Here is a 576,716-nt window from a genome sequence, read left to right on the forward strand (position 1 = left end):
ACAGACAGACAGACATTCACTCACTGACAGACACACACACTCACTAACTGTCAGACATACAGATAGGCAGACACTCACTGACATACATACACTCACTTTCTGACAGACACACACAGATAGACACTCACTGACATACATACACTTACTCTCTGACAGACACACACAAACAGACACTCACTGACATATATTCACTCACTCTCTGACAGGCACACACACACACACACACACACACACACACACAGAGATAGACACTCACTGACATACATACACTCACTTTCTGACAGACACACACAGATAGACACTCACTGACATACATACACTTACTCTCTGACAGACACACACAAACAGACACTCACTGACATACATTCACTCACTCTCTGACAGGCACACACACACACACACACACACACAGATAGACACTCACTCACTGACATACATACACTCACTGACAGACACACAGAGGCAGACACTCACTGACAGACACACACACACACACACACACTCACTGACAGTCAAACATGAACACACTCACTGACACACAGACTCACACAATTTTATTTTTTGAGGCCCATCCAGCCTGCCTACCTCCAGTGTGGGACAGCTCCTCACTCCTCCCACCCGCTGTTTAGTATGCCGGGGCCGGAATGACATCTTATTCCAGTTCCCATCATCACAGAGGGCGCGTGAGGGAGTAGTAAGAGGCTGCAATAAGAGTCTCCCTCGCCACCTTCCTTCTCCTTCCCCTCTCCTCCAGTCACCTGCATTTGTTGGCAGAGCAGGCACCTGCCATCAAGGTAAGCAGGTGCCTGCTCTGCCAAACCTAGTACAGCTTTGGGGGTGCCGTAAGGTGGCAAGATGGCCACCTCCTGGGCCCCCCAAAATTGGGTGCCCCCAGTTTCTAGCATCTGGAGGATCGGCACGGGGGGGAGGGACGGCTCAAGAGCCGCTTGACCAGTGCTGCGGCCCAAGACAGGGGAAGCCCACCAGGAATATATATTGAAAAGCTTATCAAATAATATTAAATTGAGGCCTACATTCTTAAAGATCAGATTATTATGATTACAAAGACCATCACTGATTTAAGAGGTTAATGTCGCTGACTTACAAGGTTACAAGGTTAAGTTCCTGAAAAAAAAGATCTATTTAATCTATTTTGAATAGGAATTTCTGCAAAGCTGCAAATTTCTATGAATATCAATTTTTACTTAATAAATGTTTCCAGGAAACTGTGCAATATTTTCCCTGAACAGATGTGCCATACACCTCGAAAGGCATTAGTATTTATTTTATTGTTTTATTTGTCAAGTTCTCCACAGTGACCTTAACTTTCATAAATGCTTCTAACACCAGTATGCAATTTGCCATTTTAAATATTTTATCTCTGATTTGTTACTGAAACAGTTTTCAATCAGTAGCGATTGCAATTAATAAAACATTTGAACAAAGGTCACTAAGATACATTCCATGCTTCTAATAAGAAGTGTTACAAACATTAAAGTCATGATAAAAGGGCAATGAGGGCAATTTATTTTCACATTTTTTTTGCGAAAAAGTAGTTCTAGCACCAGCAATGAACTGCATTATTAATGTACCATAATTAACAATAATGAGTTGAGTTGTAAAATAATAAAAGCTTTAGTGCTTACTGATTGGTAAAATATTGTGCCGTTAAAATATGCTATACAACTGCTGTTGTATCGTCATTTCATTATGGTTATAAACCAAAATACTATTAGAATATACATCAGTTGAAATAGTGAAATGTGGTGGTTTGGAGCAATATTTGCTAAAGTGGTAGACTGATGGTAGGTTAAAACTAACATAATAACCCTGGTCGGTAGTACAGCCTTTTCCTCTAGCTCTTCCATCATATATAGCGCCTCCGACCAGCACATCAATGTGATGGCATCATAGTCTTGCATTTCACATTTTGACTGGCTGGTGTTTCAAGTCAATATCATATAATATACAAAATATGGAGAGAACACTCAGTAGTACAAACATTAATAGTTAAGTCAAAAAAGAATGCTCACCAAAAAAAACTATAAGAAATCTCTATCTACATTTAGTGATGTACCGAACTGTCCGCCGGCGAACAGTTCCCGGCGAAATTAGCGTGTTCGCGTTCGCCGCGGCGGGCGGACACATGCGCAGTTCGATCCGCCCCCTATTCGTCATCATTGGGCAAACTTTGACCCTGTGCCTCTCGGTCAGCAGACACATTACAGCCAATCAGCAGCACTCCCTCCCTTCCACACCCTCCAACCTCCCTCCCAGCATCCATTTTCGATTCATTCGGAAGATGCATGCTTAGTGAGAGGAGGGAAAGTTTAGCTGCTGCTGATTACATAGGGAAATTGATAGCTAGGCTAGGGTATTCAGTGTCCACTACAATCCTGAAGGACTCATCTGATCTCTGCTGTAAGGACAGCACCCCAAAAAGCCCTTTTTAGGGCTAGAACATCAGGCTGCTTTTTTTTTTTTTTTTTCCTGTGTAATGTAATTGCAGGTGCCTGCCTGCCAGCTTCTGTGTGAGGTTCACATTGGATACTGTGCCTATTTGCCCAGTGCCACCACTCATATCTGTTTTAACAATAGGTTAAGCTTTACATTTAAAATAAATATTTTTTTTCACTGTAATAGAAGAGCAGTTGCCTGCCTGCCAGCTTCTGTGTGAGGTTCACATTGGATACTGTGCCTATTTGCCCAGTGCCACCACTCATATCTGTTTTAACAATAGGTTAAGCTTTACATTTAAAATAAATAATTTTATTTCACTGTAATAGAAGAGCAGTTGCCTGCCTGCCAGCTTCTGTGTGAGGTTCACATTGGATACTGTGCCTATTTGCCCAGTGCCACCACTCATATCTGTTTTAACAATAGGTTAAGCTTTACATTTAAAATAAATATTTTTTTTTCACTGTAATAGAAGAGCAGTTAGTTGTCTGCAAGCGTCTGTGTTTCAGGCCTACTTCAGCGTGTGCTCTGCAGACCTGTGCCAGCGTGCTTTGACAGTTGCCAATCATATCTGGTGTCTCTATAGCGTGCTTTTACAACCAAAATTTTGTTTCCACTGTAATAGAAGAGCAGTTGCCTGCCTGCCAGCTTCTGTGTGAGGTTCACATTGGATACTGTGCCTATTTGCCCAGTGCCACCACTCATATCTGTTTTAACAATAGGTTAAGCTTTACATTTAAAATAAATATTTTTTTTCACTGTAATAGAAGAGCAGTTGCCTGCCTGCCAGCTTCTGTGTGAGGTTCACATTGGATACTGTGCCTATTTGCCCAGTGCCACCACTCATATCTGTTTTAACAATAGGTTAAGCTTTACATTTAAAATAAATAATTTTATTTCACTGTAATAGAAGAGCAGTTGCCTGCCTGCCAGCTTCTGTGTGAGGTTCACATTGGATACTGTGCCTATTTGCCCAGTGCCACCACTCATATCTGTTTTAACAATAGGTTAAGCTTTACATTTAAAATAAATAATTTTATTTCACTGTAATAGAAGAGCAGTTGCCTGCCTGCCAGCTTCTGTGTGAGGTTCACATTGGATACTGTGCCTATTTGCCCAGTGCCACCACTCATATCTGTTTTAACAATAGGTTAAGCTTTACATTTAAAATAAATATTTTTTTTTCACTGTAATAGAAGAGCAGTTAGTTGTCTGCAAGCGTCTGTGTTTCAGGCCTACTTCAGCGTGTGCTCTGCAGACCTGTGCCAGCGTGCTTTGACAGTTGCCAATCATATCTGGTGTCTCTATAGCGTGCTTTTACAACCAAAATTTTGTTTCCACTGTAATAGAAGAGCAGTTGCCTGCCTGCCAGCTTCTGTGTGAGGTTCACATTGGATACTGTGCCTATTTGCCCAGTGCCACCACTCATATCTGTTTTAACAATTGGTTAAGCTTTCGATTTAAAAGAAATATTTTTTTTTTACTGTAATAGAAGAGCAGTTAGTTGTCTGCAAGCGTCTGTGTTTCAGGCCTACTTCAGCGTGTGCTCTGCAGACCTGTGCCAGCGTGCTTTGACAGTTGCCAATCATATCTGGTGTCTCTATAGCGTGCTTTTACAACCAAAATTTTGTTTCCACTGTAATAGAAGAGCAGTTGCCTGCCTGCCAGCTTCTGTGTGAGGTTCACATTGGATACTGTGCCTATTTGCCCAGTGCCACCACTCATATCTGTTTTAACAATTGGTTAAGCTTTAGATTTAAAAATAATAATTTTTTTTCACTGTAATAGAAGATCAGTTAGTTGTCTGCAAGCATCTTGGTGTCAGGCCTACTTCAGCGTGTGCTCTGCAGACCTGTGCCAGCGTGCTTTGACAGTTGGCACTCATATCTTGTGTCTCTATAGCGTGCTTTTACAACCAAAATTTGTTTTTCACTGTTATAGATTGAATAGCAGTTACTGTAGATGTGAATATCCATTTTGCCATCTATCCTAGCTGTTCATATAAGGGTTAATTTGAACCAAGATTAAGTTTGGCATTTTATCTCATATTCTCGGAAATAGGATTTATATAAAATCCTAGTTACGGGAAAAGTACTGATTTCGAAATGTTCTTGTTAGTTGTCCAATATATCGGTATTTGTAAATATCTGGATTTTAATCAAATATGTGATACGTTATATGACGAAAGTTTATAACTAGAAACAGCTGTTTATAACTTGTGAAAAACAAATGATGTCACTAATGCTCATGGCCCCCACCGACATGAGAATGGGGTATAAATGCATATGACTGTATAATAAAATTTGAATTGGTTATAGAACACATCTCTTGTCTTCTTGGCTGATTCCCGGGATCCTGTCTGTCTATCACAGAGGGTGTGGCTCTAGCAAAATATCCATCTAACTAAGAGAGTTTTGTATATAGCTGATTTAATTCCCAACAACTTGGTACCAGAAGTGGGGTCAATTAAAGGAGGAAATCAGATGGCCCTCACTCAGAGTTTCCCCAGATGTGCTTTTTTCCTCAAATATGAGTTTTTGCCACTGGGTTTTTTTTGACCTGGCCCCAGATCACCAGGTGGAATGGTAATCCAAGACCCTGGTCCAAAGAGGGGATGGATCTTATTCCCGTTTTGACTATATGAGCTTACATTTTGAATTATAATAATAATAATAATATTCCCGTTGTTGGGAATAACACTTTGCCTTCACAAATACGCTTTGCCTATATTGACCCACTTACAAGATGTGTTCAACAGATAATTGAAAAAGCTGAAATCAACAGCTCGAACTCCTCTTAAAGGGAAAACCTATGGCACAGAGCAAATGGGGGAAATCGAGGTGAAGAAATAATGAAAGTCCCGCAGACGTGATTAGCACGTCTGAATATACCTCCTCTTGTTTCTCTGCCGCAGGCCTCCCATGGATATTTACCGTAAGAAAGATCATGATATGATCTAAGAGGGGAATTGTAGATGCGAATATCCATTTTGCCATCTATCCTAGCTGTTCATATAAGGGTTAATTTGAACCAAGATTAAGTTTGGCATTTTATCTCATATTCTCGGAAATAGGATTTATATAAAATCCTAGTTACGAGAAAAGTACTGATTTAGAAATGTTCTTGTTAGTTGTCCAATATATCGGTATTTGTAAATATCTGGTTTTAATCAAATATGTGATACGTTATATGACGAAAGATTATAACTTGAAACAGCTGTTTATAACTTGTGAAAAACAAATGATGTCACTAATGCTCATGGCCCCCACCGACATGAGAATGGGGTATAAATGAATATGACTGTATAATAAAATTTGAATTGGTTATAGAACACATCTCTTGTCTTCTTGGCTGATTCCCGGGATCCTGCCTGTCTATCACAGAGGGTGTGGCTCTAGCAAAATATCCATCTAACTAAGAGAGTTTCGTATATAGCTGATTTTATCCCCTACAGTTACTTGTCTTCAAGCGGGTGTCTCAGGCCTACAGTGTGTGCTCTGCAGAACTGTTCCAGTGCACATTGCCAATCATATCTGGTCTCACAGTAGCTTGCACGCATAGTACCACAAATCCCCAAAAAAATGACAGGCAGAGGCAGGCCACCCCACAGGGGCCGTCGTGGTCGTGGTGCTGTGATTCCCTTTTGCCCTAGAATAATGCCCAGTTTTCAGAAGCCACGTACCCTGAACTTGAAAAGTTCTGAGGACTTAGTTGACTGGCTAACACAGGACACCCAATCTTGTACAGCCTCCGCTCGGAACCTTGACGCACCATCCTCCTCCAGCTTAGCTTCAGGCACCTCTCAAGATAGCACTCACCCGCCTGCCGCCACCACCAAAACTAGCACCACAGCCGCTTTACTTGGTATGTCAGAGGAGTTATTCACACACCCGTTTGAAGAAATGAGTGATGCGCAACCATTATTGCTAGAGGATGTAGATAACAGGGATATGTCTCAGGCAGGCAGCATTAAACACATGGAGGTACGGTGTGATGATGATGATGTTGTACCCGCTGCTGCTTCCTTTTCTGAGTTGTCAGATACAAGCGAAGCGGTTGATGATGACGATGCGTCCATGGATGTCACGTGGGTGCCCGCTAGAAGAGAAGAAGAACAGGGCGAAAGTTCAGATGGGGAGACAGAGAGGAGGAGGAGGAGACCAGTTGGAAGCAGGGGGGGTCGTCGCAAGGAGCTAGTGGCACAGTCAGACAGCATGCATCGGCACCCGGGGTCAGCCCGACAGCACGCCAATCAACGCATGCTGTGTCCACCACCAGAATGCCGTCATTGCAGAGCTCAGCAGTGTGGCATTTTTTTTGTGTGTCTGCCTCTGACAACAGCGATGCCATTTGCAACCTGTGCCAAAGGAAACTGAGTCGTGGGAGGTCCAACACCCACCTAGGTACAACTGCTTTGCGTAGGCACATGATCTCACATCACAAACACCTATGGGATCAACACATGAGTACAAGCAGCACGCCTACTCTAAGCCGCCATCCTCCTCCTGGTCCAGCATCTTCAGCCACGTCAACCACTGCTGTCCTTCTTGCCCCCTCTCAACCATCCGCCACTCCGTCTCCCGCCTTGAGCAGTTCCCGCTCATCTGCCCACAGTCATGTGTCTGTCAAGGACATGTTTGAGCGTAAGAAGCCAATGTCACCAAGTCACCCCCTTGCCCAGCGTCTGACAGCTGGCTTGTCCGAACTATTAGCCCGCCAGCTTTTACCATACAATCTGGTTGAGTCTGAGGCGTTCAAAAAATTTGTAGCTATTGGGACACTGCAGTGGAAGGTACCCGGCCGGAATTTCTTTTCACAAAAGGCAATCCCCAACTTGTACTCGATTGTGCAAAAGGAAGTCATGGCATGTCTGGCACACAGTGTTGGGGCAAGGGTCCATCTGACCACTGATACCTGGTCTGCAAAGCATGGTCAGGGCAGGTATATCACCTACACTGCGCATTGGGTAAACCTGCTGACGGCTGACAAGCAAGGAATGCGTGGCATTGCAGAGGAGTTGGTGACACCGCCACGAATTGCAGGCAGTCCTGCTGCCACCTCCTCTACTCCTCCTACTCCATCCTCTTCCATAACCTCCTCGGCTGAGTCCTCTTGTGCCGCTGCTTCTTGCTCCACATCAACGGCACCCCCCCAGCTCCCCAGGTACTATTCCACATCCCGGATATGGCAGTGTCACGCCGTCTTGGGTTTGACTTGCTTGAAAGCAGAGAGTCACACCGGACAAGCACTCCTGTCCGCCCTGAACGCACAGGTGGAAAAGTGGCTGACTCCGCAGCAACTGGATATCGGCAAAGTGGTGTGTGACAACGGAAAAAATTTGATAGCGGCATTGAAGTTGGGCAAGTTGACACATGTGCCGTGCATGGCACATGTGTGTAATCTGATCGTACAATGCCTTGTGCATAAGTACACAGGCTTACAGGACGTCCTGAAGCAGGCCAGGAAGGTGTGTGGCCATTTCAGGCATTCCTACACGGCCATGGCTCACTTTGCCAATATCCAGCGGCGAAACAACATGCCAGTGAGGCGCTTCATTTGCGACAGCCCTACACGTTGGAATTCAACACTCCTAATGTTCGACCGCCTGCTCCAACAAGAAAAAGCTGTTAATGAATATTTGTATGACCGGGGTGCTAGGACAGCCTCTGGGGAGCTTGGAATTTTTTTGCCACGTTACTGGACGCTCATGCGCAATGCCTGTAGCCTCATGCGTCCTTTTGAGGAGGTGACAAACCTAGTCAGTCGCAATGAAGGCACCATCAGTGACATCATACCATTTGTTTTCTTCATGGAGCGTGCCCTGCGAAGAGTGCTGGATCAGGCTGTAGATGAGCGTGAAGAGGAAGAGGAAGAGTTGTGGTCACCATCACCACCAGAAACAGCCTTATCAGCATCGCTTGCTGGACCTGCGGCAACGCTGGAAGAGGATTGTGAGGAAGAGGAGTCAGAGGAGGATTGTAGCTTTGAGGAGGAGGAGGAGGAGCAAGACCAAACACAACAGGCATCCCAGGGTGCTCGTTGTCACCTATCTGGTACCTGTGGTGTTGTACGTGGCTGGGGGGAAGAACATACCTTCAATGACATCAGGGAGGAGGAGGAACGGGAAATGAGTAGCTCGGCATCCAACCTTGTGCAAATGGGGTCTTTCATGCTGTCCTGCCTGTTGAGGGACCCTCGTATAAAAAGGCTGAAGGAGAACGACCTGTACTGGGTGTCCACGCTAATAGACCCCCGGTATAAGCAGAAAGTGGCGGAAATGTTACCGAATTACAACAAGTCGGAAAGGATGCAGCATTTGCAAAATAAATTAAAAAGTATGCTTTACACAGCGTATAAGGGTGATGTCACAGCACAACGGGAATCTAACAGGGGGAGAGGTGGAAGTCATCCTCCTCCTCCTCCTCCCACGACCACGCCGGCAAGGACAGGACGCTTTAAAGACGTGTTGTTGATGAAGGACATGCGGACCTTTTTAAGTCCTATGCATCGCCACAGCCCTTCGGGATCCACCCTCAGAGAGCGACTCGACCGACAGGTAGCAGACTACCTCGCCTTAACTGCAGATATCGACACTCTGAGGAGCGATGAACCCCTTGACTACTGGGTGTGCAGGCTTGACCTGTGGCCTGAGCTATCCCAATTTGCGATAGAACTTCTGGCCTGCCCCGCTTCAAGTGTCCTGTCAGAAAGGACCTTCAGTGCAGCAGGAAGTATTGTCACTGAGAAGAGAAGTCGCCTAGGTCAAAAAAGTCTAGATTACCTCACCTTTATTTAGATGAATGAGGGATGGATCCCGAAGGGACTGACACTGGGCGATACATTCGATTAAAAAAGGCCTGATGAGATGAGCTGCCTTGGGCTAAAAATGGTCCACTGCTGTATTTTAGCTCTGAATGACGTTTGACTTGCGTGACTTATCCGCCACCAACTAGGGTTCAAGCCGCCATGTTTTAGGGCACTTTCTGCCTGTGAAACAAACATCAATTTTTCTGGCCGCTGCTACAGCAGCGGCTGCAACAATACCAAATTTTTCAGGCATGTGTACATTCCTAATTTTTAGCCCCACTGGTGCAAGTGGACTGATTACAATTACAGGGCCTCTAAAGAGTCCTGTATTGTTATTTGTCGTCACTACCTTCCCGCGTCGGAAGATTTCTTGCACAGGGCACCCAAAGGCCTAAGGCTGGCCCTGCGCATGGGTAGGTGGCTCTGCACCAGACTTCCCTCCAATTGATCAAAGTTAAAGGATTTCAAGTGGACTGATTACAATTACAGGGCCTCTAAAGAGTCCTGTATTGTTATTTGTCGTCACTACCTTCCCGCGTCGGGAGTGGGTCATTTGCGCCCCTGCTGCCTTCCTTGCATGTGGTAGCTGTTTGTCAGGGATTTGTCAATCCATATCTGCCAAGTGACCCTATGTAGGGGGAACAGTCTCTATTCTGCTCTGTGTCAGTGTGTATCAAGGATCATTAGGATAGGTGTCAATCCATATCTGCCAAGTGACCCTATGTAGGGGGAACAGTCTCTATTCTGCTCTGTGTCAGTGTGTATCAGGGGTTTTGAGGACAGGTATCAATCCATATCTGCCAAGTGACCCTATGTAGGGGGAACAGTCTCTATTCTGCTCTGTGTCAGTGTGTATCAGGGATCATTAGGATAGGTGTCAATCCATATCTGCCAAGTGACCCTATGTAGGGGGAACAGTCTCTATTCTGCTCTGTGTCAGTGTGTATCAGGGATCATTAGGATAGGTGTCAATCCATATCTGCCAAGTGACCCTATGTAGGGGGAACAGTCCCTATTCTGCTCTGTGTCAGTGTGTATCAGGGGTTTTGAGGACAGGTGTCAATCCATATCTGCCAAGTGACCCTATGTAGGGGGAACAGTCTCTATTCTGCTCTGTGTCAGTGTGTATCAGGGATCATTAGGATAGGTGTCAATCCATATCTGCCAAGTGACCCTATGTAGGGGGAACAGTCTCTATTCTGCTCTGTGTCAGTGTGTATCATGGTCTCTGTGGACGGTGAACAGTCTCTATTCTGCTCTGTGTCAGTGTGTATCATGGTCTCTGTGGACAGGGAACAGTCTCTATTCTGCTCTGTGTCAGTGTGTATCAGGGGTTTTGAGGACAGGTGTCAATCCATATCTGCCAAGTGACCCTATGTAGGGGGAACAGTCTCTATTCTGCTCTGTGTCAGTGTGTATCAGGGATCATTAGGATAGGTGTCAATCCATATCTGCCAAGTGACCCTATGTAGGGGGAACAGTCCCTATTCTGCTCTGTGTCAGTGTGTATCAGGGGTTTTGAGGACAGGTGTCAATCCATATCTGCCAAGTGACCCTATGTAGGGGGAACAGTCTCGATTCTGCTCTGTGTCAGTGTGTATCAGGGGTTTTGAGGACAGGTGTCAATCCATATCTGCCAAGTGACCCTATGTAGGGGGAACAGTCCCTATTCTGCTCTGTGTCAGTGTGTATCAGGGGTTTTGAGGACAGGTGTCAATCCATATCTGCCAAGTGACCCTATGTAGGGGGAACAGTCCCTATTCTGCTCTGTGTCAGTGTGTATCAGGGGTTTTGAGGACAGGTGTCAATCCATATCTGCCAAGTGACCCTATGTAGGAGGAACAGTCCCTATTCTGCTCTGTGTCAGTGTGTATCAGGGGTTTTGATGACAGGTGTCAATCCATATCTGCCAAGTGACCCTATGTAGGGGGAACAGTCTCTATTCTGCTCTGTGTCAGTGTGTATCAGGGCTGGGCTTTGAGGACAGGTGTCAATGTTAGGTGATTTCTGCCCTTTATGGATTAAAAGCAGACTCTGCATCAACTGTGCAATTTTCCATGGGAGTTTTGCCATGGATCCCCCTCTGGCATGCCACAGTCCAGGTGTTAGTCCCCTTGAAACAACTTTTCCATCACTATTGTGGCCAGAAAGAGTCCCTGTTGTTTTTAAAATTTGCCTGCCCATTGAAGTCAATGGCGGTTCGCGCGGTTCGCCGGTTCGCGAACATTTGCGGAAGTTCGCGTTCGCCGTTCGAGAAACGAAAATTCCGGGTTCGCGACAACACTATCTACATTTATTAAATCACTATTAAGTATACAATACTAGTACAACAGTCAGTGGCACAACATAGGCTACAAATAATAAACAATAATAAATATTTATCGCAATTCACAAGCCTAATCGGGCAGAAACACGAATCAAATAAACAAAATCCCCGGGGTTCTGCCCGAGAAGGCTTGTGAATTGCAATAAATATTTATTATTGTTTCTTATTTGTAGCCTATATTGTGTCACTGACTGTTGTACTAGTATTGCATACTTATTAGTGATTTAACAAATATAGATAGAGATTTCTTATGGTTTTTTGGTTTGCATTCTTTTTTTACTCAAGTAAATATCATGCAACCTGGGAGCTATCATTCCTATCAAAGGCATTGAAGCCTTGTCAGTCATCCAATGAGACAGTTTAAGAATCTGAAAAGAAGTCTTATTAAGTGGCTGAGGAGACAATTCCTCCATCTATCGGAGGTACTCAGGAATATTTTTTGCACTCTAGTCAATACAAAATACCACCTATATTACATTTTTAAATCATTCTCAAAATGTTTTTTTGAGTCATATTTTGAAGAACGTTAATAATCTAATACCATTCCTATAAATCTAATTCCAATTGCAGTTACCTTTCCCAAGACAACATGAATTCTAATTGTTATTTTGTATTTATACTGTTGACAAAAAAAGTATAACAGAGGGATATGGCATGTTTGTAATTCTTAACATAATTAGTAAGCTCAAATAGATTATTATTGCATATATATTAATAGCAGAAATCTCTGTTCTTTTAAGATATTGGAAATATCTAACAATTTCCACTAAACATAAACTTATTTCCTCAGTCCTTAAAAGTAAGGGCATGAAATGGCCATCAGGCAACCATTTTCACTCAACATACAGTAAGGCATACAGTAAGGCATATTAGATAAACGTGGTCAATTTTTTTCTAATGTTTACTTCCGATATAAAGTCAATGTGTACTTGTTACAATGTAATTGGGATTACTATTTGTTATTTTAAAATATATGTATAGGTTAATGTAATTGAACATGTTAAAAATGTCTTCTATTGTACTGAATAACATATTGGTCATTGTGGCGAAAGTAACCTTGCCACTGGGTTTTGGAGAGGCCTGCTTGCCAGCCTCTTGCCCTGTGACTATGGCCCATTGGGTGTATTGCCTTTTAAAACACTATTTGTGCATATTGGGACTTAGCACAATGCCCCTTTCAAACATGTGGCAGTGGCCATCTTAAATTGTCCAGCAGTGTTTTGCCGTCGAGTGTATGGAACTATTTTGGGCATGGGACCATGTGCACGGTGAGGCAAAAATAAGACTTCCAGGAAATTCCTGAACCCCTGAACCGATCTGGGTGATTTTTGGATATGTTGTTCACCCAGATCGGGGCTATCAGGGGACGTGATTGTGGGGATATGTTGTATTTTGCGGTACTTTTTGGGGATTGTAAAAATTTATGTTTTTTCTGTTTAGAGTTAATTGAGTTAGTCCATTGTCTTTGTTAATTGTATCACAGGCATAGGGAAGGGTTTGTGTACATTATCTGGGAGTGTCTAACTGTACAATACTGTTCTGATTGGCTTTGTTACTTTGTGTCCTGTGCTTCACAAGGTCCACCTGGGTGGTAACCTTGTGGGGAAAACTGTATAAAAGACAATAAAGCCTCAGATCTGCTGAGTTCCTGTTTTACCCTCAACATAGAGCCTCATCTCATGCGTGGGGGAAAAGGCTGCATCTATACTGGGGGATTGCTATACTCTGTATACTCCCCTGGGCTATAATAATTAAGCTCTTTTAAGAGCTTGTTCTTGCTACTTTCTCTTGGAGGAGAGGTTCACCCACTGGAACCTGGAGCCTTGTCGTAGGTCCAGGGTGGGTAGCGGATGGCGAGTTCCCAGCCAAGCCGCGGCGGTTCGTGGGATATGCAGTGCTTATGATGTCTGGTGCGGTGCTGATGGTCCTTGGTAAGCACTAGGAGCATCGATTGACGGAGGGTCCATCAGTCATAATACTGTATTATTATTTGTCTTGTTTTCCTGTTTTCCCCTCTTTTTTGTGTTATCCACTGTTGCTTACAGTCTGAATCTTCACTTATTGAATATATTATGTTTATGTTTAAATTAGCAAACATTGAAATAAAATAATTTGAAAAGAATACCTACATAACACGTTTGGTCTACATCCTCTCTTACTTAAAATGATGTAGCACATAAGCACTGGTTCAATATTAAGATCTTTATTTTTCTTTGTTTAAAATTTTTGATATATGGACTTCCAAATCTGTATTAACTATTGTTGGCCTTAATTTATTTTTTGTAATACACTTTTCAAATAATGTAATGTTTTTTACTAATATTGTAATATTTTTAGATAAAAAACTTTTTAAATAAAACATACAAATCTTCTTATAATCATATTTATATATTGCCATCATATGTTTAGATTTACTAGGTAATTCTGAGTAATATTTGTCCGCTCTATACCTTTGTAAATTAAAAACCAATGTATATCTTGCCAACAGGCTTCTTTTTGTTTCCTTGTTGCACAATCACACATGAAGGAAACACATAGCCTCAATTTAATATTTTTGGATAAGATTTTCAAATAATTACAAACTGTTGCAAGAACTTTTCAAATGATTTATCTACATAATTGAATATTAAATGCTGTGGACAGTTTGTATATAAATCATTTGGAAAAAAAAAATGTAACAGATTGTGATTATTATCCAAAACAAAATTACATCAAGGCAATGGAATGAGTAAAGATTGATATCAATATTTAGGTATATATGGACATTTTTAGCAATGAGATTGTGATTTCTGAATTTAAAAAAAAAAAAAAATATTATTTTTCATTGCCCTTGCAAAAAATATACATCTACATGTCTTGAAAAATAAATGTGTTATAAAAATAATTCTTCTTGCTTTTGCTTTATTTTTTCTAAATGTGATTTCTTGTTGAACTAATTTGCATAAGCCCATCCACAATCCCTTGCAGTAGTAATATCACTGCAAATTTGAGATTTATGTGGGAAAAGCAAGTCTTATGGCTTGACTGGTGTGCAGATATGTGTCTAACAATGTATTGACTATCCACTGACTTTATTTGGAAGGGGTTTTCAATCACAATTTTCCCCACCATAACTTTCTTGGTTTCTGTTCCACAAGGAACGCCAAGCCTCAAAAGTAAGCCAGTAACCAACCTCATGCCGATGAGTTACATGAAACAGCTATCCATGAGTGGTTCACAGGCTTTGTATCTATATATACAATCATGGGCAAAAGAAAGTACACGCTCTTTGCAAACCTCAATGAACTGAAGCAACATTGTAATGAAGAGTAGGCCAAGATTTCTCCACAATGATGCGAGAGGCTGATAAAGTCACACAATAAACAATTATTTAAAATTATTGCTGCTAAAGGTGGTTCTACAAGCTATTGAATCATACATAAATCATGACACTGTGTAATATTTTATGTTGTGTTGTCCATTTGAGGTTATATCTAACTTTTTTTTTTTTTTTGTAATTCAAAGTTTATTTGTTTTTTTCCAAAATCAGGTAGAATTAACATTATGGAATTGGGGTACAGAAATAAGAAAAGGGGTGGGGTGGGAGGGGAAAGGACAAATTACAGGCGAACACAGTTGTACGTATGCTACAAGGTACTCTTTCCATTAGTTTACACGTTTTTCTGCTGACTCAAGGTCTACAACGTTCAGAACTCATAAGATTACAAATCTGTACAGATCAACACATAAGTCCCTTTTAACTGGCTGCGTTGGGTTTACATTTATGGCTATGTGGTTTTCATGGTTTCCCTTGCTTTTCTCTAGGGTTTTACACTTCTATTACCTCGTCTCTTTTCATTTTGTGTACCTTCCTAACTGGTGTATTTACCCTCACACCTGGGTGTTACTGTCGATACCACTCTCGGTATCCTTTTTCTGGTGGCGTATCCTCTATCTTACATTCCTCCTAGCGTCTTTTTGTTCCTAAACTCTGGGTTTGACACATGTAATCCACGTTTCATGTGCCTTGTGAATATGTGTGCGTACTCCGAATTGCTGCACTGCCATAAGTTCGTACTCCCAGTTTTGGTCTATCTGTTTAACTAAACCCTCCACCGAGGGAGGTGTTGTTTTTTTCCACATTCTAGATATCAATAAGTTTGCTGATACAATGGTGTGGTATATTATCGTTTTAATGTGTTTCGGTGCGCCACTCGGTATCATGAATAGAACACAAGTTTGTGGGTTGTCCAGTCTTGGTGTTGGTAAAACCTTACTTATTAGTTGGGCTACCCCCTTCCAGAATTTGTCAAGTATTGTGCACGACCACCACATGTGTAACATCGTTCCCACCGCACTCCCACATCTCCAACATTTGTTACTTGAGTTTGGCCATATGTTGTGGAGTTTATCTGGCACTAGGTACCAGCGGTACATTATTTTGCGTTGTAGCTCCAAGTGTGAGTTACATGCCGTCAGCCCCTTATGTGCGGTATATGCGGCCTCCCATGCTTCGTCCGGGATTATCACTCCCAACTCTAAGTGCCATGCTTTTTTTATCCTGTGTAATGAATGTGATTGTGCCCTGATTAGCTCCTGGTAGCCCCAGGATAGTGTTTTCTTGAGGTTTGTAGTGCCCACACAATGTTGCTCAAACTTAGTCATTGTCCCTGTGTCCTCTATATTTTTTCTTTCCCCCAATTTGTCTGCCACGTATGACTTTAGTTGTAGGTACGAGAACGTGGTATTGCTAGGTAATGTGTACTCCATCCGTATTTCCGGGAGTGTTTTCAAGCGCCCCCTATCTATAACCTGGTATAGATAGCGTATCCCCCCCCGTACCCACGTCTCCCATGGGAAGGTTGGTATTTCCAACCCTATTGTCTGTAATGGTGTGGCTAGGGGGAGTGATTGTCTTGACACCATCTCATTTCTCATTTTATTCCACACTTGTAGTAGGGTCTGAGTGCTAGGCAGTAGTTTGTCGTGTGTACGTCTAGGGCATTTCCCTTGCCATAGGACTGCTCTCAGGTCTGTTTTTGGGGCCCAATGAGATTCAATAGCTACCCACTGTGGTGCTGTCGTGTGGTGGTTTATTTGTGCTATATTGTGGAGATACGCTGCCCTGTAGTAGGCTGTCAGGTTCGGGAGGCCCAGCCCTCCCTTCTGTACTTTCTGTTGTAGGGTTCCCATTGCCACTCTAGCTTTTTTACCTTCCCATATGAAGGTGTTAATGGCATGTTGCATATTTTTAAGAAATTGTTTCGGGATGGGTATTTGTAGTGTACGGAAAAGGTATTGGATTTTGGGGATAAGAGACATTTTCAACGCTGCTATTCGGCCAGTCCACGACAGGAACTTCCCCTTCCATGCCTGCATGGAGTCCGTGAATTCCCTGTGTAGGCGTGCGTAATTATGGTGAAATAGTTGGGATTGTGTTTTTGTAAGTTTAAGGCCCAAGAATGTCAGGTAGTCGTGTCTCCAGTCCAGAGGGAACGCTGTGGTTAGTCTCGTCATCAAGTCTCCCGCAATGTGCATCCCCAACGCTTGCGTCTTAGTTACATTTAGCTTGTAGTAGGAGACCGCTCCATATGCGTGCACGTGCGCCATCAGGTTTGGTAGGGATATCATGGGTTGTGTTAATGTGATCAGAATGTCATCGGCGAAGAGGTTAAGCTTATACTCTCTACCGCCTATGGTGATGCCATGAATAGCTGGTTCTGCTCGGATGGATGCCGCCAGCGGCTCCAGTGCCAGAATATACAGTAGTGGGGATAAGGGGCATCCCTGCCTAGAACCGTTTGTTATCGTGATCTGTTCGGATACGAACCCCGCGTTAAGTACTTTCGCCGTTGGGCGGGAGTATAATGCTCTCACTGCATTTGTGAATTGCCAGGGGAATTTGTATTTCTGGAGTACTGTTTCTAGAAAAGGCCAGTTGAGGCGATCAAAGGCCTTTTCCGCGTCCAAAGACAGCAGGACCCCCTCTACCCGTCCCCTGCGTAGACTGTGCATGAGGTCTAACACCTTTCTTGTGTTGTCCGACCCCTGTCTACCTGTGGTGAAGCCCACCTGGTCATCATGTATCAATGTGGGAATGATATGTTTTAGCCTAGTCGCCTGAATCTTAGCATATAGTTTCGTGTCAGTGTTGAGCAGCGATATTGGCCTGAAATTTGGACTGCATGTGGGAGGTTTCCCTGGTTTGGGAAGCGTTATTATGTGGGCCCCCAGCATATCTGCCGGAGCTTCTGCTGTGTGGGTTATGGAGTTAAATAGATTTGCTAGGTGTGGTGCGAGTATAGCCGCAAATTGTTTGTAGTATATGTTGGTGAACCCGTCCGGTCCTGGCGCCTTCCCGTTCGGGAGGTGCGCAATGGCTTGTAGGACTTCTTCCTTCGTGATGGGGGCTTGTAGGCTCCCTATCTGCGTCTCGTCTAAGCAAGGCAAATTTACACCCTCTAGGTATTGTTCTATAGATAATCGTGACGGTTGGGGGGTGGCCGGGTCTTTACCTAAGTTATACAACGTCTCGTAGTACTCAGCGAAGACGTCGCTGATGTCCTTGGGCGTGACTTTTTTTTCTCCTTTTGAATTTATAATGAATGGGATTTTTGATTGTGCGTTCCTATGAGATAGTCTTCTTGCTAGTAATTTGCTTGCTCTATTCCCTTGGGCGTATTGCGTTGCGTTCAGCTTCCGCATAGCAAATCCCACCTTCACTAAGTCGTGCTTTTTAATTTCTTCCATTACTGCTCTAATTTGTTCTTTAAGTTGTGGGGTTGGTGTCAGTTGGTTCTGTCTGTTTAGATTGTACAGAGTTGTTAGGCAATCTTTCATCTTAGTTTGGGTTGCCCGTTTTTGAGCGCTGGCTTTCCCTATAATTATTCCCCTGATTACCGGCTTGTGGGCCTGCCATAGTGTTTCCGGAGAGATGTCAGGAGTTTGGTTAGCGGTGAAATAGTGGTTCATGTCATCTTTAAGTTTAGTATTAAATAGGGGATCTGAGAGCAGAGACTCGTTAAGTCTCCACGGGCTACGGTGTTTGTAGTCGTACGCATCCCGTAGTTCTAGTGTGGTCGGTGCGTGGTCCGACCACGTTATGTTACCGATGGTGCATGTTAGGAGTTGGTTTAGGGATGTCCCGTTTAAGTAGAACCCGTCTATCCGCGAGTATGAGTTGTGCACCTGAGAGAAGAAGGTATAATCCCTCTCTCCCGGGTGCAGCACTCTCCAAGCGTCGTAGAAGTTATATTCCCCCAGTAGTCGCGTCAGGGGTTTGCATTCCCTCTTTAGGGTAGCTGATCTGGGAGTGTTTGGTTGTACCGTAGTGTCCCACTGGGGGTCTAGTATGTGGTTTAGGTCCCCGCATATGAGTGTGACGCCCCTCTGGACTGGTTGAAGCAGTGTGATTATTTTGTGCAAGAAATTCCTCTGGTTTGTGTTTGGTGCGTAGATGTTGACTATCGTGTGTTCCACATTATTGATTTCGCATACTAATATTATATATCTTCCCTCTATGTCTACGGATTCGTATATCAGGTTGAAGGACACATCCTTGCTAATGAGAATAGAGACCCCTTTGGTTTTGGATGCCGAGGTGCTATGGAATTGCGTGGTGTATTGCGCCTGCGCTAAAGTAGTCACCTTTTTGAAGTGGGTTTCCTGCAGACACACTACATCAGGATGCTCCCTGCGCAAGTCTCTTGTGAGGCAATATCGCTTTACCGGGGTGTTTAGACCCTTTACATTATGACAATATATTTTCATACTTTATGGCATTATATTTGGGTTTTGCTTTTGGGGGGACGAACATGTCTACCTCACAATCTGTGAATCTCGATTTTCTGCTTGAGTGCCCTGTTTTTTTTCGACTCACGTCGCTTGGTTTCTCCTGGCGATGTGCCAGCCTGTCCTGATACTCAAATACCCCATCTATGAGGTTTCCCTCGCTAGACCGTACCTGCTTCGGGTGATAGGGTGGGGGAGGGGGGTGTAAGGGTAAACAAAAAACATTTGCGCCTTCAAGGTATATAACTTGAAGAGCCAACAACATAACAAATATGACAACTATGATATCAGCAATACAATTGAACATTCCCCACTGAAGGGTAAGGCACCTATTACTCGGTGCCAGTGGGTGCGTGGTAAACTCTGTTATTATGTATATCATAACTAAGTGAGCACGCTAAGCCCTTGTCTCGTTGTGGATGATTTTGTGTGCGTCTATATGCCGGAGTGTAACGGCTGTGGTGAATGATGATGCGAACCCGTGTGAAGTGAGCAGTTTATTGTGGTCGCCCCCTTTTTTTTTTTTTTTTTTTTATAAATATGTTAGTAGTTCCCTTATGGTGCGTTTGTCTCCCTGCATGTGGGTCTCGGATTGCAAGGCATGATCATATGCCATTTGTATAGTTAGTGTGCGTGTTTTTGTCTGCTTGTGTGTCTGCGTGCAGGTGCAGTGTATGTGTCTGGTATACTTGCAGCTCGAGCTCGCTCCACTCCGTTGGGGTCTCTGCCTTTCACAACTCAAACATTAAGTCCTCAGCACAGTTCATTTTTTGGTTCTTTTCCATTCCGGGGACAGTCTGTGTTGGGCCGTCGCCGTCTTTCCCTCCTGTGTATTTTGGATGCCCCAGTTGCGTAGCAGTTTGCGGCCTTCCTCTGGGGTGTTGACTACCGTGATCGTGCCATTCCTCCTGACCAGCAGACGTATTGGGTATCCCCAGCGGTACTGGATGCTGTTATTGCGCAGGGTTTCCGTGGTGTCTTTAAATTCTTTTCTTTTTTGTAGTGTGGCTGCCGACAGATCAGTGAAGATTTTTATTTGCCGGAATTTCTGAGGCAATTCTCTGCCCGCCCTTGTTGCCTGAAGGATCGCCTCCTTCACGTGAAAATAGTGTAGGTGGGTGAGTATGTCCCTAGGTGTGTCCTGTGGCAGGAACGATGGTTTTTGGACCCTGTGGTACCTGTCCAGGATCAGAACCTCCGCCGGGAGATCTGGGACCAGCGCCTGGAAATATTCAATTAGGAAGGCATGTATATCAGGTTGTTTCACCTCCTCCGGGATGCCCCGGAGTCTCAAGTTCTGTCTCCTTGAACGGTCTTCCAGATCCATGACTTTGCGTTGTGTTTGGTCCAGTTGTTGCTGCAGGTTTTGCATTTGATCCGCCATTTCGTTGTGAGCGGATGCTTGCTCCTCCACGCGCTGTTCCACTCGCGCGGTCCTGTCTCCCAGCTCCTGCATGTCCTTCTGGATCTCCCTCAGAGTGCCATGGATGGACGCCAGGATTTTGCTGGACATATCCTCCAGGCAGTTCTGAAGGAAGTCTTGTGTAACTGGCAGGTTATGTGAGCCAGGGGAGATCTGCAGCGGCAGTGTATCATTCCCGCCGTCGCCATCTTGGTCCTGGTCTGTCAGGCCTGCAGCTTTTGGCGTCGACGATCGGGTAGTAAAAAACTCCGATCTGTCGGGTTTGTCCGCCTGTTTCTTCTGCTTGGATTGAGACATGTTGTTGCTGGTCGTAGATACCGGTTTTGTCCTTTTAGATATGCTTTTTCGTAGCTTTCTGGGCTAGCGTTGAGCGGAGCTCAGAACAGTGCGACCATCCGCGTTGCTCGCTAAGCCACGCCCTCATATCTAACTTTTTTTTTAAGGAACAGATGCTTGATATTATGTCCTGATATGTAAAACCATAGAATTTAACCCCTTAAGGACCAAACTTCTGGAATAAAATGGAATCATGACATGTCACACATGTCATGTGTCCTTAAGGGGTTAAAGAGGGTGAACTCTATTTTTCCTGGGTGTCTGCATGTGTGTGTGTGTATCTATATATGTGTGTGTGTGTGTGTGTGTATATATATATATATATATATATATATATATATATATATATATATATAGTCTAGATTGGATTAGCACTATTAGTCCAGTAGACAAGATGCCAACTTAAACTAACTTATAACGCTTGTTTTAAGCCAAATTTTACACACAAGTTCCCTATACCATAAACATACTGCATGTATGCATTGTTTTGTATTTTGATTATGTATATTTTTATCTATGATGTAATTTGGGCGCCAAATCTGAAATTGTTTCTTTACCAGTCCCTTATATAAACTCTACCTTACCAAGCATGTCTTTTTACCTCCACTTGAGAAAACCTCTATAGGTGAAATGCGTTGTGGATATTGTAATATGTTTAATAAAGGTGCTTTGGCTACATTTAACTACACTGATTGTGCCATTTAACTTTTTTATCACAATTTCCTACTATTTTATTTTTTTACTGTCACTGCTTGGTATCCGGATTTTAATATTCCAGTAAAGTATTACTTCAAAGATATCCTAGGTGGGGATTATACCACTCATACCTGATTCATTGAGCAGTCTGTCTGCTCAATTAAATGTGAGTACACTTTGAATATTATACTCCTATTATATATTTTTATACAGTGAGCACTATTAGTTTTCCATTTATGGTCTACGAACTGCATATTTACATCTTATCACGTATCCTATAAGTGGGGATTGTACAGCGGTATGCCATTCATACTAGAGCTGGTTTATAGCTCTAGTAAATGTGAGTAGGACTACATTAGACCTTGTTGCCTTAAGATCACTTTTGAATTGTACTTATTGCACTATCACCTTTTCTCTACTTCCCCATACGGATCCCTCAATTTGTTTCCATCCGACTTCTACAGAGAACATTCTCCCCATAAGACTGTTGGCTATCCCCCTGGCAAGACTTGCTCTAGGACTCTTTTTGGTATTTTTTGTGTTTTGAATTTGACATCAATATTGGACTCTTTTTTTAGATATACTTTTTTTTTTTTTTAATTCTTTATTTTGGTTGTGCATAAGGAGAACAGTAAGCGCTGGTGCGCCACAATAGCGACATCAGAGTATAATTATAAACAATTGCTTTACAGAATGTGGTCATCAATAATCATGCACATTTTTAGTTAGAAGAAATAACATAAGATCCAACGCTGATTACGTAGGCAGGCTAGTGCTATAAATGCATAAAATTACATGCAGGCTGGGTCTCTTGCGATTACTTTAGAAAGTTTGGCGTTGTCAACGGTGAGGTAAGTTAACTAAAGCAAATGGTCATCAATAGTCTTGCACAGTTTTAGTTAGAAGAAATAACATAAGAAGATTTAACGCTAATTACTTAGGCAGGCTAGTGCTATTAATGCATAAAATGACATGCAGGCTCTTGCGATTACTTTAGAATGTTGGTGTTGTTAACAATAAGGTAATGTGACTAAAGCAAGTGGTCACTTTAAGCTACAAAAGAACAAGAGTACAAAAAAGCAAATTAACATTACTGTGGTTAAACCTCTGAGAGTCTAGTTTAGATGCACACTTTAGAGGGTCATTTAATGGTTGAGAAGGGGTGCTGGGGCAATTACTCTGTGCGGGCTAGGCCGCTAGGTGGTCTAATAAGAGTAAGGCCTACATGGAGGGGGGGTGATTACCCTATGCCTACTGGTCTGCGTAGCCTGTCCAGAGGTTTGACAAGGGACTGGGTCTCCTCAATGCAACCCCACCAGACCCAGTCTCCAGCATAGTCCCGTACTTTTGCCTCGCTGGTCAGTTTGCCTCCCAAAGTCTGTACGGAGTTCCGGTGCCCTGCTGTGTGTTGGTGGCGTCGTCGTTGTGAGGTGAGTATCGTGGGTTGCAGGCCGTGCCCAAGGATGCGTCTCCGTGTGTATAGAGATCCGGGAGGTTGCTGGCAGGTCTTTCCATGTAGCTCGCTTGGAATGGCTTGTGTGGGCCACGTGTGTGGGTAACCCGGTGGCCGGCGTGGTCGGTGCATGGACCGCGTTCTTCGCCGCTGTTGGACCCCAGGCGTCCGCAGAAGCCCCTTCCTTCTTCGTGGAGCCAGTCGGCCCGCAGGGTGTGGAGCCTTTGGGCGACCGTGTAGTTGCTGTTTCTGCCCTGGAGGGTTAGCTTTGTGTAGTGGGGCTTGTCGATGCAGCCTGCGTTCCAGCTCTCTCCAGAACCTTTCAAAGTGCTGGTTCAGCTTGGCTTGGAGGTCGTATGCAGCCTCAGTGGGGCGCTCTGCCTCCGCTGCGTCGGCCATCTTGGTTGAAGCTTTGCACTCCCGCTTTACCCCCGAGGCGGTCTGTAGTGCTTCATCCCTCCTGGGGTAGCCTCCGCTTGGTGGACCGGGATCTCCCCCACCGGTCCAAAGGGGGGGGTGACGGGGCTTGCTCGCTTTGTGTGTGTCAGAGTGCCTCCGGGTCGGGAGAGCGGCCGCCTCCCCCGCCCGTTGTGTGCTAGGCCGCACTGTCTGTCCCGGTGTCTGCGGGTTTCGAGCGGGTCTCACATCGTCCCACTGCATGCCCTCTGTTGTGAGGTGATATCGATTAAGCAGTACCTCTGTTAGTCTTTCTGCCTTATATTGCTTATTTTGTCTGATTTGAGCGGGAGCTCTTGGAATGCACGTCTGGTCGCCATGCTGGTTAGGCCCCGCCCCCCTAGATATACTTTTAATACCTACTTTTGTCTTTGGCGCAACCTTTCTCCTTTTTACCTTCTGTATTATTCCTACTAGTAGGGCTTAGAGGGAAACCTATCTGAGGTTTGCTGCCACTGTTTTAGTATTGGTTTCTCTAGCGCTGTTTCCTTTGTTTTGTATTTTTTTTTTAAATTCTTTATTTTGTTGTGCAGGTGAGTACAGGGTATCAACGGACGCCACAAAAGCATATTTCAAGATTCACAACAGTTTAACAGTGGCATGAGAATTTGCACAGTTTTATGTTTTTAAATACGCTTGACTAAATAGCTAAATCGATAAGGTAGGATTAACTAAAATACAGTGAAATTAAATAATGGTTACTCATCAATACTAGATATGATGGGACTTATTTAAACCAGGTAAATTGAACATAGCTTTACTGCGACTGCTTAGTATATAGCATTCATTTTCAAGAGTTTTATGGAAGTAATATCGGTAAAGGTATACATATGCAGTGGGCATAAGGTACGTTTTGTAACTTGCAGGGGGTTACCTATTGTCAGCAGGCACCACATTGGCGTAGTACAAGCTTCTCAGGCGGTAAACCTGATATTTTGCCCAGTTTTTATAGTTTTCTAAGTTTAAGGACGTGTGTCTTTGAGGTGAAGTTAAGTTACAATATAATAAAATGAGAGGTGCTTGGTGTGTAGTTTTGCTAGGTCTGCTATGCTAGTGTAAGCGCACTGAGTTGGCGTGTTTTGTAGCGTAGCTTTATCTAGTTGCGATGTGTTGCCCAGATACTCTGTGCCATGTGTGTTTAGCCTGGGAGGCCCCAACCTCAGTGACTTATTGGCTAGTGACTTATTGAGGGTACATAGGCTTTCTGGGTGTTATGCGTGACTGTTGAAAGGCAGTGTCAGCGTGGTTTAGAGTGTATATATAGCTACTGCGCTTTTTTGTTGGATATGTGCCAGGATATCTGGGATTTATCTAAGCTACTGCTGCCTTTTTATGCTTGTAAGCGAGGCAGGAGAGAGCAAGACAAAGCAAATGGTGATTGTGTGACTTAAAAGTATGAAAGGCTGAATGAGTAGATTATTTGATACTTAAACGAGCAATAACTATGTACTGTAGATGGACTATCTTAAGCATGATAATCGTAGCTACGGAGTCTCCCAGGGTTCCCCAGGCTTAGGTCTTGCTCCATGAGCTGGTCGTAAACAATGAGAGTTAGATAGAGCATGAGAGAAGGAAAGAGTTCTCTAGGTCTTGGGTGTTGGTCTCGTCAGCCGGTGTATTGCGAGGCATTCGAGGTGTTCCGGTGTGGTACTCTATTTCTTGGTAGGACGGTGTAGGCATGTTGTGGTGTTGCTGAGGTTGGGGGCTGTGCCCTTCGGGGGGGCTGTGCCCTTCATTTATGTGGTAACCGAGGCATAGTTGATCAGTGTGGTGCTCCGCGGTCTGAACGGGGCACTTCTTGCCGGGTCCCAGTTGTGGGTCGGGGTGGCATGGGCACAGGGTCCCTCCCGGGAGAGTGTGTCCTGTGACAGTACCAAGGTTTGTAGGAGAGCCGCTGCATCTTGTATGCTGTAGATTTGGTGTGTTGTTTCACCGTGTTGCTCTAGAAGCCTGTGTGTGGATTGCCAGCGATATGGTCTGTTATTGCGCTGGAGTGTGGAGGTGAGGGTCCGGAGTGACCTGCGCCATGCCAGGGTTCCGCTGGACAGGTTGGTGTATAAGATAAATTTTGCGTTTTTGAACTGTATGGGGGCTTTACCCCGGACCGCTGAGAGGACCTTTGATTTGTCTGACCCATTCCCAAGTGTGAGGATAGTGTCTTTTGTGGCCGTGTCTGGGGCCCCTGTGGATTTTGGGATTCGGAAGAGATTTGTAGGTATGATGGCATTGTCTTGGTCAAGAGGTAATATTGTGGATAGTATGCGCTTGATCATGCACGGTAAATCCTTCTCTTGTAACCCCTCTGGAATCCCCCTGACCTTTATGTTGAGTCTTCGTCTAGTGTCCTCCTGGGCTGCGAAACGCCGCTCATATAGCTCATTTTGGTTGCTCAGGTCCCGCTTGTCGTTCTGCAGGGAGGTTATTGTGCACTGCTGTTCTTGGGAGGATTTCTCTAGCGCTGTGATGCGGCCTGTCAGGCCCTGCATCTCTCCCCTTAGTGCTGTGACATCTGCTAGGATGTTTTTCTGTAGGTCTGCTAGCAGGGACTTCAGTACCCCGGTAGTCACCAGTTCGGCATCAGGGTCTTTCCTGGGTTTTCTGGATTTTGCCTTTGGCTTTGGGTCTGGGTTGAGGAGGTATTCATCTTCTTCTTCCCCTGAATAATCATCTGAGAAATCTGTGCAGCCTCCGTGGAAAGCCGCCATATTGGATCTGCTCGGACCGCATGCCTGCCGCCACATTTCCCCTATTGTGAGTCCTGGGGCTGGTTTATCTTGCGTTTGTTTCTTGTTTTTGCATCCCATTATGGCTTAGAGGGTTTCTGCCTGTGGTCAGAGGCTATTTGGGGTATTAATATTCGTTTTAGGGTATTTTCTCAGTTTTTGCTCGGAGCTCTTGAGTCTTGTGTCTGCTTGCCTCTGCAGTTAGGCTCCGCCTCCTTGTTTTGTATTTTACATCCACAATTTCAGCTTCCATTCCCATCATACCAAACAAGGTTTCATCTACAGTCAGGTTATCCGATTTAACCGCATTTACTCTGACACAAAAGACAGAGATCAGCATCTGAGTACACTATCAGAGTCATTTTCGGCAAAAAGGCTACAAGGAAAGGATAATATCTAAAAAAAAAAAATCTGCCCTAAAAACACCATGGGAAAGGCTCCTACAATACAAGCAAAAGGAAAACAAAACAAGAATCCCTCTAGTAGTTACATACAACCCAACTCTAGGAGTACATAAAATTATGAAATAGCTACAACCATTAATTTCAGAGGAAATAAATATTTTTTGAACCCCCCATACTAGAATTCAAACAACCGCCCAACCTGAGAGAGAGATTGACCACAGAACAGAAGCTCACACAGTATAGCACTGTACAATGCTACAAATCACTCTGCAAACTGTGCAAACTGTGTCAACATATTTGTGGCAATAACACAGCCAGACACAATAACAAATCATACAACATTAAGGGATCATATTTGTGCACATTTGCAAATGTGGTGTACATGAAACAGTGTATAGTGTGTGACAAAAGTTGCTACAATGGAGAAACTGGCCTTAAGCTGCATCTCAGAATGGACCTACACAGCCACTCAATCAAGAACCACAAGGAAAATGGATATTGTACCCCTGTTGGTCATCACTTCACCCAGACTGGTCACTCCATCCAAAACCTCAGGATTAAAGTTCTTAAAGGAATTTTCAAAGACTCTCATGAACAAAAGACATTTGAGATGGAAATGATCACACATTTTAACACCAGAAATAAAGGACCTAATGTAGATTCTGGCTTTCTCACATACTACCAAAACTTTATATAAACACACATCTTAATGTCTTATATAGTTATTTTTAAATGTTCTCACTTCACCTTTATTGGATCAATTTATATACATACATATATGCAGCTATTTACTTGCATGCCCTGCTCTGCTGTTTTCTTGTTTTGGTTTTTATTTTATTTTATTTTTTTCCAACTAGCTTATTGACTCTCCTCTGTTTAAATACATGCTATTTATGACAACTAGTGATGTACCGAACTGTCCGCCGGCGAACAGTTCCTGGCGAAATTAGCGTGTTCGCGTTCGCCACGGCGGGCGGACACATGCGCAGTTCGATCCGCCCCCTATTCGTCATCATTGGGCAAACTTTGACCCTGTGCCTGTCGGTCAGCAGACACATTCCAGCCAATAAGCAGCACTCCCTCCCTTCCACACCCTCCAACCTCCCTCCCAGCATCCATTTTCGATTCATTCTGAAGCTGCATGCTTAGTGAGAGGAGGGAAAGTTTAGCTGCTGCTGATTAGATAGGGAAATTGATAGCTAGGCTAGGGTATTCAGTGTCCACTACAATACTGAAGGACTAATCTCATCTCTGCTGTAAGGACAGCACCCCAAAAAGCCCTTTTTAGGGCTAGAACATCAGGCTGCTTTTTTTTTTTCCTGTGTAATGTAATTGCAGGTGCCTGCCTGCCAGCTTCTGTGTGAGGTTCACATTGGATACTGTGCCTACTTGCCCAGTGCCACCACTCATATCTGTTTTTTCAATAGGTTAAGCTTTACATTTAAAAGAAATAATTTTTTTTCACTGTAATAGAAGAGCAGTTGCCTGCCTGCCAGCTTCTGTGTCAGGTTGGATGCCTTGCCCATTTGCACAGTCAGTGCCACCACTCATATCTGTTTTAACAATAGGTTAAGCTTTACATTTAAAAGAAATAATTTTTTTTCACTGTAATAGAAGAGCAGTTGCCTGCCTGCCAGCTTCTGTGTCAGGTTGGATGCCTTGCCCATTTGCACAGTCAGTGCCACCACTCATATCTGTTTTAACAATAGGTTAAGCTTTACATTTAAAAGAAATATTTTTTTTCACTGTAATAGAAGAGCAGTTGCCTGCCTGCCAGCTTCTGTGTCAGGTTGGATGCCTTGCCCATTTGCACAGTCAGTGCCACCACTCATATCTGTTTTAACAATAGGTTAAGCATTACATTTAAAAGAAATAATTTTTTTTCACTGTAATAGAAGAGCAGTTGCCTGCCTGCCAGCTTCTGTGTCAGGTTGGATGCCTTGCCCATTTGCACAGTCAGTGCCACCACTCATATCTGTTTTAACAATAGGTTAAGCTTTACATTTAAAAGAAATAATTTTTTTTCACTGTAATAGAAGAGCAGTTGCCTGCCTGCCAGCTTCTGTGTCAGGTTGGATGCCTTGCCCATTTGCACAGTCAGTGCCACCACTCATATCTGTTTTAACAATAGGTTAAGCTTTACATTTAAAAGAAATAATTTTTTTTCACTGTAATAGAAGAGCAGTTGCCTGCCTGCCAGCTTCTGTGTCAGGTTGGATGCCTTGCCCATTTGCACAGTCAGTGCCACCACTCATATCTGTTTTAACAATAGGTTAAGCTTTACATTTAAAAGAAATATTTTTTTTCACTGTAATAGAAGAGCAGTTGCCTGCCTGCCAGCTTCTGTGTCAGGTTGGATGCCTTGCCCATTTGCACAGTCAGTGCCACCACTCATATCTGTTTTAACAATAGGTTAAGCTTTACATTTAAAAGAAATAATTTTTTTTTCACTGTAATAGAAGAGCAGTTGCCTGCCTGCCAGCTTCTGTGTCAGGTTGGATGCCTTGCCCATTTGCACAGTCAGTGCCACCACTCATATCTGTTTTAACAATAGGTTAAGCTTTACATTTAAAAGAAATATTTTTTTTTCACTGTAATAGAAGAGCAGTTGCCTGCCTGCCAGCTTCTGTGTCAGGTTGGATGCCTTGCCCATTTGCACAGTCAGTGCCACCACTCATATCTGTTTTAACAATAGGTTAAGCTTTACATTTAAAAGAAATATTTTTTTTTCACTGTAATAGAAGAGCAGTTGCCTGCCTGCCAGCTTCTGTGTCAGGTTGGATGCCTTGCCCATTTGCACAGTCAGTGCCACCACTCATATCTGTTTTAACAATAGGTTAAGCTTTACATTTAAAAGAAATATTTTTTTTTCACTGTAATAGAAGAGCAGTTGCCTGCCTGCCAGCTTCTGTGTCAGGTTGGATGCCTTGCCCATTTGCACAGTCAGTGCCACCACTCATATCTGTTTTAACAATAGGTTAAGCTTTACATTTAAAAGAAAAAATTTTTTTTCACTGTGATAGAAGAGCAGTTGCCTGCCTGCCAGCTTCTGTGTCAGGTTGGATGCCTTGCCCATTTGCACAGTCAGTGCCACCACTCATATCTGTTTTAACAATAGGTTAAGCTTTACATTTAAAAGAAATATTTTTTTTTCACTGTAATAGAAGAGCAGTTGCCTGCCTGCCAGCTTCTGTGTCAGGTTGGATGCCTTGCCCATTTGCACAGTCAGTGCCACCACTCATATCTGTTTTAACAATAGGTTAAGCTTTACATTTAAAAGAAATAATTTTTTTTCACTGTAATAGAAGAGCAGTTGCCTGCCTGCCAGCTTCTGTGTCAGGTTGGATGCCCTGCCCATTTGCACAGTCAGTGCCACCACTCATATCTATTTTTACAATAGGTTAAGCTTTAGATTTAAAAGAAATATTTTTTTTTCACTGTAATAGAAGAGCAGTTAGTTGTCTGCAAGCGTCTGGGTGTCAGGCCTACTTCAGCGTGTGCTCTGCAGACCTGTGCCAGCGTGCTTTTACAGTTGCCAATCATATCTGGTGTCTCTTTAGCGTGCTTTTACAAAGAAAAAAGGATTCTAGTGTAAGCTAATAGCAGCCAGTCAGTGTCCTTCAAGCGGCTCTGTCAGGCCTTCCTTCAGCGTGTGCCCTGCACAACCCTGCCAGCGTGCTTTGACAGTTGCCAATCATATCTGGTGTCTCTATAGCGTGCTTTTACAAAGAAAAAAGGTTTCTAGTGTAAGCTAATAGCAGCCAGTCAGTGTCCTTCAAGCGGCTCTGTCAGTCCTTCCTTCAGCGTGTGCTCTCCAGAACTGTTCCAGTGCACATTGCCAATCATATCTGGTGTCTCTATAGCGTGCTTTTAAAACCAAAATTTTTTTTTCACTGTTATAGATTGAATAGCAGTTACTTGTCTTCAAGCAGGTGTGTCAGGCCTACAGTGTGTGCTCTGCAGAACTGTTCAAGTGCACATTGCCAATCATATCTGGTGTCTCTATAGCGTGCTTTTACAAAGAAAAAAGGTTTCTAGTGTAAGCTAATAGCAGCCAGTCAGTGTCCTTCAAGCGGCTCTGTCAGTCCTTCCTTCAGCGTGTGCTCTCCAGAACTGTTCCAGTGCACATTGCCAATCATATCTGGTGTCTCTATAGCGTGCTTTTACAAAGAAAAAAGGTTTCTAGTGTAAGCTAATAGCAGCCAGTCAGTGTCCTTCAAGCGGCTCTGTCAGTCCTTCCTTCAGCGTGTGCTCTGCAGACCTGTGCCAGCGTACTTTGACAGTTGCCAATCATATCTGGTTTCTCTATAGCGTGCATTTACAAAGAAAAAAGGTTTCTAGTGTAAGCTAATAGCATCCAGTCAGTGTCCTTCAAGCGGCTCTGTCAGTCCTTCCTTCAGCGTGTGCTCTCCAGAACTGTTCCAGTGCACATTGCCAATCATATCTGGTGTCTCTATAGCGTGCTTTTAAAACCAAAATTTTTTTTTCACTGTTATAGATTGAATAGCAGTTACTTGTCTTCAAGCGGGTGTGTCAGGCCTACAGTGTGTGCTCTGCAGAACTGTTCAAGTGCACATTGCCAATCATATCTGGTGTCTCTATAGCGTGCTTTTACAAAGAAAAAAGGTTTCTAGTGTAAGCTAATAGCAGCCAGTCAGTGTCCTTCAAGCGGCTCTGTCAGTCCTTCCTTCAGCGTGTGCTCTCCAGAACTGTTCCAGTGCACATTGCCAATCATATCTGGTGTCTCTATAGCGTGCTTTTACAAGGAAAAAAGGTTTCTAGTGTAAGCTAATAGCAGCCAGTCAGTGTCCTTCAAGCGGCTCTGTCAGTCCTTCCTTCAGCGTGTGCTCTCCAGAACTGTTCCAGTGCACATTGCCAATCATATCTGGTGTCTCTATAGCGTGCTTTTAAAACCAAAATTTTTTTTTCACTGTTATAGATTGAATAGCAGTTACTTGTCTTCAAGCGGGTGTGTCAGGCCTACAGTGTGTGCTCTGCAGAACTGTTCAAGTGCACATTGCCAATCATATCTGGTGTCTCTATAGCGTGCTTTTACAAAGAAAAAAGGTTTCTAGTGTAAGCTAATAGCAGCCAGTCAGTGTCCTTCAAGCGGCTCTGTCAGTCCTTCCTTCAGCATGTGCTCTCCAGAACTGTTCCAGTGCACATTGCCAATCATATCTGGTGTCTCTATAGCGTGCTTTTACAAAGAAAAAAAGTTTCTAGTGTAAGCTAATAGCAGCCAGTCAGTGTCCTTCAAGCGGCTCTGTCAGGCCTTCCTTCAGCGTGTGCCCTGCACAACGCTGCCAGCGTACTTTGACAGTTGCCACTCATATCTGGTGTCTCTATAGCGTGCTTTTAAAACCAAAATTTTTTTTCACTGTTATAGATTGAATAGCAGTTACTTGTCTTCAAGCGGGTGTGTTAGGCCTACAGTGTGTGCTCTGCAGAACTGTTACAGTTCACATTGCCAATCATATCTGGTCTCACAGTAGCTTGCACGCATAGTACCACTAATCCCCCAAAAAATGACAGGCAGAGGCAGGCCACCCCGCAGGGGCCGTCGTGGTCGTGGTGCTGTGATTCCCTTTTGCCCTAGAATAATGCCCAGTTTTCAGAAGCCACGTACCCTGAACTTGAAAAGTTCTGAGGACATAGTTGACTGGCTAACACAGGACACCCAATCTTGTACAGCCTCCGCTCGGAACCTTGACGCACCATCCTCCTCCAGCTTAGCTTCAGGCACCTCTCAAGATACCACTCACCCGCCTGCTGCCACCACCAAAACTAGCACCACAGCCGCTTTACTTGGTATGTCAGAGGAGTTATTCACACACCCGTTTGAAGAAATGAGTGATGCGCAACCATTATTGCTAGAGGATGTAGATAACAGGGATATGTCTCAGGCAGGCAGCATTAAACACATGGAGGTACGGTGTGATGATGATGATGTTGTACCCGCTGCTGCTTCCTTTTCTGAGTTGTCAGATACAAGCGAAGCGGTTGATGATGACGATGCGTCCATGGATGTCACGTGGGTGCCCGCTCGGCAAGAAGAAGAACAGGGCGAAAGTTCAGATGGGGAGACAGAGAGGAGGAGGAGACGAGTTGGAAGCAGGGGGGGGTCGTCGCAAGGAGCTAGTGGCACAGTCAGACAGCATGCATTGGCACCCGGGGTCAGCCCGACAGCACGCCAATCAACGCATGCTGTGTCCACCACCAGAATGCCGTCATTGCAGAGCTCAGCAGTGTGGCATTTTTTTTGTGTGTCTGCCTCGGACAACAGCAATGCCATTTGCAACCTGTGCCAAAGGAAACTGAGTCGTGGGAGGTCCAACACCCACCTAGGTACAACTGCTTTGCGTAGGCACATGATCTCACATCACAAACGCCTATGGGATCAACACATGAGTACTAGCAGCACGCCTACTCTAAGTCGCCATCCTCCTACTGGTCCAGCATCTTCAGCCACGTCAACCATTGCTGTCCTCCTTGCCCCCTCTCAACCGTCTGCCACTCCGTCTCTAGCCTTGAGCAGTTCCTGCTCATCTGCCCACAGTCAGGTGTCTATCAAAGACATGTTTGAGCGTAAGAAGCCAATGTCACCAAGTCACCCCCTTGCCCAGCGTCTGACAGCTTTTACCATACAATCTGGTTGAGTCTGAGGCGTTCAAAAAATTTGTAGCTATTGGGACACCGCAGTGGAAGGTACCCAGCCGGAATTTCTTTTCACAAAAGGCAATCCCCAACTTGTACTCGATTGTGCAAAAGGAAGTCATGGCATGTCTGGCACACAGTGTTGGGGCAAGGGTCCATCTGACCACTGATACCTGGTCTGCAAAGCATGGTCAGGGCAGGTATATCACCTACACTGCGCATTGGGTAAACCTGCTGACGGCTGACAAGCAAGGAATGCGTGGCATTGCAGAGGAGTTGGTGACACCGCCACGAATTGCAGGCAGTCCTGCTGCCACCTCCTCTACTCCTCCTACTCCATCCTCTTCCATAACCTCCTCGGCTGAGTCCTCTTGTGCCGCTGCTTCTTGCTCCACATCAACGGCACCCCCCCAGCTCCCCAGGTACTATTCCACATCCCGGATATGGCAGTGTCACGCCGTCTTGGGTTTGACTTGCTTGAAAGCAGAGAGTCACACCGGACAAGCACTCCTGTCCGCCCTGAACGCACAGGTGGAAAAGTGGCTGACTCCGCAGCAACTGGATATCGGCAAAGTGGTGTGTGACAACGGAAAAAATTTGATAGCGGCATTGAAGTTGGGCAAGTTGACACATGTGCTGTGCATGGCACATGTGTCTAATCTGATCGTACAACGCTTTGTGCATAAGTACACAGGCTTACAGGACGTCCTGAAGCAGGCCAGGAAGGTGTGTGGCCATTTCAGGCGTTCCTACACGGCCATGGCTCACTTTGCCGATATCCAGCGGCGAAACAACATGCCAGTGAGGCGCTTGATTTGCGACAGCCCTACACATTGGAATTCAACACTCCTAATGTTCGACCACCTGCTCCAACAAGAAAAAGCTGTTAATGAATATTTGTATGACCGGGGTGCTAGGACAGCCTCTGGGGAGCTGGGAATTTTTTTGCCACGTTACTGGACGCTCATGCGCAATGCCTGTAGGCTCATGCGTCCTTTTGAGGAGGTGACAAACCTAGTCAGTCGCAACGAAGGCACCATCAGCGACATCATACCATTTGTTTTCTTCCTGGAGCGTGCCCTGCGAAGAGTGCTGGATCAGGCTGTAGATGAGCGTGAAGAGGAAGAGTTGTGGTCACCATCACCACCAGAAACAGCCTTATCAGCATCGCTTGCTGGACCTGCGGCAACGCTGGAAGAGGATTGTGAGGAAGAGGAGTCAGAGGAGGATTGTAGCTTTGAGGAGGAGGAGGAGGAGCAAGACCAAACACAACAGGCATCCCAGGGTGCTCGTTGTCACCTATCTGGTACCCGTGGTGTTGTACGTGGCTGGGGGGAAGAACATACCTTCAATGACATCAGTGAGGAGGAGGAATGGGAAATGAGTAGCTCGGCATCCAACCTTGTGCAAATGGGGTCTTTCATGCTGTCCTGCCTGTTGAGGGACCCTCGTATAAAAAGGCTGAAGGAGAACGACCTGTACTGGGTGTCCACGCTACTAGACCCCCGGTATAAGCAGAAAGTGGCGGAAATGTTACCAAATTACAACAAGTCGGAAAGGATGCAGCATTTGCAAAATAAATTAAAAAGTATGCTTTACACAGCGTATAAGGGTGATGTCACAGCACAACGGGAATCTAACAGGGGGAGAGGTGGAAGTCATCCTCCTCCTCCCACGACCACGCCGGCAAGGACAGGACGCTTTAAAGACATGTTGTTGATGGAGGACATGCGGACCTTTTTAAGTCCTACGCATCGCCACAGCCCTTCGGGATCCACCCTCTGAGAGCGACCCGACCGACAGGTAGCAGACTACCTCGCCTTAACTGCAGATATCGACACTCTGAGGAGCGATGAACCCCTTGACTACTGGGTGTGCAGGATTGACCTGTGGCCTGAGCTATCCCAATTTGAGATAGAACTTCTGGCCTGCCCCGCTTCAAGTGTCCTGTCAGAAAGGACCTTCAGTGCAGCAGGAGGTATTGTCACTGAGAAGAGAAGTCGCCTAGGTCAAAAAAGTCTAGATTACCTCACCTTTATTAAGATGAATGAGGGATGGATCCCGAAGGGACTGACACTGGGCGATACATTCGATTAAAAAAGGCCTGATGAGATGAGCTGCCTTGGGCTAAAAATGGTCCACACGCTGCTGTATTTTAGCTCTGAATGACGTTTGACTTGCGTGACTTATCCGCCACCAACTAGGGTTCAAGCCGCCATGTTTTAGGGCACTTTCTGCCTGTGAAACAAACATCAATTTTTCTGGCCGCTGCTACAGCAGCGGCTGCAACAATACCACATTTTTCAGGCATGTGTACATGCCTAATTTTTAGGCCCACTGGTGCAGCACTGTGGCTTCAAAAACCAAACCAAAAAAAAATCCTCCAAGATGGCACCAATATACCAGTGGTCTAAGCATCTTCCCACCTTGGCCTAAAAAGGGGAGGTGATTCAACAATTAAAAATCTCTGCCATTTACACGTCCACCGATAGGAGACGCGGAAGGTATTAAACTGATATGAACAATACTAAACTCACCACTCCTATCTGGTGGCACATTAGCTTGCCCGCGCAGTGCCCCAAATTTCAAGTAAGAGGACCGACCAAGCATCTTCTTCCATCTCCCTGTTACATAAATCAATGCCATATCAATAGAAATTGTAGAGAATATCCAGGATAGTTTTACAGGGCCAAATCATGTCGCCTGTTGAAAGAGGTGACCTTGCTCGGGTCCCAGGTGTGCGGTTCCTAAAATGGCTGCCATATACATGTCCTCTGATAGGAGACGCGGAAGGTATTAAACTGATATGAACAATACTAAACTCACCACTCCTATCTGGTGGCACATTAGCTTGCCCGCGCAGTGCCCCAAATTTCAAGTAAGAGGACCGACCAAGCATCTTCTTCCATCTCCCTGTTACATAAATCAATGCCATATCCATAGAAATTGTAGAGAATATCCAGGATAGTTTTACAGGGCCAAATCATGTCGCCTGTTGAAAGAGGTGACCTTGCTCGGGTCCCAGGTGTGCGGTTCCTAAAATGGCTGCCATATACACGTTCACTGATAGGAGACGCGGAAGGTATTAAACTGATATGAACATTTACTAAACTCACCACTCCGAGTGCTGTTATTTATTTAATTTTTTTGTGGTGAGGCTTTACAGGACAGAGTGCTTCTCCACGGGACATGTTAACTCACGGGCAGCTGGCTCATCAAGGAACCAGAGCAGCTTGAACGAAGTGACCTTGCTCGGGTCCCAGGTGTGCGGTTCCTAAAATGGCTGCCATATACACGTCCACTGATAGGAGACGCAGAAGGTATTAAACTGATATGAACAATACTCCACTCCTATCAGTAGGTCCGTCCCATTGTGATTTATGCCCCCCACCCACCGCGCAGGGATGGGGACTGGGGGGGAGGAAAGTAGGCCCCCCCATTGTGATTTATGGCCCCCTCCCACCGCGCAGGGGTGGGAGCCGAGGGGGGAGGACAGTAGGTCCCCCCCATTGTGATTTATGGCCCCCACCCACCGCGCAGGGGTTGGGGAGGACAGTAGCTCCCCCCAGTGTGTATCATGGGCTTTGAGGACAGGTGTCAATCCATACCTGCCAAGTGACCCTATGTAGGGGTAACAGTCCCTATTCTGCTCTGTGTCAGTGTGTATCATGGTCTCTGTGGATAGTGAGCAGTCTCTATTCTGCTCTGTGTCAGTGTGTATCAGGGGCTTTGAGGACAGGTGTCAATCCATACCTGCCAAGTGACCCTATGTAGGGGGGACAGTCTCTATTCTGCTCTGTGTCAGTGTGTATCATGGTCTCTGTGGACGGTGAACAGTCTCTATTCTGCTCTGTGTCAGTGTGTATCATGGTCTCTGTGGACAGGGAACAGTCTCTATTCTGCTCTGTGTCAGTGGGTATTAGGGGCTTTGAGGACAGGTGTCAATCCATACCTGCCAAGTGACCCTATGTAGGGGGGACAGTCTCTATTCTGCTCTGTGTCAGTGTGTATCATGGTCTCTGTGGACGGTGAACAGTCTCTATTCTGCTCTGTGTCAGTGTGTATCATGGTCTCTGTGGACAGGGAACAGTCTCTATTCTGCTCTGTGTCAGTGTGTATAAGGGGCTTTGAGGAAAGGTGTCAATCCATACCTGCCAAGTGACCCTATGTAGGGGGGACAGTCTCTATTCTGCTCTGTGTCAGTGTGTATCATGGTCTCTGTGGACAGGGAACAGTCTCTATTCTGCTCTGTGTCAGTGTGTATCAGGGGTTTTGAGGACAGGTGTCAATCCATATCTGCCAAGTGACCCTATGTAGGGGGAACAGTCCCTATTCTGCTCTGTGTCAGTGTGTATCAGGGATTTTGAGGACAGGTGTCAATCCATATCTGCCAAGTGACCCTATGTAGGAGGAACAGTCCCTATTCTGCTCTGTGTCAGTGTGTATCAGGGGTTTTGAGGACAGGTGTCAATCCATATCTGACAAGTGACCCTATGTAGGGGGAACAGTCCCTATTCTGCTCTATGTCAGTGTGTATCAGGGGTTTTGAGGACAGGTGTCAATCCATATCTGCCAAGTGACCCTATGTAGGGGGAACAGTCTCTATTCTGCTCTGTGTCAGTGTGTATCAGGGATCATTAGGATAGGTGTCAATCCATATCTGCCAAGTGACCCTATGTAGGGGGAACAGTCCCTATTCTGCTCTGTGTCAGTGTGTATCAGGGATTTGACTATCTTTATTCAGATTCAAAAATTACAATTCCAGGAAAAATGTAACAAACATTTACAAGAACATGTTATGCACATCATAGAAACAACGTAAACCTCTTTAAAGCCACAAACTTAAGACAAAAAATACGTACACACAATGTGTAAGGGTTTGAAAGAATATTCTGAATCCTTACATGTTTACTTTATCGTTTGTTTGATTTTTGTAAACCATATATAAACTACAAGCAACGTGAAAACTATAAAAACTCAAGTGGCCATGCTGATCAAATTAAATAGTATGCTTTACACAGCGTATAAGGGTGATGTCACAGCACAACGGGAATGTAACAGGGGAAGAGGTGAAATTCATCCTCCCACGACCCCGCCATATCTGCCAAGTGACCCTATGTAGGGGTATCAGTCTCTATTCTGCTCTGTGTGAGTGTGTATCATGGTCTCTGAGGACGGGGAACAGTCTCTATTCTGCTCTGTGTCAGTGTGTATCAGGGGCTTTGAGGACAGGTGTCAATGTTAGGTGATTTCTTCCCTTTATGGATTAAAAGCAGACTCTGCATCAACTGTGCAATTTTCCATGGGAGTTTTGCCATGGATCCCCCTCCGGCATGCCACAGTCCAGGTGTTAGTCCCCTTGGTTTTAAAATTCGCCTGCCCATTGAAGTCAATGGTGGTTCGCGCGGTTCGCCGGTTCGCGAACATTTGCGGAAGTTCGCGTTCGCCGTTCGCGAACTGAAAATTTCGGGTTCGTGACAACACTAATGACAACCCACTCACCCACCCCCCTCTTTCCCCTTCTCTAACATCAGTTGTTTTAAGTGTTAAACTCTACCAGATTTATCAGTATTGCTTCAGACCTGAAGAAGAGAGGAAAACTCTCCAAACCTTCTCTAACATCAGTTGTTTTAAGTATTAAACTCACCAGATTTATCAGTATTGCTTCAAACCTGAAGAAGAGAGGAAAACTCTCCAAAGCTTGTTTTTGAAATATTATGTTAGTATAATAAAAATGGTATCATTGCATACTGCAATACTCTGGTATTTTGGCATATATATATATTTTTAGATAAATGTTTATATCCAGAGTTAAAAATGTTAAAAAAGAATAAACTCCAGCCTGATATGTCACCTGATATACCTGATATATATATATATATATATATGCCTTTTTTATTGAACTAACATAATATTTCAAAGACAAGCTTTGGAGATATATATATGCCAAAATACCAGAGTATATATATATATATGTTAATAACTAAGTGTTAACTGAACTCTTTCTAATGAGGGCCTTTGATATTACTGCCTAAACAGAGCAATAGAGGTCATATTTGAATAAGGAATGATGGAATTAATCTATCTTTTATTTGCACTAGAATTTTAAAATGTAAGGCTCAGAATTACATTAATTAAATACACAGCGTAATATTGTAATAAAATCAGGGGATACATTAAAGGATATTTTATAATCAAAACTTAGAAATTATCATTTCCATCTGCATCTCCTTTGGGTATTCTATTTCTATAAACAATTATTTTTGAATATTCACCTGCTCTTCTGTATGTTTAGGAGAATTTGTGCCTCAGGATATCTCTAACCCACCTAGAAAGTTATTCCCACTTTCACCATTTGAAAGTTTCTATACAACACTGCAAGAATAAATCAAAGATATTAGAACATCTCAGGTATATTGAAGTCTCAACATCTGACGACTGGTGCATTTTGCTACACAGCAGAAGGCTGAGCAGAATAGCTTTACTGCAAATCAATGTAATGGCATGACTGTAAGGGCTGAAAGTTGATCTGTATTTCAGTCGTTCTACTTTTTTTTATGCCAGCTGCACAAAGGGGGATAATGTTAGCTAGAATAAAGAAAAATGACAAGAATGAGAAGTACTTTTGACACTTTTAAGTATTAAAACTTGTTTGTATGGTCAATCAAATTGTATTAAATAATGTCAGCAAAAGCCTAATGAATTAGCAGTACATGGTGAGCAGATAGCTTATTGTTCATCATAAAAAGGACCTGTTGTAAAGGAACACTATCTAGAAAAAAAATTAAACATCTGTTTAACTTTAAAGTGACATAACAGGCTGGAGTTTATTCTTTTTTAAAAAATATTAACTCTGGATATAAATATTTATCTAAAAAAAGGAGTGCAAAAAAATGTTCACTACAAACTTTTCCTCATTGAAGTAAAATATACAACTGACATCCTGGGTCATCCACTCTTCTCACTATGGTTTTGATTTAAATAATGTTTGCGATAGCTGCATTCATTATTATTATTATTATTATTATTAAGCGCCAACAAATTCCATATCGCTATACAAGAGGTGGACTACCTGACATGTAATTGTAACAAGATGAGCTGGACGCACAGTAATAGAGAGTATTGAGTTACATTCTAGAAGGAGTGGGCTAAAGTGACACAAGAGCTAAGGGAAGGGAGGGAAAGCTATTAACCATTTAATTGAAAAGCTTTCCTAAAGCAGAAACCACTGCTGGTGTAGTGGGAGCAAGTGAGCATAAAACAGAAGAGAGTGCGGGGTTGGAGGAAATATAGGCAGGGGTAGGACAGAGATTAGAGATCTCTTTCCTAGACATTTAAATCTTCTCAGTAAATTGTGTAGCGAAGTTAGTGGTGGTCAAGTTAGGAGGAGGAGCAGCTACAGAGCACAGAAAAGAGTTAACAGTGTAAAAGATACATTTGGGTTCTCAGGAGAGCGTGGTTATAAGGGGTTGTAGTTTTCTGTTTGCGGAGGAAAGAGCCAGACTATACACAATAATGATGGAGGAAGATGAAGACAGAAGGGTTTTATAGCTCAATACCACAGGCAAAGCAAAAAGCAGATCCCTGTGAGTAGCACATGACAAAATTTGTATAGGCTTTTCTAATAAAGAAAAAAATGTTTGCTCTTGAAAAAAATGTAACCCATCGGTTTAGATGCATCAGTGATGTGTTGGTATTGTGGTGTGGCATGTTGGAATCAGTTCATGAATTACATCAAGTTCTAATTGTTTGTCAAATAGTATTTTATACTCCGTGGCTTGTACTAAAATGATTAATCCCAATGTAGGGTTACATTTGTTTTTGTTTGGTAAGAAACTATACAACGGTAAAAATTTTGAAATATGACATCTAGATTGCTTTGAACAGTGTCCTATAATAATTTAAGCTGTCCTAAGGAAGATGATGTTAACTGGAAAACTAAGATAGCTACTTGTACCAGGAGCACACATATTCCAAACTCCTTTCTGGGGTTATCTCTAAAACAAGTCGTCGAGGAACTAACTCGTAACAAGGCCATACTAGATGTAGTGTTAACGAATGGCGATTTAGTATCAGATGTTACTGTAGGTGAAAGTTTAGGATCTAGTGATCCCCAGTCAGTGTGGTTAAATATAAGAAAAGTGACTGAGTAACACCACACAAAAACAAAAGGTTTAGATTTTAGAAAAACAGACTTTCTAAAATTATGATATAAGTAAAGGAGTCATTATCAAATTGGAGCAGTTTAAATGGAGTCCAGGAGAAAGGGGATTATTTAAAAGTTGAACAAAATATCACCTGAGATTCCTAGAGAGGGGGGATCTCAAGCCCCGGTAATTAGAAAGTGAACTACTTGGATGGAACTTGTATATTAAGTCCATTAGTGACAAGTTCAACTGGGTCAATAATATTCATTTGTTTGCACGCAGACTTACTCTACACAAAGTACATATTATGAGAGATGAAAAAAAGGCTAAAACTCTAAGTATGGAGCTGAAAGACTACTACTTAACACAGACCTTGGGCAAACTCTTAAATGAAAATTATGGGACAGATATAGAGAATGGTCCATTTATCGATCTAAAGAGGAAGAATGAATACTGTATACATATAATGGAGTTTAAAAATATTGAATCCTTTGTGGAGCTGGTGTGTAAAGAAACCGATGCAATACTGCTAAAATCAAAATCAAACATATCAACAAATGAAGCAAGAGTGCTCAAAGGATTAAAGCAAAGGGATGTAATCACTATCACGCCCTCTGATGAAGGGAGAAATATATTGAGATGACCAATAGGATTCTGATGGATACCGCTACATACAGAATTCTGGATAAATTGAAATCTATTTTACAAGCTGGTCTTGGAGACAGACTTTATGCTTATTAATCACGCACCTAGAGCCACCTTCCAAAATCTGCCGCAGATACATAAAAAGCAGAAGGTGCTGTCAGGTAGACCAATTGTCTTGGGAAATGGCAATTTGACCCAGAATAAAGGCATATATGTTGATCGCATTTTAAGAATGCTAGTGGTCAAGTTGTCATCACATTTAAGAGATACGAAACAGACACTCGCAGAACTTTCATCCAAAGAAATTACAACTGGCTCACTACTATGCAGCCTAGATGTAGAAGCTCTATACAGCTGTGTGTAAATCATGTTAAACACTTTCTCTCTACTCAAGATCAAATTTTATTTTCAGAAGTGTACAGTGACTTTGTGTGCCAGATTCATACATGGAAAAGGTATATTGACTATATCCTGATCATCTGTAAAGGCTCTAGTAGTGATTTTATCCTTGTTGTTAATTATTTGAATAACAATAATCTAAATTTAAATCTCATGGCTGAGTTAGGTAACCCCTCACTAAATTTCTTAGACCTTTTATTAATCCCAGAGAATAGAAGCTTGTTACGATTAGATCTTTACAGAAAAATCCCAGCGACAAACAGTTTATTAAACTGGATGAGTTATTGTCCTACCCAGTTAAAAAGAGGCATCCCTATTGAACAATACCTATGCCTCAGAAAGAACTGCTCGAACCTGGTAGATTTCAAATGAAGAGCTAATGAATTACGCTCAATGTTCAGATCAAAGGGGTACCATAATAAGTACCTTAAGAGAGCTTACCATAGGGCACTCCTAATGGAAATGGACAACCTACTGAGAGAAGATCCAAGCCCCTGCTCTGTAACTCAAAACCCTAAAGAAAATCAAACAAGATTTGTAGCTACATTTGATGCAGGGTGGGATTATGCAAAGGACATCATGAATAGGTACTTACATCAACTTTGAGAATAGTGATCATAAAGAAAACCTTTAGGCAAAATCTTTTTTTTCAACTGCTCAACTGCAATTCAAAAGGCCTGGTGTACCTGATAACGTGTCAATGAGATCTAATGTATGTAGGAAAGACCTTATGCCCCTTTAAGAGACAGATTTTGGAACACATTAACTCAGTGAAGATGACGAGAAATGTGGAGACTCCAGTCTCCAAACACGTTAAAGTGGCACACCATGGTGACCCAGGAAGTTTAGAATTCTATGGAAACGAACTGGTGACAACAAATCAAAGAAAGGGGAACTTTGATAAATACCTCAGAAGGAGAGAGTGCTGGTCCTTCTGGTCTAAATGAGGGGTTTACATACTTCCTATTCATAATTGACCTCTAATTGATTCATTTTTGAACTAAGGATGGGTTACTATTAAATTTTTCTTAGTTTGTCCGCCTAGCAGTGCCCTATTTGAATTTCCAAACTATACTTGCCAATGATGAGTCGAACTGCCCTCTATGACGTATGGTGGAGTTTATTTGAATTTTATCATAACTTAGTATCTACTGTACGTTTATATCAATATACAAATGTCATTATGGACTTTGCAATACCCATAAGATCGAATAACTAATCATAAAGGAGACTGTAGAGTTGCATGAAACAACTAATATGTATAGATCATCCAGGATTAGTAATCAATATATATATTCCTAGATTTAACATCTAATAGTATAAATATACCACACAAGAGAATATAAACCTTGAGGCAGATTGCCCCCTTTTTATTTGGTAGCAGATGGAGCCAAGATTCTAATTTCTAACTCGTGATAACTTGGTAAGACAGCTTCCATATGTCTTTATTAGAGGACTGCAATTTCCTGCTCATGATATAATCTGGTATATATAGATGGGTTATATATATATATATATATATATATATATATATATATGTGTGTATATATATATATATATATATATATATATATATATATATATATATATATATATATATATATATATATATAATGTTCTATCTACAAAATACATTGGAGATTTATGGACACATTTACAGTATTGAGCATCTATCTACAGATTAACCCTACAACTGAATATGTGTGACTCATAGCATCGGACAGCAAATCACACAGGAATTGTAAAATTGAAAATTGAAAATGCATTGCTCAATACATTTAGATTGCCTAGGATTATTACTTGATCATGGAATGCAGCATGGTCATTGTCTTTTGGAAAAGCAACCCAAGACTTTATAGTCCATTCCACTATCATAGAAACAATAAATGGACCCCATGATAGATTATAACTCTCTCTATGGATATATAGTCCACATTTTAACAGTATGGTAAATATTGATTTTATAAGATAATAGATACATTGGGGGTATATCCACTATTTGGTCAGTTGAATATTGGCCGATTCATAGGACTCCTCTTTTGATAGCTAATGGAATTTTAATTACATGATAGAAACTCTGGGGAATATCCACTAAATGGCTTGTTGAAGTTTGACTGACTTACAACTTCAATGATCTTCCATTTGGCAGTAAATGGAATTTTGATTAAATCCCCTTGTGTGCCTTTGCATGTAATCACTAGAGAGTGTGTTCAGAATCTGTAAGCATAGATGTCTCCCAATACCAATGATGTAATCAGAGGGCATAAAGTTGCACACCATTGACAGATGGATCATTGGGGTGAGTCCAGTTTCCATTTTTAAACCCAGGGAATTCATTTGGAAGATTTTGTCCCTGATGAAGGTGCTGCTTTAAGCACAGAATGCATGTCGGAATCCTTTTTACTTTATTTTTAAGCACTATGCACTGACTCATTTGTTTGTTCACATTCAGTTTGGGTTTGGTAATGGAAGGGTATTGAGGGATACTAATTGATTAAGTGCACTAAGCATAGTGATCGAGGCAGATTGAGGATAATAGGAGTGTAGGATTGCTATAATACACAGTGAACCTACATTTTAGGTGACTAGATTTTAGTATATTGATAGTGCATATAAGAATATTACTACTACAAGCTATTTTAAATCTAGCCTCCTCTTCACTATACTATCCTTTGTTCATACTCCTACTTTATTAGAATTGGACTAATTATCATGCTTTGGGCTCATACTTTCTTATATGTAGAATTAACCTCTAATTGAATATTTCTACATGTTTTCTAACAAGTTTTGAGCCATTGTGGGTATTACTTTTCCAAGTACTTTTTTCAAATCATTTGCTCTAAGCGTCCTAGCTAGTGATGTCGCGAACAAGAAATTTTCTGTTCGCGAATGACGAACGCGAACTTCCGCAAATGTTCGCGAACGGGCGAACCGGGCGAACCGCCATAGACTTCAATAGGCAGGCGAATTTTAAAACCCACAGGGACTCTTTCTGGCCACAATAGTGATGGAAAAGTTGTTTCAAGGGGACTAACACCTGGACTGTCGCATGCCGGAGGGGGATCCATGGCATAACTCCCATGGAAAATTACATAGTTGATGCAGAGTCTGGTTTTAATCCATAAAGGGCATAAATCACCTAACATTCCTAAATTGTTTGGAATAACGTGCTTTAAAACATCAGGTATGATGTTGTATCGATCAGGTAGTGTAAGGGTTACGCCCGCTTCACAGTGACAGACTAAACTCCCCGTTTAACGCACCACAAAAAAACGCAAACAGTCCATATGCACAACCGCAAACTCCCCATTTGCAAAAGGTTGGATACCAAGCTAGCCATGTCCCGTTCCTTGTCCTCACTGATGTCATTGAAGGTCTCTTCCTCCACCAAGCCACGTACAACACCAAGGGTCCCCGAAAGGTGACAACAAGCCCCCTGTATTTTTTTTTTTAAATGTACACTACTGTTACACCAGATACGAGTTGCACTGGTGTGACACTGTGCCCTGGCAGGCCCTGAAACGCACACGTATGAAGGAAACTGAATGCTATTATTTCACAGTCAAATTTCTAGTTTTTTTTTTAATGTACACTACTGTTACACCAGATATGAGTTGCACTGGTGTGACACTGTGCCCTGGCAGGCCCTGAAACGCACACGTGTGAAGGAAACTGACTGCTATTATATAACAGTCAAAAAAGTTTTCTTTTTTTTAAATGCAAGCTATTGTGACACCAGATATGAGTGGTGGCACTGGGACCACCTTAAAAATATTGGATATCGCTAAAAATCATGATCACTATATACTAGACATGTGCAATTCGTTTCGGTCCGAATTAAAATTCGGGTGAATTTCAGATAATTCGGACATTCGGATGCTTAGTTAAATTGCCGAAGTGCCGAATTGCTGAAGTCCCGAAGTGCCGAAATTACCGAATTTCCGAAGTGTAGTAGTGCCGAAGTGCCGAATTGCTGAAGTGCCGAATTGCTGAAGTGCCGAAGTTCCGAAGTTGCCGAAGTTCCGAGGTGTCAAAGTGCCGAAGTTCCAAACTTCCGAAGCACAGTATTGCCTAAGTACGAATATACTTACCCAGTGAAAGAAGAGGAATGTTACACTGTATACAATTTCAAAAAAAAGTATACAAACATAGACAGGATTCAGCTGTAAGCATTTGCAACATTTACAATAATCAAGTAACACACATTCATATAAAATGTAAGTTACTAAGCCAGTCAGTGAAATGACAGGAATTAATAAGTAAATAACTCCCTAATTCCCACGGTATTAGGGAGCTATCTACTAAAAGGCTGAAAGACCTAAATTGGTCTTTCAGCCAAATTTACTAATACTAAGTAAAAATTACTTAGTATTAGAAATTATGCCCCTACTCGCTAGACCACGAGTAGGGGCATGTCGATGAAACAGTGAGCAGTCTGTGGCTGCTCACTGTTAAAAAAAATAAATAAAAGGGTCCCCCCTCCCTGAGCGGGTGGGGGCCCTAAAGTAAAAAAAGGGGGGATGACCTATTGTCCTCCCCACCGGCCCCCACCCCCCAGCGGTGGATGGGGGCCCTAAAGTAAAAAAAGGGGGAGGACCTATTGTCCTCCCCACTGGCCCCAACCCCTGAGCTGTGTGTGGGGGCCCTAAACAAGAATAAGGGGGACCTAATGTCCTCTCCCCTGGCCCTCACCCCTGAGCGGTGGGTGGGGGCCCTAAACACAAGTTGGGGGGAACCAAATGTCCTCCCCCTGGCCCCCACCCCTGAGCGGTGGGTGGGGGCCCTAAACACAAATTTGGGGGACCTAATGTCCTCCCCCTGGCCCCCACCCCTGAGCGGTGGGTGGGGGCCCTAAACACAAATTGGGGGGGACCTAATGTCCTCCCCCCTAACCCCCACCCCTGTGCGGTGGGTGGGGGCCCTAAACAGAAGTAAGGGATCTAATGTCCTCCCCTCTGGCCCCCACCCCTGAGCGGTGGGTGGGGGCCCGAAACCCAAATTGGGAGGGACCTAATGTCCTCCCCCCTGGCGCCCACCCCTGAGCGGCGGGTGGGGGCCCTAAATACATATTTAACCCCCCTCCCCAGGTGACTAGGGGTCCCAAACTCCTACCTACCCCCCTCACCCTAAAAATAATGAGGGGGGACCATTTAACTAAGTACCTTTAAAAATAAAAATACACTAACCATTCAATGTTTTCTTTCTTCTAAAATCTTCTTTTTCAGCCCCAAAAAAGGCCAAATAAAAATCCATAATAACCGACCAATAAAAAAAAAAAAACGAGCGCAAAAAAATAATAATCCATCTTCACCCGGCTAGGGCTCCGCACAGACTTACCTGTCAGTCTCTTCATTTACCTGTCAGAGCATTCTGATTGGATGGCTTAAACCCACCAATCAGAGTGCTCTGAGCCTAATTGCAGGGCGGGGCAAGGCTTTATAAGCCTTGCCCCACACTGCAGAGCTCAGTCTGCGCTGAGGATGAAGATGGATTATTTATTTTTGCGCTCGTTTTTTTTTTTTTTTATTGCGTCGGTTATTATGGATTTTTATTTGGCCTTTTTTGGGGCTGAAAAAAAAAGATTTTGGAAGAAAGAAAACATCGAATGGTAAGTGTATTTTTATTTTTAAAGGTACTTAGTTAAATGGTTATTTTTTGGGGGGCGGAGGGGGTGACTAGGGGTTTGGGGACCCCTAGTCACCTGGGGGGGAGGTGGGTTAAATTTTCATTTAGTGCCCCCACCCACCGCTCAGGGGTGGGGGCCAGGGGGGAGGACATTAGGTACCCCCCTTATTCTTGTTTAGGGCCCCCACCCACCGCTCAGGGGTGGGGGCCAGGGGGGAGGACAATAGGTCCCCCCCATTTGTATTTAGGGCCCCCACCCGCCGCTCAAGGGTGGGGGCCAGGGGGGAGGACAATAGGTCACCCCTTATTCTTGTTTAGGGCCTCCACCCACCGCTCAGGGGTGGGGGCCGGTGGGGAGGACAATAGATTCTCCCCCCTTTTTATACTTTAGGGCCCCCACCCGCTCAGGGAGGGGGACCCTTTTTTTTAACAGTGAGGAGCCACAGGCTGCTCACTGTTTAATAGACATGCCCCTACTCGCGGTATTGCGAGTAGGGGCACAATTTACTAATACTAAGTAATTTTTACTTAGTATTAGTAAATTTGTCTGAAAGACAAATTTTGGTCTTTCAGCCTTTAGGTAGATAACACAATAATACCGTGGGAATTAGGGAGTTATCTACCAAGCGGCTGCAACAAAAGTCCCGGAAAGTCCGGAAATGCGGGAGGGATAATGTATAATAAACACAGGTTACTGGCTATGGGAGGATAATGTATAATAAACACAGGTTACTGGCTATGGGGAGGGATAATGTATAATAAACACAGGTTACTGGCTATGGGGGGATAATGTATAATAAACACAGGTTACTGGCTATGGGGAGGATAATGTATAATAAACACAGGTTACGGGTTGTGGGGGTGTAACGGACCGTTTCAGCAGACAAGGGGTTAAAATCGTTTAGGAGATAATCCCCTTTTCCAAACAGGCACAGCTACTGTGGAAACACCAAAACACACAAATTGGATATAAGTGAATGCACCAAACTCACGAACTGCATACAAGGGAATAAGGTAGCACTCCAAACTCCCGAACTGGAACCTCACGAATAGCTGCTAGCAGACGAACAGGAAAAGCTCCCAAGCGGCTTACACTCCTGGCAGTCAGTCCCTATCAGCATACAGTGAATCCCCCCAAGAACGAGACAATGCTCCGTGTTGAGGGTCAAGCAGTGGTCTGTTTATTGAAGGCTACCTGCCCCTGTATTTATGCAGGTCTCCCACCTGGTGGACACTCTCCTAGGGTCCAGATGGAAGACTGTAACAACGGACAGACAAGTACCAATTACAGACATACAGCAGTAAAACATCCCCACAATGCATCCTGGTTTCCTCCTCTCTGCCCTGGAGAAGTAATTCAATTATCTCCCAGGACAAAGGCAAAACTCCATTACACACGTGGGGACACAAAGACAGACTATCACTTTAAAATACATAAAGACACATTTTATACATAAAACACAGACATGTAACATATCCCCAGATAGCTCAGGTCTGACTGCACATTATTAGGTGAATGGCACTCAGACCACACGAATACAGTTTAATTGCCATGGAGCCAAAGTCTTTAATTACACTAATATGCTCCATGGCATGGCTATCTGGGTTAAAACATTCCTCCAACATAAAATACAGAATTTCCATGCATTCACCAAATCCATACGAATTAGAACCAGGGCTGGAGGTTCAGCGGTGCCTGCACGTAAAAGTGTCCGATTTTGGTGCATGAAAGCCGGGCAGAAAAGCGCTGGCTGCCCGGGGAGCTCCAGAACACTGCCACCTAGCGGCCGCTAAGTGTAACAGCAGCCACCCAGTAACAATCAATTAAGCTGCGGTTAACCGCAGCTTCAGGGAGGTAAATTGGCAGCACACTCCAGCTCCTGGGTGGCCAATTAATGGCGCCGGCCGGCTTCCTACGGTTCTGGGAAGGTTGCAAACAGGCTGTTTGTTCGGTAGATAGAATCTACCGAACGGCTGTGCAGAAAGGGAGAAATAAATCCTTCTGCACAGTAAAATTAACCCTTTAGCTGCCGGTCCATAATCCAAAGGCAGCAGGCGGGCGACCAGGCTCCTCCAATGCAATGTGGCGAGATTGGTCTCGTCACAGGGGGGATAATGTATAATAAACACAGGTTACTGGCTATGGGGGAGATAATGTATAATAAGCACAGGTTACTGGCTATGGGGGGGATAATGTATAATAAACACAGGTTACTGGCTATGGGAGGATAATGTATAATAAACACAGGCTACTGGCTATGGGGGGATAATGTATAATAAACACAGGTTACTGGCTATGGGGGATAATGTATAATAAACACAGGTTACTGGCTATGGGAGAATAATGTATAATAAGCAGAAAAAAAAATAAAAAAAAATGAATGCAGCTTCAGAATTAATAGAAATTGTATGCTGTCTAGGAGGTGGGAGGGTCTGGGAGGGAAGGTCTGCTGCTGATTGGCTGGAATGTGTCTGCTGACTGTGAGGTACAGGGTCAAAGTTTACTCAATGATGACGAATAGGGGCGGACCGAACATCGCATATGTTCGCCATATGGGCGAACGCGAACACGCTATGTTCGCCAGAAACTATTCGCCAGCGAACCGTTCGGGACATCACTAGTCCTATCATATAGACCTCATCTATTTACTAAACTTTTCTATGTATGCACTTCTAAGTCAAATTGATAGTTTAGTGGATATTCCTTTTTTCACTATCCATGAGTTGATACCATTTTAAGCACACCCAATTATAAGTTATATCTATGCCCTTTTTAGTATCACATTTTTAATTGTTAGATATCTATTTTATCTTTTGGTTACAATAATGGACAGGGAGGATGATAAATGTTTGATCTAAACATTATCCCTCAATTTAATTAGCAGTTAATGAATGTGTAACCTTATGGGTGTTCTCTTAGGCAATGCACAATAAAGTCTGGATGAGTCTCTCATAAATGGTTACTTTATACTGCTAATCTGTAACTGCCTTTCCCTACTAGATGTAATATATAAGTTCCATCCAAGTAGTTAACTTTCTAACTACCAGGACTTGAGTCCCCTCCATCCCCCATCTCTAGGGATCTCGGGTGATATTTTTTTTATATATATTATCAGAGTACAAGCCCAGGGTTGAATCGGTACACTATTGAGTTATTTGCCTCATTGAGGGGTTATTTTCTTATCAAAGTATATGTTTATTTAATAGTTGCACTACTTAAAGAACATAAATATGAAGAAACCACTATGGTACTCAGCAGAAATGGCCAAAATAGTAAAAAAACAAAGTTAGCATTTAGTAATTATAATAGGGAAAAAAAACAGAATGAGGAAGATAGACAGACAGATCTATAATATGAGGCAGAAAGAGGCAAAGCAAGTTATTAGAGCCTCCAAAACACACACAGAAGAGAGAATAGCAGTCAGTAAAAAAGGGAGTTTTTATATACATAAATGAGAAAAGGAAAGTAAAACAAGAATTAGTTAGATTAAAAACAAAAGAAAGAAGGTATGTAGAAGAGAATAAATGTTTAGCTGACTGTCTCAATGACTATATTTTTGTTAAAGTAAACGAAAAAGAATAAAGTGAAATGGTAGTTCCACTACAGATGGAAAAGTTGGACATCCATTCCACAGGATGATATCTCTAAAGAGTAAAAATAATTGTAGGGTATAACCTTTATTGAGCCGCTTACGGACAAGACAAAAATAAAGTGTAATAAAGGTGAAACACTCGTGAAAATATAAGTGAATTAAAAACTGGGTAGATGCAATATGGATATTCTACACAAATGATGGGGATGACATCTGTATCCGAGATAAGGTTTAAGGTAAAGAGTACATTATATAGTATAGTCTGTATTAAATCGGATATCTCACAACCCCTATTTCTTAAGAGGGGGGTCCCCACAGTGTGCAAGACTTAGTAGAAATCCCGGCTATAAACGTGAGTCCACAGCTCTTTCTCACAGACTCTAGTAAAATTGTAGTAGGGCTAAGCAATTTGGAATAAATACATATTATCCATGTGTAGTCATGTATTATCTATCCAAATTGTTACAAGGAGTAGAGAGTCTAGAGTGAGCTGAAGGAGAGTATGTAACTATTGTATTATACCACTATGCGTTTTGGTAGAGTGTTGATACATAAGAAGTTGTTTAGTCAAAACAAAAACAACGTAGTCTCAGCACCCATATGTCTATATACAACACAGTAAATAGTGAATACGATACATTCCAGTTACCCAAATGTCTCCTTACATAGTTAAAGTGCCTTAGGAATAGACTTTACACTTAATGTCTATAGTCAGTGCTTAGAGACAGCCGAGCAGCAAGTGTCTCAATAGATTGCAGATTTATAGATGTATCTAGGAGACTGGTTTCACAGGGTACACCTGAGGGTCAGTCCATAGATGTCCCAAAACACATGGGTAAGGACATGGACCCCATATGAACGTAAATACCCGCCAAAAGACCAGATTCCTCCCAAAGATAGAGGCCACCAAGGCAAATATACACAAATGAAGTGATAGGCTTTCACCGGGTTTCTATATACAATTCATTCCACTGTTGCTTCAAGGCAGCCAAGCGCTATATATTATAGACAGACTGTCTAGCTGACTAGGAGAACTGTACAGCCGCTACCAAGCAGCCTCTCTCTAATGTATGATAAATAGACTGTAGAGCTGGCTAGAGGAGTAACTAACTATATATATCCCCTATTATTGCCAACAATTCTGCTGCTACTTCTGTTGAGGAGACAGTTACAAAATCAAATGAGAGGCTTTCACCAGGTCTAGCTCCTATATATAGTTCAATTGCACTGCTGCTTCAAGGCAGCCTAACAGAGGTTGAGGTGGACTCCTTAGGTACTGAGTCCCTATTACCCTATTTCCTAATAATGCCAGAGGAAACTAATGTTGCTACTGCTCAAAAGACAGTCAAATAGTCTCATATTACATAGACTGACCACAAGGTACTAGTTCCCACGTTATTAAAGATTAGCCGTCTGCATCCCCCAGTAGTAAAAGCAAAGTTCGGCAAACGCTCGACGCGCGTTTCGGCGTGATCACACGCCTTTGTCAAGAGCTCCTGGCACAGCTGAGAGGAGCTAAGTTTATACCGGGGAGAGTATAATTGAACTATATATGGGAGCTAGACCTGGTGAAAGCCTCTCATTTGATTTTGTAACTGTCTCCTCAACAGAAGTAGCAGCAGAATTGTTGGCAATAATAGGGGATATATATAGTTAGTTACTCCTCTAGCCAGCTCTACAGTCTATTTATCACATTTATGTAATTGATACGCTTTAATGAAGAAGTGAGTATTCAGAGATTTTTTGAAGGAGTGGAGGCTGGGTAAAAGTCTGATTGAGGAGGGAAGAAGGGAGTACCACAGAAGAGGTGCAGCCCTGGAGAAGTCTTGAAGGCGAGCATCAGAGGTGGGGATCCGGGCAGAGGATAGGCGTAGGTCTTGGGCTGAGCGCAGGGGTCTCGACGGGACATACTTGTGTATGAGGGAGGATAGGTATGTTGGAGCAGCGCGTTTCGGCGTGATCACACGCCTTTGTCAAGAGCTCCTGGCACAGCTGAGAGGAGCTAAGTTTATACCGGGGAGAGTATAATTGAACTATATATGGGAGCTAGTCAGAATTTTGCCAGAATATATGGCAAGCGCCAGAATTTTGAATTGGGCCCTATATCTAACTGGAAGCCAATGCAGGGACTGACAGAGCGTGGAGGCGTGGGAGGTGCGACCGGACAGGAAAATAAGCCTCGCAGCCGCATTCATTATAGATTGCAGTGGTGCAAGCTGGGAACATGTAAGACCGGTGAGAAGGGGATTGCAATAGTCAAGGCGAGAGAGAACAACAGCATGAACCAGTACCTTCGCTGCGTCCGGCGTTAGATATGGGCGGATGCGCGCTATGTTCTTGAGTTGGAAGCGACAGGATTTGGCTATCTATTGGACATGTGGAGTAAAAGAGAGGTCATAATCAAGAAGAACCCCTAGGCAGCAAGCTTGCAAGGTAGAAGTTATAGTAGCACCGTTGACTTGGATGGAGACAGACACAGGAGTAGCAGCACTTGAGGGAGGAAAAACTAGAAGTTCTGTTTTGGACAGGTTGAGTTTAAGGAAGTGAGCAGCCATCCAGTTGGAAATAGCAGAGAGGCAGTCAGAAACGCTAGTCAAGGTGGGTGGAGAGAGATCAGGGGAGGACAGCTGGATTTGTGTGTCATCTGCATATAAATGATATTGGAAGCCAAAGGAGCTGATGAGTTTACCAAGGGAGGCAGTATTGATAGAGAACAGTAGGGGGCCGAGGACAGAACCTTGGGGGACGCCAACAGAGAGGGGTTGGGGAGAAGAGGCAGTGTCAGAGAAAGAAACACTGAAAGAGCGCTGGGAGAGGTAGGAGGAGCACCAAGATAAAGCAGTATCCCGTAGACCAAAGTTATGGAGAATGTGAAGAAGCTGTTGATGATCAACAGTGTCAAAGGCGGCAGAAAGATCAAGGAGGATTAGGATAGAGTAATGGCCGCGAGATTTAGCAGCAATTAAGTCGTTGGATACTTTGGTTAAAGCAGTTTCGACAGAGTGACCAGCGCGGAATCCAGACTGAAGGGGTTCAAGCAGAGAGTTGGATTCGAGAAAGTCTGTCAATCTGGCGTACACAACTCTCTCTCTCGAGGATCTTGGAGGCATATGGCAGTAGCGAGATAGGGCGGTAGTTGGATGGGGAGTTGGGATCAAGGTTGGGCTTTTTCAGAATCGGGGTTACAGTTGCATGTTTGAAGGGTGAGGGAAATGTGCCAGAGGAAAGGGAGAGATTGAAGATGTTAGCGAGAGGTAGAGCAAGAGAGGGAGACAAATTGCAGATGAGATGCGAGGGAATAGGATCGAGGGAGCAGGTGGTGGGGCGGGAGGACAGGAGCAGAGCAGAAACCTCTTGTGCTGTAGCAGGTGCAAATGAGCATAGTATGGCAGGGGGAGTGAGGTTGGGTGTTGTATTGATAGGGGTAGGAGAGAGATTAGAGATCTCGTTCCTGATTGTAGAGATCTTCTCAGTGAAATGAGATGCAAAGTTTGTGGCGGACAAGGTGGTGGAAGGAGGGGGAGTCACAGGGCGAAGAAGGGCATCAAAAGTGTGAAACAGGTGTTTGGATTGATGGGACAGTGTGCTTATGAGGGTGTTGAAGTAGTTTACTTTTGCAGAGGAAAGAGCCATGCTGTAGGAGTGCAGCACAGATTTATAGTGGACAAAGTCAGATGCAAAGTGAGACTTTCTCCAGCAGCGTTCAGCAGTTCTGGAATTGGGGGCGCTTGCTGCGTTTAACTGTAGGTGGTGCCATGATGTCAAGTTGATGTCAAGTTGAGAGGAGAGAGTGGAGTTGTAGAGTGTGGTTGCAGAGTTAGGGCAGTTGAGATTTGAGATGGGTAAAAGGAGTGTTTGGAGTTTGGTGGAGAAGTGCTGGAGATCGAGGGACTTGAGGTTTCTGCGAGGTTGGAGAGTTGATGGTGGTGAAATTTTGGTATGGTATGCAGATGTTAAATGTTAGCAGATGGTGGTCAGACAAAGGAAATGGAACAGTGGAGAGATCAGAGGTGGTACAGAGATTGGTGAAGATGAGGTCAAGAGTGTTTCCTGCGGTGTGAGTTGCTGAGGTAGAAATCTGTGTGAGTCCAAAGGAGGAGGTTACAGAGAGCAGATGGGAGGCATCAGGGCAGTTGAGCTTGTTGATAGGGATATTGAAGTCCCCAAGTATGAGGGAGGGAGTGCTAGAGGAAAGAAAGTGGGGTAACCAGGAGGAAAGGTGTTCAATAAATAGTTTAGGGTGACCGGGGGGGGGGGGGGGGGGGGGCGATAGATGATGGCAATTCTTAAAGGAGTGGTCTTAAAAAGGCGTACAGTGTGAACTTCAAAGGAATTAAAGGATAGGGCAGGGGCAGGGAGGATAGGTTGAAAGGTACAGTGAAGGGACAGAAGGATGCCTACACCACCTCCTTTACAGTCGAGTCTGGGAGTATGGGAGAACTGTAGGCCCCCGAAACATAAAGAAGCAGGAGTAGCAGTATCGGATGGGGACAGCCAGGTTTCAGTGAGTGCCAGTATTGTGAGTGAGTTAGAGATGATGAGGTCATGTATAGCTGTAGATTTGATATTACTACAAATAGAGCGAGCGTTCCAGAGTGCACACTGAATTTTGGTGGAGGAGGATAAACTGCAGGGTATTTGGAGGAGGTTTGCATGGTTTCTGGTTATTTTAGTGTGAGCAGATGAGATGAGGGGCCCTGGGTTGGGAGAGACATCCCCAGCTGCCAGAAGTAGTAGGAGAGATAGTGACAGGAGGTGTGAATGGGTTTTATATGGGCGGCGACTAGGGTGAGATTGGGTTAGAGCAGGAGAGAGAGAATAGAGAAATGAGTACAGGGCTTGAGATGAGAGAAGAGGGGAGTGTAGCAAAGAGGGATTCATGTAAATGTGAGTGTGTTGTTGAGGGAAGTGGGTGGAACAACATCTGAGGAAAGGGATTTAGGAGTAATTATTTCAGATTACTTAAAGGTAGGCAGACAATTTAATAGAGCAGCAGGAAATGCTAGTAGAATGGTTGGTTGTTTAGGGAGAGGTATTAGCTGTAGAAAGAGGGAAATTCTCATGCCCTTGAGACCTCACTTGGAGTATTGTACACAGTACTGGAGACCGTATCTACAGAAGGATATTGAAAGGGTTAGAGAGAGTTCAGAGAAGGGCTACAAAATTGGTTCATGGATTGCAGGGTAAAACTTACCAGTAAAGGTTAAAGGATCTTAACATGTATAGCTTGAAGGAAAGACGAGACAGGGGAGGATATGATTGAAACATTTAACTACATAAAGAGAAGCAACACAGTAAAGGAGGAGACTATATTTAAAAGAAGAGAGACTATCACAACAAGAGAACATAGTCTTAAATTAGAGGGGCAAATGTTTAAAAATAATATCTTGAAGTATTACTTTACTGAGAGGGTAGTGGATGCATGGGATAGCCCTCCAGCTGAAGTGGTAAAGGTTAACACAGTGAGGGAGTTTAAGCATGTGTGCGATACGCATAAGGCTATCCTAACTATAAGATAAGGCCAGGGACTAATATTTATTTACTTGGGCAGACTAGATGGGCCAAAAGGTTCTTTTCTGCCGTCACATTCCATGTTTCTGTATATTGGCATATACTCCATGATGCACATCTTGAAATTGCTCAATCTTGTTCCTTACCCATATTTGTTTTTAGCAAGTGAAGGTCAGACAGAGATCCTATACCTTTATTACCTTTAGGTTAATGAAACCAAAAGATTCATGTCTTGGATATGGAATGTGTAACTCCATGATTAGCGTGAAAACCTTTTGTCATCCTTGCTCTGGTAAGACATGACTGATTAACATTCATTTTGCTTGTAATTCTGAATTTGATTTGGGGTCTACATTTTCAAATGTAAATACAGCTTAGAATACGTAGATGAGACCACACACAGATTTAAAGATCAAGTAAGCAAAACAATCTCTCAGCTATCAGGGCTAGAAAAAATGAGTACTTTGTTCTAAAACATTTTCACAACTCTTTTTTGTGAAAACAGGTAATTAAATTTGCCACCTATGTGTAGCGGTTATTGAAAAAATACCAAGATCAAGAAAGGGTCATGAAAAATAGAATCTTTTCAAGAAAAGTGTCATTTTAGATACATGAGATGAACACACTTTACCCCAAGGTGTGTGTGAAGAAACCACACACTTTATTCGTTTTTTTTTCTCATTCGGTAGATAAAACTACCGAACACAGACCACCTCCCTAACTCGTTATCTAGAAAGAAAACCGCAAATTAAGTGCTCACCCTGTGTGGCCACCGTTCGTATGGTCAAATGCCACATGTTGGAGAAAATGTCAGCCATCTTGTTTGTAACGAAGAGAGGCAGCGGGACTTGGCCATCGAGTGTCTGGAACTAAAATCGGACAACGAACGGGTATCTTAAATATCAGCGTTCGTTACAGTGTGGTTATGAATTAGAAATTACTGGTTATTCATAGGGATTCTTTATAAAGCTTAATTTTATTCCACTGATTCAAAAATATTTATGTCCTGAAGAGGTGTAACGTATAATATTTATCGATCAATCTTATTAGATGTAAACGTTTTTTTACTTAAGATTAGTGATGTCCCGAACGGTTCGCTGGCGAATAATTCCTGGCGAACATAGCGTGTTCGCGTTCGCCACGGACGGCGAACATACGCGATGTTCGGTCCACCCCCTATTCGTCATCATTGAGTAAACTTTGACCCTGTACCTCACAATCAGCAGACACATTCCAGCCAATCAGCAGAAGACCCTCCCTCCCACCTCCTAGACAGCATACAATTTAGATTAATTCTGAAGCTGCATTTTTTTTTTATTCTTTTTTTTGTGTGTTTATTATACATTATCCTCCATATCCAGTAACCTGTGTTTATTATACATTATCCCCCACAGCCAGTAACCTGTGTTTATTATACATTATCTCCCCATAGCCAGTAACCTGTGTTTATTATACATTATCCTCCCATATCCAGTAACCTGTGTTTATTATACATTATCTTCCCCATAGCCAGTAACCTGTGTTTATTATACATTATCTCCCCATAGCCAGTAACCTGTGTTTATTATACATTATCCTCCCATATCCAGTAACCTGTGTTTATTATACATTATCTCCCCATAGCCAGTAACCTGTGTTTATTATACATTATCCTCCCATATCCAGTAACCTGTGTTTATTATACATTATCTCCCCCATAGCCAGTAACCTGTGTTTATTATACATTATCCCCCCACAACCAGTAACCTGTGTTTATTATACATTATCCCCCCACAACCAGTAACCTGTGTTTATTATACATTATCCCCCCACAACCAGTAACCTGTGTTTATTATACATTATCCCCCCCATAGCCAGTAACCTGTGTTTATTATACATTATCCCCATAGTCATTTATCGTTTGACCTAGGCAGCATGATGTCTTAAGCCGGCCCAGAAAGTGAGTGAGTGAGTGAATAATATAATATATATGTTCAGAAACATATAAGTAATATATGTAAATCGGGTTCATGCAAAGAGGGTGAAAAGGTATTAAAGAAAAACACACTTATTGCATAAAATTTACAAAGCCAAACTTTTAAAAGCTTTCCTCATTTCTTTTTCGGGATGAGGAATATATCGGTTGTAGACTGAGGATTTCCATCTGCCCAATCTTTTAATAATATGCACTAGAGTGTCAGTGTTGAAGGAGACCGAAGCTGCCCCTAATCTAAATGAAAGACCCGAGACATGGATACAACCCAATCTTAGGAGTAGTGTTCTGATGTAGAAGATGAATTTAGCCATAGTCAGAGGGATTCAGTGAGAGTAGTGGTGAAATGTGTGTGGAATGACTGAGTGTGGGTAAGTAAGAGTCAAGTATTTTAACTGGGCACTAGTTCTAGGTGGAATAAACTAGTATAGCGGATGGATGAGTAGTTTGGTTCGTTTTAGAGGTTTGTAGAGAAAGTATATAGTGATCATAATTTTTAGCGATATCCAATATTTTTAAGGTGGTCCCAGTGCCACCACTCATATCTGGTGTCACAATAGCTTGCATTTAAAAAAAAAAAAATCTTTTTTGACTGTAATATAAACGCAGTCAGTTTCCTTCACACGTGTGCATTTAAAAAAAATACAGGGGGCTTGTTGTCACCTTTCGGGGACCCTTGGTGCTGTACGTGGCTGGGTGGAGGAAGAGACCTTCAATGACATCAGTGAGGACAAGGAACGGGACATGGCTAGCTTGGTATCCAACCTTGTGCAAATGGGGAGTTTGCAGTTGTGCAAATGGACAGTTTGCGGTTGTTTGCGGTGCGTTAAACGGGGAGTTTGGTCTGTCACTGTGAAGCGGGCGTAACCCTTACACTACCTGATCGATACAACATCATACCTGATGTTTTAAAGCACGTTATTCCAAACAATTTAGGAATGTTAGGTGATTTATGCCCTTTATGGATTAAAACCAGACTCTGCATCAACTATGTAATTTTCCATGGGAGTTTTGCCATGGATCCCCCTCCGGCATGCCACAGTCCTGGTGTTAATTCCCTTGAAACAACTTTTCCATTACTATTGTGGCCAGAAAGAGTCCCTGTGGGTTTTTAAAATTTGCCTGCCTATTGAAGTCTATTGCGGTTCGGCGGGTTCGCCTGTTCGCGAACATTTGCGGAAGTTCGCGTTCGCCATTAGCGAACGGAAAATGTCATGTTCGCGACATCACTACTTAAGATGCTTGGATATTTTATAGTACACTTTTTTAGATAATTGTATGTACACTGTTTATGATCGCTATATATGTGTGTTTACTAGAGCACAAAATGTATATTAATCCATGACTGAGGAAGCCTTGCTGGGAGAAACACACAAAGTGTGACCTTAGAGAAGTTATTTATATCAATATATTTTATTCTTGTATTTTATTTACTTGTAATATTACTTTTAACAATATATATATATATATATATTCACATATACAAATTAATTGTCTACAATATCATATCCAATTTGTTGTTTTGCTGCTGAACAACTATCCTTGTTCCTGCACATCCTCGGGTGTGGATTATACCACCATCCTGCACATCCTCGAGCGGTGATTATACCACTAGAGAAAGTTTATTGATCTCCAAAGTGTAAGTAGGATACTTTGCTTTTATGCATCTTATATATTTTAACATGTTGCACTAGTAGACCTTCTCTCCTTTATTTTATATGATGCAGTCGTACTGGACACATAAAATTGTGGATCTACATATATCCCAAGACGGGGATTGTACCGTCAATGCGCTTAACAGCAGAGCTCTCAGTAGCTCCTAAAAGTGTGAGTGACACACCTATTTACTTAACTGTGTGTAAAACCATTGAGACATATAACACTATTTTTTGTTGTATTACTGTTTTATTTTGAGGTTTTCCTGGTACCGAAATACAAAATCACTTTACTCTAAAGAGAGTACGTATATACATAATTTATTACATATTATTGGGTTATTGTTAAGATTGAGGATACCCGTGTGATTCTTTCAGTTCTGTTTGGCGCAGTTTATCACCTGTTGTTTTGTCATATTAATTCATGTTAATTTTATACATATCTCTCTTTAATGCTGTTTTTCATGTAATTTGACACCTGCTAGATATCACACATATTATATATCTAATGTTTGTTCCTGACTAAAGACTTGGCAAACCCTTTTCTAGGTGAAATCTTTCCCAGGTTAACCCCTTCAGGACCGCTGACGGTTCAGGACCGTCAGCGGCAAAACGTGCGTTTGGACCGCTGACGGTCCTGAACCGTCATAACGGTTTTGGGCTACTTACCTGATCGCCGTCGGTCCCACGGCGGCGATCAGCTCTCCTCCCGGTCCAGGGGGACTGCCTGTCTGCCCGGGCAGTCCCCCCTCGGCAGATCTGGACCCCACGGCCATGTGATCACTCGATCACATGACCGCAATAGGGGTCTTTGTATCTGCCTGCAGGGGGACTGTCTGTGCTGACAGGCAGTCTCCCTGCAAGTGTAAAATAAAAAAATAAAGTGAAAAAAAAAGAAATCAGTGAAAAAAAAAAATAATATGTGTATATATATATGATATATATACATGTATTATATCTATATATATAATATATGTATATGTATCATATATATAATGTCACACTAAGTGTATTTTTATATTTATATATACGTATATTAATATAAAAATACACTTATATTTAAATTACACACGAATATATACAATATATATAATAACTATATATATGGTATATATATATTATTATAAAATACAAATAATATGTTAATAAAAATAAATAACAAAAAATAAAAATAATTTTAATAATTAAAAAAAAATTATATATATATATTCAATTTTATTCTAACAGTATTTTGATATTGATATATATATATTTATATCAAAATACACTTAGAATGTAATGATATATATATCTATGTATAAATAAATAAATAAAAATAATACAAAATATACATATGTCCACATACAAAATTACATTAATAATTTCATAAATATACACGTAGACGTCAAATATATAAATATGTATATATATTAAAATTCTACGTGCATATTTATGTAATATTTTTACCTAATTAAGTAATTTTAATGATTGCAATTTGAGGGACCTGCCTGCCAACCCAGGCCAAAAGTCCAGATAATTTAATTTGCTAGCACTGTGCTTAACCCTGTAACTTTCTATGACACCCTAAATCCTGTACATGGGGGTACTGTTTTACTCGGGAGACTTCGCTGAACACAAATATTAGTGTTTCAAAACAGTAAAACATATCACAGCGATGATATTGTCAGTGAAAGTGAAGTTTTTTGCATTTTTCACACACAAACAGCTCTTTCACTGAGGATATTATTGCTGTGATATATTTTACTGTTCTGATACACTAATATTTGTGTTCAGCGAAGTCTCCTGAGTATAACAGTACCCCACATGTAGAGGTTTTATAGTGTTTGTGAAAGTTACAGGGTCAAATATAAGGCTTGATTTTACTTTTTTTTTTTTTATTGAAATTTGTCAGATTGGTTAGGTTGCCTTTGACAGCGTATGGTAGCCAAGGAATGAGAATTAGCCCCATGATGGCATACCATTTACAAAAGAAGACAACCCAAGGTATTGCAAATGGGGTATGTTCAGCCTTTTTTAGTAGCCACTTAGTCACAAACACCGGCCAAAGTTAGCGGTTTTTGCATTTTTAACACACAAACAAATATAAATGCTAACTTTGGCCAGTGTTTGTGACTAGGTGGCTACTAAAAAAGACTGGACATACCCCATTTTAAATACCCTGGGTTGTCTACTTTAAAAAATATGTACATGTTAGGTGTGTTTCGGGGATTTATGACAGATAACGGTGTAACAATGTCACTATTGATACATTTAAAATATATATATATTGAAACAGCAATTTCCTACTAGTATTTATAGGCCTATAACTTGCAAAAAAAAGCAATAAAGCATGTAAACACTGGGTGTTTTTAAACTCGGGACAAAATTTTGAATCTATTTAGCAGTTTTTTTCATTAGCTTTTGTAGATAAGTAAAAGATTTTTCAAGTAAAAGTCCAAAAACATGTTTTTTTTTTTATTTTTCACCATATTTCATTATTTTTTTTAAATACAATATATGACATAATATAAATACTGGTATGTAAAGAAAGCCCTTCTTGTCGTGAAAAAAACAATATATAACTTGTATGGGAACCGTAAATGAGAGAGCGGAAAATTACAGCTAAACACAAACACCACAAAAGTGTTAAAACTGCTCTGGTCCTTAACGTACAAACATCGCAAAAACAGGCCGGTCCTGAAGGGGTTAATCATAGCTGTGAATAAACATAACTTTGTCACTGAGACTAAACATCAGACTTGAAATGTTGTCAAATTGATTTGTAATTTACTATAAATACCCCTGATTTGTATTCTACTATATACTACCTATTTAAACCTAAATTAGGTTTCCAGGAAAGTACAGGTATGACTTCAACTTTGAAAAAGCAATTTGCAGATAATGTCTCTTTTGGAGTTCAAAAGCAGGCTCAAAACTCACTTGTCCTTCATCATTTACATATTCCACCATCTATTTCACATTGAGTATGTAGAGATCTTCAGAAACTAATTTACCAATATTAAAATTTCTTCCAACAAATAGGGGTACTTTTTTCACACTCACCTTGCATTTTAATTTCAATAAAACTGTCATACCAATGTATGCAACTCCCAAACTTTTATGTATCTAAATACCCCGACTACATCTACGTTCTATAAAAGTATACATATATGCTCTAATTATGACATACTTGCATCAAATTATCACTATTTGTGTAAGTCATTATGTTGCTAGGAGTGTCTTTCTATTTTGCAAAGCTTAGCAATAATTAATTCTACTTATAAAAACGTAAATGTCATGTTGGTTGGATTGCTTGTAAGAGTCTGCTATGCCAGTCTATAAGCTATGCAATTTTGTTTAATATTCTTTTAGACTTTGTTTATCTTACAAAAAAAGACTTTTAATAATGCAAACATTACACCTGCTTAATGTGGTATTTAGTCACCACATGGCCCATAAAATAATCATAAACAGCAAGATGGGAGTACAGATTCTTGCAGTATCACAACTGGCAAATATTATGAAACATTTGGGAAACTCCATAGAGACACCAAGTACTACTTCAAAATTAGCACACCAATAAAGATCAAACCATATTTATTAGAAGTAATATCACAGGGAAATCATTGTAATAAAGTGGTACAAATGTACAAAGAGGAATACTGGTCACTACAACAAAACCATGTTGCTCTCTTAATCTAGTTTGTGCTCACATGTTTCTCTTTAACTGTACACGATTTACAATATTCCTGAAAGCCATGGCACCATATATCCGGCTTTCAATTATATTATTTTGCAGAGCATATAGAACTATTCCTTTTGAAGTGTGAATCTTCTGATGCTTTTGTTAATTACATTGGTCTACTGGTGCACGAGATAAATATTCCAGACCAACTGGGTCTTTGTCTTCTTGGATGCACTGTGTTCCTGCAATAGATCAAGAAAATGTTACAGGACAGTGTTTAATGCTATCATTATAAGCAATACATTGCAGAAAATATTAATAAAATAACATTACACTTTCAAACTCATTACACCTATACATATTAGTGTAGTGCCCAAGTGTAGTGATACAACATATGATCAACCAAGACCTCAATTTAATATTTATAGATACGATCTTCAAATGATTTAATATTTTTATAAAGACTTTAAAAATATATATCATATATATGGAAACAAGTTGGAGGTGGAGCAAGGATGTCCCTGAGTTCAGTAGGCTGAGGAAAATTAAATTTGTATATAATATGAAAGAACTATCTGTTGATGAATTAGGCAATGTCAATTCCTATAAAAAAGATCTTGTCCCCATGGAGACAATACTTGTCTTTATTCAAACACACATTGTATTTTAATTAGATTAATACTGACATATTAAGGTAATGTAACCCGAAACTTTATTTATCTACATACCTCAACTACATCTATACATTCTACTACATTCTATTTTGACATACAAATTGTCACTGTTTATGTAACCATTCTGACCAGCATCAAACATTTATTGTAACTATTCTCAACTTTCTTTCTTACTCCAATTTGCCCCCCTCCCTAACTTGTAAGTAAATTCTGACATTAATGTTGCATAATTGTCTTTTCTGCATTAATTTCTGTATGCTTAATAGCTTTTACTATTTTTTTTTTTTTAATAACGTATTTATTATCTGGTACTCTCAACTTAAGCCTCCTAAAGAGCTTACAATGTTTGATTATTATTTTTATTTAATTTCTGCTTTACATTTATATATTTATTTTTGATATTTTTTTCTCTTAACCTTTTATATTTCGACCACACCAATGTTAGGGTGATGGAGCTTCAAATAAAAAATAAATAATAAAAAAAAGGTACAGCTTTGTTTTAGTTATGCACATCACAAAATAATTGGAGTTAATTGTATTTGTTCGAAAATATGTCATACTGGTTTTTGCTACTATTGCTATGCTTGTACTTACTATGATTGCCATGCTTTGCTCAACCTCCCTTTCCTAATAAAAACACATTAAAATGTAAATTTACACAAATATAAAAAAAATATTTAAATAATTTTAAAAGGTTATCTAAAAATACATAACAAAAAATATTAAAGCTTGTTCAACAATATTAAATGGAGGCCTAAATTAGACTTATGGTCAAATTATAGACATGTCATTTTTTTATTTTATTTTATTTTTATGAACTGTTTTACCAAGCCATGTTTCTTTTGTGGTGGCATGCTTGGTGTACAATATAAATTACTTCATAGCATAGCATTTACATATGGGTCTTATGAGTCTGTTCATGCGAATAGTTAATCACAGCTTCAAAACATTTGCCAAATTTTGTGGAAAATAAAATTAACATATTTTTCACGCATGCATTCATTTTTCATTTAGAATTTTATTAGAACACCACTTTATAAAAACTTTATGGCAATTAAGTTATGTTGCAAGGAAGTCCTGGATGCAGTCTTACCTTACCAAGTTAAAGTTACATAGGTTGAAAATACTTGCATCAAGTTCATCCTTTCTTACATCTGTTTTTGCTGTTGATCCAAAAGAAGGCAAAAAACCCAGTTTGAAATTCTTTCAATTTTTCAACAAACTAGGCAAAAAAATCCTTCTCAACCCCAGACTGGCAGTCAGATCTATCCTGTATCAAGCAACTGTTAACCCACACCTTAACTATTATATACCTGAACAGTATGCTTTTGCAAGAATTCATCCAGTCGCTGTTTTTATACTCTCTGATAAAACTTGCTCTTCAGGAGGACATCTTTATTATTTTTACTATGATGAACCCTGTCCTTTGCCTAAGGCCAAATATATAAATAATAATATTAAGTGAAAAATGGATGTATATTTTTTTACTCCCTTTTTTGAATGGGTAGCAAGTGCTAGACTGGGTGCCTATCAAAGGCAAAGGCCTTCCTAATTGATTCCATGGACAGTCAGAGAAGTGGGGAGGCAAAGTGGTGATGTCAGTGACATTGGAATCTCTATTTGTTCCTCACATTATTTTGATTGTAACTTTCTGATGCTAAAAAGGAGGCATAAACATTATATTTTATAACAATATACGGTTCAGGACTTTTATTATACTGGATTGTCAGGTATTTTGTTGACAGACATTCTGTGATTAGATTGGAATTCAAAATGTACACCGTGAAAGTCACTACTTTTGTAAGAAAATGCAAAAGAGAGGCATATTTTGTTTCTTTTTCGCTCTATTCAATGCATGACCAAACTGTGGAATGTGACTATCTAAACACTGACCAGAGATAAGGTATATTCTTACAAGAAACCTAAGTGTTTAGAACAAGGGTGGATATATTATATCTCATATAGATATATAGATATATTATATATATATATATATATCTCTATATGAGAGAGAGGGAGAATATATATCGCATCTAAAGGTTTTCCGACTTGAAGCTGCAAAGCTCGGTGTTGCATTCTGGGTTTAAAGGAAATATATATATATATATATATATATATATATATATATATATATATATATATATATATATATATATATATATAATATACACTAACTATAATTATGTTTAATCATAATAAATAGTACCTATGTTAATAATAATGAATATTCAAAGATGGAATCTTAATGAATACATTTCAATATTATCAAATATATTATATATATCATGTGTACAATAAGACCGTGTAACTGAGAAAACCAGACACTGGATTATCAGGAAGATATATTCCCTAAGTATTTAATTTTACTTTTTAAATTTAATGGGATTCCTACAAGAACCCATTGTAAGAGAATTGAACCAAAGTCCAAATGCGTCAAAAATATACTTTATGGCCCAAAAAGTAGACTGCGAGTCTAACAAAATTTGACAGTTAGCTTGATGGATGTGCCATAACGATAAGACATTTACTTCATGTGCATTATGAAATTTAGTTAACCCCATAAACAAAGTGGCAGTTGTAATTCGTAATGAGAAATTATTGTGATGCTATAATGCCATCTACTGATCAATGTCTGTAAGACAATCAGTAGAAGAAGGTACACCCACCTAATCCCATTGGTCACTTTAAATTATTAACGTAAAAAAAACTTAAGAAATTCTTTAAAAATTGGGGACAAAGGAGAAAGATGAGGGGATCCAGAGTAGGAGATCCAGGGTCAGATCGAGAGTGTTGAATGCAAGATATCAAATAAGACCAGACAAACACACCCTGAACACACTTAACACACTGTCTTTTCCAGCTGAATCCAAGGACTTTAAACTTCTTTCCAACTGAACTTCTGGTACTTAGTTAAATTATTTTCTAGTCAGAACTACCTCTATATTTCTATACTTCTCTATCCAAACACTGTCTACTTGCACACACCAATAAAGGGATATAGCTCCTAGTCTAAAGAAATTTCTACTAAGAAAGCTGGTAAATATGCTGCTTTAATTCAATTTTTACTAAAAGTAGAAATATACCTGGATAAGGCTGATCAGATTTTAAACTTTTGAAATCATATTTAGATAAGGGGTTTGTGTATCATTCAAGATTCAGTCTACAGGGGAATGAGAATTGTGCGTAAAATCGCTGGTAATTTGCCAAGTTTAGGATATTAAGTTATTATACATATATATTGACCTATCTGCATTTAGGGATAGTTAATATTTAATCAGGAACATTAATCATCTGCAGTATAAAACTTGATTACAATTTTTATTTTGGTTGCTGGATGGAAGAAATTAATAATTAAATTTACTATTTGCGTGAGAGACATTGTAATATTCAAGTGTTTAGCCTGTGAGAATTGTAGCCAGCCGTGAGTGAGCTAATTCTCTGAGTGATTCTAACAAGCTGTCAGCATCTAAAGGTTTTCTAAAAGATTCCTATAACATTGTTGAATAACTGTTAAATTCTAGAGGAATTATTTGTAACTTTACGTGTAACTCCTTTAGAAATTAATCAACTCCAGTTGCTGGATATGTTGATATTCAGTTATCTTTAATTATGGTTATTGTCACAACTGTTGACATATAATATTCTTATTGTTATACCTAAATAGTCACTAATTTTATAATTGGTTGTGATTAATGTGTGAAATACAGATCCTCTAATAAACGTATTCCAGGGTCTATAAGAGTAAAAATAGTGGGTATCTCTTCACTTTAAATCAATCAAGGGAAAACGGTGTCAAAATATCAATTTTTGATATTAATAAATGTTATTAAATTATTTTTTTATAAATTTTTAAAATATATATTTTAAACATGTATTACCCCATAAATATCCTCACAGGATGCTTTGCAGAGAAATAAGGGGTGCAGGAGACCGTTATATAATTTTACAGTAAAATTTAATGTGAAGTAACTGCCTTCTGCCTTTTTTGCAATTATTCAATGCTCTAAAGAATAAAATGTCAAAGCAATTTCTATTAACCAACTAACTGGCCAATAATGCCATAAGTTACTATAACCCTAATTGATCAGTAAACCAGAGAGAAACAAATGGTTATTCAAAAAAAAACTAGGTAATATAGATATTTTTCTTTAGACCTTTGTTAACAAATAGCGCCCCAACACATCTCTACCCCAAGTGTGCTGGCATGGAGTTTGATCAATAACTGGGTAGGGACCTGACATATAGCGATTAACCCTCAAACCAAAACCCAACCCCTTTCACATACTGGCTAATAAGTATTAAGGGATGGTCTACTCTTGTATTCAATTAAATTGGGCAAATGAAATTACAAAATAGAAACAGTGACATAAAAAATGATAATAGAAATACCGAAAATACCGAAAATACAAAAGTTATCTGGAAAAAAAATTCTGATCCTCTGGCCTAATGGTTTTAAAATGTAAAAATAAAACGCTTGCCAGTTGACAGCATTTGTGCCAGGTATCTTTTGCACTTTATTTCTGCAAGGTTTGCCCAGTGACGTCTCCAATGCTATCTAGGGGGTTGTTTAACCCCTTAAGGACCAAACTTCTGGAATAAAAGGGAATCTTGACATGTCACACATGTCATGTGTCCTTAAGGGGTTAAAGCTGCATTGTGTTAAGTTAGAAGTTTATTTTTTTTAATTGCATGTCAGAAACTTTTTACTTTTTTTTTTTTTCATTCAGTCCAAGCAACTAGATTTAATTTAGCTTGATATATGAATTACATTTTTCTTGCTATTTATTTTAGAAAATAATTTATTTCAATAACTTTTGCAGGGATGAAAACTATATAAAATATCAAATCAATTGTTTGGTTGTCATGCTGTACCAGTGTCTTGATAAAGAAGCAAAGCAAAATAAACGATATGGCAGGTATAATGATTCGTTGATATACATCTACAGACAGGTAGTAATATAAAGTATTTTTCATCAGTGTTTGTCTGTAAAGGAGTTTGCTAAATGGGTACAAATTGTATGAATGCAAAGTGTTATTCTTGATTTGAACCGCAGAACCTTTTCACCTTCAGTTGTTGAGCAGAGACCAACAAAGAGTATTACTTGTGCCACAATGTTTCATTTTGGCCTCTCTAGATAAGTAATGGTGTGATTTAAACTGACAGATTCTGGCAGCAACATTAACACTTCAATAAATGTGTGCAAGTGGTTGCCAACTTACAAGTCAAGATTATCTTCCTTTCAAGCTCTACCTGAAGAATTTTTAGCACACAAATCCCTTTTTTTTTATAAGTACATTATCAACTTTTTAAAGTAATACAAACAGGCATTCCTAATGCTATAGTATTTCTTTACTTACAGGTGACTGTACCCCATCCCTTTTGTGAGGATTTAAAATGAGAATTTACTTAACTGACATCCAGTGATGTGTCTCATTGACTGAAATCCTAGATGATCCCAGTCAATCCAATACTTTCACATAAGAAAACATTGGTATGCTAGTGCACATGTGTTGCAAAACGCCGTGCTGTGCCAAACACATGGTCTCTATGACACCATCTGAATGAAATAGCGGAGTTTTGTATTTGGCTATTTCAGCAGCAGCAGCTCTAGTGGCTGTTAATGTGACAGCAACTAGAGGTATTTTAGCCCTGCAATGTGAGCACTGCCACTTTTTACAGTTGCAGGAATAAAAAGGACATGGCATGCAGACCACTTCATTGAGATGAAGTAGTCAGGGTTCCTATAATGTCCATTTCAAATATTGATGAATCCAGCAGTTGACACGTTCTTAAAGGAATAATGCATTCCGGTTAGATAATCTTGAGATCCCTCTTTGTTTATTAAAGGGACACTGTAGTCACCAGAAAAACTACAGCTTATTGCAGTTGTTCTGGTGAGTATAATCATTCCCCTTATACTTTTTGTTGTAAACACTGTATTTTCAGAGAAAATGCAGTGTTTACATTACAGCCTAGTGATAACTCCACTGACCACTCTGGCTGCTAGAGGTGCTCCCTGGGGTAGTGATGCACAGTGAGCAGCACTGTCATTCAATGTCTCCACCTTCTGAATGCAGACACTGAACTTTCCTCATAGAGATGCATTGATTTAATTCATCTCTATGAGGAGATGCTGATTGGCCAGGGCTATGTTTGATTTGTTCTGTCTCTGCTCCTGAATAGCAGAAAGCATGCAGGTCAGAGGCAGAGGCAGCAGCTGCAGACTTGAAAACAAGAAAGATTTCACTATATTTAGGGATTCAAGAGGGGACCAGGGGAGCTAGATGGTGGTTTTAACACTCTAGGGTCAGGAATACATATTTGTGTTGCTGACCCTCTAGTGTTCCTTTAACTAATTATACGTTTTAAAACAAGCAGTGGTCCTCAGGACTAATGGTAGCTATCTTTCAACAAAAATCATGTGTATTAGGAGGGGCAACTGAGAACGTTGTCCTGCCCCATCATCTGATAATCATGGAAATTGGTCAAATTGTTCCACTTATTCCTTCACCCTATGTATGGCGTGGTATGATTTAATATTTAACAATTTCTAAAATAAAATACAGATATATTAAAATGGCAATTACATTATGTGATAATGATTAGGATTAGCATTGTGCACACATCTTTTTAACCTGTGATGACTAAATACAATTCCTGTTAATTGATACCTAAATTAATTGATCTGTTTGGGATTTAGATGACAAATCAATTTGTTCGGATGTCGATTTAATAGGAATTTTATTAGCTCATCACAGGTGAAAAGGATATGTGCACAACTCTATTATTATGTCTACTTTATCTTTAATTGTTTGAATAAGGTTAACAAAAAAGTTCTATTGCCAGATAGAACCATGAGTTCATTAATATCAAGAAAATAAATTGTGGTAAATGAAACCTAAATAGATTTTTTTATATCAGACAAAATATTCTAACATAAATGCAGAAAGTAGAACTAAAAATACTAAGGACACATGCAACGCTAGTCACTATTTATTGCTATATATCTGCAAAAACAATTTTAATATTTAGGCACATCGCTGGAAAGCAATAACTGAAATTTATAGGGTTACTTGCAGGTTTTCGTTGATTAATCACTTTGAAATATATCAAGCAGAACTAAGTCTGCTGGAATGTGAGCAATGTAGATGTAGATCTCTCTCATCCACTGCTGGATTGTCACACGTGTATATAAATAGTTTTTACTGGATGGAAAAATGACACCTATTTTATGCTTCAACAAGTCCTTATTGAAGCCAAGTCTTGGCCTGCATCCTTACTGATTTACGTTTATATAACAAATGCCAAGATACAACTTTGGACAATGCTTATCCAAGAAATATAATTTTAAAGGAACACGTCAGTGTTATAAATAAATACATTTATTTACAACACTGGATTGTTGGGAAGTCTTGGGCCCATATGGCCAAGAAAAGAGTTAACTTATCAATAATCAAGTGACGAGGCAATGCCTCACCACATTTTTGCTTTGTCTTCTAGGAGATAATCAATACTGGGGAAATCTCCTTACTGTGCCATCAATCCTTCTCATAGAGAAATACAGAATTCAAAGCTTCTCTATAAGAAGTTCATGTTCCCACTTTGTGATGGGGCACAAAGCAATCAGGAAGAACACCCTGCCGTGAGTCCGATTAACAACTGCAACCATGCAACCTTGTTTCTTTAGAAAATAACTGATTTCTTTTAAAATTTTACTTTTTTAAGTGATAATCAGGGGGCATTCTGTTAAACCTGGAGTGCTTTGGAGGTTTCTTTAATTTAGTTTTTTTAATTTCGCAATATATACATGTTTCTGTACAGGCCGACAAGTTGTAGGTAGGAAGTGTATTCATTAAGCAGTAACATGTGGTAAGTTGCCAAGTAGAATAATTGGGCTGTAGTTAGTTGTCAGTTATGTTTATTGATAAAATACCATATTCTTTAAGTTGAAGCTCCCAGCAACTTCAGTTATTTTTTTCAAATTCATTGTAAATATTTACATAGAAGTATACATGTCAAATATGCATAGTCTTTATGTGGAGTTTTATTCCAGACAATGGTCCCAATGGAAAACATATTCAGTTGAATCAAACTCATATAGGTTGACCTAATGATGGTAGTGAATGGGCAACTTAGTACAACTGTCTGCTATATAAACAGATCTTAGTTTAACTCCTTCAAGATTATTATAATAATTATCATCAGCATTTATATTGCACCAACTTATTCCACATCACTTTCCAAAATTTTAAAGGGGAAGATTTAACAATAAATAAGACAATTACAAATTGTTACAGAAAAAATAGGTTGATCACCGTCCAAACATTGCGTGCATCACCATTTTTAGATTAATAAAAAACCACAAGTGATTAAGACGTCCTTACACTAAATAAAACGTTTTGGAATGCGTTTGTTAATAACTTGCAATATTCTAACTATTTGCTATTTAAATAATAAATCCATAAAATTGTTGTTTTTATTTTGTAATTAAATACTAAACATAAAAATATATAACTAATAGTGCCCCAAATAACTCACTAGTAACACAAAAGTAATACAAACTCTAGGACAAAGAGTAATCATTGCAGTACTGTACTTCATGCTAGTGCTTTTTTCAAAAAGTTGACGTCAACAGTTACATAGATTTAGCTAGTTATCATTACCCACCATGGCTTAATAACATTCCCAAAGGACAATATATAAGAATGTTTAGAAACTGTAGTGACGTAGAACAATTTGATGTCAAAGCTAATGTTTTAACAATTTTTTTTTAAGGAAAAAAATGATAAGCTTGAAACTCCTTAAAAACATGTATCCCCATTGTTTTGTATTTTAATGGGGATTCCAAACATATTAAATATATTTTAATAAATATTGGCATATCCTAAAAACTGATAAAGAGTTAAAAGAAATTTTAGGAGATAGACCTAATATAGTTTTTAGAGGGGCCAAGAATATTAAGAATAAATTAGTAAAGTTTTTTTTATCAAAGATCCACCTTTTTATCCACATTTTTAATTTACCTAAAGGTTTTTACTCCTGTAAAATGTGCACAGCCTTGAAGAGAATCCGTTTTAACAAATCATGACAAATTTAAATCCAATATTTCTAAAAAGAAATATAAAATTCAGGATATTTTGACTTGTCATTTAACTAATGTAGTGTACCTCCTCTGTTGCCCCTGTGGTTTACAGTATGCGGGTATGACAACAAGGAACTTTAAAACATGCATACTGGGACACATGGGAAATATCCAGAGGTGGTACACCGAACATAGTGTATCAGCTCACTTTTCTAAAGTTCATAATAGTAATCCAACTTGTTGGAGTTTTATGGCTATTTAGAGGAAAAAGCACAATTGGAGAGGGGAGGAAAACTTTAAGGAACTCAGTAAGGTGGAAAGTAGATGGATATTTGAATTGGACACACTAAGCCCTAATGGCTTAAATCTAGATTTTGAGTTTTTCAATTTTCTGTAATATATAATTATAATTTTGATAATATACTTTTGTTCTATTTAGGCACATTGTTAGTTCCGTTCTTTTCACCTTGATGGGTTCTTATAATAAAAATATATTGTAATTTTTTTTGTGTGAAGCCAATGGTTAATTTTAGTAGTTTTAGGGACTTTTATATTGTACTTTTCATATCTGTATTTAATATGGCTGTAACCTTACAGAGCACATTACACATACAAGAATAATTTTTGGGCAAAATGGCCCATTTCCAAAATAGATGCTACAATAGTTCCGGGATATGTGGGACACGGACAATGCCAAACCAGATATGACATTATACGTGCACTGTAATGATGCACGAACGTGACCAGAAGAGAGTGCAGAAACACAAGCAACCAGGAAATGGACCGGCATGGCAACAGGTGAATAGAGTTCCGTTATTAAGGGAAATACCTACATATAGGAAAGAGGAACAAGTAGGGACCACTTCTGCACTGTGGAAAACTTTCAAGTCGAAACGCGTTTGCACTTTATCAAAGACTAATATCAAGTTGCGGTAGTGTATATATTTTTGCTGCTTTGCACACTGCTTTTATATTGTCCTGTTTTTAATTTAAAGTATAATTTATCAATAAAAGGTTTTTGAAGAATATCACAAGTCTGCCTGTAGATGAATTACTGTAGCCAGTATTTGCACCCTGAGGCTGTTTATATAGGGTCTGGCACGGCTCTACAATTGTGAGTGTAATTATACCATTGTCTGTTTTTACTGCTACTTTACAGATTACAGTATGTGGGGTTATATTTATTATTTGTTGATTCCCAAGTATTGTATTATCACCTACATGTGGATATCTACTGTGTTACATACTGTGAAGTATATTTTATCTTCCATTTTGACACTGGGTGTTGTGTATGATAGGTCGTGCTATAACTACAATTTTATTTATGTATCTAGAAAATAAATATAGAAGTCCGCAATACTGTATTTAGCTCTATCCTGGAACTGTGGCTCAGTCTTGAGTCCTGGTCAGTCATTGATTATAGATTCTGCCTTTTGCACCTGTCAGCCAAAACAGAGAGCCACCACTATAATCTCTCTCACATTACTTATACTTTAAAAGAGCATCATAATACATAAAAATATTTATTTAGAAAATTCAAGAAGTCATTTTCTCTGTTAGATTCAGGACCTCTCATTTGGATATATAAAACAATAATAAAACTTTCCTTTAATCCAGTGCCATTCCATTTGAATTATGGCCACCAATCCACCTGCTGGGACAGTATCATTAGTCAGAGCCAATGCTTCTTATAAATAAGCATTGGGGACCTATGGTGCAAGCAGTGCAATTGCTGCTCTGTGCCAATCTGACTATTCATATAGAGAAGAATCATCCAATACATCTCAAGATGAAGAATTATCCATGTTCAGTGTCATCATGTGGCTATCACTAGAGGTGTGATATAATGGTCTTGGTGCTTAGGCTTTAAGCCATAACTATGTTGCTATCAATATGTACCTAATTAAAACAAGACAGGCACATGATTTCATCATACTGATTTTAATAGCAACTTCATAATATTATATATACAGAAGGATATCAATAGTTGAATACATTTACATAACTATAAAGTACAATACTTAAAATACATAAACAAATAATAAGTACTTAGGTGTATACATTATGACTTTCAAAAGAGTTATCTCCAAACTTTTAAATGAAAGAGAAATTTGCCATGTTACAGAAAATGTTTGTTATTTTTCTTATAAAACTTGACATTTTTTTAAAATAACATCTGTAATACTAACAATTTTTTGTATCATAAAAGTAACAGTTAATTTTGCCATCATAAAGGCATTTTGATTCATGTGTAAAAATAATTGAACAAAACTATAAAAGCATTTCTGCAAATATTTTAGTTAAACTAAAATGTCAGTAAGTAAAATATTTAATAGGAGTGGTGTTAGGTTTGTCTGCATTACCATATATAACTGTGCCATAACTTGTGTCTCAATATTTAATTTAATCAAATAACATCATATTCCCAATGTATGGATAGGTAATAACAACTGTGGGGAATAATTTTATATAAATGCTTGTTTTTCCCACTGTATTGCTGTATTGGATGCAGATCTTAATGTTATTTAGAGCAACTCATGCCTTAGAAAGTTAGAAGTGAGTATGTTGATCCATATTAAAGTTACACTGTCACCCCCTTGCAAAATTAGTATTTCATAAACATACAGTCTTTGTGAAATACTCACAGTACCTGCAAATTCCCTCCAGTCCTCACTGGTGATGGCTGGGGGATTGACACTTCTAGACGAAAGAAGATTGAGGGGTCCACAAGGGACAGGTTCAGGTAAGTTCAACTCACCTTGCCTGTCCCCTGGTAAATAGAAACCCAGCGGCGAATCCCCATATGGTTACAGTGCCACTTTAACAAACATTCACACCTACCAGCTTATACTACATAGATGATGGCATGGTAAAATAACTAAGAAAATAAGATAAATTGGGAACACATACATTTTATAATAGCTGAAGTCAAGCAATTGAACACAAAAATATATATATTTAGATACGTTTAGTTAGAAAGATGACCTAGCATTCAATTTGTTAAGAAATTTACATATTTTACCATGTTTGTAAAAATATTTTGTATTTCTTTAATGCATTTTGATTAAAATGTTGAAAGCAAATTATAAATGCATGTATATTTTGCTTGCAGCATATATCAAGCATAAAAAAAACAATACAAATTTAATACACAGGTAAAATCTGATCAATGTATTAAATGCTTTTAATTCTTCTTCTATGATATAAAATATGTTCAAGAATCCTGATTCCATTCCTTGAGCCTATTTTGGATTTTATCTTTCAAAAATGTGACCTGCAACTGCATTAGTTTTCCTTGCTCTATAATAAACAATCTTTGTACGTTATTATTTAAAGTTTTATTATATTAGTGTTTTACTCTGGAAAAAAAATCTCAGAACATTGTACTGATAAAATTTTTAACTGTTAGACTTGTAAATAAATGTACTTAATCTGACCACACATTTCTGTTTTCAAGATCAGAATTGCAACTCGGTTGTTCAAATGTACTCTTGTTCAAACCTAAAAACATCACACAATTTCAGGAAAGCTTATCTCCATAGATGTACACAAAATATTTCAATTACCTATGCAGATAATACATATTAAAATATTTTTTTTAAATCTTGTAGCATTTTTAAGTAACAGCTTATGAGCTAGATCATAACTTATAAAAAGAGAGAAGTAACAGCGCTAATATATAATAACAATAAATAAAAATTTTTGAAAACCAATATATCGTAAGCTGCTATATCACCATAATCTTATTTTATAACATAAAAATTGAACCCGTGTGATAGTGAAGATCATAACTTGTTTAACAAATTTTTCTCCTACTCAAAATTGCTAGATTTATTTGTTTTGGTTTTTATTTAACTGAATAGATTAATGATACGTCAGTACGTCTTCAGTGGCCAACATCAGTCCTGAATTCCCTACTAAACATGATTGAATAGTCATGAAATGATGGGCAGTTGTTAGTTATTGAATAGCACTGAATTCCTGATCACCAACATAAACAATAGCTTATAGAATCTGAAATGGATTCTTTACCCTTCCATTTCAGATGGAACAGAATAAATATTGAATTTTAGTTTTTTCTTGTAGAATTCATATATTATTTTAATATGATAAAAAATGATACTTAAAAATGATCATTTAAAAAAATATATAATTTAAAAATAATAAAAATTATCCTTGAGTATATATTTTGGGTAATAAACATTAAACCACGTTTAACAGTTTACTTAATAATTTATCTATTTTATGGCAGATAAAAAAACAAACAAACATATAGTCATACATTCTATAAATTTCTGGTTAAATAAAAGTGATATAGCATATTTAATTTCATGTCTATTAGAAATAACTATAGCAGTTGTATGTAGAAGGTGGTGTTAATTCTTGACCAAGATGAGAGGGCACAACTTTTGTTTGAGGTTACTATGTCTTGCTCGCAAATTAACTAGAGCTTGAATAGTGACTGCTCTCATATGTTAATGTCTGTATTTCATGTATAAAGGTACAAGTCAACTAAGACTCAGTTGAGATATTCCTAAGTAGACAACCCTAAAGAAAACTTGAAAGCTCTCATTAAATCTTTGTGAATATATTTTACATTTTCTTATTTAAATAGATTTTTAATGATTACGTGCAAACACAAAGTGTGATCCACCATTCTAGCTTGTTTATTTATTAATAAACTGTTTTATCAATTATTATTATTATTATTATTATAATATTTAATGTGTGATCCAATATTTATTTGAATGAATATTAATTGATATGAAGAACCACACTAGAGAAAGAAAACTATTAGGTGGAGCTAGCCATAGTTTTAAAGACTGTGGTGGTCAATCCTAATCATATATTTAAGCTACATAATGCCATGCAGAATATGTTGATTCTCTTATGAATTAAATATTAATGAGAGAACATTCACATTACCTTACATAACTGATTAAATAACTTAAAACATTTTAGTTATTTGGCTTTTATGTTTTCCTAATGCAACTTGTCTAACTCTACTAGGGATACCAATAGCTATTATGAACCTTTGACCTATTGACTTGCAACACTGGCACAGCCAAAAAATCTTATACATAGACACATTTAAATGGGTAGGTGTCAAATGCACAAAATCAATGCTGACAATATCACTAATATATTTCCCATGTATATTCAGCAAGAAAAAATTCTGAAATGGTTTGCTGATATGGATGTTTCATTTGGCTTACAAGAGCTTTTTCTCCTATATATAATTTTGATAATGCTGGATCTATAATAGCACTCTTATTTGTTTTCCTTCCTTGCACTCACTCCTAGAAACATGGAATCGTCTACAATTCTTGCAAACCTTGATCTCATTTGCTTTTTAAAATAGTTTTTTTTTTCAGTTACATCACCAGTCATTGCATATAGTGCTAAACTATATAAATGTTAACAATATTTTTGAGATAACCTAGTAAGGTAAGAATAAGCATGCATATGCTTAGAATGTAAATGTTCATATGTATCCTCATAAAACAAAGTCTCATTACACTTACTTATTAAACACCCCATTGTAGTGATCTAAAAACAAATTGCAAAATGAAGGCAAAAATAGCTGATGTGGAAATAAAAAATCCCCACTTAACAATAATCACAAAATAGCTAGCTTAGCTAACATTGCTATATGGGTTTCATTTTACTACAATTCTTGTGTTTATTGAATTGACCCCTTCATCTATTTAGCATGATATAATACATTTGTAATTTGTACATTTGGTCTTAAAATAACCAGTCAATATAATGTCATAAAATCATGGGTAGAATAAAATTCAGAAGGGATTTGACAAGGTATTATTAATTCATATGATATGATTAACTTCATGTTTTAGTAGACTTTTTTGCATTTTATACATCAGTATCAGGAAGCAGCAGAATATCCAGACAAAAGTGAATACATTTTATTTAGTCACATGAAAAACCTATAAAATACTACTAAAAAGTACATATACCCAGGACAGGCTTGAAAACAAGCGAAATCTCAATGTATCTTTCCTGGTAAAATATTTTATAAATAAATATAGGGTTACAAGAGATCAAGGATACTGTGTAGTAGTTATCCCATTGACATGTGTGGCACAAATGCTATTCAATGACTGTAAAATATTGCTGGAATACATTTTAGAATTGTGCCTTTGCAACAGTTAATTTCATTAAACATGTTGAGTCAGATTTAATGTTTGTTAATGAATAATAGGGCCATTAAATACAATGTGAGTGACTGAGTGCAGGAAAAGTTCTAGACAATGATATACGATCCAATAGATCATTCAGCACATATTGTATCTATATATTCAGGCAGACCTAAGCTTATTTTTTAAAATATATAGAAGCAAATGTCAAGATAAATATGGCTTGAAATTTACACTACAAATGTATGCATTTTATAGATTAGAATAGGCTTGCATATTATAGAATAAAAAGTATCGGGGCAAGCAAATTAAATGTGTACTTGTAAAAGCCATTAGTTGGACTTCATCTCTAGAAAATATAGATGTTCTGTAAAGAGTTTAGTAAAACCTATATTATCCAATTGGAAAAAAGTGTTGAAAGAGAAAATTACATTAATAAAGGTAATGTATGAATTACATTATGAAGAGGGACAAGCCAAACTATATTTCTTTAATCTGGTTAAAGCTCACTTTCATCTTAAGCATAAAAATTAAATATTCATTAAGATACAGTGAAGTTTTAATGTTGAATTACTGATTGAAGTGGGTGATTCAAGAAGCTTAATTGAAATTGTGAAGAATTGTTTTGCCTTACACAGATTATTAGCTCTGGTCAGGCACTTCCATTCCAACCCTGTATACACATGATGAGCTCAATGGACAATTTTTAATAGTTTGTTATAACTTCACCAACAGTGCAATGATTTCATATACTAAATGAGTCTGTACCAATTTGAACAATATCGAGTTAGAAAAGTTATACCACTCATTTAAAAATTGTTTTACATGCTTTATACAAAAAATAAAATACATACTTGGAAAATGTCTTCAATATAATTATTTTTTTTTATTGTATCAAGGTATTAAAATCAATTAAAAGATAACAGAAAGTAAATGTACCTTATAAAACTTATTTTATTTATTTACTAAACAGCGAATTGTAGTGAAATGAAAACTGAATGATAAAAATCAGTCCAAAATAGCTGACTGTGAACCAAATCATTAATTTAGCAATAATCACAGCCTGGTTGATTAAGCTCAATGGTGTTTTAAATATTTTTATTACAAAAAAATAATTAAACATAATAGATAATTAATTGAGTACATGAGCCAACAATATGAAGCATGAGCCACAAACAACTAGGAATAAGTTTGTGTTAGTCTACTACAACATGTAATAATTGTGGACTTAGCTTACATTTTATAATCCAACTGAATAATATTTAGTGTGGATGAACCACACTAACTCTACCTTTATGGCATTCCATAAATGGATGACCCCCACCTCCTGATAGCGGAAGTAGAAAATGGACCATCTGCTTAGCACAAGATAAAAGAAAATTTGAGCAAGTGCTCGTTCCATAATGTAAATTCTTAATTTCCCATGTGAGTTAAAATCATCACACAAACATACAGTCTGATCTAGAAATGAACCAATTGTACTCAATGACCAATAGACAACTAATCTCAGATCTGATTGACAAGTGAGGGTAAAGGTCATACGTTTACATGGCTTTTTTAAAAATTGTACATATTTGTAAGCGGTGTAATGTATTGTGGCAAGTTAAGCCTGATTGTCACACTTGCAAATTTAAAATTTTTGTTGTGATTTAATGTTGTACAGAACTGGTAACTGTGATGTAATAAGCCTATGTCTAAGGTTTAACACAGAAAGTGTCTGTGTACAACACTCTTCTAGAGGTCCTACCCAAACAAGAATTACAAGCAGGATTATCAACATTAGTCAGAGAACATTTAGATGTGTTAAATTTATGGAGAAATCCTGATAATTCAACTTACAGCTTGTGTTTTATCTAACTCAAACCACTGGGCACAGAGACCTAGTATGTCTGTGTTCAAGTGTATCTATAATGGCACACACTACGTATAAAATGAGATATTTATATTGCACTAGAAAAATTGCTAGAAAATATAAAGATTGGGAGAGCAGCCTCTTTAAAAATAGGTGTTCAATACTTTGGTATAGACCTCTGCCTTGAAGAGCTAAGTAACAGGGAGAGAAGGAACAACCTCCCATGGGAGGTATTCCTGCTTGCCAAGCATAGTAACCCCAGCACATTAACTGTACTAGCATTTGCTACTCCCAAGCCGATGCTAACATGGACTGAATCTTTGTATTTTTGCTATTATGTAACATACTATCTATGAATACTGAAAAGAAAAAAGTTACACAATACTTTTAAGAAAAAAACAAAACAAATGGAGGCAATATTTTTTGTCAATTTGCTTGGTATTAAAGGGGTTCACATTAATTTTAGTTAAATTACTTTTGAAAAAAGCAGAGCAAATAACTTTCAGCAAATAACGCAGATTTAAAGAGAAAGGTATACAGAAATCTTAGAAGCTGTATTGCAATAGATTGTTGTTTTAGATATGAGCCAAATATATAAGAAAAATGTGCTTACCCATCATATTTAATTGCTGCTTTCCGTCAGTGCTAGAATTGCAATATTTTAAAATAATCTTAAGTCTTTAAATGTCTTGAGCTGTTTTCAAAACTTCAGTAATGCCATTGTGATCAGGTAGTCAAAAACTAAATACAAATTTGGCTTGGACATGATTTCATGATTTTCACATTTGTTCATTTGCTGAAATACAGACATTCTTCAGTATTTACCGACATAATTCTTACCCTTAATCAAACACATAAAATTATAATGGATGACATTTAGAATCATGGAGTTTGAAAAATGATGAAGTGTTTTATTTTGAGAATACAGCTGGCTCTCCTTATCCTAACAAGAAAAGAGATGGATAGATATATGTGCCAAATAATCTCTTGTGCTACTAGGTATAATTTAGTTTAGTTTAAATAAACTTAGAGATTAATTTAGATTGGTACTGCTGATCAGGATCATAAAATGGAACCAATTCACAAAGCAATTGAAATGAGCAAATACCGAGCATATCTATTTCAGTTTGTGATTCGGAATCTGGTCTGTGTCTACAAAAAGACAGAAAGGACAAATGATTGATGGAAAATAGATGAATGGTGGCTAAGGGACAGCCATCAAATGTTGACTTTGTTCAAAGACCAAGTGAGAAGTGACCAAATGAGGGGAAAACCAGAAGCAGTAAAAAAATAAATAAATATATATATATATATATATATTGCAGTATATCAATTAGCACATTTTCGCACCCTGTTCCAAACTGTTCTGGAATCAAAATTCAGCTGAAATCCAGGTGTCCCAAAAAGTATCTGTTTTTGGTAAAAGTGGTTCCACCAACCTTCATTGTCTATCAGTTTACAAGTCTAATTATCAATCATGGTATGCATTCCTGGTTTATAGGTAACCTACCCACAATAACCAGTAGCTGTAGTTTAGAATCTTGATATAAAACCCTGTCTCATAACTTATCACAAGTGGATATTACAAAACGTGCTGTTTATCTTTAGGATTTTACCAAATACAATATAGCATCTATAATGTGATATATCCCAAAGTCTTTATTTTGGCATTACAAATAATGGATTAAATTAATCACCAAGTCCTAATGCAATAGCTCAGCAAATTTTACCCATTACAATATGCCCATACATTTTATTACATCGGAGTAACAGTGTTAATGCTAACTGTTTGACTTAACATTATGTGGAAAATAGCTGTTCAAAAGACACAGTAACAGGAACTATGTTATAAATCCAAAGAAAAAGTGCGGTTGCACTCATATTTCAATAAAGTTTAAACCATTTTCAATGTTAATGCAACTGGAGGCGGCGATACCGCTTGTATTCAAATAGTGTTCCAATGAATCTGGGTACATAGCAACTGGTATAGTGCAAACCTTAATTGGATCATCAAGTTACGAAAATCTTTTGGCCTCTTAATGTGGCATTTGGCAAGTCATATCATACAAGTATACAGTGCTTTAGATATAATGAGACAATAACAAGGACACTTACAAGCCCTCCTGTCATGGAGAATAATGCAAACTGGAAAGAGACAGCGATGTCAGTCAATCAAGTTTATCCGAGCCCAATCATGTGAGCAAACACATATGTGACTGTGAGCTAATGACGTGTAATACAGATCTACAGGGTAATGCATTCAAAATATGTGTCCATGGCAATGGGAGCCATATTAGTGAATTATATACTCCTAAAAGAAATCAACACAGAGGACCATTCTACAATATCCATTGATCCATTGAAAAAGCCGCCGAAGCGGAGAAACGCGTCTGGAGAGGTCTGACTCCCATTGATATCAGCCAGCATCTGGATTATAAAGAGGACTGTTATTTGATATTTTTTTCAGCAGTATACATCTTTGCTAACTCGGGACGCCGAGCATTCAAATAAGGTCTGGACTTTATTATTATTTTTTATGTGGCTGTTTTTTAGCTATTTTTCATAGACATATTATCATATGCAAAAGTTATTGTTTCTTTTCTTTGATATATTTGTCTGCATTTTTATGAATAAATGTATTTTTACTCAATTTGAGTGTATAAATAAGGTCAGTTCCAAGACCTTTTAAGAGAGGGGTTTATTTTATTTTATTTCATGCATTCTACAATAAGCAAGTAAATCTGGACCAAGATTATACTAAAGAAACCTAAAATTACATTAATATAGACTTAGTATCAAATCGAACCAAACCTAATAAAAATGCTACATTACAAAACTTAAAGTTCAAAATAATTGAAGCCCTACTTATTTAGAACTTTATATTTCTCACTGCAGAATTTACAATTAGGTTGGGTTCTCTTAGCTACTAACTCTAACTTTGACTCATGTTTTCTGGCTTCAATTAATGTGATTGACTGATGCCTCTTCCTCTTTCCTGGATGTGGCCACAACAAAAGGTATCCTTGTTATTTTATCACTATATATACTGTATACCTGAATGACTTTTACAAAGGCCACATAGCATGGCTGTAACTTGGTGATCTGATTAACATTTGCACTATAACAGTTGGTGTGTGCCCGGACTCATTGTGAATGCTATCCGTAATAGGAACTGGCAAAATCTCTGACCGGAAATTAAAATTTCAAGAACACACACAATACGTGTATGCGTAAGCACATACATACACACATACTAACAATGAAAACTAGTAATATAAGATTATATAAATGTGTACCAAGAGAAATAAAGTCAACATTATGTATCTATATTTCATAAAACTCACACTGGATATAGCTGAAATACTTGTTATTAACGCATGAATAGCAGCAATAGTCATTTTCACCCATTATGAATTCTCCCACAACTTTTATATTTTTTGTTCTTCTATGGAATAGCTTTTCTTTCAACTCAACATTCATGAAATATATAGAAAGGTATGTGTATATCCATTATATTCTAAACAATATATGTATTTAATATATATGCACATAGCAGACTCCTACCACTGATATCTCAACAATCAGATGGAACTTGTAACAATGTGTGAAACTAAACAATGAATGATGTTTTCTATATAAAGAAGCACATGTATTATTGAAAATATCACTAAAGCTCATAATGGAGCATGTTCACAGGTGATTCGAAAGGAAATTAAATTTTCCATCTTTAGTAATGCAAAGTTATGTCTTAAATAACCTGTATCATAATAATGAAATAGGGATGAAAAATAATTATTCTAAGTATTCATTATTTTTTACATAGAGTAAATACTTTTATTTATTGGAATCACAGCAAATTTAAAATGTGGACTAATATTAATATATTGGTCCATATAAGACTTATAGCCAGTCTAATATTATTATAGATCAGTCAAATAAAAATTAATCAAAATACCTTTAACACCTTGGTCAGCACTGTTGAGTTGGTATAAATATTTCCTTTTTTTTTAAGTATTAAACCAATATATATGTTGCCTCCAATTCACATGACAAACTAAGAAAAAATATTTTGGAAATATTATCTTAATTTAAACAGAAATTCAGTTAATAATGTTATACATAATGCTAAATATTTTTCTTAGAGCAATGTCATAATATAATAAGGAATCTTACTGTTTACATTCACATTTTATTGAGAATGTGTATGTAGTAATTGATATTGAATGGGTATATCAATTTTATTTTTGTCATTTGCATACAAAATTAAATAAGCATATCACAATAAATTAAACAGACCTAAAAATCACACAATGAAATATAACCCAGGATAAAATAAAAAAATAAAAAGATTTTAAATGTAAATCAAGATGTATATGACTATTTGATTTATATATATATATATATATATATATATATATATATATATATATTTAATGTAAGCACCAACTACATTGTTTACATACTATTAAAGATACATTATAGTCACCCAGAACACTTTATCTCATTGAAGTGGTCTGGGTGCAATGTCCCTGTCCCATTTAGTCCTGCAATTTAAAACATTGCAATTTTGGAGAAACTGCAATAATTACATTGCAGGACTAAGGCTGACTCTATTGGTTGTCAATCAAACATCCACGAGAGGCACTTCCTGGTGGCTAACTGAATTTTGGTCGTCTAATGCTGGAAGTCCTCATGCTCTGCATGAGGACATCTTGCGTCAGTAAAATCCACATAGGAAAGCACGGTGCTTGCCGTGCATTTTGCCCTGTCAGATGACGTTAGAGGAGGCGAAGTGCCAATCCAGCGATGAGGGAGATCGTGCTGTGATCAGGGTAAGTGACTCAAGGGTTAGTAAATCGTTTATAAGCCTGCAGGTGTGGCGCAAAAGAGGGGGGACCAGAGGGCACCATAGGGTTAGGAATACAGATGTGTATTCCTAACACTTTAGAATCCATTTAATTGTATTATTATTTTATTATTTGTTGCAATTCAAAATGAGAATGTTAGAAAAATGTGAGCTGCCACAGAAGATACCTTAAAATTGCATAATTTTTGAAAATGTATTTTTATTTATTTAAATCCTTTTAATTAGCACATATTTTTATGCAAGTCAAAAGTAATTCCTGCTCCACAATCTATGTATAAATGATCTGCATTTCAGAAATTTGTGGGAATTTCCTTCTCTTTACCTTAACGTGTCTTGCTTTTAAGTGTTGCAGCACAGAACAATCTCATATTTTTTTACCATTTATTCCATTACAGTTGATACTATATCGAGGAAGGCTTGTATTTTTTTTTTCTTGAGTAGCCAATAAGATTTTCTATACAGAGTGAAATGTGAGTGATCTTTTATTACAAAGTCAATCAACAAGTATGTTTTGCTTACTTTAATATCAACACAAAAAATGTTTAAATTTTATTTTGACTAAAATGAATGGTTGGATAAGCATGCTAAACTAATGGCAAAATGTATAATTTTAATGTGTTTGAAAAAAAAACACACAATAACTTACACATGGAAACAATGCAACATGTGTTTAAAGAACATACACACAAAATAAAATAAACTGCACTACATATATCTTTGTCTGTTTAATGTCAATGAAAGAAAAGGACAGTTTTTTCAGCAAACTGAATTATGATGTTTGTCTGATATCATAAGTGTGCTTTATTACTGTCATTTAAAAGTACACATAATCATAGAATGAATACAAAGTTGTGTTTTTCATATTTCTAGTACTACAGTAAAAACTCACAGTATATGATGTCTAAAATCCCTAAATTTTGGGCATCCCTTTAGGTAATGTATGTCAGATTTGTGTCTGTCTTTTTGATTAGGTTAATGAGTTATCTTCAAGCAGTGCTATTACTTAATATGAATAATACATACAAGCTAGCTCCCCTTTAATTATTCAGTTACCATATCTTCCATTCCATTTCCTACATGGCTCCATGACTAGGGAACACTTGTCAAATATTTTAAAACAGTAATCATGTTTTGCTCAGTGACATTAATTTTATATGTCTAGTTTCCAGACTTGTAAAATGTGGTTTAATTGAATGGAAAAACTCAGGTAAACTCCTTAACATGTAGGTATCATTGCATATAATTTTGAAATATAACAGTATTCAAAGGCAAGCTAAACTTTCAGTTGAGATCATTAAATAATGGTCAAGTAAAAAGCCTCTTTTATGTATAAAAAGCTTCTTATATTACTTTTGAATGCCATCTGATTAAGTTCTTCTAAAGAAGCAATGATACATTTTTTTAAAAAAATCTAAAATGTTACACAAAATCCAGAGTGTAATAAAACAAAGTGAATTCAACAAAACATTAAAGTTGAAAAAAATAAAACATGGGGATAGTATTTATGGGTTGCTTAGTTGTCTTTTTACAATGTTTTATCTTCAAGAAAAAATTCACCAAATTCCATGAGTCTCATTATTCAAATAATAATTTGCTTATCTTCAGTTTTAAAGAAAATCTTCCACATCGATTCATGGCACATATTGGTATTATTGGCACAGGTTCAAAAATCACAGTCCAAATCCAAAAATTCATACAGTCAGTCCTTTGTTTAAGAATTTCTTCTTGGTCATTGAAATGTAATTTTCATTTGTCTTTTATCCCAAAAAAATCATATTATTTGAGGAAAAAAAATTACAGTGTCTGTAGATTTACTTTTATAAAAATATATTTGTCCAATAGAGTTCTGCTCTTTAAGTCCCAGTAGTAAACAAAAATAGTAGACGCCTGTTATTTTATTTTTACAGGTTTACTAATGGAATCCTGTTGAAGGAAAATAAAAATATATTGTTATAAGACCCCCAATACAAGCATAATACAATTACACATTTTTAATTATCCAGGTACACTGTTTCTAACCCATAAAATCAACATTGCATATCAGAGCTGTGTGCAAGTTAATTGGTTAATATAGTAAAACATACATCTGTTTGCATTCTAACCAAAATCAGTGACTTTGAAACCTTTATAATTTTGTTTCCACATTGAATGTGTTTATTACAAGGTTTGCAATTTAGAATTATTCCCTTACTCTGCCATGTCCTAGGTCCTCCATTATTACCTACCTTTTGCTCTGGATCAACACCTTGGTCCTTGGTGGCCTAGTGGCCACTTTAGGAAGTGTACATTTCTGAGTGCACACAATTCGATCACTAATCCATTGTTGTCCAAAGGACAGAAACCTGAATAATAATTGTCACATTGTATCCTTCAGACGTAATTTGGTCAAAACAGAAGCAAGGAATTCTAGTCATATTTTTGGCTCTTAGCACATGGGATAACTATGGGCACTGATTATGAACACTGATTAGGTCAGGTAGAGTATGTATTCACATGGCAATTAACTTTGGTGCTATACAACTGAGCATAGGACTCAGGTATAAGTCTAGCTATTTTTTATTGTTTTGAGAACTAGTGATAGCGCACCTATAATCTTTTTCTACTTAGCAACCCACAAACCATCCACATATTGTTTGAAAGAACATAAGACAGTCATGTGATATTTTCTGGTTAATAAATTGGTGTTGTGTCCCCATTCTCTTAAAGTCTCTAATTTCAACACTTATAAGAAGGTGGCAGGAGTGGAGGCAGTCATAATGAAAACCTGTTTGAAATATTCACATCTGACAATTATGGAGGATGGGGAAAAAAGGCTCAACAATACAAGGGTATGCTGGGTGGATAATTTGAGATTCTCACACTCACTCACTCATTCACTCACACACTCTCTCTCTGTTTTTTTTTTTCTGTCTGCACAGTACCAAGTCTGTCACCTAGTGTAGGAATGAGGATTCAATACTACATACAAGCTGTCATGTCTTATGATGATAAAGATGATTGTCCTGTCAGTCAGACAGCTGGCAGAATTTGCTGCCTTATTTATTTTAAAGTATAGTTCAAAATGGAAATTTGGTTCTGTGCTGATCTTGGTGCTTGCCATTAATACACCTTTCAACACATGGCTTATAGAGAAATATATGTCTGACTAGTGCATGTGCTTTGTCATCATGGCTTCTTAGTGAGAAGCCTCTGACTCAAAATTTCCACCATAGATAGAGTATTTGCTGGGCACACACACACACTCACACTTTCAGTTTTAGTTTGCACAATACAAAATCATTCATACCTAATTCATTGTAAACAGAACAAACCCACGATCATCAATGTTACATACTATTACCAAGATGAAATTGAAAGAGTATAAGGCTTCTGAAAGTTGGAACACCTCAGCAATGAGGACTGCTGGGACTTCCGGCACCTCTGCCACCATCACTACTGGTAATATTCGGCCTTAGAATGGTTTGAATAGTAACATGTCTGTTACGTCATTCAGCACCCAGGATGCAATTGCTTTTTCCCCATCCTTTTCATGCTGTAACAAATTGTGCTGCTGCTTCCATTGGCACTGCAGCTCTTTCTACCACAGCTAATTCAAGAATTATACTTTCTTTATGTCTTGTCAAGAAGCTACTAAGGGAGAGTGAAGTAGAGTCTATTCTGTTTGGGTCATTAAAGCCACTCTTAAGTGAAGACTTAGCGCAGAGTACTAAAGTAGCGTCCTCAATGTCTGGTGTTTGTGGTGGTGGCAATAATGAATTAATTGATGCAAATTCTGTTTCCTCCACCACTGCAGACAAAGCATTGGACTTACTCAACTATAAGAATGATGAGCAAGCGGAATTAGAAGAAAGGCATGTAGAAACAACAGTCTACAGCCCAGTATCTTTTTTTCTAGCAGCTAGTTTGCATGCGTTATTCTTCTCCATCATCAAAGTCCATATATATGATGGAGACAGTTGTGACATCTGCTGCACGTATTACCACTGGCACAAGTAGATCACTCATTGTCAATGTTAACATCACCAGCACACCACTACCAGGACCACCAACAACAATACCACCAACATTAACATCACCTGTACTGGCACCATCAACATTTCCATTAACATTAATCAACCAAGCAGAAATCTACAGGCTAATGTTGTGACCACTTCCAGTGATACTGATGCAAAGCTACTTACATCTTTATCAGCCACAAGACAAAGGGTTGGGGCTAATATATTGCATTATCAAAAAAAAAATTGGGATTGCTTTGAATCCCTCCATAAAAGGCAGATTTGCAAAGTGCAAATTGTGTGACATGAAAGTGAGTAGGAGGGATTTAGTGAAGGGTCACCTCACTAGAGCCAGTATAAAGCAACATCGGAAACAAGTCTGCAAGATACAAGTCTGCATTAAGGACAGACAGAACAAGAAGGTCCATTGGTGCTGTATCTGATGCAGTTGCTGGTCTAACACCAGACTAACTTCTCCACTACTTATGCAACCACTCTTATGTAGAGCAGGGGGATGATGAGGAAAGCACCAGTAGTTGACAGACCGGCAGGACAGGAACAGTCAGACTTGTCATTATCCGATGAATTAAAAAGAAAAAAAACAGAAAAAAAGGTTATTTTTGCCGAGCTGCTAGTGCCAGTGGACTAACACCCACTTTGATTCACTGATTTAGAAATGTTGAATTGTTTTATTTATTTGTGATTTCTTTTGTATCTCTAGTAAGAAAATGATTATTGGATATGCAGGGTACTTCTGTGCCACTGTTTGTGTTTTGAAAATTGCAAGCTTCCCTTAGTAATATAGACAGTGTATAGGGCAAGTTATTGAGGTTTCTCTGAGCTTTTGCCCATTCATAAAGTTCTCATATTCTCCATTTTTGCTGCAATCCATTTATTTAGGCTCTCCCTAAGTTAAAATAGTAAATTAGATGAGGACACCATGCTCATTGTCCTTAGAGGGGTCTCAACTTCACCTCACTGATCAGCCCAGAGAAGGCTGAAACAATCGTCAGTGGTTGCTGTATCTCTTCTGCAGAGGGAACTTATTAGCATTTTGGACCTCGACTGCCCTTGCGGGCAGAGTCAGTCTGATATGTAGATTGTAATGGCACAAGTGAGCAAAAACACCTGAGTGGGTACTAACCAAAGTATTGAGGTTTCCAGACAGAGACCCTATGCTCACTGTGTCTAGATAGGTATAAACTAAATCTCCATAACTGAATCGATCAACCAGGGTTGAAGTATCTCTTGCACAATAGGAAAACAAGTCTTTTTTTTAAATACTATATAGAAAAAAATATATTCTTATACTGCTGTTGCTGCTGGTGGTCATCCCCATTTTTACCCACCTCAACAACAAATAATTAAACTTGAATAACTCCTGTTGTTTCTCCCCCTGTTTTCAAATGTCTTTCATTCTAGTGTTTTTCTTTTTCTAACTGAGTCTCGGAGTGCCTTTGTAGACACATTTGGTATAAGCTAATAGGGCACAGTTTTTCCCCACTAAAGAATCGTCATTGACGCTACAGACTGGAGAGTCGATGGCCAACAGCTTACATACATTTTCCATCGATTTTAAGATAAATTCCCTTTTTCTACTCAAAATAACTCCTGTTCCCCATAATGTGATAAGAAAAAGAGAGAGATTACAATCCATCATTATTAAACTTCTATTAATAAAGTTATCTCTTCCTATTTTTTTATTTTATCCAGATATAAAATAATACAATTTTGGCAGTCAACACAATTTAGAGTGTAGTAATTGTGTTAGTTAAATCATGCAAACATATTAAAGTCTAAGATCCCACTGGTCATATATAGACGCCTGTGTACATAGATAAAAAAAAAGGTTTAAAAAAATTTGGGATTGTAGAAGCCAAATTTCAAGTGTCATATGTTTTAAAAACAGAGGAAATGGGTTTGTAATTGATTTCACTTTTCCTCTTTTTGTAGTATGTTACACAAAAATGCTAATTATAAAGTAACCTATTTATTTATTTATAAAAACATGAAAAAAATAAATTTCATGGCTGTTTCCATGCAGTTACTAATAGACAAGGAGATTAATTTCAGTGAGAACTGCAATTTGTCTGAATTTGTCCGATCAGTTAATTGATCAAAATCCTGAGGTCTGAACCAAAATGTACCTGAACTACAAACCTATAGAAACACGGAATGACTGAGCATGTATTTTTCAGTTTGTGATTCCGGATTATGCCCATAGCATCAAAAAAGGGTTGATTTATGGCTAGGAGACAGTCTCTAAATGTCTGTTTATTCATAGATCAAATGAGAAGTAAACAACAGATAGAACAAAGTGAAGCAGTGAAAAAAAATCCATAATTTTTATATGTATATATTTAACCCCAGGGTCCTCGCGATCTCATGGCCGGAATAGCCGGCTTATGCAGTGCCTGCAGGGGGACTGCCAGAGCTCTCCTGCTGTCCCACTAGAGCCTGCAAAAAAGTTTTAAAAAGTTGTAAAATAGTTTTTAAATTAAATAAAAAGTACTTAGAACATATAGATATATTGAAACATATATGAACTAAGTAATTTTATATACACATGCACAATCCATTATTCTAAATGTGTTTTAATATTAATATATAATATTAATATATGAGAATACTCAGTAACGATGTGACATTACCTCCAATATTTCAGATCCTCCCATGTTCTGCTACAAGAGGAATAAAAATCTGAGAGATCTGCTAGTCAATACCGATCCATCTCACTGTTACACAAAGGGAAGCACTCCACAGAATCTGGGATGCTATCGCTGTCTAGGATGTGTGACATGTGGACACATGATTCCTGGAAAGACGTTCACACATCCACATACAGGAACTAGTTTCCGCATCCAGCATCGATTAACGTGCACCAGTGATTTCGTGATATATAAGCTGACGTGCCCTTGTGGCTTAACGTACATTGGGAAAACGGATTTGCCACTGAGGGAACGTATCCGGAACCATAGGTCCAGCATCAGAACAGCATATAGGGACCATAAGTCGGAGTTACCGGTAGCAAAACACTTTCTTGAACTAGGCCATACTCTGCCATCTATGAAGCTAATGGCTATCGACCATGTCCCTGTGCCTAGGAGGGGTAGCGACCGCAAAAAGATGCTCCTACAACGAGAATTGTTCTGGATAAGGACACTACAAACAGTTCACCCTCATGGACTAAATGAAAAATATTCGTTATCTGTGTTCTTATGATTTAATATTGTATATAACCTGATGGACACTGGCATAGGAGATGTGGGCTCACCCTTGGGGTTAAGCTACCTCCCTGGTTGTTCAGTTTCGAGGATGGTTATTCTTTCCTTATTATTATTCTTTTTCCTTTTTGTTTTGGTGACTACCAGTTTAGACAGAACGATGGCATGGGTGCCCACTCTTTTGGTGGAGTCACCACATGTGTTCTTCACTGTTGTATCCATTATTGTCCCTAATATATTGGACTTGAACTGGTGATATATTAATCACACCTGAAGGCCGATGAGGAGGTATACTTTGGTGACCGAATGAAGTTGGGCTAATGTTGCCCACCCGGCGGGATAGGCACATTCCCTTGATACCTCATAGATGATGGTACAAAAGTCTAATTATCCTCGCTAGGTCTGTTATATTTTCTTTCCTAGTTGCTCACTCGGTTGTGCTGCCATGATTGGCTGTTGGGTTATTAGGGATATTATCAGTGGCTGTGTGTATATATGCCCTTACTTGTGCATTTCTTTCCCAAGAATATAGCTATATATCTTTCTACTTAATCTGCATCTAACATTAGACTCCCTCTATATTTTGGCACTTAGGTGTGCTGCCCCTCAAGAGGTTTATCCATTATAGCGTTCTTCTTAGTAATGCATCAATATTGTTCAAACTCCTAAAAATCCCTGTCATATAGGGATAGATGTTACATTGGAGTGTTTTCAATGTGTAATGTTATTGAATACTGTTCTCCTACTGCCTCTTCAGTCATTTTGTGTTGTTTTTAGTTGTTACCATGGTGCTTGTTTCCATGACAACCCTCCCCATGATGCTGTCGGACGGGTGGTCACGTGTTGTGGTGATGACGCCGGCGCTACGTAATGACGTCATTTTGACGCACGCACTGACGTCGGCGGAACCCGCGGGAGACCCGGTCTGAGCTGACAGGGAGAAGCAATTATCTCGGTGGTGGGTAAGTTGATTGCTAATATGTATGTTTGTATATATATGTGATTTTACAGTGTGTGCACCAGTCCTGATGAAAGTCTGTGGTTAACAGACTGAAACGTCGACCTTTTGCAAGCTAATTAAAAGTTAAGTTTTACTTTTTGATTTACAAGTCCTGGGAGTGCTATCTTACTTTCGTTTTTTATATATATACATATATATATATATATATATATATATATATATATAGGAAACATGGGGGGGTGGTTGCACTCACCTAAACATGCTTAAATGGGGTGCTGCTGGGGGCCATATTATACAATAAACAATACACAAGATCCAGCGCACTCTCCTATCTACTAAACAGCAACTTCAATGTTGACAGATTTTATTAGTTTATAAAATTTTTTTTTTTTTTTTTTTTTAAAACACCTAATCTAGGCAAAAAAATGGGGATTTAGTTACATTATATGATCATACATTGCATAAGCCTGCCACAACGTCAATGTACCCCATCTTTGGCAGGTCCTACTCTCACAGTCTAATGTCTGTGATTAACCACTTACTTGGGAAAAAATTCCATCTGAGGCTCTCTGCAGTACAAGGCTAAATAGGGACCTGAGATGAGGCACCTGTAACAGGGAGGGGTGCAAAACCAAGGAGTTGGCTAGACTCCCAAATATATATAGGAAACATGGGGGGGGGTTGCACTCACCTAAACATGCTTAAATGGGGTGCTGCTGGGGGCCATATATATATATACTTAGAATGATGTTAATTTTATATATATATATACACATATATGTGTGGGTGTATAAATATATATATATAAACTAAATTGAAAAAAAAATGTAAAAATAAAATAAAAACTAAAAATAAAATGAAATTTTAAAAAATTTAGTTTAAAATTTTCTAACTGTATTTTGATATTAATATATATATATATATATATAAATCAAAATACATTTAGAATGATGTTATAAATACATATATATGTATCTATAGCTATATATAAATAAAAATAATAATAAAACAAATTATATATATATATATATATATATATATATATATATATATACCTATTTATACATACATATTTAAACTCTACATATTTAAACTCTATATATTCATATAATATTTTTACATATTTAAGTCATTTTATTAATTACAATTTGAGGGAGCTGCCTGACAACCCAGGCAGAAAGTCCAGAGAATTTGGTTCGCAAGCCCTCTATTTAACCTTGTAACTTTCCAAGACATCATAAAACCTGTATATGGGGGTTCTGTTTTACTCAGGAGACTTTGCTGAACACAACTATTAGTGTTTCAAAACAGTAAAACATATCACAACAATGATATCGACAGTGAAAGTGCAGATTTTTGCATTTTTCATACACAAACGGCACTTTCATTGAAGATATAATTGTTGTGATACGTTTAACTGTTTTGAAGCATTAATATTTGTGTTTGACGGAGTCTCGCAAATAAAAAACTTACCCATGTACTTACTCATGTACAGTTTATAAAAGTTAGAGCCAAATATAAGGCTTGCATTTCCTTTTTTTTTTGGTTATGTTGCCTTTGAGACCGTATGGCAGTGCAGGAATGAGAATTATCCCTATGATGGCATACCATTTGCAAAAGTACGGTCCTTCCCCCTCGGCCCCCACCCCTAAAGCTGTGGGTTGGGAACCTAAAAATAAGAATTTAGGGGCAACCTAATATCCTCCCCCCAGCCCCCACCCCTGCACAGTGGGTGGGGGCCCTAAATAACAATAAGGGGGACCTAATGTCCTCCCCCCGGTCCCCACCCCTGCATAGTGGGTGGGGGCCCTAAATAACAATAAAGGGTGGGGACCTAATGTCCTCCCCCCGGCCCCCACCCCTGCATGGCGGATGGGGGCCCTAAATAACAATAAGGGGGAACCTAATGTTCCCCCCGGCCCCCAACCCTGAGCGGTGGGTGCCCTAAATAAAAATGTAACCCCGCCCAGGTGACTAGGGCTACCCAAACCCCTAGTCATCCCCTTCCCCCAAAAAAATTACCCCTACCTACCCCCCCTCAGTCTGCGCGGAGCCCTACATGGGTGAAAATTTATATATATATATTTTGTTTTTTAAAGTGCGTCGGTTATTATGGATTTTTATTTGGCCTTTGTATCAAGCTTTGTATCAAGCTGTTCACATAGGTGAACATCATCTATTAAAATAATCGTTGATACTTGAGAGCAATGGGTCCGCAACTGTTACTTTTAATATCTACAAAACGTTGAAAAATTACAACAAACATATATTTACAAAAAAACAAAACAAAAAAACAGTAGCATAGGGAGGTGCCCATCCCATAATTCTGTTCATTCACCTTGAGGACAAACTAGCCAATCATACTCAGATACTGAGAGAATATCTATTTATCTATTTATCCTAAAATACAGAGGAACAATGTATTCTTATTGAACACCTTCCTATTTAGAGGGTGAATAATCTGATTAGTCCACTGGTGTGGTTGACAGGAGCTTATGCCATCAGCATCAGCTGACTTGGAAGTAAATGATTACATTATATTACCTACACATTATTGCTTTACTTTTGTTCAATTTTCCTTTCTCATCTGGATAAACTTACTCTTCATTCTTGTACAGGTTTTTGATGCATTGTCAGAGGAGACTGGCTGCAGATCAGCAGCAGGAAGCAGCTGCTTGTTGCATGCACAATTATAGAGAATATTTTTAATTATGGCAATTATATTTGGACTATGAATTAATTCCCTTATGTAAAAGTTGCTATTGCAGTCCTTGAAACTTGACAACTTTGGTAGATTATGATTATAAGACTCCTGGGCAAAAGTAATATATGTATAGTAAAAAAACAAACAAACATATTTTCTTAAATACAAAGAAGAACAAAATATGTTAAATATTGAAAAATGCATGTAGGTAAACAAAAATACATACATATAATAAAATCTGATGGATAAAAAATAGGGATGTTCTTACATGTAATTCATCCTGGAAATGTATTTGATGTAATATCCTTACAGACTTCATTATGTTGGACAAACAATAAGAAAGTTAACTACAAGAATAGGAAACACTGTTATAATATAACAATTTGACAAGTCACAGTGCACTTGAGAACTTTACAACCAATCACAATAATCTAAAATAATTGAAATTTACCGACATAGTAAAGAAAATATATTGAAGAGTGGTTTCGCATATTAAAAAATGACAATTTAAGATGCAAATTTGAGTTGTGCTATTTTGTTTGCTAAATTATCGAAAAAAATTATATAAATATTTGTTTAAAACTATTTTGTATTTTAAGTGTTGTAATAATATTGACATTCATGTGTATAATAAAATATATATTGGCATGTCAATACTAGATACCTAATGTTCAGAAGTCTTCTCAATAAAATGGTATAATGACATAAAAGCAATATGCATGAAATCCAAAGAAGGTAACGCACACATTTTCTAAATGAAAAACAAACCAATATGCAACTAGGCAGGGGTGGTGTACACCCAAATTAATAATTCAATCGGAAAAATAACCATGCACACTAAGTTGTTCCAAGTGAGCCTTTTTCAAGCACAAAGATAGAAATGGTGTCACAAAAACAGTGCCTATCTTTCAGTGAGTAGAATACATTCTCGCTTGTGGTCTCAAATTTCCTGTTTTTCTTTTTTACCGTTACCACAGCAACGTATACCAAGATGCGAGTGACATCATTACACATGGCATCACTTCCGTTTCTGCACGAACTGAACTCAATTGAGCAGTGGGTTTGATCATTTATCTAATTTGTATGCACTATAAATATTCATGTGGCACTATCTCTTTATGCTTGAAAAAGGCTAATTTTTGAAGTTGAAACATCCCTCTTCCTGCAAATATATCTGCACACTTGGGATAATTTAGTGTGTGGGGGCATTTTTTCTGTTGAAATAAAAGCAATATGAATTGAGACAAGAATATTTCTAAAATAAGATATTCATGTACATCAAGTCTTAACATACACAACTTGACAATATGGAAACTTTGACATTTCATTTATCTCTGCTTGTTTTTCTCTGTCTATCTCTCGATTTCCACATATAACGTTTCCTCCTTAAAACTGCAAACTTAAGGTAAAACTGTATATTTAAGCAGTTCAACAGAGGTGTGATTTATCCCTACAGTAAAGTGCAGTTAGAGGGCTAACACTAGATCACCAAGTACTAATTATCCAACACTAAGCACTACACACTTTGAAAAAGCCCTGTTAGAGTTGAAACATGTTAGTAGGAAATGTAGAGTATCTTTAAGGCTTTATTTTTTTTTTTTGTAAAAAATTTTTTTTAACCCTATTGGACCATCTTTTGTCACTCAATGCCTTCTGAATGCTATTTCCTTGTTAGATGAAATACCAATCTAATCCTAAGGACTGAGCAAGCCAATATGCTCTGTATCCCATAAGTAATGTTCTCTTTATTAGCACTTGCTTATTCCACAGTGTGCATTATATGTTTTTTTAATTTTTTTTCTTTTATATCAACAGTGAGTACATCATTATCCATATATCCCGGAGTGGGAATTTTACCACTCCATGTTGACCATATGAGTCATTTAGAGGCTCAAAAATATGTGAGTGTATATCTATTTATGTATGATTTACTATTATATGTTCATCACTTGAAATATCCTGCTATATAGTTTAGTACATATTTAACAGAGCATCACTTTTGGTCCAAGATGTATACTTCCATCCACAAGCAGGGATTGTACTGCTTAAGTGTATACATTGGAGCTAGACTATAGCTCTTAAAAGTGTAAGCAAATCTCTTTATCCTTTTCACCCTGTTGATTTAAACATAGTACACTACTACTATCAGTTTTTGCTTTTGCCATAGCTGTGTCATTTCATACTACCAAATTTAAGAACTTTTAAGATGACACACCCACATTTTTACTCAATTTGGCCTGGGTCTCTCTTCTCTGGAGATTGATAATATGTTTGTTACTGCCTACCTCACGTCACCTATGTCGTGCTGGGGACCCTGAGATTACCATTGGATTCTCTTAGAGGAGCTCCAACCACGGAATCTCTACATCACTGGGATCCATCTTCAGTTACACCATTCATTCCAAGGGGTGCCAGTAATGACCCATATGTGGTCGCAATAATCTGAAGCTACTGTCAGGGTGGAAGCCTGAGGGCTTTGTAGCTTAATAAGACATTTTTGTTTTACTGTTTTATAGCTGAAGATTTTTTTTTTATTTCTTACTACATCTTACCACCACATGATAATAATCAATGTGCCCTCTTCATATCCCTACCTTTAGTTCTCAGTTCATACTTACTTAGTCAGGATTACTATGATTACATTCATAGTCTGTTATTTATCACTAGTCTCTGTTATAGCAATACTGTTTACATGCATAAGGGATATCAAGGCATTCTTTTGATTTTATCATTATTATATTACTTCTAGAAAAGCCACAGTGCACTTTCCATTATTCTCCCATGTACTAATATGCACCATTACTGCTATACTATTAGGCTGATGGTGCCTCTTTGTTATTTTGTTGCATACATGATGCTACGATACCTGTTTATGCATTGCACAAAAAATAAAGAAGTTAAAAAAAAAAGTGGCAGCTATAAATAGTTGATATTATTGTTCTGGGCAGCAACCAATAATCTAGAGAAAGCAGGACATGCTGCCCCAGTGCTGCCTTGATATTATGGTGGGCTGCACCTTACAGTCTCAGTCAGACAACATACGGCGCTGACTGTGTCAACCACCACGGAGTATGGGGTTTAAAAACATACCCGGACCATTAAAAAAGTGCAGGCCATTTAACTATGTAACTGTCAGGATCGGGACAGGGATCCAACACGCAGAGTACAAAGAGTGGAAAGGTACGTATACCGGGCCTTAGAATGGCCGGACTAACGTACCGAGAGTAAAGAATAGTCAGAGACAAGCCGAGGTCGAGGGAACGAGAAGACAGATAAGCGAGAGACAAGCCGGGTCAAGGGGTAACAGAGAAACAGGGTAGTACAACGAGCCGAGTCAAAACCAAAAGAGCAAACTAGAATACCAGAGCACTGAGTGACTAGACAAGCTAGAACCACGACAGGGCAATGAGCTGAAGTAAGGAGTAAGCTTAAATACCCTGGTTCTGGATGGAAATCACGCCTCTGAAAAGTACCGATTGGATATCGGACACTTGAGTGACAGATAGCTCGTGCTAGCGTCATGACGTCACGTATTGAGCGTCCTGCTAGAAAAGGACGTGGATTCCTCGCGGCCGGTGTTTAAGTGACTGGATGAACCGCGAGGAACGGAGAGGACAGCTCGCCTGGACGGATACACCACCAAGTCTCTACCTCCCTTAGAGGTAGAGGCCTCAGGTACCCTGACAGTACCCCCCCTCTCAGATACGCCCACCGGGCGGAATGAACCGGGGCGAGATGGGAAGCGAAGGTGAAATGCTCTGCGAAGGCGAGAAGCATGGACGTCCTCCTGAGGTACCCAACTCCTCTCCTCAGGACCATATCCCCTCCAGTTGACCAGATATTGCAATTTTCCCCTTGAAATTCTGGAGTCAATGATGGAGCTGACCTCGTACTCCTCCCGACCCTCCACCTGAACAGGACGAGGCGAGGAGACCTTAGAGGAGAATTTGTTGCAAATGAGGGGTTTCAACAAGGAGACATGAAAAGAGTTAGGAATGCGTAAGGCAGGTGGCAGAGCAAGGCGATACGCAACCGGATTGATACGAGTGAGAACCCTGTAAGGACCTATGTAACGAGGAGCAAATTTCATGGACGGAACTTTTAGGCGGATATTCTTAGTACTCAACCATACCCTATCCCCAGGAACAAAAACAGGAGCCGCTCTTCTATGTTTGTCCGCGTGTTTCTTGAACAGTGAGGAACTATGTAATAGAATTTGTCGAGTTTGATCCCATAATTTCTTCAGGTTGGCGACATGATCATCAACCGACGGTATCCCCTGAGAAGAGGAAACCGAAGGAAAAATCGAAGGATGAAAGCCATAGTTCATGAAGAAAGGGCTAGAGCGAGTTGAATCGCAAACAAGGTTATTGTGTGCGAACTCCGCCCAAGGAATCAGACCGACCCAATCGTCCTGGTGTTCGGAAACAAAGCAACGCAGATACTGTTCGATCTTTTGATTAGTACGTTCAGCAGCTCCGTTAGACTGAGGGTGATAGGCAGAGGAGAAGTTCAATTTGATGCCCATTTGAGAACAAAAGGATCTCCAGAAACGTGAGACAAATTGAGAACCTCTATCAGAAACAATCTCTGAAGGGATCCCATGTAGGCGAAAAACTTCTCTCGCAAAAATCTCCGCCAATTCAGGGGAAGTCGGAAGTTTAGGTAATGGCACGAAATGAGCCATCTTGGTAAATCTATCCACCACCGTGAGAATAACAGTCTGTCTTTTGGAAGCAGGCAAATCAACGATAAAGTCAATGGACAAACAGGACCAAGGTTTCTCAGGAATGTCCAAGGGGTGTAACAGGCCACATGGGGATGCATGAGATAGTTTAGTCTTGGCACAAGTCTCACAAGCTGCGACGAACTCCTCAATATCCTTACGAAGTGAAGGCCACCAGAAATCCTTGGATATCAGAGAGTACGTCTTGCGAATACCAGGATGACCAGCTATTTTACTTTCATGAAAACATTGTAAGAGCTCCAGTTGAAGTTCAGGAGGAACAAAGTTTCTTCCCTCAGGAGTGTTTCCGGGAGCTAGATGTTGTGACTTCAAGATCTGGTCAAGTAGTGGGGAATGAATTTTGAGACTGGTATTAGCAATAATATTGCATTTGGGTACAATGGAAGACAAAAGTGGTTCAACTGAAGCAGAGGGTTCATATTGGCGAGATAGCGCATCGGCTTTAGAATTCTTTGACCCAGGTCTGTAAGTCAGAACGTAATTGAAATGGGTAAGAAACAACGACCAACGAGCCTGCCTGGAGGACAGACGCTTGGCCTCTCCGATATAAGACAAGTTTTTGTGGTCTGTCAGGATGGTAACAGGATGTAATGTACCTTCCAATAAATGTCTCCATTCTTTCAAAGCCTTGATAACCGCTAGTAATTCTCTGTCACCAATGTCATACCTGCTTTCAGTACCGGTCAATTTTTTAGAGAAAAATCCACATGGATGTAATGGTTTATCAACACCCAACCTTTGGGATAGTACAGCACCTAAACCAGTCTCTGATGCGTCTACCTCGAGCAAAAATGGCAGAGAAGTGTCAGGGTGAACTAAAATTGGAGCGGAAGCGAAAAGCTCCTTGAGAGTCTTGAACGCAAGGAGAGCTTCAGTAGTCCAATTCTTAGTGTCAGCCCCCTGTTTGGTCATGTTAGTGATAGGTGCAATAATGGAAGAATAGCCCTTAATAAAGCGCCTATAATAATTGGAAAAACCAATAAATCTCTGTATGGCTTTAAGACCTGTGGGTAAAGGCCACTCTAGAATGGATTGGAGCTTATCCGGATCCATCTTAAATCCCTCCCCAGAGATCACATAGCCGAGAAAGGTTACCTGGGTTTGATCAAAGCTACATTTCTCCAACTTGCAGTACAAGCCATGCTGGAGAAGCTTGTGCAAAACCCTCCTGACCTGTTTGTGATGAATCTCAATGTCACTAGAATGAATGAGTATATCATCTAGGTATACAATGACGCACTCTTGCTGAAATTCCCTAAGAACCTCGTTAATCAGATCTTGGAATACTGCTGGTGCATTGCATAACCCAAAAGGCATGACGGTATATTCATAGTGGCCATATCGAGTATTGAATGCCGTCATCCACTCATGTCCCTGCTGGATTCTCACCAAGTTATATGCCCCTCTGAGGTCTAACTTGGTGAAAATTGTAGAGCCCTTCAAACGATCGAAGAGTTCGGTGATCAAGGGAATCGGGTAGGCATTTTTAATGGTTATCTTATTCAGGCCTCGATAATCAATACAAGGTCTCAAAGAACCATCTTTCTTTTTAACAAAAAAAAATCCAGCCCCGGCAGGGGAGGAGGACCTCCTGATGAATCCCTTGTCTAAATTCTCGTGAATATATTCCTCTAGGACTGAGTTCTCCTTTATAGATAATGGGTATACATGACCTCTGGGAGGCATGGTACCAGGGAGTAGGTTAATTTTGCAATCAAAGGACCTGTGTGGGGGTAAGGTATCGGCTTTCTTTTTGTCAAATACTGCCTTTAAATCTAGATACTGAGGCGGAATTTGTGTCTCTGTAGGATTGTCAGAGGTATTCGATGTATTAGTTAACCCAAGAGGTAAGACCTTCCGCAAGCATTTTTCTTGACAATTCTCTCCCCATGAAACTATCTCCCCTGATTCCCAATTAATAATAGGGTTGTGTCTCCTCAGCCAGGAGTACCCCAGAACTATGGGAATAGACGGAGAAGAAATGAGCATCAAGGATATATCCTCTTTATGCAGGATGCCAACAGTCAAGTTAATCGGTATGGTCTCATGAAAAATAACAGGCTCAAGTAACGGTCTACCATCGATGGCCTCAACAGCCAGAGGTGTCTCTTTTAACTGGGATGGAATAGCATGTTTGGCAGCAAAACCCTGATCTATAAAGCTCTCAGCAGCTCCAGAATCGATTAGTGCCATAGTCTTAACTACTCCCTTCTCCCACTTTAAAGAAACGGGTAACACAAGCCTGAGCTCCTTGTAGTTGTGAATAGAGGACAAAGTAGAAACACCCAAGGCCTGTCCTCTAGAGGAACTTAGGTGCGAGCGTTTCCCGAACGATTGGGACAATTTAGGCGTAAATGACCCCTGACTCCACAATACATACATAAACCCTCCCTTCTCCTGTACTGTCTCTCCCTTTCAGTGAGATGAGTACTGCCTATCTGCATAGGTTCAGGAATACGTAAGTCTTCGAACTCAGAGATTTGAAAGGTAGGCGCTAGTTTAAAGGAGGGTCTACGGGTCCTATCTCGAGTGTTCTGCCTCTCTCTTAAGCGTTCATCAATACGAGATATAAAAGAAATTAAATCCTCCAAATTTTCAGGGAGTTCTCTAGTAGCGACCTCGTCAAGAATTATATCTGATAACCCATTCAGAAACACATCTATATAAGCCTGTTCGTTCCACTTAACTTCTGCCGCCAAGGATCTGAACTCTAGTGCATAATCCACAAGTGTTCGATTGTCCTCTTTAAGGCGCAACATTAATCTAGCTGCATTGACCTTTCTGCCAGGAGGGTCAAAAGTTCTTCTAAACGCAGCTACAAAGGCATTATAATTATAGACGAGTGGATTATCATTCTCCCATAAAGGATTGGCCCATCTCAAAGCTTTTTCAATGAGCAGAGTAATAATAAATCCAACTTTTGCTCTATCTGTAGGATAAGAGCGGGGTTGTAGTTCGAAATGGATGCTAATCTGGTTTAGAAAGCCACGACACTTCTCCGGTGACCCGCCATAACGTACTGGTGGGGTAATACGGGAAGAAGCACCTATAGTGGCTACCTCTAGACCTGAGACTGCAGGAGAGATAGAAGGAGTACGTGTCTCCTCAGGTGGGTTACTAGCACGAGACAAAAGTGCCTGTAGTGCCAAAGCCATCTGATCCATCCTATGTTCCATGGCGTCAAACCTGGGATCCGAAGAACCAAGCTGACTGTTTGTACCTGCAGGATCCATTGGCCCTGTCGTAATGTCAGGATCGGGACAGGGATCCAACACGCAGAGTACAAAGAGTGGAAAGGTACGTATACCGGGCCTTAGAATGGCCGGACTAACGTACCGAGAGTAAAGAATAGTCAGAGACAAGCCGAGGTCGAGGGAACGAGAAGACAGATAAGCGAGAGACAAGCCGGGTCAAGGGGTAACAGAGAAACAGGGTAGTACAACGAGCCGAGTCAAAACCAAAAGAGCAAACTAGAATACCAGAGCACTGAGTGACTAGACAAGCTAGAACCACGACAGGGCAATGAGCTGAAGTAAGGAGTAAGCTTAAATACCCTGGTTCTGGATGGAAATCACGCCTCTGAAAAGTACCGATTGGATATCGGACACTTGAGTGACAGATAGCTCGTGCTAGCGTCATGACGTCACGTATTGAGCGTCCTGCTAGAAAAGGACGTGGATTCCTCGCGGCCGGTGTTTAAGTGACTGGATGAACCGCGAGGAACGGAGAGGACAGCTCGCCTGGACGGATACACCACCAAGTCTCTACCTCCCTTAGAGGTAGAGGCCTCAGGTACCCTGACAGTAACTATTTAACCATAGACTTGTGTATTCAATTGAAAATTAATTTAAATTTATTAGAATTGCCATATGGACCTGTCATGAAACAGACAGACAATGGACGAGCAGTTTAGTGTGTTTTGTGATTCATAATCAAATCTTTGGGTCCAAAAATGAGATGATTGATCAAATGATAAGTGACCAATAGGGGGAAAAACAGGAAGATCAGTAAATAATATCTAAAGTTATATATTTAACATTACACAATTATATAATACATATATTAATAAACACATAAATAAACATAGATTTTTTACTGCTGCTCATTTTTTACCTCTATTGGTTACTTCTTTTCACTTGGACTTTTATTTAATATTGTTGGATAAGCATTTCAAATTGTTTAAATTATTTAATATTTTTGGATAAAATTTAAAAATAATTTTTTGTCAAAATGGCAACATACCAAATAAGATATCATACATTAAAAATATATCAATATATCCTAAAATATAAAAAAAAAATTACAACATTAAAATATTTTTAGGGGGGGGCATGGCCTACAGAGCAAGCAAGCAGACGTGTCTCCCCTGAGCTACGTAAGGGCCTGGGAGAATAACCGACAAAAGAGCCGCGAACATAGCAAACCCGAAGCTAAAAACGATACCCCCCACACATAGTGACAATGGGGCGCAAACACAAGAGACCTCACCAACAAGAAGCTCCCCGGCAGCAAGATATTCGGCTTTCCTTCAAGAGGCCACCGGCACAGCGCCAGACCAAAATGGCGCCGGAGGTGCAGGGGACGCCGGAGCCTTCAGAGGCCTCCCAGGAGGAGGAAGACCCGACGAGCTCACCATGCTCCAGAGCGGAGTCTAGCCTATCTGAGGCCGAGGAAGATGAGACACCCTCCACAAAAGGAGAAATCAGGAGGCTACTGACCGACCTCAGGAAGGTCTGGAAAGAAGACCTACAGGCAGCCCAGGCTGAAATAGGGATGATCCGTCACAGGGTGCAGGAAATGGAGGACAGAGAGGCATCCAGAGCTCAACACATACAATCCACAGACAGCAGACTGGAAAGCCTCTCCTCCCAGGTACAACAATTGACCCAAGCAGTGACCACACTAGAAACACGCCACAGACGAAAAAATCTGCGTCTCAGAGGTGTCTCAGAACAGATACCTGATGGGATGATACTTACCTTTGTAAGAGACCTAACAAACACTATGGGCATCACAGAAACCCCTGCACAACATACCATAAGCTCAGCATTTAGAGTGAGAAAGTCTGCAGCGGCTCCAAGCAACGCGCCTAGAGATATCATAGCCGTAACCAGAGATATCTCAGTCAAAACAGAGATTATGAAGCGTTCCAGGGAAGGGGGACCAGTACAACACAAGGGCCAAGTGGTCTCAATATATGAGGACATACCGTTCTCTGCTCTAGCGGAAAGGAGGAAGCTGGCCTCAACCGCCAGGCAACTAAGAGAACACTCCATAAGGTATCACTGGGGGCAGGGGGGATCACTGGTAGTGACCAGTGGAGACGTAACTACAACACTGACGTCGGCAGAAGATCCTGAGCCCCTGCTGCAGAAACTTGGGCTCCCACTTCGTATACGAACACCCGCTGATGAGACACAAGCAGAGTCACCCAAAAAACATCGAGAGGCCACAACCAGCAGCACCCCTGAGTCTCTGCAAAGTTTGCTCACCCCGGGCCAAATTGACACAACCCGCAATACAGGGCAAGGATACCAGCTCAAGCAAACCGCGACATATAGACGGACAATGCAAAGTTCAGAGACTCACATACCAGAAACCCTGCGGGCTCAACACAAAGAGCTACTGAAGCCTGCTGAACCTTCCCAGGCGCCGGGGCTCATCTCACTCCGACTCAGCACGCTCAGAAATATAGACAGATGTATGCTCAGACACAGAACTATTACCACCAAATTTTCCTGTATTTAGGATATTTCCAGACTCCCATCACCCATTCAAATTGTTTTATTGTGCATGCCTATGCCCCACGTAATTTCACATTGTCTTGTAAAATTGTTCTTTATGATATATACAGTCAAATGTGCCATTTCATCTGTGTTCAATTACCTTACCCATAATATGGTAAAGATGTTTAATGCTAAAAATTTCAATAAAATTCAAATTGGAAAAAAAAATAGTTTTCAAAATGTTAAATCATTTGAGAAGCTTATCCAAAAATATTAAACCATGTCCTTGATCTGGGAATCAAGTGCGCCTATTAGTGTTCTGGAATATTTATATTATGTATATATTTTGCAATAAAATAGTTTTTCCCGAAATGATTGCACCATTGAAATTTGTCTGAACTGAAACTTAGCATGGAGGAAATTTGGTCCACCTGAACATTTTTTCCCCCAGACTAATTGATTCAGCTACAGCAAATAGTTTTGCTGTGCACAAGTCTAATATTTATTAATAGTGTATAGTTGGCTTTGTTATAAATATTCAAATAACTATTAGAATATTAAACAATAATACATTGTTGAATCAACAGTCAATTGATGTTATTGGCAAACCCAACCTGCCTTGGATTGGTCAAGTGCAGGGGTAAGCAATGGCACTCCAGACATTATAGACTATACTTCCCATAATGCTCATACAGATATAATCCTGGTAAAGCATCAGGGGAGGTGTAGTCCACCATAGATTTGGCATATTTGGCATGAAGATAATTCATTCTGAAGGAACGCCATAGAGCTAAATTTACAATGTGGCTTTTACTGGCCAAACACTATTTGCCTGACACTACTTGCCATACAGGGTGAAGTGAGCAAACTCAGGTGTGTGTTTCTACACTTTACCAGTAAGCCAATATTATGTGAGTGGTAGGTATCTGCATTGGCAGATTTGATTAGAACAAGCTATACAATGTATCAATAAAATTGCAAACCTGGTGGTAAATTGCAGCCAATTTTAGCCTCATCTGATGCCAACAGCAACAATTTATGGAAACTATATACCAACAATTTTGTAAACCAGCACATAGTGACCAAGAGCAGCTGCACATTCAGCCACACCACCAAATGCAATGGCAGCACCTCACAATGCATTTATTAGAAATTATGGTGTGTTGTTTACATCATCCTTAAGATTACATGCAGACTTTAGAAACTGTATGCATAGATTTCAGCTTCCTCGTTCACTAAAGAATGGAATATTTTATATGTTTTAATCTAAAGCGTTGATTACTATTTAATTAGCACTGTCTATAAATTAAATCTACATGTATCTGAACGTGGGCTTTATATACAAATAAATTGTGTATGACAAAATCACTTTAAAAATAACTTTTAAAAAATGACACTGTTTAAGACAAATCTTACATACATGGCCAAAGGCAAAGGACACATACAATTCATGACAGAATTGCACTTGTCTAATGTTTGGCATGACTTTTTTTATTACACAGAAATGAAATCATGTATATAAGCAATAAGGTATATAAGAATAGTGAAATAAAAATAAAAACTGCATTCTGTAGAAGTCAACTGAGGTTTACAGTCAAAACTAATATGTGCAAGAAGCCTTGATTTCAAAAGCAAAATATCATGACAGCAGTGAGTAACCCTGATGTTATTTAGAAAATGTTGAAGAACCAGCTCAAGTAGAAACTGGAAGAGGATCTTGACACTGGCAAAGGGCATTTGTGAGAATTAGGTACTAGCTTCGAGCAAAAATAAGAAAAAAGTGCATTTAATTGAAACTGAAAGTTTAACGAAACTGGTCCAGACTATTGGCTGACTATTGGGTGTATGACATTGCCTTGAGTGGTAGAATTTTATTTTGGCACAGAAGGTAATTTTGAAATTATACAACACTCAACTCTTGTGGCAACAAATGTGTATCTCTCACATCTACCAGCAAATAAGCCCCTTGATGTTTTTGCATAACTAGAACTTAAACCGCATCAATGTGTTACAAGCTATAAAGCTGAATTGTTATATTTTCTTTTCTGTACATCTGATCCAAAACACAAGTAGATGGATATAAGAAAGCACTTGCTCTATGCAAAAGAAAAACAAAAGGATACATTTCTGAATGTGTGTATTGAATGTTGTATGCATACTTAAAGGGACGTGGTCAAGGTAAAAACAATTTTACATCAATACTAGAGATGTCCCGAATAGTTCGCTGGCGAATAGTTCCTGGCGAACATAGCTTGTTCGCGTTCGCCACGGCGGGCGAACATATGCGATGTTTGGTCTGCCCCTATTCGTCATCATTGAGTAAACTTTGACCCTGTACCTCACAGTCAGCAGACACATTCCAGCCAATCAGAAGCAGACCCTCCCTCCCACACCCTCCCACCTCCTGGACAGCATCCATGTTAGATTCATTCAGAAGCTGCATTCTTAGTGAGAGGAGGGACAGTGTAGCTGCTGCTGATTTAATAGGGAAATCGATAGCTAGGCTAGTGTATTCAGTGTCCACTACAGTCCTGAAGGACTCATCTGATCTCTGATGTAAGGACAGCACCCCAAAAAGCCCTTTTTAGGGCTATAACATCAGTCTGCTTTTTTATTTTTTTTCTGTGTAATCTAATTGCAGTTGCCTGCCTGCCAGCGTGTGTGTCAGGCTCACAGCGTATACTGTGTCCACTTGTCCAGTGCCACCACTCATATCTGGTGTCACAATAGCTTGCATTTAAAAAAAAAAAAACTTTTTTGACTGTAATATAATAGCAGTCAGTTTCCTTCACACGTGTGCATTTCAGGGCCTGCAAGGGCACAGTGTCACATCAGTGCAACTCATATCTGGTGTAACAGTAGTGTACATAAAAAAAAAAATAGAAATTTGACTGTGAAATAATAGCAGTCCATTTCCTTCACACGTGTGCGTTTCAGGGCCTGCCAGGGCACAGTGTCACACCAGTGCAACTCATATCTGGTGTAACAGTAGTGTACATTAAAAAAACAATTAGAAATTTGACTGTGAAATAATAGCAGTCAGTTTCCTTCACGCGTGTGCATTTCAGGGCCTGCCAGGGCACAGTGTCACATCAGTGCAAATCATATCTGGTGTAACAGAAGTGTACATTTAAAAAAAATAAATAATTTTGACTGTAATAGATTGAATAGCAGTTAGTTGTCTGCAAGCGTGTGTGTCAGGCCTACAGCGTCTACTCTGCCAACTTCTGCCAGTGCACAGTGCCACTCATATCTGTTGTCACAGTAGCTTGCACGCATAGTACCAGTAATCGAAAAAAAAAATGACAGGCAGAGGCAGACCACCTCGCAGGGGCTGTTGTGGTCGTGGTGCTGTGATTCCCTTTGGCCCTAGAATAATGCCCAGTGTTCAGAGGCCACGTACCCTGAACTCGAAAAGTTCTGAGGACATAGTTGACTGGCTAACACAGGACACCCAATCTTCTACAGCTTCTGCTCAGAACCTTGACGCACCATCCTCCTCCAGCTTAGCTTCGGGCACCTCTCAAGTTACCACTCGCCCGCCTGCCGCCACCACCAACAATAGCACCACAGCCGCTTCACTTGATCTGTCAGAGGAGTTATTTACACATCAATTGGAAGAAATGAGTGATGCGCAACCATTATTGCCAGAGGATGTAGATAACAGGGATATGTCTCAGTCAGGCAGCATTACACACATGGACGTACGGTGTGATGATGATGATGTTGTACCCGCTGCTGCTTCCTTTGCTGAGTTGTCAGATACAAGTGAAGCAGTTGAAGATGACGATGCGTCCGTGGATGTCACGTGGGTGCCTGCTAGAAGAGAAGAAGAACAGGGGGAAAGTTCAGATGGTGAGACAGAGAGGAGGAGGAGGAGACGAGTTGGAAGCAGGGGGAGGTCATCGCAAGGAGATAGTAGCACAGTCAGACAGCATGCATCGGCACCCGTGGTCAGCCAGACAGCACACCAATCAACGCATGCTGTTGCCACCACCAGAATGCCGTTATTGCAGAGCTCAGCAGTGTGGCATTTTTTTTGTGTGTCTGCCTCTGACAACAGCGATGCCATTTGCAACCTGTGCCAAAAGAAACTGAGTCGTGGGAAGTCCAACACCCACCTAGGTACAACTGCTTTGCGAAGGCACATGATCGCACATCATGAACACCTATGGGATCAACACATGAGTACAAGCAGCACACAAACTCAAAGCCGCCATCCTCCTCCTGGTCCAGCATCTTCAGCCACGTCAACCACTGCTGTCCTCCTTGCACCCTCTCAACCATCCGCCACTCCGTCTCTCGCCTTGAGCAGTTCCTGCTCATCTGCTCACAGTCAGGTGTCTGTCAAGGACATGTTTGAGCGTAAGAAGCCAATGTCACAAAGTCACCCCCTTGCCTGGCATCTGACAACTGGCTTGTCTGAACTCTTAGCCCGCCAGCTTTTACCATACCAGCTGGTGGAGTCTGAGGCGTTCAAAAAATTTGTAGCTATTGGGACACCGCAGTGGAAGGTACCCGGCCGAAATTTCTTTGCACAAAAGGCAATCCCCAACCTGTACTCGATTTTGCAAAAGGAAGTAATGGCATGTCTGGCACACAGTGTTGGGGCAAGGGTCCATCTGACCACTGATACCTGGTCTGCAAAGCATGGTCAGGGCAGGTATATCACCTACACTGCGCATTTGGTAAACCTGCTGACGGCTGCCAAGCATGGAATGCGTGGCTCTGCAGAGGAGTTGGTGACACCGCCACGACTTGCAAGCAGGCCTGCTGCCACCTCCTCTACTCCTCCTACTCCATCCTCTTCCATAACCTCCTCGGCTGAGTCCTCTTCTGCTGCTGCGTCTTGCCCCACATCAACGGCACCCCCCCCAGCTCCCCAGGTACTATTCCACATCCTGGATACGGCAGTGTCACGCCGTCTTGGGGTTGACTTGCCTGAAAGCAGAGAGTCACACCGGACCAGCACTCCTGTCCACCCTGAACGCACAGGTGGATCAGTGGCTGACTCCGCACCAACTGGAGATCGGCAAAGTGGTTTGGGACAACGGAATAAATTTGTTGGCGGCATTGAATTTGGGCAAGTTGACACCTGTGCCGTGCATGGCACATGTGTGTAATCTGATTGTACAACGCTTTTCAGATATCCAGCGGCGAAACAACATGCCAGTGAGGCGCATGATTTGCGACAGCCCGACACGTTGGAATTCAACACTCCTAATGTTCGACCGCCTGCTCCAACAAGAAAAAGACGTTAACGACTATTTGTATGACTGGGGTGCTAGGACAGCCTCTGCGGAGTTGTTTTGCCACGTTACTGGACGCTCATGCACATTGCCTGTAGGCTCATGCGTCCTTTTGAGGAGGTGACAAACCTAGTCAGTCGCACCGAAGGCACCATCAGCAACATCATACCATTTGTTTTCTTCCTGGAGCGTGCCCTGCGAAGAGTGCTGGATCAAGACGTAGATAAGCGTGAAGAGGAAGAGGAAGAGTTGTGGTCACCATCACCACCAGAAACAGCCTTATCAGCATCACTTGCTGGACCTGCGGCAACGCTGGAAGAGGATTGTGAGGAAGAGGAGTCAGAGGAGGAATGTGGCTTTGAGGAGGAGGAGGAAGACCAACCACAACAGGCATCCCAGGGTGCTCGTTGTCACCTATCTGGTACCTGTGGTGTTGTACGTGGCTGGGGGGAAGAACATACCTTCAGTGAGATCACTGAGGACGAGGAACGGGACATGAGTAGCTCAGCATCCAACCTTGTGCAAATGGGGTCTTTCATGCTGTCGTGCCTGTTGAGGGACCCTCGTATAAAAAGGCTGAAAGAGAACGACCTGTACTCGGTGTCCACGCTACTAGACCCCCGGTATAAGCAGAAAGTGGCGGAAATGTTACCGAATTACAACAAGTCGGAAAGGATGCAGCATTTGCTAAATAAATTAAAAAGTATGCTTTACACAGCGTATAAGGGTGATGTCACAGCACAACGGGAATCTAACAGGGGAAGAGGTGAAAGTAATCCTCCTCCTCCCATGACCACGCCAGCAAGGACAGGACGCTTTACAGACGTGTTGTTGATGGAGGACATGCGGAGCTTTTTAAGTCCTACGCATCGCCACAGCCTTTCGGGGTCCACCCTCAGAGAACAACTCGACTGACAGGTAGCAGACTACCTCGCCTTAACTGCAGATATCGACACTCTGAGGAGCGATGAACCCCTTGACTACTGGGTGTGCAGGCTTGACCTGTGGCCTGAGCTATCCCAATTTGCGATAGAACTTCTGGCCTGCCCCGCTTCAAGTGTCCTGTCAGAAAGGACCTTCAGTGCAGCAGGAGGTATTGTCACTGAGAAGAGAAGTCGCCTAGGTCAAAAAAGGTCTAGATTACCTCACCTTTATTAAGATGAAAGAGGGATGGATCCTGAAGGGACTGACAGTGGGCGATACATTTGACTAAAAAAGGTCTGATGAGGGGGAGGTAACAGGGATTAAACTGATAAGAATAGTACTACTTAACACACCACTCCTATCTGGTGGCACATTAGATTGCACGCGCAGTGCCCCAAATTTCAAGTAGGAGGACTGACCAAGCATCTTTTTCCATCTCCCGCTTCCTAAAATTGATGCCTTATATACACGTCGCCTGATAGGGGACGTAACAGGGATTAAACTGATAAGAATAGTACTACTTAACACACCACTCCTATCTGGTGGCACATTAGATTGCACGCGCAGTGCCCCAAATTTCAAGTAGGAGGACCGACCAAGCATCTTTTTCCATCTCCCGGTTCTTAAAATCGATGCCATATACACGTCCCCTGATAGGGGACTTAACAGGGATTAAACTGATAGGAATAGTACTACTTAACACACCTTCTAATAACGCAGAGAGAGGCAATGCAGAGAGAGGAGTCTGAAGAAGAGCAGTCAGAGGAGGAAGGTGGCTTTGAGGAGGTGGAAGACCAAACAGAGCAGGCGTCCCAGGGGGCTTGTTGTCACCTTTTGGTGACCCTTGGTGTTGTACGTGGCTGGGTGGAGGAAGAGACCTTCAATGACATCAGTGAGGACAAGGAACAGGACATGGCTAGCTTGGTATCCAACCTTGTGCAAATGGGGAGTTTGTGGTTGTGCAAATGGACTGTTTGCGGTTGTTTGCGGTGTGTTAAACGGAGAGTTTGGTCTGTCACTGCGAAGCGGGCGTAACCCTTACACTACCTGATCGATACAACATCATACCTTATGTGTTAAAGCACGTTATTCCAAACAGTTTAGGAATGTTAGGTGATGTATGCCCTTTATGGATTAAAACCAGACTCTGCATCAACTATGTAATTTTCCATGGGAGTTTTGCCATGGATCCCCCTCCGGCATGCCGCAGTCCAGGTGTTAGTCCCATTGAGACAACTTTTTCCATCACTATTGTGGCCAGAAAGAGTCCCTGTGGGTTTTAAAATTCGCCTGCCTATTGAAGTCTATGGCGGTTCGCCCGGTTCGCCCGTTCGCGAACATTTGCGGAAATTCGCGTTCGCCGTTCGCTAATCAGATAACCAGCACAGACGTGCTGCAGCTCTCTTAGGGTACTTAAAATTAAAAGGAAAACCTTTCTGTTAGATAAACTGCTTACACACAAAATGGTAAGCCATTGGATTTAATATTAAGATTTTCAGTGTTATTAAAGTAACTGAAATAGGATAGTATGTCTCTTCTCAACATAACTTTTGGACACTGTATCATTTCAGTGTATTTTTGTCTGACCCTCTCTGACCCGCCACTGGAGATGCAAGCAATTAAATTCAAGTACTGAAACACTATAGCTTGTTGTTGTAGTTTTGGTGCAAAGAGTATTTGGGTGCCATCCACCATTTTGTTTTGTCAAACCAAAAATCAAACAAAGTCAGCATTCTCAGTCACCTACAGCATATCGCAGAAGTTTCACTTTTGACCTTGAAGATATTTCTACATTTTGTCTGCAGTATACTGAGCTATGGTTTTATTTAGACAATGGTTTAAGTGAAACTTTCATATTACCATGTTGGCAGCTAAAGAGTCAGACTTTGGAAGCTGTCAATAAGTATGTGTTTAGAGTGTCCATTTAAGTATACAGTTTTCTTTAAACTAGTGTTATGTGCAAATGAAAATATTATACGTTTTAGAATGAAATGTTGTATTTCTTAAACTGTGTACTTTGTCTATAAGAGATATTGCAAACTGACAAGGTGTTAGAAATGGAACATATTGTTTATCATACATGTTTCTTTAAGCAATAACTTCTTACCTACTTTCAGTGCATAATATGTTCACGCCAATTTGTCTTAGCTTAATACAAAACAAGTAATGCAATAACATCTTCAAGGCTATGCTACATCATCAGACTTTAGGAAGCCATCTTGTCCGAAGTCAGGGAATTTCCCATGACGTGTGCACCCTTACGTTTGAGTATAAACAATAAATAAGATGTCTAGGTCATGACAAATAAACAATAGATAAGATGTTCAGACTTTAAGACTAGAGTTGAATGAACCTGAACTGAAAAGTTCGGGTTCGTACCGAACATTACGTTTTTTGGACCCCGGACCTGAACACGGACATATCACTGTATGTTTGGGTTGGAGTTCGGTCTTCGTCGATTTAATGACGCGTTTTGAAAGGCTCTAGGGCATCCAATCAACAAGCGTTTAACACGTGTGCCCTTAGAAGGCCTCACAGCCATGTCTACTAATGGCACGGCTGTGATTGGCCAGTGCAGCATGTGACCCAGCTAGTATGGGCATGTCTATTAAACAGTGAGCAGCGACGCACGAGTGGGGGCTTTTAAACTGAAGGGGGGCCTATTGCCCCAACCCCAAACCCCAACCCCTGAGTGGTGGGTGGGGCCATAAATAAGAATTTGTGGGAGGACCTAATGTCCTCCCTCCCGGCCCCCACCCCTGCGCGGCGGGTGGGGCCCTAAATAACAATAAGGGGGGCCTACTGTCCTCCCCCCTGGCCCCAACCCCTGAGCAGTGGGTGGGGGGCCATAAATAAAATTGGGGGGACCTAATGTCCCCCACACAGCCCCCACCCCTGAGCGGTAAGTGGGGGCCCTAAATAAGAATTTGGGGGAACTACTGTCCTCCCCCCAATCCCCCACCTCTGCGCGACGGGTGGGGGTCCCCCCCTATTGTTATTTATTTACACAGCATTGGAAAATTCAAAAGAACTTTCCCACGCTGTGGAAAATAACTCAGAGCACTCTGATTGGTTAGCTTGAAATCCAGCTAATCAGAGTGTTCTGTGTCATTTTACACAGCATGGGAAAATTCCAAAGAACATTCCCACGCTGTGTAAAATGACACAGAGCACTCTGATGGGGGGATTTCAAGCCAACCAATCAGAGTGCTGTGACAGGTAAATGCAGAGACTTACCTGTCAGTCTCTTCATTTACCTGTCAGATTGGATGGCTTAAACCCACCAATCAGACTGCTCTGAACCTAATTGCAGGGCGGGGCAAGGCTTTATAAGCCTTGCCCCACCCTGCAGAGCTCAGTCTGCGCTTGGCCCTCCATGGGTGAAAATTGATTATTCTTTTTTTGCACTTTTTTTTTTTTTTAAGTGTGTCTGTTATTATGGATTTTTATTTGGCCTTTTTTGGGGCTGAAAAAATAAGATTTTAGAAGAAAGAAGACATCTAATAGTAAGTCTATTTTTTTTAAAAACTGGTATCTAGATAAGGGTCCCCCCTCATTATTTCTAGGATGAGGGGGGTAGGTAGGGGTAATTTTCTGGGGGGGAGGGGAGTGACTAGGGGTTTGGGGACCCCTAGTCACTTGTGGGGGGGTAATTTTTTATTTAGGGCTGGAGGAGGATATTAGGTCCCCCCTATTGTTATTTATGGCCCCCACCCGCCGCACAGGGTGGTGGCTGGGGGGAGGACAGTAGGTCGCCCCTCCACATTCTTATTTATGATTTATGGCCCCCACCCACCTCTCAGGGGTGGGGGCCAGGGGGGAGGACAGTAGGTTCCACCCCCCTTATCGTTATTTAGGGCCACCACCTGCCACTCAGGGGTGTGGGCCAGGGGGGAGGACAGTAGGTCCCCCCTCCACATTCTTATTTAGGGCCCCCACCCATCGAAGAGGGGTGGAGGCAATAGGTTTTTTGTTTTTTGTTTTTTACAGTGAGCAGCCACTGGATGCTCACTGTTTACTAAACACGCCCCTACTCGCGGTATAGCTAGTAGGGGCTGTATTTACTAATACTAAGTAATCTTTACTTAGCATTAGTGAATGTGGCTGAAAGACCAATTTAGGTCTTTCAGCCTTTTGGTAGATAACTCCCTAATTCACACGGTATTAGGGAGCTATCTACTAAGCGGCTGCTTATTTATGTTATTTTTAAGTGATTTCCTTATTCAAATTTGTTTGCAGGGCACTTGTCCTACTCTTACCCCCGATTTACTTCCTTTGGCAGCCCTCTAGCCCTTTCCAGGAGTTTTTTAGAGACATTTTTGTGCCCAAAAGTTCGGGTCTCCATTGACTTCAATGGGGTTCGGGGTCAAGATCGGGCACGAACCCGGACTTTTTTTAAAAGTTCGTCCGAACCTGCCGGACCTGAACATCCAGGTGTTCGCTCAACTCTATTCAAGACGCCATCTTGTCCTAAGTCAGGGAATTTCCCTTACGTTTTCATTATGGCCTTGTATCTTTGCCAAATTAAGGGAGGTCCTAAAATGAATAAAGTAAAAGTAGTTTGACTTTTTTTATATATGAACTACAGTAACCCTAAAATGAAAAAAAGGTATAAATATGTGTACCTTTTAAATGTTAACAAACAAAGGAGAGATTTGGAGACAGAGACACTGTCGCTCCATATTATAATGACTGAGAGATAGTGACATGTTCAAGAGGGTATGTTATTCTATTTTAATGATATTGCAAGCATATAGTTTAATCTTATAAACTCTGCTATAAATTATTGTAATGGATTTTATATGTCTATATTTATGTTTTTATGTAATAAATACCTAAAAAGACAAAACTGTGTTGCTTCCAAGACAATCCTTATTTTATATTGTATTCTCAATTATTTATATATTTTAAATAGAGGATCTCTTACTGACTATTTAAAATTATGGCTAAGATATCTGTATGGTTAGCCCTGCTATGTTCTATGCGTTATAGTGGTAAATAGGGGAACCAGCTGCGGTTACACTGGTTTATATGTGGGTAGCTAGTGGTAAATCAAAATAAAATAAAATTCTACAAATGATGTAGTATTGCATATTCCAGAAAATATCATCAATTTACTAGACACTCATATGTTACAAATTGACATTGTAGCAAAATTATGCCCCAAAAAAGTTTTTACTAACTGCTGCAACTTTTCTGCAAAGCCAAATAGTAAAGGTTTCTGAGATGAGGGAAATCTCTAAGTGAAAGCCATAAACACACACTGCTCTTATCTGTGAAACTGAAATTCAAACTAAATTGCCTAAAATAATACATGCTGGGTTCTGTCAGACCTCAGCATATAATTAGAGAGAGAGCATAAACTCCCTTATACTGAATTGACTGGCTGTTTCTAGTACCAATAAATAAGTGAGCTCCATTAGGCCTCAATATAACAAGGGTAGTCCAGGTATCTAGCCTCAGATTTTCCTCCACGTCTCGAGCACAGGTGCTGGAATGGAGACACATATCAGGTAGACAATTACTCACCCTCATCAAAAGATGATGTATTACGCCACATCACAATATTAATCACAGTTTGCACAGCAAATGGAGCGCTATCTTTCTCCATACCATGTGCCATGGTGAAGTGAAGCAATATACCAGATAGAGGCCAAGTGAATATTTCTAATCATTTCCTTCACTCTATGCACAATGGAGGATCCCGAGTAGTTGTTTAAGGATTGCATTCCACCATTCCTCTCCCACATGTGCAGTGGGGTATAAGAGTAATATCTTAAAGTGACCAATGATCTTGGTTAAAAGACAAAGGACTGCCCACTCCTCTGATCCAAATATATGTACATGATCAAATTGTGATCCATGTCTTTAAACCTAAAAAGCAATTAACACCCTCACTTAGACTGTATGTGATCTTTACATATCAGTCCTACAAAGTCTCCAAGCCAACAGATACAAACTCACTCAAACTCCATTCTCCCATAACTATAGACCCTACCTGCCACTTCTATTTAATAAGGGTCTTCTTTATTTTATTTTATTTTATTTTATTTATTTATTTGGTTTGTTTTTTGGATTGGCTTTTTTTGGAATTTGGCAGAATTTTGACTGCATAAAAATGTTTTCAAGATTAGTTTTCATTTTTTTTTTCATTTATATTGTGTTATATTATCTCCTCATTCATAATATTTATTACATGGAAAGACTAGGTTTGAAAGCTTTGGATGGCTAGTGGATTGAGTCTCTTATGGGATGTGAAGATGTTTATCTTTGTAAAACTAAAGGAATATACATCACTCTTTAGGCTAAGGGTCAGTGACATGTAGAGTGAATGGGCTTCATCTGGCCCTCTAGATATTAGGATCAGCTGACTGGACATTGTTGCTTTTAAAATTTAAAATATCTCTTGAGTACTAATAGGTAGATAGGCTCATAAAAGGTGAGTGCAACATATAGCACTTAATATATATAACACTAAAATTGAGGATCCAAATTTTAAAAGTAACAGTTGATGTCCAGTCAGCTGAAATTACTTTCCACTCCAACACCCAAGGAGGGTGAACTAATTTCTACTGGCAATTTCTCTAAGGGAGTCAATTTATTAGACACCTCTCACTACTGTTTAGGTCTAGAGACGCCATTTCTTTTACTTTCCTTCTTGCTGTGCCTGGGGTACAGGTTAAAGACCCATTTGGCACTCGTGTTGCTCTCAAATATAATTGTTAAGTGTTGCAGAAAATGCTATTGCTAAATAAATGCCAATACTAATAATAATACAAATGGATACATCAACTCCATGGTACAAAATAAGGATGCCGATCTCTTGTTTTATATGATGTCTCACAGATGAGAGATGAGTGTAGAAATGAGAGGGCCAATTTTAACAATTGCACACATTCCCAGTCAGAATACACTGTGGATTGAGTGATTAATTTTAACAGTTCTTATATAGTGCTCCTATCCAGAACGCTTTTGTTGTTGTATGCCTAGTGTGATTTATGCCTCATCCCATCATGTGTAGGATTTATGCCAAAAAGCAGGCCTTTTTATCCCCAGGAAATGTTAATGTCATGTAGTTAATAGTTGATTTCTATGTTTTCCTATAAAGGTGTTACTCTAGATTCAGAAGCCTTTTTTTTTCTGGCATAGCTCATGAATTTCACATTGGTGCACATTTGCTGCAATGCCAGCAAATGTATACTTTTGACTGTAGTAAATTAACCTGTTGATGTTTAGAGAATAAACTCCTTTAATATTGCACATAATATTTTTTAACTTTAAAGACTACTCATTTGACACTGCATAATATTTATAAGCATTGTTTAAATGGTGGATGATAGAGAATAAAAATGTTCGTAAAAAACCTAGTTAAGTGCATCTAAACAAAACTCAAAAATAATATTTTTACCTGCAAAACATGATTAATATTCCAAATCCAGCTTCAGCCGAGTATAAAATTGACAGTTTGGTTGTGATAAATAAAAGTCTGCATGTGCTAAGCATAGCTGAAATTTAGTACAGAGCTAAATGTCTTATCTTTTAAACCATTCAATTCTTTTAAAACAGGTTTCACAGTTAGGCTGCTTAAGCTCTGATATCCCTTAAAACTTAATTTGGACAGTTTATGGAGTTCTAATGCATAGTAATAACACCTTAACCAACTAAAAAAATGAATTCTGTCTGCTGCCAGGTATTCCTACATTTTCAAAGGCTAAACTTAAATAAACGTAATTTCAAATGATTCATTGATACTTTTATTTTACCTTCATATCAGTAATATATTTTTTTTCAATCAAGGTAAGAATACTGGACCATAATAACTATGACTAAATCACATGATTTGCTGAATAGCATTATTAGAGGGTGATTTCCAGAGGTTAATTGTTCCAAGAGCCATTTCCCTTGGCTGCTTTTCATCTATGATGACTTTCCAAATTCTTCAAAAGGTATAAACTAACACCTGGATCAAGACTGTCCAACTAGAGGCCCATGGACCATATGCTGTCTACTAGGCTCAGTCTGGTGGCTCACCGCCTCATTGCCCTAATTCATATTCAACTGAAATTAAAGTACGGTACTATGAGGGAATCAGGTTAATGGGGAAAAAGCACGGTGAAGTTGCGAGCCGTAATTGAGGAGCTGACAGAAAAAGTGAGTGGACTGAGAAATTTAAAATGGAAAATTTAAAAAGACTGAGAGATTGAATGTGAAATGCAAGTATGTATAAAGAGCAAATTGAATTAAAAGTGAGAAGGTGATTAAAATAGGAGAGTTAATGAAAATGAAAAATGGGTAAGGAATAAAAATAAATAAAAAGACACTGCAAAAAAATATGAAAGGTATAGTGGGTAATATGATGGAAAGAGAACAGTATTTAAAAGGAAGAAGATGAAATAAAATTTGCACAGAGAGGATAATCCATTTTTAATCCATTCTCTACTTTTAACCCTTAATTACCAAAGTTCTGTATACACAACTGTACTTTCGGTTATTCCATTTTTTTAAATCTTACTACTGCCTGTACCCATGTTTGTACAAAATGTGTTCTTTATGAGGTTTTACTTAATAAATATCACAATCTTCCAACCAGATATTAGAAATAGGTATTCAATATACAAGATCAGTATACAATTTCCTTTTAGTACTTTATCAATAAGTTGTATCCTATATAGAAACACCATTTCTACCAGAACAAAACAAAGACAAAAAGACAAAGCCTGCGCGACCAAGAATGGGTCCCTCCCCCAAATTAAAAAAAAATTCTTAAGCAGTACTAGAGTACAGATTTAAGCAATTACTCCTGTCTGGGTACGATCTGAGCCAAGGATCCCATATCTTTTTAAATGAGCCATATCTTTGAGACGCCAGAAAAATAACCTTTTTCCATCATACATTGGAAGTTAATTTGATTCAACACTGCTCTTGTTTTTCCTTCCACATTCTTGAGATGACTAATTTCATAGCCATAAATATCTGAATAATCAAGAATTTATCATTTTCAAAAATATTTTACAGATTTAGATGTAAAATGGCTTTTTCTGGAGATGCCTTAATTTTTAACTTTAAAATATCTGAAATTATTTGAAAGAGTTTAATAAGACCACCAAATATGGAGGAATATTCCTTCACTTATTCCACACCTCCAACATAAAGCAGAATGATTAGAATCAAATTTATGCATTCTAGTAGGGAAATAATGCCATCTATGCATTATTTTAAAATGTAATTCTTGCATATTTAGAAACTTAAATCCAGGTTTTCCCCATGTATTTATATCTATATCTATTCCTAGATCTTTAGACCAAGTGGTTTGCTATATTGCTTTCTTTTCTTTTTCCATGATTTAAAAAAAACATTGAGTTTTTTTTAGGATATTCTTATTGGCATTTGTAGCAAAAATATCCTTTAATATTTCCAAGACCTTTGGCTTTAGTGTAATTATAAAATGTTCTTTTATATTATTTTTAATATGGATCAAATTAAAATAATCCTGAGAGTATAGTATGTTCTATTATTAGTTGTTCGTAAGTTTTAAGATGTGAACCTTCTAAGAAATCTGCCAACCTTAAGTTTTTATTATTAATCCATTTCAGCTTAGTTATACCTGGAAGATCGTGTTCTATTTTTTTCTATAGGTACTTGTTTTATCTTGTTTTTTTATACCTATATTATTATTCAGTTTGGACCAAAAAGAACTAATATCGTTAATAACAAAAGTCCCTTTAGAATTATCCAAGACTTTATTTACTGTTAAATTATCCAACCATAGTATATTACTAAAATTCATCAAATTCCAGGCTCTTTTGCTCTATCATATACCACTCTTCTGATCTAGACAAATGAGAATGCATAGCATGCAAATGCATCCTTGCATAGGTTTGACTAAACACCCACATGCTGGAAAAACCCATTCCCCCGCTAGCTTTATTACCATAAAGAACCTTTTTTGAGATTCTCGGTTTCTCGTTTGACCAAATAAATTTTCCCATTGCCAGAAATTGTGTACAGTAGAAAGGAGGAAGTTGTAAAAGGATTAGTCTCAAATCGTAAAGCCATTTAGGAAGTATATAGGATTTAATGATATTAAGTTTGCCTATCTATGATATGGGCAATTTGTTCCATTCACCAAGTTTTAAAAAAAAAGGTAATTTAGTAGATCTTGATAATTCAATTCTATTAATTGTGAAGATTCGTTTGTGATTTTTATCCCCAAATAGTCAATGCTCTTATCTTTCCATATGAATGGAAATGTATCTCCAAGTGTCTTCATTCTATCTTCATTAATGCTTACTATCATGGAATGTGATTTATTGATGTTAAGTTTGTAATTAGAGTAATCCCCATATGATTTGATCTCTTTTAAGAGAACTTCTAGTGAGATTTCAAGTTGGGTTAATGTAAAAAAATATATCATCCGCATATAGACTTGCTTTGTTCATGGTGTCACCAATTAAAATGCCCTTGATTTCTTTGTTATTTCTGATTCTTGCTGCCAAAGGTTCTAGGGTCATAATGTAAAGAAGAGGGGCCAAGGGACAGCCCTGTCTGGTACCATTCCTAAGTTTAAACCATTGGGAGGAAAAGCCCTACCCCACTATTTTGACTGATGGTTCAGAATATAAGACCATAATAAATTTTATTATATTATCACCAAAATTAAAATTTCTAAGAATTAATTCCAAAAGACCCAGTCCACCCGATCAAATACCTTTTCCGCATCCAGAGAGAGAGTTACCATTATTATTGTTCTGAGCAAAATCTACAATATCTATGATTTTCCTTGTGTTTCCATATGGTTGGCATCCCCTAAAGAATCCAACTTGGTTTTTATGAATTATAAGTGATATTACTTTTTTAATTCTATTAGCTAGAATTGCAGAAAGATTTTAATATCACTATTAATTAAAGAAATAGGTCTGTAATTTTATACCTGTTTTGGATCTTTCCCTTGTTTGGGGATTGGAATTATGATCGCTTATAGTAATTCACTAGGAAATGGTTTATTTTCCAAAATTTAATCGACGGCTTTTATTAAATTTGGAGAAATAATATGAGACTGTTTTTATAAAAATATCTAGAAAAACCATCTGGACGCAGGGCTTTATTCCTTTTTAAGTTATTAATAGCATGGATAACGTCTTTCATTTCAACTGGATTATCCAGTGCTTCCCTGTGCTTTGTGTCTAATGACATTTCCTGTTTTTTTCAATGATTTTTTTAAATATTCCAGAATTTGCACTTCATTTTTTTTACCTATATTATATAGGGATAAATAATACTCTCTGAATGTGGATGCTATTTGATCGCGGGACCTACATATATTTTTACCAAGATAGAACCACTTCTGTTTCCATTTAAAGTTTTATTTGCTCTATCCATCATAAAGTCTCTAATTTTCCTCTTAGTTTGTTCTATCTCTTTAATAGTTCCTTGTTCCTTGGGGGAGATTTTCTCTAAGTTATCTAATTCCAAATAGACGTCTGCTAGGGATTGGGAATTTACTTTTTTATTATAAGACTGTATTTTAATTATACAGCCTCTAATTAAACATTTGCATGCGGCCCATATATTTCCAATTCTAACTTCTTCACTCATATTTTCCTTTTAAGTATAAATTAGAGTTCAACATTATTTCCTCTAGACTTTTCTTATCATTCAGTATAGAGTCTCTGAGTTTCCAGTTGCCCCTTTTAAGGGTGTAATCCATCGCAAGTTCCATTGATACTGGGTTATGATCTGATATAGTTATCTTCTTGATTTTTAAATTTTTTAACACTATCACCATATGACATAATATGTATTCTGGAGAAGGATTGATGTCTATGGGAGTAATGAGTAAATTCTTTCCCATCAGAATTTAATGTTCTCCAGATGTCATATAGTTTAAATTTCCCAATAGTTTCTTGCATAAATCTGGCTAAACCTCTTACTTTTGGATCTAATCTTTTATTGTTTAAATAAGTTTTATCCTTCTCTACATCAGCTACACAATTAAAATCCCCTAATAGTATAAACGTGCCGTTTATCCTGTCTATATTTCTGCTCAATATACTATTGAGAAAATGAACCTGTTTCTTATTAGGGGCGTATATATTGAGAAATGAAAATATTGTATAGTTCAACTTACATATCAGGAAGATTGCTTTTCCCTCAGGATCACAATGTTTATCTATTAATTCGTACTTAACGTTTTTAGAAATGATGATGGCTACACCACATTTTTTCTTATCTTTTAGAGATGCATGTATAACATTTGAATATTTTTTTTATGATGAATCTATTTGCATCAACTCCCTTACAGTGGGAAGTCTCCTGAATCCCACATACATCAATATTTTGTTTAAAAAGCCAATAATATATAGCTATTCTCTTTTGGGGAACATTCAGACCTTGGACATTAAATGTAGCAATCTTTATACTGGTTTTAATCAGGCTTACTTCTATGATGGTAGAAGGCCAAACTCTCGGTCTCACAGGCAAACAGATAACCATATCCTAGGGGAAAGGAAAAATTCTTAGGCAAACACTTCCCCATCCCCAAAACACAAAACAATACCCCAAGAAGAAGAGGAAAACCTGTTCTTCTTTACGAACACATGACCTCCAAACCTGATTAGTGTAACGTCCCAATAGCAATCCCAGGAATGGGATCATGAAGAGATATACCTTACCCCTTATCTCTTCCAAAGAAAAAAAAAGAAAGACTTGCCCATATGGATTTTAAGTTCATCCTTTATTTTTCTTAGCTGTATTTCCAGACTTTGCTTAATATAATCGTGCGATACATATTGAGAATCTGTTGATTTTGGGCTTATTAATTTTGAACTGTGAGCTTCAATTTCATTAGAATCGTTGACATCTGTGATATTAGAAGTATTATGTTCTGACATTTGTAGCCTAGGTTTAGTCTCTGTTTGTTAAGGAGAGGGAAAGAATGTAGAAAGTTTTCTTTCGTTTTTTTGAAGGATCCTCCTCTTTTTTTCTCTTTTTTTGAGGATGGTTTTATCTCTGTGTTTTTTTTATTCACCATTCTGTCCAAAAATAATCTTTCACCTTTGCTACCTGTGGCAAAAGCAGCCACTTTAAACTGTATTTTCTTAAATGTGTGTAAGAACCAAGTGTATGTATGTATAATGTATTTCATGCGAACAATAGCGTTCGTATGCTGGTGGCATGAAAGCCACCAGCATTCATACAATAGTTTCACGAACAGTGAATTTCAACACTGTTCATGAAACGAACAAACTACCGAAGGGAGACCACACACAGGAGGTCGTGTGGCTCCTATTAAGGATTGCAACATTGTTGCAATAGGTAATTAGAAGGATCCAGGTGGCCGCCGTTCGGCTACCGACCACGCGGTGGTCGGTCATTTTGGATCGTTTGTTAGCCCAGCGGTATTTGGTCGTCGAGCGCCTGGAACTAAAATCGGCTACTCGACAGCATGAATACTGCTGGACTAGGAAATGCGATTCCCTAAAGTCAATCGGTAGTTTGAAGGTAACTTAAACGTAATGTGTGTTTCGTGCGGCGTTCGGTTATTTATGCTGGAATCTGAGCGGTACTTTCACAATATGTGCGCTCAGACCCCAGCTATTTACCGAATGTCCATTCATTTAAATATAACGAATATTGTACAAGTTATGTGTTTTAATGTAAAATGTCAGTTCTGCTGCACGGAGGGATAATCCACTTAACTGTACATTCTAGTGGGAGTATCCCTCTCGTACAGCAGTGCATGATGGGAGAAATGTCCAGTTTGTTAAGTCCCCCATGTAGTCCCCTACTGTACAACCCCTGTAATGTCAGTAGGGAAACCCCTTGCATGGGGAATCCCATAAATACTGTGACCTGTGATTAAAAGCTCAGTTGACTCCCAGTCTATGTGTCGTGTAGTTCTTGGGAAGGAAGGATTCTTACAACGCTACCGGGATTATTGTAGGCTGTACTTATTTGCCTGGATTATTTTATGTTGTTCCTGTTACCCAGTGGAGATATTGTGGATTATACTACCTCTCCCCTACACTACCCGTTTGTCTAGGGAGGAATTCTTCAAAACAAACAGGAAATTTGCTTGTTCTTTTCTTTTAACTCTGGAGTGGTTTCTACTTGTTTTTAATTCCCTTTAATATTACTTTCCAAGGGGTATTTGAATATTTTCCAAACCAGGTTTACATTTATTTCATTTTTTTATATAGCCTAAAATTATGCCGCTTATAGAATAGCTTTTCCTCACTTTGAAAACTTTATAGAACAGCCCCTTATAAATTAGGAGTCTTAATTTGCATGCAGCTGAGCAAGATATATCAGGCTGTTGTACCTTATTTTCACATAGAACTAATCAGAATTAATCAAGCTAATTTTAAATGGTATGATTGTCCATAGATTTTCCATCATGATATATCAATTCCAATATTTATTTAGAGGCTCTGTATAAGACAACTTTTTATAGATTAAATTGTCTTATTTTACATATATGGCTGAACAAGATTGAACAGGCTGTTTGTTTTAAATAGTATAGTTATCTGTGGATTTCCCAGCAAAAACTGCTTCAATTCCAATGCTTATTTATGTGCACTATATAAGCCACGCCTTATAGATTTAGATGACTTGTTTCCACATAAAGCTGGGCAGGAATAAACAGACTGTTTTAAATAATATAATTTTCTATAAATCTCCTTCAAATTGCCTATTTTCCTATATTTATTTATAGGCAGTATATATATATATATATATATATATATAACTTCTTGTAGATTTGGTGTCATATTTCCACACGTAGCACATTTCCACATTAAATAAATTATCTGTAGGTTTTCCAGCACATTACTTTAGTTCCACACTTGTTTATGTGCACTATATACATGATGCTATATGGTATAATTGCTATGATATAATATAATTGCTTGTTTTACATAGCTGATGAGAATTAAAATCTTTTGTTTTAGATAAAGTGTTTAACTATGAGTTCAACTCTCAGTTATCTTCTACGTGTACTTATCTGTCCGGCTAGAGGCTCATGGCGCCGACCTTAGAATGTGCTCACTTCAATATATCCTCGGACAATCTCCTCATGAGTTGGATGCATTATGTCAGTCACTCTTTACTTTACTGAATTGCCGTGCACTGCTGAGACTCCCAGAGGATCTATTAATATGACCTTGTCTCGATGGAGTGAAAGAGGAGAAACAGACTCTCACCCTCGGGAAGCAAGCATTCCGGATGCTCCGCCCACTCAGTGTCCTACTTCATCACCGCGCTACACAACTGTACTTTCATTGCATTTCCAAGTAAGCAGTGTATGAAAACCTATTTGCTTTTCTATATACTCTAAACACTAAAATAATTTTCACAAATTCAAGTTTAATTTCTGATCTTTAGGACCTCTTGAAATTGTCTGGGAATTGTTCCTTCTACAAATTGCAGAAGGATATGTAAAGTATAGAGTAGTGGTGCCTAACCCACTCCTCAATATCCTCTACCAGTACAGAATTTTGAGATTTCCCATTTGTGTTTAAGGTGTTTTTAGAAAAAACTAAAACACTTTAGACATAACAGGGTAATCCCTAAATCCTGGACTGGTAGGGGGTACTTGAGGACTGGGTTGGAACCCCTGGTATAGAGGGATGACCCTGATGTCACTCAGAGCAATACAAAATATAATTGTAAGTTTCTATAATGATTTAGAAATTATTTTATTTTGTAAAGAGAAGACCTAACTGCCCTTATTGTGTGAGGGTATTATGCTGACAAAAAATATTTCCTATATTCTCCTAATAGACTATCAGGGTACTTACTAATACACACAACAACGTCATCTGTCCATTTTTATTTATCTATTTTTGTCACACCTGTATATAATAAAATGGAATAGCTAGACTAATATTTCAGAGAAGTCTGAAACATTTTATGATAAGTGATAACAAAATGCCTATAACTCTTTTCAATACTTTCCAAGGGATATATTTTTAAATATAGAATATTCTAAAAAGTATATGAATTATTTAACTGCTGTTTATTTAAAATTAATGTGGATGTGATACATGTCATGTGTAAACAAAAATGCTTGGTAGTAAAGGGGTTAATAAAGATACAAACATGTCTTTTCATGTGAATTGTTAATGACTTGTTCTATGCCCACAGAGTCTTTAATATTCATATAGGTCACATGTTCTATAAAAAATAAATTGTTCCTAATCACGCAAACACAAGAAAAAAAAATTGTACTATGGTTGCATATTCTGAAATGTAATTGGAGTGTAAATTATTCAAGTGGTTTTAAATTTAACATATTCTTCAATTCCCTCCTTCCTATTTGTCTAGATGATCTATTAATGTTCATTCTCTCAGTTTTACAGCAGCCACATGAACAATTTCAAGACAGCACTATTACTGTGCAGAGGTTTTTGGGGGGAGAACAAATAGCTGAATGGTTTCAAACTTTTATTTTACTCTAAACTTTGCAGTTTTTGTTAGCCTGTGATTCACAAAAGTGCTTGCACACGAGAGAGCTAGCATCAGAACTACATACCTTCTGAAATGCATGTTGCTAACTTTGGAAACAAAATAAGGAAAAGGATTGACTAAAAATATCAGTCAATTCCTGGTCTATACAAATTATATAAATCTGCTAACTGTGCAATGCTGCTTCCCATCCCATGTGTTCCCTATTAAGGGTTAATAAGCATGTAGGGATGTATATAAAAAATACCCCTTTCTGTCTCATTAGAGATATTTTTGCCAGAAGCTCAAGGAAGCAAGGCAAATGGTTAGAGTTAGGATCCACCTAAGAGGTCTGCCTTGATGTGGCAGGTGGGCTTACTCTCTCATGGCCAGTAATGGGAGTTGGAGCGCAGGACTAGTTTCTTTGTGTTTAGGGAAAACAGCCAAAAACAAAACCAACAGAAACATAAAGGAAGGGTTAAATCTGTTTCTATCTACAAATCTTTAGCTTATATTTTTATTTTATTTAAATAGATATTCTACGCACTATAACCACTACAAATGTATTGTAGTGATTATGGTGCTAGAGTTCCATGGTGCAAGCATTCTATAGGTGCCAGCCCTATGATCTTTGTGTGCCCATTTGTAGGGCACTTGGCTTAGAAAAAAATATATAATTCTCTCCACACTCAAAGCAAACACTCTATGCTGCCACTCTGCTAATGCTAAGCTATCACTAAGAAAATGCAAAAGCTATAGTGGTTTGATAGCTTTAATAAATTTGGATGTTTACTTTTTTATTATATTTTTTTAACATTAGCAAATTGTTTTTTGTGCTTGGGAAGTGTAACTCAAAATACGGTAATTCTTGGTGTGGAAGGGTTAATGCTTAAATTGTGGTAATGAACTTTATCTTTTACAGGCTAGTGTGATATTTCACATTATTAGGAATGTGAATCTTGACTGTAGCAACAGCATAAAATGCCCTTGTTTAAAGAAGATTTGGGTCACAGACGGTAGCTAGATTTCTCATATGAACGTTCAACTATCACTGAGCTAGAAGAGCTAAATTTAGTTTCTCTTTCAAGTGACACACTTATACTTGTACAGTCCCCAAAAAGGCTACTCAAGTTCTGTGAAGACTGCGGTAAAGCACTTCAAAGGTCATTTTTTTCTCATTCACTTTGCATTCTGCCAGTTAAGGTATAAATCAGCTATGACTAGTGCTAAAATTGAAGTGTCCTATATGACTCTTACAGAACAGTAGGCAAAAAAGGTGACATTTTATTTGAGGCAAATTTCAGACTAATATAACTAATAAAATGTTCTGCTCATCATCATTTTTTTTTTGCTGTGGCATAGAAAATGTGTATGGAAGTGTGACTTTCATTTACAGCAAGCTATTAAATTGCACTCTTCTTTCTGACAAGTATGGTCTAAGAGCAAGGTATATTTGCTTGTAGCATTTAGGCATAGTCTTAAAACAGATGTCATGTTTTTGTGTAATTAGCTATTTTTATTGCTTTAATATGCAAACTGTAGTTGCGCTCTCTGGGGTCGGGGCATTCTACTTTTGGCACAGGACTGATCTGCATTTAATTATTTCTCTGTACCTAGGGGACTTTTTTTTACTATACAAGGAGTTGTGGTGAGCCAATCAATCAGCTTTAAAAAATAGGCCAAAAATAAAATCCAACAAGCATAAACTGCAGAGGTATTTTTTCAGGTCTCCTGGCTTAAATTTTGCTAGTCATTTCTAAACTCATCATATCTCACCATATCAATCACGCATTTATATATTTATACAAATATTGCTATGTGTGTTTTTGTTGAGATAAAATAAATATATGTAAATGTATTTAAACAGGTGGTGGTTTTCTTTTTTTTTACTGCAGTTCTTTAAACCTGGATACATATAAGAGGATTTAAATCTTTTTAATTTTACTTGTTAAAGAAATATTAAATGATGGTTTACACAGTTAAAAGAATAATAAATGATAATTGTGATTTCATTAGAAAAAAAGATCATGGATGTCAAACCATTAGCTCTAAAAACATGGGGATATCCTCTGAATATAACCTTAGGGTTATCATCTGCAATAGAAATACGGCTGGATTCACTTAGCATTGTAAGGGTTTACATTTTGTATTGATTTGCAATTCCCCAATTGAGGTCTATAGGGAAAAATACTATTTAGTAAGCACAGTTAACTCTTATTCTACCAAGAGAATGCAGCCTATAGTTTTCACGTGTTTAAGAAAATAACACAAAGTGTAATAATAATAATAATAATAATTTTTAATAATAATATTTTTCAATTAGATTAGTAACAGAATATCGGTGTTAATACTGCTAGAATAAAATAGCATAACTTAAATGTAATAGCCCAAAATAAGTTAAGAAACTTTGAAGGGATTTTTTTTAAAGATCTGAAGGTCTCTGGCCTATTGTGTTATGGTCCTCTGCAGAAGGAAGCCTAATATTTTTTTATCAGCATTGTTTCTCACATGTAATATAAGGGCTTGCAGCCATATGTCATGGCTAGCACCCAATATTGTTTCCTTTCTACAGCCTGCAGGTTCTAAATTTGAAATACATAAGTTTAGAAATGCTCACCTGTAACTCCACCTTTTTCTATACATGGACAAATATAACACAACTTAGTTTGTGATCTTAAACATGGGGCAAAAGGTAGACTTTGCTTCAATATAATATGGAAAGAGGCATCTCTTTTCAATACAGGAACAATTCTTTCTACCAAACAATTGTCCCTCTGGGTGGGTAATTTAATAGCAAAAACACCCTGATGATTATCTCTATCCCACAATTCTACTTTTATAGATTCTCTACTAGTTTTGAATCAACAGAGGCCCAACTCAAGTAAATAACCCGTTTATCCACTGATGAATCTCCTTGAAACCAACAAATGAGTCTTAGATTGGCCCGACAGCAATCCATTTTGTTTTGTTAATCTTGAAATTGTTACTTGTAATTTTGTCTTAATATCTGCCTGATCCAGTTTGAATTTAGCATATAATATCAAATGTAAATCCAATATGTGATTAACGGGACCTCGCCTATAAGTCTGTATTAATGTTTTAAACTTTGCAATAAACAGTAAATTTAAGAAAAAAAAATATTTTTCCCCCTCCTTTTGAAGTGATTCATTTCCACATGTATCTGCTCCATCTTATTTAGCCATTCTGTGCACAGGTGGTCCAAGTCTTTCCAATGCTATGGGATTAATGCTTGTTTATAGTCTTAGTGTGAGCAAACTTTTGTAGAGAGACAGTAGGAATTTATCCTCTATAATTGTATTTCATTATTTTGGCTAGTATCACCAGGGTGCCCAGTACATGGTGCATTTTAATTGGGCATTGCATTTGACCTACTTTAATAAAATATATTGAAAAAATGATTTTAAATATGTTCAGGTATGGGACTTGTCTATTTATATATGTTAACTATTGTAAGAAGTATTTAGGTAATTAGAGCTGCAAAAAGAGATGGTTAAGAAAAACACAGAAAATTAAAGCATTTATCCCTAATCTTGTGTGGTCTAAATGTATCTAGACTTGATTTCCGTTCATGAATTTCTAATTTTGTTTTATATTAGTTGGAAAGGGTAAAATATGATGCTACAATCACCTGTGTGGATCACTCTATACACATAAATAAAATGCAAAATGTGACAATAAAAATGTGAGAGCACTCAGTAGATATTAAAAGTGACCACAAATGTAGGTGGATACAATCCTAAAACATAAATAAAAAGAGAGACCATAGGTTAATACTGTTACACATTACAGTAAAAACTCATATTATTGGTCCAACTCACATGCTGCTGAGCCACTCAGCTGGATCAGACTAGAGGCTTTAAACGGACGATAGAACAGGTACAGTGGATCCTTGTTGCACCCAGGATATCTCCAGGCTGAATTATCAGTGTTCCACCATAAAATTCCAGGATGCAGGATCAAGGTGGTGAAAGCACATTTTTTTGAATTATCATTAAAAACATAAAAACAAGGAAAGTCCACTGATCACTTGCCACTTGATGCGTTTCAGCGAGTAGCCTTTCTTGAAAATGGTTAGTCCTGTTCTCCTCCGTAGTTCTGTTTTTAAATGTAGTCCTTGCGCCTTTTCCTAATGGAAAGGACTACATTTAAAATGGAACTATGGAGGAGAACAGGACTATGCCAGGACAACATTTAAAAACAGAACTACAGGGGAGAACATGACTAACAACTTTCGAGAAAGGCTGTTTGCCGAAACGCATCAAGTGGCAAGTGATCAGTGGACTTTCCTTGTTTTTATGTTTTTTTATGAATGGCTCAGCAGCATGTGAGTTGGACCAGTAATATAAGTTTTTACTGTAATGTGTAACAGTATTACCCTATGATCTTTGTATTTATGTTTTAGGATTGTATCCCCATACATTTGTGGTAACTTTTAATATCTACTGAGTGCTCTCACTTTTTTACTGTCACAAAAATAAATATATACAGACACTCCTCACTTACCAACCGGGTTCTGTTCCTACAGCCCGGTTGTAGAAGGAATTGGTCAGTAAGTGTGTCTATGTTCGGGGAAACTTGCAAACCATCATAAAACAGGTAGATCGCTAAATGAGGACCACCTGTATATGTATATATGTTTATGTGTGTATACATATATATATATATATATATATATATATATATATATATAAATATAGAAAAAATCCCAAGCACTCACGCTTAATTGTTCCTCATATGCCGGGTGCCAGAGCCTGGACTCCAAAGATACAAAGAATGCCAAATAATAGCTGCTCACCGGTCTTGTTAAATTCAAAAGTTTTATTCAATCATGTTAAAATCTGTGACCAACGTTTCAGTCCCCGCTCGGGACTTTCCTCAGGGTCAGACAAAAATGATAGGACAACACATAGTACTTGCAATGTATGTCAATATTTAGCCATAACAATAATTAGGAGTGACTCACCCAGGTGCATGGTGTCCTCGGCGTTTCCGCCGTGTATACTTCTGGGTGTGCGCATTAGGTGTCCGCCCAGCTCCGCCCCTTTTCCTATACGTGTTAGGGTTGCTGCAAATCAATAGGGAGGGGGTGCGGCATATCAACCGCGCCTGTAGCGTCGGCTATGCTTCCGGGTGTGCGCGAGCACTCATCCCGAAGCTCCGCCCTCAGGGATGCACGTGACACGTGCCATCATGAATACCGGCTGATGGGGTGTTGCTAGGCAACGTAATGCGGACGATCCGCTTACTGTGTATTTAGGAAACTCCATGTGTTAGTTTATAAAGAATGTGTATGGATGAAAAAGAGGATAATATTAATATTAAATATAAAGTGACATAAAGTGAATGGAGAGCCTATAGAGGTTTATCCTGTAAGGACATATAATATAGTTTTATAGTGCCACTAGAAACACATGCAATTTATGTGACTTGTGTGTATATTAATAAAGTGCTGTGGAAGGTGCTACACAAGGTAGTATTTAAAGTGATAACGTGCCATATATTTATGTGCAATATCATGCAAAAAACTTTTGTGCAATACAAGTGTGAAAAAAATGTCACAACACTTAACGTCATAGCCATAAAAGTAGCATATCGATTATGCCCTTTAGAAGTGAATATATATCTATAAGCCCCTGTATAGGGTAATAGCCTATATGTCTAGAGTTAAAAAAATGGGAATAATAAAATCATACTGGTACTAGATAGGTACTATATATATATAAATAAATAATATTTTTTGTACTGTTATTCATCACCTGCATATCTCAATTTGGAATTTAAGAAGTCCTCCTTGGGTACAGAAACAAGGTAAATTATCCCATCTTGACATGCAAATGAACACAGACATCATGTTTCAGACTTCTTACTGCATTTCTGTGAGTACCCTTAGCAATGGACAATATTTTAAACACATTTAAATTTAACCAAAGAATTTGCTATGATCCAAAAGGACCTGAAACCAGCCATTGACTGTAGTTTCATGCTAGTGGGTCTCATCGATGACTGGTCTGGAAGTTGAAGGCTCTTCTTAGAGCATATAGCTATGTACCAAAAAGGTTGTGGGGAGACCAAATAGAATAAAACTCCCAACAATGCAATTAAAGAAATTACATGGATTTTATTATGTGGATTTGTATATATTTATCTAGATAAATATAGATATATAGTATTTTTATATATAGAGAGAAATTTCTCTTCTACACAAAGTGTGAATTTTACCTACTACATATTGTAAATTGGTCATCTATATCCCAAAACTGATTTTTTTTTTAATAAATAAACTAGAATGTTGAATGTAAAAAAGTGGCAGTGCAGGAACATACTGATGAATTCATCCAAAAAACTGTGCAATGAAAATAATGAAAGCAGAGTATTGGGTCTTTAATAAATATAATACATTTAATACATATTGCACTAGAAAATATGCTTGTGTTTAAAATGCAAAAAAAACAACTTAGAAAGATTGGTTAAAAATAGAAGTTATTTATTCACATTTAAAAATAAGAAATTGACCTATGCTAAAATAGATATATTTTTTCATTTTTCCCAACTATTATTAGTTTAATATGTTAATCATCAGATTATCTATTCACACCTCTGATTATAGTTTTAACTAAAACTACACATACACACCTACGTAAACACCTACATGAATGTAAAGAGCAACAGAAATTGAGACATATCCACATAATCTAACAGTAACATAAGCACATACACACAGTTTGTAAACATGCAACCACTCATTCCATATATATTAATATATATTAATTATTAAGCACGTAAAAAGTATTGGTACTATATAAAATCTCAATAACAATATAATAAATGTTCTCTTTATCTGCAGGACAAGGCCATGGAAAGAATACCTACCCTATCATTTCTTTGCCTAGGAAGTTATTTAAAAGGGTGACCTCTAGTTCAAAGTGCAGTGCTAATTTTGGAGATGACATGGGATAGTTATAGCAAAGGAAAAATTATGATCATATTAGTTAACTAGAGTTTGAATAACTCGTGTTAACTTATATGGTAACTTAGTGGTAGTTTCTATGTGTGCAAACATAAATGTAACCAACAATAGACATTCCTGCTACTCAATCTGTGCAAACATAAAGACTATCAAATGGAATGGAAAAAATAAGCTAATTTACTTTTTACCAGCTACTTTTATTCCATACAACTCTTATGCGCTATCACTAACAAATTGTAACTGTTCATGGCCAACAGCCAACAGTGTTTAGCATAATATAATTCACCTATCTAACCATAATAGTGTATACTTTTGAATAACTCCACTCACTTAGCTGTTATAAGATTCTCCTCTGCAGAAGGATTGGACCTTTGTTTATCAGAATGAGCTTTATTTTACTTTGTGGACTTTTTTTTCAAAGCGTCTCACCAGGTAAACTTTGCCTTGTGCTTTCTAAAAATCCAGTGTTAAGGTGTCTCACCTGGATGTACCCCATTTAGTGAAAAATGTAGGGTGAACCATTTTCTACTTTAACAATGATAACTCATCATCTTATTTTAATCCTGAGTATCTAACAACATATTTGACCATACCATAAGGATATCACAATTTCTCTGTTTTTAATTTGGCATTCCTACTGGTTCCCTCCCTAATCATTTGAAGCTGTGGTGCTACCTAATTGTATATTATGCAACATTGAGCCAGAAACAGGGAGTTCCCTCCCTTGTTTAAGATTTGATGTACATCTAAAAAAAAAACACAGAATGAGGGTCATATGATGAGAGAGAATTTTAATTTGGTTTAGTTTTCTAATATTCTATCTGCTGTTAATTGGTGGAGCTCCAAAGTTGTACATGTGGCCACAGATGTTTAATTGCCTAATCTATTTATATGTAAGAATTCATTTTAGAATCAGTCATATCTAACTATATCACCCCACTCCCTCTCATTGCTCACCTTAAAAGAAACTGCTACTGGTACAGAGGGACTTATAGGATATTATCCCGAAGTCTGAATATCCATTTCTTTTCCGATGACATGAAGATATGGTTACACATTACGTCTGCTCTGTCTCTTCTTGCTTCTCTAACTTTGCCTCCATGATGTCCTCAGGTTTTCTGCAATAAACCCACTTGCTCTTCTTCCCTGCCCCAATGTCATCAGAAATTGTTCTACCACCTATTATATCCTTCTCTCCTTATTTGTGTTACACAAACTACTTTTACTTTTGTCTCAGGTATTTTAATTTATTTGAAAATAACTAATAAAAAAAACTCTCATGAGGGTTGTTTTCTCAAAACTGATCTAAATGTTACATATAAATTAACAACTAACCACAAGTCAAGAACTAAGTTGTCTCAATTTAATATTTCCAGAAGAGTTTTTTTAAATATGTTTTAATTTATTTCTGCATAAACTTTTTCAAATTATATTTTCAAAATATTTAGATCCCAAAATATATATCATATATAAAAAAATACTATATATAAAACATTTGAACAATAAAATATTTCTCATAATATTAAATCATTTTAAAAGTTTATCCAATGATATTAAATAATGTGAAAAGCTTATACATAAATGTTCTGGTTTTAACATTGCTAGATACATTTTCCAAATGATTTAATATTTTTAGATTAGCTTTTAAAATGATTTAATATTTAGAATTGTTTAATATTTTGATTTTGTTTATTTTATATATATGGAGTATCTTTTCATACATTAATATGCTAAAAAAACAATTACAATGTATCCGAAAATATTGAATCATTTGGAATGCTTATCCAAAAAATATTAAATTGAGGCTTATGCATATTTCTAACATTTTGTGCTGCTTTGTTAATGAAATAAATGTATTTCCCTATTTGTTTTTACTGATGATTTTATAATTTCACAATTTGACATTTTCACATATAAGCATTACTTATATTTTAGTTATAGAGTTACAAATTAATGGACATATTTTGTTACTGAGTTTACTAAAATATCCCCGCCCCCTCCCCCCAGATAAATGGAATAAAATACTTAGCTATATTGAACTACATGAAATAGAGCTGATCATATGAAATGGTTAATGAGTCTTAATATTGTTTTCAAAATGTTATTTCATTGTATTAATGAACTCAAAGAATTCTAGTTCACAAAATCAATGTTCACAAACATTTCTGAAACCTTTTCCTGACAGTGTGTATAACATCTATAACCTCTCATTGTGCGTTGTGTTTATAAAGTATGTTATTTTAAATTCTCAATAATTGTCAATAATACTTCTATGTTACCAATATTTCTTATTATAAGTTAACGTGTAATTTTGGATTCACTTTATTTACTAAACCTGATTTGTTAGGGTAATTGATCTGGAAATTTCAAATGTTAGGCCAAAAATGCTAAGCTTACAAAATAATTGTGCTGGACTTTTTTTATTTTATTTTTTTTCATTTCCGATATATTGGCCCACAGTGTTCAATTCCTTTGTCAATCCCTCAAAGTTTTTTTTATTTTTGATCATGCAGGTGTACCACATACTATGAATTAATTTATATGTCAGTCATATGTTCACACTTTGTTATATAATACAATATAAACATTGGTAATGTAAGAATGTTATATCAAGGGAAATAGTTATCAGTTAAAAACTATAAACATGGTAATGTGAAATCACACAATGCTTTAAAAAGAATAAAATATTATTAGCAATCTGACCAAAAGAAGTAACAAAACATGCAATAGCCTTTATATATTATTGTATTCATTTTCTTAATTATATTGTTAATTATATAAGCTATTTTATATATTTATATTTATTTACTGGAACATTTATTAAAAACATGCTTTTTACAATCATTTAACACACATTTGGGATTACCTTCAAGTAAATATAAGCAATCTCAAATAAAACACATAGTGAATATTGGAAATGTGAGACATTTTATTTACCATTAAGCAATACATTTTCATTCCTTTCCTATATTCAGTCAAATCAAGTATTTAAAAAAATAAACAATAGGTAACCCATTAACTTAAACATCTCCTCAAAAAGACATTTGATGGTGCAATTATAAATTTAATTGATACAATATGTGGGGTAAACGGAATATTTATTTTTAAGAGTAGTACGTACCAGGAAATAGAAACATGGCGTCTGCCCTGCCCTCAGGAAGAAAAACAGACTTCAGCCAGTCAGCAGGAGATTTCAAACCATTTCTCAGACACAAAGGCCACAGGAATGAGATGTCGATCTGAAGAAGTGGGTCTGCAGTGAGCAGAAAAAAGGGCTTGCGCGTGCTTGTACTTAACAAACAAAAAGCAAGCCTGAAAAGGCCTGCTGCAAAAAAGTAGCATTTTAGAAAAAAAATCCCCTAAAATAATGCTTTAGTGGCAAGTTGGCCTCCCTTTCTCAGAAAACAAGAATAATGCATTTCCAGAAATAATAAACATCTGTAAATTATATTTTACAACTATTTGTAATAGTTATAGTTAAATATTTTTTTGCACCTAAAGTTTAACATATGTGATCATATAATTATTGTGAGATTTTATTTTTAAGCTTCACATTATTGTTAAATTATAATCTGCAACGTTGAAACTCACTTGATCTATATAAGTAGTTATTTTCAAATGAAAAAAAAAAAGTTAAGGGTCATTGAACATGACAATAATGTTAGATGTATCATATTTGCCCAAAGTTGGATAAAATAATTTTATCAATGCACTTCAAGCATAATTACATTATTAAATCCTCACTTTAATGTCTTAAAGTCCAAACAGCACCTTTAAATTAAAACTCATTAAAAATATATGTTTGTTATTATTTTGTAATTGAAATGATAAATATATATTTTGCAACAAGGCAAATATGAAACCGTTGAATTAAATGTTAATATGGAAAGAGAAACAAATCAGAGGATGATGAAGGAACAAGTAATGAATCTTGGATGTGCATGTTTGAATGAAATATACATTCATATACAAAATGAAATCTATATTTTTTTGATTGGACTACTATACACCACTCTTTTACCTCCTGTACCTCCATCAGGCCATCTACCTTCAATCATGCTTAACCCCTTAAGGACCAAACTTCTGGAATAAAAGGGAATCATGACATGTCACACATGTCATGTGTCCTTAAGGGGTTAAATAAAGAATTATATGTAAGTGACCACTCTCTCCTTCAAGTTATCAAGTGTTCAAAGATGTAAATAGATTTATAATAAACTGATCATTAACTAAACTATGAATTAAAGAAAAATGAGAAGGGAATTGCACATTTTAGGCAAAATGCAGTAAAGCCAGAAACTTAGCCCAGTTGAAGATATATTGCAGGTATACAATTTTAGCCTGCAAAGTGTAAACTAGCTTGTTATTTCCACAGTTTGCACTGAAGTGAATTAACATTTTATTACAAACCCTTTATAAGTGTTCTTCATTGCTTTTCTATCCCCCACATTTTATTATTTTGTTCATAATAGGAAACCTACTCAACTTGAAATTTGTGCGAAGGTAAGGGATTGCCAAGAGGTAGGCTCTACTTATGTATTCATGTAGAATATTTCAAAATTATTTTAAGTTGTGCATTACAGTAAACCTATTATTAATTCAATGTTAAGTTTGATCTCCAAGAATTTTTTTAATTTATTTTTTTGTGAATAACTAGGATTCCTTTTGTTCACAAGAAAACATGTTCTAAAAATACAAAGGAAAAATGCTGGACACAAATGCTGACAACAATTTGGTCATGCTGTACAGAAAAGGAGTTAAGTCTATCCCCCCAAAAAAGGGGTAACCCTAAATGGCAAAACCAAAACAAATATTTATACCCTAACCAGAGATGGAAAATGGCAAGGAATAGACTAAAAATAGACAATAATCGTGACACTTACAAATTAAAAAACACATCTGTGTATGAGTTGTATGTGTTTTTTTTTTTAAATATTTGTATGTGTCACATTTAATAAAGCCTTTATCATCTATTTTTAGTCTATTCATTGTCCTTACCATTTTACCATCCATGGTTATGGTAGACATTTGTTCTAAAATTTATACTATTTAAAAAAATAAAAAATAAAAGTCAAACAATTTCTAAGTACAAAAATGATATACTTCTTTAGGGAAATTAGTAACCATCTTATACAAACTAAGTGTATTTAATAGATGTGAGTTATTTAATATTGTTAAAGGAAATATGTTACACTTATTATTTTTAACATTGTGGTGCAACTAAGTTAAACATATTTTTTTTTTATCATAGTACAACTAGAAAATAAGTCAAATTGTTTAGATAAAATCTTTATACAAAATAATATATACAGTGGAACCTCGGAACTCAAACTTAATCCGTTCCAGAAGGCTGTTCGAGTTCCGATTTGTTCGAGAACCGAATCAACATTTCCCATAGGAATTAATGTCAATTTGATTAATCCGTTCCAGACCCCCAAAATTACATGGATGGGGATAGGTAACCATTCTTCTGACATTACATACAAAAGCATATAAAATGGCTGTATCAGGTTTAAAATATACAATACTCCCCTTTCCTCTGCTTGTATCCTTATGTCCATAGTCCCTCTTCTCTTACTCATGTCCCTTTGTCCTCTGGTATTCTTCTCCTCATATGTTCCTCTTTCTCCTTGCATAATAATTCTGTCCATATCCCTTTACCCTTTACTTGTGTCCCTCTGCCCTCTGGTTTACCTCTCCCTATATTCCTCTCTATCCCTTAACATAGTCCATCTGCCACATTTCCTCATCTCACACTTGTATCCCATGCTTCCCCACACTTGTGTCCCTCTGTGAATGGCGCGTGATATGTTCTGGTACCGAGGATCGTTCACGTACGAAGACATTTTTTTATGCTAAATTTTAGTTCGACTTCCAATCGTTCGGGAACGTTCGAATTCCGGAGTTCCATAATAAACAAAAGAGTTGTGGTGGGGAAAAAAGTGTGGATGAACAACACTTCCACCTGAAGTAAGTGGATAGTTTATTAACCCCTTTCACTTACTTCATGTGGAAGGGGTTTTTATCCACACTTTTTTCCCCACCACAACTCTTTTGGTATGTACTTCACAAGTAACACCAAGCCTCCATAGCAAGCCAGTAGCCAACCTAATGCTTACGAGTTGCATTAACAATTAAACAGCTGTCCTGAGGACTCCTGCTTTCTTTAAATATTTTACTACATTTAACAGTTGGCCTCCAACAACAGTTTGCTTTTTTTAACAACTTTTTCACATCAGGATGTCAGGTTCACCTGACCTAAAATAACTGACATATGGCATGAATAATAGTAAAAATAAATATAATAAAGAGCTGTTATATTTTTCAGACTCAATGTGTTTAATAGATTTTTGTCAAACTGAAAGTTCAAAATAAAAATAAAAATTGCATTGATTGTCATTTTTTCAAGAGTTGAGTAAAAAGTCTTGAATCTCTTTTTAATTATTTGCGATGGGCGAAGGCCATTGAGCTGGAATAACAAATAATAAAATAACAGTTAAATGTTTAAGCACCACTTCTGACAACGTCAACGATCACCAGCCCCTTCTTTTAAGTCTAGCGCCTCCCCTCCTGCTTTCCCTTTGGTCCAGGTGCGCGATATCCTCCCAGAGCATTCGTCTTGTCCCTCCTCTATGAGGAGTATTTAACTTGGCTAATGTCCGTCCTCTTTACTTACATAGGCACCAAAAAAAACTTCTAACAAACTACTAATGCATATTACACAAATGTGGGGTAAAGATAATCATATTCACTGAATCAAAACCTATGTGTAGACACTTATATACAGATAAAGCAGTACCTAATTAGTCTAATACTTAAGTATATCTGGAGATCTATTATAACATAAAAAACTGAATCCAAAGTGAGGGTATTTGCATATATTTCCTAGAAAGGGACAGATTCAGTTTGAAGACCCACCTCATTTCTTGTTTGGCTAACTTATTATCCAAGTCTTCCCCCCTCCAATAGAATAGTTAATAGAAATTGGAGGGGGGAGACTTGGATAATAAATTAGCTAAACAAGAAATAAGGTGGGTCTGCACATTGAAGTCGCTATCCCCTAGGGGTTTAAATGGGGACTTCAAGATATATCACTTTCTATGAAATATATGCAAAATATTCTCACCTTGGATCCAGTTTTTTATGTCATATATTGCATTGTTTTATTATTTTAATATTATCTGTAACATATTTTTTTATTTTTCCCTAGATTGGTGTTGTATATAATTTTTATGATGTTTTTTTCCTTGCTATTTCCCTTAAAATTACTAAGAATCTCCATACCTAACGATATAGATATAGACACTTTATTGTACTTTTTACTGCGGTATAGCAGAATAGATCTCCAGATTTATATAAGTATTAAAACTAAACTAATTAAGTACTGCTGTATCTTTATATAAGAATGTCTATACATAGGTTTTGATTCAGTGAATATGATTATCTTTAACCCCCCCCCCCCTCCCTCCTTTTGACAAGCATTAGTAGTTTGTTAGAAATTTTTTTTTGGTGTCTATGTAAGTAAAGAGGACATACATTAGTCATGCTAAACACAACTCATAGAGGAGGAACAAGACAAACTCTCTGTGAGGAAACCATGCCCCAGACCAATGGGAAAGCATGGGGGGAGGAGCTAGAGACTTAAAAGAAGGGGCAGGTGATCAATGTTGCCATCAGAAGAAGCCTGAGAAGGTGGACAAAACGCGTCACAAAAGGCTTCACCAGAGAGGTGAAACCTGAGAGATCACGTGATCGGGACTGGCGAAACCTGGAAGTGACTGTGACTGAGTGGCGTGTGGCGTTTTTACTTTGTACACACATGCTTTTATGTGGGTAGTTTTGCTGGCATACCCACCAATCGCTAGAGTATGTTTTTGATCATTTTTTTACAATAAAAAGTTTACGATATTATTCAATTAGGGGTTTCTGCCTCTCTATCTGTCTTACATTACATAGAACTATTTATCGGATGGCATACCCTGCTGGAGACAAGCTATCCTGATCTTGTCAGCATATTGTGGGAAGCTTCCCTCTAAAGTGGGGCATTTCAAACCCAGAGCCAGGGGTAATAGGGCTCTTGTTCATGTGAGCTCTCTCCTACACCCCCCATTGTGTTTTATGTAACAATTCAGATAGTCAGTTTAAGTGCACTATATTTGGTAATATCAGATTAAAAACAGATTTATTTACAGCAACATCCTTAAACACCTACCAGTCAAAGAAAGGTTCAATATTGTTTTATGATAAGTTGTGGAGTCATGGTCAAGATATACTTTTGCCATGTGGAGTGTGCACTGCTCTTAACTAGATTCTGGAAAAGGTATTGTTCTCCAGTAGAAAAACAATGGGACAATTAAATCCAAACCTCCTTTCAGAAGGTTTGTTCATTGCATATTGGTCATTTTCTTCTGATTGTATTAGAAAATTGATTGTTTTTTTTCTTGCTCTATCTGCCTTTAGTTATGCTGGACTATGTAAGCTAAACATTTTTTTTTTATAAGTAGTGGGCTATGATATTTCCCCTAAGTTTCTTATTTTACCCAACAGCTATCAAGTTGTTTTGTTAAAGTCAGTGCAACTCAACCTTTGGTGAGTAAATTAATAGGATCCAGAGGAACAATTAGTAGCTGAAACTAGGCTGGAATTAGTAGCTGGATCAAGGCATCATCAAAATTAAATTTAAAAAAAGTATGGGTAGCTTCAGAAAATACCTTTACTATAAAATTTACTTTACTAGTTTATCAGTAAAAACCATGAGAACTATTACATTGGAAAAGGGTTGGAAAACATGCAATGCTAAAGCAATATAAATAATAAAGCTCGGAATGGAAATGAGCACACTAGATGGGTCACTTGAGTTTTATCTGACATTGACATGTATGTTTCACAATTATTTGGTAAAGAAACTCTTTTAAAAGGTGCAGTTACATGCAATCTTGCAACAAATGAATTGGATAATTAAGATAGAAATATGTAATAAAAGTGTTTGTTTTGAGATGAGATACTTGTAAACATGTGTTAAAGTATAGTGTGTCTCTAACAAGTACTGATCTTGACAAAGGGAAGCAGAATTATATCATATTGTGAGAGCTCAACTTGAATATAGTGACTTTGTAAATGGATAAGATAGAATGTTTGCTGGAGAAGGACAGATGAAAATATAAAACATGAGTAAAAAGGGAAAAAAGGAATGTTAATTCTACTATGTAATAGTAGAATATGGTATCATAGATATAAAAATGTTTTTAAAAAATGTAAAAAAAAAGAAATTAATAAAGTTGCAATATCTTATAGCATGTTTGTTCTTGGTTATTTTCTCAACAGTTTAAAATGTACCTATCAAAGTACATCCAACTGTTGTTTAAATTTAAGACTTCAAAATAATAATCTGTAGGTTTGCTCACAGGTGGGATGTAGCACTTGGATGACCCCAGGTAAGAAGTTAAACCATTCTAAAAGGTTTTGACTATTTACAATGGGGTACCAGAGCACTCCTGGCATAATAACATTCACTAGTGGTTATGGTGTTTGGAGTGTTCCTTCAATTAGATCTTCCAGGTTGAGAACCAAGTGACAGATTTAAACAAGAAATCCCACATATTGGCTGTCCTTCTGTATACTTTAGCAAAATCTAAAGTGCATGCACTCCTGTTGCTAGTCCTCTTCTAAGTTCATTTTTTGCCAAAACAATTTAGGAACAGAGGGACAGATCTCACTTCGTTCAGATGATGATGCACTGGTAATAAAGCCAACATATCAGCAACTTAAAGGAGGTGTTTTCTGCTTTGGGAAGTGTACCCAGACACAGCATCTATAATGTAATCTATAATGTAGTAGATGGTTAGGAGGTGAGTGTTATGTAAGTATCATGGCTGAGGCAAAATTGGACAAAATGAAAAAAATACCTTAGCAGCTCCTAAAGCAATCAAACATATCAGTTATATTAATGAAATATGATTTGTAATTGCCTTATATGTTGTTCTCCATTAAGGTAAGCCTGTCAGGAAATGTTCACTTTAAATATTAAACAGTGAAACATATGAAGCATTTGTAATGCCAGGAAACAAAGGCATTTGAAGGGTATTTCAATTCTGAAAGATTTTTTTTTCGGATAAAGCTTTGGGCAATCTAAATTGATATCATTGATGTTCCTGACATTCAATTGGAATCCAAACAGTCATTTTAGTCAGGTATAAAATTATATAAACTGAAATAACCTTTTTTTTTATTATTTTTACAAGTTTTTTCTACATCATTAATATAGTGTAGAAATAAGGTTTATTTAGGTTATGTTGTCAATGCCATTATGTTACATATCTGATTACACAATCTGCCTGTAAGATGTATATAGTTTCAAATGTACAGTACTCTATGCTCTTTTCTGCAATCTGTTCAAAGAAATCATGTTTCCCCAGTGAATGATAAAAAACAATATACTGTAATCCAAACAGCATATGTCAAACATATTCAAGATAATTATGAACATAAGATATAAGTGTTTCTACATTAAAAAAGAAAGCTACTGGAATTTGTTCTATATGCATGTGTGTCTACATGTGCTAACTAAATCTCTTACAATTTGCCATATTTCTGTCCTGTTTTAATAAGGATTTTAGGAAAACTCTTAGTCTTACAGTCCAAATCATATTAGCATATTGGCTGTACTTATTAATTGGCTCACTAGCTTAATATTTGTTTTAATTTGGAACATTAAATGTTCTTATCTATAGAAGATGTACATTGTATATTTAGACATTTTATTAAAATGTTAATTTTTGCTGCAAGCAAATTTGGAATTAAGATTTTTAAAAGAATATGTCATTGTTTCAAAAAGTAAACCTTAATTTTTTGGAAGGCCAATATACCGAACAAAGCATTACTTTAAGACAAAATAAAAAAGCAATGAACTAATTTCATCTAATGAAAATACTAACAGTGATACAAACATACAATGCCCAACATGATTCACACAAGAAACTTAATAAAACAAATATATATTTTTTAAAAAGCTTGTTTATCGTCACCCAATGTCAAATGGCTGGGACATGTTGATCTTAATACAGATACAGGTGAAATGGTTTGAAAATTCTTGCAAAATTTTAACTGCTAGTAGGCAGTTGTACAATGCCAACATTTTGCTTAAAGGCTCTATTCAACGGAAATTATTGGTGCTCCACTTAACCCCCACATAAAATATCTACTGACAAACTTCACTGTCTTTGCTACTTAAAATATAATAATCAGAACTGCACCCTGAATATATGATGCACCTAAAAAAAGGAAAAAAAGATTGAAAATAATGAGAACATTATTTTAAACATTTTTTTTAATAAACTTTTTGATGTATTTTAAATATAATTATTTGCTCAATCAAATTAACAGAACTGGCAAAAATACAAAACTAATGGCAACAATATTACATATCGCAGATTGTTAATACTTTAGCACTTATAAAATTGCTCTTAATAAGACATTGCTGAATTATCTAAATTTGATGTTCTTGTTGGAAAAAGCATTTGAATTCTTATAAAAGTACTACCTAATAAAACTAAAATGAACTTAAAAATGTAAAGATAAATACTGTTTTGTACAATACTAATATTTTACACAATAATAAAGGGAACATATTTATCAGCATTATGTACGTTTAGAATGTGCAATGTTTTGTTATTTGTCATAATGTGATGTTCGTTCAAAGCATACATGAAAAACAAGCTTTCAAACTGATAAATATTATCAGGGTTATTTACTAAAGTATTAATGGTCAGGAATACAAAATGAATTAGCCAAATTTGCTAAACTAAAACATAAAAACCCAGAGCATATACCCAATGTATTGACATAAATAATTATGCAGTGAAAATGCCTGCTACAATTAGGCATTAAACAACGAGGATCTGTCAATTGAGAGTTTTTTGCACAAGTGAATCATTAACTGAATGTTTGATATGTGTTGTGAATGTATTTCTTAAAAATCTTCCTTTTTTTGACACTTTACATGAATGCTTTGCAATCTGCCATAACATGTGTATAACCTGTGCAGTGTCATCCCACATCTCATATGACACTACTTAAAGGAATTGTATAGTGTTAGTAATACAAATCTATATTCCTAGCACTATAGTGCCCTCTGCCCCCCCCTTCCCCTCCTCATCATGGCCCCCTCCCTGGCACATAAAGAGTTACTTACCCAATTCCAGAGTTGATGTCCCTTGCACGCGAGCCAAGTGTGGCGAGCACATTATGCCCTTCCTATAGGAAACCATTGTGTCAATGCTTTCTTATGGGGGTTTCGTTGATGCTGGATGTCTCAGAGTCCCTTAGAATCCCGTGAGGCAACCTTAGTGCTGTTTTTCAAAAACTGCAATGTTTTACATTGCAGGACTAAGTGACTTTCATTCAAAAGCTATAAGATAGTTGCCTCACTCTGCAGGCTGAAAAAAGCATGTAAATATGATTTTTTTCACATTTACCTACTTCCTTTTTTCTGATGCATTCCACACCCACTTCAGTGGGAACACTGATTCAACCAATCAGTGCTCTATCCCTGGGAATGACAGATTTACACATGTGCAGTTGGAAGATCTCTTCACCTTACAACATCCTGACAGTGGGAGAAGAGAATAAATCGGATTAATGTGATTCATGCAGAACAGACACCAATGTTTGGATTCTCTCTCCTGCTGCTGCACAATGATGCCCTGTTTCTGTCATTAGTGGACTGTTCTAAATCTGAGATGGGTGGGTTAGAGGAAGGCTGAGTAAACTCTCCTAACTGATTGGCACATTCAACAATGTAATCTGGTCATGTTTATAGTAAGCTTATAAACATTTATTACATACTTTTTAAAAAATATCCTTGCTTTATTTTAGTTTGTACACTTGTTTAACCCCTTAAGGACATAAAAGGGAATCATGACGGAATATTTCCGTCATGTGTCCTTAAGGGGTTAAAAGTGTTTGCTGGCTTAAACAATTGTGAAGTGATGCATGTGCTTTTAACCCCTTATGGACACAACTTCTGGAATAAAAGGGAATCATGAAGGAATATATCCGTCATCTGTCCTTAAGGGGTTAAAGAACTCCAAATGATGCCTGTGTATGTCTAGTTTTTCTTTATAAGTGCTTGACAAAATTGGCTTTTCAACTTATCTTTACCACTGAGGACATGTGGACATTTAAACATCATTGGGAGGCAATTTTGTCTTAATTCAGAATGCTGGGAAAGCTAACACATATTAAGGATAAGGGGAAAATAAACCCATATAACCTTTAACTAACTAGCTTTTTTATTTACAAAAATTGCATTATTTTACTACAGTTTAAGCATACTTAAAGCAAAATGTAGATTTACACATTTCTTTATTAAAATTAACTTTTCTGTTAATTAATTATTTGCTGAAATATTGTAGGGATGCTATGTTTTAGAGAGTATATGATATATTTTACATTGCAATATTTTCAGATTCTGAAGCAACCTCTTTTGACATACAATCAATCTGACCAAAACACTCTGTGTGGATATTTGTTAAGAACCTGAGGATATTTCTGGGAATGTGCCTTTCCAGAATGCACCCAGTCATGTTTACCTACAAATGTAGCAGTAAAGCATGGGGGATACAGATTTGTATTCATAGCACTATAGTTCTCCATAATCCAATATCTATGGGCTATTTATTTAACACCATGTTGCTGGGAAATCGGGGGTGATCAATTTTTTATGGGACTGGTTATCATCTGAAGCTTTATTTAATGTACAATAATGGTGTAAATCTGTCTAGAAATTATACAGTCACAGAGGTAATGGTTGCATACATTTTAACATGGGATATGTTTGATTTAGTTAGGTTCCATTTTTACACATGAATTACAATTATTTTCATTTAAAACATAAAATAAGTGGAAACAGTGTAAGATTTTTGTATCAGTGATATTCAGAGTGTAACGGATCACCTGGCACCCCGACTTGGTACCTCCGTTAATGGATGCTCCTAGTGCTTCCTGAGGACTCCAAGCACTCTGGCAGACACCATAATCACCGAATCCAAGAAACCTTTAAATTCTCCCAAGCGTATGAATGCTGTAGACCATTGAATAGGAACCATACGAATAGGCTTGTACCCCTAGCAGTCAACTGGAACAGCATACAATAAATCCTTCCCCCAATAATGAGACGACACATCACTTTGAGGTTAAAACAGGAACTCAGGACTGGCTCATCCAGCCTGGCTTTTATTACACTAATCCACATACAGGCCACACCCAGGGGGAGGCATAAAATAACCAATCACATACATGGTTCAGCCCACACATCCCCTCCCCTCAGATAACATTAAACTCAATTATCCGGTACACTTTTTCAGCCAAGTTCTGGATGTACCCCAAAACCCGGGGGTACACCTTTAAATCCAGCATCGCTGGATAGCCCTTATTCAGGGGGACAACATATCCAAAATTCAAGTAATTCGGATGAATGGTTCGTGAGATATGGGGTTCCAAAGATTTGACCGACCGCATGGGTAAAGTATCCGAAAACAGTTCCATGCATTTTGGCCCTGCGGTCGGTCACAAACAAGGGAATGAAAACAGGCGAATTGCCTGTGTTATAGAGCCTGGAGAGGGTTTGAATGAATTCCCTTGTTTGTGGGGTTCTTTCTACCGAACGGCGGGTCATTCGGTAGTTTCCATACGAATTTCTGGAAGTATGGAGGTCTCAGCGGTGTTTGCCTAGTCGAGTGTCCGATTTCAGTTCCAGACACTCGACGGCAAAACACCGCTGTTCGGTAGTTTAAGATGGCCGCCGCCACGTGTTTGTTTCCCGAATGGCGGCCACCCAGAGGACAAAGAATACATTACACTGATTGCCAATTACCCGTTTGCAACATTGTTGCAAACTGTAATTGGAGGCACACTTATTCCTGGGTGGTCTGGTTGTTCGGTAGTTTCCCTCAATATAATAAATGGAGTGATTCTACCGAACAATCAGGTGAATGCTGCATACATATCCCAGGTTAAACTTAACACACAAATACACATATAATATTACAGGCAGTACACTAGAATATGTATCACAGTCTTAAAGGGACAGTAGTCCCAAAAGTCCCAATATGTCCATAGATGCTGTTAGAAGGGCCAGTAGCAGCAATATACAGTACAATATGCCCCAAATAACCTAGGGGCCATAGTCAGCAGGTAGGAGGCTAGCAAACAGGCTTCTCCAGGGCCCAGTGACGAGGTTGGTTTCGCCACATTTCTCCCCTTTTCCAAACAGACTAACAGGGTACCTGACCTCTTGCCGGTCAGTGCCCTTGTTAGTCCAGCAGCCCACCCACAAAACAGAAACAGCAGTACAGCCCACCCACAATAAATGGTTACTACACCTGAGTAAGAGAAAAACTTGTCCAGGTCCAGGTGCCTCACCATGGCTGTGTGGGGGACTGGTAGGCTGTTTTGGTGGGTTGCTGAGTGGGCAGAGCCCAGCGGTACTCTGCCCTGGTGCCAGCACTACCCCGGGAGTAGTCTGGTTGGAGCCTTGCTGGAGACCGACTGCCTCCCCTTTAGCTGCGCAGCTCTGCTGCTGGAGACCGACTGTCTCCCCTTGAGTTACACAGCTCTGCTGCTGGAGACCGACTGTCTCCCCTTTAGTTACACAGCTCTGCTGCTGGAGACAGACTGTCTCCCCTTTGGCTAAACAGCCCTGTTGTGGGGGGGCAGGACCGACCGTCCCTATCCCCTGTGCTGGAAGTGCAGAGACCACGGTCCCATCTGCACAGGTGTGGGGCTTACAGTCTCCCCCTGGTACATTAAGCTGTCGCTGGGGAGAGGTGGTAACCAGCTCCTCTCCCATTAGAACACTCTGCCCATCGATGATCCGTCGCTGGGGAGAGGTGGTAACAATCTCCTCTCCCATGCCTACTTTCAGTCTTTGTGGAGGGAGACCGACTGTCTCTCCTCCCAATTCAGTGTCCTGCTGCTGGGGAATAGAGACTGGGCTCTCTATTCCCAAACAATCATGCTGCTGCTGGGGAGTAGGACCAACTACCTCTGCCCCCTGTAACTCAGCCTTCCGCTGGGGAGGGAGGACGCTGCTCTCCTCTCCCTGCACTTCACACTGCCTTCCCGGCATAGCACTCTGCTGCTGGGGGGAAGGACCAACTACCTCTGCCCCCTGTAACTCAGCCTGCCGCTGGGGAATGGAGACTGGGCTCCCAATTCCCTGTGATTCACACTGCCGCTGGGGAATGGAGACTGGGCTCCCAATTCCCAACAAATCACACTGCCGCTGGGGAGGGAGGACGGCCCCTTCAGCTCCCTGTAACTTGGGCGCAGAGACCACGGTCCCATCTGCGCTGGTGAGGGGTTTTCTGTCTCCCCTTGGTGGGTTAGGTTGTCGGTGGGGAGAGGGGGTATCAGGCGCCTCTCCCTGCACTGTAGACTGCCGCTGGGGATCAGGGCTGACCCTCTGTACTCCCTGTAGGCAGGGCGCAGAGACCACAGTCCCATCTGCGCTGGTGAGGGGCTTACTGTCTCCCCTTGGTGAGCTGTGCTGCCGCTGGGGAGAGGTAATAACAGGCTCCTCTCCCTGAACCGTAGACTGCCGCTGGGGATCTGGGCCAACTGCCCAGCATCCCTGTAGGGCCGGTAGAGAGATCTCGGTCCCATCTTCACCTGCCATCTGTGGGTCTCTCCAGGACCAGTCTATGAGGTCCCCAACTTCTGCAGCTGGTAGTGAAGCAGGGGGTACCTCAGCCACCTTTTCCCAGCTGTAGGCTAGCAGGTCTGGGTCTGCCACCCAGTTTTCCCGGTCTGCGTCCCTGCTCTGCGGCTGGCAGGAATTTAATAGTTCTACATAGTCCATCTCCAGCTCTCGTTCCATGGCAGCGAAACGGCGGAGGTCTTGTCCCAGTCCAATAGATCTCGGGCCCTGTATCATCTCACCTCGGTAATGAAAGATAGCCCAGTACCGTGACTCTGCTGGACTGCCGAAGTCGACATCCTCCACTAAGGCTTTCCACAACAGGCCAGGGCTCGTGTAGTTCTCCCCCTCTGGCTGGATGCCCTCTGCCCTCCACGTCTCTGGCTGGACAGTGCACCACCACAGCGCCCGGTATGAGGTGTCCAAGCTCAGTTCCCTTTCCACGAGGTACTCGAGTTGTCTTACCCGCTGCCCTCCAGGTTGGTCTCCCAGAAGCGGCATCCGCCAGGCCATTTGTTCCTCCAACCGGTATGCGACACCAGGAAGGCGCTGCTGCCGTTGATACTGGACTTCCTCCAGGGCATCGTACCATAATTCTATCCGGGCATTATCTCTCCATTCTAATTCACTCTCTTCCTCAGGTGTGTGTGTTGCCCAGGGGTCTACGAACCCCATTTTCCCAAATCTTTATGTAAACAGGGACGCTGTATGCACACCAGCGTCGCCCTCAATTGTAAATCCAAACGCACTGTGTCTCCGAGCTGCTTTACCTCGCACTAGGACGCCATCCCACCGCTTGCCACCAATGTAACGGATCACCTGGCACCCCGACTTGGTACCTCCGTTAATGGATGCTCCTAGTGCTTCCTGAGGACTCCAAGCACTCTGGCAGACACCATAATCACCGAATCCAAGAAACCTTTAAATTCTCCCAAGCGTATGAATGCTGTAGACCATTGAATAGGAACCATACGAATAGGCTTGTACCCCTAGCAGTCAACTGGAACAGCATACAATAAATCCTTCCCCCAATAATGAGACGACACATCACTTTGAGGTTAAAACAGGAACTCAGGACTGGCTCATCCAGCCTGGCTTTTATTACACTAATCCACATACAGGCCACACCCAGGGGGAGGCATAAAATAACCAATCACATACATGGTTCAGCCCACACATCCCCTCCCCTCAGATAACATTAAACTCAATTATCCGGTACACTTTTTCAGCCAAGTTCTGGATGTACCCCAAAACCCGGGGGTACACCTTTAAATCCAGCATCGCTGGATAGCCCTTATTCAGGGGGACAACATATCCAAAATTCAAGTAATTCGGATGAATGGTTCGTGAGATATGGGGTTCCAAAGATTTGACCGACCGCATGGGTAAAGTATCCGAAAACAGTTCCATGCATTTTGGCCCTGCGGTCGGTCACAAACAAGGGAATGAAAACAGGCGAATTGCCTGTGTTATAGAGCCTGGAGAGGGTTTGAATGAATTCCCTTGTTTGTGGGGTTCTTTCTACCGAACGGCGGGTCATTCGGTAGTTTCCATACGAATTTCTGGAAGTATGGAGGTCTCAGCGGTGTTTGCCTAGTCGAGTGTCCGATTTCAGTTCCAGACACTCGACGGCAAAACACCGCTGTTCGGTAGTTTAAGATGGCCGCCGCCACGTGTTTGTTTCCCGAATGGCGGCCACCCAGAGGACAAAGAATACATTACACTGATTGCCAATTACCCGTTTGCAACATTGTTGCAAACTGTAATTGGAGGCACACTTATTCCTGGGTGGTCTGGTTGTTCGGTAGTTTCACTCAATATAATAAATGGAGTGATTCTACCGAACAATCAGGTGAATGCTGCATACATATCCCAGGTTAAACTTAACACACAAATACACATATAATATTACAGGCAGTACACTAGAATATGTATCACAGTCTTAAAGGGACAGTAGTCCCAAAAGTCCCAATATGTCCATAGATGCTGTTAAAAGGGCCAGTAGCAGCAATATACAGTACAATATGCCCCAAATAACCTAGGGGCCATAGTCAGCAGGTAGGAGGCTAGCAAACAGGCTTCTCCAGGGCCCAGTGACGAGGTTGGTTTCGCCACACAGAGTATCTGGTGTTGCATATTTTCGAGCTTAATGACATATATGACAATGCGAATATCCAATATCCCTTTCCCAAGAATCAAATAAATGTTTTTATATTTTCTATATTTTTGTGTTTTCTAGTACACATTTTATGGTAGAAATGTATAGATTTACAAATGGAAATTAACTGTTTATATTACTGTAAATACAATCTGTCAGGTTTTGTTTTTAAAATGATAGTTGGTTCAAACAATATATATATATATTTCATCCCATAGTTAATGTAGCAAAGTTAAAGTGACACTATAGTTACCCAGACCACTTAATCTTAATGAAATTGTCTGGGTGCAGTGTTCCTGTTTATTTAACTCTGCAATGTAAAACCTCGACATTTTTAATGCTAGTCCTCCTGACAGTTACAAGAACTGCTTCCTTCTCAAGACTGAGTAGATAACAGCCTTTGATTGGAGGAACGCTGCATTTTGCCCCACATACGCTATCCAATCAAAAATGGCATGTTGAGTGGCATCAGCATACTTGCTGACATCACTTGAGGTTTAGCAGTAGACTGCAGAGGAGCAGTGAGGTAAATAAGCTTTATTTTCCTTACTTTTTACAGGGCAAAAGGGATGGACAGAAGGGAATGTATAATTCTGAAATAATTGTTATTTGGGGGACTATAGGTTCCTCTTAAATCACTACTTTATAGTAGTTAATGAAGGTATTCTTTAGCTTTTAATTCTTGGAATAACTGATCTATAGCTAAACTATTTGTTTTCCTTTTTGTCACAACTCATTGTAGACTGAGGAAAATAAGTCTTACCAATTAGAAGTTTTAAAAAACACCTGATACACTTGCATAACAAAAACATTAAAACAGAAAACCATTTGATAATATAAATAAATAAATTCATATAATGTTGAATGATATGATTATGCTAAAAAGTATACCAGTAATTATGTAACTGTTATAATATGCTATTATTATAAGATAATCAAAATAGAAAAAGTATAGCACAGATGTCACAGTCCCAAAAACATACAGAGACCTGGATAGTGCATCTTGGAAAAAAAATCTGGATGAGATTATACCAAGATAAAATACAATGATTTCCTGCAATATTGATAGGTAATATAAAATACATGGAAATCTTTGTTTTCCAATGTGACACCAAAGGGATAAAGTTGATATAACAAGTAGAAGCATAAAGTGGTAAACCCAGCATTATCCACCTAAATATGATTGTGGAGCTTGGTTATGTGTAATATGTTTCTGGTGATTTTGTGTGCAGTTGTTAGAGTGTTTGTGTTTTTTTTTTAATGTGTTCTTACCACCCCTCCTGCTCATTTGTTTCTGCAGGTAGGGAGTATAATCCCTAGTGATCTAACAGAGGTGCTCTTGACTGCATCCCTAATGGTTCAGTAGGAGTATTATCCCTGCTGGCTGCATCCCTGGTGGTTCAGTGGGGGTGCATGTGGTCTGCAACTCTGGTGGGAGTTCTTATTCCTTCTCTAAACATGGAAATTATAAACAAATGTTGAATCATAGGAGTGTTTAAAGTGCTTCATGTAGGAATTTATTTAGTATATTGCCATAGCTTTGCAAGGGAAGGCCTGGCCCCTTTGCATGCTAAACACCATTGCACTGTTGCAAAATCAACCTTTTGACCCTGGTTTTCTGTTACTGACTCAGACATAGCACTGGCTTTGTTAAATATTTCGCATCCATTGTAAATCTTTACATTATTCTGTATTCTTGTTTTATTAAATACCAGTGTGCTTCATTTTCTTATGCTAGAACAAGTCGGACATGGCTAGTAGATGTGTTTTAGCTTGTCATGGATTTTAAGTTTGTATGTATTATATGCTAACTTTGCATTTGGAAAAGTTTGTTTTTTCTATGGTCATTTTTATTGACTTGGGATATAGTGTTGTAAAACAATATTGCTTTTTACAAGTGATTTCTTTCTAAGGCACAAAGAAGACAATAATGTATCTCCTATTAGTAAGACGATAGCAAAATAAGAACTAAATATTAAAAAAAAAACTATTGAGCTTTATTTGTCATTATCACATGCTTATCATTAAAAGAAGTGTAACATTTGTACAAGCTTTCAGTGCATCAAGGACTTTGCAATAGTTACCTTTCCATTTGTGTCAGTACATGCACCCGATGACATTAAAGAAGAAATATTAAAGGGACACTATAGTCACCTGAACAACTTTAGCTTAATGAAGCAGTTTTGGTGTATAGAACATGCCCCTGCAGCCTCACTGCTCAATCATCTGCCATTTAGGAGTTAAATCCCTTTGTTTATGAACCCTAGTCATACCTCCCTGCATGTGACTTGCACAGCCTTCCATAAACACTTCCTGTAAAGAGAGCCCTATTTAGGCTTTCTTTATTGCAAGTTCTGTTTAATTAAGATTTTCTTATCCCCTGCTATGTTAATAGCTTGCTAGACCCTGCAAGAGCCTCCTGTATGTGATTAAAGTTCAATTTAGAGATTGAGATACAATTATTTAAGGTAAATTACATCTGTTTGAAAGTGAACCCAGTTTTTTTTTTTTCATGCAGGCTCTGTCAATCATAGCCAGGGGAGGTGTGGCTAGGGTTGCATAAACAGAAACAAAGTGATTTAACTCATAATGACAGTGACTTGAGTAGTGAAATTGCAGGGGAATGATCTATATACTAAAACTGCTTTATTTAGCTAAAGTAATTTAGGTGACTATAGTGTTCCTTTAAGTACAAAATGGCAAGGCCATTAAGAGAATATCTCTAAAAGTACTGTTTTTAGGCAATGCATTGTCTATTATGCAGCAGCATGCAATATTGTTTACAATATTTTATCTTTTTTAGCTAGTTAAATATCAGTAGTGAAATTGGTTACATATAGCAATTTTCTAAATGTACAGCACCTCTATGTATGCAGATGAAAAATAAAAACTAATAGAAATGTGTGAATAAAAACAGTGAGACTAGTTTCAGGTGGTGCAGCAAACCAATAGTGATATAATAGTGGAATCATGGCTTTGACCATGCTATAGGTATATGGGCTACTTGGGTAATGGTAGTTTATTTTAAGTAATTGTTGCAGTGGTAAGTGCCTTGGAATATCATGTTCCTGCCAGAATGCAATCTTTACTAATGCATTTCTTGAAATAATTGCATTTGGACAAATGTTATATACAAGCTTGTGCATACACACATACCTTAAAATTTCATCCAGGAATTGCATGTACCTGGGACCATGAGATATTTCTGAACAAGTGGTTTTATTGCTTGCAGAGTTCTCCTTCAATTCAATATACTTATAGTTTGTTTATGGATAGAAACCTGAGAACCATGCATTTTGAAGCTAATTAACCACTGTTTGTGTATGTTCTTGAGAAATATGACCACAGCTACATCTAAAATACCTATTGCAATAATTATTGTACATAATTAAGCTATAAGCAAAACACATAAGTGTAGCTAGCAGGATTGTGGCTCTGGTTTTCAAGTTGCATAAAGTGACATATTTTTTGTATGGCTCGATATCGAGGTGGCATAGTTGCAAGGTTAAATGAGCAAGGCTTCAAAAGACTTTTTAATTTTAATGATGCTCTCTGGAAGACTTTTGTGATCAATAGATCAATACATCTAACTGTGTGTGTATAATATATATATATATATATATATATATATATATATATGTGTGTGTGTATAATACATTAGACTTATAGCACATAGGGGCATATTTATCAAAGATAAAAATGTTTCAGTAACTTAAGACTCACTAAAAGGAAACCTTTTTCCTATCCTAGTGATAGTACAATATTTCCCTTTCTTCTGATATCATTAGCCCCTCCCTATCTTATGAATAGATCACAAATATAAATGTAACCAATGATGTATATTCTAAATTCTTCTTCAGTATATTTGAATTATGGAATGAAATGTTGACTAATTTTATTGAAATGTAACTATGTTAATATACGAAGCAGGTCTTTTACATCTAAAGCAGTTGTAAGATATGCAGCCCACATATAGGAACAGAAGGTACAAATAAGCACACAGATCGTGCATATTCTTCAAACAATGAGAATAGAAAATGGTAAAGTTGAAGAAAGAATTACAGGTTATGTACCAGTTAATGATGAATATGAAATGTAAACTTAGTAATGCCGAGAGAGTAAATGTGATGGGATAAAAATAAATACTCATTCTTGATGCCAGTATTTAAAAATAAAATAAAGTCTATACCCATGAACTGAGTTTGTGCAATGTCAGTTGCTTCTAAAAGAAAAATAATGCGTCCATTGCATTCCTATGAGTAAAAATATTGTGTACTAATTTCAGTGGTGATATTGAGATTGATAGGGTTGAGATATTATTCTGCCATCATTTACACGCAGAAACGGATATACAGTCGGGCACATAGGAGAAAGTATTCATGCTTCAGGTAAATAATTACAAACTAGTGTCAAGAAGATTTCTGATTGGTTTAAGAAGTAACATGCTGCAGAATGCAAATGCAGGAAGCATGAGCTATATAACAGATTAGAGTTTCCAGTTTTTTATATATTCAGGCATGCTCTTCTACAGGTTTTCACATCAAACAGAAATAAAAAAACAAATGCAAATAAAGGGAAACTCTAGTTGCCTATGGCACTTCAGATTGCTAGTCTACTTTCAAGATTAACTAAAGTGCTTTAGGGGGTTAACAAAAAATAAATTGGAACTTTAATGAATCCTCTTAGTAACACTTTCTGGCTATCGATTAGTTGGGAAATGTGTGCTTCTTATAGAGAACCATTAGTTTCAATAGAGCTTTATGAGAAGCATTGTTGGATGATTGCAGTCATTGCAGTCACTATGTACATGTGTCACATGTCACAATGCTTTACTATTAAAAACATGAAAAACTTCAGGAGGAGGATAAAGATGAGTTCACTTGATGTTTAACCCGTTCAATGGCAATCTGAGGGCATGTAAACACAAATAGAAACTACCAAAAAAAAAAAAAAACAGCATGTGACTGCATTGTTACGAACAAAGCTTCCTATCTTAAACAGTGGAAGTGCCAACAAACCTGGCTGAAATGAAGATTTGGAATGGTAGACTAATTCAAAGAAATGTGTGTACTGGGCTGACTAAGTTAAGGAGGACATAAAAGAATAATTTAATTGTATAACGGTCTTACTACTTCTGAAAATGTTGTGAATGTATGATTGTGTATATAACCAAAATATCCAGAAGACACCAGCTCTCAGGCATACTTGGTGGACAAGGAAAAAAGCTGAAAATTGACCAATTGTAAACAAGAAGAAGTAATCTGAACTGTTAGCACACGGTTATCTTAGTACTTGCTGGTTCATGATGAGCAAGCAGACCACAGAGTTAATTCCAGTCATTGAAATCCCACTAAATAAGCAAGGAATAAAAAGTCATTTAGAAGCAGTTAGTGACTTTTCAGAGAAAAAAAATGGCATGGAAACACCACTGAAAGTGAATATCCATGTATTTTTCTTATTCAGAGTCATGCCAATTTGCCTGATAGAACACTGAAGTCCAAAATATCCAATGAACAGAAACATATATCTATTAAATCTATTGTGATGACTTTTTTTTTCTTATTTAAGTTTTTTATTTTTAGTTTTCAGTAAGTGTAACATAATCAAGTGTAACATTACACAATTACATAGTTTACATAGTTTCTCGTTTGTTAACATAACAGTTGTAAAAAAACAGAACAAAGTTTATCTGAAGTAGTAGTTTCAGTTATTATACCTATTGTATCAAGTGCTAATTAACATAGTGTTGACAATACAAAATGCGAATGAGTACAGTAATTAACATTGGCTTTGTGTGAAGTCTAGTTCAACAAGCATTACATTTCAAATTATATTTCAAATTGGCAGAGTCAATAGTACAAGTGGTTCTTGGTAGATTATACTTCTAACTAGTCTATTCATGGATAAGTGTGGCATGCTAATCTCCCTAAGTTGGGCCTTTCGTTATGTTTGATGTATCTAATTAGGTCTCATTGTGCAGGTCCACTGGCGTTTGGCTTCTGGGGGGGGGGGGGGGGCGCTGTGTACTTAAGGTGCGTTTGAGTGTATTGTACATTGAGGGGGGGGGGCAGAGGATGTACTAAAATTTTGTTTAGGCAATGGGTTTAGGTGCCAGGACGTTTATCCAGGGCTCCCAAATCTTAGAGAAGGTCTGGTAGTTCTTTGTTTTTGCGTACATCAGTTCTTCCATTTGCTTTATTTCGTCTACCCTTCCTATCCACTCTCTAATAGATGGGATCTGCGTTTGTTTCCAATACTTGGGTATGAGTTGTGCGACTGCCATGACTAAATGGCTGAAAAGGGTAGCTCTTTCTCTTCGTATACCTAGCTGAGTTATTGAAAATAAGTAGTGTTGTGGTGTAAATGGAATTTTACTGTTAATCAGCATTTGGGTCATGGCATGGATTCTCTTCCAATATGTTACTATTGTCGGGCATTGCCACCATATGTGGGCATGATGTGCTTTCTCGTGTTGGCATCTCCAGCAGTTCTGTGAGGCCAAGTTATGTATTTTTTGTATTTTAGCTGGAGTGTAGTGCCAGCGGGTGATGTGTTTATAGTTGCTTTCTTGAGCTACGATAGAGGTGGTTGATTTGTGTGCAGTCTGGAAGATAGTGCCCCATTCTTTCTGTGAGATGTCTATTTGGAGCTCCTCAGCCCATTTCCCAGTGCAGTTTGGTAAATCTGGGTCCCATGTTTCTCTTATTACTTTAAACATGGTGGACAGAATCTTTTTAGAGAGTGTGTGGTCAGAACAAAGTTGCTCAAAGTTGGTCAAGGTTCGTAATTCCTTTTGTAGGAGGTTATTACCTTTAATAAAAATTTTTATTGGTCGTAGTGTAGTTGTTGATTGCCTGTTGGAATTGTGTTGGGTATCAGTTGACGAAGGCTTTTTAATTTATTGTTCTCAACCATGTCTTTAAGTTGTAGAACTTTGCCAGCGTGGTAAAAAGTTTTCCCTGATTGTCCTCTTTGGAAATTTGGGTTATGTGTGAGAGGATAGAGAGGGGAAGGGTGGGGGGCAATATTCGATACTCTGATTAGTTTCTGCCATATTTGAAGTGTAGGCCTAATTGTTGGGTGGGTGTCTGAATGGAGTTGACGTTGGTTTTGTGTGGTAAGTAGCCATGGGCGTACTCTCAGGGGAATCGTGGAGTATTGTGATGACTTTTAAGGTTGCCATCTTTCCCATTTGGAAGCTGGATTGGCAGCACAAGTAATGGTTGACTAGAAGAATCTCTTAAAACCATAAGTAAAAAAAAACAAACAAGCTAAAATACCAAAACAATTGTGCTTTTTCTTTTGAAGAAGCCACTCATTTCAGCAAAATACATTACAGATCAAGTCACAAAGGGGTGGAGTTTGATTCACTTTCAGATTAAATATCTGAGTTTCAGCAAGAAGACACCAAAGAAGGATTCTCTCCTATTGCTAACAGGGAATGTGAGACTCTCCTACTACACATTCTTACTATTTTACCAAATTAACTTGTTCTTATGTAGAACAAACTGTCATGATAACTTCATACTATCAAATCCTTTGATTTTTCCATTTTTTTTCCTTTTTGGATGAATTTATGATCCTATTGATTAATGTGTTACTGCTCAGCTGTTGATCATTCTTGGATTTAACTTTTCAATTTCAAAATTTGGCATGTTCAGGCTTTGGTTAACTTAAGCTTAACCAATGTGGAGGGATAATATTTAGATAGTGAGCAGTGCATTGGCAAATAAGTGTGTAATGCAAAGATCCCCATCACATATATTAGGATTATAGCAAATTAATCCTGAAAAATGTATCCTGAAGTGCTACAAATAAAGAATATATTGGAGAATGATGACTGAGCCATGCCATGAAATGTGGCAATTTATGTCTACAAAGATAATAAAACTTGCAATTTATAGCTGTGTATCCTGGCAGTATACACTCCTGATCTATGCAATCCTTGTTGAATTACAATGAACTTTTTGTGCAACTTGCACAATTCCTCTAGAAATTGATATGCTTAATTTTCTGTTCATAGCTTTGAACCTGTTGCGAAGAAGAACAACCCAATATGTCTGATAAATCATTATTTATAATAATTGTATATTAGAACAGCCAGACTCCTCAAGGAGATATTATGGACAGGATCACATAAGGTGTGCCCTTAAAAAAATCAGTTCCTGATATTGCCTTATTTATATCAAAACACAAGAGAGGCACAAGGAAAATATACTTTGTGTCTAAAACAGATTTTGAAAATGGAAGCCTTGCAAAAATGCATGGATGGATGCTCTGAGAAACAAACAATACCTCTATTCATACAACAGCATAGTATCTTGTCATTAGTAATTTCATTTCTAATTTGCAATTAGAAAGCTACAACAATCATTAAGAAAAGCTAAACCACTGTACCCGGACACTGTATATATTTTAATTTTAATGCATTTATAAATATTTAAGCTGTGTACATTTACAACATAAATGTATGTATTTTGCCATGTTAGGCCTGCCAAACATATTTTAAATGGTAATTTAATATAAAAGGCAATAATAGCCTTTTTAAAGAGCCAATAAATAATTACTGATGTTAAGATACTTTGCGGTTTACTGTAAAACAGAAATACACAATTGCTCTAAATTTTTTACCAGTTTTACTAATACACATCACCATAATTGCTTCCATTTTCAGTGTCATTTCATTTATTCTATAAATCATAAGTTGCAATTGGTTTTTATGCTGCAAAAAAATCTATATTATTTAATTATGTGAAAATGAAAACCACAAATAAATCTGCAATAAAGTGTTTCTATATTTGTGGATATTTTCTGTTTGCATAAATGTACACATATAACAATACTATGTAATATTTGAATAATTGATTGTAGAATTTAAGCTTCAATGAATGAACCTTAGGGACCTTCATCTACTGATCCATAGTAAATCCGTTTGCAAGTTGTCCATCTGGTACTAAGTATACTCTTGGAAAAATTCATTTTTCACCCACCATATTGTTTGTGTCTCCCTGAAACTTACGGTGGCAGTTCCCCTATTTCTTTTTTTTTTGTTGCCATGTGAATTGGTATCACACTTAAATAAAAACCTTAACTGTTATTGTGAAACTTATATTTTCTTTATATCAGTTAGTGAATAGCTTGATTATTGTCCATGTTGAAACACTTATTGATAACTTGAACTAATTTAAACACAAATACGTTCAACTAAAACCATATTGACTAGGGAATTCTGATTTATTTGACACAGAACTGTACTTGGCACAGAAATGTGGAAATGTGGACAGTAATTCTATCTGCATAGCTACACCAAGAATGAATACGGCTTTAGTTTTCAAAGAGAGTTTGAGAAACTTCAGATAAGTCAACCTAAATTTTGCGATTGTCAGTGATCAATTCATCAGAACATTCATTATCTCTGTTTTATTTTTTTTAAATTATTTTAAAGTTGGGCTAATATTGTTTGCAGTATGCTAAATTGCTAAGATATAATTGTATTTATCTTTACATAAAATATACTCTATCTATCTAATTGGAATTTAAAGGCATTCTATTCTGAGATACGTTACACAAATCTACCCATCCTGATGAAGCACATAAATACCCTGCCATAAGCATTCTCTTTATGTGTGCTGGAGCAATTAGAGTTAGGAAACCAAGAAGCCTTGTATCCTGATCTTTCCCCCACCTCTAAACTGTGGTTTAAAGTTTAATACATTGTCTGATGCAATTTTATTTTAATAATGTATTTAGTGATATTAAGAAGGTAAGTGTACTTTTTCCGTTGAATAGATCCAGTACTTTTTGAAATGTTGTTTCTTTTAGTAATGATAATTTAAAAGCTTAATAGCTCAGGAAACGTATTACTCAATGCCAAATAACTAAGCAATGCAACATGTTGCTTAAGTCTTTGACAAATAAAGTGATAGGGATGATATAATAACAATATACATTTTAGTGACAACATGTTTGGGGACATCAGAAATACCAAGTGTTAGAATTTTTATATGAAATTATACATTTATTTCTTGACAAAAATTGTAGCAACAATTACATAAACAATGAACATAATTTTTCAATTCAACTTGATCAACAAATAGAAAAACCAACACCTATCCTGAGAAGCTTTGCCCTCTGCAAAACATTATTATATCATTAAATACCAACAACATTATTTCACTTTTATTACATGCTTTATTTTTATAACTTAAAAATTAAGCAATTCCGTTTTCCAAGTAAACCCATAATTTCTGTAAGTATGAACCTACAACCCTATTTAATACACACTATAAGATACCTGGCAAACCATATTTAATTTATATATCACCATCATTGGGATGTTTTATATTCCTTTGGACAACAAGAAAACTGTTTATTTAAGTAGCAGTCTTAGCACTATAACCACTACAACACAGTGTATTGGTTATTGTACCAGGAGTTACCTTGCACTATCCACTGCTCAAGCAATGCAAACGATAATGTAGTCCTTTATTCTCCAAAAGTACTAGGTTAAAAAAAAAAACATGCTACGATCTGTGGGAACTTTTAGCATTTTATAAAAGAAATGAGATTGAGGACTGATTAGGTCTCTCCATTATACAAAGAATCCATATGCAGCAGAATGAAACATAATTTAAAAGGGGCCTAGGAGAAACCAGTTTTCTTGGGTTTTATAAATAAATGATCACAATAAGAACCCAGAAGATGTCCTTTAAGTGTCACAAAAAGTTTGCTAGGACTCTGAACACCCAATCTTCCCACACATTATAACCAAATCTACCATACTCACATCAAATGTAAATAAAATATCTATAAAAATGATTTCATACTCAGCTATTGATTTCTTGATTGAAGATCTTATATTCTTTTTCAATCACAACGGCCTCCTTAGAAGGGGGCGGGGCCAGAGAGGGTGTGTTTTGTCATCACTATTGACAAGTACGCCGCCTCTCAACGTGAGCATGTTGGTTCAATGCACAGAGCCCTGCTGAAGAGCATAGAAAAAGGCCTTGTATTTGTTCTTCACAGTGCAAGCAAATTTAATAACATGCTTGCGCTGTGTGTGCTTTTAACTTATCTCTGGTGTCTTCATAAGTGGGATACAAAAGGGCCAGGAAAGCGTTTGGAGCCTGCTTGTTGGATTGCGTGTTTGTAGAGTGAGCTGATTGTGGTGTGGTATTGTGTAAATAGGTCAATTTAATTTGTGCTTGTGGTATAATATGTGTGGCTTGGGGCTGTAGAGAGTTTGTGTAAAGTGGGCATAGTGTTATAGGGGATGTAGCGAGTGTGTGCATATGGGCTGTAGTGTGTGTATATAGGTGGTGCATTGTGTGTAGAGGTTGTAGAGAGTGTGTGTTTAGATAATGTAGTATGTATTTGCTTACAAGGAATGTAGTGTGTGCATAGTGGATCTAGAGTTTGCATGTCAGGAAAGTAGTGTGTGTAGGTGGTGCAGTGTGTGTGTGTGTGTGTGTTGTGTGTGTGTAGATTAGATGATCCAGAGTTGGGTAAGGGATCTAGCGTGTAAAGGACCCAGAGTGTGAATAGGAGATTGTGTGTGTGTAGAGGATTCAGAGTGTATATAGGGATCTAGTGTGTATATGTCTGTGTGTGTTGTGTGTGTGTAGATTAGATGATCCAGAGTTGGGTAAGGGATCTAGCGTGTATCTGGAGCCTATTCTGCAACTGTCACTAGTCTAATACTATCCTTACCTGTTGTGTCATTTTACCCCACTCCCTCTAGCATGTAAGCTCATTGAGCAGGGCCCTCAACCCCTCTGTTCCTGTGTGTCCAACTTGTCTGTTACAACTACATGTCTGTTCGTCCACCCATTGTAAAGCGCTGCGGAATTTGACGCGCTCTATGAATAATATAATAATAATAATAATGATAATAATGTGTGTAGTGGTGCAGTGTGAGGGATGCTGTAGTGTATATATATATATGTATATATATATATATATACACTTATATATATGTTTGTAAGTGTTGTGTGTGTGAGGGGTGCAGTGTGTTGGGTGTGCTGTGTTTGTGTGTGAGGGATGCAGTGTGTGTGAGGGTGTTGTGTGTGAGTGTGCTGTGTGTATGTGTGAAGGCTGCAGCGTGTGTGTATGTGAGAGAGGTGCAGTGTGTGTGTAAGAGGGGTGCTGTTTGTTAGTGTGCAGTGTGTGTAATGGTGCTGTGTGTGTGCTGTGTGTGTATGAGGGTGCTGTGTGTGTGAGGGTGCTGTGTGTGTCTGAGGGTTCTGTGTGTGAGGGAGCTGTTAGTGTGAGTGTTCTGTGTGTGCTGTGTGTGTGTGAGGGTGCTGTTAGTGTGTGTGTGTGTTCTGTGTGTGTGGATGCTGGGTATGTGTGTGTGTGTGTGAATATGTTTGGAGGGATTCCGTGTGTGGGGGGGGGGACAGATTTAAATATATTAAATATGTATATATTTTTTCATTTAAAAAAAAAACGTTATATCCCCCTCCCTCTCCCTTCTTACCTTTTGACTGGGAGGGGGCTGTGCTGCTATCCCTGATAGTCCTAGTGGTGAGTGAACTGTAGCCTGTGGGGCTGGAGTTTACTCTTGCGAGATCTGAGCGTTGCCATGGAAACCACAGCAATGCTCCGACCTTGCGAGAGGAACCCGGCGGAGCTGCAGGTTAGAGCTCCCCGGGGTCCTCCTCTCTCTCCCCAGCTGGCAGCCCCATGTCTGTGTCTGTGGGCTGGTGAAGGAGATCTTAGATACCCACCGGCCCATGAAGGCACACAGCAGAGCCGGCGCTCGGATTGTGGTGGCTCTGCATTGGCCAACAAGGAAGATACCATGAACTCCCCTGCCGCCTTGACCCATGGCCGTCGCAGCCCACCGAGCATTTGCTCGGTATGCCTAATGGCCAGTCCTGGGCTGCTGGGAGGACACTATAGTGTTAGCAAGACGGATTTGTATTCCTAACACTATTGTGTTTCTTTAAATCAATGTCTTACTTTGTTTTATATAAAAATAGCAATAAAAAGTGATCAATTTTCTTATATTTGTTAATATCATTTATATACTCAACTATTCATATTTCATTATCAGATATTTATCTACCAAAGTAGGTATTTATTTTAGAGCCATTGCTGATTGTATTTATTTTTCTTCCAGTAGTACAATTGTTCACCTTGAATTATGTACTGGATGGATTTTAATATCTTTCATATTAGACATTGCATTAAAATGCAAAAATGAATTAATAATAGAATGCAATAATAAAAAGACAGGAAATTAATTTGATAAAAATCCTAATGATTTGCACTTCTTCATTGGACCCTGACTATGACAATGTTTTAGATATCCCATACAATCTTGGGCAGTATTGGTTAATGTGATTTATACTTTTTCTTAGCTTTTTCCTGAAAACTGTGCAATACTATAATTTAATAAGTAATATACTTTTGATATTATTGCTTGTTTTCAATGCCTGACATCGGGCCTGAAATTTCCTTTTAGTAGCCACATGTATGCCTGTGGTTTAGCAGAATTAGTGACCATCATGAACGCCTTAATAGCTAACTGACAGACATGAAGCTCAGAATCAGTTCAAGGTTAAATTAGTTAAGTTAGTAAATTCTCAGTAATTCTCAACTTGGCTTTTAGTGAACCATGTAAATAAGTTGAGTTCAAGTAGACATCTTGAAACCATCCTAAAATTATCTTTAAGCATATTCCTTGAAAAAATCTTACAGTTTTATCCACTTACATTCCAGAGCATGCTGGAGAAGAGGGGGTATTATTACTCAACTCACTGTTACTCCTAGTATGATGCTTAGCAAAATGAAATGTTAAGCCAACTCTACTGCAACTCTGAGAGCTAAACAGATACTAAAGACAGTGCCCTGTCTAACTAAGCTATTTCAAAAACTTGAATGGTAGTGTGTATAGTCCATTAATTAGACACTCCAAATAAATGAAATATTTATGCATGATATCCCGCTAAATTGCAGAGAATGATATAGTATAATAAAAATAATCCTTTTTATTGCTTGAATTATTTAACATACTTAAATTTTTAACATTTTGTACATATTTCATAAAATATCATACTTATTAATTACACCTTTTAAAAATGTTTTCTGCTTTAATAATATAGTTTTTGTTAAATACATTTAGTGCCCCATGGCAAATTTGATTGAATGACTAAGTAGAAACTTCAGTTGGTCAACATATGCTGTCCTCCAAATTTTAATAAATGTCACCCAGAATTTTAATCAAAAAAGTGTGTGTAGCTATTTACAGTAATAGCGATTTAAAGGACTTTACTAACATCATATTTGTTGATCAAGAAAAATAGAAAAATACACATGTGACAAATGCTTGATAGTCTTTCCACATACATTTCACAAAAAATAAATACTTCAAATATATACTTAGCATTGCAAAGAATAAAAAAATATTACTTAACATATTTTGCTTGCATTAGAATCAAACACTTCTGGCAATAAACATACAATACCAAATTCTTTTAACTAACTTTGCTATAAATATTTTATAAAATTTTGTAACATATTCTGTTAATTTACAGTAAAGTAAATCTAAAGTATTATATAATTTATATCTAGTTCCACATATAGAAAAATGTGTTATCTTCCTAATATGAATATTGTTTCTGTGCATTTATTCATCATGTTATGTCAATCACCCTCATATGTGAAAAGCTCAATACATTTTATTTCACAAAAATATATACTGTACGGTATATGATGCCATTACAAAACTATTAAAATTGCAAATTATCCAAAATTTTTAAAATTCTGTTTGAGGTGTGTTAACATAGAACCAAAAAGGTAAACAGGTAAACCAGGTGTGGAAAATAGTATATGAACTTCTTACTGTGTATGTGTGTGTATGTATATATATATATGTTCTTACAGCCATAATGCTGGCATCAGAAGAGCTATTTCAAAGACATCTGGAGTTCCAAAGGTTCCCTACGACTCCACTATAGGCATGTTAATTCTTTTGATTACTATAAATTATAACTGTAATACAATTAAATTCAAAAGGTTTCATTAAAAACACAATTTAAATACCACCCATCTCACCTATTGCCATTGAAAGTTGTCTTATATGCTCCAGTTTGGTGTAATGTCTCATCTGTATATACAGGTACAGGGGTCCGTACACACTCATGGGAACACTGCAGAGTTTCATTGTAGGCAGTAAAAATATCCATGCTACTGGGTACTCTAGCTGGAGTAAAGTCCGTCAAATTTTGACAGCTTTCTTCTTGCTGATTTATTTTTCTCTGGTGGCTGTTACGCCTAACATTTCCGCTTTGTGCACAGCTAAAAAAAAAAAAAGAAAATCATTATTTTCATCCAAAAACTTTAAAAGAAATGTATTGGCAAAAACTATAAATACTTCCCCTAAGCAAATATTTAACCATATCTCAGAAATATCTACTTGTGCATAACATTTTATAAGGTAATGTCATATTGCTAGAACTTGCAAGACAACTTGATAGGCATTTAACGTACCCTCAACTTTGTAGAGATTTATAAAATCTTCTGGCTTCAAAGTGTATCTTTATAACTGCCAGATTTTAAATGTCTCCTTTTTTGTTACCTACAATATGTTCAGTTTTGATAAACTGTAGTATAGAACGAGTTTATGTTAGTATTTGTGTGCAATAGAAAAATATGAAGGTAGAATGTATTTTTTTTTAGGAAATATACTTTAGGGAATTTATTTTCTACAGTGAAAATATGTAATATTCTTATCCTCGTGTTTTATCTCCGGAATTGGTAATGCTGAATATTATAGCAATTTTGCTGGAACTGTACACATATTTATTAAATAATTTAGAAATTTGCAGTAAAAAAGTTTTGATTACGGTTACATTTGTACTTTTTACCAAAACTGTAGGTGGTGCTGCTTAAATAACCACTATAAAGAAACCACAAAACAAAATGATGAAACAAAAGATATCAATTTTCCCTATAGGAAACTGGTACATGAACAAAAAAGGCCAAAGCAAAACTAAAAGTATCTAGGGTCTGACCTGAATTAAATATTCAATCTTAAAATAGAATGTATAAGATTTCTTAAAATAAAATATAATGAATTAATTTACTCAGTCATATAGACCAATAGATCCATGAGAGAAAAGAAAAAAAAAAGGTTAACGTGTGGTTAATTTGTGTAAAACTCAATTTTGTTCAGCAATATCATAAACCTAACCTCAACAGGATATTTGTATATATGCTAGTTTTAATTTTAGTTGTGATTGGTTGGTGGCTCTCTGGTATCTGGTAAGTGCTTATTAAACTGTCTCCATTGTGACCCTACCTATAGGTATATTACACATTTTTATTTTTTCTTGAATGTTTATTACTATTCTCACATAATAGTTTTCTTTGAATCTGAGTTACAGAACGTCAACTTTCACATACAAGCAAGTCAGTAGCTAAATGGTTCATATTTTGTATTCGTCTGAGAAAAAAAAAAAACAATGTAAAAGATTACATTGAGCACATAACTTTTATGTCAGTCTGTTTCTGTGTTTTTTCGTTTTTTTCTATTATCCTGTAGAGAAGGTGCCAAGTGTATTCATTTCTTACGAGGGGCTAAACACAGCCAATCTAATTTTTCCACATTCTATAGTAACTTTTGTATTTCAAACTGTATTCTGAATTTTAGCAGCAACTGGGAGAGGGGGTTGGTTCTAAGCATGCAATTCCTTGCATTGTGTATATGTTTAATGTCACTCTGCTCATCCCCTCTAAGCAGATATTTAACCTGTTATCTAATTGTGTCGCTCCTGTCTACTATATATCAAAAACTATGAGTTTACCCCTGCATTTCTTTAAAGAATTAATGCATAAATGAAAATTTAACATTTATGTAAATATGCATAAGTTTTATTTATTTTTGTTATCTATTCCTGAATAGAGTTGAGCGAACCTGAGCTGGAAAGTTCGGGTTCGTAGCGAACATTATGGTTTTTGGACCCTGGACCCGAACATGGACATTTCACTGTATGGTCGGGTTGGAGTTCGGTGTTCGGTGATTTAATGACACATTTTGAAAGTCTGCAGGGCAGCCAATCAACAAGCGTTTGACTCGTGTGCCCTTAGAAACCATCACAGCCATGCCTACTAACGGCATGGCTGTGATTGGCCAGTGCAGCATGTGAGCTATCTACCAAAAGGCGGAAAGACCTAAATTGGTCTTTCAGCCACATTTACTAATACTTAGTAAAGATTACTTAGTATTAATAAATTCATCCCCTACTCGCTGTACCGCGAGTAGGGGCATGTCTAATAAACAGTGAGCAGCCAGATCTGAAAAATAAAAGTACACATAGTGCAATACAGTGCACACTAAAATTGTGGAGTGAGAGATTGTAGAAAAACTCACAAGATAAAAAGTAATTCAGGCTTGTCTCCCTTCCACAAAGGGTAATGATATACCTGTGATCTGTCAAGTAGATCTTCTTTACCACTTATAAGGGTGAAGAAAACAAATAGATAATGCAGATGGTCCACATATGACATATTTATTAATACAATGTTGCACTTACGAGAAAAAAATATATAACAGCATGATGCTGTTACCGCTTTAATTGTTTTATCTATTCTTTTCTTTCAGGAAGTGTTCCGGAGGATTGGAGGAAGGATTGGAGGAAGGCAGATGTGGTTCCTATATTCAAAAAGGGTTCAAAATCCTTGCCTGGAAATTATAGACCTGTGAGCTTAACTTCTGTGGCTGGTAAAATATTTGAAAGGTTATTAAGGGATAATATTCAAGAATTCCTTGAGAAGAATATGGTTATCAGCAAAAATCAGCACGGTTTTATGAAGCACAGGTCATGTCAAACTAACTTGATTGCGTTCTACGAAGAAGTAAGTAGAAGTATAGATCAGGGTGTTGCAGTGGATGTGATCTATTTGGATTTTGCCAAGGCATTTGATACAGTTCCACACAAAAGATTAGTGTTCAAACTCAAGGAAATCGGTCTCGATGAAAATGCTTGTTCTTGGGTAGAACATTGGCTTAAAAACAGAATACAAAGAGTTGTCGTTAATGGTAAATTTTCAAGCTGGACAGAGGTGGCAAGTGGTGTCCCTCAGGGGTCTGTTCTGGGACCCCTTCTATTTAACATTTTTATAAATGATCTTGAAGACAGCATTGAAAGTCATGTTTCAGTGTTTGCAGATGACACAAAACTTTGTAAAATAATACAATGTGAGCAAGATATTACTTTGCTGCAGAAGGATTTAGATAGACTGGAGGACTGGGCACTCAAATGGCAGATGAAATTTAATGTTGAAAAATGCAAAGTTATGCACTTCGGCGTAAAGAATACACAAGCAATGTATACCCTTAATGGAAGCGAATTAGGGATAACAACACACGAAAAGGACTTGGGAATTGTTATAGACAACAAATTATGCAACAATGTGCAATGTCAATCAGCAGTGGCCAAGGCCAGTAAGGTATTGTCATGCATGAAAAAGGGCATTCATTCTCGGGACGAGAATATCATTTTGCCTCTCTATAAATCACTGGTAAGACCACATATTGAATATGCTGTGCAATTTTGGGCACCTGTTCTAAAGAAGGATATCATGGCACTAGAAAAAGTGCAGAGGCGGGCTACAAAATTAATAAAAGGAATGGAACAGATCAGCTATGAAGAAAGGTTAACAAATTTAAACCTATTTAGTTTAGAAAAACGTCGCCTGAGAGGGGATATGATAACATTATACAAATATATTCGGGGCCAATACAAACCATTGTGTGGAAATCTATTCACAAACCGGACTTTACATAGGACACGAGGCCATGCGTTTAGACTGGAAGAAAGAAGATTTCGTCTAAGGCAAAGGAAAGGTTTTTTTACTGTAAGAACAATCAGGATGTGGAATTCTCTGCCTGAAGAAGTGGTTTTATCAGAGTCCATACAGATGTTCAAACAGCTACTAGATGCATACTTGCAAAAACAGAATATTCAAGGATATAATCTTTCAATGTAGGGTAATAACTGCTTGATTCAAGGATAAATCTGACTGCCATTCTGGGGTCAATAAGGAATTTTTTGTCCTAGCTTGTTGCAAAATTGTGCTTCAAACTGGGGTTTTTTTTTTTTTTTTTTCTCTTTTGGATCAACAGCAAAAAACAGGTGTGAGGAAGGCTGAACTTGATGGACGCAAGTCTCTTTTCAGCTATCTAACTATTTAACTATGTAACTATGTAACTATATTGTGTATATATAGAGAGATTTAGGGCTGATATCTATACTAATCTGGTAGGTGTTTACTTAGATCCAGCATCTTTATTCCATACTAGTTATATAGCCTTTCAGGGTGTTGGTTTAATTTTTCATTTTCATTTTATTACCACAATGAGTCTGGACTTCATTACCCAGAGGATTCCCATGCAGGTAGCAGTCAGACGGCATATCAAAGGCATGTGACCTCCCCATGCCGGAAATGACATAACAGATGTGACATGCCGAGAGGATCCCATAAGGCCCAGCGCGTCCAAGGAATGCAGGCTCCCTGAAGAACCCCCACTGCACGAAACATGTAGGATACATATATTGGCTTTGATTTTTTGCATGCTTTATCTTTTTCACTTTGTGCACTTTTATTTTTCAGATATTAGTTCTATGTTCACTTAGTGAAAGTTATATCTAAGTTGTATTGATTTTTATATAGATTTCACTTTTTGGTGTCATTGTGCATATCCACCTTTTTCCTGTGTTCTTGATACTGTAGTTTTTAGTGTTTTGGAGCAAGCAGTTTGTACTAAGGTCATTGGTACGCTTCCTATCATAGCATATAGTAATATCATCACTTTGTTTTGAAGTAGAAGAACTACAGTGATAGAAAACAGTCTTTCCTTCCATCCTAGAGTGCTAGGCAAATGGAGGGTAACATTTCGGGAAATGTTAGGAAGACTTTGTAAGTCATGTGCAGGAAAGTGTGACTAAGACTGCATATACAAAGTGATCACAGCTATATCATTACCATATGTCAAAGGGAGACAGGCCTGAATTATTTTTTATCTTGTGAATTTTCTACCATTGCTACCATTTTATATTTAAAGACATTAAACGGGTAAAATGTCTTCCTGGAATATAATTTCATTCCACTAGGTAATTATTTCTATAGATTTCATTTTAAATAAGGAGCAGATCTATGAAGTTATAACAAGTGATATTCGTGATGCAATATGTTAAATGTTCAGAGACATTCTATTGGGTTTCATGGTGGCTGCATTTTATTTAGCACTTTTTCCATTAATAGCACATAGGTTTGGTTTGATTAACCTCTCCCTATGTTTCTGTAAAATAGTTTAACACATTCACGTGAAAAATAAAATGCATTAAAAAATAAAAAATGCTAAATCCTTTAAAGGTTGTGTTTTTACTGTGCTGCACCAAGCCGCTGTATCACTAAAAACAATACTTGACAGGAAAAAGACATAACAGATTTAGTAAAGGAGACAGTTAATTTTACTATTGGAAAAACTTGAGATGATATTTTAACCCACAATAAAGTCTTTATAAAAGAGAAACCATGGCTTCTCTAGAAATAAGACAACTTAATATAAGACATTGGAAGTCATCTAGAGCTTGTGTTAACCTTTTTATCTGTTTTTACATTTTCTTTGAAATCCATATTAAGGATTTAGCAACTAACATCACAATTCAGTTCACCCTGGCACAGCCATGGAACACATGGCTTTCGAGGAAGAGAAATAGAAATCTTGTTTGTTCTTGCTCTTCCACTCTTGTGGCCATTGATAATGTCTCTCTGAAAAATATTTGTTGTAAATTAAGGGGAGGTCTCTAAGCTGAGTGACAGGAAAAGGCTTTATCTTTTTAAAGAGAAACTGGGGATAGCTTTGATTGATTGCCAGAAGGCAAAGATAGAGACACACAGGTCCAGGACATTTGCAAATAAAGAGATGCTTTTTTTTCTACATTTATATTTATTTTCTCATATTTCTCAGCCTTCATGAATACATATTGGATATGAATAAACATAATATTAAAATCTTAGAAGTGAAAATGTACTTACGTGCTTGATACACTGCACAAAAACGAATGATAATAATGCATATGAGATTACAATATGGCAGGGAAACTGTTGCAGATATTTGACTACAATAAGGTAGAGAAATTCATGACAAAGGGTGGTTGGCTCCTATCTGGTGGAACTTGGATATTTTAGTATTAAATGTATAGGTGATGTAAAAAGTATTTAATCAAAGGCACCAAGCCATAAAATGAAATGTAAAGATTTATAGAAAAATCTGTGCAAAATGTTACAAAGATAAATAGAGAGAAATATGTATTTTTTACCATATGTAAAAATGGTAAATTGCCAATTACTACAAGTCGATATGTCAGCACAATGATGTACCTAGAAATGTAAAATATAACAAATACATGCATATGTTTGCTGAGAGATATATTAAATATTTAGCTAGAACCTGAATCCTTTTTTTTTTGCATTTGAGACCTCCATTACCAGCTCTAATTTAACCATTAAGCTTCTGAAACTAGGAGAAGAAAAACATGCTTTAGTGGCAAACACTGATAACAGGCACACATAACAAGTTAGGCTAAAAACATTGTTGAGGTCCAGAGGGTACCCAAACTGTGACAGTGATACAAATGGAAATGAATAAGCATCTCATGTGATGTACTAGCAAGCATGATAAATCTAGAGAAATTACCCTTCTCCAAAAATATTTGAATAGGAAAATTGAATGTTGCCATTAAATAATAGGGGAATAACCCTTTCACTTGCTTTAAATGTTTATGTGAATTAAGGGTAATCATTAATGGCTATAAAATCATACAAAAACATGCAAAAACTATACAATAAGAAGTGAATGCATGGTAACTGTTTTAACCATACATTTTTGCTCCCATCTGCCTCTATCCTTTAAGGAAGCAGAAGGGTTAAATGTCAGAATAAAAAGTAAACAAATGCTCTGTCACTCTGTATTAAACCTACATAAGGATAACCTGAAAGAAGATACATTTACTGTACATATTTTCATTTAGATTTTTCAAGTAAGTTTTACATTGTTGATCATGGTACTTTAGAGACAGCTGAAAACCACAGGCATTACTTGCTAGATTGGTTTCATCAAACTTATAACATGGCAGCTAATATATGTATTTTGTCATAAGTATTCCCACCCACTCAAATGTGCATGCTGTTTTCCCAAAGATTTGTTACTGGGACCCAAGTAATCACATATTAATAAATTGGCATTACCTCAACTGTGCACAGTAAGTAGATGATACTATAATGTATGCTAAGAAACAAAACATAACTTGAGGTTGTAAAGAAACAGGTTTTCTCGAAGATTTCAAAATATATCCATATGCAAATCTTTGTTAAATACTACAATAAAAACCTCAGTAATATTTAGAACAAAGTAGCATTACTTAATTTAAAGACACACTGCAAGCACCACAACCACTACAACCCACTGTTTTGGTTATGATGTCAGGAGTGACCAAAATAATAATATTAATAATAATAATTATTATTATTATTACATTAACATTTCTATATGAATTGTTAGAATATGTACACAATATAACAAATCAGTACTGCCCTAGGATATCTGATTTGCCCTTAGCTCATTTTTATTGAGCAAATATTAAAACTACTCCGGTAAAATGAATTGATTCATCTAAACTGGATTACAATTTGTCTGGGCTACCAGGAAATAATATTTACACATGTCTAGTGAACATTAGGTTTTTTTGTTAATGTATTTTAATCTCTAATTTGGCCAGGATAACCTATGATTCCTGGATTTCCCTAGTGGTAAGAAATTGTATATCAATATCAAATCTGCTAAGAGAAGGATTTGTATCATTAATTTGTGACTAGTGCAGTCGAAAAGCAATTCCTATTTCGCATAAATGCTTTCATTGGCCCTTCATTGGCATTATTTTTAATTTAGATTTTGAAAGTGTTGTCTAATAATCTAGAAAAGAATATGTCTAGATCAGCCAGGAAAACTGTGTATTGAGCCAGGAAGGGAACTAAGCTACACGTGCTTATGCTTACAGTATTATACCTGTAAATGAAGGAAACAACTTTAAATGGAATTACTGTGCAGTTTTATGACATACAAATATTTGAGAAGTACTGCAGAAATTTCATAATTTCCTCCTGCTTGATAAATTGTAATAAGCTAAAATGTAGAATGAATTGAAGTATTTATTAAATGATAAGTTTCAGCACAATGGCCACTACAAAATCCTATGTTTATGGTGCCTTTAGTGTCCCTCTAAATGTCTGTATGTGGGTAGCGTATCTACAAATTATGTTTGCAGGTGGGTCAAAATGTCTACCCACCTGCAAACATAATGTCTATAAATGTATACTGTAAGCATGGTTACATCAAGCAGATTTGCTACACATTGGTGGCTGCTATAGCATTCTTTAATGATTTCTGTAGCTGCTTGGTAATTGTTACAATAAAGTCATGATGTTTGACCAAGAGAGGCTGCCATAGAGACTGAATAAAACCCTTGGAGGATACAATGTTTCGAGGTCAAGCTAGTCTTTTCTCTAATGCCACAACTACTCCTTGTTTAAAAAATTAAATAAACAGGTAGCCTCTCTATCACATTATTATAGAACTGTAAAGGGGACCCAAGTCTGTCTATCACTCACAGTAATTATGAGTGAACGAGAAGCCTGGGGTATATATAGTCACTTTCCCAATTCCTTCATAATCCTCCAATCAACTTCCACGTTTAAAAAAAATAGCTTGATCTATTCTTACCTACAAAAACTCCCCTAATCTCACTAAAACAGCACACTATTTGGATATGGCTTTCTAATTTCCATAGATTTTCCTAAAAAATTTCAAAAGTAATCATAAATCAAAATGTTGAACAACTTTATCGACATAACTGCAGTTAAATAAATGAATTTATGAATTTCACAGCACATGTCTATGTTGAGTCTGTATAGCTGAAGCATATTATCCAAAATTTTAACAGAACCTAGATTTAAAAATCACTGTAGCTATCTAAAAAAAGATATACTTATTCTGAAAACGTAGTCTTAGTAATTGCTATTAAAGTTACACATCCAACATATCAAAATTTTAATCTGTTGGCTTTGAAAGAGGAATGCATTCTTTTTGGGATACAGTATGATCTGTAACTGTGAGAAATGTATGTGGTATTGCTAAAATCAAGAGAAATTTTGCACATACTTTCCAGCGCTAGTTGCTTACAAACTATAATTGACAATATTAATGTTTTGTTTTTAGATATATTTTTTCTATATTTTCCATGCTATGAAAAGTTGTAAATTTATACTATAGACAGGTATATATGTATGCATTATATAAAACACTCTCTAAGAATCCCTCTGTGAGATAAAAACTTCCAAAAACCAGTTTATATTATGCATGTGCACTAAATGAGTGAGAGGCAAATTATCACTGAACATAGAAATGACAAAAAAATAAAAAAAACAATGCTCAAGTCCTCAGTACAAAATGGTCCTTACATTAAAGGGATTAAGAAGTGTCTTTATAATAATAACTGTGGGTGCTAATTGTAAGATGAAACCTCAAGACAAATTTGTTAGTTTGTCCTATCCTCAGTGTCAACATTTTATTTGCAAACACGTAAAATTTGAATGTTCGCAGATGCCACAGACATCTAAAGGACACTTTTGTGTATAATTTTATAAATTGCAAAACATATTAAAATGGCTGCCTTTACACTACATGAGAACAGAGAAACTACATTCCTATAACTCAAAAACAGCATGAATTTTAAAGTTGTATTTCCTTCTTTTCTTTATAAACTCCCAAGTCGGACTGGATCAATTTCTATCACAGTGTTGATGTTTTTATAGAACTTTATTCTGTAGGCATTCTGGATATTACTAGCATACAGCGGCCTATAATTACTGTAGCATTATGATTATTCATGTTTGCAAGAATACTGCAATTTCCAATAAAAATCTCCACAGGTCGTCTTCGAGAACACTGTGGAGGAAAACGATAATTTATTTTTCCTACAGTACTTTTCAAAAATCAAAGTGTTTATTTAAAGATGTATAAAAAAAAGAAAAATAGAATGAAGGAAAACAAATCCCCTATGTGCTTAAATATACAAGTAGATATCTTCAATGGACCTATACAAAAAAAAAAATCTTTATTTTATTATCTTATATGCAACAATCTAACAAAATGTTTTTTATCACTATGCTGTAAAACTCAATATGGTTATGGTATGAAAACAAAAACCCAATTTGTAGCATGTATATTTATGATCTTACATTTGTAATTAAAGGAACACTAAGTGACTCTATTTTTAACACACCAGTGTAAATATTGCTGATCTTTATTGACAGTCATTAGAGATGCTTCCCCAGTAAAAAAAAAAAAAAAAGAGTCAGATTCCGTTCTCTGGCACAGCGCAGAAATTTGACACACATGAGCATTAACCTCCCAATGCTTCCCAATAGGAAAGCATTGTAATGGCTGAGATCATCGGTCTTGATGAGCTCAACTAGGAATAGTGTCCTTGACGAGATCAGCAAGGTGAGGGAGCAATGGTAAGTATTACCTTTTAAATCCTCACAGGGGGAGGGGTGGGCACTAAAATAACTAGAGCAAAACTTGTCAGACATAAATAGTGGGAGGTTCTTTAGCTTGCTAAATTGGGGAATTACAGTGCCAAAATATACATTTTTGATATTACCGTATATACTCGAGTATAAGCCGACCCGAATATAAGCCGAGGCCCCTAATTTTTCCCCAAAAAACTGGGAAAACTTATTGACTCGAGTATAAGACTAGGGTGGGAAATGCAGCAGCTACTGGTAAATTTCTAAATAAAATTAGATCCTAAAAAAAATATATTAATTGAATATTTATTTACAGTGTGTGTATAATGAATGCAGTGTGTGCGTATGAGTGCAGCGTGTGTGTGTATGAGTGCAGCGTGTGTGTATGAGTGCAGCGTGTGTGTATGAGTGCAGTGTCTGTATGAGTGCAGCGTGTGTGTATGAGTGCAGCGTGTGTATGAGTATGAATGCAGTGTGTGTGTGTATGAATGTGTGTGTGTGTGAGTGCAGTGTGTGTGTATGAGTGCAGTGTGTGTATGAATGCAGTGTATGAATGCAGTGTGTGCAGGGCCGGTGCAAGGATATTTGCCCCCCCCCATATGTCCTGACCTCCCCTCCTCCTCCCTCAGTGGTCCTTACCTCCCCACCCCCGTGTTCCTTCACCCCCCTCCCCCAGTGGTCCTGACTCACCCCTCCCCTAGTGGTCCTTACTTCCCCCTCCCCTCCCCTAGTGGTCCTTACTTCCCCCTCCCCTCCCCTAGTGGTCCTTATCCCCCCCTCCCTCCCCTAGTGGTCCTTATCCCCCCCTCCCTCCCATGTGGTCCTTATCCCCCTCCCTCCCATAGTGGTCCTTATCCCCCCCCTCCCTTCCTCCCATAGTGGTCCTTATCCCCCCCTCCCTCCCATAGTGTTCCTTTTCTCCCCCCTCCCTCCCATATTGGTCCTTATCCCACCCCCCTGCCTCCGATAGTGGTCCTTATCCCCCCTCCCTTCCATAGTGGTATAGTGGTCCTTATCCCCCCCCTCCCTCCCATAGTGGTCCTTATCCCCCCCCCCCTCCCTCCCATAGTGGTCCTTATCCCCCCCTTCCCTCCCATAGTGGTCCTTATCCCCCCCCTCCCTCCCATAGTGGTCCTTATCCCCCCCTCCCTCCCATAGTGGTCCTTATCCCCCCCTCCCTCCCATAGTGGTCCTTATCCCCCCCCTCCCTCCCATAGCGGTCCTTATCCCCCCTCCCTCCCATAGCGGTCCTTATACCCCCCTCCCTCCCATAGTGGTCCTTATCCCACCCCCTCCCTCCAATAGTGGTCCTTATCCCCCCCTCCCTCCCATAGCGGTCCTTATACCCCCCCTCCCTCCCATAGTGGTCCTTATCCCACCCCCTCCCTCCCATAGTGGTCCTTATACCCCCCCCCCCTCCCACAGTGGTCCTTATACCCCCTTTTTTATTATTTTTTTTATTATTATTATTTTTTTATTTTATTATTACTTCTTATTTTATTTTTTTTTCGTCCCCCCTCCCTGCTTGATATATGGCAGGGAGGGGGGCTCTCCTTCCCTGGTGGTCCAGTGGCAGTTCAGTGGGGGGGAGAGGGGGGCTGGCAGAGCTGTACTTACCTGTTCTGCAGCTCCTGTCAGCTCTCTCCTCCTCTGCGCCGTCCGTGCAGCTCCTTCTATCAGCTCACACTGTAAGTCTCGCGAGAGCCGCGGCTCTCGCGAGACTTACACTGGGAGCTGACCGAGGTGCTGAACGGACGGCGCGGAGGAGGAGAGAGCTGACAGGAGCTGCAGAACAGGTAAGTACAGCTCTGCCAGCCCCCCTCTCCCCCGGTCTGTATTATGGCAATGCAAATTGCCATAATACAGACTCTGACTCGAGTATAAGCCGAGTTGGGGTTTTTCAGCCCAAAAAATGGGCTGAAAAACTCGGCTTATACTCGAGTATATACGGTAATAAAATTATTAAAACCATTATTTTGATAATTTTTCTAAAATATTATTTTTAATAGTTTATTACCCCATACACATTCCTTCAAACTATAGCACTATTAATACATTTGTATTCCTACTGCTACTGTATATCTTTACTTCCTAAGTACCATTAACACCTAATATCCTGAATATGGACTATTTTAAACAGAATGATCTTATATATGTTTAAGAGTCTGAATTCATATACATAAGGTCCAAGGGAAGCTAAAAGTCCCTTTATTTTCAAATACGTATGCGATGAAGATAGAATATCACTTGACATCAACTTGACAGTCTAAAGTGCAGTCTTGATCTTCATTGCGTAGGAGACCTAGAAATGATTACTGACAAGGCATACTTTAACTACTTGTTTCAATATAACATATATTTGAAAGCCCTAGAAATACCTCCCCTAACTAAGACTCACACACATTTCCTGAAAAATAGATTTTTTTTAGCTTCCCTTATTGCACAGTGTGTTTAATTTAGAATTTATCATCTCTACTCTGTTAATAGCATGCTAGTGCCTGCGATAGCTTTGTGTGTTTTATTAAAGGGACACTGTTGGTTTGATTGACAGCTCTTTTTATATTATATAGAATGTATACACACATATATATTATGCATACATATTAAAGTGTGCACAGATATTTTTATTGATAAGCTGAACTTTTAAATCTGAGTACTGTTTATTCTGATGCCAGAATTAGAAAGAAGAACCTGTACATACACACTTAAAATAAAATAATTTTTACTACTTATTTTTTAAACCTAAAATGCAAAATGAGTAGAAATTATCCTTACCAATTTTTCAAGACGAGTGTTGTTATCAGTGCTGCAATGACCATGATTAGGGAAACAGTGATGGTAATAATCTGGTGTACCGCTAGACCTGTATGAAGAAGCAGAGACAGAAGCAAAGCAATGTGATAAATGAGCGAAAAACAAAACTACATCAGTAACTTTAAATATAATAGCAGGAAATGCAAATTAGATGTGACATGTTAGAAAAAGCACCATTATGATCTTGGAATGCATTTCACACTACCTATAAACCAAAGAGTTATTTCAATTATTTTTGTAAATAGGTTTACCCTTGGTACTACTGAAGAAATGTGCATTATTGCAATGGTATTCCAGGATGTTAATCAGTCAAAACTCTGTGGAAAAGCATTAGCATTAATCATATTTGAAAGTGAATTAAATAGGTATAATGCAAAGTAGTGCAGGAAGTTTAAAATAAAGGTCTAAAACTGATTGTGCTATGGGAAAGAAGGATACATTTTGTTTTCTGTCCTATGGTACATACTTACAGAACACAAACTGTTGTATACAAATTATTTATTTTCTATATCATACAGTATATATTACTTTTCAAAAAAGTAGTTGTGACTAGTCCAGAAGAATAATTCAGTGTTCAAATAATGAATATAATAAACATTTTATAAACTCTATTACCAGTGGTAAATGAGTAAACCACTGACATGTTTTTCATGGAGGAAAAGGTTGACTTGCAAATTTCCATTATAAGTATTAAACATGCAACATTAGTACTATAATTTTCATTCCCCTTCTTCCCCCCTTGGCTGAGTGTCCCACTGATAATGAAAGATGTTTTTTCTGTTTTGAAAGGCTGGGCATATGTAGAACTCAGGTCATTTGTGAAAAATGCCCAGTCTGCGTAACTCAGATATGTTCAGACTGCTTCTAGAAGTGCTTGTTAAGTGCCCCATTTAATCAACAGTAGAGTGTCTGAGCCTCAACATTGTATGTATAATAGTTCAAAAGCCTAACAATATTATAGTAAAGCACTACTTGAAAATAGCCTAGCGGTAGTGAATGTAAATGTAATGTAAATGTCTTGCTTTATGGCAGTTTTTGCTTCTAATTTCAATTCCTTATTTTTTTCGCAAGTATAATATAATTAGCAAACGTATAGTTCAATGTCAAATATGTATAATATCTTGATGTATGTTATGAATTCTCTTATTGAAACGTGGATAAACTACTTTAATTTAACTTACTGTGTCTGTGGGGTAAGCGTAAATGGGTTTACTTGTTTATGTATTGTTCTATGTAAACTAATATATTCACTGTACATAAAGTAATTGTGAACTTAGCTTCAATCCTAGCCTGTGAATCTGCAGAAAATAAATACCAAATATCACTGTTCTATGCCTGATGCAAATGTGTCTCTTAACAACAATACTGTGCATCTTCTGAAAACCTGTCTCCAGTACCAATAGTCTGTGTTTTCTAATAATGGGTCCCTCAATACCGGCACTGTGAATGACTGTAGAATAATTCTGCCAGACTCTTTCAGCTTTTCAGGTATAGTGCGCATACATTCATACAATAATTGTCTAGTCTTGTATTAAGAATTTTTTAGGAATGATATATATATATTTTTTTAAATAATTTCATATTTTAGCACAACAGGAATAATATAACTTATTAGACTAAGCAATTTCCTGCATACTGAGTGATACATAATTTGCATTATAATCTGAACGATTTCAGTACCACACATCAAGATGGGGTTTAAAAAGAGAGTACGCAGGAAGAGGGATGTAAGAGTCCTCAAATACAGATATATGCAATAATAAAAAGAGGAAAGAGTGTGGAGTATAGTGTAGTATATCTCTTTTTTGATGAGGAAAAAAAAGCAATGCACTTAGAGTGTTTGGAGCTAGTATTTAACTCCAAATTAGTACACCTGGGCTGTACAATGCCAGCCTATGGCATGTAGTCTGCATCTTGATCAAATGGAGGTTACTCCAGAAGTATTTAAGAGAAACTTTAGTATTGTATATAAAATAAGTATGTATATACTCACACTCACATATACGAGTTCCTTCTGATGGCTCCTAGGGAATAGCATAGAGTGGAATTATCCCCACTCCTGACTATATGGAATATCACCCACTTTTAAAATAATATGGTGCAATAAACACAAAATAAAATATAGAGCTCACTGTTTACTATTTAGAGTGATAAAATAATAAGATATGTACTCACAAGTACAGAACAAAAAGGTAGGCATTTATGGTATCTTCCCTACAAAGGAAAATTATGTCCAGATGATGTTTTGCTTCAAATTAAATTTTGTCCATGCAGCAGATTTTGAAAAGTAATTCACGGGAAGAAAATGCAAAAATGGCAACAACAAAAAACCTAGCCATATGTCTAGGCAATATAAGTCAGTTGGACAATGTCAACTGTTGTCAAAATTAGATTATTCTATCTGTATTAAAAAAGGTAAATAGGAGAGCTTTTGTTAATTAAAAAAGTGATCAGCAGGAGTCATTTTAAACTAAAACAGAGGATTTTTAAACACATGAAAGGAAAAAGTCAGTAGGCAATGGATGACCCACTCATCCCTACCACCCTGAGAAGAACAAAACTTTCTCACACATCCAGTCTAAAGTGTGTGACAATTCTTCAGTGTGGACAAAATACTGTGCCCTATCAACCTATATCAACTGTATCTGCAGAGGTAGCAGGTAGAACTACATCACAAGACTCCGCCAGGCAGAGTGAAACCACTTTTTTTTTTTACAGTGGAAAAAACTGTACCCTATCAACTTTCACTAACTACATCTGGGGAGCTGGTTGATGTATCCACACCATACAACTCAACCACCACAATGAAAGGCATTTTAAAAAGAGGGAGCTATATCAGCCCCTTATGAACTCTGAATCATGAAACAAATGACATTTCTCATCAATTGCACATGTCATTTTTTACATGGTACATTATAAGGCGCTTCAAAGTTACGTATTTTTAACAACCCACCAATTAATTAAAATTTGGATGAATTGGATTTTGTTTAAAACCAAATGCACAAGTCTAATGTACAGCCATTAGAGAGAGGACCAAACTAATGTGGTACTAATCTGATAATCACACTATTGTTTATACAGTAATTAGTTACAAAATAATCCTTCATTTATAATTGTAGTTCAAAGTATATGATCAGCAGTGACATTTGGGCAGATGTCAAATTGTTGTGCAATTGATCCTGCTGTTATTCAGGCACTGCGATTTAATGTTTACATCTGTCTAGTTCTTTAGTTAGTCTTGGAGTTTCGGAGGTATTCCCCATCTGAGCATATAAATAAAATAGCTTTCATTAAAGGAATTCAGCACCTGTTCTGGCTTCTCCCTCAGTATTGCTTTAGTATTGGATATTATCATTATATGTCATTAAACATACAACATTTTTAATTTTATTGTTTGTAGTAAGTTTTATTAACCCATTAAAACCGGAGGGTGTACTATTAGGCCCTATTCTAGGCGGCTCTAAACGCGCAGGTTTACTTACCCGGTCGCCGGCGATCCCCGTGGCACATCCGACGTCCTGCAGCACCCCCCAGCCATGTGAGAGTGAGGTCCTTGCGAGGACCTCACAATCACATGGCCGGGTTAGCTGCCTGGTGCATTGCCAGCAGGGGGACTAACTGTAATGACAGTTAGTCCCCCTGCTGGCTGGAAATAAAATGAAATACATTCAATAAGTGTAAAAAAAAAAATATATATATATACTTAGATCATATATATATATGATCTAAGTATATATATATATATATATATATATATATATATATACACACATATACATACACACACACATACACTGTCTAGGTGTATTTTACTATTAATATATTTATATATATATATATATATATATATATATATATATATATTAATATAAATTACACGTAGACTGATACTGATTAAATATATATATATATATATATATATATATATATATAAGTATTGTTTTATATAATTTTATATATAATATAAAAAAATATGTAAATTTGTTAAAAAATAAAATTACAAAAATTATTAAATAAAAATAATTAAAAAATATAGATGTGTGTAATTTCATTCTAACTGTATTGTGATATTAATATATATATTTATATCAAAATACAGTAGAAAGAAAGAATATATATATCTATATACATAAATATATACGTATATATCACTATATATATATACCTATTTGTGTAAGGGGCAATAGCCGTATATGGAGTAAGGATCCAGCATAAGCGTAGGATAGTATAAAGTGAGCAAGTCGGTTGTGGTGTGCCGAGACCGACAATACGGTAGGCCTGTAAATAAAGAGGGCCCACCAAGGAGTAAGAAAGTAAAGTAAATGGAAAGAAAAGAGAAAGTGTTGAAATGAGGAGTGGGTGGGAGGGTCATTCTGATGCTGACCTCAAGCGATATGAGTCAGGTAAGGGGTGTCCCTTATATAGGGGAGTGAATTAATTTAAGCCCCTCCCACAAATACAGGCCAAACGGCCTTAATACTTGTGTAAGGGGCAATAGCCGTATATGGAGTAAGGATCCAGCATAAGCATAGGATAGTATAAAGGGAGCAAGTCGGTTGTGGTGTGCCAAGACCGACGATACGGTAGGCCTGTAAATAAAGAGGGCAAAAATGAATAATCAAAGATTTAATACAGTCAACAAATATATACAAATTAACCAGACATTTCCTTAAATGCATTACAGTATTTAATTCCTGGAAGAATTTTGAAGGTAGGAATCTAGGACCGAAAGTGAACACCATTTGTTGTGGGTAGGATAGTATGTTATCTCTACTGTTGGTCCGTGTTGACTCGTTTCGGAATGTGGTAGAGCCAATAGGTAATGAAATATGTGTTTACGTACGTGGGATCGTTGAAGACAATGATCTGTCTGAGTGGTGGTGATGGTAGTGAATTCTCTGGCCTGAGAAAGGCATAAAAGGCAATGTGCATGGCTGGTAATGGCCGACTTGGTAGTATAATTGAATGGTTGTAGATCTAATAGGTCCGATAAGGATGAACAGTTGGATGGCTATTGGTAATCTCTGAGAGGAACGTGGGAGAATGGATTCCTGAAAACCTCTGAGTATATTCTTGTCTGGTATGATAGCATGAAGTTATGGTAGTTTTGGCCATAGGTTATCCTGTGTTGTTGAATGCCTGTAAACTATATAATTAATGATGTGTGAGATAGTTTAAGTTTAAGGTGGCAAAAAGAAGCAAACCCTAGGAGAAATGTTATGACACAGGTTGAGCTATGTCGTGTTCCAATGAGATTCTTTAAGCCAGGTGAAAAGCTGTGTTATGTGTTCTACAAGTATGGGACGAAAGTGCTAGGTGGGATAGTGCATGCTATGCTGCATGAGTATGTCTAATCCATGATTTTGTCTCTGGAACGAAAGCGTGGCCGTGACTGTATGGGCGGCTGTAGGAAGCGTATGATGAACATGCCTGGAATATAAATGAGACAATTATCGGCAGGGATGTATACATATATATAGTGAGTTCCCCAAAAATATCATGACCTTATGGATGAGTAGTGGCGATTGTTGATGATATGACATGTGCCTAGTTGTCAGAGTAACAACGGATTGATGACCCTGACCATGATTTACCCTATGCCACAGCAGCTGCTACAATGGGGTAGATCTCCCAAAGGGGCTGAGGTGGTGGAAAAATGTCCAAACCTGGATGCCATGGCCAACAGCTCCAAAGCAATCGTTCCCGGTAGATCGCTGCCAAACCCGTGGTAGACGCCGCGTCTGACCATCTGGTTGGAGAAGTGTCAGACAATCCTGGAAGGAACATGCTTTTACCATGCCAAGTGGTTAAGAAATTCCCCCCCATGTGCAGGTCTGCTGTTGCTGAGGTGTCTAGGGACATCCTCTGATCATCATGTTGGAAGTGTGGAAAAAAGGGGAAAGTACTCTGGATGTGAAAGCATGGTCTTGTGGTATGATTGGCATGGCAAAATTAAGGAACCTGGTAGGGATTGTAGTTCCTTGCAGTTGTAAGTACTAAGCAGGAGGTAGTGATTGATGTAGATGAGAATGTTCCCTATTTGTCTTGTGGTAACTTGCGTGTATGGATGCCGACTAAAGTCATATGCCCAGTAATGTGATGATAGTGTCTGGGCCTTCTGTTTCTTATGGTGTACTGGGACGCCCAAGTGGTCAACCAGACTAAGCTTCCGTAAGGCTTCTAGTGAAAAATATGTTATCTTTGATCAACAAGAAGTCTTCTAGATAGTGTATGACTGTAAGACCTCTGGATATGTTATCATAACCAGCACAGAGTATCTGCGAATATCGATAGTAGGCTAATCTGTAGCTCGAAAGTTGAGCAGGGAAAGGATTGCCCAATTTATGCCATGTAAGTGCCAGTGTGTAGGGTAGATGGTAGCCGTTTACTGCGTTGATGATATTGGTCTTACTTAACCAAGCTTCAACCCATGCTTGAGTGATAGCTGTAAAGGTAGATCAATGGTGTTGTATAGTAAGAAAACTCCTCGGAGGGTATGAGGGAGTTGAGACTTGGGGTAGCGGAGGTTTGTGGTGCAAATAGGTCTATGGTTAGTCTTTGTTTAAGGGAAGATTCCTTGTGACAATACCAATGTGTTTGTGTTTGGTGCCCTGCTGTAAATGGTGGAGATTGGAAGACCCCTCTGCAAATCTTGGCTATGAGTGTGTTTACAGCCAATGGTTTTGTTGTGCTGACTGTAAGTGAGGGCATGCTATATTCCTTGAAGGTGTGTTTATGATACCTGTATGGGAGCCCTTTGAAGCTCCAGAGCTTTAGTAAATCTACTACAAGTCTGGAAGGGTGATGAGTCAGTAGTGTTGAAAATGCATTGGTGTGTACAGATGGTGAGTACGTTATTTGTAAGTTGTATTGGGACACATGGTTTGTCATGTGCCCTGAACCATTTGAACATATATGCAACAGTCTATATGCAATGCAACTACTCATATCAATGGTCTCTGGTAGTTCAGAGGTGCTGGTACCTGGAGCCTGAGAGCGTTCGTCCATTTGTTTGGGACAAAATCCCTTCTGTATGGGTACCTGCAAAAAAAAACATCTCTACATATTCCAATTGCCAACCCAACCAAGGGATGGTCAGTTCCCGATTTACCTGGAATCCCTGGATCTGACCACCACAGAACCATCATACATATATATGCCTTGCTTCCCCAATGTGCTGACATCATACGTGCAGGGTTAACGTCTTGTGTGTCATAAGAATTGATTGTACCAGGTAACCGAGTTTTGGTTGGTGCTGGTTGTACAGTAGCGTGAGGCCCAGCCTTGTGAGGGCTGTGGTGACCAACTCGAGATTGCCAGTCTGTCATAAATTTTTTGGCTCATGAGTTTATGAGTGAGGCTAGTATAGCCTGGGTGTCACCTGAGTTGATGTAGCTGGGCCTTCCCCTGCCTCCGTGTTGTTCGTTGATGTATGGAGGAGTTTGAATAACTCTGCTTTCCTTGCTGTAGCAGGGTAGGGGATTTGTCACCTCCTTAGGTCGGTGGTAATGTGTGGGATCGTCCAGGATCTGATTGCTGCTGGACTAGCAACATCTCCTCTGCTTGAAGGTGTATCAATTCTAGCCGGGGTGCTAGGAAGAGGTGATTCTTCACCATCTTTGTGAGAAATACTTAAATAACAATAAAGACTGCAATTATTATTTGTACCCAAGGTTCTTGCACTGGTTTGCTAGCTAAGCCGTCAGGCGAAACGATTAGGCTTGGTGTTTTTTGGTGACTGGTGAGGCCCTGCTAGTTGCCAAGTGGCTTGAGAGGCTCTATCTATGCTTGGCGCGAGGGGATTTTGAGTGGCCACCGAACGTTGTGGCAGGATGTTGGCCTCTCGGTGACAGTAACCAGAAAATAGGAAGGGGAGTGACAGGTGAGGCCCTTTCTATGATACAATGCGAGGCGGCTAGCTCACGAGTGGCCCGAGGGGTGTATGCCTCTGAGTGTGAGGCGGGGTGTTGGCCTCGCGGGACCACTAACCGAAGCATAATGCAGAGAAAAAAGGGGGTAATACCTATTGGGCCCTAGAACCCTAATTGCCAGTATACTATTACTATTCCAGGGAAGGTAAGAGATGAATAACTACGTGAGCAGGTATATGTACTTGGTAGTATGGTATTGAACCTGACAATCCCTATAGGTTTTTTAGTAGTAACTGTAACCTGAATGGATAAAACTGTATGGCATAAGGAAATATGGCATAGACCAAGCTTATCTTAATACGTACAGTATATGTGAAAAGTAAAGTGCTGTGATGTGTAAATATTAAACATCGTAGCCATACTGGTTAAATATGTATCAATCTTAACCCATTAAGTGCCGTATGTACAAGTGAAAATGTGGTCTGTCTCCACCTTGTGTGTTGTATGTCCCCTTGCTAGGGGAAAGTCTGTTGCGTGAGCAGCGTGCTGTGAAAAATGTATGTGAACTATATTACCAGTTACGTATATACAGATGCGTCTGCTATTGTGTAATAATATATGTATTTATACCAGATGTTGATATAGTGCTTGCTATGTGAATTGTTGGATGTCTTATTGAATGGTAGGGGTCAGTGAACATGGTAATGCAAAATGCAAGTGCACTGGAGATCTGCCGAGTGCCCTATAGGTGGAAGTGTAGTTGGATACTGATTGGTATGTGAAATGTTGTTTGTCTGTTGACCTATAGGTGTCAGTGTTTTGGTGTTTGTAAAACCCCATGAAAATTGTCAATGTACTTGACAGACCTGTAGGTGGCAGTGTTGATAGAACCACTGTTGGTCTTGATGTGAAATGTAAATTATTGTGAATTAAACCTGAAGTTGAGCCCGTGCTGGAGTTTAATTTATGGTTTATGGTTATGTTTAAAACAATCTTATGTGTAATTTATATTGGCTGGTAAATTGTATATGACATGTGAAGACTGTTTTGCTGTTGACCAGTAGGGGTCAGAAATGCTGATTGTATGTTAAAATACCCTTTAACCCCTTAAGGACCAAACTTCTGGAATACAAGGGGATCATTACATGTCACACATATCATGTGTCCTTAAGGGGTTAATCCTACCATTTGACAGATAGGAGTCAGTATAAAAGCGAAAATGCTGTAGTTAGTTTGTTTGCTTATGAAGTGAAATAAAGTCTGAGAAGCCTATAGTATACCGATTGACCGGTAGGGGTCAGCATGTAGGCGAAAATGCTGTGGTTAGTTGGTTTGTACATTTAGTGCAATAATATCTGAGAAGCCTGTAGTACACTGAATGACCGGTAGGGGTCAGTGTGTAGGCGCAAATGCAGTGGTTCGTTGGTTTGTACATGAAATGCAATAATGTCTGAGAAGCCTGTAGTACACTGAATGACTGGTAGGGGTCAGTGTGTAGGTGAAAATGCAGTGGATTATTGTTTTGTACATGAAAAGCAAAAACATCTAAGAAGCCTGTAGTACACCGAATGACTGATAGGGGTCAGTGTGTAGGTGAAAATGCAGTGTTTTGTTGGTTTGTACATGAAATGCAATAATGTCTGAGAAGCCTGTAGTACACCAAAAGACCAGTAGGGGTCAGTGTGTAGGCGAAAAAAGAGTTTGTTGATTTGTACATGAAATGCGATAATATCTAAGAAGCCTGTAGTACACCAAAAACCGGTAGGGGTCAGTGTGTAGGTGAAAATGCAGTGGTTTATTGGTTTGTATATGAAAATGCAAAAAACGTCTAAGACGCCTGTAGTACATCGAATGACCGATAGGGGTCAGTGTGTAGGTGAAAAATGCGGTGGTTGGTTGGTTTTTACATGAAATGCAATAATGTCTGAGAAGCCTGTAGTACACTGAATGACCGGTAGGGGTAAGTGTGCAGACGAAAATGCAGTGGTTCGTTGGTTTGTACATGAAATGCGATAATGTCTAAGAAGCCTGTAGTACACTGAATGACCGATAGGGGGCAGTGTGTAGGTGAAAAATGCGGTGGTTGGTTGGTTTTTACATGAAATGCAATAATGTCTGAGAAGCCTGTAGTACACTGAATGACCGGTAGGGGTCAGTGTGCAGACGAAAATGCAGTGGTTTGATGGTTTGTACATGAAATGCAATAATGTCTGAGAAGCCTGTAGTACACCGAATGGCTGGTAGGGGTCAGTGTGTAGGCGAAAATGCAGTGGTTCGTTGGTTTGTACATGAAATGCGATAATGTCTAAGAAGCCTGTAGTACACCCAAAGACTGGTAGGGGGTTTAAACAAATGATATGCATGAACATGCAATAGTTTTAGAACAGACTTAGACAAAATTCAGCCGTAAAGTGAGGACCTGACCCGTGAATGGTGCCGTGGGACTGATGCCTGGCGTAACGGGTAGGTCGACTTACGGTTTGTGAGTCACTTGGGCACCATCCACGGCGATGGATTGAAGAAAGAAGGTGGTAGGCCGGAAAAGCCTGTGGCTGGATTCCTGACACAGCTCTGCTTAGAAAACCTCATGGAGTAATCAGGTAAAATGGCGTCTGGATGACCCGGAAGTGGAAAGCGATATGAGTCAGGTAAGGGGTGTCCCTTATATAGTGGAGTGAATTAATTTAAGCCCCTCCCACAAATACAGGCCAAACGGCCTTAATACATATACATATATATATACACATATGTATATATATATATACATATATTATTTCTACATATATATTTATGTTATATTTTTAATTCTTTATTTTTGCGTGCACAAGACTTATACATGGTGCAACATATGCATCGTTTGAGAGGGTAACAGGCTTTAACATTGGGTAAATAATGCATTTGATAAGTTTTAGCACAATTTTTTTTTTGTTTAGTATAACATGCGTAAGATCCTAGGTAGAGGTTGGGGTCGTATAGGGGTTTAGTCGTGCAATTCGTCTGCGGGTGCGGTACCTAGGTCATGGGTCAGTGTCGGAGGCGTGACCCTATAAGTGTTAGAAAGTAGTTGCGTGGAGGTGCGTAGTGGTGCTAGGGCCCGTGTGGGTGCACTGGGTGTCGTTTTGTCGGTCAGGTAGTCTGGTGAGTGGTACAGGTGCTCATTTCTATTTTCTGAAGTGGCCTGGTCGTCTAGTTCCACTGGAGACCACTCGTGAGAGGTGGTGGCCCTAACCTAGGGGCTGTCGGGGGGGGGGGGGGTAGGTTTTGGCTTAGGCTATGGCTTGTGGTCTGGTAATGAGGCATCGCGCCAGCGTCCTCACCGGCTATCTCCTCTAACTTGCGGTAAACGGGTAGTAACGTAAACTTCAGCATTGTATTGCGGGGAAGGTGGGGAGAATACAGGTTGTGTTAGGCAAGGCATATGGGTATTGCCGTTGAGCGGGCATGGGTAAGAGACCTCTCTCCCCCTGTCCGTCAGGTGGCTTGCGTGTCCATTCTCTGCCCTCTTGGCACAAACGTTTCCGAGACATCTGGATTCCAGACGTGGGGAGTGCCCGGGTTGGGCAAGTTTTGTAGGCCCAATTTGGCAAGCAGTGTAGGGGCCTCAGTCCCTGAGGTGAGTTTATGGGTGGTCCCCTGGTGGGTGATGAGCAAGGAGCGAGGGCTTCCCCATCTATATGGTATCCCCGCTGTGCGTAGGTGGCCGGTTAGTTCTGTCAGCGACTTTCTCCACTGGAGGGTGGCCTTGGATAAGTCCTGATAAAAAGTCAGTTGGGCTTCCTCGAAGTCAAGCGGGGTCTTACCCCTGATTGCGCTCATGATGTGCCCCTTGTCTTGGGGTAGGATGCAACAGACGATGACGTCTCCGGCTAGCGTTGCTGCGGCTCTGGGAGGCGTGGGTAGGCGGTAAATCCCTGCAAAGGCGAGTTTCTTTGTTACTGCAGTAGGGAGTAATGATTGTGTGAATCGCCTCACGTAATGCGGTAGATCCTCTTTGCTCACTGATGCCGGGATGCCTCTAATTTTGATGTGGTTGCGCCGGTTTTTATCCTCCTGCGCCGCCACTTGTATTGCTAAGTGTTGCAGGTCGTGTTGTAGTTGGTGGAGCGAGTCTTGTAGCGTAGAGATTTCTCCCTGTATTGTTTTGACTTGGTTTTCAGTGGTTGTCACTTTTTCTGTGATCTGTTGCATGCTAATTTTGAGCGCAGGTAGGTCTGCTGCCAGCAGGCGTTGTATATCCTGCAGCATAGTTTGCATCTGCTGCAGGTCCTGCTTGGTGGCTGGGTCTGCTGTTCCCTGTGGGGGTATGGGTTTAGTGGTTGTGATCTGTATGGGCTGTGGGGTTCTCTGAGTGTCCCCCTGAGTGGTTTGTGCAGGTGAGGTGTCTGCCTGTGGGGGGTCTGAGCCCTGGTCGGGCGCCATTTTGGCTGGGGTTTGTTTCTGTAGCAGTGCCCCTATATCAGGCTGTGCTGTGGCAGTACCTTGGTGTGGTCTTTGTGATCTGCGCCCCATCTCCTCATGGGATTGGTCGGGGTCCTGTGGATGATCGTAGCTTGGGTCTCTCAGGCTCTCTCCGCCCCACAAGTACTCCAGGCCGCGGTAGTTTGGCGTGTAGTAGGCCCGGATTTTCGTTTTGGGCTTTGCCTGCCTCGGATTGTACTTAAATGGCATCGGGCGATGCAGAATGATCTCCCCCGGGCAATGCAAGTATTTATTTGCGTGGATGGCATGTAGTTTCGGTGATGTTTGACGGATTCAGTTTGAGTCGCCCAGAGCTGCTAGAAATGGCGTCCGTCTCGCTCCGCCGGTAAGCCCCGCCCCCTTATGTTATATTTTTACATAATTAGGTATCTTAATTAATTACAAGTAGCGGGACCTGACTGACAACCCATGACGAAAGTATAGGGAATTTAATTTGCTAGCACTATATTTAACCCTATAACTTTCCAAGACACCATAAAACCTGTACATGGGGGGTACTGTTTTTCTTAGAGAAACTTCGCTGAACACAAATATTAGTGTTTCAAAACAGTAAAACCTATTACAACGATTATATCGCCAGTAAAAGTGATGTTTTTTGCATTTTTCAACAGCACTTACATGGACAATATTATTGCTGTGATACTTTTTACTGTTTTGAAACACAAATATTTGTGTTCAGCGAAGTCTCCCGAGTACAGCAGTATCCCTCATGTATAGGTTTTATGGTATTTCCAAAAGTTACAGCGTCAAATATAAGGCTTGTGTTTCATTTTTTTCACATTAAAATTCGCCAGATTGGTTACGTTGCCTTTGAGACCCTATGGTAGCCCAAGAACGAAAATTACCCCTGTGATGGCATACCATTTGCAATAGTAGACAACCCAAAGTATTGCAAATGGGGTATGTCCAGTCTTTTTTAGTAGCCACTTAGTCACAAACACTGGCCAAAATTGGTGTTTTTTGCATTTTTCACACACAAACAAATACAAACGCTAACTTTGGCCAGTGTTTGTGACCAAATGGCTACTAAAAAAGACTGGACATACCCCATTTGCAATACCTTGGGTTGTCTACTATTGCAAATGGTATGCCATTATGGGTGTCAATTTAATTCCTGGGCTACTATACAGTCTCAAAGGCAACGTAACCAATCTGGCGAATTTCAATTTCAAATGTAACACGCTATATTTGACCCTATAACTTCCCAAAACACCATAAAACCTGTACATAGGGGGTACTGTTTTACACGTGAGACTTTGCTGAATACAAATATGTGTATTTTATTGCAGTAAAAGCAAACAGTATTATGACATTGACAGTTAAAATGTCATGTAGAACTAAAAAAATAAAATTTCTTATTTTCTCCCATTTTTTTCATATTAAATTATGTTTCATAGCTAAATATTTGATATTAAATGAAAGCACTGTTTCCCCTGAATAAACATGATATATAATATGGGGGGAGGTGCATTTAATATGAAAGATGTGAATTACGGTTGGACAGACATGTAGCGCAAATGCCAGGTTTTGTTTACGTTTTGTTTTATTCACAACGTGTACATTTGGCTCAGTCCTTAAGGTGTTAAAGTTTATTTAATACATTTCATTGTAGCACTAGCATCTTGCAAGAAAGACATTTAATATTTTTGTGTTGATAAAATGGTTGTCAAACTATATATCAAACCTAATTAGTCAACCCAGTTAGCAAATCCTAGGGAGGAGTCGGGCAACTATAGGCCAGTAAGCCTTACTTCAGTAGTGGGGAAAGTGATGGAAACCATGTTAAAGGATAGGATTGTTGAACATCTAAAAACACATGGATTTCAAGACCAGAGACAACATGGGTTTACTTCAGGGAGATCATGCCAAACTAATCTTATTGATTTTTTTGATTGGGTAACTAAAATTATAGATCAGGGTGGTGCAGTAGACATTGCTTACCTAGATTTCAGTAAGGCTTTTGACACTGTTGCACATAGAAGGCTTATCAATAAACTACAATCTTTGAGTTTGGATTCCAATATTGTTGAATGGGTAAGGCAGTGGCTGAGTGACAGGCAACAGAGGGTTGTAGTCAATGGAGTATATTCGAAGCTTGGGCTTGTCACCAGTGGGGTACCTCAGGGATCTGTACTTGGACCCATTCTCTTTAATATTTTTATTAGTGATATTGCAGAAGGTCTTGATGGTAAGGTGTGTCTTTTTGCGGATGATACTAAGATATGTAACAGGGTTGATGTTCCAGGAGGGATAAGCCAAATGGAAAATGATTTAGGTAAACTAGAAAAATGGTCAGAGTTGTGGCAACTGACATTTAATGTGGATAAGTGCAAGATAATGCATCTTGGATGTAAAAACCCAAGGGTAGAGTACAAAATATTTGATATAGTCCTAACCTCAACATCTGAGGAAAGGGATTTAGGGGTGATTATTTCTGATGACTTAAAGGTAGGCAGACAATGTAATAGAGCAGCAGGAAATGCTAGCAGAATGCTTGGTTGTATAGGGAGAGGTATTAGCAGTAGAAAGAGGGAAGTGCTCATGCCATTGTACAGAACACTGGTGAGACCTCACTTGGAGTACTGTACACAGTACTGGAGACCCTATCTTCAGAAGGATATTGATACCTTAGAGAGAGTTCAAAGAAGGGCTACTAAACTGGTTCATGGATTGCAGGATAAAACTTACCAGGAAAGGTTAAAGGATCTTAACATGTATAGCTTGGAGGAAAGACGAGACAGGGGGGATATGATAGAAACATTTAAATACATAAAGGGAATCAACACAGTAAAGGAGGAGATTATATTTAAAAGAAGAAAAACTACCACAACAAGAGGACATAGTCTTAAATTAGAGGGACAAAGGTTTAAAAATAATATCAGGAAGTATTACTTTACTGAGAGGGTAGTGGATGCATGGAATAGCCTTCCAGCTGAAGTGGTAGAGGTTAACACAGTAAAGGAGTTTAAGCATGCGTGGGATAGGCATAAGGCTATCCTAACTATAAGATAAGGCCAGGGACTAATGAAAGTATTTAGAAAACTGGGCAGACTAGATGGGCCGAATGGTTCTTATCTGCCGTCACATTCTATTTTTCTATGTTTCTATGTTTCTATCCTATATATGCTGATTTGATAACAATGCTTAGGCACTTTTACCAATTTTATTAACTTAGTAGATTTAATATTAGTCACGTAGTAACCAATTAATCTCGGTGGAAAAAAACACTTAAGTCCATCAAGTTCAGCCATCTACACGTTTATTTCTGCGATTCATACAAAAGAAGGCAAAAAAAAAGATTGAATCCATTTCAACAACAAACCAGGAAAACATTCATTCTTGATATAAAAATGGGAAATTATATATTTTTATTTTTTTCCAGAAAAATCATGCAGGTCTTTCTAAATGGTTACTCATCGCACCTTTACCACTCCAGTGATTTGAAGTGGTAATGGTGCTTGAAGTCTGTATGCAGCATTTCAGTTTAAAACATTGCACACACAGAGTTAAAGTCCAGTGCTGCCAGATGAATGATGACTCCAACTCAAGTAGTGTCATTAGTCAGCCCAGAACAAGAAATGTGTGCTTATTTGGCATTTCTTGGCGGTTGACAATGGTGGCATCCCCCCCCCATCATGCTACCCAAGTCCTCCCCTCAGCCCATTCTGTTGGATGTCCCTCCCACTGCAAGAAGGATGGGGTCAGGTCAACAAAGGAGAAAAGAGCTACAGGAAAAAAAATACTAGGCACGTGTAATGTGTTAATTTTTCCTTTCTTTCTCTCTTTTTTGTGGTGTTTATTAAAAACTTTTTTGTTTTTTTGTTTTTTTGCTGGGATAATCCTTTAAAAATCTCTAGATAATCTGATAAAACAGCCTCTTTTGGCAGACAGTTTCACATCCTTATTGTTCTTACTGTGAAAAACCCTTTCCTCTGCAGTCCATCTCTTCAGTTGTAACAATGTAATGATGATTACAATAAAGCAATCATATTTTATAAAATAATAACCAACAACAAATTACTTTTATATCACATGTTCAGATTAAATGGAGAATTGTTCAGATATGTTGAAAAGATATAAAAAGAACTCTAGGACCTATTAAAAATAATATTAATGTGGTGAAAATATACGACAGAATGGTAAATTTAAATGCACCTGATAGCTACAGTTTCTAAAGCACCAAGGGTCTTGTTTACTATATTTGTAGGACACAATAAAATGTAGGACACAATAGCCAAATAAGAGTAAATCTCTACATTGGCTGACGTTAAAAATGTTTCCATATCAGCTAATTTGACCTAAAAGCTGCCATTACATGATAATTTAATATTGAACGCCCAACCCCAACCGGACTATTGAGTCTCTTCACTGATGTAACAAGCATAACCAAAAATAGACTTATTTTATTTATTGTATAATGGAAAAGAGAATCCAAAGTAATTTGTGGCTCAAATGATAACATCTATCTGAACAAACAAAATTCAGTGTATAATATCCCAAAAGAAATCAAAGGTTAAATCTTCATCACACTTCCAGTACTTTTGAACTAGTAACAATGGGTGAACAACAAACAAAACATATCTGTTCCTTTAGATATCTCAAGTGTTTGAATGATCATGTTTTATTTCTTTGACAGTTTAACAAGTGCATTTTTCTTCTTGCTTTTGACAAAAAGCTTTTAATTTTTTTAAGAACGTACATGAATCTATTCACATACATGCACTAAAACTACCTTTTGAATAAAATATTCGTATTAGGCTTTGCTGTCTAGATAATATTTCTTGTCTGCAAAGCATACCAAACCATTTTTCAAGCACTCCAACTTTTTAATGACTCAGTTTCTTGTCCTCGTAAGAAAACATAAAAATTTAAAAATGTCACTTTTTAGACTGCAGAAACAGCAACAAAATACCGTATATACTCGAGTATAAGCCGACCCGAATATAAGCCGAGGCCCTTAATTTTACCCCAAAAAACTGGGAAAACTTATTGACTCGAGTATAAGACTAGGGTGGGAAATGCAGCAGCTACTGGTAAATTTCTAAATAAAATTAGATCCTAAAAAAATTATATTAATTGAATATTTATTTGCAGTGTGTGAGTGCAGTGTGTGTGAGTGCAGTGTGTATGAGTGCAGTGTGTGTGTATGAGTGCAGTGTGTGTGTATGAGTGCAGTGTGTGTGAGTGCGTGCAGTGTGTGTGAGTGCGTGCAGTGTGTGTGTATGAGTGCAGTGTGTGTATGAGTGCAGTGTGTGTATGAGTGCAGTGTGTATGAGTGCAGTGTGTGTGTATGAGTGCAGTGTGTGTGTATGAGTGCAGTGTGTGTGAGTGTGTGCAGTGTGTGTGTGTATGAGTGCAGTGTGTGTGTATGAGTGCAGTGTGTGTATGAGTGCAGTGTGTGTATGAGTGCAGTGTGTGTATGAGTGCAGTGTGGGTATGAGTGCAGTGTGTGTATGAGTGCAGTGTGTGTGTATGAGTGCAGTGTGTGTGTATGAGTGCAGTGTGTGTGTATGAGTGCAGTGTGTGTGTGTGTAGTGTGTGTGTGTGTGTGTGAGTGCGTGCAGTGTGTGTGTGTGTGTGTGTGTGCAGTGTGTGTGTGTGTGTGTGTGTATGAATGCAGTGTGTGTGTATGAATGCAGTGTGTGTATGAATGCAGTGTGTGTGTATGAATGCAGTGTGTGTGTGTGTGAGTGCAGTGTGTGTGTATGAGTGCAGTGTGTGTGTATGAGTGCAGTGTTTATGAGTGCAGTGTGTGTATGAATGCAGTGTGTGTGTATGAGTGCAGTGTGTATGAGTGCAGTGTGTGTGAGTGCAATGTGTGCAGTGTGTGTGTGTGTGTGCAGTGTGTTGCAGAGCCTTTGTGGGGGGTGGGCATTTTTATTATTTTTTTTAATTATTATAATGGTAACATTTTTTTTGTTAGATAATTTTTTTATTATTTTTATTTATTTTATTATTATTTATTGTAATTTATTATTATTATTTTTAAAATATATTTAAAATATTCATTTTAAAATATAATTTTTTATTTTATTATTATTATATTTTTTTTTCGTCCCCCCTCCCTGCTTGATACATGGCAGGGAGGGGGGCTCTCCTTCCCTGGTGGTCCAGTGTCATTGGTAGTTCAGTGGGGGGGAGAGGGGGGCTGTCAGAGCTGTAACTTACCTTCACAGCAGCTCCTGTCAGCTCCCTTCTCCTCCGCGCCGTCCATTCAGCTCTTCTGTCAGCTCACAGTGTAAGTCTCGCGAGAGCCGCGGCTCTCGCGAGACTTACACTGGGAGCTGACCGAGGTGCTGAACGGACGGCGCGGAGGAGGAGAGAGCTGACAGGAGCTGCTGTGAAGGTAAGTTACAGCTCTGACAGCCCCCTTCTCCCCCCTGTCTGTATTATGGCAATTCAAATTGCCATAATACAGACTCTGACTCGAGTATAAGCCGAGTTGGGGTTTTTCAGCACAAAAAATGTGCTGAAAAACTCGGCTTATACTCGAGTATATACGGTAAGTGTAGATTAACACTCCACTAAAGCAGATGTGATATGTGACAAAAACTCTGAATTGATAAATAGAATGAGAACGATTTCTTGTTGTGTTGACATTTTTAAATACTTTGGTGGTTTAAAATAGTTTTTTTTACAGATTCATAACAAGCACCAAGCACTTTTTGTTTAAAAAAAAAAATATAAACATAATGTTTATTTGACATAGGTGAGTCATAGTTAGCAGTTAAATGTGGACTAAAGCAATAACATTGTGAAGGATTGGTGGAACATAAAAAATAAAATGTATAGAAATATATTTTCTATGCATACATTCATGCTTTAGATAAATATTAGGGAATAATTTGGTAACTGTGGAGTACATTTCTTGCAACATTCAGGGGTCTAAGAAATTTGTATACAAACAGATAAAAAAGCATTTTGTCATATACATTATGTGTGTTATAGACCCCTGTTGGTTGGCTAGAAGTGAATTGATTTTTATTATTTCAGAATGCAACTTAGTGAAGTTGCTAGTACAGCCAGATAAGCAGCTGTTTCTTTGCTTTTTCTACCCATTAGAAAGTTGTATTTGCATTAAAATAAAATATAAAATCTCGTGGGCTATTATGAAAGCTTATTCTTTAATACTAAATACATTTTACATATAAATGCTTTTAACAAAATATTTAAGGATAAGTTGCTAAAGGCTAATCCTTGTTAATTGATGAAGTCTTAGGTCTCAGTTATATGGAGGCTTTGTTATCCATATCTTGTGATCTATTAGTAATGCGATCTTCTGAGCCTCACGCACATTAGCAAAAGTGCAGTCCAGACTTGTCATGGCAAAGGGGACCAAAACTTCCTAAGTAGTAGGCACAGGGTTTTATACATGCCAGAAGGATGAAGGAGGTAGAGCTCTATAACTAACTAGAGGAAAGCAGAGACATTCTTTCTCTGAAGAAGGCATGGGCAAAAGAGGCAATGTCTGCCCACTGAGACCAGCTAAGCTACAGCAGATAAAGCCACTAACTTGACCATGGTGATAACTAGTGTGACAGATTCACACCTCCGGTGTTACATCCTCAGGATCAACCTACATAGGGCAAGATGTACCATCACAATCTTCTAAGTATATGAGAGGCTCTTGTTAGTTTTGGAGATTGCAGCTTAATAAAATGCAAATTAAATGGAAAAAAATGTGCTGTATGTACACAAATAGTTTCAAATAATATTTACACAACAAAAAAGATTTTAAGTTTTGGTAAATAATATAGAGATTTATTAGATGATATGACAAACATACTTAATTTTGTCTCTGTACCTTTCCACATATTTAATTAATTATTTTACCATTTCAACATTTTTAATTTAAAAACTAAATTAAATTAAAACCAAATGTTTTAATATATATTAACAAAACCTCAAAGTAAGTATGTATTTAATTATTAAAATCTATTTTGGTACTTAGTAGATAAATATTCAGTTTTGTTTACATTCAAAAACTACCTATAATTGTTATTTATCGACATTGAATACATTTAAATGTCGTTTTTGAGGGATTTTAGCATATACTATTTAATACATAGGTGATAAATATGTAAAATATATTAAAATGCCATGCACACATCATTTTATTTATTGACTTATGTAATGAGAATATGGACACTTGTTAAACAACATGTCACATAAGTTAGCAATACATTTAACCCCTTAAGGACTGCTGACGGTTCAGGACCGTCATCGGAAAAATCCCCTTGAGGACCGATGACGGTCCTGAACCGTCATAACGGTAATATTTACTTACCCGATCGCCACCGTTCCACTGCCAGTGATCGGCATTGCTCCTGGTCTGGGGGGACTGCCTGATAGCCCAGGCAGTCCCCCATTGGGGAATTATGCCCCCGCGGCCATGTGATCACTCTAACCACAATAAGCGTCCGTGAATCTGCCTGCAGGGGGATTGCCTTAACTAACAGGCAGTCTCCCTGCATTTGTAAAATAAAAAAAATAAAAATTGTTAATAAATAAAAAATATAATTATATATCTTAATTATAAGATGTATCTATATATCTTATATATATGTCAGACTAAGTGTATTTTAGTTAATATTAATATAAAAATACACTTATAATTAAATTACACATGTATATATAAAACATATATATTTATAATAACTATATATATTGTATATATATATATATATATAATAAATAATGAGTAAATTAAAATAATGAAAAAAGTTAAAATAATTTTAATTTTTTTTTTAAAATTATATATGTAATTTTATTCTAACTGTATTTTGATATTATATATTTATATCAAAATACACTTAGAATGAAATATATATATATATATATATATATATATATATATATATATATATAAAAATAAAAATAGTGCAAAATATATAGATATCCATATATAAAATAATAATTTCATAAATATACACGTATACATTGTATTTAACCCTGTAACTTTCTAAGACACCCTAAAACCTGTACAGGGGGGTACTGTTTCACTCTGGAGACTTCGCTGATCACAAATATTAGTGTTTCAAAACAGTAAAACATATCACAGCAATGATATTATCAGTGAGAGTGACTTTTTTTGCATTTTTCACACTCAAACGGCACTTTCACTGATGATATACTTGTTGTGATACGTTTTACTGTTTTGAAACACTAATATTTGTGTTCAGCTAAGTCTCCTGAGTATAAAAGTACCCCCCCATGTAAAGGTTTTAGAGTGTTTTTTGAAAGTTACAGGGTAAAATATAAGGGTCACATTTTTTTTACATAGAAAATTGCCAGGTTGATTATGTTGCATTTGAGAGCATATGTGTCAAGGTTAATAAGGAACGAGAGATAAGAATAGTCAAACACGTCAAGGTCAGGAATACAGAGATATGGGAAAGCGAATTGACAAAGCCAAGGTCAGGGAGCCAGAAATGAGAATAACCGATAAACAAGCCTAAGTCAGGAACCAAAGAAAAGACAACTATTCAGAACGCACTCTCGGGCTATAATAAACCACGACAGGGCAAGGAAGTGATGTCAGAAGGAGGTATATATAGGGTAAGGTGAATACTGATAGGCAGGGACAACATTGAGGGAGGTATAAAATAGGTAGCAGCAATTGGCTACTATCTCTTTAAGAGATCTTTAAATGCTACCCCTGCCGGTTACCTTGAGCGCGCGCGCATGTCCGCGCACGTTCTCCCAGACGCGCGTGCGCCCCTGGAGGTGTGCGCGCGCAACGCCCGCCAGAGATCCACACCGTCTGACAGGAGAGGATAGAAGGCGGGACCGGGACGGCGCGGGACACAAGGTATGACAGTATGGTTGCCTAGGAATGAGAATTACCCCCATGACGGCATACCATTTGCAAAAGAAGACAACCCAAGTATTGCAAATGGGGTATGTTCAGTCATTTTTAGTAGCCACTTAGTCACAAACACTTGCCAAATTTAACGTTCATAATTGTTTTTTGAATTTTAAAACACAAACAAATATAAATGCTAACTTTGGCCAGTGCTTGTGACTAAGTGGCTACTAAAAAGACTGGACATACTGCATATTGTATACCCTGGGTTTACTACTTTAAAAAAAAAATGTACATGTGAGGTGTGATTCAGAGATTTATGACCGATAACAGTGTAACAATGTCACTACTGATACATTTATTATTAGCCCTATAACTTGCAAATAAAAGCACATAAACACTGGGTGTTTTTGAACTCAGGACAAAATGTTGAATCTATTTAGCAGGTTTTTTTTATTAGCTTTGTAGATAAGCAAAAGATTTTTCAAGTAAAAGTAAAAAAAAAAATGTTAAAACAGCTCTAGTCCTTTACGTACAACATGGCCAAGACAGTCTGACCCGAAAGGGTTGAACAACTTGTGCCAAGATAATACATAATATTGACTCATTTCTTTTAGTGTTCTAATCTTTGTACATATTGGTTTAATATGTTAGCCTTTAGGAATAACTGTTGAAACATTTCCATAAGGAGAAATATGAACAGAATATCAGTACAGGATACATGTTTCCTGATATTTCTCTTTTATTGGGCTGTGCTACCTTACAGATCAAATAGTATTCCCTTTAAATGTATTGTAACCACGTTTATTAGAACAATTGAACCTTTCATTTTATAAAGCCATCAATGTTGTTAACATCTTCTGTCCACCTTCTTCTCCTACTCAGTTGCATGCTAACTTTGATCACTGGCATCCAAAGAAGGTATATATTAGTTCTTATTGACCCAAATTAAAATTATCTGGACCACAATGTAATAAACACATTTAAATAAAAATGTAATGTTTTGGATATTCAATTTGAAACAATGAAGAACCTGTCATACTCATACAAATCTGAAAACCTCTAACCATAACCTCTTGGATTAAATCATTTCACCTTGTCAAGTACAGTAACATCTAACTCAGCCAATCGGATGAATGAAATGTAAACTAAATCCAAAAAGACTTGAAAAAAATCTCATAGTGAGACAAAACTATGTTGTCACTATGGTCATCTGAATTGCATAAGAAAAGATAGAGAATATATACTGGCGCTGGATCTATAAAAGGTATTAATACAGTTACCGTATATACTCGAGTATAAGCCGAGTTTTTCAGCACATTTTTTGTGCTGAAAAACCCCAACTCGGCTTATACTCGAGTCAGTGTCTGTATTATGGCAATTTACATTGCCATAATACAGACTGGGGGCTGTGTGCGGTTACTTACCTCTCCTGTAGCTCCTGTCAGCTCTCTTCTCCTCCGCGGCGGTCCGTTCAGCACCTCGGTCAGCTCCCAGTGTAAGTCTCGCGAGAGCCGCGGGGTCATAACTTGACCGCCTCAGACTTTTCAGCTCACTTCACTGACAAGATATCTACAATCAGGGAAAAGATCTCTCATCTTTCTTCTTCCCCTTACAATACTTCCCCTAACCTCACTCCTTCTGCTGTTGTATGTTCATTCTCACCCGCTACAGCGGAAGAGGTTTCTGCTCTGCTCCAGTCCTCCTGCCTAATCATCTGCTCACTAGATCCAATTCCCTCGCATCTCATCCATATTTTGTCTTCTTATCTTTCTCTACCTCTCACTAAAATTCTCAGTCTCTCTCTCTCCTCTGGCATATTTCCATCACCCTTCAAACATGCAACTATAACCCCAATTCTAAAGAAGCCCAACCTTGACTCTAACTCCAATTCCAACTACCGTCCAATCTCACTACTGCCTTTTGCATCCAAGATCCTTGAAAGAGTTGTGTATGCAAGATTGACAGACCTCCTCGAGTCCAACTCTCTGCTAGACCCACTTCAGTCTGGTTTCCGCGCTAAGCACTCTGTGGAAACGGCACTGACCAAAGTATCCAATGATCCACTGCAAAATCTCATGGTCACTACTCTATGCAAATTTTCCTTGACCTTTCTGCAGCTTTTGAACTGTTGATCATCAACAGCTTCTTCTCATTCTCCTCAATATCCATCTACAAGATATTGCTCTCTCCTGGTGCTCCTCCTACCTCTCCCAGTGCTCTTTCAGTGTTTCTTTCTCTGGCTCTGCTTCTTCTTCACAACCCCTCTCTGTTGGTGTTCCCCAAGGTTCAATACTTGGTCCTCTATACTACCTCCCTTGGTAAACTCATTAGCTCCTTCGGCTTCCAATATAATTTCTATGCAGATGTCCTCTCCTGATCTCTCCCCATCCCTCTTAGATAGTGTCTCTGACTGCCTCTCTGCTATTTATAACTGGATAGCTGCCCACTTCCTTAAACTCTACTTGACCAAAATTGAAATTCTGGTCTTTCCTCCCTCAATTGTTGCTACTCCTGTGTCTGTCTGTCTCCAAGTCAACAGTGCTACCATCAGCTCCACCAAGCAGGTTTGCTGCCTCTGTGTTCTCTTTGACTCTGACCTCTCCTTCATGCCTCATGTTCAGTCTATCTCCAAATCCTGCCGCTTCCATCTCAAAAACATTGCATGCTTCAGACCCTACTTAACGCCCGATGCAACAAAGGTGCTGGTCCATTCCACTGTCCTTTCTCGCCTTGACTACTGTAATCTGCTTCTCAGTGGTCTTTTGTGCTCCCAACTTGCGCCATTACAGTTCATAATGAATGCGTCGGTGAGGCTCATCTTCCTGTCCGCCCAACCCTCCCATGCCTCACCATTCTGTCAGTCCCTACATTGGCTCCCTGTAAGATATAGGGCTCAATTTAAAATTCTGGTTCCTGCTAACATTTATATTTTTATATTTTACAGTACAGTGATTGGCCCATTTTAGCCCTTTTCTGGTTTGGCTGAATTGTTTTTTCAAATATTTTTGCATCAGTGATATTCAGATGTGCTAAACCACCACATAAATGTCTATCAGACATCCTGAAGAAAAAATTTGTTTCAGACAAAGTGATTTGACTGAACTCAATTTTTATTTTACTGTTGTCTTTATTCAAAATGTACCTTGGCAATATAAGGAGTTACAGTTTCATCCCTAAAGTTTTAGTTTGACTCTAATATGGGTCTCTGTTTTCTGGTTATTAATTATTCATATTCCTGGTGCAGTGTCAAAAACCATGCTGGTTCCAGATATAGCAAATCTTGAGAAACAATCCACATTCAATCCTGTAGAAGATCCCTAACCTTGATTCTTATCTATCACCAGCAGATAATAAGTGGACATTTTCATTGGCCAAATTGGGTGATATTGGTTTCTAAAATAGGTTGCCAAAAATGTCCTGGAATAGGGGATAAACCTATTTTTCAAATTATATATTGCAAGATTACTTTTAAATTTCATCCTGAATAGCCTTTAATTTCATAATTAAAATTAACATATATGCTAGTATTTTATTTGGTTTAATTTAAACTGCTGTCTTCTCAGTTTTAAACTTACAACATCAAATTTAAATCACAACACAATGCTATTCCAAGCAAGACACCAATTAATTTTCCATCAATGTTAATTGCATTGTAAGATATGCTTGCTGAAGCCCTATTTAAATTAAGTCATTTTTTTTTGAATTATCAATTAAAAATACGTTCATCAGGTACTTGTTTTAGAGCTTATTACAGTTGTATAAGGTATTCTTAACTTGGTCTTTTTATTCCATTGTGAATAGGAAAGAAGAGGAGGAACGAATGTGGGTGCATGCAATAAAATGACTTAATGACAGACATGGTTAGACAATGAGCAAAAAGGGAAGTTGGTGAAGGGTCTCTTGGTGCAGAGAACCCTTACTTTGAAATAATGTTTCCAGTATGGATACTAGGAGTAAAAAGGTAGTTTAACTTACAATTTCTCCCTTGCAGTGTTGGTGTCTGGCATGTAGCCCCACCTCTTTGGCTGATCTCAGCCAAACCAAGGATTTTCCATAGGAAAGCACTGGAAGGCTAGTGCCCATGCTCAGCAAAATGTTGCACTGCGCCAATCAGATGGTCTATGTGAGACATCCTGATAGAAATAGTGGATTTTGACTCCGCTATTCCATGGAAGCATCTCTAGAGGCTGTCAGAATGACAGCCACTAGAGGCAGGTTTACCCTGCAATGAAAACATTGCAGTTCCTGCAGAACCACAATGTTTTCAGCTGCAGATTTAACATGTGGGGCACATGGCACCCAGACCATTTAATTAAGATTGTGTTTTTTTCAATATGCACAGAATTGTAGCGTATTACAAAATGTAAGCAAACCTAGCTGATTTGGGAAAACTGTAAAAACTCATCTATAGTCACAAATTGGCTATTTTTAGTCTAACAGAGTTTATCACTAAACTAAGAATTCAACATAAATTCACAGCAAATTTCACATTTAAGTTCAAAATGGCCAGACTAGAGAAATTCTAAAAGCCAGCTATGCTTTCAGTTTGGCTACTCTGGACTTACATTTGAAATTTGTTTTGAATAATAACCCTGTCAATTTTGTAATTCTGTTTGCAATTCAATACAGTTAAGCATTTAGTGGATATACCTCTGTGACAATTGCTCTAATTTTCACATATATTCATTGGCATAGATATTATTACTCAGCTTAATGGTACTCCTTGAATCAACATCAGATGAATGCACATTTACCTTGACTCAGCTAATAATTGACCCAATAACGCTGAGATATGAGTAGGTTCTTCAGTTTGTGCATTGGAGTGAATAATATATTGTGGCTGCTGGCTATCCCAACACATAGGCATACTGAATTAATGACAAGAAAGTACATACATATCTTATACAGTTTTTGACAGGCCAATATACAAGCAGATCTTATCGGCATGCTGCTGGGCTAGCTAGTTTTGTAATGATATTAAGCCTTTCAAATCCTAGCGCTAAAGTGAGGGTTTCAAACGGATTAGGAAGCAAAAGTTAATTGAGCTATCTATAATACCCATAACCATCAATAGAAAATATTTAATTGTGTTATAAATCAGCATGTTCAGCCTTGGTGCCAGGACCCGTTAAAAAAATCGATGCCTTTCTCTTGTTAATATGCATTACTTGTGATGATATTTTATGGAACATATATATAATTCATGTTTAATTAGTTTTTACTGCCTTTAACATTTCATGAAATAACATTTCATAGACTACTCATGATTACTCATTAGCAAAAGAAAATAAAAAAAAAATTAAATCAGCCTAATAAAGATGCACTATTGTAACTCAAAATGAAGCATCATTAGTATAGCACTCCATGAATTATTCACAGCAGCAAACATACGGTAATTTTGCAATAATCATCAAGCAATATCATTAGACACTGATTACAAGAGTAACTTTTCTATGGATATGTTATAGCAGAATTGTAATAAGGATAGAAATAGACATTTAGACACGAAAAAGTTAAGAAATATTACTTGTTTACAGTATGTTTCTCATTCTATAAACAGTTGCGCCGTCCATAATAAATGCGGCGGCGAGGCTCATCTTCCTGTCCGCCCACACCTCCCATGCCTCAGCCTTCTATTAGTCTCTACATTGACTTCCTGTAAAATATAGGGCTCAATTTAAAATTCTAGTTCTTGCTTTCAAATCTCTACATAATTCTGCTCCCACCTATCTATCCTCCCTAATACACATGTCCCGTCTAGACCCTTATACTCTGCTGAAGACTTGCATCTATCTTCTGTCCGTACTCCCACCTCTGATGCTCACCTTCAAGACTTCTCGAGGGCTGCACCGTTCCTGTGGCACTCACTTCCCTCCTCCGTTAGATGCTCTCCCAGTCTCCACAAAAAATCATTAAAAACCCACCTCTTCATAAAAGCTTATCAATTAAACTGTTAATAGCTCCCGACTGATCCCTCTCTTGCAACTGTCATTAGTCTAATATTATCATTACCTTTTGTGTCACTTTACCCCACTCCCTCTAGTATGTAAGCTCATTGAGCAGGGCCCTCAACCCCTCTGTTCCTGTGTGTCCAACTTCTCTGGTTACAACTACATGTTTGTTTGTTCACCCATTGTAAACTGCAGCAGAATTTGTTGGTGCTATATAAATAATAACATAATATATATGTATATATATATATATATATATATGAAACATGGGAGGATGGTTGCACTCACCTAAACATGCTTAAATGGGGTGCTCCTGGGAGCCATATTATACAATATACAATACACAAGATCCAGCGCACTCTCCTATCTACTAAACAGCAACTTCAATGTTGACAGATTTTATTAGTTTGTAAAAGTTTTTTTTTAAAAAACACCTAATCTAGGCAAAAAAAATAATGGGGATGATTTAGTTACATTATATGATCATACATTGCATAAGCCTGCCACAAATGGATCCATATTGGCAACATTCTAAATACACTTATCTGATTTGGAAATCCACTGAGTGCCCTCATCTTTGTTACACTTCATATACATATAGTTTTTTATGTTCCTTATTTAAGGATTGAGTGCCAGACTTACTAATATATATATATATATATATATATATATATATATATATATATATATATATATATATATACACACACACATAACATTTATATTTTACAATACAGTGATTTTTGCACTTTTCTGGTTTTGCTGAATTGTTTTCTCAAATATTTTTGCATGAATTAAATTCAGATGTGCTAAACCACCACGTAAATGTCTATCAGACAACCTGAAGAAAAAATGTGTTTCATAAACTATACCCAAAGGGAAGTGTTGCTCACTTCCCTTTGGGTATAGATGTCCTATAGATTTAAGCACCTATGTACCGCCCTTCAGCTATCCCCACAGGAAGTAATCGGGAGTTGAAAGGTTGGGCAAATGTGGCAGAAAATTTAATCTGGGAATTTCTTGAAATTATCTGCTCACTGAACAGTTGCTTAAGGAGATCCATTGTGGCCCTGGATCTATGGGCAGTAGCCCCATCCTGTTGAAACCACATTTCAGTACGATTTCCCACTAGAGGATGTAAACATAATTCAATCATATACCTGCCATTTAGAAAATAAAATTCCACAATTTTTACTTGTCAAAAGTACCCATAATGAATTTCCCAAGACTCAGTTAAATTTGTACCTGCAAAAAAGAAATTGAACTATAATGTAGTCTGTATAAACTATATTTACTTCAGATATATTATATAGTAAACAATTAAGTCAAAATTGTAATGATTTAACCTTAACAGCCATTTCTTCAATAGTTTGTGCATTTTTTATTTTGATTAGTAAGGTAACAACTAAACAAATTGTTACCAAAATGAAAAATGTGAGCGACAGATGTCAGTTGTTTGGAAACTTTTGATTATAGATTCCGAATGTGACCAGGAATCTGGTCCTGATTATGTCCCCAGTATGTACCGAGGAAAGCTATATAAGTTCCACAAAGATAAACACTGCAAAATGAATGAGATAAAAAGCCTTACATATTTATACATTAAAGTACTTATATAAAAATATCAAATATTTTTACATGCTTTTATTTAAAGGTATGGGTGCATGCATGTCATTTTTCTAATCTCCTTTACCGATAAGATCCGGTACCAGCTGCACTGTGTTAAAGTACTTGCTGAGATAATGTCAATGTGTTTAAAAAGAGGTTGAAAGCAATTTAAGTTGCCCAGTGTGTCCCTGACACAGAATGGGAAGCGATGGGGTTCTGAGACACAAAGAATATGATCCATCAATGGGTGGTAAAAATGACTTTTCTCTCACTGAAAAAGAATGGACATAATTATAAAATATAACATACTAAGCTATAAAAAAGAATAGAAAGTTCTTTAATAAATTCATTTTTCCCAGTTTATAGTGTATGATATACTGGGTTATTGATGATTTCAAATCGATTTTATAAAAAAATGTCAAGGATGTAAAAGGCATTGCTGTATGAATCCATTTATATAGAAATCAAACTAAAAGCTTGAGTGCAATCATTATTATGCTACACCAGCTGCCACTCTGATAATTAATTGGCATGCAGATCTGTGGCTGGCACAAAGTCATGAAGATAGAACCAGACAGATTTTGATAAGTTTCAAACCTGAAGCATTCCACAGATTTGCTTTTTTGAAACCTTGTTTTTTAACCATGTTAAAGAGGCAGCTATCGAGTTTGCTCAAACAGAGATTTACTATAACAAAAACACAAAGATAATATATCAGAACTGCAGAGTAGCTTTTAAATACATATTTTGAGTTGATATGTACAGATTTAAATGGCATACATAAATACATATATCCAGTGCTCTAACAGAAGGTGTTCTGCCAGCAATTCATTGTCAGTAAAGAATCATAGCGATAGATAGATAGATAGATAGATAGATAGATAGATAGATAGACAGTATCAATTCAAATTGCATCAGGCAATATATTTAACTCTAAACCACATTTCAGGGTGTGAGGAAAGATCAGGATACATTGTTGAATATCTTGGTTACAACCAAGGACAGGATATTTTTCTGCTCCAGTAGGAAATATAGACTATTGTAAATTGTGACTTAGATCAGAGAATGCATCACATTTCATCACATTAGATAAATATATAGAGAGAGATAGGATCAATAAAATTTGGGTCAATTTCTAAATTCAGAACCAAACTGAATTTCAACTGAAAAATACTTGAATAATGAATCAACCGAATAGCATTATAGGCGCCCCATTTGTGTTAATTCGGAATTCAGACCATAAATTGCTAGTAGCCATTGCTACATAACAACTTAAAATCACTAATTTACAGTTTGAGAAGGGGGAGGTGTGTGTGTGTGTGTGTGTGTGTGTTTGTTTTAAAGGGACACTTATTTTCTTTGTTTTTGGCTTCCCATATAGAACAATATTTTTTTATTTTTTTTTGTCAGCAGAAATTATTTAGATCTTAAATTGTTTTCATTTTCAACCAAACCCAAATCTTTTACCGTACACAAGTTTAATACTAACCCCTCCAGTGGTCACAAGGAGAATAACCACAAGGAGAATATCCTTGGGAAGGGTATTTTTCTGTAATGTTGTTGTAACGGACCGTTTCGCTCACAAGAGGATAAAAACTGTTTAGGCGATAATCCCCTTCCAAATAGACCAGCAGCTACTGCAATCACCAACCTCCCGAACTCCAAACTGCACGTATTCACCAACTTCCGAACCAGAGACACATGAACCCTGGAAGCAGCCGAACAGGAAAAGCAATACGAACAGCTTACACTCCTGGCAATCGGCATACAGTCAAATTCCCCCCAAGAAAGAGACAACACTTCAGCTTCAGGGTTAAACAGCAACAACACTGATTTATTCACACAACAGGCTTATATGGGATTATCTCATGTAAGGGAGGGATTTACAGTAATTACACAATACACCAATCACACATGAGTTATCTCCCACAATGCCTCACAATTCCTCCTCTCTGCCCTGGAGATAAGTGGGGAAGGAATCTAATTATCTCCAAGGACAGAGGCAAAACTCCATTACCCACATGGCAGACAAAAGGACAGTAAAAGACATAAAATTACCTATTGATGCATTTAGTACACAAAACACATACATGCAATATATCCCCAGATAGCTTAGATCTGAGCGCACATTATTACCGAATGGCGCTCAGATCACATACATATAGTTCAATCGCCATGGAGCCAAAGTCTTTCACATAGTCTTTCGTTACACGAATAGGCTCCATGGCATGGCTATCTGGGGTGAGGCTGTTCATATGGTCAAACTACCGAATGAACAGCCAGTCGGTTCCACTACCGAATGCCGAGGTAAGGTGGCTGGTGGCTCAGCGGTGTTCGCGCAATAAAGTGTCCGTTTTCAGTTCCATAGTTTGAGCGCTGAACACCGCTGGCCATTCGGGAGTTAAAATGGCCACTTCCACGTGTTTCCATGGCCACCCAGCGTTCATCAAATAAGCTGCGGTTAACCGCAGCTTCTGGGCGGTCAATTGACGGCACACTCCAGCTCCCAGGTGGTCGCGCATTCGTCAGTTTGTTCGGTAGATAAAATCTACCGAACACCCCGGCATAAAAGGCACGAATAAGCCTATCTGCAGGGAAAATAAGCCTTTTAAAGTCTGGTCCATAGTCCAAAGGAAGCAGGCGAGCAACCAGGCTTCTCCAGTTCACAGTGGCGAGATTGGTTTTGCCACAGTTATTCCTGTTGTTCCTTATATTAAAAAAATGCATCACAAATCTGTTATAATGTTTATAGATTAGATATTATTGTCCAGAGAGCATAGAGAGTATTTTTTGTCGATCAATCATGGAATTTTGGCCAATTCAAACAGACGTGACTGATAGTCAAACCGAACACAATTTTTCTTTTGACCATATCAACGAAAAAAACAAAAATTTTGTCCATACATTTGTTTATTACTAATGTGTCTACTATATTCTTATATACACTTTTGTTTGTGCACACTTTCTATGGTTATGTATCACAAACCATTAAAATGAGTAACTAATGGTAAGTATAATATTTAGTTTTACAGGTATTTGTTTAATGCCCCCACACACACTATTATAAGAGTGAGGCAAGGAGCTGGTGGAAAGTAGATAGGGGCTTAGGGATCACTAGCCTCCCAGGGTTGTTTACTTACCCACTTATTAGGGAAATGGACATCGGGATGTCCACTCATATCATTATTTTTAGAGCCCCACCTGATGCCCATAGGTTGGGGTACACTAGGTCCACCTCATTAATATTTGAGTCCCAAACCACTGCTCACTGATGTAAACTGGGGTGGAGTGACCCCCCATCTATAATTATTAGTTTCCATCAACTGCCAATGGGTAGGGTCATGGGGACATTAGGATGCCTCTCATATTTTTAATAGGACCACCCATAGCCAAAGGGGCAGAGGGTAGAAAGATCATGGATCACCAATTATTTAATACATTTTAAAGCAGAAAATAAAGCCAGTTAGGCTAACAACAGTGAATGGTGGATATTGAATCAGCAAACTAAAGGCTTTGGATATTGGATATTGAATCAGCAAAATAAAAGCTGTAACTTGAGGTGTTTAGATATTTATGAACTAAACTGAGAGCGATAGCAGTTTGACACCTATTTAGCCGTTAATACAAAAATTGGAAGATATCTCCAACAGGTCTATTTTTTTTCAAACTCTACTGTTTTGGAGTTAATTTCACAGGTTCGATACCAGCTCACTATCAATTACATTAAACGGTGAATAAATCTTATTTTATTGACATTATATTACATAATGCATACATATCTTACATAAACAGAAAGTACACCTTGATAAAGATTTCAATTTATGACTTTAATAAAACATGTTGGCATCTCTGCACAATCATTTTTATTCCCTTTATCTCTCGGACTACAACCAACACCTTCCGCTTTTTTATGAGGTTCAGATATGCATTTTGTTCTCCTGTGTGACAGTGAGATTAATACATGGTGACTGACATCAAAAAAGAATATAAATCTAAGAAAATACAAATAGCAAATAAAGTTAATGGCATCTTGAAGCTTTTAGGTAAGAAATTAAGGAAAGCCAAGGAACTTGAAGTGCGATATTTTAATAAATCAAAATTCCAAAATTCTAAGGAAACCAAAACATGCTCATAGTAAAACTGTCATTTGGTATATGTATCAGCTCAAATATTTTATATTGATATATTTCTAGATAAATTGATAAAAACATACTTTTTGGAGAATATTTTAAACATTACTATTCATTTGGATAAATTGGGGTAAATTATAGGTATGTGCAGGAAGAACACTATTCAGTGCAATTTTTGTAAATTTATAGAGATGCACTTTTATTCATTTATTTATGAAATATTTTTATAAATTCAACTAGTTTATCCAATAAGCAAGAGTGTATTATGTTTTTCAGGATCAATTTGTGTGCCTGCTGGTAGATTTTAGTTTGCCAATTTCATATGCTACAAGGTTTGGTTTGCCCTCTTGATGTTTGTAATGAATTTTTATTTTTTTAATATTGACATAAACACCCAAATCCTTAACATTAAAAGAGAATTTGCTGACCAACTAATCATTTGCCCCATCATTCTACCAGGAAGTTTGTCACTATACCAGGCAATTGTTGAGCACAGCCACTCTTCTAAAAATAACTGTTTAATTACTGTACTTTCAATGAAGACAGGCAGGCTGCAACATGGATAGCTTGAAATAATGTGTAGAATGTGTAGTTCCTAAGACATCAAAGGCAGGCAGGCATATTACAAAGTTTTCAGTGTGGTGTATATATATTATTGCTTCATAAGGAGGCATTGTTTTGGTTGAGAGATGCATATGTAGCAAGGTGTTGCTTATCATTTTTTATCACAAAAGGATAGTAATTTTTAATTGACTTGAAGGGATGTTTTTGTACATAGAAATGTAGCAGAAGGTATAGATAAGTAACAAAAAAAAGAACATTCCATATGTCTATAATTTATTTTATTGTTGAGGACGTGGAGCTTGAGGGTGATTTTTTTTTTCTCTTAGCTAAAGCAATCACAAAGAAAATAGGACTGCCAACTAAATTGATGATTGCTTTTACACTCACTCTACACATGGGATATAGACTAAAAACCTGTTTGTTTTTTTGCAGTCACTTGGACAGAAAAATGTAGGACTTAAATAAAGAAACAAAACATATAAACAAAAACATTAAACTAATTTATGTAGTTTAATTGCAATGTTTTTAAAATAAAACAACATGGTTAAACTAGGCTAATACTTTTCCCATGAAGCAAACCAACTGCCTTGTGTACTATTTTGCCACCCCATAAAAAAAAAATTAAATGCAAAAATAGAAAAAATATATATAAATTGTAAATAAAAAATGTATATATGAGCTGGCAGGCAGCTTTAGTTTAGTACCCAAGATAGTTCGGTAGAAGATAATCAGCAGTTCTGCTCTTTAGTTTATAGTTGGGTAAAAGACAACATATAGTCCATAAAACAAACTCATAATAAATACAATACAACTGGTAAAACTTTGAAGTTTCCAATAGCAAATCAAAGATACAAATAGAATACCAAGAGAGTAGTACACAGCTCTCACATTCTGCAGGAGATTTTAAATCACTCTGGGGTAAAGAGCACCAGAGATGAAACTAATCTAATTCCAGTTCAGAAAGCACTAGCAGTAAAGAGCATTGTCTGGAAGAAAAGTAACTAGAGGACAAGTAGAACGTTGAGGCAAGATTCATAAAACACTCAGTTCTGGAAACAAAAAATCCAGAGATTGGTAGGTCAAATAGAGTAAACAAAGTCCAGTAAAACTGTTGAGGTTAAAACCGAGCGTAAAAAAACAAAAACTTAAGATGACTACCACCAAAATATCCCAACAATGGTAATTCAGAGTTTAAAAATACTTCAATGTTTATTGTTTGCGCCTGTGTTTGATCATGTGTCTTAATGTGCATTTGATAAAATATTAATCATGCTGTTTTACCAAATATACTTCATAAATTAGAAATGTTACTGGCTTCATCTCTTAACCCCTTAAGGACACATGACATGTGTGATATGTCATGATTCCCTTTTATTCCAGAAATTTGGTCCTTAAGGGGTTAAACCAGTTAGTGAAATAATGGTCTAAAGGAGGCCAACATATTTAACTGCTACATTTATAATATATTGGTAAAAAAAATTAAAACAAACCTTATCATAAACACTGTTGAAATAAAAGGTTTTTTTTAAAAGCATTAAATAATTTTAACTGCTTGTTGTTTCCATTATAAAAGTAATTATGTGCATCCATGGCTATGGAATTTAAGTATGCTGAATTTCTTAACAAGTAAATGCATAGTGTAACTTGGTTATTCCATTTAATAAAGTTTTTGAGCATTGCTGGAACTGGTGCCAAGACTAAGTGCCGAAGGGAACAAAACAGCTGTCAACTGCTTGATTTCATTCTACTTGCATCTCACCAGGGTGTCATGTTTTCTTTTCAGTATGATATTATCATCTCCATTTTGTTGGAACACATAAAATACAATATTTATATAAGCCCATAATGGAATATAATGCCATTTTAGAACTTAGGTGTTATTTTCTATTTATGGATAAGCTTTTCAAATGATTTAATATTTTTGGATCAACTTTTAAAATGTTTAGTTTCTTCTCAAAATGTTGAAATAAATAAAGAATATCAATATATCAAATACTAAAACATTTGACATAATATTATCCACCTAATTTAGCAACCATTATGCTACTGCAGCTATGATTAAGGCAATGATCACTGTCCACACAAGACATCCCTAATAGGTCCTACATGAGGCAGGTTAACATAGAGCATGTTCAGTTTTACATCTTTATAGTTTGGGCTTAGGGTCTCCAACCTGGGCCATGCAACTAAATCCTAGAGATGAGTGTGAAAGGGAACAGAAGTCTACCAGCCACTGTTATTTCCTGTGCAAACATTATTCTGTGAAACACTCTCAATGGTCATAAGTCAAAATAAGAACTTCTTCCTCACTTACCAGAGATCATCCATCACAATGTCTGTTATATATTTTTACATAGCACCCTAGCATAATCTATCCTCTTGTTATAAGCTAAATTGTATGACATTTTACTGTACTGTTAAATGTTTGACAAGATTTTTTTTTTTATGTGCATGATGTTCTTAGGTTTAGCAATACACAATTTCTAGTAAGATCTAGACAGACTAGATATATTTCATTTGTTTAACTAAAAACCTCCATTTGTTTAAAAATACATAGGGATGTGGAAAGAGTGCAGGTAACTTGTTTTCTTTGGTTTTTACTATATGTATTTTGGCTGATTAGTACTATGGTCGTTGCTGCCGCCCAGGAGTAATGGGAGTTTGAGCGCAGGACTTGTTTCTTTGTATTCACTTTTGTATCACACAGCTAGGTTGCAATGCTGCTGCCCATCCCATGTGTTCCCTATTGAGGGTTAATAAGCATGTAGGGATGTATATAAAAAATACCCCTTTCTGTCTCATTAGAGATATTTTTGCCAGAAGCTCAAGGAAGCAAGGTGAATGGTTAGAGTTAGGACCCACCTAAGAGGTCTGCCTTGACGTGGCAGGTGGGCATACCCTCTCATGGCCATTGGAGGTAACTAAAAACCTCCATTTGTTTATAAATACATAGGGATGTGGAAAAAGTGCAGGTAACTTTTTTTCTTTGTTTTTTACTAGATATATTTAATTTGTTTGTTCACTGAAACATAAATTGAGCAAACAGCAAGCTAAAATATGACACAAAAAAAGATTAAAACTGATGGCCCAAGACAGGGGTAAGCAACCTTTGACACTCCAGATGTTGTGGACTACATCTCTCATAATGCTCTTATAGCCATAATGGTGGCAAAGCATTAGGCGAGGATTTAGTCCACAACATCTGGAATGCAGACGATTGCCTATCCCCCCTATGATATCAAGCCATAATTTCTGCCATATTATGTATGCTCCTTTTCCTGTTTAAAAAGAATAAATGGAGTTTTAGCAATTTTTAATATTATAGCATGTGCAATATCACTTTCTAAAATTTAGCTCTGGGTTGAACTAAAATAATTTAAAAATTCTTCACAGTTTATTTTAAATTAATGTATAAGTTTAGTAAATGCACAAATGGAGAAAATTTCAAATGTGCATGTCCAGGTTAGATGTCCTAAAGGAGCAAGTGCACACCTCGTTCATTATAGGAGAGTGAATTGCTGCAGCACAGAAAAATATTTTTTTACTTACCTCCACTGTGCTATTCGCCCCAGTAGACACTGAAATAGTGTTTATTGGTATAAAGGTACAAGGAACTGTTACTCTGCAAGAGACCGTTCCACTTGAATTAATGTCTACTAAATCAGACAATTGTAAATGGTAAACTAAATACACTATAATTAAAACAAAAACTATAAAAAGATAAAAATAAAAAACAAACAATAAAAAAGTGTTTCCACGTGCCATGATATGGTCACACTTTATATATCTTCTAATCAATAATACTTGTTGTTTGGTGAAACACATTTTTCTTTGAAGAATAGAATGGTTTATTTTTTTTTATTTTTTAATAATCCAGTTTGGAAAAACAAAGTTGTAGTATACCCAATGCTTAAACTGTGAGAGATATTGTTACAAAGGAGCAACGGGAATAATTGCAATCTTTGTAACTACTGACATGAATTTGGCAGAGGGACCAAAGTACTATGGTATTAAACCCCTTAAGGACACATGACATGTGTGACATGTCATGATTCCCTTTTATTCCAGAAGTTTGGTCTTTAAGGGGTCAAGTAAGTGAGGCAAAGTTTTTTTTTATTTTTTTATTTCAGCACTATAGTGGTATTTAATTAAAAAGTTAGCAAAGTTGAAATAAGACATATAAATTCCTCAATGAAATTTTGTCTGTGCCTTGTTTATTCCTAAAATAAAGGAGAGGGATACATCAATTCATGAATACATCAGTCATCAATATTTTCTAAGTTTATTTAATTTCCACACTGGGGAACAAAATACTAGAACTGCTCCCTCTTCAAAGTAGGGAGCACCAAAATTGAAAGGGATTGCCTACAGATATGAACTTAAAATAATAATAAACTTTATTGGAAATAAACACAAAGTAAAAATGTGAAAAAAGTGCATTTTACAAAAAAACAGTGCATAAAAAAAGTGAGTTGGGCAAAACAAGCACTTTAAGTAACAGTCAAACTAATCCACAGTCTTATTAGTCAAGCGGTTAAGGACACATGAGATAATAGATAGCTAAAGTGCTAACTAACATTGTACTATACCCCTTTTATACCAAATTCCAAAAGTATACTGGACACTTTATTCCAAATATGTACTGGAGATCCAGATAGACATTCTTTCATATATACATAAGCAACCACCTACAATAGGATAAGATATGTACACCCAGCTAAAAAGTATAGTGAAGCAAATTAAGTCCACAAATAATTAAATGAAAGCGAGAAAAGTACCTCCAATCTACAAAATGGATGATCTATTAAATGTTAGAAAATTAAAAAAATTAAGCATTACAAAATAATCCAACTGCACTAAGGTATAATATATCCAACTATACAGTGTAGTGGAGCATTTTAAATCACTAGATAACTGGATGGAGATCATACATTTATCTCCAATCTACAGAATTGAGATGTACTAAATGTTGGAAAACAAAAATCCTACTAGATTTAAACAAGGAGGTGTGACTGTAGTAAAGGGCACATGTCTAATTACTGGACTAATATGTGCATATGTGAAGATGCAAGGTAACTCAGAAATAGCATATCAGCTTCTCAACAACTACCTGTCTAATTTGTATGGTAATCAGTAATACCTCTTGCTAAAAATGCCATTGCACACACACATTTATCCAGATTAAAAATAGCTAAGGCACTCATACAAAAGATTGCACACACATAACTAATACATATATATACCCTATTGATGCAAAGTGGGCCTTGTGCTATCTTCATCAAGGACCAACAAAGAGAGTAAACTTTATAATTTGTTAGATTTTTTTTAATAGTAGATTTAGTTTGTTGTTTGGTGTTTAAAACCAAAATAAAAAAGAGAAGTAAACAAACATACAATCCTTGAAAATCTGAACACCAGTTCATGTAACCATTGCAATATCATAAGCGAGGCAATACAGAAAAACATATCACTTTTTCATATGTAGAAAGTCATAATATTTGTTCGCAAATACCGAATCACATATATATAGGTTTATTAACAACTCTCCAAACACGCAAATTAGTTCAATATTTTAATAGTAAATAGTAAATGTGTCATTGATATTCCATTCTAGATTAAGTTGAATATAAGAAATTAAAATGTCAATAAAATGTAAAGACTGTAGTTATACGAAGTGCATTTATGGTATATTAGAAACATAAATACATGTTGGATAGTCATTAATTAGCAGAAGATCATCAGGAAAATATATTATAGGTTCCACAGAGAGCAATTAAAGTTACATTTCTAATCCTCAGAACATACCACACTAACAACCTTATTAGGTCTGTCATATAGAACCGAAAATCAACTTTTTTGTATCTGGCTGGTAAGACAGATATTGTCCTTGGCAATAAAAAATAAATAAAAAAATTCTTGGAGCGAACACAGCATTTCAAACCAATTAGTATCCAATAATGGCACTCTGAAGTTAATTAGTATACAACTGTAGCTACTGCAACATCTATGTTTTAACTTATGAACAATTGCAAAGTAATTATTTTACTCAACTTAACGATTGAAAAAAACTTACCTGGCTTCCAAATGAATTTGCTCATGTCAACAGTTTGCAGCATCATAATGGAACAACACACTTTCCTTGGGCTTTTTAAGCTACAAAGACTTCAACACTGACATACAAAATGCACCCTGCTAAATATAAATGTAAATGTAGGTATTTATTTTGCAGTTCACTGATAGGAGCATTTCCCCACATTTGGTTCATAGTTCAAGTGAGAAAAAGCAACCAATAGAAGTAAAAAAAAGAGAAGCAGTAATACATCTATATTTATATATATAATATATATTTATTAAGTATATAAAATATAAAAATATGTTTTGTTTCCTCTTTTGGTTACTTCTCACTTGATCAGTGAAAAAAAGCCAGAGAAAATGTTCTACTCAAGTGTTTATCAATGAGAAACATTTGATTAGACCTAGCAAGGGAAGCAGTAACATTGGAATGTGAAAATCAGCAAGAGGAATTCACCTGGCCCTGGATTCTAGGTAAGTTAAGGATTATTTAACCATGTTTCAACATTTATATATGGTCTACAACCTGATTACTAATGCCCAACAGAGAGATCTAACTCTAAAAAAAAAAAAAAAAAAAAAGGTTGAAGTGTCTGTTTAACATGTATATCTATGAACCTATTTTACTTTCATTTTCATAAGTGACCTGCATTTATACCAAGTGTACAACTTCCAATCCATAAAATAATATAGAGAACATGTTGATTTATTGCATGTAAATCTTTTCACAGATAATCGGGTTGCAATTTTTTTTATCTTAAGTCACATTGATGTAGAAAGTGGACTACAGTAAATATACCAGACAATGTTTTGTCTTTTCTCATGAGAATAAACACTGTAGCAGTATTAACAGAATAGGAAAACAGGTTATATTTCGTTTAGGTGCCATTTTATCGCACATCAAAATTGATTGGGACCTTATAATCAAATATCATTATGTTTACAAATATTAAGAGCAAAAGCTTAGTAGATTAAAACTATAGAGTGAACCCAATTTCATTTAGAAAAAAACAAACAGTAATTCAATAAGTGTCATTTAACCCCTTAACGCCGTTACGGCGTGCTATGCCGTCACGGGTTAAGTGGGCTTTAAAGCCGTTATGACGGCATAGCACGCCGTAACGGCTTGCAGCCCCAGGAGGTAAGTTATACTTACCTCCGCCGCGATCCGCTTCGGGAGGACTGCCTCACAGCCCAGGCAGCCCTCCCACGGCAAATGAGGCCCCCGGGGGCCATGTGATCGCTCTCAAAGAGCGATCACATGGCCCCCTATAGCTGGCTGTGGATCTGCCAGCAGGGGGACTGTTTGAAATATCAGACAGTCCCCCTGCTGGTGGGAAGTATAAAAAATAAATAAAAGACAAGTGTAAAAATGAATTAAATATATTTTTATATATATATAATATGTATATATATATTATATATATAATATATATACATATTATATATATGTAACGTCATACAAAGTGTATTTTAATATTAATATAAGTATATATATTAATATTAAAATACACTTAGAATGACGTTACATATATATAATATGTATATATATTATATATATAATAGATGTACATATATATATTATATATAAATACGTATAATTAAAATAATAAATAAATTAAATAATAAAATAAATAAATAAAATATTGAAACAAAATTTAATATAAATTATATATGCATATGTAATTTCATTCTAACTGTATTTTGTTATTAATATATATATATCGGTAACAAAATAAACTTAGAATGACATTCTATATATATCTATATATATATAAAATACAAATAACCGCAAATATATATATATAGATAAATACATATAATTACATAAAAGATTACATTAGTATACACGTAGAATTTAAATACCTATAAATGCATATATATTAAAATTCTACATGTATATTTAAATAATCTTTTAACGTAATTATGTGATTTGATTAATTAAAATTTGATTGACATGCATGACAACACAGGGAGAAAGTGCAGAGAATTTAATTCGCAAGCACTATATTTGACCCTGTAACTCTCCAAGACACCATAAAACCTGTACATAGGGGGTACTGTTTTACTCAGGAGACTTCGCTGAACTCAAATATTCGTGTTTCAAACTGGTAAATTGTATTACAACGATGATATTTTAAGTAAAAGTGACGTTTTTTGCATTTTTTACAAGCGAACTGCACTTTTATGGTCTATATTATTGTTGTAATATGTTTTACTGTTTTAAAACACTAATATTTGTGTTTAGTGAAGTCTCCCGAGAATAACAGTACCCCCCATGTACAGGTTTTATGGTGTTTTGGAACGTTAGAGAGTCACATATAAGGCTTGCATTTCATTTTTTTCACATTGAAATTTGCCAGATTGGTTATGTTGCCTTTGAGAGCGTATGGCAGCCCAGGAATGAGAATTACCCCCATGATGGAATACCATTTGCAAAAGTAGACAACCAGAGGTATTGCAAGTGGGGTATGTCCAGTCTTTCTTAGTAGCCACTTAGTCACAAACACTGGCCAAATATTCGTTTTTTGCTTTTTTCACACAAAAACAAATATGAACGCTAACTTTGGCCAGTGTTTGTGACTAAGTGGCTACTAAAAAAGACTAAACATACCCCACTTTCAATACCTTGGCTTGTCTACTTTTTCAAATGGTATGCCATTATGGGGGTAATTCTCATTCCTGGGCTACCACACCGTCTCAAAGGTAACATTACCAATCTGGCAAATTTCAATTTGAAAATGTAATGTTCTATATTTGACCCTGTAACTTTCCAAAACAACATAAAACCTGTTAATGGGGGGTACTGTTGTACTCGTGAGACATCGCTGATTACAAATATGTGCATTTGTTTTGCAGTCAAACCTAACAGTATTATGATATTCACAGTTAAAATGTCAGACGGAAATGCAAATTTAAAAAAAAAATCTTATTTTCTCACATTTTTTTTACTTTTATTCATAATAAATGATGTTACATATATGAATAGTTAATGATAGATTAAAGCCCTGTTTCTCCTGAACAAAATGATATATAATAAGTGTGGGTGCATATAATTTGAAAGAGGGGAACTACGAGTGAACAGACACATAGCGCAAATTCCAGTTTTTGTTTACGTTTTGTTTTGATCAGAACGTGCACTATTGACTCCGTCCTGAAGGGGTTAAGGATACTTTGTTTTCAGTATTTTGAATCAACTGTCTAGAAAAGGGCAGTTTCATTTGTATGGTCAAGTAAATGTTTAAAGACAGTGAAATAAGATAAATAGTTAATTAAGAACAGCATGACTTAAATATCCAAATCCATGAATATACACATAATTCACTGATTTGCCTCGTCATCTATTATTAAAATACTATTTTTATTAAGGAAAAATAGCAGGAGATCAAATTAAAAAGCATTAATAATGCACTGTATAGAACCAGGTGTTATCACACAGTTAATAAAAGTTATGATGGTTTTATGTACTTTCAAATGCATAAATATCTTTAGCATTTACATACATATATAATTTTGACCTACTTTTGATTAATTTATTGCAATATTTTTGCAGTTAACAATTTTCATTTTATGTGTTTAGCTTCTTATAGTCATGTGAATGCAAATAGGTTATCAATCCCACATTTGTGTTTATAAAATATATTTCAAAATGACTGAATAAAATCGTAATGTATTCATTTTCATTTATATTAGCTCAGCTAAGTGGTTATATACCAGTATTCTGGTACTTTCTCAAAATATTTGGAATCATTTGATTTATCAATGTCAATTTAGTCCAACATAGGAAACCGTGACTGACTGGGAGAACTGGACTAATCCAATCCCACTGCGGTAAGACTATAATTTATACCTAGATCAAACAAAATTGACACTGATAATGTGGAAGTATATATTCCACTTTATGAATGGGCCAAGGCCAATTTCTAGAAGCCAGATTCCCAAGCATTTTGACAAAGAACCAGAAAATGGCTTCCAGAGACTTTTGATAATCTGACCACCACCTGCTTTGTACCCGTTGGGTCCTCACAAACACCAGCATTTTTTATATGGCTTGCAATGTTAAACCTGCAAACAATATTACAGTTTGCAGCTACTAATTTATACTTTCACTTTATGTCATTCAAACGCTGCATAGTGCAATTAGGAATGAGCATCTTCTAAAAGGGTCAAATTGTCAAAATTCTCTTTTTTGGATGTTTATGCATAGCTTTGGCCATATAGGGTATATTTATTCTTTACTATTATTATTTAAAATGGCTTGAATATAGTCAGCACACCATTAGCTAATTTGCCATTGTGTGCCGGACCCTTTCTTTCTGTTTGACAGTTTATTTCATATAATGTTAAATAGGATTTGTTTTCAAATTATTGCTCAATCAAGAAATGGACTGCAGAGTTTTCATGTTTACTTCATAATTTCTATTATTGCATTTCACATTTCCATTACGTATCTTAAAATAATGCACAAAAGGCTTTTATGCACCATTGATTAATTTGAACCTCTATTATCTAATTTAATTTTAAAAAATGGTTGAGTATGAATCAAATATAGAAATGAGTACACATAGAAGCTCACTATTTAAGAGCTGATAAGAACCAATTGAAGAATTTAGTTTTCTCATTTCCTACATTAAAAGATCTTAATATTTTATTTTACCTCCTAATTGGAACAGTCTTATGCATAACCAAGGTGTTATTTAATTCCCTTACTGCATTAAATTTTAATGTTCATTTGCTATTCACAAAGCTGATTACTTATATGAATAGTAACATAGAATGGTTGGAAAAGTTAATGTTCCTTAGATTATTTCAATTTTAATTTTATGTTCACATTTTAAATGGTATAAGCTATATTTAATAGTAGGATAGAAGATATATTATAAAGCATATAAAGTGCTTTTAGCTGACACTAATGCATTTATTTTTTTTCCCAACACTTTATTAAGTAAATACTTATCACTTGCATTGTCACACACTGTGAAAGAACGGTGGAGATTTATCAAATTGTTCTATTCTAAAAGGTGTTTGAATTTTTTTAAAGTTTGGGCAATCACCATGGAAGCCATTAGAACCAGCCAGCACATTCCATTATCGACTCCTGCCTCCTGACATTTTTTAATCACTTTTTAGAACAAGTTCAAACCACTTCATTCTATCTTTGTCTGAAAGAGTGGAGATTTGCTATTTAAATGGACCATAATGTACCAGAAAAGTTAATTTGAATAGAAAGTCCCTGTGTTACAAGAAAAACTAGTAGAACATATCTTTCAGGAAAATATACATTAAGAAAATATCAGCTTCAAGTAGAAGCTGTTGAGTTGAAGTAAGTAAGTGTTAAGTACTACTCAAGAGACATGCCTGAAAGATTGGCAACTTAACTCCCTGGTGACATTTTGACCCTAGGAGGGTAATTGTCAAGACAAAGACCTTGCAAGGGTTGAAATGTTGTCAGGTCCCTATGGTGACTATATAAAACATCACAACATAATTATCCAGTGTAACATAGCTTTATTTTATGCCTTTCAGTGTTTCTTTGGGTGGAGAAACAGCACAGTACACTGGCCGTGTAACTGTCGGTCTACTTAATTAAAGTCAGCCATTAGAGGAACCTGTGTTTATGTATGCACATGATGTGCAATATTAAGTGAAGTGCGTACACATTTAGACTAAAATGATCTAAAATGTATTAATATATAATTAAAATAATAGAGAAGTCCAAAATGTGTAGTTAAAACATATAAACAATTTACAATTTAAAAAACAACAATTATATTAATGACATTCATTAGCAAACAAAAATTAAAAAATTACACTATGTATCTTGTGCACCATGCATGCAATGATCTCAGAGTTAAAGGAACATGTATTCCTGACCCTACAGTGTTAAAACCACTATCTAGCTCACCTGGCTCCCCTTTGCCCTCCCTAAATATAGTAAAATCCTATCTTTACTCCAGTCTGCTGCTGTTGGCTCTGCCCCTGATCTGTCTGCTTGGCTGACATAATCAGAAGTGATTCTCTCAGCCAATCTAAATGCTTTCACATAGGATTGACTGAGCTTGTAAAGGAGGTAGATCAGGGGAAGAGCCAACACAAGCCAAAAACAGCCCTGGCCAAGCAGCATCTGCTCATACAGATGCATTGAATCAGGAAAGTTCAGTGTCTCCATGCAGAGAATAGAAACACTGAATGGCAGTGCTCCACATTTCGCAGCACTGCCCCAGGAAGCTCCTCTAGTGGCCATATGAGGAGTGGCCAGTGGATGTATCCTTAGGCTGTATTGTAAACACTGCATTTTATCTGAAGGGAATGATTCTACTCACCAGAACTAATATATTAAACTGTAGTTGTTCTTGTGACTATAGTGTCCCTTTATCTAAAAAAAATGAAAAAAAAAATACAGAAAGAAGCAAAATGGCAACAGACAAACTTAGGTTCTCTGGGATACAGCAAGCATAAGTTTCAAGTTTCATTGTGCACACCAGGTTACTGTTTTATGTTGAATCACTAGTCAGCAATCACTGCATAAATATAATGAACACAAATACACAATTGAATTGTAAGCACTATTATACAGCTTAAACAAGTTGTAGAAAACTTATAAGCATTAATACATATATAAACCACCAAAAGTCTGTATGAAATCTTAAATGATAGAAAAATAAATCTTCAAATTATGCAGTAACAGTAATTTTCTAAAATCTACTAAAGGTGTATTCAGATAAAGGAATGGTGTTGCAATTAAATCCTTAACGGATTTGTGAAAAGTCTGCTGGAGTTAACACCTAGTAAAATCTATGTTCTATGACTTAGAATTTATTTGTGAACTTTTCATGTATGGGAAATCAGATAATCATCTCAAAGTGATACATCATTTTATTCAATCAAAGATATCACACTTTCCCACTGTGACTACATAGACTCCCTCTGAGAGCTATCTGCTCAGACATCTGCTGAGTCCTAGTACAACACTGCATACAACAAAAAAACACCCATTTTATTCTTGTAAATGAATTTTATCGAGACAAATTAGCTATTGTTTGCAACTCCAACAGGGAACACAATGTATATCCATACACACAGAGACCCCCTCATCCCTACTGTTTGTTTCTGAAGGAAGAATACCATAGTAACATTATTATTGTAGAATACCCTAAAGGTATAGATGAAGAAAAATATAAATAACCACTCAACAACAAAAAAATGTAGAATGAAAAACGAGATCAGCAAGGCCTAAACCACATAATTTCTATTACTCATCTAAATAGTTTGTCAAATGCTCGTACTACTTGACGTGTACTATAAGCTATCATCTCTATAAAAAAAATTGATTTACAATAAATAAATAAAATAAATAAATAAATGTTTAAAATAGAATTAAAAAAATATGTCAACCTTGAAAAATACAGTAACTCCAATATATGTTATTGTAAAAGGACTCCCCAGTTATAGTGAACAGATCAACATTACAAATATATATAAAAACATCAGTTTTGTTCTTGCAAATTAACTTTATAAAGACCAAATTAGCTATTGTGTGCAACTCCAACAGGGAACACCATTTATAGCCATACACACAGAAACTGATTCATCCCTATTGTTTGTTTTTTAAGGAAGCATGCTATAATAACATTATTGTAAAATACCCTAAAGATATAGCTGGAAAAATATAAATAGATATGCTCTCAACTGACAACATAAAAAATAAAAAAAAATAAAAATGAAAAACAAGATCTTTTCTTATACCAGTTAGGCCTATGTCAAATAATGTATATTAGTCATCTAAATAATTTGGCATATGCTGGTACGTCTTATCAAATACTATAAGCTATCATCACTATAAAAACTGATTAACAATAAATATATAAAAAATCAAAATCAAATGAAAACAGTATGTGGTTACCAACCTTGGAAAAACAGTAGTGTCGGTGTCTATTATAAAATGACTCCCCAGTTGTATATTGGACAGATGAATACTACAAATATACACATTTTTTTTCCATTAAAATAATTAATCAATCTACGGTAGACATATCAAGCATTTATATTTTATCATAGACGGGTCAAGATTTTGATGTTCTTCGCATTGCTTAGTTTTCCAGATTCAGACCTGCACTCTGATTGCTTTATGCAAAGTCAAAATTTTCAAAAATGTTACAATATCAGCTGCAATTAAATTTAGATCTGCCCCCTGATTCCCCCTGATTCCCCTCAACGGTTTTGACTTTACTCAGTATCCTCTAACACTTTTTTAGTTTTTACTGCATTCCTACTGTTAATTTAAGCATAGTCTGTAACTAATACTTTTATGTACGAATATACATTTATAATTATTAAGGAAATAATTAATATTTTTGACAAATTATTTAAGTATCACACCAAATGCTATAACCCTCATCTACCTCTCCTGCCTCATACCCTATCAAAAAAGCATGTATGTTGACTCTCAACTACTTTTGCAGTCCTTGCTTCTAGAGATCTAGACCTGTTTCCTGATTTTCCACAGCAAAACCAAACATCTCAAAAATGATGCTACCACTACTGTAGACTACAATAACATGTGACCAAATACACCACCGCAGCAGTATTACAAGTATATTTTTACCATTGGAATATAACATAAAGTCAGTTGCTTATTTTTCAGACAATTAACAGTGGGGTTGACAACATTTAAAGTTACCCTGTCTCTTCAGCTCAGCTTTCCTATGGGACATATGGATATTTTCCTCAATTTCCTTAAAACTAATTTGTTCAGAAATGAGTGGGCTTTATTAAATATAGCATTCTGATTACTGGGCAGCAGACTCCTTAACCACGCATCAAGTAAGAGGAGGTTCCAATGCTTTGATAGAATACTTATTACAGGGATAGGCAACCTTCAGTACTCCAGTTGTTGTGGACTACATTTCCCTTTATGCTTTGCCAGCATTATGACTGTAGGAGAATTATGGGAGATGTAGTCCAAAGGTTGCCTACCCCTGATTTATAATCTGCTCTTTTTTACAGTGTATTGTAAGGTACAGAAAACCAAGCAATTTACAAGATGAACTCCTATTAGAGTAAAGGAAAAAATATTTATACCATATATGATTGTGAAAGGCCCACTGACATTTTTAATTGAATAACAAAACAGTTTTTTCAGGTGATTTTTTTTGTTTTGTTTTTTTAATACTTTACCATGGTCAAATATTTTGTATAATTTCTATAACAAATGTTAGTTTCATAGGTATGGTTGTATTTCCCCATTTCTGTATTTCTCTATTAATTTAATTCAGGTAGCATAGCACTAAATCTAAATGCCTCTGAGGCTAACGATTAAGCTCCTACATATAATAGTGTCTAATACATATTATATATATACACACATGTGAATACTAATGTTACTTATTTAGTAGAGAAAGTGACCTGTTTCACTTCTGCATTAAGAATAATTTTTGATTCCTGTACAAAGTTTTATTTTGTGTTCAGTTACATCTGATGAGTAAAATGACACCCCCATTGTATGGCTTTGGCACTATTTCGTGAAGCTACAGTGCCATATAGGAGACCTGTCCTTTTCAGTATTCACAGTAGAATTTTGAGAGACGGATTTAATGAGCCTATGCTTCCATTTGGGGTATTACAACAGTTTGACTGTTCAAAAAAAATCCTACAAAGGCCTACCATTTGTAAAAGTAGACACTCCAGGGTATCCCATAAGGTGCATATTGTGCCTTAGCATGCTCCCATTTTTTCACCAATATATGCCAAAGTATGTGGTAAAAAATAATTTGGAGCATTTTTTACATACGGATTGCATTTTTGCTGGGCATTTTGTATATTTCATATGTGTCACGAAGTTCAAAAACCCCCAAATTATGCAAAGCTAAGTCTTCTGAGTAAAAAGACACCCCCAATGAATGTCTTTGGCACTATTTTGTGAAGCTACATATAGGAGACCAAGCCATATCAGTTTTTACCGAACTTTGAATTTTGACGCTGGGCCTATGTGCAATTTCCAAGCATCTTCGCAGGTTTTAAATTCAAACTACCCCACAAAGGCCTACCATTTCTTAAAGTAGACACCCCAGGGTATTTCAAAAGGTATATTTTGAACCTTAGCGTGGGATCATTTTTCCGCTAGTTTGTACCAGGTGTAGTGGTAATAAGCGTTTTTTCTGCCTTTTTGACACACAACGTGAGTTTGCACAGTATATTTTGCAAACCTTATGTGTGCTACGACTGTATAATACTTCATATGTTGCTCAGCTATGTGGTCTAAGTACAGCAATACCCCCGTATGTACCTTTGCCAGGTATATGTGGATGTTGAAGGGGCACATTTGAGACGCAGCCATTCAGTTTGTTTCTAACTTTGAAGTTTTACGTTGTGTCCATGTTCCAATTTGGAGTAGTTTAGATGGTTGGTTATTGAAACTTCCCCACAATCACATACTATTTATTAAAGAATAGACCCTGGGGTAATTCAAAAGGCATATTTTGTACCTTAGCGTGGGATCCTTTTTTTTCTAGTTTGTTCCAGGAGTAGTGGTAATGAGCGTTTTCAAATGTATTTTTTTACTTTTTTAAACTTTTTTACTTTTTAAAACTAGTTTTTAAACTTTTGTTTTGCTTATTAATTTTTTTAAACTTTCCTAAACTTTCTTAAAACTTTTTTTTACAGATTTAACATTTTTCTAAGCTTTTTTTTTACCGCTCACTAGCAGTAAGCAGCACTAACAGTAAATTCCCCATTTTCCCATAACTCCCACCCATCCCAGCTAGCAAAATATATAATTATAAAATATTTAAATTAGTTAATTAAATAAATTGAACCCCTGAGGGTTAAAAAATAAATAAACGTTAATCGTCAGGGGTTAAAAAAAATTAGATCACAGTATAATACTGTGATCTGTATTTTGATCACTGTAGGCATTTTTTTATTTGGACTGAGTAAAGGGGGGTGTTTTTTATTTTTTACTTAAATGTTATTAAAACTTTTTTTAACTTAATTTTTAACTTTTTAAAGCTTATTTTAAAACTTCTTTTAACGTTAACCGCTAGTTAGCCTAACACCAAATCCCCCAATTCCCCACTAACTTCCACCGACCCCAGCTAGCTAAATCTATAATTTTAAAATACTTAAATTAATTAATAAAATAAATTTAACCCCTGAGGATTAAAAAAAAAATTAACCCTCAGGGGTTAAAAAAAATAAGATCATAGTAAAATGTAATCCCTGCCAATTGATCACTGTAGTCAGTGATCAATTGGCAGGGAAGGGGTTATTTTTTTAATTCAAATGGTTAAAGGGGGGTGGGATTTTATTCTAACTTTATTTTTTTTACACGGGGGGCAGGATCAGCACTGATCCTTCTCCCTGCACTTCACACAGAACCCGGAAGTGCAGAGAGACGGAAGGTGAGTATACTGAGCACATGTGCTCGCTCTGACAACCTGTCAGAGCGAGCACCGGTGCTGGGGCAGCCTGATCGGGTGCTCCCAGTCTGCCTCTAATACAGAGGCAGACCGGAGCACCATTTAATTTTACAGCTTGACGGACGAGGTCCGTCACTCATCGTTAAGGGTCTCCCCTCTGTGACGGACCTCGTCAGTCACTCGTCATTAAGTGTTTAAAACTGCTCTAACCACATACACAAATACATTCCTAAAATAGAATATTTCAAATATATGGTATCTCAAGGTAACAGTCTATTTCATGGATGACTAACTGTTGACACGTCAGTTGTTGTGGACTATAAGTCCCATGGTTCCAGCAGATGATTAAGCTTCATGAATAGGGTTACTATATCCACCATATCACATATCCATATTGATGGGCAGCACATGAAAAGGGTTTCCTTGTAGCTTGTCGAATTCAGAAAAAGTTGTATAAGATTAAGTAATTGGGCAATTAAGAATCCTGCAGAATATACATTATAAATACTGCAGAACTGCCCTTTTCATGTGTTTTCAAAAATATGACAAAATTATATGTGTCCCTGAAAACATGCTGGATATGGTAACATTATTTATGACAAGGCTTGATATTACACGGCAATGTTCAGTGAATTAATAAGACAAATCAATACAAAACCCTGCACTGAACGTGTAGTCAATATTTGAAGTGGCAGGATTTTCCAATCATTGGTCTTATTAATATTGGCGTTTTGCAGGCTGAGTGGTGTAGGATACTGGCATCCAATTAACTGCCTGGGAGCTCTCTGAGATGTCTAATAAGTAACTCACTAGAATTGTATTGCTTAATATGTTTTGATATAGTTCTTTAGACCTGCTCCTGCAATATCAGCTAGGAATATCTAGCATATGTAGCATATCTGGGGTTTTCTGCAGAGCCCCAAAGCTACTACTTTTAAGCAAAAAATGTTAAAGGAACATTAGATCACTAGGAATACAAAAGTGTATTCCTAACTCTATAGTGTCCCTCACCCATAAGGCTATAGTCTGCACCCACTTGGAGTGAAAGGGTTAAAAAAGCTTTTTATACTTGCCTCTTTCTAGAGATAAGATCCAGCCACCTTTGATGTCAGCATTGATGAGAAGCTAAGGCACATGCGTGGCGAGAACCATGTGTGCATTAGGCATTCCCTATAGGAAAGCACTGAATTAATGCTTTTCTTTGGGGATTTAGAAGACACTGGATGACCTCACGCAAAGTGTGAGGACGTTCAGTGCTGTTTCATGGAGTTAAACTCAGTGTAAATGCAGAAAGTGCCTGAGAGACAGCCACTAGAGGCAGTCTTAACCCTGAAATATAAACATTGCTGTTTCTCTGAATTGTTTTACATCGCAGGGCTAAGGGGACAGAGACACTGCACTCAGATCATTTCAATGAGATGCAGTGGTCTTGGTGTATATAGTTTCTCTTTAAAATGGGAATTATGGTTCTGTCTATGTTTAATTGTAAGTGTAAAAAAAAAAAAAACAGTCCACAAAGCATAATTTACTTTCCAGGAATTATTACCAGCTTGTAAAAGAAATATGTTCTCTGCCAAGAATCCATTCTACTCATTTAATATCTGTAAGTTGTATGACAATGACATCCACCCTTCCTTCCAAAAAGTAAAGGAAGCGTTGATGCTCATATCATTTCTACAGACAGGAGGCTCTTTAAATGCCTTTATTTTAAACACATTGAGTTAACTGTTCTTATTGTATGTGGTCACATGGCTCCATTATCATTATATTACTATTATTATCAGACATTATTATTTACATTCTGTTGCCATTTTAGTAAGCTGTACTACTTTAATTCTAACTAGTGTAATTCATATACCATCAAGCAGGGTATTTTACCATTTTTATTTATCTACTTTTTTTCCCCGCCTACTGTATGTAAGAATTTACATTTTTTTTCCCCAACAATTTAGCAGGTTACCACCAACAGAAAAAGGTTTTGGGATTACATATTTGAACAATTCATTTAATTTTTATACTAATACTGCACTGCAATATGAATTTAAAAAGGAGAAAATGTATATGATTTAAAATGTTTATGTAATAGTTCATTTATAACATTAATTACTAAATTCATGCATCATTGTTCTGCACATTAATATCACTTTTACGTTTTACTTTTTTTTTTTTACTTCTCACCAGTCTCTTTAGTTTCTTTATTTAAAGCCATATGCATCTAGCATTTATTCAATGTTAATAGTATAGTATAAAGCCAGCATGACACATTTATTAAATAAAATATGGTCTCTGAATTTGATAAACTAGAGTAATTATAATATATTTACATATTATATGCTACCTTGTAAAACAGTTGCTCATATTAGCTGAGATTTAGAGTATATACCTTGTTTCTCAGTATAGAAACCAATCATATAAATGAAATAGATGCATTCTAACCTTCTCAATGTGATGTAATTGTACACTTGTAAAAAAGATAATATATATTACATAAAAGAAAAAAGAAATACTAAATACAGTAAAATTTTGCCAATGGTTCAGACAAATGGTGTGTCTGCAACCCTAAACGTGGGAAGAGATTTGCTGAATTAGTCATGCCTTAATATCACAGGAATTATATGGTGCAAGAAAGTAAGTACTATGAACTTCCAACTGTGCAAAGTGATTTCTTTTTTACATTGTGAGTTAGCAGAACAGTAATATTGCAGTAGACTCTAGTTGGCCTATGTTTAAGTAGACAAATGCGTATACAAATTTATATTGAATGCACTTGCTTACTAAAATAATGCATCTAACAATATTAACGATAAAATGTAACTTTAATATAAAGGTGCGCAATAGAAATGCAAAACCAACAGTGTGAGTGTAGATTAAAAGTCAATACGTATAAATTACCAAATGTTTCCAACTAAAAAGGAAACCATCTTGCTACCCATGAGTGTCACAAAACACACTGTTATATAATGAGTAGTATATAATACACATGCACAGAGATTATGATGATCTTAATGATCTAAAATACATAAAAACACTTGGAAGGCATCATTCAGAGCCAGAGATTATATACACCACAGTACTGAGAGCCTAACTTCCATGCTTTTTAATTTTTTATACATTTGGAATGAAGTATCGATTTATCAGCTGTTGTGAGTCCACATATTTCCATTATTTGGATCCAGCGCACACGAGATCTGATCACCCCTAGGCTCAATAGTTTGGAGTGGTACTTCAACCACTCCACATTTGTGAGTTTATTTTCAACAGGGTTTTATATATAATTTCTGTGTTTCGGTAGATTTGTTTCTGTTTTTATGTATTTTAGATCATTAATATCATCATATCAATCTCTGTGCAAGTACATTTTATAATTCTCACTATATAACAGTGTCTTTTGTGACACGCATGGGTAGCAAGATTTTTTCCTTTTTAGTTGGAAACATGTGGTCACTTATACATAATGACTTTTAATCTACACACACACTGTTGGGTTTAAATTTTGATTGTACACCTATATATTAGATTTACTTGTTGTTGGGGATTTTTATATCAGGTTTCAATATAGGTTGCTGCATGTATCTGTAAATTAACACTTTGTTTGGGTGTTGTTACTTGAACTTTATAAGTTATTAACTAAAATATCTTTATTTTTTTATTAATTAATTCACTTTCATTCATTCGTTTTTAGATTATTGTTTAACAATAAAATAATGATCCAAATTAAAACATTGTATTATATTTATATTGTGCATATGCAATACCATTTTAAGTGTAAATACATAGTATTTCAATAGTCTTAGCATATGCATGGTACCTTGATGTTAAAACTGATATCATATGTACTTTATGAAATTAGCTTCCATTTACGTGCAATATGTGTCTAAATAGTTGTTAAATAATCATAATAATCATTTGATTTTCATTATATAAGGACATTTAGATTATACACCAAGTGCTTTTAAAAATTAATTTGGATATTTCATGGAATTTTCCCCACTTAAAGATCTTCTACACAGTTGCTCAATATTTCCTTAAAGGACAACAAAAGGACAACTTTTATAGAAACTGGAATGTTTGAATTGCTTGGATAAATACATGTTTTGTGACTGTCTTCCAGGGAGCAACTAGAGGTGCTTCTGCATCAACAACTTAGTACAACTTGTCCATGTCATGGAATGCAGATCATAGGAAATCATTGAATTCATGGCTTTCCTATTAGAATCATTTGGATGCACACATAGTTCTGTGAGGAGCAATGGATTGGACCATAAGATTGAGAACAATGTAGCACAGAAAGAATCTCAGTGCTGGAAAAACATAAGTAAAATCTTTTTTTTAATTTTTATTGCAGTTGGTGGGGAGAGACATCAGAACTAACTACAGACTAGGGCATGATCAAATATGCTGTTAGAATCATCTTAAAATATCCACAATCTTTCTAGCTAGGGTACAAATATATTTTTTTTATTTAATTCCATATTAATTTGAAATAGTCTGTGCACATTTTTTTAAAATTTATGTTTTTAAAATCTCTATTCTTTTAACTATATTTTTTACTTCTAGCCTTTGGAGCTGAAGTGCTGATGTGTGTATTGACTTGACTGTACTGAAGAGGCTTATTTTCTCTTGGTAGTCTACTCTCTCTTTTTATAACAATCTAGTATATTTCTTCTGTAATATTAGTGCATGACACCCAGCAATATCTGTTTCAAAGAACTGCCCTACAGCAGGAAAGCACATACATACCTTTTGATGAAATTATTAAACGCTGTTAAAAGAAGGTCTAACGTGTAATACTGGATAGTTTATTTAGAAGTAGCCTTCGGGTATAAATACAGATATTACCCCATGCTGGCATTGTGTGAAAATAGCAAGCATTGCAGGCTCAAACAGAGTCTAAGGTTTAGTAGAAGCACAGTAAAAAAAAAAAAAAAAAAAATGACATTCCTTATGTATAGAAAGAAATCCATATAGGAGAAAATAAGAACATGCTATGTCACCTCGATGTTCTCAGAATTTAAAGAGCATTAACTAACAAAAAATCAATGGTATTTCAAGCAGAAGACATAGTCTTCTATACAATTGTGACTTAAAGTCTCATGTATCATTTAGGTCTATGGGATAGTTTTCTTTTTTTTTTTCAAAACAGTTTCCTGATTTAATTTGGCTTCAGTAGAACAAGGGTGAGCATTCTATCTTAAAATTAGAGAATCGTGTTTCAATTCTAATTATTGCCTGCACCGCCGCTTTTCAATGTTATTGTAGAAAACACATTTTTAAAATTTCTCTGTATTCTTTATCATAGTTTAACAATTACAAGTGATTATGACTACAGAAATCACTGCAATCTACAATTATTACAATTTGACTCAAAATAAAGTTAGGATCTTTCATTCAGTGAAATGTATAGAATTAAAAAAAAACATGAGCCAAGAAGAGGTCTATCTGTGGTTCCCTGAAGTTTTAAAGCTTCATGGTTACTCCTGGTATTATCTAGCCTTAATTTTTCATGTAACACAACACAATCCAAAATAAAATAAAATCCCTCATATATAAAAATGTTTAGACCTTGCATTGATGCCTCAGTCACATTTGGAAATTAAAGCATTCCATTTTGCCATTTCGTACAATGTCAATAAAAAAATATTAATTTTGTTGTAAGGTGAATGTAACAGAGAATTATAGAGTATACTTATTTTTCTTCTTCAATTAATGGTTCAAACTACTGGTGATACATGATACATTGCAGGAAAATATTTTGTATCTGTAAACATATACAAAAATAAATGAGGAAACATGCTAGTAATGCTGTAGGCTTGGCTTTATTTAAAAAAAAAATGCCAACTATACCATCAAATCTATTTTAAATAGATTTATATGGAGCCATAAAAGGCATGTGGCTTCCCCTGCCTTACAACTTTCCACTAAATTGTGTAGCATGGTATTCCATAATGTTGATAAATATCATAAGGTGGCCAACTGGCCATATTAACTCAGTCTATTCAAATGCACACTCAACCAGGTCTTTTAAAATAGGAGGATATTGAAAAGGCAATCTCAAGAGTTAATGAGGTCTCTGACTTCCTCTGTATCCCGTCGAAACGTAGGTAAAAATATCACCACCACCCCCCTTCCCCAAATACTTGCCATATCTACTATCCTTAAAGCCTGGGATAATCTGATGTACAAATTAAGCCTTACTACCCTTTATGCACTCTTGGTCCTACTTTAATCTTCTAAGTATGTTGCTCCTCACATCTCAAAATTCATCCACCACTTTTTACAAGATGGGAAAATTTTTCCACTTGAATTTCGGAAATCCAGGTACATTCTTCCTTCACATTTTACCTTTGCATAGTTACAGATACAAGGACGGCTCCAAAGGTATGTCCTTCCCCCAACTTTTTGTATTCCTCCAAGTTGATGCAAACTCTCTTCACTTTTTGTTGGCAAATGACAAACAAGCCCAAAGCACTTTCTTTACATTACGTCACTTAACTGCAATTATTGCTAGATGATAAACACCCATATTCTCTCAAATGGAAAAAAATAATTACAGCTCACACTGCCCCCACAAACAGTAGGCACAAAAGCGTTAACAAACGTAAAGGTGTGATATATTGCTATAATTATGTAGAAGTGCAAATTACTGAAAGCAAAGCTTCTGGTCTCCTCTATCTAACATTCTTGCGAGGATCGACCCTAATAAAAGATTTGAGAAATGGTCAGCGCTTTAACGGTCACATGTTAACAAATACGGTGGCATTTGGAGAGTTAGGATTTATATGCACAGTCTCTATGGCTTAATTAGGTAGGTTGGGTAAATTCATATCTAACCCCACTACCACTGATGCCTGGGTTGCCTTGTATGCCTCTTACCCTACACAATCTTTGGGAAAACTGATGCACAATGTACCGTAGGTATAATTAAATTTAAAATTTTTAATGTATTTTTGTATGGACATTCTATAAACATATATGTCTCCTTCTATTCCTTCTATTACTATTCACTAGCAAAGTGAATTGCCTTTTTGCCCTTACTTGAAAATATTTAATAAATTATAAATCTTACATAATACATGTTTTAGAAATCTGTATATATATATATATATATATATATATATATATATATATAGATATAGATATTTTGGATATTTTGATATCATCCAACAGTGAAATACTTTAATATTTATCACAATAAACCAAAGCATTGGTGAATGCATTGTTACTATGCTATGCTTACTGCTATGTGTTCATCTATCATGCTTGATATTCAGGTCAATCACTGAAACCAAATATAATATAAATGTTTTATTTTAAATATATGGTAATAATTTACATTTACTAGCTATTTCAATAGAACAAGATATAGGTAAATGTATCAGCAGATTGTAATAAATAAATGCAAAAATTGTCATTTCTGAGAACAAAGTGCATGCTTTTTTGAACAGAATGCTGATGTTGATATTAATATCTTGTTCAGTGTTTGATGTCTTGCTGAACATTATAACTGGCATTTGAAGGAAAGTTCATTGAAGAAATTCATTGTAGCTGAAATGCAAAAAGATCCGTGCACACACAGCTCACATATGTTCACAGAAGAGCTACACTTACCAAATTAAAACTACTTTCAAATAACAGGCTTTGATATATTTGGAGATGACAGTAAAAGCACTCCATGTAGATTGGCTATAAAAGTATGCTCCTTGTCAGTCAGGCAGCTACTATTGTAGCATGTGCAATCTCTTTCAAATCAAAGGCAAAAAACTTAGTGGAGAGCCCCATAAATTACCTAAAATCTGCTCTCCCTATACTTCTCTGTATTGTTTCATTTCTGCTTTGGGTCAATTCAATCACAGTGGTACACGTTTGTGGAGGAGTTTTCTCATTAAAAGTTATGAGAGAGCCAGCACTTAAGATTATATTTAAGGTTACCCAATATGGTAATATGGTGGAACTGAATCCCCATAGTTGTTTGCTGAGATAGCTGATTTTAAGTAGCCTTATGAAATTTAAAAATGTATTTATATGAGTGTGCTGTTCCTTAATATGTATTATGTATGAATTTTGGTCACTACGGCAGCACCGTTCCAGCGAAATGCATGTTCCGGGGTGTGCACCCAATTCCTTTTTGTTTTTACAATGTAAGTTTGTAATCCACACCAGATTCCCTTTTGGATTAAGCACCCTGCCTAACCCCCAAGCTTCAGAGGCCACTATGGAGGTATATATTTAAGGAGGTTTTGTATAGTAATGTCACTTTAAATATAATTTTCATAGAGCAGATATATGATTTATGCAGTGTGAGTATATATATCCAAGTACTATCACTTTAATTGTTTAGTTTTGACACTGATTTTTTTTTAATTACTCTTATCAGATTTATTTTGCATTATATATATTCACAATGTTCTTGCAACATACTATTATAATATATATTTGCTTATTTAGCACTAGCACAATTGAATTTGTCTCCCACATTTGAATTAGTGTAGGACCCAGTGATATTGGGGTACTGTGACGCAGTGATGGGTGTAACACAATATGGCCATATGGTGGAACAGAATCCCGATTTTTGTTTGCTGAGATAGGTGATTTTAATAGCTTTATAAAAGGTAAAAATGTATTTTTATGTGTGCGCTGTTCCTAATCTCTATTATATATTTAAGGTTATGATATCACAGAAAGCAATACCACCAAAAAAAAGTAAATACAAATGATACAAATTGAGAATGAGGGAGCTAGGGGAGAGGGTAGATGTAGCGGTACCAATTTATTACATTATGAAAAAAAATAAGTAACTTTGAAGAAAACAGGTAAAATTTTATACATAGAGCTATAAATTACATCCTTTTTTCTGTTCCTTTAAAAACACATGATTTTCAACTCACTATTTGGCCAGTTCTCTAGATGATGGCATTCCAGTTACCTTTTATGAACATTTTACCTGTATGTGATTTTATCAATAAAGGATTTTTTTTAACTAGATGTACAGTATCCCACAAAAGTGAGTACACCCCTCACATTTTTGTAAATATGTTATTATATCTTTTCATGTGGCAACACTGAAGAAATAACAATCTGTTACAATGTAAAGTAGTACGTGTACAGCCTGTATAACACTGTAAATTTGCTGTCCCCTCAAAATAAGTCAACACACAGCCATTAATGTCTAAACCATTGGCCACAAAAGTGAGTACACTACTAAATGGAAATGTCTGAATTGGGCCCAAAGTGTCAATATCTTGGGTGGCCACCATTACTTTCCAGCACTGACTTAACCCTCATGGGCATGGAGTTCACCAGAGCTTCACAGGTTGCCACTGGAGTCCTCTTTCACTCCTCCATGACGACATCACAGAGCTGGTGGATGTTAGAGACCTTGCGCTCCCCCACCTTCCATTTGAGGATGCCCCACAGATGCTAAATAGGGTTTAGGTCTGGAGACATGCTTGGCCAGTCCATCACCTTTACCTACAGCTTCTTTAGCAAGGCAGTGGTCATCTTGGAGGTATGTTTGGGGTCGTTATGTTGGAATACTGCCTTGCAACTCCGTCTCTGAAGGGAGGGGATGATGCTCTGCTTCAGTATGCCACGGTACATGTTGGCATTCATGGTTCCCTCAATGAACTGTAGCTTCCCAGTGCCAGCAGCACTCATGCTTGACTGTAGGCAAGACACACTTGTCTTTGTACTCCTCACCTGGTTGCCGCCACACGCTTGACATCATCTGAACCAAATACGTTTATTTTGGTCTCATCAGACCACAGGCCATGGTTCCAATATCCATAGACTGCTTGTATTTAGCAAACTGTCTGCAGGCTTTCTTGTGCATCATCTTTAGAAGATGCTTCCTTCTGGGACGACAGTCATGCAGACCACTTTGATGCAGTGTGTGGCGTATGGTCTGAGCACTGACAGACTGACCCCCCATCCATTCAACCTCTGCAGCAATACTGGCACCACATATTTCCCAAAGACAACCTCTGGATATGACTCTGAGCACGTGCACTCAACTACTTCAGTCGACCATGGCGAGGCCTGTTCTGAGTAAAACCTGTCCTGTGAAACCGCTGTATGGTCTTGCCCACCATGCTGCAGCTCAGTTTCAGGGTCTTGGCAATTTTCTTGTAGCCTATGCCATTTTTATGTAGAGCAACAATTATTTTTTTCAGATCCTTAAAAAGTTCTTTGCCATGAGGTGCCATGTTGAACTTCCAGTGACCAGTATGAGAAAGTGTGAGAGCGATAACACCAGATTTAATCCACCTGCTCCCCATTCACACCTGAGACCTTGTAACACTAATGAGTCACATGACACCGGGAGGGAAAATGGCTAATTGGGCCCAATTTGGACATTTCCACTTAGAGGTGTACTCCCTTTTGTTGCCAACGGTTTAGACATTAATGGCTGTGTGCTGTTATTTTGAGGGGACAGCAAATTTACACTGTTATACAGGCTGTACACTTACTACTTTACATTGTAGCAGAGTGTAATTTCTTCAGTGTTGTCACATGAAAAGATATAATAAAATATTTATAACAATGTGAGGGGTGTACTCATTTGTGTGAGATACTGTATGTAGTCCTGAGCAAATCTTTTTGCAATCTACACTGAGCTGTTTCTGTCTGTTAGGTGATATCACTGTTTTTATCTATGTGCCAATTGATGTCACAGCATTCACTGCACCTAGGTGACTGCCATTATACATATGTGTAGGACTGATTTACATGATACACTAACACACAGCTCTGCTCTTCATATTTTGCCTTTTATATACAGCTTATAATGAGTTTATAACAAAAATTATTCAAATATATATGTGAAATGAAATGCATCCTCAGTAGAGAGGGAAGATTACAGTAAACAGAACACTTAAAGTCTGTGCTACGCTACTAGCACTGGCCCAGGAAGAACCTCTAGTGGCCTTCTGAGTGAAGGCCACTAGAGGTGTCCATAAGCAGTAAAATAAACTGAATACTGATAACTCACATTGTGAAATAATACTTAATTTTACATGGCTACAGAATTTGTGTAGATTGAACAAAAGTGTATGCAAACCAAAAGTATATCATATCTATGGTGTGATCATCTAACACAGATACTTCTGTTTTGAGTGGTGCAGCCAAATCTTGAAAGATAAGCCACTAGATGCAAATGATGCTAGCAAGTTGACAATAACTAATGCAGACATCTAAGGCATAATGGACTTTTCAATAGGCAACATCCGTATATGTTAAGTGGTATCTATTGCCTGCTTTCTCAATGGACATCTTATGTTGGCTTTTTAATCTATGCTGAGTTAGTTTCTATTATTTGCTTTATGACTAGCTGACACATCCGAGTCTCTGTTCTCTACTTTGTTTTCTGGGTTACTGTTATGTGGCATAGGCTTCTTCTCTATGTCAATGCACAGCCGATTTCTCAAGCTAGGTAATTTCCATAGTGATGATATAGTGAGGTAGACAATGACATCTAATGCCACCACCGCAAGCCCTTTCTCAAATAAAAGCCAATAGCATATGACCCTCATAAAAAAAATACTATTGTTTCTCAATAATGTATGTATACTTCTGTATTTAGATTTAGCATGACATTACAAAATTGTTTTTCAATACGAAAAGTGCAAATCTTGAGTGTTTCATTAGGAGATTAGAGCTTGATGTTCTATTTTAATGGCCTCTGTGACAATGATTAAACACTCTAGTTTGAGCAACATTATATAGTAAAAGGATTACAATTTCCTAATCACAAGGCTGTTCATGAGCTATAACTTTGTTTAAACGGAATGCTCTCACAGCAATGCCCTCTTTTTTTCATATACATTTCATTGCCTCTCTGTTTGAAATTCTTCCAAATACTAATATTATATCATTTTGTAAATGATAAAGTTGAATTAATATGCCTTTTTGCATACAGACTTAATAATGCATTTTATATTGCTTATATGTGCATCTTTATATAACATTATGTTTTTATTACTGCCATGTTAATGGATTAAGTATCCACAGGGTGGTGTTTAATACTTGAGCTCCATTTCTTTCTTTAATAAACTGCTGTTCATCTTTAACACAGCATATACGGGTGCTATATAAGAAACATGAACATTAATCACTGAGCTTTAACGTTAATGTATTATATTTCTGTTAAAATAAACAAATGCAATACTTATATGGTGCTTTAAGATAAGACGTGAGAAAAAAATATTCTTTAGTAATGACATTAAATTAAACATGCATATGTGGGAATGTTTTAATGAAACTACAAGAAAAAAAGTAGATGTCTCCAGATACATTTTAATGCTTTCTCTATACTTATATTTTGTTCATACAGTAAATGCATTTTATTCCTAAAGTTGAGCAGATAAAATTGTGTGAAGATCAACACAGTATTAATCTCCATGTACTATTTATGCCATATAAACGTAGCTAATTCTGGTATTCTCATGGAAATCTATGCAGTTGCACGAATGAGCTATGAGTTGGGATAACGCCTGATTTGGTACTATCTTCTCAGACTTTGTGGTTTTTTTTTGTCAATTACCACACGGGCATTTTTGGAATATTTAAAATAATTTCTATTGCTATTAATTTAATTATACATAACTGTACATGCACAGTGCTCAAAATGAAAAGAAATATGATCAAATACCTGAGGTTTCATTGGGTATCCTCGGTGGTCTTGCAGCTTTCCCATTACCTGGGTAAGGTTCTGTTGTGCTAATCCTCCCAGGGGGTTTCTTGGCCATATGAATTCCTGGGTTTTGTGATGTAATTCCTTTAGCCAGTGTTGTGGTGGAAGTTGTAGTGGCAGTAGTTGTTTCTAACAAAGTTGTTCTGGCTTGTGTAGTAGAGGTTTTTGTGGTCTCATATATGCCAGGGAATGTGCTAGACTCTACAAATTCATCATCCCCTGTTGGTCCCCATATAATGAATTCTGAAACGGTCGTTGGCTGACTTTCACTGTTCATGAAAGGTTGCAAGTTATTCCAGCTTCGTCTTTGGAGCTGCCTTTTACCCCTTTTCAACTGAGTAATTGTTAGTGTATTTTTTGGTCCTTGCATTGAAGGATTTGATTTTGATCTGTTGGAGTGTTTTACCTGCACATTTCTAGAAAAAATGCTTTCCACAAGGTCTTTGCGATGTACAGTTACATGCTGTGGTTCTTGTTTAAAAACATGATGTTGTCCATAATTTGTAAACAAATCCCAAAAATGTTTTGAACTTCTCAACTTCGGTCTCCCCCTAGAACTCAATAATGCAATATGATGTATCCTATGTTCTAGTGAAGGTTCTTGTAGATATTTATATGTCCTGCTTGGAGATATAGATTCACAATTAATGAAATCCATGGCTAGTTGAAACATGGCTATCAAAATCCAAGCATGGCTTCCTAAAGGATGGCCTGATCTGCAAAAATAGATTGGAAATATAATGAGAAACTGTTACACTGAAACCCCAAATACAAAGTAATAATATAGAAAATTTAAATGAAATTGATTCAATTCAGCATGCAGTTGTATATGTTATGCTAGATATGTTTATAATATGTAAAACAATCAATACAGGTGTATGGTCTTTTATGTATTAATAATTGGCAGATTATCACTGTACAGAAAAGCCCTTGAAATCCTGTGAAATGCATGTTGGGGTGAAAGTATTTTGTTCAGTGTGATTTAATCAATTAGAGATGTAGTTTCAAACAATTATGTTGTGATTTTCAGTGCAAAAAAAAGAAATAACTGCTGCAAACACCTGTGTACAATCCTCTTAATATACACCAAAATATTGTGTAAAACATTAACACAAAACTAAAAAATATATGACAAGACGATCAGTTGTTTTTAATTTTTGTCTCTCCCATCTGAGGTTATTTCATTAAGCAAGCAAATATTTAGAGGGTGTAGTGGAACCCTATAAGACACTATCAGCTTTACACTTCAGAGCTAGGTCTTTTTGGATCACCCTATGTTAGTTGGAAAGTGGCACACATATCAACATTTAGTTGATTATCCATGGAAATAACTGCTGCAAACACCTGTGTACAATCCTCTTAATATACACCAAAATATTGTGTAAAACATTAACACAAAACTAAAAAATATATGACAAGACAATCAGTTGTTTTTTATCTTTGTCTCTCCCATCTGAGGTTATTTCATTAAGCAAGCCAATATTTAGAGGGTGTAGTGGAACCCCATAAGACACTATCAGCTTTACACTTCAGAGCTAGGTCTTTTTGGATCACCCTATGTTAGTTGGAAAGTAGCACACATATCACCATTTAGTTGATTATCCATGGATTTTTCACAGTATGTTTTTTTTTTGTTTTGTTATGTACACTTGAAAATAACAATGAAACCATCTAAATCTAAAGGCAAATATACACTTATCAGTCACAACATTAAAACCACCTGTCTAATATTGTGTAGGTCCCTCTTGTGCTCCCAAATGAGCTTTGATAAGTTGAGGCATGTATTCTACAAGAACTCTGAGCATACCCTGTGGTATCTGGCACCAAAACATTAGTAGAAGATCCTTTAAGACCTGCATGTTGAGAGGTGGGATCTCCAGGGATCATATTTGTTGGTTAAGCATATCCCACAGATGCTTAACTGGTTTGAGATCTGGGGAATCTGGAGGCCAAGGCAATTCCTTAAACCCTTTGTCATGTTCCTCAAACCATTACTGAACATTTTTTGCAGTGGGGCAGGGTGATGCTTCATTAAGTCTTAGGCATCTTAGGAGTCTTTGGCGCCCTTGACACTGATGCCGGTTCTCCAGTTCTCCTTCCTTGCACTACTTTTGGTAGATACTAACCACTGCATACTGGAAACACCCCACACATTTTGCCATGTTATAGATGCTCTGACCCAGTCTTCTAGCTATCACTATATGGCCTTTGCCAACATAATTCAGATCTTTTCACTTGCCCATTTTTCCTGTTTATTTTACAACCGCTTCACCTTTTTCTTTAAGAGATGTCAATTTCACCATGTTTTCTCTAACTTGTTTTAGCACTTTATCTGTTTTTGATATCTCTCATCTTAGCAATTGTCAAATTTTCACTACAACCTTTTAAAATGGCTCTGATTAGTGTATTTTGGAACCATTTACTATAGATGCTGCACCTAAGTGTATTTTGCAATTTTATATAGCCAGGACATACTTGAAAACAAGAGAAATCTCATTGTATCCATCCTGGTAAAATATTTTAGATGTAAATAAATAAATATAGCACATTGTATGTTAGATATATTTTGGCTCCACCCTCAGTTTCCAGTTCAAAATTTAGGCTGTTACGCGTTACATAACTTTTTAGTGTCTAGATATAACTTACAGCTGATGAACAATATTGATATTATTTTAGTATCACCTATTGTATTTAGAGTGATTTTCTGGGTACATTATTTTGTTTTGCACTATTTATAGTTATTTGATTTTTCGATTTACTCCAGACCTGTTTTTTGTGCACTTTAATTTTTCCATTTTTAGGTTAACCCCTTCTTTCTCTCGTGATAGAGCTATCATATTTTTCAGGTATATCTTCTCTCAGCTTCATTTATTTAGAGAATTACCCCAGAATACAATCTGTTTTTGCCATGATCTCACCTTTTATTACAAATTGTAAACAAATAGGTGCAATTCAAAAGCAAGAGATTTCTGTTATTTTCTTTATTTTTAAAAATCGTAAGAGCTGAACACAATTATTGATAATATATAATGTATTATTTCAGCAATAGACATAATAAAGATAGCTAATTTACTTTATATCCTCGATACTCCTAACTCAAATGCAAAATATATTATACATATATAATTGTTAACATTAATCCTAATTTTTCCTTTGTCCACAATGTACCATTTATTTATTATATTTAATGTCTTTTTTTCAAATTGACAATTATCTTGTACACTGTAATCTTATATGACTGCTTATTTTTAGTAAAGAATTTAAGAAAGCTAAAATATTTTGGATTTTCAGCTTTTCAAACAGAATCTATCTAATATCATTTTTTTACAATCAAATTATTTATATATTTGTTATTTTGTTAATTATATTTCTATGTACTATATTGTTCATTGTTTATGCCTGTGTTGTGCATATTTATGGAATATTTGAAAGCCTCATACATAATAAATAATAAAACATTTACAGTAGTTGAGCTGTGTTTATAGAAAAAAAAGTACATTAAATACAAAAATAATGGACTCAGCCAGCTAATTAGCATTACAACTTAAGTATTTCATTTATTAACCTACTTGAAGAAGATTAAACAGTAGTAGCCAAATTACATTATTACAAGTAATGATCTGTATCTAAATTATAACGACAAGAAAAAAGAACATGTTAGACAAAGGAGAGCATTTAATTATTTGATCTGAATTGTCATGTAATCTTGTTTTGCTCAAAGCTTTCTATCTTTCAACTTTCTTTGATCTACTAACCGTGTTGAGGCATGCATTTTCTTTATATTTCCATGAGCAAAACTAATTTATTGTGTCAGTGTTTTTCTTTTGTTATTATTATCTCCATGATATAAAATTGTTATAAAAAAATAAAATTTCACCCTTTCATGACTCATGATTTTTTTTTTCTGCAGCACTTTTGGCATTTTTAGTATGTATTTGTTCCACAGTAATTTAATGCTTCTTTTTAAGTGCACCCACATACATCATATATTATATTTAAAGTGGTACCCTCACCGTCTGGGAACTTTGCATAATTTGCAAAAAGGCCCCCAATAGTGACATTGCCGCTGTGAGTGGCTCCGTTGGTAAACAATAGTCAGTTTAACTTACTTGAGGCCACCATCTTCTTTCAGCTGGTCCTTTTCTGCTCCTGGTGCTTCAGTGCAAGGAGCTAAAATCACTGCTGTACTCTCATGCATGAGTGAGAGTACATCATTCAGGTTTATAGAGTTGAGCAAGACTGTTGGATCCTCCATATACAGAGCCAATCCCCTGAAGCCATCATTGGTGATGGCTGGGGAATTGACACTTCTAGATGACTATAGCTCCGCCCAGTGTCAAAAAGTGTCAGGCATAGGTAAAATACTGTACAAAGCAATCCCTACTTTGCCTCAGTAGATCTAATAAAGATTTTTATTTATGAAATACTCATTTTGCAGAGAGTGGTGAGAATGCCGCTTTAAAGTAACACTATAGTTACTGAGACAACTTTAGCTTAATGACACAGTTTTGGTGTATGGATCATGCCCCTGTAGACTCACTGCTCAATTCACGGCCATTTAGGAGTTAAATCACTTTGTTTAGACATCCTTCTAAAACACTCCTGCATGTGACTTACACTATTTATAGTTATTTGATTTTATATAATTGATGTAATTGATATCTTGATATAATTGTATTAATTATTATTGTAGTTATAGTTTAAATATTACAAAAATGGAATTACCTTTGTCTTATATTATATATGAAATAAGACTATCTATGTCACTACCCTTACACTGCATCAAACTGTGATGCAATGTCAGTGGCATCATAGCACATGCAGAGAAAAAAATATCTACATCATAAAATACAAGAATTTAAAACACTATTTAGTTACAAAATCAAAATCTAATTGCAACCACAAATTATATTTTATTTCTAAATATAATCCTAATTCTAAACCTAACCCTAACTCTAATTCAAATTCTGTGAAAAGTAACGGTCACTTCCCAGGATTTAACTTATTATTACGTGCAGTTACCACTATATTTACCAAATATGTATTTGTGAGATCTGAAAAATTAAATGTAGAAATCTACTCAGCATCCTGCAACTATGCACCTCCATTTTAACCCCCTCTTAGTTATTGTTATAAGCTCTGTCTTTTGTGCCTGGCAGTCAGCATAGAAAAAGCATTCATAGAAGAGGAGGAATAAAAAATGTTTCTATCTTCGCTGCTCATTTGCAAGATTTTCTTGACGTTGCCTTGTCAGTCAGATTGAGTGGTCACTGTGAGTGCTGATATATTTACCAATATGGATACCACACTCTCCTGGATCCCACGGTGCAACCGGGTCTGAGGTTGGCCAATCCTTATAATGTGATTTGCAAAAAAAGTAATGATGGTCCAGGCACTCAAGTTTAATCCAGTGGGAAGATTTATTGGAGCAAAATCGAAACAACGTTTTGGCCCACAATAGGGCCTTTGTCAAGCTACAGCAACCTTTTGCATTAGTTTGTCTCAGAGGCCCTGAACTAGTCTCAATTAGGTTTTGCTCCTGTACTTTAAGAAGTGTTTAAGCTCCTAGACTTACGAGTTGTTCCCTTTTTAACTTTTTGCTGCCCTGAGATTTATTTGAATTGTTTTTTTTTAAATTTTTTGGGGGGATATTAGATCATGAAAATTCATTTTTATTAAGGATATTAGCTTTATTTACTCTGTGGTTTCACCTAAGCATTTTTTTCCGTGCATATATGGTTTCCTCAGATGAAGTCCTAAGCTTAAGGTGATTTGCCACAAGTCGTGGGGTTACTTAACATATGCATTCCTTGGATATTTATTTGCTTATTTTTGTAGCTGCTTAGAGTCTGGGACAAGTGAGCAATTATACCCTGGCCACTAATGGGAGAGGAGGGAGGGCTGGAAAAGGGGATGTGGGCTGAAGCCTCAAACTATTCTTCTGAAAGTCAAAATAGTGAAGATGCAGTGGAATATCTGTTGCAACAGTAGTGGAAGAGTGAAGCAGGAAGCAGGAGTTGTGTCTAGCTTTATGTAGCCCAGCACTCTATGGGGTTTTTCATGAGCTGGTGGCTTGTGTTTTACTTGCTTTCCACTGTGATAATTGAGATAGTTCCCTGTGGACTGTGGTATTTGGATTAACCAAGCTGCCTGTGACGAAAGTAACCACGACACAGTTTTTTGGAGGGGCCTGTTTGCCAGCCTCCTACCCTGTGATTATGGCCCTGTGATGAACTGAACCTTGTGACGGGTTCTTGGAAGGGCCTGCTGGCCTGCTCTTGCCTCAGGACTATGGGCCTTGCAATATACCTTTCCCAATGCACTTTAAAAGGCTCTGTTCATGTGAAGTATGGACTTTTGTACTCCAGACAGAGAGACCGACCGTTAGCCCTAAGTCTCTGGAACTGTTTTGGGCATGGGACCATGTGCACGGTGGGTCACAAATAAGACTTACAGGAACTGATCTGGGTGATTTTTGGATATGTTGGTCACCCAGATCAGGGCTATCAGGGGATGTAACATTTGTGTGTTTTTTTGTTGGGTTTTATGTATTTTTAGGGTACTTTTGGGGTGTTTTAAGAAAGTATGTTTTTTCTGTGCTTGGAGATAATTGGACTAGATTAATACAGTTCCTGATTCAATTATCTCCAAGGCAGAAGGGAGAGATTGTGTGTTTGTATATGGGAGTCTCATGCATTTAACCATTGTTGTTATTGGTCTGTGACTTGGTGCTGCAGTTCCCCACAAGGTCCAGGTGGGAGTGCCCCTTGCATGTGGACTTGCATATAAGGCCAGTGGTGGCTGCCATTAAACAGAATGCTTTACCCCTTCATGAAGTCCTGGCTCATGTTTGGGGGATTGGAGAACTACATACACTCTGGTGATTGCTATATCACAATACTCCCCTGAGTATAATCACTAACTCTTCTAAGAGCTGTCCCTGCTACGCTCTCTGGACTAGGAGAGGTCTACCCACTGGAAACTGGATCCTGGTCTTGGGTCCTGGGTGGGTGGAGGATGGCAAGACCCCAACCAAGCTGTGGTGGTTTGTGGGGTTTACGGTGGTTATGGTCTTCCAGTGCAGTACTTATGGTACTCACAAGTACTAGGAAGCAGCAATTGACTGAGGTCCAGGCGGTCTGTCACACTGCCACACTGCATTGGTTATCTAGAAGTGTTTGTAAGTGGCAAGAGGGAGAGATAATTCGGAGCTCATGAAATTCACAACACACTCCAGTTGTGATCGGTGACAGTGAAGTAAAAAAAAAAAAGTCTGCAACTCTTAACAATGCACACACCACTGTCTATGCTCCGTCATGCTGTACAGTTCATGCTAAAGGAGATTGCAGCAATATATTATATTCCAGTTCCCACCTCCAGCAGCCTCCATTTATAAAACCCACTTATCACATGTTTCATATTGTGAGTAGAGCCATCCAAACTGAGATATGTGTATTTTGTAAGGGAGAAAAAGCTATTTCATTTGTACTTACCCCCAGGCCCAGACATTGTAATTTGGAATACCTAGATTGATAATAGGTATCTGATAGCTATGTTAGGATGCCGTTTTTCTTCCACAGCTAGAATGCCAAATTCAGCATACCTAGGTACATGGGACATTATTAAGGCAGTTTGCAGGTCCTGGGACTGGGAAGTAATGGCTACTGAGATTTTTCCCTGGAATGCAATAGCAGATGAGTTGGGTTTGGAGATGTAGTGACTGAATGAGGATTTGGATGGTAACTAGTATGGGGCTAGGAGAGAAGTAGCTCTTGTGGGAAAGAGATGAGATCTGGAGTACTGGCTGCAATGGGAACAGAATGCAGTTATAATTTCAGTGATTTGTCTGCATAATGCAAGTGGTGTCCTACTTGCCCCTTACTTTGTGCATTCTAACAGGGGTACCTGGCTTGCCTCTAACTTTGTGACCCCTCAACAGTGACACACATACACACACACACACACACATACACACATTACAGACATCATTGACACATTACAAACAAAATGCACACAGTATTTGCATATCATTCATGCCTTAGAGGCAGAACACTTGCAACATTCCACTTTGAATTCCATGCACACTACCTTCACACATTGCACACATACAAGCAATGTCTTCACATATTGCACACAGTATGCATGTCATATTCACAACCTACACACTCAGAACATGATATCTTCACACATTACATACAGCATGCATGCCATCATTTTATATTAAACAACGCAAGCAGGCAGCCTAGACACTTTACACAGCATGCACAGCCTTTACAAATGGAACTGACACATTACACACTGTATACAACGTTATGTGATGATTTTATGCATTAGATGTACAAATATATTATCTTATGCAATTTTATAGTTTGCTTTTCATATACCAATCAAAGCCTAAACCTAATCAAATATTGGATATAGGATTTAATGGGAAGATAAAACGTTTGTTGTCTCCCTTTCCTCTTTTGTGTGCGGAAAATTAAAAGGTTGTGGGAGGAAGAAACATATCAGAAAGATTAGAAAGATACAGTAAGAGTAATAGTACTGCTGAACCCTAGTAAATTGATATTTGTTGAAAAGGAAAATCACCCTCCATATATGTGCTATGTGTACATGTGTAATTTGTAAAACTGTAAAAGTCAGCAAAGTAAGACACTCACTAATATTGGTTCTGAAACCGCAAGGAACAGAAATGGGGTATTAAATCATCACACAGAATAGAATCCCAGAGGATTATATTAAAAGTTAGCTTTTTTATTGCATAGTTAGAGAAAAAAAACACCAATGGCACTCACGATATTAGTCTAGACATCTTGTAAGTATGAAGAAAGTCTTTTTTTTTTTTAACTAAATGTTGTCTTCTATGGCCAGAAATGACTCTTTTCTGAGCTAATACATATTTCTATTCTATTCAAAGAATTAAGTACTGTAGATCTGTGACTTGCTCTGTGTGAAAATGTTTTAGTTGTTCATTTATTGTAGGCCTGCATTCATTAATATGTGGCTATAAAAGACTCAGACACTGGGTTTTTGGTTATTTCTGTGTGACATATGCTGTCTGGCTGTGATAAGGCCTCTGTGTTTTACTGTGATTGATGGTTTGTCTAGCAATAAATGGACATCTTTGTCTTCATTATCAGCTTATCTTTTGCACTTTGTGTAGTTATGAATGAATCTGTGTGGTATGACTTGCTTTTTAGACTTCTGTGTGCTAAACTGTGTGTCTGTGAGAAAATGTCTGTGTAATACTTGATAACAGTAGTGTGAGTGACCTGTATGATATATTGTGTTAATGTAGCCAGGGCCGTCTTTAATAATGGTTGGATCCTGGACAAACATTTGCTTGGGCCCCCTGAACCCTTCCCCCCCACTCCTTAACACAATGGCGGAACTGAAGTACAGAGGGCCCTGGTGCAAGACTTATTTTGGGCCCTGCCATTGCAAGGGTGGCCAAAAGGTAGATCCCCATTTGTCATGCAACTTCAACAATGCTTTGACAGCTGGGGCTCTACCATTTTCCCATGCTTGCAAGGTCGTATTTAGCACCGAGCAGTATTTGTATGTTTAAATGTAACCATGTTTTTGTTTGGAGTCTGTTTGTGTGAATGTAGGGGTGTGTTTGTATGTGGTGTTGGCGTTTAAATGCAAGTATACATTTATGTGTAGTGTTTGTTTTTGAATGTAGGGGTGTGTTTATATTTAATTTTGGTCTTAATCCTGTCCTAATGTGTTTTACACCCCACCTCCCATAGAATGTAAGCTCGATTGAGCAGGGTCCTCTTCAACCTATTGTTCCCGTTAGTTTTTTGTAATTGTCCTATTTATAGTTAAATCCTCCTCTCATAATATTGTAAAGTGCTACGGAATCTGTTGGCGCTATATAAATGGCAATAATAGTAATAATAATAATAATAATAATAATAATAATAATAAACACAGAGGTGTTTGTATGTAGTGTTAACATTTCAATGCAGGAGTGTGTTTGTATATAGTGTTGAAGTTTGAATGCAAGGGTGTATTTGTCAGGGGTGTATTTGTGTAGTGTTGGCGTTTGAATGCTGTGATGTATATGCATACACTGCCACACACACACACACACACTAACTATGTACAGAAACACATATATGCACAATGACAACATAGAGATACACACACTGACACACATACAGACAAACAGATACACAACCTGACACAAATGCAGATACACAGGTACAAACACTGACACACATATAGATACACAGACACACAGATACACACACTGACAACATACAGATATACAGACACATACTGACACATATTAACAGGCATGCTGACACAAAGACACATATATTGACACACACACAGACACATGCACTGACAGACACCCTCACAGACATACTGACACATATACTCAGACACACACATACACTGACAGAAATATTGACACACACAGACACGGACACAAACACTCAGACAGACACACATACTGACACACACTGACACACAAACACACTAACATACATACTGACAGATATACTGACACACACCGGCAGTCACAGACACATTCAGACACACATGCAAAATCTACACTTTGACCGCCACCTTCCATATTCTGACCTTTTGCTGGAGGGTGGCTTCCCTGGGATCCAGTGTGCTAGCTGAGGTGGCTTAGAGTTGGGGTCCGACTCTCCCAGCCTGGCCCCCTCCGCACAGCTTCTTCCGTGTTCTCACTCCTCCTCCCTCCTGCGCGACTCTGCATTAGCTGGGAGGAAGTGACGGTCACTCCCTCCCACATACAGCCGAAAAGCAAGGGCCCGATCGCGCTGTTAAAGGGCCACCTGGCCCCTACTGATAAATGCTCACCGGTTGGTCCTAACTGCATGGGCAACCTGATGGGCCCCCTTAGTGTGCGGACCCACTGCCCGCAACAATTTATTTTAGGATTGGGGATTCTAAAATAAATTGTTGCAGGAAGAGGGCAAATGGGGCAGCTGCATTGGGCCCCCCAGGAGTAACTATGCCTGGGGCAGTGCCCCGTTTGCCCCACATTAAAGACGGCCCTGAATGTAGCTATGACTGTTTGTTTTAATATGAGGTTATCAGTTGTTCTGTGCATTTTACTTTGGCCTGGAGGTGGTTTTTATTGTGTGGCTATAGATATGTCTGTGTCTTCTACTGGCTAGGTATACGTGATCCTCCATGTTTTAGCAAACTGGTTATTCGTGGTTCTGTGTGTTTTGCTCACTGACTTTGTATATGTTTATTAGTTCAGTCTATGTGTTTTAGTGATCCAATGTTAGAGGGTTTCCATTTTACTGTATGCCAGAGTAGTTTTGTATGTTTTACTGTGGGTGAGTTTGTATAGTTTACAGTTAAACCAAGCACCATATGTTCTGGACAGTGTAAACAAAACACAAAAAAAATTTCTATTGACATACTATGGTAAAATAAAATAAGCCGATGAACATTCAAAAGAAACAAATTAGATGTTAAATGCTTCCCGCAAAGAAAGCACCTAGCGCTCCAACACTGCGGCATGGCTAATGTGGCTTAACGATGATGGCCTAACATTTTACAAATCACTTGGCAAAACCCACTGCTTTTTATTTAGTGAACAAATGTCTCTCTCTGAAAAAGCTAATTTCAAAAGCAATGCAAAACATTTAAAGTTTGCAATCTCTTTCTTCTCAGTTGACTAATCCAAATGTCACCTTTGCATCACTTTTGTTATTTTCTTTTATAAATGTATTTTTTTTCTTTTATCGAGTGATCTCTTTCGAGAGTCACATTAAAACGTATGCAAATAAGCAATTACTAGCTCATTATACATTCAACTGGTATATAGAGAGCTCTGATCTGGTACGATAATAAACTCAAAGCTATCCTTTTTGTATAAGAGTTATCACCTGCTTGATGGTTGTAAAATGTGCTTGTTAGATTGCAGAAAACAGATCAGAGTTTTTTATGTCTAAATGTTAAATGCCTAAAATCACTTTTTTCTATTATTCTATACTAAAAGACATGATATAATTTTTCAAAGGGTGCTATATATTCTTCCATGAAAGTATGGTTTTTTCTCTGGGAGAATATAAATATATATATATATATATATATATATATATATATATATATATATATACACAAAAAGATAAGTCCTGTGCTCACTCCCATCACTCCTGGGCGGCAGCAATGACCACAGTACACATCAGCCCCAATATATAGTTAAAAAAAGTTACCTGTGCTCTCTCCTTAATCCCTATGTATATTTAGACAAATGGAGGTCATTTAGTTACTCCAATGGCCATTGGAGGGAATGCCCGTCTGCCAACATCAAGGCAGATCCCCCTAAGCGGGTCCTACATGTATATATACACACATATATATCCTCCAAGAAAAAAATATCCTAATTTCAAATTATATCAAATGTTCATACAATTAAAGGGACACCCCAAATCCCTAAAGCACTTTAGCTTGCTGAGAAGCTTTATGTATAAAGAGTTTGTCCTCTTTTTTTTTCATTTTGGAAATAGCTCACATATTTTAATAGAAATCAACACATTTATAAGATATACTGGTTACACCCCCGTCTTTTCAAGGTCCTGTTACTTCCTGGTTTGATAAGCTTATTTGCACTGAACTGAAGAGGCAGCAATTGCCCAGAAGACCTGCCTTGGAAAGACTTCTCATTGAGCTGCATTTGGAAATATGTTATTGGACAGGGGTTAGAAGAGAAGGGCTTGCAAAGGCAGCACAGAAGAGATCTGCAGTTTTTGCAACCTGTTTTTAAATATAACTGCAATGAGAAAGTGCATAATTAAATATATGCAAATTTTAATTTGCGGTATATTTAGTAAACAGTGATTTTGATTTATTTTGTATTGGGGTAATGAAGTGTCCCTTTACAAAGTGGAAGACTGATACCATCCATGCATCAACTTAATGCTGACATTGATGTACAGAAGAATTCTGAAACAAAAATCACATCCATATTTCCCTCCAATAAACTAACCAGGAAAATATGGAACATCTGGGACACATGGAGACTGAGTAACCCAAATCAATGGTAAACAATTGTGAAATGGCACAACCAAATGAAAGGAAGCAGTTGTTGCACTGTGACATGGTACAAAGTAGGCCGCCAAACAAGTTACCGCCGATCTCGACCAGATGAATAGATAGTCATTATTACTGTCTACAGAGGCGGCTCTAGACTTTATGAGCCCATAGGCGAAATTCAAGCATGAGGCCCCACTAACAATCAAAGTATAAAATAACAGGGTTGTATTTTGTGTGTGTGTAAGGAGCATTCGCTATATTGAAAGACAGGCTTGCAGCGCTGGATACAGAGTAAAAAAAAAAAGTAGAAAACTGTCGCCTTTTATGAGATGTTATTTACTAGACGTGTGCACAGTTAAACATTTTGGTTTGTCAATTATAAATAAAAGGTCAGAATTTTGTAGCGTTTTCCATGCAATCATTTTAAAAACATTTTGACAAATGAAAATGGCACAAAAATGCACCTATCAGTGTACTGCAGTAAAAAATAAAATATCAGCTTCTTCTCAATTTCCTAATCCTTTTTTTCTGGTGCAATGGAAGGAATTCTGAAGCTCCAAACAAACTAAATAGCTTGTCCATTGTCCGTTACGTGATTCTAGTTTGTGACAATTCGGATGGGCGAAATTCGTATGAATTGCTACTTGTCCAAAATTTGGAAGAATCTTGATTCTGTTGATACGGAATGCACAAGTCTAGTATTTACAATTTCTTTATCTGATTATATTCATTGTCTACAAAATATTTATTCTTGTAGTAAGCATTGTAATTTCAAAATATAAATTCTGAAATAGATGTTACCTAATTAACTAAGCAAACAGTGGCAATTTTGGGGTGCTCATTTTATTACCGAATTCAGAGAGACAAGTTTATGGTCTATGGTTTAAGTTCACTTTTTCTTCTTCCGCTCTCCAATTCCCCACAATCCACTTTACATGCTTACCTAGACATATCATATCTACCAAACTCTCCTCACCTATCGTATTTTATTCAAGATTGTAAACTAAACCTTAATGATCTTTACACCAACTGACACCTGAAAGTTTTGTAATTGAATCATAAACTTAATTAACTACCCATTGAAAGGTGGTTTGATTGAACCAAGGCAGGATACACTGATTAATGGTGTCTTATAAGTGATAATAATATCATATTTAATATTATAGTAATTTCATTTTTTAAATGTATTGTCTATTTGCTGCCTGTGCAGGCTCTCAGTTGATCCCATAGTTCAAGGCTAGTCAAATTGTTTTAGTAATATTGATTTCCAACTAATTCGTGAACTAGTTAGTGCCATTCATACATGATTCTTAGTTGATTCAGACACAAAAAACATTCACAGTCAAGACCAATCTAGATCAATTACACAGTGTGAAATATAGCAAGTCAGTAAAATGTCATAGCTCCAATTTATTTTAGCTAAAATTTTTCCCCATCATTTGTTAGGAGGTCGAAACACTACTTTAGAATACACTTTATCTGTTCAATTGACGAGGAGAATCAAATTAATTGTATATCTTAACTAGCATTCACCTCTTGTTGGGAGGCTGGGAAACATTAGTTTAGAATACTGTATATCTGTCAAATTAGTATTGGCAATCAGTTAATTGTTTGAAATGGCAGAACTCACCAAAACCACAGCAAAATGGGTTAAAGTTTCAGACCAATACAATTATTTAATAGCACTGGCAAAGTAAAAAAATTGAAAAAAATCAGTAATCACTCTTCCACAAGGTATTCAATCTCTTATCAGTGCCATCTCAAATGAATGTTGTGTCTCCAACTGAGCCTTTGCTAAATGGTGAATACCAGGATATGAGTAGTTAGTATGAGTATGTGCATATAGGGGGAGCATTGTTTCTCCAGTTATGTGATAAAATGCTAAGTGACAGTGTGTTGATCATAAATGTATTCATTCTAAAGATAAATTTAGTACCATCACATATATACATTCAGGAATTTTACTTTATAAAGTACTTGCCATAACATGATAATAAAAAGGTATACTATATCATAACATTATTATTTTAAATTATAGCATACTCTTTTTCTTTATTTACTAATACATTTATATTTGAATGTTGAATTTTTTTCTAGTTCGTTGCAACTTCCTTCTTTATAGAGGATAATCCAATCACTCTTAAAGGAACACTATATTCACCTAAATTACTTTAGCTAAATAAAGCAGTTTTAGTGTATAGATCATTCCCCTGCAATTTCACTGCTCAATTCACTGTCATTTAAGAGTTAAATCACTTTGTTTCCACTTTGTTTTGCAGCCCTAGCCACACCTCCCCTAGCTATGATTGACAGAGCCTGCATGAAAAAAAACTGGTTTCACTTTCAAACAGATGTAATTTACCTTAAATAATTGTATCTAAATTGAACTTTAAACACATACAGGAGGATCTTGCAGGGTCTAGCAAGCTATTAACATAGCAGGGGATAAGAAAATCTTAAACAGAACTTGCAATAAAGAAAGCCTAAATAGGGCTCTCTTTACAGGAAGTGTTTATGGAAGGCTGTGCAAGTCACATGCAGGGAGGTGTGACTAGGGTTCATAAACAAAAGGATTTAACTCCTAAATGGCAGAGGATTGAGCAGTGAGGCTGCAGGGGCATGTTCTATACACCAAAACTGCTTCATTAAGCTAAAGTTGTTCAGGTGACTATAGTGTCCCTTTAATCATTTTCACTAGGTATTTAAATATATGCCTTAGAATAATTATAGTGATGAAATGATTTTTTTATATTTAATTATTACTCTTATTTTGTAAATCTCCTACTTATTACCTTGTCACATGACTGAGCAAATAATGTTCCTTGCTACAACACGTCTTGACAAAGGCACAATAAGAGCTGAAATGTTGCTGCAAGAGATGAAACTAATGAAAGATTTCGGAATCCTTTGAGGTAGAGTGGTAGTCTATTTTTCATACTTTGCAAGCAAATGTAAAAGCTGAAAAGTGCACTTACCATGGTTTACTGTTTTTCATTTTGCTAAAGCTAAAACAGATAATTAGTCATAGCAAAGTGTATTAAAGACATTAAAAAAATCAGTAACACAGCAGTCAATGAGGAGAAATAACTGTAACAAGCTAAGCATGAGAAATATCTTCTGACATAAAGGAGAATGACCTTTAGAAAGTCAGCTTCATGCTAACAGCATGTTCTGCAAGTCAACTGCTAAAACATCTAAAGAATGTGATTCTTTTGGATTGTTTAAATGTCAAGATATATTCTTAATTTATCCATTTAGCTGCAATGTTTAAACAATGAGTGTTTATGAGATTATGTTATTTGAGATTCGAACCTGGCTAATAGCAAACTAGGTTCCTTAGGTTGTACCTCTATAATAAATACACTGCTGAATAGCATATGCATGATAGTCCTTTATGGAAATATATACACACAAGTGTTTTTGTGTATTTTTGCTTTGCATTTCCTATAAAATGTCCTCTAAAAATTGCTTAACATCTGCAACCAAACCCATTACCCATGTTTGCATTTGTCAACTAGATTCTAAGTAATATATACAATATTTTTTTGTTTAAAAAATACATGCTTTTTTGTATTCTGTCACATGATAAACTGGTTAGTCTCTCAGCCCCATGCAGGAAGACAGCATGTAATTTTATTTTATGCAGTATAGGACTTAAATGGTTCCTTACACAGAACCAGAGCTACAAATGGTGAAGGAGCACTCGTTGCAGAAGTAATTCAAGTGCAGAAATGATCCAGTAACAATAGAAATGCTGAGAAGATTACATATTTTTCTTTCTCTTTTGGCTTTTTTTATACTTGACATACCATATAATAGAATTTCTCCTATTGTCACACTTCAAGGAACACTATAGCATTGGGAATACAAACATAAATTCTTAATGCTATAGTTTTACCCTACCTAGTGAGGGATTAAAAAGTGAGTTTTGCGTACCTATACCTATATATAGATGTGTTGGTGTTTTAAGTTTCCTTTTTTCGTCTCTGGGATCGTTCTTGATGCCCTTAATTAAATGGTCTATCCTTAAATTCAATTTAATTTATGTACAGTACAACATCCACAGAACTCTTTTCTTTGGTGCGACTAGAGCCTATTAGGCTTAGCATCACCTTTCTGTTTTAGTACTTTTGTATGCATACAAGGGTTCCCTTACAACCCTTACTGAGTTCTGTGGTACACACTACATTTTTCCCATACGTTGGGAACTCTGTACTTTTTTGTACTTTTTTTTTACGTACCTATACTCCCTTGCTGCTTTGGTCTCAAGGCAGCTGCCCCTCCTCCCTGGCTGAGATTATCAGGATTGATGATCTCAGCCAATCCAATGCTTGTCCATAAGTAGGCATTGGGAAGATAGTGCGAATATAAGAATATAAGAATATAAGAACATTGAGATTATGTGGTCGGGTGCCTTTAGTAGTCCTTTAATGGAACACTCCAAACACATACTCTTTTTTTCATTTTACAAGAAGTGCAGATTTCAAAAGAAACAGTCACTTGTAAATTCATCTTCAAACACCAGCATGGGTGTCGATTAGAGAACCAGACCTGTTAATTATTGGTAGTTTAGCTCAGAGGGAGGGGCTAAACTGAAAAGATAGCCTTCTCAATGAGTTGCATTGGGATGTTTATAATTGGACAGCACCAGAAGGTCTTTGCTCAGGAAGAAGAGAAGGGATTAAAAAGGCTGCAGACAAGAGATCTGCAGCTTTTGCAAGTTGTTTTTAGATACGCTCAACATTTAAAACTGCATAATTAAATGCATTCATGTATCCTAGCATTCACTATATATGTATATACACTGATCAGCCACAACATTAAAACCACCAACAGGTGAAGTGAATAACATTGCTTATATTATTTCAAAGGCACCTATCAAGGAATGGAATATATAAGGCAGCAAGTGAACAATCAGTTCTTGAATTTCATGTGTTGGAAGCAGGAAAAATGGGCAAGCAAAAATTTGTGAGTGACGTTGACAAGGGTCAAATAATACAGGCTAGATGACTGGGTCATAGCATATCCGAAATTGCAAGTCTTGGCACCCAAGGCTCATTGATGCACGGGGGGAGCAAAAGCTCAAACTGCTGAAAAACTTAATTCTGGTCATGATAGAAAGGTGTCAGAACATACAATGCATCACAGTTTGCAGCGTATGGGGCTGCATAGTCGCATACTGACCAGAGTGCCCATGAAGACCCCTGTCCACTGCTGAAAGTGCTTTGAATGGGGATATGAGTAGTATTAGAACTGGACCATAGCACAGTAGAATAAGGTTTCCTGGTCTGAGGTATCATGTTTTCTTTTATATCAGGTAGATTGATGGGTGCTTTGTTTACCTGGGGAAGAGATGGCAGCAGGATGCACTCTGGGAAGAAGGCAGGCTGGCAAAGACAGTGTTATGTTCTGGGCAATGTTCTACTGGGAAATCTTGGAAACCATGTGGATGTTATTTTCACATGTACCACCTACAAAGAGGTAATTGCAGACCACATTCAACCCTTTACTGCAATGGTGTTCCCTGATCGCAGTGGCCTCTTTGAGCATGATAATGCACCCTGCCACACTGACAAAAGTTGTTCAGGAATGGTTTGAGGAACATGAAAAAGAGTTCAAAGCGATGCCTTGGCCTCCAAATTTCCCTCATCTCAATCCAATTGAGCACCTGTGGGATATGCTGGAACAACAAATCCGATCCGTGGAGGCTTTATTTGCAGGACTTAAAGTATCTGCTGCCAATGTCTTGGTGCTAGATACCATAGGACACATTCTGAGGTCTTATGGAATCCATGACTGGATGTATTTGAGCTGGTTTATGATATTAGTTAAGTGAAAGTTGTGGCTGATGTATTTGTATTTAGGTATTTTGACGTATCATGATGTATTTATATGGCTAATGTATTTGTATTTTGGTATTTTGATGTATCATGATGTATTTATATTTGGATAGTGGAGTGTACATTAATAACAAATAATCTAGCCTTCAATTCTACACACATTCTGCACTACTATTGTGAAAGGTATGCCACCACTATGATTCATGGTTAAATTGAAACTCCACTGCCTAAATAAAAAAATAAAATAAAAATCACGGTTTAGTAGATATATCACACAGAAAACATGCATGCATTAAAACAAAATTAAAATCACTGACACGTTATAAGATATCACCAGTAACTGTAAGCTCCTTTACCAAACTCTTTCTACTTTTTTCACAGCTCGCCAAAATAATGAAGAAAAAACAATAGCACTGAAACCAGGCACACAAAATTAAGCCAAACCAAGCACGGGTGCTAGTGTGAGCAGGAAAAGCCCAAATGACCTAGAGTCAAATGAAACAACAAAACTTCCCAAACAATAATGTGCCTAGAATACAACCTAAATTCAATTTAAGTCTCTACTATGAAAAACGGCAAACAAAAGTGGAAACAAAATTGAATTGTTCATAGCTAGTTTAGAAAAAAAGAGGAATGAAAAAAGTAGTCTGAAACATTTTAGAGAATAATATGTTAACCCATTAGACTAGAAATAAAGTAATTCTAAATTAATTCTAAGGAAACTAAACAAAACACCAGAAAGGCAAAAGCAGAGCTATTTAAGAAAATTAAAAATCAGAAACGGCAAAAGGCACAGCAGGGTTATTAAATTACATTTCTCTAAAATTAGACAAAAATGTTGTAATAATCAAAAAATAAAAAAATAAAAGAAACATGAATAATAAAATATGTGATTTTAACAATTTTACACAAGACTATTCAAAGAAGTCAGAAAGTCAGTAGTCAGAAAAAAGGAAATAAAGAGAAAATCACTGAAAAATAAATCTGTATGCAAAGTCATGTGGTACAATGTAATGGAAAATATAAGCTTAGTAAGACATTCAATATAGAAATATAAAACATTGGATGTATAGCTTAAAACCACTATATATTCCCCGCAAAACATGTTTGTCACCACAAGTGGATTCAATATATTGTATCTATTCAGTAAAATTGCTGGATAGTGACTATGCAAATAATCCTACTATTTTTTCACAGCTCTTCGTGAATGCTGTTAAATTTACCGAATCACTATTTGTGTCTGTATGACACAAATAGTAACAGAAAATACAGCTAAATAATTAATAGTATCACCTTTGAGAAAATTAAATGTTAACAGGTTAATAGTGACACCTCTCCGAGGAAAGAAAAGTAATCAAGAATAAGGCAGAATTAAGAAAAAAAAGTATTTTGATATTACTGTTTGCTAATATACTATGAAAAATTTATAAAGATTGATTTACAAAAAAAAAAAATATCATAACCGTTAAACAATAAAGGATAGAGACATAAAAGAAAAATGCTTTGACAGTCATCGGGAAAGTAAAATCAAGATCATTTTTTTTTAAATAATTCCAACTTAAAAGGGCACAATAAAAACATGACTTCCTTTCAAATATCACAGCTAAATAACCCTCACAAACAGTATATAAAGATAAAGATAAAAAAGCAATTATATAAATGGGTTCTTTTCAGAGATCTCTTATTCAGTTCAAATATTAAGCATCGATCAAACCTGATAAGATATTTTTTTTTGTGGGTGTGTTTTTCCTTTTTGAGGGTGACTTTTCTGTCGCTCCAATTTTACTCTACAATGAGTTTCTGATCTAAAAAGAGCAATTACAGATGATTTTACCTTTTAAATGAGATTTATTTCTAGGTCAGAATTGGAGTGAAAAAGTCTAAATAACCAAAAGTATTTTGAAAAATATTAAATCCACTTTTAGACTGCCTGCATAGCTTACTATGTGGAGATAACTTTTAAACAGCTTGAACACTGGCAGAAGAAACATCAAACATGAAAGAAGACACAGAATATAATCAAACATTACAGAAACCAGGATATGTAACTATTATGTAAACCAAGTATCTTTAAAAGATTATATTTCCACATAAATATTGCTATTACTGACAAGGCTAAATAGCAATATAAAAGGGAAAAGCCTTTTTCTCTAAGGCACTCAGCTATACATATTTAAATGTATATAATATACATTTTTGCAAGAAGGGTACAAGAAAAAGGGTACACTCCATCCTTACAAAATAGAGAGCATCCACCATCCAAAATTGTCAATTCCCCAGTGATGGCTGCAGGGAGTTAACTCTACACCGCAGGATCCTTTATAGACTTCAATGCTGTACTCTTGCACAGAGGATCAGCTAGAAGAAGCAGCCCCCTTGGCCACCAAACCCCCAGCGTTGATGTCACCATTGGGGGTCTTGGCAAATTATACAAAGTGCCCAGATGGTGACAGTGCCAATTTAAGCTTAAACAGAAATATATTTTTTTTTAAATTGACTGGCTTTGTTAGTGGTGATAATTATTAGAGCGCTTATTCCGCAACTAACTCATGTTCCAAAGGATGTCTTCTCATAGAATATTATGTAAAACTAGTATTTTTTATTTATTTGAGTCAACATTAGTCTTTTACTAGCCTTTTCTAAGTCATGATACTAAAGACGTATTAATAATTTGCCTTGTTTCTAACTCCTTCTTGACATGAGTTAGTGAATGATACTTTATAGTGTATCAGAGTGTTAAAATATACTTATTTAAGTAGGTATCTCTTGTAAAGCAAGTGCACCTTCTGTAATAAGCAACTGCTGATGACATCTTGATACACAATATGGCTGAACTATACATGATTTCCTCCTCTGCTATTCATTGAGTGAGGTCATACATTGCGATTAGAGATGTCGCAAACATAAAATTTTCCATTCGCGAACGGCGAACGCGAACTTCCGCAAATGTTCGCGAACGGGCGAACCGGGCGAACCACCATAGACTTCAATAGGCTGGCGAATTTTAAAACCCACAGGGACTCTTTCTGGCCAAAATAGTGATGGAAAAGTTGTTTCAAGGGGACTAACACTTGGACTGTGGCATGCCAGAGGGGGATCCATGGCAAAACTCCCATGGAAAATTACATAGTTGATGCAGAGTTTGGTTTTAATCCATAAAGGGCATAAATCACCTAACATTCCTAAATTGTTTGGAATAACGTGCTTTAAAACATCAGGTATGATGTTGTATCGATCAGGTAGTGTAAGGGTTACGCCCGCTTCACAGTGACAGACCAAACTCCCCGTTTAACGCACCGCAAACAACCGCAAACAGTCCATTTGCACAACCGCAAACTCCCCATTTGCACAAGGTTGGATACCAAGCTAGCCATGTCCCGTTCCTTGTCCTCACTGATGTCATTGAAGGTCTCTTCCTCCACCCAGCCATGTACAACACCAATGGTCCCCGAAAGGTGACAACAAGCCCCCTGTATTTTTTTTTTTAAATGTACACTACTGTTACACCAGATATGAGTTGCACTGGTGTGACACTGTGCCCTGGCCGGCCCTGAAACGCACACGTGTGAAGGAAACTGACTGCTATTATATTACAGTCAAAAAAGTTTTTTTTTTTTTTTAAATGCAAGCTATTGTAGCACCAGATATGAGTGGTGGCACTGGGCAAGTGGGCACAGTATACGCTGTGAGCCTGACACACACGCTGGCAGGCAGGCAACTGCAATTAGATTACACAGAAAAAAAAAAAGCAGACTAAAAAGGTCCTTTTGGGGTGCTGTCCTTACAGCAGAGATCAGATGAGTCCTTCAGGACTGTAGTGGACACTGAATACACTAGCCTAGCTATCCATTTCCCTACTAAATCAGCAGCAGCTACACTGTCTCTCCTCTCACTATGAATGCAGCTTCCGGGGGGCGGGGCCTAGCTGTCATGGAGGAAAGACGCACTTCGTGTGAGCTCCCTCAATATCTCACTTTAAGCAGCTATCAACAAGCGAGTTTCACCCCAGAAGGGGATGACCCAGCAATGTTGCTCCTACCTGACCGACCCGACATGCTTAATAGCGGTCAGCAAATCGACAGAGTCTTACTTACCTCCGCGTGGCAAGTGTGGCCTGGTGCTCACCGGGCGGGAGAGGCGGCCGATCTCCCAATCCTGGGATGCCCAGGAGCATCTACTTCCCGGCAGGAGCTCCGTTACCCCCCCCTCGGACCGGTGGGGGTTATCCCCAGTCTGGAGCTAATGGACGCACAGAGCACAGCCGCCCAGGCTGACATACTCATCTGCGACTCTCCTAATATGGCGGCAGCTGCGTGTCCTCCTGGTACCAGCAAAGCATGGCAGGATATTGAGTCTAAGCTGGACAGACTCTTTAATCAATTTTGAAAGCAAATAACAAGCAGGAAGCCCCAACAAGCTCCACCACAGCCACAACAAGCTCCACCAGAGCTAAGCAAAGCAGTCCCCATTAAAACCCAACAACGCAAAAGGCGTCGAAGACGGGACCGGAGGCACAAACAGAAATGCAGAGCCTGCCCCACGTCAAGCACTCGCCTCCACCTTAAGCCACCACAATCCCGCACCGGACGTGAAGCACCACCGGGACAGATCCGACAACCCGTCAAAACAAGCTTCTGCCACCTCAAGACGCGAACCCGGCACTCAGCCAGAGACTTGCCTTTGTTGTTCCAGGTATCAGGTACTCGCGCGGTCTGCACTTGGCGCCCAGAAGGGATCGGATGAGCACAAGCAGTAAACAGCAGCCTGCCAAGCATGTCCCACTATAGCCGATCCTCCACACCATGCCTTTGATCACATGAACTGCTCTCTGCACATTAACTAATCGTAAAGTAGCAAGCGTTTAAACATGCCATTATTTCACCTCCTAAAGAGTTTATTGTCGTAGTTCCTTACATGCCTTTACCTTAACCGTTCATGTATTATATTATTCACTAGTCTCATCTCATGGGGCGACTCCCACTTGATTTATAACTAGTGGTGGAGCTGATGATATAAATACACAGTTGAAAACGTGCAAGCTGCACCCTAAAGATGACAGCCATCTTTCACAACAATGTACTGCTATATACTCATACCCTCAGTGCAACTAGCCATGATATACGCACATTCAGCCTAGCATGCTCAAATATAACACTCTTCTGTCTAAAAAAAAAAAAAAAAAAAAAGAATGCAGCTTCAGAATTAATCTAAATTGTAAGCTGTCTAGGAGGTGGGAGGGTCTGGGAGGGAGGGTCTTCTGCTGATTGGCTGGAATGTGTCTGCTGACTGTGAGGTACAGGGTCAAAGTTTACTCAGTGATGATGAATAGGGGGCAGACCGAACATCGCATATGTTCGCTGTCCATGGCGAACGCGAACAAGCTATGTTCGCCAGGAACTATTCGCCAGCGAACTGTTCAGGACATCACTAATTGCAATATGTAGTGATTAATGAAAGTTGCTCATGTATGCTCAATATACAAGTACAAGTCAATATACAAATATAAGCAAATCTTATGTTTTCAAGCCTGCTTCTAATTCAATGCTGACCTTACAAATATGTAATCACTATTTAATAAATGACAAAATTATAGTGGTGCAAAGTAGATCTTGGCAAAGACCCTATCCTGGGTTGAAACTTAACAGTGTTCTACATGTTCAAATAAACATGTCTGAAGTTATTGGAGTGCCTGGACCTTCTCACTGTTACCAAAATTATAGTGATGTCAGACAATTTCGGTAAGTAGTAAATGTAAGAGAGGACAATTTATCCATATTTACTTGCATGAAAACAAACCTTGAGTACTTAATATTATTTATTATCTACATGTGGAATGTTTGTAAAAAAAAAAAAAAAAAGACATCTGTACATCTATGTATATTTAGTGTGGACTTTTAAACCACATTTACAATGATCACATGATGCTCAGATAAGTAACAAGATCTAAACTGCACATTGTGTTTTAAAACTGTACATAGTGCTGACGATACAAAGATATGTAACAGGGTTGATGTTCCAGGAGGGATAATCCAAATTGCAAATTATTTAGCTAAACTAGAAAAATGGTCAGAGCTGTGGCAAATTACATTTAATGTGGACAAGTACAAGGTAATGCATCTTGGACATAAAAACCCAAGGGCAGAGTATAGAATATTTGATACAGGCCTAACCTATGAGGAAAGGGATTTAGGGGTTTCAGATTTTCAGATTCAGATGATTTAAAGGTTGTCAGACAGTGTAATAGAGCAGCAGGAAATGCTAGCAGAATGCTTGGTTGTATAGGGAGAGGTATTAGCAGTAGAAAGAGGGAAGTGCTCATGCCATTGTACAAAACACTGGTGAGTCCTCACTTGGAGTATTGTACACAGTATCTCCAGAAGGATATTGATACTTTGGAGACAGTTCAGAGAATGGCTACTAAACTGGTTCATGGATTGCAGGATAAAACCAGGAAAGGTGAAAGGATCTTAACATGTATAGCTTGGTGGAAAGACGAGATGGGGGGATATGATAGAAACATTTAAATACATAAAGGGAATCAACACAGTAAAGGAGGAGACTATATTTAAAAGAAGAAAAACTACCACAATAAGAGGACATAGTCTTATATTAGAGGGGCAAATGTTTAAAAATAATATCAGGAAGCATTACTTTACTGAGAGGGTAGTGGATGCATGGAATAGCCTTCTAGCTGAAGTGGTAGAGTTAACACAGCAAAGGAGTTTAAGCATGTTTGTGATAGGCATAAGGCTATCCTAACTATAAGATAAGGCCAGGGACTGATGAAAGTATTTTTGGAAATTGGGCAGACTAGATATGCCGAATGGTTCTTATCTGCCGTCACATTCTATGTTTCTATGTTTACCAATTATATCTGTTAAATATATCTTTAAGTGAAACTGGCTTGAAGTTTGTGGTTTGGAATGCCTTCTGGGATTTAACAACATACATATTTCACAGGCTGATATAGCTGTATATTTTATAACTGCTATGCTGAAAGCTTAGCAGTATCAGTTCAAACCTTCAGTATGAAATAATACAAGATCTTTGCTAGCAGTTTGGACTGATCAACCTATGGGTGAAATTTATTCCCTATAAAGTGTCATCCTGTCATGTTTTTATAGTAGGTTAATGTAGAGAGTATAATATTTTTTTTTTTCCTTTTCAAAAGCTTGGAACCACGTGGAGATCTAAGAAATCATTTTCTTTTCTGTACACCAAGGTTTTCAGAAGCTTGTACGGCTGATTAAATAGATTCATAACCTTTTGTCTGCTATATGTCAAAAGAGAGTTGAGACTGTATTAGATGTAACAGGTCACAGCCTTATTACTTTACATGTGAAAAAGTACTGCAAGTCTTTTAACTCCATTTTCTTCCACATGTATAATAATAAAAATAATACAAAAGTGAAAGTATAGAAAAATTATATAAAATTATACATATTAAGAAAATCTCATGAAAATAAATGTTAATGGAAATATAGGTGGTTTTATAATTATAATTTAATATAATAATTTAATATATACATAAGTGACAATTCCATAATAATTGAGATTTGAGAAATGAAATTATTCAATATTTCCACATGCATGTAGTTGGGAGCATGGCTAGGGTGGACTGACAAATTGATGGAGCCTTGTGTGGGGTCCTGAAAAAACCTGGGCCTAATTTTGGACAATTTCACTGCTTTAATTGCATATTTTGTGACAGTGCCTCCTTTGTGCACCATATGTGAAGTAAATTACACGGCACACTGTATTATTGCTATAAGGGCAGAGTTTTAATGCAGTGGGTGCAGGGTTAGTTAAACAGCAAGTCACAATGTGATTTATTGAACATGGTAGGTTTAAAGTTGGACTTTAAGCATGGTGCAGGGCTGGTTTTAAAAGATGCTTCTGTTAATATATGTGGGAGGAACCATTTATCCTTGTGCTGAAGCCCCTGATAATTTTTACCACATTGGAACATCTCTGCATGTATGGGTGGAACTACCTTTGGCCATCTGGGTGGCCCTTACACATCTTGACATCTTGCAGGCCCCAAATTTAGTGCAAAATTTAGTGTAAAATTTAGTTTGGAATGGTTTGGAAAAATATTCAGCTCAGTTAAAGTCATGGCATAGCCTCTGAAGCTTCAACTCAGCAGTCAGGTTTTCAGCATCCCAGTGTGATGTTTCATTGATAAACCCAACAGTGGATACACCATCGGTGCAGCAAGATGGGGGGATTATCGAGTGGCATTCCCACTTGAGGCTGCAATGCTCAATAGGCCCCTGATAAGACGTGCTTTAAAACACCAAAACTGCATACAAAAACACACCTACACTGAAATGAAAATACCGCTAAACAAATATACAATATACAACTATTGTACAATAGTTGAGGAGCTACTGTTTGGCCACCCTTGCACTAGAGGGAGTCTTTGCACCAAAGCCCTGTTAGTTTTAGTTCTGCCACTGCCTAAGTTTATCAATTGTTTATTATTTTAAAAAGTATTTCTCTAACTCTATTGTGTTAAGAGGCAATGCATGTAACTATGGTATACATTTGTGACGGTGAAGTAGGATTATCCACTTAAATGGGAATTCAAACTAAATTTCCAAATTTAAGGTCAAAATAGCCAAACTAGAAAAACGTCTCTAAGTCAGCTATGATTTAACTTTGGCTATGCTGGCCTTAAATTTAAAATGCACTTTGAATTCTCAGTTTAGTAAATAACCATGCTAGTGAATCCACAGCCTAAGAAAACCTGATATTACTGTCATCCACTCAAGTCTCCTTTTTAATATTTATAATTGTTATTCATAATATAATGAATACAATTAATGACAATTATCTGGCCAGTTATTGCAAACTTAAAGGATTAACCTAGTTACATTTCACCCTAAATATTTAAATCCATTAAAGGACCACTATAGTGCCAGGAAAACATAGTTGTTTTCCTGGCATTATAGTGCCCTGAGGGTGCCCCCACCCTCAGGTACCCCCTCCCGCCGGGCTCTAGAGGGTGGAAGGAGTTAAATTTACCTCTTTCTCCAGCGCCGGGCGGGGAACTCTCCTCCTCCTCTCCTCCTCCTCGGCTGAATGCACATGCGTGGCACGAGCCGCGCGCGCATTCAGCCAGTCCATAGGAAAGCATTCACAATGCTTTCCTATGGATGCTGGCGTCTTCTCACTGTGAAAACCACAGTGAGAAGCGCGGAAGCACCTCTAGCGGCTGTCAATGAGACAGCCACTAGAGGCTGGATTAACTCTATTATAAACATAGCAGTTTCTCTGAAACTGCTATGTTTATAGAAAAAAGGGTAAACCTAGCTGGACCTGGCACCCAGACCACTTCATTAAGCTGAAGAGCTGCGCACGCATTCAGCCGGTCGCATAGGAAAGCATTTACAATGCTTTCCTATGGACGCTTGCGTGCTCTCACTGTGATTTTCACAGTGAGAAGCACGCAAGCGCCTCTAGCGGCTGTCAGTGAGACAGCCACTAGAGGCTTTGTGGGAAGGCTTAACCCATTTATAAACATAGCAGTTTCTCTGAAACTGCTATGTTTATAAAAAAATGGGTTAACCCTAGCTGGACCTGGCACCCAGACCACTTCATTAAGCTGAAGTGGTCTGGGTGCCTAGAGTGGTCCTTTAACAAGTTGACAGCAGCCATACATAGCAGAAGCTATCAGTTTATAAACAGCTTGGTTTTCAGTTGGAGTACTTTTAGAATGAGATGAAATAGGTTGTAAAAAGCACCAGATCTGCTGTGACTGCTTACTGGTGACGTGTAATAATACTTCCAGCACTAATATCATGAAATGATGTCATGTAGAATTAAACGCATTTTCAATCATTTTTATTTTTTTCAGTAATTGCTGGTTGGGTTTAGAAAATATTATAAATCATGAGAGATTACTTGTTAATAAGTATGCTATGCCTTATTGGGGCATTGTAAGTCATTTTAAATTAATAGAATAACAGGGACATTTTCTTAAAAACACACACAAACACGCACAGTAACTGCTATGAATGTGGAGACATTAAAAACAAAAGTGTGAATAAGAATGCAATGATGTAAAACATTCAAAGGAAACATAGTGGATGTTAGAGATTTATTCCAAATATCTTTGGAGCCTATTCACTAAACAGCAAGGCATGTTGAGTTCACAACAGCCTTTCAAAATGTAAGAGAACATAACTATTTTATAACCATTTTATAGTTTTGAAATATTTTTACAATTATATTTTACTGTTTAGAGAATATACCCCTAGGTTTAGAATAAAACATTTAAAACATGGTAATACTGACATTTTCTTCACAAAAAAAAAAAAATAGATGAAAGATGAAAAACACTTACAAAGAAATGCAGAACATTGTATGGTAGCATTGCTGTACTGGTAAGAAATAGTGCAGATTCATAGGATGCCCCTTGTCCTGTAGAGGGTAAAAACAAACTATGACAAGGAGTAATCAGTAAATAAATCAAATACAACATTTAGAATTTGTTTGTTGTGTGTCTGACTCTGTGTATATATATATATATATATATATATATATATATATCATTTATAAAATGTGAAAATTACAATAAGGTTTGCAACTCTGAGAAAATAATACTAAACATACATAATACCTTGCCAATATTAATGGGCTTTTCCAATTACCATAACCAATAGTGGTTATGATAGTAGGAGTACCCTGGCACTGTTCCTCAGTTATGAAGTAAGCCGATGTATGACGGTTTACCCTTGTACCTGGTCCTGCTGAGAACTGGGTCTCTATTGAAGCAGGATTTAGATCCTGTCACTCAGTCATTGCCTGGGAGCATCAGCTGACTGCTCCGTGCCAATGGTTTAGATTCAATGCATCAAAAGTTGCAGAGAATTGACATAAGCCAGTCTCAAATTAGCTAATGACCCCAATGACGCTGCCGGTGGTGGTTTTATAACTCTGGCAACAGAAGGGTTAAACTCCATTTGTGCATTTCAAAGTGAAACACTGAACATACAGACTCCAGGCACAATAACCACGTTAAATCATTGAAGTGGTTATATTGCCTGGAGTAACCCTTTACGGTTGGAAAAGTAACATGGACATTTTTGTTCTACTTCAACTGAGAGTCTATCTTTATGCTGGACTAATCTAGGATGTGGTCAAAAAAGTGAGTAGGAATGAGTAAAAGAAGTAAAGTTTAAAATGGATGTTACTAAACTATGAGAGAAAAGAGGATGATAAGAAACAAATACACCATACTTAGTTATCCTGATTTTTAAAAGGTTACATTATTTTTTAAAGGCCAATATGTTGTAGTTTGATTAAAAATATTAATGGGATGCAGGGTGGTTACATGCAAATAAGTATTTGGTTTGTTAAATTGATTACATCAAAATTTAATATTGATAAAAATTCACAAAAAGTACAAATGGCTCATGATAATATTAAATGTATGCTTACAAATGCAAGGAGCCTATAAAACAAAATGGGGGAACTAGAGGCAATAGCATACACTAAACAATACTATATAATAGGCATAACAGAAACATGGTGGGATGAGACACATGACTGGACAGTTAACTTAAATGGGTACACGTTATTTAAGAAGGATAGGAAAAACAAGAAGGGTGGTGGGGTATGTTTGTATGTCAACCATGAGTAAAAGTCAAATCTTAGGCATGTGAAGTCTGACAAGGAAAATGTGGAAGCTTTATGGGTAGATAAATGAAGGGTAATCAGTTATTGGTTGGGATATGTTATAAACCCCCTAATGTAGAAATTAATAAGGATGAAAAGCTGCTAGTGCAAATTGGGAAAGCTGCAAATCTGGGTAACACGTTAATTATTGGAGATTTTAATTACCCGGACATAAATTGGGATAGAGTGACTAGTACTTCCGCAAGGGGAATCAGGTTTTTGAATGTGTTAAATGACACCTTCATGTCACAACTGGTACATATATCAAGATATCTAGGTAGATATCTGACTTCCATTTGTAGTCAAGAAGACATTTTTTTCTTATTTTGTAAAAAAAATGGACATGCTTCAAACTAGGTTTTTTGCCTTCTTTTGGATCAACAGCAAAAACATAAGTGAGGAAGGCTGAACTTGATGGACGCAAGTCTCTTTTCAGCTATGTAACTAGTTGACAAAAATCAGGGGCTTACTACGGTGGGTACAAGGGGGATGAGGCGTTCTGCCTCAGGTTACAGCAGGGAAGGGGTGTGCACTCATACACCAGGGTATGTAGTATAGCCAATCAGTACTGTGTAGGGCAATTTCCATTTTCTTGGTTCTTTAATTGGAAATCAACATTAAAGCATTCAAATCCAACACTGTAAACAAAAAAGTCTAGCATGCAAACATCAGCACCACATATAAACCTTGCATTCATTTACTTACACTATAAAAACACACCCTGCATCAGCAGTGGGCAGCACTTTCCTGGGGTGCCAAAAATAAAAATGCCCAAAAACACCCCACCAGATGCCTTGTTAGCATTGTGTCCTGGGGGACCCAAGAGCTGGCTGGCCACCTTTGGACCCACCCTAGGGTGGGCAGCAGCTGGCATTGTGGTCGGGCTGCGATTGAGTGCTTAGTCTGAGCTCTTCCTGCTCTGCTAACTCGCGCGCTGCTTAGTGAAACCGGGAGCTGGCATATGATGTCACTCCGGCTCCCGGCATCACTAAGCGGTGAACGAGGGAGCTGAGCAGGAAGATCAGAGCTCCCTCGCCGCTTTCTGTGACCTTTCAACCCCTGCCTGCCTGCACACCTGCCCAGCCGCCCCACTGGACCCCAAGAAAGGAATCCACTCCAGCTCTCCCATGGAGGCTGGCTGGAGTTAAATTAAAATTAAAAAAATTAATAATAATTTGTGATTGTTGGGGAAAAGTGTATGAGTGTGTGTCTGTCAGTCATTGTGTGTGTGTGTGTGTCTGTGAGTGAATGTGTGTGTCTATGAGTGTGTGTGTGTCTGCCAGTCCATGTGTGTCTGTCAGTTAATGTGTCTATGTCTGTCAGTGTGTGTCTGTGAGTGAGTGTGTGTCTGTGAGTGTGTGTCTGTCAGTTAATGTGTGTGTATGTCTGTGTGTGTGTGTCTGATGTGTCTGTCAGTCAGTGTGCATCTGTCAGTCAGTGTGTGTGTCTCTCAGTTAGTGTATGTGTCTGTCAGTGAGTGTGTGTCTGTTAATGTGTGTCTGTCAATGAGTGTGTGACTGCCAGTTTGTGTCTGTCACTTAATGTGTGTGTATATGTCTGTAAGTGTGTGTCTGTTAGTTAATGTGCGTGTATGTCTGTGAGTGTCTGTGACTGTCAGTGAGTGTGTGTCTGCCAGAGTATGTCAAATCAGTGAGTGTGTGTGTGTATGTCATCTGTCAGTGAATGAGTGGGTGTCTGTCAGTGAATGAGTGGGTGTCTGCCAGAGTGTGTCAAATTAGTGAGTGTGTGTGTGTATGTCATATGTCAGTGTATGTGAGAGTGTGTGTGTGTCTGTCAGTGAAAGTGTGTGTTGGTTAAACAGTGTGTATGTCAGTGCATGCATTAGTGAGGGAGTGTCTGTCAGTCAAAGTGCGTGCAGCCTTGGCAGCAAGGGGTGGGGAAAATTTAAATTAGAGGGGTGTTCAAGTTTGTTCATGTCTAGGACAGTACAAATTCAAAATACACCACTGCCATATATATGCATGTCTGTGTTCGAACAGCTATATACACAAATACACAAACATTCATTGTGTATGTACAAAAACATGGCTACAATCACTCACAGGCACTGCATACACATACAACCAAGCAAGGATGGGGAAATGGAAGATCTGCCAAGCCATTGTCAGGGTTGTTGGTGTTTCCTTTATATTGTAAAATGTCAGGGGGGACGGGGTAACCAATGGACAAATCTTCCCTGAGAGCCACCTATTTTAAATAGTGCCACCTATTTTGAAAAATATATTTTAGTAATAATTTTTTAATATAAAATCAGTATCCAAAATAGTTTAGTCTATAAATGTAGAGAAGTACCGTATTTTTCGCTCCATAAGACGCACTTTTTTCCCCCTCAAAAGTGAGGGGAAATGTCTGTGCGTCTTATGGAGCGAATATGAAGCTTTACTTACCTGTCTTGTAGCGTTGGCCGGCAGCACAGGGCGCCCCGCGGTACTGGAACTTCAATTTCAGGTTCTGGTTTCCGGCGGGACTGAAAGGAAGAGCGCACTCAGCTCAGTGTGCATACTTCCTTTCAGTCCCGCCGGAAACCGGAACCTGAAATTGAAGTTCCAGTACCGCGGTGCGCCCTGTGCTGCCGGCCAACGCTAAAAGACAGGTAAGTAATTATGGGACAAGGGGAGGGGGGACAGTATGGGAGAGGAGAATATGGGAGAGAAGAGAAGACTATGGGGAGGGGGGGATGAAGTCTATGGGGAGCGAGGGGGATGAAGACTATGGGGATGGGGGGATGAAGACTATGGGGAGGGGGTGAAGACTATGGGGAGGGGGGGATGAAGACTATGGGGAGGGGGGGATGAAGACTTTGGGAGGGGGGATGAAGACTATGGGGATGGGGTGATGAAGACTATGGGGAGGGGGGGTGAAGACTATGGGGATGGGGGGGATGAAGACTATGGGGAGGGGGGATGAAGACTATGGGGAGGGGGGTGAAGACTATGGGGAGGGGGGTGAAGACTATGGGGAGGGGGGTGAAGACTCTGGGGAGGGGTGGATGAAGACTCTGGGGAGGGGTGGATGAAGACTCTGGGGAGGGGTGGATGAAGACTCTGGGGAGGGGGTGGATGACGACTCTGGGGAGGGGGTGGATGAAGACTCTGGGGAGGGGGTGGATGAAGACTCTGGGGAGGGGGTGGATGAAGACTCTGGGGAGGGGGTGGATGAAGACTCTGGGGAGGGGGTGGATGAAGACTATGGGAGAGAGGAGAAGACTATGGGGGGAGAAGACTATGGGAGGGGGGGACACTATGGGACAGGGGAGAAAAAAAACATTCTGAACAAACTGTCTCATAGTAAGAAACACTATGGGACAGTTTGTTCAGAATATTTTTTTTCTGGGTTTCTTCCTCTAAAAACTAGGTGCGTCTTATGGTGAGGTGCGTCTTATGGAGCGAAAAATACGGTATGTCTTTTAGCATCTCTTTATCTCATTCATATACCAAAATAATACTATTTGACTAAGTGTATAGAATACAATAACCTTGCAAATGCTAAAGGAAGAATATTGAATTGCACATTGCACAATCTTTGACCCTGTAAATATCAAACTACTTGTTGCATGCGTTTACAATTAGGTCTGTTAGATGTATTATTTGTTTCATGACATTTGATAAATGCACTTAAGATTAGAACAACATGGGTCATCTATTTAAAATCTTTTATTTATTTTTTTCATTGTTTTTAATGAGTTTTATTAGAAAGCAAAAGAAAACATGCTTCAGGATAGTGATATACTTCTGAATATGCAATTATAACCTGCCGTAAGGACAAAAAAAAACTAATTTGCTATCTACATATTGCTTTTAAGTGCAATATCATTTTCAATTATGTAGATGCCATTTACTAACAATTATGGTAATAAGAAAAAATGTATGCTAATTTCAAATGATTGTTTCAATTGTGTTGTATCATTGCCCCTACATTTGCATCAAGTTATATTGCACACAATGCTAAACGTGGTAATTAAAAAGAAATAGAATGCATTCTTTACACGAATACAGTGCCTATAGTTATATCCAAACACAATTATTATAGCATGTTCATGTGTAGGAAAATATATAGTGTTGTCGCGAACCCGAAATTTTCGGTTCGCGAACGGCGAACGCGAACTTCCTCAAATGTTCGCGAACCGGCGAACCGTGCGAACCGTGCGAACCGCCATTGACTTCAATGGGCAGGCGAATTTTAAAACCAACAGGGACTCTTTCTGGCCACAAAAGTGATGGAAAAGTTGTTTCAAGGGGACTAACACCTGGACTGTGGCATGCCGGAGGGGGATCCATGGCAAAACTCCCATGGAAAATTACACAGTTGATGCAGAGTCTGCTTTTAATCCATAAAGGGCAGAAATCACCTAACATTGACACCTGTCCTCAAAGCCCCTGATACACACTGAAACAGAGCAGAATAGAGACTGCTCTTCTATTACAGTGAAAAAAAATGATTTCTTTAAAATCTAAAGCTTAAGCTATTGTTAAAACAGATATGAGTGGTGGCACTGACTGTGCAAATGGGCAAGGCATCCAACCTGACACAGAAGCTGGCAGGCAGGCAACTGCTCTTCTATTACAGTGAAAACAAATTATTTATTTTAAATCTAAAGCTTAACCAATTGTTAAAACAGATATGAGTGGTGGCACTGGGCAAGTAGGCACAGTATCCAATGTGAACCTCACACAGAAGCTGGCAGGCAGGCACCTGCAATTACATTACACAGGAAAAAAAAAAGCAGCCTGATGTTCTAGCCCTAAAAAGGGCTTTTTGGGGTGCTGACCTTACAGCAGAGATCAGATGAGTCCTTCAGGATTGTAGTGGACACTGAATACCCTAGCCTAGCTATCAATTTCCCTATCTAATCAGCCGCAGCTAAACTTTCCCTCCTCTCACTAAGCATGCAGCTTCAGAATGAATCGAAAATGGATGCTGGGAGGGAGGTTGGAGGTTGTGGAAGGGAGGGAGTGCTGCTGATTGGCTGGAATGTGTCTGCTGACCGAGAGGCACAGGGTCAAAGTTTGCCCAATGATGACGAATAGGGGGCAGATCGAACCGCCCATGTGTTCGCCCGCGGCGGCGAACGCGAACACGCTAAGTTCGCCGGGAACTGTTCGCCGGCGGACAGTTCGGTACATCACTAAAACTATATATCAAGAAAAAAAAACATAAAATATACACTTTATTGTAATTTACAATATCACATACCATGGAAGTAGACGTGCTAAAGAATACATTTCCTGAATGATATATATATATATATATATATATATATGCACTGAACAAAATTATAAACACACCACTTTTTTTTTTGCCCCCATTTTTCATGAGCTGAACTCAAAGATCTAAGACACTTTTTCTATGCACACAAAAGGTCTATTTCTCTCAAATATTTCTCACAAATCCGTCTAAATCTGTGTTAGTGAGCACTTCTCCTTTGCCGAGATAATCCATCCACCTCACAGGTGTGGCATATCAAGATGCTGATTAGACAGCATGATTATTGCAAAGGTGTACCTTGGGCTGACAGCAATAAAAGGCAACTCTAAAATGTGCAGTTTTACTGTATTGGGAGGGTCTGGGGGGTCCGAAAAACCAGTCAGTATCTGGTGTGACCACCATTTGTCTCACACAGTGCACACATCTCCTGTATATATATATATGTATATGTAAAATGCCAAAATACCATTGTATTGCAGTATGCAATGATACCTTTTTTATTGGACTAACATAATATTTCAAAGACAAGTATTGGAGGGTTTTCCTCTCTTCTGCAGGTCGGAAGCAATACTGATACATCTGATAGAGTTTAACACTTAAAACAACTGATGTTAGAGAACTGGGAGGGGGAGGGGGTGGTGGTGGATTGGGGTGTCATAAATAGCAGAAGATGTTCCTGAAAGTGAAAAAGTGAAAGGTGCGTGTTGGCTGAGAATAACCAGAAAAAGTAAATAAACAGAGGAGAGTCAATATTATGTCTTTGATATATTATGTTAGTACAATAAAATAAGGTATCATATTATACTGCAATACTCTGGTATTTTGGCATTTTGTCTACTGTACTAATACGGCTAATCCAATCTACACTGTGTATATATATATATATATATATATATACTCATAAATGAAAATATATATATATACACACACACAATGTTTGGTATGTCTGGCACTCACCCTCTATGCTGAAAAAATATAGATCAATACCAAGTTGCAGTACAGCGTTGAAAATATATCCAATATGAAAAAATTAGCGCACTCACTGGATTCCAAAAAATCAAATTAGTGTATTAAATGATCACAAAGTAGATCAACATTTCGACCTTTTGGTCTTTATCAAGTCTTTATCAAGATTAGTTTTAGTTTAATTAAACTTTTAAATTAAAGTTTTAGTTTAATTCGTTTTTGGAATCCAGTGAGCGCGCTCATTTTTTCATATTGTGTATATATATATATATATATATATATATTTTTTTTTTATATGGTCTTGAAACAAACTCAGATTCAAGTCTGAAATGTTGACATGTATTTATGTAGATTAATAAAGAATTTGTGTTTGCATCTAAGAAGACAAGGATGTACATACTTACTTGATGGATATGGATATATATATATATATATATATATATATATATATATATAGTTGCATTGGAACTCATTACTGGGGAAGACATCCAATGCAGTGGAACGCATAATGAACCGCAGTGGAATGCACGTGACCAACCTCTTATACAGCTGATTAACGATCACGGACTTTCCAGCTGTCTGTGCAGCCGGCTGAGCACAGACAGCTTAACAGGAGTCCCTAGACTATTGGGAGAGAGACTTAATGCTCTAGACTATACTGCACCTATGTGAATGACTTTGACTTTATATTGAGAGTTGAAGTTTAACACAGAGAGCTCTTGTGTTTCTGTATTTTTATTTTAGAATGAATAAAGCGATTATGCTTTATATGAAGACACGATCCTGGTCCTGTTGATCCTTATATACCTGCATATTTATTTGTCTATTTATGTATTGTACCATACTATTATCTATGTGGATTCTAGTTTGTTACTAGAGCATTTAGCGCAATAGGCAATCACCATGGCTGTTTTCATAGCAAGGAATTTTATACTTAGCCTTTTTAAGAGCAAATATTCTATTCAGATTTGGACTATTGGAAAACACTACCATTGATTTGTATTACAATCTAATTTTAGGTTATACAGCTTAGTATATCCCTGGCTGTCTGCTAAATAGGGGTTATTGTGCCTAGCTTGTACACAGGTTGATACTTAGTAGACCTTTCAGATGAAGTGACTGATAACTTCATCAATTGTATCTACTTGGGCTGTTATGCAATTGTTACAGATGTACTTTATTTGAGATATTTCTCTTGAAGTACTTATTTTCTTCTATTCACTACTTAGTGGACTTACCCCGGTTCCCACTGTTTGGTCATATGTGTTTTATATATTTGTATATATGTACTAGTATTAGTGTCTACTCCTGGTAGAAGCATTTGACTTTTGTCCATTTGCAATTTTATCTCACATTGTATTACATTCAGCCTAGGGTGTAGGCTGTTTATACCAGTTGTTTAGTTGATACACACTTTTTTTTGAGCATTTATAGTTTTCCCTTCCCATTTCATATCTAAGAGAGTTTATTCCCTCTTAGCTTATTTTTGCTCTCCCCTTTTTTTTTGCACCGAGCTTGAGAAGACCACCAGAGGCGCTGCTTCCTCACACTACCTTCCATACCTACCGTATTGCCAGAAAAGAAGAGACTGATTTTTTTTTTTCTAGTAGCCAAAAATACAAGCACTGATATTTTCCACCCCCATTGTCCCCCATTATTTGTTGCCTAGGCAAGGTGTTTTAAATAAAACTATTATAATCTGTGAGATTCTAAATCATTGTTTAGTGAATAAGCGAGTACTTTGGATTGTGTATTTTGTATGTTGTATATATTGGCCCCAGCAGCACCCTATAATGTATGCATGTTCACGTGAGTGCAGCCCTCTTGGATATATATATATATATATATATATATATATATATATATATATATATTTCAAGCAGATCTAGGTTTTCACTTCAACCTAGGATATACAGCAAGGACTTTGGATAGCAACAAGGGAAGATGATCAGGAGAGAAGGAGTTCAAATATCAGAAGGGCAAATGGGAGATGTAGAGAAAAGCTACAAGTACCTGGGGTATCACAAACCATAAGGAAGAGGCAAGGAGGATAGCAACAGCCAAGTACCTCCAGAGAGTTAGACAGGTCCTGAAGTCCCAGCTAAATTGCAAGAACAAGATCCAAACCATAAACACATATGCTCTACCAGTCATCAAGTATCCAGCTGGAATACTAACCTGGTCAAGAGAAGAGCTGGTCAACATGGATGTCTACCCAGAAACTACTCAAAATCCCAGAAACCCAGAACCTACTCAAAACCATAGAGCACCTACAAGTACATTACAAAGATGGCTCCTAAAGAAGAAACTGCTAAGTGGAGGTTGAGAGGATGCAGAAAAGGAGTAGGTGCCATGGTAAGACAAACCTCTCCTTTGGGAGTACCACCTGCAGATAGTTGATGACAAAATCCTACAATGGTTGGAAAAAGCAGGAATGAAAGACAGCACTGAGGAATTAATCCTAGCAGAACAGGAACAGACACTCAGCACCAGATCAAGAGAAGCTGGTATCTGCCACACTACTCAAGACTCAAAGTGCAGAATGTGCAAAGAGGCCTCTGACATAATCCAGCACATGCTAGCCAGATGCACTATGTTAGAAGGACAGCATGTACTGAGAGACACAACCAAGTTTTTATTATTGTCCACTGAACCATCTGCTCAGAATATGGGCTGCACCTGCCTAAGTCCAGATGGGTAGATGAGAATGACAGAGCTTAGATCCTGTGCAACGTCCAAATCCAGACAGGCAAGCAAGTACTGGCCTACCAACCTGACATTGTTGTGGTAGACAAGAAACAGAAGACTGCAGTTATGGTGAATGTAGCAATGCCCAGTGACTATAACATCAGAAAGAAGGAACATGAAAAGATGGACAAATACCAAGGACTGAATGAAGAGCTAGAAAGGATGTGGAAAGTGAAGGCAGTAGTATTCACAGTTGTGATAGGAATACTCAGGGCTGTAACACCCAAGTTGGGGGAGTTGCTTCAACAGATTCTAGGAACAGCTAAGATGCTGTGCAGAACCCTCAGACTCCCAGGCTTCTGGTAGAGGACATAAGAATCAGGAAAAAATATATCACTTAGAAAGGGTGAGAAAATCATATATTTTTTTATATATCCATCAAGTAAAATTGCACTAGTTGGTCTTAGATTAAAATATTATATTATTTATATTATAGGATACTTTAACCTGAAAATTACTAATTTCAGTAACAGAACGAGCACAGATTCAGGAAATCATTGCTAGTCTGAATACTGTGTTATAACCTGACTACTCTTGTTGAATTTACAAATTATATTTTTAAGCAACTAACTGACAGGGAGGTTCTCTCTCTAAAATAAAAAAATGAAGTGCTTGAATAGTACAGGTCTACATAATATAAATCAAGAGAGAATGAAAGTCCTGAATTCACATCAGTAAGTTGGGTGCAGTCAGATTGAATGGACCAGTTATCTTTTATTTCATGCCAAAACTGTTTTGCACATTGTTATCTTTGGTCAGACTGTTTTGTGACTGAAGAGCCCATCTCCATTACTGCTGCCTATTAACAATATAGGTGATTCTGGGTCATTTTTGTAAAAAATACCTTATCCTCCCATGAACAGTTTGTTTATGCATGGTTTATAGAAAAATGTTTCAAGTGACAAAACAAATGCAGACACCACTCTAAAATGGAATGACAATTATCTATTGAGCTAATATTCTATGAACTTCAGGACTTCAATGGAGGTGCATCAGCTAAAGTAAACAATGAATCAGAATTACAATATGTAAGTGATCTTGAAAATAAAGTTATTCAACAATTAATCAGATGTGCGTCACTGTAAAAGGCTTCACTCCAGAAGTTCTTCTGTCTCTATAACAATGGCTGAAATTTCAAAGCAAAGCTGCATCCATTGTAACTATTTATACATGCTCAAGAGATATAAATTTAATAGAGGTTATCATATTACTGTATTAATAGGCTGCTTCAAAATGTCTAAATGAGCCACGTTGAGCAGAGTACATGCTTTCTACTTGATGTAATTGGCAATCTTCAAAAACATTTAAGAATAAGTTGACCTTTTTTGTTTCGTTGTCATAAAAACATAGGAGTCTATTCCCTGAACAGTGAGTGAAGGAAACTTCATAGACTTTGCAAGGTTTGAAGCAAGAAAACAGGGTTAGGGCAAGAATTCTAGATTAGTTCAGCTGGAGATGTTTTCAACTCACCTATTTGTCCTTATTCCTAAAGGTCATGTAAGAAGATAGAGATTACTTAATGCTGCATAGCTTAGAGTAATATTTCAGAATATTTTATTACTGTATTATTTAAGAACTGTAGGACATCAGTATTTCCATAATGAAAGACAGCTGGGAATGAAAATCAAAGTAATTTTCCACCTATGAAAATGACTGATCTTAACAAGGGGGTTAAAACAGTGAACCCACTGTATATTGAATGACACATGGGCAAACTGTAGCCTTGCTTATCAGGTCTCTTTCACAAACAGTTGTCTTTTATTTACTACATTAAAAAGATTCTGACTAGAAATAGAATTTGACATGTATTGTATAGAGGTGAGCGAACACTTGTTTGTATTATTTATTTAGCCACTTCACTGCATAAATCAAGTATCAGCATTTTTATGTTCATGTGTTTATTTTCATGTTTTATATTTCAGGTATGCAGAATGAAATCAAATCCATAAAGTTTCATTTACCCTCATTTATACATTAGTTTTTATTACCAGCCTGTATAGGAACACAGTTCTCTGCCAGCAGGAACCAGTCACTGGTATAAAACCTGCAAATGTGCTGAAAATGTAAGCTGCTTTTAAACAGTATAGGATGTCTCAATGGGTCATATCATTCTTACAACCATCATTTCATTGTCAGCAGTATGTTAGCATTCCAGAGATTGATAACGATTGGTATTCCAGAGATTGATAATGATTGCTATACCAGTTTTAAAAACATTTATTTTAAAAATATATGATTTACCTGCATTTACTCTATGAGGGCATAAAATGCATACATTCTTTTTACATTCTGCTTCCATTTTTAGTAAGCTGTACTGCTAGTAATGCCTTCATGGTCTTTACAAATAACTGTATTTAAGGTATTTGACTATTTTTTATCTATATTTGCATTTTTGCTTCTATACTAATATTTCATGCTCTATGGAGAATTTTGCAAGATAAAGGACACTGCGTATTGTCTACAATTTATAATTTCTCAAATAATTTTATAAAGGATGAACGAATAAGTGAAACATAAAAATGGTGTAAATTAGCATCATTTTATTTTTTATAATATTTTTTATAATATTTATGATGTTTACATACTAGCTGTGCATCCCTTGCTTCAAATACATGTCGTTCTTATTTTCCCTTTCATTAACATAAAATAAAGTAGTAAATTGGGCTGCTTTCCACTGCAGCACTGAAAACACTAATTGACATCCATGGGGGCCTGACATTAGCTTATTTAACCAGTGGCTATAGACCATTGGACTTTATACAAGATCCCATTATCTGAAGAATGTAAACAGATATAGTTTATTTTACTTGTGGAAAACCATAACATCATCTACTAAATGGGTTACTGGATGAAACTTTCTACGGAGTCAAATACTTTTTCTGGTGGCATTGCTAAATGCATTTTGGAATAAAAAAAGCAGCATCGCCTAAAATAATGCCAACTCACCTCTATGCGCTGGAGAGTTCAGATACCATTTTACAACTAATATATCTGGGATTCTTCTACCTCAGAATGCAAAAGGTAAATTTACACTTTAGTTACAATTCACTTGGGTTAAGTTTAGAAATCGCAGATATTCCAAAGAAAATATGTTTTCTGATATAACATAACTTCTAGTTAACATTTTACAATTTAACAATTGGAAGCTTATAACATATAATGATAACATATAATGATCTTCTAAATATTTTAGCAAGGGCAATGCCGACACGAAACTGAAAAGTAGGCCACAGTTTTATTTTCCCTCAAACTACAGGTTTTGCTCTGTTTACTGAAGCCTGCAGAAAAACACCTGTGAGACTTAATTCAGTCCATAAACGACATAAGGAACTAGTTCAGGAACAAAAAAAATCAAAAGTTTAAACATATGGACATTTTCAACATTTACAGCAGTAATTGACCTGCTCATTAGCTATACAAATGTATTATAGCATTGCAACCGCAATGTTCTCTAAAGTCTCATCACACTGCAGTTTTCTTTGAGCCTTATAGACATGCTTCACAGCCGATGTAAATTAAGTGTTGCGCAAGAATAACACTAACAATGCTTTACAATATATATATATATATGTGTCCCAGAAGCTGGGAAACAATTTTCATATTTTCTATCACCTTTTCTAACTGTTACCTATTTATTTGCTTCAGTGACCACAAATATATAACATGAAATGAACTATGGAAATAAAAGTGACAAGGGCAATGGTTATTTTTTGAATCAGTGGGACACACTGTGCATCATGACCACTATAGCTTGCTTCCATATAAATTAGGACTCCCAATGATATTAAACCAAGGGATGGTGCCATAAAAATCTATGGAACATAACCACAACAGCAAACTCTGGTGGTTATGTTGCTTAGTGTATCCTTTTAAAGCATTAATATTATGTTTTTATTTCATTATTTCTCTCCTTGTATCTGAATTATTATGCTCCTCTCATTGCCATTTGTCTTTTTTTATATATGTTATCTTTTCTCCAATGAACCAATTCTACGTACTAGGGCACCTCTATTTTGTTATTCTCTGTCCAAGATGTCTGAGGTTTGTCCCCTTTTGGGATTATTTTGACTTGTGGATTGTGGGTAAATTAGTTTAGCAACTGAAATGAAACTTTGCTTGAGCTCCTCCTGTTGTCAAAAATTGCCAAAGTAGGCTTGACTTTTTCTGATGGATAATTATAAAGTTAAGTTGGATTTCCAAAAAAAAAACTAAACAAAAAAAGGATTCATTTAAAAGCAAAACCTGCAAAATTGCCCTTTATATCTGATATTGCCATTAATGTGCTATATCTTTTGAAAAATATGGATGAAAAGGTCAAAGGTTAATGGATTTATATTAAATTAAACTATCACATTGAGTAAATAAATACATATTTAATGTAATTTAGTGTACCACGGTATTGAGCTTACTTTATGTGGTAAGTAAGAATGTTGCAGAATGTCTGTTTCTTTACAGTGAAAATAGATAGTTCGATAGCATAAGGTTTTGATTATCATACAACCAGGATTTTAATATAAATACTTTAACTAAATTAGATCTAACAGCTAAAATACTTGTTTCTTTGACTGTAATAGCAGCATTTAATTCCCACAGTATTTCTCAGTTTGGTAGTAAGAGATACAAATCACTTTCTAATAATTGCGCTGTGTCTGAAGCCGCCAAAAAAGCATTGCAGCTTTATTTTTGACTAATTAGTGCTTATCAAGTAGGCTTCTGTTGTGATGTAGGTAAGCATCATTCAATGCCAATATCACACTAAGGGACACGAAGCGTGGGTTAGCCTGGAGTTGAATTTCTGACAAAAAAAGAGAAACACATAAAAGCAGTTTTAAAGTTAAGCTGTGTTTTTTCCTCCCACGTAACTTTAACCATCCAAGCATGGAAATCTGTCAAATCAATTAATTAAGATCATGATCACACGACTGTTGAGACAATTGGTACATGCACCTTTTTAAGAGTTTTCACGCTTTTTATATAAATATAATTTTATTGATGTACAAAAAGATCTGCAATATTGCTAATGTGTATACAGATTATTGGTGACATTATCATGATTCTATATATGTCAAGAATCTCCATGAAAATGGTAACAAACTAAAACAAAGATGGTAAGATGTGATTCATTTTCAATTAACACTGAAGTGTTTTTTTCATAATGTATTCTTTAATACGGATCATATGATCATTTTTTTCTTTCCTTCTACATAAGAAAATTTCCAGTAAAGATAAAATAATATTACTAATATATGTTTTATATATAATTACACTTTATGTATGTGGCATTGCACCACATTCGCACATATTGTGTTCATAATTGCACTTATGTACACGGTCGATGTGATTGCATTTTGCACTGTTATGCGCACAATTATGTGCTCAAATTGCACTTGTGCACATAGTCAATGTGATTGTGTTTTGCACTTTTATGAACATGATTATGTGTTCACATTTTGGACTTACCATATGTGCTCTTTTTGAACTTTATGTATATGGTTTATATGCTTATACTTTGCACTTTACGCACGTGGTCTTTGGGCTCACATTAACATGATATACTGTTAATGATTGGGTGTTTATTTGCACTAGAGTATTATCTGTATGGTATTGCCACACTTATTACCCAGGTATAGTGGTCTTTTATGGGATAGCATTTTGTATTTAGATTGGGGTTATGGGTTGTACATTGAATTTGTATATGGTGGCACTATTGTATAATGCTTATGTATTTTTAGGCTTAAAATTGGTATCATTGAAGAAGGATTGTATTTTCTTAAGTACTTGGGAACTATTATGGTATTAGGTATAGATTGTAAAAGCAAACACTGGAAGTATATTTTTTTAAATAGAATGTATTTATTTTTTTACTAATTGCTGCTGCATTTCTGTTCAGAGGCCAACTGCATTTAATTGCCCTTCTATGTACATGGTACAGTAACAATAATATTGAATCTGGTTGGAAAACCCATAACTGATACATTTACTTCCTCAATCTACAGAAACTCCACATTTAAAGGATCACCAACATGTATTCCTGACCCTATAGTGTTAAAACCACCATCTAGCCCTGCCGAGCCCCTCATGCCTCCATAAATATAGCAAAATCTTACTGTATTCAAGCCAGAAGCTGCAGATCTGCATGCTGTTTGCCTAAGAAAAACAAGCAGTCTGCTGACATCATCAGAAGTGGTAGCCTGATCCAATCACAGTAATTGTTATTACTGTTACTGACCGAAATTAAGGTAAAAAAAATACACTGAAGTGATTTTCATTTTTACCTGAAAAGTAAAAAAGAAATTGCAAAAAAATAATGATTGTTATAGTTACATAAGTATAACTCTTGGCCATAAAAAGACTATATCTTGAACTACCAGAAGGTAATCTAAAGAAATACTGCTCCCAAAACAATCACTGTGTTATTCTCTAAATCAGGAATTGTTGGGAATTAACCAGAAATTGTACATTTGAGACCATATGTTTTATGAATAGCCCTGTCAACCTTAGGGCATTTACTTTAATATACGTAGCATATATATAAATTATAGTCATTGTTCAAAATATTGAAGCTGTTTAGATCACTTTTCATCCCTGACAGATTAAAAAGTGAACACTGACAAATCTATTACCCTCTCAATACATATTCCACAGGAAGATTGCAGACAATTGTCAGAAACTTTCATTCTCCAGTTTTTAGCTTCACCTCCTCCTCTATTCCTTAGATTTTTATGCCGCTAATTTTTCTCCAATTTACTCTGCCTTACAAAGATACATGGGAAATTGGAACAAGAACAAGACATCTCCTGGGTGGGCAGATTACAGATTGATAAGATGCATGTTATGGCACATTTACTTTTCCTATTTCAGACCCTTCCAATCTCAGTGGCTGGCTCTGGCCTGTTGTCCTTCCAGACTTCTATTGGGGACTTTATCTGGATGAACTGGATGTGACAGGTGGCCAGACGGTGCTTTACAGACCGAAATTGAAGGGAGCCTTGGGATTGCCTAGCCTGAGCTCTTAATACGCATCAGCACAACTGGCAAGGGTGCACTCTTAAGACTACTCTATAGAACACTGTAGATGGGTAGACATTGGGTCTGACCTTTTTACCCAGATCTATCCCAATATTTTATATGGCTCTCTAAAACCTCCCATCCTTTCTTGCACACACAATGCCCAACCATTCTTAACTCTTTGTGAATCTTGGACAAGTACTCAGTAAAATTTAAATTAACATCAGATATTTCCCAGAAGACTCCTTTAATGAATAGGGACATTCCACCTGGTCCCAAACTTATTTTGCCCAGTTGGAGAATGCATACCTACAAATAATTAAGGTTTTATTTGAGGAGGGTGTAGTGGGACGCCTCGATAACCTGACCGGTTACCCCCGCTACTTCCTTTCCTTTAGCCGATCAGGAACTCTTACATGGTTAGGGGACTTGGCTCTATGCACTCGCAGGAAGAGACGACACTCAGCCCTGGAAATACAAGAACTTTTCCCCGGTGCATCCCCTGCAAGCTGGAACAGCAGACACATAGGTTAAATCTTCCTTCCCTCCAATAACTGGATGATACACAGTTTTGGAGGTTAAAACACTGAAAGACACTTTATTGAAACAGGCTTCTTTTATGCACAGACCACCGCAGGGGGTCTTATTCAACACAATACACTTCCCTTAGTCCCAGGCAGGAGGGGGCTGGGTTATAGAGAGCCATCTCCCACCCTGTGTACCCAGTACACAGGGAAACACATGAAAACACATTACATTCAGGGGGGTACCCTTTGAGGCTTGGCACCCCGGGAAGGGAAGGGGTTACAGGGTTACATAGCCCCGGGTCCCATCTGGGATCCCTGCAAAAAGCAGGTTGATCGGATGCACAGAGCCCGAGATATCAGCATTGAAAATCTGGGTCTCAAGGCTCTTTACATCCCCGAAATTAGTTCTATAGCGTTGCTTGGTTTAGTCCGGCAAATTCAAACTTCGCGCCTAAACCAAGCAACAACCAACCAGCTGAAAGGGCACGAACCAAATCACGCCAATCTGCCTTCGGAGAAGGAAAGGAGTTTCGCCGGCCCAATCTGAAGAAAGGGCACGAAACTCGGTTGCGCCAATCACCGCTCAGAGAAAAGGGGGGTTTCACTGCCCAATCTGAAGAAAGTGTGCAAAACCCTGTTTGAATGGACGCTCCTTCTATGATTGGATGCTTGCGCCCCACAACTAGTGCCGACTAACTAGGAGAATGGAGCAAACCCAGTTTGAATGTGTGCACCTTCTCCCATTGGTAGGCACAGACTTCCTTATGGCCTGCGAGACTCTGAGGCCGTGAGACCGACTCACAGCTCTAGAGAGGCCCTGCTGGCGCGCGTTCCTCTCTCCGGTGGATATCCTCACGCAGGTATCCACCTCGTAGCTCCCAGGCAGGGGGGAGAAAGTGATTATAGCTCTGTTGAGAGCAGATAGAACGATACCCGACACTGGGATCTGAGACCGTGTGCACAAGCCAGTTCGGGATACAAATGCTGCCCCTGGGTGGCGTTCGGTGATACGAACCAGCGGCCACCCAGGGGAAGCACACAGCGCTTATTTCCCTTGCAGTTTGCAGTTTTCACACCTTGTTAGCGAGGTGTGAACGTTCTAAGTATACATTCTAAATGAGGTGTCAGGGTAGTCCCCGTTTGGGAACCTAACAGAACCCGTTCGTATGAGATCTCCCAAACGGGGAGCATGTAAAACACACAAATCCTTTACAATTACATAAAGATACATGGGGAACCACATTCAACAAGGGAAAATCATGAGAATACACATTGGGGACACAAAATACAAAACCAAAACATCTAAAGATCTGAATACTCAGTGGGCATGGTATTTAGTGGCGTTGTCCCGTCACATAGAGTTCAGTTGTACCATTTGACACTCTAAAAACTAGAACCCCTCTGACCTTTTTAGATGCATAAGGAGATACAAAGGGAGTTTTGTTCAGAAAGCCGAGATTCTCAGATCAGCCACCCTTTTATGACAAATTTTGAGCTCATATGCATGCATGAATCATATGTTAAAGGTCTATTTTCTAAGCTTCACTCCTCGCTAACATCAGTTGTAAACAGGAACAATCTGACATATTTACAAAAGAGGGAGGTAGACCTGGGGGGTGAAATCACAGGAGATGATTGGAATGATATGTGGGAATACAAAAGCATCTGTGTTACTTTACATGAACAGATCATTAAAACGATGCTAAGATGGTATGTTACCTCTGTTTTTGTCTACCACATGGGGCTTACACCCTTAGACCTTTGTTAGCATATGTGTGACTCTAGGAGTAAACACATACACATGTGGTGGACATGCCCACAACTTAACTGACTATGTGAGGTGATCCTTTCGCACTCATTTTGTTTTAGTGCCAAAGTATACAATAGTTCCAAACATCACCTTCATATCTATACTGCATCCCCTTGAGACTGCTTTGAATGGAATCAGGGCAATATATGGTTTACCATAAATACACTGCATATCACTAAGACTTTTAACCCCTTAAGGACGGAGGACGGTTCAGGACCGTCATCGGCATTTTTGTGTTGCCGACCGGTGACGGTCCTGAACCGTCCTAACCGTCCAATGTACTTACCCGATCGCCGTCGTTCCCCCGGCGGCGATCGGCGGTGCTCCCGGTGTGGGGAGACTGCCTGCAGCCCAGACAGTCTCCCCATGGCGGTTTAGGACCCCTGTGGCCATGTGATCGCCCAACAGGGCGACCACATGGTCACAATAGGTGTCCTAGTCTCTGCCTGCAGGGGGACTGCCTGTGCTGACAGGCAGTTTCCCTGCAACTGTAAAATTAGTGTAAAATCAAAAAAAAATTTAAAGTATAGTTAATAAAAAAAAATATTATTATATATGTGTATATATATGATATATAGCCATATATTATACCTATATAATATATGTCTATATATCATATATATAATGTCATGCTAAGTGTATTTTTATATTAATATGTCCATATATTAATATAAAAATACACTTATAATTAATTTACACACGTATATATATAATATATATAATAACTATATATATTGTATATATATATTATTATGAAATATGAATAATAAATAATTTAAATTAAATTTAAAAAATTAAAAATAATAATAAAAAAATATATATATATATATATCTATACGAAATTTTATTCTAACTGTATTCTAACTGTATTTTGATATTACCGTATATACTCGAGTATATATTTTTTGTGCTGAAAAACCCCAATTCGGCTTATACTCGAGTCAATAGTCTGTATTATGGCAATTTTCATTGCCATAATACAGACTGGGGGCTGCAGAGATGTTACTTACCTCTCCTGCAGCTCCTGTCAGCTCTCTCCTCCTCCGCGCCGTCCGTTCAGCACCTCGGTCAGCTCCCAGTGTAAATCTCGCGAGAGCCGCGGCTCTCGCGAGACTTACAGTGTGAGCTGACAGAGGGAGCTGACCGGACGGCGCGGAGGAGGAGAGAGCTGACAGGAGCTGCAGGAGAGGTAAGTAACATCTCTGCAGCCCCCACAGCCCCCCCCACTGAACTACCAACCCCACTGGACCACCAGGGAAGGAGCCCCCCTCCCTGGCCAGCTAGCAAGCAGGGAGGGGGGACGAAAAAAAAATAAATTAATAATAAAATAATAATTAAAAAAAAAAAATAACATTACAAATAATAAATAAATAATAAAAAAATATGAAAATAATAAAAAAATAATAAGTAAATAAAAAAAATAATGAAAAAAAATATTACAATTATGTAAAAAAATAAAATAAAATTGCCCACCCCCCCCTCCCCCAAGGCTCTGCAACACACACATACACACACACACACACTGCATTCATACACACTGCACTCATACACACACACTGCATTCATACACACACTGCACTCATACACACTGCATTCATACACACTGCACTCATACACACACACTGCATTCATACACACACTGCACTCATACACACACGCTGCACTCATACACACGCTGCACTCATACACACGCTGCACTCATACACACACGCTGCACTCATACACACACGCTGCACTCATACACACACGCTGCACTCATACACACACGCTGCACTCATATACACACACACTGCATTCATATACACACACGCTGCATTCATACACACACACTGCATTCATACACACACGCTGCATTCATTATTTACACACACTGGAAATAAATATTCAATTAATATAATTTTTTTAGGATCTAATTTTATTTAGAAATTTACCAGTAGCTGCTGCATTTCCCACCCTAGTCTTATACTCGAGTCAATAAGTTTTCCCAGTTTTTTGGGGTAAAATTAGGGGCCTCGGCTTATATTCGGGTCGGCTTATACTCGAGTATATACGGTAATATATATATATTTATATCAAAATACACTTAGAATGAAATTGTATATATATCTATGTATATATAAATAAATAAAATGAATGAAACTATTCATATGTCCATATACAAAATTACATAAATAATTATATAAATATACACGTAGACTTCAAATATATAAATATGCATATATATTTAAATTCTGCGTGCATATTTATGTAATATTTTTACATAATTAAGTTATTTTATTGATTGCAATTTAAGGGACCTGCCTGCCAACCCAGGCCGAAAGTACAGAGAATTTAATTTGCTATCACTGTATTTTACCCTGTAACGTTCTACTACACCCTAAAACCTGTACATGGGGGGTGCTGTTTTACTCGGGAGACTTCGCTGAACACAAATATTAGTGATTCAAAACCGTAAAACATATCACAGCGATGATATTGTCAGTGAAAGTGACTTTTTTTGCATTTTTCACACACAAACAGCACTTTTACTGATGATATAATTGTTGTGATACATTTTCCAGTTTTTAAACACTAATATTTGTGTTCAGCAAAGTCTCCTGAGTAGAACAGGACCCCCCATGTACAGGTTTTATAGCGTTTTTGAAAGTTACAGGGTCAAATATATGGGTCAAATATTTTTACATTGAAAATGGCCAGGTTGGTTACGTTGCCTTTGAGAGCGTATGGTAGCCCAGGAATGAGAATTACCCCCATGATGGCATACCATTTGCAAAAGAAGACAACCCAAGGTATTGCAAATGGGGTATGTCCAGTCTTTTTTAGTAACCACTTAGTCACAAACACTGGCCAAAATTAGCGTTCAATTTAGTTTTTTACTTTTTTCACACACAAACAAATATGAACGCTAACTTTGGCCAGTGTTTGCGACTAAGTGGCTACTAAAAAAGTCTGGACATACCCCATATTGAATACCCTGGGTTGTCTACTTTTAAAAAAATATGTACATGTGGGGTGTTATTTAGCAATTTATGACAGATAATAGTGTTACAATGTCACTATTGATACATTTTAAAAATGTATGTTTTGAAACCGCAATATCCTACTTGTACTTATAGCCCTATAACATGCAAAAAAATTGCAAAAGCATGTAAACACTGGGTATTTTTGAACTCAGGACAACATTTTGAATTTATTTAGCAGTTTTTTTCATTCGCTTTTGTAAATGAGTAAAAGATTTTTCACATAAAATTCAAAAAACGTGTATTTTTTCAATTTTTCATCATATTTTTTCATTTTTTTAAAATTAAATTACATGAGATTATATAAATAATGGTATGTAAAGAAAGCCCCTTTTGTCCTGAAAAAAACAATATATAATTTGTATGGGGACAGTAAATGAGAGAGCGGAAAATTACAGCTAAACACAAACACCACAAAAGTGTCAAAAAGATGCCTGGTCGCAAATGTACAACATCGCAAAAAAAGTCCGGTCCTTAAGGGGTTAAATCATATTTTTTTATTGTTGTGACAGACATCTAGACCTATCTACAGTACACATCTACAACTTTATATAAGAATTGTGACTTGTCATCACTCTATTTAGTTGCCATCTGTAGTAGATCTATAGATCTTTGTTAAGCTCTCTTGAAAAAAGTGTAAAATGACAGGTATTATTATCTAACCTAATTAACTCTGCTGGAATAAAAGAAGGAAGCAGAAGGATTTCATTAAATTTATAGTAACGCTCAATGCTCGTATTATGTGAGATGACCACTTAAGGATATCAAGGCTGATTGTGATGAATAATTATCTCATGATCTTAAAATGGAAATAAAACCAAAATAGTCTAGACTTAATTATCACTAAAATGCGTAATGTCACCTGCCAGCATGACTATGGCATGCACAAATTACATTAACCATACATTACTCTAGCACTTTCATGAAAGGAAATATATTAAAAATTAAAAAAATCACACTTTCATTGCAATCAACATTCAATTACCCCAAGTAAAAAAAAAAATCAACTTTTACATCATAAGGACTAATTTTTTTCTTAAAGTCTTAAAGCTCTTAAAACTACATGGGATTTCGTACATATTAAACAGCACTATACACGCAAACTACTGCAAAATTGCATACGCTTTTGCAATATGCCTTAATATGAACCCTGAAGCCAGTTCATAGGTATTGCTGGGGGGGAGAGGGGGAGTAGTTGTGGCTGAAGTGTCGGTTATTTGGCTCCTTAGGCCTAAATCTCTACAGTTTGTAAAGGAGGCAGGAGGATATTAGTGTCTTATTCTTAATTCTACTTTAGGCAGCTGCCTATTATAAAACAAATAAACAGTAGCATAGTTCTCCATCAGTCTACTTTATGGAAGGTGGTGGTGCCCCCAGTTGACTGTTGAAATTTGGAACTGGATAATAATACTTTGCTGTACACCCCCGCTACACCAGTCAGGCAGCATGGTGGGATTGCATTTGATACCTGGTTACGGTCTTAATCCCTAGTTATTTCTGGAACCTAGCAATACCCACGGTCATGATGGCATGATGACCACCATAGTTCCTTGAGGAGTGAAATGAACTGTAATCCAATTATCTTTTCTTGGACCGATGAAATAAAATATAAAGCCTAAAAATAAACTGTATTATTTTTGATTAGTTTTTTTTTGCACAATTCTTTTTAGAAATGTGTCACCCATGGTACGCATTAAAAACAAAAAAGACAATTCCTGACTGGAGTGTTCCACCATCTCTTATTACATGTATCACGCCTTTATATATTTTTTTTATTGTATTAACCTTTTTACTATCTGTCCTTTTCTAGTAGAGGACAGAATGGTATAAATTTATGTCTGCTCTTGAGTAGGGGCTTGATGGGCCTGGAGCTGAAGATAACCATGGCCCTAATTATGGAATTTGAATTTGGGATTCTGTTAGCTTAAATCATCATGGGCTTGACCTCCATCTGCAACTATACTTAGCAACCATATATCAAATATAAAATACCCATGGTAATTTATAATTGAACATTTCAAGGCTAAAAATACATATTTACATGCAAGTTGTGGCTCAGAGAAATCCCATGTTAGAACAACAACCAAAATACTTCACTGCCTTTGGGTTGTCAGATATGTGGGATCCATTCTTTTGGTTACGGTACACAGAGTGACTGTGTGTAAGGAGAAGAGAGCAGGAGCAGACTCTTCAGATTGTATATACAGTTCCAAAACTTATAGATAAGTGTATTTGTGCACTTTTTTTGTGCAAGAAAAAGACTGAAAAGTTAATAAAAAATTATGATATCTCAAGGTGAAAAATCTTAAAGAATCAACTTTTTGTCAGAACCTGCAGAAATCCTTGTAAACTTGTTATATGAAGAGATCTTTGATGTAACCCCAGTGAGCTAGTTTTGCGTTTACCAGTATACTGCAAGTGAGCCAAACAGCACACTCACTGCAATATTGCTAAGCATATTTTATAACCATACATATTGTAATGCTACAACAAAGTAGTAGCATCACATCTCTTCTATGATCAGAATGAGTAGCTACATTTGCATTTAGATAAGCAAATACTAAAATGTTGGATCATCTTTAAAGGTTATATCCTAGTGTACAGTCAGTACAGAAAATGTCATCTATACTCACTAAAGAGAATAAAAGTATTTTACCATTTGTAAAATAGGTTTGAAAAGCTCATAAAGTATAAAAAGGGCATAGAAAGATGTTATATATTGGGCTGCCATGTTAACCTCAGTTGACTACCATCAATGACGGGATCCATAACACTGTTAAATAAAGCAGAGTCAACTAATATCTATTTCTCATATTGGGCTTCAATCCCAATTCCTCAAGAGCTCACTCAAAGCATGACACTTAATTTGTGAATAATAGTGGGATCACTACTCCCACTCCTTTATACCTCTATGTAGGATGAAATTACAATGTATATAACAAAATATATTTGTTATCCATTGAATAGGTAATACTAAACTCTATTATCCTTACAGAACTCAAATGTTATATGTAGGCTTGGTAGAAAAAAAATAAATATGTATATAAAAAATGAGTCAAACCATAAACATTGTTTAATAACATGAGATTTTGAGGGTATTAAATCAGTGGAATAAAAAGTGGTTATTTACACTGTTAACCTTACAAAACTTAAATATGTCAGGTTGTCTAGGCAGCCAAATAGTCATTTGCACATTTCCAAGTGGCCTTTTATTGTGGCCAGCCTAAGGCACACCTGTGCAATATGCTGTCTAATCAGCATCTTGATATGTGAGGTGAGGTGAGGTGGATGGATTATCTTGGCAAAAGAGAAGTGCTCACTTACACAGATTTAGACAGATTTGTGAACAATATTTGAGAGAAATAGACATTTTGTGTACATAGAAAAAGTATTAGATCTTTGAGTTCAGCTCATGCTCAAAAGTGTTATAATTTTGTTCAGTGTATATGTATGTATATATATATATATATATATATATATATATATATATATAAATAAAACAATGTGAACTATGTGAAAACACACTAACATATATTGGAGCCTATTTTAGTTGGCTCTGTGTGGTGCGCAGATGTGCTCTCAGGGCCACACCTTTCTTCCGAGTGTAGCTCCCAAATCTCAAGTGAACACTGGACACAAAAAGAGACCAATAGCTATACTATACCAATATAGTAGTATATTATTTCTCAATATGGGTGAATAGTGATAAAATGCTCACCTACTATACAGCCAAAATAATAAATGGCTCGGAGGTGTAAGGATGCCGTGTCAAAGTTAAGGTTACACCTCCCATACATAAGATGCAGCCACCTAGAACCCGAGATAGATGTTACCAGACAAAACTACTCTATTAAAATATTTATTAAAAATAAAATATCATAAAACAAAAAATGCACTACAAAAAGTCTGATGTAGTCCTTTAGCCAAGCAGTGTTTCGCAAAAATGCTTCCTCTATAGTCCTTCTACGTCTCTGTATGGTAGATCTGAACAATATTTGTAATATTGTTAAGCGAGCAAAGCAGGAAGGGTAATTGGATGTACGTGTCCGTCTAGGGACAAATGACTTGGCTTGCAATGAGGATTCAGAGGTAAAGAACGTTTTTAGTGTTTTTGCCAATGATATACAGCAGGTTGTTTCCACACTGTCATTCTCTGAAGTTCTGACTGGGCATAACACCCGGACTGACAGGCAGATGCGTATTAGGGACTTTAACTTGTGGCTTGGTGAATGGTGTCAGGAGCAAGGATTTGGCTTTATTTCTCACGGTAGCTCTGTTTGGAATGGAAATAAACTATACAAAAAAGATGGTTTGCATCTTTCACAAAAGGGAACAAATGTTCTCAGTGAGCAGTTCAGATGATTTGCTTGAATGTATTTAAACTAGGAGGAGAGGGGGGCAAAAGGGTGATAAAACATCAATCCAATTGCCTCCCAAAACAAGGACAGACGGTGCCTTTAGCAAGTGTGTTTAAAAATGATAAGCTTAGAGTCATGTCTACAAATGCTCGCAGTTTAGGATATTAATACTTTAGAGAGCGTTCAGAGAAGGGCTACTAAACTGGTTCATGGATTGCAGGATAAAACTTACAAGGAAAGGTGAAAGGATCTTAACATGTATAGCTTGGAGGAAAGACGAGACAGGGGGGATATGATAGAAACATTTAAATAAATAAAGGGAATCAACACAGTAAAGGAGGAGACTATATTTAAAAGAAGAAAAACTACCACCACAAGAGGACATAGTCTTAAATTAGAGGGGCAAAGGTTTAAAAAATAATATCCGGAAGTATTACTTTACTGAGAGGGTAGTGGATGCATGGAATAGCCTTCCAGCTGAAGTGGTAGAGGTTAACACAATAAAGGAGTTTAAGCATGCGTGGGATATGCATAAGGCTAAACTAATTATAAAATAAGGCCAGGGACTAATGAAAGTATTTTAAAAATTGAGCAGACTAGATGGGCCGAATGGTTCTTATCTGCCGTCACATTCTATGAAGTTTGACAAACAAAAGTCCTACCAAGTATAAAAGGAAGAAGGATAGACTGCCATTTAGACTCCCAGTGTAGAGATGCAGTTGAAGAAAATCAATACTGAAGCAAAAGTAAAGGTAAGAGGGGCTTTATGAGCAGGAAAGAAGGGGTAGGTATGGATAGTCAAACATCTGCATTCTCTTGGGTTAATATAGTAGTAAATTAACATTTATGTTTTTTTTATGTTGTCTGAAAACGTACTTACAGACACAAATCTGTCATACAGAGGGATACTACATTGATTAGAATACTGAGCAAATTGTAAAAGTTATTTACACGAATAAAGAACCAATGCAACATAGCCAAATCACAAAGGGTGTTGTATTATGTTTACATATAAGTATATTTCCTTTAGTCACCATAGTGAGTCATATATTTTTATAGTCTAAGGAGTGAGCCAGTGATATACTTGTAGTCCCTTGCAGCTGTAAAAAAAGAAAATCTAAAATTTATTTTTTTATTTAACTTAGTTGCAAGGCAAATAGAAAATAAAACAAGAGTCTTAAAATATGCTTTCAAAAAAGAAATATTAAATATAAAATAACCATTGAAATGCCAAGGGAAATGACAACGCATTGTGTTGCACAAACTGTGCAAAGCCAAGAATTTAACACCTATCTTTTGTTTTCTTTCAAGTATTACCTTTAGACAACAATCATTTGAAGACTCTGTCTCTCCATTGTATCTTTAGCTTTCAACCGTTCAGCACTGAGGATGTAGAAAGAATGCATCTATCATTTAAATGTAGAAAAAAAATTGTTATGTTCCCCATGGGTACCTGATTATTTGAACAAGGCTAAACTAAGTAAATAAAAAAAATCCAAGTACAATTGAAGAGGTAAACAGTGAAAACAGTGATTCCCCATTGATTAATATAATCAAACCTCTTAATTGAATTCAGTGCATTGGCTCAGTGCACTTCACATCTCTTCTATGATCAGAATGAGTAGCTACATTTGCATTTAGATAAGCAAATACTAAAATGTTGGATCATCTTTAAAGGTTATATCCTAGTGTACAGTCGGTGCAGAAAATGTCATCTATACTCCCTAAAGAGAATAAAAGTATTTTACCATTTGTAAAGTTCAAGGTATATGGTAACTAATTACACTTACAGTTTCTACAGTGCCTCTGGAATTACTATTTGAAATTACTTTTATAAGTATGAATATTTGTAAAGAAAATATGATTGATTGTTTCATATCAAAGATGCCAATACGATTAGTTATATAACTTGGACATTAGTTTTTAGTAGGTCCTTAGTTTCCATCCCAACAAGCTTTGTATTCAGTATTCTGACTAACTCAGTTGCATTCTTTTATCCTCCACAATTCTCATTCAAGTTTGTCCATTTAGTGAAGTAAGCAGATAATTCTGCTTGGTATAACTTCATATTTTAGGCTTGACCCAAATGTGGGCTAGAAATCCTACTGTGGGATGTTATGGTATCTAAGCATGTAGTGAAATTACATATGTGTATAGTATCATAGGTTGAAAAAGGCTCAAGGCCATCAATTTCAATCTCTTGCATGTTGTTTCTGTGATTGACCCAAAAGAAGGAAAAAGCTATATGCATATAAAATATGCCAATATTAAAAAGCACATTTTAATCAGTTAGCAATGTAAGGAGCCCAAGAGCTGTACAAATCATATATGGTGCAGTTAAAATAGCAAGTATGCATCTCTCTTTCTGGCTATCTTACTAGTCTTCACAAGTGGAGAATAAGACAGGAGATGTAAATTATATTATACTGTCTTCTGCTAGAAAAAATATCCCATAGCATCCCTGTAGATCATTGCTGTCTGTTCCTCCATAACTGCTGTCATATGTTGTGGGAGTATGATCATGCTGTGGGGATACAATAATGCTATCATAAGGATTTTTCCAGGAGGTGGTACAATAAGGTCTAGAATGACCAGCTGTATGTAGGTTCTGGTAGATAAGTGGTAGGTAGGTGTGCCCTCAAAACTGTCCTACATTGGATTTCCTGTATTTACTTGCAATAACACTAAAAATATATTTATCCCTTGGAATGCTGTCACATTGTGTCATAATGTTGCTCTTTAATGTTTATAATGTGCTATGCTAAAATATATATGACATCGTTTTATTTTATGAATTCAGTATGGTGTGCGAATCATCATTGACGTGTACCTTAGCTCTTGACTTAAAATAGACTATGTCATGCAAAAGTAAGAAGCCCTTGAGATGGCTTTCATTATTTCATTCTATTAAAATTAATCTTGTAAGACTTCAGATCATTGAACACAGCACACTTTCTATAAAAGCCACGGGGATCTGGTAATATGACTGTACAAAGCTATTACTCAAATGGATGCTTAGATATAAATTCCATATTAAAACTAGAAAAAAATATAATAAATATGTTCACATAACATTGAAGGCAGGAGAAATAAATTAACTCTAGGTTTGTGTGTTTCTGTCTTCTGCATCCATCCCACCATCATGCATTTCTCTTTCTCTTATTCTAATAATTCTGTACTCGAGGACTAGTGCTATTGAGTGAGGACAGCCGGCTGGAGGGGCTTCAAGATCCCACACAATAGAAAAAGGATAGTGATCAATTATGACTCATTTATTCATTGTGCTTGTATTGGATGATGGGCAGTTTATTTAAAAAGTCCCTGGTTAACCCAGGTTTTCCTTATTTGAGGGGGTGGGGGGGGAGCCATTCTGTAGACCCTATCTGTTTTTGATGATCCTTGTTTTTTGATTACATTGGAACATATGCAGGTCCCTTGTTTTAGTTCAATGTTTCAACAGATTTTTATATTTAATCTATATGTTTAATTTTGGTGTTGCACCTGAGACCGTATCTTTGGCACACTCTTGCATATGAGGTAAATTGGTAACTGGGAATTAGAAGAGTTTTTGTTTAGATATGATGTATATATGCAGTATATGTAAGTCCATTATGCCGGAGACTAAGTATCTGGATGATGACTGTAATGTAGGTGCTCTAAGACTGAAGAATGAGGGATATATGTGATGATTGTTACTGTACCCTAACATCACTCCTAGTCATGCTGATGTTTGATTTTTCTTCTAATTATGACTCCTAATGTATTGGCCTTGGGTCTAAAACCAGACCAAATTTGCCTAGTCCTGCTTTTCGTTATGCTAGGTTCAGCATATCTGATCATTCTTCCTGTACTGAGTTTGAGTCTGGTGAGTGGCATTATTATGTGGCAAGTAGACATTTTTTCTTCGAGCAAAGTAAATGCTAATTTCAAAATGATGGAGAAAGAAAAAGAACTGAGTCTTCAGAGATTAAACATGGTATTGTAAGGCTGGGTATAAATGAATTAATTCTCGGTTGGATTATGTTAACTACTTATTTTTAAGTTTACATGTATCTGTTTAAATATGATGGCACATTAGGGCTGACTAAATAGTGTTTCCCAAATTACATCTTAGATTCAGACTATCCATGGGAAAGATACTTTTTAAAAACTTGCTTGGCAGCAGCAACTTCATTTATGTCAAATTAAAAAGAACCACTTGACAGTTAACCAATTCAACACTACAGAATATTTTCCACAAATATGTGTACTGAAATGTTAAATCATGGCCAGGATGATGAAATACAAATTTGTGAGGTAGAATATTTCCCACATTCATATTACTTGATGAAAATTATTCTTTCCAAAAAAAAGTATATATTTTTTTTCTTCAGCCTATATTTGGGATTGAAATTGAAAACTTTGCATATTTATTGCAAGAAAGAAAGGAAGGAAGAGAGAGAGAGAGAGAGAGAGAGAGAGAGAGAGAGAGAGAGAGAGAGAGAGAGAGAGAGAGAGAGAGAGAGAGAGAGAGAGAAATCACTACTGGCATTCTGCTAACACAATCTCAACACTATTACTCATAGTATGATAATTAATCATTCCACTTCCAATTAAGTTAATTGCCACTTTCAGTTGTGCTTAGAGTCACCATCTGTGATGCTGTATATATTAATACATGACATGACGTGCCACGTTTTTGAAATTATTAATGTGTCAGCTTTATTATTATCATTATTAGTTGTATTATTTTTATTTAATGTATTAAAGCTGCTACTTTACAGAGTGATATTTTCGAAATGACTTGATCATAGAAGATTACAGTTATCACATTTTGTTTAGTTAATATCTCACACACTTCCTAGCAGTCATTCTTTTTGCAGGACAATCATAATCTGGGACCCTTTTATGGCAGCCCTGCTGTTTTACGTGTTCTCCAGGACACAAGAAAATTAGACTTGAATGATTAACAAAAACGATGTGCATGTTCAGATTTTTAACCAGCAGATGGCAGTATTTGCATCTTCTTATTTGTACTATAGTGTCCCCAACTGGTATGGTCAAAAGAGAATCAGATTTCTTACTCCCCTTGCTTCTCAATGTATCGCAGGATTTATGATTTTCTTAAGAACTGTGATATTCATGTATCTGATTGTATATATACATTTTTAATCAATCATAATACATGTATTACATTTTAGTTAACAATAATTCATTAACAGAGGTATCGAATGCATTAGTAAAAAATAATAGAATGCTAGTGGCATTTTCCATATTATATTTTTTCTTTACAATTTTAACTTTTGTTCTTTGTAATTCATTTTACACTTTGCAGCCCTAACACACTGCACTTCTATACACAATACATCCCCGATAGACACTACATGCCTCATACTCACTGTGGATCCCCTACGCAAACACACTAGATCCCCCGTAGACACACACTAAAGCACCTACATACACACTACATTCCTGACACGCTACATCCCCTATAAACACTCTGGATTCCCTATGCCCACACTAGATGCCCTACACATTAACACATGCTACATTCCTTAAACAAACACTTTCTACAGCCCCTACACACACTACAACCTCTTTAAACACTATATCCTCTATACACACACTAGCTACACTACACTACAGCCTCTAGCCACACATATTACACCACAAACATAACAAGACTGAAACTAACCTATTTGCACAAAACAACACACCACAAACAGATCGCTCTACACACATGCAATACCCACAACAGCCAACAAACACATGCACACTGGGCGACTGTGATTAAAAAAATGCCCAGGTCAAATTTTCTTCCCAGTCCGGCCCTGACCACAGTTGTACTGAAAAAGAAACATTTGTCTTGTGCCTTAAAGGGACATTATATTCAACTGAACCACTACAGTTTAGTATGTAGTGGTTCTGGTGTCTGCAGCATGTACATGCAGGCTTTCAGAGAAAAGGCAGTGTTTGAATTGCTGCCTATCAACACCTCTAGGTGCAGTTATTCAAATGGCCACTAGTACTGCTTCCTAGTCCGTGTTCCACTGTGTGCAGCACTTGCATTCAGGGTCTCCACTCTCTGCATGGAAACGCTGAATGCTCCCCATAGGGGTGCATCGATTCCATGCATCTCCCTAAGGAGAAGCTGATTGGTGCAGCACAGCATTTTTCTGCACGTGCGCAATAGCGGTGAGGGAGAAAAGTTGACGTGATCTGAGGGGGACGGTCACCTAAACAGTTAGTTTAACACTATAGTTTTCAAAATACATTTGTTTTCCTGACACTATAATGTTCCTTTTATTCCACATGTATTTTTTTTAATTTTATTTCATTTTACCATTGGGAGCACTTCTAGAACTTTAATATTTGGCCACAGTCCAATCAAATGTTGTCAAACCTCAACAGACACCTTAGTGGCCATAAGTGTCACTCAACAATCCCCAGAAACCACGAAATGATGGAAAAATAAAGTTAAAAAAATGTGTGATTTTAATTCTGTTTTGTTTGCTCTTTTTAAAAATACAAACTGCTTGGCTTATATATCAAAATACTGGTACACATAATACAAACATAGTAATTTAATTAGTGATTAACTATAAAAAAAACCCTGAAAAATATATGTTTACATTTATTACAGTTTATATGCTATATATATATATAATAGTTACAGTATTAATTATGTTTGCTTGACATACTACTAGCGAATCTTCCCAATTGTAAAACTGGAATTTAACCATGGTAACATCTATTTTTCTGCACTTCTCCCTAAGGAGAAGCTGATTGGTGCAGCACAGCATTTTTCTGCACGTGCGCAATAGCGGTGAGGGAGAAAAGTTGACGTGATCTGAGGGGGACGGTCACCTAAACAGTTAGTTTAACACTATAGTTTTCAAAATACATTTGTTTTCCTGACACTATAATGTTCCTTTTATTCCACATGTATTTTTTTTAATTTTATTTCATTTTACCATTGGGAGCACTTCTAGAACTTTAATATTTGGCCACAGTCCAATCAAATGTTGTCAAACCTCAACAGACACCTTAGTGGCCATAAGTGTCACTCAACAATCCTCAGAAACCACGAAATGATGGAAAAATAAAGTTAAAAAAATGTGTGATTTTAATTCTGTTTTGTTTGCTCTTTTTAAAAATACAAACTGCTTGGCTTATATATCAAAATACTGGTACACATAATACAAACATAGTAATTTAATTAGTGATTAACTATAAAAAAAACCCTGAAAAATATATGTTTACATTTATTACAGTTTATATGCTATATATATATATATAATAGTTACAGTATTAATTATGTTTGCTTGACATACTACTAGCGAATCTTCCCAATTGTAAAACTGGAATTTAACCATGGTAACATCTATTTTTCTGCACTTTTACTTTTAAACAATGGGTAGCTTAAACTGCAATTGGTGTTCTCTTTTGCAAAGACTGCTCTGACACATTGCATGTTTTTAGTGGTTTTAAAACAAGGGTCTCAAAAAAGACATTTACAAACTACTCAATGCAGTTAGCATACAGCGGAACACTGGGACATTTCATCTAAAAGTCTTATTTTAAACACTGTACTGCTGTCTACTCCAGACAAAGCGTTTTCTGTGCCTGTTTGTCTATTTACACTAAGACCTGCACCTGTCTTTTTGACTTACTTTTCTTAAAATGCTAAATCAATAAATGCATACAAATAGACAGAAAAGATGCTGCGGTGGAAATTGGCAAAGGCTTTCCTTCATACATCAAGCCAAATGTCCAGAACAGAATTCCTAAGCGTATTGTTCAATAGAGATACTATATGTAAAGTGAGTGGCAGTATTTTCCTGCCAAGTGACGGGTAAGGAAGATTTACTGCTTATGTTACTGACATTAGGAAAATTGTTGCCTGTCATTTGAACCAAACAAATTAAGCAGGAATGATTTATACAGTATTTCTCATATACAATGACGTAATAACTTTTGAGAAAAGGTGTTTACAGAAAATAGTTCAGGATTTATGAATAATAAAAGTAATGATTTTCTTAATACACTATCTATCTATCCATCTCATCATTCCCATCCACCCATCTCATCATTATACTTGTGGACAAAATTCAAAGACTCAAATAATCCATAGATACTTAGACAATGATAATAATATATTTATGATATGATTTTGATTTGCATGTTGAAAGTAACTTTTTATTTCAAACATGTATTCACATTTTCTTTCAAACAAGTGTATTCATACTTAAATAATACCATTGAGGATTTATGAAGATATAAACCACATGAATACAAATGGTAATAGTAACTATATAAGAAAACATACTTGTCTTTGAAGTTCCTGCACTTTATGCATATCTCTAGGCTTTACAACATCAGCAGTTACCTTAGCAGAGCCCTGCAAGTTGTTTAGGTAATCAACATGTCACTGAGTATTTCTGAAGGAGGAGTTGGGAGTTGGGGATTGTATGTGTATGTTTAAATATTTCTACGAGAAATTTATAGCTCCGCCTGTGACCCTCTGAAGGGTTTAGCTTCTGAGATTTTTGCAAATAACTGCAAGCTCATCACTCTTGGTCAATGAGCACGGCCTTGAATGAACCACGATTATGTCTATAGCAGTGGTTCTCAAACCAGTCCTCATGGCCTACCAACAGCAAGCATACATTTATATGGTGCTTGACGTGTTCCCTTACAAGTGGAATTCTGAAACAAGGTTTCCCAACTATCCTGTATCCCCTGGATGCCTGTGGCCACACAACTTGCATGCGGATCCGGGTTAGCTGTACAAAGCTAAGCAGAGCCATGTGTGACCATGCTTCTTAGCTGATATTGCCACCTTATCACTCTTGGCCAATGAGTACGGTTTGAAACGGACCACGCTGTATTCTATAGCAGTGATTCCCAAAGCAGTCCTCATTGCTCTATAGAGTTATATGATTACTCCTGTCGTAGAAGACCAGATGAGAAATGGGCATCTGGGGGACCCAGGTAATTTAATAAACCATAGTAAAACAGTTTGGCTACTTACCATGCAGTGACACCAGGCCACTCCAGACACCAAAACAACTAAAGAGTGCAAAACTGCAACATATTCTCTGTTTCACTTTGGTGACTTCAGATTTTTCAAAAATCAGTTATGCAGGTTTTGCTCCATGCGCCACTGAATTCCGTCCTGCTTAGGTAAGCTAAAACATTCATAAACACTCAGAAGCAGTTGAAGTGCTTTAAGCACATGCAATGGACATGTTTAATATATTTAATGATGCAGACAGATGTGCACATAACAGGCTCACTTGAAGTTCAATCATGACTCAAACTACTTCATCAGAAAAATAAATAAATACAGTGTCCGTCAGAGATTTATATAAATAGCGCATACACCTGGGTCACAATGATCTGTCATATTTAATGCATACTAAGTAGAAAAGGGTGAACATAGAAACATTCAATAATACATCAACTGCTGTGATGCATGTTTCCATGATGGATATAACAAATGATATAAAATGTAGGATTTAAACAACTATTTATATTAATTTATTTTTAATTTAAAATATATAAAACAACCAAATCTTTATGATAAAGATCAATACCTACATTATTTCATGGTTTACATATTTTAAATAATTTAAGAAAATTTTATTAAGCATTATTTTGATGGTTCCAGACTGCTATTGTATGATATAAATGATACAGATCCCATATTTAAAACATTTATACAAAAAAGATTAAATAAATGGCACAATCGTAGAAGGCTGTTGGGCATATATATGTGTGTAAGGGAAAAATCCTGATGCAGCATAAAATCTTGGATCTTGGTTTTCAATATATATAACTCGCATAATCTCTAAAGAAGCAGACCATTCTTTATAGTTTTCCGCAGACAAGTAATTTATTTTAGCACTGAAAATGTTGGTAGGAGCCCAGTGGACAGCAGTATTTACAGAAAGTTATATGATCAATTCATGCAGAATTGTAGTGAATTGAAAACCAGATTTCAAAATTGTGTTTAAATTAATCATTGCGTGACTCTTAAATTAACCAATGTGTGACTGTGTTGGAGAATTTTTCCAATTTGTCACGTTTTGCCCAAATTTTGCAGCCTATTTTTTAATTCACTTTGCTAAGAGTTAAGGTCCATAAATCAGAAAGTGTGGGTAGGCAATGTGTACTGTCATTTTAACTAGCATTTGCATTGACAATTATTTTTTTGCTACAAATGAAAAAAAAGTGGCAGATCAATTTTAAGACAAAAAGACACAAAACATGCAGTTAGGATAGGAAACACAAAATAAATAAAATAACATGAGTACAAATATAGGTAAGTACATATGGCATCTGAGGAACACCCTGCAAGACAGCAGTGTATGAAAATCAGGCAAAAGACATCACAATCATTAAAGGAGAAATGTAATATCAGACAATATTTGAGCAAAACTGAGAAATACCAAACGTGTTAAGTCAAGAAGACAGGCCTCTCACTACAAAACTAATTTAGAGAGGGTCCTTGTGCAAGACATTTTAAGTGTGTGTGTGTAAATGTAGGTGTGTAGTGTTAGGGTTTGAATGCAGTTTGTGTTTGTGTGATGTTTTGCCATATGAATGATAGGTGTATTTTATTTATTTAGTGTGTGTTTGGTGTTGCTATTTGATTGCAGGGGTATCTTTGTTTGTAGTGTTAATGTTTATTGCTCACATGTATGTACATGTACACATACACTGCCACAAACACACAGAACACACACATACTGACACAGATGTACTGACGCACATACACTGCCACTCAAACACAGACACACACATACACAAACATATATACAGATACAAACAGATACACATGCACTCTGACACACACACATAGAAGTTATAATATCCCTATTTGAGCCACTTTTTCCATACAATTTGGATGCAGAATGGTCACTTAACTGTGGTACAGTAAGACTCCCCTCTCCTCTCAGTCTATCCCATGTGACTCTAACTTGTACTCACTATTGATCTGAGGTACAGTCAAGCTGTTAAAGGCCACAGCACCTAACTAGGCCCCTCACCAGATATCCCCATCAAGTGTGAGTGCCATCTAAACAGTCTCCTGCCGCTTGCAAGAAACGGTTCCCGTCGAAGGGAGAGCTGCAAGCACTACTCTCAACCTTCCACCCAAACAAATAATAAAGCCTCTCTCTGGATCTCCTTGAAACATGATCTAGGGACCAAGACTGGTGTGTGTATAAATATATACATATATTTATATATATATACACACTATCTAGTCAAAATAAAAGCTAGATTTTAGTCTTGTTGTAAGGTTCCCTGGAAGGTTTACACATTGAGTCTGCATGTCTCACTAAAATCCTGAGAAATGTAAACAATGTGAATGTGAAAATGTAGGGAATTGGACAGTAACCTGCTTGTCTTCTAGAATTTGTAACACAACAAATGTAATTAGAAGTAGGTTTTATCCAAATTAATCACATCCATCTTTTATTTCAATAATTTTTAAACCCTTCGCAAAATCTGTTGTGCGGTAGCTCTTGTTTACCCTTTGTGTCCTCACTGTTACAGACATTGTTCTCTCCAGTTCCAGTTTCAGCACATACTGTGATATTTGGGCAGTGTGTTGTCTTTTAAGGTAGGATGCTCTGCAAATAAAATCCTTCAGATTACAGGCTTATGCGCCACCCATACTGTGACTGAGGAGACATTGGCAGTACAGTTAATTGTGTAATCAGGTCTGTAAAAGATTTATCAGTTAACAATGCGTAATTTAATTTCTAGAAACCTTTTCCTTTATAACCATAGTGGTCATGAAGCTTAAAAAGTTCTGCAACATGGTCGGACCACACATTTTGTTTGTATAAAGCACTTGATCACCAGAATGAAGTCTCTCAGATGCATGCAAAATTCATCAATACAGATGTAAGAATTATGAAGTGGAGAATGAAAGCCAAAATCCTTTGAAAGATCCTCCATGTATCTGTAGGTTTTGTAAGTCTAGCAGAGTGTAATAAGGCTAAATGGGCTGAAGAGTCTAGGTATATCTAGACTCTTCAGCCATTTGTGACAAAATATAAATCCTTTAGAGCACCATACTACCTTGACGTGTTCTATCAGTTCTATCAATCTTGTTGCAGTATATCTAAAAAGGATTTGGAAAATAGGCTTTGACAACTGTACTCAAACTAGATTTACTTTTACAAACTAAAATTATGTATCACCCATAAGGGTCTAAAATGTTATGAATAAGTTGCATTTTTTTGTATATTAGAATCAAAATTCCTTTTTGAGTATGCTACTAAATAGAATTGTATAGCAACTGCCACAGGGGACTTGTGATGGGCATCTAAAGTGAATCTCTTACAAAAAACATCACATTCCCATGTTTTTAGATATGCAAGAATACATTTTTGCTTTTTGGGGGGTATTTAACCTCTTAGCATTATACGTGACAATTTTAATCAGGGAACCAAAAAAATACTGATTGGAACAGAAAAGTTGTTTTTAAAAGTAAACCAGTCATGGGGAGGCATATAGTGGGAGTCATGGCACAAGTTTGGATTATCCACCAATACATACAACAAAAAATTGGATCTTTTAGAAGAAAGAAATTACAAGACCGTGGTATTTCTGGGTACATTTACCAAAGCATGCGTCAAATGCTGTAAGTGATAAAAAAAAAAAAAAAAAAAAAAAAAAAAAATAAACAGCAACAAACAAAGGTGTTTAAAGAAGTAAGAGCCCAGTAAAAATCCCAATATGGCATGGATTCACAAAAAATAGGGCCAAGATGAACCAGCAGAGGCATGGCAATGGATTAGGCAAAATTAATTGTCTCCCATACCATCTATATGCAGGGCAGTATAGAAAAGCATGTAAACAATAATGCCTACAGGCTCTCACACTAGTGTAACTAAGTGTGACGTTTAGCAAATAATTTAATAACTGAAATAAAAAGGAAAATGTATAACAGCAAGAAACCTAAATTATATAATAATCATTTAGATCAGAAGACCAGGATTACTCTCGACACTGTTCAAACAGTGAGCCCCATTAGATTCAAAAAACTTTATTCCAATTTGTAGTCAGGCAATGGGTAGTACTCGGCTTTGCAGAGTTAGAAGTGGACACAACAATATCTCATGAGTTCAATGTCAAGATGTCCACATATTTGATTTGACTCCACTACCATGAATTAAAAACTTTGTAGGAACGTCCCAATGGTATTGGATATTATGATCCTGCAAGGCCATGGTGATTGCTGTAAGGCTGTTGGTGATAAGTCTGCATACATTTTCAAATCAGAGTATCCCTCAGTGGTTATAATAAGTTGACTAGCTTGGTGGATGTATTTTATTTAAATGAAAAAAAATGGAAATGTTAAAACATCACATGGTGCATTTTTAGGTAGGTGTTTATGTCACCTAATCTATGCACTGATGGCAGTAAAGTGGTCCAGCATGTAGGGTTTGAGTGATTTCTATTTAACTGACTCCAGAATCCCTCAGATTTGGAGATTGTTTCATTGTGAAAGGTCTCTCAAATCTGTAAGTTTCTCAAAACAAAGCTGGATATTTTGATCCATCTCTGTGTCCACATTCATGAAGCTGTTATGGGGCTCAACATACACCACCATTTTTGGTTCCATTTGGGATGTTCTGCACCTATCTATTTTTTTAAGATCTGCCATAATAAATTAGATTGCTGCACAGTCTGAAAATAATGGTTGTAACAGTTAGCACATTCCATCCTCAGTAATAGGCCACCAAAGGCATGTCTCCCTGCTGCTGTGGGATCTCCTCCATGTGCAAGTCTGAGTCATCTTGAGCTCATTTCGGCGAGCACCTAGATTTAGAATGGCTTTTGATCAGAAGAAACGTTGCTTAGTTTTGCACAAATGGACATAGATCTTGAGAAGCATAAAATGAAATAATAAAATATATCAAATGCTTCATGTTTGTGAGCCTCTTTTTAATGACTATATGTAAATTCCCCAGGCGGGGGCTCTGAACTATGCAGCCAACTGATCTTTGTTGATTCTAACCTAGATATTTACATAACAGAAAAATATGCACATTACAAATACTTTATACTATTGTCTTTAGTGTTTAACCTACTCCAGAACAAAGCTATAATTTTATTTGTGTCCGAGAACACTTGAAAGGGGCAGCTATCAGCTGAGGCACTTGTCCAAAGGAAAATATCTAAAATTTATGGGATAATACATTGAGCTGAATACTGTTTCAATCAAAATGGTTGCAATAAGAATTTAAGATGCTCTAATGTGTAATCTATGTAGTTATGATCACATACGGTTTATAGTAATAAATGAATATCTGAGTACAAAAGATTACATTGAAGTCTTGTGGAATAAGTCAGGATCTTCTTCATCTTTATTGTAGTCAGATCTCAATTCTTGAAATGGCATTAAATTAATATGAATACAAAGTGATAATGTTACATATATGATAATATATATTAGCCTTTTTGGTAATTCATACTTAGAAATCTATACACACAATATGCCCTTGGAATATTTTGTTCAATCAGTATCTTTTTTTGGGCACCAGTTGTTTAATTAATGAGTCTTTTTATGCTGCATAATGGGTCCACCCACACTTTGTCATTATGCACATAATGCATTTGCAAACTATGCACTCTCCCCTAAAACCAAACATAATTTTCTCATCTCAGAAATATATCCCTCCCACTGCACAGCAATGCAGAAACATTTCATACTGTTGTATTTTCATATTCACTATAAAATAAAAGAGCTGCATACTGTGTGTCTTTTTCTTTATCTAAATTGTAGAAGGTACATTTGCTGTTAATAGCACTTAAAAGCTTTACTGTACACAGAAAATGCCATGAAATTAAACTAATTTTACATACTTTCTATTCAAATTGCCTTCACCAATAAATAACAAACACAACTGATGCTATAAATTTACTGATCATTTTTAATGTTGCTCGATAAAATGAATTGACAAAAGTGTTATATTGGCAAATGAAGGAACATATTGCATTATGAATACATAGTAATTTGTATTACGAAGGCTATAGTGCCTTAGGCCATAGTTCAGTTAGTGCCTCGCACATGCCCATATTTGCACTAAAAAATATAGATTTAAAAAAAAAAGGTTTTTACACTGCTTATTTCAGCACAAAAACTTTGCGTGTGTCGCTCCTCCAACCGCAAAATCATCAAAGGGATGTTGCTCCCTCATCACAGGTCCAATCTGGTGCTGGGGACCACTGGGGACCACTGGGGACCTGATGCACATGCACAGCGAGCAGCTTGTGGAGCATTAGGGTACACACTTTGAGCTGTCATTGCATGGCCTGACCCAATTAGAGGGATCCTTAAATCTCCCTGGTTCTCCTCAGTCCAGGCCATCACAGTCCACGACAGCCCCCTTACCTTGTTTTTCTAATCTCTAGTCTTGGTCCACATGTCTATAAGATATAATTAGGGTGTCTAGGAGAAATTATAAATATATTTAAAAAAAAAAAAAAATTATTTGCTGTGATTATATAAATATCCAGATTTTTTTTGGAATATTAGAGGTATTAGTGTAATCTATTTAGTTATACATTCTTTATACAGTTAATGAAGAAGAACATAAAATGTTTTATCACAACACAAAGAATAAGGAAAATGCTTCATGAGAACTACATCAATTATATGGGTCTAACTGTAGATTACAGATCATTGTGTTAATGTTACATGGGTGGTAGAGAGAGATAAATTGTGCATCTTTTCAAACCACGAAGTAACATTTTCAATCTGACATCTAGAAAGACAACAAAATACTTTCAGTGAAGTGATTTTGCAACACCCACTTTTTCCTTTAGAACATCAGTCTCTTTGATCATCGTCTCTTTCTTACTGCACATTACATGTTCAGTGATTTTATTCATTTACGTATAATCTATTTTATCTCTCCGCAGAGTATTGTGGCTTTCTTTTTCTTTTTTCTTCAGAAAGAAGCAGGAAAAATAAGAGTTAGTTCATTCTAGCTTAATGGCCCTTCCAGAAGAAGTTATTGCTGCAAGGGCTAATTAGAAATCTGATCCCTAGCTATTTAGAAAAGTTTTCCAAATTCTAAGCATATTAAATCACGTTGCTTTCACTCACACTTGGTTTCACTGCGTGAAATGGTGTTTTGATTAATTATGTTATTGTATCACGTTTTAGCAAAAACACAGTACCAAGGTACTTCTACAGAGAATGCATATGATCTACACATTATGTATGTCAATAGCCATATCATGTTTTTTTATCCGTGTACTGCATTTCCCATAATATGGGGAACAATGAAAAGTTACCTCCTTGCTACTCAGGGGCTCAGTTATACTACTAAGTGTCTCTTCTATCAATTTTAACTTAACACACTTTCATGTTGATACTATTGCACTGCTCTTAACCTTTAATCTCTACACTAAGTTAAAATGTACAATAAGCTTAACATCTACACTAACTTGACACATTATCCCTAATCCTATACATAACATTAACCTTAATGTCAACTCTTTATCTCTCTCTATATCAATATAAGTAACAGGCAGAGCTGCCTGTTACTTAATTTGACACATCTGTTTCAAACCCAGTCAAGCATAGATGTTGATATTCTATGTGCAATTATTTCTTGTAATGAACAGGAAGTAATGTCATACCTCTTAACCCCTTAAGGACCAAACTTCTGGAATAAAAGGGAATCATGACATGTCACACATGTCATGTGTCCTTAAGGGGTTAAAGGAATATGGGATTTATACTCCTGAGCTGCAGCAGTTTAATGATGGGAGATAAAATGGCTGCCTTCCAGGATTTTAAAGGAACACTATTATGTCAGGAATTTAAACATGTATTCCTAACACCTTAGTGCCGGAATACATGTTTAGGTGACTGTCCCCCTTTCTATCGAGTTTGGCCTTTAAAAAGCCTTTTTTAAATGTCTGTGCCAGTTTCATGGTGGCTGACACCACCTCAATGGCTGAGATCACCAATCTTAAAGCATTGGGAGGCTAGTGCGCATGCTTGGCAAGACGCTGCGCCAATCAGCATCTCCTCATGGAGATGCACTGAACTAATCATCTATATGAGAAACTTTGCACACCAGGTACAATTGTAAACCCTTTGACTATTTACCTTAGGTGGTAGCAAAAGAAAGGAGGGATCCACACTCTCATTACCTGTAGACCTCGGTGCACTGTACCTAGGGCTGGAAAACCCCTACTCCATATAGTAACTGCAAAGTAGTCCAGGCACTCAAGATCTGCATACATCAGCAGATTTATTGGAAACACAAGACAGATACATCAACGTTTCGATCCCTTCAGGGATCTTTATCAGGCATTTTATGTAATACTTTTTCCATCACCTATAAGTTTAATACTAAAATATCCATGTTTCTTTCCATATTTACATTGGGCGGTCCCTAGAACACCCCTGGCACCATAACCACTACAACACGCTGTAGTTTGTATAGTGCTGGGATTGCCCCTTTAAAGGTGAGCTACATTGGTCTCTGTTCCAATATAACTATACAAAATTTCATACTTTTAAATTAGCACAGTTACAAATTGGGACCTGTACCCTCCAAGCCTTGATTTATTCTCCACTGCTTTGTTTTTCTTAGACAGATAGGAAAATTCCCAAAAAGCAGAGCGTGAGATCTAAAAATGCACATGTAGCAAGCTGGAAATGTGTATGTGAAATGTTTCTGCTTGCTGTCTGTTGCTTGACAGTTGTTGTTTATCTAAATTGCCTGTCAAAGAGCAATAATTAACAGCCAATCAGCATTAATTGGCTTTATAGGTTAATTCAAAATAATAATGGTAAAATCAAAGTATTTAACCAAGGAAAGAATATTTTGCTTTCCATTTTTTTTCGGACATCCAGATGGCTAAATGACTTTATCCTTTATTTCAAGTTGTGTCCATATTTGGTACATTGTAGATAGTGTAAACATGTTCCTGCACTCATATGAGCCACCATCATCTGACTTGTCAAAAAAAAAACAAAAAAAAAAAAAAAAAAAACTTTTTTTCAATTTAAAATCTTTTCAAAATATGGATATTAGTAGATAGTGTGTAAGGTACATAACCAATAAAATTGTGCTGTTTTTGTTTTTTTTCTCAAAAGTGGAAATATAAATGTTTTGCTTTTAATAGGCTACTTGGATACTTATTACTTGCACAGTAATCGAACTGTAGAGCTCTGTACGCATCAAACTACATCACAGATGTCTGTCAATATGAATCCAAATGTAGTTTACTGTGTAAATTCTCCAAGTTGAAACATACAACGAGGGTTTTAGCTGCAAATAATGTCTTGAGTTTTGCTAAAATAGCTCAGAAAAGAAATAAATCTCATAACAAGGGCTGTTTAAACCCACACAGCATCTATACTGACCAGTAAATTAAATCAGGTGTGACAATTTAATTATCTTTTCCAAATAAAGTGATTAAAATACTGCAGTAAAACAATACATGACAGTAAAATGTTACTTGCTCCAAACAATAAATGGGCATGAAAAAGCTTAAACCTAATGAAGTGGAAGTAAAAAAAAAAATAAAATGTAAAAAAGTATGATTTTTTTTTTTTGTAATGTTTGACATCTTCACCAGTGGATTTGTAGAGTGCATTTGGTTCTGAATCATTTGGGGAAAAAAAAATAGTTCATATTGCTACTCAGCTTTTGCTACTGAAAGAAATTTGTGAAGGCAATTTGGACAGCAGCAAAAATGGTACCTATTGCCTATAACTGTGCTGATATCCAAAAACGCCTACAGCAGTAGATGAAAAGAAAAAGAGAAAACAGTTACAAAAACAGATTATATATCTAGATTAAAATAAAACATAAAAAGTGAGAGGACCTGATAGATGGTAATCTTTTCTTTTTTTGTAATGTCAATCTCCTGAATTAAAATAAAAAAAAATGAGAAGTGAGAGCATTTGATTGATTATCTTTTTTGTAATTGTGATCCCCTATCAGCTTGTCCCAACTGTGGCACCACAAGAATCAACCAGGCAGAGCAAAACCACTACAATGAAAGGCATTTGAAAAAGTGGAAGCAGCAGCAGTAGTCCTGTACCTAATGGGCAAAAGCATTCAGCTGAAAACAGGGCCACTTGGACTGCAATATATGCACATCATTCCTGTAATTTATCAATGTTCAGATTTTGTAACCCAGGCCTTGAACAAGACTGAATTTGGTCCCTATTTTAACAGGGCCGAACAAAGCATCATGGCTACAATGCGAACTGAATGCTATATATCCTAAAGCTTCAAATTTATACCCAGATTTAAAAAAAAATAATTATTTGCCCACAGGCAGTTCCTGCAACCAGATGGCAAATACTTTAAAAAGAAACCACTCGGCAGTGCAAGAGTTCATTCTGTGGTGGCTGGCTAGCTGTTGTTAGACAGCCGCAACATTAAAAAAAGTAAAAATAAAATTAATTAAATAAGTAAATACATTTTTTTGGGGAGCTTTCAATGAGAATAATGTAAGGGAGGTTTTAAAGCTCCCTATGCCCACCTGCCATGTGGCAGTGTGACCCTGTACTAACTATACACACAAGTTTCACACTATGATAAATGAAACCAGGTTATCTCCACCATTCAAAGTCTGTGTGAGTACCAATATGGGAGTAGGTAGGCAAAAGGGGCATTTTCGTATTTATTTTTTTCTGAACACACTTCCCTAAAACATGATTTTCATTCTACAGAGTGCTTTAGGGCAGGGGTGGGGAACCTTCGGCTCTCCAGATGTTTTGGACTACACCTCCCATGATGCTTTGCCAGCATTATGTGTGTAAGAGCATTATGGGGGATGTAGTCCACAACATCTGGAGAGCGAAGGTTGCCTATCCCTGCTTTAGGGGCATTGAGTGTCTTTTTAAATTGGGCTGGTTACTAAATTGTACTTTTAGGTCAGCACAATAGAAACTTGGCATTTGTATCATTCTGGGTGAGTTCTAACAGACAGCTCCATCCATATGCCAATAAACCAACGTTCTACTATTCATTTGACTGTTCATTGTTTTAGCTTCTGCAAAATGATTCTGGAGTGCAAAGTTGGTTGACCAGCTAATAACTTTATAGCTGTGTTGCATGTATGACACATGGATGTTTTAGGCTTAAAATATAGACTTCATGTAAAAAGATGTGGAAACACAGAAAATTTCGAAAGATTTCAAAATTCTTTGCTATTGTATTTTCTTTTCTAAACTCTTGTACAGTTACATGAATATAACAGAGTTGTTGAACTGATGTGCTAATATATTTTACATTTTTCTGACTAGTATAGTATAGTATAGTAATATCTAATTTCCAGTTTGCCATATTGTACCACCTTGATATAGTACAAAAATAATTTGTCTTATATATTCTCATGATATCTACTTTTAATCCCATATACCATTTTATACCAACATATTCAATATAAATTCCCATATGAACTGTAGTTCAAGGTTTTAATACAATTATATATTTCTGTGTATGCAGGATCAGTTCTACCACAGGTTTTCTATGCTCATAGCCAGGTTAAGCAAATATTTGTCTAATATTCTGTACCCTAGTCCTTTCCCAAAATAAAATATCCTCCACATTTTCTACAAGATTCTCCACAGCCCATTTGCTCATGCCAAATCCACCTTATCAGCATCCACCTCTGTATGTACCTTTCCCCATGCCAAATATTGGACACGTTTACACCTTCCCTATGCCAAATGTTATCTACATTCCCTTTCCTAATTAAAATTATTCACATTTGAAGACCAAAGTGACACTAATAATTAACGATTGCATGTAAACCCGCTCTGTGTTGCTGATGTCATGTAAATGATTAAAACACCCCCAAATCTACAGAGGAACTCAATATGTCAACTGCTTTTTAATTCCTACATTCAGCCCTCCAAAGTGTTTAACCTCCCACTTGAGGAAGCCTGGGTTCTTGGAAGGAAATCTCCAGACCAAGAACAAGGTAAACTATATTATCATGTGACGTTATGCACAGCTCCTTTACTGCTTCCCTGAAATATGGTTCGAAAACAGTGAGAGAGTAGTATATACTTGGCAACAGTACACACCTCCTGTTCCTGATATTTTTGGCTCTAAAATGCTGAGGTCCATTCCACTCTAAAGCCAACTGTTAAATGTTGACCCTACTGCAATCTGGCTTTTGCTTTAACCACTGTGCTACAAGAAACTTTGTAAATGTTTTTAGCTATAATCAGTATCATTTAAAAAGATGAACTCTTCAACACTGCCGGTAATTCTCTGTTTAGTGAATAAGTCCCACATCAGACAAGGGTGATCATTTGCTAGAACTGGTTATGTTCTTACTTTCAAAGCATTCAAATAAGACCCAGAATGCACCTGTTGCCAGTAATGTGTCCAACTCTTGAAACAAACACAATGCTGTTTTTGCTCAAATAACAGAATTTCCACTTAAACATTCTGTTGAATGCTGTCACAATTGTTTCAAATGTTTAGAAAAAGCACAAACTAAAGTCTGGCATGCCCCTTTAAATTTAAGATATCATACATAAATTTCAAATCAATATGAAAATACTATATTGCCCCAGTCAACTCCTATAAATAATTCATGGGCAGACCATGTATGATTATACCATAATTTCCCATTTGGACATTATACAAATAAATATTCATGCAGACTTTTATTAGTATTTGCTATCTTTCTGTAGAGGACCAGGGATATACAAACACACACATTGAAGACATGACTGTTTGAAAGACAGACAGACAGGATAGATTAGATTAAATATATAGAAAGATAGATAGATAGATAGATAGATCTGTGCAATTCCTTTTTCTTATCACACCTAAACGTTACATTAACATAAGTGCAGAACAACCTTTGTAAAGCTGGTATCCTAAAGGGGAACTGTCTCTTCTCTGGAATTTACACCATTGAATGAAATACTGAAAATCATATATAACATGTTAACCTTTTTCACAAGTTGTTTTACTTGTTTTTTTTGAAGATTTAGAAAATGACGTGATAATCCATTACAGACAAGGCAACATCATGGCAAACACTGCAAATGAAGAGGGGAATTAAAGACATTGTTTAATTTCTCCTCTTCTCTGTATGCATTCTCTATGGTGACTACCAGGTGCAAAGGACAGAGTACGATAAATAAGAATTGGCAAGGAACTAAGATGGAGGTGCCCAGTTTCAAAATAAAGAGTTGATTTTCTATATTTTATTTTTGTTTTTCACACCTCACAAATACGCATTTGTTAAACATAATTACAAGTAAGCATAATATAAATAAACATGGGTAGGAGCAGTTCACCTTTAAGAATGATGACCTACAAAGTCCTAGAGTCATAATTGAACATTTAGCTTAAATTTGAAGAACTAGATATAGCAATAAACATTTTATTTCCATTTAATATTTTTACGCATTCATTTTATTTTGGATTTTCCCTTAGCATCTATATTAATTTGTCTATGATTTTTGACTGCTACTTAATTTCAGTTCACAAATACAATTACAAATCTAGTTTTCTGGAGGTTTCTATAAGAAATCTTATGCCATTGAACTTGATTCTTTTTTTCGAATGGTTCTTAGAAGCAAATCGTATACAAGAACAATATGTAACTGCCCAAGGTACCTATTTTCATTTTATCATCAAACAGTATACACTATACAGAGACAATAATATTTTATAACTTAGTACAGGTAAAAGAACAGCTTTTAAAATTGCCTGTTAGTCTGTGATTAATGGACTCACATTGTAGACAGCATTGTGAAATTAGTTAGGAATCCAAGCACATAAAAAAAAAATCATGCTTTTTATGTAGTTACAATACAATTTACATTTTAGGAGCATTACAAGTACCTGTGAAACATTATAAGATCGTTAAAGGCACCCAGACCACTTAAAAAAAAGTAAGTGATCTAGGTCAAGTCAACCTTCAGTTTTATCACTTTAATCTAAAACTTTGGAAAACCATCATGAAAGCGATGCTTCCAGGATGATGTAGCAGGAGTCGGAGTGGGCAGCAGTACCAACTGATTCTCAGTGCTGGAAAAAGGTAAATAAAACTATTTTCTCTATTATGTTACAGGTTAAGGGGGGAGTGGAGGAGCTGAATCTAAATTTTAAATATGGACTTGAACACTATAGTTTTATGAATACACTATAATTTGCCCAAACTTTATAAAAGTTTTGTTCTTCTATTTCTAACAGGAGACAGACAACATCGTCAGGTATTACCCATGTGTTTCAGGAGAGTATGCATTGGCTTCTGTTCAAGCATTCTCACTACTATTGTGAATGTACCTATGATTGCCATGGTAAAGCAATGAAATATCACAGGCGAGGTTGTGATGTCACAATTACAGCACAGGCTTGATGTTAAAGAGGTCATGTGAGCATTCAAGTGATATACCTTTTTTGCATGTTGTAGGTATAGGAGTAAAAATCGTGCCTACAAATTACATTATAAAGGTGGTGGGGGCCTCCTTTCCAGGCTAGCCTAGCCTCATAAGAGCAGCATTAATATTGTATTGTTTTTGTAGTTTTTAATACAGTAGGATACAATGTTTGGTTCAACTATATTTTTTAATACCAATGTTTTACAAAACCCATGTTTTGGGATTTAATAAACTATGAGTTGTGGTGTGTTGACAACCAAGTTTCAGGATTTATGACTAAACATTTCAATTTCCCAACTTGGCAATACTTGCAACTTGGCTATTTTAGACTAAATTCCCCAACTCAGTCTTAGATCATTTATGAATAACCCTCAAGGAAAAGGTGGGCTCATAACATATGTATACACATACACACGCATATAAAATGATATATAAGAGTTGAGCTTTAGACATCGTAGAAATATGGCTCTTGTTAAAAAGCATTCTCAAATGTTTTATGTTTTATTGTCTTTTTCCTTCAGCATAGCTAGCAAGGATTTTCAATAAATTCAACTTTAAAGAAAATGAGCACAGTTAATGCTGGAGGATATTTTGAAGCCTTGAAGCAGCTGAAATAATACTGTCAATAGTCACACTCGTTTAAAAAAAGAGAGGAAATTGATATAAAAATCTTTCAAAAATAAGTTATGTATTTTTAACAAAATTAGAATGTTAGATGTTTCTATGCTGCTTCTTGCTTATAGGCATTGAGCTGAGCTAGAAACTAACTAGTATATGCAAATCGTACCCTTCTATAGAAGATATTCTCAAAATTATTCTTTCAGGTTTTGCCATTTTTTCTTTGTTAGACATTTCACTTCTGCTTTTGTTTCAGTCTCCAAAGATTAAAATATCTTAGCAAAGCACAGAACCTTCCAATATGTGGCATTTCCCATTTTGAATAAAAAAACCTTAAAAAGTAAAAAAAAATACATAAAGAATATCATGCTCTAGAAATTTGTCATATTCTTGTCTTATATAGTACTTAATAAGATATAATGCTTGAACTATTAAAAATATGGTTACATAGAATTTGGAATACTTATTGGAAACATGAAAACTATTGCTGCCAAAAGTACAAGATTTATTGTCAACACTGGCATTTAGTCAATTAACTTTCTTGGCATTAAAATGTACAATTATTCATGAAGCTTTTGGGAGCTTGTAGAGAATGTTTAAGATGTCCCAAAGGGGCAATCAACTAACAGTTGAATTTATCTTTCAAAAATAGTAATAAAAAAAATCCAAATTTACCACCTGTTTGGTTTATCAAGGGAATCACGCTTAAAATGACTTATAGTAAAATTCAGAAAATTGTTCAAGTCACTGGAATTTTGTAATTTAAAGATGATGTTATATGGTATTCAAACATTTGTTATAGATAAATGAAACACAATATTTCAATGTTAAAGTTTTGCACCTGAATGGTTTTGTTTCTCCTTGGCCTACTGTGACCTTGAGCAGTATCTACATTATGATACAATATTAAAAAGTAATCTATCTGAATGGTTTTGTTTCTCCTTGGCCTAATGCGACCTTGAGCAGTATCTACATTATGATACAATATTAAAAAGTAATCTATTCTCCTTCTGCTTTGAACTCCAAGGTAGAACCTCCAAGGTAGAAACATGTCAAAGAGCAGCAATTAAAACTAGGCTAAAAATATTCTGCTACATGGTGAAAAGGGACAATAACCAGAACTTTCTACTTGCACAACTACTGCTCTCATGGTTTCTAGAAGAACATTTCTCTAGGACTTCCAATGTTGGCATACACATTATTTTGATAAGTAACCCACACAGAGAGAGTCTGAATTGCATCAGTAGTGGGAGATGGGTAGAGATGGATTGACTAGTTACATTTTGTGGCACAAATAGGAATAGAAAAACTTGGGAAATGATAAAATTCAAGTAGACAGCAATAGTCTGGGCAAAATCATACCTGCAACATTCTGTATACTAGATCTGTCCCTTAAAGGAACACACCAGGAACCATTTCCAAATGCCAATAGAATAGTTTGACTTCTTACCTTGGGTCTGCTGGGGGATGCGTCCCATCTGCACTACTTCTGCAAGAGAGCTTGAAGCTCCTAACGAGTAGCTTCAATTAGCTCTGCAGAGCAGGGCTAGCTGTATGGCTGAGGGTATCAATGGATAGCTTCTGGCTATCAATGGATAGCTTCTGTCTCTCTGTCTGAAGTCTGGTGGGGAGCAGTACTTGTAGGAGCCATGGTGCCTGGGGAGCTGTACTTGTAGGAGCCATGGTGCCTGGAACTCCTGGAATCCTAATACGCTGTATTGCTCATGGTGCTTGGTGTGATTCAAAGAGGGACAGAAATAGTACATTGACTGTTGCAGACTTTTGCTGTTTGCTTAACTGTAGTGATTGTGATACATTCAGTGTTCCTTTAATGCTCTGGAGCCCAGGTTATGTTGTTATTCTGGTCATTGCCTTCTAGGCATGTTCAGCAGCAGGACAGAATCCAGTTACACTTCACCTGGATCCAATCTCTTAATCATCTAGCTAGGCCCTAACTCAGACTCCAGACCTATTTCTTCTCACCTGAGTTGCTTCTAGTTCTGATTTGGATTTGTTGGTTATCAGAGTATTCCTATCTACTCCAATTATATTTTGTGTGTCAACCCAATATTTCTTTATAACCACTGATATAGTCTATATGAAATCGAGCACTTCTGGTGCTATTGACCTCCTGTCTACCCCTTTGATATATTCACCAAAGTGCATACATTTAACCAGTCCATTGCCCTCAGTATCATGTGCCCTGCTGTCCATTTTTTTCTTTCTAAGCTCTATTGGACTTTTTCTGCAACTTTACTTCCACACTCCCTATTTCTTGGCTGGTCTCTTTCAGTACTTTTAATCTAGTTCATAACAAAATCAGCATTAATTCTTGCAGTGTTGAGGTGCCGGCTGGCGTCAGTATTTACTGCAACAATTACACATACAAATAATTTCCCACATACATACACACCTAAACAAACACCAAAGAACTGAAAAGGAATCATATTTAAATGTTATTAAACAAACCTATGCATACTTATCACAAGGGAAGAGGGGACTATAACTTTTTCTGCTTCATTTAAATATTTGTATCTGCATTAAGTATTTTCCCCCTTTTTTTTTTTAGCAAAGAATACCAGATAGCCCATCAAATCATAAAGTGTTTTAATAGAAAAAAATATTAAAATAAAATTTCTCCCAAATTGGCAAAATGAATTAAATAAGAATACCACACATGCGGGCTCAAATACATGCAAACTCTTATAAACAAACACACATTCATACACACACACACACACACACACACACATATATACCTACACATTAATTTAAACAAACACCTATTCATATACACACATAATTTAAAAAAAAAGAAATATGATTGGTTCACAGTGAGGTCCACCCAGCCTGCTTTGTTTTACATTGAAAGAGAGAGCTGTAGTGGAAAGTCATTCCTAGTGTCCACGATAAGCAAGAATCTACACTTAAGTGGACTGCTCGGAACAAAAAAATGCCTCAATTCATAGGTAATGATAAATATTTTTTACTCCAAACTGAGCATACAGTTAGAACATTTTGGGGGGGGGGGGGGGGGAGGGAGTAAAAATCATTCACTCACGAAGTGCCGGTGAGGCACAAAATTCATCAGCTCACTCTCTCTCCTGTGTGTCCTAACTGTGGAGAAGATCTAGCAATCCACTCAAAGTGGTTCTGTCACCTCAAACCTACCTTTCTCCTATTGTTTTATCTCCTCTTGCTTTCTCAGAATCTGTTCTTCATTTTTGATCTGCATATCTTTAAAACATAAGACAGAGTAGAGGTAGTATGTCTTATGTATTTTTCCTGCGCTTGAAAATCTTGACAAAGGGTGGAGCTTAAGGCAAGTTCACTTCCTTTGTCAAGATTTATCAGGCTTCATGAAAAAAAAATAAGACAAAGTAGTCCCTACTTTGTTTTATGTTTTAAAAAGAAGTAGATCAGAAATGAAGAAAATAGACCAGATTTGGAGAGAAGAAGAAAAGAGGAAACAATAGGAGAAATGTCAGTTTGAGAGAGGCGATAGAACCATTTTAAGTCTAGTTTTTCTCTACAGTTGCATAACCTGCTGCCTCTCCTACAATTCAATCATTTTGCTTTGCTATAAATTTAAACATATAGGTCTGCTGATTTGAAGTGTAGTGGTGAGAGCTTAATTTCGTTAAAACTAATCCTGAAGAACGGCAGAAGTTATGGGAAGTTACGGGAGTTATTACGTTCAAGTTAATGCTGATCTTCGTCAAGAAGGACAAAGAAGGGGGCGGGGCCTGACAATCATGGCGACTGGTTGTGTTTCTTGTGAGCTCCCAGGAACACACTAAGCAAATCTGCTATTTTGGCTGAAATATCCAGAACCGGGCACCAAGCGACTTACCCCTAACTACATGTAACGAAGACTCGACCTGCAAATGTTTCCAACAGTCTTTTCAAGCACTCCAGACACCGAGCTCCACTGAGGCCTAGTGAGCGCTGAGGAGGGGAGAGGCGGCCGCTCTCCCAGACTGGCACGATCGAAGTGCTGAGCATGCACCTGGAGCCCTGCTTCCCCCCCCCCCCCTTTGGACCGGTGGGGGTTATCCCGGTCCCCACCCTGATGGCTCCCAAACCCTATCAGAGAGCCGCAGCAGAGCCGCAAACACCCGCGAGCACGGTGGAGCACCATCTAAGATGGCGGACGACACGCATCTCCAGACCCCTGGAGGGGAGATACCTGATACATACCGGCGCCTAGAGGCAATCTTCGACGCCTTTTGGAGCGAGCTGGAGAGCAGGCTGACACCCACTGAGACCACCGAGGCACCTCCTGAACCATCCCGCTACTCCCCGAAGCGCCCTACTGCACACACCACGAGCCAGACATACCAGAGACAGCGACGACGGCCTAAGCGGCATAAGGCAGTAAAATTAGCCGACCGGCAAACCCCAAAGCTTTTTAACCCCAGCACCATGCAGAAGGAAATGCACAGGGTCAGAGAGAGGAGTAGAATGCAACTGCTGTACAAAAATATGCAGGAGTCTCCCCTGGCTGACAGCCTGAGAAGCCAAACACTCTGGGACACTAAATTCCCTTTAAGGGGGATAGGATGACCAACAAGATAGGCCTCTGACCCCAGCGCATACCCAGTATGGGCTACCTGGGCTATATTGGACTTCTTGCTTGCCATACTTGAGTTCTTTACTAGCGTTGCACCTCACACTTTATTTACTTTGACAGGTCCAGAGGGTAATGCAATCTATTCTGCTGCCATTCCTATAGGGTGTTAGTCAGGGTGTTTGGGGTGGTATAGGGTGTTGGGGCTGTCTGGGGTGGTATACTCTACTGTATCCCCTACCTTACCATGACTATCAACACATAGTACCTATCTCTTATCAGTAAGGGGATATGTCATATGCCATGCTTGTTAATTATTCTACTTTTACTACTCTTATGTTTCACCAACGTTACTGCTACTATACACTATAAAATTGTGCATTGCCTAGCGATTACCCTACTTGTTACTTATGCTAAGCAGCTCGAGGATTGCCTTTGGGGTACCTCAAGCCAGTTTGTGTCCATTATATGCACTGCAAAAAAAAAAAAAAAAGGACAAAGAAAGAGGAAATTAGAGGATTGGTCAAGACACTTAATGTATATAAATGTATATGATTGGCTGCCCTGTTGTTAGTCAGATTACTTATGTTATTTCGTTTTATTCTCTTTTAAGTTACCGTATATACTCGAGTATAAGCCGACCCGAATATAAGCCGAGGCCCTCAATTTTTCCCCAAAAAACTGGGAAAACTTATTGACTCGAGTATAAGACTAGGGTGGGAAATGCAGCAGCTACTGGTAAATTTCTAAATAAAATTAGATCCTAAAAAAAATATATTAATTGAATATTTATTTACAGTGTGTGTATAATGAATGCAGTGTGTGCGTATGAGTGCAGCGTGTGTGTGTATGAGTGCAGCGTGTGTGTATGAGTGCAGTGTGTATATGAGTGCAGCGTGTGTGTGTATGAGTGCAGCGTGTGTATGAGTGCAGCGTGTGTATGAGTGCAGCGTGTGTATGAGTGCAGTGTGTGTGTGTATGAATGCAGTGTGTGTGAGTGCAGTGTGTGTGTATGAGTGCAGTGTGTGTGTGTATGAGTGCAGTGTGTGTATGAATGCAGTGTGTGTATGAATGCAGTGTATGAATGCAGTGTGTGCAGGGCCGGTGCAAGGATATTTGCCCCCCCCCATATGTCCTGACCTCCCCTCCTCCTCCCTCAGTGGCCCTTACCTCCCCACCCCCGTGTTCCTTCACCCCCCTCCCCCAGTGGTCCTTACCCTCCCCTCCCCTAGTGGTCCTTACTTCCCCCTCCCCTCCCCTAGTGGTCCTTACTTCCCCCTCCCCTCCCCTAGTGGTCCTTACTTCCCCCTCCCCTCCCCTAGTGGTCCTTATCCCCCCCTCCCTCCCATAGTGGTCTTTATCCCCCCCTCCCTCCCATAGTGGTCCTTATCCCCCTCCCTCCCATAGTGGTCCTTATCCCCCCCCTCCCTCCCTCCCATAGTGGTCCTTATCCCCCCCTCCCTCCCATAGTGTTCCTTTTCTCCCCCCCTCCCTCCCATAGTTGTCCTTATCCCACCCCCCTCCCTCCGATAGTGGTCCTTATCCCCCCTCCCTCCCATAGTGGTCCTTATCCCCCCCTCCCTCCCATAGTGGTCCTTATCCCCCCCTCCCTCCCATAGCGGTCCTTATACCCCCCCTCCCTTCCATAGTGGTCCTTATCCCACCCCCTCCCTCCCATAGTGGTCCTTATACCCCCCCCCCCCTCCCACAGTGGTCCTTATACCCCCCCTCCCACAGTGGTCCTTATACCCCCTTTTTTATTATTATTATTTTTATTATTATTATTATTATTTTTTATTATTATTTCTTATTTTATTTATATTTTTATTTATTTTTCGTCCCCCCTCCCTGCTTGATACATGGCAGGGAGGGGGGCTCTCCTTCCCTGGTGGTCCAGTGGCAGTTCAGTGGGGGGGGGGGAGAGGGGGGCTGGCAGAGCTGTAACTTACCTGTTCTGCAGCTCCTGTCAGCTCTCTCCTCCTCTGCGCCGTCCGTGCAGCTCCTTCTATCAGCTCACACTGTAAGTCTCGCGAGAGCCGCGGCTCTCGCGAGATTTACACTGGGAGCTGACCGAGGTGCTGAACGGACGGCGCAGAGGAGGAGAGAGCTGACAGGAGCTGCAGGACAGGTAAGTTACAGCTCTGCCAGCCCCAGTCTGTATTATGGCAATGTAAATTGCCATAATACAGACCTTGACTCGAGTATAAGCCGAGTTGGGGTTTTTCAGCCCAAAAAATGGGCTGAAAAACTCGGCTTATACTCGAGTATATACGGTAATACATTTTTTTGCTGCTGAGGAGAATAATAAAGAAAGAGAAAGCACAAAAAAAAACAAAAAAACATTTTTTTAAACATATAATTCCAATGCCTCCATCTCTATTTGAGCTATATATTTACTTAGCAGGTTAAGGGCTACTTACTGACTAACAATTCCTCTATTTAAGTCTATTGGAAAATCAATATTCAGAACACTTTTAATACATGAAGCTACCAATCAGCTTTAGTCAGTATGCATGAGTGGCCCAATTCTTGCTTGTGGATGTTAGAAGTGAGTTCCTAATGGTATGAATCCTCGAGATATGTAAAACACAATAGCAGAAAAAGTGCTTTAAGTAAGTATCCATTCAAGAATAACACAAATGAAGGTAAGTATATGCACAGACATGTTCATGAGCCAAATTGGTTCTTTTTTGTGGACATGGAATCTTCACTTTTGGATTCTTGACATTTGAAGTGTACTTAGCAGGAATATGTGAAAAGAAAATACATTACCATAGTGTACACCGCAATAATAAAAGCAAAAAATAAAAAATACTCTTACTTACTATTTGTTGAGCAATACGGAATTGCACAATAGATAGGGCATAGGTGGTCTAAATCCACACAGGAGTATCTACTCATCAGGAAATCATCCAAGATGAGTTAAAAGGCAGGTTTATTAAAATACAAAACAAGTAAAAACACCAATGCATTCTGCCCATGGCAGGTGTCTTTCCCAAAGTATTGCCAAGAAGAGAGACTCTTGGTTTTGATGACTGTTCTGCCCATTCCCAATTTTCTTAGGGTCTTTTTTTAGTGCTTTTCCATCTACTTTAGTTGACAATACAAAACTGGATGCATACCATTCCTCAATGAAAAGAAAGTCATGTGTTGCTAGAACGTGGACCTTGTATATTTTGTTTTAAAGACAGGATAGTTATTTACCAGTAATCCTTTCAATAGTTCTTTATGGATCCATTTACTTTTTGCTAGACATGTGCAATTAGTTTCGTTCCGAAAGTAAATTCGGCCAAATTTCTGCAATTCGGACATTCGGATACTTCTGAATATCTGAATTGCGAATTTCCAAAGTGCAGAAGTGCCGTATTTGGGAAGCGTCGTATTTGGGAAGTGCTGAACTGAATGGAATTGCTGAAGTGCCGAATTGTTGAATTGACGAAGTGCCAAATTTCGGAAGTGCCGAATTTCAGAAGTGCCGAAGTGCTTTGGATTTCTGAAAAGTGGCAAAACAAGAGAGGGAGGAAAATTACGTGAATGATGACAGGAAACCCTAACCCTACCCCTAACTCTACTCCTAACCATAGATGTGTAAGTGGTTGTGGTGGTTAGATTTAGGGGTTGAGGTAGGGTAAGTGCCGAATTGCCAAAGTACCGAATTTCGGAAGTGCCAAACCAAACCAATTTTTTTGCCCATGCAAATCCCTACTTTTTGCCTTAGTACATTCACACCAGACAGGATAGTTCCTTACCAGTAAGCTCTCTATTATTTCTGTTTGGACCCATTTACTTTTGTCCTGGAAAATTTTGTTCTGTCCCCATAGGGAAGGTTCTCAATACAAGGGGTCTTAAAGGTTCCTCGATATGTAATTTTAAAAGACATAACTTTGTAAGGAAAACAGACAAAATTGCTCTCTGTGCATACTTCCGTGGTGTATGTAGGTTTGTATAGAAACACTAGACATGAACAAGTAGTTGTAACTCCTATGCATATGCCTATTAACCTGCACCATCTTCACAAGAAAACATTATTTACACTTACTGCACACAGATCACTCCATCTCCCAATTTTCCACTCAATCATTATCACAGCAAACTTACTATTACATTAACTGCAAATGTGGTTGAGCAATAATATATTTGTATGAGGCATTACCACTCGACGAAGTACTACTGACGGATATGCCTAAGTTATACACATATAACATAATATTATAATGCTCTAATGTGTATAACCATATTAAATTCGAAAACAGAGATGAATAACAAGCCTGATTTCTTTTCTGTAAAATGTTTAAAAATATAAGGTCTGTATTGTATTTTACATGTACTTAAAAAAAGCATAATAAAAAAAATGACCTTCAAGGTTATTTGCTAAAGTGAGAATTGTCAGGAATTCAATAAGAATTCAAAGTGAGTTTCAAACTTTTGGGCAATAGCCCTTTATCAATGCTAATGTCCTTCACATTAGCATTGATAAAGGCCTATTGCCCGAAACGTTTGTTTAACTTTGTCCTTCTGAAATTAAAGGTGTAGCAACAGGGGGTGCACTACAAATTCAAGTTGCGCAATACTCCTATCTTTTTTCCTGTTTGGTCTAAAATGTTAAATTCTCTTTAAATTTTCATCAATTGTTACTCTAATAAATGACCTCTTGTTTGCAATACAAAAAACTGATATAATTTTTAAGGGTGTCATGGATAAATTTAGAAACTTTCTCATGAGCAGTTTTTCAGAAATAAGGCGTATTTTTTCAGTTTTGTGGCATGTATGAGCATATTTATATGATATAGGGGATATTTTATTTATATCAGAGTATTTGTGTAGATTCAAAGATGTATTGATATTTTATTGAGTGGAGTCTTGTGGTGACGGGGCATATCCTCTGTTTTATTATTTGGGGAGGTATTGGATTTTCAGGGTGAAGTGATGGATTTTTAACGTTGAAAGGTATTCAAAAGAATGAATGGCATGAACTCTCATGGTCTCAGGGTAACCATGCAAGTTCATAGGTGGAATGAGCAGGTTTTACTGGCCCCTCTTTTGAGGATGAATGGGTAGTTTATCAATGTCTCACATGGAATAGAAAATGTAATGCAATATACATGTCTAGCTTGTATTTGTGCAGTCCAGTGTAACGCACATATTACTTAAAAGAGTAGCTTATCTACAGGGACAAACCAGACAGTACATTTTCAAGCACAATCTGAGAAAGGGGCGAACAACAAACCATAGTTTGCTTAGGGCAGTGAGATCCCTTGAGCCGGCTGTGTTTATACTTTATCTTCACGTGCCAATCAAAAATGACCTTAGACTACTTTTCATTTTAAAACCAGTGACATGTTGAAACTTGATGACATATTGTCAGACCATGTGAAAATTGTGATTTTAATGCTTGAACTTGCTATTCCTCAGCTTACAATACAGTACGGCAAGAATCTATTTTAGAAATGTATGAAATATTGATAACTAACCTTTCTCAAACATGGATGGTGAAAAAAAAATATTGTAGTCTATTAAAAGATGTATTCATTAAATTTAAGGAAGGGGAAATTGTAATATTATAAACCACATGGAATAGGAAAAGAATAATCAGATTTAAAAAAAAAAAAAAAAAAAGTACAACAGAAATTTTCTGGAATTAACTGCCATGGCTATTTGAGTAAAGAAAGTAGCATTAATGAATCATCCAGAGTAAAATATAAAATATATTTCTTTAAACTAATTATAAAATATTACACAAGATATTATTGTAGTTTGATATATTCAGTCTTTTCCAATACAATTAGTATGCAGTATAACATTTCAGACTTGCTGTGCCTTATCTAGGTCCCACAGTATCTGTTATGAAATAATATTTAGTAATATTCGGAACATGGCATGGATTAAGATGAACACCTTGCCTCTCTGTTTGATAAAGATGACTCACAAACAAATATATAAGCAAAGATTCCGGTTTTAGCACATTTAAGGTTATTACTGTAATACGGACGATGATGAGGATTTTAAGGAAAGATTAAGAGAGGGCACATAAGGAATGCTAATTAAGATGTATAAGACCCCGTGAAATTAAACTAGTTCAGTAAAGAAAAAAAAAAAGCTGCGTCAAAGTTAAAATATTATTTAAGCACGTACCTGCTGATTTTGACATGCTATATGTAAACTTTAATAAAATACAGAATGACATATAAAATAAAAAAAATAGGGATTATTTACTAAGGCAGGGTGGCCGACAGTTTTCCAGCTGTTGCAGAATTACATCTCCCGTGGTGCTTTGTTAGCCAATGTCAGGCAAATCATTCTGAAAGATGTAGTTGCTCAACAATACAGAGCAACAGGAGCTGCTGGCCCCCTATGCAGTAAGGTATTTGTAGCTTACAATCACCTTAAAAATTTATTTTTTGCTCCATTGCTGCAGCAATACATTCCGTGTAATGATACTGAAGCAACTGTAGAAGTTGCCAGCATTTTTCTTTTTTGTTATCTCGGAAACCTGTAAATAGAGTCAAATAACTTACATATATTAAGATAAAAATAACCAAACTTAATGCACCAATATGAATGTAAAAATGTGATACTGGTGTTAACTAAATTGCATGTAATCTGAGGTTCTATTTTTAGAGACAGATTGTAATAAAAACATTTTTATAAAGTATTTTGTTAAATGATAATCCGTTCAACAGTATAAAAAGATACATTTTGCAAAAGTTTCAATTCACTGCATACACTATTAGGATTACCAAGTTAAAATGAACCAATGAGGGGGGCGGAGCCTAACTAGCGAGCAGACAGGACGTGCCCTGCATGAGCTCCTGCTACTTGGACTCAAAATACACTGCTTTCTCGGGCTGCAGAGCTACAATTCTCCCAAGACTAAGCTGACTGATCAGGGGAAGCCTGCACGAACCCAGCAATACCACACATGAAGCCTGGAATGACCGCAAACCGCAGCAGCGAGTTGAGGCCTAGTGCAGGAGGAGAAGGGGAAAGACGGCTGCTTTCCCACCCAACGCTGACAACCTCATGGGGGCACAAAACACCTCCCCTCCCCCCTTTGGACCGGTGGGGGATATCCCAGTCCCCGCCAGGTGAAGTTCTTCATGCCCCACACCTCACGACGGGTCCAGCGAATCTCACAAGAAACGTGGGCGCAGGAGCTTCCAAGATGGCGGATGCACTGGACCCTGCTCAAGGGGCCATGCAGCAGCAACAGCCCACCCTGTCAGGCACGAACAATGCCAACAAAGACAGCATTGGCGATATCTTTGACCGCTTCTGGACAAGGCTGCTAGAGCGCTTACAACCACCGACGACCACCTACGTGCCACCAGCACGGGACAAAGCCTGTGGCGAGAGGAGGCTGGAGAAATCTCTTCAGGGCACACTACTAACCTGATCTATGGATTCAAGCACTACTGGCCCTCCCGGGCAGGGAGCAACAGGGGGAGCACCCCACAGGTGCCGACCACACCGGCGGAGGGTGGTCAAACAAAAGCCACAATGACCCACGATTAAGGCCCGCCACACCATCCCAAGAGGGATGACCCTGGGCCACAAAGGAACCCGGGCTCATGGCAAAGGGGCATCAGCTCTCCTACAGCTCCAGGGCAGAAGAGTAAACCTGCATCCACGACACCACGAGGTCTCCCCAGAGAGCGCCAGAGCTCATGGCTCGCTGCAGCTACATAGCGAAAAACACGGGGGACGGAGGAGTCATTTGCCTCACTCACATAGCGCCAGGACAAGGCTGCTAGAGCGCTTACAACCAGCGACGACCACCTACGTGCCACCAGCACGGGACAAAGCCGTGGCGAGAGGAGGCTGGAGAAATCTCTTCAGGGCACACTACTAACCTGATCTATGGATTCAAGCACTACTGGCCCTCCCGGGCAGGGAGCAACAGGGGGAGCACCCCACAGGTGCCGACCACACCGGCGGAGGGTGGTCAAACAAAAGCCACAATGACCCACGATTAAGGCCCGCCACACCATCCCAAGAGGGATGACCCTGGGCCACAAAGGAACCCGGGCTCATGGCAAAGGGGCATCAGCTCTCCTACAGCTCCAGGGCAGAAGAGTAAACCTGCATCCACGACACCACGAGGTCTCCCCAGAGAGCGCCAGAGCTCATGGCTCGCTGCAGCTACATAGCGAAAAACACGGGGGACGGAGGAGTCATTTGCCTCACTCACATAGCGCAAGGAAGTGCAGCATGCTATATGCTGGCTCACTGAGCAGACCAACAACGGGTATCGGATAAAGCCCTGACTACTGGTAATCTGCCCATGCTGGACTGAAACCCTGTAACCAGAAGGGGCACCAACTTGAGACTCCATAAGCTGAATATGATGACCTGAGGTTTTCCTAGACTGTTTTATTTTTACCCTAGCTAAGCTACGCTATCTCCGAGCGGTGCCCAGCCAGGGCATTGGGTGAAGTACCCATGATAAGGGGACTGCCTAACACCGGGTGGCCAGCAGATGATCGAACCTTAACAGCGTAACATACCTACCATAGCATACTGAATGAGGTGAACCGCACCTGACTACTCATGAGACTTTACTTATGTTTCATATTAATACTTAAGCACTTGCTTTCCTTTTATTTTATTAAGCATGCCTTACTTAGCAAAATATGATCACCTATAGTTATACGATCCCAGGTTTTAGGTAACATGTATAGCCTGCCAGTTACTCTTATTTTGCCAGTCTTCTCATAGTATGTTTTGTTAGCATCATATGCCTCAACAGTTAACCTTGGTAATACCCAAACCACTTAAAAATGCACAGTTACAAATCTTAACAGGTCTCAGGGAACCACTGTTTGACAATCTTGATGCATAACTTTACCTAACTTTCTCTTGTTTCAAGCATTGAACACACATCTAAGCTACTTGTAATAGAGCTGACCTTTCATCATACTATAAAATTGTGCAAGTTTTACTATGTTCCCCAATGTTATAAATGTCATTGAAAAGCGTGTGGAATGCCGTCGGGGTACCACATACGCACTGTTATATCTTTATGCACTACAAAATAAAGAATAAAAAAAAAAAATGAACCAATGAAATCACTTTTTAAACTTATATATAAACTGGCAGTCAAAGTCAGACTCCCATAAGCTTTTCATGAACTAGACCCTCTACTTATTAGTACTAAAAAATAAATGGGTAAAATATAGAGGCATTATAATGCACATACATGATCATAATTTATTTGAAAACCTAAAAAAAATGCTATCTATAACTGTCAAAAAGATTGCTTGACTGTTTACTGCATATTACACATACTACACTGTTTTCTGCATAGTCCCTTGTTTGGGACTCTGTCTGGGACTAACTGAAGGGCAATGTATTAAGTTTTTGCCTCTTTTCAGTGCTGTTATATTATTTGTTTGTTTTTTCATATAATCATAGCAATGTTAAAGGAATTTTCCCAGGAAGGATACATTTAGATATTTATAACTTCAGGATTTGTCCTAAGCCCTAGGGTATTGATATTTAGTAACACAGCTTTAGTATTTGACTTAATGGTATGTGTTTTATCTACTTCAGGAGGATACTCAATTTAAACATGTTAATGGGTACCAGAGTTCAACAAATAATGTTACATTATCACTAACATGGAGCTTAAACAAGATCTAGATAATAACAGATGGATGTAAAGGTTGGGAATTTTACCCTACAAGTTACGGGGTGCGAATTACATTACAGTAAAATAAAGGAGGGAGAAATCAAGCATTTCAGATTGATGCTAGAGCAGTTAAATTAAAGTACATCTACCTAGACATAATATTGTCTAAGCTAAATAGCTAATTTAGGGCAGAAGAGATAAACTGTTCGTCAAAATAGTTCTAGTAGCAAGGAGATCCCTAGCACTGACATGAAAAAAAATGAAAGATTTTTTTTTTGTATAAAATACACCGAAAACCTAGAGTAATTTAAAAAGATGAAACACGTGTAAGAAATTCATATCTACATATACATATTGATATAATCTTAAAGAAACTGCAGCCAATGATGTACATAGAAGATGAAAATGATCAAGCTTTATTTTATTTTCTCCAAGTATCGAATCTTCTTTTTTTCTTTACCCTTTCTCCCTCCTACAAAAGATCATTGTCAATTTGCTTTCCAGAGTGTATAATTCCAAAAAGAAAAGGATGGAAACAGAAAATGAAAATATATAATAAATACAACCAGTAACCGTTAATATCTGTAAGCTGTAAAATTATGTTATGTTTGTGTTAATTATAGCATTATTGTAGTGTTCTAAAGTGTAACTTTATTAGTAAAATGTGAATAAGCTACTCATGTACATAAAGAGTAGATTATGTGCCCAACTGGTACAAGTGGTAGCAACAAAAGGATGGGTGAGAATCAGTGGCCTACTTGAATAAAACATAATTTCCTAAAGTAAAATATTATCTACTATCATTATTATTTTTTTAAAAGCACCAACAAATTCCACAGAGCTGTACAATGGATGGACTAACAGACATGTAAATTTTAGCCAGACGAGTTGAACACACAGGAACAGAGAGGTTAAGGCCCTGCTCAATGAGCTTACATGGCATCTATGGGGAAACTTTACTTTAAAAATGAAATAAAGGAACTGTTATAATCATGTTTTAATTATTATTATTTAATTTTTTTTAATTTTCATGATACATTCTCCTTATTAAACAATGCACTAATTGATACTCACCTAATACCTTCTGTAGAATAAGATTATTGTACAGTGCCATCTTGAGGATCATGAATTCAATATGAACCATTGTACGAGCAACACAATTGATCATGGTCAAGGAAACATGGGATTTAAATTTAATGCCTCAAATTCCTTCTTGAAAAAAAAAAAAAAATAATAAAAGTTGAAAAAAATATTTTTTGTAAAATAAAATCCAGCACAGCGGACAGCTAACTTTTGGTAATGAATACAACTATACCCTAATTAACGTGACAGTTCCTCTGAAATATAACTTTTGTTACTTGTTAATTATATTTCCGATAGCTGTAAGGGAGTTTTATTGAGTGTTCAAATGTACGTGGTTAGGCTGACAGCATGTTGAGAAAATAACCTGATCTCTGATCACAGCGTAGACATAACTACTCTCATTAGAACACTCAATAAAACTCCCTTGTGGCTGACAAGAGTATAATTACCAATTACCATAACTTTTAAACAGTTATAAATAAAGTAATATGAATACCGGTTATATGCATTTTTAAAGTTATATCATATTTTACCAACAGTCTTAGTGCAGCAGGTGAGATAACTTACTGTTCAGTATAATGTGGTCTAAATCAAAGCGCCACTAGAAATTCCCACAGTTTAGTCTTTATTGATTAAATCAATTATAAAAAAGTCTCTGCAATGTAACGACATACACAACATCCTCGCCTATCATCAGTCAAATCCACTGTTCTCGTGCGATCCTCGGTAACACTTTCCTCCATCATCTCTTCCAGCTACGTGCACTGAAGGATAATGTAATGTCCATAGATGTCCAAAAGCCAGAAGTATTGTGATTGAATCTTATTGACCCCCATAGAATTATATTGTTTTTATTTTTTTTGCTTTTCTTCTTTCTTGTAGCGACTGACTAACAAGTGCTGGCCAGCTGCCACATAATTAACCCTCACACTGCCGAGAGTTTTTTAACAGATTGCCTGCTTGCATCAGGCAATTTTTTTTTATTTTTCAAGGTCCAGAATTGAGACCTCCAGGCCCTGATTTAATTAATTCGGTCTAGATTTTAGCCTTCCAAATGTGTTTTTCCCGGCTGAAGTCTACACCAAATTCAGCCCTGTATGATTTACACAACCCAGACATTGTTGAATTCCATTACCAATGTCCAGATATTTTTGGTTTTGGTGCTACTTAACCATTTGGATTTTAGTGAATAATCTGTATTGAGTTTCTGGTTGTGCTTTGTTTTAGATCACATTCTTTTAAACTGTTATCAGGAATGTGAAGAACACTCTTCAGATGAGCTGCATAAAACTCTATTTTCTCTCTTAATTTTCCCACTCTTAAGAGGTGGAGTCTTAGAAAAGGTAGAGAACCAGGAGGTTATTTTAGGAGGGTTGAGAGGGAGTGCACTGAGGAGAGAGGTAGATGACATTGAAGTTTCCCCCTTGCTGGCATGCTATACTCTCAACACTGCCTGCAAGAAGAGAACCTGATAACATCTGTTGCCAGTACTCAGTGTGCACTGATAACAGACAATGTTTGCACAGAATTCAAAATTCGGCAGCCGGGAACTGAGTTCTGGACTGACTAAGGCATGCGTGACATGCGTGTATCTAGCCCGAGCACATCATTACATATTATTTTATTTGTGCAGCGTTTCAAGCTGAAATCCCTTCCACTATGAGCATTTAATTTATGAACTTTAGCAACGTTTACAAAGGTTTTAGCACAGTGGATGTAACCACAGTTGATATTAACAGTGTATATTTAGTGTGATATTTTCCTTTCTTTTTTAATTTACTGTCTCCCTTTTCAAAATGGCAACATGTCCCTGGGAATATTTACATATTTAATTACTTTTTATTGTCTTTATATTTTGGGTGGCTAACATGGTTTCCTTCCAAAGAATGATATAAGTTATAAACTAGACCAGGAACTTTTATCACAACTGTTAAATGGAATATTAACAGTTTTGGTAACTACAAAGAATCTGGCCTTTTGGCAATGGTGGAATACATTTTAATAACATCTTTCATAGTGAACACAAATGCCTTGTTTTATAAGCAGTACACAATTAGCACCTGCATGTGAGGTACGCTACGGAAAATCAACTTTAAAGGTTTATGGACTTGAGAATCAAATGAGCAATGATCCTTGAGACCTCTTAAAGTTGTAAATCACCATTAATCATACTGTACATAATGGGCTGTTTTGGTAATTACAGTTGCTGCATTTCACGTGTTCAACAATTCAGTTTTTATAGGAATATATTGCATGGATAAAAGAGTACACGTAAAATGTAAACGGTACATAATCTATGTTTTTAAACAAGGAGTCAAGTTTTAAATTAGGTTTTGATTTCCTGTTTCTAAGATAAAAAATACAAATCCATTTGTCTTTGCATTTCTGTGATCTTAAAACTCCAGCTTGTCATTCAGGCTTAAATGCTGTTTATGTAGAGGTGGTTCCAGTATCTTTCATTTTGAAGTGTCCTCAAGTTATTAATCTAGATGCACCACATATCTTCTAAGTGCTCAAATAAACCCTAATATTCTGACTAAGAGTATTCATTTGTCTAATCCATTACATAATGTGGTATTAGGATAGTATACACAATACAAGTGTTCAACTGGCAGTGCAACCAGCATTTTTATCAGGAATCCTAAACTTGTCTAATGCATTGTTTTATATAGCTGATTTAATATGGATTAGTTTGTATTCTGGTATTTTAGTATTATACAATACTCACTATTAAAATAATACAACACTCCTGTTAATGACCATTAAAAATAGGTATAGTGGGTAAAATGTGAGACAATATGAGTTGGGCATAAACACAACTTAGAGCACAAAGGATAAGCTTGTTTGCTTTAATTTGTGATTCTGAATTCCACCTGTAGAGTCACAAACTGAGATGATTGATGAGAAAACAGATGACTGATGGCTGATGACTCATATGACATTAACTAAATGCTGATTTTATTCACAGATCAAATAAGAAGTTATAAAATATATAAATACATATATTTTACTGTTACTTTTTTTCTTCTCTATTGGTAACCTTTGCTCACTTGATCTTTGAACCAAATCGCTGGAAAATGTGCCAATCAGCATATTGTAAAATATATTTTTTATTATGTATATATTTTGCAGTGCACTGATTGGCCCATATTCATATTCCAAATCTTTTTTGTTGAAAAAATTCGGCTGAACCGAACAGCCATATGGCCAGAATTCGGCCGTACTGATCCTTCCATCATTACCATTCTTGCACTTTGAAGCTCTTGTAATTAAATACAAGCTTGTGATTAGAAGCTTGCTTTTCTGTTGGCAAATGTAAGAATATACTAATTTTGTATATATCCTTTTGTTACATGTTCTAGTGTTTTTATTATTATTACTATTATTGGTATTTATATCGCACCAACTTATTCCCCGGTGCATTAGGTTTGCGAACCAAACCTGTATTTGAGTGTACTAAATGCTAAAAATTAGGAGTTCCTTTTTGATGAGTGCTAGGAGTGTTTATAATCACTATTTGTTAATATTAGACACTTTCATTTGCTGTTGTGAGACTTTTTAATTATCATAATTTATTTATAACATGCCAACAAATTCCATAGCTCTTTACCAATAGATACAAACATATGCCATAGATTTTTAGACATCATGCCTACACATTTAAATTCTAAAGGAGAATTGCAAATAAGAAACACAGTGTATAAAACAAATGTAAAAAAAATTAAGAAGTCATAAAAAGGATGTGTTTACTATATTTAAAATGTAGTAGTACTGTTTTTAAAATATTATGTAATTTAAATATTTATAAAAATGATAAGATTTGAATGAAGGTTGTAAATGATGTAGTGAAGTACAGAAATATGAATCAACTGGTAATTACCCTGAAACATGAGAGAGATAATTTGATGAGAAAGATTAAGAACCTTAGATTTTGAGAAGAACACTAAAGTGGAGTTTGGGCTATCTAGTATTGGTAAAGATGTATAATGGAACAGAACTTTAAGGGAAGCCATGAAATTCCCTTGCAGCAGAGGAACTTTAACAAACAGGCATTATTTTATGATAACAGAAAATGATACAAACTAGAATGCTAGGAAGCAAAGGAAGAAGGTTGTGTTAAAAGTGAGGAGGTGGCAAGGGGCAAACGATAGAGCGCAAATGAAATCTTGGATGAGTAATCAAGGTAATCAAGCAATACTTTTTTAGAAGGATATAGCAGGACGGGGTGAAGAATTAAGTATGAATAATTAATAAATTGGCATAATGATTGGTCTGTTGGTGATAGAGTAGAGTAACTTTATATATGATAAGCAAAATGTTGCCTAATGAAGATTTGACAGGAAGTGTTTTAGAACATAACTAGGAGTATCAACAATTGGCTTGTATTGGAAATAAAATAATGTCAATGTGGTTGCAACATATAGAAGGAGAAGACTGAAGGACCTTGAAAATATCCTTGTAGAAACCAGTAAACACCACAAAAGGAGAGAGAAAAAAGTGCTGAATAACTTTAGCATTAGCTAAACAAAACTTTATTGCGAATACACATTGATTATGTGTGGAAAGTATTCAGTAGTCTACATAGTTTATGGAAAATTAGTTGGTAATCCACAAATAGGAGCAGATAATGGGACAGAGGAAAAATGACTAAATAACCATGAAAAAAGAGAATTAAAAACTTTATCAAGAGTGAAATATTGAATTTGGATACAATAGTAGGAGGAGTAAGAGTAAGAGGAGCAACAATGTAAACTTCAAATCACTTTCTGGATCATCTGTGTTTTCATGAGACGGATTGAGGTTAAACTTTACAAATACCTGTAGGGATGGTTCCCTAGTTATTACACCAGTATAACCATGTATAGATGCCCTCAGGTCAGTTCAACCTAACATAAACGTACCCTCATACAAATTTAAATGGTAATGCTGACATTTTACATTAAAAAAGATAAAACATAAAACATGCATTAATTAATTTTTTTAGCATGATAGATGCATTACTATTGATTGTGTAAGTTAATTTAAAACCACAAAAAAACTTAAAGTAAATGAATTAAAATATAATTCTATGAAGAAGTGTATAACAATGCTATCACCATATTTACGTTTGCTTACTTAAAAATCTATGCCAATGTTTTAAGATTCATTTAGAGACAAAGCCGTTATTGTTGCACCAAGGGTTTTCTTTCATCTAACAAATGGAATGGCAAGCTATATAAATAACATCTTCTAGTATTCATGTCTGACCCTACAAGTTTACAATTTAAGTAGGAGATGGACACTATTCAAGGTTAATTTCCCACAAAAACGCTTTTAAATCAAATTCCCATGAACTACAGCAAACGTATCAATCAAACAATCAAGCAAGTAGGGATTAGAAAGAAGCAACCAAACATTGTTGCTAACAGCATACAGACTATACTTAAAGCATTAAACCACAGAAATAAATGATGAAATGAGCACTAGGCTTTCAGAACACACACAATTGCCCATTCCCCATTCCATTTCATCTTACTCCTAAGTGAATAATTTGTGAAATCGCTAACATTACTTTGGCCACAATCTGCTGCACTTGATAACTGAACACAACAGGATCTCTCTATATAACACACACTAGAGGTTAAAATGAAGTCTAGTTGTCTGCATGGTTCTATTCAGTGTTCAAATAATTTGCCATTTGCTAAGTTGCCAATGGTGTCATTGGAAATCCTACATAGCCATTAGATGAACAGTTTAACCTCCTTATTTGCTGAAATTTGTTTTTATATTACCTATTTATATGCCAATCCAAGATTACATTCAGATAAATCAACAACTCTCAAAGATACCTATACAATATCAACTTTGATTTTATTCAAATAAAACTATTAACCCTTTGACGTATACTTTTTTTTTTATAAAAAATGAATATTTCATCAAAGCTATTTACTTTGCAGTCAAGCTATTTTTCATAACATTTTTACAACCAAGAAGAAGAAAGTTATCTAGTGGTATATCACTGAACGGTGTGTTCTGGTTGCTTTCAGGACAGACTTTTACATTTTACAACGATATAGCTGTTGAAAATAATATCCACCCCTCCTAAACAGGATCTTTTTTTTCCTTTCTAGCTAATCCAGTAAAAGCATTGCACGATGGTTTCCAGATCATTAAAACTGACTGTTTAGTAAATAGTATTAATTATTTGATTTACATATGATCAAAAAATTTTGATCTTGAGAAATGCATCACAGGACATTCATTTGTAAATATTACAAAAGGTTCAGGAGAGATGGGCCAAATATTGACTGTTTTAATGTGACCAGATTGTAATATTTAATATTAGATATTTCTGTAAACTAAAATGTGAATGCACAAAATATATTTACCTTGTGCCCGGTTAAAAACATTGTAATAATGGACACTTGCTTAATGATTTTCTATTAAAAATGATTTATATATAAACTCAAATTTGGGAACCTTGTTACTATACATAGTCAACGACTTGTTAATCTTGAATTCTAGACTCAATGGTAGAATATCAATATGAATGTCATGTCATATACTATAGATTATATCAATGTGATATATTGCGTTGCTTTTGCAAGTAGAATAGAAAACATATTAAAGTATATAGTTACAGATATTAAAAAAATATTGGAAATAATATGAGTTTGGCACATTTCACACATATTCGAATCAATCTCTTATGTCATGGGTCTATACAGTTCCTTTATTTTAAGTATACCTGTGTGTAGAAAAGAGACCTTGTATGAAGTACATTCCAAATAGAAAGAGCAAAGCTCTGCCTCAATGAGGCAGCAACATATTAACCAATCGAAGAGAATGAATGTGCTTCTGTGGTCAAGAAAAGTGTTGGAAAAGAGATTACTTAAATGGCAAACTAGTAGATAGTAAATGTAGGCTTTCAGGACAAAACGTTTCCTCTTTGAGGTTCTATTTAACAAACATAGGCTATGTATACTCAGGATATGGTATAATCAGCAGGTATACAATTTTTGTGAATACATGAAATGCAAGATTTAGGTAAATAGCAAGGGAGACAAAGAGGTTTGCACAGAGGTGGTATGATCTAAGTCTAATTGTGGTAGATCAAGGTAACAAGAAAAAGTGTCCTACATATCACACAGTAGAGCACCCTGCAGATCTTTTGTCATATGACAAAGTCTAGGTACGTTGAACAAATGCAACTGAGACTGCATCACAGAAGTACATATACTCCCTGGAGTCTAAATTCTCAGGACACCTTGAAATCTCTCTAAGAATATAAATATATAAAATGTGAAATCGTTTACATTAAGAGTCTCTACTACTCTATTTCTAACAAAAGAAATCTTGTAAAAAAACTGCTCTGTTGTCTATTCACTAAAAAGTGAGAATTAGTGTATCGATGGCCATATTACAAATGAACTACAATTAAGTAAAGACAGAAAAGTAGGATATTTATATATATTTGCATGCAGTCATTTTGGCCTAAATTTTGCAAGTAAATTCACCACAAATCTCTGTTTAGACAATAAACCCCTCTATGCTAGTTTTAACAGTGAACAGTGATCAGATCATTTGATAACTCTAATACATCCAATGACACATTATTTGCAAGACAGGATATATTTACTGTTAGAGATTATGCAAAACATATTAGTAATCATTTTACATGCCTTGATACATTTATTTAACTGAACAAAAAAGTTAAACTTGAGGACTATAAAGTGAGATTGAAAAAGCTATTTTTTTTCCAATTCATAAATACGAGCCCCATTCCTTCAAGGTGTTGGTTAAATCGATTTATATCATGAATGTCCTGGCATGTTTTCCTTCATTAAGGGGTTACATTGCAATAACTGTGTCATTGAGTGCAATGGATAATGCATTCTAATGATGAATGTGGCTGTGTGAGTAAAATTATGTTTAATGTTTTTATACAGTTGTCTATAACCTTACTTTTAATTATTTGTTTAAATATATTGTCTGCCATTTTCCATTTTAACGGTCCCATTTTAATAAAGCCAGTTAAAAATGTGAAGGTCGTTTAGCAATTGTGCTGTTCTAAAACCATTTTGTTCTCTCATTCAGTGGCACACAAGAGAAATTGTTTCAAATTAACATACACTGAATCGAGAACACTGCTTTTCAAAAGAAATTTCTATGCAATGGTTATTACTGTAAAGCTGGAGTCTACTGCACCCTAGTGGCAAACACAATAATCATTTGTAAGGCATAACTTTTCAACAAGCTGAAAAATAAATAAAACAATAAATAAGTGCATACATTAGACATTATGTGTCAAATGTGAAAATCCCAATGGTTTTCATGTTTTCCTATATAAAAAGGCAAGTGTGAGAAAAAATGTTTTTTATGAAGCTACTGACTGCAACTGGCTTTGAAAGAAAAATGTGTAAATTAAGTATTACAGACTTGTTGGGTTCATAACAATTTTCAATAATAATCTTACAAAGTGAATGCATGCATGTACTTCTTACAAATATATGTTGCACTTATGATGTAGCACTGTACATGCAGTTACTTGTAACCACACGCATGCACATGCACACATACAGATACATTGGTATTACCCTTGTGTAGGCACATATGACTCTGAGTACTATTATACATTTTAAATGATTTTTTATAGCATGATGTAGGTACATGCTTACTTATGCTACAATAGTCCTTCATAGATGTGGATATGTGTAATATGTATATAATTATATTGATATTTATTTTATAATTAAATGTATACATATGTAAAAGAGACTATGATATGAAGATGCTTTATAGCAGTGTTTGATTATAAGATATAGACAGTATATACATTGCTTCCTATATTTTCCTCTGTGAACATTCTATTTACAAACATTGCACAACGTAACACATAACATTCAGAAACATTGCTATTCTATTCTAACAATGTTATGAACTTTCCCACAAACAAGAGGTCAGTGTACAAACTAGCTATGCCTGTTGTTATTTTGTATTTACAAAAGGAGCAACGTACTGCAATCCCTTGCCCTTAGTTGTATGATATCCCTTCTCTAGAAACTCCTAGCTACTAAAAGGTTAATCTCTCATTAAGGCTGCATTTTGAGCATAATAAATATGGTGTATATATGTAAAGAAGAAAATATATCTCTTATCTCTTATTGTGGGTACCACTGCTAGGCTGCTAGCCAATGCTACAATGTATGATTCGAAATTACATAATGTTTATTATTTTGCCAAAATTCTTACCTGATTCCCAAAAGCTGTTTTATCCACATGGTCACGTTTCAAATCAAATGGTCAGATTTTCATACACATATCCATTTGTGCAGCTCCAAGATCTTAGCTTGCAAAAGGATAAAGATGAGTAAGGATGCAATCACCACCAAAAAAAAAAAGAAAAAAAAAGATATACAAATAATAATAAAAAAAATTAATAAAAGATAAAAAAGCAAGATATTCCTTTAGATATGTTGTTGATGTTTTAGCTGTTTAGAAACAGGGAACTCACAGATGCTAGAAAAATATGAAGACATTCCAACACAGATGTTTAATCTTGCATTATAAAATCTTGCACGTCTGATCTGCAAAAGATGATTATCAGTTTGGAGATGGGGAGAAATAGGAGACAGGGGATTTGGAGCCTCATGAGATCTCCGATGAGTCCTGGTCCTCAGATGTTCTTAACCACATCTCTACTCTCTGAAAAGAGGAGACTGAATATCAGAAGAAAAAGCAGGGAGAAAAAAAAAAAACGCTTCCTTTAAGCAGCATTTAATCACTGAGAGAAGCCAGTAGCAGGATTTTTGTCACAGAAACAGGGAAGTTTAACAGCTTGGGTTTTGTGGCACAAAATCTCCCAGCCTGGTTCCTTCAGATCACTGGAGTCTCTTTTTAGGCTGCAAGAGAAAAGGAGAGAAAATGGGTGGAATGCATTGTACTGAGAGCAGAGACAGAAAGAGAGAGAGCAAGCAGGATTCATGATTTGCCAGTGGACGGCGCTGGTATTAGATGAAGGAAGGTAGGTGCAAAAAAAATAATAGAATGATAATAAAAATGCCTAAGTTTTACAGCCAATTCTAGTTCCCATCCACTGTAAATATGAGCTGTATATCATAACTCTGCAATGAGGATGCTAGATACTGCAAAACATGTTTAAATATTAAGCAACAGGAGCTAATTGTCCCAGTATTATTATTTCTTTCCTAAACTATTTTAAAATTCTGTGTTTGTAAGGTGGAGCTAATGAAATCCCAAATCATGCCAAATACATCTTTTATTTTAACCATTTGAGTGGCATGCAAGTCTTTTCTTCCACTCAAGGGATTAATATGCACCTTCATTATGTGTCTGTGTTTCTAACGTAGCTGTATTACAGGTTACATGTGGCATTCTGTACCTTAGATGTTCCCCAGTCTGAAGTAATGCAGATCTTGTTGTTCCATTATGATATTCAAAGGGAGGGGTGGTGACCTATCTCTTTTTTGTGTTCCTATTTACTCCTCTATATCACAGGGCATTCCCTATTTCCCTTGTACTTCCCCTTACCTGATCACACTGTCTTCACTGATAATGCTCCCTCCCTGACCTCTACCTTCTTCCTGACATCATGACATCAATGGCCAATCCACTACCTGTGTTTAATCTACTCTTTTAATGATGCCCCATTAAGCATACATCTCCCCCCCCCCCCCCCCCTAACCCATATATAAACTCACTGACACTTGCTTCTACCCCTATTTAATAAAGTATGCTCATTTATATAGATATATCCCACATCTACTACCCATAGCTGTTATGCAGAGACAAGCTTTCTAATGCAGTCTGGACTTTTATTTTACAACCCAAGTGATTTAGAGAAGATCGTTAGATACCAACTCCAATTGCATAGAAGGATAAAATATTTAATAGAATATGTTAGTTTTTTTTTTTTTTGCATTCATTTACAAGAATAAACCTAAACCATAGCATGGAAACTGTGTGACATGGTGGGTGTTTTATTTTGTCTCACAATGGTTAGTTTACAGTTACAGACTTTTTAATTGATGTTTCCACAACTTGGCAAAAATAAAGATATACATATTTAATTGTAATTTATTTTTTCTATACTCAGATTATTATTATGATTATTTTTTTATTGTGATATGCTTACATGTCTAAATAATAGAGCTATAGAGTGAAAGTAAGAGCCAGGCAATAAAGGGAGGAAAAAGAGACACATATAATTAGGAGAGAGACAGACACAGTTAGAAGCAAATGGGAATGACAGACAGAGAGAGATACACACAGACAGTAAAATAGGTGACTGGGGCTGGAGAAGAGAGAGTGTGAGAGAGAGAGAGAGAGAGAGAGAGAGAGAGAGAAATCGGGCAAAATAGAGAGGGAGAAAGAGGGAGTGGAGACAATAGACAATGGGAGACAGATTGGAAGGAAAGAGAAAGACACACACACACGTACAGCTAGAGACAGTGAGCAAAAGAGGCAGAGAGAGCGTAAAAGTGAGACAGAGAGAGAGAGAAAGGGAGAGAGAGAAAACCTTTGTTTTTCATAGGACAAGAAAACACTTTAATGGAATTGCTTCTCTTCCTCTAGGTTATTGTAGTGTTAATCAGATTTTTTTTTATTTTTTTTTTTGGGTGGGGTGGGAGGGGGGGGGGGGTTGGGGTATTTTCTATCTTTAATTTCTCAGTTTCTTAAATGAAGTTTATTTTTATTTTTTTAAGGGAGATAGGTAACACGGAATTCTAACTTGTTTTTCAACACAAAAATGTCCCCCTAAGTTTAATTATGTGTCTTTTATGTTTAGTTCAATATTGCAGTTAAACAAAGATGAATTGTTTTAATATCATAATGTGCGTATGTACATACATTTATATAGATAGATAGACCAATAATACATACATACATACATACTGTTAGACATGTTAGAGTTATAGTATGCAGCAAGGGATATGCTGTGTAGCTAAATATGACAAATTATTTTCACATATGATATGAAGTGGATAGGAAAAGCTATTTTTTTTACACTGAGAATTATTGAGTCAGTGTTCAAAACAGCCCAGTAATGTTCTTAAAGCCAAGCAAAATAAGTAGGGTGTGGGGGTAGGAGGTGGGGAGGGGAGTAGAACATAAAAAGCTACTGTCCGTATAAAAAAAAAAATACTGACAGACAGCAAATCAATAGGACATCCAAGATCACAAAAATTTACAACAAGAATGATGTATCCTATCCTTTATAAATGTGAGATGTATGCAAGTAGAGAAATATTGCATCTTGATTGATACAAACACACTTAGCATGTATACAGCATCCTCAGGCTCCTAATGTGTTAATCCAATAAAATTACGAGCATTTTAATAAGATGGTGATAGCATGGTATTCACTTTGGAAATGGTGTGGTATGTATATTTTAATCTACATTCATGTCAATGTAATACATGCATTGGTCAGTCAAACCAGTATCCGTCTCTTACATTTGCAGCAGAACACTTTCCTTTTCTCCCTGTCGCCATGTAACTTCCAAGAGATATATGGACCTGTTGTCAGGGGTAGTTAGATAATATTCTCCCATACAGTCTTCCCTGTTTCCAAGCCAATGTTTTTTGGGGAGAGTTTAAAGTATGAAGCTGTAAAGCAGAAACACTGGTAGCACACGCCACTGCCTCCATCACTACTGCTGTGCAATAGAGTTAGATTATGGGCATAAGGTTGCCCATTGGATATGCATCACTATTTATGTCATAGAGCTTGATATGTGCCAAACCTCTTTACCCTTAAAGCGGCACTGTTATGGCCGCATCCTGTTTTATTTTAACCCCCCTCCTGACTCCACTACATCTAATGTCCCCTTAGTTACCTCTAAATGCCCATAAGACCCCATATTACTTATTTTTTAATCTTTATTTTCTTCCCGGGTGATCCACGTCCATAGGAAAGCATTGAGAACTTCCCGTGCATGTGCATGCGACTCCTATGACGTCGGACGGGGTTGCTGACGTCAGAGAGGGAGGAGAGGTCACCAGTGCCGAGGGAGCCCGGCGCTGGAATAAGGTAAGCTCCCAGGGCACCATAGTGTCAGGAAAACAGCATTGTTTTCCTGACACTATAGTAATCCTTTAATTTTTTTGGGTGGGGGGGGAATAGGGGCTTGGCGTCCCCTAGTCACAATAGGTCCTTCACCATTTTCATTTTGGACCTCCACCCGCCGCTCATGGGTGGGGAGACAGGGGGGATGCTAGCAGGGCCGGCGCGTCCATAAGGCGGCACAGGCGGCCGCCTTAGGGCGCACCGGCTCCGGGGGCGCAAGATTTCAGTGACCGGCAGGAGGGAAGCTCTCCCTCCTGCCGGCCACCATCTCCGCCCCAGTGCGGCAGTGCTGCGATCAGGCGCTGCGAGGGAGCTCTAACCTCTCTGCTCTGCTCCCTCGCGCGCTGTCTAGTGATGCCGCGGGAGCCGGAATATGACGTCATATTCCGGCTCCCGCGGCATCAGCAGACAGCCCGCGAGGGAGCAGAGCAGAGAGGTTAGAGCTCCCTCGCAGCGCCTGATCGCAGCACTGCCGCACGCCGCCCAGCAGCCCCACTGGACCCCAGGGAATGATCCACACCAGCTCTCCAGGTAGGGAGGCTGGGTGGATATTATTTATTTATTAAAATAATTTGTGAATGTATGTGATGTGTCTGTGTGTGAGAGTGTCTGTGTTAGAGTGTGTGTGTGTGAGAGTGTCTGTGAGTGAGTGTGTGTGTGTCTGTGTCAGTGTCTGTGTGAGTGAGTGTCTGTGAGTGAGTATGTGTCTCTGTGTGAGTGCCTGTGAGTCTGTGAGTGTCTGTGTGTGAGTGAGTGTCTGTGTGTCTGTGAGTGTGTATGTGTCTCTGAGTGTGTGAGTGAGTGTCTGTGTGAGTGAGTGTGTATGTGTCTCTGTGTGAGTGTCTGTGAGTGTGTGTCTGTGTGTGAGTGTCAGTGTGTGTGAGTGAGTGTCTGTGAGTATGTGTCTCTGTGTGTGTGCGTGAGTGAGTGTATGTGTTACTGTGAGTGACTGTGTGTCTGTGAGTATGTGAGTGAGTGTATGTGTGTCTGTGAGTGTGTGCGTGAGTGAGTGTATGTGTGTGTGCGTGAGTGAGTGAGTGAGTGTATGTGTGTCTGTGAGTGTGTGCGTGAGTGTATGTGTGTCTGTGAGTGACTGAGTGTGTGCGTGAGTGAGTGTATGTGTGTCTGTGAGTGTGTGCGTGAGTGAGTGTATGTGTGTCTGTGAGTGACTGTGAGTGTGTGCGTGAGTGACTGAGTGTATGTGTGTCTGTGAGTGATTGTATGAGTGTTGCATATGAGTGTGTCAGTGTATGTTTGTGTCTGTCAGTGTGTGTTTGTGAGTGTCTGTCAAATCAGTGAGAGTATCTTCATTGAGTCTGTGTGTGACTATCAGTGTGTCTGTCAATGAGTGTCAATCAGTGTGTGTGTGTGTCAGATCAGTGAGTCTCTGTGTTTGTCATTGAGTGTGTGTGACTGTCAGAAGAACACTAAGGGACAGGGAAGGGAGGGGACCAATAATGGACGGGGAGAGGGGCTGGTTAAGAGGCACATAGGTGAAGATGTTATTTTTGAATGGGGGCGAGGGGGGGGGCGGAAAAATACATCTTCGCCTATGTACCCAAAAATCCTTGCACCGGCCCTGGATGCTAGGTACCCCCTTCAGTTTAATAGCTTGCACTCGCGCTGCTTTTTTAACAACAATGAGCAGCCACTGTTTAGTAGATGGCTAAAAGACCAATTTAGGTCTTTCAGCTTTTTGGTAGATAGCTCCCTAATACCATGGACATTAGGGCGTTATCTACTAAGTGGCTGCAAGATGCAGCTGTGGCACGAATTGGATTGGAATTTCATTCATTCGAATGAGATTCCGATCCAAACAATATCCCTAAATTGCATCACAACATGTATGCAGAAGCTGTTGGTATTCTGTTAGGACGGAATTCTGTAGTTTTGCATGGATTCTGTGACAGGACGTTCGGGAATACTAACAGGAAGCATTGCGAGATCACAGAGGAAAGTTAAGAATTGTGGGAAAATTTCTCTGACAACAGGAAATGGAGCACATTTTGCTCCTCCCCTGGTCAGAGATGGTCAGGCATACGAAACCTCCATAAGACAAAATAGTCCCTACTTTGTCTTATGTTTTAAAGGTACAAGTAATGGACAAGAGAAGGTCTCTCGTTCCTACTATTAAGTGAAGAAATATAGGGGGGGGGGGTGCTAGAGTTGTTTAAAACTTTATAGGTAAGGGTTGGTATTTTGAATTGACTTCTATAGAGTACAGAAAGTCAATGTAAGAATTTTACAGACTGGCAAGATGTGAGAAGAGTGATAGGAGAACAAAAAACTCAGCCTGGTAGCAGCATTCATTACACACTGTAGTGAGGAAGTATGGTTTCAGAAATAGAGAAAGAGAGAGGACATCCAAACAGAGATGGAAGAAAAATAATGTATATAAAAAATCCCAGTGTGGTCAAATTAGTGAGTGAGACACATACACCTGTATGGTATAACATATAACATATATTTTATTATAAAATAAAATATATGTACACTAGGTGGAGTTTCTCACATCAAATCTTATATACAATAGGTACATAAATATATACAATAGGTACATAGAGTATATGATCCTATAAGTGGGGACAAAAAGAAAGGCAAAATACTAGTGCAATATTGTCTGAAGTGAGTGTTGGATCTATTAATACATAAATGGTACACTCACAAAAGGGAGAGCCAGTAATTACTAAGCTGAATATGTGAGCTGGATAGGATTTATGGGGTTCTAGGTACCTGAAACTGCGTCCTTTGATTGTAGTTATAAATCCACCAGCATTCATTTGTAGTAAATCAGATGCTTTATTTTTCATAAAGTGCAATAAAGAAGTAAAAACAAAGTGGATATATAAAATAAAATAAAGAATCGTTACAGTCTTAAGCAAAGTCTCTCTGTAGCAAAACGTGTTTTGCCTCTCTTGGAGGCTTCCTCAGTTTCTGAAGTGTATAGTTTATTGTTCCTTTTAAATATTCTTTAATTGGCACCAACAGGAGTTTCTCTGTGTAGCCGGAAGTGGGGTATGTGTACTTGTGGCGTATTTCCGGCGCTGTGTGCTTGCGCTGGAACACAACATCGTGTCTCACCAAGGCCAACCCCTCTCTGCACATAATGTGTGGGGTCTGAAATTGGCGCTCCTCTTGGAACGTAACGCTGCGCTCCACTATTCAGGCGCACGTCTCCCTCTCTCACAGCCCTTTCCCACAGTCTTTCAGCACATAACCTTACTCATTTGAGCACTTCTCATCAATGTAACATGGAAACAAAAGAGAAAGAATAGGCATAATAAAGATAAGACTGATATGTAGTGTATGTTATAATATAAAATTCACAAAGAAGAAATATTCAATAAAATTTGGATAAAAATGTGAATAAAAGTAAAAGTTAAAATAAAACACCCCTTAACCTTGAAGACCTAATTTAAAATACATTTTCTATTGAATGTTTGCGTCGTTGCTAGTAGGTTATTGGAGTAGGGAGAACAGTTTGCTTTTTTATGTTTACTTACACTTATATAATCTGATATGTTGTTTTTTCAGACCTATTATACTTCCTTTTATAAAATCAATACCTAAAATTCTACTACAGAATTTTAAATTAAAGCATTCACTATGAATTCTCTCATTGTAGAGTATTGACCTAAGGCACTAAAATATTCAACCCTAATTTTTAAAGTAGACAGCAGCAACCAGCCCAGCTGGTTTATTATTATTATTATTATTATTGGCATTTATATAGTGCCAGCTTATTCCACAGCACTTTACAATAAGAGGGGAATTTACCAAATGAGACAATAACAAAAGGTAACAGGAACAATAGATAGTTGAGGACCCTGCTCAAACAAGCTTACAGTCTAGAGGAGGTGGGGTATAAAAACAAAATAGGAACGTCTTGAGTTACGCTCATAGTCCGCTTTAAACTACACTGCTATTACTCAATCAGTATGTATACACTATGCTTTTCTACCCTGGTTAACGCAGGTTCAACTTAAGCTTGTTTAATATAAAATCGTGTTATATTGTATGCTTAGCCCCTCATGTGACCAGCATTACCTCTCACTCAGCCATGTCTACTATAACTACTAAGATGGTCTACACCCTGTCTTAGATTGAGAAGCATTTACTTTCTTAACTATGTGGCATATCGGAAAGTTTAAGCCTGTTTATATTTTTTGAAATGCTAATGTGCACTGTTTTCATGCATATGCCTCATTAGAATGTCAGTATACACGCTGCTGACCTACACTTACTGTCAGCCCACATTATGATCTTCCTTACTCGATATAGAAGACCTGCTGACATACCTATCGTTTTACCTCTCGTTAATAGTGATGTACCGAACTGTTCATAGCATGTTCGCGTCCGCCACCGCGGGCGAACACATGCGGTGTTCGGTCCGCCCCCTATTCGTCATCATTGAGTAAACTTTGACCCTGTACCTCACAGTCAGCAGACACATTACAGCCAATCAGCAGCACACCCTCCCTAGCAGACCCTCCCACCTACTGGACAGCATCCATTTTAGATTAATTCGGAAGCTGCAACCATTTTTTATTTTTTTTTCAAGTTATTATTTTTTTTAGTGCATATAAATGTTACAAGTAGATACTACCCCCAGACACTCTGTGTTACTGCAGATACTCCCTCCAGGCACCCTGTGTTACTGCAGATACTCCCCCCAGACACTCTGTGTTACTGCAGATACTCCCTCCAGACACTGACACAGAGCAAAATAGGGACTGTTCCCCCTACATAGGGTCACTTGGCAGATATGGATTGACACCTATCCTAAGGATCCCTGATAAACACTGACACGGAGCCCTCCATGGGTGAAGATGGATTAATTTTTTTTGTGCTTGGGTTTTTTATTTTATTTTTAAGTTCGACGGGTATGATGGCTTTTTATTTGGCCTTTTTTGGGGCTAAAAAAATGAAGATTTTAGAAGAAGAAGACGTTGAATAGTAAGTTGAATTTTACTTTACAGGGTAGTAATTTTATTCCCCCTTCACTATTTTTTAGGGTGAGGGGGGTAGGTAGGGGCTTTTTTATTTGGTTGTGTGACTAGGGGCTTGGGGACACACACTGCATACACACTATACACACACTGCACACACTATACACACACTACACACAATATACACACACTATACACACAATATACACACACACTGTACACACTATACACACTGTACACACTATGCACACACACACTACACACACTGCATACACACACTACACACACTGCATACACACTGCACACACTATACACACTGCACACACTATACACACACTGCACACTCTATACACACACTATAATCACACTGCATACACTATACACACTCTACACACACTGCATACACACTGCACACACTGCATACACTATAAACACACTGCACTAACTATACACACACTGCACTAACTATACACACACTGCATACACTATACACACACTGCATACACACTATACACACACTGCATACACACTATACACACACTGCACACACTATACACACTATACACACACTACACACACTACACACACACACTGTACACACTATGCACACACTGCATACACTATGCACACACTATACACACACACTACATACACACTGCACACACTGCACACATTATACACACACTACACACACTATACACACAATATACACACACACTGTACACACTATGCACACACTGCACACACTGCATACACTATGCACACACTATACACACACACTACACACACTGCATACACACACTATACACACTCTATACACACACTGCACACACTGTACACACTATACACACTCACTATACACACAATATACACACACTTTACACACTATACACACACTGCATAAACATACATTTAAAAAAAAAATTGCAGCTGTTTTTTACATTTCAAAGTTGGGGAGGGGGTGCCAAATAAAGGATCCGCCCCGGGTGCCAAATGCTCCAGGTACGCCCCTGTATAGAGGGGAGCCATGTTACTCTGTATACAGAGGGGAGCCATGTTTACACGGTATATAGAGGGAAGCCATGTTATTCTGTATATAGAGGGAGCCATGTTTACACGGTATATAGAGGGAAGCCATGTTACTCTGTATATAGAGAGGAGCCATGTTTACACTGTATATAGAGGGAACCATGTTTACACTGTATATAGAGGGGAGCCATGTTACTCTGTATATAGAGGGGAGCCATGTTACACTGTATATAGAGGGAGCCATGTTACTCTGTATATAGAGGGAGCCATGTTTACACTGTATATAGAGGGGAGCCATGTTTACACAGTATACAGAGGGAGCCATGTTACTCTGTATATAGAGGGAGCCATATTTACTCTGTATATAGAGGACTGTTAAACAGGGAGTTTGGTCTGTCACTGTGAAGCGGGCGTAACCCTTACACTACCTGATCGATACAACATCATACCTGATGTTTTAAAGCACGTTATTCCAAACAATTTAGGAATGTTAGGTGATTTATGCCCTTTATGGATTAAAACCAGACTCTGCATCAACTATGTAATTTTCCATGGGAGTTTTGCCATGGATCCCCCTCCGGCATGCCACAGTCCAGGTGTTAGTCCCCTTGAAACCACTTTTCCATCACTATTTTGGCCAGAAAGAGTCCCTGTGTGTTTTAAAATTCGCCTGCCTATTGAAGTCTATGGCGGTTCGCACGGTTCGCCCGTTCGCGAACATTTGCGGAAGTTCGCCGTTCGCAAACCGAAAATTTCGGGTTCGCGACAACACTACTCATTAAACCTGAAAGTTTTCACTTAATTTTATGCATGTCTAGAATGTAACAAAACTTGCTGTTTCATGTAAGAAAAAATTACAGGACCACAGGCTGTCTAGTCCCTTGGTCTTTTAATGTCAAGAACCATGGCAAGAATCACCTGAGATGAATAATGTTAAATAATGTTAAAATTACAGGACCACAGGCTGTCTAGTCCCTTGGTCTTTTAATGTCAAGAACCATGGCAAGAATTACCTGAGATGAATAATGTTAAATCCCACTGTGACGGACTGCCTGGCACTCTGACCGAGTACCTCCGCCAATCGATGCTCCTAGTGGACTCCAAGCACTCCAACATGCACCATCAGAACTGCAGACTTATCCCATCCCCCAAGCATGAGCCAAGGCTTCAAGAAAGGGTTAAGAAGGTCTGTTTAATGAGCACACAAAAGCAACAGCACTCATGTAGCAAAACAACCCCTCCTCAGAGGAAAACAAAATGACAGTTAAGTTCAGTCAGTGTTTGAATATATGACAGTTAAAAGGTCAGTCAGTGTTTGAATATATGACAGTTATTGGAAGTTGCAGAACTGTGCCAGTAGTATTTAAAGGGCCAGAACAGTCTTTTAAAACACGAATAAGTCCAAATGTTGTTTCTAACTGGCAAAATCTCCCAGGGACCATAGTCATACGGCAAGAGGCTGGTAATTAGTCCTCTCCAGGCACAAGTGGCGAAGGGCACTTCATCACACACACCATATACATATTTGCTAAAGACCACCTTTACTTATTAAAAAATAAAATGAAAAAAATCCACTGTGTAGTTGTCAGTAATATAGATAGAGTTTTGGGTAATTTAGAGATGAACCTTCCATCTGATTGGTACCAGAACTGTAATACATCAATGTGTCAGAAGAGCATCATCATATACTTAAGGAAGTGCATCTCTTTTTTTTTCTTATCACACGCAGCATGTGTTGCAGTGCTATCTGATGTAATCCGTTTTTCATATTTTGCATTAGCTTTTCTCTTTACAAGGCCATTGCACTGTTATAATCACAAAATAATGTTTTTTTTGCGTGTTTTCTTTTAAAAGTACAAACAGTGTGGCCTTGTAAAAACTGATATATGTTTTTTACTCTTTTAAGTGAACTGTATTTGGCCATAGATTTAAAAGTTTGCTATAAATGGAGTCTTGAAATCCATGTGGACGTGGAGCGGACGCAGGACGTAGGCATGCGTCAAGAGGAGGGGATCGTGATGGCGGTCTGAGGGCTGTGAGACGCCGACATGCTGACACACCGATAGACCGATAAGCCGTCTGACGCCTCCCTGACTTACTAAATCTCTTCTAAGCCGAATCTTCTAAGTTGAATTATCAAATCTATTGAATCAACTAGCAGATCTGGGGTAAAACTGGTGCCTCTCCGGTCCGAGCGCCGGAACAGCTTGTAACATCGCTATCCTGAAAATAATACTCTGATGGTTCTGGTGTTCTATTCGTATCCCCTGAAAACAACACAGATATCCTTTGAAAATAATCCTCTGATGGTTCTGGTGTTCTATTCGTAAACCCAGTCCTCTGCAGCCGACAAGTCTACAAGTCAGCAACAGATTACCTGCTTATACAAGCCTTGGAATAGCTGATTGTTAGACGCATGCTGGAAACTACAACTCCCAACATTGAAGGCTGAAATTTCATCTAAAAGATAAGAAAGTTTTATTTTTTGTTCCCTTTCCTTTCTCATCCCTGTTATTATTTGACTTGACCAATTTTTGACCTATAGAACTTATAGAATTTACAGAACTGTAACACTATTATTTTATTACATCACACCTGCTAAAAAAAAAAAAGGAAAAAAATATATAAAAATCTAAATACAAAAAAAAGAGACAAAAAAAGGGAAAAGGGAAAGCGAGAGGAGAAAGAAGTGGAAAAAAAGGAAGGAAAAAAATAAAAAAATTAAAAAAGGGGAAGAAACAGAAGGAAAAGGACACTTGTAAATAATAATAAAAAGAAGAAAGCGAGTAAAGAGAAAGCAGAAGAGGCGTAATATAGAAGGAAGCTGATGGCTCCCAAAAATCCAGTCCAAGATCCCAAACCTGCATCTAATCGAGATAAAGGAGAAACACACCAAGAAAAAAACTTAGACATATTCTTTTCTCCCCAATCTAAAGATTCAAAAGGGATTAAACCTCGATTATCATTAACAAATCAAAAGTTATCTACTATGGATATAAATAAAGACAACAAAGAGAAGGAAGACATTACCACTAAAGTTTTGAATGAAAGTCTACAATCTATCTTAGATGAAATAAAGAAAGACATTTCAAAAAATTCCACAGAAATGCGATACGAAATAAAAAGTGAAATCTCTAAACTAACTGAAAAATTCCAAGTTATGGAAGACCGACTGAGGAATGCCGACTTTCAAATAGTATCATTGAATGAAGAAGTAATCACACTGACATCAAAGATTCATAACCTTGAAAACAAAATAGAAGATCTTGAAGATAGATCTCGTAGGAAAAATCTTAGGTTTCGTAATTTTAATGATTCTAATAAACAAGAAAATTTGCAACATATGCTACATGACTACTTTAAAGCTTTAGGTTTGGGGGGCGTGGCTAACTGCCGAGCTGAATGGTCGCTTGAAACTGAGCTCCGGCTACCAAGGCCTATAATCCGTTGCAATCTGCACACTTTGGACCTGCAAAAGCAGCAAAACATAAGATGGCACAGACTAAACAAAGAAAAGGATCAACTAAAGCTGACAAATTAAATTTCTTTGGCAGCAAACAGCCTGCAGACAGCCTGGAGCACCTCCGGCCTTCCCAAGATGGCGCTGGGAGCCCTGAACACCAACACTCCCAAGACCCACAACAGGACACAGTCCGCGTTATGGCGACTGATCAAATTACTAAAAGCTACTTACTTGAGGCACTGGATACGCTCTCCCAGAAGCTCATCATGTCCTGGCAGCACTCCATGGATTCCCTGAGGAGAGAGGTACAAGAACTCAGTAAAAGAACAACACATGTAGAATCCAAGATGGATGATTTCGCAACAGCACACAACGATCTCTCATCCCATGTGGAACAACTCGAACAGAAACTGCTTTCGACTGAATCTAAACTAGCAGATCTCGAAGATCGCTCTAGAAGGAATAACCTGCGGCTGCGAGGGATTCCTGAAACGATTCCGCAGGAGGAGCTGCAAAGGTATGTTAGAGGCCTGCTGAGGGCCTATGCGCCAGACATACCGGAAGAAATGCTACTCCTGGACCGAGTACACAGACTCCCAAAACCACGACATCTCTCAGGTGATATCCCACGAGATGTACTTACAAAAGTCCACTACTTTCACATAAAAGACTTGATCATACGCACGAGTAGAAACAAACCCACTCCTCACAAAGATTACCCGACTGTGAAAATATTTGCCGACTTGTCGGCATCCACATTGCGGAGAAGGAAGGACTTCGCCTCCATTGCGGACACACTGCGGGCACATAACCTAAGATTCTGCTGGGGATACCCCACCAAAATGCTCGTTACAAGAGAAGGAGCACTGCACGTGATATCATCCCCAGAAGACGGCATGAAAAAGCTCCAAACATGGGGCATTATGGAACGCTCGGCAGACACAGCACGGCTCCCGACCCGCAGAATGCAAGTAGACTGGAGTGCACCGCCAGCCCGACAAGAGGACTGTTAATTGCGTAAAGTGAACAACCCTGCTGCCTGCTCACAACTTACAAGAAAGCAGCCGAACTGCTTCCTATTTCTGGAGGCGTCTCCACGTCAGGGGCCCGGCATTACCTGATTCAACCCTTGGCCGACGGACCCACACAGCTCAAAAGGAGAAGATCCCGTAATGGTACCTACGCGCAAATACAGACTCCATTTTGGCGCTGAGAAGATCTGCCTAAGGTACAGCCACGTGAAGAACCCTGAGTGAAGACAAAGATGGGACTGACTGTGGAATTGAGACTTTCAAGCCATGACCTCTCAGACCCGAATGCGGTCAGACTTATGGCATGTATATAGCTATCCTCCGTTCCTCTTCTCCAGATCACACTATCGGTATGAGGCTCAGGTATGCGCCCGAAAGGGCAGATTACCACTAAGGTAGACATTCCCAGTTGATTAAATTGTTGTCCTTTCTTAAATACATAGATAAAAGGGAAAAAACAAACAAAAAAAAAAAACAATAGAATGTATAGATTATATGCTAAAGCAACCGGTAAAAACTTGATGTAAATAGGAATTTGAAACAGAACTGCTGAGCTAAATCTCTAGGTACCACTCTATTGTTTACTAAACCAAGCCAGGTTCTGAACAAAATGTTATGTCTTGATCCAAATGTTATATGTTTAATGGATGTTATTACATACTCATTAGACAGAGGTACAAAGGCATCTAGGGGCACCAACTGTAATTAAAAGCACGGGTGGCTGGTTAGTGGAGATACCTCCCGAATGTTAGTATAGCACATGCAGGTTGTTACACGCAAGAAACACTTTATAGGCAGGTCCAAACCCTCATGAATAACCCATAAGGCCGTTAGCCACTTGTAAAGATATTTTGTTATCTACCCCCCATGGCTCCACAGTCAGGCGCCATGACCCCGCTAGGGGCAATTTGTACATATCCCAGTTATACCTACCCCGGTTTCCCGTCAACCCTGTTCACTCCCAGAGTATACGACATGATTTCCAGGTCTCAACAGTGCACACGAACAGTAAAATTAAGGGTGTTTCGCAATACACGAAGACGATATAAACTAACAATATATGGTTACCAGCATTACTTCTTACCTATCAAATGAGCATAAAGATACAAACTCATAATGTGAGAGGACTTAATACCCCACACAAAAGGAGGGTGCTCCTGGAAAATATGAAAAAAGAACACGTAGATATAATGTGCCTACAGGAGACACATTTTAAACATAACAAAACCCCAACGTTTGGAACTAGGGACTACCCCATACAGTACCATGCGACCCACTCTTCTAAATCTAGGGGGGTAACGTTCCTCATCCATAAATCCCTCACCTTTGAACTAAAACAAATCCACAAAGACACGCAGGGAAGATACCTTGTACTCTATTGCAACATCAATATGGTAGATTATACATTAGTGGGGATATATGGGCCTAACACGAATCAAAGAACTTTTTTACTTAAGGTTCTAAATAAAATCCCACCTATGCAAAAAAAATCGATGATCCTCTGCGGTGATATCAATCATGTCATGCACGCAACAGCAGATACCTCCCTTAGTCCAGAGGCACCCAGAATCAAACAACTAACACAGCAATGCAAAACGTTAACCAAGCTTATGCAGGAACATAATCTATATGATGTATGGAGGGTACACCACCCAAACGAAAAGGGGTATACTTACTTCTCCCAAGTCCACAAATCATATTCCAGGATTGACATGATCCTGATCTCTAGAGACCTGTTACCAAAAGCTACCACTAGTGAAATCGGAGACATTTACTGGTCCAACCACGCTCCTGTAACAGCAATTTTACAGGCAAATTACGAACACAGGGGAAGAGCGACCTGGAGACTAAATGACACGTTACTTAATAATACGGAATTTTGCACGCAGATCACACAAGATATCACTGAATACTTTAAAATCAATACGCTCCCTGAACTGCAACCGACAACGACATAGCAGGCCCATAAGGCAGTAGTAAGGGGTCTTTTTATAAGTAGGGCATCTCACATAAAAAAGACAAGGGAAAGGAGATATCGCGATCTACTAATAACCTTGCGCGACTTGCAAAATACCCAGTACATAAACCCCACGTTAGAACAAGAAAAAGAAATAACACTGGTCACGGACCAAATAAACGAGCTGCTCTTGGATAACACGGCATATATACTCCAACAATTAAAAATGCGCAACTACACACAGGGCAATAGAGCTGGGAAAGCTCTAGCGTCCTTACTGAGACAGAAACTTGCTCAATCAAAAATCCCCTACCTGCACAACCAAGCGGGAGGGAAGACATACCATCCACAGGAAGTCCTCACAGAAATGGCCAACTTTTACACCACCTTATATAATCTACGAAATGACCCGAATTCCCATCAGCCAACCCCAACAGAAATACAACACTTCCTCTCCAAGGTAAAGCTACCTAACCTCACACTAGCACAACAAGAGGTAATTAGTGCACCTATAACCCTGAACGAAATCACACAAACGATCAAATCATTACCCAAAGGCAAATCACCTGGCCCAGACGGCCTTACCAATACTTACTATAAAACATTCAGTCGCACTATAGGTCCACATCTTGTAAATACATTCAACCATATAATTACCACAGGTGATATGCCTCAAGAAATGCTGACCGCTAATATAGTTACCTTGCCGAAACCGGGCAAACCGCCAATCAAACCACAAAACTTGAGGCCTATATCTCTGCTAAATACAGATACCAAAATTCTAGCTAAACTATACGCCACGAGAGTGGCAGATATGATACCCACCATTATCCATCAAGATCAAGTGGGGTTTGTAAAAGGGAGGCAGGGAGCGGATGGTACAAGGAAACTATATAACCTACTGTATTCCAAGAACCATCGGGGGGAGCCCAGTGTATTCCTGTCACTAGACGCTGAAAAAGCGTTTGACAGGCTGCACTGGGGCTTCTTACGTGAAACATTGCAGAAATTCCACTTTCCCAACCAATTCCTAAACCTGATTGCGGCACTGTACTCCACACCCTCGGCCAAAGTCCCGAATAGTGGCTTCACCTCGGCACCCTTTAAAATATCAAATGGAACACGACAAGGCTGTCCGTTGTCGCCGCTCCTATACATTTTGGCACTGGAGCCGCTGCTCCAAAAAATCAGAGATGACAATAAAATCACAGGTATAACAAGAGGAGGGAAAGAATACAAACTCACTGCATTCGCGGATGACGTCATGCTATCATTAACTGACCCGCTCACGTCCATCCCAGCGTTTACTGACATTTTAGGCGAATACAGCGCATGCTCATATTATAAATTAAATATTACAAAAACACAGGCCATGTGCCTCCACGCAACACCAGGTATGACCAATACATTACAACTTTCCAATGCCTTCGAATGGAGACACGATTACCTCACTTTTCTGGGGGTCAAATTTACAAGGCACGCACATAAACTGCTCAAAACTAATTATCATACACTTCTCCACACTATCAAAAACCAGTTATCCGGCTGGAAAAATAAATATATTTCATGGACTGGCAGAATAGCGGCCGTTAAAATGATGATACTCCCCAAACTCCAATACTTGTTCCGCACACTGCCTATACAATTGCCAACGTCATACATCAATGAGGCACAGAAAACTCTCAACTCCTTTGTGTGGATGCACAAGAGACCTAGAATCGCAGCGAACATACTTTATTTACCGAGAACCAAAGGGGGCATGGGACTCCCAAATTTGGACTTGTACTATAAGGCGGCACTTATTAGTCCACTCATAACAGCGTTCCATCTTCATGCCTCTCCGCCTACCTGGGCACATATAGAGGCAACTTACACAGAGGGGTACGACATTACGATAATAGCTGGGATCCCTAAACAACATAGAAGAAAATTTCAAAATATGCTCCCAATAACTTCTTTGACACTACAAATATGGGATAAATACATTTGTACCCTAAACCCCAATTTAAAAATCCTGCCAATGATGAGGCTCCGTTCCTTTGAATTACTTATCCCACACTTGAACATTAACAGATGGGACAACCTAGGTCTAACACATGTACATCAACTGCTGGCCAATGAAGAACCCCTCGCCTTTCACGCCTTACAAACACTATATGGCCTGCCTCCCACAGCTGAGTTCGCACACCGGCAAATAAGCTCGTGGATAGGAAAACATAGAGACCCAAACATGCCACAGACTATACAAAGGAATATGTTAGCTCTGGGAAGACTATGTGGGTCGACTAAACGGCCGTTGGGCACTATCTCTACACTGTATGATAGCTTACAACCCACTAGGGATATCAGGCAGATGAATTTCATTAGACAATGGGAAAAAGATATTGGGAAACAGCTACCAGAAGATGAGTGGGAGAGAAGCTTTGTAGCTAATAACCAGCTTACACTTTGCACATCTCACATAGAGATGGCTAGGAAAATGCTTCATAGATGGCACATGGTGCCAACCAAACTGAAACATATAGACCCGAAACAAACAGGAGCATGCTGGAGATGCGGACAGGCTAAAGGTGATACTATGCACATATGGTGGACATGCCCCGCTATCACCAAACTATGGGAAGATGCCAAAGCCCTCATACAGAAAACGGGGAATATAGTTATCCCTCTAGAACCGGAAATTTTTCTCCTACAACACATTCCACCGAATATCTCTAAAGCCCACAAATACCTCGTCTTCCATATTGCCATAGCAACGCTCACATCTATAGCCAAAGCCTGGCTACAAAAACTACCACCTACAATAGAAATGAGTATAGCACAAGTAGACAAGATCAAACTATACGAGTGTGCCACGAGGGCCCACAGAGCTCCCAAAACATTTTGGGTAGAGGCTTGGAAAATGTGGGATGAGTACAACCGCCCCCAGAGGCAGGACGTAGAACCCAGGGCAAATACAGTGAGCTGAGGAGAACAAAAATAGAACAAAACACTGTGGCAACTAAAAATCCCATGAAAAACATGAGACGCCATAGCGGTAAAATCTATGAGACCTGAAAAAGATCGCAAGAAGAATCCGTATCTAGCTAACTCTGGAACACCACATCCCCCCTTCCCCACCCCCCCACCCACTGCCCCCCAGTTGAAAGTTGAAAGTTGATCAGTTAATGGTCTACAATGCACACCTTATACCAGGAATACACAAATGTGAACTAGCAACAGATATCATATAGAATACTAACTTGAGCCACAGATCAGCACGGATGCTAACGTAGAGAGTCAATGACCGAGAGACAAATAGATAGATCTGTAATATATGTCTGCTACAAATGTTAATAATTTAGTGGGCCCTCAGATAGCTTTAGAGGTGATTACGGCATCCACTGGAATTGTATGCGGAGCATGAGTACACGGGAGAAGGACTACATTGCGTTGTTTCTGCATGCCCTGGTGTGGGACTAATATAAGGACCCAGGGACAGAAGCTTAGCATATAGACTCTCCGGCTACTAGACTCCAGATGTCTCCTCAGGTATCCTATGCATATATGGAGTGTGGCGGATGGTACTGTATACAGCGCGCATCATGCACTAAATCCACCCCACCCTCTATTTTGGTACAGTCAACTCTGGCTCAAAGGCTCTCCTCATTCTTATTATCACTATTCTTATTATTATTAATATCATTATTAGCATTATTGATTTGTGTATTATTTCTTATTCTCTGTATCTTTACTTATTATGTGTACAATTACTTGTATCATTACTTGTACTATTACGTGTATTGTTACTCGCACTGTTTCCTGCAATTGCACCTATATTGCTTGTAGACCTATGACATACAATATTGTAAAATGTTGAAAACTTTTAATAAAAAGAAAGTTAAAAAAAAAAAAAAAAGCTTTAGGTTTTAAATTGGATGGCCACATTGAGAAAATCGACAGATGTCATAGATTGTACAAACCATCAAATATAGCATCTGAAACTCCAAGAGATATAATTACCTGCTTTCACTCGTATGAATTTAAAGAGCAAGTATTAAAAGCTAACAGAGAAAAATCTATAAAGGGACCGTCTTCAAGATCTTCTATTTTGTTTTCAAGGTTATGAATCTTTGATGTCAGTGTGATTACTTCTTCATTCAATGATACTATTTGAAAGTCGGCATTCCTCAGTCGGTCTTCCATAACTTGGAATTTTTCAGTTAGTTTAGAGATTTCACTTTTTATTTCGTATCGCATTTCTGTGGAATTTTTTGAAATGTCTTTCTTTATTTCATCTAAGATAGATTGTAGACTTTCATTCAAAACTTTAGTGGTAATGTCTTCCTTCTCTTTGTTGTCTTTATTTATATCCATAGTAGATAACTTTTGATTTGTTAATGATAATCAAGGTTTAATCCCTTTTGAATCTTTAGATTGGGGAGAAAAGAATATGTCTAAGTTTTTTTCTTGGTGTGTTTCTCCTTTATCTCGATTAGATGCAGGTTTGGGATCTTGGACTGGATTTTTGGGAGCCATCAGCTTCCTTCTATATTACGCCTCTTCTGCTTTCTCTTTACTCGCTTTCTTCTTTTTATTATTATTTACAAGTGTCCTTTTCCTTCTGTTTCTTCCCCTTTTTTAATTTTTTTATTTTTTTCCTTCCTTTTTTTCCACTTCTTTCTCCTCTCGCTTTCCCTTTTCCCTTTTTTTGTCTCTTTTTTTTATATTTAGATTTTTATATATTTTTTTCCTTTTTTTTTTTTTTAGCAGGTGTGATGTAATAAAATAATAGTGTTACAGTTCTGTAAATTCTATAAGTTCTATAGGTCAAAAATTGGTCAAGTCAAATAATAACAGGGATGAGAAAGGAAAGGGAACAAAAAATAAAACTTTCTTATCTTTTAGATGAAATTTCAGCCTTCAATGTTGGGAGTTGTAGTTTCCAGCATGCGTCTAACAATCAGCTATTCCAAGGCTTGTATAAGCAGGTAATCTGTTGCTGACTTGTAGACTTGTCGGCTGCAGAGGACTGGGTTTACGAATAGAACACCAGAACCATCAGAGGATTATTTTCAAAGGATATCTGTGTTGTTTTTAGGGGATACGAATAGAACACCAGAACCATCAGAGTATTATTTTCAGGATAGCGATGTTACAAGCTGTTCCGGCGCTCGGACCGGAGAGGCACCAGTTTTACCCCAGATCTGCTAGTTGATTCAATAGATTTGATAATTCAACTTAGAAGATTCGGCTTAGAAGAGATTTAGTAAGTCAGGGAGGCGTCAGACGGCTTATCGGTCTATCGGTGTGTCAGCATGTCGGCGTCTCACAGCCCTCAGACCGCCATCACGATCCCCTCCTCTTGACGCATGCCTACGTCCTGCGTCCGCTCCACGTCCACATGGATTTCAAGACTCCATTTAAAGCAAACTTTTAAATCTATGGCCAAATACAGTTCACTTAAAAGAGTAAAAAACATATATCAGTTTTTACAAGGCCACACTGTTTGTACTTTTAAAAGAAAACACGCAAAAATCATAGCACTTCCAGACCTATCCTATAATACCAGAAATAAGAGAAGAATGTTTACGCCTGAAATCAATATTTTGAAGCAACATAACATCAGATTCAGATGGAGCTTTCCTACGAAGATGATTATCCAAATAGATGGAAAAACAGAGACTTTCGATCAACCAGACAAGCTAAAGACATGGCTACAGAATAAATCACTAAACTAATTTCTAATAGGGACTTTCAAGGTTTCAGGAGGAGTTAGGTAGGTTAAGAGGAGGGAGTGAATCGAATTTATAATTTTACATACCGTTGTTTACTGTAAATTAACGTTTTGTTGAATACTTCTTTACAAGATTAATATTCTGAAATAGGCACGCCTTATGGCATAAATAGCAAATTAAAGTATGGTTGCGGGTATTTGTCAACACAAAATTTATATGATCTAAAAGGCGATAATTCCACATACACAGTTCCTTAATTAACTAATTATGTAAGAATAAGTAAAACAAGGAAAAATAGAAAATGAAAAAGGGAAGGAGGGTGGGAGAGAGGAGAAGGGGAGAAAGAGAAAAGAGAGGCTATTAGGCACATAAGGGGATAAAGGGTATATAAGGTTTTTTTTTTTCCACAAGATGAATATTTAGAAGTAGACATGCCTTCTGGCATAAATAAAATGCTGAAAATGGTTGTGGATGCTCACTAACCTAAATTTAACATGATGTAAAGGTGATAACTTCACATGCAAATTTTTTTTAAATTATTATTTGTTCACAAATGTTATGTTTATTTTTTCACTTATTTAAAGAAAATAACACAAGGTTGGTAAGAATAACTAAAGTAAAAAGAATAGAACAAGGGAAATGCAGGTAGAATGGGGATAAACTTACATACTTATATATAAATATACACGATTTAAACAAGAAATTGAAGAAGATGAATTAAAAAGACATAAACTACTTGTTAAACACTCCCAAAGTGTTTTTTTTTTCACAAGATGAATATTTAGAAGTAGACATGCATTTAGGCATAAATAAAATGTTGAAAAACGGTTGTGGATACTCACTAACCTAAACCTAATATGATGCAAAGGCGACAATATCACATGCATAATTTTTTAAGTATTATTTGTTCATAAATTTATTGTTCACCTTCATATATTTTTTTTTCTCTCTCCTCCTCCGCCCCTCACCTACCATATAAAAATATTTAGTCCCAACTAAGCCTTCGGATGCTTGACCTTAATCCCCTCTTTCTGTGATGTATTCACAGATATCTCTTAATCTTCTAAGTTGGAAGATCAAGTGAACCCATGGCTATCAGCCTTGGGATCTAAAATGTTAAATGTTGTTGAAACATCGATGTTTCATCAGAGGTTTTTATGTTGTGGTTTGTGTTGTTATCTATATTTTTGTACTAATTGGGCCATGGTCAGTCTGAATAATATTACCTTTGGGTTTCAAACCATCTGGTACTATCGAGCTAGTATTCATCAAATCCTAGAAAGCTAATGTTGAAAATTATGTCTATAAACATACAAGGTCTAAATACAAGGTGGAAAAAGCAAATGCTTTACGATTCCTTGGTGTCTAACGAAATACAAATAGCTTTCCTCCAAGAAACGCACTGGTTGCGTTCCGAGTTGCAAAAATTGGGGGGGGAGGGGAGGGGCATAAATATAAACATATATATCATGCATCTCTGCTAAATAATAAAAAATCTGGAGTGGCAATCATATTTGATTCTAACCTAAAACTTGAGGTAAAATTAATAGATAGCGACCCCTGTGGCAGATTTCTCATAATTATCTGCAAAGTAGAAACCATAACTTACACATTGGTTAACATATATCTGCCAAATATTAATCCAACCGCCCTGTTTTCAAAAATTATGAATAGATTAGAAAATAAAACTATAGGCACTTTGCTGATAGCAGGTGATTTTAATTGTGTTCTCGATCCAAAAATGGACAAAAAACACATACTCAGTTAAAGTCTGACAGCCAGTTATATAAACAATCTAAAATACTGTCTAACTTATGTGTCATGCATGGTTTATATGATGCCTGGCGGGTAACACATTCAGATTTACAGGATTTTACGCATCGGTCTAAAGTCCATAACTCATATTCACGAATAGATTTATGTTTAGTTAAAGCTAACACACTGAAAGAAATTAACACAATGCAAATTAAAGATAATACTTGGTCTGACCACAGTTTTGTAATACTAGAAATGGGTAAGATCTTGCAGAGATGTGTGGACTCCTGGAGAATGGACGACTCTTTCTTCAAATCTAAAATAAATCAAGATTCTATAATTAAACTCTCAAGGTTTTTTTGGCTTGAAAATTCCACTCCTGATATTTTAGACTCCACTTTATGGTCTACATATAAAGCGGTTATTAGAGGCTTCCTTATTAAAATAGAAAAACAAACCAAAACTATGATAAATAGAGACCTAACAGATTTAAACATTCAATACTTTAATGTGTCCAAAATGAATAAAGATTTCCCAACCATTCAACTAAGATCAACACTTTCAGAACTACAAAAACAAATTAATTTAAAGATAGAAGAAAAGATAAGAAGAACAATTAACAAAATGAGACTAAATACTTACCATCAAAGTAATAAAGCAAATAAGAACTTAACTCAGAGATTAAAAAAAACAAAACTCATACAATAAGGTTAATAAATTGGTTGAGGATCAAATTATATATTCCTCCCTGGAAAAAATTGGACAATTATTCAATGAATTTTATAGTAAATTATACAATCTAGACACCTCTTCAGATAGCCAAGATATTAAAAAATATTTGGATAATACCGACATTCCAAAAATCACCAAACAAGATTTAGCTCAACTCAATTATGAGTTTACGGCGAATGAGGTGGAAAGAGAGATCGATAGACTTGAACTAAATAAGACCCCCGGTCCGGATGGATTTAGTAATTTCTTTTATAAAGTAATGAAAAAATAAATAACTGCCCTTTAACGGCTCTTTTTAATGAAATGGCCAAAAAAGCTAAAACGCCAAAGGAGCTGCTACAAGCCAATATTCTTCCAATATTAAAACCAAATATAGAACCAACAGACGTCAAGAACTATAGACCAATCTCTTTAATCAGCACAGATATGAAAATATACGCAGCAATATTAACATGTAGATTAAAATCATTTGTGGAGAGAGTCGTTCATTCTGATCAGGTCGGTTTTATGCCAGGTAGATCCTCTGATACCTGCACTAGAAGAATAGTGGATATTTTGGATAGTGCACTCCGTCGGGGGATTCCATTGCTGACCCTGTCATTAGATGCTGAAAAGGCTTTTGACAGGGTCAGTTGGGGCTTCCTCGACAGAGTATTGACTTCCTTTGGATTCACAGGCTGGATTCATGATGCCATTATGGCACTTTACTCCGAACCAATAGCTAGAACTGTAGGAGTAAATATTCAATCAAGCTGGTTTAATCTACATAATGGCACACGGCAGGGATGTCCCCTATCCCCCCTCCTCTATATCTTAACTTTGGAACCCTTAGCAATTAACATTAGGGCTATATATTTGAATATCAAGGGTTTCCTAACTAACAACTCAGAGGCAAAAATATCACTTTATGCCGATGATATATTATTAACCCTCACTTCTCCAGAATCCTCCCTCCCCCAAGTCTTATCTGCTATAAAAAGTTACTCTAATGTATCGAATTACAAACTTAATATATCCAAATGAATTGCTGTAACCACTAAGGTCGACATCCACAGTTTGAAAGACCTACGAGATAACTACGATTTCGTATGGTCAAACAATGTTTTTAATTACCTGGGTGTTATAATTTCAACTCAAGTTAACGATATTATGGAAATAAATGTATTGAATCTCCTGAAATATACAAATATAAAATTAAAAGAATGGCGCTTGACCGAATCCTCCTGGATCGACTGGATCAACATAATTAATGCTTACATCATGCCCAATTGGTTGTATTTATTCAGGATGATTCCTCTTCAAATCCCAGATATCTGGTTAACCATGATACAATCCAGTTTTCAGAAATTCATCTGGAAAACGACAAGACACAGAATAAGCTCTACAGGTCTTTCCAGGAAACCCCAATATGGAGGTTTAAATTAGCCAAATATCAGAAACTGTTATTATGCTAATATCATTGGTCACATATATAAACTTCAGGTTGAATCGTTTAAAACAGACACATGGTACCAAATTGAATCTGAGGTGGTTGGAAAAGATAGACTAGAAGTGTATTTATGGCTTAAAAACAACAAAAAAGCGACAGAATATTTATGTAGTAAATCATTAATCCTGTCACAAATTGTTAGTGCTTGGGAGATGATAAAAAAACAACAACAAATCTCCAACAAAATAATTAGGACATGCCATCTGATTGTCTTGGAAGATAGTATTGAGGATATTTCTTTAAATATGGAAAGAGGAAGATGGAGTAATAGGCGCTCTCTATAGTAACTAATGAACAGGAATCAGTATACAAACAAGGATTCCCAAACCTTGTGAATAATGTACAGAAAAAAGAATCGTCCCCAAGTATCCCCAATCGTCCATTGGAGTTTGGACCAGTTATTTAAAGAAATAGAAAAAAGAAAGGTGTATCCCGCGCCTAGTATATTATATGTGCAAAATATACATACATATGTTCTCAAGTATATCCAGAAGGAACCGAACCTCAGAATAAAAACAGAGAATAAAACACAATAGTGCAATACAGTGATAAAAATCTTGTTACGGTGGTGAGTACAGCTATATATAATCCACTCACATTTATATGAGCTATAACAGAGCTCAGCTGTGCAGCGCTTGGACGGTACAATCCCCGTCTTGGGATATGTTGTTGTAGTATATGCAGGTGCTTCCAAAGTGCAATATGCATGGTATATGCAGAAAAAAGGAAAAATAGCAGCCAATGGTGAAGTAAGTACCAATAATGGTGTGAATAATGGATGATATTGTACTTACAATTGCTAGAGCATGTAACCTGCTCTAGTGTGGTCAGCTTAGGTGGTATAATCCCCACCAAGGATATACCGGATCCAGGAGGTAAAAGAATGAATATAAAAAGTAACTTTAAAAGTATACTTTAATATTAATACAATATAAACAAAAACCATAAAAGGTATAAAAAGTTAATGTCCCACTTAACGCGTTTCGCCTCACAGGGCTTCTTCAGAAGTGTGGTGCAACCTCCTCTCAGATCCGTTTTTATATGGTGGTAAATTAGTAGATTTTCGTCCGGTGTGTTTCTTCTTCCTAGTTCCGGGTGCCGGTGGAATGCATACAGCGCACCGGAAGTGACGCGGCACTCGCGTCGTACCGGAAATGACGCGGTGCTCGCGTATTACTGGAGACCGGCATTAGCTGATACTATTGCGCTGGAACGCACGTAACGCCCATGATTCGGCGTGCGTTGCGTTCCAAAAGCGCTCATTACGGGCCAGCTTTGCAAGACAGAAAGTATGGAGAGTTGGCATATCTTATCTCTCCATACTAGTAGTAGTAGTGCGGCGGCCATCTTGGTTGAGGGCATAGAATATAGAAAATATGGGAAACAGTATTAGTCATTGATGGCACTTATTTAGCCTTCATATTGTAAATATGTTAATAAAACATAATACAAAAATGATCCAAAATAATATATATATACACAATAAAGTATTTAATGTGAAACAAACATCCAGTTTCTTATATATGCTTACTGAAAACAAGGGGGTATGAAGTATTCAAAAACAATGGTAATTAAAAAAGAAGAGTACATATGTGAACAAAACTTAGGATTGCAATAATAAAAGAGGTAAATATATAAACACATAAAAAAATAAATAGGCTAAGAAATATTAAAAACCTATATAGAATCTATTTTAAAAGACAAAAATATCTAAAATTAATCAAAAAAATAAAAATAATAATTAGAATAATATATATGGAAGAGAAAGTGTAAAAAGAATTAAAACAATGTAGGAGGATTTATAGGAAGTTGTATAGATCAAAGTCAGCGTTTAACCCATTAGGGTGTAGGGTATCCAACTGGTATACCCACTGCATCTCTGTTTGACCGATCTTTTTAACAACATCTCCTCCTCTCCAATGATTCTTAACTATTGCAATCCCAGTAAAAGAAAGGTATTTTGGATCATTGTTGTGCATACAGAAATGGGCTGGTATTGAATGTTTTTTTTAACCCTTTTTCCACATTCCTGCAATGCTCAGCTATCCTGGTTTTGAGTGATCTTATAGTCCTGCCTACATACTGGAGGCCGCATGGGCACTCTAATAAATATATTACATTTTTACTATTGCACGTAATAACTTCTTTGATATTATATATTTTACCAGTATTATTTGACTTAAATTTAGTGATGGTTCTATTTGTAGTTTTTGTTTTTTTACATGCCATACAGCAGTTACATTTATAAAAACCCCTCTTATCCATAAAATTATTGATTTTATTTGGGCTAGTCTTGGTAAAATTCTTCGTTAGATGCAACTTAAGATTTGGTGCCCCTCTGAAAATTATTTTGGGTTTATCAGGAATTATTTTTTTTTAAATCTCATCTTCTTTCAATAGGTGCCAGTGCTTTGTTAGAATTTTCTTCAATTGTTTGTTCTTATTATTGTAATCCAAGACAATTGGTAAAGTAAAGTCTGGATTACTTTGATTCACTTGGGCCTTTTTTGTTTTATATATAAGTTGGTTCCTATTTATAATAGCTGTCTCATTTATTGTTGACTCAATCTTATTAGCATTGTACCCTTTTTGTATGAAGCTTTCTTTTATTGTGTTGGCTTGTTTAAAAAACATTGATGTATCAGAGCAATTTCTTTTAAGACGCATGATTTGGCTTTTCGGTATGCTTTCTAGCCATATTTTATTATGGCAACTATCTGTACTTATATAGTTGTTTACGTTAACATCTTTAAAGTGTGTTTTTGTTTGTATCTTATTGTTTTCAATATAAATATTTAGGCACCTATTGAAAGAAGATGAGATTTAAAAAAAAATAATTCCTGATAAACCCAAAATAATTTTCAGAGGGGCACCAAATCTTAAGTTGCATCTAACAAAGAATTTTACCAAGACTAGCCCAAATAAAATCAATAATTTTATGGATAAAAGGGTTTTTTATAAATGTAACTGCTGTATGGCATGGAGAAAAACAAAAACTACAAATAGAACCATCACTAAATTTAAGTCAAACAATACTGGTAAAATATATAATATCAAAGAAGTTATTACGTGCAATAGTAAAAATGTAATATATTTATTAGAGTGCCTATGCGGCCTCCAGTATGTAGGCAGGACTATAAGATCACTCAAAACCAGGATAGCTGAGCATTGCAGGAATGTGGAAAAGGGTTAAAAAAACCATTCAATACCAGCCCATTTCTGTATGCACAACAATGATCCAAAATACCTTTCTTTTACTGGGATTGCAATAGTTAAGAATCATTGGAGAGGAGGAGATGTTGTTAAAAAGATCGGTCAAACAGAGATGCAGTGGGTATACCAGTTGGATACCCTACACCCTAATGGGTTAAACGCTGACTTTGATCTATACAACTTCCTATAAATCCTCCTACATTGTTTTAATTCTTTTTACACTTTCTCTTCCATATATATTATTCTAATTATTATTTTTATTTTTTTGATTAATTTTAGATATTTTTGTCTTTTAAAATAGATTCTATATAGGTTTTTAATATTTCTTAGCCTATTTATTTTTTTATGTGTTTATATATTTACCTCTTTTATTATTGCAATCCTAAGTTTTGTTCACATATGTACTCTTCTTTTTTAATTACCATTGTTTTTGAATACTTCATACCCCCTTGTTTTCAGTAAGCATATATAAGAAACTGGATGTTTGTTTCACATTAAATACTTTATTGTGTATATATATATATATTATTTTGGATCATTTTTGTATTATGTTTTATTAACATATTTGCAATATGAAGGCTAAATAAGTGCCATCAATGACTAATACTGTTTCCCATATTTTCTATATTCTATGCCCTCAACCAAGATGGCCGCCGCACTACTACTACTAGTATGGAGAGATAAGATATGCCCACTCTCCATACTTTCTGTCTTGCAAAGCTGGCCCGTAATGAGCGCTTTTGGAACGCAACGCACGCCGAATAATGGGCGTTACGTGCGTTCCAGCGCAATAGTATCAGCTAATGCCGGTCTCCAGTAATACGCGAGCACCGCGTCATTTCCGGTACGACGCGAGTGCCGCGTCACTTCCGGTGCGCTGTATGCGTTCCACCGGCACCCGGAACTAGGAGGAAGAAACACACCGGACGAAAATCTACTAATTTACCACTATATAAAAACGGATCTGAGAGGAGGTTGCACCACACTTCTGAAGAAGCCCTGTGAGGCGAAACGCGTTAAGTGGGACATTAACTTTTTATACCTTTTATGGTTTTTGTTTATATTGTATTAATATTAAAGTATACTTTTAAAGTTACTTTTTATATTCATTCTTTTACCTCCTGGATCCGGTATATCCTTGGTGGGGATTATACCACCTAAGCTGACCACACTAGAGCAGGTTACATGCTCTAGCAATTGTAAGTACAATATCATCCATTATTCACACCATTATTGGTACTTACTTCACCATTGGCTGCTATTTTTCCTTTTTTCTGCATATACCACGCATATTGCACTTTGGAAGCACCTGCATATACTACAACAACATATCCCAAGACGGGGATTGTACCGTCCAAGCGCTGCACAGCTGAGCTCTGTTATAGCTTATATAAATGTGAGTGGATTATATATAGCTGTACTCACCACCGTAACAAGATTTTTATCACTGTATTGCACTATTGTGTTTTATTCTCTGTTTTTATTCTGAGGTTCGGTTCCTTCTGGATATACTTGAGAACACATGTATGTATATTTTGCACATATAATATACTAGGCGCGGGATACACCTTTCTTTTTTCTATTTCTTTAAATAACTGGTCCAAACTCCAATGGACGATTGGGGATATCCTCCAGGATGACCAAATTTGACCTTTTGCTGATATTCAAGCCAAACTACTTCTCCCTAACAAAGAACTATTTTCTTATTTAAGAATTAAACATTTCTTGAATAAGTTATTACTGAATATGTCGCCCAAAATCGATATTTTTATTCAAGCCATCTGTAGCGGCACCCCGGTGTAGTAGGGGTTTACGCCGCTGAGAAGGTGTCCTTTCCCCCAAGAATGAAGTCAGCTAAAGCATAACAGGTTCCCAATAATTACGAATCCAAGTAATAGCCATCCCCTCCAAGCACGAGACGAGATTCTGTGTTGAGGGTCAAAGTAGGAATAATGTTTATTCTGCAACTCGGGCTTTTATGCCGTACCACAACTCCTCCCCGTATCCGGAGGAGATAATACATTTACAGTGGGAGTCACTCCCACTGTACCGGGCAGAATATTTCACAAATATTACAGGTTTAATAACACACACAATATATAACGAAAATGCAATGTGCTACGTGTATTAGGGAACGGAGATCTAAGGGAACAATATACGTGAAAATCCCCTAGATCGGTTGGGCCGTTCGCTAGATACACGTTTGCACCATTTACTCAGGAACCATATAACATAAACAAAAACTCTCTCTTGGATCCGGTGTCTCTATTTCGGTACTTTGGATCTGTCGACCAGTATGGGCGTACGTTACCGGTAAGGTTGGAATTCGTCGTGTGGAAAGTTCGTGAGTGTTCGGTCATTAGTTCATGCGGTCAAAATGGCCGCGACCCATTGTTCTCTCCACGTGGCGGTGTGTACCGTACGGATCCACAAGTACCCGAAATCCACAATAATCCAAATACAACGGCAATTCTCCGAGATGGTATCTGTCACTCCAAAAGGGGTCTGTCACACGGCTCCCTCCTAGTGGTACACTCCGGCAGACCTGGCTTGATCCTTTCGGATTAACTTAGGGATGACCGGAATTCACTTGTCCGGAGAATTGTCAAGTTGTCGAGACAGCCCATCGGCGTTGCCATTTAGCTTACCGGGTCGATAGCTGTTGGTGAAATTGTACGTTTGCAGGGCCAAGCTCCATCTTAGCAATCGGCCATTGTCTCCTGCGACCCGGTTAAGCCATACCAATGGATTGTGGTCGGTTACCAAGGAAAATTCTTGTCCATACAGATAAGGAGTTAGTTTTTTCAATGCCCATACCAGGGCCAGGCACTCTTTCTCTACGGCCGCATAACTCACTTCCCTCGGTAACAACTTTCGGCTGAGGTATGCGACCGGATGCTCTTTTCCATCTTCCCCGATTTGGCTCAGCACAGCCCCCAGTCCATACATGGAAGCGTCTGTATGTACAAGGAAACGTTTGTTAGGTACTGGGGCAGCCAAGACAGGAGCATTAACAAGAGCATGTTTGAGAGATTGGAATGCGTCTTCGCAAGCGGGAGACCACAGGACCTGTCTAGGTAAATTCTTCTTGGTCAAGTCAGTCAAGGGCTTGGCTACCGTACTATAATCAGGGACAACCCGGCGGTCCCTAAGAAGGCCAATACTTGGGTCTTGGTATTAGGTGTGGGCCAGTTCGCTACTGCTTCAACCTTGGCAGGCTCCGGCCTCTGGTTTCCACACCCTACTCGGTGACCCAGGTATTGGACCTCGGCCATTCCTAAATGGCACTTCTCGGGTTTTAGTGTCAGGCCCGCGGCCCGAATCTTATCTAGTACTACTCCTACGTGGACTAAATGTTCTTCCCAAGACTCACTGTAGATCGCAATGTCATCCAGGTATGCACACGCAAACTCCTGGAATCCATCGAGGAGCCGATCCACCATTCGCTGGAACGTAGCCGGGGCATTTTTCATCCCGAATGGCATGACCTTAAATTGGTATAAGCCAAACGGGGTGACAAATGCCGACTTGGGGACGGCATCCTCGGCCAGGGGAATCTGCCAATAACCCTTGCAGAGGTCTATGGTAGAGAGATAGTTACCCCTGGCTATGCGATCTAATAATTCGTCTACCCGGGGCATGGGGTAAGCGTCAGTGGTAGTCTTTTCATTCAGTCATCTGTAGTCGACGCAGAACCGAGTGGTTCCGTCTTTCTTGGGGACTAGGACTACGGGAGAGGCCCAGGGACTGTCTGATGGCTCAATGACCCCCAGCTGGGTCATTTCCCGTATTTCCTTTAGCATCCCGTCCCGGACGGCTTCCGGAATACGGTAAGGGGGTTGTCGGAGGGGGGCCTGCCCTGGGGTTTCTACCTTGTGCATGGCCAGGGTGGTGTATCCTGGCTCCTGGGAGAAGGTACTCTGTTTTTCCCATAGGAGCTGTCTAGCTTGCTCCAGCTCAGTAGGGTTCAGTCGCTCTCCCAGCTTCACTAGGCTAACTGGGTCGGGGTGAGTCTCCCTTTCTAGCAGGTCAGGTAGGGGTAAATTTTCGGGGTCATCCGTAGCTGGGGCACAAACAGCGTGAATATCTTCCTGCCGTTCTTGGTATTCCTTCAACATGTTCACATGAAAGGATCGTTGGATCCTTTCATCTGCACAGCTGGCAATAAGGTAGGTGGTATCACAGAGTTGGGCTAGAACCTTGTAAGGACCCTGCCACGCAGCTTGCAGTTTGTTGTCCTTCACCGGTTTTAGCACCAATACCTTCTGCCCTATGTGGAATAGTCGTTGCCGGGCACCCCTATCGTACCATCGTTTCTGTCGCCCCTGGGCCGCCTGGAGATTCTCCCTTACCAATAGGGAGAGTTGCTCCATGCGGTCCCGGAGTTCCAGGACATATGGCACAATAGGCGTCCCTGCCTGTTCGGTTTCCCCTTCCCAGTGGTCCCGAATGAGATCGAGGGGTCCTCGCACCCTCCTCCCATACAATAACTCAAAGGGAGAAAAACCCGTAGATTCTTGGGGGACCTCCCTATACGCAAATAACAGGTGGGGTAAGAATCTCTCCCAGTCTCTGCAACCGTCCGTAAAGGTCCTCAACATTTGTTTGAGAGTCCCATTAAAGCGCTCACAGAGACCGTTAGTTTGGGGGTGGTACGGGGAACTGAGCAGGGGTTTAATGTGGCACACTTTCCATAACTGCTGTGTGAGTAAGGCAGTGAACTGGGTTCCCTGGTCGGATAGGATTTCTTTAGGGAACCCCACCCGAGTGAATATCTTAACCAATGCATCGGCTACCGTCTCAGCTTCAATATTTGACAGGGGTACTGCCTCGGGGTACCGGGTCCCATAGTCCACCACAGTAAGAATGTACTTCTTACCGGATGGGCTAGGTCGCGCTAGGGGGCCTACAATGTCGACGGCGACCCTATAGAAAGGTTCCCCAATGATCGGCATCGACATTAATTTAGCCTTTGGGCGATCTCCCCTCTTACCCACCCGTTGGCAAGTGTCACAGGTTCTGCAGTATTGTCGCACGTCCCGGTTAAACCCTGGCCAGAAGAAATTCTGGGTAATCCTATGGCCCGTGCGACGTACTCCTAAATGGCCAGCTAAGGGTATATCGTGAGCGATCCTCATGATCTCTTGTCGGTATTTTTTCGGTAGCACTAGTTGCTTCTGCGGGACGGGGTTTTTACCTGTTGCGGGCTCCTGGGGGATCCTATACAGTCTATCCCCCACCCACTCGTAGCTTTCCCCATCTGTCCCTGGTTCCTTTTTGTCAGCCTTATCCCTATACTTTCGTAGAGTGACGTCTTCCCGCGTCTCCCTCCCAAAAGTCTCAGGGGTATCCCAGTCTAAGGGGGTCTGTCCTAAGGTCACAGTCGGAGGGTTAGATCTTACCTGGGTCTCCACGACCGGCGGGCCGATTCCAATGGCACGAGCCTGAGCCCGGGTGGTGACAGGGCAGGCTCCAGCAGGGCCTTGAGGGGCAAAAGCGGACAACAGCGGGGCTAAATCATTTCCAAAGAGTACTTCCGCTGGTAGCCCTTTCATCAGGCCCACATTCACTTGGCCAGCTCCCACCCCCCAATCCAAATGCACTCGGGCCGTGGGGAGACGATGCACCGCACCCCCGGCCACTCTAACGGCCACCGTTTGGCCAGTATGTTCTTTTTCTGGGACCAGGTCGTGTTGGATCAATGTTAGGGTGGCCCCAGTGTCTCGTAATCCACTGACAACTTGTCCATTTACTCGGACTGTTTGTCGGTGATGTTGACGGTTGTCTACGGCAGCCGCATATAGGGGGTTGGCCTCGTGCAAAATTTCCCATTGCTCTTCCCCCAGGGGCTGGGCTTCAATGCAATGGGCCCCTGAGGTAAAGGGCCGGGTGTTCCCTTCAGCGGGCTTCCTCCAAGAAGCTTGTCGAGCTGGATCTAGTGGGCATTTGTCTCTCAGGTGGCCCACCTGTTGGCACCTATGGCACCGCCGGCGATCCGGGACACTGGACTGGGCGAAGCGGGAGGGAGTGTTGTAGCTAGATTGATTAGCGGGGGTGGTTGGAGTAGGGCCGACGAGGCGGCTTTCTACTCGGGGAGCTGTCTTTTGGACCGAGGGGTCGGGTTTGCGGGCGTCTGCATACTCGTCGGCCAGCCGGGCGGCTTCGGGTAGGGTAAGTGGTCTCCTATCCCGAATCCACTCTCTGAGCTCCTTGTCCACCTTTTCAAAAAAATGCTCCAACAAAAACAATTGTAATACCTTCTCCGCGGTGGTAGCTTGGCACCCATCCATCCAGTGGCCAGCCGTGCGTTGTAATCGGCAGGCCCATTCGGTGTAGGAGTCACCGGTTTGCTTTCGGGATTCCCGGAAGCGTCTCCGATATGCTTCGGGGGTTACCGCATATCGGGACAATAGAGCTTCCTTGACCAATCGATAATTTCCCACCTCATGGTCCGGGATCGCCCGGAAAGCATCACTGGCTCGTCCGGATAATTTGCCAGACAAAATTTTAACCCACTCCTCGGAGGGTACTTTATGTAAGGCACATTGACGCTCAAAATCCGCTAAGTATTGGTCAATCTCCCCCTCTGTTTCCACAAAATTTTTAAAAGCGGCAAAGTGTACTTTCCTCTTTTCCTCGGGAGTTTGAAAAGTCCCAGCAATTGGACTGGCGCTGGTTGAAGTCTGGCGCCGGTTGGCATCGACCGCCGCAATTACTTGAGTCACGATCCTAGGTGAGGGGTTTGGTCCATAGTGAGCCAGCCTTACCCTCACCTCGTGGTCGAATCGTTCGTCTTCCGGGGTTCGGACCAATGCGATCTCCGGTTCTGGGTTTGGTTCGACACCCAGTTCGCCATTCTGTTCAGCTAAGTCCAATGCGACCAATTCTGCCAAAATGTCTCTTTTCTTTTTGTTGCTAGCCGAACGACCACGGCTCTCCAACAAGTCTTTTAGGGTAGATCGTTTCAACCTTCCGTAGTAGGTCTCCATCCTGATTGCTCTCGGTAGCTGTCCCTCTGGGGTGAAAGAACGATCCCGCCGCTGCCACCAATTGTAGCGGCACCCCGGTGTAGTAGGGGTTTACGCCGCTGAGAAGGTGTCCTTTCCCCCAAGAATGAAGTCAGCTAAAGCATAACAGGTTCCCAATAATTACGAATCCAAGTAATAGCCATCCCCTCCAAGCACGAGACGAGACTCTGTGTTGAGGGTCAAAGTAGGAATAATGTTTATTCTGCAACTCGGGCTTTTATGCCGTACCACAACTCCTCCCCGTATCCGGAGGAGATAATACATTTACAGTGGGAGTCACTCCCACTGTACCGGGCAGAATATTTCACAAATATTACAGGTTTAATAACACACACTATATATAACGAAAATGCAATGTGCTACGTGTATTAGGGAACGGAGATCTAAGGGAACAATATACGTGAAAATCCCCTAGATCGGTTGGGCCGTTCGCTAGATACACGTTTGCACCATTTACTCAGGAACCATATAACATAAACAAAAACTCTCTCTTGGATCCGGTGTCTCTATTTCGGTACTTTGGATCTGTCGACCAGTATGGGCGTACGTTACCGGTAAGGTTGGAATTCGTTGTGTGGAAAGTTCGTGAGTGTTCGGTCATTAGTTCATGCGGTCAAAATGGCCGCGACCCATTGTTCTCTCCACGTGGCGGTGTGTACCGTACGGATCCACAAGTACCCGAAATCCACAATAATCCAAATACAACGGCAATTCTCCGAGATGGTATCTGTCACTCCAAAAGGGGTCTGTCACACCATCTTTAGATATACCAAGGTTAATAAAATTCTCTCAAAAACTACTAACCTGTTATCCATCCTTGATCAACAACCCTTAAAGATACTTGATAAATGGAAAAATAACTTAAATATTGACATAACTGAGAAGGAATGGTGTTCGTCTCTTAAAGACACCCGTAAATATATTCATTGTCAGAACTTAGTGGAATGTCAATATAAGATTATGTATAAATGGTATTTGACTCCATATAAATTAAGTAAGATGTATTCAGGTCAAATTCCTCTTTGCTGGCGTTGTGGTTATTTAGAGGGAACACTTGTTCATATATGGTGGCAATGTAGTTCAGTTAAAAGTCTTTGGGAGTGGTCCTTTGAAATACTTAAATGTTTATTTAATATTACAATTTAAAAAGGCCCGGATACAGCACTGCTACATTTAAATTGGAAACTTTCTTCCACTTCTTTTTTTTCAATATATGTTTTTATTAGTTTAAGTATGCATAGGAAGAACATTCACAATTGGTATTACACTGAAAGATGCGTTAGGTACAATATAAAATAAAATAAAATAAATAAAAAAAATACATTAATTTTCTTTCTTTTTCTTTACATTGTGATATTAGGGAACAGTGAACATTAATTACAGTAAACATATAGCATATTAACAGTATGCATTTGTAATATTGTTACTTATTATATATAAGACAAGAAATTGTTCAGATGTTCAATAATTGGAATTAAGAATTCGATATGATACAAGATGCGTGGAAGTCTGATACAACATGATCTGTCCATGGTTAGTGATCATTGAGTATACGCAACTTTGTACAAGTCATAAAATCTAAATATGAATTACATTGATCTAATGCTTAATACTACAGTCCAATTAAATAGCAACTGTGCATTACCTTTGATCAACAATTACTTCAATAACTTTAGGCTACTAAAGGGAATGGTCACAGAGAGAAAATATCTAACGTAAGTACAAACTCTTAAGCTATACGTTCCTGAAAAGTGTTTTTTTGTACCTCCTATTGTCATGCTAGTAATTACCATCTTGTTCAGTGTTAGTATGAAATCAGGAATAGTCTTCCATAATTGTATTGCATATTTTTGAAAACTTAATATTGAGGTTAACGGGGATGGGGGGTGAGGGGGGAGAGGGAAGGAGTGGAAACAAGAAGGATAATCATAGGTAAATAAAGAAGGAGATTGTTTAGTCCCCATGTTATGTTGTACTAGTAGAATGGAGAATACTCAAGTGGATTGGAGGTAGATCAACTACACCATAATGCAAGACAGGTCAATGATTGGTTTCCATAATGGACTCCCAATTATGCCAAAGCTTTAGGAAGGTGGTCCTGTTTCCCCTTTGTGCCCATTCTCTTTTATAGATGTAGGTGGCATTGACTCTATTTATCACCTCCTGAACAGTGGGACATGTTGCGCTTTTCCAATGGGCGGCGATACTAGTCTTCGCTGCCACAAGGATGTTCAATACCGCCGCTCTTGAAGGGAATCTACCTAGGTCCGGTATTAAATGAAGGAGATAGGTAGCTGGTGATAGCGAGAGATTATGGTCGCTGATTGATTTGATTAAATGTTGTATTTTTAACCAGAAGTTTCGCAGGGACTCACAGTCCCAGAATATATGCTTTAGTGTACCGTTTGGTTTGGTATATCTCCAGCAGTCCGTAGTTAAACCAGGATATATTTTCCCGAGCCTAAACTGGGTCATATACCACTTCATTAATATTTTGAAGTATGCTTCCCAGTGAGTAACACACTTTGAAGATTGTTTCGTATATGTAATAGCTATTTCCCAGTCTGAAATGGGAAAATTGTTGTCTAGGTCCTTTTCCCAGCAAAGCATATAGGGTAATTTATCATTATCTTTGTTCAATGACAGGGTTGAGTAGCAAAATGATAGGGATTTTATGGAGGGTGAAGTTTTGTGAGCTATGAAACAGATGTGACCCAGTTTGCTCAATGATAAGGGGTTGATATACTCTATTGACCTGGATTGCAATATGTGTTTTACCCTTAAGTACAAGAAAATGTCTCGTGGTGGCAACTTAAAAAGTGCTTGGAGAGTTGGGAAAGGAAGTAAACCAGTATTGGAATATAGTGACTCAACATGGGATATACCTTTGGATATCCATTGTTGTATTGGTAAGTCTGGTGAGATAGTCGTGAGTACTATTATCAGCAGTGTGCAGTTTTACTAAGTGTATTCCTCTGTGAATATCTGTTACTCTCCTTGTTTTGTCGGGTGCAGGAAGCGGGACTCTATGGGAATATGCGGATAAGGGAAAAGATTTGAGGGGGAACAGCAAACTAAAGTATGTACAACTATCTCCACCTTTGAGGAGATGAAATTCGGTCATTTAGAGAACACTGAGTAGTGAACTCAAGACGTGACCTGGGATGAGTGGAAAATGTGGAGTTCCTATCGTCCTGATAGTGTATAACTCAAATTCAGACAGATGTGAGAATATATGCGCACATGAAAAATTAAAAATCAGCATAACAGAACACACAATCCGGCATTACATACTCAGAAAACAGCAATTATGCAATAATAGTTTGATCCCTGGTGTATTAACGGCAACTTGATGACAAATTAACATGTTAATAGCCTGTTACCTCGCTGTTGGCAATATTAAACTAGATTTACCCCGTACTTGCCAAGTCGATGATCACCAGAAAGGTAAGTAAAGGAAATCACGACTATACGGACTAATCTACCATCTGAACCTTAGAAATGCGATGCCACCTAATTGCCATATGTCCTTATTTTGTGGGGTTAAATGTACTTCGTGGAAGAGATTTACTAAACAGCAATCTCAACTTAAGGGGAAACATTTTTCTCTGCCTGGCGGAGAATGGTGCATTAAATTGCCCACATTACTAGATGCGAGGACGTAGTGCCATTTATGCACCGAATTGCAATCCGATTTAGCCTTATACCAGGATTTATAGAGTAGCGTATATATGTGAATAAATTACGCATTATAGAGGTGAGCACATCAACCAAACTAAATTAAAAGAAAAGCGATAATATATGAGAACGAGTTACTGTGAAACATAAGTTCAAACGTAATCTTGGGAGGAAAGACCCGGGGAAGTTCAATATGATCAAGTGATAGGTATAAATTATTGTAAGCTTGACCCTGAGATAGCTGAAGGATTTCCTAACAACATGGAACCATGTAGAAATTCGTGAAGCGAATATAACACCAACCTATATAACTTATATCAACAGCCAGTTGTCATACCCATACTGCCTAATAGGTTAAGGCATGGATGTCTGCAAGAGTTTTCTTTTTTTGTCTGCGCTCCTGCCATTTGACAGTCAGCTTGGATTTTCTTCTGGGAGAAGTTCACGGAGTCGACTTGGTGTTCCCCTGTGTTGCGCCATAAACCCCATTCAGAGAGTACTTTCATTCCTTCTGTAGGATCACTTATTATTCGGGTTGTACCTTGCCGCCAAATTATCAGTTTAGTTGGGTATCCCCACTTGTAATTTATGTTGTTATTCCGCAGCGTTTTAGTAATGGTGATAAATTCTCTGCGCTTTGCCATGGTGGCAGCTGATAAATCTGCAAATAAAGCAATTTTGGCATGCGGGTCGGGAAGCGTTGACGTCTTTCTTGCTGCTGACAGTAATGCATCTTTATGTGCATAATAATGAAATTTGACGATCACGTCTCTGGGTACTTCGTTAGATAGTTGAGACGGTCGTGGAAGTCTGTGCATTCGGTCGTAGGCCCAGGCGGAGTCGGGTAGTTCAGGGACTAAGGCCTTGCATATGGAATGGGAGAGCGTCCTGGGAGACGTCATCAGGAATACCTCGGAATCGGATGTTTTGTCTCCAGGTCAGCCAATTTTAATTTTTAAGATATCATTTTCTTCTGTTAGTTTTTGAAGTTTATCCACAACTTCATTGTGGGCATTGCATAAATCACCCGTCTTGTTTTCAAGTTGGCTAGTTCTTTCACCCATGCTTGCTATTTCTTTTCTGAGGTCACCATCTATGCGGTGGAAGTCTGCTTTTATTGTTGCTCTCAGCTCCTGTAACATTTTATGGAGACTCTTCTCCATAATTGGGGAGTCTGAGTATTTAGAAGAAGTTGAGTCTTGGTCAGAAATGCCGTCCGACATATTTTCTAACTCGTCGTCGCCATCTTGGATATGCTTATGGCGGTATTTTTTCTTCAATTTAGCCGACTCTGGAGCTTTGAGCTGTTTGGAAGGTGAAATCTTATAGCTTCGTTCCGTCTGCAGAGTAAAGGGCATTCTTTTTATTTGAGTTACCGCTTGGTGTTGCTTGTTTCTAGCTGATCAGGACCATATATCGCCGGAGTTCCTAATCCATGCGACTGAACGCACCGGAAGCCAGACATGCCCCCCTTCCACTTCTTCTAAGTGCCTTGTAAATAACTGCTTTTTGGCGGTAAATATATTAATAGCAAGAAAATGGAAGTCGCATCTTCCTTTCCAGAGGAGTCAGCTTATTAATTACATTTTATTTCAACTCCGATAGGAAAAAGATTTACCGATCTCCTCCATACATCTTATTAATAAACAAGACCAATACATTAATTGGATTCGAATTTTGAAAAATAAATGAATTATTTTTTAGTTTTCGATAGATAATTACATTATAGTGATGTTTTTTTTTTAATGATGTTTAGACTGACCATTGCCCATACTTATTCTGACAGCAGTTCTAAAAGAAAGAATTTATCTTTTTATAAAGATATTCTGAGCTGTTTAGTTGGGGAATTAATCTTATACTTTAGACTAGAACAGTTGTAATAAATGCAAAATTATATGTTGCTATTGTCACACTTGTTTTTGTTTTGTATGTAAACTGCACTAGTTTGTCATATGTACGATAAAATGAGAAAACTTTTTTCAAGAAAAAAAAGTTTGCTATAAATGTATAGAAAAAAGGTTTACATAGACAGAAACATATAAACTAATATTTGTCAAATATTCTAATTGCATACTTAGTTATGTTGATTTCTGTCCAGTTAAAGCTTAAGCTCTGTCAAACTGATACACACTGACACATATGCAGGTGCACAGACACACAGATACAAACACTGACACATGTACAGTTGCACAGACACACTGATACACATGCAGTTACAGACACACTAATGGAAACACTGACACACATTCACCTGCACAGACACACAAATACAAACAATGACACACATGCAGATACAAAGACACATAGATGCAAACACTGACACACATATGACCTTGCGACCACATGGCCCAGGATGCCTGAAACGGATGGAGGGGGACTCCCTGGGCTGCCAGGTGAGCATGTAAGTAAATAGGATGGCCTCCAGCGTTTAGAGCCGGGTCCCCAAGGACGGCATAGCACGCCCACCATCCTTAAGGGTTTTTTTGAGTAGACACACTGCTTAATGAATAAGGTGTGAGTGTTAAAATCCCCACCTAGGATTCTTTTGTGAGATTCTCTCTGGAGTGAGGAACAGGATGCCAGGCAAAAAAAAAAAAAAACAATAAAAAAGGAAAATCACAGTATAAAATCAATCACAGTATAAAAGTAGCCAAAATCACTTTAATTAAAATGCTTTAAAATATCCACAGTATTTTTACTACATAGGGCTTTATCAAGTGGAAACAAAACGTAAGATTCATTGTAGACTAGAAAAAAAGAATCAGAGTTGCAAAAACACATCTGAAATGCAGCATGAAAAATAGAAGAAAATATCAAAATATAAACACAGAATTTTTACTATGGTGAGAAATGTCAGGAATTCAAAGGGAATTCAAAGCAAATTTTAAATTTCAAGCCAAAAACAGCTGAATTTCTAGCAAAGCTAATGTGGACATTTATTCCAGTTTGGCTATTTTGACTTTACAATTCATTTTAAATTCCTGACATTTATCACTTTAGTGAATAACATTGACAGATTTTTTTGGTTACACCAAATATTTTTTTTTTGTATTACATGTTAACTCTACTTTTATTTTACTCCCATATTCAAGAAAGAAAATAACAGGAAATACTATACAGGCATTCAACCAAAATTGTATTTCCTCCAATCTGTGGCAAATTCTGTTCACAATAGGTTTTCATTTACATTTTTAAATGATGACAGTACCATGTTCAGCTATATTTTCCTATAAACCTATACAGTACTACTAAAGAAGTCTATGGTAGGACCTGCACTTTGGAGACCTCAGCTATTGCCTATTAACTTTATTAAGGTGAGTATCTATTTATTTAAATATGCATTTTACATTTATTATTTTGGTGGTGCATAGATTCTTCCTTTATTGTATAGAACTAACACATTGAAAAATAAATAAATCTAGAAGTTAACTAGTCTGCAGTATTTGGAATACAGATCAAAGGAGTCTCCAAAGCTGTCATTGCAGCAGGCTAGAAACTAATCTTCTTTAGTATAAACTGAGAACATAGCAAACCCCCAGTGGTGCAGTGGTAAGTTGTGTGTGTGGCTAAAGCTGTTATCCTGAATTAAATCCCCTGTTGAACCTTTACATTCGTGGTGTGAATATGTTTTTTTTCTTTTTATAAACTTCTTGGTTTTAAGTCAGATATATTTCAGCCTGAGGGTTTGCTTCCTGACAGAAGAACATCTACCATACAAGTATGTTTAACAGAAAAAAAAAATCATACATAGGGGAAAAATTTATAAACTGAAAATGAAACACATAAATATATGAAATTGTTGGCATAATTAACACCTAGAAGGAAAAATAAAATTGATAAATAGGCACTGGTCTGAAATGGAAAACATACAAAAAGAATGGACTAACATAAACAAATATACACACAACTGTGTGATACGTATGTCTTTTCCACTTTATCATAGCAAGAGGATAATCTGATTTGAAAATTACTTAAGACCATTGATTCAATCCATACATGTTATTCATTTTTATTGTTTGTGTTTTTATCTAATTTTTAAGTTAATATAAAAATGTTTTACCTCCTCTGCCTGCAAAGTGATAATCACATTATGTCTGTTTCCAACGTGCCTATTGTCATGTGTGTCGAGATGTAAATAGTACTGCACATCCACACTCCTATCTTCTTGATCAATTATAAAATCAGAAGTGGTCTTGGACATTCTGAAGAAAACCTTTAACACTGAATAAGGGCGCCTGGCTTCCCACAGCCCCACCTGCCAGACACTAGAAGATATATTCATACACAGCATCTTCATTGATCCAGTCCTTCTTACAATATTGATATGTGGGGAGAGGGGTTGAAGATACATACACAGTTCAACTCTTTTCTCCTAGCACGTCTCCCAAAATATAATTGGGGCAAGGGTAAGGACAGTGGTCACAAATATGCATTTCCCGGAAGTGCAAGTTCAACCAGTTTCACCATTTATATAAACATGGAGGGCTAACTCGTTAAACACCAGCATCAAAGCTCACAGCGTTTAATAGTTATTAAAAACACCTGACGTAGGCAAAAAACATTTTTCATTACACTACTTAATGAGACACGAATGAATGGATCAAATTAAATATTGCACAAATACACCTTCCGAACTGCAAAGAAGCAAAACATCATCAACAATAGTTATTATTATAATTATTATTATCCTTAGGTGGAAAAAAACCTTTAATAATAAATAATTTAAAATACCCATCTTAGAGTACTATCTGTTTGATGTTTTAAAATCAAAAACAAAAACAAACAAACAAAACAAGCTTTATTAAAATTAAGGAAAAATAGCAGCCAACTTGTAAATAAATTAGATAAAGCCATTTTGTATTCAATATGGTTTTATTGTGAAACAGAAATAGGTTGCACCTTAAATGGATAATGTTAAAATAAGAAAAATAACAACTTTTTTATCTGTTTTAGTTTATTGGACTCTTATTATTTTTGACTTTTTATTGCCTTTTATGGCCTTTTTATTTATTTTTAGAATTGTATTATCTTAATACTGTATTTTATTGCCTTCTACTATTTAGTATTTTTCTTATTTTAACATTATCCATTTTAGGCGCAACCTATTTCTGTTTCACTGTCTATACTCGTTTTTTGGGGGTTTGTGAGGAAGCCCCACACATTTGGTCTGCTGCCTTTATTTATTTAAATATATTCTCTGATTGATCACTCAGCACTGATCCACTTGTTGTCTAATATGGTTTTATTGCCTTGTACAGATTTCAGAACATGAAATACAAGTGGTATAAGATTTCGACAAGTCCATCTATGTGCATACAATGCACACACAATAAAACAATCCTTACTGCCTATACACACCAAAGAGGTGTGCACCATGTGGAATGTTCTGTTGACAAGAATGTGGAAGTAAAATTTTACTCAGAGATCTCTCCTGATTTACAAGATATGTGTAATACAAAGGATGCATTAGTACCAATATGTATATAAAACTTATAAATAAATATATAAACAGACTAAATGTGAAATAAACATATCTCTGGAATCCTAAAGCATGTTGTGGCTGTAATTGTATAATCTATGGTCAAATATACTGACAGTAGATGTGGGAATATGCTTGATTGAACATCTATAACACACTGCACTACCTGTAATATATCGTAACCATAAAGAGTTTACCTTATAGATGTAATATGGACTGGACATTGAAATAAAAAAATGATACTAGGTCTCTGCTGATTTCTAAGAAATATAAAATACCAATGACTATGTTATACCCATAGGAATATCTAAAAATAAATATATAAAAAGATTGCTGTAATTATGAAGCATGTTATAGCGGTGAATGTGTGACACACGATCAAATATAGTGGTGGTAGATGAGAATAAATGCGTGGCTGAAGCCCAATTTTAAAAAAATAAGAGAAAGTATCTACCTTCTCATATTATATATTGTAATGAAGGTTGCATAGCTTCCAACTCGGCAATATAGTAGTTGGCGTAAATGCATGTTTAAAGTAGGGTAGAAGGTAGCCAGAAAGGAGAACATTGTGAGCAGACAGTAATGAGAAGAACTGAGAAGAGGAGTAGTGGAAAAATAGAAGGGCATCTTTACAGAAGCCAAATTTTTAAATCCTGTGGTTTGAGATATGGAGAAATCTCTAGCGGACACAGGGTAGGTAAAAAGGCCAGAGGGGCCTTATACATATACTGTTTTAACAATGTGATACTAGACCCCACGTGCCCTAAAAAAAAAATAATCTTAAAAACTAAAAAGGAACATATGATTACTAAACAATTGCACCTGGATAAGTCAAGAAAGCAATGAAAACTATAACAGCTTGAGCTCATAGTTCAACAGATCACTGAGTCCCAAGGCAACAGGCATAGTCCAGACAAACCCTGCACCTCCCAGTAGAAATAAAAGAAGATATACCAGGTATACCATTGGGATCCACCAAGTCTTTCCAGGACACCCAGGAAGCCATCCTGGCTCAGCCTCAGTAAAATGATAATGACAGTTGCTTCCCCTCTCATAGACAACCACAACCCCCCAGTTCCCCACACCAACAGTCCATTTGAGCCCCATCCCAGGAGAACACCGGAGCCTATTCATCATCACAGGCTCTTTCTGGAACCCCAACCCACCAGTCTTCCAAGCATCTCTACTCTACCAACTTGGCGGGACTCATAATAGTTGACTTTGGGCCTCCACACAGGGCCCAGATGCAGAGGTGACTGCTACCTTAATCAAGCAGGCAGGGGGAGATTAAGATGCAGCGCCCCACCCTGAGGGACATGGCACTGCCTAACAAGGCCCAATCAGTATCAAATCCAACCTCAGTGAGGATGGCCATCGTTTCTAGTAACATGTGGTCTAGAATTTTGGGTGAAGGTTAGGCCATCTGCAGTGATAAACCATTGATCACAAATGCCAGGTTGAGCAGGTAATCAGGTAGGGCCGGTAGAACAAAACTTATTTACAGAGTCCAGGATGACCTGCTCGGACCACATGGGGAGGACACGGTCGGCAACCCAGCCATCTGCTCACCAAAAGCATTGGTTTACTGGTGTAGTTCTCATTGTTCAGACTGTGGGATCCTAGTCTGGTCCAGATTTGTCTTCATATGCAGTATGCAAACTCTGTGTGCTGTCTCCATTGCAATGTGTCATAATCAAGGCCCTCCTATTAGTTTCCTCAGGGAGCACATGGTGGTAGGCCTCAAGCCTAATATCTTGCACAAACTTGCAGCAGTTCAAAAAATATCAAGTGCAGGGTATACCACAGGGTTTACCCCCAATGATATTGTGTACTGTCAGTCTCAATTAGCCATGGATATTGTATGCTCTCAGGCCGGAGCTGCTGAAGATGGCATCCATGTAGCTTAACACCTAGGTCACACCCCCTGGATAATGCCGTTTTGAACAGACTGTTAAAGCCTCTTGATAAGGCCTATAAAGCATTGTCCCTTGACAACTTACTTTTGAGTTCGATAATAGTTATGTTTCTTTTGTTTTCATTTGATCCCATTGTGGAAAAATATATATGTGGAAGAGACAATAAAGAAAATTAAGAATAATTTTCCAAAACATCACTCTACTATTTGGACAGCTAACAGCATAGATTTTAAAAGACATGGTTTAAAAATAATATCATATCCAGGTCTCCAAGAAAGGTGGGTATAAAATGATATACCAGAAATAACTTTTCTTAATAATATGTTATTTTTTGTATTTTTTATTCAGGACATAAGAAGAACAAGCTGTAATCACCACATGGCCCTTTTTATATAGTGTGTACCTCGAGGCATAACTAGAAATCACAGTACAAAAATCAATAAAGGACATACTCAACTCTTTCCCCCCATACTTCCACACCCACCCATCTTCCTCTTGAGAGTACTCCTGCCGGTAGGTGCCAATTCAATGAGTCAGATAATTGCTAGCGCTCTTTCTGTGAATGAGTGCAGGGAACGTGGTTGAGTAATCTACACCCGTCAGTGATACTGAGCAAGTGCTTCTTTATGAATTTAATAATTATGTCATATATTGCCAAAATGGCCTTACTGTCTGGAACCCCCTACATAACAGATGGAACTCCAAGGACAGGTCGCAATACTGGCCATTGAAACCATGGTAGCTCTCTCAGCTTTTACTGGTATTTATATACCGCAAAAAAAAAAAAATCATCTAAGATAAAGATAAATACATATGTATATGTAATTTAATGTTTATTTGCAAATAAAACCATTTTTTTTTTACATGCAGACTGTCAGTCACAGCCAGGGGAGGTGTGGTTAGGGCTGCACAGACAGAAACAAAACGTATTTATTCCTAAATGGCAGATAATTGATCAGTGGGAATGCAAAAGCATAATCAATACATTAAACCTGCCTCACTAAGCCCATTCTCAGTTATTAAGTACTTTCTCAATTATCCTTTCTGAGGTAATGAAAACATAAAAGAGACTCCCTACAAGACTCATTGATTCCCAATCTCACACACATATGGTAATACATTATTTAATCTTCTCCAAAGGAAATAAGAAAAAAGGTAGGTGGATTCGGGGGGAAAGGTTAAAACCATCAATGAAAGGAAAGAAATTAGTTCACAAATCAGCAAAATTATTTGTGTCTATGGAAATTGTAGCAAGAGTAGTAAGAAGTGATGTTTTAGCAGAATAAAGACATCTTTCAATGCTGGTATTCTTAATGTTGCTTTCATGTAGCCTCATGTGTCCCATCATGGTTTAAGAGATCTCCTACAGGCATCTCAATGTACTTAACCCCTTAAGGATGGCGGGCGTGCTATGCCATCCTTGGGGATCTGGCTCTAAATGCCGGGGGCGGCATAGCACGTCCCCGCTGTCCTTTCTACTTACCCATCTACTTACCGATCGTGGTGTGGGGACTAACCTGGCAGCCCAGGGATTCCCCCTCCGTCCATTCCAGCCCCTCTGGCCCATCTGATCACAAGGTCCTTGCAAGGACCTCGCAATCACATGGACGGCATAGCCGTCCACAGCAATGCCAGCAGGGGGAGTGCCTGTAATGACAGGTACTCCCCTTGCTATATGAATTTTTTTTTTATAAATGTTAAAACAGTTTAAAATTAAATTATATATTTAGATCATATATATATATATATATATATATATATATATATATAAATATTAATTAATTAATTATATATAAGAATATATATATATATATATATATATATAGATATATATATATATATCTATATATATATATATATATATATATATATATTTATATATATTAATATCAGAATACACATAGAATTATATTGATTAAATATATATATATATATATATATATATATATATATATATATACAATTATCATTATATATACATATATTTACATATAATATAAAATAAATATATATCAATATGTAAAAAAATAAAATAAAAAAATAAAAAAAATAAATAAATAAATATATATGTGTAAATTCATTCTAACTGTATTTTAAAATTAATATATATATATAAAAATACCGGCACTCCAAGGATTTCCAGAGCATAATCTTCTTTATTCTAAATGACATCAACGTTTCAGCTCCCTTACAGAGCTTTCATCAGGATACACAAACTACATTAAAATGAAACAAGCTTATATAGGACATGTAATACAAATTAGGTTAAAGGGTACTCACTTACAGGTGATCCTCATTTCCGTTTGCCGCCGAGTTCGCTTAGATCGCCGACCTGCTCGCATCTACTTCTGGTTTCCGGCTAGTATATCCAAGCCCACCAAATAGTGTGTTCCATCAAGCTCGGCGTCACACGTCACTGGGGCAACCATAGACGCTTACGTCTCCCTGGCTGCTTCCACGTGTCCAGGCGCCGATTTGAGTCAAACTTCATTCCTACTCAGTTTGAGCGTGATGTTGCCCTGACGACCATGGAGCCCCCGGCGGTCAAAAAGGAAATGACAGGATATTATAGCATATATTCAACAGGAGATCTGCAGCCATTGGGAGAAAAGAAGGTCTAAATAAAGACACCCTAATAAATAAAGTTAATAATGATAAACCTATATACATCAGTGGGAATAAAAAGTGCAATTATTTATAGAAAAGTTTCCTATTATATATCTATTCTCAACAATCAAGTTAGACCCCGAACTTCAATATGGGGAAGGAGGATAATCAATAGTGATGTCCCGAACTGTTCGCTGGCGAATAGTTCCTGGCGAACATCGCTTGTTCGCGTTCGCCACGGACGGCGAACACATGCGCTGTTTGATCCGCCCCCTATTCGTCATCATTGAGTAAACTTTGACCCTGGCCTGTACCTCACAGTCAGCAGACACATTCCAGCCATTCAGCATTAGACCCTCCCTCCCAGACCCGCCCACCTCCTGGACAGCATCCATTTTACATTCATTGTGAAGCTGCATTCTTAGTGAGAGTAGGGACAGTGTAGCTGCTGCTGATTTGATAGGGAAATTGATAGCTAAGCTAGTGTATTCAGTGTCCACTACAGTCCTGAAGGACTCATCTGATCTCTGCTGTAAGGACAGCACACCAAAAAGCCCTTTTTAGGGCTAGAACATCAGTCTGCTTTTTTTGTTTTTTTTCTGTGTAATGTAATTGCAGTCACCTGCCTGCCAGCCTGTGTGTCAGGCTCACAGCATATACTGTGCCCACTTGCCCAGTGCCACCACTCACTCAATGGTGTCAAAATAGCTTGCATTTAAAAAAAACAAAAAACTTTTTTGACTGTAATATAATAGCAGTCAGTTTCCTTCACTAGTGTGCGTTTCAGGGCCTGCCCAGTGCCACCACTCACTCACTGGTGTCACAATAGCTTGCATTTAACCAAAAAAAACCTTTTGGACTGTAATATAATAGCAGTCAGTTTCCTTCACTAGTGTGCGTTTCAGGGCCTTCCCAGTGCCACCACTCAATCACTGGTGTCCCAATAGCTTGCATTTAAAAAAAACTAAACTTTTTGGACTGTAATATAATAGCAGTCAGTTTCCTTCACTAGTGTGCGTTTCAGGGCCTGCCCAGTGCCACCACTCACTCATATCTGGTATCCCAATAGCTTGCATTTAATAAAAAATAAACTTTTTGGACTGTAATATAATAGCAGTCAGTTTCCTTCACGAGTGTGCATTTCAGGGCCTGCCAGGGCACAGTGTCACACCAGTGCCACTCATATCTGTTGTCACAGTAGCTTGCACGCATTGTACCACTAATCAAAAAAAGAAAATGACAGGCAGAGGCAGGCCACCCCGCAGGGGCTGTGGTGGTCGTGGTTCTGTGATTCCCTTTGGCCCTAGAATAATGCCCAGTGTTCAGAGGCCACGTACCCTGAACTTGAAAAGTTCTGAGGACATAGTTGACTGGCTAACACAGGACACCCAATCTTCTACAGCTTCCGCTCGGAACCTCGACGCACCATCCTCCTCCAGCTTAGCTTCGGGCACCTCTCAAGTTACCACTCGCCCGCCTGCCGCCACCACCAACACTAGCACCACAACCGCTTCACTTGGTATGTCAGAGGAGTTATTTACACATCAGTTGGAAGAAATGAGTGATGCGCAACCATTATTGCCAGAGGATGTAGATAACAGGGATATGTCTCAGTCAGGCAGCCTTACACACATACGGTGTGATGATGATAATGTTGTACCCACTGCTGCTTCCTTTGCTGAGTTGTCAGATACAAGTGAAGCGGTTGATGATGACGATGTGTCCGTGGATGTCACGTGGGTGCCCGCTAGAAGAGAAGAAGAACAGGGGGAAAGTTCAGATTGGGAGACAGAGAGGAGGAGGAGAAGTCGAGTTGGAAGCAGGGGGAGGTCGTAGCAAGGAGCTAGTGGCACAGTCAGACAGCATGCATCGGCACCCGGGGTCAGCCAGACAGCACGCCAATCAATGCATGCTGTTGCCACCACCAGAATGCCGTCATTGCAGAGCTCAGTAGTGTGGCATTTTTTGTGTGTGTCTGCCTCTGACAACAGCGATGCCATTTGCAACCTGTGCCAAAAGAAACGGAGTCGTGGGAAGTCCAACACCCACCTAGGTACAACTGCTTTGCGAAGGCACATGATCGCACATCACAAACGCCTATGGGATCAACACATGAGTACAAGCAGCACACAAACTCAAAGCCGCCATCCTCCTCCTGGTCCAGCATCTTCAGCCACATTAACCACTGCTGTCCTCCTTGCCCCCTCTCAACCATCCGCCCCTCCGTCTCTCGCCAAGAGCAGTTCCTGCTCATCTGCCGACAGTAAGGTATCTGTCAATGACATGTTTGAGCATAAGAAGCCAATGTCACAAAGTCACCCCCTTGCCCGGCGTCTGACAGCTGGCTTGACTGAACTCTTAGCCCGCCAGCTTTTACTATACAAGCTGGTGCAGTCTGAGGCGTTCAAAAAAATTGTAGCTATTGGGACACCGCAGTGGAAGGTACCCGGACGAAATTTCTTTGCACAAAAGGCAATCCCCAACCTGTACTCGATTGTGCAAAAGGAAGTAATGGCATGTCTGGCACACAGTGTTGGGGCAAGGGTCCATCTGACCACTGATACCTGGTCTGCAAAGCATGGTCAGATCAGGTATAACACCTACACTGCGCATTGGGTAAACCTGCTGACGGCTGCCAAGCATGGAATGTGTGGCTCTGCAGAGGAGTTGGTGACACCGCCGTGACTTGCAGGCAGGCCTGTTGCCACCTCCTCTACTCCTCCTACTCCATCCTCTTCCATAACCTCCTCGGCTGAGTCCTCTTCTGCTGCTGCGTCTTGCTCCACATCAACGGCACCCCCCCAGCTCCCCAGGTACTGTTCCACATCCCGGATACGGCAGTGTCACGCCGTCTTGGGGTTGACTTGCCTGAAAGCAGAAAGTCACACCGGACCAGCACTCCTGTCCACCCTGAACACACAGGTGGATCAGTGGCTGACTCCGCACCAACTGGAGATCGGCAAAGTGGTTTGTGACAACGGAAGAAATTTGTTGGCGGCATTGCATTTGGGCACGTTGACACATGTGCCGTGCATGGCACATGTGTGTAATCTGATCGTACAACGCTTTGTGCATAAGTACCCAGGCTTACAGGACGTCCTTAAGCAGGCCAGGAAGGTGTGTGGCCATTTCAGGCGTTCCTACACGGCCATGGTGCACTTTTCCGATATCCAGCGGCGAAACAACATGCCAGTGAGGAGCTTGATTTGCGACAGCCCGACACGTTGGAATTCAACACTCCTAATGTTCGACCGCCTGCTCCAACAAGAAAAAGCCGTTAACGAGTATTTGTATGACTAGGGTGCTAGGACAGCCTCTGCGGAGCTGGGAATTTTTTTGCCACGTTACTGGAAGCTCATGCGCAATGCCTGTAGGCTCATGCGTCCTTTTGAGGAGGTGACAAACCTAGTCAGTCGCACCGAAGGCACCATCAGCGACATCATCCCATTTGTTTTCTTCCTGGAGCATGCCCTGCGAAGAGTGCTGGATCAGGCCGTAGATGAGCGTGAAGAGGAAGAGTTGTGGTCACCTGCACAACTGCGGCAACGCTGGAAGAGGATTGTGAGGAAGAGGAGTCAGAGGAGGAATGTGGCTTTGAGGAGGAGGAGGAAGACCAACCACAACAGGCATCCCAGGCTGCTCGTTGTCACCTATCTGGTACCCGTGGTGTTGTATGTGGCTGGGGGGAAGAACATACCTTCAGAGAGATCACTGAGAACGAGGAACAGGACATAAGTAGCTCATCATCCAACCTTGTGCAAATGGGGTCTTTCATGCTGTCGTGCCTGTTGAGGGACCCTCGTATAAAAAGGCTGAAGGAGAACGACCTGTACTGGGTGTCCACGCTACGAAACCCCCGGTATAAGCAGAAAGTGCCTGAAATGTTACCGAATTACGGCAAGTCGGAAAGGATGCAGCAGTTCCAAAATCAATTAAAAAGTATGCTTTACACAGCGTATAAGGGTGATGTCACAGCACAACGGGAATCTAACAGGGGAAGAGGTGAAAGTAATGCTCCTCCTCCCACGACCACGCCGGTAAGGATAGGACGCTTTACAGACGTGTTGTTGATGGAGGACATGTGGAGCTTTCTAAGTCCTACGCATCACCACAGCCCTTCGGGGTCCACCCTCAGAGAACTCGACCGACAGGTAGCAGACTACCTTGCCTTAACTGCAGATATCGACACTCTGAGGAGCGATGAACCCCTTGACTACTGGGTGTGCAGGCTTGACCTGTGGCCTGAGCTATCCCAATTTGCGACAGAACTTCTGGCCTGCCCCGCTTCAAGTGTCCTGTCAGAAAGGACCTTCAGTGCAGCAGGAGGTATTGTCACTGAGAAGAGAAGTCGCCTAGGTCAAAAAAGACTAGATTACCTCACCTTTATTAAGATGAATGAGGGATGGATCCCGAAGGGACTGACAGTGGGCGATACATTCAACTAAAAAAGGCCTGATGGGATTACTTAACACACCACTCCTATCTGGTGGCACATTAGATTGCACGCGCAGTGCCCCAAATTTGAAGTAGGAGGACCGACCAAGCATCTTTTTCCATCTCCCGCTTCCTAAAACCGATGTCTTATACACACGTCCCCTGATAGGGGACGTAACAGGGATTACACTGATAGGAATAGTACTACTTAACACACCACTCCTATCTGGTGGCACATTAGATTGCACACGCAGTGCCCCAAATTTGAAGTAGGAGGACCGACCAAGCATGTTTTTCCATCTCCCGCTTCCTAAATCAATGCCTTATATACACGTCCCCTGATAGGGGACGTAACAGGGATTAAACTGATAAGAATTGTACTACTTAACACACCACTCCTATCTGGTGGCACATTAGATTGCACGCGCAGTGCCCCAAATTTGAAGTAGGAAGACAGACCAAGCATCTTTTTCCATCTTCCGCTTCCTAAAATCGATGCCTTATATACACGTCCCCTGATAGGGGACATAACAGGGAATAAACTGATAAGAATAGTACTACTTAACACACCACTCCTATCTGGTGGCACATTAGATTGCACGCGCAGTGCCACAAATTTGAAGTAGGAAGACCGACCAAGCATGTTTTTCCATCTCCCGCTTCCTAAAATCGATGCCTTATATACACGTTCCCTGATAGGGGACGGAACTGGGATTACACTGATAGGAATAGTACTACTTAACACACCACTCCTATCTGGTGGCACATTAGATTGCTCACGCAGTGCCCCAAATTTGAAGTAGAAGGACCGACCAAGCATCTTTTTCCATCTCCCGCTTCCTAAAATCGATGCCTTATATACACGTCCCCTGATAGGGGACGTAACAGGGATTAAACTGATAGGAATAGTACTACTTAACACACCTTATAATAACGCAGAGAGAGGCAATGCAGAGAGAGGAGTCTGAAGAAGAGGAGTCAGAGGAGGAAGGTGGCTTTGAGGAGGTGGAAGACCAAACACAGCAGGCGTCCAAGGGAGCTTGTTGTCAACTTTCGGGGACCCTTGGTGTTGTACGTGGCTGGGTGGAGGAAGAGACCTTCAATGACATCAGTGAGGACAAGGAACGGGACATGGCTTGCTTGGTATCCAACCTTGTGCAAATGGGGAGTTTGCGGTTGTGCAAATGGACTGGTTGCGGTTGTTTGCGGTGCGTTAAACAGGGAGTTTGGTCTGTCACTGTGAAACGGGCGTAACCCTTACACCACCTGATCGATACAACATCATACATGATGTTTTAAAGCACGTTATTCCAAACAATTTAGGAATGTTAGGTGATTTATGCCCTTTATGGATTAAAAACAGACTCTGCATCAACTATGTAATTTTCCATGGGAATTTTGCCATGGATCCCCCTCCGGCATGCCACAGTCCAGGTGTTAGTCCCCTTGAAACAACTTTTCCATCACTATTGTGGCCAGAAAGAGTCCCTGTGGGTTTTAAAAATTGCCTGCCCATTGAAGTCTATGGCGGTTCGCCCGGTTCGCCTGGTTCGCCCCTTCGCGAACATGTGCGGAAGTTCGCGTTCGCACTAATAATCAATCCTCTTGCTTAGAGTGTGTTGTAAATATTATTCAAATATGTATAAGTGTATTGTGCCAATGTGTATAAAAGTGAGACAGTGAGTGTTTGTGCCCAAAGTGTTTCTCCCCATGAAATTCAAAGGGGATCTGGTAAAATCTGTGTCAGAGTGAAAGAAAGTATTTATACAGAATCCCTCAGGATAGATTGTATCCTGTATATACACCTAAGAGTTAGTACCCACATGTATCTTATAGATTATTTCAAGGTTTTAAAATTCAACAGTTAAAAGAAAGATTTCTTCTGAACTAAACCATGGATAATAGATGGGACACATACTGACATAATTCCCCCTAATGAGGTGTTAGGGACGGTAATTATCACAGCTACCCCAGCGGTAATATTAGAAAAGTATATAATTAAAGACTCCCAAAGATGGCCCTACAGTTAATAATTATTTACAAGAACATGGAATAAGAGCACTTCTCATTTAGGCCCCTAGGTGATAAGGTTCTATATAACAATATATATATATATATATATATATATATATATATATATATATATATATATATATATATATATATATATATATATATATACCTGTCAGAATATTGATCCGCCTCCCTGTGCTTCTGCGGTCAGTGCTGCTGAACTTCTCCCTGTTAAAAAATAAATAAGTAAAAGTTAAATCCCACCCCCCCTTTCCCCTGCTTTAATAAAATTAACCCCTTCCCTGCCAATTGATCATTGACTACAGTGATCAATTGGCAGGGATTACATTTTACTGTGATATGATTTTTTTTAACCCCTGAGGGTTAACTTTTATTTTTGATTTTTTTAGTGGGGAATTTGGTGTTAGGCTAGCTAAGGATTAACATTAAAAAAGTTTTTAAAAAGTTTAAATATGTTTTTAAAAAATGTTTTAATAATGTTTAAAAAAGTTAAAAAAGGAGTAGCCGCAAAAACTACAAGTTTCAGAGTAATACAGCATAAACGCACTAAAAACGCAGATTTTTGAGTCTCAAATCAGAAACCTCAATGCTCCTGGGCTGGAAGACTAAGAAACTGAAGCCTGAAAAACTGAAACCAGTCACGAATATTGGCGATCTTTTCCGCCAAGCACAAGGGGCACATGGACCCAAGATGGCCGCTGACCTAAGTGACTGCTTAGACGACTCTGAGGAGATGTCCTCGGACAATGAGGGAGTCAGGCTGACACTACCACCTCACCCCTGCGGAAGCCAAAGTCCAGTGACTGCAGACCGGTGACAGCCGATATGCTGGAGACTATACTGGGGGACCTCCAGAGAATCATACAGGCGGATGTGGCCCTGCTCCACACGTACATCACAGGCCTGATAGGCCTGTGGGAGCAAATTATAGCTCAGCTTCAGCTGGGCGTCCAAACAGTCACCAAACGGCAGGCAGCCTACAAACTTAATAAACTTAATAAACAAGAGACGCATGATATTAAATGTATGCTTACTAATGCAAGGAGCCTAAATAACAAAATGGGGGAACTAGAGGCATTAGCATACACTAAACAATATGATATAATAGGCATAACTGAAACATGGTGGGATGAGACACATGACTGGGCAGTTAACTTAAATGGGTACACATTATTTAGGAAGGATAGGAAAAACAAGAAGGGTGGTGGGGTATGTTTGTATGTCAACCATGATTTAAAGCCAAATCTTAAGCAAATTGAATGCGATGAGGAAAATGTGGAAGCTTTATGGGTAAATATCTGCTTGGGGGAAAAGAAGGGAAACCAACTATTGGTTGGGATTTGTTATAAACCACCTAATGTTAATATTGACGAGGAACAACAGCTGTTTGAGCAAATTGAGAAAGCTGCAAATCTTGGTAACACTTTAATTATTGGAGATTTTAATTACCCAGACATAAATTGGGACATAGGGACTAGTAGCTCAGCAAAGGGAATTAGGTTTTTAAACTTGTTAAATGACAACTTCATGTCACAACTTGTACAAGCGCCAACTAGAATGGACGCTTGTCTGGACCTGGTTTTAACAAACAACGTTGATCTTTTGACCAACATTCAAGTAGGTGAGCACTTGGGAAATAGTGATCACAATATAGTGTCCTTTGAAATAAACTCAAAAAAACAAAAGCACATGGGGTATACTAAAACATATAATTTTAAAAAGGCCAATTTCAATAAGATAAGGGAAGCTTTACAATATATTGACTGGCATAAACTCTTTAGTGAAAAGAACACTGAGGATGAATGGATCATCTTCCAACAAATATTAGAAAGGTACATTTCTCAGTATGTACCATTGGGAAATAAGTATAAAAGAAACAAATCAAAACCAATGTGGCTTAGTAGAGAAGTAAAACAAGAGATTAAAAATAAGAAAAGGGCATTTAAAGCATTTAAATCAGACAAATCAGATGCATCTTATAAAAGATATAAGAAAGCAAATAATGCGTGCAAAAAGGCAATTAAACTTGCTAAACTTCAAAATGAAAAAATGATAGCTAAAGAGAGCAAAACCAACCCCAAAGCATTTTTTAAGTACATAAATTCCAAAAAAACAAAAAATGAAAGTATAGGTACACTTAAAACTGAAACGGGGGTGTTAGTTAATGAAGACCAAGAAAAGGCAGGAATTCTAAATAACTATTTCTCCTCCGTATATATTAAAGAAGAACCCATGGCAATAGATGTGCAAATGATTGCTACTAAAAACTTGCAGAATAATTGTAATTGGTTAACTCAAGACAATGTGCTGCAGCAACTAAAGAAAGTTAATATAAACAAAGCTCCAGGGCCTGACGGTATCCATCCACGTGTACTTAAGGAACTAAGTGTAGAAATAAGTGAACCTCTGTTTTTAATCTTTCAAGATTCTTTTCTTTCAGGAAGTGTTCCGGAGGATTGGAGGAAGGCAGATGTGGTTCCTATATTCAAAAAGGGTTCAAAATCCTTGCCTGGAAATTATAGACCTGTGAGCTTAACTTCTGTGGCTGGTAAAATATTTGAAAGGTTATTAAGGGATTATATTCAAGAATTCCTTGAGAAGAATATGGTTATCAGCAAAAATCAGCACGGTTTTATGAAGCACAGGTCATGTCAAACTAACTTGATTGCGTTCTACGAAGAAGTAAGTAGAAGAATAGATCAGGGTGTTGCAGTGGATGTGATCTATTTGGATTTTGCCAAGGCATTTGATACAGTTCCACACAAAAGATTAGTGTTCAAACTCAAGGAAATCGGTCTCGATGAAAATGCTTGTTCTTGGGTAGAACATTGGCTTAAAAACAGAATACAAAGAGTTGTCGTTAATGGTAAATTTTCAAGCTGGACAGAGGTGGCAAGTGGTGTCCCTCAGGGGTCTGTTCTGGGACCCCTTCTATTTAATATTTTTATAAATGATCTTGAAGACAGCATTGAAAGTCATGTTTCAGTGTTTGCAGATGACACAAAACTTTGTAAAATAATACAATGTGAGCAAGATATTACTTTGCTGCAGAAGGATTTAGATAGACTGGAGGACTGGGCACTCAAATGGCAGATGAAATTTAATGTTGAAAAATGCAAAGTTATGCACTTCGGCGTAAAGAATACACAAGCAACGTATACCCTTAATGGAAGTGAATTAGGGATAACAACACACGAAAAGGACTTGGGAATTGTTATAGACAACAAACTATGCAACAATGTGCAATGTCAATCAGCAGTGGCCAAGGCCAGTAAGGTATTGTCATGCATGAAAAAGGGCATTCATTCTCGGGACGAGAATATCATTTTGCCTCTCTATAAATCACTGGTAAGACCACATATTGAATATGTTGTGCAATTTTGGGCACCTGTTCTAAAGAAGGATATCATGGCACTAGAAAAAGTGCAGAGGCGGGCTACAAAATTAATAAAAGGAATGGAACATATCAGCTATGAAGAAAGGTTAACAAATTTAAACCTATTTAGTTTAGAAAAACGTCGCCTGAGAGGGGATATGATAACATTATACAAATATATTCGGGGCCAATACAAACCATTGTGTGGAAATCTATTCACAAACCGGACTTTACATAGGACACGAGGCCATGCGTTTAGACTGGAAGAAAGAAGATTTCGTCTAAGGCAAAGGAAAGGTTTTTTTACTGTAAGAACAATCAGGATGTGGAATTCTCTGCCTGAAGAAGTGGTTTTATCAGAGTCCATACAGATGTTCAAACAGCTACTAGATGCATACTTGCAAAGACAGAATATTCAAGGATATAATCTTTCAATGTAGGGTAATAACTGCTTGATTCAAGGATAAATCTGACTGCCATTCTGGGGTCAAGAAGGAATTTTTTGTCCTAGCTTGTTGCAAAATTGTGCTTCAAACTGGGGTTTTTTTGTTTTGTTTTTTTTGCCTTTTGCCTTTTGGATCAACAGCAAAAAACAGGTGTGAGGAAGGCTGAACTTGATGGACGCAAGTCTCTTTTCAGCTATCTAACTATGTAACTATGTAACTATGTAACTTCGGTTCGCCTCTATAGAAGACTCGAGACGCCGCAATAATCTGAAGATCTCCGGAGACTTATAGCTCAACTCCTGGAGCCCGAGCAATCCAGAAATATAGCCCTGGACGGGTTCTTCCGGGTTCCGAAACCCACCAGAGTCAGCTCCCAGAGACATGAGAGTGTGATTTCATAGTGGAACAGATAAGGCACTGGTGCAAACAGCAGTAAAAAGGTCTACATCACTAAATTTTGAAAACATGGCCCTCTCCTTCTTCGCAGACCTAACAGGTGAGACACTTCACTAGTGCAAAATGCTACAACCCCTCACAGCATTACTTCGCAGCCACAACATGGAATATCGCTGGAGATCATCAAGAGCCCTACAAGTGAAACAGCGAAACGTGGTACACTCCATCGTGGACATATCAGAAGCACCCGCACTCATCACCAAGTTGGGCCTGCCAGGGGACGCCCTACAACTGCCTAGCACCAACGCCCCAAAGTCTACAACTCATAAGTGGAACCCAAATGCAACTACACCATTCTACCCAAAGGAACAAGCGCCCACAGCAACGACTGCGGCTGTAACCTGAAGGGGACAGCAGGCGAAGAGGACTTCCATGAAACTCACTCAAAGTTAGTTAGTACACACACAGTTGCTCCATTTTCTGCCTTCTTTTCGTTTTCCTTTTCGGGCTCTACTGTATAATGGCCCACATGTCCCAACCACGGCTCAGACACGCACTGTCAGATCTTGGCCATAAGCCAAGCCTTAGCAACTCACCCCCCCGACTCAAACTTTATAGACCCCAAAGACCAGCAGACCCAGCGAGATGGAGGTGTACTCCCAGCCCCAGCACCTTCCTGTTACCTGAAGCCCAACACTCCTGACCCGTCACCACTAGCCCCTAGCTGGCAGGCAGATATGCCGCCTATATATGCTCCTAAGTTTAATTTGTTAGCGGTTAACTCGAATGCTTACCTTAAGGCCCATCCACATCAGAATAGTGCTGCACCTGCAGCGGATACCTAAGACCCTCTACTACCAAAAAACTTGTGCATGTATTCTAAGAGACGGGATGTTGTTACACATAGTTTGTATTTTTTGTTTGATATCAATTTCGCAGCTCTGAGGGCCGATTGATCCTTGCTGCACCAAAAATAAATAAAAACAAGTTTAAAAAAATCACATCCCCTTTTCCCAGTCCTAATAAAAATTAACCCCTTCCCTGCTATTATACTGTGATCTGATTTTTTTTAACCCCTGAAGGTTAACTTTCATATTGTATTAATTAATTCATATATATGTATATTTTAAAATGATATATTTAGCTAGCTGGGGTGGGTGGAAGTTAGTGGGGAATTTGGTGTTAGACTAGCTAGTAGTTAGCATTAAAAACGTTTTTTTCTAAAGTTTTAAAAAGTAAAAAAAAAAAATTCAAAAATGTTTTAATAATGTTTAAAAAAAAAATCCCACCCCCCTCAGGGGTTCAATTTATTTAATTAAAAAATTTAAATATTTTAAAATGATATGTTTTGTGGCTGGGGTGGGTGGGAATTAATGGAAATTGGGAATTTATTGTTAGTGTTTCTTACTTAGTTATGGGTTAACATTAAAAAAAGTTTAGACACATTTTAAAAGTGTAAAAAAGTTTTAAGATAGTTTAAAAAAGTAAAAATAAATAAAAAGTAAAAAAAAGTTTAAAAACAAGTTTTAAAAAGTAAACAAAGTTTGAAAAAGTAAAAACCCCGGTGTATATTCTTTATTAAATAGTATGTGTTTGTGGGGAAGTTTGAATAACCAACCAGCTAAACTACTCGGAAATGAAACATGGACACAATGTAAAACTTCAAAGTTAGAAACAAATTGAATGACTGCATCTCAAATGTGCCTCTTCAGCATCCACAAATACCTGGCAAAGGTACATACGGGGGTAATACTGTACTCAGACGACATAGCTTAGCATATGAAGTATTATACAGTCATAGCACACAAAAGGTTTGCAAAATATACTGTGCAAATACACTTTGTGTGTCAAAAAGGCTGAAAAAATGTTTATTACCACTACACTTGGTACAAGCTAGCGGAAAAATGATCCCACGCCAAGGTTCAAAACATGCCTTTTGAAATACCCTGGGATGTCTTCTTTAATAAATGGTATGCCTTTATGGTGTAGTTCGAATATGCAAAAGTGGCACACAGACGCATCAAAACCCTCCATGACAATTAACACTTAACATGCACATGTTTTAAATTCAGCTATTTTGGCCTAAATTTTTAAATCGAGAAAATTCACACTTTGGTGTATACTAGTTTCCATGACTTTTAAATTCCTAAATGTCAAACAAAAACAAACTTGGCTCTTATGATGCTGATTTATTTCAAAAAAGGTTTCCAAAAGTGCCTAAAGGAACTTAATTCCCTGCAGTACAGGATTGCATTTAAATAAGAGAGATTTGACAGGTTGAAAAATATCATATATATTTAAGGATTTTTTTGTGTTAATTTGGTTGTGAACTCACTACGTCACACTAAAATTAATAGCAAAAAGCAGAATGCAGGGGGCGGGGCCTGACTGTAATGGCGCCCAGACGCATTTTCAGCAAGCTCCTCGAGCAATACTCAATTCACCCTAAAAACCGGCAGTATCAGCTACTATTCCGAGGCAAATCGAGCTGCTCAGGCACCCAGCACCGACTGTCCGGCTCGGGGTCGCTGGACCGGCGGGGGTCATCCCGACCCGCACCCTGGGGACTGCCTGACTGGTCTGAGAGCAGGCAGCACAGCTTCAACAAGCGACAGCACCTTAAGCAGCACTCCCAAGATGGCGGTCGCCACGTGCTCCACTGACCCACAGAACATATTATCCAGGCTGGACAGCCTTTTTGAGGCATTCTGGAGGAAGCTGCAGAACAGACAGCTGAAAGCTGCCACGAGAGTCCAAACCACCTACCCGCCAAAAACAACACCAAGAAGCCAGCAAGCCCGACGTGTGGTCCACAAAACCCGTAAGACGCGCCGCAAATGGCGGAGACTGCAAAACTTGCGGCGGCAGGCACACAGGTCTCCTCCGGTAACAAGCATCTGGACCTCCAGGAGGAGGGAAATAGTTGTGAACTCACACAGGGAACCGGAGAGACTCTTTGCAGTCAGGCTGACAGCAGTCCAGTGCCGAACCTTTCAGATCCGCAGACTCTGGGGTGACTATGTCCTACCTACCACAGGCATAGGTTAAAGGGGACCAGGCTTCAACCTTATTGCCTAACACTGTTACCAATCCCCAAAGCAATCTAATACCATGGCATACCTCCTTGTACACCCATCTCTATACAGAGATTGACGGACTCATGCAGAAAGCAACCTGGGAACCCCTGGGGTGTTTCTAAACAACCTTTTCATATCTAGCAAGTATTTTCCGCATAACTTAATCCTAGTAAATTGACCAGATATGTATGCCTAGATTAAACAGTTGTGTAAATCATCACTGTATTATTTTCTTGTCTTCCTCATGTCTCAAACTTGTTATCACAAAAAAACGTGCAGTATTTCTTGACTACCCATACAAATTGTTTATGATCTCATATGTTGAACAAGTCAGTATTTACGCCTGTAATTCACTCTGCACTCAAAAATAAAGAATTAAAAAAAAAAAAAAAAAAGCGATAAGCAGGTGTATATAAAACCACAGAAAATGTTCATACTTTTCTGGTCTTTGACCAGATAAGGACCAACCTATTGAGGTAATGAGGACAAACCTCAAACCTGAAAAAAAAAAAAATCAGAATGCAGAACTAGTTGCATAATCATTTGCATATATGTGTACATGTACATGCAATTATTATCTCCTATTGGAATTAATACAATTGAAGAATATTATCAAAAACCCACGTTTTGTGAAACAAACATTTAGAAACTGAGAAACCTACTGGCAATCAATGACGCATTCCATGCCTAATTTTTGTTCGAGATCACGTTGTGCAACCACCCCACATGTGACATGTCCCCTGTATTCAATCAAAGGTTTTTTTTTAAATTACCTTAAACACTAAATAGAAAAACAGAAAGGTTACATGGTGAAATTAAATAGTAAAATAAAATAGTAGGTGCATAACCCTGAGAAAGAAGTCAGAAAAAATAAATGTAAATAGAAAAATCAGTTTGACCATTTTGACCTTGTTCATACCATTTTCTGTCATTAACAACCCAAATTCTCTTAAAAACTCTCTGTCTTATTATCAAGCAGAACTGTGTTTTAGAAACTTTGATAAGTGTGCCATATCCTGCAAAAGGAACTGGCAAGCTGTTTAGGATTGCATAGGTTTCTCAGAGATTCATCAATCTAGATCAAAACTCCATAACTCTTGTCCCCAAGAGCCATTAATTTGCCAGATTTTAAATATATCCCTGATTGAGCACAGATGTGTCAGTCAGTGGCTCATTTAATTTTTTTGACATCTGTGTGCCCATGGACTTATGTAGTTTTAATATGATCTTTTATTCAACTTTGAGGGCAAATGTTTTAAGTCTACCCTCTAGTATAAAATAAGCTGTAGAATGTTGAATGTGTTAAATAATATTCGATTTTTATCTGAAACAAGATTGCAAACAAGAAGAAAATTAAATCATAAATACTACATAGTTTAGATTATGAAATAATATGCTAATATAAGTTAACATTTAAGGGTCTAGCCACAAATGTCAGAGTTTTAAAACAAAAATTATTTCAAAAAGTCAATGATGTTGGCTCAAGACAGTGTGCATATTACATTATATTTTACAGTGCTCTATAAATAAGATTCAGAGTCCCCCTTTTCATTAAAAAATTATTTTAAAAAACTGAACAAATGTACCTTTATTTTAGCTCTGAGACACTTTTCTCATAGCAGCCCAATCTACCATTAGTAATATCATCAGCCATGGTGATCTCTGTCCAATTTTGTGCTTTGCATAGACACAGTATGAGAGCCAGTATTGACTGAGAAATCACAGACATTTCCTGGTTTGCTGAGAATCTACAGATTTGTAGCTAACAACAAGCAATTATGATAATGCATTTTTTTCTTATATTTGTCATTTAAATTGGGAATTGTTTCCCAAAGCTGGAATTGTTTTCCAATAGTTATTATGCATTACAAAGTGGCATCCATTCTAGCCTGGTATGTCTCTTTATTGATGTAGGGGTCACTTACCTTACCTTCAACTACCTGGCATTTTCTGCGTTGCTGAACACTTCACCGAAGTCAGCAGAAAAATGATGTTTATAGTTGTGCTAATAAGGATTTCTACCATCCACGAATCATAAGGAATTCATTTATGATGTAGACCAATAGAAAGTTAGCTATACCTATATATACTTACCTCTCCCACTCCTTGTTGCCCTGTTGTGGCAGTAATTTTTTCCATTTACTTGACACTTCTGATCTCTGGTATCCTTTGACTTCGGCTTGTTATATGTGTATCCATATTTCTCCTGTCCTTAAGCTCAGTATTCTCTCTGACTATTTATCCATTAGCCCAGCCACTCTAAGGACTAGTATATGGCTTGACTATTTATTGTGTTATAGCCTGCATGTTTAGGTTCCACGCTGAGCCTGACAATTGACTGACTTACTAATCTAGGTAAAGCAATCAGAGGTGGCACTACCAATATAACCCAGTGTAGTTTTAATATCACCCAAGTGTAATGTCACAAGAAAAACACTTAGTACATACATCAAAAAAGAAAAACAAAATAGTGACTGCACACACATTGGTTTAGAAGTGCCTCACAATAAGTCATGGCAAATGGAACCTAATGTAAAATAAACATAAAAAGCAACATGTGTAATATGTAACAACTGGGAATAATAGAAGAGTAACATAGAACATTCACAAATTTAAGAGCCAGTAATGAGTGGGCTCTGCACCATAAAAGCTAGATGGGGTGCAGCAATGTCAAATACCAGGTCTCCCAGTAATGGTAATGATCCTCATAGGATAATCAGGAACCAAAATTACTAATAAATTAATTATTAATTGTAGGTCTGTGAAAGTTCAAATATGATTCAGTTGGTGTTATATTTTTCATATAGTTCCATGTGTATTGACCTTTTCAAGATGGCTGCTCTCCCTCGACAAACCTACATCACTCCGAACATGGCCGTGCGTCAATTTCCTGTGACACATTTATGGTCACTGCCATCTGACCAATGTGTGCACAGTCATCTTTTTTTTTCTTTAATACTATATAAGTAATGTTACATAAAGTAACTAAAGGGATTTCAGTTGTTTTTAGTGAACTATCATATGCTGGGCATTCTACTCAGATGCCCTGCTGGAGATCAATTACGGCATTTGTAAAATCACCACTAGGGGCATACTGAACATGTCTAAGGTGCTATCTATCTATCTATCTATCTATCTATCTATCTATCTATCTATAGTCACATTACATCAATCATGCAAGGTTTTGGTTTGATAAGTTGGCATCAGGTTATTGTACAAATAGATTAGAGTAAATATACAAGTGTTTCTTAAACTATTACCCAAACATGGACAAACTTTTTTTTATCCATCCAAACTTATCATAAGGTTGTGTGTCTACCCCTGCAGCTTAGCATTTAGAAGAAACTGCATGAGAGTTTCAATAGCTTATGCCAAAAAGTATGCCACCATAATATTTGTGAAGAATCCTAGCTGTGAAGCAATTCTGTTTATGATGAGAAGCAATATTTAAATTTAATGGGAGCGGCTATTAATCTTTTTAAAAATATGTACTGTAACATATGTAGTCAGTGACAGAAAGTGTGAATATATTTCATTACAAAATGAATCATCAGGCTTACATAAAAGCAGAACATGTATTTTCTAAAGCGTTATGATACAGAAGATCTTATAAAAAGTTATTTATTCCTTGTTAATGTTTTTATGATTTTGATAGCTTTGCTTTCAAAAACTTTATTTCAGTGCTTGCAAATAATCAGTACAGTTTTTCAAACTGTGAAGATGTACCTTTGACTATCCAAAAAACTACTTTTCGATGGTCTTTTACAGCCATTTTCTTTTTTTTTCCTAATGGAAAATTTCATCTTACTATCCACAGTCCCCTGGATAGAGCTTACTACAAGAAAAGCAATATATATCATCTAGATGAACTCAGTGTGCATTAAAAGAAATATTGCAACGGCTATGTAGCGTTACCCGTACATGTAGATAATGCAAAAAAAGAAAAAAAACCTCAATGTAACATTTTAAAATAAAGTTTTAAAGCTACAAAAATAAATTATATTGAAATTAATCATGTATGTAGATATCAATAACCATATTAAAAATATATCAATAGAAATTGTTTTTAAATATCAATTTATATAATTTACACACTGATAAGTGTAAATTGTAACACTAATCTAGAGAATATAATATTTCTAGAAGACCTCAAATCATATTTACAATGTGTTTACACTATTTTCTTTATTAAACAAGGAATCTATTTACAGACTGCTTGGTGACTTTCTGTGTATTATTGGTCTACAGCTTATTATTAATTTATAACAAATCTTTTGTAAATGTTTTAGCCAGACAGTGGTATAACTAGGGTATTTAGCAGCCAGGAATGAGTATGTTCTTGAAATCACCATCTTCTGAAATTGAATACACTCTAAGTGTCATATCCACTTCCGGTATTTGTAGTAGATTGGTGCTAGGAGACTTTGAAGTTTACAAGCAGTTTGAAAAAAAAAAAAAGTGTTTTCTTGCAACCAAAGACCTTCTCTCATCTTCCACCTCTTAATGTATCTCCTCATTTCTTTGTTTGTGTCTACTTTTCCACCTCTCCCCTACTTCACTCTCTCCTCCCCATATTTTACATGTTGTGTCTCTCTATCTCATTACTCTTCTTCTTGATGTCCTTTCCAAGTTTACTCGATTGAGCCTCTTCTCTCAAATGTCCTTCTTTTGTCATTCTCCCTATCTCTATCCCACGGTCTCCTCCACCATAATGTCTTCCTCTTCTGTCTCCCCATACTTTTGTTTCTGACCCCATTTGTTTTACCTTCCCTGTCCTATGTGTTTCTCCCTGACTCCCAAAACTTCACCCTAATGTCGCATCCATATTGTGAACCACTTGTGCTCCCATTCGTTATAATTTTTAAAGTATAACCTCACTTTCCACATGTGTCTCCGTTCCTCATCTCCCTTCCTCATCTTTTCCATAAATGTAGCCACATTTATTTACCACATTCGGTCCATTATTCTGGCCAGCGATTCTTAGAGATGAGACTTTCTGTTCTTCGCTTGGATAGATTTGAATATTTTTTATATTCCTCCATCTTTACTAAGGGGGAGGGGCTAACAAAATCAAATTTGTTTCCTGTAAATACATAATTCTAGTATTCCAATAATTAAAGTTTGCATAACTTGAAGAAGACAGTTTAGATCACAGGTTACTGCTTTTAAAGAAAACTGGAAATACTAGCATTTTTAATGATCTCCCAATGACTTCTCTAGTGGGAACTTCAAAAACAAAACATAATGTGGTGGAGCTATAAAATAAATGTTACAGATATAATAATAACAGATTAATAATAACTAGATTCAATATCTAATAATAGATGTGTGAAGTTGAATAAATGTAAATAATGGTTTTGTATCACACAGCTTTGTTACAATGCTGCTGCCCATCCCATGTGTTCCCTTTTAAGGGTTAATAAGCATGTAGGGATGTATATAAAAAACATCCCTTTTTGTCTCATTAAATATATCTTTGCCAGAAGCTCAAGGAAGCAAGGTGAATGGTTAGAGTTATGACCCACCTAAGAGGTCTGCCTTGACGTGGCAGGTGGGCATATCCTCTCATGGCCATTGGAGGTAACTAAAAACCTCAAATTCTTTAAATATACATAGGGATTTGGGAAAGAGTGCAGGTAACTTTTTTCTTTGGTTTTTACTATATTTTATTTTTACTATCATCAAGTCCTTGAAGAACGGTCATTTCCAATATTTTTTTTTGTATTCTGTGCCTGACCAGCACCGGGCTGGTCAGGCACAGAACAGTGGCCTGGGCAATTTCAGGGGATACTGGTCAATCCATGGCCTATTACAATTGGCTAAGGATCTTTTATGGGATTCATGGACTCCCAGCACCAGGAAATGCTATATTTCCGCATAGTCCGCCTGGAGTAGTTGGTGTCTGGAGAGGGATTCCGATCCCTTTACGGCTACTGTCCCATTAATCCTCAACTACCTCTCCCATTTGTTTTCGTTAGGTTGGTCATACTGATCCCTCAATGTTGTTAGATCGTCTATTTTAGCGGCACACGTTCCTATACAGGGCATTCCGGTGGGTCAGGACCCATTGGTTTGTTGGTTGTTACGGGGTGCTAAACTGTTGATACTTCCAGCACCAAAATATTCACATTTGTGGCATGTAGATGTGGTGCTATGCTTTCTTAGAGACTTGCCGGATAACTTGTACCTCTCGCTGAAACATCTTTCGGACAAACTTACCCTCTTGCTGTGTCTCATCTCTCTTCGTCGCATGGCGGACGTCAGGGCGTTCGATGTTGACAGTTTCTCCTTCATTCCAGAAGGGATCTCCTGCCGTACTAAGTCGGATTCCTCTTCGTTTTTTTACCCGTTCTTCCTAACGGACCCCAGACTATGTGTGGTCAAGACGTTTATGCAATATACTTAAATCTCAGCTCCTCTCCAAAATATGAAGCCTCCTGTCATGTGGTAAAATTGTAGATTATGCTAACGTGGTGTACCTATAATCTTAATTTTAATAATGACAGGAGGTGAATATTTTCTGCCCTACTTTTCCCTCCCGAATTGTAGGTATAGCAGTGTAGTGTTCATTATGTTTTTTTTCTCTGGTTTAAACTTTATAGGATTGTTATGTATCTCATTTATATAGAACTAGCGATTAAGTGACTCTGTTTTTCTTTTCTACCATAACATGCATAATAGCGGTTTCAATGATTTGGTGTTCATTGTATACGGGTAACTTGCCAATTCAGATACCTTTCACTTATTTATTTTTCTTTCAGTGTGATTGGTTCTCTTCAAGGGACAGACTCACCTTTCCGTTTTTCTGCATGAAGTTCCTACCTGAATTTGGGATAACACTCTTTAGTTGAACTTTTTAACTTATGTTTCTGGTCATGTTTATTTTTAACCTGTTTAATATTCGCTACAAAGAAAGAGAAAGTGATGAGACTGTCAGGGCCTTTTATGTATCATCTGACTTTTTTCTGATTGGTTGTTCTGTTTCGGCGCTGCTGGAGATTTTCAGTAAAGAGAGTTATGCAAATATTCGCCTCCTGTCATTACTAAAATTGAGATGAGGGGTAAACTACTTTAGCATAATCTATAATTGTCATTCATCTGCAACCTGTTACTAGATTATCATTAACATCATAATACAATGATAAAATAAAACCTAGAGGATCTGAAGGATGGGAAAGGATGGGTACGAGTATTGGGAAAGGGGCAGATTCACACCTCAATTGCTGTGGTTGCATCCAGTTTAATGCATTTAGCTGTGAGTGCACAAAAATTGGTAAGGGTGACTATTTTGATGTACAAATTATGTCTCGGTATTGTGCCTTATGCCATTCTTCTTTCAAATTTTCCGAACTTGTTCTATGCAGATTAAGTGCACATTAGGTAAACAGAAGAATGGTAAGCAGCAAAAAAAGAAGCAGAATTTGGATGCAATTCCCAACCAAATGATAACAATCAGGTAATAGATACATTTGTGCTTAGAGAGAAGTGGACATAGCTATAAGACTTGTTAAAAATTCAGTTTTGTCAGTCATGGAGTGGTTAATTATGCACGTGAGGTGCTCCAGATGTCCCATATTGCCTCCAAAAGTTGCTTAACCCCTTAAGGACCAAACTTCTGGAATAAAAGGGAATCATGACATGTCACACACGTCATGTGTCCTTAAGGGGTTAAAGTAAGGTGAGACTTGGTGTATATGTCATACTTTCCTATCTGGGAAATAAACTGTGATAGTTCTTGTCTCAATAGAACTCTTTCAGATGCCCATATCTGAACCAATAAAGTTAGTGCTCCTATGGTATGAAAAATGTAATATTTTTTTTCTGTTTAGTGAGTTTTGTATGCAAAATTAATGATAAAATAAAATATTAATTCATATACTGGTTTGTACAAGTGAGGTTATTTTTCAAGATCACTGTGCAGGTATGTAACATTCTATCCTGTCCCTGTAGGTATCTCCAACATATTTTTGCTTTATTAGGGTTTAATAAAACTAATTTTTGTCGGTAACATGTACCAGCTATAAAAATACCTTCCAGGTTATTTCTACATGGGAAGCACATAGAGTAATTGTGCTGTATACATTAACAGTGGTCAGTCATTCAGTATCCAATATAGTAAAACTTTCTTCAGTTTTCCATGCTCAGACACACATGGAAACATAGAATATGATGGCAGATAAGAACTTAAGAACTATTCGGCCCATCTAGTCTGCCCAATTTCCAAAATACTTTTACACAATAAGTTGTGTATAGCTGTGGTCTCATGTAAGTGTTTATAAATTATAGATTTAGATTTCATGTGTGGTAACATACCCACAAACAAATTCTGAAAGTCATACAGATGTTGTTAACTTACATAGTTCACTGGCTGTTGAAAACGAATGAGTATCCATGATTTAAGCTGCTGTGACTGGAATTTTGTGTGAAGTTTTGAATCCACAAAAGTTCCCTTTATTATTATTATTATTATTATGCAAATCAATTTATAACTTTTTTAACATGTGTTTTTCTGGATTTATTTTTGTTATTCTGTCTCTCACTGTTAAAATACACCTACCATTAAAATTCTAGACTGACCATTTCTTTGTCACTGGGCAAACATTCAAAATCAGCAGGTGATCAAATACTTTTTTCCCTCACTGTAGCGCCAACAGATTCTGTAGCGCTTCACAATATTATAAGAGGGGGGATTTAACTATAAATAGGACAATTACAAGAAAACTTACAGTAACGATAGGTTGAAGAGGACCCTGCTCAAATGAGCTTACAGTCTCTAGGAGGTGGGGTGTAAAACACAATAGGGTGGGAAACTGAAATCATATAAGGTGGGAATGAAGCAGAGCTGGAGGAGAGAGTAGAGTGCTGCCCTTTAGTAGAGAGCAAGAGACAGGTATGTGATGTAAAGGTTATTCTGGGAGGCCATAACATTTCCTAAAGAGATGGGTTGTAAGACACTTCTTAAACAATTGAAGACTAGGGGAGACTCTGGTGGCGGAAGGCAAGCAATTCCATAGGAAGGGAGCCGCCCGCAAGAAGTCGTGGCGTGAGTTGGCCGTATGGGTGCGAGCAGTGGACAGGAGAAGTTCATGGTAAAGCTGTCCAATACTCACTCTCTCCCATGTTCTATAATTGAAGTCTGGGAGGATTAAGGTTAGTGCTCTAAAGGGTGTAGCCAGTGAAGTGGGGTTGTGTTTATTCTATAGTAATATTGTGATAAAAGTCAGTGGTAAGCATATCTGTCAGTTTGGGGAGTTGTATTTGTTTTTTTGTCCAATGTACCTCAATACCTATTGTGGTGTTACTTAGAGAGTGTGTGCTAATATTATACTACTCAAATTGCTGCTCTATAGTAGAGGTCTATTCCTCCATCCAGCATTGGTTTACAAGTTTTTTTACATAGGTTTTTTTTTGGTTGCCATTCCATATAAAACTGTTAATAAAAAGTTGTAGGTGATGGAAAAAAGAATTTGAAACATGGATAGGTAAAGTATGAAAGAGGTATTAAAGTTTAGGGAGGATAGTAATTTTAATGGTTACTATACTGCCCGACCGGCTAAAAAAAAAAAATAACAACTTCCATTTTCAACTCCCAAGTAATTTAGGGATCTCTTTATATAGGGTAGTGTAATTCAGCTTGTAGATTTAGGACAAATAATGTGGGAGTGATATTCCTAGGATGGTCAAAAGTTCATTATCTCTCATTCCCACTCCATGGCTTGGTTTTTGACCTGCTTACTTTATAATAAGAATAATTCTGTCACTGGTTCCAAGGCCATAATGTACAGCAAATGGGTAATGGTTAAGGGACCTGACACAAAACCTGCATTAATCATTAAAGTAGTAGGATTGCTAATAAATGCTTTAATGACTGACATGAAATATAAAGGTAACTGAAACTTATTTAAGAACGCTAGGAGGAAGGACCAAAGAAGGCGATCGAAAGCCATTTCAGATTAGAGTGATAATAACATACTGCTTTCCATTCTTTTTTCATACTACAGCGTAGTGATACTGCTTTCCATAGACCATTCGTGCCTTGTGTACCTCTCACATATCCCACCTTATCTGGGTGGATAATGGGGGGTGTCATGAACACACCCTACTCTAAGTGTGCACGCAACTTGGTTCTGGTGGTAAAAAGGTAAAACTTTGCTATTTGTCTGCGTTAGACTGGAAATAATGTTAAATATCCCTCTTAACACCACCCACACTTAATTATAATAATATAAAATTACTATTTTTAACAATGAAACAACCAAGACAATTTATAAATGGGGTGCCTTGGCCCCTAGAATTAGAAATAGACTAGAAATCCACCAAATGCAATATATCACAATATCAATACAATTTGAATACACTAATAAATTGGTTTCTTCAGGTAACATGAGATTGTAGTAACAGAGTTAGATTGTAAAGAAACAGTATTTTCTGCCCATAGGATCTCTGGCAAGGAAAGATTGTCTCTTATTCAAAACTAGATCTTGACCCCTAGTAAACACACTTAACATTTGCTCATCAATTAGATGTATACCTCCTGAATTTTTCTCAGGTTTCCACGCAGGTCCAGAGGTGGTAGAGGTAGATGGGAAGGCGTATCTATACGAATAATAAGTGACCTTACCTTGTGTTCCATACCATCATCAATCCAAATAGAAACTTTTGATTTTATTTCCTCTTATGTGATTGCCACAGAACTAAAAATTGCATATATGAATTTGTTGTATTTTTTTTTTCATTCCATACATATGTTACGGTCTTACTTATGACCAAATACAATGGACTTCACAATTCCCCCCAAATGGTTTAATCTGCACTAGCCATATTTGTACTCTTTTTGAAGGGTGTGCTTCCCCCATTCTAAATATGCACAAAAGGAGGCATGATTATTCTTCTGTGGGTTATTAATAATGTAACTATGACACCAAAACACAATGGTTCTATTGAATGTGAATGGTGATTAGCATATCAAAAGAACCAACTATCAAAGTGGAGATACAGACAATAAAAAATACTATGCATAGGAAGCCCTGAAACAACTAATTCACAGATGACAGAAGGGCACCACAAGCATATATATAGGCCTCAACATCTATATGGACCCAGAGACCTTCCAAACCTACGGGCCTCAAAATGAAGGTTTCTATTGACCCTTGAATATAACAGAAGAATATCTGTAAGCTTCAAGAGGTCTGCAAATCGCACACAGCTGTAGTATCATCATATACATATACAGAGTGTTAACTCTGACACTGCATGTTACAGAAAAGCTTATACTATGTCAGACCTTCCATGTTTTGTGCAAGACTGCTACCTCTGATTCACCTCCACCGTCTTTTGCGTCTAGTCTTGCAGCATGTTCCACCAAGGTTCTGGCTTTTTGGCAAAAGAAATGTAGCCTTTCAGCTTTATCCTATTGAATCTTGGTTCTGTTGTGCAAAATATTCATGTTTTTTATTTAAAAAAAAAAAAACTGTGTTTGCCATGCGTATCTTGCAAATTCTGGTATTCAGGCTCATTTTCATGCACCTTTACCTTTGATTATTGATGTTATAAGTTAATAAAACTAGCAAAATCTGTCAGCACCAAAGTAGCCTTTTAGCAGATAAGGGAGTGCGCTGGATTTTCATTTTTACTGTACTTATTAGCCCCCAGCAGCACCCCATTTAAGCATGTTCAGGTAAGTGCAGCCAGCCACTTGTTTTCCCATATAGATATTTAGGAGTCTAGCCAGCTCCTTGGTTTTGCACCCCTCCCTGTCACAGGTGCCTCATCTCAGGACCCTATTTAGCCTTGTACTGCAGATAACTCGAGATGGAAGGATTTCCCCAAGTGCGTAGCTCATTTAGTAGACAGTTGGTTGGTAGTGTAGGACCTGCCAAAGATGGGGTACATTGACATTGTGGCAGGTTATGCAATGTATGATCATATAATGTAACTAAACTGCCATTATAGTTTGCCTAGATTAGGTGTTTTTAATAAAACTAGCAAAATCTGTCAGCACCAAAGTAGCTGTTTAGCAGATAAGGGAGTGTGCTGGATTTCATTTTTACTGTACTTATTGGCCCCCAGCAGCACCCCATTTAAGCCGGTTCAGGTGAGTGCAGCCAGACCCTTTTTTCCCATATAGATATTTAGGAGTATAGCCAGGGAGTGCGCTGGATTTTCATTTTTACCATAAGTTAATCACTAAGCATGAGTCTTTGTTGCTGGTATTAGTCTAAGGTTATTTAATGTTCTATACATTATATAGTTGTCTTTGTCTCTCTTCTACACGTTCATGTATAATTGCCGGTGTTTTCAAATACTTTAGAAATGAGGTGCAGGTCTCTGTGGATGGATGTATATAGTGGGGCATGGTGTATGTTAACAGTGGCAATTCTTGAGAATAAGAGATGTGAAGGACTTTTATGCAATTGCCTATATGCTTCAGTTTAATTCTCTCCCTGCTATTTTAAGGTCTATATTGTTCGGTTCCAAATGTCAAGAATGAATGTATTTTAAAGTGTTTTATGTCTTTTTGTAACCATGTGGTTAATGGAGTCTGCCTCTAGCCCTGGATAATTGAATTAATTTCCCCTTTGTCTCCAGGATAGAGGCCTCTATAAAATCTGCTTAAACCAGTTTGCCATGCTGCCAGCCAGGGACCAAAATATACTTTTACTAACTTTTGAACCCCTGGTCTGATTCATGCCATTTTTTAATATGTTGTTCCCCTGAATGGATTGATTGTGAATATGTCATTTTTATGTGAATGTGATGTATGGTTTTATAGTTATGAATGTTAGGTAAAAAGTATGTTAAACTGTAAATGTTCTGGCCAGCAGATAATTGAGCTATGTATATTGCTAAAACTCAATTATCTAACCTGGCCCAGAGGAGGAGTTTTGTGTTGCATAAATTGTGAGTTCTGTGTGCCAGTAAATCAGTCTTGTTCCAGCATTAAGTTTTGGCTCATGTGTGGATTATTCGGCGATTCCAGGGATATTTCTACTTGTGGAATATTGGGTGATTTTACTTTTATGGGAAGAAGGGAATGCTTGATGGGGATATTTTCTACTACCGTCACAAGAGATGTGTCTGAGAATAAGAGATGTGTATGAGAATAGCATTGCAAGGGTTAAAGGGCTGGGTGTCTTGGATTAGGGTACAGTACACGCTATGTTTCATAAAGGGTAAAGCTTGATGGAGGGAGGATAGAAGTGATATTTAAAGAACTAAGAGGCTTACCAACCAAGAACCAACCAACATTTTGCTTCAGTCCAGATAAATCTATTTGCCACTACAGTTGCAAGAAAAAGTATGTGAACCCTTTGGAATGATATGGATTTCTGCACAAATTGGTCATAAAATGTGATCTGATCATCATCTAAGTCACAACAATAGACAATCACAGTCTGCTTAAGCTAATAACACACAAATAATGAAATGTGGCCATGTTTTTTATTGAACACACCATGTAAACATTCACAGTGCAGGTGGAAAAAGTATGTGAACCCCTAGACTAATGACATCTCCAAGAGCTAATTGGAGTGAGATGTCAGCCAACTGGAGTCCAATCAATGAGATGAGATTGGAGGTGTTGGTTACAGCTACCCTGCCCTATAAAAAACACACACCAGTTCTGGGTTTGCTTTTCACAAGAAGCATTGCCTGATGTGAATGATGCCTTGCACAAAAGAGCTCTCAGAAGACCTACGATTAAGAATTGTTGACTTGCATAAAACTGGAAAGGGTTATAAAAGTATCTCCAAAAGCCTTGCTGTTCATCAGTCCAAGGTAAGACAAATTGTCTATAAATGGAGAAAGTTCAGCACTGCTGCTACTCTCCCTAGGAGTGGCCGTACTGTAAAGATGACTGCAAGAGCACAGTGCAGACTGCTCAATGAGGTGAAGAAGAATCCTAGAGTGTCAGCTAAAGACTTACAAAAGTCACTGGCAAATGCTAACATCCCTGTTAGCGAATCTACAATACGTAAAACACTAAACAAGAATGGATTTCATGGGAGGATACCACCAATTTACTTTAGCTAAATAAAGCAGTTTTAGTGTATGGATCATTCACCTGCAATTTCACTGCTCAATTCACTGTCATTTAGGAGTTAAAGGGAATCTCCAGTGCCAGGAAAACAATCTGTTTTCCTAGCACTGGAGGTACCCTCTCCCCCCCACCTCCCGCTCCCCGGTTACTGAAGGGGTGAAAACCCCTTCAGTCACTTACCTGAGGCAGCGACGATGTCCCTTGTCGCTGTCTCCTCCTCCGCGCCGCTCCTCCTACTGTCTCCGTCGGCTGGTGGGCTAGACTGATCCCGCCCACCGGCCGGGGAGACCTAATGCGCATACGCGGCAATGCCGTGCATGCGCATTAGCGCTCCCCATAGGAAAGCATTGAAAAATAATTTCAATGCTTTCCTATGGGGAAATGAGCGATGCTGGAGGTCCTCACACATCTTTGCTATGATTCAGGAAGTGACCTCTAGTGGCTGTCTAGTAGACAGCCACTAGAGGTGGAGTTAACCCTGCAAGGTAATTATTGCAGTTTATAAAAAACTGCAATAATTACAGTTGCAGGGTTAGGAGTAGTGGGAGTTGGCACCCAGACCACTCCAATGAGCAGAAGTGGTCTGGGTGCCTGGAGTGTCCCTTTAAATCACTTTGTTTCTGTTTATGCAGCCCTAGTCACACATCCCCTGGCTATGATTGACAAAGCCTGCATGAAAAAAAAAACTGGTTTCACTTTCAAACAGATGTAATTTACCTTAAATAATTGTATCTCAATCTCTAAATTGAACTTTAATCATATACAGGAGGCTCTTGCAGGGTCTAGCAAGCTATTAACATAGCAGGGGATAAGAAAATCTTAATTAAACAGAACTTGCAATAAAGAAAGCCTAAATAGGGCTCTCTTTACAGGAAGTGTTTATGGAAGGCTGTGCAAGTCACATGCAGGGAGGTGTGACTAGGGTTCATAAACAAAGGGATTTAACTCGTAAATGGCAGAGGATTGAGCAGTGAGGCTGCAGGGGCATGTTCTATACACCAAAACTGCTTCATTGAACCAAAGTTGTTCAGGTGACTATAGTGTCCCTTTAAAAAAAGCAAATCTAACAATGTGATTCTAAAGACTACTGTTCCCTGAATGGTATAATTAATTAATTAAACAATATCAAAACACTGTTGTCATTTCTGTTGGACTTTTCTTTTGCATATTATATCTCACACCCGAGAAGCTGAAATCAATTTGAAATCAAATTGCAGAGTTCATTTTTTAATGATAAATGTAATGTTAAAGCCAAGCAAATTTAGAACCAAGAAATTGAATGCTACTTTAAAACAAAATAGGGTTAATTTAGGTCAGCGATGTCCTGTGTCAGCATGAAAAATTAAATTTTACTCATGATTCTGAAAAAATGATATTTCAATGTTCATTATCGCTTGATTTTGACAATCTGTTTCTTAGTGGTCAAGCAGGAATGTTCTTTGATGAAAATGTTTTTAATTCTTAAAAAAAACATTCTGATCCCATGCCCACAAAAGAGTTTCTATGTGAAAATAAATATTTTCACTACGATCAATAGCACAAAGACTGCATTTGAGTTCTAATAAATATTTAGTTACTTATCATCATTTAGTTAATTTCTATCATATTGTATCTTACTGCTTTCATTAAATGAACACTTCGAGCACCATATCCATTACAGTGCACTATAGTGGTTACAGTGACAGTTGTCTTCTGGCACCCAACCCAATGCTACAATGTGAAACACTTTGGCTTCTTAACTTCTTAGTTTGTTGATCACCACTCTGTGCCACTTCTGGAGCCAGAAGCTCTCTGTCTGAGCTAATCTCATTCAGTGACTACAGGGCTTAGCTCAGAAGAGATAATGGAATCTCCTCATAGGACCTTCCAACTCTCAGTAATGGAAGGAGAAAGGCAGGTGCAGGCACCCGGTAGACTCAAGGTAAGAAATGAAACCATTGCCACGGTTTGACTATATACATTGGCAGTAGCAAAGGCATTCCTTACACTGAGGGAATGTTACAAGACTTGGAGTGTTACTATAACTACTAGTCCAACATTTTGGCTGCAGTTATCTACCTTTGAGCTATATTAACAATAGATATGTACACAGATCATTTATTTATTTAGATTTTGTTTGTTTGGTCAAACCAAATTTACTTTTTCATCTGACTGAAGCACAGTCACATGCCTATATGGGTTGATTGAAATTTAGTGAACATTTTATTTGGCACCAATTGTGGCTGATCATTACTCTACATTGGTGTAGGACTCACCTAGGAGGGTTCTCCTTGATGCAGCAGGTAAGCCTGCACTTAAAAAGCCATTGGAGTGATACTAAAAAAAATATCTAGTTATTTAAAATGTGCATAGGGATTTGGGATAGTGCGCAAGTAATTTGTTTCTTTTTTTTTTTTTTTTTTTTTTTATGAATTGGGGCTGATGTGTATTATTGTTATTGCTGCCAACCAGAATTAGTGGGAGTTTGAGTTTGATTTTATTTGTTTGCATTACTCTATATAACAAGCAAGTAGTTATATAAAATCTCACCAGTGCAGGGTTAACAATATTAAAAGCTATCAGCTGGACTGTATTGATGCCCAGTCACTGGAAAGACCCCATCCTGTAAAATGTGTACTGCCCCACACACTGCCCCTTATCAATATTAAAGTCCCCTCCTGCTGCACATGCTCATCGTGCCATGAGTTGGGGATGTCTGCCAAACAGTGAGCAGCCAGTGGCTGTCCCCTGCAATGGCGGAATTACATCAGTGCTGGATGAAATTCTTTTGGTGAGTCATTCAGGCATAGGAAATACTTGTTAAATATCACATTCTATGATTGTAACATGTTGTAGAATATGTTGACACTATGTATATGTTAATTACAATGATAATAATAATAATAGCAATCAGGCCGGCGAGATAGCTCAGTGGGCTAATGCATAGAATTTGTTCAACCTTTGGGTTGCATGTTCAAATACGAGCAGGGTTTACTCGGCCCTTCATCCTTCTGAGGTAGATAAAATGAGTACTATTAAATTGGGTAATAGTTACAACCCCTGGTTGTTAGGCTAAGGTAACATACTAGGATGTACTTGGAAACCAGGGTAATCTGAATGTATATTTCATGGTTAAATACTTTGTTGTTATTATTAATTAAGAGAAAGCAACCCCTGTTTCCATATCTTTCAGAGAAACTGCAAAGTTTATGTAGTTATGTTCGAGGCTAATGTCAGAGGAGATGGAAATCAAGTCAGGGACTTTGGCTCTGGAATCATCTACAGCAGTGGCGTACTAAAGGGGGGCCCCCTCAGTCACCCTGTCACCCCCCTCAGTCACCCTGTCACCAGTCGTCACCCTGTCACCAGTCACCCCCCTCAGTCACCCTGTCACCCCCCTCAGTCACCCTGTCACCCCCCCTCAGTCACCCTGTCACCTGTCACCCCCTCCCTCAGTCACCCTGTCACCCCCCTCAGTCACCCTGTCACCCCCTCCCCAGTCACCCTGTCACCAGTCACCCTGTCACCCCGTCACTCTGTCACCAGTCACCCCCCCTGTCACCAGTCACCCCCCTCAGTCACTCTGTCACCAGTAAACCCCTCCCTCAGTCACCCTGTCACCCCCTCCCTCAGTCACCAGTCAGCCCCTCTTTCCCTCACTCTGCTACCTGTCACTCCCTCCTACGCTCTGCCACCTGTCCCCTCCTCACTCTGCCAACCCTATCCCACAGCACACTATGTGCCTTACAATGCCCTACACACACTACATCCCACCCCCACACTATGTGTCTTACCCATACTACATCCCTATCACCCCTACACCAGGTCTGTCTCCTAAATTACTATCAATAAAGATTTGTATCAGGACAAGTAGATTGTCACGGCAGACAAGTAGATTGGGCAAACACTTTAGTCCCTGGACAAGTAGTTTTTTTTTTTTTTTTAAATTTCAACACCCCTGCCCTCTCTGCCATATACACCCCCACCATATACACCCCTGCCTTGTCATAATATCCTCCCTGCTATAAACCCACTACCTGGTCATAATTCCCACCCTGGCATATACCCCTTTAACATGTCATATAATACCCACACTGCCATAATCCCCTCCCTGCTATATACCTCCACCGTATCATAATACACACCCTGCCATACACCCTGGCCCTGCCTTGACATAATATCCTCTCTTCCATATAACACCCAATCCCATTGTTCCCACCCGTGACATAAAACACCATATACTCACCACCTCACCTGCAGTCACCTCCTTCAATCCACTGTGTGCAGTGGCACACACTGTCATAGTATCCACCACACTGTCCCACCCTGCCATATACCTTTCTCCTGATAGTAATACTCACCAACTTACATATACATCCACGCTGTCACATTCCCCCAGACAGATAGGACAGATATATACTGGAAGGCAGTGAGATTAAACATTTTTATGGACCATATAGGAGTTTGTGTACGCCCTGCAGTAAGCCGGCAGCCGGGGTATGACATCATCCTGGCATCGGCATCACTACTGGTCGTGCAAGTGAGCTGTGAAGGAAGAGCACAGAGATCCCAGCCCAGCAGCAACCGCTTGTCACTCCCAGAGTAAGGTAGGGAGGTTGGTTGGACCTCTTAATAACTAAATGCGTTTGTATATCTGTGGTTGTGTATATGTTTAGTAGATAGCTCCCTAATTTGGTGTCCTTAAATATGTCAATCCCACATAAGGATAACAAATAAGTGAGTTATCTACTAAACAACCTAAAGATTAAAATTAAGAAAAAGGCTTTTTAAATGTTGATCTTTTAGCTATTTAGTAGAGAATTCCCTAAATTGGTGCCCTTATGTGAGATTCCATATGTAAAGATACCAAATTAGGGTGCTGTTTAGCAGATAGCTCCCTTATTTGGTGTCCTTAAATATGGCAATCCCACATCTCAGCATCTTGCCAACACTACACACAAACACATCCCTGCATTCCAGTGCAAACACTACATACAAACACACCTCTGTATTAAAACATCACCATTATATATAACCACACCACTGCATCTCGCCAACACTCCACACAAAAGCATGCCTGCATTAAAATGCCAACACTACATACAAACACACCCATTCATTCACTCACACTTACTCCATACAAAAGCATGCTTACATTGAAACATGCAAGCACTGCTCAATGCTACATACATTTAAAAAAATGTGGGTGTTTTGTACATTTTAAAGTGCAGGGGGGGATGCCAAAACTAGGACCCGCCCCGGGTGCCATATGCTCTAGGTACGCCCCTGATCTACAGGTGATACTCGAAAAATTAGAATATTGTGAAAAAGTTCATTTATTTCAGTAATGCAACGTAAAAGGGGAAACTAACATATGAGATAGATGCATTACATGCAAAGCAAGAAAGTTAAATTTGTGATTAGTCATAAGTGCGATGATTATGGCTCTCGGTAAATTAGAATATTACATGTAATCAATAAAACAAGGAGTGTACATAGAACAATAGCAGACCTCTGAAAAGTATAAGCATGCATATGGACTTGGTTTGGGCCCTTTTTGCAGCAATTACTGCCTCAATGCGGCGTGGCATGGAAGCTATCAGCCTGTGGCACTGCTGAGGTGTTATGGAAGACCAGGGTGCTTCAAAAGCGGCCTTCAGCTCTTCTGCATTGTTCAGTCTCATGTCTCATCTTTCTCTTGGCAATGTCCCATAGATTCTCTATGGGGTTCAGCTCAGGCGAGTTTGCTGGCCAATCAAGCACAGTGATCCCACAGTCATTGAACCAGGCTTTGGTGCTTTTGGCAGTGTGGGCAGGTGCCAAGTCCTGCTGGAAAATGAAGTCAGCATCCCCAAAAAGCTCATCTGCAGAAGGAATTATGAAGTGCTCCAAAATCTCCTGGTAGATGGCTGCATTGACCCTGGACTTAATGAAGCACAGTGGACCAACATCAGTAGATGACATGGTTTCCCAAATCAACAGACTGTGGAAACGTCACACTGGACTTCAAGCATCTTGCAGTGTGTGCCTCTCCATTCTTCCTCCAGACTCTGGGTCCTTTGTTTCCAAATGAGATGCAAAAGTTGCTCTCATCAGAAAAGAGGACTTTGGATCACTGAGCAACAGACCAGGTCTGTTTTTCTTTAGCCCAGGTAAGACGCCTCTGACATTGTTTGTTGTTCAGGAGCAGCTTGACAAGAGGAATACGACATCTGAAACCCATGTCCAGCATCCGTCTGTGTGTGGTGGCTCTTGATGCACTGACTCCAGCCTCAGTCCATTCCTTGTGAAAGTCTCCAACACTTGAATGGCCTTTTCCTGACAATCCTCTCCAGGCTGCAGTCATCCCTGCTGCTTGTGCACCTTTTTCTTCCACACTTTTCCCTTCCACATAACTTTCTATTAATGTGCTTTGATACAGCACTTCGGGAACATCCAACATCCTTCCCAATTACCTTTTGAGGCTTTCCCTCCTTATGGAGGGTGTCAATTATGGTTTTCTGCACAACTGTCAGGTCAGCAGTCTTCCCCATCAGGGGCGGGCTGGGCCGGGGGGCAGGGAGGCAATTGCCCCCCAGGCCGCCCGAAATTATTTTAGGACCGGCCGCGGCGGGCCGGCCCTTTAAATGCTGCAGCCGCCGAGCGCTCTGTAAAGAGCGCTCAGACGGCTGCAGCTGCTTTTGCCTCCCTCCCCTCCCCTGTAGGTGGCCGAGCTGCACTCCGGTCCGCGGTCCCGGCCGGAGTGATGGGAAGGTGCACACTGAGTGTGCACTTCCTGTCAGTCCGGCCGGGTACAGGAAACAGAAACTCCTGTTCCGCGCGGAACAGGAGTTTCTGTTTCCTGTACCCGGCCTGACTGACAGGAAGGTGCACACTGAGCACCTTCCTATCACTCCGGCCGGGACCGCGGACTGGAGTGCAGCTCGGCCACCTACAGGGGAGGGGGTAAGAAGAAGGGGGGGTGGGGGGGATGAGAGTAAGAAGAGGGGAAGGGGGGGAGTAAGAAGAGGGGAAGGGGGGGGGAGTAAGAAGAGGGGAGGGGGGAGAGTAAGAAGAGGGGAGGGGGGGAGAGTAAGAAGAGGGGAGGGGGGGAGAGTAAGATGAGGGGAGGGGGGAGAGTAAGATGAGGGGAGGGGGGAGAGTAAGATGAGGGGAGGGGGGGAGAGTAAGATGAGGGGAGGGGGGGAGAGTAAGATGAGGGGAGGGGGGGAGAGTAAGATGAGGGGAGGGGGGGAGAGTAAGATGAGGGGAGGGGGGGAGAGTAAGAAGAGGGGAGGGGGGGAGAGTAAGATGAGGGGAGGGGGGGAGAGTAAGAAGAGGGGAGGGGGGGAGAGTAAGAAGAGGGGAGGGGGGGAGAGTAAGAAGAGGGGAGGGGGGGAGAGTAAGAAGAGGGGAGGGGGGGAGAGTAAGATGAGGGGAGGGGGGGAGAGTAAGAAGAGGGGAGGGGGGGAGAGTAAGAAGAGGGGAGGGGGGGAGAGTAAGAAGAGGGGAGGGGGGGAGAGTAAGAAGAGGGGAGGGGGGAGAGTAAGAAGAGGGGAGGGGGGGAGAGTAAGAAGAGGGGAGGGGGGGAGAGTAAGAAGAGGGGAGGGGGGGAGAGTAAGAAGAGGGGAGGGGGGGAGAGTAAGAAGAGGGGATGGGGGGAGAGTAAGAAGAGGGGAGGGGGGGAGAGTAAGAAGAGGGGAGGGGGGGAGAGTAAGAAGAGGGGAGGGGGGGAGAGTAAGAAGAGGGGAGGGGGGGAGAGTAAGAAGAGGGGAGGGGGGGAGAGTAAGAAGAGGGGAGGGGGGAGAGTAAGAAGAGGGGAGGGGGGAGAGTAAGAAGAGGGGAGGGGGGGAGAGTAAGAAGAGGGGAGGGGGGGAGAGTAAGAAGAGGGGAGGGGGGGAGAGTAAGAAGAGGGGAGGGGGGGAGAGTAAGAAGAGGGGAGGGGGGGAGAGTAAGATGAGGGGAGGGGGGGGAGAGTAAGATGAGGGGAGGGGGAGAGTAAGAAGAGGGGAGGGGGAAGTAAGAAGAGGGGAGGGGGGAAGTAAGATGAGGGGGGGGTAAGAAGAAGTAGGAGGGTTAAGAAGAAGGGGGGAGTAATAAGAAGGGGGGAGTAATAAGAAGGGGGGAGTAATAAGAAGAAGGGGGTAAGAAGAACAAGGGGGGGGAGTAAGAAGAACACAGGGAGGAGGGGGGTAAGAAGAACACAGGGGGAGTGAGAACACACAGAGGGAGGAGTGAGAAGAACACAGGGAGGGTGGAGGGGGGATGAGAAGAGCACAGGGAGGGTGGGTGAGTGTGAGAAGAGACCGCTAGGGGAGGGTGGGGGAGAGGAGAGACCACGAAGGGGCAGGGGAGTGCTCTAAGGTAAAGAAGGGACAGCTCTATAGGCCGGTTGGCAAGACAGGGAGCTCTTTAACACTACGCGCGCGCGCGCACACACACACACACACACACACACACACACACACACAATGCATCCCTATACATACACAGAAACACACAATGCACCCCTATACATACACAGAAACACACAATGCACCCCTATACATACACAGAAACACACAATGCATCCCTATACATACACAGAAACACACAATGCATCCCTATACATACACAGAAACTGAACATGCTTCCCTTACACACAGAGAAACACACAATGCATCCATTACACACACACACAATGCAACCCTTACACACAAAGACAATGCATCATTTGCACACATACACAGAAACATACAATGCAAACCCTTACACACACATGCAAACACACGCACTGTTTTTCTTACATACACACAGAAACACAATGCATCTCTGACACTCAATGCACACACATACAGACACACACCTTGCATCCCTTATGCATACAAACACAGATTCACACAATACATCCCTCACACACAACCAGAAACACATAATACATCCCTTATACACAAATACACACTGCTTCCACTACACACAAACACACTGCATCACCTGCACAAACTGGTATCCCTATACACTACATACCATAAGCACACATATTAGATAACACATAACACATCCCCTACACACTCCACTCCCTGTGAGCGAGCTCATGGGTGGGTGGAACATATAAGTGGACTTATGAGAGGGCCTTATGGGCATACTCACCGTCAGGCACTGGGGCCCAGACCTTGAGCTGTGTAAGAGGCCCCCAAAAAATGGAGCTGCTTCCAATTCTCCCAGAACGTTGAATTTTGTGACCACAGTTTCAAACAGCCTCCAGAGGTCCTGTTCTACACCAGACCAGTGGAGCCAAACTGCAGCCCATCATCATCCTCATCTAATTGTAAGTAGGCAATCTAGTATATTATTAGTGACACTAATCTATAATTTACCTCACATTAAAGGGACACTATAGCTTAATGAAGTGGTTCTGGTGTCCATAGCTGGTCCCTGCAGGCTTTTTAATGTAAACACACACTGTGTGCAGCACTGGCGTTAGTTCATATGGCAGATCATATGGGTGGGGCATTGTGATGTCACATGGGGGGGGGCGGCGGCACATTTATATTTTGTCTAGGGCGGCAAAAATCCTTGCACCGGCTCTGATCCTGGGCAGGTGCACCAGTCTACTGGTGACCCACAGGAGGGGAGTGCACTGATTGCACTGCACTCTCCTCCTGCCCAGACCTGTCTTGACCGCAGTGCAAGTGCCCTCTGCCCTTAATTTACAGTGGCTCACACTCACAACAAGCAGTGCCTGGAGCCCTTTGCAGAGACGGAAACAAAGAGGTTCTGCGGCAGCTGGCCGTCCTGCAAGCATTACATTAAACAGCTGTTCCCCATGCAGCCACAGGTGGCGTTGTGCTGGGAGACTGTGATTACTCTTCACTTCCTCCCAGCCTACAGAGCAGCGCATGGGGGAGAGAGGAGGAGGCATGATTTAATCTTGAATAAATCCTCTAAGCAAACCTTTATAAATTTGGGGGGGATCAGCTCTGTTTCCACAGTTTATTGGTGTTTACTCTCATCTCTGTATTAATATTGAGGGATGTCTAAGTAGTAACATCAGTGTGTGTCAGCAGGGCCAGCCGTTGGGGTGGGCAAGCTGTGCGGTCACGCAGGGTGCCATGACAACAGAGGCGCCCGGCGGCCAACACAGCTCACAAGTTGGGTACACCAGCATATTTAATTTAAACGATTCGCTGGTGGTCCACTGGTGCGCACCAGCAGTAGGTGCAGTCAGATCATATCCTCTCCCTCGTGGTTCCGGCGCTCAGTTAGTGAGTCAGAGCACAGGCTCAGAGATTCTCAGCCTGTGCTCTGACAACATTGAAAGTCAGAGCCGTGAAGGAGCGGGTATGGCAAAGAGCTACTGATTAGCATAACATCAATATCCGTTATAAAACCAGAAAAAGGTGGGCATGGATGGTGAACTGATTTGGTGGCGCAATGGGCCACTTGACTGGTTTTGCCCCCCAGGCCTAAGGCTGCCAGCCCTCCCCTGTTCCCCATGATTGTGATTCCTACTGAACCAGGCTGAGAGACCATTTAAAGGATCAGAAACCCTTTGCAGGTGTTATGGCTTACTTAGCTGATTAGATTGGGACACTGTGAGCATAGAATATTGCACTTCTTCACAATATGTCATTGCCACGAGGAGGGGGCAGGGGGGCACAATAGAGGTGGAAACAGAGGGACAGTGATAGGAATAACATCTATTGTTCCCCCCAATCTCCACCCCGTGGCAATTAAATGACTAAAAACCCTTTAACCCCTTAAGGACACGACATGTGTGACATGTCATGATTCCTTTTTATTCCAGAAGTTTGGTCCTTAAGGGGTTAAACACTTACATGACTGCAGAGCCGAAGTCCCCGACTTGGTTTCAATCTCCTCTGACATTAACCCTTGCATTAACTCAGAAATACACTTGCACCACCCACATACATCTGCATTCATACACACAGAATAGAAATGTTTTTGTTTTTAGCACATCTTTAAAATGTTGTTTTAAGTGTGCTAAAAACAAAACCGCAAAAGTGTTTCTATTCAGTGTGTATGAATGAAGATGTATGTGGGTGCTGCAAGTGTATTTCTGAGTTAATGCAAGGGTTAATTTCAGAGGAGATTGAAACCAAGTCGGGGACTTCGGCTCTGCAATCATGTAAGTGTTTAAAGGGTTTTTAGTCATTTAATTGCCACGGGGTGGAGATTGGGGGGAACAATAGATGTTAAACGAATGGTATTTGGATGTAAGGCAGCGTTTGAAAGGCTACAGTCATTTGAAGAGGGAGATCAGAAGCACTAGCAGTGGGCTGTGACCTGTGGGGTCAAAGTGCCATCTTAAAGGGACACTATAGTCACCTGAACAACTTTGGCTTAATGAAGCAGTTTTGGTGTATAGAACATGCCCCTGCAGCCTCACTGCTCAATCCTCTGCCATTTAGGAGTTAAATCCCTTTGTTTATGAACCCTAGTCACACCTCCCTGCATGTGACTTGCACAGCCTTCCATAAACACTTCCTGTAAAGAGAGCCCTATTTGGGCTTTCTTTATTGCAAGTTCTGTTTAATTAAGATTTTCTTATCCCCTGCTATGTTAATAGCTTGCTAGACACTGCAAGAGCCTCCTGTATGTGATTAAAGTTCAATTTAGAGATTGAGACACAATTATTTAAGGTAAATTACATCTGTTTGAAAGTGAAACCAGTTTTCTTTTTCAAGCAGGCTCTGTCAATCATAGCCAGGGGAGGTGTGGCTAGGGCTGCATAAACAGAAACAAAGTGATTTAACTCCTAAATGACAGTGAATTGAGCAGTGAAATTGCAGGGGAATGATCTATACACTAAAACTGCTTTATTTAGCTAACGTAATTTAGGTGACTATAGTGTTCCTTTAACGTGTGCTAAAAGAATGCAGGATTGGCAGAATAAAATGAACACTGTTAGCAAGGCTTCTTACCAGCTACTTGTCAGCAGTTTTTTTTTTAGCATGTCTCTCCCTTATGACTCCTCTCACTGCCAGATTGCATCTGTTTTGATGGGGGGCTCTTTCATATCCTACACACACACACCTCTACTCTCCACATCCCATCTCCTACTCTCTTGCATGGCTTAGTAGCATGCTGGGCTGCCAAAGTTGTACCTTTGTCTGAGTTATTCCAGCACATGGCTGAGTTACTGTGTGGAGGGAGGTAGGGGTGGGGACATACATGAATCAGATGTTGCAAGTTGCAACTGAGCCCCTTCTGGTGATTGGGTGAGCAGTAAAGGTGCCTGGGGCTGAGTAGGGAAATGTTTTTTTTAACTCTCTGCTGACTCACTCAGGGCACCTAAACAGATCCAGGCACTGACATTTGGCACCCCAGGCCCCTGTTTGTGCCCTGACCCTAGGCAGACAACTAAGCTGACTTGTGGGTAACCAGACTGTGACTACAACTCCCATAATGCTCTTACAGCTGCTAGCACAGCATCAGGGGGGATATAATGCACAGACTCTGGAGTTCTGACGGTTGCCTAACACTGTTCTAATGTATGGAGTCAGACTGAGCGTGTATGTGCTTTTGTAAGTAATTATATAAATGCATTATTCCAATACACTTTATTTTTTTAGGCCACCATCTAGCCCCCCTGGTCCTTTATTGCCTCCCTAAATGTTGTAAAATCGTACTTGTATTCAAGTCTGCAGTTGCTGGCTCTTCCCGTGTCTGCCTCTGAAACTGCCTGCTGTCTGCTGACATCATCAGAAGTGGTGGTCTGAGCCAATCACAATGCTTCCCCAAAGGATTGGCTGAGACTGTCAAGGAGGCAGATCAGGGGCAGAGCCAACACAAGTGAAACACAGCCCTTGCCAATCAGCATCTCCTCAGATGTATTGAATCAATGCATCTCAATAAGGACAGTTCAGTGTCTGCATGCAGAGGGTGGATACACTGAATAGCAGTACTGCACACTAGGCAGGACTGACCCAGGAAACACCTCTAGCAGCCATCTGAGGAGTGGCCAGTGTAGATATCACAAGGCTGTAATGTAAACACTGCATTTTATCTGTAAAGACAGTGCTTACAGCAAAAAGGTTGAAGGGAATTATTATACTCACCAGAACAAATGCAATAAGCTGTAGTTGTTCTGGTGATTATGGTGTCACTTTAATGACTATTGTGACACTTGTGATTCTTATACGTTAAAGGATTTTTATTATTCAAGAAGTCTATGCAACCTGATTTTATTTATTGAAATAACCTTGCAAATCTTTGCACCACTCGGAGCATTCTTATTCATGCTTCCCCCAACAATTTAATCATAACTTGCCCTTACAGCAAGTTGTGAAAACTCAAGTGAGCAATTATGTAGTATTTATGCATAGGCACATATTTGCTGAAGCCCTACCAGATAATGGGCTGAAGGATATTGAGACTGGTATAAATGGAGAAAAAATGTATTGGGCCAAAATATAGATTGCCAAGTTATTCATGCATGGATGCTTTCCAGCACAAATTGTTTATTTTTATGTGTAATAATCATATCATCCATTGGACACTATTAAAGGGACACTCTAGGACCCTAAGGCACTTCAGCTTGGTGTGTGAAGTGTGTATCCTCTTTATAAAAAAAATTAAACGTAAATACAGATGAATTAGTCCTGTTTCCCTACCCTGGCTGTAATTATATAACTGCTCTTGTTACTTCTTGCTTGTTTAGCTCAGTGGAGCAAAACTCAAGAGGCAGGTAATTGCCCAAAGCAACTGCCTTGCAAAGCTTTGTCATTGAGCTGAATTGGCAAGTCTGTGATTGGACGACAACAGAATGCCAGAGCAGGGTTAGAAAGGGAGGACTTGCCGTGTCTTGCAAATGGTTGCAGGTGGAACTCCCTTCCCTGCAGGAGTTACCACTCTAAAATGAATGGCTTAAGGACAGGCTTACCACCATTGTACACAATCCATTGCCTAGAAATGAGAATGTCTGGTCGTCTTAGGATGACTACACTGTCAGATAGCTGGTTACCTTACATGCTTTCTGCCAAGTTGGGTTCCACTTCCTTATTTGACAACTGGAGAATAAGTGGTATAGAGTACCGTGTTTTTTTTTTTGTTCTTTGTATTATTGGAGGGGGACTTTGTTATGTTTCTTCAAGATTAGTCTAAAAATGCTGGTGCTGTATTAGGTAGCAAACTTAAGAAAAGGACCTCCAAGGTGGTATTCTCTAAGATATTACTCTGGTATTCTCTGAGTTATTAGTGTAGATAGAGAACAGTAGGGGACCAAGGACAGAACCTTGGGGGACGCCGACAGAGAGTGGTTGGGGGGGAAGAGGCAGAGTCAGAGAAAGAAACACTGAAAGAGCGCTGGGAGAGGTAGGAGGAGCACCAGGTGTCATGTTTCAGTGTTTGCAAATGACACAAAACTCTGTAAAGTAATACAATGTGAGCAAGAAATTACTTTGCTGCAGAGGGATTTAGATATACTGGGGGACTGGGCACTCAAATGGCATATGCAATTTAATGTAGAAAAATGCAAAGTTATGCACTTTGGCATAAAGAATGCACAAATAAATTATACCCTTAATGGAAGCGAATTAGGGATAACACATGAAAAAGGACTTGGGAATTGTTATAGACAACAAACTATGTAACAATGGGCAATGTCTATTAGCAGTGGCTAAGGCCAGTAAGGTATTGTCATGCATGAAAAGGGGCATTCATTCTTGGGATGAGAATATCATTTTGCCTCTTTATAAATCACTGGTAAGACCACATCTTATACACGCTGTGCAATTTTGGGCACCTGTTCTAAAGAAGGATATTATGGCACTAGAAAAATTGCAGAGGCGGGCTACAAAATTAATAAAAGGAATGGAACATTTCAGCTATGAAGAAAGGTTAACACATTTAAACCTCTTTAGTTTCAAAAAAACGTTGCCTCAGAGGGGATATGATAACATTATACAAATATATCTGGTGCCAATACAAACCGGACTTTACACAGGACACGAGGTCAGGCAAAGAAAATTGTATTTTTTACTGTAAGAACAATAAGGATGTGGAATTCTCTGCCTGAAGAATTGTTTTTATCAGAGTCCGTACAAATGTTCAAACGGCTACTAGATGCATACTTACAAATACAAAATATTCAAGGATGGAATTTTTCAATATAGGGTAATAGCTTCTTGATTCAGGGATTATTCTGACTGCCACTCTGGAGTCAAGAAGAATTTATTTATTTATTTGTTCCCTAGTTTGATGCAAAATTGGAAGTGCTTTATATGTGTGAGGGAGGTTGAACTTGATGGATGCAAGTCTCTTTTCAGCTATGTAACTATGTAAACGGATTATGTTAAAAAGGAAACCTAGAAACCCAAGGGTGATTGCTTTATCTCATTGATTGCTATTTTTTTAACTTCTAATAACCAATTGTCACTTAGAAGACATAATTAGACAGCTTCCCACCCCCACCCCCTCCATTGGTGACAGGTCTATAGCAAGAGTTGGATCTATGTTCTCCTGCTTTCTAAAAATTAGTCTATTTTTTTCTGTGTTAGTTGTCACAACCATGACATACAAATAGATGTTTAATTATCTAGGTGCCAACACGAACACAACAGTCATTTTGCAAAGTTTTGCTTGTTATGGTAAGATACGTCTCCATTTCTTTTTTCTTTTGCTAGGCACTGAATGCATAATTTGATACCTAACCTGTATTCAGACAATTCCCTGTGGATAAATTGGCATTTAAAAAAGGTTTTAAGAATGCAAGCAAGAAATAAACAAACAATTCATTTGAAAGGTTCCCATAATGCTGCTATACATGTTATAATGCATGCTTTAGTTGTAATGAGTGGTGAGTGTCTAAGGGATACTCTAAGCATCAAAAAAGCATTAGCTCACTGAATACATTATTTCCCCTGCCACTGTGTTCCTTAATCCAGTGGTGTAAAACTACAACAACTTGAAAAAATCGCTTCAGTTGCAAAACAGCCTTCTTTCCCTTTGACATAAAAAAAAGAAAAGTTTTCCTTTTTCATTTCCAATCTTAAATGCACCAACAAAGAACAAATTGAATCTGTAAGTATGCACTATGGGTCAGATGGTACAAAAAAAAAAAACATTCCACACTATAACTTCTTTAAAAAGAAAAAGAGACAAAAGTTAAAATAATGATTGATTCCAACTTGGACAAAAATAGTGTAATTTTACTGTCCGAAATGTTATGTCTTAAACTTTGTGAAGACCATTCTTGTGCTACGTTGTCACCCTATAGAGTATGGAACAAAGTATTTATAGTCTATGGATGCAAGAGCTTTTTCTACTGTGGATCTGAATGCAACCATGGTTAAACTTTCCAAACTTCCAGTTGAGCTGGGAAAAACAAAAAAAAGGCAGTTAAATAGCTTTTTTATTTAAAAAAATAAATAAAAAAACAGCCAAAAAATAACAAAACATGTCAGTCACAAAGCAAAAACCTCTATGAAATCGGGATGGCCTTTTTATCCATAAATACATATTGATGTTGTGTGACATAGGCTCTGCATATTATCAACTCTCGTTGGTTCCATGGAAAAAAAGTGCTACAGAATTTCATACCCTTAAATAAATTACTCTGACTCTAACATGCTGAGTTTGAAAATGATCTTCGTGGTCATGGTGTCCTGAAATCACCCAAATATCTTATTTCCTTCTCTTGTGACAGAGAAGCAATATTACCCCCTGATGTGTCACACACAACTGCATCTCTCTTGAATCTCTCAAAAACTAAATTCCCTTCCTGTTGATAGCGTTTGAATCTGTCATTCTATAAGTCATATGTCTGAGCCAATTCAAATGTTCATCAAATTATTGAAAATAATTAATTATAGATGCCATCTGACCATTCTCTAATGATTGCTGATATATGGCATCTCCTGGTGTAAAATACAATAGGTGAAAATAATTTCGATACTTCTTTATTGAGGTCTGAATTATGAGGACCTGTGAGACACCTGCCCTATGTGGCCTCAATCACAGCTCAGTATTTTTGTCTATGTAGTAGTACTGGGTGTGGAATGCAGTTTCCTATGAAGTGAATCACTTCTGTGAGTTTCAAGTTTTCTACATTAAAATGCAGTTGTTTTAACCCCTTAAGGACTAAACTTCTGGAATGAAAGGGAATCATGACATGTCACACATGTCATGTGTCCTTAAGGGGTTAAAGTGAACTTATTTCAGCAATACTGAAGGCAGCCACAGTAGAATCAGCAGCAATATGAAGGAAATCAGGTCAATAAAGATCAGGGGGATACGAAGATAAGAGAATTTAGATGAAATGATTAACCAGTGACAAACTATTTTTTTTTTTTGTGGTGTCCATGTTTTTTTCATCTTTTTTACTGCTTTATCTGTACAAAATGCAGTAAATTCTTAGCCATGCTTTGAAACCTGATGCATTCTAGAATTTTTAGAATAATTCTTCTATTATATTCCATTTCTTACAACATGAACTTTATTTTATATAGATCACTACAATTTACAGATCTATACAATGGGCTTCAAAGTTTGGATAACTTTATTGAACAAAAAAGGAAAAAGGGAAGGATGATAAATGTCAAAGCAGGGATGTAATACATTTGAAATCAGTGGATCTATATCAAACTGTTGGTTTATAAAATTATACCGCAGTCACATATCAAATTTAGTACTGTTTGATCTTATTCACCCTGTATTGGCATTTTGAGGTCCTTTATTCATGTTTTCAAATTTCTATTCTGAAAAAAAAAATGTTTCTTTTGCTTTTCAATCACTTCAGTGGTCATATATTTCATAGAGTATTCATAAAAATGTTTCAGTATATTATGAAGAAAAGGAAGATAAAAAAATTATAACTATTTTGATATACTTTGCATCTTAAGGCTTGGATTTTAATTTTATAAATAAAAAAAAACATTTGATCAAAGAACATGTTTAATCACAAAGTAAAAAAATCTAAAAAAAAACTAAAGCAAACAAAACCAAGGCAAAGCAATTAGGGATTATTCTAGCCTCTGTGAGGGAATAATCTAAATTTTATTAAAGACAGGAGGCGAATATTTGCTTTACCTTCTTTACTGAAACCTCCAGCAGCAAAGAAACAGTTAACAGAACTTTTCAAAACAACCAATCAGAACAAAGCAACAGTAGTATAAAACCCCTAAGCAGGCTCTTCCACTTCCTCTTTCTTTGATGAGGTCGAGCAGGAGAGCAAGGAAACCAACGAATCCACCTTGTAGCAGACATATCCAGAGAAATAATCGTCAAGCCCAGAGAGAAAATAGATTACACTGCAAGAAAAAGGAAAACATTGTGAAAGTAAACTGTCAAGGCAAGATGTCATATCCATACAATATCACTTGCACATTATAATACCTGATGAATAAACAAAGTCTACAGATCTTATGAAGACCTAGTATCTAGTATGTACCTAAACTAAAAGGCATGGACGAAACATAATTACAACACAAACATGATGAATAAAAATGCACACAGACAATCACTAAATAATAGAAATAACCTTTATTATGTAAAACAATGCATTCACAAAACATAACAATATCCCCAATTAATTATAAGACCCAAATCCAGGGAGGGAACGTAAGAAAAGGGGGGGAAATATTCGCCTCCTGTCTTTAATAAAATTTAGATTATTCCCTCACCGAGGCTAGAATAATCCCTAATTTTATGGCAGGACAGGAGGCTTCATATTTGCAATTTTAACGCCCAAATAGTAGAACCAGAAGCAATATGACATAGGACTGAAATGAAAGGAGAATGGAAAACCCATTCCCTAAACCAAGCAGCGGTGTATAGAAAATGCAGAAACAGATCAAAACGTCCGTACGCAGAAATCAACAGCTGTCCATGAGTAGACGGAGGAAAGAACCAGATCCTGGATCTACATGGTCGTGTACAACCTGTCAGAGCCGTGGCCTATCCGGAGAGTAGGGGTACAACACAGAGGACGAATAGAAATGAAATATGTCTGGAGCAGAAACCGATGTACTGAACGGCAAGAAGGAAGAAAACACTACGTCAATACCATGACGTCAGAACGTCATGAAATACAAGATGTACTGGGGAAAACCGTAAGCGGAAAAACTGGCGCAAGGCAAGTCCTTGTCATCAGGTCATTCCTCAAGGAAATGCAGAACACACGATACCACTAGACTTGAGGAATAGCAAGAGATAGGGCTCCTGTAAGGTATACTCCTCTTGGTAGACTGCAGACCACGAGATCCTTACCAATGCCAGAATCTTGCGAAAACGCACATGAGTCGTCCTCTAGCTGACATAGGACGTGAATGGCCCCATACGATCCTACCCTGAGAGGGCAACTCAGCCAGACAATGGGGACAGCCATAGGGACCCAAACATCTCTCCCGACACCAGTCATGGCAGGCTACCCCTGTGGATCCCACACAGGACCTGGAGACAGCTAGTCGTAGATTGCCTTCCCATGGCAAACTCCCGCAAAAGGGGAAAGCACGGAGGACTCCTCCGAAGTGGTGTGGCCAGGCGAAACGACACTCCCAGGAATTCTGTCTGAAGCAAAGCCTGAAGTATCCTTGAAGTAAACAGAATGCGTACGCCCCGAAGGAGACCAAGCTTGGAAAACACGTCCCTCGCCTTGCTGAGGGTCCGGCAGCCAGCTGGAGAACCGCTCCGTATGGCAGTTCGTACCGAATTTAATCATGCCAGTAGTCGAGACCCCGGAGGGTGAGGTAACCAATCATTGGGGTCTCTCCATGGTCGGATGAAGCCGTCCGCCACATGAGTGTCTCGTCCCGCAGACATTGTCACAAATGACGAATACTTGTCCAGACGCTATAGATAGCGATCCTACGTGAGATCCGACTGCAGTCCAAAGTGGGCAACCAGTGATAAGTCCAGGCCGGAAGGTAGCGAGCAGTACCACTTCCACTGGGAAAGCTGTAAACGTTGAACAAACCTGCAGACAGTTCCATGCAGTTGGCGTGAAGAGGTTCCTCCTTTGAACTCCAGAGTCCAGGCTGAAGTTGGTTGGGGTCCGAAACTCCTAGGCAGGCCAGGTCCCCCTATGTCGGAGTAATAAATTAAGTTTTAGATGATCTTCATCCGAAGGTCACATGATTCGGCTATACCAGGCCGAGGACCCGAGAAAGCGTCATGTTGGAGCGGCTGATAGTACCGGATCCTGGAGGTATGGCCTCGATGGCGAATAACAACTGGTCAATCGACCGGGTTGGGCCCCTAAGTGTGACCCGCAGGTTGCGGAACATATGCCTGGCATTTTCTGGGAGTGAGTCAGATTCAATATGTCTATGTTGATGGCAAATCCATGTGGGGTTCTCTCATGTCCAGTTGAGGGAGAGAACCAATCATCCACGCCGAGCAGCTCTGAGGGAATGAGTGCCCTCCGTCTCAAAGTATCCACAGGCGACATATTCATTGGGAGCATGTAGGATGGGAATGGGGCGGGAGTCCACTCCGCCGCACACTTCGCCCAGCATGGCAACTTCGGAATGGACGCCTCTTTTGGTCATGCGTATTGCTCCTGGAACGGTCCAAGATTCTGTAACCTTGATCCCCGTTTTGCGGCTCTCAGGGGTAGAAACCAACTAGGCGATACCTATAAGTCATATAGGTACATTCCAAAATGGAATTTAGTATTATTCGCTTTCCAAGCTGTAACGCGCCATTTGTCCCGAGGAAACATCTGTGTCCGCGTGTCATCGACATCCAGTGGTTAGTCCCGGATAGAGTGCAAACCCTGTATCAGGTGTCTGCGGGGACCTTTCCGGACTCCGTCATGAAGACTGATCCTCTAGATGAATCCATCCGTTAGCCAACGCGTACCAGGGGTGCTCGGTGTAGCGTCTAGGATGGCCGGTGGAGTGTCCCCTGTAGGGTACCGATGGTTTCTGGCAGTGAGGTCAGCGGGGTGGCATGAGGACAGGACAAGTGACCTTCTGGGCACGGGAGATTTGTCCTTTAGTCGTGATTGCATAACTGTCATAGAGGTAACACTGTTGGAGTGATACCTGGTGAGGCCGGCTGGGGGTCACCCAGCGTGCAAGAGGGGGTCACCCAACAAGAACAAGCATATTATGCAGTATAGGCAGGCAGGGGAGGGGGTCACCCTCAGTCTGAACATAATCGGACACTGTAGGTACAGTAGTGCCGTAGTGGTTGGCCTTCAGACGTGATTGCATAACTGCCATGGAGGTAACACTGTTTGAGTGATACCTGGTGCGGCCAGCTGGGGGTCACCCAGCGTGCAAAAGGGGGTCACCCAACAAGCACAAGCATACTATGCAGTATAGGCCAACAGAGGAGGGGGTCACCCTCATTCTGAATATAATCGGACACTGGAGGTACAGTAGTGCCGTAGTGGTTGGCCTTCAGACGTGATTGCATAACTGCCATAGAGGTAACACTGTCTGAGTGATACCTGGTGCGGCCAGCTGGGGGTCACCCAGCGTGCAAGAGGGGGTCACCCAACAAGCACAAGCATACTATGCAGTATAGGCCAACAGAGGAGGGGGTCACCCTCAGTCTGAATATAATCGCACACTGGAGGTACAGTAGTGCCGTAGTGGTTGGCCTTCAGACGTGATTGCATAACTGCCATAGAGGTAACACTGTCTGAGTGATACCTGGTGCGGCCAGCTGGGGGTCACCCAGCGTGCAAGAGGGGGTCACCCAACAAGCACAAGCATACTATGCAGTATAGGCCAACAGAGGAGGGGGTCACCCTCAGTCTGAATATAATCGGACACTGGAGGTACAGTAGTGCCGTAGTGGTTGGCCTTCAGATGTGATTGCATAACTGCCATAGAGGTAACACTGTCTGAGTGATACCTGGTGCGGCCAGCTGGGGGTCACCCAGCGTGCAAGAGGGGGTCACCCAACAAGCACAAGCATACTATGCAGTATAGGCCAGCAGGGGAGGGGGTCACCCTCAGTCTGAACATAATCGGACACTGTAGGTACAGTAGTGCCGTAGTGGTTAGCCGTATAATAAAGTAGCCAGACATTGCCAGTCCAGCAGTGCAGACGGCAGGAGGGGGTCACCCTCATATAACCATAACCGGGCATTGCAGATCCAGCAGAGCTGTAGGTAAGAGGTGGTCACCCTCAGGGTGGTATCATAGAGGTCTGTACACCCAGTAGTGCGGTCAGCGAGAGGGGGGGGGCACTCTCATTACGGTTATGACAGGACTGTATGTGGGGTCGGTTAGCCCCCTTGAGGGGTAGAAGGGTCCATACAGCTAGAAGCTGATGCACAGCTACAGACCACACAGGCATAATAATAATAGGATACATTTGAAGTGTATGTATAGTGGAAAATTTTAAGCCCCTTGCAGGAAGGGCAGCAAAACCTGACCATATAATGTTTGTTGAGAGAAAGGCTTGATTAGCATATATTACATTGGCATAGTCTTGTTACACAATGATTTTTAAACAAAGATATTTATTTGAGCAGTAATACCCCTGTAAATCTAAGATTCTCCTTAGTAGCAAAAGGTGTGGCAAGTTTACTGCTAGGGTAGAGAACCTAGTCACATTGCAGCAGACATCATAGTAAGCTGCAGTGTGAGCTGTGAGAGTGCCTGGGACAGATCCTGCTATCCAGGATCTGTCACACATGCAGCATGTGAGACAGGCACAGTAAGTAGGGGGATAGCTGAAATATTGGGCTATCTCCCCTTGTATAGGGAGAGGGAAGGCTGGCCACATGGCCAGCAGGTAGCAGGGCAGCTCGGTGGGTGAGACCGGGCTGTATGCGATGCATGGAGGCCATGCGGCTCCAACAAAATGGCCGCCGCGGCTCCAACAAAATGGCCGCCGCAGCACTGCCACAGTTGAAAAAGTTGCTCAGCAAGCGGCCAGGGGCCACGGGGAGCAGGTGGGGAATAAGGGAGAAAGGGTATGGGCTACAGAGCCCAGCAGGGAGACCCAGGGAGGGGAAACAGAGTACAGGCAGAGTAAAAGCATTAAAGCAGGGACATCCAGTCCCCATGCAGCAGAGAGAGAAAACTGCATGCTACATAGCATGGAGTGGTATAGGAAATAACACAGAATAAACTGCCTAGCTAAACACAGCAATAGACTGCCTAGCTAAACACAGCAATAGACTGCCTAGCTAAACACAGCAATAGACTGCCTAGCTAAACACAGCAATAGACTGCCTAGAGAAAGCCAGCAATAGACTGCCTAGATAAACACAGCAATAGACTGCCTAGAGAAAGCCAGCAATAGACTGCCTAGATAAACACAGCATGAGACTGCCTAGCTAAATCCAGCATGAGACTGCCTAGCTAAACACAGCATGAGACTGCCTAGCTAAACACAGCATGAGACTGCCTAGCTAAACACAGCATGAGACTGCCTAGCTGAAGCCAGCAAAAGACTGCCTAGATAAACACAGCAATAAACTGTTAAAATAAATTTAGCAAGAAGCCTGCCTAAATAAATGCAGCAATTAACCCCTTAACACCGCAGCCAAATGTACAAGTTGTGAACGAAACAAAACGTAAACAAAACCTGGCATTTGCGCTATATGTCTGTCCAACCGTAATTCACCTCTTTCATATTAAATGCACCCCCCCTTATTATATATCATTTTATTCAGTTGAAACAGGGCTTTCATTTAATATCAAATATTTAGCTATGAAACATAATTTAATATGAAAAAAATGGGAGAAAATAAGATTTTTTTTTATTTTTTTCGTTCTTCATGACATTTTAACTGTCAATGTCATAATACTGTTTGCTTTTACTGCAATAAAATACACATATTTGTATTCAGCAAAGTCTCACGTGTAAAACAGTACCCCCTATGTACAGGTTTTATGGTGTTTTGGGAAGTTACAGGGTCAAATATAGCGTGTTACATTTGAAATTGAAATTCGCCAGATTGGTTACGTTGCCTTTGAGACTGTATAGTAGCCCAGGAAATAAATTTACACCCATAATGGCATACCATTTGCAATAGTAGACGACCCAAGGTATTGCAAATAAGCGATGTCCAGTCTTTTTTAGTAGCCATTTGGTCACAAACACTGGCCAAAGTTAGCGTTTGTATTTGTTTGTGTGTGAAAAATGCAAAAAACGCCAATTTTGGCCAGTGTTTGTGACTAAGTGGCTACTAAAAAAGACTGGACATACCCCATTTGCAATACCTTTGGTTGTCTACTATTGCAAATGGTATGCCATCATAGGAGTAATTTTCATTCTTGGGCTACCATAGGGTCATAAAGGCAACGTAAGCAATCTGGCGAATTTTAATGTGAAAAAAATTAAACACAAGCCTTATATTTGACGCTGTAATTTTTGAAAACACCATAAAACCTGTACATGAGGGGTACTGTTGTACTCAGGAGACTTCGCTGAACACAAATATTTGTGTTTCAAAACAGTAAAAAGTATTGCAGCAATACTATCGTCCCTGTAAGTGCTGTTTGTGCGTGAAAAATGCAAAAAACGTCACTTTTACTGGCGATATCATGGTTATAATACATTTTACTGTTTTGAAACACTAATATTTGTGTTCAGCGAAGTCTCCCGAGTAAAACAGTACCCCCCATGTACAGGTTTTATGGTGTCTTGGAAAGTTATAGGGTTAAATATAGTGCTAGCAAATTAAATTCCCTATACTTTCGGCATGGGTGGTCAGGCAGGTCCCGCTAATTGTAATTAATTAGGATACCTAATTATGTAAAATTATTACATAAATATATGTGTAGAATTAATATATGTATATATATACATATGTGTATATATACGTATATATATATATATATATATATATTTTTAATATTTTTATTTATATATAGGTATATATATAGTGATATATACGTATATATTTATGTATATAGATATATATATTATTTCGTTATAAGTGTATTTTGATATAAATATATATATATTAATATCAGAATACAATTAGAACGAAATAAAACACATCTATATATTTTTTAATATTTTATTTTTAATTATTTTTTTTATTTAATTTTTTTACGTATTTACATATTAATTTTTTTATATTATTTATAAATATATATATAACAATAATTATATATATATTTAATCAGTATCAGTCTACGTGTAATTTGATATTAATATATATATATAATTATATATATATTAATATTAAAATACACCTAGACGGTGTATGTGTATGTGTGTATATGTGTATATATATACTTAGATCATATATATATAATATATATATATGATCTAAGTATATAATTTATTTATTTTTACACTGTTTTAAAAAAAAATTATTTGATTTTCAGCCAGCAGGGGGACCAACTGTCATTACAGTTGGTCCCCCTGCTGGCAATGCAGCAGGCAGCTATACCGGCCATGTGATTGTGAGGTCCTCGCAAGGACCTCACTCTCACATGGCCGGGAGGGCTCCTGGAGGGCGGACGTGCCGCGGGGGGCTCCCTGGGAGTCCCCCGAACCGCGATCGCCGGCGTGGGACCGCCAGCGACCGGGTAAGTTACTAAAAACCGGAGGGCGTACTATTACGTCCGGCGGCGTTTGCTGGAGGTGAATAGCAGGGAGTGCTGATCATAACTTCTCCCTCGAGGTTCTGGCGCTGTGTGGAGTCAGAGCGCAGGCTGGGAATCTCTGAGGCTGCCTCTGACTCACTAAGTGAGCGCCAGAACCGCGAGGGAGAAGTTATGATGATCTAGCTGCAGCTCCTGCTAGGTGCACCACTGGACCATCAGGGATTCAGCTTGTGAGCCGTGTCGGCTACCAGGGCGCCCCTTGTGTTATGGCTCCCTGTGCGACCGCACAGCTCGCACCAGTGGTGGATCCAGAACCTGATCTCGGGAGGGGCACTTGTAGATTATTTTAAGAAATAATCCAGGCACAATAACCACTTCAGCACAGTGTAGTAGTTATGGCGCCAGTAGTGCCAGGATCCCATCCCAGAGTAAGTAGTCAAACCGTTGACAACTTACCTGGGGCCTGCTGGGATATTGGGCATAGGAGCAGTGGTATGTGTTAGGGGTGAAGTGTGTGTGAAAGGTGCAGTGTGTGTGTGTGAGTGGTGAAGTGCGAGTGTGTGAGGACGGCAGTGTATGTCAGGGTTGCAGTGTGTGTGTGTTAGGGGGCAGTGTATGTGTGGGGCAGTGTATGTATGAGGGCAGTGTGTGTAGTGTGTGTGTGTATGGGGGCAGTGTTTGTGGGGCAGTGTGTGTAGTGTGTGTTTGTGGGGCAGTGTGTGTAGTGTGTGTGTGGGGCAGTGTGTGTAGTGTGTGCATGGGGCAGTGTTAGTGGGGCCGTGTGTGTAGTGTGTGTATGGTGCAGTGTGTGTAGTGTGTGTATGGGACAGTGTTTGTGGGGCAGTGTGTGTAGTGTGTGTATGGGGCAGTGTGTGTATGGGGCAGTGTTTGTGGGGCAGTGTGTGTAGTGTGTGTGTAGTGTGTGCATGGGGCAGTGTTTGTGGGGCAGTGTGTGTAGTGTGTGTATGGGGCAGTGTGTGTAGTGTGTGTATGGGGCAATGTGTGTAGTGTGTGTATGGGGCAGTGTTTGTGGGGCAGTGTGTGTAGTGTGTGCATGGGGGCAGTGTTTGTGGGGCAGTGTGTGTAGTGTGTGTATGGGGCAATGTGTGTAGTCTGTGTATGGGGCAGTGTTTGTGGGGCAGTGTGTGTAGTGTGTGTGTGTGTGGGGCAGTGTTTGTGGGGCAGTGTGTGTGGGGCAATGTGTGTAGTGTGTGTATGGGGCAGTGTTTGTGGGGCGGTGTGTGTAGTGTGTGTATGGGGCAGTGTTTGTGGGGCAGTGTGTGTAGTGTGTGTATGGGGCAGTGTGTGTGGGGCAGTGTGTGTAGTGTGTGTGTGTGTGTGTGTGTGGGGGCAGTGTGTGTAGTGTGTGTATGGGGCAGTGTTTGTGGGGCAATGTGTGTTGTGTGTGTATGAGGCAGTGTTTGTGGGGCAGTGTGTGTAGTGTGTGTGTGTGTGGGGCAGTGTGTGTAGTGTGTGTGTGGGGCAGTGTGTGTATGGGGGGTAAGGAGGGTAGGGAGGCTTTTTTATTTATTTAATTAAACTTAATATATTCATGCCCCCCCTCCCTCCTTTCCCCCCTCTTACCTTTACTGGGAGGAGGGGGGACATTTCTTAGTCCCTGGTGGTCCGGTGGGGAATTCCTGGTGGTCCCAGTGGTGGTGAGATGAACTCTAGCCCAGTTACAGGGCTAGAGTTCACTCTCGCGAGATTTTGAGCGTTGCCGTGGTTACCGCGGCAACGCTCCAAATCTCGCGAGAGGAGGACCCGGAGGAGCTGCAGGTAAGAGCTCCCGGGTCCTCTCTCACTCCCTCCCCTCCTGGCTGTCAGCACAGTGTCTGCGGACCGGGGAGGGAGATCTCTGATTGCAGGGCTGGCACTTGGGCAATGCCAGCCCTGCATTAGCCGGCAGGCTCGCACACCCCTGGGCGGCCCGGTACCGTTTGATCCATGGACCGGTACTGGTCCGCGGCCCGGGGTTGGGAAACACTGTTTTACAGTATATTGATAGGAGCATTTTCCCGCCATATGTTTAACAAATTACGTAAACTATCTCATCTAAAGTCGATGACCTCTATGAACTTTCATTACCTTCCACAAAAACTAACCACACCAATCATCCCACTATCATTCCTCTCTTCCCTACCGAGAATGCCTGGTGTAAAGTCAAAGTGCTTGACATTATTCTTGTATCTCACCACGCGCACATTTTGCTTTTTTCACATATGCTTACTCCATCCTGAAAACAAGCTCCAAAGACTTATATCCGTAGACGGGGAATATTCTGTCCAGGCCTTCATAATAGAGCTGAGAAAGCTCTAAAAAGTGTGTGTGCACTTTTGCCCATTTGTACTCCCTTCACAAACATCTACTGTACTGCACCATAATCTGTTTCTTGCTTTGTACTTATAGATTCATATACTAAGAACATCATCTGTATCATATGTATATATAATCTTAAACGCTGATCACCTCCTGTCTGTTATCTTTACTATCCACTTCAACAGGATGGGGAGAACCCTTTGTTGGTGATTTGCTGCTAATTATAGATATTGAGCCCTTATACTCACCAGTTTTTCCAGATATTTTTTTTGGAGCAACGCAAGATAAAATATTGCACATTGTGAGCAAAAATGGCAGACATATGAACATGTTAAACATGTAAAATATATCTGGCAACTTTGCATTATTGAGAATAGCTTGTAACATTCAAAATAAATTAATTTGTTTGAGTTAAAAAAAAAAAAAAACATGTTTCTTGAATTTCAACAACCTAATGCTATGGATTGCTTAAAATCCACAGATTCATCACAGGTAAATGAAATATTGGCATGCATGCTCGACACAGAGAGTTTAAATTAATATAACGCCCCCCGTGAGGCCATACTTGATTTACTGACTCTATTTATGTATCAATAAATAACACAGCAGGAGTTATACACTTCAAAAAACAAATTGGCAATACAATAATTAATACAATTCCAATTTTTAATGTGAAAGTATTTTACATAAAATAGATTTAACAACAATTTCCAGGTCAGATTTTTTTAACTGTATGCCTTTGTGCCTAAAAGAAACATTGATTAACTATAAATCTATTATTAAATATAAGATTTTGATTTTAGATTAAAAAACTATGAACAGTGGTATAAACAGTGTTAGTGCAATGTGCACACATCCAGCTTGGGGGCCTGCATAGGGCTCTATAAGGCTTAGTGGACCAGTTGGGATGACAGCTATACCTTCCTGAACCAGACAGCAGAATAAACTCTTTATTTTGTGGGAGCCTGCACAGCTCCCTCACACCCAGCAGCACTGAAGGATGCAATATCATAGATATCACTTCCTCCCTGGGTTACCATAGAGCTGCTGTAACTGGTAGCTGGGGTTGCAGTGTGTAGAGTGGGCACAGATGTAACATGTTATATTGCCACCTTCCATCTCTCACACTAGGCTGCCATGCAATCTGGAATCATCACCTCTAAGGTAGGACTTCCTGAGGCGAGTAAAGGGTATGGGCAGGGTACATTTATAGCTAGTTACTGCAGAAGAAAATAGTTGAGGATCTTTATTGTAAGTGGCAGATTGCATGTGTGTCTCTGGCTATATGTCAGTTTAACAGTGTATGTGTATCTATTGTGTATGTGTGTGTGTGTGTGTGTGTGTGTGTGTGTGTGACTGTGTATGTTTGAGAGTAGGTTGGTGTGTATCTCTGGCTTTGTGCCTGTTTGAAATTGTTTAAACAAATCAAACTATGTTTAAGTTTGTATATCTGGTTATGTGTCTGTTTGACAGTGCGTGTGTGCAGTATATATGTCTCCCTGTGTGTCTGTTTGACAAAGTGTACATGAGTTTTTGGCTATGTGTGTGTATTTGACAGTGTATGGGAGTGTGTTTGACTGTTTGTACATGTCCAGTAGTGTGTCTGTTTGACACTATGTGTGCGTCTCTGTGTGTGACGTGTGTGTCTGACAGTCAGAGTCTGTGTATGTTTCTAACATTGTATGCCTATGCATGTAACCATGTGGGTGTGTATGATATTGTTTATTTGTGTCTGGCAATGTGTGTATGTCTATGTGTAGCAAGGAGTGTATGTCTGTGTGTGGCAAGAAGTGTGATGGGGCAGGACAATATTTTTTTAGGGGCCCTAAGATTTCTGAAGGAAGCCCTGATTGCCATTGCCTTCCCACTTCCACATCTTACAACATGACCTACTCTTTCGTTAAGACTAAATACATGTACCACGAAGATCTTTCCTCCTCTCTTCACAACAATAGTGTGGAAGAGCTGAAGCTCCCTCTGAAAACATGATTCACTACTTGAATGTGTACAAAACCTGCCTAAAAATCTGAGTCAGCCGTTATTCTTTAAATATCATTTGCTCTCTGATGCTTATTTAACCTATCAACCTGTGTTAATATGGTCTCTGGACCTAGAGAAGGCTCATTATAAATCTTCACCAACATTGATGCAACAATGAAACAAATCTATTAAAGTTCTGCCCTGCTTACACCAGGACTAACAATGCCTTTAACACATTTTTTCATCTGTGTCAGGCCTCTATTTACTTAAAAGGACATTCTAAGCAGTCTCACTGCTCCATTCTCTGATATATAAGAATGAAATCACTTTGTTTATGCAGCCATAGCAAATTGTTCACAGCCTGTGACTTACACAGCCTTTCTACTCATTTCCTGTAAAGAGAGATCTAATTATTACACTTCCTTTATTTCACAATTCCTTTACATTTTGCATTTGCTATCTTCTGTATGGTGTAATGTTCTGTTAATTGCCTGCTAGAGCCTGCAGAAAAATATTCTTGTTGGTCGTGTAGGTCAGAACCAGGGGAGGTGTGGCTAAGCATGCATAAACATAAAAAAGAAGCATGATATATACAGAAAAACTGCTTTATTAAGCTAAATATAGGATGTTTGTTAATGCTCCTCTTTTTTTACTTCTGTTGCTTTTTTTCCCATCAATCCTCTTTTATTTTTGTGCGATGGGTGGAATCCTGAATCCAAATGAAAATGAACATGCTTGTCCATTCCATGAGCCATTTGTTGATAAGACTACATGGCTGTCCATATAGTGGGATTTTGTACCATCACCTGATTGTCGCAAATTAGGACAAATTGTAGATTGCAACAAAATCAATTCTAAAAGTTTGTTAGCTATGGGTAAAAAGAATCTGCTTAGTGGGCTCCTACACACCCACACCATTATACACCAGACACATGACACAGAATAATGTTTACTAATGTTTTGCTCCATAGGCTTGAGGGTAGTAAAGCTATGGCTGAATCACAATAAAAGTTCCTACTATTAATAATATACTTGCTTAATAAATACTGGAGTATTGAGAGGCAACACATACTTGAAAAGCACTCAACATTTTGAATGATTGTTTAAATTAAAATCTCACCATGAGATGTTTTAAATAATATAAAATGATTTATGAAAGGAGGGCACGTCACTATGAATTCTAACCATATTCCTGCATATTGAACTTTGCACTTACCGTATATACTCGAGTATAAGCCGAGTTTTTCAGCACATTTTTTGTGCTGAAAAACCCCAACTCGGTTTATACTCGAGTCATAGTCTGTATTATGGCAATTTGCATTGCCATAATACAGACTGGGGGGAGAGGGGGGCTGGCAGAGCTGTACTTACCTTTCCTGCAGCTCCTGTCAGCTCTCTCCTCCTCCGCGCCGTCCGTTCAGCACCTCGGTCAGCTCCCAGTGTAAGTCTCGCGAGAGCCGCGGCTCTCGCGAGACTTACACTGGGAGCTGACAGAGGGAGCTGCACAGACCGCGCGGAGGAGGAGAGAGCTGACAGGAGCTGCAGGAAAGGTAAGTACAGCTCTGCCAGCCCCCCTCTCCCCCCCACTGAACTACCAATGACACTGAACCACCAGGGAAGGAGCCCCCCTCCCTGCCATGTATCAAGCAGGGAGGGGGGACAAATTTTTTTTTAAAAATATAATAAAAAAAAATAATAATAATAATTAAATAATAAATAATACAAAAAAATTATAATAATATAAAAAAAAAAAAATAATAATAATTAAATAATAATATATAAAAAAATAATAATATAAAAAAAATAAAAAAAAATAATAATTAATAATATATGAAATGCCCACCCCCACCAACACATACACAAACACACACTGCATCACACACACTCACACTTCATTCATATACACACACTGCACTCACACACACTCACACTTCATTCATATACACACACTGCACTCATACACACACTGCACTCATACACACACTGCACTCATACACACACTGCACTCATACACACACTGCACTCATAAACACACTGCACTCATACACACACACACACACACTGCATTCATTATATACACACACTGGAAATAAATATTCAATTAATATATACGCACACACACTGCACTCATACACACACTGCACTCATACACGCACACTGCACTCATACACGCACACTGCACTCATACACGCACTGCACTCATACACGCACTGCACTCATACGCACACACTGCATTCATTATATACACACACTGTAAATAAATATTCAATTAATATAATTTTTTTAGGATCTAATTTTATTTAGAAATTTACCAGTAGCTGCTGCATTTCCCACCCTAGTCTTATACTCGAGTCAATAAGTTTTCCCAGTTTTTTGGGGTAAAATTAGGGGCCTCGGCTTATATTCGGGTCGGCTTATACTCAAGTATATACGGTACTATGAAAACTATTAAGCACATGTCAGAGGTTTGGAAAATACATGACTTTAAATATATTGATTTTCCTGACTTTTCAAAGAACTAACATAAAGCTCCAACCCATTCAAAAATTCTTAGCTTAGTTAAAGTTCAATGACTTAAAGCACCAGTTGTGCATTTTCCTCCACTACACACCATATAGATTTGTGCTGTGAATATTCAAATAGGTGATGCAATTAAAACCATTAATGGATTCATCAATGTAGTTGCAGAAAAGTACTTTAGAAGTATTTTTGAACTAAATGTACAAGTCAAGAAATTAATGAGAAATTAATGAGGCAAATACGAGTAAATGTAGGACCAGTCAATTGTAACCATGGAAACCCCCACATGCAATGATTTAAAATAAAAACAACCAACACCAAATGCTTAAACAAAGTAAAACAGCAAATAGTTTGGCTTCTGTTAGGTTACTTGCTTTATGAACATTGGTATCCAACTGTGAATAGCACAATTTCTAAATTACTAAATCCAAGATGACAACACGATGAAGATCTAAAGTGAATCTTGTATAGGAGTCACATTGGTAATGCAATTTAACTTCCTAGCTCATGGACATTTTATGGAAAATATTATGGAAACCAAGGTAAGACTGTGAGATTTTGACTTTTGTCCACCATATACAATGTCAATCATCTAATGGTAATGGGTAAGCAGACTACTATAGCTGCCAGGACTTGCATTCAGAAAGGGGAGAACCCGAATGATTTGTACTTTCTGTCCTTCAATAAACTTGTATGTAGCACCTAGTGTGCACATTTGCAATTGATACTATTTTTTTTTTCATTTTGCCTTTGTTTGTTGTTAACCCAGCTTGGAGCTGCAGAGTGAGGTGTCAGCAGTACAAGAGGAACATTTTTTTGCTTTTTTTTATTTTTGGGTACAGCAGTAACAATTATCTCATATCTATTGTGGCCACTATAGCTGCCAGAGAAGGAGTACTAATCATTTTAGACAAACGGTAGTGGGTTCAGTGCTTGGTGGTCACATGTCTCCTTTTTCTCCTACTAAGACATCCACACTTTATTACAGATGAATACATATCCACTCTTGCTACTAAAGGCATGAGAATTTGATTCATTTTTATTTTACTGTTCATCCTATTTGGTATTACACATTTTTTTTTATTTTTTAGCTTGCCCAGATGACCCCCCTCTCCTTTATCTGTTAGGTTATTAGACTCCTTTGCTTTAACTTTTGCTATTTACCATCGCGGGTTGCGCATGCATTCTTTGCGCAACCCACGATCGATTTCTAAGTTGGGAATGTCCCAGTACGTCACTTACAGGGGAAGTCCCCGCCCAGTTGAGGCAGAGTATTGCCATCCAGGCAGCCGCATCACGCGCGGGGGCTCCCTGCAGCCTACATCTCCCAAGTTTTATTGGGGCAAATCACGTGACACAAGTGCGTCATCAGTTGCGGCGCCCCACGTGATTGCCCCGAACACGGAAGTACAAATATTCTGTATATTTATTATGTTTTACTGACCATATAACTTTTGTTTTAATGAACCAAATAGACATTTATATTTTATATAAGATACATATTACTGTATTAATAATATCATCTTGTTTTACACTGTGTTTTACTACTCATATGTCTCATAGAGATAACGTCATTTTGGCACCATCATTTGAATTGTTAACTGATTTATTGCTTATATATACTGTTCTGTACCAGGTTTGTGTTTTTAACTGCCAGTTGATAAAGCCATGTGTGGCGAAATGTGTTTTGGCTATTTAACCACTTTTTGATGTACTATTAAAGGAATATTGGCTATTATTCTACAGTTGCCATATACCTTTTATTTTACTTTACTTTTTAGAATTTTACTTTATTTTTTATTTATTTTAACCTGGTCATTCATCACATCAAATCACTCACTCGCTCAAGAATCCCAGGTGGGGATTATACCACCTACGCTATTATAGTGAGCAGTAGATCCTGCTCACTTAAATGTGAGTATTCAATATTTCTATACCTATTCACCTTAACATAAAACCAGTGAGCACTATATTTGGTTCTATTTCTCCCCCCATACTGAGGACCTCCTCCGTTTACAACACCTATATCCTACCAGTGGGGGATCAACGCCACTGAATGCCAGTCATACTTGAGCTAATTCTAGCTCTCCAATAGGTGAGTTCATATAACTTCCTGCTGTGAAGTTTTTATTTCCACGTGATTTTCAGTCGCAGTCAGCACTAATGGAATTTTCCTTTTATATTCACATATCTCCATCTGGATCAAGAGAACCTGACCACTTCCAGTTCTACACCCTGCATAGACCGCCATTACACTCAAGTTCCTACAAGTGGACCTGGTCTACTTTATGCCCATTTTTTATCATGACTATTATTTATCTTACCTTATATTGATATATGGAAGTACATGTATTTCTGTTATCTATCTTTGGTTTTATCATATCTTTTTACTGTTTTTTGTGGCGCGACCTATAATTTTTATTCTCTAGATTAATCATTTTAGAGCTTACTGTTTTTTTCTACAAATAAAATTGCTCCCAAAATATGTAATATATGAACAACCAATCTAAAAAAAATACCCAATTAGTCAAAACAAACAATAGTTTGTAGATCTCTTGATTCCTCAAAATAATTAAGGTTTGAATTACTCATATCATGAAAATAAAACAATGAAATGTAAAAATACATAAACAATAAGGATGTGTCACAACTATTAAAGTAAAAAAAAGGACTGTCATTGTACCTTCTTCTACCACATTTACTTAAATCATTACAGCTTCAGTATTTTATTGTGGTTGAGCAAGAGATCGTGTGAAAACAGTGAACTTGTTGCCACTCCCAATGTTACCCCATGGTCCTGGCTGGAGGGGGACACTAGGTCCCTCACATTTTGTTTAATGGTCCCCACTCAGTGGGCATGGGTAGGCACTATGTCCCCCACAGTTATTTTATTTCTTAGTTGCCCCACCATGGGAACCTGGGAGACCTGTGTCAGGTCCTCTTTAATGGATTAGCTACTGGGTAGCAATAGCTGTCCAGTTGCTAGGTTTTTTTTATATCAGTGAGCAGCATGATGGATAGGGACAGAAAAGAGGATTTTATACTCTCTTATTCACTAACACAAAGTATTTTTACTATCTTAGTATTATAAACATTGTATGAAAGACCAAAATTATAAAGACCATTCCTGCATTACGAAATGTGCGGGTAAGACCATTCCTGCATGACCCTTTTCAGCGTGGTCAGCATTGGGGCAAAGTTCTCTTTTCCTATTCCTGGTAATAGTAGTAAAGGGTCAGCGCTGATAGAACAAACTGGGAAAAGTAAAATTGAGGCAGCTACCTCCAAAAGGAATTTACACACAGGAATTCCCATTTTTATAAAAATTAGCAATAATTAACTGTACATACTGTACATAAGACAGTATGGCAGCTCCATCCTCACCACACGACACCCTGCCACACAGCCCAACACCCTCAGACCACTGTTCCATAACAAGAATATCGGACATAAAAGAACTCCACAACTTACCATCAAATGATAATATTGCAGCCATGCTGGCCCGGTTGGAGGCCTCCGTCCAAAATCAGATCTCCTCCCTGACTTCAGAAGTACGACAGGTCGGTAACAGAGTGGGGGACCTGGAAGAGGACAGAGACCAAATATTAGAGAGGCTCTTGAATCTAGAGCAAAGACATGAAGTGATGGATGCAAAGCTCATACACAACATAAAAAAGGGGAAGATTTTGATAACAGAGGCCGCCGAAATAACATCAGAGTACAGGGCCTTCCGGATTCGCAAGACTCCACAGAAGACAACCTTGCAATCTTTATTCAACAATATGCTCCACAGACCCATGGAAACCCCAATCATGCTAGATAGGGCTCACAGAGCACTTAGGCCCAAAGGCCTAGCTCAAGACACACCACGTGATGAGATTCGCCGGGTACATTATTACGCGGAAACATAACAGATAATGAGAAGCACTAGAGATATTACATTGCTCCTATTCAACAACGTTATTATACAAGTCCTACCAGACCTATCCTGGATAACCCTAAGAGGCCGGAGAGCCCTTCGACCAGTGACTAGGGGATGTAACTTTTGTGGGGGTTTTTGTGGGGTTTGTGGGGTTTTATGTATTTTTAGGGTACTTTTTTTTTTCTAAAGTGTGTTTTTTCTGTGCTTGGAGATAATTGGATTAGAATTAGTACAGTTACTGATCCAATTATCTCCCAAGCAGAGGGGAGCGGTTGAATGCTATGTGTGGGAGTGTCGTGCATTTTAACTTTGTTGTTATTGGTTTAAAAGTTTGTGCCACAGTCCCCAACAAGGTCCATATACCCTTGATGGGGGCTTGCATGAAAGGCCAGTGTGGCTACCATTAAAACAGAATGCTTTTCCCATTCATGAAGTCTTGGCTCATGTTTGGAGGATTGGAGAACTACATTCACTCAAGGGATTGCTATATCACAAGTAGGAAAGGTTCGCCCACTGGAAGCTGGATCCTGGTCTTAGGTCCAGAGGGGGTGCAGGACGGTGAGACCCCAACCAAGCTGTGGTGGTTTGTGGGGTCTACAGTGCTTATGGTGTCTGGTGGAGTGATTGGAGTCCTCGGTGAGCACTAGGAGCAATGATTGATGGAGGTACCCAGTCGGGGTTCCAGGTGGTCCGTCACACCATTGATGCCAGTAAAGACAGCACAACTAATAACCCTACACACCAGGCCATGGCTAAACATCAAATGAAACACCTAATGCACACCAACCAATTAGTAGACTGCTGGAGAGCTCTACATCCAGTGACAAAAGATTATACATTTGTCTCAGTTCCCAATAAATTGTACTCTAGAATTGATTACTTTTTAACCACACAAAGAGACCTCTCTCTGGTGAAGGAGGCCTCTATGGAACCCATCACCTGGTCTGACCACGCACCCATATTATTAAAGATACTCATACCCTCCATTCCTCGAACCAAAGAATGGGGGTCATTGAACCCCAACCTCATTCAATCAGACCAGATAAAAGATTCGATCTACAATACGCTAACACACTAATTCCAGGAAAACAAGACACCAGACACCTCCCCATATGTACAAAGGGAAGCTCATAAGGCAGTGATTAGGGGAGAACTGATGAAACGAGGAGCATATATCAAAAATGAAAAAAAAACAGAAAACCACTAGATTGCTGGAAGAGATACATCAGCTAAAAGAGGCCTATAAACACAACATATCAGACACTGTATATCAAAACCTTGTCCCTCTGATCTGAATAACACTCTATATTGCAAGACAAAACTAAGAAAGCCATAATATGGACAAAACAAACATATTACACTCAGGAGAACAGATGTGGTAGACTCTTGGCACAAGCCTTGAAACACAAACAAACACTAACATACATCCCTAAGATCAGAAAAGCAGACACAACTCTAGTCCAAACAACTGAGAACATAGCATACGCCTTCTGAGAGAATTACAACTTGTTGTACAATTCACTAGATTGTCATACCTCCTCACGGCCCGCGCTGCTCCGGTCCCGCTGTCCGCACTGCTTCTTCAGGCTCTGCTGATGGCCGTCCGACAGTGAGTGCGCGCGCGCACGCATCCGGATGCACGCGCGCAACCGGGAACACACTCGGGGGCGCGCGCATACACGCAATAGGGTTGTGCATCGTGTCTCCGGTCCCTTAAATTGATAGTACCATGTTTTACCTGTGAACTGGTACTCTATTCATATACTGCCCTATTTTGTTCCCTAGCCTATCAGCTCTCTCCTAGCCCTATTGATACCTCCCTCTTACATCACTTCCTTGCCCTGTCGTGGTTTATTGTAGCCCGAGAGTGCGTTCTGTTAACTTGTCTTTTCCTGGTATCTGACTTCGGCTTGTCTCTGATTTTCCGTATTTCTAGCTTCCCTGACCTTTGGCTTTGATTCTCGTTTATCCGTACTTCTCCTACCCTGACCTTGGCTCGTTTGACAATTTTGTTTTTTTCTAATTTCTCTTCACGTTAAGTCCGGACACTTTAAGGACCGGTAATACGTCTAGCTAAGTTGTCTTTTAGTCCTATAGTTAGTGTGTTGGGGGAGTTATACCTTGACATAGATAGGCCACCAGACCAAGATGACATAAACACATACATAAAAGATATATATTTATAAAATACTCCTGCTTGCAGCATCCAGATCCTGGATGAACCATTCTCCACAATCCAAAATCCAACCTAGAGGCTATAATTATACTACTCACGAAACCAGGGAAGGACCTGGATAAATGTTCGAGCTACCACTCGATATCATTCATAAATGTTGACGTCAAGATTTTCACTAAAATGTTAGCAACCAGACTGAGGTCCTTCCTCTAGGAGTGATCCACCCTGACCAGGCTGGTTTAATCCCAGCAAGAGAGGCTAAACACAACACATCACAAATTATAAACCTTATACAGATAGCCAAACAATCACATACCCCAGCCCTCTTGCTGGCGATCGACGCAGAAAAGGCATTTGACAGGGTGGACTGGACGTTCTTGACAATCACATTGGTCGCCCTAGGTTTCAGTCCAAAATTGATCCAAACACAAGTAGACATGCCCTTATCATCCCTACTGTGGACATACACAAGCCCAGGGAATGGAGGTTCCACAGAAAGGCCCACCATAGCAGCCACCATAAAGATTTTTTATTTTTTTTTAATTCTTTATTTTTGTTGTGGAAGATTTCCACGGGTTGTGGTGATAGTATACAATTTCCAGTTCAAAAAGAATAAAAGCAAACATATAAAAGTATAATACAAACATAAGAAACAAGCATCGCTATACTTTAGTGGCATATAATAATCAATTGCGACTGAGCAGGTGGGTCCCCTGTGGTAAGGCCATTAGGTTACTGTGTGGATCCCCTTATGTGTCCCCGTGAGGTCCCTACTTTTCTTGCTCCTCAGTCGTGGGTGACATCCCTATCCCACTATTCGTTAGGTGTCTCTCCTGTTCTATAGTGTGGTAAAGTTAAAAAAAATAATAATAAAAAAATAAACCTTTTAGAGTAGTATGTTATCTTCTTTGGGGCCATCCTTGGACAGCTGGTGCAGAGTTAACAATATGAATATTGGTATAGCCCTCTCGCCTCTTGCCTAGAATCTAACATGAGCAGTTTAAAGTAACCCCTTAGTGGTTCATGTGGAGTTTGGAAAAAAGGGGGGAAAAAAGGAAAAACTATATGGTATAACCTTGTAACCTCTCATATAAAGTTTAAGATCTGGTGATCTGTAACGTCTCATGTAGAGTTTAAAGTCTCGCAGTCTGGTGGTTTGCGGTAGCAGTTCATATGGGGTAAGGGCAGTCCTTTCAGCTGCGATCTTTCTTCAGGGCTAGCCGCACTATGGAGGTTGCCTTTGTGTAGATTGCCGTTCCGCCGCCGCCATGCCAGTTTTTTCTCCCCTCTCGGTGGTGAGTTTCTCCGCGGGGTGAGCTCGGTTCGCTCCTAGTGGAGTGGGCTGCAGCTGCGGTAATTGAAGTCGCCTCAAAAGTCCGTGGGGGTCATCTGTGATGGAGAGGGAAACCACTGCTTCCCCGTGTGACACTACCAGGGTACCCGATGCTCCCCACCGGTACCTGATTCCGTGGTCTCTAAGCAGTTTGGTGGTTGGCATGAATTTGCATCTCTCCAACAGGACCGCAAACGGTAAGTCATTGAAGATTCTGACTTGGCAGCTATCCACCTCGGTGTGGGGTGAATTTTGTGAGTGGGTCAGGATCGCTGTTTTCACTGCTGTGCTCTGAGTGACAGCGATTATGTCCCTGGGAGCGTCCACTGGGGCCGTCACAGCCTTTCGGATCTGGAATGCCATAGCCACAGGCGGCAGCCCTCCCTCTCCCCTCACCTCCATCACTGTGGCCAGTTTGTTAGCGAACTCCAGCACCGCTTCGAACCCCACTGTTTTGGGCACCCCACGGATCCATATATTTTTCTTGCGGTGTCTAGCCTCCATGGCCGTGACGGTGCGGGTGAGTCACTGGAGCTGCTGGGAAAGGTCCTCTACATTAGCCCGGGTCTCTGCGAGGGTGTTATTACGTTCCTCTTCTCGGGTCTCTACTGCTCCAATGCGGGCCTTGATGTCGCCTAGTTCTCCGCGGACCTCATCCAGGTCCTTCTTCCAGACTCCTCTGAACTCGAGCAGGAGCCTTTTGATATCCTCTTTGGTAGAGGGTGATGCATCTGAATCAGAGTCATCTCTCCTGTATATCCCACTAGGGGCTTGTGTTGATTCTGGTGCCTCCTCGTCCGGGGACATCTCCGACTCACTGGAGCCTCGAGGCCTGCTAGGCGCCATTTTAGGCTGTGCTGGCTGTTGCAGCCTATCGAACGACCACCTAATGTCTGGCATTTTGGAAGCCTCGGAAGCCAGCAATTTTCTATGTTTGCGCCCCATCTCTCTTTTGGGGGGTTCAGGGTCGCCATGAGCCCAGTTGTGGCGTTAGTCTGCAGGCTTTTCGTGGCCTTTTGATGTGTTTTTTAGTTGATTTTCCAGGAGCTCTCTGTACACACGCCTGCTTAGCTGCTCAGCTCCACCATAAAGATTTTGAAACAGGTGTGCCACCTCCCTGAAATAGCATCAACCCCTTCACCCAAATACCCGATATCTCACAACCCACTATTTCCCGTTGGAATCAAGGGAATCCTACTGTCAGCATATTCCCCAACACACAGTACCTTAGTAGTATAATAAACGGACAGGGGATTATACCATTATGGCGGGAAATGACAGGAAACAAGACCCCCACACTAACCCAAACAAATATCACCAACTGAAACATTTTTTTTTAATTCTCTAGGGCTAATGACATGGCAATCCAGAGAAGAAACCATATTTCAAAAAATTTGCCCTAACCCCAATAACAAAAATATAACTTCCCAATGTTAACCGTCTACTGCAATTCCAAACTAACAATCACACACCACAGAGAGACGAGACTGGGGGAACATATTTACTAAATCAATGAAAACCCACTCTAGCGTGCCTCTACAGGAACGAATTTCAAATTTATCTCCCAATGGTACACAGCCCCAGTAGAGGCACAAAGATTCAGTCCACAAATGTCACCACCTTGTTGGAGATGTGAAAAAGAAACAGGTATGTACAAACATATCTGGAGGGAGGTAACAAGAATCACAGAACACATCAGAGGAATCCACTTGCCCTTCACTCCAGAAACAATTTTATACTACAACGTTACCATGTCACCAAAAAAAAATCAAAAAGTCCCTTATATACTTCCTACTAACAGCGGTAAAATCAGTTGTGGCAGGTAATTGGAAATCCACAACCAGACCTTCAAGGAGGGAATGGTACCAAAAAATAGATGACATCCACTCAATGGAAGAGTTAAGAATGACAGCTATGGGTAAACAACAAATGTTCATCTCTACATGGAGACCTTGGGTACTTTACCTGAAAGGAATGGGTGGACCAATTAGGGAGAAGGGAGGTAAAGTAGACTTAACCAATTTCCCCGATCGTATAACTAGCCCAGAAGCAGATTTTCCCAGGCAACATAGCTACACCCGGTACCAGTGCAAAAACTTTTTTTAACATTTTGCAAATTTAACCAACATCTTATGTAGATTATTTGATTGGAGCTTTGTAGTAGTTGATGATATTGGTTGCACAATTATTTGCTCAATACAGTTCTCCAACATCGCACATCACAATGGCTACAACTAAAGTGGGCATATTATGGCTCACAGAACTCCGACCATGTTGAATTTAGAATTTTACATGTAACTGATTTTTCATATTGAATTTATATGTCACGGATTTTCCAGATTGTAAATGTTCAATATTACATGTCTGTACCTATTATTTATATGTATATTTGAAAAATCTTTAATAAAAATAAAATAAATTTTAAAAAAGAGATACAGACATGCTGCCTTTGTTTCTACAGTCATACAGGACCTATTGCACCCTTTCATCATCATCTTCATCATGCTGCTCTAGGCTGAGGCAATGAAAGGGTTAATTTGTGTGCCTGGTTTCACAAATAATTACATTTATGCCAAAAAAGCTTTTTTCAGCCTGTGAAACTACAGTGTCAATTATTAAATTTTTTTTTACAAAAATGTGTTTTCTTGGCTAACTTCACTCCAAAATTACGTTGCTTAGTGAAATAAATGTTATAACGTAATGCCAACTTTTACAGTGTCAGCTCTAGTCGGCTCTAAGTACACATATATCTCACTCACATTTTGTAATTTTATCCAATATTTTTTTTTTTTTACATTTGCAAAAGAGTTTAGAGTTCATTGGAGGCTAATATATTTTAGGAATGGGTGATGTAATATGAAGTTTTTAAATAAACACTCTGAACATTAAAAAAGGCTAGTTCTGTTTATAATGTATTTCTTCAGCAATTCTTCTAAATTCTATCTATAAATGCATTGATATAGAGATACATAAATGGATAGACAGGTTGTTTTCATATTTACATTTTAGATAGATTAATTTAAATTACAAGATCGAATGTAGACTTTTAGGATTCTAATGAACTTGTGAAATCCATCATCCAATACAAAGCATTACTGACCAGTATTCATAATGAATATTAACAATGTTTACTTGCCCTGGCTGTAGTAACATCTTCAGTAGAAGATGCCAGAGATCAAGGGTTAGTTTACTAAAGGTACATTTTTTGAAGATCCTTAGTGTACCGTGTGTGGTTTTTTTAAAAAATGTTTTCGTGTGTTGAGGAATTTGGCTTGTGCTATGTAGTGGTGCAGGTAAGGGTGAATGCATTGTGAGTTTTTATACATGTGTGGGTTGTATGTACAGTTGATACTCGAAAAATTAGAATAGAATGCAAAAGTTTCAGTAATGCAACTTAAAATGGGAAACTAATAGATGAGATAGACGCATTACATGCAAAGCAAGATAGTTCAAGCCGTGATTTGTCATAAGTGCGATGATTATGGCTTACAGCTCATGAAAACACCAAATCCACAATCTCAGTAAATTAGAATATTACATGCAATCAATAAAACAAGGAGTTTACATAGAACAATATCGGACCTCAGAAAAGTATAAGCATGCATATGGACTCAGTACTTGGTTTGGGCCCCTTTTGCAGCAATTACTGCCTCAATGCGGCGTGGCATGGAAGCTATCAGCCTGTGGCACTGCTGAGGTGTTATTGAAGACCAGGATGCTTCAATAGTGGCCTTCAGCTCTTCTGTATTGTTCGGTCTCATATCTCTCATCTTTTTCTTGGCAATGCCCCATAGATTCTCTGTGGGGTTCAGGTCACTCGAGTTTGCTGGCCAATCAAGCACAGTAATCCCACGGTCATTGAACCAGGCTTTGGTGCTTTTGGCAGTGTGGGCAGGTGCCAAGTACTGGTGGAAAATGAATTAAGCATCCCCATAAAGCTTGTCTGCGGAAGGAAGCATGAAGTGCTCCAATATCTCCTGGTAGACGGCTGCATTGACCCTGGACTTAATGAAGCACAGTGGATCAACACCAGCAGATGACATGGCTCCCCAAATCAACATAGACTGTGGAAACTTCACACTGGACTTCAAGCATCTCATCCCCACAAAAGGGCGCTATTTTCTTTCTAAACGAAAGAGGTTTACATTTGTTAACTTTTCTTCATAGCTAAAATGTTCCATTACATTTACTAATTGGATAACCTGCCTCTGCACTTTTTCCACTGCAATAATATCTTTCTTTAGAAAGGGTGCCCAAAATTGTACAGCATATTCAAGATGTGGTCTTACCAGTGATTTATAAAGAATACAAATTATATTCTCATCCCAAGAATGAATGCCTCTTTTTATACATGGCAATACCTTACTGGCCTTAGCCACTGCTAGTTTGTTGTCTATAACAATTCACAAATCCTTCTCATGCGCTGTTCTAATTCACTACCATTTAAGGTACACATTTCTTGTGAATTCTTTACTCCAAAGTACATAACTTTGCATTTTTCTACATTAAATTTCATCTGCCATTTGAGTGCCCAGTCTTTCAGTCTATTAAAATCACTGTGCAACAAAGTAATATCCCTTTACAGAAATAAACTTGCAAATGTATTTTCACCCCTACCCATTGCCAGACAGAGGTACATAAATATACTATGTCTGGTGGAAGATCTGCAAATTCTGTGGGTACAAAACACCTCTAGCTTTCACTCCATTTCAGCACTCTAACAATAAGTTTGGGAAATGTCATGGTAACCCATATCACTTCTCTGACTCACTGTATAGTGCTGGATCATAAAGGAGGGTTCCTTATGGTGTTTGCACCAATTGGGGTGCAACCCCAGCCTATTTGGTTCAGCAGCCTCACGTGCCATGCAAGACACCCCACATGACATGCATGACACACATGCCACAGGTTGCCACCCCGTCTTCTAGCTAGTTTCAAGACCCTCTGATTTGTGTAACTATGATCATTAAAAAAAGTGTTTTATTTTCAGAAATATTTTTAAATTCTCATAATCAAAAATTAGATTCCTGAATTCTATTACTATGAAGCACTGTAGTACATATCTGAAAAACACTGACACTATCAAGGAGAGAAGGGACAAGTAGATTGTGTTCATAATAGAGTTAATTCAAAATAAAAAGCCATAAGCTAAATGAGACCTACCTTCTCTTCTCACTCAGTCATTCTGATTTCACAAATGTTTTGGAGCATATATCTTATGAACACTGTTTGCATCATATCATCAGAGGCATTTTAAGAACTGTGTCAATTTCTGTGCCAGAGGAATTGTGACCTACTCACCCATTCAACAGATTTGACCCAGAATCACAACTGCTACATATTTAACTCATACCTATCATGCCATACAATTAAACTAGTTTCTGTAAGGAAAATGTAACATGTAAAAAAATAACGCAAATATTTCTGAAGATGCTTTCAAATGTAAAGGGGGTTGGTCACTTTTATGGAATTACACGATTAAATAAAACGTTAAAAAAAATCACCTAGCACTTGTGTATTTTTTATGTCATACTCTGCTTTCTTTCAAATATATGTTAACATTTTAGCAATTCTTTGTAAACATGGCAAGGGCACATAACACACATGATGAGAATAGAAACTTTGTTTTGTGATTTCCACTTCCATTTTGTTCAAAGACAGGAAAGGGCATTGTTTCTGTAGGGAAAAACACCAAGATGGATGTCCCCAATACAGCATGTGTAAATGTCTAAATGCAACTTTATTTTTCAGCCCTCACAAACACATTCTTGCTCAATACAAGGTAAGTAAATGATTATAATACAAATTCAACAAATCCAGCAGTTGCTCTTTAATTAAGAGAACCTGGGGCTTAATTACAATCATTTATATAGTGCCAACATATTCCACAGCACTGCACAATTAACCCCTTCCGTACCGCGGATGTACCAGGTACGCCCGACAAAATATATATATATATAAAAATTAAAATAATAAATAAATGAATAAAAAAAAATAATAATAATAAAGTCAAATTTAAAAAGATATATACTGGTTTAAATTTGTTCTAAGGATATTTTGATATTAATATACATATACATTTAAATCAAAATAAATTTAGAAGAACTTTATAAATACATATATCCCCTTAATGACCGCGGACGTACGTCTGACATAAAGACATATAGGTACGTCCGACATAAAGCGGTTGTTAAGTCTGCAGCAAATAGGAGCCCTGGACTTACCTGGACAGGCTATCCGCAGCGAAATATATACATACACATACAAATTATATATCTATGTATATATATATATATATATATATATATATATATATATATATATATATATATATATATATGTACATATATATATATATATATATATATATAATATAACTAAAAAAAAACATTTTAAACATATATATATATATATATATATATATTTATTCTGCACACACATTCTACATATATATTTAACTATTAACAACATAATTATTTGATTTACTTATTTATAATTTGAGAGATCTGACTGACAACCCAGGCAGACAGTCCAGACAATATATTTGGCAAACTCTATATTTAACCCTGTAACTTTCCAAAACAGCTGTTATACTTGGGAGGCTGCGTTGAACACAAATATGAGTGTTTTAAAAAGTAAAACTTATCACGACAATGATATCACCAGTAACTAACTTTGGCCAGCGTTTTGACTAAGTGGCTACTACAAAAGACTGGAGATACCCTATTTTAAATACCCTGGGTTGCCTACATTTGAAAATGGTATGCCATGATGAGGTTAATTCACATTCCTGGGCTACCATATGGTCTTAAAAGACAACATAGACCCAGCAAATAAATCTGGCAAACTGAATTGGGGAAGCCCTATATTGACTGTAACTTTCCAAAACACCATGGGGGGTATTGCTATACTCGGGAGACTTCGCTGAACACAAATTTGAGTGTTTAAAACAGTAAAACTTATCACGATGATGACATCACCAGTACAAGTGCAGTTTTTGTGTAAATAAATTCAAAAAACAAATATGAACGCTAACTTTGGCAAGAGTTTATGGCTAAGTGGCTACTATAAAAGACATATACTAGACATATACTAGACATACCCCATTTTAAATACCCTGGGATGTCTACTTTTTCAAATGGTATGCCATGGTGGGGTTAATTTTTATTTCTGGGCTGCCATACCGTCTCAAAAGCAACATAGCCAATCTGGCAAACAGCAATTTACAAAAACTGAAATTGACAAATCTTATGTTTGACCCTGTAACTTTCCAAATCACCAAAAATCTGTACTTGACGGGTACTGTTGTACCCGTGAGACATTACTCTACACAAAACAATATACACACTCTAATAGACTGTGCAAACACAATATAAATGATATAAATAAATAAATAAATGAACTTAGGTTAGCGACAGCTTCCCAACGGCAACTTTCCACATAGGTGCCAAAATAGAACAAATGGGTACACAAATAGGGGAAATCGCTGTCTGAACCTATAAAAAATTAATAAAACATAGTGAAGACTGTTACAAGTATGCAATAACAGACACGTTCTTGAGTGCACTCACAAGATGTAGGAAGGTAAATCGCTTTGAAATAGCCACCACCTACTCCTGTAGGGGGGTCACACTGGGAATTCACTGGATATATTGGATATTAAAATCCGGAAACCAAAGGTAGAGCAGGAACAAAGTATGGTAGAAAAAAGGTATTTATTCTTAGATACAATAAAAGGCACTGGTCCAACGCGTTTCGTTCAATCAGAACTTCATCAGGGACCTTTCAAGTTAAAATAATAATACAAATACCATACATAAAAATTCCCGCTATACCCTCCCTTGTCCCACAGTCCCAATATATAAGACAACTCATGATCCCATTGGTGGTGTGGTGGGTGTGTTCGAACTTGGTTCCGGATTCCTCAATCACTTGCCGACTCACAGCTGATCGTCATGTTCTTTTCCCGCTTCTCGGGTTTCCAAGACGTTGCCGGAAGTGACGTCTGCGCTCCAAAACGCACTTCCGTGCGTTCCATCTGTGATTACGCGTCCGCAAGTAAAAATGGTCTTCGTGAGTCCCCGTAGTTATGGATGCACATGCGTAATCGGCAAAAAGCCAAACTTAGACAAAAGTGGTCAGTATCTTGCTACTAACACTCCACATTGGAAAAAAGAAAAAAGTGTCAATATCAAGGCATAGAAGCATCAATTGAAATCATCACCTCAAATTTAATCAATTTAGTGTCTATTTTCAATAATTTTAAACCCTTTAATCCAATGTATAAATATTAAAGGATATATATAGTAATACTGATCCTAATATGCACTCTAAATGTAGAATAATAAGTGAAAATAAAACATACAAACACTAATAATAATTAACATAGAATAAATTTCAAACGAAAATACTCCATACAGCTCAAACAATAATTATGATACTACAAATCCCTAGTAGTCAAGGAAACAAATCAAATCAATATCCACATTTAACCCACTCGGCTCCAGTGTCTGTAAACAGTGTATCCAATAGGTTTCTTTCTGTCGAAGTTGTTTTAATCTATCACCTCCTCTCCAGTGAGGGGGGATATATTCAATGCCTTTACACAAAAATTTTTTAAAATTAAATGCAGGACATGACTGACAGTGTAATGGAACCGAGTGGGTTGTGAGATGCTTTTTAATATTATTGAGATGCTCCATAAATCTGACTTTCAGCAATCTCTTGGTGCGTCCCACATATTGCTTGCCGCACGGACATTGCAGTAAATAAACTACAAAGTCCGTGCGGCAGCCAATCAAGGATTTAATGGGAAATGATCTTCCTGTGGTGGTACTCTGAAAGGTATCAGAATCTAGTAAAGAGGCCGTGCCACATGCCACACACCCTCTACAGCCTCTAAAACCCTTTATAATAGTACTAAGGATTGGTTTATTAATAGGTTTAATATAGCTTGGTGCTAGCATATTCTTCAGATTTTTGTTCTTCCTATAAATCATTCTTGGATTGTCCGGCAACAATTGTCCCATAACGGGATCATTTTGTAGAATAGGCCAATATTTCCGAAATACTTTCTTAATTTCATTATGCTGGGTATTAAATCTTGTCTTAAATGCAAAATTAAATTTAGATGTTATATTCCTCCTAGATTTATCCGTATCCTTAAGTAGCTCATCTCTCTCCCCAGTACCAATAATTCTCATCTCTTTTTCTATACTATTTTTGTTATAGCCTCGTTTCATTAATTTTTGTTTAATATAGCCCGTCTGTGTTTGGAATTCTTGAGGTATAGAACAGTTACGCTTGACTCTAGTTAGTTGACTTTTGGCTATTCCTCTCAGCCATGGCTGGTGATGACAACTGGTCTTGTGTACATAGCTGTTACCATCTGTTGGTTTAAAATAACACCTAGTGTGAATCTTGTCTTGTTGACTAAACAGGACTAAATCTAAAAAAAGATGGATTTTTTCTCCCATGTTGCAGTGAATTTTAAGTTTAAATTATTACCATTTAAATACGTAGAAAAAAAGTCAAAAGAAATCCTATCACCCTTCCAAATTATAATAACATCATCGATGTATCGCCACCAGAGCACCAGGGATGCCCCCCAGCCATGACCAGCCCACACGCAATGATCCTCCCACTTCCTCATGAATGTGTTGGCATAGCTGGGGGCAAACATGGTGCCCATGGCGGTTCCTCTAATCTGTAAATAAAAAGAACCCTCAAAGAAAAAATAATTTTGTTCCAAAATAAATTGAACTCCTTTGATTATAAATTCTTTAAGGTCATCAGAAATAGTCTCATCTTGATCCATGTAATACCTAATAGCCTCAATTCCCTGATTATGATCTATAACTGTGTATAGGGACATTACGTCCAGAGTGGCCCAGCTATACTCATCACGCCATTCAATATTTTCCAATTCTTGTAAGAGAGACTTAGTATCTCTCACGTAAGATAAAGCTTCCTGTGCATATTTCTGTAAATATGAGTCTATAAAGGCCGAAAGGTTTGCTGTTATAGAATTGATACCACTGATTATTGGGCGGCCCGGAGGAAATAATAAATTTTTATGAATTTTGGGCAAAAAATAAAAAATGGGAATCATAGGGTTTTTCTCTAAAAGAAAATCTAAATTCTTTTGGGAGATAACTTGATCAGCCACGGCTTTGATCAATATAGTTTTTAAAATCTCATTGAATTGTTGAGTTGGATCATTCTTAAGTTTACGGTATGTCACTTGGTCATTAAGAATGTTTGAAGATTCTTGTAAATAATAGGTCCTACTCATAATCACTATAGCCCCTCCTTTGTCTGCCTCCTTGTAAACGATATCCTCTCTTTTCATCATGGTTTTAAGGCAAGCTCTTTCTTGGTATGTTAAATTATCCCTTTTTTTCCCTTTCTTATTAATGGTTTTCAGATCTTTCTCCACCATTGTTTCGAAAGTTTCTAAATGTGACCCTTCTCTACACAAATATGAGTGTTTTAGAGCTGTAAAATTTATTATACTGATAATATCATCAGTAAAATGGCAGTTTATGTGCAAAAAAACTAATATAAATGCAAATTTTGGCCAGGGTTTATGACTAAGTGGCTACTAAAGACTGGACAAACCCCACTTTGAATACCATGGCTTGTCTTCTTTTACAAAAGGTATGCCATGATTGGGCTAATTTTCATTCGGCGGCCATAGAGTCTTAAAGGCAACATTGGTCCCAGCAAACCAATATGGCAAATTTCAATGTGCTAACATGCATGATTGACCCCTGTACATTTGCAAAAACCCATAAAACCTGTACATTGGGGGTACTGTTGTACACAGGAGATGTTGCTGAACACATATTGGGGTGTTCGTTGTAAGTAACACATAACAGGTACTGAGAATCCATGCCTAAAGTACACTGTGAGAGAAAAATAACACACAAAAAAATGACTACCCAAAAGTTTGACAAAGACTAGTGGTAAGATTAGTGCATGGACAGTGTTAAAATGCACCATTTGAAATACCCTATGGAGTCTTCTTCTGTGCCAAATAGGGCATGGGTGCATGATGACCAGCTGTGAAATTTCCAAGTTGAAAAACTGGAATGCGCACACTCCACATAAGGTCTTTTAGCCACCAGAGAACCCAACACAGCTATACATGGGTGGTATCACTGTACTCAGGAGATGTTGCTGAACACATATTGGGGTATTATTTGGCAGTAACCTTTAAAGTTCTCAGTACATGTATTCTTAAATTGCTATATGTGTCAAAAAATCAGCAATTATTATAATTTTATTTTTAATTTTGCATACATTGGTGGTAAAATGGTTGTATTAAAATAGTCAAAATACCCCAAGCTTAATACCTTAGGTTGTCTTCTTTAAATAAAATATATGCATGTGAAGGGTTATTCAGGGATTCCTGACAGATATCAGTGTTGCAATGTAACTTTCGTTAATTTTGAAAAAAACAAATGGTTTGGAAATAGCAAAGTGCTACTTGTACTTATGGCCCTCTAACTTGCAAAAAAAGAGCTAAGAACATATTAACATTGGGTATTTCTAAACTCAGGGCAAAATTTAAAAACTATTTAGCATGGGTGTTTTTTGGCAGTTGTAGATGCGTAACAGATTTTGGAGGTCAAAGTTCGCAAACATGTTTTTTAAAAAATCTTTTCATCATATTTTATATCTTTTTGTAGTAAGTTATACGATATGATGAAAATAATAGTATCTTAGAAAGACCATTTAATGGTGAGAAAAACGGTCTATATGTATGGGTACAGAAAATGAGTAAGAGGAAAATTACAGCTAAGCACAAACACTTTTAAAATGTAAAGCCCTGGTCATTAACGGTAAGAAAATTAAAAAAAAAACTGTCTGGTCACTAAGGGGTTAATAAACAAGGCAAACATTTATTTCTAACTAAGCATTTTTCACATATGGGGACAGTAGGTGAACAGGGTTCTGCCCAAACAAACTTACACTATAAAGGAATGAAGGACAAATACACAAAGTGAAGTGAGGGTATCAAATGATCTGTATGTACACGATCGATGGGAGGGATGTTTGGGAGGAGTGAACACCGTAGATGAGATACAGCAAAGGTAATAGATGTGGAATTAAGGGGCAAGCTTAAAGACTCCTCTAAAGGAGTGTGTTTCTACGTATTTTACGGGCTGTAGAAACTAGGACAGTCGAATGTGCTGCGGGAAAGAAGTCCAGAAAGAGGAGGCAACTCTGGAGGAGTCCTGCAGGCAAGAGATTGTGGTACAGGTGCAAGAACAGTTAAAGTACTAGGTCATTTAGGCCAGGCTGGAGCATATCTCCAAATGAGGGACAACATCTAAGCAGGGGAGTAGTTATGGAAAGCTTTGTAGATAAGCATACTAACTTTGAATCAGTGTATGGACTGAAAGAGGGTGTGAGGTGTGAGAATTGCTGAATATAAAGTAGAGGAGTCTGGGAACACTTCAGACTGATATGCAGTAAGTTACAATATTCAGGGCACGAAACAATGTGGACAGGAACAAGTTTCTTGGTTGCATCCTGAGTGAGATAGGGACGAATGCAAGAAATATTTTTAGGTGAAAGCGACAGGACTTGATGAAGTATTTTATTTAAGGGGTAAAGGAAGGATCAATGCCAAACAGGACACACAGGCAAACCATCTGCAGGGTAGAGGTTATGATAGCTCCATTGACCTTAGTGGGAACAGGCCCAGACTGTCACAATTTCTTACCTCTCTCCATCACGCCAACATGGTGCAGGACCCGAAACCGGCTCCTCTTACAGCATGTTCGGCATGTTCCACACCAGATGCTGTAGTCATGCCGCTTTTAATGACACAACGCATACGCGCCGATGTCATGACATTTATGACGCGGTCCGGCCATCATCAATCCGGCCCAGAAGGTTTTGGGGGCTTGGCCTTACAGCAAAAAAAAACGCTCCCTTATAAAAAGGGCACCTTTTGCTTTGTTTATTGCCCTATTGTGGCTTCTTTGTTCCCTTTAGTGATATTTGATATTCTCTGTCTACTAGGTTATTTGTGTCTTGACTTTTGACTGCTCTGTTCTCTGGTTCCCTGACTCGGCTTGTATCTTGACTTTTCTTCTTTCTGGTATCCTGACCTGGCTATTTTTGTATTGTTCTACTGATCTCTGGTGTCCTGACCTTTGGCTATTCCTTGACTACTCTTTTCTACCTACGTTAAACTCGACCATTCTAAGGTTCGCTAATACATGCTTGGGTTTTCTGTGGGTTTACATAATGCGTATTGGGTTATTACGCAACCATGATACAGACATAGCCTTAAGGGAAGAAATAGAAATAGTTCAGTACTGGTGATATAAGCAATAGGTCACCAAGGGAAGCAGTGAAAATTGCAGAAGAGAAGAGGTCACAGTACCAGGAAAGGAGACACTGAAGGAGTGACTAGAAATATAGGAAAAGAACCAGCAGAGAGGAGTGTAACCAAAGAAAAGGTATAACCTTGGTCAAAATAGCCTTTGTGGAATGTTGGGAGTGGATGTCAGACTGTAGCGAGTAGAGCAAGGAATTGGAGTTAAGGTAGTCTGTAATTTGAGTATAAACAAGTCTTTCAATGAGCTTGGAGGAAAAGGGAAGGAGGGAGATTGGATGATAACTAGGTTTAGTGGCCGGATCAAGAGAATACTTTTTTTAGTGCAGATGTGATCAGTGCATGCCCAAGAAAAGAAAAAGATTGAAGATTTTAGTCATCGATGGGACAGTCACAGAAAAGAGAGCATAAGCAAGGGGCAAAGGAATGGTATCAAGGGGCACAAGGTAGAACAGGAATAAAGATGAAAAGCAGAAATCTCCTCTTCAAAAATAGTAGGAAAGATACTAAGTGCAGAGAAGGAGGCATTTTCTTTTCGGATGTTGTTAATCTTTCTGTGAAGTAGGATGCAAAATAGATAGCACAGAGATTACTAGATGTGGTGATATGGGGTACATTAGGTAATTAAAAGTTTAAAAGAGGTATTTGTGATTATGCAAGAAGATGTAGATGAGGGAAATGCATTATGTTTGTTTGGCAAGAGAGATGATGCAGGTGTAGGAATGCAATTTAAATTTGTAGTGCAGGAAGTCAGCCATACAATAACTTAATCCAGTAATGCTCTAACACCATCAGGCAAATGTGGGGGTATTGTTTGGATTTGGTATGCCAAGGTTGTTGTATTTTGTTGATGGACAAGGTGGGCAGTGATTAGACATAGCTTTTCTAGGGTACATGAGAGGGTAGAGTTGTAGAGGGTTGTTGTCATAGAATGATTTGTAGAAGTTGAGGTCAGTCATAGGAGAAGTTGGATGTCAAGGTTTTAGGTTTATGTAGCGTTGAAGATATACAGTGTTGCCGGATTGTGGAATTGGACCACTGTGTGAGTTTACTGGAGGTGGTCTATAAGAGGAATTTAGAGGCCTCAATGAAAGTCAATGCACCTGTAGAAATGTATAATTTCCCAAGGATAATGAAGGGAATGTCAGAAGATAGGAAGTGAAGGAGGCGGGCTATCACCTAGCTAGTATTTGGTTATATTAGATGTGCATACATGGGTGCAAGAAATGAGACCATTCTCTGTTAAATTCCCTTTATACCTTTGGAATCAAATGATTGATAATTGCTATGGTGGACTCCCAACCATTGACCATTATATGTTCAAAAATGTAATCTGTCCAAGTAATATGCAATTATCTCCATCAAAGAAAATTAACAAAATCTAAACACATCCTTTGGATAATGAAACTACATAAGTATGCATTCAAATGTTGTATATTTGAACATTGTGACTCATATAATTCATGTTTAGGTCAGGACCAAATATCTGTGTTTAAAAACGAAATTTACAAACTATAAAGATAATTTGTTACATCAATAAACTGGAATGTTTTGACTCTAATTTTTGCTTTTTACTATGAAAAGCTTACAAATTGGTTGAGACATAAAATCAGTTGATTTGCACTTGATTAAGTTGTTGAATCAAATAAGACAGCAAATCTATAAATCGTGCCATTATATGCTAATCTCTTCTGGAATCCTCTGCTTGATATTTTGCACTCAGCCATTAGTTAAAAAGCCTTTCAGGTTGAAAGATTAAGTACTAAAATACTTAAACACATTGACAAACATGTTTCTTAAAGTTCACAGCTTACTTCAATAGATATTTTCTAAAAATGTTTCAGTTCACTGTTCTAGATACAAAAAATGATTATTATAAATTATGATAAGAAAAATAAAACATGCAGATTAAAAAAAAAATCCATAATTGATATAAAAAAAATAAATATGAAGACTTTTATTGTAAATGTTCATTGTTTTAGATGGTGCTCCTGCAGGAGTTTATTTTTCCCCAAGTTTCTCCCTAATGGTTAAAATAATTTATAAAATTATCTATATATTTTACATTTTATAGGCCATTATTGTAATTTATATGCATTAATTACAATTTACATTTATAAAGAACAGTATAAAGAACATTACATTGACTCCAACTGGGGAAAGAAATAAAAAGAAAGGAAAAAGAAAGAATTTGGAAAGGATGGAAGAAAAGAAAGAAAAAGAAAGACAGTAACAACCTATTAACTCATGTCAGTAGAGTAGCAGGTGTTGACTTGGAAAATTGTTGCAGTTCTGCTATTTTTACCTTATTTATTTTTAATTCTAACTTTGGTGAATAGCTGTGCTGGTGTGAATTGTTTTATATGTCTGTGTGACTTCCACTTCCCAACACAAAGATCTGCAAAATCTCAAGTAGGTAGAGTAGTAGAGAATCTGCTGCCTCCAAATCCCATCTGTGTGCCACCATTAATGCAAGCTCCAAGCTCCCTGGCCTTAGAGACCAGAGAGATCGCGGAGGCATTGCGCCTGGGTTGTCTCTGAAGGGCCTTAAATCATTGTGTCCTACTTTCAGCTGCTGTAGTAAAACTAGCTATACCACTGTTAAACTTACTATGCTGGAGGATTCTAGTGTTAGTAGCAGGGATAGGGAACAGCATCCAGTGGACCCAAGTAAGAAGTCAAACCATTCAAAAATGGTTTTGACTCCATACAATGGGGGATGAGGGACTCCATAATTACTACAGTTTTAAGGATTCTAGTGCTTATAGTGTTCCTGTGATTAACTCACTTATAAGGAATGTGAACCACTAAGCTCCTATCCCCCTTATACAGTGCCTTCCCCTTTCTCCCTTTCCTGAGACCTTGAGTGTCTAGATGCTATCAGCGGAACTAACCACCAACCACTCTGGAACTCTGGTCCGGCCACTTGTTACAGATTTCCCTGGTCACCTTGAACCTCCATGTTCAACCCTTTCCCAACGACTTAGGAGAGCGATGTTTGGAGGGGAGCCTCTTACCACAGAACTAAGTAATTGCTCCCTGGAATATCCAGAGAGCTCATATTCCCCATAACACTATGATGCTTGAAAAGTCATCGAGGATTGACCCTGACCCTGATCTCGGCCACGGTTGTTGTAGCGGGCAGGTAAAACTTTGACCATGTGGCATTTGGCCAGTTCTGCATGGATCAGAACACTATTTTCCCAGAATGTGCGCTCTGATTTCCCCTTTAAAATGACATATGACATGTGGGGATATTTTGGGTATGTTTTGGGGAATATTCTAAAGTTGCAATCTCTGTGTTCATGGATAATTAGTTTACTGGTTATCAACTCAATTATCTCCCCAACACAGAGATGTCTGGACGGTCTTAAGGGTTTCTGAATTATCTCCCAGACACAGAGATGCCTATGGATCTGTGTATAAATGTGTGTGATTGTGACTGAATAAACCAGCTTTTTTGTACCCTTCATCAAGTTTTGGCTAATGTTTTGGTATGCGGGAGCTATAATCACTGCTTCACCACTGGACTTGGAAGAATCTACAGCGGAGGTAACACTACAGATGCTTCGTTAAGATCCTTTAGGCTGAATGATAAATAGCATGTATTATACTCCACTCACATGCAGTTCCAGTAATGTATTTGAGATATCTGTGCAATGTTAGATCTATTGTTTCCCTGCCGTATATATTTTGCATGTACCTAGGTTCTGCACATAATTAATACTTGAAAGTTAATCAAGACATAATAAATGCAATTCTGCCCACTCCTACACGGACTAGTCCACCCTGATCAGGCGGGATTCATTCCTGAAAGGGAGGCTAAACACAATACCACCAAAATACTGAGCCTTATTCATCTCTCAGAATTACATCGGAGGTAGAAATTGCAGCTGTCCATTGACGCAGAAAAAGCATTTGACAGGGTGGACTGGTCCCTGCTTTTGAAACCCTTTGGACCAAACTGGTTACTCTAAATGACAGCACTTTACTCTTCCCCTACTGCTAAAATCCGGCTTAACTGTCCAGACCGGTGCAGATAAGAAATAATACGAGACAGGGGTGCCCCCTGTCCCCTCTCTTTTTCATCCTTATTATGGAGCCCTTTCTTCAGAGAATCTGTAATAATACTAATATACACAGCTTCATAACCCACACAGCAGAATATAAACTAGAAGCATTTGCTGAAGAGCTGCTATTCTTGATAACTGAACCATTGGTCTCCATGCCTTCCCTTCTAGAGAAAATCTCCACACTCTCGAGCTTTCAAGTCAACTTCACTAAAAGTGAAATTCTCCCCCTACAGATTGACCACAACACACAACTCACCCTTCAAAGTTGTTTACCCTTTCTGTGTAAAGAGACCGCGTGGGTCAAGTACTTGGGAATCTTCCTCCCACGGGATTTCACTAAACTATACAACAGATTTCAAGGCATGGAATAAACCAATATTTGGTTGCTTAAGCCGGATCCACGTTTTTAAAATAAATACCCTCCCCAAACTCCTGTACACTCTACAAACTCTACCTATCTACCTCTCGAAATCCTTTTTTCTAGAGTGAATATACTTTTCATCTCATTCATATGGGCACGCCAGAATTTCTTCTAAAGTTCTAATGGGTCATAGATCACAAGGTGGACTAGGCCTCCCCAGTTTGGATGCTTGCTATTAAGAATATACAAATAGGCAGTACTCAATAGCAAATTCCATTGGTTGCAATTAGAGAGGCTGGGATTCCAAGTACCCATGCACACAATTCCATAGCAGGAAAATGGGAGGGCAGTTCTGAACCCACTATACGCAAACCACCCCACCATTGTGCTAACCTTAATTACCTGGCACCAACTCAGACACCTCCCAAACATGTCACAGCATCCATCTCCCCTATACCCGTTGAATTATAACTCCAAGTTCCTACCGGGTTGGAGTGTTTCCACATTTTCGTTACTGAATGATTCCCAATACCTGAGGTTGGAGACTATCCTCAATTCACAAGGGGTGAAACCAATAGATGAACTGTTTACCATCCAACTGATCATCCAATTACAAAACTTCAACTATACCCAACTCAAACACTTCATAGTCTCACAACCCTCCCTGATCAAAGGGAATAGGGACCATACACTCTTTGAGAAACTATGCAAAAATCCCTCCATAAAAACCAAACATCTGTCATAACTATATAGGCTCATACTGAGACACATTGTCTTCCCAGCCTATATTTATAGAATCATGGTGTCAAGAATTACATATATCTTTCACAGACCCAGAATGCACCAGGCTATTCTCTAACATATTTCACACATCCATTAGCAATTCCATCTATGAGAGTAACTATAAGCAGGTTTTTTGATGGCACTACACACCTGCACGACTCCGCCGACTTTTTCCCAGCTCTACAGACGTGCTGGAGATGTGGAACCTCTGGGGGTATGCATGGCCACATTTGGTGGTCTTGCTACACAATCCAACAGTACTGGAAAAGGCTTACCACTTTATTACATTCCATAACAGGTATAAAGCTTCCAACCTCCCCTAAAATACTATTATTTCTGCTTTATGACAAGGACGCAGACCTGTTGAGGATTATGTAGTGGGCCCTGGGTAACCTGGCTGGTTACCCCCACTAGTAAGGAATAAATAGACCCATTTTCCCCAGTGTCTGGATGGCACACAGTTCCACGGGTACAACAACAACTTTATTGGCCACAGGCAGCTTTATACTTTCCCCATACAAGGGGTGGAACACACATGAAGACAATGTCCCTCCAAAGGTCCTACCCCTCCCGGGGGTTGCACAACAGAACCAGAACCCCAGTCTCTTTGTCCCGTGTTCCCGACACCCAAATATAGGGTTCCCAGGACCCTCTGCACCCGGGAGTTCCAGTGCGGGAAAGATTCCCACCTCCTGTGCTCCCAGGCAGATTTAAAAGGGAGAAGATCAAGACAAAAGACAGAATCTCCTGAAGAAGTTGGACGACCAACAAAACGCGTTGAGCCCAGCTGTTCATGACCCTGTACCTTGGTATCAGCAGTCTTTTATATTCACTTGAAAGACTTTGGCACTTTACTATTCTGCACTTTATTTTGGTACATATGGACTGGACGCTGTGAGGGAATATTGGGGGTTAGTGACTCTGTATATTGTATATATAATATTTTTTTTTCCCACCCTTACTTATGTCTATACCATCCATTGTTTTTATTGTGTAATGTGAAGGTATAGTTTATGTCAGTGGCTCCCAGAAGTCACTTCTAGTACTCTTTACTTCCCTTTACTTAAGAATTTCTGCAGATGTGCACTTTATATTGTCATTGAAGCTGCTAAACAGAAGGGTCTTGAGTGTATTATTTATATATTTTTTACATGAATTTGTTTGAATAAATAGTTAATTTTACTAATGTTTTTTTTCTCTCTATTCTTGCTATTTTTTGTCTCTTTATACCTCTCCATTTTGGAGACAAGCTGGTATATACAAGTGAATGTGGCGTCCTGGTATTTGGTATTGATTTTATCTTTACTTTATGGGTTTTATGTAAGTACAAGGTTAGGAGTGACCTTTGAACAGAGGCTTGCCTGCACATTACTTTCATCAATTTCCCCACCCACCTGGCTATTACTGTTTTTTTGCATCGAACAAATAACACCGGACCAAAGGAAAGGCAACCTTGACAAACGCCTGCTGAGGAGGGAGTGCTTTTGGATACATTGTCTAAAGACACTCTTCCCTCTGGGACTTAATGAAGGATTTACATTCTCGGCATTTATTAACGACCTCTAAAATATCATATTATTCAAAGATTGATTACTAATGCAACAACAAAACTATCCACTATTTTACCAAAAAATGCAACCATTTAGTTGATCTTCAGCGGCTCAGCATGACAACTATGTCCCAACATCTCCATAATTTTCTTTATTGCTCTATTCATTGGAAAATATATTAGGGACCTATAACCCACTTAACCTTATGATGGACTACAGTGAAAATATGGAGTTCTACTCTAAGTTTCTATTTACAGATCAGATGTTATAATAGATTAATAAAATAATACTACTTGTGAGAAAGATTGCAGAATTCCAGAGGGGGATCTATAGCCCCTTTGCCAAGAAATTGGTAGCTTTGATTTGTCATACTTACCTAAGCTGTGTCTAAAGCTACTTATCTTCTCCCTCCTATCTCTCCAGATTTTTCAATATCATCTCGCTTTGTATACTTATCTAAATTTATTACCCTACTTTTCTACTCCAATAACCCCTGTTCTACCTTTACAGTCAATTGACAATTTAGGTGATCTCTCCCTATTAAAATACTGTTTTTTTTTTTTCAATCAAACTCCCCTTTCCTTTTTCAACGATTGTTCCAGATTATTTGGACATTGTAAATCATGAAATGATTCTGAAGGGATGTATATTATACTAATAGAGAATATATAGAGACACGATATATCACCTGTTGTCTTGATTTTTAGGATCACTATATGTAATTAGCATATAGATACAACTGTCAGTTTTATGTTTATTTTTGGCAATGGATAATTAAGCCTTTTATATTATTGAATAGAAGGTTAAATGGTTATCTTTTTGCTATATTTCAGCAATATTGCAAAAAAGGAAAACTGCATCTTCAAGACAACTTGTGTTGAGGTCCTTGGATTTATTATTCGACCCGGCAAAGTAGAGATGGATCCATGCAAGGTGAAAGCCATAATATAATGGCCAGAACCCCAGACAATGAAACAAGTACAGACATTTGAGTGTTTCGCTAATTTCTATAAAAGATTTATACAGAATTTTTCCAAGATCGTTCAACCTCTTACTCATCATACTAAGAAAGATGTGAATTAGTACTGGGACCATCAAGTACAAACAGCATTTGACAAAATCAAACAGATGTTCACCTCGGCACCCATACTTCATGTACCTTGTAGAGAAAATAACCTAGCCACTGGTTCTTGAAGGGGCCTGTTTGCCAGCCTCCTGCCTCAGGACTATGGGCCATGCAAAAAGGCTCATAAAAGTCTTCGTGCCTTTTTGCTATCATGTTCAGGAACCGAACAGGCGCACGAACCAGGGACCACCCAGGAACGTTTTTACCACAGTGTTCTAATTGTTCGTGTGGGTGGCTGCAATTCCTATGGACAACCACAAGGTGGCAGCCATCATGTTCGCATGAACGCAGGCAGCAATGTTTGGGCATGAATCTCATGGAACTTAAATCGTAAACAGAAACTCCCGAACACTGCTGGACTTCCATCATCACCTGCGTTTGGTTCTATACAATTTGGAAGGGCACTGTTCGGTGAAATCGTTTGTCTGGATGAGGGGAACAAGCTCCAGGGTAAGAACATTGACTATGTTTGGTAGTTTGTTCGTTTTCCAAACTATCGAACTAGACCGAACAAGCCCTGATCCTCTGGAACTGTTTTGGGCATGGAACCATGCGTGCGGTCGGTTGGTCAAAAATAAGACTTCCAGGAAATTTCTGAACCCCTGAACTGATCTGGGTGATTTTTGGATATGTTGGTCACCCAGATAAGGGTGGCAAGCTATCAGGGGATGTGTGTTTTTTGTGTTTTAAGGTATTTTTGGGGTTTTATAAAAATGTGTATTTTTGTGTTTGAAGATAATTGAGTTAATACAGTTCTTGACTCAATTATCTCCCAGGCAGAGGGGAGGGATTGTATGATTATGTATGGGAGTGTCATGTACTTGAACAACTTTGTTATTGGTCTGTAACTTTGTACTGTAGTCTTCCATCAGGTCCAGGTGGGAGTACCCCTTGCATGGGGACTTGCATATAAAGCCAGTAGTGGCTACCATTAAATGAGTTCCTGCTTACCCTCAACATAGAGTCTCATGTGTGGGGGAAACAGCTGTATCTACTATGGATTTCTATATCACTATACTCCCCTGGGATTATAATTACTTGCTCTTGTAAGAGCAGCCTCCTTTGCTCTCTAGACTAGGAGATGTCTACCCACTAGATTCAGTTCCAGACAGTCTTTTTGAATAGAAAGCACTGGGTCCAGGGTGGGTGGAAGACAGCGAGACCCCAACCAAGCTGCAACGGTGGAAGTGGGGACTACAGTGCTGATGGTGTCTGGTGCTGTGCTTGTGGTACTCGGAAAGCACTAAGGAAGCAGTGATTGGCCGGTCGGGGTGCCAGAACTACATAAGCCATTCTATGTGGTCCAGTAACCCTCTTCCTGGACCACATATTCAAGCTACATGGCATCCCTGAATGTATCCTCTCAGACCAAGGTACACAATTTACGTCCCATTTCTGGACAGCGTTCTGTCAGTCCCTGAGCATATCTGTGGATCTCTCAACTGCCTTTCATACCCATACCAATTGACAAACCGAGAGAATGAATCAGACATTGGGGATCTATCTTTACTGCTACACTACCCACCTACATACCGACTGGAAAGAACTACTCACCACCACTGAGTTTGTCTACAACTTTGAGATCTACGACTCTACTCATTCTTTTCCTTTCCTTTTGAATTATGGATTCCAATCAATTTCACTCTCGGGATTTCCTACATTTATCAATGTTTCTGATGCTTCTGCTCTAGTTACACATTTGTCACAATGTTTTCTCCATGCTCCGAATACGTTGAATGAAAGCCAAGCTCTCTACTAATCATCTGCCGATCATCACAGAAGACCCAATCCTTCCTATCAGTTCAACAAGTGTGGCTTTCTAGCAAACATCTGAAGCTCCCTTGTTCTTCCATAAAATTGGGACCTAAATGCATTGGCCCCTTCAGTGTCAAGAGAATCATCTCTACTGTGGTCCTCAAGAGATAGTCCACTATCTCTTCCATCCATCCTTTCATGTGTTGCTCCTTAAATTTTTCAATAACAACACATTCCCAGACCATGTTTTCCCTCCTCCTGCTCCTGTGGTTGTCTCTGGTGAACCTGAATATGAAGTACAAGCCATCCTGGGCTCTCGCTTTTGAAGAGGTGCCCTTAAATATCTGATTCATTGGAAAGGGTATGGCCCTGAAGATAGGCCCTGTGAACCTGTGAAAAACATCAATGCTCCTCGTCTTCTCAGAGGATTCCATCTCAGACATCCTTCCTGTCCAGGTCCCAGGAGTCTCCGGAAGCATGTCCTTGGAAGAAGGGTACTTTTAGGTCCCCGCTCCCATGCTCACCTACCTTGCTCTCTGGTTCCGCATTTCCCTTCACGGACATACCATGCTGGAGCACGACTATCAGTTCAGCCGCTTGTGTTAATCTGAACAAGCTGCTTCCCGAACGCAGCTGTTCAGAAGGAGGAGATCTAAAGACAAGCGCGAACCGAAGCAAAGCCTATTAAAGGGACAATGGACGGAAGTCTGTGAAGAGGGTGTACAGGAGGGTGGAGCTACAGTAAGTGGACATGCTTGCTCTCCTTATTTGAACCCCATTGACCATTGACTCTTTGCTCAGATATACTGTGCTCCTGTCATGCTAACTACCTTCAGTGCCTGTACTGTTTTGCTTCCTGGTATTACGACTCCTGCTTGTCTCCAACTACGATCCTGTGCCGCCTTTCATGACCACTCTCTGCTTGACCCTTTTGTGCTGCATTCCTGTTTACTCCAGGCCTTTTATGCATCTTGTGCTCTGTCTCCCTAACAGCGTCCTAACAGAACCATTCTGAGGTTAGAAATCATATTGGTGTTATATGTGTGTTCCCTCATATGTGTGCCATGAGTATGTTCGATTGACTGTTACAACCATATTATATCTGATTGTATCTTATTATTATGTTATTATTTATATAGCGCCAACAAATTCTGCAGCGCTTTACAGTGGATGGACGAACAAACATTTAGTTGTAACCAGACAAGTTGGACACACAGGGACATAGGGGTTTAGGGCCCTGCTCAATGAGCTTACATGCTAGAGGGAGTGGGATATCTTATTGTAAACATCTTTAACTCTGTGAGCTTTCCACTAAAAATAAAATAAAATAAGTAAATAAATAAATAAAGGCAATTCTGATGAAATTATTGCATGTGGGACAGTTTTTCATATAATATCAGTGATCAGTCAATTTTCTCCAGTCTCTTTTAATGTTGCATTACTGCATGGCAGGAGCTGTAATCAAACCACTGTAGAGTCATTCATGAGTCATCTAAACAAAAACTATTAAAGTTATATTCAGCATGCATAGTTATTTATGCTTATTTATGTCAGAGCTGTGGCTGCTTTCTCTTTAAATAAAATATCTCTAACACTAGGGATCTACAATGTTTTGTAATTTTCCATTTTACCTCTAGGGACATGTGCTGATTTATTTAATGAACGTGAAATATGTCAGTAATGTGAAGGTTTAGTAGCGAGCATGTTGCATGACTGATTAACAGCAATAATAAACCTATGCAATTGAAATTCCCTCAATATTTTTTACACAATGGAACTACTAAAATAAAATTAGGTTACGAATATAGGAACAAGTATATTCTCTTGTTTTCAACCAGTCTACACGTTTAACAGTCTTTTTGACAGCTAATTAAACTATTAATAATAACGCAGCACAACCTATATTTATTATGGTATATTGTATTTTTGTCTACGTAACATTATGCAAATTGCCTGTTTTGAAAAAAACATTTGTGATTCAAAATCACAGGATGATTACTTTAGACTAGTGTTACTGGTTCACAAAAATATAATTTCTATATAATTTGCATGCTGCTTATATTATTTAGGCATGGTTTAGAAAAGTAGAGTGGCAACCTGGTTAAAATGCCCACCAGTGCTGGCACACACATTGTTACCTATGTATGCATAGGTGCAAAACACAGTCACAAACGGATCTCTCTAAATACTCTTGCTCATGTGTTTGTGCTTGTGGGCAGTATTCAGTGATTATCTCATAGAAACTAACTTGATAAAAACCCAGGGCAGAGGTAATTTAATTTCAAATCAGAATAATCGTAACAGATAAAATTGCAATAGGGCGTGTAGTTGTAATGTGTGTGTATATATAGGAAAAATGTATATATTTATTTGAATATCACATTAAAAAATCACTAGGGATGTGCATGGGCAAAAATTCGGTTCGGCACTTCCGAAATTGGGGACTTTAGCAATTTGGGACTTCGGTTCAGCACTTTGGCAATTCAGGACTTTGGCAATTCCCTACCCCTACCCCTAACCACCACAACCACTTACACATCTAGGAGTAGGGGTAGTTGTAGGATTAGGGTTAGATTCCTGTCATCATTCATGTAATTTTCGCTCCCTCTCCTGTTTTGCCACTTTTCAGAAATCCGAAGCACTTCGGCACTTCCATAATTTGGTAATTTGGCAATTTGGAACTTCGGCAATTCGGTTTGGCACTTTGGAAATTCGGCAATGAGCCAATTCAGACATTCGGAAGCATGCGAATGTCTGAATTGCCAAAATCCATCTGAATTTACATTCGGAACGAAACAAATTGCACATGTCTAAAAATCGTGATACAATGAAAAACGTACCATTAGCAGTTACGTCCAATAAGATGATGCTACCTTTGTATAATATGATTTACAAAATATACAACATACATGGCATAAAACCTTACAGTAACAAATTATGTAGATAATTGAAATGAATGCAATACTACCACTCAACATATACATTTTGACAGCTGACCTATAATGCTCTTCTATTGCTGACCCATAATTATTAACACTATAACCATGTCATAACATATGGATGGTGCCGTGACCATATCTTCATTGAAAACATTTTGTAAACCAGCATAGCAACATATACAACATGTCAGCTGCTGGAGGAAGTACCAACAGGCAGTTAACTTAATCCAGGTCCAAGAGTCCAGTGCAGTCTGCCCATGGCCATCAGCTATTTTACAGACAGCAACTCACCAATCCCTGGTTCAGACAATAATTCTGACATAATGAAAGTGCTGGCTAAAGACCATGTAAGCAGTGACAAAAAGAAAGAAACAAATAACATATTGATGGGACAAAAAGGGCAGGAAGGAGAGAAGAGCAGCGAGTCTACTAAACTGTCCATTGGAATTTGGCTTATCTACCCATAAATTCCCACTTACTATAGCCTAGGTTAACAGCATAATCCCCTACAAAAGCTAAAAACATGTGGGCAGCAGTCACGTTGCCCCTTCTTTAGTGTCCAAAGGCACTTTGTGCTCTCAGAGCCCTCCCATGTATGAAACTGAAATTTGAAACTCCTGCAAGGTGTTACTCCCATAGCTCTTCTTTGAACTTCACACCATTCATATTTATACACATATAGCACTATATACATATTGTGCTGCTGTATGGAAACACTGTAATGACTGGAGAAGGCTACATGAGATGTCCCTGATACATTCACTAACATTTATCTGTAGTTCACTGGTGTAACACTTTTTTTACATGGCAGTCTCGGCACCTTGTCCCTGAATATTTTAAATGAGGGTTCTACCTTCTCACCCTTTATTGACCAACGCAAATAATTTAAGGCTTTTTTCTAAATAGTGTTTTTTTGTATTCAACTTTGTTACTTTTTCACACTGTTATTTAAAAGACGTTCTAAATTTGAAGCATGGATATGTAAGCCATCTACATATAGGACTAGTTATATCTGCTATTTTTGCCCAGTTGTGGTCATACATTGAAAGCAAACCCAAAGCTCAGTTTAGTAGATTGGGCCACTATGCAACTTTATATATCATGCTAAACTCTGATCACACTTAAGCACTGGCCCCCCTGAGCATCGGAGGCAATAGTTCTATTTGAATTATATCTATATACCATGAACCTGAACATATAACATTAAGATGAATGTCTATTCAATTATCTTCTATGTTTTATATGAGTTTGCATGTTTAATTTACCTGAATGTTTGAGTAATAGATGAAAAAAACTGTATTCTATTTTCATCACGTCACATACGAATGCCCATAAGTTTTAGATGAATGGTTTCCTGTTTGGGCATGGGTTAATACAGTACAGTTAGCATAGGATCGTTCATTTCTTCAAAGCCCCCACCTGTTCATTAGTTTCTACACAAATGGAGTTGAACGTTCATATATTTACTTTGAAGTCAGTATGTGTTTGTTTTTACATGAAAAGAGCTGGTTATTCGTGCGGTTTTCTCTGATTAGTTGTACACGAATCAGCAGTATTCACTGATTACATTGAGAACTTTTCCCTCCCCACTATGCGGTGATTGGAGGACCATTTGGGAGATTAATTGGTCTAATTTATTTAAACATGGCAGCTCAGTATTTCAGTTCCATGCGCCAGGTGAAGGTGCAATTTTGGTGCTGAAATGCGTGTCGGGCTCTTTTGCTCCACATTGATTTGAGCACTTTTTGATCCACTAGATTGGTTGCTGTTGTGGATAACTCCATGTTAAAAATTAAGGGAGGCTGGAGGGTCATCCTTATTAATAATCCCTTACTGAGAGAAAGGGTGAATGGAACTTGCTGGGGTAGACCCACTAAACAACTTTTTAGTCCCTCTAACTTATCCTTATATTTTGAGTATTTGTTAATCAAATATTATTGTGGCAGATTCTTAAAGTGGTATTTTAGTATAAACTATTTTTGTCCATCTAGTCTTACAGGGAGTGCAGAATTATTAGGCAAATGAGTATTTTGACCACATCATCCTCTTTATGCATGTTGTCTTACTCCAAGCTGTATAGGCTCGAAAGCCTACTACCAATTAAGCATATTAGGTGATGTGCATCTCTGTAATGAGAAGGGGTGTGGTCTAATGACATCAACACCCTATATCAGGTGTGCATAATTATTAGGCAACTTCCTTTCCTTTGGCAAAATGGGTCAAAAGAAGGACTTGACAGGCTCAGAAAAGTCAAAAATAGTGAGATATCTTGCAGAGGGATGCAGCACTCTTAAAATTGCAAAGCTTCTGAAGCGTGATCATCGAACAATCAAGCGTTTCATTCAAAATAGTCAACAGGGTCGCAAGAAGCATGTGGAAAAACCAAGGCGCAAAATAACTGCCCATGAACTGAGAAAAGTCAAGCGTGCAGCTGCCAAGATGCCACTTGCCACCAGTTTGGCCATATTTCAGAGCTGCAACATCATTGGAGCGCCCAAAAGCACAAGGTGTGAAATACTCAGAGACATGGCCAAGGTAAGAAAGGCTGAAAGACGACCACCACTGAACAAGACACACAAGCTGAAACGTCAAGACTGGGCCAAGAAATATCTCAAGACTGATTTTTCTAAGGTTTTATGGACTGATGAAATGAGAGTGAGTCTTGATGGGCCAGATGGATGGGCCCGTGGCTGGATTGGTAAAGGGCAGAGAGCTCCAGTCCGACTCAGATGCCAGCAAGGTGGAGGTGGAGTACTGGTTTGGGCTGGTATCATCAAAGATGAGCTTGTGGGGCCTTTTCGGGTTGAGGATGGAGTCAAGCTCAACTCCCAGTCCTACTGCCAGTTTCTGGAAGACACCTTCTTCAAGCAGTGGTACAGGAAGAAGTCTGCATCCTTCAAGAAAAACATGATTTTCATGCAGGACAATGCTCCATCACACGCGTCCAAGTACTCCGCAGCGTGGCTGGCAAGAAAGGGTATAAAAGAAAATCTTATGACATGGCCTCGTTGTTCACCTGATCTGAACCCCATTGAGAACCTGTGGTCCATCATCAAATGTGAGATTTACAAGGAGGGAAAACAGTACACCTCTCTGAACAGTGTCTGGGAGGCTGTGGTTGCTTCTGCACGCAATGTTGATGGTGAACAGATCAAAACACTGACAGAATCCATGGATGGCAGGCTTTTGAGTGTCCTTGCAAAGAAAGGTGGCTATATTGGTCACTGATTTGTTTCTGTTTTGTTTTTGAATGTCAGAAATGTATATTTGTGAATGTTGAGATGTTATATTGGTTTCACTGGTAAAAATAAATAATTGAAATGGATATATATTTGTTTTTTGTTAAGTTGCCTAATAATTATGCACAGTAATAGTCACCTGCACACACAGATATCCCCCTAAAATAGCTCAAACTAAAAACAAACTAAAAACTACTTCCAAAAATATTCAGCTTTGATATTAATGAGTTTTTTGGGTTCATTGAGAACATGGTTGCTGTTCAATAATAAAATTAATCCTCAAAAATACAACTTGCCTAATAATTCTGCACTCCCTGTATATCTGGTAAGATTTAATTAAAACAACTTAGCATATTATCTAATATGGGGGCATATTATCTAAATATGTCTATTGGGACCCGAAAATCTTCTAAAATATTTGTGGTTACACATTGTACACAAGTGGGTTGTTTTATATTTTGTCACTCCACCTTTTCTACCTTGTATATACCCAGAAGAGCAGTCTTTAGTGGTTTTTTAAAATGAGTTTAAAATCTATTTTTGTGAGACCTTTTGTCCGTCTCTTTGCGACATCAGGGGCTATCCCTGTCTAAGACCGAGCTGATTTGCTCCTTTTGTGAAATGGATGACTTATGTGTACCTTCTTAAATATAAACCTACAGTGTTTAACACCCATCATGCACCACAGCCTCATGGCTTCCTAATGTGCATATGTATTGTTTCTTACTCTATTTTTTCTAATTGTTGTATATTCTAATAACGTTGTTCTACCATTGTTTTATTTATTGGAGGGATCTCCATTTTTTTACCCTATTTGTCTATTTAGTAATTTATTTACACTGTGGTTTTGCCTATTGAATCTATGAACTTTACCTGTAAACGGACAGCTAATCTCTGACCCAAAACCATGTGTAGAAACATTCAATCAATTTAATAATGTAGACAGTTTGCTTTTTTTTGTTGTTGCCAGAAATGTTTCTTTGTTCAAAAGAATATATTGTGGAAAAAAATAAACATTAATGCATATTTATTAGAGTACGTTCACACAAATGCATGCACCAAACATTTTCACCTTTCTTACAAGCATGTTTCCCAGGGAATATAGCATATGTTAAAGTGAAACCCTGCAGCCACCGTGTACACATTAGTTTCACTAGACTATTCTTCAAAAAATATATATTTCTCAAATACAGTATCTGACAGATTCAGGGCACAAGAGTTTTACTATGCATAAAAAAAATTAGGACTGAGCCAAATGTTTTTTATGAAAATATGGAGTGTAGTGTATTCACTCATCCATCAAACCAACTGATTTAATTTATCAAATTCGTTATAAATCACAAGTTTGTCCATATGCACTTTTTTATTGATTTTTAGATCGTAAATTCAATAAAGGTATGGGCAGTTTTAATCCTATTTAAAATAGAGAGGATTTTATATAGTTGCACTGTACTTGACATATTAACCTGTAGATTGCTTCTATTAACTATGTATTGAACACTGAACTGTTTAAAGTGATTAACGCTTTTTTTGATAATTTTCCCTGATTTCACAATCTCTATATATCACATAACAACGACCCCAAATTTTTACCAACTATACTGATGTACCTTCTTAATTATTATAGGGACACTCCACTGTTCAAATAAAATACAATTTAAAAAATGTATAAATATTTAGCAGGTATACCCCAAAGAAAATATGCATTACTTTAATTATGATTTATTTTTATTTATTTTTCATTGCGATATATCTAAAAACAGCTCGCAAATGCTATGGATAACTTATTTGCAGCCTTTGAAAACCCACCCCCTTTCTTCCCATGCCGAGACTTTCTATAGGTGTCTATTCACAGATTTCCCTTAGCAGCTCAATGAGAAGTGCTTGCTCTGGGCAATTGCCTCTCTCTCAAGTTTAGCTCCATTAAGGTTAACAATCATGTACTATTATGACCAGTTGTCTGATTGACAGATGGGGAATGTAACAAGGTTAATTTATAAATGTGCCAATTTCTAGGAAAATCTGCACTTTTTTATGAAATAGAATGAAAAAAAAAGTTCTTAATTTTTATAAACTTGTAAGTATTATGATAGTAATAGCTTCATGACAAGTTAAATATATATATATATATATATATATATATATATATATATATATATATATATATATATATATATATATATATATATATATATATATATATAATATAGTATAAAAAACATTAGGATTGATTCACTTGACCCCAGAATATTTACTAGTATGGCTCACAGTTAATAAAAATAGCATATCTAACCACTTCTAGTGGAAGAAGAGTTCTGATGGAAGTCAGCAACATGGTAGACATTTGTAAAATATGTGTAAATAGGTGATATCAAAAGAAAACCATATCAAATCAAGCACTCACTACTAACCTGACAGTTAAATGATAGTATAAAAATCAATTTATGGCTCTCCTTAACCTGGCCTGTATTTACATGTTATTCTATCTAGAGCAATGGGCTTAGGAGTGGAAAGACCAAAAGGAGACAAGTGCGCATTTAGGTATAGTAAATTATAAGTAGTCTGATTTACTATATATTTACGAGCATGTTTTGGTAACAGGTTTTATTTTATACACATGACATTTTTTTTTTTTTATTTAGGTTTTTATTGTTTTTCCAGTATTATCACAAAACATTTGTAATGCGAGCATATTCTTGTAGGAGTTACATAAAGACATGAATTACATGGTCTCAGTATTGGTCAACTTGGTACAATATGCTGTTCGCGATTACATGATACAGAGTGTTAGTCAGATTTACATTAACATTGTTGAGTAGTAAGCTTTGTTACAGGAGAGTATCGGTTGTACAAACTTGAGCAGTCTATTGTAGATATTGGACGGTTCAGTAGAACACCTGTCGGTGTTGGCATAATCATGAGGGTGCTACAATTCTTTCCTTTCTCCACGTTATATAACTAGTATTTGTTACATGTGTGGGTGTTACGGGGTACAATGTCATTTCTGGGTTTGGTTTCTGTCACTATTGGCAAGTCATCTAGTGTTGTCGGTGTTAGTCCTTGGGTCCCACTGCGCGCCCAGGCGCCCGGCGCCGCCCCAGACATCCACCCTCCCTCATAGTTCGATCACTGGCATTGTGTGGATTGTAGCCGGTTGTTGAGTGGGTCCTGACGGTTGTGAAGGTGTTCCACGGTGCCCAAATCTTGGTGAATTTCAAGTAGTTCCCTAATTTAGCTTGAGTTATACCTTCTAATTGTTTTGTGTCTTCTACCCTCTGGATCCATTCCCTAAGTGAGGGAGGTTTTGGCTGTTTCCAGTGTTTGGGAATTAATTGAGAGGCAGCCATGACCAAGTGGTTGAATAGGGCCGCTTTTATTTTCGAGAAGCCCTGGGGGGGCAGAAAGAAAATGTATTGGTCTGGGGCCATGGAGAATTTGGTGTGGAAGATGTTTTGAATGATAGTGTGAATTCTGCTCCAAAATTTTTCTATCCGCGGGCATTGCCACCATATGTGTGCGTGATGTGCTCCTGCTTGATTGCACCTCCAGCAATGGTCCGTGGTCGTGTTATGTATTGTGCAGATTTTCGCTGGTGTAAAGTGCCATTGGGTTATGCATTTAAAATTACTCTCTTGTGCTGTTAACGAGGTCGTGGAGCTATGTGCCTTTTTAAGAATGGTTTGCGATTGTGGACGAGTGAAGTCTACTTTGAGTTAATCTGACCACTTAGTCGTATACCCCGGGAGGTTTAGTTCTTGTGACTCTCTAATCAGTATGTACATGGTAGATAGAACTTTTCTAGTCAAAGGATGTGAGGAGCATAGTTGCTCGAACTTAGTTAGGGGCCTGTCTCCTTTGGGTAACAAGTTATGGGTTTTGATGAAGTGTTTCAATTGGTGGTGATGCATTTGTTGAATTACCGTATGGGTACGAGTTGGTATGATTTGAGTCAGGGTTTTAATTTTACCGTCTTGGACTACATCTCGTAGTTGTAGTGATGTGCTATCGTGATAGAGATCAAACAATTTACCTGAGTCCCCTTGTTGAAAGGGCGGGTTTTGTGTAATTGGGTGAAGAGGAGATGGGAATGGAGATAGGTCTATTTTTTGTCGGAGTTTGTGCAAAACTTTTAGGGTCGGGTGGTTGTTGTATTGTCTCGCTTGAGGTTTTATAGGGTCGGGATGTGTCCAAGTGCTGTTGGGCAGGGGAGTTCCAGAGAGGGTATTTTCAAGGATTACCCATTGTTGAATTTGTGTGTTTTTGGTCCATTCATAGATCCTCTGTAAGTGTATTGCCTGGTGGTAAAGCTCAACGTCAGGGAGGTTTACTCCTCCTAGTTCCTTACTTCTGGTCAGGGTGGCGTGGGCCAAACGGGAGGGCGTGTGTGCCCACAAAATTTTTGTGAAAATAGATCTGATCGTGTTAAAGAATGTGCGTGGGATGACAATGGGAAGAGTTTGTAGGAGATATAGAATTCGGGGTAGGAGATTCATTTTTATTATATTGATCCTGCATAGCCAACCAAAGCAAGGTTTATGCCACGCCTGGAGGTCCTTGGTGATGGCAGCCACCAGCGGGGGGGAAATTAAGTGTGTAAGTCGAGTCTAGTTTGTTTGGAATGTGAACACCTAAGTACTTGATGGACCTTGGCGCCCAGGTGAAATTAAACTTAGTCTTTAGTAATTTATCAAGGGTTTTTGTGGTGTGGATTGGTAAAAGGTCGCATTTAGTTAGGTTTGCCTGAAAGTTGGAAACGTTACCATATGCTTCCATTTCTGTCAATATGTAGGATAACGTCGAGGACGGGTTTGAAATTGTGAATAATAGGTCATCGGCAAAAGCCGTGACCTTTTATTCTTGTTTGTTGATTTCGAAGCCCTCGATGTTTTTATTGTCTCTAATTCCCTGAAGGAATGGTTCCAAGACTAGTATAAAAAGGATAGGAGAGAGAGGGCACCCCTGTCTTATTCCATTTGTAATGGTTACTGGCTGTGATAGCTGGCCGTTGATTCTCAACCTAGCTGTTGGTGTGGAGTAGATGGCGTTCAACCACTCTTGCCAGCGTGGGCCAAAGCCCAGATGCTGCATTATGTGTTTTAGCAGCGACCAGCTAACTCTATCAAAGGCTTTCTCTGCGTCAATGGACAATAGAGTGCTGTTTATTTTACGTGATTGAGCCCAGTGGATAAGGTTAATGATTTTTGTGGTGTTGTTTTTGGCTTCCCTACATGGAACAAAACCTGCCTGGTCTTGGTGAATAAGACCTGGTAATAGAGGTTTCCGTCTTGTGGCCATAATTTTTGTGAGAATTTTCAGATCAGAGTTTATCAGTGATATTGGTCGGTAGCTGCCACATGACGTAAGATCTTTTCCTGGTTTAGGTATTAAAGTGATGGTCGCCTCTAGTGCAGATCGGGGTATGCAAGTTGATAGCTTTTGGGCATTAAATGCATTAATAAAGGGCTGCGCTAAGGTTTGAGACATTAATTTGTAATATTTCCCAGTAAAGCCGTCTGGGCCCGGGCTTTTGCCTATGGGGATAGTCTTGACTACCTGATGGAATTCTTCAATCGTAATGGGTTCGTCAAGGAATGCAATGTCGATGGGTGGGAGGGCGCGTTTGATTCTGGGGTGATAAGAAGTCTATTATGTCTTGTGAGGTGGGTTGGGCAGTTTTCAAGTTGTATAGGTGAGTATAGAATTTATGAAATGCTTTAATTATGTCTGACATGTTACAGGTTAGGGTGCTGTTTTCTGATTTAATTTCAGAAATAAAGCTGGATTGTCTTTCCACCTGCAAGGATTGTGCAAGAAGTTTCCCCGCCTTGCCTCCTTGCATGTAGTAAGTGCTCTTTGTGAGCGAGATTTTGCATTTTGCATGTAGGGTCAGAATCAATGTGAGTTCCGACCTTTTAGTGAGTAATAGGTTGTAAATCTCTAAGGAGGAGGCGCCCTGATGTTTACTTTCTAAGGCTTTAATGTCTTGAGTGAGTTGGGCGATTGTCTGTTCTCTCTTACGTTTCATTGATGATGCTAATCGAATTAGTTCTCCTCGACGGACTGCCTTGTGGGCTTCCCATGTCATGATTGGAGTTATGTCTGGACTGGTGTTTTCTTTAAAGTAATTTATGGCAGTCTCTTGTATTTGGTTGATAGCTTCTGTACTGTTTAATATCAGGTCATTGAGTTTCCATTATGTGGTAGGGTTAGGTATCGAAGGGATGGTCAGCGTAAGTGTGAGTGGCGCGTGGTCTGACCACGTAATTGGACCATGTGAGGCTGAGGTTATCAGGGGCAGATGTCTATGGTGGAGAAAGATTGAGTCTATACGTGAGTAGGTGCCTGTGGGGGGTGAAAAGAACAAGTAGTCTTTTTTCGTAGGGTTGACCGCACTCCAGCTGTCGTGTAGTTGAGCATTGTATAGGATGTTTTTCATTTGTAGTCTTGATTGTGTCTGGTAGTGGTGTGAAGTGGAGGTAGTGTCTAGGTTTTCATCTAAGGAGATATTGATATCCCCACCCATTATAAGAATCCCTTCATAGAAGGCTGATAATTTACGTAGTATTTTTTTGAGGGATTGGGATTGTTTCTTGTTGGGTAAATAGATATTGGCCAGAGTAATTTGGGTGTTCCCTATTTTTCCTTTTACAAATATGAATCTGCCTGCATCGTCTAGAATGTGAATTGCATCTGACGGATTATGAGTATGGCTACCCCCCTTGCTTTAGCTTCCGTGTAGTGGATAAAATAACCCCTTGGGAAATCCCTGTTCTGTAATTTAGGGGGAGCGTTTTTACGAAAGTGGATTTCCTGTACGAAAACAAAGTTTGCCTTGTGTCTACGAAAGTCCGTTAAGGCTAGGGACCTTTTTTTCTGGGACATTCAGACCCTTGGCATTTTGTGTGATGACAGTTATGGTGGACATTGCTACTATGTGAGTTTCGATTAGATTTCGATTAGATTTCACTCGGTACTGAATTTGTTTTGTTCAGTAAGTTACTTAATGTCGGTTTACAGTGAGTTTTAGTGAGCTGGAGCGACTCGCAAATTTTCCTCTGTGTACGGGGTCTTGGTGTATGTGTGTAGGTCAGGAGGATTGTAAGTTACCTTGTCCCAAGACGTGTCCGGGGGGGATGGGAAAGCCCTCCAGATCCGCCCTAGACGCCCGGTCGAGCAGCAACCCAATAGTCAGATTGGAGTGTCAGTCTCGGTCGCGGTAGCACAAGCAAATGATTTAAGCGTTTGGTTTAAGTCCCTTGGCAGGTACTATCTGAACCTTGCATATATAATACAACATAAAAACAAAAAGAAAATACGTAACAATATAAACAACAGTGAAAGCGTTATATCACAGTGATAGAGACTCCCTAGCACTCTACTACTGGTATGGTGTCGGTATGTAGACATTTAGTAGAGAGGACCGTGGTAGTTTGTACCATATGCCTATGTGGTTTGCGTACTCGCTGTCTCAGTTAATACATACGTAACTTTGAATGAATATCTTGGGAGATGTGTATCCGTTTGTACACCAAATGGTGTGGGTGGTAGGATTTCCCTTAAGGGGAATACAGTTCTTTCTCGGCGCTAGAGAGAGAACCGCAGGTCAATTGGGGTTGTGTGAAAGGAGAATGTGCCTAGGACCCGGGGCTTATCAATCCTATTCGTTCAATCTACCTTTAGGAGAGATAGGCAAGTGATGTACAGATATGGGTGTAGGTGGCTAAAGGTGTATAACTTGGGTGGATGGTCAACGATGTTGTAGTCCGTTGTGAAGGATAAATACTCATACATATATGTATTCCTCCCTCCCTTTTTTTTTTTTATAATATATATTATTAGTGATGTACCGAACTGTCCGCCGGCGAACAGTTCCCGGCGAAATTAGCGTGTTCGCGTTCGCCACGGCGGGCGGACACATGCGCAGTTCGATCCGCCCCCTATTCGTCATCATTGGGCAAACTTTGACCCTGTGCCTCTCGGTCAGCAGACACATTCCAGCCAATCAGCAGCACTCCCTCCCTTCCACACCCTCCAACCTCCCTCCCAGCATCCATTTTCGATTCATTCGGAAGATGCATGCTTAGTGAGAGGAGGGAAAGTTTAGCTGCTGCTGATTAGATAGGGAAATTGATAGCTAGGCTAGGGTATTCAGTGTCCACTACAATCCTGAAGGACTCATCTGATCTCTGCTGTAAGGACAGCACCCCAAAAAGCCCTTTTTAGGGCTATAACATCAGGCTGCTTTTTTTTTTTTTCCTGTGTAATGTAATTGCAGGTGCCTGCCTGCCAGCTTCTGTGTGAGGTTCACATTGGATACTGTGCCTACTTGCCCAGTGCCACCACTCATATCTGTTTTAACAATAGGTTAAGCTTTACATTTAAAATAAATATTTTTTTTTCACTGTAATAGAAGAGCAGTTGCCTGCCTGACAGCTTCTGTGTGAGGTTCACATTGGATACTGTGCCTACTTGCCCAGTGCCACCACTCATATCTGTTTTAACAATAGGTTAAGCTTTACATTTAAAATAAATATTTTTTTTCACTGTAATAGAAGAGCAGTTGCCTGCCTGCCAGCTTCTGTGTGAGGTTCACATTGGATACTGTGCCCACTTGCCCAGTGCCACCACTCATATCTGTTTTAACAATTGGTTAAGCTTTAGATTTAAAATAAATAATTTGTTTTCACTGTAATAGAAGAGCAGTTGCCTGCCAGCTTCTGTGTCAGGTTGGATGCCTTGCCCATTTGCACAGTCAGTGCCACCACTCATATCTGTTTTAACAATTGGTTAAGCTTTAGATTTTAAATAAATAATTTTTTTCACTGTAATAGAAGAGCAGTTGCCTGCCTGCCAGCTTCTGTGTGAGGTTCACATTGGATACTGTGCCCACTTGCACAGTGCCACCACTCATATCTGTTTTAACAATTGGTTAAGCTTTAGATTTAAAATAAATAATTTTTTTTTCACTGTAATAGAAGAGCAGTTGCCTGCCTGCCAGCTTCTGTGTCAGGTTGGATGCCTTGCCCATTTGCACAGTCAGTGCCACCACTCATATCTGTTTTAACAATTGGTTAAGCTTTAGATTTTAAATAAATATTTTTTTTCACTGTAATAGAAGAGCAGTTGTCTGCCTGCCAGCTTCTGTGTGAGGTTCACATTGGATACTGTGCCCACTTGCCCAGTGCCACCACTCATATCTGTTTTAACAATTGGTTAAGCTTTAGATTTAAAATAAATATTTTTTTTCCCCTGTAATAGAAGAGCAGTTGCCTGCCTGCCAGCTTCTGTGTCAGGTTGGATGCCTTGCCCATTTGCACAGTCAGTGCCACCACTCATATCTGTTTTAACAATAGCTTAAGCTTTAGATTTTAAAGAAATCATTTTTTTTCACTGTAATAGAAGATCAATTAGTTGTCTGCAAGCATCTGGGTGTCAGGCCTACTTCAGCGTGTGCTCTGCAGACCTGTGCCAGCATGCTTTGACAGTTGCCAATCATATCTGGTGTCTCTTTAGCGTGCTTTTACAAAGAAAAAAGGTTTCCAGTGTAAGCTAATAGCAGACAGTCAGTGTCCTTCAAGCGGCTCTGTCAGGCCTTCCTTCAGTGTGTGCCCTGCACAATCCTGCCAGCGTACTTTGACAGTTGCCACTCATATCTGGTGTCTCTATAGCGTGCTTTTACAACCAAAATTTTGTTTCCACTGTAATAGAAAAGCAGTTGCCTGCCTGCCAGCTTCTGTGTGAGGTTCACATTGGATACTGTGCCTACTTGCCCAGTGCCACCACTCATATCTGTTTTAACAATTGGTTAAGCTTTACATTTAAAATAAATATTTTTTTTCACTGTAATAGAAGAGCAGTTGCCTGCCTGCCAGCTTCTGTGTGAGGTTCACATTGGATACTGTGCCCACTTGCCCAGTGCCACCACTCATATCTGTTTTAACAATTGGTTAAGCTTTAGATTTAAAATAAATAATTTGTTTTCACTGTAATAGAAGAGCAGTTGCCTGCCTGCCAGCTTCTGTGTCAGGTTGGATGCCTTGCCAATTTGCACAGTCAGTGCCACCACTCATATCTGTTTTAACAATAGCTTAAGCTTTAGATTTTAAAGAAATCATTTTTTTTCACTGTAATAGAAGATCAGTTAGTTGTCTGCAAGCGTCTGGGTGTCAGGCCTACGTGTCAGGCCTACTTCAGCGTGTGCTCTGCAGACCTGTGCCAGCGTGCTTTGACAGTTGGCAATCATATCTGGTGTCTCTTTAGCGTGCTTTTACAAAGAAAAAAGGTTTCCAGTGTAAGCTAATAGCAGACAGTCAGTGTCCTTCAAGCGGCTCTGTCAGGCCTTCCTTCAGTGTGTGCCCTGCACAACCCTGCCAGCGTACTTTGACAGTTGCCACTCATATCTGGTGTCTCTACAGTGTGCTTTTACAACCAAAATTTTGTTTCCACTGTAATAGAAGAGCAGTTGCCTGCCTGCCAGCTTCTGTGTGAGGTTCACATTGGATACTGTGCCTACTTGCCCAGTGCCACCACTCATATCTGTTTTAACAATTGGTTAAGCTTTACATTTAAAATAAATATTTTTTTTCACTGTAATAGAAGAGCAGTTGCCTGCCTGCCAGCTTCTGTGTGAGGTTCACATTGGATACTGTGCCCACTTGCCCAGTGCCACCACTCATATCTGTTTTAACAATTGGTTAAGCTTTAGATTTAAAATAAATAATTTGTTTTCACTGTAATAGAAGAGCAGTTGCCTGCCTGCCAGCTTCTGTGTCAGATTGGATGCCGTGCCCATTTGCACAGTCAGTGCCACCACTCATATCTGTTTTAACAATAGCTTAAGCTTTAGATTTTAAAGAAATCATTTTTTTTCACTGTAATAGAAGACCAGTTAGTTGTCTGCAAGCGTCTGGGTGTCAGGCCTACTTCAGCGTGTGCTCTGTAGACCTGTTCCAGCGTGCTTTGACAGTTTCCAATCATATTTGGTGTCTCTATAGCGTGCTTTTAAAACCAAAATTTGTTTTTCACTGTTATAGATTGAATAGCAGTTACTTGTCTTCAAGCGGGTGTCTCAGGCCTACAGTGTGTGCTCTGCAGAACTATTCCAGTGTACATTGCCAATCATATCTGGTGTCTCTATAGCGTGCTTTTAAAACCAAAATTTGTTTTTCACTGTTATAGATTGAATAGCAGTTACTTGTCTTCAAGCGGCTCTGTCAGTCCTTCCTTCAGCGTGTGCTCTGCAGAACTGTTCCAGTGCACATTGCCAATCATATCTGGTGTCTCTATAGCGTGCTTTTAAAACCAAAATTTATTTTTCACTGTTATAGATTGAATAGCAGTTACTTGTCTTCAAGCGGGTGTCTCAGGCCTAGAGTGTGTGCTCTGCAGAACTGTTCCAGTGCACATTGCCAATCATATCTGGTGTCTCTATAGCGTGCTTTTAAAACCAAAATTTATTTTTCACTGTTATAGGTTGAATAGCAGTTACTTGTCTTCAAGCGGGTGTCTCAGGCCTACAGTGTGTGCTCTGCAGAACTGTTCCAGTGCACATTGCCAATCATATCTGGTGTCTCTATAGCGTGCTTTTAAAACCAAAATTTGTTTTTCACTGTTATAGATTGAATAGCAGTTACTTGTCTTCAAGCGGCTCTGTCAGTCCTTCCTTCAGCGTGTGCTCTGCAGAACTGTTCCAGTGCACATTGCCAATCATATCTGGTGTCTCTATAGCGTGCTTTTAAAACCAAAATTTATTTTTCACTGTTATAGATTGAATAGCAGTTACTTGTCTTCAAGCGGGTGTCTCAGGCCTACAGTGTGTGCTCTGCAGAACTGTTACAGTTCACATTGCCAATCATATCTGGTCTCACAGTAGCTTGCACGCATAGTACCACTAATCCCCAAAAAAATGACAGGCAGAGGCAGGCCACCCCGCAGGGGCCGTCGTGGTCGTGGTGCTGTGATTCCCTTTTGCCCTAGAATAATGCCCAGTTTTCAGAAGCCACGTACCCTGAACTTGAAAAGTTCTGAGGACATAGTTGACTGGCTAACACAGGACACCCAATCTTGTACAGCCTCCGCTCGGAACCTTGACGCACCATCCTCCTCCAGCTTAGCTTCAGGCACCTCTCAAGATAGCACTCACCCGCCTGCCGCCACCACCAAAACTAGCACCACAGCCGCTTTACTTGGTATGTCAGAGGAGTTATTCACACACCCGTTTGAAGAAATGAGTGATGCGCAACCATTATTGCTAGAGGATGTAGATAACAGGGATATGTCTCAGGCAGGCAGCATTAAACACATGGAGGTACGGTGTGATGATGATGATGTTGTACCCGCTGCTGCTTCCTTTTCTGAGTTGTCAGATACAAGCGAAGTGGTTGATGATGACGATGCGTCCATGGATGTCACGTGGGTGCCCGCTCGGCAAGAAGAAGAACAGGGCGAAAGTTCAGATGGGGAGACAGAGAGGAGGAGGAGACGAGTTGGAAGCAGTGGGGGGTCGTCGCAAGGAGCTAGTGGCACAGTCAGACAGCATGCATCGGCACCCGGGGTCAGCCCGACAGCACGCCAATCAACGCATGCTGTGTCCACCACCAGAATGCCGTCATTGCAGAGCTCAGCAGTGTGGCATTTTTTTTGTGTGTCTGCCTCTGATAACAGCGATGCCATTTGCAACCTGTGCCAAAGGAAACTGAGTCGTGGGAGGTCCAACACCCACCTAGGTACAACTGCTTTGCGTAGGCACATGATCTCACATCACAAACGCCTATGGGATCAACACATGAGTACATGGAAGGTCTCTTTAGCGTGCTTTTACAAAGAAAAAAGGTTTCCAGTGTAAGCTAATAGCAGACAGTCAGTGTCCTTCAAGCGGCTCTGTCAGGCCTTCCTTCAGCTTGTGCCCTGCACAACCCTGCCAGCGTACTTTGACAGTTGCCACTCATATCTGGTGTCTCTATAGCGTGCTTTTACAACCAAAATTTTGTTTCCACTGTAATAGAAGAGCAGTTGCCTGCCTGCCAGCTTCTGTGTGAGGTTCACATTGGATACTGTGCCTACTTGCCCAGTGCCACCACTCATATCTGTTTTAACAATTGGTTAAGCTTTACATTTAAAATAAATATTTTTTTTCACTGTAATAGAAGAGCAGTTGCCTGCCTGCCAGCTTCTGTGTGAGGTTCACATTGGATACTGTGCCCACTTGCCCAGTGCCACCACTCATATCTGTTTTAACAATTGGTTAAGCTTTAGATTTAAAATAAATAATTTGTTTTCACTGTAATAGAAGAGCAGTTGCCTGCCTGCCAGCTTCTGTGTCAGGTTGGATGCCTTGCCAATTTGCACAGTCAGTGCCACCACTCATATCTGTTTTAACAATAGCTTAAGCTTTAGATTTTAAAGAAATCATTTTTTTTCACTGTAATAGAAGATCAGTTAGTTGTCTGCAAGCGTCTGGGTGTCAGGCCTACGTGTCAGGCCTACTTCAGCGTGTGCTCTGCAGACCTGTGCCAGCGTGCTTTGACAGTTGGCAATCATATCTGGTGTCTCTTTAGCGTGCTTTTACAAAGAAAAAAGGTTTCCAGTGTAAGCTAATAGCAGACAGTCAGTGTCCTTCAAGCGGCTCTGTCAGGCCTTCCTTCAGTGTGTGCCCTGCACAACCCTGCCAGCGTACTTTGACAGTTGCCACTCATATCTGGTGTCTCTACAGTGTGCTTTTACAACCAAAATTTTGTTTCCACTGTAATAGAAGAGCAGTTGCCTGCCTGCCAGCTTCTGTGTGAGGTTCACATTGGATACTGTGCCTACTTGCCCAGTGCCACCACTCATATCTGTTTTAACAATTGGTTAAGCTTTACATTTAAAATAAATATTTTTTTTCACTGTAATAGAAGAGCAGTTGCCTGCCTGCCAGCTTCTGTGTGAGGTTCACATTGGATACTGTGCCCACTTGCCCAGTGCCACCACTCATATCTGTTTTAACAATTGGTTAAGCTTTAGATTTAAAATAAATAATTTGTTTTCACTGTAATAGAAGAGCAGTTGCCTGCCTGCCAGCTTCTGTGTCAGGTTGGATGCCTTGCCCATTTACACAGTCAGTGCCACCACTCATATCTGTTTTAACAATAGCTTAAGCTTTAGATTTTAAAGAAATTATTTTTTTTCACTGTAATAGAAGATCAGTTAGTTGTCTGCAAGCGTCTGGGTGTCAGGCCTACTTCAGCGTGTGCTCTGTAGACCTGTTCCAGCGTGCTTTGACAGTTGCCAATCATATTTGGTGTCTCTATAGCGTGCTTTTAAAACCAAAATTTGTTTTTCACTGTTATAGATTGAATAGCAGTTACTTGTCTTCAAGCGGGTGTCTCAGGCCTACAGTGTGTGCTCTGCAGAACTATTCACGTGTACATTGCCAATCATATCTGGTGTCTCTATAGCGTGCTTTTAAAACCAAAATTTGTTTTTCACTGTTATAGATTGAATAGCAGTTACTTGTCTTCAAGCGGGTGTCTCAGGCCTACAGTGTGTGCTCTGCAGAACTATTCACGTGTACATTGCCAATCATATCTGGTGTCTCTATAGCGTGCTTTTAAAACCAAAATTTGTTTTTCACTGTTATAGATTGAATAGCAGTTACTTGTCTTCAAGCGGGTGTCTCAGGCCTACAGTGTGTGCTCTGCAGAACTATTCACGTGTACATTGCCAATCATATCTGGTGTCTCTATAGCGTGCTTTTAAAACCAAAATTTGTTTTTCACTGTTATAGATTGAATAGCAGTTACTTGTCTTCAAGCGGCTCTGTCAGTCCTTCCTTCAGCGTGTGCTCTGCAGAACTGTTCCAGTGCACATTGCCAATCATATCTGGTGTCTCTATAGCGTGCTTTTAAAACCAAAATTTATTTTTCACTGTTATAGATTGAATAGCAGTTACTTGTCTTCAAGCGGGTGTCTCAGGCCTACAGTGTGTGCTCTGCAGAACTGTTCCAGTGCACATTGCCAATCATATCTGGTGTCTCTATAGCGTGCTTTTAAAACCAAAATTTATTTTTCACTGTTATAGATTGAATAGCAGTTACTTGTCTTCAAGCGGGTGTCTCAGGCCTACAGTGTGTGCTCTGCAGAACTGTTCCAGTGCACATTGCCAATCATATCTGGTGTCTCTATAGCGTGCTTTTAAAACCAACATTTGTTTTTCACTGTTATAGATTGAATAGCAGTTACTTGTCTTCAAGCGGCTCTGTCAGTCCTTCCTTCAGCGTGTGCTCTGCAGAACTGTTCCAGTGCACATTGCCAATCATATCTGGTGTCTCTATAGCGTGCTTTTAAAACCAAAATTTATTTTTCACTGTTATAGATTGAATAGCAGTTACTTGTCTTCAAGCGGGTGTCTCAGGCCTACAGTGTGTGCTCTGCAGAACTGTTACAGTTCACATTGCCAATCATATCTGGTCTCACAGTAGCTTGCACGCATAGTACCACTAATCCCCCAAAAAATGACAGGCAGAGGCAGGCCACCCCGCAGGGGCCGTCGTGGTCGTGGTGCTGTGATTCCCTTTTGCCCTAGAATAATGCCCAGTTTTCAGAAGCCACGTACCCTGAACTTGAAAAGTTCTGAGGACATAGTTGACTGGCTAACACAGGACACCCAATCTTGTACAGCCTCCGCTCGGAACCTTGACGCACCATCCTCCTCCAGCTTAGCTTCAGGCACCTCTCAAGATAGCACTCACCCGCCTGCCGCCACCACCAAAACTAGCACCACAGCCGCTTTACTTGGTATGTCAGAGGAGTTATTCACACACCCGTTTGAAGAAATGAGTGATGCGCAACCATTATTGCTAGAGGATGTAGATAACAGGGATATGTCTCAGGCAGGCAGCATTAAACACATGGAGGTACGGTGTGATGATGATGATGTTGTACCCGCTGCTGCTTCCTTTTCTGAGTTGTCAGATACAAGCGAAGTGGTTGATGATGACGATGCGTCCATGGATGTCACGTGGGTGCCCGCTCGGCAAGAAGAAGAACAGGGCGAAAGTTCAGATGGGGAGACAGAGAGGAGGAGGAGACGAGTTGGAAGCAGTGGGGGGTCGTCGCAAGGAGCTAGTGGCACAGTCAGACAGCATGCATCGGCACCCGGGGTCAGCCCGACAGCACGCCAATCAACGCATGCTGTGTCCACCACCAGAATGCCGTCATTGCAGAGCTCAGCAGTGTGGCATTTTTTTTGTGTGTCTGCCTCTGACAACAGCGATGCCATTTGCAACCTGTGCCAAAGGAAACTGAGTCGTGGGAGGTCCAACACCCACCTAGGTACAACTGCTTTGCGTAGGCACATGATCTCACATCACAAACGCCTATGGGATCAACACATGAGTACAAGCAGCACGCCTACTCTAAGCCGCCATCCTCCTCCTGGTCCAGCATCTTCAGCCACGTCAACCACTGCTGTCCTTCTTGCCCCCTCTCAACCATCCGCCACTCCGTCTCCCGCCTTGAGCAGTTCCCGCTCATCTGCCCACAGTCATGTGTCTGTCAAGGACATGTTTGAGCGTAAGAAGCCAATGTCACCAAGTCACCCCCTTGTCCAGCGTCTGAGAGCTGGCTTGTGCGAACTATTAGCCCGCCAGCTTTTACCATACAATCTGGTTGAGTCTGAGGCGTTCAAAAAATTTGTAGCTATTGGGACACCGCAGTGGAAGGTACCCGGACGGAATTTCTTTTCACAAAAGGCAATCCCCAACTTGTACTCGATTGTGCAAAAGGAAGTCATGGCATGTCTGGCACACAGTGTTGGGGCAAGGGTCCATCTGACCACTGATACCTGGTCTGCAAAGCATGGTCAGGGCAGGTATATCACCTACACTGCGCATTGGGTAAACCTGCTGACGGCTGACAAGCAAGGAATGCGTGGCATTGCAGAGGAGTTGGTGACACCGCCACAAATTGCAGGCAGTCCTGCTGCCACCTCCTCTACTCCTCCTACTCCATCCTCTTCCATAACCTCCTCGGCTGAGTCCTCTTGTGCCGCTGCTTCTTGCTCCACATCAACGGCACCCCCCCAGCTCCCCAGGTACTATTCCACATCCCGGATACGGCAGTGTCACGCCGTCTTGGGTTTGACTTGCTTGAAAGCAGAGAGTCACACCGGACAAGCACTCCTGTCCGCCCTGAACGCACAGGTGGAAAAGTGGCTGACTCCGCAGCAACTGGATATCGGCAAAGTGGTGTGTGACAACGGAAAAAATTTGATAGCGGCATTGAAGTTGGGCAAGTTGACACATGTGCCGTGCATGGCACATGTGTGTAATCTGATCGTACAACGCTTTGTGCATAAGTACACAGGCTTACAGGACGTCCTGAAGCAGGCCAGGAAGGTGTGTGGCCATTTCAGGCGTTCCTACACGGCCATGGCTCACTTTGCCGATATCCAGCGGCGAAACAACATGCCAGTGAGGCGCTTGATTTGCGACAGCCCTACACGTTGGAATTCAACACTCCTAATGTTCGACCGCCTGCTCCAACTAGAAAAAGCTGTTAATGAATATTTGTATAACCGGGGTGCTAGGACAGCCTCTGGGGAGCTGGGAATTTTTTTGCCACGTTACTGGACGCTCATGCGCAATGCCTGTAGGCTCATGCGTCCTTTTTTTTTTTTTTTTTTCAACGTATATTACAATTTTTAGTATACAAATGTAAAAACATATCCCATGCTTTACCCATTTTACAGTACAACTGTACACATGCAACATAAAAGAAATCACTGAAATTCAACAACACAAAGCTTACATGGGCTTTGAGGTGTTTGCCAAAATGCATGTATTTGTAGCCCAGATATAACAGTGGCTATAATTAACCTATGTAAACTTGTCACATCTGGCACACTTATACATTACTAAACACAGAATAGTAGTGAACTAAAAAACAAATTAAAAAATTCTGGTATTTGAAGAATATATTCAAATCATTTGTTTTCTTCCTACATTTTGTCATTCAGTTTTCAATTCCGTACAAATAGATGTTCAGTGAATAAACAGCTTAATATGGGGTTGTTGCTTGCTAAAAACAGACAGTTATGCTTTCTTCAGAAAACAATTATTGAACATTTGAAACTCCCATAGAAAGTATGGCTTTCAACTTACTGAGACAAATTAAAATTTCAGCTTTGATGTTCAGCACATTACATGTATTTTTTTCAATATTTCGCTAAAACATAACAGTTAAAAAAAAAAAAAAACGTAAATATAACAAAACTACAACATTTATGCAAAAGGTTGAGGTCCTGCAGTAAAATGTTAATCAGATAAGAAGTTAGGTGGTATTATTTGTGAAAGCGGGTAAGAGAAGAGATTGGCTGGGTCAATGGACAATGGATTTACTGCATGAGTAGGGGGCAACATACCATGCCAGCCAGGGTAGGCTGATTCTGGATACAATGGAAAAGATGGATATGGGAGACCTGCTGGAACAGTATTTGGCACATGGAGAGGTGGCATAATATTAGCACCCTGACTCTCTCCTATAATTACAGAGAATTCTCCTGGGAACTGAAGGCCATTGCTCAAATTTTGGAGCATATTCATGATCTCAGGCATGCCAACTTCCTCTCCTGTATCCTCAGAATTCTGATTCCACTGCTAAAAATTTGGGAAACCTGGAGGAGGGAGCCCTTGCTCGGCCATTTGTCTCTCCTCTCGTTCAACATCTGCTAATATGTCAGAGAAAATATCATCTGGGATATCCAAACCTTCTTTATGTTTCTTGGAAGATTTTTTGGGATAAGCTGCCCAGGAAGGATGGCTTGGAAGAAGCAAGATCAGAAGCAGAATAGGATGGTTGTCTTCCAAACCTGGACCTCCCAAAGGACGCAATCTTTGAGGGATGGGTTGGCCGGCAGGTAGAGGCACTAGGAACGCCTCCATGCCATGACTTCTGATGATTGCATATCTCAGCTTCCGATTAAGATAAGAATACAGCCGAGCATATGAAACTGCATCACTTGACATTCTTTGATTCAGTCGGATCACACACATGTCCTTGGTGCACTCTGGCCAGATACGATCCACATATTCCCAAACAGACTCTTGCAAAATGCATCCTTCGGATGTTAACACTTTTGGTAAATCCTGGCAAAGATGACTGCTATAACCAGACTCTGGCGTGGCTGTAACTTTAAACTGCTTTATAGAGAACATGTGAAGGAATCCCTTCCACACACTTGAGTCTGCTGGATCTGTGAGTCTAGTATCTGGATCATACAATTTCTTGTTCTTCTTTTCAATGCATGAAGAATGTTGATTGCCATTAGTTATATGGTGTTTCCATATTTTCTCTGGTTTCTTGGTAATTACCCATTGGCTTAAGTCAGCATCACCTGGGGGGTTTATCAGCCCTTTGCATATAAGGCAGTCCTGATCTAAAAGGTGGCTCTTGTGTTGGGATGTTGTGTCCCTTTTCTCTGAGATGCAATCCTGCTGAGAATCCTGAGGCTGCCACACAGAATCAGACAGATCCTCTAGGGTCAAGTTCTGATCGGGCACGGTATCAATTTCAATTAACCCCTTGTGTGTCAGCTTTGTCATCTGAATCTGGTATGGCTGTCTTTCCTCTTTCTCGATTAGTTCCAGTTCATGTTTTCTCTTTTGAATTCTCCAGTATTCAGCTCCTGTGCAGCCATTTACGTTGCACTCATTAGAACCAAACACTGTGGGGTGATTTATGGCCCCCACCCACCGCGCAGGGGTGGGGGACGAGGGGGGGAGGACAGTAGGTCCCCCCATTGTGATTTATGGCCCCCACCCACCGCGCAGGGGTTGGGGAGGACAGTAGCTCCCCCCAGTGTGTATCATGGGCTTTGAGGACAGGTGTCAATCCATATCTGCCAAGTGACCCTATGTAGGGGGAACAGTCCCTATTCTGCTCTGTGTCAGTGTGTATCAGGGGTTTTGAGGACAGGTGTCAATCCATATCTGCCAAGTGACCCTATGTAGGGGGAACAGTCCCTATTCTGCTCTGTGTCAGTGTGTATCAGGGGTTTTGAGGACAGGTGTCAATCCATATCTGCCAAGTGACCCTATGTAGGGGGAACAGTCCCTATTCTGCTCTGTGTCAGTGTGTATCAGGGGTTTTGAGGACAGGTGTCAATCCATATCTGCCAAGTGACCCTATGTAGGGGGAACAGTCTCTATTCTGCTCTGTGTCAGTGTGTATCAGGGCTGGGCTTTGAGGACAGGTGTCAATGTTAGGTGATTTCTGCCCTTTATGGATTAAAAGCAGACTCTGCATCAACTGTGCAATTTTCCATGGGAGTTTTGCCATGGATCCCCCTCTGGCATGCCACAGTCCAGGTGTTAGTCCCCTTGAAACAACTTTTCCATCACTATTGTGGCCAGAAAGAGTCCCTGTTGTTTTTAAAATTCGCCTGCCCATTGAAGTCAATGCCGGTTCGCGAACATTTGCGGAAGTTCGCGTTCGCCGTTCGTGAACCGAAAATTTCGGGTTCGCGACAACACTATATATTATGTATGTTACCCATTTCCGTCTGCGAGCGGGTCTGATCCCTTAGTATAATGCGGCCCAGTATAGTCAGGTGTGGAGCTTACTGTGTGGAAAGTAATGACTTTGGTCTACCGGTCACGTTGAGGTAAAGAGTCATTATCGGTGAAGTACAGTCCTCCGAGTGCAGGGATGTTTGACTTTGAGATGCTCCCAATGTCAAAGTATGGGTTGTCAATTAATTGGTCACTGGTCTACTGAGATGCGGTGAGAGGAGCCTATTCTCATTTCTTCTTGTCTTTGCTAGGGTAGTCCACTTCTGTCGTTGAGATGGTTGACTACTGTCTTGGTTAGGTAACGGATAGTTCCAGTCCATGATAGCCGTAACAGGCAATTCCAGCGCTCTGAGGAATAGAGGGACGTCCAAGGTAGAGGTGATTTGGTGGATGTTTCCTTAATTATTCACTATTAGGGCGAATGGGAAACCCCATCTGTATCTGATGCTTCTGTTGCGTAGGAACTCTGTGATAGGCTTGAGTGCCCTTCTTGCTTGCAAGGTATACCAGGAGAGGTCTGGATATACCTGTATGGGATTCCCATGGAATAGTAGCGGTTGCGAGGTGTCTCTTAATGCTCTTAGTACCAAGTCTTTGGTTGTAAAGTAGTGTAGCCTACAGATTATGTCCCTAGGGGAGTCTTGGGATAACCCCCTCGGGCGAAGTGAGCGATGAGCTCTGTCCAGAAGCATTTGGTTGACACTCGAGTCTCCTATTATAAGAGTGAAGAGCTCAGTTAAGATTGCTATTAAATCTTCATTTTGGGATTCTGGTATCCCCCTTATGCACAGGTTGTTCCTTCTCCCACGATTATCTAGATCATCTATATGTCTCTGGGTGGCTGACATAAATTGTATATGGGATTCTAAAGTTGAGGATATGTTAGAGATTTGGGCCTGCATAACGTCTTTCTCCTCTTCTAGGTCAGTGACCTTGAGGTTTATTTGCTGTATTTCGGAGCCCATCTCTGCCATTTTGGTATGGAGTGTGGCCTCCAGTTTACTGATCATATGTTGGAGATCGGTTTTGGATGGTAAGTTTTGCAGCATGTCTTTGATGTCTAAATCCATACTGTTGTCCAATGATTTTAATGAATATTCTGACATTTGTGGGCTTTGTGGCTGTATATCCTCGACGGATTCAGCCTCCGCCATCTTGGAGGTCGCGGCCGCGGCCTCCGTCTCGTGATCGAGATTTTCTTTAAAATAACAGGTGGGGGACCCTGATTTAGCTGTTGGGGTTTTCCCCGGGTGCCCCTGTACCTGATTGTGTCGTTTGGGATTACCCATATTGAGTTTTTGTCTCCGATCGCTGTGGATTGTGCCCGGGTCTGGAGGAACCGATTTAGAACGCGTCCATCAAGCTTCACGGCTAGCCACACCCCCCCACACATTACATATTTATTCTCTATTTTGTTAGTGTGAGTGAATAAGTGCAAAATAACGACTAAATCAGTGACTGATCAGGAGTTAGGGCCACAGACTTATAGGCAAAGTTTTGATGAAGAGGACAATATATGGCCTAATTCTATCCATTATCAGTATGTTGCACTGTGTAATATTCTACTGGAGAAGACAAAATGGCCTGTTGGACACAGAGAAAGACCAAACATAACACTGATGCAGTTAACAGTGTGGAGAACACCAAGAACACTCTTAAATTTCTCTAAAAAAAAGTGTGCATGACTACAAAAGAATCCTTTAAATCAAGTTTTGTCCTCATAGGCAAACCTCAAATAAGACCTCCAGCCGAGGTACTCTTTAACAACGTGTTCCTATAGATGCTGAAGAATTCAGTGCAATGCAAGAATGCAGTAATTTCCATTAAAAGTTACTTGTATCTTATCCTTCTTCCAAATTGTCCTTATATATCATTCTTGTTTTGATCTGTCCCATTAGTCTGCTTCTGTACTTTTAAGTGTGGGCAAATTTAGAATTGCATGTATTCACAGGTGTACATAGGTCACTTAAAACATTTGGGGCATATATGTATATTGGCATCCTCACCATTTTTTTCTTTTTGTGTCACTCCACAAAAACATGCTTTTGTCTGTCTCTCCTGACACTTTTTTTCCTATTCTCCCCTTTAGATCCTTTTGTGTTTTAACCAATTTCACTCTCTTGTGTGTCTCTTAACCAAGATAACTTCTCATGCATCTCTTAACCCCCTCTTTACATCCTGATCCTTTTACCCCTTTTTATCCCCCACAAATATAAATAGTGACATGCATGTGTGGTGGCACATGGTTCTTAAGTTATCTTGGATTTGTCAACTGTTACATTTCTCAGCAAGAAAGAGAAAATGACAATCAAATTATAATCAATGTTGGGGTCAAAAGCTGCTTAAATATAGGGGTATCCTTCAACATTAGATGGATGCAAATGTCATTTTATTTTGTGATTCATTTGTATCTGAGATCACCTAGCAGTTGATAGGAGTTATGGTTTATTAAAAGGTTCTCTTCATCATGTGGTCCTACAATAGCAACATGTGTGTAACCTCTTCTGTAATGTATACGAACAATATATAGATCTTGGGGTACCACTTCTTATTGCCTCCTCTAGCCCACAGGCAAGATTCTTACTGATGTCAATGTAAAGAGAATCTGGTGTTGCTTGAATGTATGAAGATTCAAGGAAATGCAGCTTAAGAGTTAGAGTGTAAGAGTTAGTGATATTATGAGTTATTCTAATGATGCCATTGTTGTACTTCATGATGATCTTATACTGATCATCCACAACATTAAAAAGATAGGTCACTGCCATTAGGGAACACTATTGCCATAAAGGGGTGTATGTGGTCTGCAACAATCTCTTGGTAGGTGAAATGTGTCAAAGTAATAACCACATGAATGTCAGGACCCAAGATTTCCCAGCAGAACATTGCCCAGAGAAATCCGCCGGCCTGCCCATAGTCCAACAATCTCTGCCCCAGGTAAATGATGCACAAGCACATGGCCATTAAACTGATATAAAAGTAAACCTGTTTTATCAGACCAAACAACCTTCTTCCACTACTCCATGGTACAATTATGATGCTCACACCTCACATTGAAGGCGCTTTTGGCAATGGGCAGAGGTCATCATTGGCACTATGACTAGTCTGGAGCTACACAGTCCCATACGTAGCAAATGGTGATGCACTGACATATTTCAATCAAGGGCCATTATTACATGTTTCAGCAATTTGAGCTACAGCAGCTCTTATGTGTGATTGGACCAGATAGACTTTGCTCTCCACATGCATCAATGTGACTTTAGTGCCCATGATCCTGATCTATGGTTCACCAGTTGTCCTTCTTTCCACCAGTTTGGGAAGTACTAACCATGCATACCGGGAACACCCCACAAGACTTGCCATTTTGGAAATACTCTGACCCAGTTGTTTAGCCATCACTATTTGGCCCTTGTCAGTCATAGATTTTCGCTTTCCCATTTTTCCTGTTGCCAACACATGAAATTTAAGAACTGACTATTTACTTGCTCTCTAATCTATCCCACTCCTTGAATGATGCCATTGTAACAATATAATCAATGTTATTCACTTCACCTTTCAGCCGTTTTTATATTGTGGCTGATCAGTATATACGTGAAAGATGTTGCTAGGTGCAAGACATACACAGTTTTTGACCCCCTGTTATTTCAAATACAAAATATAGATATTTTACTGCTTCTCCTTTTTCTCTCTTGGTCTGTGAATAAAATCAAGATTTAGTGACTGTTCCTGAATGAGCAATCCTCTGTTTTTCCCATCAATCTTCTCTTTTTTGGTGTCACAAGCAGAATCCAGAGTCACACATCAAAACAAACTTGCTCGTCTTTTGCACGTTTTGGTCTTTTCGTGATTCAGGTACATTTTGACTCACAGATCGGGAATAAAACCAATTTGCCCAAATTCAGGCAAATTTAGTTTGGATCAAAACAATTATATCTAATTGCTATACTGTTTTGTTCATAAATATGTTTATAGAATGGGTACATCAGTCAGCTTCTTGTTTGTTAATGTTGGAGGGGATAATTTTATTGATATGTCCAATATGGCACATGAATTTACATCGAGAAACTATTTGTCTTGGAAATAATTCCAAAACCTTTACTAACGGTAATTTGATGGTGTTGACAAATTCTATGACTATCAAGTGCAGAATTTACATAAAAATGTTCAATTTCTTTGCGCTTTGTTCTCTGAACCCATTAAATAAATAGGAACCGACATTGCAGTTTCAATATTTTTCTATAGCAGCTTTTGCAATCAAATAGAAGGCTTTGTTTCAGCCAAAGTGACTGAGCTATGCCAGATATTAAATATCATTTTGATGTAAATGCTCATTAATATCAATGTTTTATGCAACAGGCTCTAGTGAATTGACCTTTAAAAGTTACTTATGATACACAGCCAGAAAGTTTATATTAGGTGTTTTTCATTGAGTTTTTACATTTTGCATACATTCACAATTTGCATTATTTTAAATTTAGCTTTTAAGAAATATATAATGCATAAATAATGAGGAGTGGGTGAAAAAAACAATTGGCGTGAAAGTGTAGGAATAGAGAAACAATGAAAAGCATGCATATTAAATCAATTTTATAATAAAAAAACGAGTCACACTAATGCAGAAAACATATAATGCTATCAAAGATCCCATGTACTCATAATGAAATACATATTTATATTTTCAAACTGCACTACAGCTAAGTTAAGCTTTACCTGAAAAATAGGTTATACAATGGAACATAAACATATTAAAAAGATTAAGTTGGTTTAAGGGCAGTATGTAAGATAATAAAAAAGGATATAGATAATAGCTGTATTTCATAATTTTATTCTTGTGGGCATGTAATAATCACGAGAGTCCCTAATAAAATGTAATTTGGTATCATTTTTTTATTCGATTTGATTTGAGTTTAGTTTCTTCACTAAAATTCATCATAGACCATGAGACGGCTTCTCACTTGAAAAAAATATTTTTTTAATCTTATTTTCACAGTCAACAAGATATAAATAATAAATGCAAAACTATTTCTGTGGTAATGGGAATCTGCACCTATTATACCCTTTTGGTTAATTATTGTATATGTCTTCAGAAAGAGCAAAGATAAAGGCAATGCCACCAATGTATAAACACTACAGCACACTGTTCTTTTACCTCTACTAATTATAAGTAGCCAAACCATGATCAGTTGAAGTTATCAGCCAGTGAGCTGTCCTTGTACTGAAGCTCAGGAGAGATACTGGAATCATGCTATTTTATGGCTTTGGTGGCTGCTGTGAGGAGGTGGAAAACATTGTCTGCCAGACACAAGGTAAGAAGTTAAACCATTCTAAAGCAATTTACAATCGGTGAACGTTTGGGCCCTCCTGGCACTATAACCAATACAGTGCACTGCAATGGTTATCGTGTTTGGAGTGTACTTTACAAAGTTGCTTCAAAACAGGTATTAACATGTAGGATGAAGGTATTGCCATGTAGCTCTTGATTCTTCATTTACAAAAGCTTCAGGGTTGAACATTTTAGTAACTGTGTAATCATAGACATATCAATTTTAGTTGGAACTGTGTTTTTTTGTTGTTTTTTAGCATCAATGCATTATGGCATCTGATTTGTTGCCATTGAGAGAAATGAATTGCATAATATTCATAACATAAAGGAGTTTTGATTAAAGTGAAAATATCAGGTTTCTTTAATAACTCTAAATTTTGTTAAATCGCTCAGGATAGTGATGTTTTATTTTAACTATTCAAGGGATGTGAATCATTGGACAGTGAAGAGAGTTTTGTCGGAGTTTCTTGTTTTAATATGCAAATGTAAAATATAATAATGCAAATTTGGTAAAGGATCTGTGAAAAAAAGGCTTTGTGGGGCATTCCACAAGGAAGTAATCAGTGCGTTTAGTTGGTGATTGCACTCAAAATATAGATCTAGATCTTATTGAATTTCAGAAACTACAATAGAGTTGTAAAGAAAATTCTGATTTTTAGCTTCCAAGTCCCTGTGCCTTTTTAGATTGGTATTTCTCTTTTCTGGATATTAGTATAGGAATCGGAAAATGTTATTGAACTAGCTGTAATAATTTGCAGAGTGAACTACAAAATACCAGTTATTGCGTATGAGTTATAGACTACAGAGTGTAAGGAAAAAATCCTGTGTGGGCTTTGGAAACCAAAGATTAAAAAAGTAAGAGGCACTAATGATGCCATTCATTTATTTGATGGTATTACGTTAATGTGTAGTTGTATATGTATGTAAAGAGGAGGTAGCATCCATCAAAGATTTCATTATGAAATTAGTCTCCACCAATCATGACTTCCCCAAATCAATCCCTATTGACTAAGCGCATCGGGTTATCGTAAAGGATATTTGATTATCATAAAGTTATTGTATAATATTGAACTAATTATATGTGAAGTTTATTTGTATAGCCCTGCACAATAGACATGTGCATTAGTTATTGGATGAATATGATTTTGTCCTCCTTTTCAGGATTTTTCGCATTCATTTATTATAACATAAACTAAAGTCCTACATACGAATGATATACAAAATGAAAGCCGAATGCATTACCGTTTCTGTTTGTTCTTTTGTTTAATAGACTCTGTGCTGCAGGAGAACTAACCCCCACAGCACTGAGGAGAAACGAAAACAACCTGGATCTACCTGCAGTAGGAGACTTAAAGCGGCACTGTCATGCCAAACGTACCTCTCCTCAATCGCTTCCTTTTCTCTCCCTCTCTCAGGATCCATTCTTAATTTCTTCCTGTCTGGCCTAGGGGTCTAGGGGTGATGGTATTAAAATCCATTCTATTTCCTTTTTGATAAGGTTAAGATCAATATCACCACCTCTCCAATGTGTAGACACCTTTTCAATTGCACAGAATTGCAGAGATTTTGTTTCTCCATTATGGAAATCTGCAAAGTGCTTCGAGACATTGTGATTCTGAAATTTTCTCCTAATATTACTGTGCTTCCTAATCCTAACTTTTAAATGTCTAGTGGTTTTCCCTACATATTGGTAACCACAGGGACATGACAACAGGTATACTACACATTTTGTATTACATGTGTTTACATTTTTGATTTTGTATTCTTTGTTTATATTAAAAGACTTAAAGTTTTCAATTTTTTTTTGTTATTTCTTTTTATCGTTTTACATCCCATACATGCTCCACAAAAATAAAATCCCCCCCGGCGGCGGGGCCTGACCATAATGGAGGAAGGTCGCATCTCTACTGAGCTCCTCCATGAGCCTGCTATATACAGCTTCTTGTGACCTCCATGGTCTGTATTTCAATGATCCTTGGAAAGATTTATATCCCCCGATCTTATCGACACTCCTGGAGTCAGTATGTGGCTCATTGGAGGCTCACACAACCCACTAGAACGCATGAGGCCTACAGCACACCGAGCGTGAGAGGCGGACGCTCTCCCGGCTCAGAAGTGCAAGGACAGAACCACCACAGACCAAGAGCCCCGTTACCCCCCCTTTGGACCAGTGGGGAAAATCCCGGTCCGCCCCAGGAGGACAATCAAGACCCAGTAGGAGTGTGGGGCGAAACCCTACACACCATCGGGGTCCACGGCAACTCACCAAATATGGCGGTGGACACGTGTTGCCCTACCTCAAGCGACATAGAAAACAGGCTGGACAGACTTTTTGAGGCTTTTTGGCAGAAGCTGGAACAAAGAATGCACCAAAATGCCAGGATACAGCCCAGTGGTCTTCCACAACTACAGCCAGCAGCACAAGCAAGTCGGCAGCCATCAGAGCTCCCTGTGCAGAAGGCCCAAACATGGCGGCAGGTCGCAAGAGGAAGCCCACCTTTGAAACGCAGAAGAGGCCTCAACCCAAAGCCTGCTATATATGGCCGCGACACCACTTCGGCAGCGGTCAGCAGGAGGAGGAGGAAAAAGCGATGAACACCTAAAATACAGGTGCACAGTGCTGCTGGCATTCGCAGCACACTTATACCACATCCCGTCTACCTGCAGGGCCCAACTCCTCGACCAACACAAGACCTCCCACGGGTCGGGAGCTGGGGGGGAACTGTACCCAAGAGTGGAACTGCAGCCGGGTGCCCGATCCTGCCAAGCTACATGACAGACCCTCACTCTATGTGGCACAAACCTGCAAATGGAACACTTGGCCTCCAAGAACTATTGCTACGAATCAGCACGCACCAGCAAATACCAACTACACTGCACTGGTCGCCGCACGGACCACTGGCAGCCCTACATAAACTGTCTTCACATGGAAACTCACAGCCCAGCAGGGGTATAGGTTGACTGACTGTATGACTGTGCTGGCACACCAGGCTGGCTGCCATGACAGATCACTCCTCCATTACCAGTGATGGCTGTGATACATATTACTTTGCATTATGAGTTGATGTTGAAATGTTTTTGCTAACACAAGCTTTTGCTCTTCTCACCACTTATTCTCACAGTACTCACACACTATTTTAGCTGGGCATTAAGTCTTCCATGCCAGGCCTCGCTATAACTCATAAACGCAAACCCAGTAATGTATCTATTCACTCATAGAAGAGGCTTAATTGCTCAAATATTATAATCGTTCATTTTATGTAATTGTCTCTCCAGTGACAACCAATTAAGGAATTAATGTTAAGATGGAAGTAGAGCATGCAGAACTCTCCCACAGCAAAGTCAGATACTAAACGCAACTAACCCCCTTATGTATATGCCCTGACTAACACTATACTGCTGACTGACCCCCCCCCCCCCCCCCTATCTATAAAATGGAGGCAAGGTTAGACAGCAGTAACTTACAGCAACACAGCAATTTATCGTGTATGTTCCACCGAATATTATTTAATTTGCCTATGTTTTTAGTGTTTATCTCAGCCTGTAATGCAACTGACTTAACCTGTATTGTCTTTCTGCGCCATAAGCATAATTGATAGGCTCTCAGGAACTTTACCGGCCACATATGAGGTTAAGCTTGTTAACTTACATAAAAATGTGCAAAAATACATGCCACTACCTAATCTGTATGAATACGCTGTTGTGGCATCCTGACAAAGCTATTGTTGATAACCCATTGCAGTTAATGCAAATAATTTATACTCAATTGGACATATTTGCCTGGCTTACTTATGTTTCTTCTAAAACAAAAATGTGCAAACCCTTCATGCCACTGTTTATTCTATGTTTAAATACAAAAGCACGCTGTTGTGGCGTATGACTATGCTTTGTAATCACCTGCACAACAAAAATAAAGAATTTAAATAAATAAATAAATTAATTAATTAATAAAATCCCCTTGAATTCATAAAATTGTTAATAGGATTTACAGGTTTATCTAAAAAAACTATATGTTAACAGTTGTTTAAAATTTCTTGCCCCTCTAAAAATGTACTTTGGTTTCGATCCTAAAATCACCTTTTTTTTTTTTTTGTCAATCTTTCTTTTATTGAGGCATATGGTTATGGTGGTACAGAATAAAGAGAGGGAGACTTGCAGGGGTTACACAGGCTAATATCATCACAACAAATTACAAAATCTCCTAGAGTTATCCGCCTCATTTTATATTTTTTAAACAAGCTTAGAACAATGAGTTATTCAAACAGGTGGGTTATAATATATGTCTTGGTTATCCAGCTTAATAAAAACGTTGAAACATCAATATACATTTTGTGTAAAAACATAGAAATATCAGGCTTTATAACAGTAATAGATTGAACACGCTAAGCTTGGCAGATGTATCATTGGTCTAGTAGACTATTAGAAATACATCAGGATAACTGTCGCTTTTAGTAGTAACAGGTGAGTGATTATTATGGTAAGGCATGGGTTAAAACAAGCTATTAATTAACGCCAAACTTAAGATCAGGGATTTCTCAGGGATGTTTAGACTAGCATGTAACCTGTTAATTTAACAGAGCTGTGTGAAGCACATGTTAGGTAGGTTCTACATTATGCAATTATACATTTATACAGGGACAGTTCAGCTGTTTCTATCCAGCAGCAAGAACAAGTAAAGTGAACTACGAACAGGTTACTTCTCGACATGCATGTGTCTATGTGAGCATTTTATACGCAGGCTTAAGTTCCCTATCATGAAGTGTGTGCAAGAGGATTTAAACAAACATTTACAGCATAAGCTCAGGCCTAAAATTGATAAACATTTAGGTAGTAGGTAAGGCAGTAGGCAGGGTAGACAATATGCCGCAAGAAACACGTAGACATATCTGTACTATAGTGTCTTAGCGATATGATGCATCAGATTACTAGTAGATGGGAACAAATATAAACGAGTAGGTTCAGTAAAGATAAATTAGCTATGCTTGTACAGGTAAGTTCTTACAGTACGTTACAAGGTCGGTTGCATGCTTTGATCACTGCTGATTTAGCCGTGTAGTGTCCTTGGGGTCAGGAGTCCGTTAATAGTTGATGCCCTTGCTTGGCAAGGTAACGCCCCCATCCATGGGAGTCCACGGGGAGGCGGCGGGGTGCCGTTGCCCGATGGCCATCAGCCAGCCCCAGGTCGTTGTGAAGGCCTGCACCTGCTCTCCACTGACTCGGTGTCTCAGTGAGGCCGGGTCTTCCCGTCTTTGGGCGCCGTTATCCGCTTGGGTGTTCTGCCGCTGCCTGCAGCGGCCAAGCCTGCGGCGTTGTGGTCGGTGCCTCGGAGGTTTGCTCCGGGTGGTCATCGGCCCAGGAAGGCGCTTGGGACGGCCATTAGGCGCGGCGGCCTTTTTGCGTGTGCCATGAGGTGGGCTGTCAGCCTGCCGAGGCTTTGCTTGTTGTCGCTGACGCAGGGCCAGGTTTCTCCAGAAGTTGTCGAATATCTCATCCAGCCTTGCAGAGTAATCTGTTCGCTCGGCGAGGTAGTCAGTGGCTCTCACTATGTTCTCGCAAGGCTGCGGGAGTAAAGCTATTGATGTGGGATTATTAAAAATCTTTATTGTACTTGTATTGAATTATTGTACTAACTCCATTTTAACTTTATACTGTGATGATCCTCCATTTTGTCCTCCTAACCTGACTTCTTCAATCCTCCATTTTGTCCTCATGACTTAACTTGTTCATTTTAAAACTACATTACGTGACTGAACTTCTCAACCCAATTAGTACAGTAGACAAAGACTGTGTTTCCTTCAAGGACAAGTACCAGGAGGTGCTGGCTACTCCTTAAGACTTGCTGGCTACTCCTTAGGACTTATAAGATAGTATAGTTTGAAGGCCACGAGAACACAGTAGTAATGAAATGTTCTATTCATAAGAGACCTTGCACCTGGACATGAAGCCTGATATCATTGACCGTGTAAAATGACGCTTAGGACCCCCTTATCCCCACCCGTGTCCAGAATAATCCCACCTCCGGTGGGTGGACACGGGACTAACCTCTTAATTTCTTGAACCAATAGGTAAGACACTAACCCCGACACTTAACAATTAATCCAATTGATGATGTTTATTTGCTGATATTCTAATAATCAATGATGACGCAAAATGCCTCTTAAAAGGGCCTGCGCGCCCGCTTTTTCTTCACTTGCCAATAAACTTTCTCGAAGTTATTTTAACCTGAACCTTGTGTGTCAGACTTAATTACTTCAGCGTATATACGCAATTTAATTTTATTGATTTGGACAGGAACAGATAGACATTTAAACATTTTGGTTTACTTTTAAAAAGTACCATAACACTATGACTGTCCCTTGTGTGTGGTTTTTCTCACTTGTCGGTGCCATTTTAAGTGGGCCATGTGCTTGGAAGCTCTTTAGATTCTCTCCCGTGAGTTGCAAATTCAGGCTCCGTTTGTCTCTCCGGTTGTCCATGCCAGACCGAGATAACCCCCATCGGTCCAAAGGGGGGGGAGGCGTTGGGAACCCCTGGGAGTCCATACTCAGGTCTGCAGCGTGGTGAGCGGCCGTCTTTCCACTGCCCGAACTCTGGTAGGCCTCAGGTGGCAATGCAGGGTCTCGATGGGTTACAGGCTTCATTTTTGCACCCAAGTGTCACCCGGGTGTTCCCTACTTAGTGGCACCTCTCCAGCATGTGCTTGTATCATTTTTTGGGGGGTAAATTCCCCAATTTGTGCCGTTTTGAGCTGGAGCTGAGGTGAAGCACACCGCTCCGTTTGGATGCCAGGCTCCGCCCCCTAAAATCACCTTTAAATCTAGGTCTTGATGTAAAATGTGCCAATGTTTCTTTATTATTTTACCAAGTTCATTATGGTTAGAGTTATAATTAAAAATATGGAGAATATTCTCATCTGTCTTTTTTTCTCTAGTTTTATATTTCATTAACTCCTTCTGACGCAGCTCTTGAATATTTGCGCATATAGAACGCAGATTAGCTTTGGCATAGCCCTTATGAAGGAACTGTTTTTTTTAATTTTTTGCTTGGTCTTTAAAAATTTCCATATCACTAAAGTTCCTTTTTAAACAACGGAATTGTCCCTTTGGGATGTTCGATAGCCAGGGTTTAAAATGGCAACTTTTTAGGACGATGAAGCTATTCACATCGACCGGTTTAAAAAAGGTCTTACTCTTAATTGTCCCTTTTTCAATGTATATTTCTAGGTCTAAAAAATGTAGACTGCTGTCGCTAATTTCATAAGATAGAGAAATGTTCCACGTATTATTAAGACCAGTTAAAAATTCAATAAGAGCTTCTTTTCCACCCCTCCAAATAATAAAAACATCAATATATGTCTTGTAGAAGACCAAGCCTGCTCCAAGTTTATCTCCCTCGGGGATAAAAAATTCCTCCCAATAGGACATAAATAAATTAGCGTAACTTGGAGCAAACCTGGTCCCCATAGTTGTACCTATGAGTTGGAGGTAAAATTCATTGTTAAACCAAAATAAATTATTTTTTAAAATCATGTCAAATCCTATGACAATAAAATCTGTTTCTCAGGTATATCCCCTATATACAGAGTAACATGGCTCCCTCTATATACAGTGTAAACATGGCTCCTCTCTATATACTGTGTAACATGGCTCCCCTCTATATACAGTCTAAACACGGCTCCTCTCTATATACAGAGTAACATGGTTCCCTCTATATACAGTGTAAACATGGCTCCTCTCTATATACCATGTAACATGGCTCCCCTCTATATACAGTGTAAACACGGCTCCTCTCTATATACCGTGTAAACATGGCTCCTCTCTATATACAGAGTAACATGGCTTCCCTCTATATACCGTGTAAACATGGCTCCCTCTATATACAGAGTAACATAGCTCCCTCTATATACAGAGTAGCATGGCTCCCCTCTATATACCGTGTAAACATGGCTCCCTCTATATACAGTGTAAACATGGCTCCCTCTATATACAGAGTAACATGGCTCCCTCTATATACAGTGTAACATGGCTCCCTCTATATACAGTGTAACATGGCTCCCTTCTATATACAGAGTAACATGGCTCCCCTCTATATACAGTGTAAACATGGCTCCTCTCTATATACCGTGTAACATGGCTTCCCTCTATATACCGTGTAAACATGGCTCCCTCTATATACAGAATAACATGGCTCCCTCTATATACAGAGTAAAAGGCTCCCTCTATATACCGTGTAAACATGGCTCCCCTCTATATACCGTGTAAACATGGCTCCCCTCTATATACAGTGTAAACATGGCTCCCTCTATATACAGAGTAACATGGCTCCCTCTATATACAGTGTAACATGGCTCCCCTCTATATACAGAGTAGCATGGCTCCCTCTATATACAGTGTAAACATGGCCCCTCTCTATATACAGAGTAACATGGCTCCCCTCTTTACAGGGGCGTACCTGGAGCATTTGGCACCCGGGGCGGATCCTTTATTTGGCACCCCCCTCCCCAACTTTGAAATGTAAAAAACAGCTGCAATTTTTATTTAAATGTGTGTGTATAGTGTGTATATTGTGTGTATAGTGTGTGTGTATAGTGTGTGTATAGTGTGTATAGTGTGTGCAGTGTGTGCATAGTGTATGATGTGTGTGTATAGTGTGTGTGTGTGTATAGTGTGTATGCAGTGTGTGTAGTGCATGCAGTGTGTGCAGTGTGTGTATAGTGTGTGTAGTGTGTGTATATTGTGTGCAGTGTGTATGCAGTGTGTGTAGTGCGTGTGTATAGGGTGTGCATAGTGTATGCAGTGTGTGCATAGTGTGTACAGTGTGTGTATAGTGTGTACAGTGTGTGTGTATATTGTGTGCAGTGTGTGTATAGTGTGCATGCAGTGTGTGTATAGTGTGTTCAGTGTGTATAGTGTGTATAGTGTGTGCAGTGTGTATGCAGTGTGTATTGTGTGTGTGTATAGTGCGTGCATAGTGTATGTAGTGTGTACAGTGTGTGTATAGTGTGTACAGTGTGTGTGCAGTGTGTGTATAGAGTGTGCAGTGTGTGCATAGTGTATGCTGTGTGTGTATAGTGTGTGTGTATAGTGTGTATGCAGTGTGTGTAGTGCATGTAGTGTGTGCAGTGTGTGTGTATAGTGTGTGCAGTGTGTATAGTGTGTGCAGTGTGTGTGTATAGTGTGTGCAGTGTGTATAGTGTGTGCAGTGTGTGTGTATAGTGTGTGCAGTGTGTATAGTGTGTGCAGTGTGTGTGTATAGTGTGTGCATAGTGTATGCAGTGTGTGCATAGTGTGTACAGTGTGTGTATAGTGTGTGTATAGTGTGTATGCAGTGCGTGTATAGTGTGTGCAGTGCGTGTATAGTGTGTGCAGTGTGTATAGTGTGTATAGTGTGTGCAGTATGTATGCAGTGTGTGTAGTATGTGGGTATAGTGTGTGCATAGTGTATGCAGTGTGTGCATAGTGTGTACAGTGTGTGTATAGTGTGTACAGTGTGTGTGTATAGTGTGTGCAGTGTGTATAGTGTGTATGCAGTGTGTATGCAGTGTGTGTATAGTGTGTATGCAGTGTGTGTATAGGGTGTGTGCAGTGTGTGTATAGTGTATGCAGTGTGTGCAGTGTGTATGCAGTGTGTGTAGAGTGTGTATAGTGTATGCAGTGTGTGCAGTGTGTGTATAGAGTGTGTAGTGTGTGTATAGTGTGTGCAGTCTGTATAGTGTGTGCAGTGTGTATGCAGTGTGTGTAGTGTGTGTGTGCATATAGTGTGTGCATAGTGTATGCAGTGTGTGCATAGTGTATGCAGTGTGTGCATAGTCTGTACAGTGTGTGTATAGTGTGTACAGTGTGTGCGTATAGTGTGTGTATATTGTGTGTAGTGTGTGTATAGTGTGTATGCAGTGTGTGTCCCCAAGCCCCTAGTCACACAACCAAATAAAAAAGCCCCTACCTACCCCCCTCACCCTAAAAAATAGTGAGGGGGGAATAAAATTACTACCCTGTAAAGTAAAATTCAACTTACTATTCAACGTCTTCTTTTTTCTAAAATCTTAATTTTTCAGCCCCAAAAAGGGCCAAATAAAAAGCCATCATACCCGTCGAACTTAAAAATAAAATAAAAAACCCGAGCGCAAAAAAAAAATAATACATCTTCACCCATGGAGGGCTCCGTGTCAGTGTTTATCAGGGATCCTTAGGATAGGTGTCAATCCATATCTGCCAAGTGACCCTATGTAGGGGGAACAGTCCCTATTCTGCTCTGTGTCAGTGTCTGGAGGGAGTATCTGCAGTAACACAGAGTGTCTGGGGGGAGTATCTGCAGTAACACAGGGTGTCTGGAGGGAGTATCTGCAGTAACACAGGGTGTCTGGAGGGAGTATCTGCAGTAATACAGAGTGTCTGGGGGGAGTATCTGCTTGTAACATTTATATGCACTAAAATAAATAAATAAATAAATAAATAAATTGAAAAAAAAAAAATGTTTGCAGCTTCTGAATTAATCTAAAATGGATGCTGTCCGGTAGGTGGGAGGGTCTGCTAGGGAGGGTGTGCTGCTGATTGGCTGTAATGTGTCTGCTGACTGTGAGGTACAGGGTCAAAGTTTACTCAATGATGACGAATAGGGGGCGGACCGAACACCGCATGTGTTCGCCCGCGGTGGCGGACGCGAACATGCTATGTTTGCCGGGAACTATTCGCCGGCGAACAGTTCGGTACATCACTAGAGGGCACTATAGTGTTAGAATAACAGCGTTGTATTTCTAACACAATATATTCCCTTTAAGCTAATTTTGTTTGGTGCTTGACTTTATAACATCCGCTAAAAATATGCATAACACATATATAATTAGACATTATTTGTATTTCTTTTGAATGCCTAAATACAACCAGAAAAAATATAATAATTGTAACATTTTTTGTCCAATTTATATTTTATCCAGGGCTGATTAGTTTTAGCAGGTGATTATATAATATAGGACATGGACAGAGTGAATGCATGTGTTGTTATAGCAACAGAATAAAAGCCTCTTAAAAGTTTCTGTGCTGTTTTTCTGTGTTTATAACTTCTCAGAAAAGAACAAAAGTATGCAACTGACTGTCTTTGCTTGAGATGCTAGAACAATTAGATAGACTTATCTCTAGACAGAGTGGCACCTTAAAGGGCATATGTCGTATTCTAAAGAAATGCATTGTGAATTAAACATCACGTGGATTATTTACTAGGCACTGAAGGGGCACAATAATCCCAAGACCCACTTTCTGTTGTCTATACCCTGTCCCTGTAGGATTTTTAATTTTTTTTTTTTGCAGTGCATTAAATTATAACAGGCAGGCTTGAAGTACACCAACGGCAATCCTCAGGCATGGCATCACAGATTTCCCTTGGGGTAGTAGAGAGGACATGCACAATTTTTAATAGGAACAAGAATTGGGAAAACACAAGAAAAACAGGACATTCCACATGTGTACATTCTGTTAATATACTGATGTGTAGCTAGAAACATCATGAAATTACATGCTAGGTTAGGCTTGTGTGTCACAAGAACTGTCATAAAAACACAAGCTAAATAGACTGTGTAGCTAGAGACGTCATGAAATAACATGCTAGAATAGGCTTATGTGTCGCTAGAAATGTCATGGAATAACATGCTAGGTATACTGTGCTAGGTAGGACATACGAGTTAGGTTTACCAATGTGTACCCCCACTCTAGTGCCTTTTATTTTTAGCTGCAAGGGTAGCCCCCTTCATGGCGCCCTGACCCCTCAGACCTTCCGACGGTATAACGAGATAAAATAAAAACCTGGTTGTAACTTAGTATATAGTTAAGCACATAAATAGGAATAATGGTACAGGGTTATAAGGTGATGGCAATAGCCTTTTAGCAGACTGTAGGATGCAGTTGTCTAAGTCCTGCACAGTGATTCCATCCTCAGCCAATGCCAATACTCGGAGGTCACTAGGGACACCCGTGGAGTGTTGCTACACAGGGGTAGAGAGGCCTTCCTCTTGCTCCAGGACGTGATGAAGACCTGCATTGTGGTTCCACGGACTTGGGACCTCATGGCAGAATCCAGGTCCTCCTGTAACAGGAGTAGCCACCGCTCCTGGTGTTACTTCGCCACCTGCAGTGTTGGGGCTTCAACCTCTCTGGGTGTTGCCGGGGGAGTGTTCCCCGTTTGGCTCTCATGCCTGGATGGGCCTTTAAAGGTCATTGTACATTTGTGCTTATTTGGTGTGCCCGGAAGGGGTCTTCTCACACCCTGTTCTCCTCCACCATGCTCCTTCCCTCTGCTCCGAGCCGGCTCCGCCTGAAGGTGAGCCTCTAGTTGCACCCAGAAGCGGTCGAAGGCTGCATCAATGTGTTGCACGAGGCTGTCTGTTGTGTGCAGGTGGGCTGGTGAAGGCTGCAGGAGCTCGCTCTCAGTGTGCTTGGTCGCTATTTTGGAAGCTTGTGTTGCGGTCGGGACTTGTATTGAGCAGTCTTCTGGTAGCCGAGCAGGGCACAAGGAGTGGAACAGTGGGGACCGAGATAGCCCCCGTCGGTCCATGGGGGGAGGGTAGCAGTAGATGGACATTACCCGATCATCTTGTGAGCCCGGAGAGTGGCCGTCTCCCCACGGCTCTCACACAAGTAGACCACAAGCCTCATGGCAGGCATTTCAGCAACAGAGGCACTCAGGACAGGTACCCCCATGTGCAGCATCACCTCGCAAACAAGATGATTGCTGGCAGTGGGCATTACAGGTAAGTGGACCAGGAATAGTCCCAAAAATCACGACCAGGCATGGGAGCTGTTGCTGGACATGTCCGATCTGCATGGCAGTCAAGTTCTGCCCCGTAGGCTTTTTAATGTAAACACTGCTTTTTCTCTGAAAAGGCTATGTTTACATTGCTGCCTAGTAACACCTCTAGTGGCAGTCAATCAAACGGCCACTTGAGGTGCTTCCTAGTCCAGTGCTGCACAGTGTGCACCACTGACATTCAGTGTCTCCACTCTCTGCATGGAGGTGTTGAACTACCCTGTAAAGATATACTGATTCAATGCATCTCTATGAAGAGATGCTGATTGGCACAGCTCTGTGTTTTGCTGTGCATGTGCAATACCTTCCCAATAGGAAAGCATTGGATTGGCTGAGATCATCAAGTTTGATGATCTCAGCCATCAGAGCGAAGACAGCTGAGGTGAGCCAGGAGAAGCATTGGAGAAAAGGTGAATAGAAAAAAACTTTTCAGAGCAGGCAGGGGGCCTAAATAGCCATACCAGGCATTTAGTTTCAGGAATACATTTGTAATCCTGACACTATATAGCATTCCTTTTAAATGTGCAATAGTGATGTCCCGAACGGCTCGCTGGCGAATAGCTTATGGCGAACATAGCATGTTCGCGTTTGCCACGGACGGCGAACTTATGCGATGTTCGGTCCGCCCCCTATTCGTCATCATTGAGTAAACTTTGACCCTGTACCTCACATTCAGCAGACACATTCCAGCCAATCAGCAGCAGACCCTCCCTCCCAGACCCTCCCACCTCCTGGACAGAATACAATTTAGATTCATTCTGAAGCTGCATTAATTTTTTTGTTTGTGTTTGTGTTAATTACACATTATCCTCCATAGCCAGTAACCTGTGTTTATTATACATTATCTCCCCCATAGCCAGTAACCTGTGTTTATTATGCATTATCCCCCCATAGCCAGTAACCTGTGTTTATTATACATTATCCCCTTACAACCAGTAACCTGTGTTTATTATACATTATCCTCCCATAGCCAGTAACCTGTGTTTATTATACATTATCCTCCCCATAGCCAGTAACCTGTGTTTATTATACATTATCCTCCCATAGCCAGTAACCTGTGTTTATTATACATTATCCCCCCATAGCCAGTAACCTGTGTTTATTATACATTATCCCCCCACAACCAGTAACCTGTGTTTATTATACATTATTCCACCACAACCAGTAACCTGTGTTTATTATACATTATCCCCCCCATAGCCAGTAACCTGTGTTTATTATAAATTATCCCCCATAGCCAGTAACCTGTGTTTATTGGGTGGGGGCCCTAGATAAGAATGGTGGGGGGGTGCTACTGTCCTCCCCCCCTGACCCCCACCCCTGAGCGGTGGGTGGGGGCCCTAAATAAAGAGAGGGGGGACCTACCATCCTCCCCCCCGGCCCCCACCCCTGAGCTGTGGGTGGGGGACCTAAGAAAACAATAAGGGGGGGGGACCTGCTGTCCTCCCCCTTGGCCCCCACCCCTGAGCGGTGGGTGGGGGCCCTAAATAAAGAGAGGGGGACCTACTGTCCTGCCCCCGGCCCCCAATTGTGGGGAGGACCTACCGTCCTCCCCCCCGGCCCCCACCCCTGAGCGGTGGGTGGGGGCCCTAAAAAAACAATAAGGGGGGACCTACTGTCCTCCCCCTCTGGCTCCCACCCCTGAGCAGTGGGTGGGGGCCCTAAATAAAGAGAGGGGGACCTACTGTCCTGCCCCCGGCCCCCAATTGTGGGGAGGACCTACCGTCCTCCCCCCCGGCCCCCACCCCTGAGCGGTGGGTGGGGGCCCTAAAAAAACAATAAGGGGGGACCTACTGTCCTCCCCCTCTGGCTCCCACCCCTGAGCAGTGGGTGGGGGCCCTAAATAAAGAGAGGGAGGGGGACCTACCGTCCTCCCCCTGGGCCCCACCCCTAAGTGGTGGGTGGGGGCCCTAAAAAAACAATAATGGGGGACCTACTGTCCTTCCCCCCTGGCCCCCACCCCTGAGCGGTGGGTGGGGGCCCTAAATAAAGAGAGGGGGGACCTACTGTCTTCCCCCCGGCACCCCCCCTGAGCAGTGGGTGGGGGCCCTAGATAATAATGGTGGGGGGACCTACCATCCTCCCCCCGGCCCCCACCCCTGAGCAGTGGGTGGGGGCCCTAAAAAAACAAAAGGGGGACCTACTGTCCCCCCGGCCCCCACCCCTGAGCGGCGGGTGGGGGCCCTAAATGAAAATCCCCCCCCAATCAAGGTGACTAGGGGTCCCAAGCCCCTAGTCACCCCCCCCCACCCAAATCAAACTATCCCCTACCTACCCCCTCACCCTAAAAATAGTGAGGGGGGAATAAAATAACTAACCTGTAAAAAAATGTAACTTACCATTTGACGTCTTCTTTTTTCAGCTCCAAAAAAGGCCAAATAAAAAGCCATCATACCCGACGAACTTAAAATAAAATAAAAAACCTGAGCGCAAAAAAAAAAAACAGACGAAAAAGAAAAACCCGAGCGCAAAAAAATAATCCATCTTCACCCATGGAGGGCTCCGCGCAGACTGAGCTACGCAGGGCGGGGGAAGGCTTATAAATCTTTGCCCCGCCCTGCAATTAGGCTAAGAACACTCTGATTGGTGGGTTTAAGCCAATCAGAGTACTCTTTGTCATTTTACACAGCGTGGGAAAGTTTTTGGGAATTTGCCCACGCTGTGTAAAATGACACAGAGCACTGTGATTGGCTTAAACCATACAGTTCTTAGCCTAATTGCTCTTTTATAAGCCTTCCCCTGCCCTGCAGAGCTCAGTCTGCTCGGAGCACTCCGTGGGTGAAGATGGATTATTTTTTTTGCGCTTTTTTTTTTTATTGCGTCGGTTATTATGGTTTTTTATTTGGCCCTTTTTGGGGCTGAAAAAAGAAGATTTTAGAAGAAAGAAAACATAGAATGGTAAGTTGTTTTTACCTATTTTTTTTTACAGGTTTTTTTTTACAGGTTTACTGAGGCTAGTGATGTTGTGCAGAGAGGCACTGAGGCTAGTGGTGTTGTGCAGAGAGGCACTGAGGCTAGTGGTGTTGTGCAGAGAGGCACTGAGGCTAGTGGTGTTGTGAAGAGAGGCACTGAGGCTAGTGGTGTTGTGCAGAGAGGCACTGAGGCTAGTGGTGTTGTGCAGAGAGGCACTGAGGCTAGTGGTGTTGTGCAGAGAGGCACTGAGGCTAGTGGTGTTGTGCAGAGAGGCACTGAGGCTAGTGGTGTTGTGCAGAGAGGCTTGAAGACTATGGTGAGGCCTAATAGAAAGCAGTTGTTGTTGGGGGATTCCATCATAAGAGGTGTGGAGATGGACAATGGTGGTCTTGTGAGGTGTCTTCCCGGAGCTACTGCTCACAGAGACAGGAGACGTATCTGTAATATTGTTAAGCAAGCAAAGCAGGAAGGGGAATTGGATGTACTTGTCCATTTAGGGACAAATGACTTGGCTTGCAATGAGGTTTCAGAGGTTAAGGAAGTTTTTAGTGTTTTTGCCAATGATATACGGCAGGTTGCTTCCACACTGTCATTCTCTGAAGTTCTGCCTGTGCATAACACTCAGAACGACAGGCGGATGCGTATTAGGGACTTTAACTTGTGGCTTGGTGAATGGTGTCGGGAGCAAGGATTTGGCTTTATTGCTCATGGTAGCTCTGTTTGGAATGGAAATAAACTGTACAAAAAAGATGGTTTGCATCTTTCTCAAAAGGGAACAAATGTTCTCAGTGAGCAGTTCAGAGGTTTTGCTAGGATGTTTTTAAACTAGGAGGGGGGGGCAAAAGGGTGATAAAACATCAATCCAATTGTCCCCCAAAACAAGGACAGAAGGTGCCTGTAGCAAGTGTGTTAAAAAATGATAAGCTTAGAGTCATGTCTACAAATGCTCGCAGTTTAGGGAATAAGATCCATCAACTTGTGGCAATAATGGCAACTGATAATGTAGATTTAGTCGCTGTTACTGAGACATGGTATAATGAGAAAAATGACTGGGACATAGCAATACCAGCGTACTCTTTATATAGAAAAGACAGGGAAGGCAAGAAAGGGGGAGGGGTGGCCCTGTATGTAAAGGATAGCATAAAATCTAGCCTAATAAAGGTTAGTGAGGCGAACATAGAGTCCGTTTAGGTTACGTTAGAATTTGGTAATCACACAGTAACTCGTGTAGGTGTGATTTATAGGCCCCCAGGACAAATTGAAGAGTTAGATAATCTACTAGTTGAAGAAATAGCTAAAATGACAATGAAGGGGGAAGTTATCATCATGGGTGACTTTAATCTTCCTGATGTGAATTGGAAAACAAAAATAGCTACTTGTGCCAGGAGCACACATATTCTAAACTCCCTACTGGGATTGTCTCTAAAACAAGTCATTGAGGAGCCAACTCATCAAGAGGCCATACTAGATTTAGTGTTAACAAATGGAGATTTGGTATCAGATATTACTGTAGGTGAAAGTTTAGGATCCAGTGATCATCAGTCAGTGTGGTTTAATATAAGAACAGTGACTGAGTCACACCACACAAAAACAAAAGTTTTAGACTTTAGAAAAACAGACTTTTCTAAAATTAGAATATGTGTAAAGGAGTCATTATCAGACTGGAGCAATTTATATGGAGTCCAAAAGAAATGGGATTATTTAAAAGTTGCACTACTGAAGGCAACAGAAAATTGCATTAGGCTTGTCAGTAAAAGCAAAAAATTCAAGAAACCACTGTGGTACTCCGCAGATGTGGCCAAAATAGTAAAAAACTAAAAGTTAGCATTTAGTAATTATAAAAAAACCCAGAGTGAGGAAGACAGAATGACCTATAAGCAGAAAGGCAGAAAGAGGCTAAGCAAGTGTCACGTTTAAACATTTGTTATGAAGGAACACAACTGCAGATTTCGTATAGTTTGAATATTTATTATAAAAAGTAAAAGGTATTGACTTTAATTCCAATTTACAGGTACTGTAGCTTTAAGTAATAAACGATAACTGAAGTCCACAATTATAGGCACTGTAGCTTTAAGTAGTAAACGATAACTGAAGTCCACAATTATAGGCACTGTAGCTTTAAGTAGTAAACGATAACTGAAGTCCACAATTATAGGCACTGTAGCTTTAAGTAGTAAACGATAACTGAAGTCCACAATTATAGGCACTGTAGCTTTAAGTAGTAAACGATAACTGAAGTCCACAATTATAGGCACTGTAGCTTTAAGTAGTAAACGATAACTGAAGTCCACAATTATAGGCACTGTAGCTTTAAGTAGTAAACGATAACTGAAGTCCACAATTATAGGCACTGTAGCGTTAAGTAGTAAACGGTAGTAATTTAGCAGACACTGAATCATAAAGAGTCCTTTAGTAGTATTAATGATTTAGGTGAAAAAAGTTACAATAGCTGTTCCATAGACTTAACTGAAGCAAGACAGATGCAGCTAACTGAGACAAAGTATGAGTTGAAGTTGTAACGGGTTTGTTTTAACGAAGGACTTTGGAGACAGGAAATAACAGCTTTGAGATGCAACGCTTATCACAGAGGTTTTACTTAGCTTCCGGCACATAGAACACTGGTTCCCGAGATCTCCTCAGAGGCGGTTTATCCTGAATGGTGAGAGTTCAGCTTTAGTCGTGGATGAGGAAAGGTGAAGGGAACTTGAAGTCTTCCAGTCCGGTCCGGTAACAGAGGGCTTTCACAACGATGTTGCAGCCGGTTCGTGAGTATGGAACGTAGTTCAATAATCCAGCGTCGATCAGCTGGTGCGGTCAGATTAAATAGGGAGACCGTGTCATGAAGAGGTGTGGCTAAGCTCCGTGGAACCAGGAAGTAAGAGGATATCATAATTAAGGCATGACAGTATCCCCTCCTTAATGAGCAACCTCTGGGTGCTATTGACTTGGCTTAGAAGGGTAACGTTTGTGAAATTTGGAAATTAATTTGTCAGCATGAACGACAGAGGAGTTTTCCCATGTATCTTCATCAATTCCATATCCTTTCCATCTGATGAGGTATTGTAAGGAGCCACGATGGATCCTTGAATCCAGTATACTTTGAATTTCGTATTCTTCTTCACCCTGGACCAATATGGGATCAGGAGAAGTAGTGACATTTCTTTGGAAAGGGTCAGGATGATGAGGCTTCAACAAGGACACATGAAAAACAGGATGTAGCTTTAAAGTTGGTGGAAGTTTCAATTTAACAACATTACGGTTGATAACCGATATTATTGGAAAAGGACCAAGAAAAAGAGAACTTAACTTCTTTGATGGACGATTTGTAGAGATGTTCTTTGAGGAAAGCCAGACAAGATCACCGATTTTATTAGAGGGTGAAGATTGTCTTCTGAAAGAGGGAGGTACGTAAATCCGGTCTTTGAAGTAGTAGAGACCGTTTTTCTTGGATAATTTAATTGATTTAGGAAGTTCGAGAGCATCTTCACTGAGATCTTTAATGTCATCAATAAGAGAAGATAAGATTCCAATGACTTTAGGCGAAGGAGGTTCAATTTTAGTGTCCTTATGGATCCTGGAAAGGGCATCAGCCTTTTTGTTTCTGGACCCAGGTCTAAAGACGATTTGGAAGTTGAACCGGGAAAAAAAGAGATTCCATCTTACTTGTCGAGCAGACAGTGTTTTATTGGAGTGAAGATATTCGAGATTTTTATGGTTAGTATAAATGATTAAAGAGTTCCGAGCGCCTTCAAGAAGGTGTCTCCAGGTTTCTAAAGCCACTTTGATACTTAATAATTATTTTTCTCCTGTAGGATAATTCTTTTCGGCAGGAGATAATGATCGTGAGAAGAAGGCGACAGGATGAAGAGGTTCTTGAGGAGTTTTGTGTTGAGAAAGGGCAGCTCCAATTGCAATTTCCGAAGCATCCGTTTCAAGGACATAAAGATATGAAGGATTTGGAAGTTGAAGAATAGGAGCTGTTGTAAACTTTCTCTTTAATTCAGTGAAGGCAGTTTGAGCCTTCTCGTTCCAATTGAAGGGATGTTTTTTACTGTTAAGTTGATTGAGAGGGTGAGCTATCTCAGAGTAGTTTTTAATAAATTTTCTGTAGAAGTTGGCGAACCCTAGAAATCGTTGTAATTCTTTTACTGTAGAGGGAACAGGCCAGTTGATAATACAATCGACTTTTGAATTATCCATAGGGGCAACAGGTTTGAGGTCTATAGGACAATCGTAGGAACGATGAGGTGTAAGCGTTTCAGCTTCTTTTTTACTGAAGACATCTGAAAAGTCTGAATAACAAGAAGGTATAGTTGGTTCTTTGGAGATTTGAAGAATAGGAATTTGCTGTAAACATGTTTCTTTACAATAATGTGAGTTAAAGGTGATAGAGAAAGGAGACCATGAAATTTGAGGGTTGTGGTTCCTTAACCAGTTGATCCCTATTATAACGGGATAGAGAGGTGATGGAATAACATCAAATACTAGAAATTCAGTATGAATATGATTGGTGGTTACCTTTAGAGGGATGCTTTCATGAAGAATCGGTCCCGAGGAGATAAAGGAGCCGTCAATCACTTTAATAGGAACAGAAATGGCTTTTTGAACACAAGGAATTTTATTCTTTGTTACAAAGGTTGAATCGATGAATACTCCATTTGCACCTGAATCGATGATAGCTTCAGTAACAATTCTCACCTTATCCCACTGTATTACAAGGGATATTGGTGTGAACGGAGTGGTCGATGTTGAGGGGAGTGCACTGAAGATAGCAGAGGTATAGGCTTGTCTACCGGCCTTTGTCCGTTTTAATAAGGGACAATCAGAGACCAGATGATCTTGAGAGGCACAATATATGCATAGGTTTAATTGACGTCTTCGGTTCTTTTCTGCAGGAGTGAGAGGACTTCTTATTACCCCTATTTCCATAGGTTCGATTGGTTCGGATGGGTTGTCAGGAGGCTTTGGAGGATGAAATGAAGTCTTTTCTGGAGCTTTTGAGGGAGTAAAAGGTTTATGGTCTTTAGAATGAAAAAGGGCTTTTTCTGCCTTTCTTTCTCTTAATCTTCTGTCAATGCTGATTGATAAGTGAATTAGAGCGTTCAAAGTAGTAGGGAGTTCTGTTCTAGACAGTTCATCTTTTACAGCTTCAGACAAACCAATTCGAAATTGGTTGCGCAATGTGATGTCATTCCATTGCGTTTCTACAGCCCATCTTTTAAATTCAGCAATGTAATCTTCAACAGGTCTATTTCTTTGCTGTAGTGTTCTGATTGTTAAATCAGCTGTAGCTTGTTTGTTAGGATCTTCATAGAGAAGAGACATGGCTTCAAAAAATTCATCCAGTGAGTCTAAGATGGGGTCGTCGTTTTCCAGAAAGGAATGGGCCCATGACATAGGTTCACCTCTTAGAAAGGAAATAACCGAACAAACTTTAGTTCTTTCTGTAGGATAAGATCGAGGTTTCAAAGCAATTAATAGTTTGCAGGTGTTGAGGAACTCCCTGTATTTTGAACGATCTCCAGAGAACTTTTCTGGGTTACATACAGCAGGATCACTAGCCGAGTGCAGAACAGTATGAGGAGTATGAGTTTGTAGATCTCTGACATAAGTGAGAATTCTTTCGTTGGTAACTTGCAGGTCTTGCACACCTTGGGCTAGTGTATCAACTCTTAGATTCAGCGTAGTTATAGTAGAATCGAAATCTGCTGGATCCATTACAATGGCTGGATTATTCTGTCACGTTTAAACATTTGTTATGAAGGAACACAACTGCAGATTTCGTATAGTTTGAATATTTATTATAAAAAGTAAAAGGTATTTACTTTAATTCCAATTTACAGGTACTGTAGCTTTAAGTAATAAACGATAACTGAAGTCCACAATTATAGGCACTGTAGCTTTAAGTAGTAAACGATAACTGAAGTCCACAATTATAGGCACTGTAGCTTTAAGTAGTAAACGATAACTGAAGTCCACAATTATAGGCACTGTAGCTTTAAGTAGTAAACGATAACTGAAGTCCACAATTATAGGCACTGTAGCTTTAAGTAGTAAACGATAACTGAAGTCCACAATTATAGGCACTGTAGCTTTAAGTAGTAAACGGTAGTAATTTAGCAGACACTGAATCATAAAGAGTCCTTTAGTAGTATTAATGATTTAGGTGAAAAAAGTTACAATAGCTGTTCCATAGACTTAACTGAAGCAAGACAGATGCAGCTAACTGAGACAAAGTATGAGTTGAAATTAGCTGTAACGGGTTTGTTTTAACGAAGGACTTTGGAGACAGGAAATAACAGCTTTGTGATGCAACGCTTATCACAGAGGTTTTACTTAGCTTCCGGCACATAGAACACTGGTTCCCGAGATCTCCTCAGAGGCGGTTTATCCTGAATGGTGAGAGTTCAGCTTTAGTCGTGGATGAGGAAAGGTGAAGGGAACTTGAAGTCTTCCAGTCCGGTCCGGTAACAGAGGGCTTTCACAACGATGTTGCAGCCGGTTAGTGAGTACGGAACGTAGTTCAATAATCCAGCGTCGATCAGCTGGTGCGGTCAGATTAAATAGGGAGACCGTGTCATGAAGAGGTGTGGCTAAGCTCCGTGGAACCAGGAAGTAAGAGGATATCATAATTAAGGCATGACAGCAAGTTATAAGAGCTTCCAAATCCCACACAGAAGAGAAAATAGCACAGTCAGTAAAAAAGGGGGACAAAACTTTTTTTAGATACATAAATGAGAAAAAAAAAGTAAAACAAGGATTAGTTAGATTAAAAACAAAAGAAGGAAGGTATGTAGATGAGGATAAAGGTCTAGCTGACTGCCTCAATGAATATTTTTGTTCGGTATTTACAGATGAAAATGAAGGAAAGGGACCTCAGTTAAGAAAAAGGATAAATGAGTCATTTATTACACGTGAGTTTACAGAGGAAGAGGTTCTATTTCAACTGTCAAAAGTAAAGACAAATAAGTCAATGGGACCTGATGGAATACACCCAAAGCTATTAAAAGAGCTTAGTGGTGTACTAGCAAAACCATTAACAGATTTATTTAACCAATCATTGATAACAGGAGTAGTCCCAGAAGATTGGAAGTTAGCGAATGTTGTGCCCATTCACAAGAAAGGTAATAGGGAGGAGTCGGGCAACTATAGGCCAGTAAGCCTTACTTCAGTAGTGGGGAAAGTGATGGAAACCATGTTAAAGGATAGGATTGTTGAACATCTAAAAACACATGGATTTCAAGACCAGAGACAACATGGGTTTACTTCAGGGAGATCATGCCAAACTAAACTTATTGATTTTTTTGATTGGGTAACTAAAATTATAGATCAGGGTGGTGCAGTAGACATTGCTTACCTAGATTTCAGTAAGGCTTTTGACACTGTTGCACATAGAAGGCTTATCAATAAACTACAATCTTTGAGTTTGGATTCCAATATTGTTGAATGGGTAAGGCAGTGGCTGAGTGACAGGCAACAGAGGGTTGTAGTCAATGGAGTATATTCGAAGCTTGGGCTTGTCACCAGTGGGGTACCTCAGGGATCTGTACTTGGACCCATTCTCTTTAATATTTTTATTAGTGATATTGCAGAAGGTCTTGATGGTAAGGTGTGTGTTTTTGCGGATGATACTAAGATATGTAACAGGGTTGATGTTCCAGGAGGGATAAGCCAAATGGAAAATGATTTAGGTAAACTAGAAAAATGGTCAGAGTTGTGGCAACTGACATTTAATGTGGATAAGTGCAAGATAATGCATCTTGGACGTAAAAACCCAAGGGTAGAGTACAAAATATTTGATAGAGTCCTAACCTCAACATCTGAGGAAAGGGATTTAGGGGTGATTATTTCTGATGACTTAAAGGTAGGCAGACAATGTAATAGAGCAGCAGGAAATGCTAGCAGAATGCTTGGTTGTATAGGGAGAGGTATTAGCAGTAGAAAGAGGGAAGTGCTCATGCCATTGTACAGAACACTGGTGAGACCTCACTTGGAGTACTGTACACAGTACTGGAGACCCTATCTTCAGAAGGATATTGATACCTTAGAGAGAGTTCAAAGAAGGGCTACTAAACTGGTTCATGGATTGCAGGATAAAACTTACCAGGAAAGGTTAAAGGATCTTAACATGTATAGCTTGGAGGAAAGACGAGACAGGGGGGATATGATAGAAACATTTAAATACATAAAGGGAATCAACACAGTAAAGGAGGAGACTATATTTAAAAGAAGAAAAACTACCACAACAAGAGGACATTGTCTTAAATTAGAGGGACAAAGGTTTAAAAATAATATCAGGAAGTATTACTTTACTGAGAGGGTAGTGGGTGCATGGAATAGCCTTCCAGCTGAAGTGGTAGAGGTTAACACAGTAAAGGAGTTTAAGCATGCGTGGGATAGGCATAAGGCTATCCTAACTATAAGATAAGGCCAGGGACTAATGAAAGTATTTAGAAAACTGGGCAGACTAGATGGGCCGAATGGTTCTTATCTGCCGTCACATTCTATGTTTCTATGTTTCTATGTTTCTAGTTAAAGGTCTCCTCTTATTATTTTTAGGATGAGAAGGGTAGGTAGGGGATCATTTTTTTGGGGGGGTGGAGGGGGTGACCAGGGTCCCCCCATTTGTATTTAGGGCCCCCACCCGCCACTCAGGGGCCCTTATTGTTATTTTTAGGGCCCCCACCCACCGCTCAGGGGTGGGGGCCAAGGGGGGACAGTAGGTTCCCCCCTTATTGTTATTTTTAGGGCCACTCAGGGGTGGGGGCCAGGGGGGAGGACATTAAGTCCCCCCCTTATTAGTATTTAGGGCTCCCACCCACCGCTCAGGGGCCCTTATTGTTATTTTTAGGGCCCCCACCAACCACTCAGGGGTGGGGGCTGGGGGGGACAGTAGGTCCCCACCTTATTGTTTTTTTTAGGGCCTCCACCCACCGCTCAGGGGTGGGGGCCGGGGGGGACAGTAGGTCCCCCCTTATTGTTATTTTTAGGGCCACTCAGGAGTGGGGGCCAGGGGGGAGGACATTAGGTCCCCCCCTTATTAGTATTTAGGGCTCCCACCAACTGCTCAGGGGCCCTTATTGTTAATTTTAGGGCCCCACCCACCGCTCAGGGGTGGGGGCCGGGGGGGGGACAGTAGGTCCCCCCCTTATTGTTTTTTTTAGGGCCCCCACCCACCGCTCAGGGGTGGGGGCCGGGGGGGGACAGTAGGTCCCCCCTTATTGTTTTTTTAAGGGCCCCCCACCGCTCAGGGGTGGGGGCCGGGTGGGACAGTAGGTCCCCCCCTTATTGTTATTTTTAGGGCCCCCCCACCGCTCAGGGGTGGGAGCCGGGGGGGACAGTAGGTCCCCCTTATTGTTATTTTTAGGGTCCCCACCCATCGCTCAGGGGTGGGGGCCAGGGGGGGACAGTAGGTCCCCCCTTATTATTTTCTTTAGGGCCCCCACCCGCCGCTCAGGGGTGGGGGCCGGGGGAGGACAATAGGTCCGTCCCCTATTGGTATTTAGGGCCCCCACCCGCCGCTCAGGGGTGGGGGCCAGTGGGGAGGACAATAGGTCCTCCCCCTTTTTTTACTTTAGGGCCCCCACCCGCTCAGGGAGGGGGGACCCTTTTTTTTTTTAACAGTGAGCAGCCACAGGCTGCTCACTGTTTAATAGACATGCCCCTACTTGCGGTATTGTGAGTAGGGGCACAATTTACTAATACTAAGTAATTTTTACTTAGTATTAGTAAATTTGGCTGAAAGACCACAAAAAAAAATAGGGGGCGGACCGAACATCGAATATGTTCGCCATGTTCGGCAGGAACTATTCGCCAGCGAACCGTTCGGGACATCACTACTGTACGCTAGTGTGATACTCGAACGGTGGCCCCTAATTCTTTCACACAATTGCGTCTCCACACGGGCATGTCAACTTATAAACTACGTAGGGGGTTTTGCAGGTGATGGTATGTTTTATATCATATATTTTATTAGTGTGTGGATGATTGAACTTTTTTGCCTCAATCATATGTCCACATGTCACACACCCCAAGCACCGTACGCTCCCTTGTATGTTATGTTTAACGGTCCCAGAGTAGCTCTCCACAGAGTCTGTGTGCACCAACATGTCTTTCAAATTTTTATTCCTCTTATAACAAATTAGAGGACTCTCCTTGAAGATTTTTGGCAACGTGTCGTCTGCAGCAATAATTTTCCAATTGTTTTTAACAAGCCACCTGGTTAGACGAGTTATGGAATGTCATCGGGAATACTATTTTCTGTACAGAGTCCATCTTTGGGTGCACCGGAGCTATTCTGAATTTCGACAGTGCATCTTCCAAGACTTGTAATTTGTAGCCCCTCTCCAAAAACTTCTGAGTCACAATTTTCAATTGTATTTCAGCCGTGTTTGTGTCAGAGTTGTTGCGAATCACTCTCTGAAACTGTGCCTTCGGAATCAACTTTTTCAAAGAATGGGGATGTGCACTACAAGCATGTAACAAGGTATTTCGGTCTGTTGGCTTTGTAAATAAAGTGTATTGGACTCTATCTATCTCATAGGAACGTAGGGTCAGTGGAATAGGATAAGCCCAGACACGCGTTTCACGGGTCTGCGGCTTTTCAGGGGGAACGGTCTCCCAGGTGGTTCGAGTTTAACCCCTTAAGGACACATGACATGTGTGACATGTCATGATTCCCTTTTATTCCAGAAGTTTGTTCCTTAAGGGGTTAAATAGCCTGCCCATTACTGCAATTCAGATTCAGACGTTACTTGATGACGTCATCTGGGGTCTGGTAAAGGTTTCTTACCTGCTTTGCATTCCATTTATTTATTTTTCCTTTGAGCCACCGTATCCCACAGACTATATTAAATTATATATAATGAAACCAGAGGGCCGCACTCACCTGAACATGCATACATTATAGGGTTCTGCTGGGGCCAATATATACAACATACAAAATACACAATCCAGCGCACTTGCTTATTAACTAAACAATGATTTCAAATTTCACAGATTGTATTAGTTTTATTTAAAAACACCTCACCTAGGCAATATAGTATAGCTTTTTTTTTAAATCAGGGGGGGGGATATATATATATATATGATATATATATATATATATATATATATATGTGTGTGTGTGTATGTGCAATTTTGTACGAACCGTATTTTGATATTAATATAAATATATTTATATCAAAATACACTTGGAATAAAATTATATATATGTATTAAGGCCGTTTGGCCTGTATTTGTGGGAGGGGCTTAAGTTAACTTACCCCCCTATACAGGGAGTGCAGAATTATTAGGCAAGTTGTATTTTTGAGGATTAATTTTATTATTGAACAACAACCATGTTCTCAATGAACCCAAAAAACTCATTAATATCAAAGCTGAATATTTTTGGAAGTAGTTTTTAGTTTGTTTTTAGTTTTAGCTATTTTAGGGGGATATCTGTGTATGCAGGTGACTATTACTGTGCATAATTATTAGGCAACTTAACAAAAAACAAATATATACCCATTTCAATTATTTATTTTTACCAGTGAAACCAATATAACATCTCAACATTCACAAATATACATTTCTGACATTCAAAAACAAATCAGTGACCAATATAGCCACCTTTCTTTGCAAGGACACTCAAAAGGCTTCCATCCATGGATTCTGTCAGTGTTTTGATCTGTTCGCCATCAACATTGTGTGCAGAAGCAACCACAGCCTCCCAGACACTGTTCAGAGAGGTGTACTGTTTTCCCTCCTTGTAAATCTCACATTTGAGGATGGACCACAGGTTCTCAATGGGGTTCAGATCATGTGAACAAGGAGGCCATGTCATTAGATTTTCTTCTTTTATACCCTTTCTTGCCAGCCACGCTGTGGAGTACTTGGACACGTGTGAAGGATGCAGACTTCTTCCTGTACCACTGCTTGAAGAAGGTGTCTTCCAGAAACTGGCAGTAGGACTGGGAGTTGAGCTTGACTCCATCCTCAACCCGAAAAGGCCCCACAAGCTCATCTTTGATGATACCAGCCCAAACCAGTACTCCACCTCCACCTTGCTGGCGTCTGAGTCGGACTGGAGCTCTCTGCCCTTTACCAATCCAGCCACGGGCCCATCCATCTGGCCCATCAAGACTAACTCTCATTTCATCAGTCCATAAAACCTTAGAAAAATCAGTCTTGAGATATTTCTTGGCCCAGTCTTGACGTTTCAGCTTGTGTGTCTTGTTCAGTGGTGGTCGTCTTTCAGTCTTTCTTACCTTGGCCATGTCTCTGAGTATTGCACACCTTGTGCTTTTGGGCACTCCAATGATGTTGCAGCTCTGAAATATGGCCAAACTGGTGGCAAGTGGCATCTTGGCAGCTGCACGCTTGACTTTTCTCAGTTCATGGGCAGTTATTTTGCGCCTTGGTTTTTTGAATGAAACGCTTGATTGTTCGATGATCACGCTTCAGAAGTTTTGCAATTTTAAGAGTGCTGCATCCCTCTGCAAGATATCTCACTATTTTTGACTTTTCTGAGCCTGTCAAGTCCTTCTTTTGACCCATTTTGCCAAAGGAAAGGAAGTTGCCTAATAATTATGCACACCTGATATAGGGTGTTGATGTCATTAGACCACACCCCTTCTCATTACAGAGATGCACATCACCTAATATGCTTAATTGGTAGTAGGCTTTCGAGCCTATACAGCTTGGAGTAAGACAACATGCATAAAGAGGATGATGTGGTCAAAATACTCATTTGCCTAATAATTCTGCACTCCCTGTATATGCTACACCTCTTACCTGACTCCTTACCGATCAAGGTCAGCGTCTGAATGCACTTCCGGTTCATCCAGTCTCCATTTTGGAATACTTCTATCTTCTCACGAGGTCTTCCAAGCCGAAACTGTGTCCTGGAACCAGCAGCAGGTTTCCGTCCGACCAGCTTCAAAATCTTCTGTTCATCGCCGCAGATTACATCCTAGGCACGAGCATACCGTAAGTTGACCTACCCGTTCCGCCAGGCTACAGTCTCACAGCGTCGGAAACGGGCCAGGTCCACACTTTACGGCTGGAAATATTTTAAACCCCATTCCCGGTCCGGGCATGCTAAAACTGTTAAATAAATGCGTCCTTCACCCCCCATTTTCGGGCTCACAGTAATACACTGGTTTAAAAAGTAACTATTGCCATATATCTGTTACTTACATCCGACACCACGGCATCTAGGTGTCCCACGGGTAGGCACATACAACTACCCTCGTTCTTGCAAAAACTCATGTTGCCCGACGGGCAGTATCAAACACCAGATTAAAATATATGTACATTTAAAAATAATAGATTTGGGCAAGCCCAATATCTGTGAAAGTCGTAAAACACGTCTACTTTTACTTTTATTACACATGGAAGTCTGTTTTACAGCAGACTGGGGGCCGCCATTAGTATCCTCACCGGTAGATTTTCTTGTCACTGACCAATTTGAATTCCAGCTGTGAAATACCTAACTCAAAGGCACATAAATGTTGGCATTATTCCCACAAACCTTTTTAGCTAGTATATCAATGCCAGCACTCAGTCACAGCGGCTGAAATTACTTGCACGCCGGAACTACATTCCCCATAATGCTTCCACACAAACCGCCCAATCACATGCCCCCTTTCATTTACATTAAATCTCAATTACGTGCACCAACTACCATACTACATGGGGCTTTACGCCAATCTCGCCGGCCACGTGATATTACATTGTTCCCAATACATAAACCTCAATTTATAAATGTATCCATACCACATATTCATATTTGCCACGCACCTACTTACCTGGGTCATATTCCAAGTAGGTACTAGATCTACTTCCATGAGAATTACTCCCACACGTTGTTGCATTACTTTACAAAATACATTCTGCACATAACCTACAGTGCCACCTACAGGTTATTCTACATAACAGCATAAGGGTGCCACATACAGGTCATATAAGAAATTATAAATATTACTCATATTTTTCACATACAAATCCTGACACTAAGCTGATTTTACATACGTCAGGAACATTCTCTCAAACACCACATACGGGCTATATGGCACGATTGATCATCTTATCATGAATTAATTATGTCATACAGGCATACTCCAACTGCACCATGTATGTTACATCACAGGCCAGAATTATAAACTTTGATTATTGGGTTCAACGGCATATGATTATCCATGCGTATAAAATATAATATAATCATATCACTTTTCCTGAATATATGGCATACATGCATCAGCATATTATAGGTCTGTACAAAAAAGACCCCAATACAATTAACAAAGATAAAAGTTACGAACTCACACATAAAATATATAAATAGACAATCATTAAGTAAGATACCACTTAACATAGCAATAGTTGAACTCTCAGGCACCCTACAAACACCACCCCCATGGATCTCCCCGGGGCAAATAGATAAACATTAACCCCTTAAGGACCGAACTTCTGGAATAAAAGGGAATCATGACATGTCACACATGTCATGTGTCCTTAAGGGGTTAATAAGAATGGTTCATGCATTGTATTTATTTTCATACGGTCTCCATCTATTTAGTTGCAGGTATCTACTGCCACCTAAACGGATTGTCTAGAAATCTTTAATTATACTACCAGGTACGTACACCTGCTCACAGTATATCTAAATATTATCCCCAATAATAGATAAAGTACTGGCAGTTAGGGTCATAGGGGCCAATAACGTTAATATCTCATTCTTGGCATTATGCTTCGGATTAGCGGTCCCGCAAGGCCAACACCCCGCCTCATACTCGGAGGCATACACCCCTCGAGCCACTCGTGAGCTAGTCGCCTCACATGTTTCATAGAGAGGGCCTCACCAGTCACTCCCTTCCCTTTTTGCTGAGTAAATTCACCGAGAGGCCATCAATCGGCCACCACGATCAGTGGCCATATAAAAAATTCCATCGCGCCAACGCATAGATAGAGCCTCTCAAGCCACTTGGCACTAGCAGGGCCTCACCAGCCACCAACTTAGGAATAATCATTTTGCCTTACGGCATAGCTAGCAAGCCAATACTAAAACACCCGGTTCAAATAATAATTTCACCTTTTATTTTAGTTAAACATGTCTCATGCAAGTGGTGAAGAGCTATCGCTCCCTAGTACCCCAGCTAGGGGCGAGACACCTTCTCACAGGGGAGATATGACCATTCCAGCGTCAATCAGATCCTGGCCAATACCACGCATTACCACCGAGTTAAGGAGACGGCAAATTCCCTACCCTGCTACGGCAAGGAAAGCGGAATTATTTAGACTCCTAAGCACGACAACAAACAACATGGAGGCAGGGGAAGGCCCCAGCACCACCAGATCGGGGGACATCCAGGCTATGCTGGCCTCACTCATGAGCTCCATGGGCAAGGTCACTGGCTAACCTCGAGGGGGTGACCACAGCCCTTACCAAGGCAGGCCTTCCGGACACCGTTCAAACGACACCAGTCGAACCACGGGCTACGGGAAACGGTAACTCATCAGATACCCATGACGTTGATCCCGCACACACTATCCCAGCCCACATCAAGAAAGACATCCTGGAGGGCAAAGATGTCAACTTAGCATCCTTACTAATTGCCTCCCAGGATGTGGTAGAAAACAAGACTTACATGTATGATGAGGTATCGGTGGTGGTCAGATCTAAAGACTCCAGGTTGAACCGTAAACTGACCATCCCGGAATTTGTCTTAGCCTTTGGTATTTTCAATATGTTAGATGTTATGTGTGAAGTGTACCCTAATAGAAGAGAGGAATTCGACCGTTACATGCACAAGCTGGTGGACCTTGGTAACAAATATGGCGGGTCGGCCTTTTACGATTATCACAGGTCATTTTCCACCAAAGTGGCTGGGGCTCTTTCCCAGTATGGTACAAGTCAATTGGAGCAGACTAGACACAGAAATTTTCTGCAGACACTTCGCAGGGCTCAAGACACCGGCTTGTGTATCATGCTCTTCTACTACACACACCCCAAATTTTTGTTCTAGCACAGCAGACGACCACAGCCAAGCTCCCAAGACTAGCTACGCTGGTAGAACAGGAAAGAACGCCAGAGACAAACTGGGCTGTCCCATCATTTTCTTCGGCAAATCACAGATTTGCAATAACTTTAACGGTGGCACATGTAGTTTCAGTGCATGTAGATTGTTGCATATTTGTTCTCAATGTTTCAGGGCACATGCCAAATCCATGTGCCCTAATAAAATGTACCCTAAACCATACCTAACGTCTGTTAACATTGATGTTCTAGCAGCACTACTAGCCAATCACCCATCCAGACATCTGGTAGATTTTCTTGTCACAGGATTCAACGAAGGGTTCCACACAGGCATCATACACATGCCCACTGGCCAACTAGAATGCCCCAATTTACAGTCGGCAAACCAGAACCCAACAGCAGTAAATACCCTAATAGCACAAGAATTGGCAGAGGGGTTCGTGTTCGGACCATTCACAACCCCACCATTTACATCATGGCGTACAAACCCCATCAGGATTGTCACGGGAAAAACTTCCCTCAAACAAAGACTCATTATTGATCTTTCAGCCCCTCATACCTCCGCTACCCCAAGTCTCAACTCCCTCATTCCCTCCGAAGAATTTTCCTTTCAATACGCCACCATTGATCACGCCATTACAGCCATCACACAAACTGGGGTTGGAGCTTGGTTAAGTAAAACGGACATTACAAATGCCTTCAAACTGCTACCAATCCACCCTACACTCTGACACCTACATGGTATAAAATGGGCAGGCAAATACTATTTCTTCTCCCGCTTAACCTTTGGGTCGAAAAGTAGCCCAAAGATATTTGACACTTTCGCTGAAACACTTTGCTGGTTACTACTGAACATTTCAAGATGCCCCATAGTCATCCATTACCTCAACGATTTTCTGATGATAGAAGGGAACTCACTTCCGCCCAGCAGTCTCAAATAAGCCGTTAATCTATTCAACCACTTCGGTGTCGCAGTATCCCTCAAGAAAACCGAAGGTCCTGACACCGCAAGGAACTCCAGTCCCTTATAGGTTCATTAAACTTCGCCATGCGCATCATCCCTCAAGGAAGGGCCTTCATATCCAGACTGCTTTGTCTTTTTCCCCACTTTCAACATGAGAACCACAGACTGTCCATGGATCTACAAGCCACAGCAGACCTACAAATGTGGAGGAGGTTCTTGACCAGCTGGAATGGTAAAAGTCTGTTCCTCCCCGCATTATCAGAGACGTCGCCAACCATATGGACAGATGCAGCATCCAACAAGGGTTTTCAAGCCATCTTTGGTAACAAATGGCTTTGGGGTGAATGGCCAGAAGAAGTCCGTGACGTAGAAGGCTTTTTCACAACCTCAGCCCTCTTTGAAATCTATCCTATTGTAGCAGCTGCTGTGGCATGGGGACATCAATGGTCAGGCTTGTCTGTTCGCTGCCACTCAGATAATCAAGCCACATGTCACATAATCAACAAAGGCCGTTCATCATCCCTTACAATCATGAGGTTTCTTAGAAGACTCACGTGGTTGGCAGCATGTCATAACTTCTACTTGGTTTGCTTTCATGTGCCAGGTATTAGTAATGTAGCAGCTGACAGCCTGTCTCGTTTTAAATTTCAGGCCTTTTGACAAGCACACCCGTCAGCAGCTCAAGCAGCCACAGTCGCACCTCCGTTTTCACAACTAATCATGGACTAGACATAATAATGGAAAATAGCAGGGATCTAGCCACATTAGCACTATCACACAACACTCAAACTACATACAACAGAGCCTTCACACTATATAATAGATTTCTCGCCGATCACAACATATCACAACCATTCGTCATGACATCTATCATAGCTTTCGCTTCCTTTTGCCACCTTAAATTACACTTATCATGTAACACAATTAAATTATATCTTACAGGCATACAACACCAAATACTAACCCTAAGACCTAACACACGTAGCTTCATGTCATCATACCAGGTAAAGAATATACTGTAACGAGTATATACCCCTACATGCAGGATCCAGCCAAACAGAAGACAGCACAGAGGAAAGATAGTCTACCGGACCTTAGAGTGGGCGGACTCGACGTAATAGGAGAAGTACAGAGTCAGGAACGATCCGAGGTCAAGGGCACAAAGAGACAGCGTAAACGAGAACTAGCCGGGGCCTGGTACACAGGAATCAGCAAGCCGGCAAACAGTACAGACAAGGATAAAGCGAAAACGAAGTCGGAATACAAAGCCAAGGTCAAATACGGGGAAACACAACTGAACACAACAAGCACTAAAGGGAACTGTAGCAGAAACCACGATAGGGCAAGGAACTAAGGGAAAAGGGTGAGTATAAGTAGCCTTCAAACTAATGTGATTGGCTCCTGTCACTTCCACACCCCCAACAGGTAAGTGTATGGGGTGATTGGCATGACAGGAGCCAATGGGAGCCTTTTTGCAATTTAGGCTCCCACTGTCTCTTTAAGAGCGCGCCCGAGACTCGCGGAGCGCACTTAGCTGCAGGCGGGACACGTGACCGCATCTCGCGGTCACTGCCCGTCTTCCCGCTAGGAGAGTCGGATGAGCCGCGCGCGGCTCGTGCAGCCGCAGGATCGCGCGCGGCTTGAAGAGAGGACCGCGGCCGGCCCCCGGATAAGGTAAGTAACGCTACATATACTCAGAGGTATCCAAAAATCCGTACCTCCACGACCACCACAGCGATTACCTATAGACAATAAACTTTTTCAGTCATTATCCGACCTATTAGATTCCAGACCTTTCCACTCTACCACCAATTCAGTCATTAAAACAGCCATGTATACAGCGTTCTACGGGTTCCTCAGGCCAAGGGAGTTCACCACTGTCACAACTACTCAAAAGGATAGGTGCCTGCTACACAAACACCTACTAAAACACGGCGACCACTACATACTCTCTTTACCCCAATCAAAGACAAGCCAACATGCGCATCCAGTAGAGATCACATATTACCCTACCCTAAACAAATGGTGTCCAGTAGCAGCCTTAGACGCCTATCTTCTTAACACAACAGCACTACCATCACAACCTTTATTCAAACTGCAACACACAGTACTCACCACCATGGCATTCATGAGATATATACGATCCCTGCGAACAATGCTGGGTCTCAAACCTACCCACTACTCTGGTCACTCGTTTCGCATAGGAGCAGCCTCCACCGCATCCAGCGCAAACGTACCAGTACACGTCATCAAGGCATTGGGACATTGTAAGTCATCCGCCTATACTACATATATACCCAAACCAACACAAGAATTAAGAAATGCTTTTAAAGCCATATCTGGATAATTGTACATATTGTTGACTGTAATAAATACTTTGTTATTCACTTTTTGCCCTCTTTATTTACAGGCCTACCATATTGTCGGTATCGGCACACCACAACCGACTTGCTCTTTTATACTATTCTAGTTCCTACTTCCAGTTTTATACTATTCCAGTTCCTACTTTCTTAAAGAAGGTCTTAGTTTTAATTCCCTTCTATTACAAAATTATTTTGATTTGGTAAATTTTTTCCATGTTATTCCAAAAATTCTTTAAAGGGAAACTCCAGTGCCAGGAAAGCAATCCATTTTCCTGGCACTGGAGGTACCCTCTCCTTCCCACCCCCAAATCCCCAGTTGCTGAAGGGGTGCAAACCCCTTCAGTCACTTACCTGAGGCAGCGGCGATGTCCCTCGTCTCCATCTCCACCTCCGTGCCGCTCCTCCTTCTGATTCATGGTATGTTCAATAAAAACATGTCAACATTTCATTCTTTGTGTGTTATTAGTTTAAGCAGAATGTGATTGCCTATTGTTGTGACTTAGATGATGATCAGATCACATTTTATGACCAATTTGTGCAGAAATCCATATAATTCCAAAGGGTTTACATACCTTTTCTTGCAACTGTATAGACCAATACACAGACCCAAATGGCAGACTGGTCCTGGTGAAAGGGCGGATTGGCATTACAGTAATGACTTTTGCCAATCTTTACCTCTCAAACACTAAACAGAGTGATAAAATAAAGAATAGTGGTGAGAGCACTCAAATAAAAAACAGATAATATTACCCACTTGTAGGATAACACTAAAAGGGAAAAACAAACACAATATAGGGTAATAACGTCAAATTAAATAAAATAAAAAAAAGGAGCAAATTACACTCACAAACGAGGAGCCAATTAGAAGCTGGCCCAAGCTACACGCCTTGAACAGAAGAAATCTCCCAGAGACTGGAACAGGGACGAATTAAAATGGGTGTCTTCCCAGGGTAAGTGCAAAACACAGGAACGCAGGTTGTAGATTGCACACCTAATTTAATATAAATTGTTAAAACAAAACAAAATAGAATTGATAATAAACTTGAATTAGGAAAGTCCCATAATACTTGAAATAAATGTCCCAAAACGTCCTCCGGGTCCACCTTACGCGTTTCGGCACAAAGCCTTCATCAGAGGTGCTATCTTCTGTTCTGGCATGAAGTTCCTTTTAAATCTTATTCTTGGCGTCGTTTTCGCCGATCACCGGCTCTTCTCTTCCGGGTTCCGGCGTCAGGACGTCCTGCGTCATCACGTCCTGACGCTACTACTGGTTTCGGCGAGGATGACGTGTAGGAAACGTCTTCCATTGAAACCAATGTAATAACAACGTAAAACATCCGGAATATTTCGAAAAGTCCCTCAAATATCAAAATAATATAGAAGGTGGAGGAGAAGGAAACATATTAAAATAGAAAATATCAAATACAACTTTCCTCCACACCTTACATTAAAAATACATATAATATACATATTACTAATGTATAAACCTAATCTATAAAAATATAGTAAAAACCAAATCACAGAGAGAGGATAAAAACAAGAGTAGAATTAGTACAGATTGGGTAAAAATATAAAATATTTAATATTTAACCACTTATGGACCATGGTCCCCAAATAGATAATCAGATATATTTGTTAATTTCAAAATCAATATTTAACCCATTGGGAACCATGGTCTCCATTTCAAACATCCATTTCATCTCAGCATATCCTAAATTATACTCTTTATCTCCCCCCCTCCAATGTGTTGTGATAATATCGATCCCCATAAAATCTATGCCTCTTGGATCCCCATTGTGTACCTCAGAATTAAATTAACACCGAAAAGTGGCTATATACAGTACATAAAATACAAAGGTATACGGTGAAAAAATAATCTGCACTCTGGTGCTACAATCACCCTAGTGGGCCACAATAAACCACTAGAAAGAACACAAGTGATAAAATAAAGAATAGTGGTGAGAGCACTCAAATAAAAAACAGATAATATTACCCACTTGTAGGATAACACTAAAAGGGAAAAACAAACACAATATAGGGTAATAACGTCAAATTAAATAAAATAAAAAAAAGGAGCAAATTACACTCACAAACGAGGAGCCAATTAGAAGCTGGCCCAAGCTACACGCCTTGAACAGAAGAAATCTCCCAGAGACTGGAACAGGGACGAATTAAAATGGGTGTCTTCCCAGGGTAAGTGCAAAACACAGGAACGCAGGTTGTAGATTAAACAGAGTGCCTACCTACGTAAATACCTCAACAGGGTAGAAAGCTTCACGGAGGGCATACTTGTCCTGAGGGGGGGATCTCAACGTATCACTGGACTTCGACCTTGATACAAACTCCCGTTCCACTAACTATAACTCTGAAACTAGACAAAGGATGACCCAATTGTTAGACAAATCACCCCTATTTGACTGTTGGAAGGTAACACATCCACATGTGCGAGTCTACTCATACTACTCAACAGTTAAACACACGTACTCAAGACTAGACATGCTCTTTCTCCATCATAGGCATCTCCACCTAATCCAGTCCTGTGGATATGGCCCAGTTACATGGTCGGATCACGCCCCCCTGTCTCTGGCCATTCGCATACCAACCCTATCATCTAAACTCTTCCATTGGAAGCTAAATGACACACTGCTCAACGACCCCTCGAATGTCGCACTACTCACGACACTCTGCAATACTTTGCAGACAACTCCTCACCCTCCATCTCCTCCACGATAGTCTGGAAAGCACACAAAGCAGAGTTTTAAGGGGGTACATCATGGCCTCAGCAGTTAAACATAAAAAGCAGAAAGAGGCACAGGCTTCCACACTCATGAATGAAATCCGGCAACTGGAACAACAACATAAACGATACATTTCCCCAGACCTTTATAAACAACTAGTAGACAAACACACTGCTCTCCAGTCCCTACTATACTCTAACATTAAGCATACTCTCCTGAGATCTAAACATTCCTACTTCACCCAAGGTGGGAAATGTGGCCAGATGTTAGCCAGAGCCCTGCAACATAGCAGACAACAAACATTCATAGCTAAGATCAAAAAGCCTTCGGGCGAGGAAACACATCTCCTGCCAGACATACTCCAGGAATTCCACTCATTTTATTCAGATCTATACAACCTGAGACAGTGCCCACCTTGCCCTTAAGAAATTGACCATTTATTGTCCACCCGGCTAACACAGACCATCCCCCCAAACATCAGACATGCATTCAACATGCCATTAACACCTGATTAGTTCACCATGGCGGTTAGGCACCTCCCTATGGGCAAGAGCCCAGGGCCGGATGGCTTACAGCCAAATACTTTAAAACCTTTTCCTCAGTCCTGGTAGATCCTTCTGTGACAGCTTTCAACTATCATATAAGGCCACACCCTCCCAGATGATGCACTTGAGGCCCACATAACACTCATACCCAAACCAGGCAAAGACCCCACAGAGTGTGTGAGTTACCGACCGATCTCCCTAATCAACATAGATCTAAAAATCTTCACGAAGATCTTGGCCAACCACCTCAGACTGCTGTTGCAGGGACTGGTCCACCCTGATCAAGCTGGGTTTGTGCCTGGGAGAGAAGCCAAAAATAGCACCACAAAATTACTTAACCTCATACACCTCTCAGGGAGGAAACAGTCCCAGAGCCTCATCCTCGCTATCGACGCCGAAAAGGCGTTCAACAGGGTGGACTGGTCCATGCTGAAGGCAACGGTACAGGCCATGGGCTTCGGTCCAAACTGGCTAAGATGGCTCAGTGCAACTTATGCTAATCCGGGAGCCAAGATACAAATTAACGGCCAACTATCAGACACGGTGCATATAGCAAATGGCAGGAGACAGGGGTACCCCCTCTCCCCTCTCCTTTTAATCCTGACTATAGAACCCTTCCTGCAGGGGATTAGGGAAATCCCAGGCATCCAGGGCCTGCAAGTTGCAAACCACGAATACAAAATCTCCGCCTTTGCAGATGACATCGCCTACTGAAAGAAATACAACCACATCTCAAATTTCAAAGTAAATGTCAGCAAAAGCATACCCGTTCCGATGGCCACCAGATTCGGTCTAATACTTAGGAGTGCACCTTCCCAAAGCACAATCATACAACCTCAACTTCCCACCCTTTCTGGTCAATATAGCGACAGACCTCAAAGTCTGTAACAAACCACACTTGGCTGATTGTGCAGAGTCCATATCTTGAAAGTTTCCATCCTCCCCAAATTCCTCTATTTACTACAAACCCTACCTATCAAACTCCCTACCCCTTTCTTCACACAAGCGAAATGCCTTCTCACCACCTTTATATGGGCAGGGAAACACCCTAGACTCCAGCATAAGTGCCTGGTTAGAAACAAGTCAAAGGGCAGCCTGGGACTCTCAAACCTAGAAACCTACCACAAGACCATAATGTTCACGAGAATATATGAATAGGCACACCCCCAAAAATCCCAAACAGTGGGTTCAGATAGAATCTAGCTGCTTCACGGTCCCTATCAATATGACACAATGGCACAAGAAGGGATATGGTTTAATGGTACTAACACATGCAGCGCAGCCCACGATAACCCCCACCCTGCAGTCATGGACCACAATCAGAAGGGAACGTAATATAGCGCCTCACCTCTCCCCTCTATACCCATTAACGGGAGACCTGCTGTTTCTCCCAGGCTGCCACTCAGCCACATTTCGGGAATTCACGACCACAACACACTATCTCCATTCAGATAGTGAACGATAGTGAAGGAGTCATACCCTATACAGACCTGGTACCACACGCAAAACAAACCGAACTACTTTGGTTTAGACATACGCAACTCACCCACTATATACATTCGGAGCCGACACTCCTACAGGGGAACAGACAACCTACGATATTTGAGACCTCCAGTACTCAAAACAAAATATGGACAAGACACCTGTCCATGTCAGGATCCTATCCTGACAACCAAGATATTGTTTTATTTTACTGCTGTAATACCTGTTTCTCGCCTCTAGTGGCCTCCCTAGCCACTAGTCGATCCTCAGTTGCTCTCACCTGCTTCATATGATCTTCCAAGTCTGCTATAAAAGGCCACACCCAACTCTTCACATGGCTTTTACATTACAGTCAGTGTTCTGACATGGAAGTCAGTGTTCTGACTTGGAACTTCTGATCCTGACTCCTGAAAACATCCTATATCCGGACTCCTGAAAACATCCCGTATCCTGGCTCCTGAAAACCTCCTGATCCTCTATTGAGACTCTGTGTGTCCTGTCGCCGGAATCCTCCTGAAACTCCTATCTTCAACTATTGCAACACTGCATGATCCTGTAAGCAATCTATATTACATTAAACTGGAATCTACTTACCTGTTTCAACTGCTGCAACACTGCATGATCCTGTAAGCAACCTGTATTACATTATACTGGAATCTATTTACCTGTCTCAACTACTGCAACTCTGTATAATCCTTTAACCCCTTAAGACCGCAGCCAAATGTACAAGTTGTGAACCAAAAAAAATGTAAACAAACCACAGATTTTGACTATATGTCTGTTCAACAATAATTTACCTCTTTCATATTAAATGCACCCACACTTATTATATATCATTTTATACAGGAGAAACAGGGCTTTCATTTAACATCAAATATTTAGATATGGAACATAACGTAATATGAATACAATATAAAAAATGAGAGAAAATACGATTTTTTTAAAATTTTCTTAGTTCTATGTGACATTCTAACTGTGAATGTCATAATACTGTTTGCTTTTACTGCAATACAATACACATATTTGTATTCAGCAATGTCTCACGTGTAAAACAGTAGCCCCTATGTACAGGTTTTATGGTGTTTTGGGAAGTTACAGGGTCAAATATAGCATGTTACACTTTTCAGTTTTTTCACATTGAAATTTGCCAGTTTGGTTACGTTGCCTTTGAGACTATATGGTAGCCCAGGAATGAGAATTACCCCCATGATGGCATACCATTTGCAAAAGTAGACAACCCAAGGTATTGCAAATGGGGTATGTCCAGTCTTTTTTAGCAGCCACTTGGTCACAAACACTAGCCAAAGTTAACGTTAATATTTGTTTGTGTGTGAAAAATGCAAAAAAACTAATTGGAAAGCCAATTTTGGCCAGTGTTTGTGACTAAGTGGCTACTAAAAAAGACTGAATATACCCCATTTGCAATACCTTGGGTTGTCTACTTTTGCAAATGGTATGCCATTATGGAGGTAATTCTTATTTCTGGGCTACTATACGGTCTCAAAGCCAACGTAACCAATCTGGCGAATTTCATTGTGAAAAAACTGAAACGCAAGCCTTATATTTGACTCTGTAACTTTTAAAAACACCATAAAACCTGTACATGAGGGGTTACGGTTTTGAAACACAAATATTTGTGTTCAGTGATGTCTCCCGAGTAAAACAATACCCCCGTGTACAGGTTTTATAGTGTCTTGGAAAGTTATAGGGTTAAATATAGTGCTAGCAAATTAAATTCCCTATACTTTCGGCCTGGGTTGTTAGGCAGGTCCCGCAAATTGTAATTAATAAAAGGACCTAATTATGTAAAATTATTACATAAATATATATGTAAAATTATTATATATACACGTGTGTGTGTGTGTATATATATATATATATATATATATATATATATATGTATATATATAAATATATATATATATATATATATGTATATAATTTTTTTTACAATTATTTTTATTTATATATAGGTATACATATAGTGATGTATACGTATATACTTAAGTATATACATATATATATTATTTCGTTCTACGTGTATTTTGATATATATATATATATATATATATATATATATATATATATATATATATTAATATCAAAATACAGTTAGAACGAAATTACACACATATATATATTTAATTATTTATTTTTTATTTTTTAATTTTTATTTTTTAACGTATTTACATATTTTTTTATTATAAAATATATATATATATATATATATAATTATAATTATGTATATATTTAATCAATATCCTTCTACGTTTATTTTGATATTAATATATATATATAAATATTAAAATACACTTAGTGTATGTGTAAATGTGTGTGTCTCTATATATATATATATATATATATATATATATATATACTTAGATTATATAATATATATATATATATATATATATATATATATATATAAATGATCTAAGTATATTTTATTTGTGACTTTAAGGGGTTAAGAGGGGAGGAGAGGGGCAGAGACAGTGTCAGCCAGTGATTTTACATCACTGGCTGAAACACAGGATCAGTGATCACAGGGACTGACTGTCACTGTGATCACCTCCTGCAGATCACGGTAATTGGCCACGGGTGGAGTGCCTGCGTGGCCAGGCATGCCCCCCACCGCGATCTGCAGGTGGATCCTTGCTGTAGTTACATGTGTCAGCCAATAGGCTGACACATAGTAACTCTGATCGCAGTGACAGGCTGTCACTGCGATCAGATCGCAGGGAGAGGCTGTCTTTGCATTCCGATCGCAGAGACAACCTCTCACTGTGATCATACTCTGCAGATCGCGGTCACTGACCGCAGGGGGACTGCCTGGGGGGCCAGCCATGTCCCCCGACCGTGATCTGCAGAGTGAAAATGCCGCGACTCCATGTGTCAGCCGATTTTAAAATCGGCTGACACATGGTAAATACCGATCGCAGTGACAGCCTGTCACTGCGATCGGAAGCTGCAGACCGCGGTCCCCAGGCACAGGGGGGCTGCCTGGGGGGCCAGGCATGCCCCCCCGACCGCGATCTGCAGCGGCCATGTGCCGCCGGCCACGTGGGAGGCAAAACCGCCCAGGACATTCTATGCCGTCCTGCGGCGTTTAGAGCCGGCCAATTAAGGACGGCATAGAACGTCCTGCGGTCTTAAGGGGTACATACACACACTGCATTCATACACACACACTGCATTCATACACACACACTGCACTCATACACACACTGCACTCATACACACACTGCATTCATACACACACACTGCACTCATACACACACACTGCACTCATACACACAAACTGCACTCATACACACACGCACACACACACTGCATTCATACACACTACATTCATACACACTGCATTCAAACACACACACACACTGCATTCATACACACACACTGCATTCATACACACACACTGCATTCATACCCACACACTGCACTCATACTCACACACTGCACTCATACACACACTGCATTCATGCATACACACTGCACTCATACACGCACACTGCATTCATACATACACACTGCACTCATACATACACACTGCACTCATACATACACACTGCACTCATACACACACACTGCACTCATACACACACAGCAGTCATACACACTGCACTCATACACACACACACTGCAGTCATACACACACACTGCACTCATACACACACTGCACTCATACACACACACTGCACTCATACACACACACTGCACTCATACACACACACTGCACTCACACACACACACTGCAGTCATACACACTGCACTCATACATACACACACACACACACACACACACTGCAGTCATACACACTGCAGTCATACACACTGCACTCATACACACACACTGCACTCATACGCACACACTGCACTCATACACACACACTGCACTCATACACACACACTGCAGTCATACACACTGCACTCATACACACACACTGCAGTCATACACACTGCACTCATACACACACACTGCACTCATACACACACACACACTGCACTCATACACACACTGCACTCATACACACACTGCACTCATATACACACACTGCATTCATATACACACACACTGCATTCATTATATACACACACTGTAAATAAATATTAAATTAATATAATTTTTTTAGGATCTAATTTTATTTAGAAATGTACCAGTAGCTGCTGCATTTCCCACCCTAGTCTTATACTCGAGTCAATAAGTTTTCCCAGTTTTTTGGGGTAAAATTAGGGTCCTCGGCTTATATTCGGGTCGGCTTATACTCGAGTATATACGGTATACTGAAACATGAATTTTAACTTATAATTTACCTTTAAGAATATAAGTGATAAGGTTATTTGAATAGTTGTATGCTAAAATTTCATACCTACTGTATTTTACAAAATATGTGTCAGTTTATATTTTTGGAACTTGTTTAAAGGACAGCAATCTATGCAAATTTAATTTTGTTTGCGTGGCATGCTGTTCTTAAATAAATGTTGGTCTTTAAATATTAATGCTATGAACTCAGTAGTGAAGGATTTTAATAACTTTATACATCAAATCACTATTTTGGAAGAGTGAGAAAGTACCTCCAAATTAAATTACATATTTAAGTGATAAATTATAAATATCCGTAAAGGCATGCCAGGTTTAATTTCTATGCTATTTAATTGATGATTCAAATGTTATAACAAATACATTATATATTAAATGGAAAGAATTACACATGTATGTTGACACAGTATTACTAACATGGAGCTATATCAAATGATGTAGATGTCTCCAATGTTTTCTTTATTCAAAATGATCAAAGGAGATTTAAATAGGATTCAAATGATCATATTACATAAATCCTACTAAAGCAGTTTTCTGAAATTCCTTCCAACAGAAAGCCACTGTTGGGGAAAATAGATTTCCAATTCAATTGTAAAGAAGGACAAGTCATGGATTTTTTTAACACAGAAAAGAAATAATCTTCTCTATTTAACTACTAACCTGACACTCGTATTACAGAAATCTGTGTTTATACAATGTGTCACTTCTGACAATGGGGCAAAATATCAGAGCTTTGACCGAGTCAGACACTGAGCAAGCTTCTTAGCATTACACAAATCTAAACAATCAACAGCTTTCCAAATTTATATCCCAGAAGAGTTGATATAGCAAAGTCCAGCACTGTACTGTAAATGGCTTGTTTGCTTAGAATGATTGTGATGTTCACTGAGCATAGGCTTATATAAGATCACGTTGATCTAAAAGCCGTATATACTTATTAAATATCCAATAATAATAATTTCACTAGTATACTTTATGGAAAACATACTCATGAATACTTTCAGAAGAACAAAATGTGAAAGATACCTGCCATCTATATTTCTCTAAAATGAAGTCAAAATAGGTTTTTGCTTGCTTGTTTTGAGCGGAGGGGGTTGAACGTTATTCACATTCTCATACCTGCCATGATCTGTTTGGTTGTTTTTGAACAATCTGTGCTGGCAACTCATACATATTGACTGTATTAAGAATAGTCTACAAATCCATATTCCAGATACCAACAGATTCATTATTAATATTTCCAGCCTTTATCACTTGGGGTTAACTCAGCCTTATCACCTTTAGTGGTGTTTGAAAAAATGTTTTAACCCCGTCCTTCCCCCACCCCCCCAGTGGTGACATTAACCACTTGGTATGTGGTAACCCGCGCCAGCAGGAAAAGTAAGTTTAGTTTAGCTATCTGGGACCATGTCAGTGCTCTTTCTTTTCCTTTCCCCTCCTTTCCCCTTTTCCCCTTATACACAGTAAACTTACCCATCAATGTAGTAATTAATAATATCAAGCAGTCACAGTGGTGACTTGAATAGAGAATGACGGTACCAAGTTAAAAAAACAAACAAATAAATAGTTGTCCTGGAAAATGGCAATTATACTATCCAAATATATAATTGTTTACCTTCTATAAACAAGCTCTTTTTTTAAATTTAAATTCTTTATTTTATTGTGCAAAAGATTAACAGACAAGCTTGGTATACAACAACAGCAGACAACAGCATTTCCAGAGAAAATATATTGCTGTTCGAAATCAGATCCGCACATTTTTAAATATTAAAGAGGCTAAATTAAGTTGTCTGTACATGAGTGGACAAGAGGAAAAATGGATGCATGCTATGAAGACTGACACTAAGGTAGTCGAAGGAGTAATAGAAGATGATATCGTAAATCAAAACAGTGCTAGACTTGAAAACGGAATACAGGTAGCTAGGAAGAGTATAGTCACTGTGAAGGAGTGTCAAAGAGTGATTAAAGGAGGTCAAGTAGCTTGGTTACATGCTTAGAAATGTATAAACCAAGGGAGCTCCCCCCCCCCCCCCCCACACACACACACTATAAAGTAAGCATTAAGGAAAGTCCAGATCTTAAAGGACTACTATAGGCACCCAGACCACTTCAGCTCAATGAAATGGTCTGGATGCCAGGTCCCCCTAGTTTTAACCCTGCAGCTGAAAACATAGCAGTTTCAGAGAGGGTTAATGTTTCACTGAGGGTTAATCCAGCCTCTAGTGGCTGTCTCACTGACAGCTGCTAGAGGCGCTTCCGCAATTTTCACTGTGAAAATCCGTGAGAAGACGCTGCACGTCCATAGGAAAGCATTGAGTAATGCTTTCCTATGGGCGGTTTGAATGCGTGCGCGGCTCTTGCTGCGCATGCGCATTCAGAGCTGACGACGGCAGAAGGAGGAGAGTTCCCCAGCACTGAGGGAGCATGGCTCTGGAGAAAGATAAGTGGCTGAAATCCTGCTTAGGTTTTACTGCCAGCATTGTCAGGTGCGTCTTCCAGATGGTGTGGTGGAGAGGGCTTGATGAGAGCAGTGTTTTCCCCAGCAGGGTTAGGACTCCGAAGTGTGCTCCTCAACAGCACCACTGGGGTGTTCCCGATATCTCCCTCTAGCTCTGGCTTGCTTCAGGACTAGAGCTGCATCTGTTCAATGGGACCCGGCTGGTGGTAGGCAGGTTGAGGTGTTTGATTAGGTTATTCAAAAGGACCTTGGTGCTTAAAAAGGGAAAGTCAGCTTGCTCCCTCCTGACAGCTAGACATGCAGTGTCCTGCAGTAATTGGGCAGGATAGTGGAGTGGCGGACGTCCACTTCACTCACCACCGGAGCAGGCCGCAGCCACAGGGACCGAGGATCTCCCTCCCAGAGACTGAGAGGCAATATACAGGCCCAGCCCAGGAACCAGCACCGCTCCACAGCATGGACCGCTGTTCCCCGGCTTTGTTCCGGTAAGTTATCCGCTTTGGTGCACTTAATAGCGGAAAAGCCGTTGGAGCTGCTTGCCCATGTGTCCACACAGCATGGCGGTCCAGCCCCGCCCCCAAACAAGCTCATTTTTAAAAATTCTTTCTTTTATTTAAGGCATATGAGATGGGGTACAGAAGGTAGAGCAGGGGAAACGTATGCATAGGTACATCATGGGATCAATACATCGATAGCATTTATGCAACACATTTCTGGGATTTAGATGCCTCATTTTTAAATGTTGTTGTTTAACGAGAGTGAAACCACAGTATATTTAGATTAACTAGGGCATCATAGCCCAGTGATGGTAACATGAAGTAAACTTATATCACATGCAGAGCTATACCGTTGATTTGTCGGTGCCTTACTGCTGCTCTTTTCATGACCGCTTAATTAGAGTATAAGTAAAATGCTAGGTATAGAAGTAGACCAGTGTGTGTAGACTATATAGCGGGCTATAGAGTTGGTAGTCATAGCATGCTAATACATATGGCATAGGTAAAATTAAAGAGCATGAGTATTTTCGGCATACATAGCATTTCAAGCATAGCGGGTAATAACGAAACTAAACATGCTATATAGTTGAGTCTGAGCATTAGGAGTAAAACATATGAGGATCAGGCAAAAAATACAGCATGCTATCAAAATACAACTGGCTGTTACTACACACTGTTAAATTAAGCACAGCTTTAAAGGGTTTGGGGGCATGTGTAAGGGGACACGCTTGCATGTATGCTTGAGTGAGTGAGCGTAAGACTTTAGCAATAGTTATTATTTGTAGTTGTAGTTGTACCTCCGTGGACCTAGTGTAAATAGGTTTAGACATGTGTAACCTCGGCTACCAGAACATGGATTGTTCCAACCTTGGGTTCGTCAGAGATTGGCAGAGTCGCTAGTTGGTGTAACAGAATGTGGGTATAGGTGACATAATAAGTGTTGCAGTGCTTGCTGGGTTAACATTGGTTGTCTTGCTTTATGTGTGACAGGTGTGTATGCGAAAGCTCGTCTGGCCTAAGAGGCTTGGCGGTCAGTTAGGTCGAGTTATATGTGGCAAGTAAAAGGGGTCTAACAATATCTAAAGGAGCATGTGCATAAATTTGCAAGCCTGCATCAACAGTTGGGTTATCAGAGCTTTTGTCTCATCATGTATGTGTCCATATAGCGTCCATTCAGGAGTGTTGCGTCGGCTGCCTGTGTCTTGGTGAGTCATCCTATTCCTCCAGCGTGTATCTGTGGCGATGGCGCTGGGTAAGCACAGGTGTTGGCTAACATCCAGGAGCAGGCCAGCTCTTCCCTCCAGCTCCGGGCCAGCGACAAGGCCGGCATTGTATTCCCACGGACTCGGGAACTGCTAGAGACCGGGTCCTTCCCTGGTGGGACAGGTCTGGGGGCCTTGAGGTGTTTACCCCGCTCACGGCGGGCAGGCCTCCACCTGCGTGGGAGATGCACTGGGGTCATGCCCACAGTGGCCTTTGGCCCGGATGGGCTAATGCGGTGAGTGACAGGCTTTTTATTCTTAATAGTGCCCGAGGGCTGTCCAGTCCCCCTCCGGGTGTCGCCCCTCTGATTGCTTTCAGTGCTTCTGTGCTCTCGCTGCTGTACCTGCGCGGCAGCGTACCTCGCCTCTATCCGTGCCCAGAAGTTGGTGAACAGGTTGTTCAGGCGAGTATTCAGAGGCTCGGTGGCGTCGTATCGGTGCCCCGTAGGCGCGCTTACTTTGCTGGGTTGTGTTTCCGCCATGTCATAATGGCACGCGGCCTGCTGGCTTTGTGCGTGGCTGGGAGCCGTGTCAGTTCTCGGAGACCATGGAGGTATGAGAGTCGGTGTTATTTGGACCGGGATAACCCCCGCCGGTCCTGTAGGGGGGGGGGGAAGCCAGAAGTTGCAGAGGCTGTTTGTTTTGATGGGCTGGGAGAGCGTCCGTCTCTACCCTGCCCTGCGTGTTGTAGGCCCCAAGCCTCGGGTCAAGCTTTCCAGCGGGCATATCAGGCATGTAAGGTATCCCCCTGTTCCCCTGCTTCTGTACAACAAGGTGGGGTAAGCTGGGGGTCAATCCAAGGCGATGTGCCCCTGTTTTCCGTCGAGTATTAGGCCCAGGCTCGGGAGCTCACAGACAGCGTGTCTGCTCAGCTCCACGGTCAGGCTCCTCCCCCAACAAGCTCATTTTTTTTTTTCCAATTTGTATTTTATTGAAAGTTTTATGAATGGGATAGGGATACAGAAAACAAGAAGGGATCGGGGAGGGTAGGGGGACGAAGTTTCACAAAAGGTGACATAGCATTGTAAATGTTTCACA

General features: G+C 38.9%; 1 protein-coding gene across 4 annotated transcripts; it reads right to left on the bottom strand.

Annotated features, from left to right (window-relative positions):
* Positions 1-64,728: 64,728 nt before the first annotated feature.
* On the bottom strand, positions 64,729-355,056 carry AJAP1 (adherens junctions associated protein 1). 4 transcript variants are annotated; one of them, XM_063435414.1, is made up of 6 exons: positions 354,915-355,056; positions 250,125-250,882; positions 185,540-185,627; positions 172,226-172,468; positions 141,433-141,564; positions 88,076-89,273 (listed from the first exon to the last, which is right to left on the bottom strand). In XM_063435414.1, exons 1-5 carry the CDS (start codon positions 354,941-354,943, stop codon positions 141,492-141,494), a joined length of 1,191 nt encoding a protein of 396 aa, XP_063291484.1. In that variant the 5' UTR covers positions 354,944-355,056; the 3' UTR covers positions 88,076-89,273; positions 141,433-141,491. The 4 variants fall into 4 exon arrangements, with proteins under 4 accessions (XP_063291483.1, XP_063291485.1, XP_063291484.1 ...); XM_063435413.1 differs by lacking the exons at positions 88,076-89,273; positions 141,433-141,564 and adding an exon at positions 64,729-64,958; XM_063435415.1 differs by lacking the exons at positions 88,076-89,273; positions 141,433-141,564; positions 354,915-355,056 and adding exons at positions 64,729-64,958; positions 279,390-279,437.
* Between the last annotated feature and the right edge of the window lie 221,660 nt (positions 355,057-576,716).

Source organism: Pelobates fuscus, chromosome 11 (genome assembly GCF_036172605.1).
Source record: "Pelobates fuscus isolate aPelFus1 chromosome 11, aPelFus1.pri, whole genome shotgun sequence".
Classification (NCBI taxonomy): domain Eukaryota; kingdom Metazoa; phylum Chordata; class Amphibia; order Anura; family Pelobatidae; genus Pelobates; species Pelobates fuscus.

What these genes read in the sequence shown, in the direction of transcription:
- AJAP1 (XM_063435413.1), bottom strand. Translation starts at nt 354,943, where the DNA reads ATGTGGATAAAACAGCTTTTGGGAATCAG. An exon ending in GATACCCAATGAAACCTCAG is followed by an intron (nt 185,628 to 250,124) that starts GTATTTGATCAT and finishes TTCTTCATACAG; the next exon opens with GTCTAGCGGTACACCAGATT. An exon ending in ACACTCGTCTTGAAAAATTG is followed by an intron (nt 172,469 to 185,539) that starts GTAAGGATAATT and finishes TTTTTTTTTTAG; the next exon opens with CTGTGCACAAAGCGGAAATG.